The 576,716-nt window shown below is 41.1% G+C and overlaps 1 protein-coding gene and 2 pseudogenes across 2 annotated transcripts; 1 reads left to right on the forward strand and 2 right to left on the reverse strand.

Annotated features, from left to right (window-relative positions):
* Window positions 1–36,844: 36,844 nt before the first annotated feature.
* SAMD12 (sterile alpha motif domain containing 12) lies at window positions 36,845–441,457 on the reverse strand. Of its 2 annotated transcripts, none has more exons than XM_060127703.1 (5): window positions 441,319–441,457; window positions 403,386–403,564; window positions 258,794–258,923; window positions 206,662–206,802; window positions 36,845–39,450 (listed from the first exon to the last, which is right to left on the reverse strand). In XM_060127703.1, the coding sequence occupies exons 1-5, from the start codon at window positions 441,329–441,331 to the stop codon at window positions 39,428–39,430; spliced, it is 486 nt and encodes a 161-aa protein (XP_059983686.1). In that variant the 5' UTR covers window positions 441,332–441,457; the 3' UTR covers window positions 36,845–39,427. The 2 variants fall into 2 exon arrangements, with proteins under 2 accessions (XP_059983686.1, XP_059983687.1); XM_060127704.1 differs by lacking the exon at window positions 36,845–39,450 and adding an exon at window positions 211,444–211,568 and having other exon boundaries at window positions 206,767–206,802.
* On the forward strand, window positions 139,960–140,333 carry LOC132508407 (tumor suppressor candidate 2-like; annotated as a pseudogene).
* LOC132508408 (zinc finger C2HC domain-containing protein 1A-like) lies at window positions 141,458–145,457 on the reverse strand (annotated as a pseudogene).
* Window positions 441,458–576,716: the final 135,259 nt, after the last annotated feature.

The raw sequence follows: 576,716 nt of genomic DNA on the forward strand, positions 1-576,716 counted from the left end.
CACTCACTTCAACAAATCACTGTATTTGTCTCTGCTGGTCCCTATGTTTGGAATGCCCTTCCATACATCCTCTGCCAGACCCAAATTTCTAACTATTATCATCAAACATCACTGTCGTTTCAGAAGTCATCGTTTTCTTCTCTGTGTTCCCATGGTGCTTTGTTCATCACGTCATCCCACTACAGACTTCACATAAACGTGCATGTATCGATTACTCACAAAAACCCCAGGAAGACAGAAGTGCATCAATAACTCCCGCACAATGCAGAAAACTTTTCAGAAAGCACTTAGCCTGGAAGCTGTTCTTTCCCTTCCTGAGACCTGGGGTGTTCTACAGAACCCCTCACATCACTAAATTTCAGTACTGACAAGGAATCTATGCGGCTGGAACAGACAGTAATGCAGAGCGGACGGTGGAGAATAGTGAGTATCCTACAGTCCAGCACAGCACACGTTTGGGCAACAGCAAATTAGGAACAACGAAAGCTTGGATTGTAGTGAAATATAATGAAATATAGTCAAGTCTTAAGTGAAGACTTAAGACTTGAACCTTGAGAGCAATGACAGAAAAGGAGAATAATTTTCTGTAACAGTATGTCAGCCTTGGAATAAAAAACTAAGCAAATGGTCTAGCATGGGACCAGTTTCAGACCCACTGAAGGGACTGAGCAGACAGATATAGAACCTGGAAATAAGCTGAAAAGAACTAGACCCCACCATGATGGTGACATCCCTCTGGGCGACACTGTTAGCAACACCGCTCATACTTTAATTAAATTTTAGTTAGCTGTGCATACTAGTTATGGCTTAGTTATTAAACTTTAATACTGCATATACATGTATAATCAACATGCATATATTTATTAGTACCTACTTAGTAAATTACATCGAATCTATTTTAAGTTGTGGGTCCAACCTGACTATTTAATCCTTTTCATTGATTTTCATTAAGTCCTGGGTAGAAAACTGTTGAATTTTACCAAAGTTAGAATGGACTCAACTCTAAATTAAAATAAGAACCTAATGGTCAGAGCACACAGGCCAGATACATCATTACAGGGTGGCTGAACAACGTTTTTCTTGTTGGGGAGGCCACATGTAATGATAGTTCCTGATACAGTATCTTAAAGTTCTTTATAGTTCAACTTAGTTATGAGAGCTGCAAAACCAGGCATCACATTGTATCCACTGTAGACCCTAGTGCGGTGTCTGGCACACCGTATGTACTCAGCCAGTGCTCGCTGATCTCAATTGTATTGGTACCAGAAGGACGCCCACTGATGCTCCCTGGCCTGGAGTGAAAATGGATGTGCTTCAAGGAGGGTGATGCTAGGCTCCTCCTTGGACCAAAGCCCTGGGAGTTGCTATATTGCTACAACGGAGCACGGTGTGGGGAGGGTGCATATGGCAGAGAATTCATTACTTTTTCATAACATACCTTAGCACAATTCTAGTCTGTCTAGCTTCTGGGAGGATGAATAATGAAAAGGAAATGGTACGTGTCCGAATCAGCAATGTCCATGCACACAGAGCTGAATAAAGGGAAGCAGCCTGGAATACTTATTCTGGTTTTAGATATTTTTTTCCTTCGCATTCTTTAGTTAATCCACCCAGCTGAGCGAAATTATGTGTCACAAGCATAGTAGTAAATCGAAGCATTTCTATACAGTGCCGAATACTTTTTGTGTCATATAGCATACTTTTTCCTCATAATATATAGCGCTAATACATGATTTATTTTCTGCCTTATGTAATGAATAATCTCAAAGTCACTATCCTGTTTTAGTGGAAAGCAGGGGGAGCTATAAAATGGGACTAAACTGGCATGGAATTAGCTGAGGAATCCGCTGTATCAGTCATTCCAGCTCAAGCAGGGTCACTCTGCAGCTCAGTAACCATAAAAAGACCCATTGATAGCAACTCCGTTCATGGCAGTGGCACTTTATGTGGCAATAATAATAACATACAGTCACTTACACCAAGCCCAAGAAAAACGTTTGTGGTATAAGATAACATCGGATTGTATCAGTGTGAACGTTTGGCCTAATATCACTTGCTTGGACCCAAAAGTCAGCCAACTTGCTTTAAGATGTGAATGCCATTTTCTGTGGGTGGAAGGACAGAGCTGAGATTTCCTTTTGTGTTTCAGGGGTTTGTTGGAGCAACACTGGCTAGCAAGGCTCCACATGGGCCAGAGAACTGGATGTTTTGAAAAGGCTCTAGGGATGTACTAGAAAAAGAAACTCTTGCACTCAGTATTTTTTAAGTAGCTGAAAGTAAATTAAAAACAAATACTACTATACTTATCAGTTCCTACATTTCCCAGGATATCCAGATTTTGAGTGTATAATTCAATTTAAGAAGACTTCATTGGGCACCCATCATGTACAAAGGCACTGTGCTAGACATTCATGGAAATACAGAGATAAAATTACCATATAGAAGGGGGAGAGTATATATGCAAATTACAATAAAATACGGCAAAATGCTGGGGGAAGAGATGAAAAATGCTTTTCTAGAGAGTTCTGAGTAGAGTGGCAGAATACCCAGTGGAGAGGATGAACAAAGATGCAAATAGCCATTGGTCATTTGCTCTTTACAGGCATCAATATTTGATATGAATAAATGAATGAATCAATGATATATTTTGTCAGATGAGCTATGAGAGGTCAGTATGTTTTTTGTTTTTTGTTTTTTTTGCGGTACGCAGGCTTCTCACTGTTGTGGCCTCTTCCGTTGCAGAGCACAGGCTCTGGACGTGCAGGCTCAGCGGCCATGGCTCACGGGCCCAGCCGCTCCGTGGCATGTGGGATCTTCCCGGACAGGGGCACGAACCCGTGTCCCCTGCATCGGCAGGTGGACTCTCAACCACTGCACCACCAGGGAAGCCCAAGATCAGTATGGTTTTTAATCTACAGAAAGGGGAAGAAGAGGACATTCCAGATGGAGGAAAAAATATAGGCGATGACACAGCAGCAAGAAAATTCACTTTAATACTGGGGAAAAACATGGTTTTGTATGATTGGAAGAGGTTTCATAGAGCAGGCAAGGCTAGGTACACTGAAGTCATGTTTCGTCAGGACTACAAAGTCAGGATGAGAAACATATTCAATTAAGGAATAGCAATCAAAATTGGTAAAAGATGTGATTTGAACAGGACATTGGGAAGATGAATGTATTCTTGGAGTGAAGTACATGGCTTTGGACCAGAGAGACCTGGCCTCCAATATTAGTTCCACCAGTTATAAACTGAATGATTCTGTGCATGTTACTTAACCTCTCTAAGTCCCAGATCATTCATTAGTAAAATGGTGATAATAAGTCCACCTTGAATGTACAAATCCATGGACCTGAAGAACGCCAACTCCAGAGTAAAGCTACCTTAAGCAAGGGAAGGTTGGAAATTGGTCTGAAGAAGATACAAAGGGAATTTTAGCTTTTGCTGAAGAAAATACGGCAAAAGATTAGCACTGTCAGTCCTAGGTGTTGAGAACATTTACATTACTATCAACTGTTCTAAATGCTGGAAATATTTCATAAGTAAATAAGCCCAACTTACAGCCATGGTTGCTGGACATAATATTTATCAAGTGTGTGACACAAGTCCTGGCATAGAGCAAGGTTTCATAAATGAAAGCTATTTTATTGTTGTTTTTACAATGTTATAATGAGGTCGGTGGAATAGAAAGTATAGAACGAAAGAGAAGAGAATAAAATCTGTAGAATAAAATCATGGGGCATGGAGGACTTCCACTTATAGCCAAGATAGAATAACAGGGACTAGATTTGTCTTCCTACTTAAAACAACTGAAAAAATGGACAAATATACGAAACAAAGTTTTTCAAGGAAGTGGACATCAGACACTGAAGGGCAGTGTTCTCAGAAAGATGGGAAACAAATGAGGTGAACCCTGTGATGGCTCCACTTTATTGGTTGGAGGGAGTTTCCAGGCTTTGGAACAGGAAAGGAAAAAGAACTCAGGAGGATCCCAGTGGTCTTCCTGAGTTGAGGAGACAAAGATGAGGGTACAGTGCGGTCAAGCCCCCAAGGCTCTAGAGTTTTCATGGGAGAATACATGAGAAGAGAGAACCCCGCGGGTCTGTAGAGCACATCTCTTGCATATTCAGCTGAGTAATGATCAGTACCCAAGGCTGAGGATAGAACAATCCAGGAGGATCAAAGGAAACGGTCCCGAGGATCTCTCACAGCGCCAGGAAGATTGCGTGCTCACACCAGCAAGAGCAGAGAATGTCATAATTCACAAGGCATAAAGCAGAGTACTCAGAAGGGCTTTACTTCTCTAATGGAGAAAAATTAATCCTGGATTAAGTGCTGCTCTGTTTTTCTGCCTAACAAAGCTTTACAGCAAGACCCAAAAGAATCACACCATTTCCAATTTCCAGGTAACTTAACTGTATTCCAGAACAAAGCTCACAAATATTTATGGGAATATAAAAATAAACAGAACCCAACAAGGTAAAACGCACAATATTTAGAGATTAATCTAACAAAAGATGAATAATACCTGTATACTAAAAATGATAAAACGCTGCTGTGGTTCACTTAAGCAGACATGATAAATGAAGAGATATACCCTGCCCGTGGATCTGAAGGCTTGGCATTACAATACATCTATTTTCTCCAAGGTGATCTTATAGATTCAATACAATCCCAGTCAAAATCCATAAAATTTGTATGGAAATTCAATGGACTGGATTAAGGCCTGTGCAGATGGGGAGAGGTAGCATGTGGAAAGGAGGGCCTCTGGACTGTGGAGTTCTGGAGTTTGGAGCCCTTTTTCCAGGATAGATTACTGGAAGTGGGATGGCAGGGTCAAAAGAGAACAATTAGGGCTCCCCTGGTGGCACACCGGTTGAGAGTCCACCTGCCGACGCAGGGGACACGGGTTCGTGCCCTGGTCCGGGAAGATCCCACATGCCGCGGAGCGGCTGGGCCCGTGAGCCATGGCTGCTGAACCTGCACGTCCAGAGCCTGTGCTCCGCAATGGGAGAGGCCACAACAGTGAGAGGCCCGCGTACCGCAAAAAAAAAAAAAAAAAAAAGAGAGAACAATTAAAACATGCCCTGAGCAGAAGCAAGAAGAACTACAATCCTGCAGCCTGTGGAACAAAAACCACATTCACAGAAAGAGAGACAAGATGAAAAGGCAGAGGGCTATGTACCAGATGAAGGAACAAGATAAAACCCCAGAAAAACGATTAAATGAAGTGGAGATAGGCAACCTTCCAGAAAAAGAATTCAGAATAGTGATAGTGAAGATGATCCAGGACCTCAGAAAAGAATGGAGGCAAAGATCAAGAAGATGCAAGAAATGTTTAACAAAGACCTAAAAGAATTAAAGAACAAACAGACAGAGATAAACAATACAATAACTGAAATGAAAAATACACTAGAAGGAATCAATAGCAGAAAAACTGAGGCAGAAGAACAGACAAGTGACCTGGAAGACAGAATGGTGGAATTCACTGCTGCAGAACAGAATAAAGAAAAAAGAACGAAAAGATATGAAGACAGCCTAAGAGACCTCTGGGACAACATTAAACACAACAACATTCGTATTATACGGGTCCCAGAAGGAGAAGAGAGAGAGAAAGGATCAGAGAAAATATTTGAAGAGATTATAGTCAAAAACTTCCCTAACATGGGAAAGGAAATAGCCACCCAAGTCCAGGAAGCGCACAGAGGCCCATACAGGATAAACCCAAGAAGAAACATGCTGAGACACATAGTAATCAAATTGGCAAAAATTAAAGACAAAGAAAAATTATTGAAAGCAGCAAGGGAAAAATGACAAATAATATACAAGGGAACTCCCATAAGGTTCACAGCTGATTTCTCAGCAGAAACTCTACAAGCCAGAAGGGAGTGGCATGATATACTTAAAGTGATGAAAGGGAAGAACCTACAACCAAGATTACTCTACCCGGCAAGGATCTCATTCAGACTCAATGGAGAAATCAAAAGCTTTCCAGACAAGCAAAAGCTAAGAGAATACAGCACCACCAAACCAGCTCTACAACAAATGCTAAAGGAACTTCTCTAAGTGGGAAACACAAGAGAAGAAGAGGACCTACAAAAACAAACCCAAAACAATTAAGAAAATGGTCATAGGAACATACATATCGATAATTACCTTAAACGGGAATGGATTAAATGCTCCAACCAAAAGACACAGGCTCACTGAATGGATACAAAACCAAGACCCATATATATTCTGTCTACAAGAGACCCACTTCAGACCTAGGGACACATTCAGACTGAAAGTGAGGGGATGGAAAAAGATATTCCATGCAAATGGAAATCAAAAGAAAGCTAGAGTAGCAATTCTCATATCAGACAAAATGCACTTTAAAATAAAGAATATTACAAGAGACAAGGAGAGACACTACATAATGATCAATGAATCAATCAAAGAAGAAGATATAACAATTATAAATATAAATGCACCCAACATAGGAACACCTCAATACATAAGGCAACTGCTAACAGCTATAAAAAAGGAAATCGACAGTAACACAATAATAGTGGGGGACTTTAACACCTCACTTACACCAATGGACAGATCATCCAAACAGAAAATAAATAAGGAAACAGAAGCTTTGAATGACACAGTGGACCAGAGAGATTTAATTGATATTTATAGGACATTCCATCCAAAAACAGCAGATTACACTTTCTTCTCAAGTGCACGCGGAACATTCTCCAGGATAGATCACATCTTGGGTCACAAATCAAGCCTCAGTAAATTTAAGAAAACTGAAATCATATCAAGCGTCTTTTCTGACCACAACACTATGAGATTAGAAACGAATTACAGGGAAAAAAACATAAAAAACACAAACACATGGATGCAAACAATACGTTACTAAATAACCAAGAGATCACTGAAGAAATCAAGAGGAAATTAAAAAATACCTGGAGACAAATGACAATGAAAACACGACAAGCCAAAACCTACGGGATGCAGCAAAAGCAGTTCTAAGAGGGAAGTTTATAGCTATACAAGCCTACCTTGAGAAACAAGAAAAGTCTCAAATAAACAATCTAACCTTACACCTAAAGCAATTAGAGAAAGAAGAACAAAACCCCCCCCCAAAGTTAGCATAAGGAAAGAAATCATAAAGATCAGAGCAGAAATAAATGAAATAGAAACAAAGAAAACAATAGCAAAGATCAATAAAACTAAAAGCTGGTTCTCTGAGAAGATAAACAAAATTGATAAACCATTAGCCAGACTCATCAAGAAAAAGAGGGAGAGGACTCAAATCAATAAAATTAGAAATGAAAAAGGAGAAGTTACAAAAGACACTGTAGAAATACAAAGCATCCTAAGAGACTACTACAAGCAACTCTATGCCAATAAAATGGACAACCTGGAAGGAATGGACAAATTCTTAGAAAGGTAGAACCTTCCAAGACTGAACCAGGAAGTAATAGAAAAAGTGAACAGACCAATCACAAGTAATGAAATTGAAACTGTGATTAAAAATCTTCCAACAAACAAAAGTCCAGGACCAGATGGCTTCACAGGTGAATTCTATCAAACATGTAGAGAAGTGCTAACACCCATCCTTCTCAAACTCTTCCAAAAATTGCAGAGGAAGGAACACTCCCAAACTCATTCTATGAGGCCACCATCACCCTGATACCAAAACCAGACAAAGATACCACAAAAAAAGAAAATTACAGACCAATATCACTGATGAATATAGATGCAAAAATCCCAAACAAAATACTAGCAAACAGAATCCAACAACACATTAAAAGGATCATACACCATGATCAAGTGGGGTTTATCCCAGGGATGCAAGGATTCTTCAATATATGCAAATCAATCAACATGATACACCATATTAACAAACTGAAGAATAAAAACCACATGATCATCTCAATAGATGCAGAAAAAGCTTTCAACAAAATTCAACACCGATTTATGATAAAAACTCTCCAGAAAGTGGGCATAGAGGGAATCTACCTCAACATAATAAAGCCCATATGCGACAAACCCACAGCAAACATCATTCTCAATGGTGAAAAACTTAAAGCATTTCCTCTAAGATCAGGAACAAGACAAGGATGTCCACTCCCACCACTGTTATTCAACATAGTTTTGGAAGTCCTAGCCTTGGCAATCAGAGAAGAAAAATAAATAAAAGGAATCCAAATTGGAAAAGAAGAAGTAAAACTGTCACTGTTTGCAGATGACATGATACTATACATAGAGAATCCTAAAGATGCCACCAGAAAACTACTAGAGCTAATCAATGAATTTGGTAAAGTAGCAGCATACAAAATTAATACACAGAAATCTCTTGCATTCCTATACACTAATGATGAAAAATCTGAAAGAGAAATTAAGGACACACTCCCATTTACCATTGCAACAAAAAGAATAAAATACCTAGGAATAAACCTACTTAGGGAGACAAAAGACCTGCATGCAGAAAACTATAAGACACTGATGAAAGAATTTAAAGATAATACCAACAGATGGAGAGATATACCATATTCTTGAATTGGAAGAACTTGGATTGTCGATTAATCTATGACAAAGGAGGCAAAGATATACAATGGATAAAAGACAGTCTCTTCAATAAGTGGTGCTGGGAAAACTGGACAGCTACATTTAAAAGAATGAAATTAGAACACTCCCTAACACGATACACAAAAATAAACTCAAAATGGATTAGAGACCGAAATGTAAGACCGGACACTATAAAATTCTTAGAAGGGGCTTCCCTGGTGGCACAGTGGTTGAGAGTCCGCTTGCTGATGCAGTGGACGCGGGTTTGTGCTCCGGTCTGGGAAGATCCCACATGCCGCGGAACGGCTGGGCCCTTGAGCCATGGCCGCTGAGCCTGCGCTCCGCAACGGGAGAGGCCACAATAGTGAGAGGCCTGTGTACCACAAAAAAACAAACAAACAAACAAACAAAAAACTCTTAGAGGAAAATGTAGAAAGAACACTCTTTGATATAAATCACAGCAAGGTCTTTTTTGATCCACCTCCTAGAGTAATGGAAATAAAAACAAAAATAAACAAATGGGACCGAATGAAACTTCAAAGCTTTTGCACAGCAAAGGAAACCATAAACAAGACAAAAAGACAACCCTCAGAATGGGAGAAAATATTTGCAAACAAATCAATGGACAAGGGATTATTCTCCAAAATATATAAACAGCTCATGCAGCTCAATATTAAAGAAAGAAACAACTGAATCGAAAAATGAGCAGAAGACCTAAATAGACATTTCTCTGAAGAAGACATACAGATGGCCATGAGGCACATGAAAAGCTGCTCAACATCACTAATTATTAGAGAAATGCAAATCAAAACTACATGAGGTATCACCTCACACCAGTTAGAATGGGCGTCATCAGAAAATCTACAAACAACAAATGCTGGAGAGGGTGTGGAGAAAAGGGCACCCTCTTGCACTGTTGGTGGGAATGTAAATTGATACAGCCACTATTGGTGGTACATTTATACAATGGGATATTACTCAGCCATAAAAAGGAATGATATTGGGTCATTTGTTGAGACGTGGATGGATCTAGAGACTGTCATACAGAGTGGAGTAAGTCAGAAAGAGAAAAACGAATATCGTATATTAACGCATATACATGGAACCTAGAAAAATGGTACAGATGAACTGCTTTGCAGGGCAGAAATTGAGACACAGATGCAGAGAACAAACGTATGGACACCAAGGGGGGAAAGCAGCGGGGGGTGGGGTTGGTGGTGTGATGAATTGGGAGACTGGGATTGACATGTATACACTGACGTGTATAAAATGGATGATTAGGGCTTCCCTGGTGGCGCAATGGTTGAGAGTCTGCCTGCCGATGCAGGGGACACGGGTTCATGCCCCGGTCCGGGAGGATCCCACATGCCGCAGAGCAGCTGGGCCTGTGAGCCATGGCAGCTGGGCCTGCGTGTCCGGAGCCTGTGCTCTGCAATGGGAGAGGCCACAGTGGTGAGAGGCCCGCGTACCACAAAAAAAAAAAAAAAAAAAAAAAAAGGATGACTAATAAGAACCTGCTGTATAAAAAATAAATAAAATAAAATTTTAAAAAATAATGAGGAATAAATGCCTCAAAAAAAGAAATTCAATAGACCTAGAATAACCAGTTCTTTCAAAATGAACAAACTTTACACTTCCTGGTCTGAAGACTTATGAAGTTACAATAATCAAGATAGTGTCATATTGACATCCTTGTAGACAGATTGATCACTGGTACAAAATGAAGGGTCTAGAAACCAAAAAAGAGAGATCCACACATGTACGATGAATTGATTTCAATAAAGCAGAGAAAGAGTTTTGTTAGAGTTTCCAGCAAATGGTGTGGAACAATATACCATGCATATGCAAAAGAAAAAAAGGAATTTTGATCTATATCTCAAGCTATATACAAAAACTGACTGAGTATAGATCGTAGACTTAAATGTGAAGCCTGTAACTATACCACTTCAGGAAGGAAACACAGGAGAACATCTTTTCCACCTTGGATTAGGCAACAATTTCTTAGATACAATACCAAAAGCATGATCTATAAAAGAAAAAAGTAAATTGGATTTCATCAAAATTGTGAACTTCTCTTCAAAAGACACCGTGATGAGAATGAAAAGACAAGCCATAGACTGGGAGAAAATATTTGTAGATCATATAGCTCACAAAGGGCTTGTATTCAGAATATATATAAATGTAATAATAATAATAAATTTGTAATAATAATAATTATATGTAATAATGTAATAATAATATGTAATAATGTACATTATTACAAAATGTAATAATAATAATAAATTTGTTTAACAAATGTATAATGTAATAATAATACTATTATTACAAATAATATTAAATGTAATAATAATAAAATGTAATAATATGTAATGTAATAATGTAATATGTAATGTAATAATAAATGTAATAATGTAATAATACATTAAAATGTATTAATAATAATTAATTGTAATAATGTAATAATATTACATTATTAAAATGTAATAATAATAATATTATTATTATGACATGATACTATACATAGAGAATCCTCAAAATGTAATAATAATAATAAATTTGTTTAACAAATAAATTAACATTTTAGCCAAAGATTAAACAGATGCTTCACAAAAGAACACAATGGCAAATAATCACAGGAAAAGATCAATATCATTCTAAAATGTGCAAAATAACCTTTACTGATAGAAAGCAGATAGTTATCTGGCATGGGGAGGACAGAGACATTTGGGAAGGAGAGCCTGAGGCAATTTTTAAGGGTTATGGTTCTGTTCACTATCTTGTGTGTTTCATTGATATATACATATGTCAAAATTTATCAAATTAGACACTTTAGGTGTAGCTTATTGTACCTCAGTGAAGGCATTGCATAGTTATAGGGAATGTGCTCTTATTGGCAGGAGAAGAAAGGAAGAAAACAAAGATGACTCCCAGAAAATGTCAAGCTTTCAAACTTGGGTGACTCCATAAAAGAGAAGGGTGGGGAAGAAATAGATTGGTAGAGGATAATGATTTCATTTGGGACATGTTGACTTTGAAATCCTGATAGGGATATACAGGTGGACTATATAGGTGGAATCTAGGTCTAGACTTCTTCTTTTCTTTTTTTTTTTTTTTTTTTTTACCAGTACGCAGGCCTCTTACCGTTGTGGCCTCTCCCGTTGCGGAGCACAGGCTCTGGACGCACAGGCTCAGCGGCCATGGCTCACAGGCCCAGCCCCTCCGCGGCATGTGGGATCTTCCCGGACCGGGGCACGAACCCGTGTCCCCTGCATCGGCAGGCGGACTCTCAACCACTGCGCCACCAGGGAAGCCCCAAGGTCCAGACTTTTTGAGAGTCTTGGGCAGCAGATAAGGATGGCAGAGACCCTTTAAAAAAGTGATTATTGGATTCCTGAAAATGGATAAGATTTCTAAGGGAAAATGGAAATGCACGGAACTTTGAGGAATTTCTACAAATACAGGGTAGAGGATGAGAAAAGAATAAAAGTGACATGAAAGCAATGGTTGGTAAGGTAGGAAATGTAGTAGGAAACGCAATATTAAGCAAGGTCACAAATTCAAGGCCTGAGAGGTATTCAAAGGTTAAATGGTCTCTAGTATCAACCACATCATTAAAATTGAGGAAGATGAGGACTGAGAAAAAGTTGTAGGTTATCAGTATCTGAGTTTAAAAAACAAAACCAGAAGAAAACCAAAAAACCCTGCGTGGGTGGGATACTAGAGACTGAAGCCTGCTTTTGAGGGGTTAAATACTGAATGGGTCTAAATAAACAAGTATGTATAACCTCCACTATTTTTAAGAATATAGATGGCAAGTAATTTGTGGAGATGCAGGGTCAACGTAAGTACTTTTTTCCTAGAGTTTGGATAAAGTGGGCATGTTTTAGAGGGGGGAGAAAGCAGCAGAAGGAGAGATTGTAGATACAAACCAAGACAAGATACTACACAGTGTTTCTCGTATTTGGCTACAATCAGAACCACCTGGGAGAGCTTTGAAGACACACTGATGCCTCGATGAGTCAAATCAGAATATCTGGGTGGAGCAAAACCCAAGTGGCTTGAGTCATCTCAGGCCAGGCAGCAAGAGTATGGCTAGGAGATACGGTGAAGGGAAAGGGTTACATGGCCACTCTTGGCCTGGGAAACCAAGGGCTCTTCTTCATGTAAGGAGGAGGGAGAGGAGACACTTTCTATAGCTCTTACCCTCTCAGCTTCCACATATAATTATTATCGGGGGTCAAGTTCAATGCAGGGAAATGTGAGCCCTTCAAAGAGAAAGTGTAATTTTAAGGCATCTCCTTTTGTCCTTTCTCTGGATGTTGAAGGTCATGCCAGCCAGTTTCTGCTTCAGCTGCAACAAAGTTAGAGCCAACAGGGAGGCCCGGCCATCCACCACTGTCAGGGGTCACCCCAAGCAATGAAACTGTGTGGCTTACACTCGTCCCTTCTCTCCAGCTTGCAGAGGGTCAGGCTGTCTTGTCTTGCCTTAAAAACCCCCGGCTACTGTGCATTTTTTGTTCTTTCCGGTTTTGATTGATTTTTAAGCTCTTCCAACACTGTAAGCTGGTATCTTTTTGTTGTTGGCAGGTGACTGCTGCCTCGCAGAGATGCAGAACAGTATGGGGAAGGGGTGTGGGCTTTAACTGAGACAGGCTAGGGTTCAAGCCTGTGTTCTACCTCTTACATGCTGTGGGCAAGTGTTTTAATTTCTCCAAGCCTAGTTCTAGATCTTTATCTATAAAATTAGAAATAAATAATGCCTATTTTTGTGTTTGTGCTTATATGAAAATTAGAGACTTTCTATCATCTATTTATCTATCTATCTAACATCTCTTTATCTATCATCTATCTATCCCCTAATGGAGGATTTGAAGCATAGTGACATCGTGGGTACACTAAATACTAGCTGTTTTTATTATCCTCTTTCGTGTTTTGAAATTTACTTAAAATGTTTGAGACCAGTAATTCTCAAAATGTGCTCCCCAAATCAGAAATATCACTATCACCTGGGAACACATTAGAACGGCAAATTACCTTACTCAGACCTACTGGGTCTGAAACTCTGTGGGTGAGACCCAGGGATCTGTGTCTAACCAAGTTCTCCAGGTGATTCTGATGCATACGCTAAAGTATGAGAACCACTCTTCTAGATTATCGGGTTTGCAAAAGTAAACGGGTAATGAGAGGGGTGGGGCTTGTCCTTGGGCTTTGGAATTCTCAGCTGTGCTTTAGACAGCTGAGGTCTCTGCCTTATAGAACCAGCAATAATACACACTATATAATTTTTAATTGTTAACCTGGCATTGACTGAGCACTTGCTTTAGGCCAGGCATAGGTTTTACCTAATGGATTTTAATGCCTTTTGTGATTCTCTGATTGTTTCACTTGCATTACCTGTATTTCCAAACTGACTTCCCTGCTCTCAGAGGGCAGGGTCTTACACAGCATTCGCATATGTCATGGTGCCAAGTACATTATTGCCACCTGCTAGCTAACTGATAGGGTCTGGGGGACTTTTTGTCTTTTTCAAAAATGGTAAAGTTCTGAATAATGAATCAATTACTTTTTCTTTTTATGTTTTGAAGCATGATAATAAGCGACACAGTCGAGTCTAGGTGTTTTTTTTTTTTTTTGAACCTTTATCCTCTCCATCCTCCTCCTAAATCCTTGCTCTCTATTGACCTTTGGGTTTGTCCTTGAAAGATGTCCGCTGGTGTAGCATCTTGGTTTCTGGGTTGATACGTTGGGTTTCTCAACTTCATCCGATTTCAGTTCCGTGCAATAAATAAGAGCCGTTTTAGCTAGAGTTTTAGCTATGAATAGCTTCTCTCCGCATAACTTCATCTTATATTTATTGCTTAAAATGATAGATTGAAAGTCATCACCTAGCACCTGGCACATTTTTCTCTTGTGGTCTAGTTACTTGTAATGATTGACTATTGCGATTGCTTCACTGGCTCGTCCTGGTCAAAAATGGATATAACGGGTCTATAAATAGAGGTCCATTTACATACTCATAGGATTATCAGTGCAACTTACTGAAATGAGTTCATTTGTACAAAATACTTTGTCTCTCAATTTATTTCTCTCATCTTCAAAAGGAGTAGCCGATTCAAGCCTATGTAGGATTTTATACTTATAGTACTTTATTAGTTCTGTTATCTCAAACCCCAGATCTCTTGTTGGAGACTGGCTTTTGTGTCTCTGTGCAGAAAGCAACTAAAAACTGAAAGCAAGAAAGAAGACAAAAATTTTTATATCGCTTCATGTTCATTTCTCGTATAGCACTCTGTCACAAAAAATTAATGCTTTGTACTTTAAAAGAGCCTTTCATCCCCAAACCTCAAAGAACCTTATAAATAAGTAAGCATATTATCTACACTTACAGGTTGGAAATGATGCACAAAGCTGTTAAAAGTGCATTGTGCATCATAGCCAAACTGAGGAAGAAGCTCCTTTTAATTAAATGCATATACAATTAGTTGATTTGGTGTTTTAAAATATTTATACTAGGTTCCACTATGCCTCAACAGACCGTGGATATTAACAAAGTTACAATAATGGTAAGCCCAAATTTCTCTGGTCCTTCCTTCCTTCTGTATAATTCAAGATCTCAGCTTCCTGCAAATCCCCTTGTGTGTACCTGGGGGTCCCCAGGGGGAATCCCTTCTGTGCTCATGGACCAATGGCTTCCTCTGTTTCACTGAGCATCATTTTCCAATCAGGTGCCAGACTGCAGTTCTCCCCCATTTCCCTGCCAGAAACCTTCATAGCGTTAACTCTGCCTCCTAGGTGCCTGAGTTGCACAGTGTCCAGAGACCTTCAGTGACATGGGAAAGAAGGCCCTCTTCCCTTTGTGTCATATTCTGCTAGGAGGCAGCCCGAGGCAGGGCACTGGGAGCACTAGTGTTTTGTAAGTGGCTTTGCTTTTCAAGGGAAGCAGTTGTATCACTTCTTACTTTTCCCCATGCAGAGCTGGGCTCAGAAATGTGGCCTGATGACAAACATCACGTTGGACTCAGAAACTTGCATCTTCTGTGGTCTTGTCTCATGTTGAGGTTCTATAAAAATGTTATGTTCAGGGCTTCCCTGGTGGCGCGGTGGTTGAGAGTCCGCCTGCCGGTGCAGGGGACACAGGTTCGTGCCCCGGTCCGGGAGGATCCCACATGCCGCGGAGCGGCTGGGCCCGTGAGCCATGGCCGCTGAGCCTGCACATCCGGAGCCTGTGCTCCGCAATGGGAGAGGCCACAACAGTGAGAGGCCTGCGTACCGCAAAAAAAAAAAAAAAAAAAAAAAAAAGTTATGTTCAACCATAGAGCCCAAAGGCCTGATTGAATCAGGCCAGGTCCTGGAGAATAGGAACTGCTTTTCTCTTGCCCACGGATCAGCCTCCCTGACTCCACAGTTGGGTGGATGTGGAGAGGCAGAGCTTTGAATCTAGCGTAGAACCTCAGCATCAGACAGGCTGGGCTGTGACCCGCAGGGATCAAGACAGCAAGAGCAATCTACACTCACATCGGAACACACAAAAATGTGAACGTCATCCGAGCCACAAACACGGCCACGAAGCATTTTAATTAGAGGAGGGGGATGCTATGAGGAAGTGTGGCAAGTCTATGATTGAGTATCTGAATAAATCTAATCTGGAATGAGGGAGCAAAGATGTGAGGCTGTAGATACAGAAGTTTTGCCTCACTTCCCGACAGCATCCAACGCAGAGCACAGCCTCTCCCTTCTTCAATGCTTCCCCAAATTACCCACCACCAGCCCAAATTTTAGAAATAAATCCTTTCTGACATCCCCTTACTATGACTCCCCAAGGTTCTCTAGGGTGTGCATTCTTGTCCACTCCAATGAGCAATAAACCCAATTGATCAATTACAGCTGTGATCCTGGAGGTCTTTGGCTGTAGGACATTGACACCCAAGTGGACACAACGGGCTCCCTTGCCCTTTGGCATTTGGTTGGGTTTGACCAATGGGAGGAACCAGTAGAAGATGGAAGTTAAGAGGAAAATGAGGTTAGGGTATTTATTCCCCCAATACCCTCCCTCTTCACCTGGGAGTCCTCTCTTTCCATATTCCAGTGACCACACAGTCTCGCCCTGAGACATTGCACCAGATCTTGTTGGTTTCCCTAAGCTCTGGCCACACCCTTGTATAGAGCATCTGTATTAAAAACTCTTCAACTATTCAATTTGAGAGTGCTGTCAATTTTTTGCTCGATTCTCCTCTTTATACTCTGATCCTTTTCTCTTAGGATGTGTTCTTCCCGAGATACATTTTAGTTCTCTTGCAAATAGACCTCTGGCTTGCCTGCTTCACCAGTTTGCCTGGTACATCCCAGATAGGGCAGGATCATGCTCTGAGAAGTTATCCTTTTTGCTGCTCCATCATGCTCATTTAATAGGTTTAGGAAGGACCTCCAGAAATTATTAAATTTCAAGATCAGCAGACTGGCAGGTCTTTCCTTTCTTTTTCTGACTGCTAAGTCAGAAAACTGCACACCAGTTGTGAAAATCAAGTCCCAGAGGAAAAAACTTAGGATTATGAAGACATCCATATGTAGAATAAACCCATTTTCACTATGGAAAGAAATACAAAGAATATTAAGCAAACCCATCAATGGCTCCAACCATGGATTACCTAAGAGATCAACCTTAATTAACACGTTCAAAAATGTTAAGCATTTTAACACTTTTTTTCCTTTTTTTTCTTAACATCTTTATTGGAGTATAATTGCTTTACAATGTTGTGTTAGTTTCTGCTGTATAACAAACTGAATCAGCTATACGTATACATATATCCCCATATCCCCTCCCTCTTGCGTCTCCCTCCCACCCTCCCTATCCCACCCCTCTAGGTGGTCACAAAGCACCGAGCTGATCTCCCTGTGCTATGTGACTGCTCCCCACTAGCTATCTGTTTTACATTTGGTAGTGTATATATGTCCATGCCTCTCTCTCACTTCGTCCCAGCTTATCCTTCCCCCTCCCCATGTCCTTAAGTCCATTCTCTGTGTGTGTCTTTATTCCTGTCCTGCCCCTAGGTTCTTCAGAACCATTTTTTTTTTTTTAGATTCCATATATATGTGTTACCATATGGTATTTGTTTTTCACTTTCTGACTTACTTCACTCTGTATGACAGTCTCTAGGTCCATCCACCTCACTACAAATAACTCAGTTTCATTTCTTTTTATGGCTGAGTAATATTCCATTGTATATATTTGCCACATCTTCTTTATCCATTCAATGGTCAATAGACACTTAGGTTGCTTCCATGTCCTGGCTATTGTAAATAGAGCTGCAATGAACATTGTTTCTCAGGGTATATGCCCAGTAGTGGGATTGCTGGGTCATATGGTAGTTCTATTTTTAGTTTTTAAGGAACCTCCATACTGCTCTCCATAGTGGCTGTATCAATTTACATTCCCACCAACAGTGCAAGAGGGTTCCCTTTTCTCCACACCCTCTCCAGCATTTATTGTTTGTAGATTTTTTGATGATGGCCATTCTGACTGGTGTGAGGTGATATCTCATTGTAGTTCTGATTGGCATTTCTCTAATGATTAATGATGTTGAGCATCCTTTCATGTGTCTGTTGGCAATCTGTATATCTTCTTTGGAGAAATGTCTATGAAGGTCTTCTGCCCATTTTTGGACTGGGTTGTTTTTTCTTTTTGAAACCAGTAACAGACTGACTATAAAGCCCAGAGTACAGAGTAGACAAACTTCCTTTCGAGGAAGCTACTCCAGGAGGAAATGCAGATCCTGGCGCAGTCTTTTGAGTTTCAGCACGCTGTTTCTTCTCCTTGTGACTTAGTTTGGCTTTATAATTGTTTTATCAAAAGTGATACACTTTCTTTTTAAATACGTGATTTTAAAAAGCTTTCCTGCAGATGCAGTTGTTTCCAAATTACATGTTGGGGCTACACTGCTTTGCTCCTGTGGGAATACATCTTCACTCCCATAATGTAAGTCAGTATGAAAATAAGATTTGCTTAAAGGAAATTGTTTTATAGCCATGCTTCAGGAACATGTGGAGTCCATTAGTCAGACACAGCAATGTTATCAGAAGAATCCTGTGACCCCAAGGGCTCTTTCAGGGAGACCTAGGGATAGTTCTCGATGGCTTTAGAAGAGGCAGTAGGTACAGTTCTTGAAACATTTTAATTGTAATTTTAAAAGGATGAGGAAGACAATAAAAGGAATTCCCTACTTCTGTGTGTTACCTCCAGGACTCAGCTGCATTTTAAATAAACACATATATTATCTAGTTAAAATAAACACATATATTATAGAGATTAAAAGTTTTGCATGAATTTAAAGATTAAACATGGGGCCTTCAAAGAAATTTCAGGTTTGTAGTGGGCTGGGCTGTTTGGCCATGCTCTCAGACCCTGAGGAAACATTTAGACTTTTATATCTGCTATTAGGTAATATCTACAAGTTATACCTGTTTTACAGAGTGTGATCAGTTCATCTGAGATTTGGAAATGGTCAAGTGACTTACTAGCTGTGTAAGGCAAGTTATTTAACCCCTCCAAGCCTCAGTTTTCTCATCTGGGGAAACAAGTATACACTGAGCTTAAAATCTTCTTGTGAAGATTAAATGTTACACATGCTGAAAGAGTTTAGCACAGTTCCGGGCCCAATATATCCCACTATTACTTTTCTTATAATTATTGCAGGTATTATTAATCTAATATTTTGATTTGAAAGCTAATATTCCTTACAAAACATGGAGGGGACTTAAAGTGATCTTTAGGATGTCATATTCTATGGGTTGATGAATACTTTGCAAATTCTCTTTTCTAGAAATACATCAGATATTTCCCAAACAATAAAACAGATCAATTTAATTAATTATAACTTTTGGAGGAGTATGTAAGGCATGCTAATACAAAAATAAACCCAACCCTTACATTTCTGGTTAGTTGAGATACCACTTCGTACCCACTAGGATGACTATAATGAAAAACAATAACAAGTGTTGGTGAAGGCACGGAGAGACTGAAACTCTCACGTGTTGCTAATGGGAAGGTAAAATTGTTCAGCCACTTTGGAAAACAGTCTGGCAGATCCTCAAAAAGTTAAACATATAGTTACTATATGACCCAGCAATTTCGATCCTTGGTATATACCCAAGAGAAATAGAAACGTATATCCACCCAAAAACTTGTAGATGAATGTTTCAAACAGTGTTATTCATAATATCAAAAGTGGAAACAACTCAAATGTCCACCAGCTGATGAGTGGTAAATAAAATGTTGTATATTCATACAATGAAATATTTGGCAATAAAAATGGAGTACTGATACCTGCTACAACATGAATGAACTTTGAGAACATTATCCTATGTGAAAGAAGTCAGTTATAAAAGATCATATATTGCATAATTTCATTCATATGAAATGTCCAGGACAGGAAAATGTGTAGAGATAGAAAGTAGATTAGTAGTTGTAAGGGGCTGGGGGAAGAGGACATTTGGAGTGAAAGGGGAGTGACTACTGATGGGTGCAGAGTTCCTTTTTCAGTGACGAAAATGTTCTAAAATTAGGTTGTGGTAGATGGTTGCATAGCCCTGTGAATATATTTTAAGACATTGAATTGTATACTTAAAATAGGTAAATTATGGTATATCATTTGTATCTTAATAAGGCTTTTTAAAAAAGAAAGGAAAAAGCTCCCAAACAGATCTTGAATGTAGACTTTCTAGTCAGATTCCTCAACATAGGTTTCTAAAATATAAAATGTGTATTTGATCATTGCATTGGTTTAGCGTAGCATTATATTGTACAACCAAGTCTGCAAGCCTGTTTGAACAAGTTGGAGACCACTGAAAATTTGGATGGGCATGTAATGACCTGAGTTGAACCTTGATCCAAAGGCATTCTAGTCTAACTAGTGGTACCATTGGATTTTTAAAGTTTGAACTTCACTACATATTAATGTTATTGTATACGATTACAAGTTTTTAGTGGATATATGTTTCCATTTCTCTAGGGTATATACCAAGTGTCAGCTCTTAGGAGTTAGGCTTTCTGTTCCTTATTTAAGATAGAAATGATGCTTTTCAACCAGCTCCCTTTTCCTACCAGACAAGTGGTATAGTATTGACTCGTGGTTAAAAGTGCAACCTCCTTAAGTGAACAACACTACGCCTTGCACTGCTCGAAATTTTTTTTCCAGTTTTTGCTTGCTGTTCAAGTATTGACTGAAACAGGCCTCTGTGCAGCTTACAAGGTGTTAGGCGTTGTCAGGGTGCAATGTTAGAGCTCTGGGCCACCCACTGTAACGGGTCGACTGTCTTTATGCAGGTGCAGGTGCAGAAGGGCAAGCTGGTGGATTAAGGAACAGAAGTACTTGCCTTAAAGGACCCAGAGGCTTAGCTCAAAACCAGTGCCCCTAGGACCTCCATCTCAACGACAAAATAAGTTGTCATTGTGCATTACAAGGCTCTGTCTTTTAGAGAAGTAATCTGTTTTCTGTGATAGACTATTTTGGGATGTGATATTGACATATATATGTGTATATGTATACATATGAACATATAACTCATTTGGCAATTAAAAATGCTGCCTGTTAGTAACTGTAATATTTTTAGATGGTTTGATGTACAGTGAAAAGGGTAAATTATTTTGAGTCAGGGAAATGGAGTTCAAATCTTAGCTCTGCCAGTTAAAAGTGTTGGACCTCCTCTGTCGACAGGCTAATCATTTTGCCTGTCTTGTAGGATTTACCTGAGGGTTTCAATGGGGCAGTGTTTGCCAAAGTGACTTTATGAAATGGAAAGAGCCCTCACAGTCGTCTTGGTGGTATGTGGACAGTCTAATGTCCCCACTGAGACTGAAATCTCCTTGTTTTTGTAGCTCCCCAGGGATGACTGTGGACACTCAAGTCAGATTTGCTGATTTTTTGGCTCTTTTGGGGCCCTTTGATGGTTGGGGGGTTGGAGGTGGTCAAGGCACCTGTGCCTGACTCATCCCTAAGGAGCCTGAGATACGGCATGGGTTGAGGGTATCTGAAAGGGTTGTTCATTTAACAGCTCTCAACTGAATGCTACTTTGGTCTAGGCGCTTGGGATAAAGTGGTTTACCAGACTGACAAAACTGCTCCCAGGAGCTTACATTCTAATGGAAAAAGAAGATCCAATAATCAATTAAATAAATAAATACATAATTTCAGAGAATTGAGAAAATAAATATAAAAATGAAGATAAAATAAAGATAAAAAGATAGAAATTAGGTATGGAGACTATATTCTCTTTTTATTTTGAACAATTTCAAATCTACAGAAAAGTTGAAAATGACTATTCAATTAACACCCATTTTCTCATTGCCTAAATGCAACAACTATTAACATTATGCCACACTTGCTCTCTCCCTCCTCTACGTGTGCACATCTTTGTATGTATGCATATACACGTACGTATATATGTGGTCCTTGGTGTTGAACCACTTAGGGTAAGTAATAGACATCACGAAACTATCTCTAAATAGTCCGGCAAATATTTCCCAAGAATAGGATACTACCTGTACCACCACAATACCATTAGGACTCTCAAAAATTTTAATCGTATACAATAACATTAATATGGAGTGAAATTCAAAACTTTCTCAATCACTGTTCCTCTCCGCCGGCACCCCCTAACTTTTTGTTTGTTTTCTCAACAAAACAGAAGGTTGAGAAATAGTTATGGGATGATCTGGTAGGTGAGCCTTCTAGGCATGGAGAACAGCAAGGCAAGAGGCCCTTTCAGAAGCCCAGGTGGCAGATATGCATACAGGTTTATATGCTGCCATCTGGTGTAACCACACTGCCATACACTTTTCTCAAGACCTCTCATCCACCTGTTCCTACACTGAATTCAAACTCTTATAAATGTGAAAACTTGAAACCATCACACGGAAGCACTTCCTGTCAATCTGCAGTCTAGGTTTGACCATCCAGGTGTGTTCAGGCAATTCCATGAATCTTTTCTTATTTTTTTATCTCCTTATTTTATAAAAACAAGTGGAAAATGAAGCAATCAATGTTCCGAGACTAGAGTTAAGACCTGTAATCTCCATCAGTATAACGTAGTTAAGACCTGAATTGATACTAATAATGTCAAAAATGGTCAATCTTATTTTAAGCCAAACAATTCCATGTTCCATTGAGAAGGAGGAGAAGAAAATTTAAGATCATATACACAATTATAGAACTGTTTCCTGAAAGAGTGAAGGGCAGTTAAGAATGACATACTACTTTTTCACTCTTTTGGAAAGATGTACCATCTCATAGGGCCTACCACATGATTTTTCAAACAGTTAAGATTTGGCATTTATGATTGGCCACTCCAGTAGGGGTAGTGCTTGGAACAGAAGAAAAGACATCAAAAGCATGGTCTTTTCTTAGCACTCCCTTCTGGAAAGCTGCCTTTTTTCCTTCTCCTCGGCCTCAGGTTTCCTCCTCTACCTTTTGAAGACCAACTCCTTGCTAGAGTCGCGCCAGGTGAAAGAGGCCTTCTGCCGATAGCTGAAGTCAAGTTCTGGTTTAAGCCAGAAGAGGCAAGAGAGGGTTTCGTTCACAGTCTGGCTCATGCAGATAGGGGTCAGGGAGGAATTTGGGATCAAAACCGTGGGTACAAAGAAGGTATGGATCGATGTGGGTGATTCCCAATGCTCTCAGATTCCTGCAACAGCGCAAAGTCACAAGGCAGCATTTGCCCAGTCCAGACCAGCATCTCCCATCACCACCTGCTGTCGTCCTTGAAGGTGAGAATACAAACCCCGTGAAAAGCTAAATTCAGAAACACAATTCGTGGCTCAAAGCACAGTTCCATTGGAGGTTAAGGCCAGTGAGTGGCAGCCTGAAGGAGCCACCCTCAGCTGGACTCAGCTCTGAGCAGCCTTACAGACTGGGCGGTAGCAACCCGCCTCTATGTCAGCCCCCTTCTCTGTGGCTCCTGTGGGGAGGCTGGGCGCTGAAATGGCCCTTTGGACAGGGTGTCAGCCAGCTCCATCAGCCTGCTGTGCTCTGAATCTATTGCTCTTTCTCTTAGGATCAATTGAGGAACGGGAATACCCCTCCCCTTCTTACTCATGGCTGCTGGCAGGGAGAGGCTGGCTGGAAATTCTTACTACTCGCATGTGTTTTTGTGGCACTTGAGCTATACAAGGTGAGAGACAAAGGTTTTGAGTCACACAGACCTAACCGGCAGAGATAGTTAGTACTCACAAACACCCACGTGCATGTCCCATCCCCCCCGGGTCAGTCCCTATCCATGGGCAGAGCCAGGGGACTCATCCTGGTTAGTGAGCGATGGCTGTGAGCATTCCTCTTCCTTTTCTCTATAGGCCTGGAATCCAGGTCTTTCAGATACTAGAAACCTCACCGTCAGCCTGGGTCCCTGGGGACTGTGATGATTACTGCAGGAAGCAACCTGAGTTAGGCACGTAGGGTAAGTAAAAATTACTGTTTGGGTGCACTAAGCTGTTAGCATTTCAGATTTTACGACTAATGCAGGGCTTACAACCTCATCTTGGCTCTGCCATTTGTTATTTTTGGCCTCCATTTTCTCCTCTGTAAAGTGGGGATAATATTACCTACTGCAGAGACCGTCTGGTATACGTGTCCGCCCTGCATCCGTTCCATCTGGGCAATGTTCCTCCCACTCTGTGAGAGTCTTGTGGAACTGTCAATTCAGGCCAGCCAATTAGAGGGCTACATTCTCTTGGATACACAGACTGGGCCAAGGGGTAGGCAAGTGACCCCAAAATGAGTCTACTTTGAGGACAGGCTTGGATAAGACAGGGTCTCTTTCTGTGTGAGCCTGGAGCTGTGAGATGCCATTCTTCCCACTCAGAGAAGAAAGCAGATACTGAGTAGAAAGTGGATACTGAGAAAGTTCCATCTAGCCCTGCACTTTTCAATACATCATCCAGTCAGTCAATCAATCAATCAATCAATCAATCTCTCTCTCCTCTTTTCCCTTAAGGTAGTTTGAGTTGAGCTTTAATCACTTGCAACTGAAAAAGTCCTGATCAATGTTCCTACCTTGGACAGTTATCACAAGGATTAAATATACAGTACCTTAAAGAGCCTGCCATATTACAAGCGCTCCAAACATGATTGCTGTCATGACTGAGGTTGGTTGCTAGGGGGCTCCAGTCACGAGCACACTGTCTTGCTTATTCCTTATTCTCGGTCCTCTAGGCAGCCTGCAGAACTGATGAACTCATGAACTGAGATCACATGAATTTGGGCCCCATAAAATTGTTTCCACCTGGTCACTCATAGTTGCTGTGCCCTTTGCTGCCTTTGAGGGACATGATAAGCTGCTATGTGAAAACCTTTATTGCATATGTTATAGGGACATTTTCTATGGCTTCACTCAGGGTCCTACCTAAAAAGATGCCATAAGAAATTTTTCTCAGACTCATGTGGGAAGGAAAACTTGACATCCCCCAAGGTTGTCCTTCTCCAGTTTTTTCACTCTTATCATCAGAGAAGACTGAACTCATACTCCCAGGGGTTGGAGACATAACCCTAAGCAAAATGAGCACAATTTCCTTTGTTTTATGTTAAAAATTCATGTGACTTTTGTATTCTTCTCCACTAGACATCCATGTTTATCTTTATGGTAGTTGTAAACCTCCTAGCAGGTTACTGTGATTGCCTCCAATGTTGACATGAAATTTATGGCTCCTCTCTAATAATGATGGCCAAAGTAGATAGGCTACAACCTATATCCTTGTCTTAATCTTCTAACTGCTGTACAATTTCTCTGGTTCTGATTTTAGTTTATTTATAGCCTTCTATTTTATGGTATATTTTCTTGTGAATTGCCTCAACTACTTTGTGGATATAAATGGGTTATGAATAAGTAAAAGCATTAATATAAACATAAAAAAAGAACCGACAAGCTTGAAATGATACCATATGAGGACACAGGATGTATACTTGGTTTCCTACAAATAGACATCTTACCCCCAACCTCAGCTGAACTGAACAATACACTGAACAAAAAGAAGGTGTTTAAAATTTTAACAGAAACAGCACAAAACCCAGCATAGCTAATATTCTCGTTATCCACAGAAAATCAAAAGTCCTAATTTGAAGAGAATATATTAATACCGATTTTGGTGGACAGATGTTGGAATCAGCATTTGAAAGAGCGTGTCTATTTGCTTCCTCTTTTTACCAAAGGCAATAAAGAAAAGTATTTTTAACAGAAGTGCTCATTGTATTTTCAACTTCACACAGTGGGACAGAAACTGTGCGACAGCCATATCTTTAGGACATAGATCCAAAACTAAGTTAGCCAGTCTTTTAGACACCCTTAGAAGAACTGAGAGCTCAAAAATGCAGCATGAGGGCTACAGATCTAATGCCTATTAATTTCCCTGTCTCCCCTCCTGAACAACAGTCTCCATGAGGACTGGACCTTGTCTGCACAATTTCCTGGCGGATTCCCAGGGCCTACAATGGCACTTCCCACAGGAGACACCCAGTAACTACTTGTGGAATGAGTCATGACTATCTCCCCTCTTCCTGTGAGAGGAAATTTGTGTACTGAAGGCCAAGCCATTGCTGGCTCCATTTCTTCTGCTATCATCTCTTCTTCACCAATTAAATTCTGTATCATTACTTAAGGGAAGAGTTCTTAAAATGGGATGGGGTTCAGAAGGTCCTTGAACCCACTGAAAATGTATGTAAAGATTTGTATGTTGGGTACATGTTTGGACAAGAGCATCCCTAGTTTTCAGGAGAGTTTCAAAAGTACTTCTGACTTTGAAGATGTCAAGGACAGTTGATGTTAGGGATTAGTCATTTAGTACACGCTCAGTTAATGTGCATAGTACATGCTCAATTAATGTGTGTATAGTCTAATGGTTGAGATTTTGTGTTTCCCAGTCAGAAACAGCTGAGTCAGCTGTGCGATCTGACCTAAGAATTTAATCCCTTTAAATTCTCTTAATTTCTTCACCTGTGAAACGGGAATAATAATATCTAACAGAATATTGTGAGGATTAAATGAGGTAACATAAAGAATGCTAGACCCATGGCAAGCACTAAGTTATTAGAGCTATTGCTTTTGCTAGTCAATCAATTAAATTGTATTTCAGAGACTTATTATCACATACTCATGAGGACTGATTCTCATGATATCAATTTTTGTTCTCCAAAGTGAAACAAAATATATAAACAACTTTTAAAATATGATTCTAGTTTCATGCACCATGGAATGATTTTGGAATGTCATGGAGACAAATACAAAGGGAAAACAAGGGCAGGGATTCATCGGTCTTGCCCAGGTTGAGAGAGGAAGTCAAGGTGGCCAAAAGGGGAATCAGGGATTTGTTAGAAACGTTTCCAGTTTCTTCTTCTTTCCCTCCCACCCTCATCTCTATCACTGTACACATGCACACATACACACCAACACATTTTCAGAAATATCATCTCCTGGGAGTTAGTGTACATCTTATGAGTCCTTCTTTAAAATATAGTTCTGGATTCAGCCTCTCTCTAACTCCCCTAATTTAATTTTTGAACAGAATGTCATCAAAGGAAGAATACCAAAAGCGTCAAGTTTGATACCACTTATTTTTTTTTCAAATTCTTTGAATGACTGCTTTTTTCCCCTAGTTCCCATTGTGTCCAAGAATAATTTTTTAAAAGATTTCTGGCTTAACCAATAAAAATCAACACCTGTTCGTGTCAGTGACGTTACCAGCTGTGGTCTACGTGCTTGTGTGATTGCTCAAATCGTGGTCCAAGTTTTTGTTTCCTTTGAAAATCTCCCGTAACACTTGTGAGACAAAAACAAGTAAGATAAGTCTTCTTTAGTCTTAAGAATGAAAATAAGGTACAGTGGAGTGAAGCTTCTAGATTTTTTAATGTGTGCATGTTTTTTTAAAAAGCGAAGTTGGAGATAAGGTGGTACAAAGTTATAATTGGACTTAAAATGTTGTGCTACAAAGCCATGTTGGAGCCCATCTATTCCAAACCCTTAATATTTCAAAACAGAAAATTAAAATCCAGAGATAATGTGAGACTTGGTCAAACTCACATGACTGTTTCTCCCTCTCCCATCATGGGTAGTGGCAGGCCTAGGATGTGATAGCCTCATAGGTTGACTATGTAGTGGTTGCTTCATAATTAATTAATAGAAATCAGCAAATTTGTTTTCAGCCCATTTTCTGGCCCTTAGACCTTTATCACCTTCTAGGGGGCTCATCTTTTGCATCACTTATTTCCTGAGGGACTTTATACTCACCTGGTTGAGACAACATATTATCACCAAGCTAATGACTGATTGAGAACAGCATTTCCAAAAGTGCTTGTTCTATGAGGCATTAGTTAGTATTCTCTGGGGGAAAATAGTTGACGCTTGAATGAAATTTGAAAATGCTGTACTGAATAAATATATATAACTATAACCTGCAAGCCTTTTCAGAAGTTTTAATACGCTAACGTGCATCACGTGTGTCTAGGAGTGGGGTAAATATATCATGTTTTCAGAGCTTACTTGACATGGAACATTCTTGCATCTCTCCTGAATCCCAGCATCGGAGAATGAGTGAGGCTTAAGTATTATCCTTCCAGAGATATTTAGACTTTCCTAAGGGACTCTTATCACTTATTTTTTGCTGAGCTCCTTATTTCTGTGTCTTAGGATGTAAGATCTTTAAGGGAGGGAAAATGTCCTTCATCTCTAAGTCACCAACACTTAGCGCAATACCGTGCACAGATCCTGGTACATAGAACAAACAGCATGAGATCCATCTAATGATTGCTCAATGAATAAACAAAAACGATTTCAAGCCCCATACAGCTTACTTTCTGGAGGTAGAATTTGAGCCATCAATGACAAGCAACCACATCACCCATGTTACTCTTCATTTTTTTTGATCATCTATTCCACAGTTCTGGGGTAAGACTTATTAAGAAAAATTAATAAGGAAAATTATTAAGAAAAAACATTGTATTGTCACATCCTTTTCCCTTCTTTGCTCACTAAAGAAAAGCTAAAATTTACTAGCTTTTGTGAGGTAGAATTAGGGCAATAGGCATAAAAAAACAGAGCTGGAAAAGCAAAAATGGGAAAATTACATGGAAATTTAGTAGAGAAGGATGGAAATGGAAGGAAAGAGGGTGTCATGTGAGACGAGAACCAGAAGAGTCTGGTGGCTGCGAGATTTCTTGGTTGGCGGCGGAAGGGAAAGATTTGGTCTAAGGAAGGGAAGCAGTTGTCTTTGGATGTATGGTGAGGGTGGCATAAATGGGAAGAAGGACTTTTAAGATATTTTCTGTATAACACATACCCACACCCTGTCACACTTTCTGCTTTGGAAGTTTCATGAAGGGCAAAATAAAATCTGGAAATGTTTTTGTATATATTTTTATTCCCCTCTTGGACTTTCCTCTAGAGATTGGGCAATGGGAGACCTAATCATATTAGGGTTACACTAACAAAAGGACAGAGACATGAGAGAAAAACAGGAACCTATCAAGCTTTCCATTTCTCAGGAGACGGGGGACATCTTCACTTGTGAAACAACTATACACAGTTCTCATTATCCACTCCCACTTTTTATCTCCCCAGTTGCTTACAAAAACAGAAGAACGTGGTTGTCCTTATTAAATCTTATTCTTTTAGTTGGTTTTATCCATATACGTACAAAATTATGAAAGGTAATGGAAAGCTATTTTACAGTGTACATATATCTATATGCCATAAAAATAGACTTATGTGAAAGAGAAAGTATTAACAATCCTAATGATTTCACAATCACCATAAGAAACCTCAACCGTGGACAGCTTTCTTTGGAACAAAAGATCTAGCACCGCAGAGTACATTTACTAGGTCCCACGGAGGGATTTTATACAGTTCGGAATCATCTTAGGTCAACACATACTTTTGATGGTAAACTTCTCATGACATCACTGTCCTTGATCCAAATATGGCCACCACGTTTACCCAGGCAAGTATGAGTTCCCAAAGCACTGAGATGGCAAGAAAGCTTTCTCTGTACCTACTTCTGGCTTGGGTTACCTAAAGCTGCCTAGGTAACCTGCCACCGAGAGCTTTCACCCACCTCTGAAAACACATCTGGCTTTAGTCTTTATTACCATGAGTTCATTTGCTTAACAAAGAGTTCGTGGCGGTTGCTAGGCTCAGTAGGAAGAAGGGGAATAAGGTGGGAAGAACAAGGCACCAAGTTTAATTTGGTTCACCTAACATTTGTTGAGCAACTATTATGTACCAAGAGATGATGATACAAATACAAATAAGATGAGGGTCCTACCCTACAGAGAGGGAAAAGAAAGGAGAAGGGTAAAATGGGTTAAAAGAGAGAGACAAATGAGAAAAGGGAGAGAGGAGGAGATGAGATAGAGGCAGAGGAAGGTGAGGTAGAGAAAGATAAAGAGAAGCGCACAGAAAGGGAGTGCTAAGTTAAAGGCAGAGAAATGACAGAGGAAAAGGAAGGAAATGATGAAAAAGAGACAAAAAAAAAAAAGAAAAAATAGCCAGAAATGATCCAAGAAAAGTCAAGACAAAGAGAATGTGGGGTTCGTGGGGCTCTAGTCTTACATCTTCTAAAGAGGTTCACTGACAAAGAAACTTGCCCCGTTTTCCATGTCCTTAACTTGTATGAATAGAAAGTGGGAGAAAATTGTACTTTTAGAGTTACAGGGTGTGTAGACAGATTTAGAAGGTTTATACAGTGAGTCAGTAAACTAAACTAAAAGGTTCTCACAGGTTTTGCTTTTGGAAACCTTTTCTGGGGGAAAAAAACCCACCCCAAATCCCCCAAAACTAGATTCACTGTAAACATGTAACAAAGAAGGGCAGTGGGTGTTTCCCTTCTTTTTCATGCAATTTACACGTGCCTTTTCCTCTCCGGGAAGGAAGCATTTCTCTGTTACCAGTTGAGGCAATTCATCATATTCAGCAAAGTCACAGTGGTTGTAACTACTCATTACGATGTCTCCTTGAGACAAGGAAGGGTGAAAATGGTAGTTTAGAGCAGAAACAATGGTCTACTGTTTATATTTGCTGCATCATATTACTCAGTGGATTTTTTTTGTTTTAATTTGAGAAACAAATGTTGGTGTGTTTCAAATACGTGGTTGAGAGTGGAGTATACCCAGATGTTTGCTGAACTAGAGAGCGGCTCTCTAATCCTGAATCCCTTGGGCAGGTGTTACTCGAAAGCATCCCAATTGATAAAATACAGACAGCTGACACTTGGTCATCACCTGAGAGATGGAGATGGAGGTGATGGGAAATTCCATCAATCATGCTATGATAAGCACTTAAGACTCTCTCGGGGTGAGAGCAGATTGGCGGGCCAAGATCTGTCGTCCCATCTCTTTCCAGGGTGTTACGAAATCTATGGAGGGAGAGAACTGTGTCTTTTGTCTAGCTGTGCTCAACACTAAAGCGTTCAATGGTACTAGCCATCATGCTGGTGGGATTTGGTGTTGGGGGAACTGTGTGTGCTGGGAGCTGGAGTGAGGCCACCAATTCATTCCACATATATTATTTCTCCAGGAAACACAGCATAATTGAGGACAATTTTCCACCATGAATTGCATCATTAGCTAACACAGGGAAAGTGAAATGCTGTTAACTTTCTTTTTTCTTCTGACAAGCTGATGAGCTGAAGAAAATAGAAAAGTTTAATGTAATTTTTTCCCAAGGATATATGTTGAAAATCAGAATCAAAACACTTTTACACGGTAATAGAAATCCCGCATTTTAATACATTGCCATGCACGTAAGGAATCAAGTAATGCTGAATACAAAATAGTCAAATATACAAAATGATAAAGCAGATTTTCAAGACTGATAGAGATCATGCTCACAGATACAAGGGAGCAAAAATCTGTACAGTTTCATTTCTATCAATTTAAAAAGAAACATGCCCCTCCCCCAAAAGTCTTTTTGAGCACAACCCAAAACGCAAGGAAACATTAAAAGAAAATGTAAAGGAGACCTAAAGGGAATTGGCAAGTTGATAGCTGCTTAAGATATGGAAATTGGTAGTTCAAAATTGTGGTGTGCAATAATTCTTATGTTTAGAGAAAAAAGTTTCTAAACATTGTATGTCCTGGGGACACAGGGAACTAAAATGAACATCCAACAGAAAAGGCACCTTATTTTACTACATAACCAGCTTGTGTCCTCCTGAAGTCTAGTCTTGGGAATTTTTCTAGGGTGCATAGAGAAAAACCCCACAGTTGTGGGCAATATATAAGGAAAATACTTATTTAATTAACCACTATTAGGGGATTAAGAGATTTCAGACTGCTGGTTTAACTACTCACTTAAGGAAGCTATAAAAATGTCTACCCTCTACATAGGCTTTTGTGTTATGAAATGTGCTTTTATAGCCATGTTTGTTAGCGTTTGTAAAACAGTGAACCATTCTTTTTCTTGGTCAGATTTTTTCCCCTCCAATGCAATCAAGAGCACTGGTTTTATATTCAATTCACATTGTGTGATTTTTCTTCCTCTTTCTTTCTAGCACAAAGACCAATGTACAGAAGCTCATAAAGGAAGTTCAATGTGGCTCTCTGCTTCCCGTGACCCTCAATTTGTCAACTTCATTGGTCTTCTTCAACCCGGGGATTGGCAATCTTCACCTGCACTAAGCCCAGCCCAAACCTCTCTCTCTCAGCTTGGTCACAGTGCTCTAAACCTTTGGAAGGTGGAGATAAATGGACACCCTAGCCATGGGCTCTTCAGACCAGCCCCCAGGTATTGTGTGTACATACAAAGTGCTTGAGTTACCTTCACCTTTTCTATAAGTTGTACGAAAACAACTACTTAAGTTCCTTCCTTAGCATCATTCCTTCAAATAAAGTAATTTTGTACCCCCCACAAAAGGTTGATTGATACTTTAACATTTTACTTTTTAAAATCCCAGAATGGACTTTCAGTAATAATAGCTATAGGGAAAGGTGTAAACTAAGGGGAAGGACTCACTGATAAAAGCCCAGATCCCTGCTCACTATGATGAATACGCAGATATTGGTGGTACAGGACAGCTTCTCCGCTTAGCTCGTTTTGGCCTCCAAACAACCCTGTCTGCTAAGACGGAACAGGTAGCATCCCAAACGGATGAGCAGAGTGCCAGAGAGATGGGCAATTTCTCTTGAGTTCAAGTATTCTTGAATTCAAAACATCTTCCCCTTTATCAGAGCAGTGCCGGTCTCCACAGAGCCCTAAGAATAACTCAAGTACAGAAACCACAACAGATCAATATTTTCTTTTCTCAGGTACTTCTGACTGCTAATATGTAATTGTGTTAGGATACTGATATTTTCTGAAATTTGGGTACAACTATTTAATTTGTGCCTAATGATATTAAATAGTTGGATTAACTGGACCTACAGCAAGTATGACGTAGTGACACGAAAGTTTTAGTGGAATTCGTTTCAAAACATTTGTGCTGGTTTGGCTTTTCAGCAGACTAGTTGCTTCTGTGCCAATCACAACTGAGACTTACAGGGCAAAGTCAAGAACCTGGCATTATTCAGCTCTCCGTAATGTGAACGTTCACTAGCTAAACAGAGGTCTCCTCAAACATGGCCTTGTAAGGATAGCATTTTTCTACTGGTGAAGGAAATGTAGTGGTGGAGGAATCATTCAGAGCCCCAGAGAGGCTTCCAGTCTCCTTTGAGTGAATTTAAGCAAGTGGAATCCTGACTACCCCAAGTAGGGGTCAGCACTCACTGAAGAGGCTACTGCTTCTAGAAAGAGAAGGGTGATGTGAGGTGAGAGTGGAATTATAATGAAAAAGACAAAGGTTCCAGTGTTCAAATATGAATTACTCCCCCTGCCCCCCCCATTTCTCTTTAAATTTTCCACCTATAAACAGGGGCCTTTTGATGTGAAAGTGAACCTGGTTATGTACTTCAAAACCTCTGCAGCTGGTATGCAGGGAAACATTTCTGGTTTCCTCTCAAATGCATCAAACGGGAACTAGGTATAGGCATTGTCAAAAGCTGCAACAGAGTTAGCGGGTAGCTCCCAATGCAAACACATAAATGTAGTTGACTGTGTTAACAAAAACATACTGAAAACACATATAAAGAATTAGAATTGATCTAGAGAATCATATCATCAAGGACCAAGGTGGTACTCAATTCAAATCACATTATTGGAATTATGCTTGAATAGGGAGTCTATTCAGAGCTTCAAAAGGTGTCTTTACGATGTTTGTGCTATTTGAGAGGGAGGCCAGGCTGACCTCTGGGGAGATGGGAGAAGACCAGCGTCAGCTTGTGGAATGGAACAGGGGCAACCACCAAGGCGTTTAATGGCCAGTGATTTTTCTTCAAGGTTATGTCACAAAATCAGTTCCCCCACCCTGAGAGAAGTAATGATCTAAATATTAAGAGTCTCATTTTAGGATTTTCTTGGAGTAAAGCATTTGAGTACATTTTCAGAGGAAATGGGGGTCGGTGGTGGTGAATAGATATGACCACACAGAACAGGTCTGCGTGCCCTGGCGCGTCAGCCCAGCTTAGAGTTCCACGTGTAGTAGCTGCGTGTGTGCTGACATGCCAGGGCCACGTGAAAGCAGCCTGTTTATGTCCTTTGATCCAGATGACTGAAATTTAAAAGGCTATAAACGATGCAGAAGACAACCAGCAGGGTCTTCGGTGCCTTAAAGATTTCAGGTGTTAGTATCTCCTATGTTGGCTTAATTTAAGTGTCAGACGGCTGTTTCTACCACTGCACTTCAGGCAAAAAGGCCTGCGTTTAAGAGCCTTTCTAAGGCTCTGTAAATGTCTGAGGTTTGGAAAACAACAACAACAAAACAAGCAATGAAACGCCTGAACCACCGGCTCCCAAATATGAAAAGGATATTGTAGAATCAGAATTAATGTTTAAGTATCTGTAACAATGTCAGGCAGTCACCTGCAACTCAATGCAAGTCGTACGGTTCCCTTGACATTTTATGAGGTGTATGTTGTTGGTGGCTTCGAGTGCTTGATATAACTGTGGAAGGAGGCTCTGAAGTAAGGATACTGGGAGCTCTGCAAGGTTTGAAGACAGCCCTATGTGGAATGGAAGCTTCAGATTTACAAGGCCTTCTATACCCCTTTTCTGCTGTGCTGTGGAAGTAATTTCTCAGTCAGTGCTGCCGACCAGGAGGCCTAAAACTAGCCCCATACTCAGAGGCACTTCTCCTCTATATTTGTCACGGGCCGATTTTCACTCTAAGAATGTTAGATCGTAGTTCTTGCCCCACTTTCCCAGAATCTTCCCTGCAGGGCCAAGATGATAGGCAGAAGAAAACCAGGATACCATCCTCCTAGTCATCCTCCCAAATGAGAATCTCCAGGGAAGGCTCTACTTTGTTCTTTTTGAGGGCTGGTGTAACCTCCCTGGGCACTTGGCTAATTTTTCCTCAAGCTTCCCACAGGTGGTTCGCCTTCAAAAGAAGGCTCCCTGTCTCCTTACTAGAGTTACGTCACCAGAGCAAAATAATGGAAACACAGCTCCCTGACCTTGAAGCTGTGCTGTGGAGCCAGGAATCATCCACAATGATTAAGGAGAATTCATAAGATAGTTCTCTGGCTACAGGATTAGATGTACATCTAAGGAGACCAAGGGGCAGGACCCACTTGTTTTTGAAACCGAGTCCCCAGCTGTGCCCTGAGCGGCTGCATCTCCTGGGCTGTCCTCCCTCCCGATCTCATGCCCCTTGTTTTGATTAGTGGCACTGACCGGCCACCCCCTGGAGATGAGAATCCCTGTCCCAGTGTTGTCTGGGCACCAAGCTTTCACCAAGATCAAACTTAAGAAGGAATTCTCAGTCAGTCCTGGGGAAAAAAGGTGATGACTATGTTTCGCTGTTTGAGTTCTTTATAGAATACTTGAAATCTACACAGGGAACTATGTGAAAAGAAGAGGTTAAAAGAAAAAAGAATACGAAACAACGCAAGAAAGTAAAGTGGAAGGGGTTGTGGGAGAGGTCAATAAAAACAGCCTTTAAGGCAGAAAGGAACTGATGTCATTTTCAAAGGTTAGGTTTTTAAAAAGAGACTACGGCAGCTTTAGGTCTAGTTGTCAAGTAACAAAATTACTCTAAAGAACGTAGAGGGAAATATCACAAAGAATGAAGCTGCTAATGAACTGGAAGAGGAGGTTTTGGGAAAACGAAAGTGCTAAGGGGGTCTTGAAAGTGAGACTTTTATTGTTCCTATCCAAAATCAACTGTGTGACATTTGCAGACCAAGGAAGAATTTGCAAGTAACAAGGGGGTACATCCATTAGAGGTTTTAATCCTCCGTTTATATTCTCACGTCAGGTTGATCATTCCTTTTCCCCTTGAAGTTTAAAAATGAGGCAGAATTACCTCAGAATGAAGGACTATTAGCCTCTGGGCAACTGAGAAGTGACCCTGGAGGGGACCCGGGTTATTTCCCCATAATCGGGAGGTGGAATCGACGCTGCGGTTACACACCTCACAGAGCCTGAGTAGGGAACTGAAGACGCCATTACCCACAAGAAAGCTGATAGGGTCTCCGTCCCCCTAGGTATGTCTTAAAACTACTCAAGTGATTTGATTTTTACCCTAGCAGAACCACCGATGCTCTGAGTATTTAAATTCACGTCTGGAGCTGGAACAAACTTATCCCCTTGGCAACCAAGAGAGTCTAAAAATTATTCGTTTCTGTTCCTTCCCAAGACTGCCTTTCCTGTGCAAGTGAGGGGCCCAGACTTTTAATAAAAAGATTCAGCACAGGTTCAAGTAAAAGGAAAAATAAATGCATCAACAGTTTACAGCCCTTAGACATCAAAGCATTTATCCCTTACCTCCCCATCTCCTGCTTCCTACTAAACAAAACTCACCACAGCCATCTCTGAGGTTCTGGGAGTAAAATGTCCTACACACATCTTGGCAAGAAGGTTCAGCACAGCAGGAAATAACCATGGGTCATTGTGGGTCAACACAGAACAAAGAATCCCACGGCTGTGAAGGAAATTGTTTCTCCATTTTGCTGGTTTAGCTCATGACTGCTCAGATTTTATGCCACCACGTTTCCAAAACTACGCCCCCAGATGATTTCAAACAGAGGTCGACAGTTTGGAAAACAGTAGTTCATATGCAAATATGTGGTACGTGCCAGGAATTAAGGCATTTTTAGAGAAGCCATCTTCAATGGGGCTCTTTCATTGTCTCCATCTTTGCCCTTTCCTATCTCCATCTTTACCCATCTCATCTTTAAATAATTGTCCAGCACACTTTTGACTCAAAAAAAAAAAAAAGCTAGGAAACTCTACTTATTTAATGGTTTGTAACATATTTTGCAAAAGCCAAAGTCAGTAAGGATGAACCACCACCATTTCATGAACATCTGTCTGCACCACAAAGCATGTCCAGTTTTCCAAGGGTGTTAACAGTTGTTCTCAGAATGTCCCTGGCTAAACGAACTCATTCCCAGATAATATCTCAGCACCTGGCAGTAGTTCTTTCGAATTCATCAGGCCTGATTTTGTGTCCCTGGGACTAGTTATAGAATTGGGGCTTCAGAGAATCCAGCATGATGATGAATTGCTGTTTCTGCATAAAGGATGGGAATATAGGTGACCAGGGTGGATATCAAGCAATTGTAAGTTGCTTTGGGTAGCTCCTACCAGCTAAATCTGGGTGCTGGGAGGGTTGGCTGTACATGATGGGCGCAAATACATGGCCTGACGCTGTCCACTACCTCTTTCTCTGCTGTCCACTTCCTCAGGCAAGGGAACTGTGCATGTCCATTTCTCCACGTTGCTCTGGCAGGGGATGAATGCTGTCTGAATTCAGTTTTCATTGTGGAAAAGGTGGGGTGGGGAAAGTGTTTGGGAGGAGGAGATATCATAAGGGCAGGGAGAGTCTACCTTGTACACTGTTGTTGCCCCAGCTCAATGCTTGGCACATAGCAGATGCTCAATAAACACTTGCTGAATAAAGAAGGGAAGAAATGAAAGATTGGAGGGAGCTCTGGAATTGGAATTGAACCTCAGGAGATGGGCAGTGGAGACTGAGGTGTCCAGGGGTGTAGGCAGCCAGGGTTTGACTTCCTAATTCTGGATTTGTAAAGAATTACGGTCTGCTGGGGGCCTGATGGTGCCTATGCCGACCCATCAGAGAGCCAGATTTGGTGGCGACTGGAGCTTCTCTGAGTTCCCTCTTGGAAGCCCCCTTCTTTGGCACTACAGCCCACAGGCTTGTGGTGAGTCATCCTGCTGGGTGATGCACCCGAATCACATTGGGATCACTCTTTCCTTCCCTGTCAAGTTTCCAAATCTCAGGTGGGGTAGTTTTCTAATGGGCTGTGCATTTCCTGATACCCCCAGGGGAGGCAAGATGTGGGGAGAACGGACAATGAGTGTGTGTCTGGTGGCCCTCTAAAATGCCAAGCTTGCTTGGACTGGCAGGCTCCCAGGGTTGTTACATGTATTTAAAGAAAAGTCTCCGATGTCTGCTGGTCTCAGGCTGGGACTGTGGGCACACAGAACATACCTGGCTGAGTTTCTGATTCAGTCAACTTTACATTTCCAGGCAAAAAATAATGCTAAAGCATGATGTAGGGTCAATCAATATGGACATTTCTCTAATTCCTAAAGACAAGCAATAACTGGGTTGACTGGTTTCCCAGGACTGTGCTTTGCTGTAAAACATAGTACAAAAAAATTAGTTATGGGTATAATCCCAGAAAGGATTAAAAAGGACTAGTAGGTTCTCTTCTGAGGAAGAAACCTAGTGCGGGGTTGGAAACTCTCGCTTCTCTAGACATGCAGGGGGTCACTTGCTGTTTTTTTCTCTTCAAAGAATTGTGATCAGAACTTGACCTAGAGAGGTTTCCAAAGTGTTAAAGGCAGTCCGTACCCTGGGAAACTGCATTCTGCTGTCTTTACCATCAATGCACCTATGCTAAGATTAAAATATGGCCACACCCCCATTCTGGTGTTTTGGAAAGAACTGTTCTATAGAATGAGAGATTACATACATTGGCCAAATAGAAGCCTCCTGTGTTTGAGTGTATGTGCTCGTGGTAAGTTGTGCCCAGGTAAGAGGAAACTAGAGCTAAATGACCACCATTCCCCAGGCCCATCTTTACTTCCCTTTGCTGCTGTAAGAAATCCAGTTGTTCACTAAAGTGTCAAGAGGTTAAGTCTAACAGTACTGTGGCCATATTTACCAATCTACCACGAACGACAGAGTATATGCTAGGAGCGGAGCCTCGTCTTGGACAGTCTGAGCCAGAAATAGGACAAGATTTATAAGAAAGAAGAAAAGACTTGTTTTCTCACATGTACTGAACGTGCTGATTCGTTTCGGTATAGGGGGTTCTCATGTAAAGTGCTTAAGAGTTGGACAGAATACCTTTAGATGTCATAACTAACACAACCGAGACATGTTTACATTCCTACCCGGGCATAATATTGTGAACACTTCCACTGAGATTGCAGAACTGCTGTAATTTTTTTTCTAACGCATCATGCTGTCTGCACACATAATAAAATAATCCAGTAGTTGCCATGCTAAAACGGGACTTCTAGTGAAGGGCACAGACAGCTCCCCAGAGGGAGCTTGAGTTATGCACAGTGATGAAAACTGGAAGCAGTTTTCCAGCTAATGGTCTGCCAACGACCACTTGGAGCAAGCTGGCACTGTATATTATGCACCTCATTTAAAAATCCATAGCAAACTAAGATGTTCCAAAGCCCACGATCTTGACTGAATGGGTGGTTTTTCAGTTAATCTGGTTAATCTGTCAATGCTCCAAGGATATCTTCTGGCAGTGCCATGAGTTAGTCTTTCTGTGAGGAACAGGCCATGTTCATATCGACTGGCAGGACAGCAGCTTGGAAGGCTAACCGCGTTTATGGAGAACCCTCAGTTGAGGCTGCAAGAGGAAAAAGAAGAAAACATGATGAGCTATTTCTGCATATTTCCATATACTGGTATGTAGCAATAATCCGATTCAAACAAACCTTAACATCCTTAGGTCAAAGAGAAGGCGCTATTGGAGGTAACGGTGACTCAACTTCGAGATGAACTTATGGTGGCTTGTATTCTTGGAACGTCCTTCCTTTTTTTTTTTTTTTTTTGCAGAGCGTGGAAGATATCCATCTCAGGGATAGGAGAAGTTGCACGAAAGGAAGGGGAAAACTGGATCCCTGGAACTGGCATTCAGCCCTATGACGGGGCTGTGGTTTGGGAAATCATGTCATACATTATGGGGTTTTGTGCATTTACCTGATCTGGAACAAGATCAGACTGGGAATGGTGTGGAATCATTTTGGGGTGAGGGTATAGTGGGGGGTTTCATTCTTCATTAAGAAGCTTTCCCAGGATAAAACCTAGAAAAACATATTGGAAGCAGTATGGGTGGAGGTCCTGAGTTTGCTAGTTGAAAAGTCAGGTTGGCTGAGCAGGTTAGTGACTAGGTAGAGAAAGTCATTAAAATCTGAGCAGATTGAACTACTTGAATGGCAACCCTGCTTCTGACCTTGGGAATACTGGTACAGATATATTTGTCTAATTTTTCCAACTTTATTTTCTAATTTCCTTTTATTTTATCTCAGTATTCCCTACAGATCCTTATACACAGGTCCTCATTAATTAGTTAATAAAAGAGCACAACTGGATATTTTGCTCAGAAAGATTATCAAGATGAGCTTTATTTAATACACAGAACTATTGGGCAATGGAGAGTAAGCAAGAGTTCTTGATGTTAAAAAACAAAAAACTTAAGAGGGAAGACATATGGGAACATGTGTGTATGTATAACTGATTCACTTTGTTATAAAGCAGAAACTAACACACCATTGTAAAGCAATTATACCCCAATAAAGATGTTAAAAAAAAAAACTTACCTAGGTTTTAAAACTGGCTTTTTAAAACACGAGAGAATGCACAATTTATAAGCAAATGTTTCATTAAACTTACTATTTTTGAGACAATACAAAAACAAAAGTAAGGTGCTATTTAAGTGCATTCAATATACAATAATATACACTACTGATGAGGTTGTAATGAAAGTAGAATACTAATATATTGCTGATAGCATTGTAAACTGGAAAAATAATGTCTATTTATTTAAACATTCATTGACTCAGTGTTCCCATTCTTGGAGTGCATCCTAAAGAAATATTCTAAAAAAATGAAAGAAGCTATATGCACAAATATGCAACCCAGAGGTTATTTATAATAGTGGAAAAATTAGAAGACAACCAGTTTCCTAGTGTTGAAAACTTAGGTTAAGTAAATTATGGTGCATTAACCAGATGGATGATTACATGGCCATTAAAGTAATAATTATGATGATTATGTAGCAACATGGTGAACAGTTATGATATAGTACAATACAAAACTTACACATATGTATAGAAAAGAAATGTAAGGGAAAGGTGAAGGCTTTAGGATTTTTATTATTGTTGTCATAATGTTTTACACAAGAACAACAAAAGTTAGGGTCACAGGGTGCAGCTTTGACCCATAAGCATTGACTAACTAAAGCATCCACAGTTATTTTCATTCACTAATACTACTAAGAAAATAAATATTTATAATTTCATTAAGAAATAACAGTCCAGTATTATTAAAGGGGCTTAGAAACTGACACAAGTAAAAATCTTTTATCCAAGCCGACCTGTAAAAGTGAAGTACAGCTGGAATAACAGATTTCTAGGAATCTGATACCGTATACTATTACCCAGACTTTGCTAAAATCAGCTCTGGAAAATGTGTGAAAAGAATTATTAAGAATAACCTAAATTTAAAAAGTAAAATTGAAAAGTGAATAATGATAATAAAGAGTAAACACAAATTAATTACTCTACTTTGGATCCTGAGTCAGAAATTGATAACTAGGTTTATCACAGCTGCTATTTCTCCAAATAACCATGTCTTCCACATGAGCCTCTAAGACTGATGGAAAGCAGATGTGTCTAACTTTAGCATACAATAAGATTTATAGCCATGGACATGAGCTGAGCCTATTAGACCTTAAAGGTCTTTCACCTGTGGCTCCCCAGTACGGTTCTTGGGAATAGGTAGAATATCCCCATTTTGTGGATGAGGAAATTGAGGCCCAGGAGTATTATTTGCCCAAGGTCACACTGCTAGTGAAGGTCAAATCTGTACTCAGACCTAGGTCTGTCCCATTCTAGTGACATATAGGAGTGACAGGGATAAATATATCAAGTATTCAGAGTATTTCTCATTCTCCTATCTTCTAACTAGGATTCCGTGGTTATCCACAAGCCCAATTAGCACAACAAAGGGCCCTAGTGGGCAGGGAAAAAAACTGGTTGCTAAATTAATTTCTATTAGAAAGATGGAGATATTAGAAAGAACAGAGATACTCCTACAAGACTTGAATACACGCAGGAGTAGAGGCCACAGAGAGACAACCTGGGGGTTTGTAGAGTGACATAGGAGATTTGGGGTGATGGCTGCCACATGTGTGGGCCCTTAGGAAGAGGGATGGCCAAAGAGAAGAGTGCGGATGGCATAATACTACCTTGACCCATCTTTCCACAGAATCAGTATTCATTGCTCTTTGATGCTTTTGCAGTTACTTATGTTTCCTTTGAATGCGTCACCAGGTTGAGTTGGGCTTTATGTGGGAGCAAGAGGCCCCTGTTTACTAGGTTGTATGTGCAGGGATGTGCCTAGTATAAGGCTTGGACCATTGTCTTTCTGTCACGTGTACAGTGATGGCTCTGCCGTTATCGCTTGCCTAGAGGTTTTTGTTATGTGTAACAAGAATCAGACCTTCAGGTATGTAAAAGCTACATGAGGTCAAATGTAAAATGGCGGTTGGTATGAGATGGCTGTGGCTCTTCATAGTTTTGTTCTGTTTTTAGAATCGAGGTCTAGTTGATTTACAATACTGTGTTAATTTCAGGTGTACAGCATAGTGATTCCGTTTTTTTTTTTTTTTTTTTTTTGCAGATTATATTCCATTATAGGTTACTACAAAATATTGAGTATAATACCCTGGCTCTATATAGTAAATCCTCATTGCTTACTTATTTTATGTACAGTAGTTTGTGTCTGTTAATTCCATACTCCTGACTTGTCCCTTCCCCCCCCACTTCTCTCCCCTCCAGTAACCATAAATTTGTTTCCTACGTCTGTGAATCTGTTTGTTTTGTATATACACTCATTTGTATTATTTCTTAGATTTCACATATAAGTGATATCATATAGTATTTGTCTTTGTCTTATTTCACTAAACATTATATTCTCTGGGTCCATCCATGTTGCTGCAAATGGCAATATTTCATTCTTTTTTATGGCTGAGTAATATTACATTGTACATATATACCACATCTTCTTAAACCAACTGTCTGTTGACGGGTACTTGGGTTGCTTCCAAGTCTTGGCTATTATAAATAGTGCTGCTATGAACATTGGGGTGTATGTATCTTTTTGAATTAGAGTTTTCTTTTTTTCTGGATATATATATACCCAGGAGTGGGATTGCTGGATCATATGGTAGACCTCTTTTAAAGGAACCTCCATGTTCTTTTCCATAGTGGCTGCACCAATTTACATTTCCACCCACAGTGTAAGAGGGTTCCCTTTTCTCCACACCCTCTCCAGCATTTAGTATTTATAGATATTTTGATGATAGCCATTCTGACAAATGTGAGGTGATACTTCATTGCAGTTTTGCATTTCTCCAATAATTAGCAATGTTGAGCATCTTTTCATGTGCCTGTTGGCCATCTGTATGAATTCTTTAGAGAAATGTTTATTTAGTCCTTCTATCCATTTTTTGATTGGGTTTTTTTTTTTGATATTGAGTTGTATGAGCTGTTTGTATATTTTGGATATTAACCCCTGTTGGTTGCATCATTTGCAAATATTTTCTGCCATTCCGTAGATTGTCTTTTGGTTTTGTTGATGGTTTCCTTTGCTGTGCAAAAGCTTTTAAGTTTGACAAGCTCCCATTTGTTTATTTCTGCTTTTATTTCTTTTGCCTTGGGAGACTGATCTAAGAAAATATTGCTACGATTTATGTCAAAGAATCTTTCACCTATGTTCTCTTCTAGGAGTTTTATGGTGTCACGTCTTACATTTAGGTCTTTAACTCAGTTTGAGTTTATTTTTGTATATGGTGTGAGGGAATGTTCTAATTTCATTTTTTTACACGTAGCTGTCCAGCTTTGCCAACACCACTTGTTAAAGAGACTCTCTTTTCTCCATTGTATATTCTTGCCTCCTTTGTTGAAGATTAATTGACTGTATGAGCATGGGTTTATTTCTGGGCTCTCTATTCTGTTCTGTTGATCTATGTTTTTGTGTCAATGCCATGAGGCTTTGATTACTATAGCTCTGTAGTATACAGCAAGCCTGTATACTGAAGCCTGAAAGGGTTATACTTCCAGCTTTGCTCTTTTTTGTCAGGATTGCTTTAGCAATTCTAGGTCTTTTGTGGTTCCATATAAATTTTAGGATTATTTGTTCTAGTTCCGTGAAAAATGGGGTGTTTTGATAGAATTTGCATTAAATTTGTAGATTGCTTTGGGTAGTATGGCCGTTTTAACAATATTAATTCTTCTAATCCAAGAGCATGGATATCTTTCCACTTCTTTGTATCATCTACGATTTCCTTCATCAATATTTTATAGTTTTCACCATATAGGTCTTTTGCCTCCTTGGTTAAGTTTATTCCTAGGTATTTTATTCTTTTTGATGTGATTTTAAATGGGATCAGTTTTTACTTTCTCTGGTATTTCATTATTAGTGTGGAGAAATGCAGCATTTTTGTATATTAATCTAGTAACCCAATACCTTGCTGAAATCATTTATTAGTTCTAATAGTTTTTGTGTAGAGACTTTAGGGTTCTCTGTTTAGAGTATCAAGTCATCTGCAAATAGTGAGAGTTTAACCTCTTCCCTCACAATCTGGATACCTTTTCTTTCTTTCCTTCCTCCCTTCTTCCTTTCCTTCCTTCCTTCTTTCTTTCTTGTCTGACTGCTTTGCCTATGATTTCCAACATTATGTTAAATAGAAGTGGCAAGAGTGGGCGTTCTTGTCTTGCTGCTGAATCTAGCAGGAAGTCTTTCAGGTGTTCACTGTTAGGTGTTATGTTGGCCATGGGTCTGTTGTAAATGGTAGATGGCTCTGGCCCTTTAAAGAGGGAAAAGTGTGATCTTTGAGATAGCACAATTTTTGGGTTCCATCCTCTGGGCTTCACCATCCCAGACTCCCTCTACCTCCTCATATGTACTAGGTTATTTGCAGTCTTTGCTCAACCTTTCCTCCTGCCTAGGATGCCTTCTTTGTACATCCTGGAACACTAGTGAACACCTACTCCTCTGTTTTTCAAGATTACTTCAAGCAACACATTCTTTATGAAGCCTTCTCTCTCTCTCAAAACAGCTGACAGCTTACCCTTGGATGCCAGCAAGGCATCATAAATGTTTACCACCAAACCCACCATGAACACTTTATTTTAACGTATCCATCTCTCCTCCCAAATTTTTTGAGGGTGGTACCATGTCTTATCGTTGTATGTCTTCCTAATGCAAAGTGCAGTGCCATGTATACAGAAAGTGTTTAGTAAACAGTTGTGAAATAATGAAGAAAGCAGTGATGCTGAAGAAGGAGAGATTTTTCTCTTTTTCAGGGCTTAATTTAAGACGCAGTTTTAGTTGAGATTTAATCCTGTAGTCAGGTCTGCATATAGAGAGAGGACTGCTCCTGTTTCTTTCTCTGCATCTAAGGACTACTCAAGGGACATGTGCATCCTGGAACTGGCCGTGTATGGATTTTCAGCTAACAGAAAAAAAAAAAAAAAAAAAGCTCTTTCTCAAATCTTTTTTCAACATGACTAGTTTAGGCATTCTGGGAACCAATCACCTCTTTAGTCTAACAGCATCAGGGTCCAGGATGAGTAGGGCAACATTAGGGTCCAGTGATTAAAGATTGTGGGTTCTGGAATCAGGTGGATCTGGTTGCTATCCCAGGCTCACCACTTACCAGCTACATGTTGTTGAAAACATGAATTTCTTCAGACCTCAACATCTCCACCTTTAAAATGGTGATAATAATCCCCACCTCACTTGGTTGCTGTAATGATGAAATAGGCTCAGAGAAAAAATACTTTGCATGGTGTTTGGCAGGTAGTCACTATCCGCTAAGTGATGGCTTCTTATTTTTATTACTGCCCAGACGTCCCAAAATTCCCTAGAGAAATTAGATACAAAGAGGTCAATGTACTAATGCCACAGCTGGGGGCCAGGAAGCAGAAACAACACAGTCCCGAGGCCAAGCCTTTGCCCCCTCCAGCGATGGATAACACTCCTCTCGGCTGCCAAGGCCACAGCCAAGGCACGCTGGCTTCCACTCTCACCCAGATTAGTGCAGACGCCAACAGGCAGTTCCGTGATAAGAAGAGTTCACACCAGACACTTCAAAGGCAGGAAGAAGCTGGCCCGGGAGGCAAAGGCCAGCTTGGTAGAGGATTCAAGAACAGACCTGGGACTGAGCGTGTCCAGTGCCACCTCCCCTCACTCCAGTCGCAAGGGTGTGTTTGGGAAAGAAGAAAAGATAGTGTGTGAAGGCAGCCCCGCCCCTCAGGGGTTAAGAGAAGAAAGAAGACCTCATCTCTTAAGAGGGTTGTTTAGTGTCTTCCATTCCAACAGAAGGGCCATATCTTCTGTCTGAAAGTGTCTTTCACGTGACTTGTGGTTGAGGACTTCAGGGTAGGCCTGCATGCACTGTGACAATTCATAGCAGGGGTGAGATGCACATTCCAAAGGAGTGAGACCCACAGCCACCTCCACATAACAGTCAACGAGAAGCAGAACTAACATTTACTGAGCAGCTACGATGGCCAACTAAGGTTCTACAGGCACTCACTCACAGTCCTGACTGCCATCTTTGAGGCCTCAATTGCATTATCCTCATAACACACCTGGAAAACATGAGGCTAAGTTCATTAAATTGTCACAGCCATCCTGCTGGAATGCCCAGAGCTGAGACTGGAACACAGATCTCTTCTCATCACAGTGCTTTCCTGACTCAATACGAAACATGTGTTAGGAAAGCAAGTTCCTAAACTCCAACAGGAATGTGGCAGACAAAGCAAGTAGCTGTGTTTGTATAAAAGAATGCTCATCAGACGTGAACCTATATACAAAGTGCCCTAAGTAAGAAGTTTGACCTAGAGAAAGCTAGTACATTTCTATCTAACAGTCTAAAAGCTGTTCTATGTCTAGAGCAGTGGTTCTCAACTGGGTGCAATTTTGCTCCCGTCTGGCAATGTCAGGAGACATTTCTGGTTGTCACAGCTCGGGGGTACTACTACTGGCATCTAGTGGGTAGAGGCCGGGGACCCTGCTAAACATCCTGGAATGCGTAGGACGGACCCGCACTTCAAAGAATTCACCAGCTCAAATGTCAATAATGCTGAGGTTGGTTTAGAGGGTAGAGGTCCTTGCTTATCTTCCATTCCTGGTTGTGAGCCAAATATATCACTCCCAAAATAGGCCAAGATAAAGACCAACTTAAGTGTGCCTCTTGTGTATACAGGAAATAAGGCTAATTTCAAACCTCACTCCCCTCTTCCCTTCATTTGCTCATTTTATTTGATTTTATATTCAATGTAATCAAAACCTCTAATACTAAATCATTTCTAACTTTTAGAACCCTCACAGGCATACCATTATACGAATCAAGATGGGATGATTTAAACAGGTATGCTCGATTAATTAATCAGTATGTATGGAAGAAGTTAGGAGACAAAAGAAGGACAAAGGAGGATTTATGTGGTGATAAAACTCAACTCTGCTAATCAGCCCTTTGGTGGGAGAAGTCACAGTGTTCTCAGTTGCACTGGTTTCATCTCTGCCACTACCGGCCCTCTTGACAGTTTGGTGGGGGCAGGGGGTGGGGGTGGGTGATGCTTTGAATGTGACTAAGAAATCAACGCTACCCCTGACCGCATGAAGATGGAAGTCAGAATCTCAGGCAAGATGGGTATCAGGGTGGCAGAGGACTTGGGTTAAGGGCAATAAAACAGATGACGCATACAAACTAGTCTGTAACGTCTCATAACCCCTAGTAAACTGGAAACCACAATGACTCTGTGATGGCTGATTTTATGTGTCAATGTGACTGGGCCATGGAGCGGCCAGACAGTTGACTGATCATTATTCTGGGTGTGTCGGGGAGGGTGTTTCTGGATGAGATGAACATTTTGATCAGTAGACTGAGTAAAGCAGACTGTCCTCCCTAATGTGGGTGGGCCCCATCTAGTCAGTCGAAGGCCTGAGTAGAATAAAGGCTGAGTAAGGGAGAATTCACTCTCTATGCCTGTCTTTGAGTTGCGACATCAGTCTTCTCCTGCCTTTGGATTCGGATTTGGACTTCAACTGGAATTTATACTATTAGCTCTCCTGGGCCTCCAGATTGCTGACTACAGATCTTTGGCCTTCTCAGCCTCCAAAACTGTGTGAGCCATTCCTTATAATTATCTATCTATCTATCTATCTATCTATCTATCATCTCTCCTTAGATAGACAGACCTATAGATACATCTCCTATTGGAGACCAATATCTCCTATTGGTTCTGTTTCTCTGCATAACCAACTAACTCAGTCTATAGACCACAATGGCCATAACAATAAGCTCTATTACTAACCACGTACTGTGAGCTGAGCATCATGCTCAGAGCCTGTCCATTTCGCAGCAACCCAAGGACGTAGATCCCGCGGCCTCACTCTACAGTTGAAGAAAGTCAGGCTCGGGGAGATAAAGGACTTTAGACAGGCTGCAGCCTTCAGGCCAGGCGGTGACCCTCAATCTGGTTATGACATGTCAGGGGCCTGTTGATTCCATAAGTGCTAAGAAGACACAGGAGGTCCCAAGGCCCCATGGGAAGATTTTCAGGCAATCATTTATAACCAGGTTGGAGGAAGGCTTTGGCCTCCATCTCCCACCCTCTTGGCCTTGTATTTTATTGTTTCAATTAGAATGTAATGGGCTTCTGACACTCTAAGTGGAGTCTTTCTGGAGCTGGCTTTGCTGTCCTGATCGGCTCGGGTGGCTGCCTCTCTCTAGGGGATTTGTGGGTTCGTGAGATGAGTGAAACTGGACACACACACACACACACACACACACCCCCATACATTGAGAGACAGAGAAAGAATGCACTTGTGTGCAAGCTGCCCCTCTCCTTTCCTCAGCCCTAGGGGAAAAAAAACCCCACGGACACTGTATTCGTCCCCTTCCTGTTCTACTACAAATAAAACTGCTAGTCTACAGTCTACACTATGAGGCTCAAAAACCTCTCGGAAATCGACTCTGGTTCCTGTGGGTTGAGTCTCTGGATTCCAGAGTTTTAAGAACTTGGCCATTTCGGTCTGAGGTTCTCAAAACTGACTGCATCAGACTCATCTCAAGGAGTTTAAAATTTTTATTTTGCCCAGCCTCTCTCCATTTCCACTGATTCAGAGTGTCCAGGGGGAGGTCTAGAAATCTCTGTGTTTAACAAGTGGCTCGGTGATTCTCACGAAGCCAGCTTGGCACAAATATGTGGGCACACCTACTCTTTTCCCCAGGACTTAAATAGTAGTTATCTGTCCTTCAGACAGAGAAAAGTGTGCAGACTGCAGGGGAAATTTGCTTTATCGTCTTGTTCACTTCATGAAATAAAATACCAAGAGTCCTGGATATGATATAGTGCAGTGGTGCAAATATTGGGTTTTAGAGTGAGGCTGACAGGAGTGGCAAGACCCGAGCAAGCCATCCAACCCATTCAAAGCCCTGGGGCCATCATCCCAATACTGTTTAGTTTCTATAGGCTGATTAATGCATCAATTAATCAAAGAGGTAAGCAATATTTATTCCATTGAGCATTTACTAAGATGCTCCCCATTGCCTTGGGGGCTGCAAGGCTTGGAGAGTTTCATGTCTGTCTCATTGTACTTATCATACTTTATTAGAATCACCTGATGATGTGTCTGAGTATAGAGGAACGCTCCTCCAACTTTCCTGTGCTTGGAAATTCCCTGGAGAGCATGGTAAAGCCCAGATTTGGAGCTCCATTCTTTCCAATGGAAAGAATCTGATTCAGTAGGTCTGGAGTGGGTTTGTAAATTTGCATTTCTTTTTTTTTTTTTCAGAATGCTTTATAATGTTTTTTATTGAGGTGAAATTAACATTAAATTAAACATTTTACTTTATTTTTTGAATTTTATTTTACTTTTTTATACAGTGGGTTCTTATTAGTTATCTATTTTATACACATTAGTGTATATATGTCAATCCCAATCTCCCAATTCATTCCCCCCCGCTCCACCGCTTTCCCCCTTTGGTGTCTGTACGTTTGTTCTCTACATGTGTGTCTGCCTTGCAAACCGGTTCATCTGTACCATGTAAATTTGCATTTCTAACAAGCTTGCAGGGGACACCCATGTCGCTAGTCTGAGGACCACTCTTTAAGCATCACTGCTCCTAACCCCAAGCTTCTTCAGGCAAAGAGTATGGCTTATTCTTCTCTTTCTGTACTTGTGTGGTAAAATGCCTGGAATAGCAAAGGGGTTCTTGAAATCTTTGTTGAATGAATGAATGAATGTATGACAAACCTACATGCATGAGGTTAGCAGTTTATCTTAAAGTAAGGGCAGAATTTCTTTGGGGGCCATAGTACTGTTCTCGAATGAGAATGGATTTAGGAATTTCGGTGTATGCAAGCATCTGAACTCTATAAATTCTCTGTGATAATTCAAGACACCTATTGACCTCAGTCTCAGAGCATGATTTCCCCCAGGAAAATGGCAAAACCTCACCCAGCTTTAGGGTCAACTTGAACTAGAAGCCTGCTGACAACAGTGGCTGCCACCTTGCACCACACGAATATGAGATGATGCATTTCTGGGAGAAAGTATCGCAGGCCAGATGCTCTCAGCAGGGATGCGTTTGTATAGCCTATTAGTCAGAGGTAACCCCAGTGATTCCATTCTCTGCACTAGACAGAGGCAAGCTTCTCAAGTTATTAAATTCTAATAGCCACTCTAAAGGCTCACAGAGCCTTCCAGAAGAAAACTCTGTCCACTGGCACAAATGACAATGAATCTCATGAGAGGGCATGAAAAGCTTGACGTTTAATTCAAGTTGCCGCTGAAATTCCCCTCCATGTCCACAGTGTCAGACCGGCTGGCAGATCGTATTCTGAGGAATGGTTTCCTAATTCCTCTCACCGCCTCTGTACCCCACCTGACTCAACTACAAAGCACGGCACCTTTCGTGTTTGTCGACTGAATGAATAAATCAAGTTCCTCTTCCTTTTTTATTTTAAAGCTCACCTATACCCCACTTTGTCTTTCTATTTAATCTTACTTTCATCTCAAGGGCCTCTCTGTTGACCAATCCAATAGCTTCTCCACTAGAAAAATGTTCTCTAAGATTCACTTCTTTAGAAAAAGTATGTTCAAAAAAATTCTCCAGATCCTGCAGCTTTTCCAAGAAAAAGAGAAAAGCCCACTTTTTAAGGCATATACAAGATATACTTAGGTTTCTCCTTTTGCATGCGGAGTCTCAAGGGGCTAACGTGCCTCCTTCTGAAGTAAAGCTACACAAGCTCCATAAATATGAACAAATAATGCCGGGGATAATGATGGATTTCACCACACAGAGTCTTAAGAGGGGAAGGGTATTTTAGAATAGTGCTTCTCAAATTTTTATGTGCCTAGGAGTCACTTGGGTATCTTGTTAAAATGTAAATCACGCAGCTCTCAGGTGATAACAGTGCTGCTGGCCTGTGCACCCCACTTTGAGGAGCAAGGCTGTAGAGTTCCTTCCTCTAGAGCAGCGCCGTCCAATGGACCTTTCTGCAATGATGGAAGTGTTCTAGATCTGCTTTGTCCAATATGGCGGCCATGAGCCACATGTGGCTATTTTGAGCACTTGACACGTGGCTAGTGTCTCCGGAAAATTAATTTTAAATTTTATTTAATTTTAATTCATTTAAATTTAAATGGTCGCATCTATGTAGTGGCTACCATACTAGACAGCTGCTTTGTAGCATTGGAAACTGAGACTGAAAGAGTTAGTTAAAAGAGTTTCAGAAAGAAGAAACCTGAAAAGCAAGGCAAAGCCACAATCCTCAAACCCATACTGTAAATTTATTCTGATTCCCACCCTCCTCCCTTTCAGCTCTCTGTAGGGAGGGTTCAAGGCTTCCCCTCTGTTCTCCATCATGTTCCCAGAATCTCTCTCTAAACAAAATAGTTAATTAGGAAAGGCTTTATAAATGTTCTAAAGTGCAGAAGATTATCTCGTTTACATAAACTCTTCTAAGTTGGCAAAAACAAGCAAGACGTCTTAGGAGAAATAGTTCTTCTGTTATGGGCCCTTTCACCCTGGGGTATGTCTAGCAGAATTCTGAAGACAGGCTCCAAGGTTATTTCTTTGCTGTGTTTTGACCCTTTGGCCTGGAACGCAGGAACAAATGCAAACAGTCCCAGGCATTCTAGAAAAGTTGAAAAGGAAGGAGAGCTCAGTTCAAGTTGAGTTCCCTCAAATGAGAAAATGCTGAGGGTGGGGAAAGGGTAGGATTTCATTTTGTCTGAACTGGATTTGTCAGCTCTCAGCATGTTACAATCTCCATTAGAGTTAAGGAGGTTTGAGGATCTTCCCTGGGCTGGTGAGTCCTAATTTCCATTGAGGAAAAAGTTACAAGGCTTGGATATCTTAATGATAACAGATAAGTTCTCGTGCTGGCAGAGCTACAAAGCATGTCGCTATGAAACTGTATGGATTGGGCTATTTCTTTTGTGTATACAGTTTGCCCTTAAAGAATCCACTTGGCGTGAGTTGCAAACCTGCTTGGGGACCCTTGTGATTAATTGCTTGAACTGGCTAGTGGCCATCAGCAGAATCTCGCAATTTACCAAGTTCTACACAGAATTATGAAACTGAAGGTTTAATGGGATTTCAGGTAATAGAGCCCAGATGTCCAAGACTATGATGTTTGAAATTATATGGCTCACAAGGCTATAGGGCTTAAATCTTATTTATTTCTTGCTTAGTGAATTTCCCTCTTTCCATCTTTATGTCCTCTTGGACCAGTCACATGCTAAAGTCCTCATCTTGACATACTGCATCTAGAGAAGACATTCACGTACCCGCACCTGTAGCCAGTAGCCTGGAGACACGTGTGAGCCCCACTTTCCTGTCCAGGATCTTGGGATTATGTTTTAGCCAAGTATACAGTAATTAACAGCCCTAGCTCCACCTTGCCGCTATGCTAGAGCTTAACTTCCAAATTGCTTTCACGCATTCAATTGTATTTTATTCTATCAGGATCCAGGAGAAATGGGCTGGGACAGGTATTATTATCTCCATTTGCATGAGGAAACTAAGGTACACAGAAGAGAAGGGATAATAATAGTTAACATTTGTGGAACCCTTACGTGCCAAGAAGTACTGTTCCCATGGGGTTTCTGTGCATCATTTCCTTTAAACCTTATAACACCTTTGAGGTTGATATGATTATCAACTCTACTTTGCAACCCAGAAAACTAAGGCACACAGCGATTGGGTCACACTGCTGAGAACTGATGGAGCCAGGACGAAAGCTGGTACTCTGGCTCAGTTATGATGTGCTACCTCCTCCCAAGGAAGTATCGTTAGCATCACAGATGAGACCTGGAGTCTGTTGGTGCTAATGGAGCATTCATTTAACATCGCGTGCAAGACAGAAGACAAATCCCAGGCACATTTTTCTAACAAGAAGCGCCCTATATCCTTCTTCCCTGTTCTCCTCCAGAGCAATGCCACCTCTTGAGTGTTCTGAGGCGAGAAGGGGGGTTCTGTTTAACGGCACCCATTTGAGAAGAACACTTGGCCTAATATTCCCCGCCCTTTGCCATCACACTTCAGCACATCCTTGCAGACTTATTCACCTTGCATTCCAGTCACAGTAACTGATGGAATCTGTCCTATCCTGCCTTTCCTTTGTTTATGTGGTCCCTACTTCCTTCCTCATCCTCCTGCCTCTATTCTCCCTTTCTCACCAGGCCAGCCACAGGCCACTTCAACAAGGCTTTATATATTCCCATAAAGCATCTCTCTCCCTGTTCAGAACCTCTGCAAGACTTTGTTGCATGAATGAACAAATGAAATGAACATCATTTTTTGATCACTGTACCAGGCATATGCAAAATACCAGGGATATAAAGATGAATGGCCCTTGTCATTGCCCTCAGGAAGCTTCCGGTCTACGGAGAGATCTGTACACAGGAAAACCACTATCACATAACGTCCTGCATGACATTACAGAAGGAAGGGTGCTCATCACTGTTTCCAGATATGGCTGGGAATCCTGCCCAAGCCTCACCCGCCCTCCTGGTTAGGGAAACTTCATGTGCGAAGGGCTTGTATTTTCTGCATCTTTGTTTAGCCCCAAGCACTCAGCACTCTCTAAACTAAGCAACTATATGATGCCTAATGAAGACCTGTCAGAGAAGTGATGGAGTCTCTCTCACTATGGTAGGAGGGGTCTAGAAACCTTCTCTCCTTCTGTCTTTTCAGTGGAAATGCAGAAGAGGGAAGCAGGCCCTTGCTGCCCCCCATGGCGGTCCCACAATGGTGCTGGCCCAGACAGGATGGGGGCAGAGGAAGCTCCCGGTGTGTCCTTAGGGTCAGTGAGCAGCAGTGGCCCAAGCCATAGCTCTCGTCTGTAAGGGGCCAAGGAATGTTTAATGTACTGCCTTAAAACTATCGTTTGGGCAAGTCTTCCTAAAACCTACTTCTGCCTTCAAGAGTTGGGAAATTGTTCTTCTTTAAAAATCACTATTTCAGAGCAGTTATTCTGATTACTTATTATGTGACCTCTTATAAAACTCTTTGCACAAATAAGCTTTTTTATTAGTTACTCTTCTCAAAAGGACTGTGAGGGAATCCCGGGCAGGGGCCCAGCCCCTTGAAAATCTCTCTAGAAAGTTGGAGTTTGGTTTGGGGGTACTGCAGCAACACTGCATTCACATTTGTAACGTTTATTGGAGACAGGGTGGGTGGAATGGCTGTTATCACACAACATCTCATATCTTTCCAGAACCACCAACCTGTGCTGCCCTACAATTTTAAGGAATCGCTATGGGATAATGAAAATAAGTGATTTTTCTACTCGCTAGTTTTAAGACTGGGCAAGTTATTTAACCTCTCTGAGCCACAGCTTTCTCATATGTAAAAGGAGGGAATTCATGTGTGGTTTACAGATGTTTTTCTGAGAACTGCTATATTTCATTGAATCCAAAATGCAATTTTTTTAAAGTACCACTGAGAAAGGAAAAAAAAAACACGGCTCATGGAACTATGAGACAATGCTTTTTTTGGACAGTCCCGCACAAGGCATGATATTAGCCTTTAGTTTCTTTGAGATTTCTTTCATTGGCTCTGAAGAACCTGGCAATTTCTCTGACTTTAGGTACAAGCTTCATGTATGATGGGCAATCCTTTTGCATACATCCTAGTAATAAAATTAACACACCTTCATCTTCTTGTGGTATCTTCCTATAGGTAGCGTAAGTCTCACGATTCACTGCTGCTTTTAAAAATATATGGAATTGAGGTCATTCTTCCAATGTCAAACATTTGCCTCGCTAATGGTGCTCTATTTCCGTGACTGAGCATTAGGGATAAATTTTTGCCTCAATGCCAAATGATACTGTAATATTTTTGAAGACATTTTGAAATAGCAATTAAACTCAACAGGTGAAGTACTCATAGTATATATAACTTGAGTGAAGTGATGAAAATATGAACAGTCACGGCCAAATTCATGCACCCAAGACTGCCACATGACTTACAGTGATTACAATGTAAAATGTTCAATTCAGAACTGTTAAAATATAAAAAAAATAGTACATCTCAGAAGCAGTGAAATACAGTAAATAAAAGAACATATATTAGGGGTCTTGTGCCTACTAGATGCGTAACAAATCTCAAGTACCTGTCCATTTAATAATGGAGAATGGTGAATCTCAAAAGAGTGCAGGGAAGTTGAACCCCATATGGTTGCAAAGAGATAAAATACTGGATTGAAATCTGACTCTTTTTGGATAAAATTTACATTTCAGAAACTACAAAACCATGAACGATCTCCATAGAAATCAAAGTACTTCTCCATGAACAATGTGAGAGATGGCTGCAAATTCTTGTCACGGCCCCTCTTCCTACCTCCCGTTGGGGTCTTTTTTCCTACGCCTTTGAATCTGGGCCAGGCCTGTGACTGCTTTGTCTAATAGCATACGGCAGAAATGGCACTGGACCAGTTCCGGGCCTAATCTTTAGGAGAATTGGGAACTTCTGCTTCTTCCTCCTTAGAACTCAGTTGCCATGCTATGAGTAGGCCAAGGAGCTACGTGGAGAGGCCCACGCGGAGGAGAATTGAGGCTCCCAGCTGAACCTGAGCTGAGCGACCAGCCAAGTGCCTTGGCTAACTTGCTAGCCATTTGAGTGTGCCATCTTGGACGTGGACCTCAGCCCCAGCTGATAGCATGTGGGGAGAAAGGACGAGCTCCCTGCTGAGTCTTGCCCAAATTGCAAAATCATAGCCAAGTGACGACTGTTGTTGCTTTGGGCCTCTAAAATATGGGGCAGTGTTTTATGCAGCAAGAGATCATCAAACTTCACTACCTTGTTAATTTTCACAGATGCTCTGAGCAAGATCTATTCAAGAACTTTAAAGAGGCAGGACGTGGAAGTGAATCTAGATCTTCTGACTCTTGGGCTGAGGCCCTTGCATAATTATTCTATACACTGCGGTTATCAGGGCTCCGCAGGGCTTGTAGGGCTCTGACTGTCTTACTCGTTAGTTCTCATCTGACTATATGATGAGAGGGGTATAGGGCTTAAAATTCAATTCAACGTCTTTATTCTCGAAATTTGTAGATCATAAATGAAATTTTTTTTTGGCGGTACTAGGGCCCCTCAGTGCTGCGGCCTCTCCCGCCGCGGGGCACAGGCTCCGGACGCGCAGGCCCAGCGGCCACGGCTCACGGGCCCAGCCGCTCTGCGGCATGCGGGATACACCCGGACCAGGGCACGAACCCGCGTCCCCTGCATCGGCAGGCGGACTCTCAACCACTGCGCCACCAGGGAAGCCCCCATAAATGAAATTTTTAAGACAGTCCTTTCCCTTCACTCTCAAGGAGTTTTTTCCATCACTGGAAATCCTTAAAAGAGTTGAATTCTGGTGGGCTCAGGAAAAAAATAGAGAAGAATTAAGAAGCACTCAAGAGGGGGGAAGTTTCAGTATCTCCCCCCTCCCCACACAATCTAAAACCTTACTTGGAATTTGAGAGTGGAGCTCGTGAATGAGATACAAATGTGCTTGCGATATTCCCAAGCCTTTTTAGATATCCGGTGGTGGCCTCAAGGAGTAATATCCTAGTGGAAACAAGCAAGAGTCATGGGGACTCATTCATCTCAGTCACGGATTATTCAGAATGGAATCCCAAGATGACACAGATTACCCTGTTGACAGACTAACACACACGGAGTAGAATCAGTCAGTCCTTGTGTCAGATAGAAGTCTGGCTGACCACAATGTTACTTTAAACAGCAACCACGTATATTTCACACGGCTGTTCACTTTCTACGCTAGGACATCAAGATCTTTTGTCTTAACATCTAGCAGCCTGTGTGCCGAGGCTGTCTATGGTGTCTGCAACATGTTAGAACTTATGGTAAGAGTGTGTGCCCTTAGGAGAGACATCTGTGTCTCAAGAGGCAATGCTGTCAAGCATTTCATCTTGCGGTGCAATGTTCAGCTAAAGAGGCTTAAGGAGACAGATCTTCTTTGTCTCAGGGAAACTCCAAATATCACTGAAGCAGGAAGCTTTTAATAGACATACACGAAGGATGCTACTACCACAGGATGTTAGAAATATGCTACTACCATATGGATGTTAGAAACTTGGTGTTTATTTTGGAAATCAAGAAGGGGAAGGAAAGTAAACTTAGGGTTGAATTCAATATAAATTGCTGGTGTTTATCTTTGCTTTAAAGCTATAGCACTCATGAAATTGTGATCCTTCCCCATGACTTGCTGGTTGATGACAAAGCTACCATTTCTTAATGAAATCAGTTGTGTAGGAGACAGTGTCTCACAGCATACGAACAGAATAAATTAGAGAAGTGTAGAAAGTGCAGTGGAACAATGGATGGAGATGGAGGTGGAGGTTTGATAGGAACACCACTCAGCTGAGAGGTCAAACAAGAGGTCTGGCTGTTACTGCAGTTGTTAGACGTAAGGAGAACTTATCTGAAGCACTAAAAAAACCTGAATAAGAATGATCAAGCTAGAGAAGTATTACTGCTCTACACATGAAAACTTTCTGTTATTTTTTATATAAACCAAGTTATAGTCAAATTCCTGTATTTCAAAAGTTAGCATTTGGCAAGTTCAATAATCTAGAACAGGTGTTGGAAAGCTAGAGCACCCGCCCATAAGGCAAATCCAGCCCACTACCTGTTTTTATAAATCAAGTTTCATTGGAACATGGCTGTGCACATTCGTTTATGTATTGTCCACGGCCGCTTTTAAATTACAGTGGAAGAGCTGAGTTGTTGCTACAGAGATCGTATAACTCACCAAACCTAAAATATTCACTATGGTTCTTCACAGAAAAAAGTCTGCTGACTCCTGATGTAGAATACCAAAATAAATTTAGTATTAGTGAAAAGGCTTTAAGGAGATTATATACGGCAAGGAAAATAGCTGTTACCAAGTGGCCTCTACTGCAGGGATATACATGAAATACCCTTGCATCCTCACTCAGACAAGTTCTATGAAGTAAGCAGGATAGAAAGCAGTGAGGACCCACAGATGGTACCATTTAGTAGGAGCTGGTAGAGGGCTGAAGAAACAAAAAGTACTGGATTGCAGCAGTTGGGGGCCATTTAGCATAGGGGCACATGTACCGTAGCTTAATAAACTTATTAAGTGAGACATTTAAGAAATCTATTTAATGCTTAAAGGAGGAAGTTTCAATAATCTCCCCAAATTTTAAGTATTGGAGCTTATTCTGAATGTTTCTTGATAAATGCAAAATCAGCCATGTATGAATGTGGTGTGAGACTTCAGGAAACCAGTGATATGAGATTCTGTGCGTAACGAGTAGTCTGTGTAACTATTCCTTCACTGTCTACACCCCCTACATCAGTTTTTCCTTTCCAGTGCCCGTGCTCAGCATTCATCTCTTAGACCCTTGCGGTAGTTTTATTCTTCTGCTCTAACCTGTTCCAAATGCCCTTACCGCATGAGTCTCCCCTGCAGAACTACCTGCCTTGTTCATCAGCACACACCAAAGGAATATCCACTATGGGCAAGAGATTGCGCTAGATTCTGAAGGGGACTCAGAGCTGGGTAAGACAGTTTTTGCCTACAAAGCGCTTCAAATATTAGGGAGGAAGGACAATATACCTGTACAGTTGACCCTTGACCAACATGGGTTTGAACTTATATGTGGATTTTTTCAATAAATAATACAGTGAGCCCTCCACATCCACAGGTCCCTCATCTAAGGATATGGAGGGCCAACTATGCAACTTAAGCATCTGGGGATTTTGGTATCCATGGCAGGTCCTGGAACCAACCCTCCCACAGATACCAAGGAATGGCTATGGAAAAATAAGAGTATAAGATATTAGTTGATGCAAAAAAAAAAAAAAGTGATCGCTGTTGCATAAATTGGTCCTGAGAGGGTGGAATTTGAACCAGGCCTTGAAAGAAAGGAGAAAAGAGGGGAAAGGGCATTGTAGGATGTTAGCAATGCCCAACTGCATTCAAAGACTCTCTGGGGCTCCACTTTCCTCGCAATGTAAGTTCCAGGGTAGGAGGCTGTATCCGGAGTTCTCTGTAATCACTACACATCCCATCCGTGCCTTCCACAACATCCCTCACAAATAAACTCTCCTCTGATTTTTGGGCATGCTGTTCTAATACCTAGAAAAGCTTTCTGTCCCCTCATGCTTATCTGAACTCTATTTATGAGTTGAGGTCCAGCTTCTCCATGGGGCCTCACCATGGGGCTCTATTCCGTGGGGCTTGGTCACACATGGTTCTACTGTTCAGGACTAGCATACAGTTCACACCAAACACAGCTCACGGCCCACGTTCTGCAAGACCAAAGTTGGTCTCTCTTCAACAGCACAAGTGTACCAATTAAAGGCTTGGGTGTCAAATTGCTATAGAGGGCGCCTAAGCGCTTATCCTCAAGTTACTGACTTATTCCACTGTACATCAGTAACACACAATTCACAGCCTGGCCCTGGTCTGCAGCCCACACTTTAAATAGCACTGCTCTGGTGTAACTTCATCTCTTCTCATGAATCTTTAAAGCACTTATCATCCTTTTTAGGGTCTGAAAACTGGTGGCATGTAGGCCAAACTTTAGTTAATTGCCAACACGCAAACATGAAGAGATTATACTTCTTTGAAAAACCGGTAGTTGTGGCCTCATCGTCCCGTATTCTCAAATGACAATAATTGGCTGGAGCTGAGTGGAGCTGCCTCCTTAGGTGTGCCACGAACACTCCAGTTTTCCAAAGTGCCCCTCACACTTCTCACTCTTCTCAGGACACTGCACCTCTCTTTCCTGTGTTTGCCTGAGCCCTGTAGGAACCTGTGTGGGCCACACTGGTCTATGATGTGCATTTTGCCACTTTAGTTATACCATGACATGCTCTAATTGCTTGCTGTGTGTTTGTCTTGTGTTCCCATCTAGATGCAAATTCCTGGAGGGGAGAGACTGTGCCCTGTATCTCTTCTCAAGTCTCTCTCGGTAGACAACACGGTGCTATGCACACAACGAGCATGTGTTTAATACTTTGAGAAAAACTGAATGAAGGCGTGATCTATTCTGCCTAAGTTATAAATCTAAAGTACAAATCCTGAATCAAATACACAAGGTAATTTTGTTAACACTCTCTGGTGGAGTAAAGGCAGCCCATACTCTTTGACACTCCCACTCAATGAGAGATGGGCATCTATTTCCCCTTCTCTTGAATCTGGGTTGGCCTCTAGCTGCTTTGAACAGTGGAGAATGGGATGATGATGCTATGTCAGGTCTAGGACTGGCCCGTAAGAGGTGGGCAGCTTGGTCTGTTGAGACGTCTCACCGCCCCACAGGAGAGACCACGTGGAAAAGTTTTGAGAATCTATGGAAAGGGAAAGGGCCCAGCTGAGCCAAGTCCTCCAGGCATCCCTGCCAAAGCACCCGGAAAGCGAGTAAATCTACCTTGGACCAGCCCTGCCACCAGATGAATGTCACACAGGAACCACATTCAATGCCATGTGAAGCTGAAAAGACACCTAGCTGAGCCTTGCTCCAATTCCCAACCCTCAGAAGCGTGAGATATAATGAAATGGTAGTTGTTTTAAGCCACTAAGTTTGGGTGTAGTTTGTTACATAGGAACAAAGAAATGAAACAGAATCATCCCCATTTCTATCGTTCATCTGACGGCATCCCAATATTCAGAATTCAAGTCCTTATCTTTTGAAAACTGTGGCATACATTAAAAGTGCTACTGCTTGTCTGGCCCTCTGAGTAAACGGTGGAGGCGACTCATGGCTGGAGGGAGCGGGCTGGGAGTCCTGCTGTTGAGAGAACCAGTGTTTCCTGATGCACACACCACTTGGAGTGGGCACTTGGTTATACGTAATTCCACGTCACATCCTTCAGTAATGGACACGGTGAGAAATATCTTTTTCTCTGCAGCAATTCCACTGGGCTATTAATTTTTTATTTTATATTTTAGAAAGATATCTATCCATTATTTTGATCTACATAAATAATCCGGCCATGATTTTGTATTTTACAACTTTGTCTAACAGTCTGTGACCATCAGATTGTGGAATGTGAAATTTGAGAGCCTCTAAGAAATGTTTCCTTTCAGTTGCCAGACCCTAGAAATCTAAAGGTCCTAAAGAAGTGTACATTTTAATTTATTTTTTAACTTTTTGGTTACGACATGCAGCATAAGGGATCTTCATTCCCCCACCAAGGACGGAACACACACCCCCTGCATTGGAATCATGGAGTCCTAACCACTGGAGCACCAGGGAAGTCCCAAGAAGTGTACATTTTAAATAAAATCTTAACTCCTTCCCAAGAGCCCACGACATTTTTCTTCTACCATTCTTATCGTGTTGTAAAATCAGTTTCTCAAAGAACTCATTCTCAAGTATTCTCATGAGTTTCCCAATTTCCTGTTGCAAACCCTGGGAACCAATTGGCAATACTCATGATTCAAGCACAGAGAGACAAGATCTAGACTTGGCAGAGGTTGGAAAGGTAATGGAAACAGTTGACAGTTAATTCATCCATTCCTGGTAATTTACCCCCATTAAACAAACAGATCAAAGCCTTCCCAAAGAACACCTTTTCCATATTTTGATATGGTCACTTCACAATCATGTAAGCAGTGATTATGCAAACATGCAAAGCCCATTCTTATGCCAGAGGTTTAAAAAGCAGGAGGGGTAGGAACATATTGTACACAAAGAAGAGGTGACACATTGTAAAATATGATGATATAAAGACCTCTGGAATTATTTGCATACGATCTCCGACAAAAACCCCAAACCAAGAGGGAAAACTTCCTGAAGTTAAACTGAGGGCAAAGAAGTGCTCATGAGAAATTAGAGACTCACAGTGAAAAGAAATAAACGAACGAAATATTTTTGTCTCCCTTACAATGTATCTATGGTCTGGCTTATGCAATGACAGAAACATCAGTTCAAACCTATACTAACTAAAACAATTTCTGCCCACAGTGGTTCACAGTCTGGTGGGGAGGGAGTTAGACAGAGAAAGTAACTAACTGTACTCCAATGGGAGACGTTATATGAGTGGTGTAGAAAACATGTTGGAAAACATAAGGAATAATTAATTGCATCCGGGGGTGGGAAGAGGCATGTAAGCTGAGGCTGAAGCGTGAGGAGGCTATCTCCTTATGCAGCTAGAGGAACGGCGTTACAGGAAGAGAGTTTTGCTTAAGCCAAGTTATGGAAGAATGAAAGAACAGAGTTGTTTCCAGCATGGCAAGATGTGAAAACGATATCAGATACGACTTAGTCACAGGATGAGTTAATTGAGTGAGGGGTGGCTTGCAACCTCATCTAATGTTTGGAGCTGAATCATGAAGAGACATGTATGCCTGGCTAATGTATTTGGATTTTATCATGTAGGCAATGGGTAGTTATGTAGCTTTTTAAAGCAGAGGGTGTGCCACGACCACATTTATGGTTCAGAAACAGCATTCTTTACTGGCACTGCTGGCAGGACGATCACGCTCTTGCCTTTGTAGCAATTGTCATAGTTGCTCTTTTACATCTGTGGGAGTGACTATTTGGTTACAAATAATTAGAGAACAGAGTGCCATGAATACAAGGTCCATGTTTGCTTTTGCTCAGGACACTCTCCCCAGCACCAAGTGTAGTGCCTGGTACACAGCAGAGGTTCAGTGATGAGTTGTCGAATGAATCAAACTACTGAATATTAGTGCAGGCCAAGCAAAAGATGACAAAGGCCTGAATCAGGGCAGTACCAGTGACAACAGGTAAGAGAGGAGAGCTTTGACAGACATTTTAAAAACGAAAATCCTGGAGTAAGTCTAAGAAATATGGCAGGAGAAAGGAGGGGAAATCAAGGGGGACTCCAAACTTACTAAGGAGCCTGACTGGGGTAGAACAGTTATTAAATAAGCAGGGGGAATCAGGACCTTCAAGATGGAGGAGTGAGATGTGAAGATCACCCTCCTCCCCACAAATACATGAAAAATACATCTACACGTGGAACAACTCCTACACAACACCTACTGAACGCTGGCAGAAGACCTCATACCTCCCCAAAGGCAAGAAATCCCCCACGTACCTGGGTAGGGCAAAAGAAAAAAAGAATAAACAGAGACAAAAGGATAGGGACGAGACCTGCACCAGTGGGAGGGAGCTGTGAAGGAGGAAAGGTTTCCATACACTAGGAAGCCCCTTCGCGGGCGGAGACTGTGGGGGGCGGAGGGGGAAAGCTTCGGAGCCGCGGAGGAGAGCGCAGCAACAGGGGTGCGGAGGGCAAAGCGGAGAGATTCCCGCACGGAGGATCGGGGCCGACCGGCACTCACCAGCCCGAGAGGCTTGTCTGCTCACCCGCCGGGGCGGGCGGGGCTGGGAGCTGAGGCTCGGGCTTCGGTCGGAGCGCGGGAGAGGACTGGGGTTGGCGGCGTGAACACAGCCTGAAGGGGTTAGTGCACCACGGCTAGCCGGGAGGGAGTCCGGGGAAAAGTCTGGACCTGCCGAAGAGGCAAGAAACCATTGTTTCAGGGTGCGCCAGGAGAGGGGATTCAGAACACCGCCTAAACGAGCTCCGGAGACAGGCGCGAGCCGCGGCTATCAGCTCGGACACCAGAGACGGGCATGAGACACTAAAGCTGCCGTTGCAGCCAACAAGAAGCCTGTGTGCGAGCACAGGTCACCTCCACACCTCCCCTCCTGGGAGCCTGTGCAGCCCTCCACGGCCAGGGTCCCGTGATCCAGGGACAACTTCCTCGGGAGAATGCACAGTGCGCCTCAGGCTGCTGCAACACCACGCTGACCTCTGCCCCCGAAGGCTCGCCCCGCATTCCGTACCCCTCCCTCCCCCCGGCCTGAGTGAGCCAGAGCCCCCTAATCAGCCTCTCCTTTAACCCTGTCCTGTCTGGGCGGGGAACAGACGCCCTCAGGCGACCTACATGCAGAGGCGGGTCCAACTCCAAAGCTGAACCCCAGGAGCTGTGCGAACAAAGAAGAGAAAGAGAAGCTCTCCCCGCAGCCTCAGAAGCGGCGGATTAAATCTCCACAATCAACTTGATGTACCCTGCATCTGTGGAATACCTGAAAAGACAATGAATTATCCCAAAATTGAGGTGGTGGACTTTGGGAGCAACTGTAGACTTGGGGTTTGCTGTATGCGACTGACTAGTTTTGATTTTTAGTCCAGGAAGTGCAGAGACTCCCATACAGGATAAATCCAAGGAGAAACAGGCCAAGACACATATTAATCAAACTATCAAAAATTAAATACAAAGGAAAAATATTAAAAGCAGCAAGGGAAAGGCAGCAAATAACATACAAGGGGATCCCCATAAGGTTAACAGCAGATTTCTAGCAGAAACTCTGCAAACCAGAAGGGTGTGGCAGGACATATTTGAAGTGATGAAAGGGAAAAAACTACAACCAAGATGACTCTACCCAGCAAGGATCTCATTCAGATTCGACGGAAAAATGAAAACCTTTACACAGAAGCAAAAGCTAAGAGAATTCAGCACCACCAAACCAGCTTTACAGCAAATGCTAAAGAAATTTCTCTAGGCAGGAAACACAAGAGAAGGAAAAGACCTACAATAACAAACCCAAAACAATTAAGAAAATGGTAATAGGAACACACATATCTATAATTAACTTAAATGTAAATAGATTAAATGCTCCAACCAAAAGACATAGACTGGTGGAATGGATACAAAAACAAGACAAGTATATATGCTGTCTATAAGAGACTCACTTCAGACCTAGGGACACATACAGACTGAAAGTGAGGGGATGGAAAAAGATATTCCATGCAAATGGAAATCACAAGAAAGCAGCAGTAGCAATTCTCATATGAGACAAAACAGACTTTGAAATAAAGACTATTACAAGTGACACAGAAGAACACTACATAATGATCAAGGGATCAATCCAAGAAGAAGATATAACAATTGTAAATATTTATGCCAACATAGGAGCATCCAATACATAAGGCAAATGCTAACAGCCATAAAAGGGGAAATTGACAGTAACACAATCATAGTACAGGATGTTAACACCCCACTTTCACCACCAAAATGAAATAAGGAAACACAAGCTTTAAATGACACATGAAACAGGATGGACTTAATTGATATTTATAGGACATTCCATTCAAAAACAACAGAGTACACTTTCTTCTCAAGTGCTTATGGAACATTCTCCAGGATAGATCATACCTTGGGTCACAAATCAAGCCTTGGTAAATGTGAGAAAACTGAGATCGTATCAAGTATCTTTTCCGACCACAACACTATGAGACTAGATATCAATTACAGGAAAAAATCTGTAAAGAATAGAAACACAGGGAGGATAAACAGTGCACTACTAAATAACGAAGAGATCACTGAAGAAATCAAAGAGGAAACCAAAAAATACCTAGAAACAAATGACAATGAAAACACGATGGCCCAAAACCTATGGGATGCAGCAAAAGCAGTTCTAAGAGGGAAGTTTGTAGTAATACAATCCTACCTTAGGAAACAAGAAACATCTCAAATAAAAAACCTAACCTTACACCTAAAGCAATTAGAGAAAGAAGAACAAAAAAAAAAAACCCCAAAGTTAGCAGAAGGAAAGAAATCATAAAGATCAGATCAGAAATAAATGAAAAATAAATGAAGGAAACGATAGCAAAGATCAATAAAACTAAAAGCTGGTTCTTTGAAAAGATAAACAAAATTGATAAAACACTGGTCAGACTCATCAAGAAAAAAAAGCAAAGTCTCAAGTCAACAGAATTAGAAATGAAAAAGGAGGAATAACAACTGACACTGCAGAAATACAAAGGATCATGAGAGATTACTACAAGCAACGATATGCCAATAAAATGGACAACCTGGAAGAAATGGACAAACTCTTAGAAAAGCACAACCTTCTGAGACTGAACCAGGAAGAAACAGAAAATATAAACAGACCAATCACAAGCACTGAAATTGAAAGTGTGATTAAAAATCTTCCAACAAACAAAAGCCCAGAACCAGATGGCTTCACAGGCAAATTCTATCAAACATTTAGAGAAGAGCTAACATCTATCCTTCTCCAACTCTTCCAAAATATAGCAGAGGGAGGAACACTCCCAAACTCATTCTACAAGGCCACCATCACCCTGATACCAAAACCAGACAAAGATGTCACAAAGAAAGAAAATTACAGGCCAATATCACTGAGGAACATAGATGCAACAGTCCTCAACAAAATACTAGCAAACAGAATCCAACAGCACACTAAAAGGATCATACACCATGATCAAGTGGGGTTTATCCCAAGAATGCAAGGATTCTTCAATATACACAAATCAATCAGTGTGATACACCATATTAACAAACTGAAGGAAAAAAACAATATGATCATCTCAATAGATGCAGAAAAAGCTTTTGACAAAATTCAACACCCATTTATGATAAAAACCCTCCAGAAAGTAGGCACAGAGGGAACTTACCTCAACATAATAAAGGCCATATATGACAAACCCACAGCCAACATCGTTCTCAGTGGGGAAAAATTGAAACCATTTCCACTAGGATCAGGAAAAGGACAAGGTTGCCCACTCTCACCACTACTATTCAACATAGTTTTGAAAGTTTTAGCCACAGCAATCAGAGAAGAAAAAGAAATAAAAGGAATCCAAATCGGAAAAAAAGAATAAAACTGTCACTGTTTGCAGATGACATGATACTATACATAGAGTCCTAAAGATGCTACCAGAAAACTACTAGAGCTAATCGATGAATTTGGGAAAGTAGCAGGATACAAAATTAATGCACAGAAATCTCTTGCATTCCTATACACTAATGATGAAAAATCTGAAAGAGAAATTAAGGAAACACTCCCATTTACCACTGCAACAAAAAGAGTAAAATATCTAGGAATAAACCTACCTAAGGAGACAAAAGACCTGTACGCAGAAAACTATAAGACACCAATGAAAGAAATTAAAGATGACACAAACAGATGGAGAGATATACCATGTTCTTGGATTGGAAGAATCAACATTGTGAAAATGACTATACTACCCAAAGCAATCTACAGATTCAGTGCAATCCCTATCAAACTACCAATGGCATTTTTCACAGAACTAGAACAAAAAATTTCACAAGTTGCATGGAAACACAAAAGACCCCGACTAGCCAAAGCAATCTTGAGAAAGAAAAACAGATCTGGAGGAATCAGGCTCCCTGACTTCAGACTTTACTACAAAGCTACAGTAATCAAGACAGTATGGTACTGGCACAAAAACAGAAATATAGATCAATGGAACAGGATAGAAAGCCCAGAGATAAATATGGTCACCTTATCTTTGATAAAGGAGGCAAGAATATGCAATGGGGAAAAGACAGCCTGTTCAATAAGTGGTGCTGGGAAAACTGGACAGCTACATGTAAAAGAATGAAATTAGAACACTCCCTAATTCCATACACAAAAATAAATTCAAAATGGATTAAAGCCCTAAGTGTAAGGCTAGACACTATCAAACTCTTAGAGGAAAACATAGGGAGAACACTCTATGACATAAATCACAGCAAGATCCGTTTTGACCCACCCCCTAGAGAAATGGAAAGAAAACCAAAAATAAACAAATGGGACCTAATGAAACCTAAAAGCTTTTGCACAGCAAAGGAAACCATAAACAAGACGAAAAGAGAACCCTTAGAATGGGAGAAAATATTTGCAAATGAAGCAACTGACAAAGGATTATTCTCCAAATATACAAGCAGCTCATGCAGCTCAATATCAAAAAAACAAACAACCCAATCCATAAATGGGCAGAAGACCTAAATAGACGTTTCTCCAAAGAAGACATACAGATTGCCAACAAACACATGAAAGGATGCTCAAGACCACTAATCATTATAGAAATGCAAATCAAAATGACGATGAGGTATCACCTCACACCAGTCAGGATGGCCATCATCAAAAAATCTACAAACAATAAATGCTGGAGAGGGTGTGGAGAAAAGGGAACCCTCTTGTGCAGTTGGTGGGAATGTAAATTGATACAGCCACTATGGAGAACAGTATGGAGGTTCCTTAAAAAACTAAATATAGAACTATCATATGACCCAGAAATCCCACTAGTTGGCATACACCCTGAGAAAACCATAATTCAAAATGAGTCATGTACCACAATATTCCTTGCAGCTCTATTTACAACAGCCAGGGTATAGAAGCAACCTAAGTGTCCATCAACAGATGAATGGATACAATGGAATATTACTCAGCCATAAAAGAGAAATGAAATTCAGTTATTTTTGATGAGGTGGACGGACCTGGAGTCTGACATACAGAGTGAAGTATGTCAGGAAGAGAAAAATCAATACCATATGCTAACACATATATATGGAATCTGAAAAAAAAAAAAAAGGTTCTGAAGAACCCAGGGGCAGGACAGGAATAAGGATGCAGATGTAGAGAATGGACTTGAGGACACAGGGAGGGGGAAGGGTAAGCTGGGATGAAGTGAGAGAGTGGCATGGACATATATACACTACCAAATGTAAAATAGCTAGCTAGTGGGAAGCAGCCGCATAGCACAGGGAGATCAGCTTGGTGCTTTGTGACCACCTAGAGGGGTGGGATAGGGAGGGTGGGAGGGAGACGCAAGAGGGAGGGGATATAGGGATATATGTATACGTATAGCTGATTCAGTTTGTTATACAGCAGAAACTAACATAACATTGTAAAGGTATTATACTCCAATAAAGATGTTAAAAGGAAATAAGCAGGGGGAAGAGGAATGGGCTTTTTTTTTTTTTTTCTGTGAAGTGAAGATAATGAATTTGGTTCTCACCATGTATTTGAGAAGCCTCCAGGACATCCAGGTGGAGATATCACGTGGGCAGGAGGCAGAATGTCATAATGGAAAATACTGAGAAGCCAGCGGATTTGGGCTTTGTCATTTACCAGCCATGTGACCTAGGGCATGTCATCAGCGTCTCTTAACTCAGGTTTCTGGCTTATGAAATGGAGGTGGTAAGAATCTCTGCTATAACTAACTCAGGATGATTTTATACTAAGCTAAAATTTAAAAATGCATGAAAAAATGTATTTTAAAGAATGTATTTTTAAAGGATAGAGAGCTTTACGAGGACTCATTATTATTATCATTGCCCTGAAAGACTGTAGTGCACCCCTTCAGAGAGCTTGGTACTAGTCAATTCAACATCATAGCTTTAACGTCTATGGGCCACTTGAGTTGTTAAACTACAAATAAGTCCCTCTCTTTTGGCCAACAGCCTTGTGAATGGGTGTGACAGCGGAGTAGTCTAGGCACATTATCAGTAGTAGAAGAGCCTCTGTCCCTATGTCTTCTACTGAGAGTGACATATTCCACTTTAAAGCGGATGACGAGATGTTACTATGCGCATTAGCAGGTGTGTTCTGTTGCTCGTAATGAAAAAACAACTCATGCTCAAATAAATGGATTCTCCTGGTAGGCTCTGGATTCTTTAGCCTTTTTTCAGAAAGTCAAACACACATCTCTTATTTTTCTTGCGGTACGCAGGCCTCTCACTGTTGTGGCCTCTCCCGTTGCGGAGCACAGGCTCTGGACGCACAGGCTCAGCGGCCATGGCTCACAGGCCCAGCCTCTCCACGGCATGTGGGATCTTCCCGGACCGGGGCACGAACCCGTGTCCCCTGCATCGGCAGGCGGACTCTCAACCACTGCGCCACCAGGGAAGCCCCACATCTCTTATTTTAACACACCCTTACTTCTAAAGCTGCCACTTTGTTCTTCAGCCAGCATCCAGAACTTCACCCCTTCACATCCCAGGCCCATGGATTCAATACCTGGTTCAAGGAGGGGTGAGTCACTCCCATGCTACTTACCGTAGCTACTGGATTTCCCCTAGAAGACACTGACCCACTGAGTATCCAAGAGCTGAAAACATCTTAGCCTTTTGATTTTAGGTCAATTCTAAGGTTCTGTAAGAGTCTGGTGGAGAGGAACAGAAACAGTCCTCTGTTCAGAAGACTGACTTCAAGATTCCTAAAACCAGACACTCTTGCAACCCTGCCCTGATGTGGAGGTACGTTTGTTGGAGATGCTCTTCTATCTGGCTCCTGTCCCCAAAATGAACTTTAAGCATGGATTCCTTGTGGGATGGAAAAGTTGAGTCTCTGAGAACAATCAATAGGGCTATATCTTTTGCCTGTCTCAAGTCCTTTGATGTGATATAAAAGCAATAATGTGTCTGAGAATGAACTCATAAACAGTTATTCATTTTATAGCATAATAAAAGTACGGCAAGATTGAATTGGGATTTAGGCAAAGAATTGGGCTGGCAGTAAGGAGATCTGGTTTTTCTTGCCAACTTGCTCGCTGTGTCATCTTTAGTAAATCACCAGGTGGCTCCTGACCTCAGTTTTTCTGCCAGCAATACGTGAATAGGGTTGGCACGGTACAGTAGGTAAACAGGGAACAAGAACAATTGCAATATATAGTGAAGGCTTACTATGCACTAGGCTCTCTTCTTGAGCTTAGGATACATCAACCAACAGAACAGAAAAAAGAATTTTTGCATTCATGGAACTCATATTCTAGTGAGGACAAAGAAAACAGACAATACACATAATAGGTAAATTATTTTGTATGTGGAAAATTGATAGGTGCTTATATTAAAGGAAAACAGTGTGGTTAAGGTGGATTTGGAGCCAGAGAGTAGATGGGAGTGTTACAGGCTCTGGAAAGGTCTGGACTGTACCTTTGGCTACTGACTCCCCACATTCATAACACGTAAATAGTAATGGACTCAGATCACAGGTTGTCGTGATGATTCAGTGAAGTAAGGGAAGAAAAAGCACTTAGCATCCAAATGTTACTATTATTATCTTTAATTTCTAATCTCAAATACTTTGATTCTGGAATCGAGATTCTCAGAGAACAAGCGTTATGGGGACAAAGGGCAATATTTTAAAATTAAAAAGAAAACCAAAGATATAGTTTAGCCCAGGTGGTTTGCTTCAAGATATGGCCAATTATGGAAACAAAAGCGATGCTTGCTGAAACAGGAGTATCTCTAAGGTTCACACAGGACAGACATCTGCAGGCTACAGTTTTAGTTAGTTGCAGGAGTAAAAACAAAGCAAAATAAAACGAAACAATAAAAGGATTTATCCATTTTAAAACAAAGCTTTAAAAATTTTATAACAGGCCTAACGAGACTCCAGAGGCTCTTTGGAGAAAGACACACCTGAACGATAATCAGAAAAGGTAAAATTGCCTCCTCTGGGTATTGACATGAACAGATTTGCCTTTTTCTTTGTCGTGCCAGGAACAGAGCGCTTCTGGCAGAGGTGTGAATTTCAGTGCATCATCCCAGAACTGCTGACCTCTGTGGGAAATGTTTCAGTCCTTTGATGTTATTTACTGTTGAGCAAACAGTAATTTCTGGCACTAAAACCATTTTGGGTTTATATCTGTTTCCATCAGTCTTTGTTCAACGGCATCATCATTGCTCACCTATTACACATATTTCTCAACTGAGACTTCCTGAAAGGGCAGAGGATTGGAGAGAGCACCTACTGAAATGACCAAAAGATTTTGTGGCTTCCCCCCTGCCCTTTGCTTACAGAGGTCACAAACTCACTCATGGGAGAAGACTTTTTTAAAATCAGAAAACAGTAGAAGTAGCTCTCCTTGGTCTTCGTCCTGTATTAGGTGAATGCTACACATCTGGAGGCAAATACCACCAGAACCCGGGCCTCCCTCTCTCTCTCTCCCTCCTTCCTTCCTTCGTTCCTTCCCTCTCTCCATCCTTCCCCATACGTTAAGTGTTTGTTACGTTCCAGGTGCTACGCAGGCACAGACGTAAAACCTAAGAGCTCATAATTCCAGGGAGAGCCCTCTACCTCTGACCATGAGGCTGGGTTGCCCAGAACCTAAAAGAAAGTCACTCCATTAACTTGATAGAGAACTTGGCCCAGCTTCCCAAATGCCGCCGGGAAAGTTGTGCTGCCAGGGCTTTTGTGGCTGCCAGAGAGGATCCCGGAGCAAACCTGGGAGGGAGTGGGCCTGGTGACCTGCTAGGGGGCAGCAGGATCATTAAGTTCAGTAACTGCTTGCAGGGGAATAGGGTTAATGGGCCAGAACCTTCCTGGAGCTCAACTAAGTCCCCCAAAGAGCATGTTAAGTGATTTAGGAAAGTTTATTTCCACTCAGCAAAACTTCCTATAGGAAGGGACTCCTGAGAAGCAAGTTGGGCCCAGATATGCAAGGAGTACATCTTCAGGAGCTCCTGTCTTCAATGAGCTTCCAGTTCAAGTCATACATGTCAAGTGCCAAGTGCGGGGGGCAGGTTACTCAGAGCTTGACCTCTAGCTCACTAAAACACTGAAGCAGGTCTGTAAGAAGAGATGGTAAGATTGAACTCAGAGAAGTAACTTGGCTAAGGATGCACTGAATTACAGCCTGTTTAGTCTCCAGAGTAACTCTGATCATCTCTTCAGACTTTCTCGGAACTGGGTCTCCAGATACAGACTTGACTTAGCCAAATTTCTGGGTCCCAGTAGTCATATGTGTGCAGTAAGAAGACAGAATTCATATATAAGGAATGCTTACTCTGGGTCCGGCGCTGTCCAGAGTGCTGGTGCGTACAAAGTACTTTGTATTTATTATCTCATTTAATCCTCACATACCATCTGTATAGGAGGCACCATCATTGCCCTCATTTAACACGTGAAGAAATTGAGGAATAAGGAATTTCTAGAAGAATTCATACACTTAAGAACCTGATGAAACAGGATTCAAGTCTCGGCTATCTGAAGACTGTGCTATTGTTACTACACTGCTGCCTGGGACGAGCCCTCTCCCTTTGGCGTATAATGATTGATACAAAATAAATACTTCAGCAATGAAAATGCTAGCAGAATATGGATAAGTAAGTATGGTAGAAGATCTAAACCAAAAGCATCAGAAGAATTCTGTGTTTATCAGAAAGTTAAGAAAGCCCTCTGTTGACAGCAAGCTGGCTTCTTGTATGTTTCTTTAAATCTCAACCTTGAAAGACCCTCCATCCTTCCATCCATCCATCCATCCATCCATCCACCCACCCACACATCCAACTATTCAATAAATATTTACGGAGGATCCACTTTATGCTTTGTACTGTGTAAGTTGCTGCGGATATAAAGTTAAGTATATCACAGTCCTTGTGCTCAAGAAAGTCATCATGGGGGTGGGGGGAGAAGTCTTATAAAAAAGTAATTAGAATCCAGTGATATCCATGTTGTAACTGAGGTAGAAGCAACATTCTATGGCCAGCTTGGGGAAGTCAAGAACTTCTAGAGGGGGTGACATATAAGCTGAGAATAAGAGCTGCTTAGAAGAATGTGATAGTTTTGAATGTGTGTGTGTGTGCACGTGTGTGTGTGCACGTGTGTGTGTGTGTGTGTGTAAAAACTGAGGAATAGTGAGAGGGTAAATCAGTGGAACATTCCAGAACTGGTAGCATTAGGAGTGGAGGACAATGAACTAGGAATTAGAAGAACTTGGGTTTTCCTCCTGGGCCTGGTATACATGAAGTATGACACCGGGTAAGTCACTATGCCTTTCTGAGACTTATTTTCCTCATATATTAGACAAGAATACTGATGTATGGTTTACCTCACACTCACAGGGATATGACTGAACATCTATGAAGCTTTAAGAACATCTTATTAATACAAATTATTATCATAAATGAATTTATCCTCTCTATTCCTCAACTGTCCCTCACCATATAAGGACAGGTCTCAATCATAAGTGAAAGAAGAGTGACCCATGACCAACAAATAAGACTTAAGAAAAATGTACCTCCTGTACCAGGAGATGTCCAGATTTTTTTCTCCTTGACTTCTTTATGTCTTCTCAAAGTCTACACCATACCTTATCATTAACTAGGGGTCATTTTGCTTTTTACATTTGGCCTTTTCTCCCTTCCTAACTTCACATTGGACTTTTAGACCGGCCCTTCCTACTTCCCCAGGTACCATTTTCATTATTTTTGTTCCTATGGTGTTAACTATGACGACTAATGGCTAAAAATCTACAACAAACTCCAGGAACTTAATGAGTTAATCTGGGGTGGGTTCGGACTCAACTGAACTTATCAGGATGAAAGCATTCAGAAAATAAACTCCGTATCCTCTCTCTGGTTTCCCCTTCATTACAGACACTAGTACATCTAGGGTTGCCCTATGGGAAGACTTCCCTGGAATAAGAGAATATGCACAGCTGCCCTCCTATGACCAGTAATGACTGGCATCTGAAGTTCAGAGCCGCAGCTCAATTACCTACATTTATTCCATCAGATGCTTCTATCCCTACGAGTTACGGGGTACAGAAACACTACACCTCCTCCTGGGATGAAATCTGTCTGTAAGAGGAGAAATATGAATTTGCCAGGTAGGAAAGGAATTAGGAAAAAAAAAAAGAAAACTGAGAGTAACTGGTCTGGAAAAGAAGTGTTCTGTAATGGTTACACTGACATATCTGAAAAGCTGCTAAGGAGGCGGAGGATAACGATGCTGATGGTGGCCTCTGTCTAATGAGGGCCTTTGTGGGCCAGGCACTACGCTAAGCACTTTACTCGAAATAATCACTCAGTCCTCACAACAACCCTATGACATAGATACTATTCTTGTCACAGTTTTAGAGATGAGGAATAAAGAGGCGAAATGACTTACCCAAGGGACTGCAGCTAGTAAGTGATGGAAGCAGGATTCTAACCCAGACAGAAGTGTCAGACACATGGGCTCCTAGACCAGCTACACATCAGGATCATCTAGGGGGAATCAGAATTTCTGGGGATGCCATCTGGGACTACATAGTTTCCTATAAGCGTCCCTGGCACTTCTGATGTACAGCTAGGTTTGAGCCCCTCTGGGAGACACATGCTTCGTATGACCTGAAGGGACAGATGCCAATACTGGGACAGTGCAAGGAGCGAGGTTTTGGCTCAACGGAAGACAGGAGTTTCTAACAGGGATGACCTGAAGATGGCAGGTGCCGCTTTGGGAGTGAGTGTGCTTCCTCTGTAGTGGGACTGAACGATCACTCAGCCACCACAATATAAACATGGTGGTATTTAAGTCATTTCCAACCTCAATAGTCTACGATTTCCAATCACTCATTCATTCAACTGATATTCATTGAACATAAACTACAGTCCTCCCCTGGTATCCGTGCGGGATTGGTTCCAGGACCCCTGAAGGTACCAAAATCCACGGATGCTCAAGTCCCTTAGAGAAAATGGTACAGTACAGTCAGCCCTCCGTATCAGCAGCTGGTTGGATTCACAGATGTGGAACCAATGCATAAGGAGGGCCTACTGTCTATGTTGGGTACTATGCCAGGCACTGTCATTCTACTAGTAAAATCTGAAGGCAACCTAGGTTTTCACCTGCCTCTCTGACCATTGGTAGTTTTTATAGGTTTTTAATTTGAAGTAGCTGTGAGAAGGTGGTCCTGTACCACAGCTCAGAATACATTAAGGAGATGTCTTTTGCCCTCAGTTTTTTCACTCATGGATTCATTTATTTGTTTAGCAACTACTTATTGATTGGCTACTTACCCACCCAAATTTGTGTTCTTCCTTCTACATACCTTTTATCGGGAGTAGCTGCCCAGCCAGAGACTACATGTCTGAGCGCCCCTTGCAATTCTCTGTGGTGAGGCGACTAAGTTCTTGCCAATAGACCGTGAATATCAATGATGTACACACCTCTAGACCAGGTCCATAAAAGCCTCCCATGAGGCACTCCTTCACACTCCTTTTCCTTTTGGTGGGTTGTATGGAGAAAACCTCCAGGGAGTCTTTGAAAGCCACTTATTGATGATGGCAGAATCTCTGTTGGCCTGGGTTGCTGAATGACTGCATGGATGAGGGCCATCCTGCCTACCTGACAAACCTGCCCAGGACCATTATCCACGCAAGAATAAAAGTTCACGGTGCTGGAGCTTCCATACATTTCTTTGGTTGATGTGTTATAGCAATTAGCCTACCTTTATACAGGTCTGTGAACATGACAGACTTAGTTCTGTGTCTCAGGATTTGCAGCTGTTTGGGGGAGACAAATTACAATCAAGGTGTGAAAGGTAAGCTCCCCACAGTAGCACATAACAAGGGCATCTAAGCCATCATCCTGGGGGATCAGAGAAATGCCATCCAAGTTGAGACTTGGAGGGTAAACCGAAGTTCATCAGAAGAGGAGAGAGGAAGGGTGTTCCCATCAGAGCAAAGCCTGGGGCAAGAAAGAGCATGGTGTGTTTGAGGAAATGGAACAGGTTCAGTAGGACTGAAGAGGGTCAGAGGACAAAGTTTGGGAGTGGAAAGGTATGTTGCTGGACGATTCAGATCGGCAGAAGAAAAGAAGCGTGTTGTGTCCCTTCTGAATACTGGACTCAGAGGTCCCAACTTCATGGCAGGAATACCTTCCAAGGCAGTCTGTGCTGTAAAGTTCCCCCTTCTCATTCCTGCTCAGTGTGAAAGCAGGCAGGTGTCTGCATGAGTGCGTGTGCACGCACGTGCATGAATGTTGGCGGTGAGAAGGGGAGGCAAAGAGAAAGAAGAGGAATTCAGTTGATTCAGTCATTTTTGAATTGAGTCATATCAGAGACCCAACAGAGGGGAGGATGTTGCCTCTCAGGGTGTTGCCCCTGTTGCCGGATGAAGGCCACGGCACCGGGAGATGTGTGCGGTGGGATCACCAGCTATGGCAGGCTTAACAGAAATGGAGAGTACCAGCTCAAGTCCAGTTTAAACAGACAATATCGAAACCCTGCCAGGAAGAATCTGAGCAATATTTTGCAAACTTTAATAACACCTCAGAGAAACTGATCAGAGCATTTGCCTTGGTCATGCGTTATTGCTTAGCAGGACCCATGTAATAGCAGAGAGGAATACATCTATTTTTTTTCCCATTCGCAAAGAATAATATTTTTTCTTCCTCCCAAACAGAGAGGAATTTGGTGAAGTCTAAATGTATCTGTTTTGTTCCTTATTTCAACTTCTCTATAAACCACCCATGGGGTTTTGGCACCTACCGTTAAGGTAGTCGGTTTATTGCCTGCAATATCATCTCTTATTGGAAACTGTATTCTAGAAACTGGAACTTTCTTTGGTTGGAACCTTAATTTGTAGCTTTGATGTCCACTTGCTAGGCACTGACCATGAGAATTAGGTGGAAGGTTTTCTGGCTATGCGAGTAGTGGGAGACTTCCATATATTATTCCCTCGGGGGACAAGAGAAATTGACAGCTTTCTGGATCCATGTTGCAGAAAAGAGTACGAGATGGTGTTGGAATCTGAAATAAGGTCAAATCCCAGATCTACAACTCATGAACTGGGTGACTTTGAAGAAGTGGCTTAAGCACTCCAGGCCTCAGTTTTCCCTCACCTGCAGAATAAGGATGTCCCTAAGCTCCCAGGTAAATTAGAAAGATCAGATAAGGTAAAGTGTGTCAAATGCCTGGGATCGTACCTGCCTTTTGGGAGAATCCTATCCAATGGCATGTCCCATCCTCTTCTTCCTCCTCCAAAGGGCAGAGAGAAGAGCTTGTGAGGCCCTGGACAGCGCACAAAGGCTGTTTCCAGGTTACCATACGAAGCGGGTGGCGGGGAGGTGGGTTTGTTCAATGTTGAGGCGCTTCCCACAGGGAGACGGGTATCTCAAGAGTCCAAAGGACAAGGCAGACTCAAGTAAATAACAGCCTTCTAGAGACTGCAAGCTAGTTTTTAACAGAACTAGATCCCTGGGCGGCGTTGCTTGAATTTGGCTCCACTTCAGGACAAATTTGGCCTCACTTTGGGAATAATATTAAAGAAAGATGGGCTGAGATCTTTTTATCCTGAATATATTTTATGAAGAAAACAGAACTAGGAAAAAAATGGTGGGGGAGGAGGTCAGAGAGAATTATTTTCCTTTAGGTGGGACTGGTGGTTCCCGATCGTTCTGGATGAGAAGTCTGTACATGAAGGGGATTGGAACGTTCTTTCTCACTCGTTAGTCCTTACTGGGATTCTGTTTCCTTAAAAGGGCTTCCCTGACTACCCCTCTACCCAAAGGAAGCACTGTCTACCTCCTTACCTTACTTTTATTTGTCATAACATTTATCATCCTCTGAATTTACACATATTGATTTGGTTTTGTGCTCGTAACTTGTCTCCCCTAGTGAAGTGGACCTGTGATGGCAGGTTCTGTACCTCACTTGTTAGAGTGCACGATGCCTGATACAGAAATATTTACTGAACGAAGACATGAACAATGTGATACATATTGTGTATCGTGATTGCTGCTTTTATTTTTCAAGGTTAGTAAAACAAAATTTAATTATTGCTATTAAATAAAACATTAAACATAGATAATTCCTCAGCAAATATAGTCCTTTTTTCTTGGTTTATAAGTACTTTAGAAGCAGAATTGATATTTACCCACTTTCTCTTACATTAGTATCCACAAAAAGTTCAGTGTTTGGCCAATGAATTCCGAGTGACGTTTAGATAAATCCACACACGTTGTAGATTCATCCCATTTCTTAGTAGTCAGAAGGTATTATCCAAATAAGCTGTCATTTCTACCATCATTTCCCAAAAATCTCCTCAACTGTCTCAGATATATAAACCTTACATTTTAGGGTCAGTAAGATGTCACTCTCAGCCTATTAACAAATAACGTATGTATTATAAACACTTTAAATAAACGTGATTACCACAAATCTACTTTTTCACATGTGTCCTGGTGTCCGTAGGGTTTAAACATTTTGATGAAGGAAGAATCGTTTCTCATCGGGCAATCAAATGTGAGTCTCACTACAAAATGAAAGGGATCTTAGCAGCGGGAACGATACAGCTTCATAAGATACTTTACACTTCAGAGTAAAATTCATTCTACTCTCTGTTGTTGGGGTCATATCTGAGAGTGGATGGGGGAGGGGGAGGGCGCACAGGCACAAGGACAGCCGTGACTAGTAGTGAATGCCATGACAGTCCACCTGGGAAACAGGCAAACACACACCCAGAATTCACGACTCATCTGGGACTCTCTCCATCCCCTGTAAGGTGGGATGTGCTGTGCCCCATCTAAGACATTCCCTCCTTTATGCTCCGCAAAAAGGACCAAGAGGAGTCTGTTCTGGGAAGACAATGTAACAGCAACTGCAGGCCTCTGGAGGAGGCATCCTCTGCTGTGGACTACATGACCCACTACAGACGAATCCCTTCCAGCCTCTACAAACTCAGTAGCAATAGGACCTGCCTTCCAGGGTTGCTGTGACAGGAAATAAGCTGATGATACAGTGCCAGGCACTTATTTAAGTCCTCAACCAAGGAATGTGAGCAGTTATGAAAAGCCCTGCGTGGTGACTATTTCATACCCTTAATCGATTCCTCCACAAATTCATCACTGCAACAAAATCTGTTTTATTAAAAAATTGAAGTAGAAAAGCCCCACTGAGCAGCAGTGTCCCATTTGCGTGAGAGTCCTAGCAAAGACGAGGGGAGGCGGCAGCCCCGCGCCTTCACAGCATTGCAGCAATTATACCCTGCATTATTAAACTCCGTGGTATCCAGCTCAACTGGCGAAATAGTAAGAATTAAATACACCCTAAATAGGAGCACTTTCCCTCATCCGTGAAGGAGGGGCACTCGACAACGAAGCTCTCTAGCTGAATCACCGAGTGCGAGGCCTAAATTTAGGAGGGGGCAATTCTGAAACAGTTGATCACTGCATCTAAGGTTATGTGTGTTCTTATGAACTGTTGAAACTGATGAAATAAATATAAAATGGTAGATTATTACAGACACAATTATGGGAAAAACCTTGCCTGGGCTGCCTTAGAATGGTTCTGCATCGCTACATGGAAAGGTTATTGAGAAGGGATCGCAACTCATGCCTACAAATGTCACCACAAACCATATCTATCTTCTGTAAGAGATCTGGCATACTGAATAGAACGATTTCCTTCATTACCAAGTTTGATCCTTAAGATGAAAAGACAGATTTTAGGAGGCTGGGACCCTCCATTGTGCCTCAGTTGGATAAAAAACAAAAACAACAAGACAACAGTGGTTCACAGCACAGAGCCAATAGGGAGACCATGCAAAGCGATAATGCAACAGTCAGAAATTTACCTTCTTGGTTTCTAACCAGTTTCTGAGAAGGTCAGAGGGCAGAGCAGATTAGCATTTGTGCTTTGACATAAGACAGACCCCAGAGCTATGCCACTTTTAACCTGTGTATTTTCAGACATTTTCTTGCCTACCCTAAGCCATGCTTTCCCCGTCAGTAAATTTAGGATGGTAGTCATAGAACCTTCTGCATAGGGTTGGTGTGAGCCTCTGGGTTAAATATTTAGATGAATTATTCCATTCAACCCTCGCGCTAACTCCACTATAAGTGCTCTGTAAATGGTAGCCACTTTCCGTAATTCCGTTCTGCCTCTGCAAGTTGAAAACTTTGTGGTCTTGGGCAAATCACTTAACTCCTAGGTATAGCTGTCTCTTCATATGGAAAAAGATGATGACTAATGTTTGTATCTACGTAACTGAATTGCTGGAAGAAATAAGTTACGTACAGTGTGCTTATCAGACATATGGTAAGCCTTCCGCATGTTAGATGCTATCATTATTACTACTACGAATACTGCAATTATTTTAAGAATCAATGAAGCCCATAAAAGAGGGGTTGGGGGAGCAAACTCTCCTGGGTTGTGGTCCTAAGAGCTAGGTTGTGTCATACCGATGATCCGATGGGAACCCTGGACTTCCTGTTTGTCCCTCCAGCCCCATCTAGGGTCCATGGCTGTGCCAAGAGGAGCCAGCTGAGGTGACATCACAACAGCGCTCAGAACCTCTCTCCTCTGGAGGAGCTGGAGGGCGGGAAGAAAGAGGCAGAGGCTGGACACTGTTCGTTCAGGCCTCCAGTTTTGTAGGACCTTGACTGGGACTTGTGATGTTATTGCTCAATAAAATATTTTTGTCATTATTAAAATCACACAAATATAACAATTAAATGTCAATATTTAAAAAAAAAAACCCAGCAGGGCTTCCCTGGTGGCTCAGTGGTTAGGAATCCGCCTGCCAATGCAGGGGTCACGGGTTCAAGCCCTGGTCCGGGAAGATCCCACATGCCCGGAGCAACTAAGCCTGTGCACTACAACTACTGAGCCTGTGCTCTAGAGCCTGCGAGCCACAACTACTGAGCCCGCGCGCCTAGAGCCAGTGCTCCGCAACAAGAGAGGCCACCCAATGAGAGGCCCGTGCAGCGCAGCGAAGAGTGGCCCCCACTTGCCGCAACTCCAGAAAGCCCGCTCACAGCAGCGAAGACCCAATGCAGCCAGAAATAAAAATGAATCAATTTATATTAAAAAAAACCCAGCAAAATATTGGTAACTATGCCTTGGTTTTGTTTTGCTTTTTCTTCTCCCTGACTCTCTTCTTCCTTTCCTCCCTCTGTTCCAATATATTGGGAGCTTCAAAGAAAAGAAGTAGCCAAGGCCTTTCTCAAATTCTGATGGGGCTTGAGACCACCTTTTTTTGTTTAATCAGAGTTTTCCTTGGCCAGGATTTGAGCTGCCGGCATCTGTGATTTGGTGATTTGCGCCCCTCCCCACCATCAGAAAACTAAGTAGTAAACACACGAGCGCTCCAGTGAGACACATATTGGTTCAAACCCCAGCTCTGGAAACGCTAGCTTTGGCTGTCTCCTCACCTATCAAATGGGGGTAATAATAATACCCTGATCACAGGACCACTGAGAAAGTCACAGATGATTAAGCATCTGATATCTTAGCAGTGCTTGGCACACGGTAAAGGATCACACATGCTAGCCAGTGTTATTTGTCTCAAGCTTTAGCATTCCAGTATCAGAACGTACTCTAGCCAGTTAGGATTTTCCTTTCCTTTCTTTGCTTTTTTTTTGGTTGTTGTGGTAAAATATATATAATAAAATTGATCATTTTGACTATTTTTAAATGTGTCCTTCAGTGGCATTAAGCATATGCACATTGTTGTGCAGCCATCAGTTCCTCTTATTTTGGGAGTAAGGCCCCTGAGACCCTGAATCACATCTGATGACTCTGCCCAAAGTCACACTGAGTCCTGGAACCTATTATCTTCCATCCCTTCAGAGTTCCCTAGATTTTAGAAGGATCTCTTCTTCCTCTCATGTGGAACCAAGTTTTAGAACGAACAGCAAAGTTGGGCATAGAATTAGAGCATTCATTCCATCAAAACATTTATTCCATGAATATTTATTTGAGCATCTACCATAGAAAGGACACATGCAAGAAATCTGGCAAGAGTTCTCAGTTCTAACAGAATCTCCCTATAACAGCCCTATTGGTATCCGGTTGGTAGTAAGTTTTCGTTCCATAAATGAGGCCATGGAAATCCAGAGAGTGTTGGTAACTTCCACAGGTCCACATAGTTGGTAAACAGTGAAGATGAAATCCAATACTAGGGGAATATAACTCCAAGATATTTTGGGTGAATCTGGTGACAGGGCTTGTTAAGTTTTTTTAGGGGTAAGAATTTTTTTCCTTGAGCCATAATAACACAATAGGAACATAGTGAGGTACATTTTTTGTTACCATGGGGGGAAGAAACAGACTCTCCTGTGAATTAAAGGTACCTGAAGTGAAAGAGGAATTAGGTCTCATGTTCACAGACTGAGAAGATTCTTGAACCATCACACCAGGGTATTCTCATGCCTTGGGGATGGGAATGTTGATGGTGGTGTCTAATTTGTTACACAGGAATGGATAACTCATACAAATTTTGAGAGCATAGAAATTCATCTTTGGAGTCAGATACTTCTAAGATTTGCATTCCAGTTTGGCCAGTTAGCTTTGTAGCCTTGGGAAACTTATTCCACAACTCTAAGCTTCAATTTCCTCATCCACAAAATGGAGATAATAATAGTACTTATGCTTGAGTTTTCTTTTTTTTTTCTCTTCCCAGAGTCGATAAAGTGATGCTTGTTAAACATAGTGCTTGGCACATGGTAAGCCGTCAGTATTTAGGAGTTATAATTATTATTGCTATGATAATTTTTTGGAGCTCATTGGGCAAATATTTGACATACTGATTCTTCTTAAAATACCGACTCTAAGCCTTTGTCAATTGGATTATGCAAAGGAATCTTTTTAGGAGGAAGACAGGCTCAGAGGACACAGGCTTTGCCTGCTATTGCCTGTGGTGCTGAAGGACATGCCAAGATTAAAAAGCCCTAACCAACCAGCAGCCAACTGAGCTCTTCTCTCCTTGTCCACAAAATGCTGATGAACAGCATTTTGTAATGTCATTAAAATTACACTGAAGAGTGAGTCCTCCATCACCCCATCATTCAATCACTTTTCCCTTCGCCAGTGGGAGCCACGTGCTCAGCTCTACCTTCTCCTACAAACAATCACCTGGCTTCCAGCTCCTGAGACCCAACCCTGGGATGGGTTATTCATTGATTTTAGGGGCCAGAATCCAATATTTCTCTCGAACTTGTCTCTTTATGGTCTGCACGGAGGTCAAAAGGAACTACACACTCATTTTCAAAAGATATTTTCTTTTTTTTTTTTTGCGGTACGCGGGCCTCTCACTGTTGTGGCCTCTCCCATTGCGGAGCACAGGCTCCGGACACGCAGGCTTAGCGGCCATGGCTCACGGGCTCAGTCGCTCCGCGGCCTGTGGGATCCTCCTGGACCGGGGCACGAACCCATGTCTCCTGCGTCGGCAGGCAGACTCTCAACCACTGTGCCACCAGGGAAGCCCTAAAAAGATATTTCCTGATGTGAGAATGGCTAGACACTTTTGCCTGTTTCCCATTCTTTATGTCCAAGTTTCTGTTCTTTTTGGCCCAATGGTTCATTCCATCGCTAACCTGAGGGCAGGTTTAGAAGATGACTCACTGTGAAAACCATTATTTGTCTGCAGTCACCACCTTCCGAACAGAACTCATTAAGGAAACTTATCTCCCACAGCAGTGTTCAAAGAGATGAGTGACCCCTGCCCACATTGATACCCCTGCCTTTTTTTTTTTTTTTTGAGAAGAAGACCATTTGGCTCACTTCTTAGACAAAAACGATAGGTCACTCCAGACTTATGAAAACACACGTTCTGATGTGACCTTTCATCAGGTGGTGAACGACTTTCTCATGGAGAAGTTTAAGATGACTGCGTTTTGTTGGAAACAATCTTGACTCTTAATAAGCCCTATGGGGAGCTATTACTAGGGAACAAGAGACTTGACTGTTGATCTTGGCTTGGCCACTGGTTAGCTATGTGAACTCGGGCAGATCACTACATCTCTGTGAGTCAATTCAGTTTCTTCATTCATTAAATGGGGAGAATAAATACCTGTTTCACCTAGTTTTCACGGTTTTTATAAAGATCAAATGATATATATATATATCAACACATGCCATATATATATGGCAACATGTAAAGATTCCAAAACAGTGTTAAATGAAGAAAAGAAACTATGGAGTTTATAACACTATCATTTGTATGAATTACAAATATTCACACTCAAAACAATAGTATATATTAATTATATGTCGAACGTGCTGCAGTTTTTGCTTAAGTGGGTGGGGATAGAAAATGAAATTGAAAAAAAAAAAGGAGAAGAAAACCCCACAAGTGTCCCTTGAAAGAACTGAAAAAATTGTGTGCCACGAGCTAAGCAGTACAGTTAGCTCAACCCTGTGCAGCTGAGTCCAGAAAGAAAACCTGCAAGCCCAAACTCTGATTCAGTTTTGTAAAAACTATATATCCAGACGTACATATATGCCTAAAAGATCAAAAGCATTTGCAATGAAATTTTATAGTGGTTATTGCTGGGTGCTGGACATGACTTTTATTTTCTTCTTTTGCTTATCTGTATATTCTAGCCTTTCTAGACAATGGACATATACTCCTTTTGTACAAAGGAAAGCAACTTTACTTAAAAGTCCTAAAGACACGTGTCATGTTTGCCTAGCTTAGTAACCTGTACACATGCCCACAGTGTGGAGCTTTGAAGTCTTGTGTCCCTGAAAGATGACCTGCAGTTCTTGTTTCTGGTCGTGCTTCTCATGAAAACAGAGAGGGGTAAAACTTTAAAGAGCTGAGCACTTGGCAGTCATATTTACCAAGAGAAAGAATTCTGCATGGAGACAGAGAGAGAACAGCACATTGGGCAGTGATTTTCTTTCACTGGCTCCCCAAGAAACTCAAGCATATACGGTTAAAAATATTGTCTCTAAGAGCTACTGGTTTTTTCCCCCTGTTAGAAATCCATCAGCAAGGAACACATAAAATATCTGCCCTCCTCCCATTCAGGTATCAAATGAAGCTACTGACTTTTTTTTTTTTTTTTTTTTGCGGTTCGCGGGCCTCTCACTGTTGTGGCCTCTCCCGCTGCGGAGCACAGGCTCCGGACGCGCAGGCTCAGCGGCCACGGCTCACGGGCCCAGCCGCTCCGCGGCATGTGGGATCTTCCCGGACTGGGGAATGAACCCGCGTCCCCTACATCGGCAGGCGGACTCTCAACCACTGCGCCACCAGGGAAGCCTTGCCTTTTGTTTTTAATCACTGGGATTTGAGAACACTTGCAGTCCTTTCCATGGGTGGCCCTTACTGTACATTTTTCAGGGAAAAAAATCCATTCACACTTATATATAAGATGAATGTGTTATTAATAATGATTATTGACAGCAGGCATTAGAATTCCTCTGAGGGAGGGAACAATTCTTGTTTGATAGAAATCGTTGATGAGCTCTACAGGGTAGAAGGAGACTAGTAGTTAAAACCACAAAAGTTGGTGATAAGATACCCTGAAGGAAATAGTGAGAGAAATTCTGTTTTGTTCCACAAAGTGTAGCAAAAACTCGGAAAGGAGAAAAGAAAATATACAGAAAGGAGCCAAGAGGAGGTATAAAGGTCTGAAGAAATAACCAGATAATAGCCTGGCATGGGGTTTTATAAACAGGGACGTCCAATGATAAATCTGAAGCTGTCTGAGGTCTACGAAGAACTTCTCTTCCCTGCCTCACATTTTAGGTAAGGTTTACTTCTGGAAATAGGAGATGAAGCTGAGTTTTATATCAGGGAGGCCGCACGTGAGGAAGCATGAGCCCAAAGTTCGAAGCACCCCAAGGACACTTGAAACTCCTTAGACTCCACAGCTGTCCCGACTTTCACACCCACCCGAGCTGGATCTTCAGAGTGACCACAGATGGCAAGCTGTTTATCTTCTGCTTCACCAGGAAAACAAACCCAGGGCATGCCAAAGTAGGAAGACAACTTCCTTTGGGGGGAACTGGACTAGTTACCAAAGATTACTAAGGAGTCTGAAGTTTCTGCTCTTAGACACTGTGAGGCCAGAGGAGCTTTCAGAAGAGCTTCTCCAGTAACAGGGAGCAGCTTTAATTGCCTGGATCCCCTGTAGATTATTATTATAGAGCTTAAAATACTAGGCACAGCAATAATGCACTCGGGATGCTAAGGGAGAGGGGGAAAATGACATCTACTGTCCCAGCCACGTTACATAGCTCATTTATTTAACCCTTATTATGATCCTGGGAGGTGAGTAGTATTATTCCCTCACTTTACACAGGAGGGAGCTGAGCTCAGAGAGGTGAAATCACTTGCCCAACATTTCACAGAGTTGAGAAGTGATGGGACCAGGATTTGACCCCGACCTGTTTGCAAAGTCTAGTCTCTCTACTCTGTTATCCCTTCTTCGGAAGGAATAATCAAAAGATATACAGCAGCTGCCTTCTGGGAATACTTAATAAAAAAGGACTGACTGACAAACCATTCTCTTTTGATGTTTCCATCATTTCTGGTGATATGTTCGTGCACTTATCACAGAATCTTCAACTTGTAAGGGAAGCCTCAGAGAGCCTCTAAACAGGGAGATCTTTTTGGGATTGGGGTGGGTGTGAGTGGGGTTTAAGCTGAATTTTGATTGAGAAAAAAATAACCCAGGCTAAGGGCAGTGGGAATCCACTTTAGGCAGAAGAATTCACACAGGGGAAGGGTGAGAAGTGGCTGGAGGAGGCAGTCAGCGTGGAGGAGGAATCTGTAGAGCTAAAGAAGGGAGCACGGACAAAGGTGGGCATGGCTATACATGTGTTTTCACTTCCAGGAAGGCTCAGTTCCCTTCAGCTAAGCAAGTGTGTATTCATCATCTGCTCTGCATGTATCAAGCACTGTGCTACATGCTGGGAACCCAAAGATGAATATGGTAAGGGGTGCATGACCAGTAGGAGCTTGGTCTAATCGGAAAGCAGAGTGGATATTGTTGGTGGCCTCCAGAGTATCCTTCATCCCTTCCCCCTTCCCACAAGGACATGAACTTTCCAGTCCTGGAGTCTCAGCCAGGTATCACATTCCCGTCTCCTTTGTACTCATGATTGGTTCAGGGATGGCACCAGCCTTTCACTGATTCAATCAGAGAAAGCTCAGAGCTTTTGTGTTCTCATGAGGGGAAGAGAAGTTCTTTCTTCCAATCTGGATATCAATGGGGAAACTTGTACTAGGAATTGTGGCAATCATTCTGATACCACGAGGGATTAGTCTGAAGGAAAAGCCAGGATGATATGGTCAAGAGAAACAGAAAAGTGAAGCCCAATGATCCCATGAACCTCTGGATCAAACTCTACCTGAAAGCTGTATACCTCTTTTCATTTATGTGAACCAATATAATCCAGTCTGAGTTGGATTTTCTGTAACATGCAGTAAAAACAATCATTTAAGGAGATATAAAAATAGATCATTCCAACATCAAATGGTGAGTGATATAATAAAAATATAAACGGAGTGATGTGGGATTTTAGTGGAGAGGCAGTGACCCCAACTCTGGGATACAGGGAAGGATTTCTAAGGAAATGATAATTTAACTGAGCCTTGAAGGACAAACTAGAATTAGGTGGGGAAGGAGTTTCAGGTAGAGGGGACAGCATGAGAACAGGCACAAAGGTACAACTTACATGATGCTTGGGGGGAACTTCAAACAGTTTGGTATTACTAGATGATAAAGTGCAAAGCTTGGCTGGCTGGCAGTGTGACTGGGGAGAACTTTGGGTTTCACTCAGTAGGTGAAAAGGACACAAAGTTTTAGGAAGGGGAGTGTTGTGTCCAGATTTACATGTGGCTATAAAGTGGAGGATACAATTTAAGGAGGCAGGGAACTCGGTTAGGGGGGATTAATTCATTCACATTCACTCACTATGCCAAATGGTAGTAGGCACTCACATAAAATGAACAATAATCATGGAAAACATAGTCCCTGTCTTTCAGGAACTTACTGTTGGTTGAAATTATTACAGAAATTCAGGTAAGAGATGGCAGGAGGCAGAAGGGGACAGTGTTTCTGGAGATGGATATGGACATTTCACCAGTGGAAGACATGAAATTTATATCCAGTGGGAACTGTGCTTACCCTAAATATGGCCTAACTTCAAAGGATTAATTGTTTTCCTACACGGAAAGCTATTATTCCACTTTTGTTCATAATACAGGAATCACATGGTGTGAGTTCTACAGTAAATATTTCTATCTTGATTATTCCACATGGAATCCTGTTCTTACTCTTGGCTAATCTTGTATGAACCTTGGCTCCGACTATGAAGAAATGAAAGAACGTGTTAGCCCAGGATCAGACTGGCGGCCAATACTGATGGGCTGGTGGTTGCTGCCAGAGGGTGGTGTTGAGAAGAATGACGGCTCAGATTGATTTTTGATGTCTGCCCTGGGCATGGGCAGGATCTGATGGCAATCATGACTGTTTATTTGCTAATCTGGCCTTAGCACACTCTTTGTTTTGGCTACTATTTGATAAAATGATTAGTGAGTAGGTGACTTTTTTTTTAAACATGAGAAGGTGTACACCCTCTTCTAAAAAGTTAAGTGCAGCACATGTAAGCCAATTAAAATATGATCAGTGCTAAGTGACAAAAAGCCCCAGAAAGCTGTCTATTAAAACACTCTTTTAAATTAATATCTACTTCTCCTTAAAATACTCAGCTCACTAAAACAAATCCATTTTAAGATAAATACAGCTATGAGTACCTCTTTATTCATGAGAATCTCTTCATGCTCAAGGATCATCTGCTGAATGGAATTGCCCCTGTTGTCAAAATACTACTTGAACTGACAATTATTTCATTTTCTTAAATAAAAAGGAATAGATAGGTATATATGTATATACACACACACATAATTTCCTTCCGTTGCAGTTCCTATTCTCATAAATCACTTTAGATACTCTATACAATAGGACCTTGTGAAAGATTTTGTATTTTAGAAATTAAGAAAGATAATTCAAATAAGCGTAGCCTCTCCCTAACAAAAGACATGCAGTAATTCCAAGATTTTTTTTTTTTTGGTCACGTGGGGTCTTCGTTGCTGCACGCGGGCTTTCTCTAGTTGCGGCGAGAGGGGCTACTCGTTGTTGCGAGGTGCGGGCTTCAGTAGTTGCAGCTCAGTAGTTGTGGTGCACGAGCTTAGTTGCTCCGTGGCATGTGGGATCTTCCTGGGCCAGGATCGAACCCATGTCCCCTGCACTGGGAGGCGGATTCTTAACCGCTGCACCACCAGGGATTTCTGTGTATTGTCTGTAAGATACTAGGTTCCCTTTGCTCTTACCTTAAGCAGCAGCTTAGTCCCTCAGAATGATCTGAGATGAAGTGTAGACTTTCAATAGGATTATTTTTCAAGGATACCATGAACTTCTGATGGAGTCACGGGTAGAAGGCATTAGAGGCATGGCGTGCTGTGGGTCTCATCACTAACTGGGTGACTGGGGGCAGGCAGTGGCCTCTAGGTGATGAGGGTGATTCCACACTCCAGGTTTGGGGAGGAGGGGCTTGATGGAGGATAAGCTGAGCAAATCTCCTCCAGTCTCTTAACTGAGGCTGAGTTCCGGGCCTTTGGAACAGGAGGGATAGCCAGTCTGGCTGACTAGGAACTCCCTGGATCACACGAGGAGGGCGCTGTGTGTGGCTGGGCGGAGCACTCCAGAGCGAGCCAGCACACGACCCAACTGTCTGACCCCTGGGACTTAGAGTAAGGAGGCTGAGGGAAGGCGGAAATAGCATGGAGATGGCATGCACTGTGTTCGAATCCTGGATCATCAAATATTGCCTTAAGCAAGTTATTAAACTCTTCTGAGACTCACTTCCCTCACATTTAGAATGGGAAAAATCAGAGGGTTACATAAGGATGAAATAGAATATTTTATATCAAGTGCCTGAAACAGTATTTCCCATGCAGTGGGCACTCAATCAACGAGAACAAGCTAAGCTTGTTCAGTTTGGTGAATACCGCCCCCCCCCGCCCCCCACCGCCAAATATCCCAAGGCTTAGAGCACATAAAACAAAGAGTTCAAAAGTCAATCAACTGTTTTTTCCTGCCAAGCTGGGCCAAGTTCTAGAGAGTCAAAGACAGGGTCTGTCCTCCCCAGCCCCATAATATTTACCATGTGCCAAGTACTGATTTAAGGACTTCTCACTCAATCCTCACAACCCTATTATTATGGCCACCGTTTAAAATGCATAAAACTTAAGATTCACAGAGGTTGAGTAACTTGTCTGAGATTGCAGAGCTTAACCCTATGGTAGAACTGCCTCTTCTTACAGTTGCTGTCACAGATAAATGCATAGGGTCTGACTGAGCCAGGTGCAGGCTGGAGTGGTCAGGTGGTGGTGGCTCAGTGGCAGAAATCAGGAAAGGCTTCATGGAGGATGTGATCTAGGATTATTCTTTAAATCCTTTGAGTTTGGTCTTAAAATTATACCCCATTCAGGTGCATTTTGCAGTAATGGTTAAGAAGCTGGGTAGGCACATATAACACAGAGAGGCACCAGGTGCTGTGAATGACAGCAGGGTCCCCGCTGCTGCAATCAGGGCATCAAAACTAGCCCTTCTTTGGTTATAAATAAGGTGATTATCTGACTTGAAACGAGGTGGCAGAAGTAATCTTGCACCTGAAGGCTTCTTGCCTGTCAAGTGTTTGCTAGATCATTGTACCCCCCACCCCCCTTCTCTGTGAGCACTGAAAACCTTTTGCTTTTTGGTTACTCCTGCTTTAGAAGTTCTATCCCCAACTACTTTCTCGGAATGGAAATTTAATCTTCAAAACTGTTCTGCACTGCTGGCCCTGGAATTAAAAGCAAGCACCTTCAATGGAGAAATTAAATTTATTTGATATACCTGTACATGTATAAAATTGGATCCAGCATCCATTTGGTTTGCAGGCTCACAAAAAATGCTTTAGGCTATACTCTGAACTTAATACCTAATTCGCAGCTGAAAGGGGGCCGACCTCAAAGACCTTGTCTCCCACTGATCTCCAGCAAGGTGATCATTAGCTGAGAGCGGACATCATTTTCTGGTAGGGCTTCTCCCTATGTGTGCGGTGTAATCGACAGCCAAGGAGCCTTCCTTGGGGAACTAAATATTCAGTTGACTGAATTTTCATTAAAAAAAAAAAAAAAAAAGAAAGCGATACCTGGGGGAAAGATACTTCAATTATAAATATCTATATTTCATTTTACACTCTTCTTTCTGAAGCTTCTGGTCAGGCTCTGCCTGGGCGTGGCAGAGGGCAGACTGAGGTTTGCATTTCCATACATCTTGGCTTTAAGAGGAGGCTGAGTACAATAAGGTTTGTCCTTTTCAATCCTCTCCATGTTCCGCAATTTAGCTGCTACGGAAACTGTCATTGTATTTTCCTCCCTAAGTTCATTGAGGACATGTATGTATCTACTAATGAAGACTGGGGGAAATGAACAGCGAATGGGGTCAGGGCTGGTGGCTGGGTGGTTTGTGCTGATTCTTGGAGGACCAGGATGGAGACAGGAGTTCCATCTGATGACCTGGTCTGATTCCCTCCTGTTACAAATACGGCCTCCCCTGACGTTCCACAAAGGCTGGCTGGCTTGTGCAAGGTCCCACAGCTTGCTATGGGCAGAGCTAGGAGTCACCTGTCTTTTCTCTTTGCCCAGGACCATGTTCCTCTACCTGGACCAGCCGTCATCCAATCTCCCTGTCCAGTCCAGCACCCTTCTCGCTGCCTCTGTTGGTTCTTTCTGCACCTTCTCTGTTTTCCTCTCTTGATTTTCTCATGTTTCTTTCTTCTTCCCTCCCTCCTTCCTTGAACTTTTTTTTTCTTTCACTTTCCCCTCTTTTCTCTACCTTCCTCCTTCTTCAACACCCTCTCCCTCTCCCTCCCCCATCCTGCCCTTCCTTCCTTTCTTTTACCAAATGCTGACTGACTGCTTAAAGTGGGTTAGCGCGGGCTTCCCTGGTGGCGCAGTGGTTGAGCGTCCGCCTGCCGATGCAGGGGACACGGGTTTGTGTCCCAGTCCGGGAGGATCCCACATGCCGTGGAGCGGCTGGGCCCGTGAGCCATGGCCGCTGAGCCTGCGCGTCCGGAGCCTGTGCTCCACAGAGGGAGAGGCCACAACAGTGAGAGGCCCGCGTACCGCAAAAAAAAAAAAAGGGTTAGCGACTGGACGGGGCACTGGGAACACACTGGTAGCCCAAGCAGCCCCATCCCCCATGGAGCTGGAATCTGAGCCTTCAGAGGCACAAGGCATGTCCCGGCTTTACCCTCTGTGGGACCCTGGCTGTTCTGCTCCCCACAGGAGTCCTGGGCCTGTGGGAATTCCTGCAGAATGTGGCAACGGGGTGAGGAGAGTGTGGCAGCGCTGTTGAGAAGTGAAGAGGGATGCCATGCAGTGAGAAGCTGAGCACAGGCATGTCGTGGGCAACTTTGATGGGGGACAGCTGGCAGCCACTGGAGAGGTAAGGGAGCCCCTGGCCACTGTAGCTGCTTTGGTGAGAGATGGAACACTGCCTGGACATTTGTTTGTGAACCAACTACGGATCACACACATCCAAACATACCCGATCTTTTGTCCAAACTAAGTAGAGTTGGGTGTGGTTGGTACTTCAGTGAGAAACCTTGTGGAAAGGCAGAGAGCTATGAGCTCTCCCTCTCCATGGCTGTACAATCCCGGGCAAGCCACGTGTGACAGTTAACCTTATATGTCAATTTGATAGGGTCACACGAGGTACCCAGATACTTGATTAAACTCTATTTCTGGGTGTGTCGGGGAGGGCGTTTCTGGATGAGATGAACGTTTGAATCCGTGGGCTGAGGAAAGCAGACTGCCCTCCCCGGTGTGGGTGGGCCCCAGCTAATCTATCAAAGGCCTGAGTGAGAAAGAATCCTCTCTCTCTCTGACTGTCTTCGAGCTGGGACATCGGGCTTCTCCTGCTTTTGGACTCCAGCCTTGGACTGAATCAGCTCTCACGGTTCTCAGCCTTTTGGACTTAGACTGGAACTACACCATCGGCTCTCCTGCGCCTGCAGTTTGCAGACAACAGCTCTTGAACTTCTCAGCCTCCATAATTGTGTGGCTCAGTTCCTTACAGTTTGTAGGTTATGTATCCATCCACCCATGATCTGTTTTTCTCTCTCTTTTTTCCTATGGGTTCTGTTTCTCTGTTTTTCTGGAGAACCCAGACTAACACATCCTATTTCTAAGTTCTGAGTTACAGAGCTCAGTTTGCTCAATGCCAAAATGGGAACAGTGGCAAGACATATTTTGTACCACTTCTGTGCAAAAGGTTAAATACATTTTCTACAGTAAATTATAAACTATCATGTTCTGCATTATGATTTTTAAATAGAATGTCCTACTTGTTTTTGTATTTATGAAGACATATCTTTGTATCTAATGGCCTAGCAAGTTGCCTTGTAAACAGTTGGTCCCCAGTTTGTCTTTGGCAGCCTTGCTGGTGACAGCAGGTATTTGGGGAAGTTTATGTTCCTGATGTCACTGCTGCTGAGACGAGAACATGTAATAGTGACGTATTCTCTGTGCCTCACATAATCCCTGACATTTAGCATGTGTTCAGTTAGTTAATGAACAAATGAGTTAACCAACTAACCTAACCCACAACCAAGGCCAGGCCCCAGAAAAGGAAGATAAACTGACCAATGTATATAACACTAATAGGCAACAGAGAGGTGATCCACATGAAATCAAAACCCATTTATACTTAATTCCAAAATATTTGTCAAGTATCTGCTATGCACCAAGAATAAACTGCCCAGAATGGGAAATAAAATACTTGGGCTTATAGTTTATAACTATCCTTTCTGTTAAAAAGTTCTTACATTTCAATCCTGTTGAAAGGTTCTACTGTATCCAAGAAAATTGTCTCAAACACTTTTTAGAAATAGGTGAAGTTTAAACGACAATGACAGCCACCACCATCATAACAATAATAACGCTTAAACCACGGTCTCCTGCAAATGAAACAGATTCCATCTATGGGAAAACTGGCCACACCTGTTGTGGATAAACGATGAAAGATGTAGAGGAGGCTGGTGGGAATGGGGGCCAGAAACCACTCATTTGAGAATATAACTTAAGTTTTAAAAAATCTTTCTAGAGTCAATCCCCTATATGTCAAGTATTAGGTTGCTGTGAATATTTCCACCCTGGGGTCTTTCAGGCCAGGATTGACAGGATGGTGAAGAACAGTTGCAGAAATGGCAGTGATGTAACAATCAATCTTTCCAATAGCCATTATTAGTGCTAGTGCTATAGCCTCCTTGTTGGAAACAAGAAAGTTCCAGAGATTATGATTCATGCTGCATGGGAAGAGGCAGTGAGCTATGTTGGAAGGGATTTAAGTAATACCCCCTATGTCATCATCCGCCTTGCCACACCAGGCTCTTTGGAGACAATAATTAATAACACGTATCTAAACTGTTTCCATTCCCTCTGTCCTGAGGGCTTGCTCCTTCCTCCCTCTCCCCGCCCCATTTCTTCCCATGACAAATGAGTCACCAGAGTCCCTCTGCTTCCTACATGCTCACACCACATGACAAGCCTTTCAAACACACCGGTGCCCACTGCAGAGCCTTGCTGTTCCTCAAACTGTCCAGCACACAGCTCAGGACTTGTCTTTCCTTAGTCTCCTTGGCCTGTGTTTTTCCATCTTTCTAGGGCTCCTCTCATGCTCTGAGATCTGCCCTTTGTTCCTCTCCCAAATTGATTTCAGAGGCTGTCATTGACAATGGATGGCTAGTTTCCCCTGTACTTGCGCATCCCCTCCCCCAAACTGATATCTCCTGGGGATGGTCCTAGGGACCAGGTAGCTCTATGCCTTCCATTTGGTTTCTCAAATTTCTTCCCAATGCCTTTCCAAACATTTTCTCAATCCTAATTATCAGGATGTGGCTCAATCTGGTTGAGTCCAACGATGCCTTTGGAATCTTGACACCCGCAAAAAAACGTTAAATTAGTAAGCTCACAGAATCACCTTCAAATTGATCGCTTAAACTCATCATTGTGATGAAACCAATACAGATGGGGGAATAGGCTTCAGAAGGAGGAAAAACCAAATACACCTGAATCTTTAAAGAGACAGGTGTGTGCCATCTCCTTTATTTCTCATTTTCCTAAGAATTATAATTTGTGCTCCATTCCCATGGTTAAAAAAAAATAAAAAAAAGATTTCCAAAAAGAGAAAAAAATAATAAAATGAAGTTACCCTAAATCTTATCTTCCAGAAAAAGCTACTGTTAACCATTGAAGACCCATTCTTTCAGAATTTTTCTGGATATAGTAGATACAAGATAAATAAGTAACTGTACACATACACATATATTTACTTATTATATACAGAACTTATTCTTCATAACTAGTGTACACATATGTGGTTACAACTTATCAATGAGTTATATTTTAACAACTTTTCACATTTGCTATGAGAAGATATTTCCTCAATGAAACTATTCCTGGTGTTCCGTTTTCTAGGCTAGACCTCAAAAGTTAATTTATCCTATGAGGCATAAGAACTTTAGAATAAAATGGACAAAACAGAAAACCTGCCTTCCAATTTTAGTTTTGCCACTCCCGAATAGGGTCTTGTGACAGGTCAAGTTTCAGGCCAAAGTGTGCAAGACTAATAGGTATGAAGCCCCCATCTCCCCATCTTTAAAATAAAGAGAATAATTCAGATCTCAAAGGCTTGTAAAAATTCTCCTAAATCACCTATATGAAAATGGCCAGCCCCCCATTATCCCATCTTTAAAATAAAAATACTAATTCAATATCCCAAAGACTTGTAAAAATTCTCTTAAATCACATACATAGAAGTGACCCGCGCCTATCAAGTACTCAATAAATAATTACAAAATGTGCAGCAGGACCTCCTTAACTCAATATATTTGCATAAGAGATGTTCTTTTCAGCCCCAGAACCTACTGCCCAATGAATCTTTTAGGATGCTTCGGATTCAAGCAGAATACAGGAATTCAACCCAGAATTCTGCAGTGGCCTGGCTCCCACCTTTGTCTAAGTCCCTTCATCCCTCATTTCCTAACAGGTCACTAATGCTGAGCCCTGCCTGAGCTGAACTCATCTCACACCACCCTCCTGCTTGCTCAGACTCCAGACACACCGGCCTCAAGAAACGACTGCAGATCCTGTGCAATCACCTCATTCGAAAAGGCCCTTTGCTGCTCTTTGTTGTGAATGTAGCCACCATGTTCCAAAGTCACCCATGTAATTCCTGCTCTGTTCTGGGGAGGCTAAATGCCAGAGAAGTGATATCTTTCACCCAGAGCAGCCCATCACTTAACCAGGTACCTTCTGCTAGAAATATGGCCGAAAGTCACCATAATAAAAAGAACCAGGGCTTCCCTGGTGGCACAGTGGTTAAGAATCCGTCTGCCAATGCAGGGACCTCAGGTTCGAGCCCTGGTGCTGGAAGATCCCACATGCTGGGAGCAACTAAGCCCGTTCACCACAACTACCGAGCCTGTGCTCTAGAGCCCGCGAGCCACAACTACTGAGCCCGTGTGCCACAACTACTGAGGTCCGCACGCCTAGAGCCCATGCTCTGCAACAAGAGAAGCCACCGCAATGAGAAGGCCACACACTGCAACAAAGAGGAGCCCCTGCTCCCTGCAACTAGAGAAAGCCCGTGTGCAGGAATGAAGACCCAACGCAGTCAAAAATAAATTTATTAAAAAAAAAAGAACTATTCACCCAGCCCAATTAACCAGTGACCTTTCTGAAATACCGAGAGTGCAGAACCCAAGAGATACACAGAGACCTTTTCTGACTAATGTTGCCTTTTCGAAAATACAAATAGGTTGTTACTGTGTTCTAAGTATTTATCTTTCAAGGACTGGCTATTTTCTTGTCTCTGGCCAGGTCAGACTGTCTTCACTTCTTCAACAAAACTCCTCACTGAAATGACCAGATGAAGTCTCCAAGTATAAATCACAGATCCCTGGATTCATCGGTTCAGGGGACGATGCTCAGGGGTTAGCTCGGATTGTAGGCCGTGCCCTGAGGGTGATCTTGCTGTCAGCATGATCTCATGTTTCACAGTCCAGGGTGGATACTGCTCAGTCTTGGCCTCCTTTCTCAAGGGTCTGGCTGGTCCAGAATCACCATCTGGAAACCTGTCACCCATGGGGAATGTCAAGACCTGACATGACCTTGAGAGAATGCAGCGAGTCAAATGTCAATTTTCTCCCAGTGTTCAGTCTTATTGGACACTGATCCCTTTATTATGTACAGAGCCACTTCTAAATGAAATGCTTTCCTCTGACCTTGCCCACCATTCAGCTAAGAGTTCCCCGACAGGTTGCTTTATTCTGGTGTGAGGGATTTTTCCTTGCTACAGCGGACAGAAATAGCCTAACTACCTGGGCAAGCAGCTATTAGAGATCCCTGAAGCCTATCCACTGGGGCCAGGTGGACAGCGGAGGCTGAACCTTTCTTCCTGTCCAGTGAAACACACAAGCATTTGCAACTGAGGAAAGAAAAGGAGGTGAATTCGCCCTGTGAGCTGGAATCAACTGGGCCATTCCCAACCTGCAAACTTAAAAGAGAACCACGGCAGAACAGGAAACGGAATGCTGTTTAGTCATTTTATTTTCCCCCCTCTGGGACTACTGCACTTCTCTCTTTATCTGCGACATGAAAGATTAGCCTGTGCTTTCATTACAAACCACTTTCCTCATCTGGATTTTTTTTTCTTTCTCTTTTTTTGAATTTTATTACTTTTTTTATACAGCAGGTTCTTATTAGTTGTCTACTTTATACATATTAGCGTAGGATTTTTGAAGTCTTTATCTTAAGCTTGTCACACCTTACGTGAGTTTTCGTCATACTGACAACTGGGAAGTGAGGTTATAGCCATGTGACTCATTGCTGTGTTTCCCTCCACAAACATTTTTTGAGCACCTACGACGTGGCTGGCACCATGTCAATATACTAGGTGCTAACTAATACAAGAGACTTATTTTATTTAAAATACCCAAGAACATTTTATTGGCTGACATTACACCAGGCTATGTGCAGCCTCGTAGATGACATAGATGATATGTGACCCCCTCATATCATTTCTAAATTGAAGCAAGAGTGAGGAGGGTGGTGAGAAAGGAAAAAACTAATTGTCCTCTGAAATGTTTGTACCCAGTTGGCAGGAATGTTTGAACTGCTATCAGACATTTCATCCTAAATCAGGATGTGGGAAAGATGATGTGGGCAATATCATGGCCATATTAATAACAGTCGTGATGACACCATGTGACCTGGCAGGTGTCCCTAAGGGGAGCAGCATTGAGAAGTTAAGAAGGCCTCTGCAAGGCTCAAACAGACCAAGTCCATCTGCCAGGCTCCTGTACACCCAAACTCAGGGACTGAGTTGATTCTCATTTTAGATGCATTCTATGAAATCTAGCTGGCCACTTTTAAAATCCCAAGCAGATCAGAAATAGCAAATTAGTACACTTCAATGCTTACAGGAAAATGACAGCTGTCAGCCTCACAGGGAGAAAGGGAGGGAAAAGTAAAAGGATAAAAATGCAGACACAAGGTCTACAAAAATACAGCAGACTAGGGATGCGGGGACATAGTTCTACCATGTCTTAAAGATGCGATGATTGTGACAGCCAGTACTCTAGTGGAGCAACCCAGGAGCCCATGTTTAACAGGCCAGGGATGTAATCAATGTATTTGAGAAAGATTTCCATCTAGAATGGTTAAGTTGAATGGTTAATTGAACTGGTTAATTGAAAATTAATTTTCAATTAATTATTAATTAATTTAATTATTAATATTTAATTTTATTTTTAAATATTATTTTATTTAAATTATATTTATTTAAATTTTAAATAAATTATATTTATATTTATAATTTAAATTTTAAATTATATTTATATAAATTTAAATTTATATTTATTTAAATTATATTATTTAAATATTATTAATTAATTTAATTATTAATTATTAATTAATTAAAAATTAATTTTTTTCAATGGTTAATTGGAAAAAAAAGCTTAATGCGGTGGTTCTTAACCAGGGGATGATTTGGCTCTCTGGGGGACACCTGGCAAAGTCTAGAGACATTTTTAGTTGTAGTTGGCTGTGGCGGTGGGGTGGGGAGAGTGCCAGTGGCCAATAAGTAGAGGCCAGAGATGCTGTAAAGACATCCTGTAATGCACAGGACGAGCACCCCGCCCGCATCACACACAGAGGGATATTCTGGCTCCAAATGTACGTAGTGCTGAGACTGAGAAACCCTTGTTTAATACAACAAATTTAATTATTTGAAAAATTCACTTATGTGGCCCATCTCAGTCACTAGTGATGCAGGAGAAGGAGGCACCGCTGCATGTTGTCTGTCAAGTTCTTTAGACCTGTCAAGGCAGCTTTGATCTTCACAATAATCTTAGGAGATAGCTGAGGGAGCTGGTACAGCTTCCACTGTAGAGACAAGAGAGCTGAGAAACAGAAGGATAAATGATGCTCCCGGTGAGGTGATGAACAGATGTCCTGACTCCTCCTCTCGTGCTTGCTGCACACAACCACTGTTCTTTAGATCTACTTATTTCTAAACAGAAAGGGAGAATCAAAGTAGTACCACTTGCTAATGTGTATCAAATTTAATTTTAATAAGTCAAAACAAAGTCACGGGACTTAGGAGGTTCACATACAACAGTTCTTCTGTTCCCTTGCTCATTCGTTCTCCAAAAGCTTGTTGAGTGAGGTACAGGTGTCAAGCACTGTTCTAGGGGCTGCACACACAGTGGTGAACAAAACAGACACCTCTCATGAAGCTGGCAGGTCACAAGTATCTTACACTTGCTCACTAAACATGTTGTGGTGAGTCTGGATAATATTCTCCAGCAATCGCAACCAAGCCTCACAAAATCCCAATTCTTCCCCTATGTCTTACACCTTGTGCTAGTCACGCTGATGACTTCTAAACAAGCTTTGTATATCTATGCGCCTTTTCCTCTTCTGCCTCCTGCCCCTGTCGTCCAGCAAACTGGTACTCATTCTTTGAGACCCAGAATAAATGTTCCCTAATAGCAGAGCTAGTAGCTTTGTCCTCTGGGCTCTCATATTATGTTGTATGTTTCAGTATCATGTTAATTACTATGAGTACTGAAACTTACCTGTTTGTGTGTTAGCCTGCTACCATTAGACTGAGTACCTTGAGGGAGGTCATAGTCGTGCTGGATTCTTCCCTTTGCCCGTTCCAGTGCCTTCTCCACCCTGCTCTGTGACCTGGGAGACTGACCTTTGTGAACTACACCCGTGAGCTCCCTTTCCCTCTGGCTTCAGGTGGGATCTTCCAATGGGTAGCACCAGTAGGAGTTTCAGGGGGCAGGAGAGGCGTGACCTTGGAGTTTATCTTCTTCAGCTCCCTCCCCAGCAGGCCATTCTGAATCGGCTATAGCTCACTGCATCTCCCAGGGGAGGCCCAGTCATACTGGCCTCTCTCCAGGTTCCAGGACTCACCCTTGTTCACTGAGGCCAAGGGGTGGTAACGGCTCCCCACTGTCACGATGCCCCGGGTACTGCACCATCCCTTGCGACTTTATCTAAACCCAGTCCATACATTTGCAATTAGCCCTTTTTCAAAGCTCTCCTAAAATTATAGAATTTAATCGAGCTATTTCTCCCCTTTTATAACAGTCTTACTCATCTTAGAATCCTAGAGTCTAACAGGTACCTGGCTCAAAGAAGATGCTCGATAGATGTTTGCTAAACGTGTAAATGAAGGAATACAGATGTTACCAAAAATTTACTGTCAGTCTTAGAATTTTTTATTTATCAGAAAAGCTGCTCTCATCAAAGGCTTCACTTTCTTCAGAAGTAGAGAATTATTTTTTGAACTTGACTAGGCACAGTACCACTTACTAGCACTGCTGTTCTTTGTCATTTTCAACTTTACAGGAAATAGAAATAAGGTGACGTCTGTATTCTCCCTAGAGCATCCAACAATCCTTCCCCTGAATTCTTCATTACTAACCTCAAACACAAAACAAAATCAAAACATGAAACTTCTGTCCTAACCAACAAACCCTGGTCAGAAAGTTTCTACCTCTGGGGATACACATGATGACAGCTGAGTAGACAAGAGAGGGAAAAGTAAATAAATTCAATGAGCCTCTCACATTTCAGCAAAAGTTTTCACCCGAAGTGAATATGACACATTAAATGAGCATCAGCCTCAAAGACCTTCTTTTGGCGCCTCATTGGTAGCTGTGTTTTCTAAGTTAGCAAGTACCTGCTGTTAATGTGAAAATCGGTTTCAACTTTATTTGGCATCCCAGAAAACACATTATTTTTTGTAGCTATTATCCATATTTAGCCTTTACCAGGCTGTCAGTGACTTGGAGAGTTAATGGTAATTCTAGCTTTGACCATTTAAATATAAAGCTTTTGCAGTAAGTGAGAGGTCTCACACTGCAAACTTTTCAAAGGTTATCTTTATGACAATACTACAAGACAGGTATTATCCTGCCATTCTATGGACGGCAAAGCTGAGCCTGGGGCAGGCTGCCTGTAGAGGTGGGATCTGAATCCAAGCACATGGACTCAGAAGTCATGGGTAGAAACTGTCCTTCTCTGAACAAAAGCCACTCACCCCTAGTATCAAAGAGAGACATGTGGATAAAGGTACTTTTGAAGTTTCAATCAACCAGTCTGTTCAGGGAGACCAAGACCCTTAGTTCTGAGAATGGGTTTGGGATGATAAAAAGGAAGAGGTAAGGAGAAAAAGACTTTAAAAAATTTTTAATTTAAAAAGTCTACAAATAATAAATGCTGGAGAGGGTGTGGAGAAAAAAGAACCCTCCTGCACTGTTGGTGGGAATGTAAATTGGTGCAGCCACTATGGAAAACAGTATGGAGGTTTCTTAAAAAACTAAAAATAGAACTACCATATGACCCAGCAATCCCACTCCTGGGCATATATCCAGAGAAAACTATAATTCAAAAAGACACATGTGCCCCAATGTTCACAGTAGCACTATTTACAATAGCCAAGACATGGAAGCAAACTAAATGACCACTGACAGATGAATGGATAAAGAAGATATAGTATATATACAATAGAACATTACTCAGCCATAAAAAAGAACGAAATAATGCCATTTGCGGCAACTTGGATGGACCTAGAGATTATCATACTAAGTGAAGTCCGACGGAGACAAATATATGATACCACTTACATGTGGAATCTTAAAAAATGATACAAATGAACTTATCTACAAAACAGAAACAGACTCATAGACATAGAAAACAAACTTGTGGTTACCAAAGGGGATACCAGGGTGGGGGAGGGGAGAGATAAATTAGGAGTTTGGAATTACCATATACACTCTACTATATATAAAATAGATAAACAACAAGGACCTATTGTACAGCACAGGGGACTCTACTCAATATCTTGTAATAACCTATAATAGAAGAGAATCTAAAAAGAATAAATATATATACGTATAGCTGAATCACTTTGTTGTACACTTGAAACTAACACAATATTGTAAATTATAATTCAAAAAAAATTTTTTATTTTACAAATTTCCAAAGGCAACATTTGTCCATGGCAGTAAAACCCCGTTTATATTTCTGTTAATAGCCTAAGAATCTTCCCCTCCAAGGGAGAGAAAGCCTAAAGCCCACACTAACTTGACTGTCTCTAAATGTTACCCAGCACCTAATATATTACAAAGACACTACACTGCAGAACAGATGGAAGAGCATAAAGCAGATGCAGATCTGAAGTCTAAATAGAGATGAACAATTCTTTGGTTAACAAGAAAATGAGGTGGTGGCACAGACAACATGGAAAAGAAGCAGTTTACACCAGAGAGAAATTACTGGGAAACGCACACATTATCACAACTGAACAGAGGAAAAAGATGATATCTTAGCATTTGAAATGACATCCCCTTATGTCTTCCTGGCGTACAGAATAGGCTTCCATGGGATACTCAGGAGGAAAGCGGAAGGAAATCTTCCTCCAGATGCGCAGGCTCACTAGTTGTGGCTCACGGGCCTAGTTGCCCCGTGGCATGTGGGATCTTCCCAGACCAGGGCTCGAACCTGTGTCCCCTGCATTAGCAGGCAGATTCTCAACCACTGCACCACCAGGGGAGCCCTCCCCCGCCTTTTTTTTTGGCTGTGTTCCAATAAAACTTTAAAGCCATGGGTAGGTAAAATGGTTGTATACAAACTACCGGGGTATCAAGGGACTTCTAGAATTGCGTTCAGTTATTATGAGTATTTTCCATACCAGAGGGAGACACCCAAATAATCTTAACCAAATATTAGATGAAGAAGAGATGTGATTTCTCCTGACCAGTTTTTAACTTAATTAGTTTCATTTCAATATTTTTAAAACGTTTACTGTATGGACATTTCCAAATGTATATAAAAGTAGTGAGAACAGTACTATGAACCTACATGAACTAAAACCCAGTTTCAATAAACATCAATGTCTGCCATTCTTGTTTCATCTCTTATTCCCTCTCCACTTATTTTTCTTGGTATTGTAAAGCAGTCTTGATAAAGTGCTTTCTTTTTAGTTTCCTTATGAAAGGTGCCTACTTCCTATATAGAGTTGATTCTGGGAAGAACCCTTGTCAATTCTTAAGCACACAATCCTTCAGAAGGAAAGTACTAGTCAACCAATGATCATTTTAATTCTTACATGTGGACACGTAAAAACAACGGCAGAGGGTGTGGAAAGATGAGACTCTTACTGTCAATGCAAGAGCAGAACAAAACCGGACAGGAAAATTGGTGCTTTTATGCCTCTGGCATTGTTTTAAGTATTAGCTATTGGGAAATGTGAAACCCTTCAGATACGCATTTAACCGAAGTCACAGAATTCTGTTCTGAGGCACAGAGACATGTATCGCAGAAAAAAAAAATTAGTGAATCAATCCACAAGTTTCAGGGCTGGATTGTTATTGCAGTATTATCCTAAATGCAACCAAAAGATGCGGGGGGGGGGGGGCGGCGGAGAAGATACGGCTGCTAGCTTCTAGGAAGTTAAGACTTCCAGGGTGCGGGCAGAGCAACTGCAGGAGAAAGACCCCAGCAACCATAAAGTGGAGCGCGGTGAAAATGCAAGGCAAGAATTGTATATGCAAATGCTTAGGAGATGCAGAATAACTGGTCCCTCTCGGGGGCACCAGCGAGGTGGAGAGCAGGGGCTCAGCCGCTGAGACAGGGGAGATGGGAATGGAGCTGGTGCAGTCAGTCAAGGCGCTGACAGTAAACGCATAAACAACCCTTAAAAGACTTGCGGGAAGTGAAAATGCACCGACCACTCCTTTCCTAAGCCCTGAGGAGATGGCTTTCATCATGTAATTTGAGACTTCCTGTACTTTGTGAAAGGTAAAGCTATCTTCTACTGCAATGGAAAGAGTTCTACTTTCTGTTGTTTCCTAACATAAGTTTCAATTTTATTTTCGGTTTAAGTCCAACTTTCTTGCTTTGTTAAGAACACCTGCAAAAATCAACACTTTTTTTAACATCTTTATTAGAGTATAATTGCTTTACAATGTTGTGTTAGTTTCTGCTTTGTAACAAAGTGAATCAGCTATACATATGTTCCCATATCTCTTCCCTCTCACGTCTCCCTCCCACCCTCCCTATCCCATCCCTCTAGGTGGTCACAAAGCACCGAGCTGATCTCCCTGTGCTATGCAGCTGCTTCCCACTAGCTGCCTACCTTACGTTTGGTACTGTATATATGTCCATGCCTCTCTCTCGCTTTGTCCCAGCTTACCCTTCCCCCTCCCCGTATCCTCAAGACCATTCACTAGTAGGTCTGCATCTTCATTCCGGTCTTAACCCTAGGTTCTTCATGACCTTCTTTTTTTCTTCTTAGATTCCATATATATATATATATGTGTTCAACACGATCTTCTTATGTGTTAGAGTTAGCTCTCTATCCATAAGGCAAACGGTTCCTTGTTCCCACCCCTGTAGCTTCTGTTCTATTGGCGCCCTTTCCACCCTTTGAGGTGTCTCTAATACAGACACTGACACATCCTCCCCTACCTCCTGCTCCTCCCAAGTTCCACTAAACGGCACGCTCAAATCCTGCACTTCTGGCCTTGTTTTACAAAAGTTTCCTCACGTTTCAATTTAGTGACATAAATAATCATATTGGAGTAGTCTTTTGGTTTCTAAAGCCAAAAAGGGGAGACAAAATTGTCTTTAGAGAAAATATTCTGCAAGCCCTGGTGGCCCATCACAAAGTCTTCCAGACATTCCTAGCGGGTTGTTTTCTAAGTTAGCATCAGCCCTAGAGTGAAGAGAATATGTTGCCATACACGCAGGAGTGAAACAGGTGAAGGCAGAAGGCCAGGAGAAGACGGAAAATGAAGTAAAAGTATGAGAGTGAGAACGGGAGTATCTGATACTGTGACACGGGCGTCCGCATTGCTTTACATGTGTCCTCAGAGAGGTTCTGGGACACACCAAAGCTTACCTTCTGCTCAGCTTTTCCCACCTGGCAGGAGAATTGCTGGAGAAGGGGATGATGGAGAAATTTTGTGGACCTGATGGCTTTACAAGGTGAGGACTTAAATTGAGAAACTGTCCTTTGTAGAAACTGTCCTTTGTAGAAAAGAAAGGACCACCGACAGAATAAGGTTAATTCCGCAAGTACCTCCCATGACTTCTCCTATACTGCTCCTCACACAGCCACTGTTTAAGTTTTAGTACCCTGCTAAGGGCAGGGCTCAGGTAATGCAGCTCTGTTACTTCTCAAGGGAGTGGAAATGTCCTGCAAGGAGGCATGATCATAATAAGACCATCCTGAATTTAGTTATCCTGGCACTCTCATCACTACTAAACTTGCTAAGTATTCCCAACTCTCCTTCGGACTTGGCCATCTTCAAAATGGCCACAACATTGGCTCATTGATTAGGACCTGGCCAGAGAGCTCCAGGTGGCTAATTGGCAAAGCAATAGCTCAAAAAGGATTTGGCTTTAAATCATGGGCATTGGACATTTTTATGTAGGTTTTAAGAGATATTAAATACATTTTCACCAGACATCCATTGAAGCCATGTGGCAGCCTTGAATAAGTAGAACAAATTGGGCATAACAGAGCATCATTTATTTAAGAATGGCAAGACATACTGTTAAGGGCATATTTTACAAGTTGGGGCTAGAAACTCAGGAGTCTAGCCAGTAGAGAAGAGTACTTCTACTCAGTCCCTTTAAGGAGGGGCTGAGGACAATACAAGGGCAGACAGAATCCAAAGAGCAGGGAGAGAGTTTTGAAACCATTCTCCAGATTCCAAGAGGAAAATCAAAGACATAAAAGAGTGTAATGGGGCTTCCCTGGTGGCGCAGTGGTTGAGAGTCCGCCTGTCGATGCAGGGGACACGGGTTCGTGCCCCGGTCTGGGAAGATCCCACATGCCGCAGAGCAGCTGGGCCCGTGAGCCATGGCCGCTGAGCCTGCACGTCCGGAGCCTGTGCTCTGCAACGGGAGAGGTCACAACAGTGAGAGGCCCGTGTACCGCAAAAAAAAAAAAAAGAGTGTAATGATTGTGTGTCCCTGCTTTCACCCAGTACGTCAGCTGGAACTAGAGGCCCTCTCTTTGGGTCCATTCAGTCATTTAATTCAACACTTATTTAGAATCTATTAATAGAGCAAGTCATACAGATCAGACCCATAACAGGTTCATGGACACTTAAGTGCTCCGTGAAGGGGCATCCGGGACTCTCTGCTTCTCCTAAAGTGTATGTAAAATCTGTACAGAGGAATTTTTCTTAAAAGCATGTTTCACAGCTATAATGAGATTAAAATCCTTGTGACCGAAAAAAGGTTCAGAACCATGGAGCTCCCTGTCCGAGACTGTAAGACATCATACAGTGCAAGACACTGAGGTGAGAGTGACTGCCCCGTCCCCTGCCACAGCCTTTTAAAGTAAAAGGCATAGACCCTGTTTATTCTGAAGAAGGTGGTTAAGGAGACTCCATAAACTCCAGAGAATTCTTCAAGTCTTACAATGCTTTGATTCTAAGAAAATAATTTTTACTATCTGTAAGATCAAAAAATGTCCTAAAGAAACACAACCAAAAGGGGAAGATAAATAAAAGCTGTTAGAAATGAGATGTTCCGAGAAGACTGAGGCCATCTGGTTCCTATTATTCCTAAGTGAGGATACATCATTTCATGAGCTTGAGACAGAGGTATCACTTCACCAGCACGTGGACAGAGTGGTTTGCTGGAAAGATGCAGAGATGGGGAGAAGAACGTTCTGTTCATCCTCACCTCTAGCTGTTGAGACAAAACTCTAATTTGGCTTTTCAGCACGTACTTCCATCCTATTTTTGTTAATGAGTTTGAAATCTATATGTAATGTATAGATATTAAATCAAAGTTATCTAGGCCTGCCAATGCAAGGGACATGGGTTCGTGCCCCGGTCCGGGAAGATCCCACATACTGTGGAGCAACTGGGCCGGTGAGCCATGGCCGCTGAGCCTGTGCATCTGGAGCCTGTGCTCCGCAACGGGAGAGGCCACAACAGTGAGAAGCCCGTGTGCCAGGGGAAAAAAAAAAAATTTGTGTTCTGTCTTCTGTCATCTTCCCTTTGTTTTTCATGACTCGATCCATTTAAGCCCTTAACACTTTTCTTCACTGATGCTTTTGTTTTTTTGTTTGTTGTTTTTTGAGCAGGAAACAAATGTAGAAGTGTATATTCACTCTGCTTTCACTGTTTTTGAGAGTGTTTTAGAAATCAATATTGATTTGTCTGAGAGCCCAGGCAAATATTTTAAGTAGGCATTTCATCAATAGCTATTTATAAGACAATAACCAACATATGCTTATCTGTAACTTATAGGTGAAGAAGATGAGGCCCTTCCTGCTTCTAGTAAGTCATTTGCTGGACTGATATAAATATTGAACACCTTATGCCCCAGTCCCCTTTTCACTTAACCTTCCTAATTTTAGGTTTCTGTAGAGCATTGCCTTCTTGACAGTCTATGGCTGCTGTCAGGTCTCAAATACCTGAGAATTGCGTCAGGCAATCAATACCTCTGTCATGCTCTATTACAGCTGATCAATATGGACAAGGATGCAATGAGGTGGAAGCGAGATGTTTTATTCAACAAGTTTTGGGTCTCTTTCATCGACCCCAGTACTTTGGTAGTGTTTACAAAACTTTTATACTCTCATCTAGTTTATTTTAGCTAGCACATTTGTTTTCTTTGCATGAAACACCTGCACATCCTTCAGAGTTTCAGAGTCAGTTCATCAGCATGAATAGGTCTGGATCCTAGACTCATCTCTGCCCTTGTTTGTGTGATTTGAGGTAAATACTACCACGACAGGCATCTGTCATCTATGTAACGGGAGCTATTAAGACTCACTGGTCAGCTGGGGTCAGCAGATATATTTAGCATGGTTGGCACAATAAAGAAATTTTTTTTTTTGGAATGTGATTGTCTTTAGTGGTGGTTGATGGGGGGGGGCGAAGAACGCCACAGTTTTCTGTAGTAATCACTACTTCTACTATGGTAACATCACCAGGCTGCTTCACAAATTCCTATGAATTTTCCACTCCCTAAATGTACTTGAGGTTTTTTTTTTTTTTTTTTTTTTTTTTTGCGGTACGCTGGCCTCTCACTGTTGCGGCCTCTACTGTTGCGGAGCACAGGCTCCTGACGCGCAGGCTCAGCGGCCATGACTCACGGGCCCAGCCGCTCCACGGCACGTGGGATCTTCCCGGACCGGGGCATGAACCCGTGTCCCCTGCATTGGCAGGCGGACTCTCAACCACTGCGCCACCAGGGAAGCCCTACTTGAGGTTTTTTACACCATGACTGTTCTCTCATATCCCCTTTAGCACTAACCTCCTTTGAGTTTATGGACACTGCAAATAATGTTAGCCAGAATACCCCAGAATCCTGGGGGCAGCAGAGGTAGGCTAGCTGTGGAGTACGTTAAGAAATAAAGCAACCTACCGTATGCTAACACATATATATGGAATTTAAGAAAAAAAAAAGTCATGAAGAACCTAGGGGTAAGACAAGAATAAAGACACAGACCTACTAGAGAACGGACTTGAGGATATGGGGAGGGGGAAGGGTGAGCTGTGACAAAGCGAGAGAGAGGCATGGACGTATATACACTACCAAACGTAAGGTAGATAGCTAGTGGGAAGCAGCCGCATAGCACAGGGAGATCAGCTCGGTGCTTTGTGACCACCTAGAGGGGTGGGATAGGGAGGGTGGGAGGGAGGGAGTCGCAAGAGGGAAGAGATATGGGAACACATGTATATGTATAACTGATTCACTTTGTTATAAAGCAGAAACTAACACACCATTGTAAAGCAATTATACCCCAATAAAGATGTTAAAAAAAAAATAAAGCAACCTTCCTCTCCTTCAATATGTTTGTGGGTTTTTCTTTGATCAATGCCCAAGAACTAGCTGGTTCCTCTTTCTATATATTTCCATTTCCTGAATGGACATTAGTGTCAGCGATATCATTACCACCCACTACCTCTTCTCCTATCTCACTCTATGTGTTTGCCATATTTAGATTATGAATTCCCAGAGGGTAGGATGTTCTCGTTTGAGTTTTTTCATCTTCCTTTTCTAAATGTTTATTTGGATTACAATTTTTTGCATTGTATACACAACACATTAAATGGAAACATTCCTCAGTTTTATTTGGTCTCTTTTCAAGAGGTTAGGGAGTCACAGAACTCACTGTGTGCTGAATTAGTACTTTCTGGAGTCTGGCCATTAAAAGGAAAATTAATGACACATATGAGATAGTCTTTCTTAGCAGTCTCCTCTGCACATCCTTGACAATCTTCTAGATCATACACTTGATCTTATAATCCAAAAGACAACAACAGTGACGTATTTCTTGGATTAAAGAGGAAGAACACATTGCAAATGAACAGAGAACAAACAAGGATAAAGAAAAGATAAATGATACAATCAGCAGGCCAAGGGGTCATTGCATCAGCTGAATGTAATTATTAGGTAAATGGGGATCACAGGAGTTTAAAGTTCAAACCAAATGGAGCAGGGGTAAGTTAACACATCTCTAATTATCAGACTGAGAAACCATGATTCATTGGTTGGAATTCTGAGAGTTGGCCTGAATGCAAGACAAAGAGTGTGAAAGAGTGCAATAAACATAATTTTTGAAGATCTCTTATGTCAGTTGTGTAGTAGCAGCTTTTATATGTTTCCTCACTAAATTTTATTTCAGGGGAAGAACCTGTGATGACTGACTGGACAAAGAAGATGGTCAATTAATCAGCCTGAGTGATGAGGTTCCTCCAGGAAGGCCCTGTGATGAACTTTGATACCAGGTAATGGTCACTGTGAAACGGATGTTAATATATGGCCTTTAAAGGAATCCAGTAAACATTCAGGACCCCCCAACAACAAACATTGTAGTAAGCAATGCAGATACACAGATGGGAAAATAGAGAACCTGCCTCAAGGAATGTGTCCTATTGAAATAGGGCTGAGCATCATGGAAATGGGTAGAGCCTTGTCTCCAGAAGGTCATCATCAAAGTGAAATGAACAAGGCCTGGATCCATGACACTAAGAGTGGCTGTGATGTATGCAATGCTTATATTGCACCCAACATTTTCCTGGAACTCTCCATAAACTATTCCATTTCATAACAACAATCAATAATAGTTAATATTTATTTAGTACTTACTAAATTCCAGGCTGATATCATCTTGCTTAATTCTCACCCCCATGGTCTGAGGCAGGTATTATATTTTCTGCTTTGCAGATGAGGAAGTACCTTAGGGAAGTTAAGGAATCTGTAAATGACCGAGTGAGCATGTAGGTATGAATACTGCATGACATGGATCTATGGTTGTAAGAAATGAAAGTGTGGATTTAGGAGAATGTGAAGAAAAATAAAGTAAGAGAATTTGGCCACAGACCAAATAAACACAAAGGACAATAGTTAAATGATTACTGTGTGAGGTTTCTTGTACATGAAGTTGGCACTCTTCCAGAATTGATGTCTTTGATGGGGTAACAGGACGCTATATCAAAGAAGAATGTGCATTCCACCCAAATTCATAAGGATTTTTTTGTTTTATACATTATGAAATATACTACAGACAATATAAAATGTAGAGTCTAATAATAACAAACACCTGTGTACCTCTTAGCAGCTTAAGATACAGAAAACTGTGCACGAACCCTTCCCTGAGCTCATCTCCTGTGCTCCCCTCAGATGTAACCAAGATTCTGAATTTTGTGTTATTTCCTTATTTTTCTTTATATATGTATTTTGCACACACTGCGATATTTAAAATAGATAACCAACAAGGACCTACTGTATAGCACAAGGAACTCTGCTCAATATTCTGTAATAAGCTAAATGGGAAAAGAATTTGAAAAAGAATAGATACATGTATATGTATAACTGAATCACTTTGCTGTATACCTGAAACTATCACAACATTGTTAATCAACTATGCTCCAATATAAAATAAAAATTTTTTTAAATTAACAAAAAAGAATAGTGTTTAGCACATAAAAAAACATAAAGTTTGCCCATTTATAAACTTTATGGACACTTCATATAAATGGAATGATACTATATACGTATTTTTCTGTGATTAGCCTTTTTGGTCAACACTATTCACCCATGTGGACACAAATAGATAATAAGATCCACTGGTTTTCCTGCTGTGATAGGAGGACATTATATGAAGATGCCAAGATTGGTTTATCCATTCTAAGTCAAAGGATAATTGGGTAATTTCCAGTTTTATGCTATTAAAGTCAAAGCTGTTTTGAACATTCTGGTGCATGGCTCTTGGTATACAAATTATTCACTAGGCCACACTTCTCTAGACTAGAACCTCCAAAGCTATTTTGAATACGTATAGTGATAGCTAGCCTCATTTTGTTCCTGGTTTTAAAGGGGCTTCTGAAAGTATTTCACCATTGAATACGATGTTCGCCGTAAGTTTTTTGTAGATATACTTCATTAGGTTAAGAAAATTCCATTCGCTTCCTAGTTTGCTGAGAATTTTTATCATGAATGGTTGTAAAACTTTACTGAATGATTTTTTGATATGTATTGAGATGACATATGATTTTCTCCAGTCAGCAGATACGATGAATTACATTAATTTTCTAATAATGGACTAACCTTGCTTCCAGGGGTAAACCAAATTTATGATACATCATTTTAAAATCCATTGCTTAATTTGGTTTGCTAATGTTCTTTTTACCTGTTAATGTTCTAGATATTTGAATTGTGAATAATTTTATTATCATACTGTCTGTGTCAAGTTTTGGATCCACGGTTAATATTGGCCTTGTAGAATAAGTTTGGGATTATTCCCTCTTTTACTATTGTCTAAAACAGTTCATGTATTTCGGAACTGAATATTTGGCATAACTCATATGTAAAACCTTCTGGTCTAGTGATTTCCAGTAGAAAAATAATTTAATTACTGATTTTATTTCTCTCATGATAGGATCATTCAGATTTTCCATTTTTTCTCAAATGAGTCTTGATTATTTTTATGTATTTTGAGATTGTCCATTTTACCTAAATTTTCAACTTTACCTGCATAAAGTAGTTTATAATTTTGCCTTATCTAATTAACTTCTTGTGCATTTGTAACTACAGACTTTATACCCATTATGTTGTTTATTCGTGCAATTTTTTGTGTGTGATCAATCTCATTAATTCATTATAATTTTCAAAAAGTAATGGTGTTTCTATTTGTGTTTTCAATTTCATTGGTTTTTGTTATCTTAGTTTTTCCGCCAGTATCTCTGGGTTTACTCTGCTGCTCTTTTTCAAATTTTTCAGTTGATGACTCAGTACATTTTTTCCTCTAATATAAGCATTTGAGGCTATAAATTTCTCTTTAAGTATTGCTTTAGCTTCTTGTTACATATTTTCTGAAGTATTACTTATATTATCACCTAATTTACATAATTTCCATTATGATTTATTCTTTGATCCATAGGTAATTTATAAGTGGGTTTTAAAACTTCCATACATACATTTATCTTTTTATGACTGATTTGTTTATATTCTGTGTGATCAAATGGATTCTTTAACATTTGTTGAGACCTTCTTTATGCCCTAGAATATGATTAATTTTTATGAATTTTCTGTGTCTCCCCTAAAGGAATTTCTATTCTCCAGCTGTCAGAAGACTGTTCTATATATGTCCTTGAGGCCAAGCTTATTCATTGTGTTGTTCTAGTTTTCTATATTCTAATATGGGACTTCCTGGTGGCACAGTGGTTAAGAATCTGCCTGCCAACGCAGGGGACATGAGTTCAATCCCTGGTCTGGGAAGATACCACATGCTGTGGAGCAACTAAGCCTGTGTGCCACAGCTACTGAGCCTACGCTCTAGAGCCCGTGAGCCACAACTAATGAGCCAGTGTGCCACAACTACTGAAGCCCGTGTGCCCTAGAGCGCACGTGCTGCAACTGATGAGCCCGCGTGCTGCAACTACTGAAGCCCACACACCTAGAGCCTGTGCTCCACAACAAGAGAAGCCACCGCGATGAGAAGCTCGCACACCACAACAAAGAGTAGCCCCCGCTCGCCGCAACTAGAGAAGGCCCACACGCAGCAATGAAGACCCAATGCAGCCAAAAAATAAATAAAATTTTTAAAAAAAGGTAAAAATTCCCTACTATGATGTGGAGTCATGTATTTCTCACCGTAATTCTATAGACTTGTTTTTACAATTTGAAGCTATACTATTTATTACATATAAATTCAACACTACTACAGTTTCCTGAAGAATGTTAACTTTTAAGAAAATTCAGTACACCTCCTTATCTCTAGCATAGTGTTTTTTGGCTTTAATTCTGTTTTTGTTTGATATTATTATTGTACTAATGAAAGCTTCCTTTAGGTTAATGTTTGCCTGGAATACCTTTTTCTCACCTTTACTTTCAACCATTCTATGTCTCTTCTAAACAACACATAGCTGGATTTTGTCTGATAGTGTGTGTACGTGTGTTAATCTAGTTTGACAATTACTGTCTTTTTAGTAGGGAAGGATAATACAATTGCATTGATTTTGGTTACTAAAACAACTGGATACATTTCCACAACTTTATTTTGTGGCATCTGTTCCACTGTTTCTATACTTCTATTATCACTTTTCCCTCTTGACTTCTGAGGATTTTTGAAGTTCTTCTCTCTCTTTGCAGTTTTTCTTCCACAAGTTTAGAAATCAGACGACGTGCAACCTCCATCACTTGGAGTCACGGAAAGCAAGTCTTCCGTGGCGTGCGTTTTATTTTTCCTAATTCGCCTACTGAGAATGTCACCCTTTGGACTCCTGGGTTTTTGGTTTTTGTGAAGGACATCTGATTCAACCTCCAACCTGCTCAGAGTCCAGGTTTTAACTCCTGTCCATCTCTCTTCACATGTGCAAAGTTCTAAAACCTAGACCATAAATGCCAGCTCCAGGATTTGCTCACCCCTGTGAAGCAGAGCTTTCTGGATGTTCTTAACTTTGTATCTCTATGTCCATCTGCCTATCTATTGATCTATGGATCTGTCAATCTGTCATCACCTAGCATGCTTAAGTGCAAACTGGGAGGGTTTTTCTCTAAATAGCTTGGTCATTCGTCTTGCTAGAAATGAAAGACCATGCTTTGGTTCTGATGCATTCATTTCCTTATGTTGTTTTGACAGGTTTATGCAGGCCTGAGACAATGGGGAAAAATTAACATATTTGTTTTGTATGTCTCCTATAAAATGTGCAGAATTCTACTCTCAGATGATATTATTCAGAGATCAAGGAAACAAAAAGGATTAACCCTAATAAAATGCTTTCCCTTCTACTATGTATATTATTTTCCTATACTCACTTTATTTAATCTTTATAATGACTCCATGAAAGAGTTATTGTTATCCTCATTTTATACACGGGACCACATTTTGAGACTACTAAATTACTGAATTGGGATTCAAACTCTTGCTTATTGAATTCCAGAGTCCATGCCCTTTATCCTGACTCCTGTGGCTTTTCCTCAAGTAAAGAGCTCTGAGGGATTCTTTCCAGAGCTGGTAAAAACAATGCTGGTTAGTTCTTCACTGGTAATTTTCATAGGGAACAATGCAGCTATTTACCCAGCGTTGGTTAGAACTCTGCTAATTGCTAGCACTCATTCTATTAGCAAACATGGTATTTATTGACTCCAGAAAAAGACCAGATTGTGGGAAAACATAAACGGTGATAACATAAACAAATGCTTTCAAAGCAAACCTTTGTTTGGGTCCTAACGTCAAGCAACTTTTATTTTTAATTGCCATTTTTACTTTTGACCAAGTATCTCATATTTCATACTCTTCAAACCTCTGAAAGTAATTAAGCCTTGCGTGAAAACTTCCTGATGCTGGTTCACATTCTCATTCTCATTAAATACAACGTATTTGTTCATGCAAGAGCCCGTGTAGCCCTGCAAGCTAAGCCTAAAGTATTATTGGAAGCAAACTTGCCAAAATGGATGACCCAAGAATGCCATAGATAAGTTAATCTTATTTAATCTCTCTGCTTTATCACTTTGGAATTTACCACAGGCCAAGGGTTGAGGAAAAGGCTCTCTCTCCCTGTCTTTCCACAGGTCCCCCTTTCCCTAGCTGAACTTGAATGTCTAAAGTGGATCCAAGAGAACTCCAGCATGTGGGCAGCACAGAAAACAAACCATAAAGATAGTACATGGGCCCATTTTCATTGGTCACTGGCTGCCTTACCAGTGGAAGAGAACCATTTCTACTTAAAACCAGGTTGAAAGCAACATCTCCAGAAACAGCTTACTCTCAAGCCCTATGGGAAGGGGCTAAAGTTTGGATCACTATAATTTAGAGTCAGTGATCACAAATGCAAAACTAAGTCGGGCAAGTTTTCTATTCTGAGACTTCATACATGACCAAAGAGACGAACATGGCAGGATAAAGTGAAGGGAAGCAAAGGTGCATTGTTTCCATTCTATGTAGCCACGTGTATTTGCAAAGTGGCTCATGAGATGTTGTCACACTCTAGGATATAAAAGGATCTAAATCCTTCCTCGTGCAAGGTTTGCCCCCAAATACAATTTAGAGAAAGCAAGGTACTAGCATGTTCTCCCAGTGCGTAGCTCCAGCTGTCTTATTAAAATGAAATGGGTGGGCTTCCCTGGTGGCGCAGTGGTTGGGGGTCCGCCTGCCGATGCAGGGGACACGGGTTCGTGCCCCGGTCCGGGAAGATCCCACGTGCAGCGGAGCGGCTGGGCCCGTGAGCCATGGCCGCTGAGCCTGCGCGTCCGGAGCCTGCGCTCCGTTAACGGGAGAGGCCACAACAGCGAGAGGCCAGCGTACCGCAAAAAAAAAAAAAAAAAAAAGAAATGGGTGTGTTTATGTAATCTGGGCATTCAGGAAAATAATTAGGCAATTCTGTGTAATTTTCCCCAAAGAGTTGAAATTGAACGAAAATCAACTGCACATCTGGGTCTGGGCCTGCTTCGGCCTCCAATGCAAAAATGAATATGAATTCCAAGTGATCAAAAAGCTCAGAAGTGCTCACCCCTGACAATTTTTTCCCTCTTTGGGATGGAAAGCATAACAACTGTTTTTCTGAAACAAATTACGATCAGCTGGTGTTATTTTTATTATTTTAAGACCTTCTACTGATTAGACCAATAGCTCTTTCTTACTAATTGAATACACATGAAAAGAAAAAATCCTAACACCTTCCCATGCTAAACTGGAACGGAAATCTAGATCAAACGGGGTGTGCCCTTGTGTATTTTTATATTAGGCAATAATCATATATTAGCAGCTTCTCATTAATGCTTATGATTAACAGTAATAAGAAACGGTTACAGGAGAAGTGATGCAAACACTGTATCTTTTTAAATGATTTTAACCACTCATTTCTGGTTCACATTTGAAGTATGCTTTGAACTGTAGCCAAGACTAGGGCTGTCGTATACAAAACTGAAATGGTTAATTCTCCCACCCCTTCCTTGTTCTGACATTGTGGGGCGCACTGTCAGTGCTTTATATACCTAAGGGGGAATATGGAAAAAGTCTGTTTTAACACCGTAATCTGGACATGCGTATCTCATGCATTTTGCTGATTTCCATGCAGCAGAATTCTGTTTTCCTCGTGTGTCTGAGATTTCTGTGTCTTTTTGGGGGCAGCTAAGGGGAGGTGGGCAGTTTGGTGCTGTGGGATTCGCTTCACCAAAGAAGTGGTTGGTTAAGCAGACACGCTGACCACAGACAACCGCGTATGTAAACGCACAGACACACGTGACTTAACCTTGGCAAATTTCTTGTCTGCAAATGATTTCCTTCGAAATGACACTACTGAGATTCTGAGTTGACCTTTGTACATTCTCTCCACGTGCACAGGGGACTGGGCCATCTTGTCATTTTCATGATGGCGATGGGAGGAGCAAAATAAATGCGTGTAGGCTTTATTCTGTCTCGAGTGCCCAGATCAACCACGAAATCAATAGCCACAACATTTTCTTTAGCTGAGCAAGGAATTCCAAAAGCGAATCCCTGTGTCAATGACGGCACAACGTCCTCATTCTTAGTCAAAATATACCTTTCAGTTCAGTTGTTAGGGTGTCATGGCAAATGCAAAGCATTTTCCTAGTGCCATTTTGTAGCCAAGCAACTCAGAGAGGAGCGCGGCCCCTCAAAGTGCACTGAGCTCATCTCTGATTAGCTGCACTGGCCACTCTATGCTAAACTTGAGTTTGGGATAGAATCAAGGACAAAATTATCATTACTGATGCCTCCCAGTGATTTCATATTACAGGCCTCAACAGAAATATGGCCGAGGTAGCCAGGATGCTGGGGGTGGTATTTAATGACCCAGAGGGGATTGTGACTCTGCACAATCAGACTTAGGAGAAAGAAAAAACTGTAGGTCTGCTCCCAAGAGCCAGCTCCAAGCAGCAGCAGAAGGGAAAGAAAAGGCTCAAGCGTTCTTCAGAAACGAGAAGAAACCAGTTCGAACCTAGTTTCTAGGGAACACACATACATGGTGACAGGAGGTTATTTTCTCATTAGGCAACTGAGACTTATGTTGACTGTATTACTGTATATGTATCGTGCTCCAAGCACTCTGGTGGGGAGGTTCTGTAGAAATAAGAGTTCTTAGTAATTGCCGGCTCTGTCAGCCAACCGCACAGCGGCAGGTAGCTCCATGCTTTCAGTTGAAGCAGCAGAGGTGCACGTTCTGGGGCCCCAAGCAGAAACTGCAAGCCTGCCCTCCTCTGTCCTATGTTAGTGATCGCATCCTAATCATAATCTTAGCAGCATCTTACGTTTACCTGGGCACCTTATGTTGTTCAAACTCAACGTATTCTCTAAACTCAATTTCAGAAACAGGCAGTGGTGGTCGTAGGGCAAAAATCAGAATTTCTCTAACAAATGTGGAAACTGAGGCACAGATTTTTTTAAGGCCAAGGAAGCAGGTAATTCTAGAATTGAAAGGGTCCTAAGGGAACTCATTTCAGCCTGTAATTTCACAGATTAGGAAACTGAATGAGAAAGATCACATGGTAAGTTAGTAAGAGAGAGAGAGCTGAGATTCCACAAAGACTTGGAATCCAGTGCTCTTTTAAAATGCAGCATCACACATGGCCAGAGGGGTGGTCTCCTTCCTTCATGGGCCTTCCTGTGTGCAGTGGCTGTGGAGCCAGGGATGCAAATGCTATGTGACAGTGACTCCATCTTGCTTGCCATTTGATTGTCAATTCCTAGCACAGAACCTGCTCTGTGATAGGTACACAATACGTAATAGGTGAATGAGTAAGTGTCTTCTAATAGACACTAGGCATTTTTAGGAATAGATTGCTGACGTTTGGCATACAGGCAGAGAGAGAAAAGGGGATATGTAATCTAGACCAGAGAGAAGCTCTAGACCAGAAAGAAAGGGGATATATAATCTACAATGCCAGTCGTCTCTGTAAATACGATACACCTAGAAATAGTTTAGAAACCTGCGTTGGGTGGCCAGGGGTTCTGAATCAGGCCATGAAACAAGATGGCAGAGTTCTGAGTAGCTTCAATCATCTTAAATGTAGACTCCCTCAGGCTGACTCAGTAGACCCCTTACTGAGTATGATTCCAGGGATGGTTAAAAACCCTTCCCCAATTTCTAAACCCACATCTCCTCTACCCTCCCCAAATGTGCTCACCGTCCATTTTTTCTACATGAAAGGCTATGGTTCTCGCCGGGGGGTCATTTCAAACTACATCTCCTCTCTCACCATCTAGTAGAGAAAAGCCACTGTTACATACAGGAATTGTACCCTTCAGGTGCTTTTGGCAGAAACAAGGTCAATACCACTGAAGAAAGACTTTAATGACTCTGTTTTAAGGCACGTTATCTGGAGATGGGGTAAGCAACTGGAGCTGAGTGATATTAGGATGGTAACAGCTTGATTTGCCTTGATTACGGTTCATCAGGTTCTTTCACTTCCATTTTCTTATCTGACCATCTTGACCCTATGGTATAAGTAAAAACAATTTTCTTTTTTTCAGAGTGGAAATCAAGGTTTGGAGTGGCTACGTCACATGCTCAAGGTCAGACATCTAGGAGAAACTTGCACTCAGGGCTTCTAATACTAAGTCCACCGTTCTTCCCATTTTTCTAAGGACGTTTAGCCCAAGGCGGGCAAAGGCTCTCTCTCCCTTTGATCTCTCCTATGTAGGCTAGTGCAGGTTGTCTGCTGCGCAGGTTAAAAGCTGGGCCCCGGCAGCTGTCTCTTTCTTCTATCAGCTCAAGAACTTTCATCCAAAGAATGAGAAACTTCTGTGTAAACCCAACCTGTCAGTCTCCTACAATTTATTTCTCTTGTCTTTCACGCATACGATATTTTGCTCGAAGCCTACAGAAATTGTCGAAGTTGAAATTCCAATTAACCCTGGCAGTAAGTGCTGTAACAATAGGGGAGTGTTTATTCTTTATGAAATGAGAATGAACCTCAAATGTTATTGGAATCTGCCGCAACTAGAGAGGGGTCAGGATCTGGATGCTTTAGTCGACACCACCCAGTCGTTCCCTCTAGAAATTCAAGGAAGAGGTGCAGGTTTTCAAAGCAAATATGACTGTTTTTTATCATGCAGGTGATTTTCATTAGCTATGGTTCCCTGCAATATTTTCATTTCATTTTTACATCAGCCAGATACATATTTTTATTTTTTTCTTTTTCCTTTAGGCATATCATTTCAGGCCAAATTAGGCAACAGCTAGAAGGAGCTGGACAATTGCTCCATATTTAATTGGATGGATTAAATATACAAACAATAAAAATTTCACTGGGCGCAGACGTATCACAATTAAAATCTAGTTCTAAGTGTGGCTGCATGTGGAATTTCACTTTATCTTGATACTTGGCCAGGAGTCATGGAGAAAAATACACGGTACTCCTTCTCTGGTACTTTACTTTTAGAGATAATGTTATCTTTGGGTAAAGTCAGATATTGCTTTCCAGACTCATTTAGAACTCATTCCTGATATCAGAACCACACCAGGTGTGCAAAGGGTACAAAATCCAAAGTAAAAGATCCTTATTCTCTGGTGTTTATGAGCTGGTTAGGGAAGGGGAGATACCCAGCCCGAGTGTTCTATTCCTACGTCCATACTCATGTTTATGAGCTGGTTAGGGAAGGGGAGATACACAGCCCGAGTGTTCTATTCCTACGTCCATACTCATGTTTATGAGCTGGTTAGGGAAGGGGAGATACACAGCCCGAGTGTTCTATTCCTACGTCCATACTCATGTTTATGAGCTGGTTAGGGAAGGGGAGATACACAGCCCGAGTGTTCTATTCCTACGTCCATACTCATGTTTATGAGCTGGTTAGGGAAGGGTAGATACACAGCCCGAGTGTTCTATTCCTACGTCCATACTCATGAAAGACGCTGCTAATTCATCACTGCATCCTCCTCACAGACTCCACACGCAGCCTTGTAACCTCTGTCTAATCAGCCGCACCCAGTCCGAACTGACATGTAAGATGAAGCCCACTGGCTACACCTGAACTAACTGGTGAGAGGGAGCTAAAGACAAGAGTAAGAACCACCAAGCACGGAACTCTAGGCAAGGGAGGTACATCTTAGACTCCAGTGATAAGCCTTCTGTAAAGAGAAAGGGTTTCCCCTGGGTCTCCTTAGTATGGCTAGAACTTGGAGAGATGGGGGGAAAGAGAATGAATAAAGACTTCAGATAGCCAACGTATAAACAGAGGAGATGAACGTGGAATACAGACATAAATATGGAATGGGGCTTGCCCTGGGGTTGGACAGTAGGGTTCTACTCTCATTATCTGGGAGTTTCACTCAGAAAATTCCCCTATTCCTGAATGTTTCTGTTCATAAGTTGTAAGCGTGGAGACACAGTGCTTTCTGGTCCGTAGATGCCTGCTGGCACCCTCAAGTAAAATGCATCACATTCTGGAAGATGTGGGAGCTCATTTTCAAAGAACAGAGGTGACTACGAGTCACAGATTTCATGTCAACAAAATGGGTAAAATAAAGGTGACTTTAAAAGACTGCCAAATCGTCTATCCACCAAGCTTATAAAATGAAGCCTTTCCAAATATACTCCTTTAGATTCATTATGGTCAACACTGATGATCACTTTTTGCCCCCCTTTATGATAAAATGAAGAAGGCTCCAGGTTTCTTGCCCTTCTTAAGGACAGAGGAAACAAGCCAATCTCTCTGTTTTACAGTTGCGGGTGTACCTGGTTTGAGGCAGAACTGCCTAGGATGATCTCATAACTTCCCTTCAAGCAACATGATTCCATAAAATTTCACACTGAATTGGACAAGAAGCAGCATATCCTGTTTTGAACATCTGCACAATTAGATTGACAAGTGAGAGATTCTGATTGCCTGATGTATCCCTGTTCCCTCCAATCTTCATCCGTAAGGGATCCGAGATAGTCCCTCTTACTCTATCTAGACAAACATGGAGGGGACTTCGCTGGTGGCGTAGTGATTAAGAATCCGCCTGCCAGTGCAGGGGACGTAGGTTCGAGCCCTGGTCAGCAAGATCCCACATGCCACAGAGCAACTAAGCCCGTGTGCCACAACTACTGAGCCTGTGCTCTAGAGCCTGTGTGCCACAACTACTGAAGCCCACACGCTTAGAGCCCGTGCTCCACAAGAGAAGCCACTGCAATGAGAAGCCCGCGCACCGCAACGAAGAGCAGTCCCCTCTCTCCGCAACTAGAGAAAGCCCGCGTGCAGCAATGAAGACCCAACACAGCCAAAAATAAATAAATAAATATGTATATTAAAAAAATGGAACATCAAGGCTGACTGGAAATGATGGTATAAAATTCATTAAATTCTCTTACATTGCCAGAGGTGACATATGGATACTCACATCATTGTTTTCTAGAAAACAGGCTATAGGAGAATCTTGGAGAAGCAGTGGATAAAAATTCATCTGTTGTTGGGAACTACACGATCCCAGGCAGAGATAAATGATCTGGCCCAAGTTCCCTCTAACTGCCATCTGGGGGCAGAGTCTGTGTTATGTGGTATCATATCCTGTTATATTCAGGCAGGCTCCTCCTGATTTCCTATTCAGTTTCTCTGCTCTTAGCCATGTTTGTTCAGGAATGGTCACAAGAAAGAGCCTGGAATATGGGTTGCGTGGGTGGACTTGTGGACTGGATCTCCCAACTCAGAGTGGTTTGTAAATCCATTTTGTCCAAATTATGCTGTGGGCACTCATGAGTCTTGAATCAACCTTCCTTGAGAATCTCCTAGTCCCCATGTTATAGTGGTCATACTAACTTTGGGGAGGACACAGATTTTTTAAAAAAGCAGTAGGTAAGCAGAAAAACCCATAGAGCAGCTTGAAGGTTTGTTGTATTTAATGACCACTGAATGTTGCCATTAAAAAAAAAAGAGAAACCAATGCTATTTTCTCAGGTTACTGCGGCATCAACAGATTTTCCTAAAACCCTTTTCCCTATTTTATGGCCATCCTTCCAAAAAAGACCCACGAATTTGGAATGGCATGCTTGAAAAGCTGTCCTGTCACTGACGATGTGGCATAGTGGAAACGGCCAGTCTTGGGAGACAACAGAGCTTAGTTTCGATACCAGATTTGCTCATTTCTAACTACATGTCAGTAAACAATCTGATTAAACTTGTTCAGCCTTGGCTTTTGTGTAAGCTGGTAATAAAAATTTACCAACGTCACAGAGTTACTGCAGAGACTGAATGGGACCTAGTCCCATACATGGCACAGAGTGGGTGTACAAATTGATAGCTCTTACGATTACAAAACTCTGATCCTGTGACAACCCTTGTCTGATACTTGGTGAAGGACACACCATGGCTGGTTGTATAAATGTAGTGTCTGAGTTCAGTGGGTGGGGCGGGGGGAAACGTATGTTAGAAAGCTGTGTTGGACTCTTCTGAGTGAGATGCAGTTAGGGAGGGCAATTTTCTTGTCTCTTTTGGGGCCTTTTCATCTCTGAATGTGGTTTCCTGTTTCTCATCAATCCCTCCACTGAAAACCATCCAACCTTTTCTTTTTCTTTCCAGTATCTTTAAGAAAAATAATAAAGGCTTACACTACCACGCCCTTCTTCCACTGAGATGAGAGCATGTTCTTCCATTGCCCCTGAGGTGATGTGTCCTAAGCTGGCAGGGTTCTCCTGCCCCTTTTACCTGGGAAGCCAGAGTGGTGGGACCAGGAAGCTGTGAGTAAGAAGAGGATGGATCCAAGGAGGAAGGAAGAAAGCAGGAGAGTCGGTTGGATTTGTGACTCTTGATCAACATCTATGCACTGAAGGAACTGGATAGATTCCGCTGAACTTTGGACAAGTCAGACCAAGGATCCACAGTCTAAGTGCCCTTCATAGCATCTACACTTAGAATCAAAATGTGCTTTTTCTGGTGGATATTCCATCAGGATATTCCAATCTGTACCCACCACGTTGAATATAGCTAGGAAGGTAGCCTTGTCTCATGTACTTGAAGGAGCTCACTCAAGCCCTTACTTGCTTACCTGGTACTTAGTATCTCTATGACCCGACATTTTTTTTTTCCTCAGCTGTAATACTGACTTGTTCTGAGGATTAATTAGGATACTACATGTGAAGCATTTCAGGGCCTAGAATATAAGGAACGATCAGTAAACTTAGTACTTGGAAACCAAGAAACTAGGAAGAATGTTGTCTAAACCAACAATAAAATGAAAAATGAGAAGTCAGAGCAAAGAGCTAAGGTCAGTAAAAGGAAAGAGTTTACCGATGAAGACAGTTGGGATAGTGCTGGGAGTTAGAGGGAGACCCCGAAGGTGACATTCATCACCTCTCCCTCCTGACCAGACACCTGGCACCCCGGTTTTATTAACCTGTTTTACTCATGATATTAATTTGTAATAAAGAGTACAAGAAGAGAGAACTAGGGGAAAAGAGACACTTAGGAGGCACATCTGTAGCGGTTTTCCGTATTTGATGATTTGGTTTTCTGTTACTGTTGTTTACCTCTTTTACTGTTTGCTTTCCTTATTGTCCGAGAGAGATATTCAGAAAGTGTAGGCCTGTGTGAAATTATGACTGGGTGGGCTTTCAAGAACTTGCTCGTTCATGGGAAAGCCCCTCATAAATCATACGGTCTGTATAGTCACATTCTTCCCAACATTCACCTGGCTTTGGCCCATAGGGTAGAAAAATAACATGGAAAACTGTCACTTTTCCAGATTAACTTAAATGCCGTGTTCTTGGTAGAAACAAGTTTGCCATTAAAAACAACACTGTCACAAGAAGCCAAGGACTGACTGTCCTGAAGACCAAGTTCGGGCCTCTGAGCAGTAGTACATTTTCTTATCATGGAAAAAATGGAAATGATGATAGGTGATGTTAATAATTATAGCTACTAAAATGATGTCAGCTCCTGTGCGAAAAATTTTACAGATGTTATCTTTAATCCTCAAAACAATGCTGCAAGGTAGATATTATTATCTCCCTTTAAAAAATGCAAAAATTGAGGCTTAGAGACATTAATTAACATGCAAAGGTCACAGTTAGCTTCTAGTAGCGCTGGTCCACAAGACAGTTTTTTTTATGCCATCTGTCTGTGATGACCTTCAGAAAGTCAGATATTTTCAAAGTCATGAAAATTCAGGTTTTCATTGCTTTGGACCCTCTTCCCCATCAATGTTATTTTTTTTTTTTTCCTTCCGGAATTGACACTTGCAACCACTGGGGACTAGAGCTCTAAGGCAGTGATTTCAGATTTCTTGAAGACCATCATAAACTAAAATTAGCTCATAATAATTAGCAAGAAACAAATGCTTCTTAAAAAAGCATCCATTCACTTAAAATGATTTTTAATTTTATAATGACTAGTATATAATGATAGCAGAACAGAGCTATTTAGTTAGAAAAAATAACTTCAAAGATGAGAGCCCATTTAGTGTTTATTTGCTCTAGGGTTCTAATTACTTTGAAAACTACCAAAACTTTGTATATGATCACTGATAGCATTCAATAGCAACTTTGAGGGAAACAGAACCAACCTTTTTTTTTTTTCCCCAAGCTCCATTAACATGGAGGAAATAAATAATAAATGATAAATACCAGAGGCACGTATTCACTATGTCATTATTATTTTCCTGCTCTGTTGCCGGTTCAGGTCTCTTATGCCAGGAAAATGAAAAATAACACCAAACTTGTCTTCCTGGTCATTTTCCAAATGAGGCCAACAAAACGGGACTTGAGGAACACTAAACGTGGCATTGTTTTTGTGTACTCTATCAGCAAATCCTGGTAGGTTCAATTTGGTTTCATTACATTTCCAATCTATGCGTGTGTCGATTCATCTTCTTTCTTGCCATAGTTAAGATTTATGCACTTTATTAATCACCTCGCGACAGTCATATCAGCAGTTTCATTTAGCAGAGTAAACCAGTCAAACCCCGGCAGACTTCTGCGGGCATCACATGGCAAAGTCTGGATACCTGGCAACTTGAATTACTCTTGCCAATATGAGATTTTTCAGAGCCATCCATCTTAAGGCCATTTAATATATCACATCTGCCTCTGCTCTTTTCCTAATTGATATGTTGAAAGAGAGACACCCGCTAGATATTGCAAATGTCTCCACGAAGCATCACTGGGACAGGTTCCTCGGCAGCAGCACCTTAAAATGGTAGTTTGTTAAACGTTCTGTTTTCCAAATGTAATTTAAATGATATGAGGGGGACTTCCCTGGTGGCGCAGTGGTTAAGAATCCGCCTGCCAATGCAGGGGACATGGGTTCGAGCCCTGGTCTGGGAAGATCCCACATGCTGCAGAGCAACAAAGCCTGTGAGCCACAACCAGTGAAGCCCGCGCACCTAGAGCCTGTGCTCCGCAACGAGAAGCACCGCAATGAGAAGCCTGAGCACAGCAACGAAGAGTAGCCCCCGCTTGCCGCCAAGTAGAGAAAGCCTACGCACAGCAATGAAGACCCAACGCAGCCAAAAATAAATAAAAAGTTAAATGAGGGCTTCCCTGGTGGCGCAGTGGTTGAGAGTCCACCTGCCAATGCAGGGAACACGGGTTCGTGCCCTGGTCCGGGAAGATCCCACATGCCGCGGAGCGGCTGGACCCGTGAGCCATGGCCGCTGAGCCTGCGCGTCCGGAGCCTGTGCTCCGCAACGGGAGAGGCCACAACAGTGAGAGGCCCGCGTAACACACACACACACACACACACACACACACACACACACACACACACACACACACACACACGCACACACACACACACACACACACACACCAAGTTAAATGATATGAGGGGCCTAGGTGGCATCCAGGGAGCCCACATTTTCCAAAGAGCTTCCATAAGCAACGGCAACCTTTCATGCATTCACTGCATGCTCAGGTGGTCTAAAAAGATGATATTGCCAGGTGTGATGGTCCAGTCATGCACTATGGCTTCCTAGCTTACAGTAGTGCTAACCAGATTCAGGGGTTCCTAAGTGGCTGTCACCGATTGTAATTCTTAGCCACGCTGTATTTTTAATGTTATCACTTTCCTAATGCCAACTCCACTCTCCCTAAAGTTCTGAAAGGACACAGTTCTCAACATATTTAGTATGGACTCAAATCATATTCACACACTCTTGATTAAGTCCCAACAGCACATCCGAGTTGCTTATCAGCTTGCTTGGACATACAGAGTATAGAGCTGGATTCCAAATGTAGATCTCAGCAGAAAGAAGCCATCTTAACATAATTAGTCATTGAAGAGAGGTGTCTTCTGAGTTTTTCTAGGTCTTACTGTTAATTTGATCACACAGAAGGGTTTGTGGGGGGCACGCCTCAAACTAAATGACTCAAATAAGGAAGAGTCAATGACTTAAAAGTTCTTACAGTGGATCAGCTAAGTAGAAACTGTGGCCCTTATATTACAGCATGGCACACGGGACCAAAAATTAAAAAAACGACCAATTTGATATTAAGAAAATTTAATGAGAAGGCCAGAGAAGAAAATGGGTTACTACAGTGCAATTTCTACAGACTTTCCAAGGCAGTTGTGCTTCCAAAATCTTGGAATTAATAGCACTGAAAATTCCTCAGCCTCACAAGTTTATAAAGCGGCAGGGTGTTTAGCAAAGAGAGGGCTAGACTGAAAATCAAGAGACCTGTATTTTAGCTTTGACCTTGTACTAAACTGTACAGCTTAGGCTGAGCCATTAAACCTGCTCTACAACAAAGGGGCTGGAACAGATAGTGGGTGCCTACCAGTCACCCTCCAAGGTGGCAGTGGGCCTCCTTGCCCTATTTTTGCTTTTCAGAAAAAGTCTAACAGAAATCATACATTTATCCATGATAAGATAACACAGGAAAATTTAAATGTTACATTTATCTGATTTTTCTGTTATATTGGGTTGGCCAAACATCTTACTGAAAAACACGAACGAACTTGTTGGCCAACCCAGTATCAGCTGAAAGAGGGAACACTAGGTATTCCATGCTAATGCAATACTCTAATTGGAGGATCATGTTTTTACTTAGTGGGAAATCAAGTTAATTGCTACTTAATAAGTGCAAATTGTAAAGGGAATCTTTCAAAAAGTAAAACTCACAGGGAAAAATACGTTTTAATAGAAACTTGATTGTGGCCAGTTTAGAAATGGTTTCACAAAAATCCCTTCCAGCTCAGGATTTCTATTACTACAAACCTGTAGAGATTAAAAAAAAAATTTTTTTTTTTTTAGTTCTTTCCATGTCTTTCGACTTTCAGCACAGAACGTTTTTTATTTACTAAATCTGTGGCTTTATAACTCCTTTCCCATTCAGTTCTATACATACCTGCAGTGAGAGCATTTTAACCAAACCTCACAATTTCCTTGGCTTGCACACTCCTTGCTTCACTGGCCTAATTATTTTAATAAGCGGCTTAACTGAAATGCTGGCTTACGTTTATATTTCAATTTAATTGTGTACAGTTCCTAGTACAATGAAAACCTTCACAGTCTTTCCTATTTGTGACAGTGTTTTACTGCGTCTAGCTGTTAGGGACACTAATAAAGTAACTTCATTTTATTTCTATGCATACATCTTTTCTTTCCTTTTTTCTTTTTTTTTTTTCGGATTAACAATGGAAAGGTCCCAAAGTTCTATCATTTTGGCTGTCTAGATGAAAAGAGAATCTCCATCCAGGCCTGCAGGAAAGCCTAGATCTGGCTGGCGAGAATAAAACAAAACTAGCAGCGTTCCTTGAGTCAGCCATATAGCTCGGGGTGCTTGGGTATTCGCACTCTTTCTGTTCCCGCCATTTAGCAATTTTCTCAAACAGGAACAAAACAGGAAGTGGAAAAAAGAATGACATGGAAAGTCATTTACTAATCCTACTCCCTGGGGAATGGAAAACAGAATTCCCCTCATGGTCTAATTATTCTTTGGTATCTTTAATGAAACCAAATCATGAGAGCTTCCAGCGTCTGGCTGATGTTTCAGAGGCCTGATTTCCACGTGTCCTTGGCTCTGAAAGGAAATATCTGCTAACTTCCTGAAGTCTCCTTATTATCATCTATTACCATTTAGTTCCCAGAAAAATCTTTGTCATTTTTCTAACAATGGAAGGAAAAATCCAGAGGAACAGAAATGATCTCTGTAAACTGTCATGTGTTTTTGCTTGCTTGAAACCGAAATAGCGTGACTTCAGAATTCGGTTTTGGAGTCACTGGCTCTTTGGTGACAACTTGGTAGGCACGTAGCAATCTTAAGCCTTACCCTGCTTTACCAGGCAAAAGTGAACATACGTGTCTCTTTTCATCCATGCTCCTGCATGTGGGTCTATAAAAGAAGAAAAATGCTATAGAGAGATGCTTTAGAAACTGAATTCTATTGACTACTATAAACTGCGGCATACCAGAATCAGGGGATTTTGGTAAATCTGTTAAAACACATTCTGAAATCCTTGGCTCGAAAGCCGTATTTACAGAGTCACAGAAAAAACAGCAAGAAGACCATAATAGCTACTTCTATTCTGCACTACTATTAGGCCAGGCTAGACTTCAATCTTCATTCCGTTGAAAAAACACAAAAAACCAAACCCTTGCAAATTGGGCATTATTTCATTTTACTTATGCAGGGTTTGAAACTCAGAAACATTAAGCACCTTCCCCAACACCACACAGGTGCCAATGGCAGAGCCCAGCTGAACGTCTTCCAGGTACCTTAAGGATTTTGCAGACCCATTCCCCTCATTTTACACTCGAGATGCTGAAATTTAGCCGTAAGGTATTTAGACACGGTAAAATAGTCTGAAATGTTAAGGATTTGTATACATCCAACTCTGATGATTCATGATAACTGAAGAGAATGTTACTTTGATGGTTAGCTTCTTGTGGGCCAGAAAAAAAGTCTGTTTTGCTCACCTTAGTGGTGGCACAGACTAGGCATTTAATCAATATTTGTGAATGAAAAGACAACGTATACAACTGAAAACAGAAAATATAGAAGTCAATTTATATTTGGTTTGGAAATAGATGTTTTTCTTAGCAGATTTATCCTCTTAGGAAATTATAACTTCTTCAGGATTACCACAGCCAGTTTGCTCTTTTTCCTCTCCTTTTCTTTTTTTTAACACTTTAGTGAAAATCAGAGCCAGATGTGTGCTGCTAGAAGCCAGATGAAGATGTGAAATGCAAAACACCCCCATGCACAGTCAAATTATAGGTCCCAACTGTGATATTTTCTGGGGCCCTGGGGCTCCAAGCAATGCCAACTCCCTCCATAACCACTGTATCGGTCCACTCGGGTCTCCATGATGGATGGGATGTGGCAGGGAGATGGGAAGGGGTGTCGGATGCCAGTGAGAGAAATGATGTGCCCCTCGCTACGTCTTCACACACAAGCCAGCTCTGTCAGACTCTTCTCCCGCTCGATTTCCTTGGCATTGAAGGCACAGCTCAAATCTCAGCATAAACTCCCACTAGAGAAAGCTGCAGTGCAACCTACTCAGTTGAACAGAACTGGCCCCCAATTTGGGGCATCCTGCCTGCTCAATCTGAGGGCAGCCTGCTTTCATGTCAGACACATCTGCCTGCCAGGTTAGGTGGGGAAGATGCTTGCTCAGCAGTGAGGCATGAGCTGACATTCAGGGACTTGAGCAGAACCTCCTGTGCAACGTTGGAGAGAAAAGCTCTTCCTTCCAGACTGACAGCCAGCAATACCATTTTCTTGTTCGATGAATGCAAATCTTTTCATTTCTACCCCAAAGCGTGGGAGCCTGGCTATACATTTTGACGCTTCCCTGAGCTGAGCAGGCTGAAAAGACTGACATGGGTTTAACAGACAGGATCAGCTTAGGTGGGCACCGTAGCCGGCAAATGGGACGTGAAGTTAATTGTGTCACTAGCGGAAGAAGATTCAGAGGCTTCCCTCGCTGCTAGAGCTGGGCGTGCTTCGGGCACGCTGATGCCTGGCTGAAATTACCAGTAGTTCCGTGTCAGGAGGGCCTGGTTCTGAAAGGTTTTTTCCAATGTGACATTAATAATTTATAAATAGGCCAGTACACAAAACTGTATCTGTAAGAAGAACTGAGGGGTAAGATAAACAGGAACTTAACTTCTTAATAAAAAGTGAAGGATGAAAGAGACCAAAAAAAAAAAAAAAGCACTTGTGGGTAATATGTGGAGTATAAATATTATCTTGTATCTACCATCAATGACCAGAAAAAAAGAAAAGATCATGTAGGATCATGCCATAAAAGGTGACACTTCGTGTGTTCCTTCTCCTCTGATCTGCTGTGAGCATCTGGTTGGATCTGAGTACATTAAATCTGATTAAAGTTTGTTTTTTACAACTGTTTAGACTCATCTAGTTAAGGAAGGCTGGGATGCATTCTATTCTATCTTGTGTATTGTCAACAGAATTGTCAGTGAAGTTTGGAATGTGGGAACTTTATTATGTAATTATGTGAGAGAGAAAGAGGGAGAACCCAGTTTTAGTTTGTAGTTTTGGCAGTTGGAAAAAATAAAACAGACTTTTTTTTTTACTTGAAAATTGGGCAAACTAGGCATACATGACACAAAAGAAATGGAGTTTGTCTAGGCCAGTTTTTGGCATATTGATTCGCTTAGACTTCTCCATCAATTAGATACAACACAACGTGAAATAAAGAGAGAATTGGATTCCTCTAATCAGCTGAATTACAAGGTTAGAGTTCTAAATTATTGCTTTGTTGTTGGAGCAGCAAATTATTGGTGAAAGGATATTTTTACTTCTATGCATTCATTTAATCTCTATATGCTTTTCTGATAGCTATCAGAAAAATGCTGATGCAAATATATGCTGCAATTAAATATATATAGATTACATTTTTTCATCATTCTAAATCTTAGAGATGCTTTGAAGCTCTGAGAGAACCAACACTCCACTTGCTGGAAAATAAAACCATGTCCAAACCACACAATCAAATCCCAAATCCCACATGGATAACAAAGGTGCAAAATTCCACATATGAAAGTATCAGATGTTAGAAACTCAATTTAGTATTATAAATCCACATCAATTTTTATTAAATGAAAACCTAAGTAAGAAAATAAATGTAAAATCCTAGTATACAACGGACTAATGGTTACTAATGGTAACCCCAGCTGTCATTTACTGAACATTTACCAAGCAGTTCACACCAGGATAGGCACTAAGGGGGACCCACTGAAATAGAAGACCAAGTTCTGGCTCTTAATGAACTTAATAGGTAACAAAAGGAAAGAAAGAGGGAAAAAGTGACCATAACTGGGAATTTCTATGGGCCAGACATTGAGCAGTTACACATATACGTTTTATCCTCACAATAAACCTACCAGGTAGGTGTCACCAAGCCCTTATTGATGGTAAGGGTCAGTGTGTCTCTCCCTCATCACATGGCAAAGAGCTACAAAGACCTTATCTCCACCCGTCTCTGAGCTTCCTGGCTCTTGTACTTTCTGTTTCTCCAATGCATTTTCATCTTTGAATTTGTGTTCAGAATGCCTCCTTTGCCATATGAGGTTGAAATACCCCTTCCTCAGAGAAGGAAGCCATCCTTGAACACCCAGGCCAGGGAAGCCTGTTATATGACTGGCACTTAAAATCTGTTAATTCCCTATTTATTTGTAGGAACATTTGATTAATGTCTCTCTCTCTCTCTCACTAGACTGTAAATTCCCTGAGGGCACAGAGCCACAGTTTAGAAGTGAAGCTTGCCCTTTTTCTAATGCCATTCAGCCTCTATCGTGTATTTGTCACCTGCATTATTCAAAAGCATTTGCCGTCTTGTGCTGTATTTTACAAAAGAAGGTAAACAGAGCTTGGGTCTTGATGCCCAGTTGTGAAGTGTTGGTTTGTTCATTCATTCATTTATATTTTCATCACGTATTCATTTAGTCAATAAATATTTGTTGACCACCTAGTCTGTGCTAGGAACTCTTCTAGCTGCCTGGAATACAACGATGAATAAAACAGAAAAAAATCCTTAGGATGAATGACATTTAGTCAAAAATATGCTTGGTCTCCAATCTTGATCCAGTTTCTAAGTGTCTGCTACGTATAAGACTATGTGTATAAGGTTGCGTGACAGACTGACATGCAGACTAATGGACAACTTTTAATTAACATAAATATATTAAATATGAAGTCTGTAAAATGATGGGGTGGATGTAGTGAGAAGCCTTCCATAATAGATACAGTCAAACGACTGTGGTGGCTTTCAAGAGCCACGTATTTATTCTGTTCACGTTCTCGTGGCTCCACAGGTAACTGGAATGCCTATTTGACAGTTCCTGCCATGGATGGTTTAAAACCACAAAAGAAAACTGAGATTATCACCATGCAGTTGCTCTGCAATTTGTCCGTAACTTGATGATATAACTAACTGGTCCTAAGAATATCCAAGAAAAAATAACTCGGACTCTGATGGTCATTCCAAAAGAAGAATTACCCAAATGTTTAAGCCATGGCCATGTCACTGGTATAAGGAAACCACCTTCTAAAGGGACAGATGTCGCAGGGACAGCCAAAAGAAGAAATACAAATGGACCGTAAATCAGACAGGAAAGCAATTCAACCTTATCAGTAAGATAAATGCAGATAAAAGTTGCTTGTCATTTTAAAGCTAATTAGAAAATATTTAAAAGGAAAAAGAAATACCTAGTTTGTAGAGGCTTTTTCAGGAAGGTAAATGTTTTACATTTTTGAGGGGAGGGTAAATATTTATGAATTTTCAGAAGGGCAATTTGTTCATATGCATATGTAATATGAATTCTTTAAAGTGTTCCTACACCTTTTGGAGCGCATAACTTCACTTGGGAAAAAATAAAAATTTTTATAATATGCTTATTTTTAATTGTAATAATACACAAACAGAAAAAGTCAAATGCAGTGCTTATAACTGAAAAAAGCATTCTGCCCATTGTTGCCCATCTAGTGAACTTCCTGTCAGACACAACCACTTTTAATATTTTAGCTCTTTCTTGTAGTATTTACATCAACTGTTCATACACTTATACCAAGGGATTCCCTTGCAAAGAATCTAGAAATAGATTTTTGGTAGATCTAGAAATATTACCAGGTATGTGCAGCCTGTCATTATTTCTAATAATAAGAAAATCAGAAGCAACATTTGCTTGGATTATTTGAATAAATGATGGCCTAAATGTGCAACCGAATATTAAGTAGCCGGGTATATTTAAATGACATGGCAATAAAATAAACATAAAAGAAATTATCTTTAGATAGAGGCTGGTACTCTTCTGAATGTCCAAATTCTCTTCAATAAATGTATGATTACTTATCAACAGAACAATGAACACCATTTTAAAAGGTGAAACTTTTATATTCTGTAATCTAGAGGCTTTGATTTCATGTAAGGGTTGAGGGAAGTGCAGTTTTCATAAGGTATAGTTGGGAAAAATCTTTGCTTTTGGTTCACTTCTGTGTGAAGGAGACATTAATAGGGGCAATGATATAACATTTGCATGAAAAGCGAAGAGAGTTTGACTAGAGTCTACTTGAGTCATGGAGTGCGCTGTGTGTGGAGGTCTGGACAGGAGAACTGACAAATAAATGGGGTGTTAGAGCCTGGCAGATACCCAAGTAGGCAAGTGGTCAAATTCCTCAAGGTTGGTGGGACAGGAAGGGGTCATGCACATCCAGGTAGAGTCCAGAGATAGGGGTGGGTCAGATTCAGCAAGTATCACCAGCAATGGGGTAAAGCAACAGGGATCATCTGGGAGGGTCTCGAGGCTTATAACCACGATGAAAGATGTTGGTCACTCAGGGCCCATCAACCTTAACTGTGAAGATGCCTAAGGGTAAACTATGCCCCAGGCAAGTCAGTAAGCCAGAGAGAAAAAGACGAATATCATATGATATTGCTTATATGTGGAACCTATTTAAAACAATGACACAAACGAACTTATACAGAAAACAGAAATAGACCCACAGACATAGAAAACAAACTTATGGTTACCAAAGGGGAAAGCGGGGGAGGGAAAAATTAGAAGTTTGGGATTAACGTATACGCACTACTATATATAAAATAACCAACAAGGACCTAATGTATAGCACAGGGAACTATACTCAATATTTTGTAATAACCTATAAGGGAAAAGAATCAAGAATATTGATTGAGTCCAAGGAGTTGGCAGTTGGAAAAGTTCAGATGAAAGATCATCACCCCAAAATGTACCAAAGTGGCTTTAGGAGATGTTCCGAAAGATTAGCAACAATCTCTTTGTAGCCTACAGACATGTGGCTCTAAGCTAAGTACATATAAGTCAATTTAAATAGTTTTTTTTTTTTTTGGATGGGGAAGCATAGATGGTAGATTCATTCAATCTCTCAAATTTGCATAGTAAAAGTTGCCTCAGAGCTGGGCAACTGGCTCACCTCATGACCACGTGAAAGTCATGTATATCAGGGTGAGTTAGGCAATGCTGCCCTGAAACTCAATGACTTGATATAAATAACAAATGATTATTCTTCTTTCATATGACAGCTTTACGTGAGTAAGGCAGCTTTCCTCCATCACAAATTCACAGATCTAGGGACCCTCCATCTCGGCAGGCCACCATCTTGAATACATAGTCTCCACTGTTGCCCAGGGAAGGGGCGAGAGAGAGTGGAGAACAACGCAGGGAGCTGTGTGGCCCAATTTGGAGGTGGCATACACATGCCACTGGGCCAGACCTAGTCATTTGGTCTTAACATAAGTATAAGCATAGCTGGGAAATGCAGTGTTTCTGTGTGCTCAGGAGGAGTACTGGGATAGCGATGGTTCTCAACATCTGGTCCCAGATCAACAGAATCAGAATCAACTAGGATTTTGTTAGAAAGGAAAATTCACAGGCTCCACTGAAGACCGACTGAATCAGTAGTTCAGCAATCAGTGTTTCGACCAGCTCCTCAGGTGACTCTGATGCACACTGAAGTTGGAGAATCACTGGGGGAGGGGATCTCTTTCACGCCTTATTTTTGACTACCTACTATGCATTTATTTTTCTAAAATTGGGGTATAGCTGGTCTACAATGTTGTGTTACTTTCTGCTGTATAACGAAGTGAATCAGCTTTAATGTATACATATATCCCCTCCCTCTTGGACCTCCGACACCCCCCATCCCACCCATCTACGTCACCACAGAGCACTGAGTTGAGCTCCCTGTACTACACAGCAGGTTCCCACTAGCTATCTGTTTTACACCTGGTCGTGTATATATGTCAATCCCAGTCTCCCAGTTCATCCCACTTCCCCCGCCACCCTGTCTCCACACGTCCATTCTCTACGTCTGCGTCTCTATTCCTGCCCTGCATATAGGCTCACCTGTACCATTTTTCTAGATTCCACATACACGCGTTAGGAAAACTGGACAGCTACATGTAAAAGAATGAAGTTAGAACACTCCCTAACACCATACACAAAAATAAACTCAAAATGGATTAAAGACCTAAATGTAAGACGGGACACTATAAAACTCTTAGAGGAAAACATAGGAAGAACCCTCTTTCAGCCTTTTTGGCTAATTTTTAAATGTTACAGATTACAGATAAACAGTGCATCTCCATAGAATCGTGTATGACTCTGAGTATTTATACACTTACTCTGCTGGGAATTAAACTTACAGTTTCTACAATGTGCAAATTTAAACATATCTTACCAATTATCAACTTAATACAGTAACACAGAATGTTTATGAAGAACAGCATGTGTTTGTGAGTATTCTTTTATGGAGTCAAATAACTTTATGCACTTCTAGGCAGACATTTATTTACTTGAAGGTTAAAACATGCCTGACAATGGTTGAACTATTTGCAGAAACTCAAAACAAACAAGCCAGAGTAGAAATGCTAATGACAAATTAGAGGCAGGATCAGATAGACTGACATGGGAATGAAACCCTGGGACCAAAATGACATGAAAACCTTGAAGAGAAAGTTTGGAAATGCAAAGAGTGAAATGTGGTGGGACCATGGGATGTGAAGAATTAGCAAAAAGCTGTAGTCGAGGTGGAGGACCCTTAGCATGTGAAACAGGTTCCAAATGTGAACACTGCCACGAGCGAAGAAAATGAACAAAAATACGGAAAGCTGTGATGGAAGTGGTTCTCTTGACCCACTGACGGAAACACTTCCTGTGTTATTAAAATGCTTACTGGGGGTGTGTCATTCAAAGTGGAAAGCTACAGATACAAAAGCAGCTCAGTCATCTTCCACCCATAAACGTACCCCAGTATGAATCACTGACCAGTATTTAATCTCAGATACCTATAAGATGCTTCAAAAGGTGGAATACTGGATTCATTACGTGTGGTATCTTAGAACAATGAGATTGTTCATTTGTTTAGAATAAACATATGCATAAACTAACTGCATTCATATTTCATTAAAACTTTAAGACCTGCTAGAATTGCCATGATGAGTATAGATATTTTATCTTTTAACCAGTTTATAAATTATAAAAGCAATGCACGCTCATGGACAAAAATTATTCAAACAGATGGTTACTGAATGAAAAGGAAACACTCTCCTCCACGTTTCTACACTGCCTAGACATAACCATTGTCACTAGTTCCTTATGTTATCCTTAGAGAGTTTTTCTACAGGTAGGGAGTCCTTGACCTGTATTTTAGGAGCATCTCATTTAAAATAGGTAACTTAGGGACTTCTCTGGTGTCGCAGAGGTTAAGAATCTGCCTGCCAATGCAGGGGACACGGGTTCGATCCCTGGTCCAGGAAGATCCCACATGCCGTGGAGCAACTAGGCCCGCGTGCCACAACTACTGAGCCTGAACTCTAGAGCCTGTGAGCCACAACTACTGAGCCGTTGTGCCACAACGACTGAAGCCCGCGTGCCTAGAGCCCTGCTCTGCAACAAGAGAAGCCACCACAATGAGAAGCACACGCACCACAACAAAGAGTAGACCCCACTCACCGCAACTAGAGAAAGCCCGCGGGCAGCAACGAAGACGCAACGCAGCCAAAAATAAATAAATAAAATTTATGAGAAAAACAAGGTACCTTAGCTGTCAAAAAGAAGGCAGAGACAACACATGTAGAAAATGACAGTGGAAACTAAGGAAATTTTTAAAAGCTCAAACGAAGGTCAAGAATAAAATAAGTATATAAATACACAAATGTTGGAACATGGTAAAGCTCTTCACAACATTTTCTAGTGCCATAGAGTTGAGCGTTTTTGCTGGGGTGGATTCAAAGGGCAAAGGACCAAAGGGGGAAAAATTAAACATCTATATTATTCATGGAAGCCAGAGGAGGGGAAAATGAATGACCTCCAAGGAAGAAGTGGGAACATCTTCAGTTGTTAAATTTCCCAGGTCACATCTTGTGATGTAAATGGTGGCATCTTGATTCCGTAGCCACGTTCATCTAGCCCTTTGCTCCGTTATTTATTTATTTAAATTTTTATTTCTTTATTTTTGAGACAAACATTATTTATTAAAGAATCTAGCTGAAAAGACAGCAATTCACCAGTTCCTTTATGATCCTCATGTTATGCACAGGCATCACTCCTAAAACTTTGCAAATGGCAGATGCCCAGATCCCACTCTCCAAACTGAAGAAATCAAAATCTCAAGGAGGGACTCTGATGTGTTCACTTTTAGAAAGCTCCACAGATGCTTCTTTCTAAGGGGCAACCAGGATGGAGAGCTAGCATCTTAGATACTTGAAAATCTCTCTATCCCTGGATTAAATCTGAGTAATGAATATGTACATGTTACATGCTTACAACAAAAGCAGACAATATATATAGCTACACATAACACACCCACATCACAACTGGTTTTGGTGGGGCACAGGATGTCACGTTATAGGCCTGCATCGAGGGCATCTTAAAAAAAAACACCCTATGAAGTCCATTGCCATATTTAGTATGGATTCAGTAGGGATGTTAATTAAGAAGTTCACAAGTTATCCTGTGTCTCCTTATGAGAAATCAAAGGAGAAATTTTGAGGCCTCAGAACCAGTTGTACTTTCACAGAGAAAGTGATACGTTTTTCTGTTTTAGATATCATGAATCAAGTAACTACTCCTATCCTCTCCTGTACTTTGGCTCCTACAACAAAGTTCAAACTCCACTTTGTGGCCCGGGGCTAGTCTATCTACAGGGTCTCATGCCACACATTTTGTGGACTAACCCCATTCCTTTTTCCACTGTATCTTTTAATTCTCGTCTTTCCTTTTCTTCTTTCATAAAAAAAAAAAATGTTGTGGGACACAGCAGAGCCTGCGGAAGGCGGCGCCGACGGCCCTGTGAGAGCGAAGCGGCCGTGGGGCCGCGCCGACGGCCGCAAAGCTCGCGGCCTGCGGCCCTTCGCCTCGGCGGCACGGAGGCGGCTGTCGCTGAGCAAGCTTTGGTCGTGCTCCGCTTTGGAGTCACACGCCGCCGCGGCTCCATGTTCTATGCCGAGGACGGGGATATGGCTCACGAGCTCTATGAGGAGACAGTCATCACCAAGAACGGGCAGAAGCAGGCCAAGCGGAGGCGGGTGCATGAGAACCTGATTCCTCAGGGCATCGGAAGCTGGATCTCCCCTCACATCCACGTGGATTTCCCTGCGATCTTCTATGAGGTGTGAGCCTGGGGGGTGGCAGCTATAAACACCCCCTGGTCCCAGCAAGAACCCCCCCCAGGCTCCAGGTGTGGCTGCCATCGAGGAACCTAGGCTGGGCCCACAACCCTGAATAAACTCCCCTGGCCTGGAACCTTCAACGGTGAGCAGGGCCGCCCTACAGTGCTGGTTGGGTGTTGGTTTGTATGTGGACAGGAGTTGGCCGGTGGCCGGCAAGGGCTGACAGCGGAGTCCCCAGTCCCCCTTCCCCAGCAATCCCCCCGAGGAGCATGGCAGGGCATGTGCTGGTCAGGAATGCCTGGCTCCTGTGCCCTTGCCTGGCCTGCTTTCTTGCAAGCTTGCCCAGGGCCCAGCGCCGCTGGAGGCTACAGCGCTTTACAAGCAAGGTCTGCCTTCTTCCAGCCCCAGGGTGTAGGAGCTGTGCACAGTGGGAACTTCCTCTCCTTCTCGTTGGAGCATTTCAGCCGTCCGCTACCTCAATTCCTCCTGTGTTGGATCGAAGCTGGGGCAGAACAAGCCTGATTCTTCCTGACTACCTGCCCGTCTGTTTCCCCCCCACCCCCCAGATGGATGGACAGTTTGCTGGCCGTTAATAGGTGTGGGAGGCTTCTCCCTCTACCCCGGGCTGGGCTCATCCCTCCCCACTGCAACTAGCTGTTGGCCCCCACCCCAACTGAGAGGGCACAGGATGGTGACCAGGAAGGGCTCTGGATGCCTGTGCCTACGGGGGCGTTGCCGCATCCCACCTACCGTGTCCAACCCCCCTTGCCCTTACACATCTGCCACCCCGTGGTAGGGATAGCACCCTAGGGCTGCTGCCAGTAGCTCTCAGGAGCCCACCACCCCTTGCCCTACAGCACACCCATCCCTTCAGGATCAGTAAGAGAAAAGTACTGGAGCCCCTGGGTAGGGACAGAAAGGAGAGAACAATCATAAAGGAATACTTAAAATGTGAACGCTTGTAAACAGTCTAGTCTGTGATATTGGGGCAGAGTGTGATTTCTACAGAGAAATGACTTTGAAAAAGAATTCCTTACCGTGCAAACTCTGTGTTTTAAGCGTGTGAGAAATGGCTTGGGGAAGGGTAGCCCTCAATCGAGGAAGGCTGTTGTGTTATTTTTTCAATAAAATTACTTGTAGACCCTGGCCACGTAGCTCTCAGTATATGTTTTTCTTTTGCTCGCGAGCACACTTGAGGCAGGATTTCTAAATGGGTAATAACTCATGTCTTTTGAGGCACTGTCTGATTTTGCATCACTGTCACGCAACCTCTGCACATGTCTTCCAGTTCGGAGTGGAGGGCCTAACTTGTCCACGTTACCTACGCGAGGGGCTGCTATCCCTTTATGGGAGGAAGACAAGGTCCGAAGTTTGTTTCCCAAAGAGCTGCTAACTGAAGACACTTTACCCGAAGGAACACCTACAACCGTTTTGCTAGTGCCACTTGGCTGTGGTAATCGTGAAGATCCTGATGAGGCGGTTAGAGAACTGGACTTTTTAAGTGCAGGTGCCTTACACTGTGTCCGAGAAGTCGAGTTTCCCTTGGTATCAGTAGAAAATGTGCCTGTATTACTAATATGCACTGCCTGTTCTTTACAGAAATTTATATGTCTATCAGCTGCATCTTCATGAAATCTCCTCTGGCAATATGGACACTGAATGTAATCAGGATCATAAAAAGGTGGAGGAGGGGAGGAAGTTTGCCACCCTCTTTAAGGGCCTGACCGAGGCCTTTAGCTGCTCTTACGGTGGCAATGAACTCTTCATGCTTTCTTCTCCAATTAGATGGCTCCTTTGGTGGTTCAGGCCTGGGTTTAAGAGGCTTTACTGTTGGAATATCCGTTCCTTCAGCTCTTTGTCTGCTTGAATCAAAAGTCTTCCGTTTTTCAGTGGCAGTTTTCTGGCAAATAGGTCCATGTTTTTTTTAATGCCACTGGAAAGGATGCCCTTCCACAAATCTTGCAAGGTAACAGTTCTCCAACTTGGACACTTCCATTACAGTGACTCCATAGCGCCACCGCCTCAGGCTCTGCCAGACTCCTCCGGTAGCACCCAGTGCCGCCACCCAGCTCTGGCCGTAGCCTCCTTTATTTATTTATAGTGTATTTATTGAGTCTCTACTGTGTAACATGAGCTCTGATCTCAAAGAGCTTCTGAGAGAGCTGGAGAAAACACAACGAGCATAGATGAAACATTTGGAGAGTAAGTGGTGGTATATAAAGAGATAAATTGAATATAATCAAGTGATAGCCTGCATAGTGCCCTGAGCAACACAATTAAATTCAAGCCATAATCCATGTTGATTTTAAAAGTTTCCTACAATTTCTCACTTTCCACTGTAACTAATGCCTGGAGTTCAGTAATGTAATTTATCAATGACTATATTTCCATTCTCAAAGAGAACTCTGTTGTTCCTGAAATGCGTATATGTGTATATGGATGCATACTTCAAAATACCTGTTTGGTTTTGGGGGAGGGAGGGTGGATTTGACTGCATCTAGTGAGTGACTCTTCAAATTTAATACCTCTGGGAAAATATGCCACAGGATCGTAACATCTAGAGACAGAAGCCTGAGACGTCAACGAGGTTAGTCCCTTGCCACCAGGTAGGATGGATCTTCTGACCGATTACCTAGCCACAAAGTTACGGTATACATAACCATACATCTTTTACATCTTTTCTTCCTGCATATATTGAATCAAAGAACAACCAGGCATCTGGTATGGGAGCGTTATAAAGCCATATGTGATGCTCACTAATACAAAATGCCTGGAAGGAAACTAAGTTAATACATATGGCATTAAATTTACAAATGAAGGCTCGTCCATCATCAAAGACCCAGAATGCGCACTGCCACGACATAACAAAGAACTTATGAGGAATATCTGTTTTCTTTTGTGCATCATCCCCCTCAACACAAGCAACTAAAAGAAAGACATGAGTGCATTTCCTGGACTTGATCTGGGGCATGCAACACATTTTACGAAGGGATTAAAGGGCCCGAGGTCTTTTACACAAGACTATTATGCCAATTCCATGTCAGAGACAACTTATATTGTGAAGTCTTCAAAAGAAAACTACGTATGCATTATGCCAAAGCCATAAATATTATTGGAGATTCTTAAAAAGAAAGTTACATGTAAGGGACAAAATAGAAGACAGCTCTGGAATGGAATCTTGTGGCTCTACTCCAAACGCTGTATGGTTTCCTTTTCCAGGAGAGAGAATGTGCAGCTCATCCTCCATCACCCCATATATCTGATTCGAGGAGATACTGACAAGAGGGTTTTTACAAGAATTCTATGATTCACAAAGTCAACGAGGAAACAGAATCCTCTCATGTCTTTGACGTTGGCAGTACCTTCTTAGGATCTCAAAAAGAAAGTTTCTTTCCCTTCCAATTTTGACCTTTTCTATTTGGCAGATGTTAATTTTTTTTTTTTTTTTTTTCTGCCTGTGTTTCTAATGGAGCTTGAAATTTACACGGCTTTTTGTTTACCTCCTAATTTGTGTGCCGCCACCATCAATGTTATCAGCATAGTTCTGGGAATAGGGTTTATTTACTGCTTCTGTTGAGCCAGCAAATGGAGAAATGCAGAAAGGACTGTTCTGCTCATCCCATTTCAGTGTAGAGTCTCCTTCCATTCACAGAAACAGCCTTTACTGAGCAGCCAATAACCTTCCTGGGTGCAAAAGTCAACAACCATCCTCAGTGCTTGTTCTTGATGACATTTCCGAGCTGTTTTAGACACAGTCGAGTATATCCTGACCACCCTGACCCCCCTCCTTGTTAACAGGTAACCCAGAAACTGAACTTTGTACCCATTGAACAATAGCTCTCCATTGTCCTCCAACTCCCAGCTCCAGGTAACATCTACTTTTTGTCACCGTGAATTTGCCTATTCTAGGTACCTCATATAAGTGGAATAAAACAGTATTTGTTCGTTTGTGTATGGCTTATGTCACTTGGTATAATGTTTTCAAGGTTCATCCAGGTTGTAGCATGTATCAGAAATTCATCCCTTTTTATGACTAAGTAATATCCAGTTTTATGTATATACCACATTCTGTTCACCCATTCACCTGTTGTTGCACATTTAGGTTGTTTCCACTTTTTGGCAATTGTGAACAATGCTGTTGTGAACACTGATGTACTAAGATCTGTTTAAGTCCCTGCTTTCAACAGAAGGACACTTTTGTTTTGCAAAATTTTCATCCAGAAAAAATGTCCAGCCAGGTATCAATTATTAGTAATTTATCCTGGTCCACAACTTGGACTTGGTGCTGCTCTAGTCACCTGTTTGCTTTCAGATCCATACTTTCCTCTTCTTTGCCTACTCTGTTTGCATGAAACTACATTTCCCAGACGTCCCTGCCCTCTGGCTTCCAGGCAGTTCTAGCCAGTGTAAGGCACTAGAAAGAGACTGAGGGGCAGAAGAAGGGAAAGGCCAGCATATTTCTTCCTGGATCACTTTGCTACTGGTGGCATCTAAGGCAGGAACTGCATCTCCTGGCTCTAGCTCCCACTGGAATGGCCGACTGGGGTTCCAAGTTCTGCCAACCAACCCTGACTTCTAAACTCTGTCTCTTCGTTTATCCCTCCAGCCCCAGGGAAGGTAGAAGCTTCCCACTGCTGTTAACCTCTGGGTTGTCTCATTTTTGCACTTGTGCTGCAAATTGTCTTAAGTTTTCTCTTCGAAATATACCAGGAATGGTTTCTGGGTTTCTGTATGGAACCTGAATGATAACCATTCCATTGGGAAAAGAAGGTCCAAAGTTTCTCAGGAGGCAGAACCGATGGCAGTGACTCTTAGCTGTCCTCAATGTATCATCCATTTGGTAGTATATTGTTTCCAAGCTAGACCTGTAGTTTGGTGCGGCCATGTGAACGAGTTCTGGCCAAACTGATGTCATCAGATGTGTTGTGTGTCAGATTCTAAACCTTCTTTAGAAGTCAGCTGCTCCATACTCTTTGTACCTTCTTCCCCCTTTCCTGCGGTTTGGAACATGGATGTGACAACTGGCATTCCATCCTGGAACATGAGGACGTGGGCCACATTTGGGGGAGAGTAGCACCAAAAGCCATAGAAGCCTGAGTCCTCAAGAACTTTGTGGAGAAAAACCGCCATCCCAGGCCTGCTCTGCCCGTCTCTAGTTTTACGTGAGAAGCAAATAAAATTCTCTCTTGTCTAAGCTCCTGCTCTTTCCAATCTATCCCAGCCAATCTGAGATCTAACCAATTCAAGACCCAAGCCATGAGCTCAGTGTCTGTCCTGGACTGCTGATTAATTTCCTTATACTCTTCCTTAACAAACTAAAGCAAGGTCCTAGATCCTCTGGTCTTATTCTGAGTTTTGGCCTCTTCCTGTTTATACTCAGAATTGACCTGTTCTCAACCACAAAGCTTTTTATTCCCTTTAACAGCTTCTGCTCTGCTTATTAAATTTTCTCTGAAAGGTAGGGGTCAGAGACAGCTACTAACCAAGCCCACATCCAACCTAGAAAATAATTAGAGTCTGGATGTTAGAGAATTTTTAATTAAAAACCTGGGAACATTGTTCCTCGGGTATTAATAAAGCCAGCAAAATGGAGAATCAGCATGGCCTACCACTGCAAGACAGACCGTTAGTGTCCTGGTCTCAGAGCCCTCTTCCCAGAGCTGATGGGCTGGAACTATACCTAACGGCTGCCAGGTACAGATAAATCTCACCTCTACTTCACCCAAGTGGGCGTCAGTTAGAAATATGGACTTCTAGGACGGTGGTTCCCAAACTTCACTGTGCATGAAAATCACTTGGGGAAACTTATCCGAAATGAAGATTCCCATCCTTCTGCTCATGATTCAGTTGGACTGGGGTGGGGGCCATGAACCTGCGTGATGAAAAGGACCCCAGGTGTCTCTAAAGCACATGGTCTAGGGACCACACTAGGAGAGACCATGCTCCTGGGAAATACATGAAGACTATAAAACAGCCACAAGTGCAGAGAACTGTCATCAGCTGGGGGTGGGGCTGGAGCACATTCAATGATGCCTACCACGTTCCAGGAGCTCTGCCAGGCATTTTCGAGACATCGTCTAGTTTATGCTCCGATAACCTGTATAACTATCATTATGACACCTGTTTTGCAGTGAGCAACCCGAGGTGCAGAGAAATTAAGCAACTTGCCTAAAGTTAAACAGTGGATTCAGAGCTGGGTGTGCATGTGTGGGTTGGATCTAGTCTACTGATTCCTCTAGGTTTGCTCTGCACCCTTCCCCATCATGCTCCGTACTCCTAGACACTGACCTGCACGGACGGCATCACAGGGCCCTCTGCCCTCTGGCTTCCAGTTGGGTTGGGTCCTGCCAATGGGAAGTGCTGGGAGAAGACTAGGGGGAGGGAGGAGAGGAGTTCAGGGTATTGATTCCCCAGCTGACCTCACTGCGGGTCTCCAGGGTTGCATCCTTTGACCAAAGGCCACAGCTCTTGTCAGTGGCTCTTGCCACATGACTGTCCCCTTCTGAGTTCCTGTAACTATTCCATCTTCTTGCCTCTTCCAGCCTAAGGCTGATAACTGGTACCCTTCCTCTCTTTCTGTCTAATTAGGATGAGTGAGTTTGTTGAGGGCAGGGTCTGTATCTTTTTATCTTTGTACCCCCTGTGTCTAGAATAGTGCCTGTTTACATAGTAGAAAAATTTTACTGCATGTTGACATGAATAAGCACTTTACTAGTCCAACAATGTGCTAAATATTCTCTATTAACTCATTTAATTCTTGTTATTTATTTATTTTAATTTTTGAGAACCAATGTTCTTTTAAAAAAGAAAGCTATTGGATGTTTGTCCCAGAAAAATGAAAACGTTTATTCGTGCAGAAGTCTGTACCCTAATGTTCATAGCAGCTTTATCGATATTTGCAATAGCCCAAGACTGGAAACAAGCCACATATCCTTCATTGACTATAAAGTTAAACGAATTGTGGGACATCCACCCAACTCACCCACGCTTTAACAAATCCTCATTTTTTTTTTTTTTTTGCGGTACGCAGGCCTCTCACTGTTGTGGCCTCTCCCGCTGCAGAGCACAGGCTCTGGACGCGCAGGCTCAGCGGCCATGGCTCACGGGCCCAGCCACTCCGCGGCATGTGGGATCTTCCCGGAGTGGGGCACGAACCCCTGTCCCCTGCATTGGCAGGCGGACTCTCAACCACTGCGCCACCAGGGAAACCGCTTCCTTTCTTTATATGTATACATACACACACACATGTGTAGTGTATTCATTCATATAGTAGTAAAAATTAAGCCACATTCCAAACCAAGAATACTAAATTAGTGTCAGGAGTGAAACTCTTTATGAATTTGAGCATTTGTTCTTTCCAACAAATCATATACACCAGGGGTAAATATTTCAGACTTAGCAAAAAAATGCAATAGATGAGGTTGCTAGAGATGTTCCTTAAAAAGGTAAGTTGATCTTTCTACTTCACCTCTACCCCCAGCCACTGCCTTCTGCCTGGAGGAGCCATGCTGCTCTTTGAAATCACTTATTATCCATCTTGTCTGCTATCCCAAATAGTTCCAATATAACATCACTTCTATTTAAAAAAGAGAAGAAATTCATTAATTTCTTGATAAACATAAGGCACTTTCCAGGTGCCAACAGAGTCTCTGCAGGTCAGTACCTGCAGAAAAGGAGGAGAGAAGGGCTGGTCTCACATTTCCATCTTGGAGGAATTCCATAACCACCACCTCAGCTGCTGTTTTGTGCTTGGCCACGTGGAGAAATATAAGTGGTGTCAAGCCAGAATACCCTCTCTCAACTTGTAAATTAGCAGATTACCAGCAGATCACCTAATTTTCCTCCCTGCTGCTCTCTCACCCGCATGCCAGTAGTGTTTTGAACTAATATGTCAATACAGGGGCGTAAAGTGATTTATGTTCTACATAAATTTCTAGTTGGGGGTATAGATGCTTATGACAGAAAATATCTCCCTTAAATCCACAGCAGACATGTAACAGGAAGGAAATCTCTTAAATTCCTCCATTAATGGTTTTGTACTGGTGGCTCTTGATAAAGGGCCAATTACAGTTTTGAGATCTGTGTGATATAATCTACTCTCTTTGGTTGCAAATTTTAACTTCTTTCTGTGGTTGTGCCCTACCAATTTGGTTCAGTCAAATCAAGAAAAGTTAAGATTCCTTAGTAGTAATATGGGAATATTATTACTTCATTTAATACCAAGCTAAGGTAACTAAGTTTCCCTGCACTAATTCTGTGTCCATCTGTGAATCCAGTTAAGGAAGAGCAGGAGTTTTGACATTAGCACAGCCTTTGAACCGAGCTCTGATTCTCACTGGGTGTGTCACCTCGGGAATTTGGATAAATGTTTTTAAATAGTTATTTTGCAATGAACCTCAGTGTACGTTAAATGTCATCATAAGGTTAGGAAAAGTCCTTCCAGAAGTCTCCCATTGGAGATGATGGCGCAAAAGCAAACGTGCACGGCCCAGCTATGGGAGAGGGTCTGAGGAAGGGAAAATTGCTGCAGCCCCAAATGAACAGCCACTGCTCTTGGGGCTGGAAGACATCTCCAGGTGAGTCAACATCCCCTGAGAGCTATTATTATCAGGGTTCACCCTGAGAGCTGCGGTCCCAACATCAGAATCAAGAGATCTAACTTCTTAGAGATTTCCGGTAACATCTCCTTTTTGGTGTGAGTTACTCTCAAAATGCTGGGGCAGGTGTGGGAGAGAGTCAAATTTCAAAAATTAAATGAAGGCACTGGCATTGCCAACTTACCTTTCTACCTAAGGATGTAAAAACAAGCAAGCAAAAATTCTAGATCTAGTTAACATGGTCTGAGAATGAAGTTTTCTGTGAGGATGACAGACGCCACATCCCAAAGGGAGATGCCATGAGCCTTGCACGTGCAACACAAGTTTTGCAAAAGAGGTGCGAGGCCAGTTTCATTATCTTAACCCCTCAGTCATACCAAGAGCACATAAAGGTTGGGAGCATATGCCTAAAGATTTCTTTAAAACAAAATATCAAGTGTTGGTGAGGATATGGAACAACCAGAACTCTTATACACTCCTGGAAGGAGGGTTTATTATTAAAACCACTTTGAGACACTGGAAGAAGCTACTAAGGCTGAACATATATGTACAGACTGAATTGTATTCCCCACCCCTAAATTCATACGCTGAAGTCCTAACCCTTAGTACGTCGGAATGTGACCATATTTGGAGATGGGATCTTAAAGAGGTAATTCAGTTAAAATGAGGTCATTAGGGTGGGCCCTAATCTATTATGACTGGTATCCTTATAAGGAGAGAAAATTTGGACAGCGACATACAAAAGGAAGCCCGTGAGAGAATACAGGGAAAAGACAGACATCTCCAAGCCATGAAGGAGGTCTCAGAAGAAACCAACACTACTGACACCTTGATCTCAGACTTCTAGCTTCAGAACTGTGAGAAAATAAGTGCTGTTGTTTAAGCCAGCCAGTATTTGGTACCTTGTTATGGTAGCCCTAGCAAACTAATACAGTCTACCCTACCCTACTCAGCAAATCCACTCCTAATACGTACCAATGGAAATGTATAGTTTTGTTCACCCGAATATGTCTGATATAATCTAGAACAGAACTTTTTACAGAGTAGCTGCAAACTGGAAACTACCCAAATACTCATGAACTGCAGGATGCAGAAATAAATTGTGATATGTTCACATGTTGACCAATTGAGAGAAATGAGAATAAACCATCTAAAACTGCAGACAACAATATGGATGAATCATCCACACGTATAATGTTGAATGAAGGAGTCACACACACAGAGTACAAAATGAATGATTCTATTTATATGATGAACAAAAACAGATGATGCTATCCTTTACCATTAGAATTGAGAATTGTGTTACCCCTCAGACGGGGGTAGCCACTGGAAGGGAGCATAGGGAAGGCTTCTGGGAATACAAGTCATGTTTTATTTCTTGATCTGGGTATTAGTTTCATGGGTGTGTTCAATTTTTGAAAATTCAGTGAGCTGTACACAGTTAATGTATATGGTCTTTTCTATATGTATACTTCAATCAAAAAGTTTTAGAAGGAGTTTTTCTATAAAAAAAAGATGGGCACGAGTCCCTGACATTCTAATTTGCCTCTCTTTGCTTGGGGGGAGAGAAAGGAGGGGCTGCTTTCTGATTCCAAGTCTAGAGAGGAGGCTTCAAGGAACTTTCAAACAACTTGACATATGTCTCTAGGAGCTTGCGGGACAAAGCGAGATAGGTAAAGAGCCAGAACCTTCGGCGTGCTAACTGCTCTGCTGGCAGACTAAACAAAAGATTTTAATGTTAGAGACAGTCTGCCCTCATTTGCCTGTGCAAGGACTGTATCAGCATTTCCCCTGGATCAGATCTGGGCCATCCTGAGCGAGAGAGCTGGTGTGGAGGAGCTAAGATCTCCTCCAAGAGGACACTTAAAAAGGGAAAACACAACTCAAGCCAAGAAGCTGATGTGCTGCTGAACTACTGTGGCGTGAAGAAACATAAACTCATCGAAGGACACAGATGCATTTGCTCTCATCAAAAGGAATGCAGATGAGTCACTTCCATCAGCGGGGGTGGTAGGGCGGTGTCCTCAGAAGAACCATCAAAGGGTAAACACTTGTCAACCCTCAAGAGCAAGGGTCGGCTTATGACAGTATTTGTCACATAAGAACTTTCTCGACCACCATGCCTTCCTCATCCTGTTCTCATTGGAAAAAAGGTTAGAAACCCCTAGCCAGCAAGGGAAGAAGTTGTATGTGACACTGGGCAGAGGAACATGGCCTATTTCTTCAACACGTTCCACACTGGGAAAGAGAGGAGAACCATTAAAACTGGAATTTTAAGTCATAACTCAGCTATCAGACTCCTGGTACAAGTTGTGGGCCCGGGAAAGATAGTTAAAAGTCACAGAGCAAATCCTGAAAGTTCTCATCACAAGAGAAAAAAATTGTAACTATGTGTGGTGACAGATGTTAACCAGACTTTGGTGATCATTTCACAATAGAGACATGTATTTATTCATGTTGTATACCTGTAACTAATGTAATCTTATATGCCAATTATATCTCAATAAAATAAAAACCACAGCATAATTTTCAAGGGGGTCATAAATTAATATACTCATAAAACTTATACCTAGAACATTTATTTATGTCCCAGTAGTACACATCATCCTTGGGCTATATCAACCCGACTTCCTCAATAATGGACCAATAGGAACTATTGGTTCAGTAGAAGTAGAAGTGAGTGAGGGGAAACAATTGAGGGAAACCCTAAGGGTTTTAGTTTGGGTGATCAGAAGGGACTGATGTCCATAAACAAAATGCAGATGCAGGAGAAAAAAGTAGGTTTGGTGGTGGAGGCAATAGAGGAGTTCATGTTTGATGTGCTGAGTTTGAGGTACCTCTGGGATATGGTGGTGAAACTTACCTTTGGACAGCTAGGAACTCAGAAATGAGGCTTAAAAGAAGCGGCTGGACTTGGAATCATCAGTGTACAGGGGCAGTTGATGTCTTAAGAGTAGATGTGGTTTCCCAAGAAGAACATTAGGAACATTATTTTCTGAGGAGCGATTAGCAGAGTAGTCAGTAAAGGCACTTGCAAAGCAGGCAAGGAAAAGAAAAGGGTGATTTTCCTGAAGCTGAAGCAAGAGAGTGTCCCCTGAAGAAAAATGAGATCAACAGTGGCAAAATTCTACAGATTTCAGGGAAAAGAGATACTGAAAAGTATCTGTTAAACCTCAGACGACTCCAGTGATCTTAGAGTTACCATCTTGTGAAAAGAAGTTGGGTGCGAAAGCCAGAAAACAGTGGAACAAATGAGATGTGAGAAAGTACAATCCGTATGGACTGTTCTAGAAATCTAGTTACGTAGGAAGGAGGGCAAAAGTTTAAACACAGAAAGGGTCAGGGGAAGGGGTCCTTCCCTTTTTTGTGCCGAAGTCTCCTTTGGCAGTCTGGTGAAGTCTATGGTCCTTCTCAAGAATGTTTTTAAATGCAAAAGGGAAAATATGTAAGATTACAAAATAATCAAGTTATATTAAAAAACACATACCAAAAGTTCTTAAAATTTCATGATAGAAGTATATAGGTGTTTCTTTATCGACGCATTAAACGGTAGGATTTACTGGCAAGAATAATAACTATCATAATTTGAAAGTGGTGATGAGTGCAAATGATATTTCAAGGTATCTTCAACAAACTGTTATGTGATTAAAAATTACCTGTGATTCTAGTGACAAAGTCACAAGAACTGCTAAGAGTAGTGAGCTTTTGTACTTACAGTCATAGTAGAAAGAAATGTTACATTTCAGTAAAAATAAAATTAAGTGTAATTCGTATATTGAATTCAGCATAAAATTAAGTATAATTTTGATTGAAATATATTTCATATATAATATTTATTCCACATAAAAATAATATATATTATATATCTCCAACTTCATCAGCCCCGCTGAAATCTAGCCAAGGTTCCCTTGGAGGAGGGAGGGATCCAGAGACCTCAGGTTAAGAGCCTTTTACTAAGGGAAGAGAGGTATTTTTGTTTTAAAGGAGAAAAATTTTTTTATGATAGAGTGGAAGGTTTTAAGTCTTGCTCTGGTGGTATGGCAGGATAATGCAGTGAAGTAGGGACAGGCTCTGGAACTAGACTCCTTGAGTTTAAATCCTGGCCCCCTGTTTATTAGCTGTGTGCCATTAGGCTAGTTATTTAACCATTTAACTTCTTTATACCTCAGTTTCCTTATCTGTAAAATGGGGATGATGAATAGTAACCCACCTCACAGGTTGTTGTGAGAGTTACGTAAGAACACTTTGGCCACTATTACCTTGACCACCTTCCACTCACTCAGTGTCCCTTGGCAAAAGAGACACCTTCAGTTCTCTGAACGTGTAACATTCTTCCTTGCTCAGAACCACTGCATATACTGGTCTTCTGTCTGGAAGGCTCTCCCCACTGTTCTCAGCATGACTGACTCCTTATCCTTTGGGACATGCTTAGACATGCTTTTCCAGAAACCTCCTTAGACATGCTTAGACATGCTTTTCCAGAAACCATCTCTGAAATAGAACTCCCACCATTTCTCTGTCTCTCAGCATCCTTTGTCCCAATTTGTAACCGTTTTGGTTAGCTGTTGTCTATAATGAGCTCCATAATGGCTGGAGTTGTGTCTCTCTTGATCCTCTCTCTAGCCCCTGTCCCTACCACATAATAAGCTCTCCATAAATACTCATTAAATGAGCCATCAGACAGGGAGCAACTGAAGATACAAAGGAGATCCCCAGCTATATTCATGCTTGTGGACTGTGCTTCAGTTTTCGATGTGGGCATGTATTTTTTTTAGTCTGTTCTCAGTCTTGTCCTGGAGCTGGTGGATAGCCAGACATATTGCTTGCATTAAAGTGTTTATAAGGCAGTATTTAGTCTTTCTTCCAACACTAGGAAGATCCCATCTCTGGTCAAGGCTGAACCAAATTAAACAAGAGAAGAATACCAAATTCTGCGCTGTGCTATGACATTTCATGTTCACAAAGTTGGTGCACAGGACAGCCATGAGCAATTCTTTCACCGAGCCGGTCTTTTGCTGTCACTCTAATTTTAGGCAATGTGAAGTGATGAAAGACATATTGATCTAGCATTGAGGAGCCAGATTGCTAGTTCTGTTAGTTCATGCTTAACTGGGTGATTTTAAGCCCATCAACCTCTTTGATCCTTCGTTTTTTCATCTAACAAATGGCAATTTAAAAATATCTGCTGTGGCACAGACTGTTAGCTATGCCCCCAAATCCATTCTTCCCTTTACTCTGAGTACAAGACTAGATGACAATTCCAAACTACCCTTGAGGTTGGTGTGGTTATGTGATTAAGCTCTTGCCAACAGAATGTAAGCACAAGTGATATTTGTCATCTCTGTTTCTTGCTCAAGGCCCTTTACTTCCAGGTGGGAATGGAAAGGACTGGAGTGGTATCAAAAATGGTATCTTAAAAACAGCAGAACTGCTGCCAGCCTGGGCGCCTAAATGACTGTGTGGAACAGAAACACCTCCTGACTTGCAATCTTCAGCTAGGACTGTTAAATAAGAGAGAACTAAGCCACTAACTCTTTGGAATATATTTGTTACAGCAACTAGTGTTTCTCTAACACACATGTCCTACCTACTTTATAGACCTGTGAAAGATAGTAGTTCTCACGTATAAGGAAGAGCTTAGGGAGGTAGAAAGTGCTATAAAAATCTGTTGTCATCAATATTTTCTTCCAGCTTTTTTGAAATACAGATAACACATAGCATTGTGGAAGTTCAAGGTATACGATGTGATGATTTGATACATGTATATACTGCAAATCATTTTATTAATACAGAGAAAACAAGTGCATATTAGAGTGCCTGACCTATAGTAGATATTTAATGTTTACCTGTTGAACAAGTAAACGAACATCTTGCTGATGAAAAGCCTGAGATTAAAAAAAAAAGTCTATACAACACAGAAGCATGGGAAAGATATTTGTTTGCTCAGGGAAAACTTTTAATTGATTCACTTGAGCTCACACAAATAAAGCAAAAACCTTCTGGATATGTACTTTTTTCAAGAAGATTGCTTTTCTTTTTAATACTTGTTCCATCAAAAATAATTAGAAGATATTAAAGGACATTTTGCAACAAGGAAAATATACCCTTATTCACACCACCGAAACACACTCTTTCATTTTTATCCATTGGCTTAGAACTTTTATCTACATGCATGTCAATTTTTCATAGTTGTAAATCTGTTTCTTCATATTATTTTTAAAATAAATTTTAATTTGTACTTGGTAAGGAAAGCACGGGTTTGGTAATTCTCCAGAAGTGATTCCAACAAAGAACCACCTAATATTTCTAACAGTTCCAATTTAATTTTGCCAAGGGGTTCCATTATTATTAAAAAGCATAACAGGGAGAGGAGGTGATTTTCGTAAGAAAGTACACAGAGGTGTTAATTCTCACTACAATTAGGGTGATAAGGTTACAAATGTCACAATCTTTCTACTTCCTTTTAAAAGCTTATCTTGTGGGTCTTACAAAAATTAAATGAAGGGCAAATGAGTATATATGGATCTTATTTAAGGATAAAAATGAATTCAGTGATTAATTCCACAAATGTTTCTTGAGCGCCCACTATGTGTCAGGGAGAATGTGGACCATACTGACACAGTCTCTACCATTGAAAAGGTTAAAGTATGGATGAAAGACAAGAAGACACATTTCGGTGAGCTCAGAGGAAGGGTGAGGCCATTTTCTAGAGGAAATGAGACCTGATGTTTGGCTGGAAGCTTGGCAGGCAAATGGGTAGAAGGAGGTCCAGGTTCGCTAGACACATGGACCATAATGAATGATGCTCACAAGACTGTAGGTTACTCTACCGTACTGGACATTAATAGAGCACACTGAGGGTGAATGGATGAGAAGGGAGAAGTAAGCAGAGGTCAGATCATGAAGAGGACAAAAGCTTCGTCATAGCGGTGATGGTGTTTGTTCAGCACTGCCTAGAGCAGCACTTGGCACATACAAACATGCATATACTCCATCTGTATTTGTGCAATGAATTAAGCCACATTATGCTATGCAGTTGACCATTACTGGTCATAGTCATTGGACTCTGGTTGCAAAGGAAGAGAGGTACACCCAGGTGGGAAGGGACAGCTAGTCTCGAGAGAGAGAGACTGCATCTATGATGGCCCTTATTGCCATGCTGGGTATGCCACAGGACCACTGCTCGCTTCTCAGTGCTGGGACACTGCTTCATTTTTGTTGGTCCTGAACTGTCTGATGCTAAACAGCAGGGGTCAGGCACACTGAACCCTAATCTGAGAAATGCCTCCTTATTTCACCTTCATTTCTCGATGGCAATGGGAATGCCACAACTGTAGCTTCTTAGGACATGCTTGCGAAGCAAATGTATAAATGCCATTTCCAACTCCTATTCCTAGAAGCAGGGAATAAGGGTGGGTGGGAGAGAGATGGGGAAGTCACAGAAGAAAGAAGGGAAGGTTGAGGAGAGAGACTGAAGACTTCTAATTGTTTCTTTTTTAAAATATCCTCAAGGTTTTAATTAATTAATTTACTTATTTTTGGCTGTGCTGGGTCTTTGTTGCTGCCCGCGGGCTTTCTCTAGTTGCAGCGAGCGGGGGCTACTCTTCATTGCAGTGCGCGGGCTTCTCATTGCAGTGGCTTCTCTTTGTTGCGGAGCATGGGCTCTAGGCGCGCGGGCTTCAGTGGTTGTGGCTCGCAGGCTCTAGAGCGCAGGCACAGTAGTTGTGGCGCATGGACTTAGATGCTCCGCGGCACGTGGAATCTTCTCAGACCGGGGATGGAACCCGTGTCCCCTGAATTGGCAGGCGGATTCTTAACCACTGTGCCACCAGGGAAGTCCCCTAATTGTTTCTTTATCCTTGATTCTAGCCTTTAGGTTTTGAAACTCCTCTTAGTTGAAAATGAGCATTAATGATGAAAATTAACCAGAAATCTTAGTCTCTAGGGAGATGAATGGATTAATAAAACCAGATCTAGCAATACTGAATAATTTGGAGACAAACACAGATTTGACGAGTGAGAGCCCAGCAGGGTGGCTGACTTTGGAAACATTTTGCTCCTGCTCTGCTGGGCATGCTAAGAGTGCATGGCGCTGGCTGACTCCATGGGGGTAGCGCATGGATTCAGCTGCCGAAGAGCGAGGTGAAATTAAAGAGAGAATGAAATGTGTGATCTGATTTAATCACATCTGCTGCTTCAATTTCTCAATAACAGCACCCTGCTCCACTGTGTCAAGTTGGAGAATGAAAAGCAATATATATATATGAATATATATGAATCATAGCTAGAAATGGATTAACTCTCTAATGCCTGCCAATCCATCTCAGGCATCTAAAATGCAAATGACAACTGAGTTTTTCTTATAAAGAATTTGGGAGCAATTATTCCTGGACCTGGATCGGCATAAAATTACCATAAACTGAGGAGTAAGCAATGAAATGTCACCTCCTAAAAGAGACCAAAACCTCAGGACCCAGGCTAGGGGATGGCTTGGGGAACATTATGTATTTCAATACCCAGGTCATCCTCTGCTTCTCTTCTGATGACTGAATGAATGCATGCTTCGTGTTGCTTCCGATTTCTAGTAGGATGACAGCCACCAAATACAAGACCCAATTCAGCCTCTTTTAGGAATGCATGTTTGTGAGGAGTTTAAAAGTTACAAATCTGTACTGGAATTGATATTTAGTGGAAATCATCCTCCCATCCCCAACCTGCCCTCTCACTAAGGAGCTGCTGCTTTAGGGCCTCTGGGCTCTGTACCAAGTATCAGACACAATACACAATGATACTGTGCAGGACCTGCATGCTTCCCTGGCTAGTCAGATACGTTATGGCAGCGAGGTCCTAAGGGTTAGTAAGGTGATTCATCTAATGTAAGATAGTTATTGTGGTTAAATGTTCCATTTTTCTGGGGTGGGGAGATGCCTTCTACGTGATTCCATTTAGCAGCAGAAGATAAATGCTTAGGTCTAATTAGCTTACCATAGGCAGTTTTACATCCCATTTACAGTGAAGCAAATCAAAGATGAAAACAACTAGACAATAGCTATTTTGGTCCCTTCCATAGAGTAAGCAGGCAGTGGCGTGCAAACATGCACACGGGTGATCCCCAAAGATGCACAGCTAGTTCAGAGAAGATTCACTTCAAAAGGCAGACTCAGTGAAGGGCATTGTGTAGGGAATACATGAACGGACAGTCCAGAATTCTAATGTAATCAATTTTTCAGAAGCATGGACTTTCAATATATATTTTTTAAATGACCTCCTAAAAACTAATTTCTACTGCCAGAGATCTGAGTAACTGCAAGTTCTCCTCGTTCCTCTTTTGCTTCTGAAAACCCAGAGTGTGTTAGCCATCTTGGTAGCATTTATATCACAGTCTACTGCAATCCTCTGATCTCATCTCATCTCCTAAGACTGGAGGCCTCTCGAGGGCAGAAAGCCTGGCTTGTTCATCTTTGTCATCCGTTTCCAAAGCATATGATGTAGCACCTCCACGGCACAGGTATGCAACAAACAGGTGTGAACTGCCCCATTCGCCACTCCAGGTAGCCTCACTCTGGAGAGCAGTCAGTTATTTCCCAGTTTATGGAAGAACAACGGGTAAATGCCACTGGAAGGAGGGAGAGGTTGGCGAGCAATCAAGTGAAGTTATATTAAAATTAATTTTCTGATTTTTAAAAGATCTGCTGAATGGGCCCTTTACAGATCTTGAGTGAGGATTTATAAACACAAGATGTTGATTTAAAACAAAGGCCCATTCATTTTGCCACGTGGTACATTTCTTTAGCACCCTGAAGAGCTGAAGCAGTCTTGGGGGTTCCTGGCCCTGACCTTTTGTTGTCTGATTGTCTGATTGTTGTCTGATTGGTGGGCTGTGGTGGAGTCCCTGGGCTGCTTCGAGATCATGGCACCTCCTATTCAGAAGACGGATCTTCAGCTTGAAAAGCTGTGAATGCCAGAGATGTCTTTTAAGGTGCGCCAGATCTGCGTTCAATTTCCAATATGTAGAGTGAGAGTGACATATTTTTATCCATTTAAAGAGCCTTATGGAAACTATATAGACTTACAAACAAGTCTATAATAATATAGGAGATAATTAGTATATGTTAATCATTCCCGATTCTATTTTGGCTTAAAATAAGCTGGTTTGCTCTCTTTACCCTCTTTTTAGTAGACAAAGCAATGGATATGACGATGCCTCGCCTCTTCTTGAAACCTTGCGGGGACTTGTCCTTACTTTTAGAATAAAACCAAAATCCTGACCACGGCCCTGCGAAGTGTGTTGCTCTCCATCCTTGGCTACTGTCCACCTGCCTCACTAGGCCCTTCTGCTAATTTCTTCAGTTTACCAAGTTCTTCCCAGACTCTGGGCTCTTCCTACAGGCTATACCTCTATTGTGTTGCTCTTCTGCCTGCTTCTTTGCTTGATTCACTTGTTTATCATTTGGGGCTCAGATGACTGGCCACTCCCTTACGAAACCCTTTCCCTGACCCTGTAGTCTCAGTTCCCCTTTGTACACTATCACACAGGCACTTCTTCACAACTGTCATTTCATAGGTACGCCTTGTTCATTGTTGTGTCCTTCGCACCTGGTCCAGCACATAATAGGTGCTCAATAAATAATCACTGAATGGCAAAGTATCTTTCAACTAGAGCTGACTATAGACTTGAAGCATCAGGCATTGCAGTGGAGTGGATGGGGGTGGACTCTGGACTCTGAAATCAGCTTCAGCAAGAGGGACAAGTCATTTCAACTCCCTGAGCCTTGCTGTCCTCATCTGGAATCATAATGACATGAACACTATCTCTGAAGAAAGTGAATACACGCAGTGCTGCTTGACAATGATGTTCCGCATTGTTCACAGTCACGCTACTGCTAATATCACTCTGTGTATGGCTCTAGCCATTCTTCCTATTTCTGGGGAAAAGTCTCACATAAAAGCAAGCTTCTGACCTTCCTCCTTTCATAAATCTAAAGAGAAGCAGGAGTAGGGAAAAGCCTAGCTTTAGTGCTGAAGCAGGTCACCTAATAAAGCCATTTGCAAGCATCCAGAAACCTCAAACTGAGGGAAGACATACAAATTCTCATTCTGAGAGTGGAGCACAGTTGTCTGGGGACAAGTAAGGGGAAGGCATTTTGGGAAAGTCAAATAACATCACTAAATCAGGAGGCCTGGCTCCATGGGTGGGGCAGGGGAAGGAACAGGGCACCACATGGAGTCCCCTTCCCCACTGTGGACACAGGGCCCTCTAGGACCACAGCTGGGGGAAAGCAAGGACAGTTGAATGGTTACCCTTCGCTATTTTTTCTCTTACATGGCTTATTTTTACTTTTAATTTTTTAAAATTGTGAAGTGTCATTCGTAAAAAGAAGTTATGAAAATTGTTGTGATTAGATTTCACATATCATTGAATTAAAACTTTAGATGTATTAAAACTTTAGATGTATAATTATTTAAAACCACTGTCATTAAAAATTAGTATTACTATTAAAAATAACAGTAAAGCAAATACCAATGCATCAGCTACTGATCTTAGCAAGTAGAATGTCAGCAGTGCCTTCGAATGTCTGGAGGGCTTTTTCCTGATTCCATCCCCTTCCCTCCACCTGTGGGCATCACTATCTGGTACTTGCGTTCATTGTTAACTTGCTTTTCAAAAAAACACCTCTACCACCTATGTGTATATCTCTAGTCTAAGTAACGTATTCTTAGCGTTGCCTGTTTGGAAATGGATGTGAGTGGACCACACTGAAAGTCTTCCATTTGACTCTTACTCAACTTTGTTTCTGACATTTGTTCATACTGATGCAAGTGGCTAATTAAGATTTACTTTCCATTGCACAAACGTACCGCAATTTATTAACCATAACCGCAGATGGATTGTGGGCTTATTTCCAGTTTGGGGCTATTACTCGACTTTTTTGTGGACTTACTCTGACATCTAGGGGAGAGGTTCTGGAGGCAGGGCAGTCTGCTGGAAGTAGAGAGACTCATTTTTATGGAACAATGTGGAATATGCAGTGTGGGAAAATAATGCACATGGCCCAACCACACAGAACTCCTGTGAGGTGGGGATGTTCTCTGACCAAACTGTCACCAACGTGGTCATTCATTAGGAAATAGGACGAACATTCTGGAACTAGACAGGATACTGCTCCAACTCCTGTAAATTCTGTCCAGCTCACAGGGATAGACAATTCATGTGAAATACGAAATGTAGCCACACGAAGTACACAGAATAGTGGGTAGAGTGAAGTGTACCCAAGATACGGAGAGATAGCTCTTGACGCAGGAGTCCCCAGGCTGAGTCTACATGCTGAGGGTCCTCAGCATGCAGGAGGTGCTGAGTAGGCGAAGCTCTCCTGCTGGGTCTACTCAAGAAACTGGCTACTCTCCATTCTCCTGAGGCTACCGAATGACAAAACTCATTATGTAAATGCATATCACGCAGCCCTCAAATTAAGAGTGCCTGGGAATGCAGAGAAGTCACCCAAGGCACCAATGAAGAGTAAGTTATCAAATAGGCTCCCAACAAGGAATTAAAAGAAAAGGTTCTACACCACAGACTATAAATATAATACAAACCCAAGGAAATACACATATGAGAAAATAGTAGACTTTGGAAAAATTTGCCATAAGAGAAAGACAAAAGTTTAAGAGAGCAATTACTTTGTATTCTCAAGGTAATTACTCAAAATACAAACTTGCTAAAAAGAGAGGTCATGAGGCAACAGACGGAAATAAAAAGGGATTTTATGAAAAGAATACAAGGAAGCAAATAATTCCATTGCAGAATTTCAAACTGCTAAAAAGCAGTGAAGATGAGAATTGTTCCTGAATTAAATGGAATTAGACTAGTGACATAGGACAGTTGTTCCAAACCTAGACGATCACAGAAATATGGTGGTGGTGGGGGAAGCAGATACTTAAAATATATATTCCTAGGGTTAAATATAAGAGATCTTGATTCAGTGGGCCTTGGATGAAGAAATCTGTACTTCTAAAATTCCCTGAAGTGATTCAGAAAATCAATCTGCTTTAGAAACTATTAAGGTGAGTGCAAACTTGAGACACTCACCCAGAATTCAGAGAAAGAAAAAAAGCAAGTGAAAATGACTAAAGAGAAAAAGATGGACTGGAATCATGGACACAGTGTATGTAGCATATGCATAATGGGAGTAAATGAGGAAGGAATTGGAACCATTGCAAGAGAACCAATTTCAAAAACGTAAACTGCCCTAAACAGAGTGAAAAATACAGTCTACAGAATGGGAAAAAATATTTGTAAACCATGTATCTGATACGGGTTAATAGCCCAAACATAAAGAACTCATACAACTCAGTAAGAAAAAGAGCAAATAACCCAAGTTAAAAATGGGCCAGGGATCTGAAAAGACATTTCTCCAAAGAAGACATATGAAAGGCTAAAAGGTACATGGGAAGCTGCTCAGCATCACTAGTCATTAGGGAAACGCAAATTAAAACCACAATGAGATACCACCTCACACCTGTTAGAACGGCCACCATCAAAAAGACAAGAACAAATATTGGTGTGGATATGAAGAAAAGGGAATCCTTGTAAATAATGGGGGGGGGGGCTGTAAATTGAGACAGTTGCTATGTGGAAAACAGTATAAAGGATCCTCAAAAAATTAAAAATAAAACTACCATATGATCCAGCAATTCCACTTCTGGGAAAATACTCAAAGGTAACAAAAACACTAACTAGAAAATATATCTACACCTCCATGTTCACAGTAGCATCATTTACAAAAGCCAAGACATGGAAATGACCTAAGTATCCATCGATGGATGAAGGGATAAAGAAGTTGTGGTATATATAAACAATGGAATATTATTCAGGCATAAAAAGCGAGGAAATCCTAACATTTGCAATAACAGAGATGGATCTTGAAGACATTATACGAAGTGAAATAGTCATACAGAGAAAGACAAATACTCTATGATCCTACGTATATGTAGAATCAACCCCCCCCCAAAAAAAAAACAGAGAAAGAGATCAGAACTGTGGTCACCAGAGGCAGAGGGGGGAAAGGGGGCGGGGAATTGGAGGAAGTGGTCAAAAGGTACAAACTTGCAGTTATAAGATAAATAAGTACTAGGGATGGCATGTACAACATGATGATTATAGCTAACACTGCTGTGTGATACACAGGAAAGTTAAGAGAGTAAATCCTAAGCATTCTCATCACAAGGAGAAATTTTTTATTCTTTTCTTCTTTATTTTTATTGTATCTATATGAGAAGGGGGATGTTTGCTGAACCAATTGTGGAAATCATTTGCAATGTATGTACATCAAACCATCATGCTGTATGCCTTAAACTTATATAGTGATGTATGTCAATTGTTTCTCAATAAAACTAAAAAAAGATAAGCTAGAAAAAGGATAATAAAATGGATAAATGCAAACCAAAAAAATGGATACTGAAGAAAAATCTCTCTGAAATGAGAGAAAAAAAATCACTGAAGTTTTACTGTGGACTTTGTGAAAACTGATAAATATTTAGATCCACTGAATATCAAGTCTAAAGAAAGAAACCTTCCCAAATCCAGGAAAAAGAAATAGATACTGTATAAAAGAAAAAAATATATCAGTCTAATTTGTCTATGTGGTTTTCAGGGAGAATGGTTACGCTATGCTTCCCAAATTCTCTCATCAGTAATAAATGAAGGCAAGGAGAAGACATTTTCAGCTGGGAAAGGGCTTTAGAATGCTGATGTGCTCTGTACGGTAACTGAGATGAACCAACAATATGGGCGTTGAGGAATGCAAACATTGTTAAATAGCATTGTCTCTAAGGAGAATGTAAACGCTATCTCATTCTTGAAACAAGAGGTCCGATTATGTGACAATCAACAATTTAACTATTGCAGGGACTTCCCTGGTGGTGCAGTAGTTAAGAATCTGCCTGCCAATGCAGGGGACACAGGTTCGAGCCCTGGCCCGGGAAGATCCCACATGCCGCGGAGCAACTAAGCCCGTGCGCCACAAATAGTGAGCCCACGCGTGTAGAGCCCGTGCTCCGCAACAAGAGAAGCCACCACAATGAGAAGCCCGTGCACTGCAACAAAGAGTAGCCCCGGCTTGCCGCAACTAGAGAAAACCCACGCGCAGCAATGAAGACCCAATGCAGCCAAAAATAAAAACAAAACCAAAAAACAAAAAAAAACAATTTAACTATGGCAGACTGAGATAAAAACCTAAAGTAGAATAACAAAACCTGGGGGGAAGGGGTGGTGTGTGTCCAGAGCTGAAGGAAGGAAAGCGTGGGCACTTTTCATCTGTACGTGGGGTGAGTCAGTAGATATTGTTTCATTCTTGACATTAATAATTTGAGAAACAGAGGTTTAGAACATAGGTTTTAAACATGTGTCAATGTTATTTAAAAATTTGATAGTAATGATCAGAAGAACTTTAGACAAGTACTACACCTTCCAAATTCCTGGAGTAGGATGCAGAGGGGGGAAGGAATCAACGATAAACTCATAACGTAGAGCAAAACTAGACACATCCATTTAAAAAAGGAAAAAAGGAGGAACAAAAGGGACCCCCAAAATTGAAGTCAGATGGAAGCTAAGAGAACAGAACAAAATAATCGACTTTTATAATCATACATATTTATGAAAGTCTGAAAGTATATGCGCCAAAAGGTTAACATGGTGCATGGTGTTTTTAGAGTAACTTTAACTTTAAAATTTTTGACTGACTAAATTAAAAAAAAATTTTCTGGCAGCAATTACATCTATGTGATTAAAAATAAAACATACACTGAAAATTCCTCTTCATTCATCTGAATGAACGCTGATCACGGAGGCCCTCATTAAAACTAGAAATGACCAGCCTAGCTGCCATGGCTGAGATTGGCATTTGCTGTGATTGTGTGACTTGTTTCACTAATCTGACTCATTTCCCCAAACAGGATGCACAGGTGGTGTGTTCATTTATTTAGTCACAACACTAATTACTCTTTACCATCGTGCTCTTCCCTGGTTTTCTCCACATAACCACTGCAACGGTAGGAAAGCACCCTTGGGTGGTGCTTGTGTGCGTGTGCAGAAGGTGTGGGACCTTGGCTTCTCAGCTGTGGATCAGTCCCTGTGAGGATGTGAGGGCTCACTGGTGACCGTTCAGCCCCTTCGCACCACACACTTTTATCTGCCCTCCAGCTTCAGCTCTCGTAATTGCCCCACCACAAACCTCAAATTCCAGCCACACAGAGCAAGTCATTTCTTGAATCCTGCTACCATGCCTGGACTGCTTTGCCACATTAGGGGAAAATGAAGGGCCACTCCTAAGGGTCCACGGCCCCTCTGCCTATCCCCTTGTTTACCTCGTGTACTGTGACTGCTTTAGAGTCATCTGCTGAGGAAATGTCTCTCACCACGTGGATGCCTGCTGCAAGGGAAGTGTGGTGTTTGCCTTCCCGCATTAGCACGGTGCCTAAAAAGTAGAAAGTGCTCAGTAGACACTGCTGCATGGAGACCTTCTCTGAGCTGCTTCCCTTCAGCTCCCAGCCCCCTCTTCCCCTGCTCACACCTGTCTTCTCTGTGGGAGAGATCCTGAAACCCAGTCCCTCTAAAACTGAGTGCCCTCCGTCTGAAACGTTATTCCTTTTCTTGTCCTGCCCCTGTTCCCCTCAGGACTGAGGAGCATTAAAGAAAAGGGGGACTGAAACCAAGCAGGACCCTGTTGGGGGCTTGTACCCACGCTTCTGGTTTGGCATTCTCTTGAGTTCCAAAGAACAGACTCAAGCGGTTAATGATCAGAACAACAGAATCACAGGCCTCCTAGTTCCTCCTGAAGGGATAAAGATAACAATCCGATGCCTATCTCTGAGTTGTTCTACAAAAACTAAGACACCCACCCCTCAGCCAGGTGGAGGATGGTGACCACATGCTGACCACGAGCACAAAGACCCCAGGCTGGCTGGAATGACCGACATTCCTGAAACATCACCCTGTTAGCTCACCACCAACCAATCAGAAAAACATCCAGGGGCAGCGGGCGTCTCACTGTTGTGGCCTCTCCCGCTGCGGAGCACAGGCTCCGGATGCGCAGGCTCAGCGGCCATGGCTCACGGGCCCAGCCGCTCCGCGGCATGTGGGATCTTCCCGGACCGGGGCACGAACCCGTGTCCCCTGTATCGGCAGGCGGACTCTCAACCACTGCGCCACCAGGGAAGCCCACCTAATGTTGCCTTTAAAAACCCATGTCTGAAAGCCAGTGGGACTTTGGGTCTTTTGAGCATTAACTGCCTGAGCTCCTTGCTTGGTAAATACATGCTGTACCTTCCTTCACCATAACCCAGGGTCGGGAGACTGGTGGATGAAGCCGAGTCCGGTTAGGTAACAATTTTAGGGTCTAAGAGGCAGCGTCCGGCAAACCTTGTTCTCTGAGCTTCTGAGCTCCACAGGGCCACTCTCTCCTGGAGGAGCACAGATGAGATTTTTATGCAACAAAATAAGCGGGCAAGAGTTCAACGGCATGGCTGCTGTGCTCTGTGGCCGGCTCCACCCTCACTGAAGAGCTTAGCTGCTTCGTACTTCCTTCTCATCCACCTCCTACCCCAAGTCCCACCACTCTCCGGAAGGAAGCTGGCACCAGGCTTGTTCGGTTTTCTGTATCATGATCCCAAGTGGGTCTCCACTGAGAGAGGGGATGTTCGCAAAGACCTGATGTTGAAGTTGAATATTCCCAAGTTGAAGAATTTCCTCGCCCAGCCCTATCTTTTACAATATGATCAAGCAATAATCCTTTTGTTTTACAAATTTACAAACAAAGGACACAAAAGAGTGTCTTATTTTCAGGCTGGGTCAGGAGAGTATTGAATACAGTAGGACCTCATTTACAAAGTGTTAGAGTCACTAGGAGCCCAAGAGACCCTCTGAAGAACTGGGGTTTATGCATTTCGCCTTCCTCCCACTTCCTCTCTGATCCCTGGTCCCCTCAATCTCCACTAGGTCACCTCTACTCCAGTCACACGGTACTCAGCGTCCAAATAGCCCATCACTGCGCGTCTTGTATGTGTGTGTCCCATCCCTTCATGACCACCCCGCAAAACAGCAGTCATCTTTCTAGATGTTGCCCAAATGCCAACTGTTCGGCAAAGCACTCTTGAATGACTTTGCCCACAGTTAGACATATAAACACAGTACTGGGGCAGCTCTTAGTATTATGTCATTGCATGAGAAGTTATCTGTTTCTACATCTTCATTTATGTTTTTATTCAACTAGATATTGGGTAAGTGGCACGAGTGGGTGAGCTCTTTGAGGATGGAGCCTGTGTCTGTCATCCCTGGGACCTTAGATCTCAGCTCCGCACCTGCATAAGTTATGCGCACAGTAACTCTTTGGTGCATACAAAATGATGGCAAGATAAAGCCCAGCTCTTTGATATTCAGGAATGACTATGCTCATTTTACAACAGAGAGGTGCCCGCCTTTGTGCCTAAGATAGGTAAGGAAGATATCACAGTTTCTCTATTTTTTTTAATAGGTGGCTCTTACTATCAGGAAGTTCTTCTCATATCTAATCTGAATCTCACGTCCCATAATTCAAGCTTCCCCTTGATCCTCCCTTGCTTTGAAAATGACAAAATGTTGCTCTTCACCACTATTCTGATATTTGAAAATTATTCTAAAATTTTCTCAGCTAGTTCCAACTAACAAAAAAATGTGGTGTTGAGAATCTCAATTAACTATTCCTATGGAGGCCAGTTTCAAGGCTGTCTATCTTTTACAGTTATTTTCTCCTGGGGACTGTTGAAGGCCTTTGCATCACATGCCACAGTTGTAGGGCCAGAAGCTTCCTAGGCCTGGTAAAGGCACAGCCTTGGCTAGAGGAAGAGAGACTTCCTGGATCTAAGAAGAGTGTACCTTCTCCCCATTCACTGTCTCAAAGACCCTTTACCTATCGTGTGACACTTTTTTTTTTCTTTTTAAGTTTTTATTGAATTTGTTACAATATTGCTTCTGTTTAATGTTTTGGTGTTTTGGCCCCGAGGCATGTGGGGTCTTAGCTCCCTGACCAGGGATCGAACCCACACCCCCTGCGTTGGAAGGTGAAGTCTTAACCACGAGGGAAGTCCCTTGTGTGACATTCTTGATGTGGCTCAGCTACGACCTCTGTGGCTGTCTCGTCCACTTGCATCCAGGCTTTCCCTCCCCTTCCATTTGCGCACGTGACTCTCTACTGTGACACGTTTCCATACTCTCCTAATACCCAGGGGTTTGAGGCTGGTTTTCCAAGGAATTGTCTTTCGGCAATATCTGAGGGGCTGGCCACAAATTACTTTGTCCTGGGTCCCAAATATAACGTCAAATAGTACCTGGCAAAAGATTTTCAGGAACTACGAACTGTCCCACAACTTAGCGTATTAGGGGCTGAAATGTGTCTTCCCCAGATTCACATATCGAAGTCGTAATCCTCGTCAAGTCAGAGTGTGAGACCTGATTTGGTGGCATCGATGAAATGATGTAAGACGAGGTCAAATTGGAGTAGCATGGTCCCCCTACCCAGTACGACTGGTGTCCTTATAAAAGGGGAAGACTGGGCAGAGAGAGAAAGGCATGTGAAGACTAGAGTTATCCTGCCATACAAGAAACTACAAGAAGGTAGGAGAGAAGCCTAGAACAGGCCCTTCCCTAATGCCTTCACGTGGCGATTTCTGCTGTTCTAAGCTATCCAGTTTTGGGCACTTTGTTACTGCAGCCCTAGTAAACTAACACAAAATGCGATATACTACCTGATTTCTTAGTTTATCTGGCTGTTCTGAAGGGGGCAAGCACGTTTCCCTTTAAAGTTTGTGTCAAGTCTTCAAGTTACATCACACTAACTACTCCCCTAGGGAATGATTAGACATTTGACATTGTCCTCTGCACTGAGGCAGAGAACGCTAAGAATGCAGCAGCGTGAGAGATTACTACAAGCACCTTATGCCAATAAAATGGACAACCTGGAAGAAATGGACACATTCTTAGAAAAGCAAATCTTTCCAAGACTGAACCAGGAAGAAACAGAAAATATAAACAGACCAACCACAAGCACTGAAATTGATACTGTGATTAAAAATCTTCCAACAAACAAAAGCCCAGGACCAGATGACTTCACAGGTGAATTCTATCAAACATTTAGAGACGAGCTATCACCTATCCTTCTCAAACTCTTCCAAAATATAGCAGAGGGAGGAACACTCCCAAACTCATTCTACGAGGCCACCATCACCCTGATACCAAAACCAGACAAAGACATCACAAAAAAAGAAAACTACAGGCCAGTATCACTGATGAACATAGATGCAAAATTCCTCAACAAAATACTAGCAAACAGAATCCAACAGCACATTAAAAGGATCATACACCATGATCAAGTGGGGTTTATCCCAGGAATGCAAGGATTCTTCAATACACGCAAATCAATCAATGTGATACACCATATTAACAAATTGAAGGAGAAAAACCATATGATCATCTCAATAGATGCAGAAAAAGCTTTCGACAAAATTCAACACCGATTTACGATAAAAATCCTCCAGACGGTAGGCATAGAGGGAACTTACCTCAACATAATAAAGGCCATATATGACAAACGCACAGCCAACATCATTCTCAATGGTGAAAAACTGAAACCATTTCCTCTCACCATTATTATTCAACTTAGTTTTGGAATTTTTAGCCACAGAAATTAGAGAAGAAAAAGAAACAAAAGGAATCCAAATCAGAAAAGAAGAAGTAAAACTGTCACTGTTTCCAGATGACATGATACTATACATAAAGAATCCTAAAGATGCTACCAGAAAACTACTAGAGCTAATCAATGAATTTGGTAAAGTTGCAGGATACAAAACTAATGCGCAGAAATCTCTTGCATTCCTATACACTAATGATGAAAAATCTGAAAGAGAAATTAAGGAAACACTCCCATTTACCATTGCAACAAAAGGAATAAAATACCTAGGAATAAACCTACCTAAGGAGACAAGAGACCTGTATGCAGAAAACTGTAAGACACTGATGAAAGAAGATAAAGATGATACAAACAGATGGAGAGATATACCATGTTCTTGGATTGGAAGAATCAACATTGTGAAAATGACTATAGTACCCAAAGCAACCTACAGATTCAGTGCAATCCCCACCATACTACCAATGGCATTTTCCACAGAACTAGAATAAAAAAGTTCACAATTTGTATGGATTTTCCTTCTGGGGAAAGTAATTAAGCATCAGGATAAGTTAGCAAAGAAAGCTGGCTACCATCATTTTCTTGAAGGCTTAACAACGGACACACAGTTATCTTGTATGGGTAGGTTGTGCATTGTTTTTTCCTGAAGTCATGAGTGTGGGCAATACAATCTTTCAAAGTTCTTTTTGGGTCTATTATGTTTATGGTCATAGAACAGTCTTCATGAATGGAAGAAGAAGGAACCTTACGCTTCAGGAATTTTATCCATGTAGTCCTCATTTGAGAGTTCAGCTCTCTGGACTAAGGGACAAGACTATGCAACCAAGCGGGTCCCTAGTAACTGCTGGCTTGGGACCAGTAATCCATGTCACATGCCAGTTCTGCTTTTACACACCAGTGTCTCTTCCATGCTTTGAGTCCCAAGGTATTCAGTGATTTCAGACCCTGTTAGAGGCAGGGAGACCAAGCACGCTATCTTGACATGCTTTCTTTAACCTTATTTCACCTTCTAGTCACCTCCTGAAGATTAAGCGATAAAACTTTTTATTCACTTAAGAACACACTGCCCATCTAAAGACAGGAATCGTGGGCCATGAGATTCTAGATTTAAATGAAATCACCAGGGATAGTGGATAACACCGGAAACACTCATCACAGTTAAGAGCAGCGCAAAACTAATTCACAGATTATAGGGAGGTAGCAAAACTTAAAAGAATAGAAACAAAACTAGCAAGAAGGCTCTGCTTTCAGGATATATATAAAGTTCTTCCCCCTTTGAAAGTGGATCTCTTCAGCCAGAATTGGATGAGGTGCATAGTCAGTGATTAGTAATCACAAGCTAATCACCACTTACTAGCAACAGTTTCTGTAGCTGCTATTTAATTTTAAAAAAATCTTTATTTTTTTATAGTTGTACCTTATTACCAAGACAGTGAGTTTATGTTTACTTTGGATTCCAATGAAGGGATGATGAAAAAGCTACTCTTTAAAAAAGACAATGACCCTTGATAAAGATGACATTTTCTCCTCAAAGCATTAAGACACTGACATTCTTAAATTGTGAGTAATGGGAGAGAAGTTGGGTTGCATTGTTGTTGCTTTTACCTTTCCTTATGGGATTTCTACTTGAAGGAGCTCAGAGTCTATTGCACACAGAAAGTTAACTACCGGTTAGGTATTTTACCAAGTTCTACCTGACAAACAGAAAGTCATTTCCACCTGTGGGGCTCGGCCTCACCGGCGAGAACACAGCTCTGCTGCTTGGAAACTGACCAGACTGCCCCCCAACCCCACCACCACGTGGCTCCCCAGCAATTTCCTGACATCCTTGTAGTCTTGTTATTTAACACAAACAAAAAGAAATCTTTCAAAACCCCAAAGCATGGTAATCAACACTCTGTACAATGTTGACTGTATCAATATATCGACACTGATACTCAATCTCTCCAGTTGAATAAAGAACCGGAAGCCACTTATCTTTAAGATGAAACAAAAGTGTTCACCTACCCTCTCTTACTTCCCCAAAGTCCTCAATTATGAAGAAAGAAAAAGGAAAAAAAAAAAAAGCACAAACGGACACTTTGCCGAACTTACTTGGGGTGGGAAAAAAAGATAATTTCTCAAAGCCCATAGGGGCCAGGCTGATGAAAATCAGGGACTTCCTCACCTCTCTTAAAAAGCAAACCAGAACTCTGGGGTTTGCCCTGAAATCTTTCAGCTCTGGCTGCAGCTTTGAGGGGTGGCGGCCATGGCGCGGCCTTGCAGCCGTCTCTGCAGTCCACGCAAGCTGAGGCTGATGGAACCATGCGTCAGTGGTTCTGTTCCTGCTTTTCTGATGGGTCCCTGAGGGGCTTCTGAGTAGCTGTGCCCGGCCTTCCACAGCTCTGATGGGACGTCCCTCCCCTTCCCCTCTTCATGCCAAGGTTAAGACCTGAGCACGGGGAGGGTGCCTTTTCAGGGTGGGTGGTTTGCAGCCCCCTGCCCTATCCTGGGTTCCTCTGAAGCACGTTTCCCTGAAGCCTGTCTTTCCATCGTGTTATGGGTGTGAACAGCGGCTCGACACAGACAAAATGATGTTTCTGATAAAAAGAATGTGCTACCCAGGAGGCATAACCAGTATTTAATTTGCTGCCTGTGTTTGATAGACTGTGAGCTCCTCAAGGGCAGGGACCACATCTCATTTGTCTTTGTAGCCTTGGTGACTAACACACTTTCACTTGTTCATTCATTTACTCCACAACTATTTACTAGGAGCAAGAGGTACCAGACGAGAAAGGCACAGGCCTCCACAAAGAATTACATGTTTCTTTTGCCCCACAGGTTGGACTGCCATGGAACCCATATACTTTCTAATATGTTACAAGCGACAAAAATACACACTCCAAATAAATAATACAAGAGCAGAGCTGTCTTCCTCCTAGGCTCACAGAATGTCAAAGATGAATGGGACCTGCTTTTATAGATAAGGAAGGAGGAGCTGACCAATCCCTGATCTTACGCTCTTGGCACCTTGAGCAAGGTGGTCTGTGGAAGATAAAGCACTTCACGTAGACATTTCCATTGCTCCCTGCAGCCCTCCTGCCCTCAGAACCCAATTTTTCATATACATATATATATATATATTTATTTATTTATTTTTAGTATTCTAATTTTCAAAAGTTCACATAATTCAAGGGTCTCCAGACAGGCTTAAATACGGACTGTGAACCCACATACCTACAGGAGTCAAAATGTAAAACAGTTTGAGAAAGTAAAGCCAGGGGAAAGAATGGAGGTCAGAACAGAGCAAACTAGAAACACATGCTCTTGTTTCAGTTCTCTAGACCGAATTGATGGCTTAAAGCAAGGATTTTTCTTTTGCTTATGCTTTTGTTGGATGGGAATTCATGAAGAGCTCAGCTGGGTGGCCCATCTTTGACCCATGGGATGTCCCGTCATGGGGATGGAGGATGCATTTCCAAGATGGCTTCCTCAGTCATGTGTCTGGCACCCAGGTGCTCCTTGACCTTTGTCTTTCTCCCCATGATGTCTCTTCTAGGGCGTCTTCTTGTGGCTTGGGCCCCTCACAGCATGGTGAGCTCAGGGCAGTTGCACTTGTTATATGGTGGTGCACCTCCTTGAACAAGTGTCTCAAGAGACAGGAAGTAGATGCTGCCAGTTTCTGCCACATTATACTGGTCAGAGCAGTCACTCAGCCTTCTAGGGGAGGATACCCAGACACCACCTCTCCATAGGAGGAATGTTAAAGAACTTACAAATGTCTTTAGTGTGTCTTAGTCTGTTTCAAAGACCAGCCACTGGATATCAGGTTGTTGCACTCGGGGACTGTGGTCCCATATGAAATATTTTAAAAAATTTAAGTAGAAGATGGAATAAATATTTTAAAATGTTGGCAATTAAGTCAAATTTTCTGAAAAACTCTGTGTGTCAAACACGCACATTTGCAGATTCTGGCCATGCCCACCAGTATGGCGGGCTTAATGCACTAAACAAAATTCTTAGAAAGGAGTTCTAGGAAAATACTGACATGTATTTTCTGCCTACAACTGAAAATGAAGATCTTAAGAGCGTTTTTCCATCTTTGACAACAGAATTTTACTGAAAACACACCAGTAGGTAAACGACGGATCTTTCTATATAACTCTATCATGACCCACAAGAGAAAACTGAATGTCTCCTATTCTGAGAATTCCCTTCTCCCATTTCTATCTTGGCCGAATCACAGTTTGATGAAATATATGCTGATTTCCATTTCCTGTTGAATTTGACTGAGAACTAGAAACACAAGATGGCGATACTGACTTCATGCCCCAAAGGAAAACAAAGAGAAGCCCAGAAACTAAATAAAAAGTCACTGACATAGACAGTCTCATCTCCACATTAGTACTTTTTAAACTTTAGTGACCGAATCACCTTCTGAGTCAGAAGAACTAGGAGATGTCCCGAGACTCAGCATTTTGAATCAAAACTCTAGATGATTCTGATGTAGGTGGCCCCTACACTACATTGCTGGTACTCCATAACAGGGGCAGGTTTTTGAGAGAGAGCAAAACTGGGCACAGCTAAAGTATGAATCATGCCTCCTTTTATGATTTGGTGGCCATGGTAGTAACGGAACTGGGCTCCATCTGCCGACTCAGTGAAGAAGATGTGCTAGGAGTAGCAGATCGGGTTTCTAAGCCTGGTTTTGCATTAGCTGGTTGACTGAGCTCAGGGAAGTCATCCCCCTTCCCATGGCCTCCATTTCCTGTCCTGTATGATGAGAAGGAGCGACCCGGGGAATAACAATGGCCAGCACAACTACCCACAGCCCAGGCCTGAGGTGAAGCCCAATCACACGGGCCACCTTGCTCTCCGCTCTGCCCTCCCATGTACATGGCCTCCCATGTAGTACATGGCCTCCCATGTACTCAGCCACGTCCAACAGAATGGAGCTGACACCTGGGGTAAGACCAGTTCTGTCACCCTGGCAGAGGATCCCTGTGGCCTCCTGCTGCTTGGGAGGCACATTACAGTTTGGGAGGGAAAATCAGGTGAAAAAGAAACCGTGAAAGGTAGTTTTGGAGGAATGAGAAGAGTTTTAGGGGCAGGAATTGTCCAGAAATAGAAACGTGCAATCTGAGAAAGGTGGAGGTGGGCGTGGGGAGCAAAGAGCCTGCCAGCCAGTCTTAGGCCCATCCTGGCTCTCACCGTGATGGAGGTCTAAGGGTAGCTGCCTTTAGCAAATCCCAGCAGCTATACTGCAGGGCAGCTGGCTTCAGGAAGGGCAGGGCTGGGATAAGGGTGAGCAGAATTGTGGGTCGACACATACACGAACCTGGGAGTGAGGGTCTCCCTTACATTTTGCACCAGGCTCCTCATTGGCCTCACCCTAGTCCCAGCCCTGAAGAGGCTGTATTAGGGCGCTGGAGTTACAAGCTTGCTGTGAAGTTGTCACCTCTACCACAGACCCCTGGGGCAGAGTGGGAGTGGGTCTTGTAGAAGGCGAAATGCAGACAGATCAGCCCAGACTCCGCCAGGACTTCCAAGGATTTGATTTACTGAAGGGCGTTTGGTGTTAAGGGGAAAGGCTTCGGGTCTGTGTTGGGTTAGCTGTGCAACTTTGGTCAAGTTACTTAACCTCTTTAAGTCTCAGTTTTAAAATCTTTCAAGGGGCTTCCCTGGTGGTGCAGTGGTTAAGAATCTGCCTGCCAATGCAGGCGACACGGGTTTGAGCCCTGGTCCAGGAAGATCCCACATGCTGTGGAGCAACTAAGCCCGTGTGCCACACCTACCGGGCCTGAGCTCTAGAGCCTGTGAGTCACAACTACGGAGCCCACGTGCCACAACTACTGAAGCCCGTGCGCCTAGAGCCCGTGCTCCACAACAAGAGAAGCCGCCGCAATGAGAAGGCCCCGCTTGCTGCAACTGGAGAAAGCCCGTGCACAGCAACGAAGACCTAACACAGCCAAAAATAAATAAATAGACAAATTTATAAAAAAAAAAATAAAATCTTTCAAATGAGAGTAAGATCACCTTCTCGGCAGGGATGCTGTGAAAATGGAGACTGCATACATGGCACCTGGCACACTGTATTCCGTCATGATGTGGAAAGTCTTCCCTTTTTTCCAGCCTCCATTCCACATTGAGTGACTGTCAGGAAACACACAAACTAGGGACAGCAACCTTCATGCCAAAAATGGATGTGGAAATGCACGTCCTTGGGCAGAGGAAGCCTGGCAGGTCTTGACACGCATTGTTGACTTTCTGAGTCTCTACTGCTTTCTCTTTTAACTCCTCCCATCTTGCTGAGGTTGGACCTGATGGAAGGTGGACGGTGCAATGCCAGGATCTTGCCCACCAGGAAAAATCTCCCAGTCCTGCTCTGAGGCCAAAGTTCCAGGAAAAACCACGACAAACTCTTGTGTCACAGGCCTGCTTAGTGAGAATTATAGCTAGTATGTACCTACAGGATTAGCATGTGCTTGGCCCTGTGCTAGGCTATGAACATTACCCACCTCAGCCCTTACAACTCGGTCGGACAGATATGACTATTCCCAGTTTACAGGTGAGGAAATAGAGATGAATACGGCTCTTGACTGTAGAAATGGGCTAGGAACTGAGCCTTTTCCTGAGTTCTTAACCACTATTTACTATTGAAGATTCATCACTCTGGAAATGCAGAAAACCCAAGAAGAGTTCATTATTCTCAGACTGTCAAGAGATGCAGAGAGGAATGAGCACTCGCGTGTGAAAAATAGTGTAACACTGCGAAGCAGCTCAGACAGTGAGCTCCTTGGGGGCAGGGACTCCTCTTAGTAGGAGCTCAACCACTGTGGGTTTGGATGTATAAGCAGATAAAATAATCATATATGCTACAGACAGAGATACTGTTGGGAATTCAAGGTCCAGGGAGGTCCACAGTGGTGCAGTGGAGGAGGCCAGTTTCATGGAGGACAGAGTAAGACCTGAGCTGGGATTTGGAGAGGTCAAAAAGAGCAAAAAGGATACAAGCAACACATAAAGAAACACATAAACGGAGGCAGGATCCAGCATGAGCCCAGGGTATTGAGACCATGAGGATGACGAACTGTTTAGTCAACTTGGCAAGTAGCCAGCTAAACCAATTAATAACTGGCCGGTTCTTGGTATCAGACTGTATGTTATCTGGAAACAGGACAACCATGGCTGTGAGAACAAGGTCAAAGGCAAACAATGCAGGCTGGTCCAGACATACAATGTAGGGAAGTGAGCTGGAGCAGTCTGGGCTGCAGGAAGTACACCCATGGCAGAGGATATGCAAATATAACTTAGAGCAGCTGTGAAAAACACGAGGAGGACAAGTCAGCCATGAAGAATGTGCAGGAGGAAGACCAGGGAAGGGGCTAGAAGGAACACACACTGGGGCTGATCGCCCTCTTCATCTGGTTTTTCATGCACCATAGCAGCCCACCTGCTCTCAGGAGACGCTGGTGCCTCTGTTTATTCTCTACAGTGAACGTAAGGAAGTCGTATTTAATAAGGGGTAAGCCACAGGCTCGGCCGTGAGGCTCCAAAGCCTTTTAGTAGAGCTGTCTACCTAGATATATGAACAATCTCCTATGCACATACATCATTTTATATAATACATCTTCATACAAATGCTAATATAATGTAATATAAATTTATATAAATAATTTTATCCTGGGCTAAAGAGCTAAGTCTAAAAAGATGGCAGAACATGAAAGATGGTTCTATCTTGAAGCTACTGGTTCCATCCTTACCCTTGCCCCCCAACCGTGCCAAAAGTGTGATGAAATAGTACCAGCCAGTTCTGCTCTGTCACTGTTTAATGAATCTGTGTATTCCCACCAGGAAGGAAATGATTACTTGGTAATGACCTCCACACGGGCCTCAGGAACCCTAACATTTTCCACCAAGAAGCCCAGAGTGGTGATGTTGGGTGATCTCTGCCTCTAACTTGTGGGACTGAAACTCATCCTTGCCCACACCGTACGCTGTAGAACCCCCGTGAGCCACATGACATTAAAAGGCATCACGAAGAAGAGGGTTTTCTGGTTGTGACAGGGGCCCTAAAGAACATCCCAGATTTGCTGATTCACTGGGGGGACCAGCAGGACTCAGCATATAGCTGTGCTCACAGCTAAGGTTTATCACATCACAGCAAAAGGATGCAGAGCAAGATCTGCAAAGAGAAAGGCCCCTGGGGTGGAGTCTGGAGGAAACCAGGCACTAGCTTCCGAGCATCCTCTCCCCTTGGAGTCACACAGGATGCTTTCAATTCCTCCAGCCATGAATTGTGAACCATGTGTGAAATGCTCTCTACCAGGGAAGCTCATTAGAGGCTCACCGCCTAAGGTTTTTTTATCAGGGGCTGGTCGCACAGGCATCCTTGGCTCGGCAGGTACCAAATTTCTAGATTCCCGGAAAGAAAGCAAGTGTTGAACATAAACGATATCCTTTGGACAAACCGTTTAGGCACGTGGGCCCTTCTGATCAGGGGGTGGTGGGAACTCTCCTGAAATCCAGTAGGGGCCAACCTCACAAGCAGGACCTTCTAAGAAAGAGAAAAGCAGTCGCAGTCCTGTTATGCTAATTTTTCCCATACAACAGTCTATTAAGTCTAGAAAACTGTGTGCCATGGCCACCTTTGGGAGATTAATAATACACATTAGCACATGAAAGTGCTTTGAGAAGTACTATAGTGTAAAAGACTGTTTTAAAATTTTAACCAACATTTCCCAACCCTATTTGATCATTATCCCCCCAAAAAATACAGTACTTATCACATCCTTTTGGATACTAGCATTCTGCAGAATATGATTTGGGAAATCCTGGGCTAGGTGTGTGAACTTGCATTACTTCTCTGGCCTCAGCTTTCACCAGCTATTAAACACACTAATAACAACAGCCGGCACTTACACTGCTCTTACTGCGTGTAAAGAGTTTTTTATACAATAACTCAATCAAATAAGAGGTTGGACAAGGTAGCCTCTAAGCAGGGTAAAGCGGCACAGTTGGGGGAAACAGTGCAGACGCTGAATTACTCAATGAGATCTTTCCTGGCTTTGCCAGTTACCAGCCGTATGACAAGTTCCTTAACCTTGGTGTGCCTTGGTTTCTTTGTCTGTGAAATGAGAAAGTGCTTAATACACAGGAAGTGCTACACATGGGCTTGTTGATATATATATTTGTTTAAGTAAATGAAGTTCTTTCCAGCTCCAGCAGTCTAGATCCTTTGCTCTATGCCACGAACCACGGATGGGCACAGACAACAGACTCTTGTGGCTTCAGAGACTAAGGGATGGGACAGTAGGATGAGGGTGGCCTGAGGAAACCAGAAGGGTCCCAGGTGGAGCTTGTTCCAGGTCCTAGGGAGCCGTGACACCCAAGGCCCGTCAAAGACAAGGCCCACACCAGGGATTAGACACAGACCATCACTGGCCAAGAGGCACTATTTCCTTGGAGTCTAGGACTGAGGCCAACAACTGTAAATAGAGCAAGACTCTGAACAGCCTTCAATTAAACCTGGTGATTTTATCCATATGGTTGAAGACAGGCACCTTGCAAGAAAATCCCCGCTGAATCAAGACTCAGACAGACCTACACGGTAGAAAAAAGAACAGGGAAGAATGCTAAATTGAAAACTGACAAACTGTCACCAAGACAAAGCCAATTTTTAATATGCCTCAACACTTCTTCTTTCTCCCTTCTCAAGCTATCTTCAGTTGAGGAATGCTCTATAGAACTGAATAATCCTTCATTGAGATATATGGCGAGTTAGCTGTGTCACTCTGGAACGTGAAGGACAGTGATACATTTTGCAGTGAATCGACAGACACAGGTGGGTATAGAGAGTGTGGGGGGAGAAGACCCCTCAGTGCACTTGGGTGTGCTAAAACTGTTGCCTAAATAAAGAACTGTGCAAGGCCTTGGTAAAGAAACCAGATTATTATCTCTCTGAGGCAATCCTAGGTCTGTCATACCCCTGATTGTTTTCACAGGTAATTCCTTGTGGCCCTTTTCCTAGGACTCATCTCTTTTTTGAAGTCAGAATCTAGAACATTCCATATACTTTCACTGTGCCATCCATGCCTCTCCATCCCTAACTAACACTGAGCTGAGTGCTCGCCTCACCATACAGGTTCAAGAAACATGTGTTGAATAAACGAAGCCATTCGTTCACAGATCCTTCTGTTCTAAATATCCAACGTCTGCCTCCTTACCTAGCAACACCTGATGTGTCAAAGCCTGTTTCTCTCTGTATCCTGCCTGCCTCATTCGGGCAGGCAGTACCAATTCGGAGAGAACTAGAACTTTGTGGGTAATAATAAGAGTGACCACTGTAGGAGCCTTAACTTTGTTTCAGGTGCTACTCTAGCATTTTTATATATATCAACTCTTTATACAATCACCTATCAGGTAGGTCCTTTTACGCCCTTGCTTTTACAGGTGCAGGGCGATGAAGCCCAAAGGTGAAAGGAGCGTGCCCACGCTTCCAGAGCTAGGATGTGAAGATGCCTCTTCTCCAGCTGCCTCAGTCACAGCCTCATAGTACTGAGTATTTAGCACCCTGTTGTGGCTTATGGTCTAGCCATTCATGGGTCCACACCAGTGCTAGCCTGGGAGCTAGCCTGGGATGCAGCAGGGGTGTTCCTCACATAATTCCTCAAACAATCCATAGAACAGGTTGAAAAAACTACAACAACGCAACTCAAACACTGAAAAAATAAAGCCAAGGGTTTTGTGGCCAGACAGATCTGGGTTGAGTTCCAAATTCTAACCTTGTCACCTTGGCCATGTCATTTCTGTCTCTCAGAGTATCAGTTTTCTCTCCATAAAATGGGAATTGTGGAACCTATTTGATGGTGCTTGTGAGAATTAAATGAGTTAAAGAACGTGAAGTGTTTATTCGAGTGCCTAGCACAGAGCTTAATTAATACTGATACTCATCTAAAGGTTCATTTGATAACCATATAGCCTAAGATTTGCCTGAAGTCTAGTGGGTGTTCTGCATTATGTCTCCATTTGGGGATCCAATGCAATGGGACCCACACAGAAAGGCTAATTGTATTCTGTTTGCCTCAGAATGGATCTTCTCACTTCCAGGATGCAAGCTTTGTAAAATATGCATAAGTTGGTGTCTAGATTCGTAAACGTGGTACCAAAATAGCCATATTCACTATGGGAAAGCTGCCAGCCTCTTAGGAGCTAGCCCTTCCGTGTTTTACTTTTCTTGCTGTCATTCCTAGTTCTGATATTTTAATCACATCCCATCATCTCCTTGACATCTCTCTGTGAAAATCTCTTATGTCAAGAACATAACCTGTTCTTTCCTGCCACATAGGAAAGAAGTCTTCAAAGCTCACTTTTTCCCCTCTGGCTTCATCTTCATGAGCTATATGCTTCTTCCTCTAAATATTAATACAAAAAAAAGATTTTAATTTGGTAACTTCATATCCCTGTCATTGATTAAGTACAATGAAGGCGTCAACCACATAACAACTGTGGTCAACACCTTTTAGGGTGTCTGTATGCCTCATAGTGACCCCAAGGGATATCTCTGGACAGTGAGGGAGACACATTACAGCCCTGCTGCTGGCTGTTGTTCACTGGATCAAAGCCGGGCCAATCAGAGTTCCTGTCCAGAGAATAAGGAATTGGGTTGGGAAAGGGCAGAAAATAATTGGGAGCAGAAAGGTGAGAAACTGAGAGCACTTGGGAGAGTTCTGAGGGCTCTGGCCACAGTCAGTGAACTCAAAAGGGGTCAGACAACACCTGCCATTCTGTGGCTTGAGTTGTAGAGATACTGTACAGAAAATGAAGTAGCTAGAAAAGGAGAAACGAGAGGTCCTGCTGTCTTTTTGCTCTGAAGCCCTGTCAAAGACTTCTTCCCTATGCGTATCAGGAACACCTCACCAAGCCCTGTTGTTTTGAAGAAGCCAGCTTCAGCTTTTTTTTTTTTTTTGGTTGTGCCGGGTCTCAGTTGCTGCAGGCGGGCTCCTTACTTGCGGCTCCAAGGCTCCTTAGTTGTGGCTCTCCAGCTCCTTAGTTGTGGCACATGGGAACCTTAGTTGTGGCATGCATGTGGGATCTAGTTCCCTGACCAGGGATCGAACCTGGGCCCCCTGCGTTGGGAGTGCAAAGTCTTATCCACTGCACCACCAAGAAGTCCCCAGCTTTCTGTTCTTTGAAACCACAAGAATCCTAAATCACCTAATGGCAAAAGTGACTACAATTTGGGTTATGAACAATAATCCTTACGTGCATTCAACACTGTGTGCACATTTACGAACTGCTTATTATTATCAACATCTACTACAAGCAAGTACTAGAGCAAAGCTGCTGAAGCAGCCATCCGAAGAACCAATAATTGGGTAGCAGCTGGAGGTTAGAAAGCAAGTCAGGGAGAGGGAGTGGATTTCCTGAAATGATGACTAATATGAGAAGCCATCAGATCACTGGCGATGATTCCATTTACAAGAGTCCATCAAGGTCGGATGATTATAGATCAGGAGGACAGTAGTGGGGAGTGTTTTCTTATCAGGAAAGAATAAAACAATGAAACAGATGAATTGCTGTTTTCAAGACGAAGATTACAAGAGCACAAAATACTGGCTCTGCTCAGGTGGTTCCGAAAAAGAAATGGCTACTGTCTCCGTGGTTCCTAAGAAACATGCTTCACTCTTACAGATGCCAATAAAGCATTATGCAACTGTCAATTTAATAAGGAAGTACCACCGAAGATTCCTCTTTAACAGAGGCCAAATGTAATAGACAATGGGGAAAGGTGGGGACCTGAACTAACTAACCATGTTTGAGGAAATAATTGAGGCAATAAAAAGATTAATAGGAAATCAGGCCATTTTCCAGGACCTAAGGGTTTCTCAGTGGCATGTTTTAAAAGAAGAGCATTTTATTAACTCATCCCATTTTTAATACACTAAGAAATGTAACTGAGGTCCCTGTCATCACTGCAGAAATGGGTACTGTATATAGTGAGACTCAAGTTAACTGCAGAGCTAGTGAATGACTGATAAAAAAGACATGGTCACATACTGCTCTCTGCTCAGTGTAGCCCTGCAGATATCTCAAGAACAACAGAACATTGTTCCAGATCAGAAAAATGCAGTAATTAAGTTGCTTTAGAAAATTTGGAAAACCGACAAGAGTGCAAAGAAGAAAATAAAAAGCACCCTCAAACCACCATCCAGAGATACCACTGTTAAAATATTGGTGTATTTCTTTCCAGTTTTCTTCTTTTTCCCTGTAAGTATGAATAATACACATTTATATGTTTACTGAATATACACGAAAAATAACATTTTAAACTTCCTGTATATGCTATTTTCATATTCTTTGCTTAATGTCTAGTGAGAATTTTCTCTAGTCATTGCATATAATTTCAATGCTGTACCACATTCAACTGTATGGTTTTTTTCATAATTTAACCAACATATTATCTATATAGTTCCCACTTTACCATTTGCTATGGACTAAATATTTGTATTGTCCCCAAAGTCATATGCTGAAGCTCTAATCCCCAATGTGAAGGTATTAGGAAGTGGGGCCTTTGGGAGGAAATTAGGCCATGAGGGTGGAGCCCTCAGGAATGGGATTAGTTCCCTTATAACATGAAACATGAGAGAGCTTGCTTTCTCCTTCTTTCTCCCACCTATACTACTGCTACCCGCCACCCCCACCCCCACCCCACCCCCCGCCAAATCATGCAAGGACACAGCAAGGAAGCAACTGTCTGCAAACCAGGAGGAGAGTTCTCACCAGGAACGGAATCAGCTAGCACCTTGGTCTTGGACTTCCCAGCCTCCAGAATTGTGAGAAATAAATTTCTGTTGTTTATGTCACCCAGCCTATGGTATTTTTGTTTTAGCAGCACTAACTAAGACACTACTTTTTTAAACGTTAAGAAAAAGAGAGTTGTTTATTTCTACCTCCTTTCCCTGCCCCTTCTCCATGATCCATTCTCGCCTTTTTCTGTCCAGCTCTGATGGGAGGCTGACTCCTGTGGACTGCGTTACCTGTGATCTCATGCCATCTTGCTTCTGGCTGCCTTTCTCTAGTGAGAGGCACCAGCAGGAGGCAGCAGGCAAGAGGTTTCACTATTCTCTCGTTCTCTCCCTGCTTGGACTGGATGGTTCCGCACAGCCTACACCTCTCTGCTACTGTGTCTCCAGGCAGCTAACCCCTCTCCCATGGCTCTGGCTCTCCACAGACTCCGTGGATACAGTCCCTCACTTTGCTCCCTCTGGCTTCTGCTGTTGTTAGCCTCTGGGTGACTAAACAACCCTTGTGGGTTCCTTTAACCTCTGCTATGTAATCGCTTCTTAATTACCTTTAGATTCTCATCGGATTTGTATTGAAAGTTTCGATGAACACCTGGTACACTATATGGTATAACTCTATGGAATTCATTTATTCATAAAAAGCATAACAAAATCAATACTATGCAACCCTATTCCAAACATGGGAGGTTTAATGCAGGTAAAATACTCATACCAAACTTGTGAAATAGAGGAATGGTCTAGACTCTAGAAACTTCTTCCCTGACACTTTCAGAAAGTCTCACTCATCTAATTACCCTCAGTGCTCTTCCCTCTGTAATGTTCACAAAGTGCACACTTTCCCCTTCCTCAAAGCCTCTGTTCATGCTGTTACCCTAGATGGAGTTGTCCTCCAGTTTCCTCCCTACTTCTAAGATCAGGCTGCAGTCCTACCTCCTTTCTGAGTTCTTGGAGCCCACAGCCATCTCTCCTTAGAAATACTGGAGCTGCACCGTTCATTATGGTAGCCAGTAGCCACATATGGCTGATTAAATGTAAATCAAAATGAAATTAGAAACTCAGCCCCTGAGTCACACTAAGCACATTTCAAGCGTTCAACAGCCACAGGTGGTTGGTGGCTACTGTACCGAGCAGTGCAGAGCTAGAATATTTCCATCATTTCAGAAAGTCCTACTGGACAGAGCTGTTCTAGAGCACCTAATTATGTACGATTCCAATGAGTATCAAATCATAAATACTCCTGTATTGTTCTCCAGTTGCAGAGTCAATGAAAAACAAGGATGAGTCTTCATTCTGAGTCCAAACGTGCTGGGCACACAGGAGATGCTTAGCAGATACACATGCTGACCTAGGTAATGACCATGACTATTTCTCAGTAGAACATGAAAACACAAAGAACATTAAAACACATTCCACTCCATTAATAATGGAAGCAAGGGTATAACAGTGGTAGAGAATGGACAATTTGCTGGTAGTTGTGGTAGGGATTCTTCTAGTCCCACAATAATAAAGTAAGTCCCCTACATATGAACGAGTTCCGTTCTGAGAGCACGTTCGTAAGTCCAATTTGTTCCTAAGTCCAACAAAGTTAGCCTAGGTACCCAACTAACACAATTGGCTATATAGTACCACACTGTAATAGGTTTATAATACTTTTCACACAAATAATACATAAAAACAAAAAAAATAAAGAAAACATTTTTAATCTTACAGTACAGTACCTTGAAAAGTACAGTAGTACCAGCTACATCACCACTGCTTGTACACTTGCTTCTGGACATCCTGGGCTTGAAATAAAGATACTGTACTACCATACTCTATATAGTACTGTACAGTAAAGTACACAAAAGCACAACCACTTGTAGAGGATGCAAGCACGTGACAATGTATGTCAGACACATGAACTAACTTACGTGACTGGACATGAGAACACACGTTCACATCTTTGAAAGTTCGCAACTTGAAGGTTCGTGTGTAGGGTACTTACTGTAAAGGCAAAAACTCTGTTTTATAAAATGTCCTCCTCATGTACTCATAAAGAACCTTGAAACATTAGGAATGATTCTTTAACAAGTTATATATCCTGATCAAGTGAAATCATCAAAAGGACCCAAACGCACAGCTATCTATAGAAGCTTCTATACCATCCTCCAGACTTGTTCACAGACAATGAAAACCTGTCTTTAGGTGTTGGTACACTAATGACTGTCATTCTGGTTGACAAAGAAACTGGCCTCTGTCAGAAGCAATTTAATGGCAGCGATAAAGCTATATATCTTATACAATGCCCTCTCGCTCATCTCGCTGGCTTGAGATGACTACAGAATTTTTAACAGAAGTTCAGTGTTTGGCTGATTGGAATAGCCTTATAAAACACATACTTCATCCTTTTACTAATCTCTGGAAAGAATGTGTTCTTAGGTGTGGATCCGCTTCCTGTCTACCATTTATTCAGATCCATGACAAATCTTTGCAAAAATCTCTCTCTGCATCCCATAGCCACTCTGTGAGCTAGATACTTTTTTTCTCATTTGATAGCAGAGAAAACTTACTTTCAGAGAGGATGTGACGTTTGCCTCATAGGTGGGGAGGGACAGAGCTGGGATCACAACCTAGGCTCTTTGACTCTGAGGCTCGTTCTTTGAGTCAGTTTGTGATAGTTTATCCTAATATCAACAAAAGTAATGCTGGGAGCGGGGAGCTGGCAGAGGACAGGGCGTGGTGTACAGCCTCACAATGTTGCTTTGTGATCTCTCTCCTCAGTACAGCCTCCTGTCCCTCTCAAACCCTTTTCTGATCTTCATTTGAACAACCTTCATCAAAAGAGACCCGGGATGGGCTTCCCTGGTGGCGCAGTGGTTGAGAGTCCGCCTGCCGATGCAGGGGACACGGGTTTGTGCCCCAGTCCGGGAAGATCCCACATGCCGTGGAGCGGCTGGGCCCGTGAACCACGGCCGCTGAGCCTGCGCGTCCGGAGCCTGTGCTCCGCAACGGGAGAGGCCACAACAGTGAGAGGCCCACATACCACAAAAAAAAAAAAAAAAAAAAAGAGACACGGGATGGGCGACCCAGTGAGGGAAGCACACCCAGGGCACTTGGAGCCTATCCCTGCAGCTCTCTCTCTTTTTTTAAAAAATAAATTTATTTATTTACTAATTTATTTTTGGCTGTATTGGGTCTTCATTGCTGCACGGGGGCTTGTTGTGGTGTGCAGCCTTCTTCTCATTGTGGTGGCTTCTCTTATTGCGGAGCACGGGCTCTAGGCGCGCGGGCTTCAGTAGCTGTGGCTTGCGGACTCTAGAGCAAAGGCTCCGTAGTTGTGGCCCATTGGCTTAGGTGCTCCGCGGCATGTGGGATCTTCCCGGACCAGGGCTCAGAACCCGTGTCCCCTGCATTGGCAGGCGGATTCTTAACCACTGCGCCACCAGGGAAGTCCCCTGCAGCTCTCTTATTTGACATAAGACAAGACTTAGTGTAAGTAAAGGTCAGGACTGCTTCCTGGTCAGGTGACTGCACCGCACCGCCCCCCCCCCCCCGCCCAGCACCTTTGATACACATACTCTCATGATTCCTAAACCTGCACATTCTGTGCCGAGCCTTCACTGGAGCTCCATACTCAGACACTGGACTGCTTTCTTCCATGTTTCAAAGGCACCTCAAACTTAACGTGTTCCAAACTGACCTCTTCACTTCCCAGTCCAGCCTCTGTCTCACACTCCCCCTTGCAGGCTCCTCCACCTGTGTAGCAGCTCAGGCCAGCAGCCCGGACTCACCCTGGATTTCCCCTTGGCCACACCCAATCCATCACCAAGGCCTGTTGATCCTACCTGCAAACAGAGCCACTCTGTTGTCCCTGTTCAGTGGCCACCACCCTAGTTGTAACCATCACCTGTTCTCACCAGGATTTCTGCAAGTCACTGACCTTCCCAGTTCCATCTCTGCCCTCGTCCAATCCATTTTCCACACAGCTGCCTGCATGATCTTTCAAAAATGTAAATGAGACCTCATCACTCCTCTGCTTAAAACCCTTTAATGGCTTCTCATTACACTTATTGAGACCCTATTCCAAATCCTGACTGTGGCTCTGAGGCCCTGCAAGATCTGGCCCTTGCTGTGTCCAGGCCATGTGACTTTCCCTTGAGGTCCAACCTGTGGTCTGTGTTCAGTTCCCAAGTATTGCTAACGTCTTGTGTGCTCCAGAGTTTAGCACACGCTTTTCCATCAGCCTGCTTGTTCTTCCCCTGCTCCTTACCTAGCGACCCTGATTTCTCTTTCTTGTCACCACTTAAATGTCACTGTTACGCCCCAGTCTAACTTAGAGCCTCTCTTTGCATTTTCAATTTTTCCTTCATTACCCTTGACACAACTTTACAGTACACACACACACACACACACACACCCCTCATTTCCTGTGGAAAGGACCCCAGAGAGGGATGTGCTAACTGAACAATGCTGCAGGGGGCAGTGCAGTACAGCTCCTTTGGAGATGCCTCTCTGGCACTGGACAATGGCAGCCACTCTTCCAAATCTAACGAAGTCTCACGTAACTTTTGCCATAGATTGTTTCCAACAACGAGTGGCCAACTTTGTGATATTCCTACTGGCTTTCATTAGGTCCAGATAATTCCTAATTTCCTGCTAATCTTTATCCTTTGCTTCTTTGAAAGCAAATTTGAGTCCCTACAGAAAGCAAATCTGAAAACTTGAAAACAAATGTGAGTCTCTATAGAACTTGAAGTTTTACACCTGTGATGATGTACTTTTTTGGTTTTGTTTTTTTTGCTTCAGTTCCAACACTCTCCCTTGCATGCCTTTTCTTTCTGCCATTATAGTCAAAACTGGTCACCAGATGATAAAATAAATGGCAAGAAGAGAGGCCAAAGCAGGATAACTATAATGAAGGGAGCACAATTACCTTAGAATATGAAGAAAGGTTACTGATTGGTTGAAAATATTCCAGAGCAGTAGTCCCATGTTAACGGGCTGTGTGTACACTAAGGTGTGCTGTAGCAGCCCACTGGATGACAGGGTGGGGAAGTGCTCAGAGAAGGGATAAAATACAGGTTAGTAATACTATATGGATAGTTATAGGTCTAAACAATCTTTTTAAAGGAAACATTTAAGAAAGAAGTAGTTATAATGAATCAGTGCCTTAGGGGGTGGCATTAAATGAGATGTGACTATATTTATATGCAGGCTTCTTTCTTTCCTCACATTTACTTCCCCCCCCCAGGTTCTAAAAGTCACCTAGGGCAGGGACCATTTCTACTCTGTTCCCAACTGTAACTCTAGTACCTGGCATGGAACTTGGCACAAACGAATGACGAAATATATTCACAGGGTAGCCACAGTTATAGCTACACACGTAGCATGGTGTCTAAGAGCAGGGCTTTGGAGAGAGACTGGGTTCAAACCCTCGCTCTGTCACTTCTTAAATTGTGTGACCTGGTTTAAGTCTCTTCAATTCTCTGTGCCTCAGCTATTTTATCTGCTGAACAGGGATAATAAGAGCTCCCATCTCATACAGTTGTTGGAAGGATATAATGACAGTGTAAATGGAGTGCTTAGAACAGAGCTGATACATAATAAACACAATGAATGATATATTTTGGAATATTCATTGGGCTGAAGGGTCCTTGAAGGCAGACACTGTCTTGGGCCTAGTACAGTACCTGGCATATACTAATGTGTTCAGTGAATGTATATCCAATCGAATACTCTATGAGCTGCCCTTATAAAGTCTGGGATGGAGTTCCTAAGCTGAAGCTATTCTCCTACCTTTGGAGACACCCAATCACCTTTTCCTCTCTACCTGGGCAGTGGGATTTCCACCACGGTAAACACTTTCCACACCTGTATCAAGGGGCAAAGAAGTAAACTCTTTCCCAGGCTTTTCTTTCTAAGCCCAGGGCTTGAATAGGATATAGGCTCCCCAGAGTCTAAGTAATAATTATTTCAATTATCTTTACTGTCACGGCACTTTCTATCTACCAGGAACTGTTTTAAGGATGAGGGAACTCAAGTACTGGCTGTTCTTAACCCCAGTGCTGGGTTAACTCAAGGGACCAGTTGGGTCCCAGTGCAACTGTCTCTCACAGTAAAAACTGCCAAGCCGTCATAATTTCAGCTCTTGTTACGCTGCAGAGAAGAAAACAAAAGGATGACTTAAAGATTAAAATTGTGCCTGTTCCATTATGGAGTAACTCGTTAGGCTGTTGGAAACTCAACGTTCAAGCCCTTTAAACCCAGTTTTGTCTCCAGACCATTTAAGATAAAAAGCAAAACCCCCAAAACCCCAGGTGGAGTCAAAGCCTGTTTGTACTACAGAAGTGCAAAAGGCAACGTGTGTTACGAGGGAACGGTGTTTTAGCACAGAGCATTTTGCCACAAAGGACGGGTGATTAAGGAGTTCATATCTGTGGTTGTGAGATCACCAGAAAGTCTAAATAGAAGTCTACGGAGGTCAGGTGGGCTTCACCGTCTTTTTCTATCCTCTCAGTGAGGTGGAGAACTGCTTTAACTGCACTTGTTTCTTCCTGGGAGAATTCAAGGTGGCATTTACCCCTTTCAGGTGTTCTAGAAAAGCGGCTTAGAACCCCTAAGAACCCGTGCGTCAGCCTTCTGGAAAGGGAACATGATTCGCTCATGCCAAAAAGACTCTGGTGAGTCTTCTGCAGCTGCCCTACTTGTCCAGTTCCAAGGATTGCGCTGTTTATCACTGAGTCCTAACACCTAGCCTGACACATAGTAGGTACTCAACAAAAGTTGTTGAATGAGTGAATAAGTACGTTCATTCCATTTTCATACCCTAGAGCACCTATTATAATGTTAGACACAGTCTACACTCAGTAGGTAATCTGTCCAAAAATCTGATGGGAAAGATTGGGTAGCATTTACACCTTGCACCGTCCATTAGCATTTTGAAAAGGCGAGTAAAGACACACAGGTGGTTAAAACATTACCTCCGGCACTTTCTGAAGGTCTGAAGGGACTGTGGTGATGGGTATTCCTCACTTCCTGCCCTAGCACACACAGACACATGTGTGTGCAAAGACATACTCAAATATGGATCCCTCGATGACCTCGACAAGAGAAAACAACTATTTGCACATTTGCTCATCCTGGCTTTGTTTATACAAATTCTACGGGGAGGAGTAATTATTCGTGAGCCTTTTAAACAGACATAAGAGACATTTTTCAGTTCATTCTGTGAGCAAATGTGATGAGCCCAAGACCCTGCTAAGAAATTCCAGCCTGAAGAACGAGATAAATAAATATAAATGAATTCATTTGACTGAGTGACATGTTCATTTAATTAAACCAGAAAATCATCTCTAAAAATGATTGTCCCTGACAAAGAAGCAGAAACTGGTCTTTAATTAATAAATTTCTAACAGTTCTTCTGTGGGCAGAGAGGAGTCTCCAGTGAAAAAGTAAGTGGGTAGTGGGGAGAAGTTGGGGAGAAAAAAAGAGGGAAAGGGAAAGAGGAAGCAGAAAAGCTAATGCACATCTAAAATTTCAGAACTAGAAAGAAAATTACAGGCCATTTATTTACGCCTAAATATATGTCAAATCCTGCTAGATCAAAATTATTAGAGTAAAACTCTTTGTGTAACAAAACAAATATCCAAGCCTCAGGAGAGGATCAATTAATTTAAAAAAATACAAAATAATTTTAAGTCAATGAAATTTATTCTACTATTATTTCATCTCTTCCTCCCTTCCATGGTGTGGTCTGAATTTTAGAGACACAAATAACAAAAATCAAATTTCCCAATACTTACAGGAATAAACATCTACATATGTAGTTTATAGTAAACACGATTCATGACAACCAACCAACGTGATAGGAAAGGGATGAACTGAAAAGTATAGTCAAATGCTTCTCATATGTTTTCAGACTCTCCGTTTACTACCCTCATCAATGCTTAATGGTTTTCAGTGCTAAACATCTGTTTCACTTCTCTGGCGTAACTTGGAAAGAGTGAGCCTTCAGATGTGTAAATCAAAGCCCCACCACGTCTTACACAGCAGACACTTGAAACCTTTGAGGTCACTGTTAATAATTTTCTGTGCACTCATTTATGCCAAATCAATTTCAATTAGATCAATTAAAATGGCAACTAGTGAAATTTCACGTCATTGATCTAACAAGATTAAGATTACTCAGGATATTTGGGGGCATCAGGAAATGCTGGGCTGGCATCTCTGCTTCATTATGATGTCAAGTTGGGAGATAAACAAATTTGATTTCTTAGTGCCCCCACATCTCAGGTACTCAGGAGGCGGCCCAGCGGAACCACACACCTCCCATTCCTAGCAGCCCCAACTAATGGAAAATGCGGGATGGGCAGTGATAGCTATGTGCCATGAGCAAGCTATTAAGAGAAATCTTTTATTTGAACAGTCTCAAGTGTTAACATTTAAAAATGCATCGGCATCAGGAGTTTTTTATACAAGAAAAAATTGCATCTTTGAAAGAAGAGATACTGCACAGCAGGCAGGTAGGCTGGAAAGAAAGCGCATTGGCTTTGAAGACAACTGGTTATCTTACCCACTGTGGTGATTAATTTTATGTGTCAACCTGACTGAGCCATGGGGTGCTCAGATATTTGGCAAATGTTATTTTCAGTGTGTCTCTGAGGGTGTTTCTTGGATGAGATTAACATTTGAATAGGTAGACGAGTAAAGCAGACTGCCCTCCCCAGTGTGGGTGGGCCTCAACCAGTCAAAGGCTTGCACAGAACAAAAAGGCTGATCCTCCCTCAAGTAAAAGGGAACCTCTCCTGCCTGACTGCCTTGAGCTGGGACATTGGGTTTTTTCCCTGCTTTTGGGCTTGAACAGAAACACTTGTTCTTGGGTGTTCACCCTGCCCGTTTTGGGATTGGAACTGTATCATTGGCTCTCCTGGGTCTCCAGCTTGTTGGCTGCAAATCTTGGGACTTCTTAGCCCCCATAATCATGTGAGCCAATTCCTTATATTCAGTCAGTCAGTCAGTCAATCAATCGTCAATCCATCTCTCTCTCCCCCTCCCCTCTCTGCCCCTGCTTATATATATACCTCCTATACAATATTATATATCTATCTCCTATTGGTTATGCTTCTCTGAAGAACCCTGTGCACCCACTTTTTAATTGTGTGGCACTGCAGCTCTCTGGGCCTCAGTTTCTTTATCTGTAGAATGGGGTTCATGATCTTTACCTTGCAAAATTACTGTATGGACTAAATATGGAATTTAAAATGCCAAATGTGCAAATAGGTGCACAATCAATATTAGCTCCAAGGTTCCCCTTTGTGATACCTGTGCCTCTGTACAGAAATAAAAACAGTAATAACACTAATATTAGGTATTAATGATTTTGAAGATGGCTGCCAAACGATGAACCCTCCATGATTTCCAATATGAACACCTAAACTGTTCTTGGTGGAGCTGAAGCAAGTACTTTTCTGTCTCTCCTCCCCTCTTCTAGCTTTACTGGAGGTCCTGCCGTGACAGCTCTGCCCTGATACCTGCTACGTGCAGGAAATAGTGGAGGCTCTGTGTAAAGTACCTTCTTTGTGGCCCTGTGGGATTGACTGCCAAGGAGAACTTGTTTCATTTCACCTGGGGAATTGTAGATGCGGGATTTCAGTGGTGTTGTCTCCTGAGAACTGCAGATAAATGGGCCACGTGGGCTCCATTCCATTTTGGGCTTTAAGATGAGATACCCTCATGCACTCCAAGGGCTGAAGCCTCCGTCTGAGTTCACATGGTTATGACAAGCAAACTCATTAAGCCCAAAGGGAGTTTTACTCTGATGCTACAAGAGGGATGAGTACCTGGTGTACTGTGTGTGCTGAATCTACACAGTGCTGGGCCATGGCCCTCAAGCTTTCATGAGCGTAAGAGTCATCTGAGGATGAAGCTGTTTAAAATACTGACGCCTGGGCTCGAGAGCCTAACTTGACAGTTCCAAGGTTAAGGTTCAGAAATCTACATTTTGAAGAAGCATGCCCCGAAAATTCAGCTGCAGGGGGGGTCATGGATTTGAGGGGGCAGACTGTGGTGCAGAGGAGGGAAGGGTGCTAGTTTACAACCCTCTCATTCACTGGGTCTCGGTCTACCATCCCAGGTCGCCTGGGCTCTTGAGTTGACTTCTCTCCATCCCCAACTGCCACCACCCTCACTCAGGTTGTCATCATCTTCTGCACAGATTAATGCAGCAACTTCCTGACTGGAGGTCTGGCCCCATTTTTCCTTCTCCAGTGCATCTTCTCTTCTTTTGATACAAAAATCTGATCAGGATAGTGTCTGGTCCCAAATTCTTCAGTATCTCCCCACTGTCTCTAAAGCCCTTAAGGAGAGCAAACAAACAAGGCATTCATATCACCACTGGGTCCCCTTCCAGCCTCACTTCCTGCTGGCTTGCTTCCCTTCTTACTCACTCCCCACCCTCTAATCATACCAGCCATCCTCGTGTTCCTGGAACGCACCAAGCTTCCTTCTCAACCTTGACCTGAGAACAGGCTGTTCCCTCCCACCGGGACATCTTCCCAAGCCCCACTTGCCCTAGTTAATGCCTCTTCCTCTTTTAGATCTCAGCTTCCTGAGGGAGGTTTTCCTGATCCCTCAGAATCAGGGAATTCCCTCTGCTTACTCACGCCCCAAAGCGTAATTAGCATCCCCTTTCACATCACTCATCATGTTACTATGATTCTTTCTTTGATGAGTGCCTTCCCCATTAAAACACAAAATCCATGTATGTGAGAACCAGGTCTGTCTTGCTTACTGAATTTCACAAACATCCGGTAAAGATGGACACATGGTAGGCACTCAGTAGTAAATCTATGATTTGTTAGTAAATATACTTTAATGGCATGGCATATCTCTCCAAAGCTTTTATCATCTTGGCGATTTTATATTTGCTCTATGATTAAAGAGAAAATAAACACACCCTGCTAACTATAGCACCTAGCCTAGTTCAGAGGTCACTTACTCTTGGAAACTTTCCTGATACATTCCTTCATTTTTTTTTTTTAAACATCTTTTTTGGAGTATCGTTGCTTTACAATGTTGCGTTAGTTTCTGCTGTATAACAAAGTGAATCAGCTATACATGAAAGGATGCTCAACATCACTAATCATTAGAGAATTGCAAATCAAAACTACAATGAGGTATCTACTACCTCACACCAGTCAGAATGGCCAGCAACAAAAAATCTACAAACAATAAAGGCTGGAGAGGGTGTGGAGAAAAGGGAACCCTCCTGCACTGTTGGTGGGAATGTAGATTGATACAGCCACTATGGAGAACAGTATGGAAGTCCCTTAAAAAAATTCCTTCTAAATCAGGTAAACTTCCTACATGATTCTAGAATTCTACATTTACCTCTGTTACTCCTCATGTCTCTTTCACTTGACTTCAAAGTCAAGGAATGTCACATTCATCCCTGTATCCCTAACACGCAGCATATACTGCTGGGTACCTGGTAAAATCTCAGTAAACATTTTTTAGATGAGTTACTGAATGATTATTGCTACTATAAAGGGATAAAGAAACAAAAAAGGGATATGAAGAATGGAGGGGTTATTTCCGAGATGAACTGAAGATTTAAATTCTTGGCTGGGCCATTCATAGTACAGGGCCTTCTAGAATTTGGCATTAGAAACCTGGATGCAAGGAGGACCTTGAACATCTACACTATGTAGAACTTTACTCCAGGCATCGAGAATTAGTGGCCCCAAAGAAAAAAGCCACATAGAAAGTAGACCATGTACGATCTTAAGGACAGAAATTCTAAAGCACACAGATGGCACATTTCTCTATTTCTTCTTAGAAAAGCCGAAACAGCTCACTGCATCCTTGAAAATGGCTTTGATTTTCTCTCATCAGGTCCACATGCCATTGCCTTACTACAACGGCCTTTTGAAAGGCCCATAGGAGATTTGAATACCACAGAGCCAAGATTTCAGGGTCTAAACATACCCCAAAGAAATGAACCAATGTCAGTTGTGGAAAACCCATATATCATCTTTCTTCAGTGCAATATCAGTCATTGAAGATTCTCCAAATCCACGGTCAAGCCACAAGGTGACATAACAATGCAATTTCATGGCCATCTTGAATTGTCCAAACAAGAAACATCAAATATATACATATTTTTTGGCTGTGCCACATGGCTTGTGGGATCTTCGTTCCTCAAGCAGGGATTGAACCTAGGCCCTCGGCAGTGAAATTGTGGAGTCCTAACCACTGGACAGCCAGGGAATTCCCTCAAATATATTTTTAATTTCATTTACTACATTTAATAAAAACGCAACAATGGTAAAGAATTTCAAGGTTGGTGATTTCTGCAGAGGCAGACGTGAAGCATTTGGAGTCTTTGTGGTGCCCTTACAGGAACTCTTCACCATGCAAAAGATGCCATAAAACATTGAGTTGTGAAGAAGTAATGACAAGGCTAATTCCTGATAGAGCATGTCCAAATTAGAAAGATGTGTGAACACTTCTACCACACGCTAGTTAGAGGGACCATCGCGGTACTCGGAATAAGCAGACTATTTCTCAGCCATGAAGACTGCAACAGATTAAAGGCAAGGGTTCACTTCAAGCCTCATTTCAAACAAAACACCTTCTTGAATGAACTGGCCACAATGGACTCCAGAATGAAAATGAAATAGGAAAGGATGCTAGCTAGGGTGTACCTGTCACAATGCTAACTCCTGCTAATGAACTGATGTGTGAGCTTAATACTCCCCCAAAGAAGTCTGTGTTTACGACCTTTATATGTAAAGACCTAAGTCTTTACATATAAAGCTCATACCAAGGAGAATTCTTCTGAAGGCTCAAAGACCTGATAAAATTAGAAATATTCCTAGCCGCAAAATCTGTGTAACAGGCTGTGAAGACTTGGAAATGTATTGTGGGTAAAGCCCAAGAAGGTAGCAGGTTGAAGAAATGCTGTCTTGGAGGCAACTGGGAAAGGACATAATCAAATAACGCTGAGTGAAAAAGTGTCAGTGAAAGACCCCAGTGACAGAAGAATAATTTGCACATAATCCTATAAAATTATGAATCCAACATCCTCACCCATCATGAACCCCTGGGCAATTAACTGGGTTTTAGGAGAAAAGGTTCATTCTACAGTCACTTGACAGTGTCACTCAGCAGAACACTGAAGACTTCAAAATATTAGGCCAAACAACTCAAGGTAGGTGGGGTGGCTTATATATTTAAGAGCCCTTGCCAAAGGTTTACACATTTAAGAGCCACTGCCATTGTTTTTACTAGTCAATACAAAAAGATCACAAAGGAATAAAAGATACTTTTGGCAATTCTGCTCATGGATAATGCAAAATGGCTTTGTAGTCTCTCTCGTATACTACAAATCCATTTAAAATTTATACTGCATGCACTGTTTTGAGAAGATGATGTTGAAAATGAAATAGAGCTGGTAAATAAGAGAAAAGGGCAACCATAACATTGAAATCAGCAAAATACATTTAAACAGAGGATCCACTCTCTGTGCGACACTGTACTAGGAGGTAGGAGAGCACAGCAAAATCAGAAGACAACTGTGGTTGCCCATGATCTGCAGGGGAGACAAAGAGACTGCATGCCCCCATGCTCTTGGACAAGCTTCTCCTCCTGCCTCATGCCAGCTCATGTCCATCTGTCAAAACTTTTATCCCTCAAGATCTAGTTCATGAGCTACACCGTTGGCAAGTTTTCCTTCCCAGTCTCCCCCCATTCCCAGATGAGGTTAAGTTCCAGTTCTGTGCCACCACTCTACACCTACGCATCTCTACCACGGCGTTGATATCCTATCCCTACTGCTAGACTGGGTGTTCCTTTTTATCCCTAGTACCTACCACAGAGCCTGTTGCTCACTGGATGGAAGAACAAATAGATACTCAACAGACACTGTGTAATGAATAGACTATTAGTGTGAACAAAGTGCTTAGTGATGAACAAGAGGGAATGATTGGTTCTGCCTGAGAGATAAGGTAAGGCTTCTCAGAAGAGGTTGTATCTCACCAAAGCTTGGTCCTTTCATGAGTTTTATTATACCGTACTCATAACAGCTCCGTGAAATAGATCCTATTTCCATTTTTACAACTAAGGAAACTTAATCTCCGACAAGTAACTTGCCCAAAGTGAATACATCTATGAAATGCCTTAAAATGGATTTCTATGGAATGCTAAAGCATTTGGATTGTATTCCGTAGGCAACTGGGAGCCATCAAATGCTTTTAGGAGGGAAATAACGTTGTCAGAAATATATTTAAATTAACTCTGGCGATAGAAGTGGGAAGTTAATTAAAGGAGAGTGAATGGGGCAGGGCAGAGACTGGAGATCAAGTAATAACTAGTAGAGATCAAATAATAACTGGAGATCAAATAATAACTAGTAGGTTATTCTAATGGCCTGGGAAGGAGCCAAAGAGGGATGATTTAACACAGTGGCAAGGATGGGGATGAGATGGGGAATGACTGGAAAGCCCTTTTACGAGCAGAATTCAGAGGGTTTGGTCACTGATTACACATGAGTAGGTGGGGAAAGGGGTGACTCTAAGCCCTCTTCATTTAGGTGATGGTGTGAGGAAGGCATTAATAACCTTGAGAAGTAACACAGGGAGAAGAATTGGCTGGGGAGATGGTGAGAAAGACGATGGGGTTGACTTTGGATATTTTAAATTTGAGATGTCAGTGGAATATTGAGGTTCACATCTTTTAAGCTTCATAGAGGGCTAAGATGTATTTGAAAGTAACTTTGAAGTAGGGGATGGTTAAAGCGATGGGAATGGGTGAGACTCTTCAGAGAGCATGCAAAATGAGAAGAGCTGAGAGGACTCATCCCCAGGGGGCATCAACATGTGGGGAGTCGTAGAGGAAGGCGGCAAGCCACCTGCCCGAGGAGGAGCCACTAGAAACAGAAGGGGAGAACCAAGAGAGTCATGACCACGCTCATGGAAGAGATGAACACCAAGGAGGAAAAGCTTAAGGCTATCCAACGATGAAGCAGAAAAGCCAAGTATGAAGAGAACTGATATGTGAGCATCAGATTTGTAACACCAGTGGCACAGCTGAATAAAAGATGTGGAGAAGCCTGGAAATTAAATAGTGTAATTTGAGAGATACTAGAAAGGGCCATCAGACATACCTAATGAACGCATAAGAGGGAATCTGACTGGCTCATGTTTTCTCTCCCAGGAGCTGCAAATATTATTAGATTTTCTTCCTCAGAAAAGAGACAAAGGAAGCATTTCTCATTGACAATTGGGGAAAACCATATCCTACTGCCTGTACACTGATGCCAGAATTTTTAAATTGAATTAATGAGTGAACTGTAAACACACTTGACCTAAACTTACCTTGAGACAATTTATTAGAAACTCCCAGGAAAGCAGGGCCCTCTTAAAATAATGGTGGCTCTAAGAAGTGCTAGGTAGGACAGCTGCAAAGATGCAGTGATTTTCAGAAAGTCTCCATAATGCTGTTCTTCTATTTTTATCATCCTAAGAATACTGGCCTGGCAGTTTCTTATGAAGTTTAATGTATACTTATGATTCATCCCAGCAATCCCACTTCTAGGTACTTAGCTAATGAATGAAAACTGATGTTTATACAAAACCTGTATGTGAATGCTTCTAGTAGTGTTATTAGTAGTTGCCAAAATTGGAAACAACCCAGATGTCCTTCAACTGGGGAACGGATAAACTGTGGTATATCAAACCAATTCAATACTAAACAGTGAGCATGAATGAACAAGTGACACACTCAGCTTTGGTAAGTCTCAATGCATCATAGCAAGTGAAAGCAGCCAGACTTCATGATTCCCTTTATATGACATTCTGGAAAAGGCAAAACTAAAGGAACAGAAAATATATCGGTGGCTTCCAGAGGCTGGAGGTAACGAGGGGGGTTGACAACAAAGGGTACCAGGGAGAGTATTTTTTGGAGTTATGGAACTGTTATATCTTGACCGTGGTGGTGGTTATACAACTGTAGGCATTTGTTAAAACTTGCAGAACTGTACACTAAAAATAATGAATTTTACTGTATGTAAATTATACCTTAATAAAAACAATGAGAAAAAAGAATACCAGCCTGGGAATTAAGAGACTGGGATCTAGCTTCAGTTATGCCACTGACTAGCTGTGTAACCACAGACTATCCTCTAACCTTCTTTGGGTCTTGGTGCCCAAAACTGTAAAGTGAGATTGGAAACTTTCTCAAAGAGTCTATTGCTGTGTTCTACAAAGACTTCCTTCTTTAAGCAAGGTGGTGGACCAGATGGCCTATTTCAATTCAGATGGCCTACTTCAGTTGCTGAAGTATCATTGTGAGGGTGACTGGACTAAAATACTCAATCTGTACACATGGTTCTGAAAAGCCTTCTTGGATTAGAAAATAGTGTTTCTAATTTGTGTCGTGGAGCTTTGGAAAAGTCCATCTGGTCATGTAATTCTCAACTAAAATTTGACACATATATTTGGACAATGTGGAAACAGCCCTTCGGGAAACACTAATGTTTAATGAGCTATAACTGGCCTTGGTAAACAATCATACTCTTCTTTTTTTCAGTTTGCAGGCACGAATTTAAAAAGGCCGGGCTTCCCTGGTGGCGCAGTGGTTGAGAGTCCGCCTGCCGATGCAGGGGACATGGGTTCGTGCCCCGGTCTGGGAAGATCCCACATGCCGCAGAGCGGCTGGGCCCGTGAGCCATGGCCGCTGAGCCTGCGCGTCCGGAGCCTGTGCTCCGCAACGGGAGAGGCCACAACAGTGAGAGGACCGCGTACCGCAAAAAAAAAAAAAAAAAAAAAAAAAGGCCTTTGAAGATGGCAGCCTTTACTATCTTTGTTTGCCTTACCCTCCAGTTGGAACATTGTTTTCTACTGCTTACATTTACCCAACCCTCAGAGTTACTATTACATTTTTACACTATCCATGCATTTGTAGCCAAGAAAGACACTGAAAACGATGCCCCAGGAGTGGTTCCATATTATTGTGTCCCTGGGGTTGAGGGAAAAGTATACAGCTCAAAAGGGAAGATACTAAGAATAAAACAATAATCTTGATGATGATGACAAAAAGTTTAATTTCTGACCCTGTGAAGCAAGAGTCCACAAACTACGGACTAGAAATTGTGTTTGTAAATAAAGTTTTATTGGTACACTACTATGCCAATTCATTTAAGATTGTCTGTGGTGGTTCTCCCGTGATGTGGTGGTTACAACAGACACTCTATGGCCTACAAAGACTGAAATACTTACTATCTAGCTTTTTATAGAATAAGTCTGCCAACCCACTTCCACAGAGTATGCCATGAACTATGCTATATAGTTTCCACATAAAATCTCATGTAATCATCACATCGTTGCTATGAAATAGGAATTACTCATCTGACAGATCAGAGGTGATGAAGTGTAATGGATAAAAGTTTGCTGTGAAGTCAGACAGACCTGTACTATGCTTTTTGACTAGTTGTCTGATATTGGGTCTGTTAATTAAATTCTCCATCCTCAGTTTCCCCATACGTAAATTGAGGCTAACAACAGTACTGATTATGGTAGGGTAAATGTCAGGAGTTGATGTGACAATTAGTGCACTGCTTTGCATACAGTAAACATTTTATTATACTCATTAGCTATGAGAAATAGCTTTCAGTATCCCTGGGTGTTTTTCTTCCTAGAAATATCCAGTATTAAAGAGGTAAGGATGCCCCGCATATGCTTGATTATGGATTAATTTGACAGACGCCAAAATAATTTGCACCACTTCTGTGTGTTACATAAGGCACCTTTCCCCCCTGTCTCTCATGGGCTGAGCAGAAGGAAAGTATAATAATGACGTTTCCAGCTCTGTACTGCATTTCCCAAAAGACAGCTGAGTTTCCTGCAGGAATGTGCAAGCAAGTAAGACCACCAGATGGACACCCCGGCCACTCCACAGACAGGACACAGAAGACCAAAAGGCTGAATGAAGGAAGAACTGCCTCAAAGGCACCAAAGGGAACGACAGTAAAGCAGGGCTAAACACTGATTATGTTGCTTGCAAATGTCAGGTAGTTACAGGGCCACTGTGAATAAAGGCAGGGAAATCAGAGGCCAGCATTTTAGCTGAAGGAGAGTTCTGGCTTTAGATAATGAGCTGTTTCAGGAATTTTTGTCATGATTCATTGACAGTGCCTATAAACGGATGCATTTACTATGAATCCGCCATATACATTTTTTTAAACACCTTATAGTTTTTGCCTTTGGTCGGTATCCAGAAGGAGGAGAGCAAGAAAAAGGAGGGCAGAGACTTCACCTTCCCTGTGTTCAGATAACCCATAGGGGCTGGCTAGAGCTCTCCTAGCCCATTTGTGACTACCTTGGCCGTATTACTGTCATTGGGCTCCTGGCAACTGAGTGACAATGACTGGTGTAGAATGAAAAGTTTAAGACAAGTTTTAAAACATCAATTAAAAGTTGGAAAATTACCCTTAATTATCTATTAGCTTATTTCTTCTAGAAACACAGTAGAATGAGCTTTCAGATGGGTGTAACTAATTTGGAGGTCTGGTTACAAACTGAGGTAACTGATTTGATGTGTGTATCATTTCTACAACCAAAAGAATGTTGTTTCCTTGAGAGGAGATCTTCAGAGTTCATTTGTTTCATTTTGGAGTTGATTTCCAAGTTTGTGGTAGGTTCTTCTGAACACCTCTAGTGGGGATAAATAAGACTTCATCCTTTGAGGATGGGGTTCCTCTTTGGAAATGGCAGCCTGATATTTAGCTTTAGATCTTATAAATAAAGTGGGTAATCAAGCACAGAGAAACACGGTGGGTCCAAGATAAAGATTGGAAAAAACGAATAACCCAATTAAAAAATGAGTAAAGGATCTGAACAGATGTTTACCCACAGAAGATACACAATGGTCAATAAGCACTTGAAAAGGTGTTAAACATCATTAGCCATCAGGGAAATGAAAATCAAAATCACAGCGACATACCACTTTACACATATTAGAATGGTTATAATAAAAAAGACAGACAATAACAAGTGTTGGCAAGGATGTGGAGAAATTGAGACCCTCATACACTGCTTGTGGGAATATAAAATGGTACAGCTGCCATGTAAAACTGTCTGGCAGCTCCTGTAACTTACACTGGGAGTTACCATATGACTCAGTAATTCCACGCCCAGGTATATAACCAAGAGAAATGAAAACAGGTCCACAGAAAAACGTACATTCAAAATAGCATTATGAATAATAACCAAGATCCAGAAACAATACAAATGTCCAAGTGATGAATGGATAAGTAAAATGTGGTACATTCATATGATGAAATACAATTTGGCAATAAAAAGAAATGAAATACTGACACATGCTTACAACATGAGTAAACCTTAGAACCATTATTCTAAGTGAAAGTAGCCAATTGCAAAATACCACATATTGAATGATTCCATTCATAGGAAATGTCTAGAATAGGTGAACAGACAGAAAGTAGATTAGTGGTTTCTAAGGGCTGGTAGTTGGGGGGGCCTTGGGAGGAAATGGGGAATGACTGTTAATGGGTACCGGGTTTCTTTTTGGGGGTGATGAAAATGTTTTAAAATTAATTGTGGTGATGGTTGCACGACTCTGTGACAATACTAAAAATCATTGAATTTATACTTTGAGGAAACTGTATATTCTGTGAATTACTGCTCAATAAACGATATTATAAAAATAAAGTTTTCATATAAATTAATGAGGTTGATTTAATTTTGTGGCTTCTATTACTGATAGCTAACTATGTTCTGTACTTACTGTCACACTGCACTGAGTGATGTATATATTTGAGCTCGTTTAACTCTTACAGCATCCCTATGAGGTGAGTAGATTTGCTGATCTCACTTTTCAGAGAACAGGAAACTGGAACACAGACAGATTAAGTAACTTCCCTGAAATAACACAGCAGTAAGGGTTGGGGCCGAGATTTAAAATTCAGGCCTGTCTGATGCTAAAATTCATTCTTTCTCCTTATTTCTTTTAAAACATTTTACTCTTTTAAATAGTTAATGCACACTATTTCAAGACACAAAGTGACTTAAAAAGCAGATGTCCTCTATCCATCTTCTTCTCAGTCCCATAGGTAGAGTTTGTATTAGCTTCTTATGCATCAGCATTTTCTTATGTAAACAAAGAACATGCAGATATACATTACTATTTCTCCCTCTCTCATTTGCAAATGCAGTATACTCTCTACCTTGTTCTGCACCTTGTTTTTTCCACTTCACCTGGCATCTCAGAGATCCTTCCACATTACTATTCTTCATTCTTGCGTTTATAACTTCCAAGTATACTCCAGTGCCTGGATGTACCATAACTCATTTAGCTGGTCTCCTAACGATGGACACTTAGGTTCTTCCTAAACTTTTGCGATTCAGTTAAAGCTCTGAAATTGCCTCCAAAAGTAAGAAGGAAACACATAAGAAATACAATCATTTGTGAAATAAGTCCCTTTCCTCAAAAACTGGCTACTTTGAAGGCAACAACCCTCATTTAAATGTATTAGTTGGAAAACATTTCTTAAAAACAAAAAAAATTTAATTGCATTACACCAGAGTCACAGTCCTATGTGAGCTGGGAAAGAAAATGTATCTCTAGAGACTGGAGAGGTGAGTTACACTCTTTAAGGGGAAAGCTCATGGATTTCTGAAAACTAAGTAACATTCTAAGACACTTGTTTGCACTTATTTAGCATATTATTTCCACTGATTAATATTTTCTGAATTGAGGAATCAAATATTCAATACCAAATCACATATCACCCCCCTGGTACATTTCCATATGATATGTATGTTAAGCCATTCAGTTCACTTGGGTGGAATGGAGCTACAATTCTTATAATAGCAAACCTAGACCCCAAATATTTTAAGGCCACTCCAGCTGTCTTCAGAACTTCTATTATCAGTCACAACAACGACTCGTCAATTTTTGTTTCATTTTTTTTAAAAAGAAACCATCACTTCAATAAGGCAATAGATTTTCAAAAGCTGTCTGACATGAAATGAGTTTGAACATTAACATGGAAAGGACAAGCGATGAAAAAGGGTAGTATGAGTGCAGACAAAATATCCAAGAGCTAGAGAATGTGATCTCTTCTAAAGGGAATGGAATGAAAGAGTTCTAAAGCCACAGCTTTTCAAAGCTAAAGAAAATGACAACAACTGAATTGAAAAGGCTGAACTTAGCATTATCTTCCCAAAACACAAACATGTATTTAGCTTAATAGAGTTGAGTAGTATCGCAGGAAAAATCTTATATATTATGAATCTAGGGCAATGAAAGTTGTAGAAAATGATTTTGCAAAGCAAACACACTGCAGGCTGACAGTAGCAGAGGGAAAAAAAAGAAGTCCAAGGTGCACGGGATGAGTTCAGGTCTCATTCTACATATCACCACGGGAGGAAAACAAAAGAGCTGAGGAAACCCCAGACGTTAAATAGAACAGGGCAGAACGACGCTTGTGACTGAAGCTTACAAAATGTGAATGCATTTTCTGATTATAACCGTAATATGGATTTATAGTAGAAGATTTGGAAAATTTAGAAAAATATAAAGAAAACAGTTAAAATCACCCACAATCTCACCACCCAAAGAGAACCATTATCAAAATACTGGCAAAACCATTTGCATCCCCTTTTCTGTGTGCATATAAAAATATGTTCTTTTTACAAAATTGGGCTCATATTATAAATAACATTTTATACATGGCCTTTTCCCCCCTACTTCCTATTACTTCTTGAGTACTTTCCCATGTTGTCATATATTCCTCGAAGATATAATTCCAATGACTATATTATATTGTATCTTCTGAATTCAAATAGAATTATCTGATTCTCTCCATATTGCTGAACATCTAGGTTGTTTCTAATTTTTCAGTTTTATAAATAGCAGCGCAATGGACATTCTTGTGATAAACCTTTGAATCTCTGTTTACTTCTTAAAAGAACTTAAAAGTGTATCAGTACGTCAGATTCACGTTTAAGTCACTCAGTGTACCTGTATCTGTAAATTTACCATTGGAAGTCTCTGGAGACCAATGCAAACAACGTATATCAAGTAAACAATATATTTTCATATCACTCGAAGTCTATATTTATCCTTCTAGAACAGTCATCTTTCAGGCAGTACATTACTTCCCCCAGGCAAATAGACTATTAATTGGTTAATCTAAATGCAATAACATGAAATCTGGCTGATCCAGATTTCTCCAATATCAGTATGCATGCAATTAACAATAGTCTGCAGATTGAAAAATAGCCAAGGCTCTCAAAAATATATATTTTATCATCCTTTCATTTAAAATGGTGTACAATGGACATTAAAATAAAACAAATAAAGGGTTATAGTTAATGGAGGTTGACAGCAACCAAATCTTACCTAGACATATAATTTATAGTGTAACTTAAGGTTTTCTTCAAGATCCAGCTTTATTCTGTCACTTCCAGTTATAGGGCTTTTAAGTGATTTCAACATATTGAAATTATTAATGATTCTTGTTTAGAACTATATGGTTGTGATACTGCAGTTTTAAATTCCCTATAGTCTATTTAAAAAACTATTCTATTTTTAAGATGATAAATAGGGTTCTCAAAATTTCTAGAGAGTGTGTGTAAACATATATATGTATTTATATATACATACATATATATATATATACACACACACACACAGACAGACACACACCTCTAAAATGTTTTTCTCTCAGTGAAAAGCGAAGTAAAGCAAAACGCAACAAAAAAATCCCACTTATACCATGGCCATATGAACTATGGAATCACTCAAATTCCAAGGCCCCCTCAAAACTGGTAGTCAGACTAAAATAGCTGGGGCTGCACTGTACAGTTGTGCAGGCTGCACACTGTACAACTCTAGGTGGTGCAATCGTATACTGATCTATGTAACTGGTACTCTGGGGGTTGTGCAGTGCACAACCTATATAGCTGTATGTGATGACCTTGAACTTAGCTCAGATAATTCTGTTTGCTTATCCATTACTTATCTGTACATCCTTCCCTCTAGTGAGCTAAGAAAAAGAGAAGTTTTAGTAGGGAAGTGGCCTTTAAATCTGTATACTTTTTTTTTAATGAAAGAAAATTCTGCAAACAAAACAAAACAAAACAAGCCAGTTTCTCCCTGGCTCCCTTCTGTCACGACGGTAAGGGTTTCTTTCCTCCCATCTCCCCTTCCATCCACCCACTAGGCAGCAACAGGATACCTTGTGTGAGTAACTGTAGGTTTCTGACTTCTTCTCGCACCTTCAGCTGGAGCACCTGTTGTAAGATGTGCTGCCGGAGGTTCTCCTGGGCAATCCCCATTCGCTCAAGCTTTTTGTCTGTAAGTCTCAGCAGGGCTCGCCCTGCAGGGTTTCAAGAAATAAGAGGAAAAGCAAATGAACAATGGCTGGAAAAGGATTTCCATCTTCCTCTGGGCTGATCCTGCCATAACAGAAGTTTCCATCTAAACACAGACACTTTAGAATACAGGGTCCTCCATTATGCCTGCTGACGGAATGGATAGGCAGGATGGAAAAAAATCCACAACTTTAAAAAAAGAACTTCAATTTTTATCTAATATTGGCAATCCCCAATTGACTCACACATTGAGTTAAATAAATCAGCAACATTTTAACCTGGGTATTTGGGTCACAGATTGCATGTTTCCATAGAAACAATGCTCTCTGTTGGGTGATGGGCTCTGAGGCTCACCCATAAAAGCCCATGTCACTGATAAGCCAGCTGAAGACTTAGATGCTCTAACTGTGCTTATAGATAAACTCCGGCACTGTTTAACCAGGTTACGATAATGTTTCTGTGAAACATGCATTTGAAGGTCCAGTTTTATCGGCAGGCACCCACCTCCCCTGCTGCACCCCTGGTTGGTGGGAGCTACGCTGAACCCAATCACTGGCCTAAGGAAAAAATTCCAGCAGGGCTGAGCATGGGCAAAAACAAGGAGCCTCCGGTGTGAGTACCCTCAGAACAGACACCCTGGGCCCTGGGCAGCCTGGCATAGTTTCCTTTCAACCTCTTTCTTTTCCTGAGTGGTGGCGGGGGGGTGGGGCAGTCTGCATGCTTCCCTTGCTACTGTGGTTTCCATCAAATTCCCCAATTCTCTCTACTCTGTGCTTGACCTGCACAAGAAATAAAGAGAATAGCACGGCCCTGTACTCTCCCTCCAACACCCCCAGTCACCAGACCTGCAGGTCTTTTTTCATTTTAATTGATGACGAAAAGACAGAGTCCACCAGTGATCAATGGTAAGTCTCAGGGTATACTACGATATATGCTTCAGGAACTAAATTCTCTACCTCCTCAAAAAATAAACTCAACAGCCAGAAGGTGAGGTTCATGGGCATTTTAATCTGAGGAACAGGGAAGCCTATGTGGCCTCTGAGTAGAGACAGGTGAACAGGGAGAACCAGTCAAGAGCAACCCATGCTGTGCATACTTCTCTTTTACCTCCCTTTCAGCTTTGCTAAATGCATCAGTCAGGATAAGTTAGGGTCCACGCTGCAGTAACAAGCAAGCCCAAAATATCAGTGGCTACAACGAAGTTTATTTCCTGCTTATTTTACATGTCGACTGCAAGTCCATCCATTTTGAACATTGTTGATCACTGTACCAGAGGGAAAAGAGAGGTGTTGGAAGGTCTCATAGTATCAATGAAATGCTCAGCCTGGAGTCATTTATAAATTTTTGGCCAGAACTAATCACATGAACTTTCCCACCCGCCAAGGGTCCACACTTGAACTGTGCTTCTATCACGTGCCAGGAAGGTGGTAGGGGGGAAGAGATATATTTGATGGGCAGCACTGATGAGAACCGCACCAATATCGACTTGGCTCTGGACCAGTGCCTGGCAAGGAAGCGAGTGCAGGGAGTTGTGGAAGTGGGTGGTAGTCTGAAGCTTCAGTAAAATTTGCATGTGGAAGAGGAAAAAGAGGTGGGGGAAGGGGAACCTGAGGTAGCTTGGCAACAGTGGGCAGATCATGATGGCCATGAGAAAGGAAGCATAGGACACACACAGACTCAAGTAGTTCTGACTGTCTTCTGCGATAGGCAGAATGATGCTCTTTCTGCCAAAGACGTCCACATCATCTCAGGAACCTGTGAGTCTCTTACCTTATATGACAAAAGGGACACTGCTAATGTGATTTCGTTAAGGATCGTGAGATGGGAGAGTACTGGCGTTACTCAGGTGGGTCCAATCTAATCACACGGGTCCTTATAGGTGAAAGAGCAACACAGGAGAGCCAAAGAGGGGAGAGATGTGTCCATGGAAGCAGACACTGGAGAGATGCAACCACAACCAAGGAAGGCAGGCTTCTACAAGGTGGAAAAGACAAGGAATTGGATTCTCTCCCACACCCTCCAGAAGGAATGCCGCTCTACCTTGATTTTTGCCCCATAGGACCCACTTTGGACTTCTCATCCCTACAACTGTAAGATAATAAATTTGTGCTGTTTTAAGCCACTAAGTTTGTGGTAATTCGTTACAGCAGCAATTGGCCTTGCAACTGGAACTTAACATGTTTTTAAGAAGTCAACTGAGGGACTTCCCTGGTGATCCAGTGGTTAAGAATCCATCTTCCAATGCAGGGGATGTGGGTTCAATCCCTGGTCGGGGAACTGAGATCCCATATGCCGTGGGGCAACTAAGCCTGTGTGCTGCAACTACTGAGCCCACGCACCACAACTAGAGAGAAGCCCACGTGCAGCAATGAATGATGCCCCATCCGCAACGAAGATCCTGTGTGCTGCAACTAAGACCTGACGCAGCCAAATAAACAAACAAACAAACAAAATATATATATATATATATATATATATATATATATATATATATATATAAAGTCAACTGATGGCTTCAGATTTCCTTTGCTATCCCTTTCCTAATTTCTGGGCACTGGCATACTCAAAGGTGCAGAGCTAAGGAGTGTTGAGTCTGAGTCCCAGGCTTCCGGGACAGCCCTGCCTTCAAGTATTCTGCTGTCAGACCTTGATCCTGAAGTGATGTTCAGAAAACACTGAGTGGGACTTGGGTATCATTTACGTGGATAATTGGTCTCCAAATAGCAGATATTTAGCTCTTTATATAGGCCCTCAACTCAACAATAAATACTGCAAAAACCCATGAAATTCAGATGATCTAATTCTCTTCCTCCTCCCTTTTCTGGTCCTCACTATTTGGGCTGTGGTTTTACAAACTGGGACATTCAGCAGCCAGAGTTGCTGAGGTGTTGGTAAGATACTTGGGAGCTTTGGTCCCGAGAGGTTGGCTGGTGCATCATTAGTGCTCAAAGGGAGGTTTTATTCCAGTGTGCATGGTTCAGTTTCTTTGCAGACAAAGAAACAAAGATGTCGCCTTCCCCCAAGAACCTCCAGCTTCAACTGTTCCATGAATGCATCTGACTGATCAAAATGTGGATACATGAGCCCTATCAGAATTTTATCTCCTACTTGGGTTAAAAGCATCAGCTCTGAATGTGCAAGTAACAAAACTCTACCAGTTAAAAAAGTTCGTGCATTTCACATTGTGTGGTACAAACAACTGTACCTATCAACAATTCACCTCTTATAGGCTTGACTGTTCAAGTTGTTTCAGCCCTGAGACTAAAGATGTTCTTGCTGTTATTTTCATTATTTCCATTGATAGGAAAATTGAGAAAAGTTAAAGAATACTGAAAACATGAGAGCTTTTTCTAATTCTTACTACTTCACCTTTAGGTGTGCTCTATCTTCAGCAGTAAGAAAATAGAGTCTTAGGAGAAAGATTAAGGGAAATTATATAAAAGAGTTTCCTGATAAAACAACTTCTAGAAAAGATCATCATCTGTACACCGAGGAATTTATGAACAAAATTTGCTGCCTTTCTTGGATGGTTTCTACAGAGCCATTTAAGTCTGTGGTTCTGAAAACTCTTCAGAAACATTAGATCATTTACAGGAGGAACCGTCCTAGCAATCTCCTGACCCCCCCCCCCCCCCGCTGACCACAAAATAAAGAGTGTCCAAACAAGTGTGGGTCAGGGTGGTGACAAGCAGTCAATCATCAATTGCATCTTTTTTTTTTCAATTTATATTGTAACTTTTTGTTGCTTATCATAAAAATCCAATTGTTAATTCAACAAACACTTTTTGAGCACTGTGTCTTGTCACTTTGTTATTCATGCTTGGATAATGAGGAACAAGACAGGGTCACTCCTGGAGCTTTCAGACTGATAAGAAAGGCAGCTAACGATCAATGTTTACAGGTATGTGATGGGTCAATCCTAAGAAAGAGCAAATACGGGAGCCCAGAACTGGGTGAGCTAAACTAGTCTGGGTATCAAGGAGCTGTCAGGGAGTAAAGGATATTTAACCTGGGACTTAGGGAGTAAGTAACAGTTAGACCAAGACTATGGGATAAAGATTTTTTTTAGAGTCCAGTAACCATGTAGATGGAGGAGGCTGCTATGGTAGGCAGAAAATAGAGGAGTGCTATTATGGCGTTTACATTCCTATGTTTTCTCACACAAGTGTCTTGAATGACCACCTGCCTCTGCGGTCAGCTGCCTACACAGGGAGGGATCAAGGAGAGAAAAGTCAACCCAATCTCAAAAAAGAAGCACTGGGACTGGTGATCCAGTGGTTGAGATTCTGTGCTTCCACTGCAGAGGGCGCCGGTTCGGTCCCTGGTCAGGCAAGATCCCACATGCCTCGGGGTGCAGCCAAAAAAAGAAAAAAAAAAATCAAAAAAAAAAAAAGAAGCAACAACTAAATTTCCTGATACTCCAAACTGGTTCTAAATGGCATTTCGGTGACCAGGCTGCTGGGCCCTTCACAGACTCATAGATTGTTGGAGTTGGAAGAGGCTTAAAGTCCTCCATATTGATCATAGCCGGGCCTTCTACTCCTTTCCTTTATTAAGTATTTACTGAGCACCATCATATGCCTGACCCTACTCTGGGTATTGCAGCGATAGAGATGAGTAGTATCTTCTGCCTTTGTGGAGCTTACCATTTGCGTGAGAGGCAGACAGCAAACAAATAAACCAATATATAGGGGTAGACAGGGACCCCTACTGGAAGGACGGTGCTGTTGTAGTTCGGGTGGTGAGAAAAGGCCTCTCTGAAGAGGTGACCCTGGAACACACAGAAGTGTCAAGGCAATGAGAGGAATGGCAGGAAGGCTAGTGTTGACTAGGGCAAAGTAGGCAAGATAAGTATGTAGGAAATGCGGCCCAAGAGAAGGCGGGGGCCACATTATACAGGGCCTCCTAGGCCTCGGTGAAGACTTTGGATTTTATTCTAAATGGGGAAAGTTTTGAACAAGGGATGACTTGGGCATAATCTCACGTATGAAAAGAATCCCTCTGGTCAGTATGTGGGGAACTAACTGGGGGTGGAGAGTAAGTGTAGCAGTGATGGGAAGAGTCAGAACACCGCCAGGGCAGTCAAAACAGGAAGCCAGGGTGCCCTGCACTAGGGTGGAGGTGAAGACATAGTGAGAAGTAGTAGAATTCTGAATTACAACACCTAGAAGTGGGGCATGAGAGAATGGCAGACATCAGAGATGACTCAGGCTTTCAACCTGGGCCACCAATGGCTGGGGGCACCCTTTCAGGGCAGGAAGCTGAGTCACTGCTCCCAGAGCGGGTGTACCAGAGGGAGGAAATCATGGTAGTATTAGTGCTATTCTTTTTTTTCTTTTGAGAGCGCCTGGGATGCAGAGAAGTAATGAAAAGTATGGAATTAAACAAAGGAGGACAGTTACGACAGTCTTCTTTCCTCCCCACAGTGTTTTCATTCGTTCAATCCTCTCCTCAGATCCCAAAGCTCTGAGCTGACTGGGCTAAGGTGAGCACAGGCATGCCGTGATGGAACTTAGAGAAATCAGAGGGACCTCTTATGACCTAAGGTCTGTATTGCTTAACCCCAACAGTTGTCTTGGGTGCTAAAACTGTTTCCCAGGACTCCTTGTAGAAATCCAAGACAGGGAATATTCCAAAAGCAGGTTCACCCAGCAGAAACATGGGTCTGACGCTCTGCTAGCAATCTTGGAAATAAGAATTTTGCTGCAACTGAAGCGTGAGCATATACACAAAAGCTTTATTGCATGTGGCCTAATACAATGCCAGCTCCATAAGAATAAGTACCTTTCCTGTCAGGCTCTCCACTGTCACAGGTTCCCTACTGCTGCCCACGTGCTGGTGCACAAGAAATATTTATTGAACGGATATACTTAGAACCACTAAATGAATGTTGTTTTCTTTACTCACTACTGATGATCTCAAGGTTGTTAAATTAGTGGCTTTTCTGCTTCAAGAGACTTGATTGGACACCGACTCTCAGATAGGAAAATACCGACAATGAGAAATTGAATGTAACGGGAAGGAGGTAGCGTTTTGTTGGTGTCGAACATAGGAACAACTGCCAAGTTGAATGGAATAGAGAACTTGAGACTAAATGACCACTTCACTTTCCTACAGGCTTAAAGAAAGACAAGTGGCTTGTTCTGCTTTGGAACAAGCACCAAGTGAGACTATAAGCTTTGCTGAGCAGATGGGCAGCGAGAACAGGTAACTGACAACAGACTTAGAGAGCAGTGTATTAGTTTCTCACAGATGCCTTAACACGTTACAAATACAGGGGTTCCGAACAACAGAAATTTACCCCTCATAGTTCTAGAAGCCAGAGTTTAACATTGGTGTCACTGGGCTGAAATCAAGATGTCAGCAGGACCACGCCCCCTCTGGAGGCTGTAGGAGAGAATTCGTTCCTTGATACTTCTAGCTTCTGCTGGCTGCCAGCATTCCTTTGCTTGTGGCCACATCACTCTAATTTCTGCCTCTATCTTCACATCACCTTCTCCTCTTCTGTGTAGGAAATTTCATCCTGCCTCTCTCTTATGAGGACACGTGATGTGATTTAGGGTCCACTTAAATAATCCTGGAAAATCTCCTCCTGCAAAGATCTTTAATCACATCTATGAAGACCTTTTTCTTTATAAGGTAACATTTACAGGTTCCAGGGATTAGGACCTGTATCTCTGAATGGCCACTATTCAGTCTGTTACAAGTTGGAAGGAACCTGAGATTTCTGAGTATGGCCCAGGGTTCATTGTGTTCCACGGAGAAGTGAGGCTCAGAGAAAGTATAAAACCACACAGGAAATGGAAGGAAGACTTGGGTCTAGGCAGGTGCCTCTGACTTTCAGGCCCAATCTGGTTTGTGGTCTCTAGTTCAGATGACCTCCATAGTCTGTTCAGAGAATTGTAAGAGAAGCCCTGTCACCGCTTTCCAAGATGAATGACCACATGTCATAAGGCCCAACAGGAAATTTCAGGGTAAAGTGGAGCGGGGGGCAAAGGATGTGACTTCAGCTCCTACCCTACTGGAAAGTCTTGGTGTCACTGCAAGTGCTTGGGGAATGCCACTTTCCCCAAAGAGTGCGAGTTACAGGGCCCCTTCTCTTCTGGAAATAGAGGTCACTGTACAGTTCCCCAAACAAACAGCCATTTGTGCACAGGGTTAGCTCCAAATCTGATCCCAGGTAAAGGTCTGTGTCACACACCAGGTAGATGCCCCTGGCTCTACCCCAGTCCTGGCTGGGCCAGAGCAACAGAGTGAACAGAGTGACAGGTGCTGGGCATACCATCAGGATACCACAGCCTGAACCCATGTTTCTTCAATCTCACCGTGACTCCAAAATCAGAATTTGTGGAACAGAGATATAAGGAGAGACGCATAATCACAAAAGCATGGGATCATGAGATAAATGCCCAGGAAATCACACCTGAGTCTTAATCTCCTCAGGTCTGCAATGGGAATGACGATGACACTGTTTCATAGGGTGACTGTGAGAATCAAATGACACAATACAAACACACACCCTTTGCAGACTGGAACCACCATGATGATGCAGTCGGGGCACAACCATTCTTGGCTGGCTGAGGCTGCTTCGTCCTCCTTCCTTCTACTCCCCTTCTTCCTCGTCATCACAATAATAATAGCAAACATTGATCGGGCCATTACTAAGTGTTAAACACTGTTCTAAGAGCTTTACACGGATTACCTCATTTTCAACAATTCTGTGAAGACACTTTTATTATCTATAATGGATTAATAGCTACTAAACATAGCTAAAGGTCACATACCTAGTAAGCTGCAGATCTAGGAGACAAATATACGTAGAAGTCATGCTCTTTAACCACCTCTCTAAACTGCTGCCCAGGAACCCTTCCCATAGCCTGACATGCCCCCCAAGCAGGCTTCTGCTGTTCTCGTGTAGGGAGCATGAGAGCCAGAAAAGGTCACCGTCTCCGAGGACTTAAAGGCAAGCAGTGCAAACACGGGCATAACTTCACGATGCACAAGGCTGTGATGGCCACCACTCTCCAGTCTTCCCACAGTGAAGAGTGACAGGGGACTGGGGGGTCTTTGAGAGGAGCTGTGGAACAGATTCATCCTTCCTTCATCACACAAGGTCTAGGTCTGTACCAGGGACTGAACACATTTCACGATGAAGAACCAGGAGGAGAAAGGTAACTTCCCCGCCAGTGGGACAAGTACAGATTCTTCCAGAGCCCACAGGAGGGGCACCTAACTTAGCTGAGGTCCTTGAATTAAATAAAACACAAGTCAGGAGAGTGAGTAGGAGGGGGAAGTGTCCTGGAGGCACAGGAAACAGCTTCGGCAGAGATGGAAATGGCAACCCAATGCTCCACTTTGGGAACTCTGAGAAGCTTGACATGGCTGGGCATGGAGCACATCATATGAGTCTCACATGCCATTTTGGGGATGCCTACCTTATAGGGTAGCCAGTTTTAGTCTTCTTTTCCTTTTTCTGCCCAACCTGAAGCAGCACATCTGACACACAAGATGATGTTCACCGTCATAAAACACTCATTTGTAGATTATGAACGCCTCGTTTTTTGCCTACATTGCATCCCTGCCTATTTCTGGTAAAAGGAGTCATGCTTTGCCTTTGGCAGGGAGGGCTGCCCTTCCCCAACTGGTGGGGCTTTTCCTACAGGACTTTTCATTTCTAAAGGACTACATAATTTTCTTATTATGTTTACCTTTTATTTTCGGATTCCCTCCCACCTCCTCCCACGATGTAAGGATGTTTCCAACCACCTAGCTAGAGCCTGACTCAGTGGAGGCACGGAACAAATTTCTTAATGCTGGGTGTGTGACCCAGACAGGGCAAATAAAATTTAGTAGAATTGCTATGGTTTCTAAGAGGGAAGGTCTCTTTCTTTCTTACTTAGAGCATGTCCAAGGGGCAATATAAGCTTAGACTGGCTGTCAGTGGCTGTCTCTGCCACCATACGGAGAGAATTTGCTAGAGCATTAAGCCAACAGAGAAAGCAGAGCTGAGAAAGAGAAAGGGGGGCGGTGAGAGGAGGGAGGTGGGGGGGGGGAGGGAGAGAGGAAGGTAAATATTATTTGATTTCCTAAAAACAGCCTTGCCTGAAGTCAGATACCCCTGGGTTTCTCATTTATATAAGTCAATGTTGGGGGGGGAGGGGCGGGGAGCGAGTTGAGCTCATTTGTACCACGTGTACTCAAGACAATCTTGACTTACAGAGCGAAGCTTATGTGGAATTCTCAGTTGAGCTGCTGTACTGTCCTGCTTATCATCATGTCAAGAAAGCCCATCAGGGTGTAGGCAAGTAAGAATAATGAGAACCCACTGTAACTTACTTTCAAAAAGTGAATCATTGGCAAATTTTGGTATTTTAATTATTAGACAATGTGGAATACACCTTAAGTGCAACTGCATACTTCTGTATGTCCTGATGCACCTGGGCCACCTCCTTATCCAATTACACCTGAGGTTACAAACTCAAATGTTGCCAGGATAACATAACTGCGTGAAGAGGACCAATCTAAGGGACAACTGGGACTTGGTGGATGACAGTGGATGGGATATTTTGCTGTTGGTTTTTTCCTAAAATGTGCAATTCCCACCCATTTTTGCTATGCTAGAATACAGGCTGAGTGTTGCCACTGCTCCTATTTTTAAGTTAAGAATGGAAAATCTAGAAGTTTCACAAAACCTCCTAGTTTAAAATTTGCCCTTTTCCCCCATATTATGAGAGCTAAACAAAGCATATACATGGGTCATATTTGACTCACAAGTTGCCACTTTCAACATATGACTTTTAACCTTTCCTCCCCCATGTCCCTCCCACTTGCAATGGAAAGGGATTCAGGCAACCTTGCCTTCAGGGTTTCAACTCACTTTTGGAATGGACCTCAGGTTCTGAGATTCCACCCTGTGCGGCCTGTTCCAGATTAACAGCAAACGAGACCAAGGGTGGTTGATGACTAGTCTGAACAGGCCTTCCGTTTTTTATAACCTAACGTGCAGAACAAACCTATCTTCTTAGGTAACCCCCAACCCAGTGCCTGATTTCCTAAGGGTGACTGCAGATCACCAGTACCAGAGTGAACAGGACTCTGAGGTCAGCCAACCCATTGCTTTATTTCCTGGAGAGAATGTGCACAAAACCTTCCAGGACCAATAAGTCTCCTCTCACTTTTACCTGAGAAGGCAGCACACTGCCAAGCCTGGTCACTTACTTGGCTACATTCAGAATGTTAGCAGTAAATTAAAGGCCCCTTCTCTGTGCTGAGGAAGAGAAGGGTTAACGGACATTTGCACTGCGATCACTGTAAGTAATTTACCATACTGATGGGAACTGTATATTGATTTTTTTTAAACCAGTCTTGGGTAAAAAGACTTTTAAAATTTTTTAAATTTATTTTTTTTTAACTGAAGTATAGTTGATTTACAATGTTGTGTTAATTTCTGCTGTCGAGCAAGGTGACTCAGTTATACACATACATACATTCTTTTTTATATTCTTTTCCATTATGGTTTATCCCAGGATAAAAAGACTGTTTTAGACAATCTAGGGTTTTGGTTGAATATATTCAGGTGCCAATGATGTTAATAGGAGGAAACTAAAATAATGCTAATTCTCACACGAAATATAAAGTCAGAAAGAAATTTTACAGTGGTTTTCAAACAGAGGGGAAATATGGCTGTGCACTATTTTTCAGCTCTCCAAGAAGGAATACACAGCTTCGAGGCAGTAAATTAAAGGCTAAATCCTTGATGTTGTTGGTAGCACACAGAGTTACCAAATCCCCTCCAAAAATTAAAGAAAACCTTAAAACATTTTGTTTGGGGATTCTGTTTTAGTCCCTGGGAAGACTCAGTGATTACTTCCCTTGTACCTCAGAGCAGATTTTCCAAGCGAAGAAGTACAGTATCAACATATCAGAGACTACAGCCGAAGATTTATGATATCATAAACCACCTTCAAGGTCTTTTCTGGTTTTTATAGGCAAACCAGACCTCTTGGTACATTTGCTTTTATTTGTCAGAATTTGTATGCATTGTCTTGGGGATTCTCTGTTAACTGAATGTCACTAGGTGAGCAGCCCACCGTGCATCAGGCATCTTTTAAAATTAATTACCAGGAAGCACGTGAGATGTCTGCTGACAGCCTCCCCCTCCCCGTCGATATTGCACCCATGGTCATCACAGCCCGACATGTACAGTGCTCATCTGCTGAAGAGGCAGGCACTACTGGGCTTGCTGGCCTCTCCGCACGAATTCATCTGAGCCAGTGACCCAATGCCAAAGGGATGTTTAAAAAAGTTTCAAAGCTACTTCGACTTTCTCTTCCTGATACCTATAGATTAGTTTTTTTTCTTAAGCTTTTCAATGTTGGACTTTATTAATACCAGGGATTTCTTTGGTAGAAAGATTAACACGTGAGTACTAGCCCAGAAACATTCAGCAGAAGAGATGGAAACAGTGCTCCTGTCTTTGGGGAGCTGAAGAGTTAACTGCAGATGTAAGATCAGACGGTATTAAACATCCTAAAAGCAATTATGTGATAAAACCTATAACAATGACCATGAGGACCATACGATCTATTAGGAAAGCTTTGGTGAAAAAGAAAGAGGTCTTGGGTTTGGAGTTGAAAGTCAGGGCTGGATTGACCATTGATTTGCTCCACGGTTACTGCTGCGATGATTCGCCTTTCTAGGCTTCAGTTTTTTCACTTGTAAACTGGGGATGAAATGATACCCTCGCCCCCATGTTGTGCTGATTAAGTACTCAATGAAGGCAGTAGAACAGAGAGTGTCATTGCCATTTTTAGGAAGCAGACCTGAAGAAAGCTGAGGGTCCCACCCAAAATGCTATAGGGAGTGCTGTAGTTCACCCCAAAACTATGATGGAAGCACCTGAAAGGATGGCATCCTGATGATGACAGTGGGTGTCATTTTTCAGGAGGTAGTGGTCAAAAGGAAAAGAAAATTTGATTTAGTACATCCCAAATTTCAAAAGTCATCAATATGACATGCAAGTAGAGTAGGTCTTACCTGCTTGACCTTGTCTATTTGGGTGCTACTGACATCTGGGGCTGGGTAATTCCTTGTCGTGGGGAGCAGTCCTGGGCACTGTAGGATGTGTTGCAGCATCCCTGGCCTCTACCAACTAGATTCCAGTAGCACCTACTCCCAGCTGTGACAGTCAAAAATGTCTTCAGGGACTTCCCAGGCGGTCCAGTGGTTAAGATTCCACACTTCCACTGTAGGGGGCAAGGGTTCAGTCCCTGGTCAGGGAGCTAAGATCCCACATGCCACGTGTGTGGCCAAAAAAAAAAAAATGTCTTCAGATTTTTTCCAAATGTCTGCTGGAGGGCAAATTCACCCTTGGTTGAGAACAAATGACGTAGATGTTTGCTTTCAACTAACTGATTCTCAAAATGCTAATCCAAGAGACATTCACGGGACTCAGGTAGATAAGGAGGCAAACAAACACAAAATGTACTTTTGAGAAAAGCACCTACTATGCGTTAGGCCAGTTCCCATCCATTACTCCATTTAATCCACAAATCACCCTGGGAAGCATTCTTTTCTCCATTTTAAGGATGAGGAAACACATTCATGGAGATAAAGTTCCAAAGCATACAAGACGAACAAGGATCCCAATTCAGTTCTACAAGTAAACATTTCCATGCATTTGATCTTGAAATGCCTCAAAGCCCATAACCACAACACTTCCAATGAGGTTCAACTGAAGAGTCCTCATGAATAAAGAGTAATGGTAGTGAAATAAGGTTCCCCTGTTTGATGTGACAAAATTTTGAGGAAACCAAGACGATAAAAATTGACACTGTCTGGCATTGCTTCAATGCTGAAGAGACAATAAAGGATGCACATCTACATAATGTTCCCTTTTGTCCTCCAAGAGGGAGTAAAAATAAGCTCACCGACAGGAATAAAGACGCAGACATAGAGAATGGACTTGAGGACACAGGGAGGGGGAAGGGTAAGATGGGACAAAGTGAGAGCTTGGTATGGACATGTATACACTACCAAACGTAAAATAGATAGCTAGTGGGAAGCAGCCGCATAGCACAGGGAGATCAGCTCAGTGCTCTGTGACTACCTAGAGGGGTGGGATAGGGAGGGTGGGAGGGAGACGCAAGAGGGAAGAGATATGGGGATATATGTATAGCTGATTCACGTTGTTATAGAGGGGAAACTCACACACCATTGTAAAGCAATTATATGCCAATAAAGATATTAAAAAAAATAAGCTAATCGAACTTAAAGTCCAAGATTTGATGTCAACAGGTTACATCACTAAAAGTTATGCTGGAATAAGGTAAGCAGCATGATCAGACTCTCTCTGGTGTTTCCTTTATTCGTGTCTCCCTACATGTTCTGCCTTTTCATGTCTTCCCTCCCCACTTCTTGTCTGATGCGCTTCAAGGGTTGGCTCAGATCTTACTTTCTCCCTGGCTTCCCTCGGAACCTACAGGTAAAGTATAAGGTGCTGTTACAGGTGTCTCTTCCCCTATTTAAAGGTCCTTAAAGCCAGGGTGTATCTTTTCACTTTTCTATTGCCAACATTCAGAATACTGCTTAATAACCCAGTGAAATAAGATTTGGACAGTGTCAAAATGAACTTTGTCAAGGGAAACTCGAGTTAGAGGGTGTGGTAGACTCTGAAGGGAACAGTCCCATGTTGCAACTGCAGGTACATGTGATGCCATGTCTGTAGTGCCAGTACCTTGACTTTGCAAAAAGACTGTCAGGGTTGCAACAGCCCCCTGGTAGCCCAGGTGAGTGATGGTGCTAAGGACTGTGGAACTAGAGACACGCATGGATGACAGCTTTCTTCTCTCCCTTCTCTCATTCCAGGGATCACGATGCTGGAGCAGGAGGAAGGTGGCAAGAACAGAGTGAAAGGGGAAGGGCGAGAACTCTTGCTGTGATGAGTTACATCACCCCTGAAGACTGGCAGCACAGGGGAAGGGGGAACTGGATGACCCTGACAGCACAGACCAATGGCTTTATGATGGTCAAGGGCACACCTGTGGAGTCAGATGCTTGGGCGCAAAACACGTCTCCACCAATTACAGGTCATGCTACCTTACACAAGTTACTTAACCTGATGTAAGTCTTCATTTACTCACCTTACTAATGAGTATGATAACACTATCTCTGTCCTAGGCATATTTATGAAGATTAAATGAGATGATACACAGAAAGCACAGTGCCTGGCCCATAAGCTTTCAACAGAAGTTATCAATGGATGATGATGATGATGACCAGTCCTAAGACTGAGGATTTGCTACAGGTGAGTTTCTGATGAGCCATGGGTCCCTCTGTTCCCACAGGTGAAATGTACTATACATCCGCCTTACACAGTACAGCCAGTTTATAATTATACTGGTAGTATATAAATATACTACATTGTACACTGCTTCCCTCACTGTTACTCTCAGCCACTGCTTGAGGGCTCAGGTCACTTAGCTGTCCTTACTTCCTTTTTTATTTTATAATTCCATTATTATAGGATGTATATCTGATATGTTTAATCTCTAATTGAGCTCTCTCTAAAGAACTGTAAGGTGCAATAAGACATTTCAAGAATTATTTGGAAAGAAAACAAAGCAATACCCACTTGGGTTTTCTCCAGTAACCACACACTAGGGTCAGTATTTGGGGACCAGAATGTCACATACAAGGGTTCTCTAACCTCAAAAAGTTTCAAATCATTGTTGTAGGAAACACTTTGTTTACTGTGGGTACAAATAAAGACACACTCTGGCTAATAATAGACTCTTTCTATAATCAAGCATAAGTGATAATAAAAATGGACCCAGGGAAAGCTAGGAAAAAAGTGGAAGTGGAAGGAAAAGTGAGATTCTTTGGTACAACTTTCTCTTCTGACTTAGATTTGGCTATAAAATACTTCAGTTCAACATTAGTTAACTCATTCTTCTAGCAATAATATAATCATAACTTAGTTTAATTTTGTTTATTTGTTTGATTTTGGGAAAGCAACATGAACTTGGAGTAGAAAGCTTGGGTTAGTGCTGTGAGCTGAAGCAGTTTACTTAAAGCCACTGAGTCACAGTTTCCTCATCTGTAAAATGAGAATACGGATTTTCAACGCTTGGAGCTTTCTATGTGAAAGTAAAATTAGGTAGGAAATTTGAAAGTGCCTAGCATAGTACCTGACTCAATACATTTCTTTCAAATTAAAGTAGAGATTTCATAAAGGTGTGCCTTGTTTCTAGCATTACATTTACTATATTATAATATAATCATGAATTTGTTCACATGACTCTCTTCCCTTCCAAATTCTAGGCTCTTTATAAAAGAGAATGTGGGTTTCATTTAACTGAGTAGCTCCAGTGCTCGGCACGTGGTAGATATTTGTTGAAGTTTTGCTGAATGAATGGCCCTGTGAGAAAGGGAGAAGAGATGGTATCATCCCCATTATGAAAGTAAAAAAAATGGCCCAGAAAAGTGAAAGGACCTGCCCAAAGTCACATGCCTAGTAATTACCAGAGCAGAGACTAGAACCAAGACACCTGATTCAAATTCACGCTGTGTCTAGAAAGGCTATGCCTGCTTTGGTTCAGCCTTCATTTAATAAACAATGATCTTGGGGCTTCTCTGGTGGCACAGAGGTTAAGAATCTGCCTGTCAATGCAGGGGACACAGGTTTGAAGCCCTGGTCTGGGAAGATCCCACATGCCGTGGAGCAACTAAGCCCGTGCACCACAACTATTGAGCCTGTGCTCTAGAGCCCATGAGCCACAACACCTGAAGCCCGCGAGCCACAACTACTGAAGTGCACTTGCCTGGAGCTCATGCTCCACAGCAAGAGAAGCTACCGCAATGAGAAGCCTGCGCACCTCAACGAAGAGTAGCCCCCGCTTGCTGCAACTAGAGAAAGCTCGCGCACAGCAACGAAGACCCAACACAACCAAAACAACCCCCAACAAAATAAACAAACAAACAAACAAACAAAACAATGGTCTTCTAATGCAGTCATTAGGCTAGGTGCTGGGTATAGCAGTGAATACAATCCATATGGTCTCTGTACTCACAGAGCTGTAGTTTAGTGAGGGAAGTACACTACTATCTGAAGGATGAGAAAGACTGGTGAAGAGTAAAGTGAAAGAGGGTGGAGGCGGAAGAAGAAAAATGCAAATGTTCTGTGTAGACTACTACTTTTAGTGAAGGCAAGAAGGCCAGCAAGGTGAGGTAGGGTTGTGGGACGGGTGGAGGCCAATGGCTTGAGATGAGGATAGAAGAGGTCAATGGCTTGAGATGAGGATAGAAGAGGCCAATGGCTTGAGACGAGGATAGAAGAGGCCAATGGCTTGAGACGAGGATAGAAGAGGTCAATGGCTTGAGATGAGGATAGAAGGGCAGGCAAGTGTAAGATCATTCTTGGTCTTGGAGGCAAGATCAAGGATCCCATTACTTATTCCAACTGTGATGTGAAGTCAAAATACAGTTTTAAGCAGGGCAGTGACAGGATACAATTTATATTTAAAAACTCTCTCTGGCTATAAAAACAATGTCCCAGTTGAGGGTCTATGTGACATTTGGAAGGAGGGAAACTAGCTGGGAAACTGGAGCTGTTGTTGAGCCCACAGATGACGGTGGCTTCTACTAGAAGGTGGTGATAAAGATGTGAAGAGAGGACATATTTTGAATGTAGAATGAAAGGGTTTGGTGGTAGATTAGGTATTGAGTCAAGAAAGAAATGGAGAGCAAGAATCATCCCTGTGTTTCTCACTTGGTCAATAAAATAAAAGAAAGGGCCACTGCTGACATGGAGAACACTGAGTGAACAAGTCAGAGGGAAGAGATCAATACTTCTGGTCAGGACATGGAATAAATCTGAACTGCCCATGCCTATGAGATATTCAACAGAAATGCAAAATGGGCGTGGAGTACAAGCCTGGAGCTTCAAAGAGAAGTCAGGTCTGGAGTTTAGCTTGGGAACCACCATCATAGAGTTGACATAGAAACCCACTGTCAAAGAGAAGCGGGAATGGACAGAGGAGAGGCCCTAAGGCTGATCCTTTGAGGACCTCTCGCACTGAGTGGGTACATCAGTGAGACAGGCCAACTGGGACACACTGCTAATGAATGACTGGAGACAGGGAAAATATCAGGGAGGATGAGGTGTCAGCAGGAGCGTAGTTCAAGAAAGAGAAGAGACCATTTGCGCTGAACGCTGAGGAGTCCAGCCAGGAGTAGTCATTAGAGCATACCTTGCAATGGAAGGCCTTGAGGCACAGAATCCCCAGTGTACAGAGTATGTGAAGGGTAGAGTCTAACACACCAGGTCATTCAATCCCTGAGCTTTTCTCCTAGGTGAGGTATCTTTTGTTTTACTCAACAAAGGTAAAGGAGTTACATGGAAATGGATTCATAAACCTTTGACATCATTATTATCAATAATAAAAACATCAATAATTTATTGGACAATTATGATGGGCTGGGGATAAATGTGAATAATTTCTCATTCTTTAATTTACTCTTTGGGACAGTCCTCTGGATAGGTTTAACTGTTATCCCTATTTTAAAAATGAGGAAAATGTGGCTTGAGAATTTTGGTGACACAATCACATAGATGGTAAGAGACAGCAGAAGTTTGAATTACTATTTTTCCAACTCCATAGTTCATCGCTTCTGCCCATTTTGCTGCCTGGCTTGTCTCTGCATGTGAATAGAAGCTTTGGAAAGGGAAGAGAATCTCTTTCTAAAAATATTTTAATTTCTGGACCTCACTAGAGTGCCCGCGCTGCATAGCAGGCCAACGATAAGTGATTGATGGAAGGGTGGGCGAGAAGGAAAAAATCGAGGGAGAAAGACAAGAGAAAAGTAGAGACCGGATAACTTAGGCCAAATCAATTTCTGACAATAATCGGTTCTACTGAATGGGAGACTCTGTGCCATGTCACTTAGATCCCCCGTAAGGCCTAAAGAACTCCCCAGCTGCTGGGAGTGAGAGTTGCCTGCTGACCGCTCTCAGCTGTCGGCCCTTCTGGGCAATGCTCTGGGCTGAAAAGAGCCACTTTGCCCGAGGTCACGACCCTCTTCCTGAAAGCAGCCAGGATCCAATGACTGGTGGGGTGGCTGGGAGGAAGAAGGTGTAGAAGTCCAGCTCCCAGCTAGCCCAGCCCCCAGTGAACTCCAAAGGTCAACCCCAGCTCCAGAACTGGGGCTGGCTGAGATCTTGTCATGACTGAATCACAGCCTGAATTCTGCCTCTTTCCCTTTCCCAGCAGGTGGTGAACAGGAGGACACCACCCAACAAACTCCTAACCCCCAGATCTCCTTCTCTGAGCCTGCTTTCTGTGGAACCCAAACTCTGACAGGGATTTACTGGGAAAAGGGATGCCCGGTTGAGTCTCTGACATGAACACGACATGCTGCCTGTGATGATTTTAAAACAGCCCAGGTGGATTCACTGGCCCATCCAGTATGCCTCTAGGTCACCCACCTCCATAGTAAGTGTGTGTGTGTGCAGGGAATGAAAGTGAATAGTGGTCTCTGCAGTACATAATTACTAAGATAAATCTGCTGCTAAAAATTGTATGTGTACATCATCTATTGATTTTATACGTGTGTCTCATTTTCCATTCAACACTGTGAGCGCTATGTAATGATAGCGCACTCTATGTAAATCATAAATACATATGTATATATGCAGATACACATACATTTTCATACACACATAAGTATCTATATGCTTGACATGAATTATCGCATCAGATTCTTATATACAAGCACAATTACTTGTCTGATGTTTTCAGATGAGAAAATTAAGCCCAGAGAGGTTAAAGACCCTGACAAAAACCCCCCAGCAAGAAGAATGGATGCTTTGGGTCAGATCTGGCACTCCCAGACTTCAAGCCCTGTACCACACTGAATATTAATGCGGCATTATTGTAAAAAGTTATTGTCAAAGTTATTGTCAAAAGCTGTGACTTAACAAGAGAATAAGAAGGACAAATACAGACTCATGGATCCCTCATTTTACAAATTCAGATTTTGTATACTGGGTCTCCTTAAATCGGGAGACACCTGGATACACAAGTAAGTCAAATTCACAAACAACAAAGCCACAGGGAAATGTAGCATTGTCCTTTACCCCTTGCAGAAGCTACATCTTCTCAGTAACTAAGTGAGCTTGGTTTTTACATTCTAAATGTCTTCCTTTGCATGCAGAGTAATGGAGCATAGCAGAATACATGCCTTCAGCTACAAAAATCTGTAAGTCAACACACACACTCCATCATGTTGTGACCGTGAGAACATACACCCTCACAAGCCAGGAGGCAGTCTCTGTCAAAGGAAGAGCTGAATACTGATCAGTCCATAAAAACAGAACTGAGATTGAAAAAACATAACTGATAAACGCATTGCTATCATAACATCAACAGCTTGGAGTCAACAAAAACTATATTGGTTAAATTAAGTCTTCTACATAAAGATGTCAAATGTTACAACTTCACTATTACAGTAAAGAATAGCTTCAAAATGTGCCTAAACTGAAGAATAAGATGGTACCATCCTTAGAAATGACTCTATAGAACTGTCGATTCTAAAATCATCAATCTCTACCCAAGCCTCAAATTTCTATTGGTTTGGGCTGCATCTTCCAGGGCCATGTCATCCCAATCCTAGCCATCTGAACCATTTTCATATCTTGCTTCTAACATAAGGAACACAAGTGTCTGTAGTGACTATTCCTAGATTTCTCCCTTAATCATAGAGTGCTACGAAATCTGGACACAGTTGAAATTTGAATCTATAACAGTTCTTTCAGATTTTCTTTGACAGTAAAGTAGTAGTCTTCCAGGCTTCTTTTTGCCTCGAGTCCTGTATATTTTCTGGATTGGATTATCACAGCTCTAGGCTTTTTTTTAAAGTACTGAGACGTTAAAAGCTCATAAGGACACAGAAGTTGGCCCCGATGAGAATTCACCTTTTAAATGAGTAAGTCATGAGATTCATCGCTGGGAACACACACACACACACACACACACACACACACACACACACACACACACAAACTTTTGAGGACATTGGGATTGCTCAAATAGCCACTAAATGTGCCTCTACATTTAACCTTGACATTTCATTTTCAGAATGTCTTTTCATCACTTAGAAATGTAGCCACATGATTTTTCAATCCAACTTGTAAGATGAAAGTAAGCCTTTCTTGAGCATGATTTACATTTCCTGTATTCCTTATAAATTATATTTAAGCCGAATATTCTGATTTATGAAGCTCCATTTCCTTGTCTTTCCATAAGAAAAAAGGCACATGTGTCCAAGATTAGATTCTAAACAATCCACTGCCTTTAGTTATGAAAAACCTATGTAACACAGGGAAGTTTGAGGAGAAGAAAATCATGTGCCTACCAAAAGAAATAATTCAGTATAGCTAAATCGGTGTTGAAATTAGAACTAGAAGAGGCTTGTCAAATCAAAGCTTGCATTTGACACCCAGATTTAGCATGCCAGAGACGCTGGGTCACCAGAGGTGCCTCCAATCTTTTGATAAAGTGGAGAAACTGCAAGAGAACATTTAAGGAGCAAGGCCCTTAATCAAAGGCAAGTCCTCATGGATCAGAATATCAGACAGAAATATGTAAGATACAGGAGAGGCAAATGGAGAAGTAACACTGAAACATCAAGGAGATAAAACTTTATTTGAAAGTTTTCTTGACAGAGATGAAAGTCCTGTATGGTATCTACGCTGACAGTGTCCAGGGATTAGGGTTTATAAGGGAACTGTTACAGCCAGAAGAGCCAGAGGGGTCAAAGGCTGAATGATATTATTGTGTGTAAAACCACAACCTTTCATCTATGGAATGTAACCTAATCCTTAGAAATCTCCTTCCCCGTTTCCCTCCTAGTAAAGAGCAATGGCTTGTAGTAAACATTCTTCTGAGTGTGTGCGTGAGTTGGGGAGGGAGGAGATGTGGAACTAGGGGCACTGGACTGATACAGCAGAAACAATAAGAAGCAGATGCTGGCATTTACCCAAATAATCAGAGCAGAATTATCTAAAAATTATCTAAAAATGTTAAGCATCTTTAGATTTCACAATCTGACCTTTGATTAGACAAGTCTTTTGTAAGGCCTGGTCTTGTTTGTCTTTTATTGTTGTCCTTTGTTAAAAAAAAAAATCTGATACTAGTAACTAGTTGCTACAAGCCATTTAAAAAGGAGAAGCCTACCAGTAAACAGTGAAATGGGGTAAAAGGAACTTGCTGGTAAGCAATCTCTAAAATTTATCAGAATCCCTTTCGAGAGTCTGCCCACACACCCTGCATTCTGAATTGCGTACACAGCCTCTTTCCTGATTTATTGCATCTCTCCACACATTGGAGAGATGAGGCTAGCATCTGCCAGTGTAGGAAATACTGTATCTTCATGTCAGCCTGCCAGTTCCTTCAATGCAACTCCAAGAGTTAAAGAGGATTTGTTCATTTCAACCAGGTTGCTGTTGCAACAGGGTTAATGAAAACAAAGGTAAAGAGATAAAATGGGCTCTAACCTGTTGAGCAAATTGGGCTCTCTCAGTGGAAATGGGGAATAAAGTCTGCTACACATTTATGTTACACATAATATATGATCTTATGTGTGTGGGGGGGAGTGTGGTTTCTTTTTTAAATGAAGATGCGTACAGCAGAATGGTTAAGAGTAGAAGTTTTTTTCCCTCTCAATACATACCGATATCAAGACATCAAGTCAAACACCTTAAATATACATAATTTTTATTTGCCAATTATACCTTAATAAAGATGGAAAGAAAACGAGTAGGAGTTCTGGAGTCAGATTGCCTGGGTTTAAATTCTAGCTGTCTCACGTATTTGCTTGGTCAATTTGAACAATATTTGAAGTTCCTTTACCCTCAGTTTCTACACGTGTTTTGTTTGTTTGACTGATTGATTTTCGGTATTTGTCCTGTTTTGTGTTCTCTGAGCTCCTAGGATCTATGGTTTTGTGTCTGTACTAACTTTGGAAAATTCTCAGCCTCCTGAAGAAAATTCAGATATTTCCTTGGCCTCATTCTCTTTTCCCTGCAGAATTCCAATTACCCATATGTGAGATCTGTGGACATCAAGGGTGACTGAGATTTTCTGAGGCTGTCTTGATTTCAGAGTACCTCAATTGTTAGCCTCAGAATACAGTCAACATAGATTTAACCCAGTTTCTACATTGCCATCTGAGATCTCTGTCATTCAAATATGTATGTAGTGGTGTACATACCATACAATCTTTAATGTCTTTAAGGGTTACTAAGGGAGTTTGGTACACATGTAGAATTCGAGGACAGGAATTCTGACTCAGTGGATCAGGGTTATGTATATAACCAGGAGTATGTATATTTACCAAGCATCCTGAATGAGGCTGAGGCAGGTGATCTGGGGGTTATATTTAAATAAACATCAACTCAACAAATCTACTATTTTCTAATTGTGGCACTCCAATAAGCTCTGTAAGATTAATGGCCCTCTGCTTGAACCTATACTTTGACTCATTCACCTTAAAATTGTCTTGGTTTTAATTCAAGAATAAACTTTTCTTACAACTCTCCTAGGATGGCTAAAATTGAAAGCACTGACAATACCAAGTGTTGACAAGGATGTGGGAAAACTTGAATTATCATGAACTGCTGGTCAAAGCGTAAACTAGAATAATCACTTTTGGAAACTTTGGAGTATCTATTCAGGCTAAAAGACCCAGGAACTCCATTCCTTGGTATGGAAGTGAGTGCTTCTTTCTATCAAAAGATATGTACAAGAATATTCTTAGTACCTTTAATCAAAAGAGCCCCAAACTGGAAATTATCCGATGTCCCTCAGCAGTGGAATAGAGAAACTAGGAGATATTCATACAATTAAATATTATTCAACAATGAAAAACCACAGGTTACAGTTATACTCAACAATGTGGAGAAACTGCACAGAGAAAATATTGAGTGAAAAAAGCCAGACATAAAAGAATTTTAAAAATATGTAGAACTAATCTATGATAGCAGAGGTAAGAACAATGGTTCACTCTGAAGATAGTCAGCTGGGAGGAGGCAGAAGGGACCCTGTTGGAATGATAGAAGGATTCTATGTTATGAGCTGAGTAAGGTTTACATGAGTGTATGCACATATGTAAAAATTTATTGAACTGTACATTTAAGATCTGGGTGCTTTACTGTATGGAAGGGAGGAAGGGAGGAGGGGAGGAAAGGAAGGAAAGGGAGGAAAGGAAGGAAAGGAAAGGAGAGAGAAAGAAAGAAAAAGAAAGAAAGAGAAAGAGAGAGAAAGAAAGAAAGAAAAAGAGAAAGAAAGAAAGAGAGGAAGAAAGGAAGAAAGGAAGGAAGAAAGAAAGAAGTGAGAGAAGGAGGGAGGGAGGGAGAGAGGAAGAAAGAAAAGATAAACCACTTTGTCCTAGAATTTGAAAATTTGGAAAACAATTCTGAAAGCCCTTTGGTCCTTGCCACTAAAAGCCCTTTGGTCCTTGCCACTTCACAGATTTTATTAGGTTCTTTCTCAGCCATCATGTTCCAGACTATAAAGAAAGCTAGATGGAGTATTTCCTGTTAATAAATATTAACAATCGATGGAAATCGTTATGTGCAAAGAGATAACAAGTCTTACTGACATTTTTTTTTGTTTTGTCTCTATGGTTGGTCACGGAAAGTATTTTCCATGGATAAATACTACAAGGTTCAATGACTTCAGCAGGCTGGGGAATGTTGATTTAACTAGGTTACATAAGCTGGATTAAACCAGATTTAAGTATTTCCCTCTGACCAGAAAAGAGTCTTAAGGAAGTAAAATATACAAAGCCTTCCCTGAAATGCCTGGCTCCAATATTTCCTATGAGGCAATTAGGTTAAAATAAACACTATGCATTCCTAAAGGAAAATAAATCATAAAATGATAAAATAAACTCAGGGAAAAACTCTGAAGGGAGAAAAGGGAGGTCAGCCCTGTATTTCTGCATTCATTAAACCAGGAAGGACAATGCATGGATAAAAACCTCAACTTTATTTTTAAATTTTTATTATTTTCTAAATAACCAACTAGGAATTCCTCCTTGCCTCACTGACAAATGTCACCAGAGGGACAGACAGGCGATCTGGGTGATTGCTGACAAGAGCTTCCTATGGCTACTTCCAGGTTATTACTCTATTCTCATAAAAGAGATCCTTTTCCTTTGGTGTTTATGCCACCCTCCAATTTCATCCTTACCTCTCTTATCTTTATCCACCTTCTCAATCACACACATCCCTTGAGGAATATGACACCTGGATTTCAGACTCAATTTTACATCAAATCCTACTCTCTACTGTATAAATGAATCTACTATCCTACTATTACCCTACTTCAGCCACTCACCCTGATAGCCACACTCTGGACTTTATCACTGTGAATTATTCATGTTCTTCAAGTTCAAGCTTCATCACCAACCTCCTCTCTGCCCAGTTGTTCTCTAACTCTGGCTATTCTGTCCTTCAACCTTATGCACACTCAAGTGTCTTCTACTTCCCCTTTCCCCACATCTATAAATTACCATGTGAGTTCACTTTCTTACCCCAATCCTATACTCAACTGCATACAGACTCCCTTGACAATATCCTCAAATTCAGCATCCCTTGTACTTATGCTTCAAAAGACCAGCTAAACGCCAATCAAAGATCATACCAACCATCTGCCTTATCAACCTACACATTACTGGAGAGAAGTTGCACCAATGTGGGCCACAGCCACTACAATCCAAGTCATAGTCTCCATCTTCACTTGGACCCTCAGACCTGCTTAACAGTTCTGTGAATCTGCACCACTGCTATTCCAAATTCTCCAGTATCCTAATGTTTCCTAACCAACCACTACCTACCATCACTGTTAGAAGTGTTCTGCTTTGCAGAGAAACCTGGGGGTTGATAGAAGAGAACTCCTTCAACTTTCTACTCTAACACCAACCAACAGACAGAGCAATCAAATATTCACCTTCCACCTTTCTAAAAAGGATTCGGAAGAACCATCGTTGTCTGCTGTCTTGTTTTTTCCAACTTAATAGGCTGTTTTGTAGCAACTCTATTCCATAAAATAGTAGTATTGAATTTTCTAGGCTAACTGCTTTTAGTTTTGAAAGTTCCATTATTTGCTTATTTAAAAGCAAGTCCACTTATTTAATCATCAAGAATTCTTTTATTTCAAGCAAAGATCAAATGGCCATAGTGGCTAAAGGAACACAGGTAAAGCCTGTAAGAAGTTTAAAAATTTAATCCCAGCACGGTTACCGATGCTCTAGGTGGACTTGAGCAAGAAATTTCAACTCAATATGCCTTAGTTCTTTCATTAAAAAGAACAAAAAAGATATTAATATTACAAACTCAACTCAGCTAATTGTTGAAGGGAATTAAATGATTTATGAGGCTGCTATGAAACGTAAAACCCAAGACATCAAGAAGAAATTACAAATGGGAAGGGTGTAGAAAGGAGGAAAAGTTGTTAATCTCCACTGATACAGAAAGTTAATTTTTTAAATCAGCCTCCAGTGGGAATGCACTTTATAGGAAAATAAGTTTCAATCTTCCACAATGTTTTGACTCCATCATTGAGGAGATGAGTTGTTGAGAACAACTGAGATTTCTGCAATTTAGTTTTTGTTGCTGATACAGCAATGTCCTTTTCATTCAACAAATACTGAGTCCCTACTTTGTGACAGACTCTTTCTCTTGTTAATGCAACAAATACTTATTTAATGTCCTCTATGTCAATTGCTTTCATTATGGTGTGTTTGTACCCTAGGGTGTGGTAAGAAAGACTCCATATTCATAATTTTTTTTTTAACCTAAAAAATAAGACTCCATTATTTGGAAGCTTATGGTGTATTTAAAGTATCCCCAAGAGAAAAGTGAGAATTCCATAGGCTTGGGGGATAGCAGTGTTGCCCACATCCCTGGATCCTGATCAGTGTACTAGGACATACCCTACGTGCATGTGCCAGGTAAATGGCTTTGTAGCTTGTAACATTTAGTTTTAACTAAATTGACTTAACACAAAATAGACAAGAAAGTTAAATGGCTCTTGAAATCCAAGAAAATGGTGAAACTGGTACTTTTTATTCCAATGAAAATTTTATTGGTAAAAGTAACAGTAATATACTATTCTGATAAGAATAGATGGGGGTTTCAGCTGCACCTGATTTAGATAAGAAGCTGGACCTTGTGCCTAAGCTTGATACCATGATGGGATGGGTCTTTGGATGGGTGGGTCTTACGAGGGGTTGAGTATAATTCACACACAGGGAAAACGTAAATAATTTGTTGTTTGTGGAATGACCATTGTGGTTTCAAAACACATCTGCAAATTCTTTTATACTCCTCCCATAAAGTCTGTGTCCCCATTTCTGGAATCTGGGAGGGCTTGTGTCTGCTCTGAACTTTGAGCAGAGCAGAGCTTACTGCATGGTCAGAAAAGGCCATGTGGTTTCTGCCTCGTTCTTTTGGGAGGCTGGCCCTGGGAAAAGCCTGTGCCACGGAAGGATTCTGAGTCTCCCTAAGACCTCATTAAGCTGGAATGAAGTACGGTCAAAAGTCCAGCTGAGCCCAGACTTCTAGCCAAGATATCAGACATATGAGTGAAGCTGCCTTGGATCATCCAGAACATTCTATTTACCAGATGAGTACCACTAAGGTCATGAGGACCAGAAGACTAGGTCAGCCAAGCCCTTCCTGAATTCTTAACCCACAGAACCTGTGAGGTATAATAAGTGGTGTTTTAAGTGACTGAGTTTTGGAATATTTCGTTAAGCAAAAGTAGATAACTGGCACAGCTCACTGTGTATATGTAGGACACACTCCAGGGTGAGGTGGTCCTGTGAAGCCCGCTATGTGACTTGCTTTGGTCAACGGAACGTTAGCAAATGTGACTCAAGCAGAAGATTGGATAGCACTTGTAAGATTGGGGTTCTCTTCTCTTGCACCTCCACCACTGCCATGAGAAGATAGCTGGGCCAGCCTGCTGGCAGGTGAGAGACATGGCAGCAGGACAGAGGTCCCATTCATCCCTGTCATCCCAGTCAAGTCTGTTCCACACAAGCGAACAGCCACCTGGCTCACAGACAAGTGGATGAACCCAGCTAAAACCAGAAGGACTGCTCGTCAAATCTAGCCTAAATCACTAGGCTGTGAACTTGTGAGCTAAATAAATATTTGTTTTAAGCCACTCTTTTGGAGGGTATGCATGTGCTATGTAATACCTTCAGTAACAACAGATAATCAGTACAACAAGAATTTTTATTTCAAGCAGTCTCCTAATAAAAACCACAGTTTCTAATCACATAGTTTTGTGTACTGTCTCTAAAACACTTGGGATATTCAAACCACTATTCTTTCTGGTGATGCCCTTTCATCCTCTTTCTGCCTTTCCTAATCCTACATATTCTTAACAGTCTAGCTTAAATTCTGTAACCCCAGAATCAATTTTGACCACTCCATCCCACGATAGCTTCACCTCCGGATTCCTGGAGAATTCACCTTTTGAACCATCTTCCTGACAATTAACTGTATGTGTATTGCTTTGCGATGCTACTTAACTCACAGGTGGGGAGAATGAAACACAAAAGTACTTTAGGAGCTCAGAAGGGTGGAAGGGTGGTATCTTATGCCATACTGCTTCTCACCCTTCTTCCCAGCCCTTACAGCACATAATCTAATATCGTGCACGTAACAGGTGTTAAATGAATATAGAAAGAAAGCAAAGAATGTGCCATAGCTTTTGAAAGGGTCTCAGACAGGTAGAGACAACATAATACACATTTTATAACATTGCTTACAGTCGTTTTTTATTGCTTCAAATTTGAAAGAATAATAGAATTTTTTTATGGAAGATAATTGAGCAGTTTGGTGCAGGGTCGGGGGGGTGGGAGGGAAATCTTCTGAAATCTTGAATGTTTTCAGTGATTCAGAGGCTTTATGGGTAAAAAGGTATTAAACAATTGCCGTCAGGCTTGACTATATGCCAAATGACGGATCATAATGGCAGAGCTGTATTTCCCAACTTGGAGGTTTTGCAAGTCATTAATAAACTGTGCAACATTTACCAGGTGTTTGGTTAAAGCATGGTTACATAAAGGGTTTGCAAATATTTATATGCCACAGAAATCCTCCCACTGTATTCAGAGTTAAAATAGAAGAACCATTTCCCTCAAATGGCTGTATTTCTTATGAAAGGGCATTATATTTCCAAGAATCATAAAGAGAAGTGCTACTCTGCATCTTTTCTTTGTCTCAACTTTCTCCCTCGGGAAATTACCTTGGAAGAAAAGGGGGAGGCTGAATTAGAGCAAATAATCACCCGTCAAATATCACTGTTTAGTGACGATGTATCATATCTGATTTTTTTTCTTTAAAAAAAGGGAGCAATAGGAAACAACCTTTCAGCATCTGTTTGGAAGAAAATAAAGTCTTCTACATACCCCCATCTATTTCAATTTCAACTCCAAGTAGAGGTTAATCAAAGTTATTAATTTATCCTTCCTCTTATTTTTGAAAAAGGAGTCTGAGTAGGACTTACCCAGTCCTTATATCCAGACATTAAAAATGAGAATAAAATATGTAATCCACACTGAAATAGATTTGTGTTGAAGGGACATGGTTTGGAGGTGGGGTGAGCAATACCTCCTGAGATCTATTAAAGGATGAGAGTAATCCCTTTCATATTAACCATAAAAAAATGGCACGCTTACATGGCAGTATGAAATGGTAGGTTTGAATAACCCTACAGAGAATTTTCTAATTAAAAGTACATGTCTAAGGCCCAGTTGTCATTGCTTTCTTGACCCTGTGCAGGACACTGCCCAAACGGACCACATCTGTAATGTATATGTGTCCTCCATATAGTAGGACACCTAGCAGTGAGGCTGATTAATTCACAACTAAAACAATTAATTTACAATTTGACAGAATTTTTAAAAAGATTATCATTGGCTGTCAGTGGCTGTCTGTCACTTCCCTCATGTCAATTAAAACAGTAAAACTTGCATATGGAGACTTCTACCAGGACTAAATGGATGGACAAGGAGGTACCCACCAAAAGCCCAAGTGGAACCTCAGAGGTGAGTTTATTACTACAGTTAGCTTGTGTGAAAGCTCCCCCTTGAGGAGCTCAAAACAACTGCACAATTCAACTGAAAAATTACATGGCCAACTGCAAAGTTCAACTGAAAAATTCCATCACCAGCTCTTGTCCTTCAGAAGAAAAGACTAAGCACTCTTTTAGAAAAAAAGAAAAAAATCCTTTACAAACATTTCTGAAAAAGACTATTTTACAAAAGGTTTTATTTTTTTTTGGCCTCCATCTAAGATACTTTATTATTTAACTGGTATCTTTCATGTGAAATAAGACATATATAAAAAAACTGTACCTCCACGTGTGCCCTGTCACCAGCCAAGACCCATCTCCTTCAACAAACCCGAGGAAAAACCACTATAAAAATGAAGATATCCCTGTTCTAAGCTAGTACTTTTTTGTGTGTAGGTAGTTACCATTAATTAGTTGCTTTGTGTCCTGAGAATGACGTGAGGGAGAAAATACACTTCTTGATAAAAGGTTGCAAGTAACTGGAAAACATTTTTTGTGCCTGAATGAGAATTTGGAGAGTGCGCTTTTTGTTCAATATGAGCACACCATAAATTTGACTCTTGTGAGGTTCTGAAAGAATTAGAAGGAATGAGGAGATTTTGTTGTAGCCTAGCATCTTCAGTACCCATTCTCCTCTAGGACTGACAGCCTCCTTTCCCACGTATGCGTTAAGAACGCACTAACCAATCTGCCCACGTAAGTCAAATAAGCAAACCTCTAGGGCACAATGCCCACTCAGAAGTGGCAACTCACACGTCAGGATCTGCCCGTTTTGTGCTAGAACTGGAGAGGGTCTCATCAGACTAACAGTGCCTGAGGCCTCAGATGACTCAAAGGGATCTTCCATTAACACTATCTCAATATTCTCATTTATCTAGTGTGGCTTTCCCCTCTTCCCTTTAAAGTTTTTGGAGACATGAAAAAATGCAGCACAATGAAGAAAAGACATCAATGCTCAGTGTTATGAAAGGAGAATAGGGTTTTCTTTCTATTAGATCAGGGAAGTGCCAATCATAGTTTAATAGTTCCTCTTAAAGTGCAATCAGGGAGGCCATTTGCAATATGCACTGTCCGTCTAAGTCATAGTAGGATGGCATTGAATGTGGAATGTAGGGAAAGACAGAGAGAAAATGTTGTATGAAGTGATGAGCTTCATAATTATATTATTATTAACAGCATCAACTATTCTTATTAACCATAATTGTAATAAACTAATCAGATCTGGGAAAGAGTTTAGGCCAAGAGGCATTAATATTTTATTCAGGGCGTGTTACTCAAATTCTGGCAAAGGATAATCAATGATGCTACACTTTTACTTAGGCTATCCCTAACATGCCCTAGGGAGTCAGCTGGAATCAAGGAGATCTTTAAACTCTGGCAGAATCAAATAACAAAAACTTGGTTTCATCTAAAATAACATTTACGCCGTTGAATTGAATGTTGCAGCTGCCAGAATTCCAGGTTGAAGAAACTGTCCTATGTGAAAAATCGAACCATCTCGTGGTTTACAGTTTCATTCATCTGGGCTTGATTAGCCACACAAGGGAATCATGGGATAATCCTTCAACCTCATTTAACCCCATGAACTTTTCCATGTTTGTTTTTCCCTTCAATATCTCCACCCATCTCTTTTCTTTCATCCCTCAAACACAGTTAACTCCTATTTACTTGAAGAGTAATATATGTAAATCATCTGTGATTATACAGTACACAAATCTAACTTTGACGATTCCATCAACTTCATTTTGATTTTTCAGTCTTACGGATTATCAAAGGTGTTTTCCTTTGCCCAATCTTAGAAACAACTGTAGATGAAAGTTTCTAAATATCATACTTCTGGAGACTTTTTTAAACAGAGTTAAATGGAATTAGGTTAATGAAGAGATGTGAACATACACGGTTGCACTAAAGAAGATCCAGTTTCCCAGGAGCGACAGAGAATTCCTTCTTTAAAGGAACCCAACCTCCTTCCCACACGGCTTGCATCTCCATTCTGCTAGAGCTGGCCATCTAGTAATTGCTCAGCAAATGTTTATTGAGTAAATTAATGAGCACTAATTTAAAGATAATTAAACAATTAGCAGGTAATGAATGAGTTGTAAATTAGCAATTTATAATAAATTACAAATAATTTAGTTAATCAGTAAATAATTAAACTTCAATAGAGATAATAAAATATTCAGTAAGTAAACAAACTGCTAGAATAAAAAAAGGAAGATTTCCCCTAAGGATTAAAGGTCCAAACTAGAGAATATGTGCAACAGAAATATTATTTTCAAACACTGTAAGATATAAATGGAAACTGAAACAAAATTAGATAAATTAGTGAGCAGTGCAATTCACCATGCCATCTTGCATAATAACCTGTTATTAACAAAGATTTAATATTCAACTGCTAAACACCCGATTTAGAATCTTATGGTTGAAACACACTTGAGAGGTTTTCTATTCAAACTCCATTGTTTTGCAGATGCGGAACTGGAGCTCCATTTCCATGTATGATCTACCCAAGTTTACTTGGCTAGCACATAGCTGGCCTTCTTTCTAGTCAGCTTTTCCTTTTCTTCTATCTTTTCTGCCTGCCATTAACTCAATCCCTGTTTCTTCAATCCCTACCATGTGTCATTTTGATGCGCTAGACCAGTTCTTGTGAATTAAGAGGTAGTGGGTCCCAAATAAATGAGGGTATAATTGTAACAGCTATACTTTTAAGCTATGAAGTTTCAAAGATAGGAGCTATAGTATCCATTACCTTCTGAACCGGACCTGGTTTTACCCTTAGTGGTGCATACAACAATCATTTCTATTGATACTGCTCCAAGCAGCAGAGTAGACCTGTTCATTTCCTAGCCTTTTTTTTTTTTTAACATCTTTATTGGGGTATAATTGCTTTACAATGCCGTGTTAGTTTCTGCTGTATGACAAAGTGAATCAGCCATACGTATACACATATTCCCATATCTCCTCCTTCTTGAGTTTCCCTCCCACCCTCCCTATCCCACCCCTCTAGGTGGTCACAAAGCACCGAGCTGATCTCCCTGTGCTATGGGGCTGCTTCCCACTAGCTGTCTATTTTACATTTGGTAGTGTATATATGTCCATGCCACTCTCTCACTTCATCCCAGCTTGCCCTTCCCCCTCCCCATGTCCTCAAGTCCATTCTCTAGTAGGTTTGCGTCTTTATTCCCATCTTGCCCCTGGGTTCTTCATGACCATTTTTTTTTTTTTAGATTCCATATATATGTGTTAGCATATGTATTTGTTTTTCTCTTTCTGACTTACTTCACTCTGTATGACAGACTCCAGGTCCATCCACCTCACTACAAATAACTCAATTTCGTTTCTTTTTATGGCTGAGTAATATTCCATTGTATATATGTGCCACATCTTCTTTATCTATTCATCTGTCGATAGACACTTAGGTTGCTTCCCTGTCTTGGCTATTGTAAATAGAGCTGCAATGAACATTGTGGTACATGACTCTTTTTGAATTAGGTTTTCTCAGGGTATATGCCCAGTAGTGGGATTGTTGGGTCATATGGTAGTTTAGTCTTTTATGGAACCTCCATACTGTTCTCCATAGTTAGCCTTTCTTTTTTAATGTGCTAAGAAAATCTAACTTAAATGTGCACAGCCAGAAGTGACAAAGAGGGAAGGACAGGGGGACTTTCCTGGCAGTCCAGTGGTTAAGATTCTGTGCTTCCAATGCGGGGAGGTGGGGGGGGGTGTTGGAGGGTGGGTTCGATCCCTGGTCGGGGAACTAAGATCCCACATGCCTCACGGTGTGGCCAAAATTTTTAAAGAAATAATAAATAAATAAATAAGAGGGAAGGGCACAGACTACAAAAACTTCCAAAAGCAAGCCAGCCAATCTCTTCAATAAAAAGCAGAAAAAAATGACAAGTACAGTTTTCCAATCAGGAGACAAGTTTTCCCACTGTAGCATCCAAAACATGATCAGTAAAACATATGTTTTTCCATAGTTTCAAGTCCATCTGTCCCTGACATTTTACTAATTATCTCAAAAGAGTTTCATTGTTAATTTTCCTTTCTCTACTAGTTCTAGTTAAAGGTAACAATATCTTTTGGTGAATATATTGTAGCTTCGGTATTAAGTGATCTTGAACAGCCATGCTTGGGCTATAGAGATTATTCTAGAGTTCTCAATCTGCTAAAACAATCTTCTCCTTGGCTTCAAAAATTTTCCCCTATAGTTTGCATGTTCTGTAGCACAGAATAGCACAGAATGTTCTATAATAGACAAATATGACTGTGCCTAGCATTTAATTAACAAGGGCAGAATGAGGGCAGTAAGGAAGGTGGAATTGCCTTGCACTGGAGCAAAAAATGGAGTCTTAGGTGTCAGAGGAGCTGAGTACTGCCATCTACTGGCTATGTGGTCTGGGTCATTTTTCTTTTCTGAGTTTTACATTCCTCATCTGAAAAGAGATTCACACTAATATTATATCAACAGGGTTCCGAGGTTAGATAATATGTGTGAAATATCACTTTATACATTTCAAGTGTGATATGAACATCAGTGGGAAATTTCTTATGAGTAACAAAATCTATAAGATTCTGGGGACATTCTCAGAATAGTTAACTGAACACATTCAAGTCACTGTTTAGAGAAACAAAGTGGTCTTCCTTGTATATTCTACAGGGGCACTTTTTGTCTGTACTCAGCTATAACCGCGTCTTTCACTCTGTAGCCTTCTACGCTTGCTGGGAGAGAGACTAATCTTTGACCTGAACTTAGTAGGAGCATATTTTGCAAAACCAGAAGTAACTATACCTTGTCCCCATTTTTCTGTGTGCTCATCTGATCATCACTGTGAACTTACTACCCAATGGCAGGTTTGGAGTTAAGATCCTTCCCGAATGACTACAGCTGTCCCAATGAGCTCCTTCTAGAAATGTCTCGGCATCCCTTGAAAGACTGAAGGGCACTGTGGCAACATGGCGACCTTTTGAAACTCTCATGGTATGTCCTTTCCCTGGAAGGAATTCTAAGGCCCTCCTGTCTTGTGTTACCTGCTGCGTACCAACCACTGGGGAAGGACACTGAAAATTTAATGAATTTAAGAAAAGCTGTGCAAGCTTCCCTTCTGGAGCAGCCTTGGGGAAGACTATTTTTCTGGTGCCCATTTACCTCCGGGGCTGATTTCACTACTGTGCTGGCCCCAAGCGGGGCAACGGTGAAGGAATCTGATCAACATCAGAGGTACCAACGCTAGAGACAGAAAATTGTGACTCTCACAACCGCACAACTGAGGGCTGCTGACATGGAGAGTAAGGGCTTGGAAGTGCAGTGTTTTGCACGTGCCTGTGTGTGTGTTAGAGTACGAGGAAGAAGAATTCAGCACAGAATTAAGAATATAGGACAGGCAGAGGATGGGGTGTTGAAAGAGAAGCATATGGGAGCAGATAAACAATTTATCTGGAAAGTGGAAACATACACAACATCCAGAGAATAACCATTAACAGACAAAGAAAATATCTTGCATTCAGCAACTGACATAGAAATGCATTTGCCATATATTTTTAAGTGGAAAAGAGAAGGCTATTCCACTAAGGTAAAATGCCATTTCTTATAAATGTGTGTGCAGAGACAACAAACTGAAAGGACGCACATCAAAATGTTTGTACCAGTGATCATTTCTGGATGTTGGAGTTAAAAGGGAATTTTACATATTTTTCCTTTGTGTGTGTATTTTCTAATTTTTCTATATTGAATATACAAAAAGGAAAAAAGTAATACATGTTTTTGAAAACTATGGCTTCTACATTTCTTTTATAACCATCACTGAGAAAACATATTTGGGCAGAGGAAGGAAGGAAGAGGTTGGAATAGGGGTCTGCAGGCTATAGCGTGTGGGTCAGATCCGACCTGCTGCCTGTTTTTGTAAATAAAGTTTTATTGGAACACAGCCACCTCATTCATTTACATGCTACACAAGCAGTGTTCAGTACTTGTGAGAAGACCATATGGCCTGTAAAACCAAATGGCCCTGGGCTTCCCTGGTGGCGCAGTGGTTGAGAGTCCGCCTGCCGATGCAGGGGACACGGGTTCGTGCCCCGGTCCGGGAGGATCCCACATGCCGCGGAGCGGCTGGGCCCATGAGCCATGGCCGCTGAGCCTGCGCGTCCGGAGCCTGTGCTCCGCAACGGGAGAGGCCACGACAGTGAGAGGGCCGCGTAGCGAAAAAAAAAAACCAAAACCAAATGGCCCTATCTGGCCCTTTACAGAAAAAAGTTTGCCAACCCCCTGGGTCAGAAGAATCCTTCCCTTGATATTGGATTATCCATTGCACATTATTAGCTGTGTGAGCTTGAGGGAGTCAGAACCTCCCTGTCCACTTTCCCCATATATAAAGAGAAGGATAACTCTGCTTAGAGTCATCAATGCATAAGAAGCGTTTAACACTGTTCCTTGTATGTTAGGAAACGCTCAAAAATATTACTCTACCTATTATTAACTACTTCTTTCATAGAAGATACCTCATTCCACCATTATCTAACGCAACTGCCAATGTTGTTAGTCAAAATTGCTCCATATGAGCAACTTTAGCCACTCACTGTTCTCATTTCTTCTGTGTCAGTTATAATCTCTGAGATAGTACCAATGTCATTAAGGTAGCTTGGGGTTTGCTAACTTGCCATGAAGGGCTAGGATTCTATCTAGCACTGTTGCATCCAAGTCCAGACATTTGAACGACTGAAATCATAATGCTATATTTGCGTTACGCTTTGTACTTGTGAAACACAGGCAAACTAGCACAAAATGTAGCTATGGTGTGACATTCTGTACTCCTGCCCTGCTACCCTAAACATAAGCTTCTCAGGTAAAGAATATTCTTTCCACCCTACAAAATAACACCTGTCTGTTGAATTTCAGTGGGTCCAGCAAGCTTCCATGACATGGTGACAATCACTCTTGGCACTGGGCGGAGATCCAGACACAGCCTTGCCAAAACATCTTTGGGAAGACCTGTCTGAAGGAAACATGGGACTCTGAATCCTGCAAAATTTTGAGAGTCTGTCATTCAAATACATTTAAAGATGGCATTTGGGGGCTTGGTACAAATTCAAAATTGGAATTTTTTTAAAAAGAGGGGGCTTCTCCAAGAATGAGATAAGAAGAGAGACTTGATTATCAATGGAATGTAATTAGTTGCAGATAGGAAAGGATAGGATGCAGACAGGAAAGGACAGGATGAAGATAGGAAAGGATAGGATGAGTTTCATGAAAAGCAGGCAAATCAGGAAACTGAAGGACTAATCAAAGTATACTTATCAATGGAAATGAAGAACGGCTTTAAATTCAGGGCTAAGTCTATCAAAGGAAGAACAAACTCAGTTTAATCCAATCAACACAATGTCTATTTTATGCCAGGCACTGGGTTAACACAGCTATAGGTGGTAAGATATATCAGATGCTCTTTCTACCCTAGAGGAGTTTCTGGGCTGGTGGAAGGGAGATGAATGTGTAACCAAATGATGTCTTATAATATTAACAATAATAGCTGTCATTTGTTGTAAAAAAAAATGTAAAGAAAATTCAGAATGAGAAAAATGAATTCTGCTTGGAAAGGTCCAAGGAATGCAGGAAAGAGAGGAATAATTTGAGTTAGGCCTTGAAAATTACTAAAAGTTCACTAGGTGAATATTGGGACAAGAACGAGAGTGGTCTGCTGCAGTTTTGGAATAGGATGGATACAAGGAATGGCTAAAATGAAGATGAGGAATGATTATGCCAAGCTTAAGAATCTGGGCTTCATCCAGTAGGTTTTACTTATATACATATATACGTGTACACATACATACATCTACATATACACACATATATACATACACACATATTTCATTTTTTTTTAAATGCAGGAAGTGACCCGGTTGAGTCTGGTTTAAAATGACAAAAGAGTGATTTCCTAGAGAGCCATAAAGTTGGATCATGGGAGATTGTGTAGCAGAAAGATGGAAAACCTAGACCACAGAGATAGATGCGAGTAAGAATCTTGAGGAGGGGATGTAGACAGAATACAGCATGTTTCCAAACTGAAATGCAAAAGTGGAGGCAAAAAGTCGAAACCCAGAAGAAAGGGAAAAACAAATGAATAAAATTCTGGTGTGGGAGGAGGAAGGGTAGGTGAGCAGGGAGAAGAGTATGGCTAGGGCACTGGATTTGGCACACAGATTTTTTTTCTCTCAGAGACATAAAGGAAACAGTGAAGGAAGGGTAAGAACGCAGATAATATTGCAGGGAGGGATGTTGAGAAAATTCATCACTACTGACCTCTACTCTTAGAATAATGAGAGGGATGGGGGCTTTTTGGAAAGGGAGTTAGGCATGGAACCACCTTTGGTGCCTGGGAAAGGGAAAACGTTTCAGAATCCACCTGGGCCAACAACTCATACATTGGCGATGTCTCATCCGCACATTTGATTTTTTTCCAAGACTGCTTTGAGCTTATCATTTCACTCATCTAGAAAAATGCTTTATCACTGATGGGTGTTGAATGACACTCAAGAGAGGAAAATCTGATTTCCTCAACCTGACACTCAGGCCTTCTCCAATGGAACTCTCGATCTACCCCTCTGATCTATCTCCACCTCCTTCACTGTTCCCTCCTCTGGAGTCAGAAACCCAAATGCTTTCAGGCTCAGGCAGGTCTAACACAGCGTAAAAAGAGGCATGGTCTGAGGCAACAGGGAGTGCTGAGGTTCGTGGCTCGGAAGCTGTTATATTTTCTTTTAAAATTCTATCAGGGACTTACCTGGTGGCTCAGTGGTTAAGAATCCACCTGCCAATGCAGGGGACACGGGTTCAAGCCCTGGTCCAGGAAGATCCCACATGCTGCGGAGCAACTACTATGCCTACGCACTACACCGTGCGCCACAACTACTGATGCTGAGTGCCACAACTATTGAAGCCCACGCGTCGCAACTACTGAAGCCCGCGTGCCTAGAGCCTGTGCTCCGCAACAAAAGAAGCCACCGCAATGAGAAGCCTGCACACTGCAATGAACAGTAGCCCTGGCTCGCCACAACTAGAGAAAGCTCACGCGCAGCAATGAAGACCCAACGCAGCCAAAAATAATAAATAAATAAATAATTTAAAAAATTCTATCAGGATCAAACAAAATATGTAAATACAATTTGATATTTCAGGGACTTTCTCTTCTCAAATTGTACACGAATTCAGCCTCCTCCAAGCAGATTTCCTAATAAACCAGACTCATAGATAAGAGTTCCTTCTCAAGTCCCCTTTGGTATTTACCCCAACCTTCCTTTGTGTATCACTCACCTGTACTTGTATGATGCTATCTTTCATAGCACAGAGGTCAGAACATGAGCTTTGGATTCAGATGGCCCTGGAAAAATCCCTGACTTTGCCACTTTTAGCCTGATATGACATAAGACAAGATTCCTAAGTTTTCTGAGTCTCATATTTCTCACTTGTGAAATAGGAATAATATTACCTTATGGGGTTATTGTGAAGATAAAAATATATGCAAAATACTTACTGGAGTGCCTGGCATGAAAACACCGAAATATTTTTAATAATATATGGTTTTCCCTAACATCATGATAATTGTCTTAATGATCAAGAATCAAATCTTCCGAATTCTTTACACTCTGAGTTACTAGAGAAATGTCTTGGGAGTATTTGCTGCTAAGTACCTGTTTGGGAGATAAGTTGATATTTATTTGCAATAATTAGACTACTCAAAAAGGCATGGGGCAAAGCAAAATTTTGGTGGGCTGGGGAAATTGAAGTTGATAGTTTTTAGGGCCCTAATTAGAGAACTGAGATACCCTTAAACAGTGAAACGAGAACTACACATACACATGTATATATATGCATATTCACACACACATATATACATTTGTATCATTCTTTACCATTTGCAAAGTAATTTCTATACTCTGCTTCTTACAAACCTTTGTATGGAGTCCATACAGTTATAGATCACCACCAACAACAGTAACTGATACCAACTTTGTAAGGTATATTATCATAATTTTATTTTAGAGAAAGGGAAACTGAGGCTCAGAGAGGTTAGACTTGGCCAGGGGGACTCATCAGTGACTCATCAGCGGAGGGAACTCCATCACAGGTCTCCACACCCCTGCTTTCTCGAATCTTTCATAACTTTCCAAGATATGAAACTTGTCAGGAGCAATTAAACACTTAACGGCCACATCACCCTAAAATAAATATGGGAGCTGGAAAACATATCTAGTGGAACTCTGAATGAGGAACATGAGAGTCCACACACAAATGGCCTAGAATGACATTGGCCAAGACCTCTTGAGGACAATAGTATTTCATGCACACAGTGCCACAGGCTCTTAACTAGAATCAATCCCATGTGTGGGCTTCAGTTCCCTCTGTTGACGCACGGCATCATGCTCATCACCATAAACAGCGCTGTCTGAAGGAGGAGAGTCATCGGTCCACTTAGCAGGTGGCCTCTAAAAGGGCTCATTGCCAAACCCCCAAAAGCACGCAGCAATAGAGGCTCTGCGCACACAGCCTGGGCTCTGTGCGGGTGGATGGGAGATCTGACTCGCCGGGTAGGGAGTACACAGCACAGTAATTTTCAAACAGGGATTGGGAGCGAAACCAAGGGGAGGGGATCTCCAATTTTACAATCTGACTTCAGCATGTTCTAAAAACACGCAAAATAAAAAGCAAAACAAAACAGAGTAATTAACAAAACCATCAGGAGAAAAGGAATCAAATTGATACAGAAGCTGAAAGGCAAACAGGGACTTCTCAGGACAGGTTGTGCTTCATTGACTTAATTCCTCTGACAGGGTCAAAAGCTCAGGAGCAAAGGAAGCTAGACCTTTGGTCATATTTGATTTATTATAATGTGACATTCTCACAGGGAACTGGAAAGGTGGCATAAAGAGGGGGAAGAGAAGGAAAAGCTGGATCTGGTTGAAAGTAAGGAAGTATGAGATCGAATTGGTGGCTATAAAACCTTCACTCTGCTCCTGGAATTGGGAGTGGAAAAACACGCTCACTAAGAGGGAGTCTTGTCTGTTTTGGGCCCCTACTCTGATTACTTCTAAGCCAAGCGACCTGCTGGACTGTCCCTAAGAATGGGTCTCCTGTTGTCCCATAACAATGTGACTTAGCTTTCAACAGTTCCTGGTAATCCAAGAACTTGTGTGCCCTTTGCACAGCTCAGTTTAGCTCCAGGCCTCTGTTTCCTCATGGGAATAACAGGAGACAGGAGGAGGTGCCTTCTAGTCCGACACCATGGAACCAGTGGTGTCTTGCTTTTCTATCTCACTGCGGTGAGCACGGTGCAGAGCCCATGGTGGTCCTCATTGAATGCTTCTCACTTACTAAACACAGACCACTAATGAGGATGACAGGTAACATTTATTGAGCCCCTACAATGGACCTGGCACTGTTCTAAGTATGTTTTAACTCCTTTCACCTCCCAACAAGCCTGTGTGGTAGGTCCTGTTGACGTTAAGCGCTCAGCTTGAGTCTCTCACTGAAGTCTGGGCCTCGCTTCCTCAGCTGTAACAGCTTGCAAGATTGAGAGCTACAATTTGCTAACACTGAATGGTTCCAGACAGTTCTAGGTACTCGACAGTGGACAGTTCTCAGCAGAGCCTCTTGCACATAGAAAACCTCCAAGAAACAACTGGCATTATTCAAGATGTCAGGGGTTTTCTAAAGCAGGACTGCTCCAGGGTTACAACTTTGGTAAGGCGATTCCTTCTGGCTGGCACTGGCATTTCTCAGGTCTCAGAAGCCTTTGGTGTGGGTCTGCTATCTGGTGCTGGCCGGGAAAAGGGTATCTTGTAAGTGAGAGAGGCACTGGGATAAGGGTTTAGAAAGCCAGCTCCTGACCCCAGCTCCCCATTTCCTGGCCGTGGGACCTAGGCAAGCCTTTTCCTTTAGTCTGTTTCCCACACTATAAAACCTATAGAGGTGATGACAGGAGGGGAGGGTCATCCAAGAGAAAACTGGTAACCATAGCAAACCCCCCCACCTGTGAGAGGAGCCTGGATTATAATAATTCTACAGAGAGCAGTCAGTAGGTGATACAAGAGCAGTGTATGAGGTGTATTTAAGTCTATGCTGCTGGCTAAGAAAAGTATATTCCTTCTGTTCTTGTTCTGATCTGTGAAACAACACATAGTTCATTTGGTGACAACTTCCATTCTTATCCTGCCACATACCATCTCTAATATTAAATAAATGATGTACTTAGAATATCAATAAACGTCCCCAAGAGCAGTAGTTTCCTTAACTAACTTAACAAAGCCACGCTGATCTGTGATGAAAATGGGAGAAATAAAAACAATGTATGTTTTTCTTAAAGTGAAATGTACTCCATTTTTAAGCCATGAGGGTCTTTTTTTTGGTTAAAATTCCTTTGGTTTATAAAATGGTGGTGAGAGTAGTTTTTAATTGAAAAAGCTATTAATGAGTAAAATATAAAAGGGCCAACTGTGTGCTATGGCAATGAATATTTTCTGAAATTTAACTCATCTGTGAAATACAAGTATCTTGGATGCACAGGTATAGGCTCAGACAAGCAGAATCTCAATAAGACAAGAGAACTGTTCTCCTGTCGTCAGCAGTACATCTTCCAGCAACTGGCAGACTATACCTTTCTTTATAAGAATGTTCTGGTATCTGATTATTCTTCCAGTGAAAAATGCATAAAGTGGATTTTCAATCTCATTATCTATAACTATATATTATAGATAAATGAATAGAAAACTCTATCTATTCACCTAACTACCTTTAACCTAAATGATCCTACAGCTAGTATGGAAAGACGCAGGATGACACTTTCATTTTTTCCTTTTAAAAACAGTATGTCCATTTTAGAAAATCTGGAAAGCACACAAGCTTGTAAAAACCAGCTTTGAGATATAACTTGTTTACAATAAATTTCACAGATTTGAGGTGCCAAATAGATAACTGTGACAAAGATACGAAGCATTTTCATCAGCACAGACAGTTCCGTTGCTCCTCTTCGTATCAATCTCCCTTCTAGTACCCCGCCACACACACCCCCAGAAGTAACCACCGATCTCATTGCCATCACTGTAAGTTAATTTTGTTGTTTTAGAATTTCATATGACTGGAATCACGCTGTGTGTGTTCTTTTCTTTCTAACTTCTTTCTCTGAGTACAACGTGACATTCATTCATGTTGTCATATGCATCAGTAGTTGGTTCCTTTGTATTGTTCTGCATTGTTGCTGGTGTGAATACAGCACACTTTGTTTTACCCATTCTACTCTTGATGGACCTAAGGGTTGTTTAAAACTTCTGTCTGAGTAAAGCTCTTTTGGATATGAGTGGACTGGAATTTTTATGAACATATGTTTCCGATTCTCTTTAGTAAATATCTGAGAGCAGAACAGCAGATCATCTAATAAGTGTGTGATTAATTGTGTAAGAAATTTACTTTCTGCATCTGGTGGCACCATATTTACTCACAACAACAGTGTACAAGAGATCCAGTTGCTCTACATCTTCAGCAACACTTGGTATTGCCAATCCTTTGAACTTCAGCCATTGTACTGGGTGTAAAGTGATATCTCACTGGGTTGGATCTGCATTTTCCTGATGACGTAATATTGCTGGGCATATTTTCATGTGCTTATTGGCCATGCTTTTACCTTCCTTGTGAAGTGTCCAAATATTTTGTCCATTGTTATTGGTCTGTCTCTGTTCCAGTTAAGCAGGTCTTTGGGGTTCTGTATCTCCTGCATGTGCCCTTCTCTCCAGATTTCAGGGGGGTGATTTGCATTATGACATCAGCTCTCTGACCCACTGTTTTTCAGTTGATCCAGTTTTTTTTTTTTTTTTTTTTGGCTGCACCGCGCAGCTTGTGGGATCTTAGTTCCCCAATCAGGGATTGAACCCCTCGGCAGCAAAAGTGTGGAGTCCTAACCACCAGACTACCAGTAAACTCACTGTGTCCAGCTGTGTCTTGTGGTAAGGATTAGAGTGATGACATCCAAGCTCTTTACATATCAGAGCTGAAATCAGAAGCCTTCTGCATCTAATGAGATGATCATATGACTTTCTTCATTTACTCTTAACATGACGAATCACATCGATTTTCAAAAATGGAATCAACTTTACATTCCTATGCACACATGACCATGATGTAATATCCTTTTTGTCTATTGTGAGATTCAACCCTTGTATTGTCAAGGTTTGTAGGTTTATGTTCATGAAGGATATTGGTCCGTACCATACCATTCTTGTAATATCTTTGTCAGCTTTTGGTATCAGGGTTAGTCTGGTCTCATAAAATGAGTTTGGAAGTGCTCCCCCTTTCTCTATTTTTGAAAGAATTTGTGAAAATTTGGTTGCTAATTCTCGACTGTTTTAATTTATTGGAAAAAGCCTTCTGTGCTTGAAACTTCCTTTATGGGAAGTTCTGATTAAAAGTTTAACTGATTAAGAGATCCATGGCTATTTAAATTTTCTAGCTTTCTTGAGTCAGATATTGTTAAGTTATCGTTTTTAAGGAATTAGTCCATTTCATCTCAGTTGTTAAGTATGTGGGCATAAACCTGTTCATAATATTTTCTGCTCTTTTAATGAATGTAGAAAACTTAGTGATATCCCCAACTTCTCACTTGATGCTGTCTTTTTTTCCCTCATTCAGGCTATCTAGACATTTATCAATTTTTGTTGATCTTTTCAAGGAATCAGGTTTACCTTTGTTAATTTTCTTTATTGCCTGTATGTTTTGTGTCTTACTGATTTCAGCTCTTTGAGATTAGTATTCTTCCTTCTCTAACTTCTTAAGGTAAAATTTTAATTAATCAAGTTCAACTCTTTCTTCTTTCTTTTCTAATACAGGCATTTCAGGCTGTAATTTTCCTCTAAGTTCTGTACCACACAAACGTTTGAAATATTAATGTTTCTACTATCATTCAGTTCAAAATATGTTTTAGTTTTTCTCTTGCGATTTTCCCCCCTCCCCCATCTGATTACATGGATGTGTATTAAGTTTCTAAATATTTGGGATCTTCTTGATTATCTTGGTAGTGATTTCTAATTTAATTCTGTTTCAGTCAAAGAATGCACCCTGTGCCACTTCAGGTTTTTTCAAATTTACTGACACTGATTTGTGCCCTGGTGTATAGTACATCATGGTGAATAAGTCCCCTGAACTGGAAAGTACATACATTCTGAAGCTGTTGGGTACAGTGTTCTGCCTGGCACGTGGTAGTGGTCACATAAATTTTATAAAACAAATGAATTAATTATGATTTAACAAATAAATGAAATGAATAGGAAGGGATTGGTCAAGCGGCTAAAATGAAGCTACAGTTGACCCGCGAACAACGAGGGGGTTAATCCGCCTGCAGTACTGTCAGCCCTCCGTATCCATGGCTCCCCTGAATCCGCGGATTCAATGAACCATGCAGTCCTATTGCATTTTCCATTGAAAAATATCTGCGTATAAGTGGACCTGTGTATATGAAACCCACTTCGTTCAGGGGTCAACTGTATTTAGAGAGAAAGGAGGTAGCCAGTGTAGCTAGACTGAAGATGACATGATGACTGTAACTGAGGAAGCAAATATCCAGAGGATATAGGGGATGTCTGGTTAAAGCAGAGGCAGAAAAGGTTGTTTGTAGAAGGGAATAAGAGCATGCCTTCTGAAACAAGAGTCAGGAGAAGACAGATGGGTAGAGGGTAAAAAGTTTTAGGGAAATCCCATCAAACAGCGTGTAAGTTTTCAGCGTAGCAGAAACCAGACCTTTACTAGCGATGAAGAAAGGAATTGGGAGAAAGCATGTTGGGAGAGCCACTTAACAGGCCACTGGGATGAAGAAAAGGCTGGGGGAAGGCATCATGGCTCCATGGAGGCCTGGCACGTGAATCTGTATTGGGGGGCAGTCATGAAGGGCTTTCTTCAGCAAAGGTTTCTATAACCCAGGAACCTAAACAGGATCTAGGGGTGGGTTTCAGTAAAACCTCAGCAGAACTGTCTAATCATTTATCAACTTCATGGGACAAGTTCTATCACAGGGCTTTTATCCTGGGAGCTACAGGATGGGTCACTTAATCCAGAAGAGGAGGAGTAAGAAAGGCTTTTGTAGGAGGTGGTATCTGAACTAAAGCCCGAAAGGAAGTTGGAATTATCCAGGTAAAAAGGTGGGTTTGAGGAGGGTAGAAGCAAGCATGGCATTTGAGAGCCCTGCAGCTCAGAGTAGGAGGGAGTAAGGAAAACCAAGCACTGTAACTGCCACCGTCATCCAAAATCTTGAACCAAAACAAACACACAAAAAACAACAGTTTGCTTTTAAAAATTATGAAATGCTCATCCCTGCAGGTGTCTGAGCAAAGGCTGTCTGGCCATCTAGCAGGGATGTTGGAAAGGACATGTGGGGAGACGTCTGATTGAAGTGGTGGGGGACACTCGTTCCCCACCCTATTCCTTCATGGAAGAACTTCCCTAACACTCCTGGTCTCTCTCTCCTCCCCTCTGTTTGGTGCCCTTGGAAGCAGGAAACGGGTTTGCCCAGCCCAGCCTCATGTTCTGTCCTGTCTTGTGACCGGTGTGCCTGATGCAGTCTGCTTTCTCCCAGGCGGTTAGAGGGGCACTTCCCAACTGCGCCAGTGACCAGAATACCTCATTTAGAGGGAAAATATTCTTAGCAAATCAATTCATCTGAAGACCTAAAGGATATTCTCCAAAAAAGCTTTATCAGGAATGAAGCTGATATTCTGATCTCCATTCATATTTCTCATTGCAAGGCGTAGTTTTAAACTGACTCCATAAAACCTCAGATGACATCTGAAGTCACTTCCAACATTCAGAAATCTATTATTCTGAATCATCAAGACAACCAAATTCAGCATCCTAGGTTTAAGAATGTGGAGGAGTATAGAGGTGATGTTAGTAAGCTTTCTATCAAAGGGCGTTAAAAATGAAGAATAAATGCTGTTATTGGAAAATTAATATGTGGAAACTCATGCCCCGATGATGTCCAAACTCTACTATGCAGATATAAAATGCTGCTCGAGATTCAATAAAAAACGTAGAGCAGTTCATACAAAAGAGAAATGTAACAAAACACAAAGATATACAAAAGTAGAACGCACTATGCAGAGGGCAAACCAACAAAGACAAGAAAATGTGCAGACGAAGCACTGGGGTAGCTCAACAAGCCCACAGTTCATTGCGCTACACTGGGTTCCACAAAGTAGTGTTCTCACAGGTATAGCACATAAAATAATTACTCTACTTCTTTGGACACTTGTTTACTACACATCCCACCAACCTCCATGGGTAATTCTAACCGTGATAAAAGACTAGGAAGGGGCTTCCCTGGTGGCGCAGTGGTTGGGAGTCCACCTGCCGATGCAGGGGACACAGGTTCGTGACCCGATCCGGGAAGATCCCACATGCCGTGGAGCGGCTGGGCCCGTGAGCCATGGCCGCTGAGCCTGCGCCTCCGGAGCCTGTGCTCCGCAACGGGAGAGGCCACAACAGTGAGAAGCCCGCGTACCGCAAAAAAAAAAAAAAAAAAAAGGACTAGGAAGACAATAGCAGAAGGGTAAATGTTAGCAAATGCACAGAGCCCACAATCCAAAGGTTTCAAAAAGATAAAGAGGTTTCCCCTTTATTCAATAGCATAAGCGGAACGGCCAAATTTCAGGGTGCTACATCCCAGAGGAATATTTTGAAAAGGGGAAAGAGGTACAAATGGGCAGTGTCTGAAGCACAGAAAGAACCCGAAGTATTCACTGATTTTGTAGGAGACCATTGAGAAATATGACAAGTCAATACTGACCACCTGCAGGGGACATTCACAGGGTAAGTATTTATTCCTGCAGACATCTAAAGGATTCCCACCCGTGTTCCACGAAGCAGGCCACGTGGAAACCTTTTACACATTCAAAATAGCTTCTAAAAATGCACTTTGTATTCTGGGGAGCTCTGAGCACCTCACCCACGAAGATAAGTCTTTAAAGTTGGGGAGGGAAGAACCCTTTACAGAGGAAAGGCTTGACGCGGAAGGAAATGAGTTGATTTTAGCAGCCACCGCAGGAAGAATACCAGGCACAGCCAGGGGCTGAAACTGCCTCAAACCTGAAAAGATTCTTAACTGTGCATAAAAAAGAATCCGAACGTTGCCTGTGAGCTTACACCTGGCCCCAGTAGAGCTTCCTCATCAGCATTCCAAGCCCGGCCTCAGAAAGCTGGGGAAAGAACCTTGCAAGCACAGGAAAATAGTCAAATTTCTTTCCTTCAAGCCTAATCTGATGATTTAAATATATCTCTCCTAACGCCTCTCAGGTGTTCTAACCATCTCATGCCTGTTAAGAGCACTTCTGCAGGGAGTTACCACTAGTAGCGTCTCTTCTGATTTAACTCATCTGCCATAGAATAGTAGGTGCCTTCTGGACATAATGAAATTCTCAGAAATTCTAAGAGGAAATTTGCACAGTGTTTTGAATACTGGTGTGTTAAAACATACCTTAAGTTTCCTTAGACTTTGGAGAAACTGGATGGCGGAGGGGGGCAGTTTGTTTAGAGTTTAATGTATTTTAAACAAAGGCATCAGAAAGATGTTAATGTAGTGGAATTGTTGGTGGAAACCAATTTAAAAAAAAAAAGAAACAACTACCAAGGTTAAAGGGTAATTTTCAAAAAAGTTAAAATCCTGACTCTCATCATACACAAAAATAAACACATGTTTAAGATTTTGTGGAAACTGATAAGATGTTACAACCAACTCAAAGGAGAAACCAAAGAGCAGACACATGTTCAGATCAGGAGGAAAGAAATGAATGTGTAAATGGGAGACAAAACTCACCTTTTTCACAGTGGATTGGGAAGTCAACTGAACCTCTGTGGGACAGAAATTATACGTCTACAAACAAGAATTATTTCATACTGCTATCACTTACTTACAACTTACAGAGTTGTAGAACAGTTTCGTAGAGTCAGAATTAGACAAGCCGAAATGATGTGCTACTGAGGGTGCACGGTTTTCTAAGGAGGCACAATGTTCTCCCTCCACAGATCACTGGCTATTTTATTTATTGCTGTATTCCCCACACCTGGTACAGGGCAGATGCTCCATAAATACTTGCTAAACAGACGTCTACTATGTATGAGGCATAAAGCTAAACCCTTCGCATGCATCGTCCCCTTTAACCTTTCCAACAACGCTTTAAGATAAATATTACTCGCAGATGACTGACTTAAACTAGGCTTGTGTGATGCTGCACAGTTATTACTTGTCAGAGGTCGAGGGGTGGAGAACAGGGGCGGGGTGGGAGGAACGGGATTTGCCTCAGGTCTGTAATCAGAAAGCCCATCTTTTTTTCTTCCTGATTCTTCTTTCCATTTAATATGTCTTTTTTATTTATCGTCATGGTCCCACGCGCCTCTAAATTAAGGGATTGTTTATATGTTCCAGAGATATAACATGCTTCCCGGATGAGCATGATGTTGGAGACCCTTGCTTTAAGACACATAAATGAACAGCAGTACTCACGAGAATCTAAGCATAAATAAGAGACACATGGACATCTTTATTGTGGCCTCGCAGATAAGCACAGGATACTTACCAGCCCACATCCCAACCCCCATCCTTAGGTGCTCATTATAATTTTCAGGATAACAGAGATGGATGAATTCACCAGTGTTTACGTGTGTGGTTTGTTCTCATAGAAAGTGCAGCAGCACTTAGGCAAGCAGCAGCAGCTAACATTCATCGCTTACTGTGACCGTGAACTACTTTCCCAGCGACACTCTGAGGCGGGTGCTATTATCACCTCCTCTTCACAGGTAAAGAAAGCGGGAATACACCAAGTCACCTTCACAGAATCACGGAGCTAAGCTGCAAGTCTGGGCTTTGACCTGGCACTTGTAACCCCCTCCCGGCCCTCACTCTGAGACACTCTACTGTCTGCATCGGCTGCTGAGGTTCTCTCTGCCATCGTGTCTTGATTTTTCACAATCCTCTTTGCCCAGTTTATCAGAGCCTACAAGGGTACTAGGCTTCCTGCAGCCGCCAGCATCCCAGGGCTGGAACTGCAGGCTGGCTTCAGTCCTGAAAGCTATCTATCTTCGGGCCACTTGGCACCTGCGATCATTTGGGTAGTTTACATTCACCCTTGGAGAGGGACAGGACACAAAAGTGGTCTTCTGAGGCCTTGAATAGGTGAAGGTCAGAAAGATGTGTGTGTGTCAAGGGTTAATCTGAAATCATTCTCTCCTAAGTCCCCAAATAATCCCCTGCTTTCTTTTCTTGCCAGAAAACAGGCTGCCCTCAGAATGAAGTAACAGTATGATTTTAGACACCTCCAGATGAGTTTCGACATGAAGAACGGCACAGTGCTAGTAGGTAGAAGGTGTTGATAAATGATTAACTTAGTGGTTTGTTTGTATCATTTCATTTAATCTTCACAACGACTCTCTGAGACAGGTATTGTTATTATTACCATCTCCATTTTGGAGATGAAGAAGTGAGGCTGAATAACCTGTCTAGGTTAAGCAGCTTGTCCAAGATCTCAAGAAGGTTGCGATTTACCAACACCAGAGGTGTTTGTGGAGACGAGGTATGCCACCAAAAGCAATATGACAGCTGTTTGCAACACAAGGCCACTTGGCAGAAAGCCTTAGGAAGTGGTACCATTTACCCCATAAGCATTGAAGCATGAGACCTTTATTTCTGACGGGGGTGTAATGCTCATCCTTTTCAAACCATTATAAACGCTTACCCTTCCCTCAAGGGTATCACAGAATTCCCACCCCTAACAAAAGATAACACTACTTTCTCATAAGATCATGAAAAAGGTTTTGCCATTACTATCACACAAGCATTAAGAAACAGACATTATCTGGTGAAGGTTCCCATAAGCAGCCAAATGGTTACTAACTGGTTGATAAATTCTAGGGGTGGAATAGCTGACCCTGTATGGGATTTTCTTATATCCTTAAGGGAGGGACTAAGAAAAAGAATCTAGACACTTGGAATCTAAGCTAAGTTCTGACACTGCCTTCAGGATTTCATCCAAATGGGCCATTACCTCCAGTTCAGAGGAGAAAAGAAGTACATTAAGGACCATTTCTAGGCTTAAGTTAGGAGGATTTCACTCTCTGTTAACTCACTCTGAGCTACACCTGTGTGTTCCTTACATATTTAAACATTACTAACTTGGTCATCAGGAATCTCTGATAATGTAGCTCAGCGTTATTTAGAGACTTCCCTGGTGGTGAAGTGGTTAAGAATCTGCCTGCCAGTGCAGGGGACACGGGTTCCATCTCTGGTCCAGGAAGATCCCACATGCCGCGGAGCAATTAAGTCCGTGCACCACAACTACTGAGCCTGCGCTCTAGAGCCCACGAGCCACAACTACTGAGCCCATGAGCCACAACTACTGAAGCCCGTGCGCCTAGAGCCGGAGCTCTGCAACAAGAGAAACCACTGCAATGAGAAGCCCGCGCACCACAACTAAGAGTAGCCCCTGCTCGATGCAACTGGAGAAAGCCTGTGTGCAGCAATGAAGACCCAATGCAACCAAATAAATAAATAAAAATAAAATTAAAAAAAACGTTATTTAATATTAGAAGCCTTTTTTTTCCAAATCAAGTTTTCTGTGCAATTTGAATATGTGAAACAGACACACCCATCTCAACCCAAAGCATGTCCCCCTGGCAGCCTCTAGTGCAACCAAGGGCTCCACGGAACGCACTTTGAAAACCACCCATCTAGTCCTGCTCTAAGGAGGTACGATCTGCCTCAGATTTTGAAGCTACAGGGTAAGAACTGAACTGCAAAAATAAATGCTTTCTGCTTGACGTGACCCTTTTCAAAGTGACGGGAGTGAATATAGAGGTTAGCATTTCTGAAGATGCAAAGTATGAGTTTGGAAAGGGCTTGGCATGAGGTGTGCTGAGCTACTCGACAGCAAGTCCCTTTCCCACTAGAGGGTCAATTTTCGCTTAGAAAAAAGAAGAATCTGGACTGGAATCAGGTCTTCTCAAAACTTTTTCCCACCTTGAAGCACAGTTTTGGTGCACAGAGCATGTTCCTCCATCCTATCTTTCATTATAGGGTTTGCAGAAGAGGAGGGTGGGAGGAATGGTACCCACGATCAAGCAACAAGGCAGGTGGGCAGGCGAGGTCTGCAAAAGACCCCCTTACTCTGATGGGCTCCCACAGTGGACCTATCCGCTCCCTCCTACCCACTCCATTCTCCAACTGAGAGACACGATCCTACAGTCTTTTACAGTTCATTATGCTGTCATATTTCCCGCTGCCAAGCGCTTCTCAACTTCCACATATAATACTCGAAGCCCCTTGATTTAAAGGGAGTCTTACTTTGTGCTTTGAGAGTATTCATCTCAGGGGCAGTGAGTTAGTATTGTTATATTCAGTCCAGAATTTTCCTATTTAGAAATCTTTTCTTCTTAAAACATCTACCTACGGACCCTGTAACCAAATTAATTTGAAGGATCTCCTCCCTTTCTTTACTCTAGGACTGCTACACTCTTATTTTCTCTAGGATCCCCCAACCCCTTACCCTGATTACCACATACTTTTATGCTGGACATTCAAAATCCATGGTTCCCTGTATGCTTGGTTACCACATACTTTTATACTGGACATTCAAAATCCATGGTTCCCACTTTTGCTTGTTAAGTAGCATGGCGTGCCCGGATCTGGAATTTATCGTTCCTTTTAAAGTAAACCCATGCCAGAGAATTTCAGCAGGGAGATGCTTTTTCATTTTAAGGGTGTGGGAAAGGCCATTGAGATGGGAAGAGGGAGAGGGAGTGAAATGTTTCGGATACTGCATACTTTACCCGTTATGTCATGCTGTTTGAATGACTCACTGTAGATCTGATACTGATTCGGACAATGTTTCTTCAGCCACTTGCAGACATCCTGCTGAGTCCACAGAGCCACTGGTTTTGACAGCTTCACCGTAGCCGACTATAAATAAAGAAGGAAAAGAAGATCTGTTAGTGCCAGCCTCATGCCTAGAAAGGCACTGCTGTTAGAAGCCCTATAGTGTGGTAAAGGCTACAGGCTGGATTCCCTGAAGATAAACATCTGACTCTTGTCTTCCTCTGAGCCTCTGCAGACCTTCTCCATGCCCCTGAAAGCCAGAAAGAAAAGGTCCAGGTGGAGAAGGCCATGAAAACTACACCTATTCTCAGATTCTCTCTACTGGGAGAAGTCCCCAGGAAGTAGTGCTTTCTGATGACTCCTCTAACAACAAGACGATTAGGTTGCTAAGCAATTGACTAAATTTTAGGGGTGAAACAGCTGCCCCCAAGTGGCCTTTCTCTGTATCCCAAGGAAGTGTCCATTTCTCACTATCCTCTGATATCTCTAGGACCTAGGATAACTGGCCCCAGCAGGTGCTAATAATTATTTTAGGAACGAATGTTATAGGATTTAGATACCTACATACGAATAACTCCTGAGAGCTCTGGATTTAGGGTGGCCCTGTAAAGTCTAGGAATTAGTTATGCACAGTAGGTAAGGAAAAAGTCAATTCCACCAGCACGTGGGTAATGGTAATAAGATAATGAGTGTAGCTAGACTTCATGTAGAAGCCAACTAGCCAGAGTCATTTATTGCTCACTGGATCTTTCAGGGAGGCTTATGAAACAAAACGGAACACAGAGGTGCAAAGGACCCAGCCTTTGACCAATGGCAGGTTAGAAATACATTCATTCATCAACAACAACATCAACAAGCATCAACTGTGCTAGACGCTGGTCTGCCTCATAGATCCCAGGGACTGGGCTGAGGCTAAGTGAAAGCTTACCTAGCTATAATCTTTATCATTCTGGATCAGGATTTCAATACAAGTAGTTCTCTAAAGGATGTTGGACAGTACACAGACCTGGCCTTAAATATCACTGACCTCACTAGGGATCATTCTCTTTCACTTCTCTTTCAATCTCTCAGATTATGTGAAGGGGAGAGCCTTGATTTTGTATGTGTGATGTAACATCTTTCTAACACCTGCTAACATGATCTTTGACAAAGAGAGGGCTTCCTTCAGCCTCGGAACTGTCATTGGAAAGCAGAATTTTCATCTAGCATATAATAACTGCTGTGTTTTACTTTTTTTATATTTAAGGTTACCTTTATTTTATGACAAATAAATTATGGCAAAAATACATTCTATTTTCTGTAGTAATACCTAGATTGCTTTTAAAACAAATTTGAGTTAATAAAAACCTGGGTCATTATTTACAACTGCCAAGATACAGAAGCAACTTAAATGTCCATCAATAGATGAATCGATAAAGAAGATGTGGTGTGTGTATATATATATATATATAATGAAATACTACTCATCCATAAAAAAGAACGAAATTTTGCCATTTGCAGCAACATGGATAGACTTTGAGGGCGTTATGCTAAGTGAAATAAGTCAGAGAAAGACATATACTGTATGATATCACTTACATGTGGAATCTAAAAAATACAACAAACTAGTGACTATAACAACAAAGAAGCAGACTTGCAGATATACAGAACAGACTAGTGGTTACCAGTGGGGAGACGGAAGAGGGGAGGGGCATGATAGGAGGAGGGGACTACGAGGTACAAACTAATAGGTATAAAATAAGCTACAAGAATATACTGTACAAAACTGGAATACAGCCAATGTTTTATAATAACTATAAATGGAGTGTAAGCTTTAAAAATCGTGTCTCGCTATACTGTACACCTATAACTTACAATATTGTACATCAACTATACTTCAATAAAATGGGTCCATTTCAAGAAAAATTAAGGAAACAATAATACAGATGGTAATAGTAAAAATAGTGGAAGTGAAATGCAGGTGATTCAAGTCTAGAAAACAGTGTTCAGGTGTTATTTTTTATTAGTATATTTTGAATTGTATGATTCTTTGGGCCATCACTTATAAAATAATTACAAATAAAATATCATTTTTTACTTTGTGCGGTGGTATTTTTTTTTCTTTCACTCTCAGGAGTGGCAGATTGTATTTTTCCAAAGATGATTTTATATATGCACAGATACATACATACACACATACATATCTCCTTTTCACTGATTGTGACTTTCATTCCTCCACCGATATTTGGGGTTGATGTTGTCTCTGTTTGAATTTTGACAGGGTTCATGGAGGGCCTGGCCAATGGAGTACAGCAGAATTGATGCTATCTATGACTTCTGAGGCTACATCAGAAAAGAGACAGAGCTTCTGCCTGGCTCGCCCTCTCTGGCACTCACCTTCAGAACCTGGCCACTATATTGTGAGGAAGCTCTGACCACATGAAGAGACCAGGTAGAGGAGTTTTGGCCAATCCCCCAGCTTAAAGTGTCAGCTGACAGCTACCACCAACCCTATCAACTGTCAGACAAATGAGTAACCAAGCTTTAGATGATTCCAGCTACCAGGATTCAAATCTTCCAGCTCAGACTTCCAGACGCCATGATGCAGAGACACACATAATCCACTAGCAACATGTATAGTTGTCTTCCACCATTAAGTGTTGGGGTAATTTGTTTTGCAACCCTAGTGACTGGAACACTCAGTGAGGATACAATAGTTATGACTGTGCTCCCCGGAGTGCCTTGCATTTAACAGATGCTCTACAGAGCCACAATGAACAAGCGAAGAAATTAATGAAATGAAACCATTCTCACTGAGTCTGAGCTCACAGACCTGCCTTACTTTTAATCAGCAGCGAATTTCAAGTCTAGCCCTCGCTGCTCTACCCCGACTGTGTGCTGCTCACGTGGCTCCTGATCAAACCTGCCCGTCTCTCCCTTCCACTCTGCATACTCTAGTCACAGACTGCCAGCCATCTTCCCTCTAATCACTGCATACAACCATATCAATTGCTTTCCTAATTTTGATGAGAAAGAAGGGCCTCTGGCATGGATGGTGCAAATGAGTGCATGCTTTGTTGTTGTTTAGCTTTTTCCCTTTTGCTAGTCATCACTTTTCCCTCGCATGATTAGGAAACCAGTTTCAGCTCTTTTAGCTAGGAATGCACTTCCCACCATGTTTCACAAGTCAGCACCTCTGAATCTGCCTCCTTCCTGCTCTAAAAATTTTCCTTCAGATTAGCTGAATGAGTTCTTAGCTGACACATCATTGCCCTGAAACCCCTTGCAAGTTTCTCGCAAGTAAAGCTAATCACATCTTTTGAAAACTCCTATAAACCAGTCACAGAAGGCTGTAAATTAGGAAGGGAAAGGCAAGAAGATAAATTGCTTATACCTCAATTTACCAAACTTCCTGGGAGGTCATTCTTTAACTTGCTCATTTCCTAGGAAATGGAACATCCTCAGCTCCAAGACAAGTCTCATCAACTGGAGATTCGGGGGAGATTAATCCAAACACAGCAAGTCAACTCAGAATACATCCTCACCAGCTTACCATGTACTCTCGTGTTATAAATTTCCTTTGATTATAAATCCAGGTGTTCTGAGGCTAACAATCCAGGTGTTGCTTTGCTTTGCCTTCACAATATACTCTTACTCAGCAGTAATCTGGTGTTACATGCTTGGACAGCAATAAACACAAAGCTTCAGGTACAGATTTTTAAGACCACACGAACCTGCGGGGATCTGCCTCCATGTAAATAGGCATAACAAATACAGTGGGGAGGGATAGATTCCTACCATTAATAAGCCCTGTCTGTCTCTTACTCAGATAGTGATACATGTATCGGCCCCATTTATCAACTGATTCTTAGCTTTGGCTCTAATATGAACTTGTTATTAGTTTGCTACACATTAACTTTTTTTATCTGAATAATTATTTTCTTAACATCTTTATTGCAGTATAATTGCTTTACAATGGTGTGTTAGTTTCTGCTGTATAACAAAGTGAATCAGCCATACATATACATACACCCCATATCCCCTCCCTCTTGCGTCTCCCTCCCTCCCACCCTCCCTATCCCACCCCTCTAGGTGGTCACAAAGCACCGAGCTGATCTCCCTGTGCTATGCGGCTGCTTCCCACTAGCCATCTATTTTACATTCGGTAGTGTATGTATGTACATACCACTCTCTCATTTCGTCCCGGCTTCCCCTTCCCCCTCCCCGCATCCTCAAGTCTGTTCTCTACGTCTGCGTCTTTATTCCTGTCCTGCCCCTAGGTTCTTCAGAACCATGTTTTCTTTTTTTAGATTCCATACATATGCGTTAGCCTACGGTATGTGTTGTTCTTTCTGACTTACCCCACTCCGTATGACAGTCTCTGGGTCCACCCACCTCACTACCTGAGGAAGCCACCTGAGCGTCCATCGACAGACGATGGATAAAGAAGATGCGGCCCATGTATACAGGGGACTATTACTCAGCCATACACACTAACTTGTGAAGAGCCATCGTGGACTTCAGCTGCCTCTGCGCGCTGCCGAGATTCTCTATTCTCAGAGCAGACTTTTGTTTGTTCCGCCTCAGCTGCTCGCCTAGCAGCCCTGGTCAACCTGTGCTCCTCTCCCTTCTGTCACGATGCCCCCAACCCCAACAGCAACCAGGCTTGGGGGGTGAATGCCATAACCAGGCTCTTTTCTTTTTCGTTTTTTAATCGAAGTAGAGTTGATCTACAATGGTGTGCCAATCTCTGCTGTGCAGCAAAGTGACTCAGTCAGCCATAAAGAAAGAACTAAATAACGCCATTTGCAGCAACCAGAGATGATCATACTAAGTGAAGGAAGTCAGCAAGAGAGAGACACCTACCGTATGCTATCACTTATCCGTGGAATCTAAAACATGGCACAAATGAACCTATGTACAAAGCAGAAACATAACCTGATTTCTGATTTCCACGGGCCATTTGGAACAAGCACGTGTTAAACGCACATCAATCTCTTTATCACATTGTCCCGCTGGGAGGTGCAGAGTTGTCCAGTCTTCGTAGCTCCATAGTGTTACTTCAACTCTCCTCCTTTCCTCTGCCACCCAACACTCATGCCTCTCTCCGCACCCAACGTTAGGTAATTTTCTCGGATGTGCTGCATTTTATTTCTCCCCCACAGAAGGAGCCTAAACCGAAATAACAGTTTGTAAAGCAAAGAGATAGTATTTCATATTCAGTAGAAAATAATAAAAAAAAATCTTGCCCAAGGCAAACATCAGAAAAAGCACTTGCCCCGTTTCTTTCTCTACACTCAGGCCTGCTACATCATTCTCTGGATTTCCATCCCTGGAGACACTTTTGGCTTGTTCTGCTGCCCCTGAAAGAGGCCGGAGGCAGTTCGTTACCTTCCCCATGCATTGTAACACCATGCGGAATTCTAGGCATTTTCTTTCTGAATTGGTCCTGGCCTTTCTATAGACAATCTGAATGTGTATGTCAGATGCCTTCACGTTCTGGTTTTTTTTTTTTTTCTTTTAGCATCTTTATTGGAGTATAATTGCTTTACAATGGTGTGTCAGTTGCTGCTGTAAAACAAAGTGAATCAGCTATATGTATACATATATCCCCATATCTCCTCCTTCTTGCATCTCCCTCCCACCCTCCCTATCCCACCTCCCTATCCCACCTCCCTCTAGGTGGTCACAAAGCACTGAGCTGATCTCCCTGTGCTATGAGGCTGCTTCCCACTAGCTATCTGTTTTACATTTGGTAGTGTATAGGGGCAGGACAGGAATAAAGACACAGACATAGAGAATGGACTTGAGGACACAGGGAGGGGGAAGGGTAAGCTGGGGAGTGAGGGAGTAGCATTGACATATACACTTTCTGTTTTACAGAGACCTCACTTCATGCAAAAGACACATTACATTCCTGAGGGAAAAGTTGTTTGCAAATTGCTTTATTTTGCAAGTAATTCCTACTTTAATTTACCCTTATTCAATAATTTCAGCTACATTTTACAGTAACTTCTGATTTGTATTTAACTGGAAAGAGTTCTCAAGTTTTAAGTTCTTTAAGGTAAACCTGAAGCATTTCTGCTAAGTAATAAAAAATGTTTTAAAGAAGTCTGATATTGAAAGAACATATCAATATTACAAAGTGCTTTTAAAGTTAAATTTTATCTTGTAATTCAATTATCCCTTATTTGTTTTGCAATATAAATTCTCTTTTAAATTACTGTGTTTTGATTTATAAGAGAATGCTGAAATTTTAAGTCCCCAGTAGCTGTACAAACTCTTAAGGAGCTAAGCTTACATGAAGCCCAGTGGTTGATTGCGAAAAAATAGAGAAAGCAAAGACTGTTGTTTATTTCCACTAGCAGGACAAAGCAAGCTTTATGGCCAAATATCAGGAAGTGGTAAACATACTTGCAGCATCTCATTATAAGCAAGCATTTGCAAACTCTAAAAATGCTTCTTCCTTCTCTTACCATCTTGCAATGTTTTTTCTTTAGTTCTAGGTCTTCTTTTTATTGGCTTCTATTGTGTCATCTTACTCAAGATTGGAAAAAGGAGGGAAGAGAGGGGAGAGGGGAGAGGAACACACACACACACACACACACACACACACACACACACAATAACCTATTAATGTATATTTTAGCAGCTTTTATGCTCATTTACCAAAAAAAAGGGCCTCTAATTATCAAGAAGGATGAGCTAGTTCACAGAATACTTGGCATTTAATTAAATAATTCTTAAGTACTAATAATGCCCTCTTCTGCGACCTGAACTCTTTCATGGGAAAACTGGTTAGACAAATTTTAAAAGGTATCTCTTCTATTGTATTCTATCCCCAGGGTAGTTTATAACATCCGCCTGGTCACTTTTGGGTTCAAACCAAAATATCTTATGATGAATGACACTCTTAAACCTCTTGTCTTCCCAAGAGAGGATATCTCACTGCTAGAAAGTTTCCAGGAAAAAGCTGAACACCCTTCCTCTTGGATGAATGAAAGATTCATTTCATTCACATTTTCTAACTTTGACCACTGCTTTAATATCACTGGGATCACTTTATGCTTCCTAATTGGTGATGCTGATCTCTTCTGAGCAGTATGACACCTCTAGGTAGCAGTAGTGGCTAAGCAACTTCAGTAATTTTTCCAAGTATACAGTGTGGCACTGATTAGTTTCTTCAATTGTTTTCCATACAGCAACTGTTTTAGATCTTTGACTTTCCAGTCTCCTCCACAGGGCATTGTAGCTTGTTAATATTTCCTTCAAAAGGCAGGGTCTTAAATATGATGAATGAAATGTGTTATTAAGCCTAAACCTTCATTATTACTGAGTCATATCATCATTGACTATACAGGACTTAGGGGCAAGTTCTAAAACTTTGTGTTTTCTTTAAATGAATTTCTGTCAAGCTACAGCTCTCTTATCCTGAAGGTAGATTTCTGTGAACCTCAATTTTGCAGGTTTCAATTCATCATTTGAGATCCTCATTAAACAGGGTACTTGGTTATTCTCCCATATCTGCCCCACCCATGTAAAGAAAAGGTCTCTGAGGTCCTCAATAACTTTAAAGACTGTAACAGGGTCCTGGGATTAAAAGTTTGAGAACCACTGTTTTAAGGCATCATCATGGTGGTGTCATTAAAGGAAAAAAAGACATCTGGCTTGACATAATTGTTTTCCCTTAATTTGTCCATATTGAATTTTTGATGGCTTTTTTCCTTCCTAAATGCTCAGAATCACAGAAACTGAAAGTGTGAAGGAATCTAAATAGTCAGTATGTTCAAGTTTAAACCCAAGGCAAGAGTCCAATCCACTTTAAGACATCTATCAATAAAATGGTGACTAGTAAACCTGGGCCATGATGGATGTATCAAGGGTGTGTGTGTGTAAACAACTTTACTTGAATACATAAAAAGCAAATGTCAATCCCTTAACTGAAAATAATGACTACATTTTTCTTTTCTCTTTTTTTTTGAAGCTGCACAAGATCTAAAGAAATTTAGATCTAGATCTGAGAAAATGATGATCTAGATTCAAGACCCTCCCTGAAAATTTACAGCATTAGAAAATGCATCCTGCAAAACACACCATTATTCCATCGCTATAAGCGTTAGTAGTTTAAAATGGTCCTTTGTGTCAAAGCCAAAGTCAGACTTCCATCATCTTTCTCACTGATTTTTGAGTCCTACTTCTGGAGCAATTCAAGACAAATCTCACTACCCACTGCACTGATTTCCAGTCCACACATCACACTGGTGCTGTCCGTGGGATCACGTCTTTTAATTGTATGTCTCTCTCTGTTGCCTCCCCAGAGTAAAGAATCAAATATACAACTGATCACTTCACAGTTCCATCTGCAAACCTAGGAAACTTTTCTATTTCAATTTGTCCAAAAATGAGCTCCTGTTCTTCCTCTCAAAACTGTCTTCTAGGGCTTCCCTGGTGGCGCAGTGGTTGAGAGTCCGCCTGCCGATGCAGGGGACACGGGTTCGTGCCCTGGTCCGGGAAGATCCCACATGCCGCGGAGCGGCTGGGCCCGTGAGCCATGGCTGCTGAGCCTGCGCATCCGGAGCCTGTGCTCTGCAACGGGAGAGGCCACAACAGTGAGAGGCCCGCGTACAGCAAAAAACCCCCAAAAAACGTTTAACACAGCCTTAAGCAATCTGAGCACGTAGTATCTTTGATGCCACCTTTACTACTACTCTTTCCTTACTACATGTGCTCCCACTATACCAGCCTTCTTGCTGTTGCTCACAAATGCCAACTATATCCGCTCCTCGTTTTGCCTGAAATGGTCTTCTCCCAGATACCCACACAGCTAATTCCCTCACTTCCTTCCAGCCTTTGTTCAAATACTACCTTTTCAATAAGTCCTATCTTAATCTCCCTAATTAAAAATGCAACATTCTTCCCTCAGGCTTCCAACACTCATTAATTACCTTGTTCCACTGCTTCCTTCTCCATTGTAAGTATCCTCTAACACACTACAGAGCTAACTTATTTTGTCTTTTGTTTATTATCTGTTTCTTTCCACTGGCTTGCAACCTCCACAAGGGCAAGGATCTTTTTTATTTCACGAAGAATCCCACACTTTAGAACAATGCCTGGCACATAGCAACAATAATTTGCTGAAGGAATGAAACAACGGTCTGTCCATCATATATCACGGCTCCTATAGCCTTGAGTGTCAGAAAACTGGTTCAAGTCCCAGCTGTGCTTTTGACATTCACAGGTTGGGAGTAAAACAGGCTTTCCTCCAATTAGATTTCTCTCATATTGAGCCAAAAATGCAGCGACTTTCCAACACTATAATTCTTAGCAAGATAGCTCACATCTCTGATCCTCACTTTTTTTCTTTTTTGAATGACATGAAGAGTGATATAATGAAAGAACTTGGCATTTGGAATCTTGCAGACCTGGACTGAAGGCTGGCTCTGGAGTTCACTAGCACTGTGACCTTGGGAAGGTCACTAAACCTTTCTAAACATGCTCCTCAATATGCTGGAAACAATTCCTATCTTGTCCTTGGTAGAAGGATTAGAAGTAGTTTATCTAAATGCTTAAAAGTGCCTGCCACATAGATGTGCTCAGGAGTTACCTTCACATCCCTTGAATGGCATCAGTACACTCTCCTGCTGGATTCCCAAGCCTGATTTGGGGAAGCAATAGTGCAGTGAACACAGACAGTCCTCGGAGTCCAGCTGACTTGAGCTGAGTTACAGGCATTGTGAGATGGTGTTAGGTGTACTGAGCTAAGACCTGAAGAAAAATAGCTGATAGGAAAGGAGAAGGATGAAAAGGCACTAGTGGAAAAGGTAGGTATAGGAGCGGGGAGAGAGTGAGAACATGTAGAAAAAGGAAAGAAAAAAAGATGGAAGAACAAAGATACCAAATTAGGAGACACAAGGCAATGGTCCTCCTTATTCAGGCCGGCTTTGCTGCAACTACACAAATATCACCTCATGTCTTCCAACAATAGGTCGTGCCAGTGGTTTTTCTCGGACTCGGAGTCAGCTCTTTCTTGTCTCCAGGACAGTCAGGCACAAAGTGTCCTAATTCCACACCAAAGATATGGCCCAGATCCCCCAGGCACCTAACTATTTATAAAGGTGCACATCTAGATGTGTGGACTCTACCACTTACAAGCTGTGAAGCAGATGCTCGCATGGAATGCTGGTTAGGATCTGCTGCATCCCAAATGTGCGCTACTGGGTATCAGGGCTTCTAACAATAAACCTCATGGAGGGAATAAACAGACATGCGCTGGCAGTCAAGAGGAAACAAGATGCCTCTGGCATCCCAGATGGCTCTGGTTCCCAAGGCCTGCCTTTCTTATCAGCCCAGATTGTGGCACCTGTCAAGTGGAACACGAAGGGACAGGATCACACTGTACTCTGTGCCTGCTCATGGTACAGTGGGAAAACCCATCACTCATCCACCCAGATAAGCACACCCTACAGGGGAGATGCTATGCCTGCGAGGCGCCAAGGCACATGTACACTCAGAGCACGTACCCCTGCGTGAATGCTGAATGAACAAAAGCAAAACTGAAAGCAAACAGGAACGAGAAAATTGGTTGTTGATCATCATTTCATATGTTTACAAAAATTCCTTTGGAACAACAGTGTGGTAGATTGATGACAAAAATGTCCTCAGTGCAAAAAAAAAGAAAAAAAAAATAAATGACCCTTTGCAATATGACCTCAGGTCATTAGGTCACAAGGTAGCATCTATTTCTCCATCTCTTGAGTCTAGAGGAGGGAGAGAAAGGAGCTTGTGGCTTGCTTTGATCAAAAGAACAAGGCAGATGTAAACACTGCTATATTTAAAAAGGATAACCAACAAGGACCTACTGTAGAGCACAGGGAACTCTGCTCGGTATTACGTGGCAGCCTGGATGGGAGGGGAGTCTGGACACATGTATACATATGGCTGAGTTGCTTTGCTGTGCACCTGAAACTATCACAACATTGTTAATCGGATATACTCCAATATAAAATAAAAAGTAAAAAAAAAAAAAAATAACAAGGCAGAGGTGATGATGGGCCAGGTCCAGAGGCCCTCCGTGCTTGGACATTCTTCTTGCTCCCCTGAAATTGCTAGGAGAACAGGCCTGGTGAAGTTGGAGCAAATCAGCCTTCGGAATGTGGCAGGGGAGGATTAATGCCATTCTAGACATAATATTAGGTACATTTCTGTAACAGCATATGGGAAGAATTGTTTTAAGTACTTGAGATAAATTGTCTTTAACCTTCCCAACAATCTACAATCCTCCCAACAATCTACAAAGTAGTTATTATTTTCAGTTTATAGAGAAACAGGCTTAGAGGGGTAAAGTAACTCATCCAAGGGCACACTGCTAGTGAACTCAAACTCCATGCTTACTCCATGCTATCACTCTGGCCTGATGGACACAGGGGAAAAACGTGGATCATGATATCACTTTGGCTTGACGGATGTAGGGAAAAAAAGATGTGACTTATCTTACTGAGGTTCTCAATGCTAGACTTCTGTGACTGACAATGAAGGTAAATCTGATCAAAAACAACTCTGCCTTTGTCATAAGCTGGGTATGCCAAGCTTAGATCTGGGATCAGCCCCAGTCATGAGACCTCTAGTCCAGGGCTCTTTCCATTCTCCTTATTATGGAAGGAGGCACATATTTTACACTGTACAGTGGGGCAATGCTCATCTCTGCCTCTCAACCACATGACCAATAAAATGTGAATAAAAACATCTCTCCCCATCTTACAAAGTTGTTGTGAAGATCAAATAAAATAATCAAAAGGCTGAGTGTTCACTTTGGATGATTTTACAGAAAAAGAGAGGGCCGACGGGTCCTAGGGAAACTGAGGGTACCATGCTATTGGGACTCAGGAGAAAACAAAAGCACTAAGAAAATGCTGCTGCAACTGTATTTAGCAGGGACAGGATGGGGCCTTGGGATTGGAGAGCCTAAAAACTCTAGAATCGGCCAGTCTATGTAAAGCTTCTAATACTAGTGTTAATTGGCTTTAAAATTCAAGCCTACATAAAGGATAGTCATTCTCCAGGTCCACGACTTCTCGGTGGCAAAATAATTTGTCTGTATATTCAACTGAGCCACATGACAACTTAATTCAGTGGGGGCTGTTATGGACTAAGTGTTTGTGTCCCCCAAAATACCCACGCTAGGGTATTACTATACAATGTTATTATACAATGTTATTATACATTGTATATACAATGTATATATACAATGCTACTACAATGTTACTACAATGTTACATTGTATATACAATGTTACTATACATTGTTATATACAATGTTACTATACATTGTTATATACAATGTTACTATACAATGTTACTATATTTGGAGGCAGAGATTTTATGGAAGTAATTAAGGTTAAATGAGGTCATAAAGTGGGGTCCTGATCCCATAGGATTACTGTCCTTGTAGAACAAGAGACAACAGAGAGCTCTTTGTATCTCTCTCCACAGGATGTGGACACAGCAAGAAGGTGGCTGTCTCCAAGCCAGGAAGAGAGCGCTCACCAGAATCTGCATGCTGGGACCCCGATCTTGAACTTCCAGCCCCCAGAGCTGTGACAAAATAAATTTCTGTTATTTGAGCTACACCGTTTGATGGGTTTTTGTTATGGCAGTTCAAGCTGACTAACAGAGGGGCAAACTTCAGTTCAGATAAATGGGTCAGGTGGACAAAATAGTGTGACAATCGAAGACTGATAGAGCTTTGAAAATCTTACTATTTACATATAATAGGGAAGAGAATAAAATGGAGGTAAGATGCATTATATGATAAAAGCAAAAACATTTCCTTATATATTTACATATTCTTTTAAAAAACTTATTCATACAACTAAAGAAAATTTTACCAGGATTTATCTCATTAACACAATTACTTTTATCTTTATAAACTATTCTTCCAGAATCCATGTCCATGCACGTGTTTTTAAGGCCACATTTCCCTCTGAACAAAAAATTATGCACGTTTACTTGCTTACCAATTTAGGTCATTTTTATACTTCTATAGTCATACTGTCTATTTGTAACCTTCTTGTTGCTATCAAGGAAAGCATGCACATGTTTTTTTAAAAAGTTATACAAAAGAGCTTATAGTGAAAAATACAAGTTCCATCTCTTCTCACTGGAAACTATTATTTCTTCAAAGTTGAACACATACACAGTCTAACTCAAATACCTCCCTTCTCCAACCCCAGTTGCAATTTCCAGGGCCAACCTCTTAATGGTTCCTCTTTCAGTCTCTTTAATTCATCAGACTTAGAGAATTACCTGTGGACACCCCGATGAGAAAGATGAGGAATTAGCCCACACAATGCTACCTTTCTCCTTCATTTTCCTTGCTTTGTTCTTTGTATTATTAACTTTATCTCTTAATTAGTTATCTTTGTAGCCTTAATATACTTAAATATAGGATTTCCCAAATAAGCTCCTTTTAATTTTTTTCTATGGCTGTTAATTTCCTTCTTACATTTTCAACTCTTGTTCATCCCCTTCCAAGTCCCACCTTTGTCATCTATAGGATTATTTTTATACTGTCATGCTTAACAGTGCATATTCTGCCCTACAACCTCTATTTGATCTGCTATATTATGACTGCAGATTGATTCAAAGTTAAAAAAAAACAGTAACCAGCATTTACCTTATGATGACTGTGTAAGTACCGTTCAAATGTTGAGCCAGTTATTCTGGTATGAATTATTTTTTCTTGTATCATATTCTCAGCAGTCCAATGTCATATCTGCTGAAAATCTCAAAGAAGTTTCTCAACATGGAAACGAAACAGACTTTCTTCGCTTACGTGCTTAAGTTCATTCCACAATTTAGCACGCTGTTCCTACATACCATCTGTATTTTCATCAACATTGGGGTCAATAAACTATGGCCTCTTGGACAAACTCCAGCGCACTACCTACTTCTGTGTGGTCCACAATCTAATTAATCATGGTTTTTATATATAAATGGTTGAAAAAAACCCCAAAAGAATAGTACTATGTTACGATGGGTAAAAGTTAAGTAAAAATCAAACTTCAGTATTCATGAAATTATACTGGAACATGGCTACGCCCATCTGCCTCCGTGCTACAAAGTCAGAGAGAATGATTTTGACAGAGACCGAATGGCTTGCAAAGCTGAGAATATTTACTACCTGGTTCTTCATAAAAAAGTTTGCCAACCCTTGTTATAAACGGTGAGAGATTTTTCTTCAATTTCATCTGCACAATCATCTACTAAATTTTAAAATTTATTTCAAAAATTGCATTTTAATTCCAACGGGCTGCCTTATTCTCTAATGTGTTCTTTTTTCTGAAGCTTCCAGGACTTTTTCTTTTTATTAATTTTATTTTTTTGGTGGTATGCGGCCCTCTCACTGCTGTGGCCTCTCCTGCCGCGGAGCACAGGCCCTGGACGCGCAGGCCCAGCAGCCATGGCCCACGGGCCCAGCTGCTCCGTGGCATGTGGGATCCTCCCGGACTGGGGCACGAACCCACGTCCCCTGCACCAGCAGGCAGATTCTCAACCACTGTGCCACCAGGGAAGCCCTCAGGACATTTTTTATAAAAAACATCTTTACTGGAGTATAATTGCTTTACAATGGTGTCTTACTTTCTGCTGTATAACAAAGGAAATCAGCTATATGTATACATATATCCCCATATCCCCCGCTCTTGCATCTCCCTCCCACCCCTCTAGGTGGTCACAAAGCACCGAGCTGATCTCCCTGTGCTATGTCGCTGCTTCCCACTAGCTGTCTATTTTACATTTGGTAATGTACATATGTCAATCCTACTCTCTCACTTCGTCCCAGTTTACACTTCCCCCGCCCCGTGTCCTCAAGTCCATTCTCTAAGTCTGCGTCTTTATTCCTGTCCTGCCCCTAGGATCATCAGAACCATTTTTTTTTAGATTCCATATATATGTGTTAGCATATGGTATTTCTTTTTCTCTTTCTAACTTACTTCACTCTGTATGACAGAATCTAGGTCCATCCACCTCACTAAAAATAGCACAATTTCGTTTCTTTTTATGGCTGAGGAATATTCCATTGTCTATATGTGCCACATCTTCTTTACCCATTCATCTCTCGATGGACACTTAGGTTGCTTCCCTGTCCTGGCTATTGTAAATAGAGCTGCAATGAACGTTGTGGTACGTGACACTTTTTGAATTATGGTCTTCTCAGGGTATATGCCCAGTAGTGGGATTGCTGGGTCACATGGTAGTTCTATTTTTAGTTTTTTAAGGAACCTCCATACTGTTCTCCATAGTGGCTGTATTAATTTACATTCCCACCAACAGCACAAGAGGGTTCCCTTTTCTCCACACCCTCTCCAGCATTTATTGTTTGCAGATTTTTTGATGATGGCCATTCTGACTGGTGTGAGGTGATACCTCATTGTAGTTTTGATTTGCATTTCTCTAATGATTAGTGATGTTGAGCATCCTTTCACTTGTTTGTTGGCAATCTGTATATGTTCTTTGGAGAAATGTCTATTTAGGTCTTCTGCCCATTTTTGGATTGGGTTGTTTGTTTTTTTGATATTGAACTGCATGAGCTGCTTGTATATTTGGAGAATAATCCTTTGTCAGTTGCTTCATTTGCAAATATTTTCTCCCATTCTGAGGGCTGTCTTTTCATCTTCTTTATGGTTTCCTTTGCTGTGCAAAAGCTTTTAAGCTTCATTAGGTCCCATTTGTTTATTTTTGTTTTTATTTCCATTTCTCTACAGGGTAGGTCAAAAAGGATCTTGCTGTGATTTATGTCATAGAGTGTTCTGCCTATGTTTTCCTCTAAGAGTTTGATAGTGTCTGGCCTTACACTAGGTCTTTAATCCATTTTGAGTTTATTTTGGTGTATGGTGTTAGGGAGTGTTCTAATTTCATTTTTACATGTAGCTGTCCAGTTTTCCAAGCACCACTTATTGAAGAGGATGTCTTTTCTCCACTGTATATTCTTGCCTCCTTTATGAAAGATAAGGTGACCATATGTGCGTGGGTTAATCTCTGGGCTTGGTATCCTGTTCCACTGATCTATATTTCTGTTTTTGTGCCAGTACCATACTGTTTTGATTACTGTAGCTCTGTAATATAGCCTGAAGTCAGGGAGCCTGATTCCTCCAGCTCCATTTTTCTTTCTCACGATTGCTTTGGCTGTTTGGGGTCTTTTGTGTTTCCATACAAATTGTGAAATTTTTTGTTCTAGTTCTGTGAAAAATGCCATTGGTAGCTTGATAGAGATTGCACTGAATCTGTAGATTGCTTTGGGTAGTATAGTCATTTTCACAATGTTGAGTCTTCCAATCCAAGAAAATGGTATATCTCTCCATTTGTTTGTATCATCTTTAATTTCTTTCATCAGTGTCTTATAGTTTTCTGCATACAGGTCTTTTGTCTCCTTAGGTAGGTTTATTCCTAGATACTTTATTCTTTTTATTTCAATAGTAAATGGGAGTGTTTCCTCAATTTCTCTTTCGAATTTTTCATCATTAGTGTACAGGAATGCAAGAGATTTCTGTGCATTAATTTTGTATCCTGCTACTTTACCAAATTCATTGATTAGCGCTAATAGTTTTCTGGTAGCATCTTTAGGATTCTCTGTGTATAGTATCATGTCATCTGCAAACAGTGACAGCTTTACTTCTTCTTTTCCGATTTGGATTCCGTTTATTTCTTTTCCTTCTCTGATTGCTGTGGCTAAAGCTTCCAAAACTATGTTGAATAATAGTGGTGTGAGTGGACAACCTTGTCTTGTGCTTGATTTTAGAGGAGATGGTTTCAGTTTTTCACCATTGAGAACAATGTTGGCTGTGGGTTTGTCATATATGGCCATTATCATGTTCACGTAAGTTCCCTCGATGCCTCCTTTCTGGAGGGATTTTATCATAAATGGGTGTTGAATTTTGTCGAAAGCTTTTCTGCATCTATTGAGATTATCACATGGTTTTCCTCCTTCAGTTGGTTTTTATGGTGTATCACATTTATTGATTTGCGTATATTGAAGAATCCTTGCATTCCTGGGATAAAATCCACTTGATCATGGTGTATGATCCTTTCAATGTGCTGTTGGATTCTGTTTGCTAGTATTTTGTTGAGGATTTTTGCACCTATATTCATCAGTGATATTGGCCTGTAGTTTTCTTCCTTTGTGACATCTCTGTCTGTGACATCTCTGTCTGCAGGGTGATGGTGGCCTCGTAGAATGAGTTTGAGAGTGTTCCTCCCTCTGCTATATTTTGGAAGAGTTTGAGAAGGATAGGTGTTAGCTCTTCTCTAAATGTTTGATAGAATTCGCCTGTGAAGTCATCTGGTCCTGGGCTTTTGTTTGTTGGAAGATTTTAAATCACAGTTTCAATTTCAGTGCTTGTGATTGGTCTGCTTATATTTTCTATTTCTTCCTGGTTCAGTCTTGGAAGGTTCTGCTTCTAAGAATTTGTCCATTTCTTCCAGGTTGTTCATTTTATTGGCATATAGCTGCTTGCAGTAATCTCTCATGATCATTTGTATTTCTGCAGTGTCAGTTGTTACTTCTTTTTCATTTCTAATTCTGTTGATTAGAGTCTTCTCCCTTTTTTTCTTGATGTGTCTGGCTAGGGATTTATCAATTTTGTTTATATTCTCAAAGAACCAGCTTTTAGTTTTATTGATCTTTGCTATTGTTTCCTTCATTTCTTTTTCATTTATTTCTGATCTGACCTTTACGATTTCTTTCCTTTGGTTAACTTCGGGGTTTTCTTTTTTTGTTGTTGTTGTTCTTCTTTTCTAATTGCTTTAGATGTATAGTTAGGTTGTTTATTTGAGATATTTCTTGTTTCTTGAGGTAGGATTGTATTGCTATAAACTTCCCTCTTAGAACTGCTTTTGCTGCATACCATAGGTTTTGGGTAATTGTGTTTCCACTGTCATTTGTTTCTAGGTATTTTTTGATTTCCTCTTTGATTTCTTCAGTGATCTCTTGGTTATTTAGTAGCATATGGTTTTGCCTCCATTTGTTTGTATTTTTTACAGGGTTTTTTTTCCCTGTAATTGATATCTAGTCTCATAGCGTTGTGGTCAGAAGAGATACTTGATGTGATTTCAATTTTCTTAAATTTACCAAGGCTTGACTTGTGACCCAAGATGTGATCTATCATGAAAAATGTTCCATGAGCACTTGAGAAGAAAGTGTATTCTGTTGCTTTTGGATGGAATGTCCTAAAAATATCAATTAAATCCATTTTGTTTAATGTGTCATTTAAAGCTTGTGTTTCCTTATTTATTTTCATTTTGGATGATCTGTCCATTGGTGAAAGTGGGGTGTTAAGTACCCTATTATGACTGTGTTACTGTCATTTCCTCTTTTATGGCTATTAGCATTTGCCTTATGTATTGAGGTGCTCCTATGTTGGGTGCATAAATATTTACAATTGTTATATCTTCTTCTTGGATTGATCCCTTGATCATTATGTAGTGTCCTTCTTTGTATCTTGTAACAGTCTTTATTTTAAAGTCTATTTTGTCTGATATGAGAATTGTTACTCCAGCTTTTTTGTTGTTGTTGTTGCGGTATGTGGGCCTCTCACTGTTGTGGCCTCTCCTGTTGTGGAGCACAGGCTCCGGACACGCAGCCTCTGCGGCCGTGGCTCACAGGCCCAGCCGCTCCGCAGCATGTGGTATCCTCCCGGACTGGGTCACGAACCCGTGTCCCCTGCATCGGCAGGTGGACTCTCAACCACTGCGCCACCAGGGAAGTCCCAGTTTTCTTCTGATTTCCATTGGCATGGAATACCTTTTTCATCCCCTCACATACATTCTGTATGAGTCCCTAGGTCTGAAGTGGGTCTCTTGTAGAAAGCATATATACGGGTCTTGTTTTTGTATCCATTCAGCCAGTCTATCTGGTTGGAACATTTAAGCCATTTACATTTAAGGTAATTATCAATATGTATGTCCCTATTACCATTTTCTTAATTGTTTTGGGTTTGTTTTTGTAGGTCTTTTCCTTCTCTTGTGTTTCCTGCCTAGAGAAGTTCTTTTAGCATTTGTTGTAAAGCTGGTTTGGTGGTGCTGAATTCTCTTAGCTTTTGCTTGTCTGTAAGTGTTTTAATTTCTCTGTCGAGTCTGAATGAGATCCTGCTGGGTACAGTAATCTTGGCTGTAGGTTTTTCCCTTTCATCACCTTAAATATGTCCTGCCACACCCTTCTGACTTGCAGAGTTTCTGCTGAAAGATCAGCTGTTAACGTTATGGGGATTCCCTTGTATGTTATTTGTTGCTTTTCCCTTGCTTTTTTTTTTTTTTTTTTTTTTTTTTGCAGTACACAGGCTTCTCACTGTTGTGGCCTCTCCCGTTGCTAAGCACAGGCTCCGGATGCGCAGGCTCAGTGGCCATGGCTTATAGGCCCAGCCGCTCCGTGGCATGTGGGATCTTCCCGGACCGGGGCACGAACCCGCGTCCCCTGCGTCGGCAGGCGGACTCTAAACCACTGCGCCAGCAGGGAAGCCCCCTTGCTGCTTTTAATATTTTTTCTTTGTAATTTTTGATAGTCTGATTAGTATGTGTCTTGGCATGTTTCTCCTTGGATTTATCCTGTATGGGACTCTCTGTGCTTCCTGGACTTGAGTGACTATTTCTTTACGCATGTTAGGGAAGTTTTTAACTACAATGTCTTCAAATATTTTCTCAGACCCTTTCTTTTTCTCTTCTTCTTCTGGGACCCCTATAATTTGAATGTTGGTACATTTAATGTTGTCCCAGAGGTCTCTGGGACTGTCCTTAATTGTTTTCATTCTTTATTCTGCTCTGTGGTAGTTATTTCCACTATTTTACCTTCCAGGTCACTTATCCATTCCTCTGCCTCAGTTATTCTGCTATTGATTCCTTCTAGAGAACTTTTAATCTCATTTATTGTGTTGTTCATCATTGTTTGTTTGCTCTTTAGTTCTTCTAGGTCCTTGTTAAACGTTTCTTGTATTTTCTCCATTCTATTTCTAAGATTTTGGATCATCTTTACTATCATTACTCTGAATTCATTTTCAGGTAGACTGCCTATTTCCTCTTCATTTCTTTGGTCTGGTGGGTTTTTACCTTGCTCCTTCCTCTGCTGTGTATTTCTCTGTCTTCTCATTTTGCTTAACTTACTGTGTTTGGGGTCTCCTTTTCACAGGCTGCAGGTTCATAGTTCCCGCTTTTTTTTTTGGTGTCTCTCCCAATGGGTAAGGTTGGTTCGGTGCCTTGTGTAGGCTTCCTAGTGGAGAGGACTGATGCCTGTGTTCTGGTGGGTGGGGCTGGATCTTGTCTTTCTGGTGGGCAGGTCTGCATCTGGTGGTGTGTTTTGGGGTGTCTGTGAAGTTAGTATGATTTTAGGCAGCCTCTCTGCTAATGGGTGGGGTTGTGTTCTTGTCTTGGTAGTTGTTTGGCATGGGATGTCCAGCACTGGAGATTGCTGGACGTTGGGTAGAGCTGGGTCTTAGTGCTGAGATGGAGATGTATAGGAGAGCTCTCACCAACTGATGTTATATGGGGCCAGGAGGTCTCTGGTAGTCCAATGTCCCCAACTTGGCTCTCCCACCTCAGAGGCTCAGGCTTGATACTAGGCCAGAGCACCAAGACCCTGTCAGCCACATGGCTGTTTTGGCATCAGTGGTCCTGGTCCTGCCCCTGCCCCTGCTCAGCCTCTGGGCCTGTGCCCGGTCCCGCAACACCGGGCCACGTGCCCCTGGGAACAGGCACCGCACAGTGACTCCTGAGTGGGGAAGTGGAGGGGGAATGAGCCATCGATGAGGATGGGGTTTCCTTGATAGGTGGTGCAAGCCAGACTCCTTGTGAACAAGTCTGGGACCAGAGGCCTCTGGCCTCCGCCACACCCTGGTCAGGACTTTTTAAAAAAATGAATGCATTTTTATAGGGATGCAATATGTTTTTGAATATCTTTGAAGACACTAAAAGAATTTTTTAAAAGGAGGGTTTTTATTATTCAAAAGTTTCTTTGTACATATTTGACTTTATCTGTAGATTTCCTGCAAATAACTGGTTTATGTCTTTATCTCTTAATTAAAAAAAAAAATGAGGCAATGGAGACTAGGGAGGGATTTCTGTGCATGTGCACTGGGCTTGACGCCTGAGTAGTCTATTACTCAAAATGCTCCCCAAATGCCAAAACGAAGATGACCTCACTCTGGAGTGCTAATACCCACAAAATAAGCTCCAATTCATCCTAGACACATAAAAAATTAACTTTTAAGAGACAGACTATTTTTTTGGTTGAGGCATAAACATCTGGCCATTGGGCTTTCTTTCTGCAAGCAGGAATGGGCAAGGAAAAGACTGTTTGATGGAAACTGCTTTACTGATTCCCCATTTTATGTCCTGTTTTCCACTCCTGTCCCCCAGTCTAGAACCTCTTTGAGATTTTACAGTGAAACTCATTGGCCTCTCTTCTCCTTTCCTTTCTCATTGTTATTGCCATCTAATGTTTCTATTCCCATACTATTATCTTTAAATGGTATTCAGCAGGAAGAGGACATAGACATCTGTGCTTAGTCTGTGATCAGTATGGACGACTGACAAATTTACTTATTTTTAAAAATTGTTATCATGATAATATTCTATATATACAAAAGAATATACATCCGCATATATGCACACACAGTAGTGTGCCACTGAAAATCTAATAATTTAATCATTCCTCCATTAATAGACAAGCTATATTGTTTGCCTTTTTTGCCACAACGTATTTTGAAAACCCAACCTCCCCCTCCCCTACCTCCAGCTACTGCCCCATTTTTCCATTCTCTTCACAGAAACACATCTTGAAAGAATTGTCTGGGGTAACAATCTGTTTCAGCACCTTGTGCTGTCATTCTGGTCAGGTTTCACTCCCTCCTCTTCCAAAGGAACATGCTCTTGTCATGGCCACTGAGGCATCCAGAGGCTAAGTCCAACATCACTTCTTCCAACATCGCACATCGCTTCATGTGGCCTCTTGGTTGCACCTGAACCATGAGACACACTGTGATGTTGAAATACTTCCTTCTTCTGGTTTCCATACATCTCGCTCTAATGGTTTTCTTTCTACTTCTCCAGTTATTTCCCTTTTTGCCAGCTGCTTCTCCTCTGATCCGCTCCTAAATGGTCTGTTTTGGGATTTGATCCTGTAACCCCTTCTACTTTCTACACGTACTTTCATCTGTGGTAATTTCAAGTCCTATTGGCTTTAAATATTGTTTATAAATCAGTGATGCTGAAGTTTTATACTTCTACCTCAATATCTCTAACTTCAACTTATTTAGACAAACTGCCTACATGATGTCTCACTTGGAGCTCCAATAGGCTTTCAATCTCAACATGTCCGAAACAGAATTCACGATTTCCCTCAAATCTGATATCCTGCCAGTGTTTCTATGTCTTGGGAGATACTGATCCAAAGTCCAGTAATCATCCTTTCATTCCTTGGCTTTCCCTTACCCCATCCCTAATATACAAATACATACAATCAATACCAGGAATGTTGAGACTGCATGGAAAATGTGTCCAGGACCCATACACTCAAGTTTACTCCTTCCAACCCCAAAAGATAACCATTTGTCACCTAGACTCTGGCAATAATTTTTTATCTCATTTCCCAACTTCCACACTTGCCATCTATAAACTATTCTCCATAGTTCAATAAAGACAAACTCTTAAATGTGTAAATCTGATTGAGTTCTTCATTGCCTTTTCCTTCCACTTACAATAAAATCCAAACTCCATCCTCCAGCCTGCAAGGCCCTTTCCTAGAACATCTCCAACTCTTCTTTGCCTTGGTCTTGATGTTCCTAGACCAAGACCTTCTCATCTTTCCGCTCCTCCAACACACGGAGCCCATCCCTATTCTAGGGCAAGTACTAAAGGCTAGCTATTCTCTCAGCTGTTCTCATCACTAGCACTGGCTTGTCATTCAGATCTCAGTTTAAATGTCATCTCCTCAGGGCTGACTTCCTTGACCATCAGATCATAACTAAACCCCAAAACATTTTTAATGCATTATAGCTCTTCTTGTTATCTAATAGTTTTCCATTTACTTGTTTACTACTATATTCCCTGCACCTAGCACCCAGGCACAAAATAAATACTCTTTAGATGAATAAATCAAACACTAAATATAGAGGTATCTCCAGAGTCTGGACTGATTCTTGATTATGATGATGTATAAATTCTAGAAGTGAGATTACAGATTTATGCTTTATCTCCTTGTGTCTTTGCATAGATTAAAAAAATAGTCTATCTTTTAATGCAGCTTTAGGTCACAGCAAAGTCGAGTGGAAGGTACAGAGATTTCTCGTATACTTCTGCCCACACACATGCACAGTCTCCCCCATTATCAGTACTCCCCACTAGAGAGGTACATTTGATACAACTGATGAACCTACATCAATACATCATTATTATCCAAAGTGTCCATAGTTTACATTAGGATTCACTCTACATGTTGCATGTTCTGTGTGTTTGGACAGATGGATAATGACAGGTATTCACCAGTATAGTACCATAAAGGGTAGTTTCACTGCCTTAAAAATCTTCTGTGCTCAGCCTGTTCATCCCTGCCTCTTCCCTAACCTGGCCACCACTGATCTTTTATACTATCTCCATAATTTTAACTTTCTCATAATGCCATATAATTGAAATCATATAGTATGTAGCTTTTTCAGATTAGATTCTTTCACTGAGTAATATGCATTTAAGTGTCCTCCATGTCTTTTCATTGCTTGATAATTCATTCCTTTTTAATTTTTATTTATTTATTTATTTATTTTGCGGTACACGGGCCTCTCACTGCTGTGGCCTCTCCCATTGCAGAGCACAGGCTCCGGACGCGCAGGCTCAGTGGCCATGGCTCACAGGCCCAGCCGCTCCACGGCATGTGGGATCTTCCCGGACCGGGGCACGAACCCGTGTCCCCTGCATCGGCAGGCGGACTCTCAATCACTGCGCCACCAGGGAAGCCCTCATTTCTTTTTTAAAGCTGAATAATATTCCATTGCTTGCATGTACCACAGTTTTGTTTTGTTTTGTTTTTTTAAATCCGTTTACCTACTGAAGGATATCTTGGTTCCTTCCAAGATTTTTGTTTCCAAGTTTTGGAAATCATGAATAAAGCTGCTATAAACATCTGTGTACAGGTTTTTGTATGGACGTAAGTTTTCAACTGCTTTGGAAAAATGGCAAGGGTAGCAACTGCTGGATAATAACTGATAAAAGTATCTTCAGCTTTGTAAGAAACCACCACACCATCTCCCAAAGTGGCTATTCTATTTTGCATTTCCACCAGCAGTGAATGAGAGATCCTGCTGCTTCACATCCTTGTCAGCATCTGGTGTTGTCAGTACTCAGGATTTTGTCCATTCTAATAGGTATGTAATGGAATCTCACTGTTGTTTTCATTTTCATTTCTCTGATAACGTATGATATGGAGCATCTTTTCATATGCTTATTTGCCATATGGATATCCTCTTAACTGAGCTGTCTATAAAAGTCCCTGGCCCATTTTTAAATTGGGTTTTGTTTTCTTTTGGTTGACTTTTAAGAGTCTTTGTATATTTTGAATAACAGTCCTTTATTACATATGTCTTCTGCAAATATTTTCTCCCAGATGGTGGCTTGTCTTTTCATTCTACTGATAGTATCTTTCACAGGGCAGAAATGTTTAATTTTAATGAAATCCAGCTTATCAATTATTTTTCATACAGATCATGCCTTTGGTGTAGTATCTCAAAAGTCACTAGGAAACCCAAGACCATCTAGATTTTCTCCTAGCGTCTAGGAGTATTACAGCTTTGCATTTTACATATAGGTATGTGATTCATTTTGAGTTAATTTTTATGAATGGTGTTAAATCTGAGTCTATGAGTTCATTCTTTTCAATATGAATACCCAGTTGTTCTAGCACTATTTATTGAAGAGACTATCTCTGCTCCATCATATTGCCTTTGCTCCTTTGTCAATCAGTGGACTACATTTGTGTGGGTCTGTTTCTGGGTTCAGTATTCAGTCCCATTGCTCTATATTTCTATTCTTCCACCAATACCACTGTGTTTTGATTACTGTAGCTTTACAGTAAGTCTTGAAAATGGTTAGGGTCAATCCTCCAACTCTCTTCTTCTTCAATATTGCATTGGCTATTCTGGGTCTTTTGGCCTTTGATACAAACTTTAGATTCTGTTTGTCAATATCTACTAAATAACATGCTGGGATTTTAATTGGGAATGCACTGAATCTATATAGCAAGGTGGAAAGAATTGGTATCTTACCAATACTGAGTCTTCCTCCATGAACATGGACTCTCTCTCCACTTATTTAGTTCCTCTTTGATTTCCTTCATCAGAGTTTTATAGTTTTCCTCATATAGATCGCATACATATTGTTAGATTTATACCTAAGTATTTCATTTTGGGGGGGTGCTAAAGTAAATGATACAGTGTTTTTAATTTCACATTCCACTTGCTCACTGCTGGGATATAGGAAACTGACTGACTTTTGTATATGAACCTTGTATCCTGCAACCTTGCTATAGTCCTTTATCAGTTCCATGGTTTTTATATTTGCTTTTTATTTTTGGTCAACTTTTAAAGATTTTCTACATAGACAGAAATGATATCTTCAAACAAAGACAGTTTTATTTCTTCCTCCTCCCCACCCCCCTTTATTTCCTTTTCTTGTTTTATCTCACTAGCCAGGACTTTCAGTAGGATTAGAGAAACAGCAGTGAGAGGGGCTTCCTTGCCTTCTTCGTGATCTCAGTGGAAAAGCTTGGAATTTCTCATTAGTAAGTATGTTAGCTGTCGGGGTTTTGTAAATATTCTTTATCAGGTTGAGGAAGTTCCCTTTTATTGATAGGTTACTGAGAGTTCTTCTCATGAATGGGTGTTCAATTTCGATATAATTGTGTGATTTTTCTTCTTCAGCCTATTGATGTGATAGGTTACATTAATTGCTTTTTGAAGTTGAATCAGCATTGTATTGCTGAGATAAATCCCACTTGGTTGTAGTGTATAATTCTTTTCATCATTGTTGGATTAGATTTACTAATATTTTGTTGAGGATTTTTGCAACTGTGTGAGAGATATTGGTCTGTGGGTTTTTTTTTTTTTCTTGTAATGTCTTTGTCTGGTTTTGATATTAGGAAAAATGCTTGCCTCATGGAATGAGTTAGGAAGTATTCTTTCTGCTTCTGTGCTCTAAAAGAGATTGTAGACAATGGGTATAATTTTGTCCTTAAATGTTCAGTAGCATTCATAGTAAACTCATCTGGGCCTGGTGCTGTTTTGGAAGGTTATTAATTTATTGATTCAATTTTTAAATAGTATAGGCCTAATGAGGTTGTCTATTCTTCTTGTATGAGTTTTGGCAGATTATGTCTTTCAAGAAATTAGTCTTTCATCTTTGTTATCAAATTTATATGGACAAAGAGTTGTTTATAGTATTGATAGTACAGTTTATAGTATTTTACACTTTATAGTATTCCTTTATTAATGCTCATAGGATTTGTAGTGATGTCTCCTCTTTAATTTCTGATATTACAATTTGTGTCATGTCTTTTTTTCCCTAGTTAGCCTGGCTAAAGGCTTAGCAAATTTCTTTTAAAAAAGAATCAGCTTTTGGTTTCATTAATATTTTCTATTGATTTCCTGTTTATAATTTCATTGATTTCTGCTGTAATTTTAATGAATTCTCTTCTTCTGCTTACTTTGGATTTTATTTGCTCTTTTTCTAGTTTCCCCAAGGTGGAAGCTTAGATGACTGATTTTAGATCTTTCTTTTCTAATACCTGCATTCAATGCTATAGATTCCCCTCCAAGAACTGTTTTCATTTCATCCTACAAATTTTGATTAGTTGTGTTTTCATTTTCATTTAGTTCAAGATATTTAGTTTCTCTTGAGATTTCCTCTTTGACTAATGTGTTTAGAAGGGTGTCATTTAATCTCTAAGTATTTGGGGGATTTTCCAGCTTTCTTTCTGTTACTGATTTCTAGCTTAATTCTATTGTGGTCTCAGAGCAGACATTAAATTATTTCTATTCTTCGAAATTTGTTAAGGTGTGTTTTATGGCCCACAATGTGATCTATCATGGTGAATGTTCCATGTGAGCTTGAGAAGAATGCATTCTGATGTTGTTGAATGAAGTAGTCTATAGATGTCCATTATATATAGTTGATTGATGGTGTTTGAATTCAACTATCACATTACTGATTTTTTTGCCTCCTTTTTCTGTCCATTTCTGATAGAGGGATGCTGAAGTCTCCTAATATAAGAGTGGATTTATCTATTTCTCCTTGTAGTTCTATCAGTTTTTCCTCACACATTTTGATGCTCTCTTGTTAGGTGTGTACACATTAAGAATTGTTAGGTTTTCTTGGAAAACTGATCCCTTTATCTTTATATAATGCCCCCTCTATCCCTGATAAATTTCTTTGCTCTGAAGTCCACTGTGTCTGAAATTAATATAGCTATTCCTGCTTTCTTTTGATTAGCACAGTGTATCTTTACTTTTAATATGTATGTATCTTTACATTTAAAGTGAATTTCTTGTTGACAACATACAGTGGGTCTTATTTTTTCATCCACTCTGATAATCTGTCTTTTAATTGGGACATTTAGACCATTAGTATTCAAAGTGATTTTTCTATACTTGGATTAATATGCACCATATCTGTTACTGTTTTCTATTTGTTGCACTTATTCTTTGTTCCTATTTGTCTTCCATTCTCGTGACACCTTTTTTGGTTTTAACTGAATATTTTATATGATTTCATTTTCTCTCCTTTATTAGTATATCAGTTACACCCTTTTCAAAACATTTTTTAGTGATTCCCTTAGAGTTATCAATATACACTTAAAACGAATCCAAATCTACATTCAAGTAACGCTATACTACTTCATGGGTAGTGCAGGTACCTTATAGTAACAAAGTAACCTAAATTCCTCTCTCCCCTCCCTTGTATCATCACTGTCATTTATTCCACTTACACAGAAGCATATATGTACATACATGTACATAACTGACTACACTGTTGCTGTTATTATTTTGAACATTTTAATCTGTTAGATCAATTAAGAATAAGAAAAATAAAAGTGTTTCTTTTACCTTAATTTATTCCTTCTCTGGTCCTTCCTTTCAAATGTAGATCTGAGTTTCTGACCTATATAATTTTTTCTCTCTCTAAAGTTCTTTAAATGTTTCTTGCAAGGCAGGTCTATGAGTAACAAATCTCAAATTTTTATTTGTCTGAGCAAGTCTATTTCTCCTTCACTTTTTTTTTTGGTTTGTTTTTTTGCGGTACGCGGGCCTCTCACTGTTGTGGCCTCTCCCGTTGCAGAGCACAGGCTCCGGACGCACAGGCTCAGCAGCCATGGCTCACGGGTCCAGCTGCTCCGCGGCATGTGGGATCACCCCGGACCGGGGCACGAACCCGTGTCCCCTGCATCGGCAGGCGGACTCTCAACCACTGCGCCACCAGGGAAGCCCCAGGATATTTTTATCTTTGGTTTTCTGCAGTTTGAATATGATATACACAGGTTTAGTTTTTTTGGTGTTTATCCTGCTTAGTGTTTTCTGAACTTCCTGGATCTGTGGTTTGGTGTTTGACATTAACTTGGGGAAAATCTCAGCTATTATTTTTTCAAGTATTTATTTTTTCCTTTCCCTGTTTTTCTGGTATTACACATATGTTGAATTTTTTGTAGTTGTCCCACAGTTCTTAGATATTCTACTCTGGGTTCTTTTTTCTGTTTGCTTCTCAGTTTTGGAGGGTCCTATTGAGATATCCCCAAGCACAGATTCTTGCCTCAGCTGTGTCCAGTCTACTAATAAGCCCATCACACGCATTCTTCATTTTTGTTACAGTGTTTCTGACCTCTAACATTGCTTTTTGGTTGCTTGTTAGAATTCCCATCTATCCACTTACATTGCCCATCTGTTACTGCATGCTGTCTACTTTATGCATCAAAGCTCTTAGCGTACCAATCAAAATTGTTTTAAATTTCTGGTTTGATAATTCCAACATCTCTGCCATATCTGAGTCTTTTTCTGATGGTTTTTCAATCTCTTCAAACTGTGATTTTTTTTTTTTTGCCTTTTAATATGTCTTGTTATTTTTCTTTGATAGCCAGACAAGATGTACTGGGTAAAAGTAACTACTATAAATGGCCTTTAGTCATGTGGGTGGTAAGATGTGCAGAGAGGGGAAGTCTTCTACAGTCCTATAATTGGGGCTCAGTCTTTTAGTGAGCCTGTGCCTCTGTACTGTGAACTTCATACATTCGTCTCAGTTTTCCCCACCTTAGGTAGAGCAGGATGCTTAGAGTGGGCTGGAGCTGGGTATTTCCTTTCTCCCATATAGAAGGCTAATGGGGACTAGAGTTGGGTATTTCCCTTCCTCCAGGTCAGTTAGGCTCTGAAAATACCCCAGCAGGTTAGGATCCTGTTAAATAGTTTTTCCCGAGGGAAGAACTTGTTAAGAAGAACAGAATGTGCTCTTGTATTTCGAAATGGTTCCCTTCACCTTCCCTCTGCTCCATGCACAAGGGAATTTGTATGTGATATTCATTGTGAGAGCCTGGTAGACCTCCAAGAGGTAAAATTCACAAAAAGTACGGTACCCCCCAATGACTGGGTCCCCAAGGAGTTTTTATTTCAGATTTGTTCACACTGAGTTTTCAGCAATTCATCAATTACAGTCCAGGTTTCTTTACCCCAGCTCTGGTTCACATAGAGGTTTATGCTCTGGCTAGATGTGATTCTCTGTATTCACCTGTTGGTCTCTCTAATTAAGGGGGCAGTAGTTTGCTCTGTGACTTCACTTCTCTTGTGGATCTAAGAAGAGTTATTGATTTTTCAATTTGTTCAGGTTTTTCTTGTTATTAGGATGGAGTGGTGACTTGCAAGCTTCTTACATGCTGGATCAGAAACCAGAGTCTTCCTTGTGTCTTTTCCTGACCCAATTTGATGGTAGAGAAAGGCTTTGGTATAAGACAAAGGGGATCAATGAAGCAACACGCAAAGCCAAGAACAGTCTTGTGCATCTGAATTTGAAAACCATGAGGGCTCTGTCCTGATTCATTCATTCATTCATTTGAATGGATTTACTGGATACTTAATTAGCACCTCGCACTGTATAAGGTGTGGAGTGAGCACTGACTGACACAGAAGAGGCCTTTCATAGGACACTTTATATTCACAAGTATATTCACAAGTAAATGAGCTTGAAAGACCAAGAGATCTAAATAAGGGAGACTGGATAACATCACAAAGAGGTACTCAGCCTGACTCTGTTCAAATGGAATTCCAGGGACCTAGATTTGCACCTAGGTTTTTCCATACAATAGCTATTTAATTGTAAGCAGGTGACAATTTCTTTATGCCTCTGCTTCACCATAAAAGAAAGGAGGATAATATGTTTATCTCATAGGTTTGCTATGATGATTTGATTAGAAAATAAACTCAAAACATGATATTTATTCTGTTACTTCTGACAATTATAATTAATAAATGATAGCACAATTATAATTAATAAATGACAGCCTCTGCCATTACTGTTATTTTCTTACTACTTCTACTGTCTCTATAGCTACTACTCCCACTAAGGCTACTACTTACCGTTATGGAAGTGGAGGTCAGGTGCAAATCAGGATTAAACATGTTTTTAGAAACATTCATTGACAGCTGCATAATAATCTAGATTTGTTATTTCTCAGTGGCATAATTTACCCAGATCTACAGGAAGGCAAAAATGCAAAGGATTTCATGGTTGCCATTCCATAACTCTCTTCCAGAAAACAGCACGAAAAGTTAAGAAACATGGCATCACATCCTGTTGGTTTCTTAGATCCAGGCATGCAGCTGCCAGTTACTATTCACAAGAGACATCTTAGCCTTCTCTGTGATGGGCCACAAATACCCAATTCAACATGGATCCAAGCTCCCAATCAGTAAACACAGGCCTCGGCCAAGAGAAGCATTTTCATTTGCTCAGTCTTTCTTCTAATCTGTCTTGTCTTTTTGGTCCATGTGGCTGTCAGACCTTCTCTAGGGAGGATCATTCAGGGCCATAAATAGAAATCCGGAATCTCACTGAGCAAGGCTTACTCGGCACATGAATATTATTTGTAAAAGTGAAATCTGGGATCTTATGGAAGTGCTTAACAAATCCAAAACAAGAAAAACTCTCCCACTCACCAAGCATCATCCAGAGTCTGTAGGAATCAGTAACAACACTAAAAGATACACCAAACACGCAGTTTCCTTACTTAACTAAAATCAAATTTCCCCACAAGTCATCGAAAATCCTCTTCCATGTTTTCACTTTTTCTATCTCCTGTTTATTCCCTTTTAATAAGCTCCCGTTTTCATTTTTTACTCCATTTCCAGTTCTCCCCTTGCAGTTACACAGGTTGTTAAATTAAAAAACCTTTCATTCTCTGCCTTTGCGTGCTCATTATTTTCCATTTCTTTTCTGGGGCCTAATTCTGATCTTTTAGCCATTTGGCATTTTGAGCAGGTACAAAAAGAGGCTGGAGGTTCAAAGGTATCTTCTGCATTTCTTGACCTCTTTGATTTGAAAGCACGTTACCTTAATAATAAAAATGTCTGGGTTACACATTTGATATACAGACTAGAGAGAACTGAGTGCAGGACATTTTTTGAGCCTTTAAAGAAAAGCCCAGAAAAGGATCCTGAACTAATTTTCCACTGGTTCTCTGTTCCTCCATTATATTGTTTTTCTGTACCTTTTATACATCTGTGGAGCCCTTCAGAGTCATTTGGGATTACTGATTACGAAGCAGCAAAATCTTTCATACTGCAAGCAGGGTGATTCCAGCCTCTCTCTCAGCTACCCTTTCAATCATATTATTTCTACTTATCAAATGTATTTTACTCCATAATTCTTTTTAGAGTCAAACTAGTTTTCAAGTTACTATTACTCACTGAAAAGTGACCATACAAAAGTTGAAAAAGATTTAATGTGCTCGACACTTAATTTCATGCTCTGTTTGTCCCATTGTTCAAAGCAAATAGTAGTTAAGTTTTCAGCTCTGTGTGTGTGTGTGTGTGTGTGTGTGTGTGTGTGTGGGTGTGTGTGTATTCAGTTCGTGGCTCCAGCATTTTACAATATTAATATATTGCTTTCAAAAAAGTCTGCTAGAATAGCACAGGGAGAACAGCTCAGTGCTTTGTGACCACCTAGAGGGGTGGGATAGGGAAGGTGGGAGGGAGGCTCAAGAGGGAGGGGATCTGGGGATATATGTATACATATGGCTGATTCACTTTGATGTACAACAGAAACTAACAGTATTGTGAAGCAATTATACTCCAACAAGATCTATTAAAAATAAAAAAAAAAGTCTTCTACACAGGAAAGGTGTCAAATAATAATTGATAATTGTCCCGTGATAACACTGGCTTTGTCGTTCCTATTTGCAAAGTGTTCTGATTTCCACAGTTAACATATTCAGTAGCACTTCTACATTTTTCTTTATTTTCTATTTTAAATAAGTCAACTGTACATCCAGATGACAGAGAACTGAACAGAAGGGCAGCACTAAAAGCAGGGAAAATGCCTCTGCATAATTCAAATGATTTAAAGCCACTTAAAACAAGCAAACAATTATTAATAACTTTGGATGACTATTTTCTGTCAGGTGCATACCAAGTTTTTAAATATGCTGCTAAGTGGCCCCTGCTAGCTCTCAGAGGTTTAAAAGAAGAAAACTTCAACATGATGAATTTTTAATATCAGGCAGAAGGCAAATGGCTAGATAACTTTGTAAAGAATACTTGGAAGATTCATTCACTCATGAAATATTTAAGCAAGTATCCATGCACAGCGCTATGGAATGCGCTAGCGAGAAAGAACGAAAAGACCCCTGCCTGCAAATGGCTTACATTCTAGCATAAAAGACACACTCGGCAAATCAACAGTGAATAGTGATGAGTGCCATGAGGACAATAAAGCTGGATGAGGAGAGAGCATGGGATTAGGACGGCGAGGAGTACTGTGAGAGATGTCTATTTCAGATGGGGGGGGGTCAGACGTATTTCCTATCACAATTAGTCACTAAAATAAAAACTGATATTTTGAAAAAAATTAACATAAATAAACCTCAGCGTGAGATTACGAAAATTAACAATGGTGTTACAACATTGGTTTTATTGAACAATTTCTACTTTTCAGTAGAAATGTGTTTTCCAGCAATAACATGGCCTCCCATCTGCTCTGAAGTCCCATGTGATGTTGACCCTCACAAACGCTCCATCTCCATGAAGTCTTATGATTGGCGGTGTCCTGTAACCACATAATTACACCGTCCAACAGGCACACAGGACATTGCACTGTTTGATGGACCGGGTATAAAAGCAGAAACTAACAATCAACAACTCATGAGGGGGGATTGGAGGGGATTCATTTACTCAATTCATTTATTCGACATTTATTAAGTGCTTACTACATGCCAGGCACTGTGCTATCTGCTGGGGACACAAAGATGAAACATGATGGCTCGAAGCCAAGGGTTTCAGAAGAGTGAGAAACATAATTGGGTACGAGCAGTATATGGTAGAAGTGCAAGGAGAGAGAAGTGCAGTGGATGACGTGGGCACCTATGGGAGTACATCCAGCCCGTGGTCCGCGTAAGCGAAGGTGACACGGAATCAGAGTGGAGAAGTAACAGCGGGTAGTTTTAGAACAGAGGCACATGAGGATATCGTTGTGATGAAAAGGAGAAATCAGAAGACTGAGAAAGCTGGAAGATCCTAGGAAAGGAACACTATTGATGAAGAAGTGTACAGGAGGATGGGAGAAGAGCTGGGGTAGACCACGAGTGATGAACTCAAGAACAGTGATGTAGTATGGTTCCCACGTATAGTAAGAACGCCTGTGTGCACACACTCATGCATCCTCTCAAGCTGTGCTGGGCTGAGTGCTGGTGAAGCGAGAGTGAACAAGACCCATCTCTATGGTCCCAGCTGGCAAACCTGACCTGACTGGTACCCAACATAACATCCCAGGTTCATCACCCATCACTTCCCCAGAACTATTCCTCCAGCTACATAAACTATTTCTCCTGCCCCTTCTTTGCTTCTGTGCCCTGGTGCATAATGGTTTACTTTGCTACGATGTCACTTTCACTTTCTTTACGTGAAAAAATCCCTGCACACCTTTCCAAGCCCCAGGTCAAATGCAACCTCATTTGCAGGATTTCCCCAATTCCCTCTCCTGCCTTGTTCCCATAGTTGTCGGTAACATTCTCCCACTAGAGTCCCTTTCCCAGTGGGGTTTAACTATCTGTCTACAGGTCTGCTCCCACACACAACCGTGAGCATTTCAAAGGTACTCACAGTTCTGTCCATCATTTCTACCCTTCATAGCTCCAACACAAGGTCTGCCATATAGTAGGTGTTGATTATTTAAATGTTGGCTTTTATATCATTTATTATTCCAGCAGGCATTTAACAAAGGCTCAGATACCTGAGACAGAAGACATTATACTATGGCTATTTTAATTTTAAAAAGTATACATGGTAATTCTTGAAAGCATTTTCACTGCAACAATTCAAACAGTACAGATGTACAAAGAGCCACACCTTCTTTTCATACTATTTTCCCAATTCCATTCTTCTCAGCAGAGTTAGCACCTATCATCACTTTGAGGTACAGCCTTGCACACGTTTTCTTTCCTATGTATTTTATGCCTGTATATATGCAAAACAGGAATATATGGTTTTCTGTGAGCCCTGCCCATCCCTATGAACGGGATAGTACCACGTGCATTGCTTTTCAATTTGTTTTTACTTAGTAGATTTTAGAAATATTTTCCACCGTAAAACATATAGATTCACCTCATTATTTTCAACTGCTGTACAGCGTTCACTAGTAAACAGAGAACCATGATTGAGTTCTTACTCAAGAAATATGCAAGTACTGAGAAAATTGATAATATCCGTCGAGGAAGTGTGCTCTCTCAGACTAGTTTTGTTTGTTTGAAGTGCACATTAGTGTGTTTCTAAATGTTTACAAGGTGCAATTCCACTTCAAGGTCTCTGTCTAGAAGAAGCAGAGATACGTATGTATAAAAGAATACGTGTAGGTGTGCACATGTGTTGCTATGGTATTTGTAACAGTGAAAACTTGGAAGCATCCTAAATGTCCATAAGGATTTAATAAATTATGGAATACCCGCACATTGTTTTGTCAGTTTGGGGTATGTGGTATTGAAAGAATCTAACTTTACTCTGGTCCCATGTCTGTCCCTTCCTAAGGCTGCTTTAGTTCAAATCTCTCTCATTTCTAATATTTTCAAATACTGCAATTCAGGACTATGTGTGCATCTGATAATGGGATCCCTTTAGAGACATCACTTATTTCCAGAGATTTTAATAGCCTTGTCTTGTTTCTCTTCCTACACAAAATGAAGGATAAGCTTATTCTGGTAAACTAGTACAAGCCTCTCCTTCATTCTGACACCAAACCTGAATTTGACAAGATAATAGTTTTTGCCTTATTATTGATAACAGGCGTGTGTTGAATGTTAACTACATTTAAGGTATTGTGGAGGGGACAGTGATAAAACAGAGATACACCAGTTTCACAAACACCAGATACTCTTAACTGTGCCAATGAGGGATCATTAAAAAGGAAACAGGTAGAATGCTTGCATGCTTTTTTGTCTGTCCTTCCATCCACCCCATTCATCCATCCATCCATCTTAGAATGATACCGTGAAAGACAGATTAAACAGAACCCTCCACAAAATCAAACAAGAAAGAGAGAAAAGACAGACACAAACCTGACACCATGGCTGAAAATAAGGGCAATGAGAAATGAGAACAATTTTCAAAATCAAAAGCAGAGGCCAAACCACCACTTGGAAATACAGAAGAAAACTGCTGGTTACCTCCAAATGCCGGGATAAAAGGTTAAGTTCTGTAAGAAATAAATTAAAAGGGGAGGAAAGTGCTGAGTCTAAAGAGCATCTTCAACTGGTATAGGGTATGGATGGCTCCTGTCCAGACCAAAAAACTGGAACTTTCACAGGTGGTGGCATAAAATTTGAACCTTGAACCTAGACGGACTCACAGAGCAGATGTAGCCCAGCCACAGGCAATGGGGAGAAGCCCGGGCAGGAAGGGCAGCAAGATGCTAGGTGTCAGTGACACAGTGGCCCAGGCAGGCATTAATAGGTCAGGAGGTGTAGAAGAAAGAGCAATCTACCCGGGAATCACGGGGAGCAATGGCACATGTGAAAGCCAGCGACATGTGGGAAGGCGAGCAGGTGGTGAGTGGGCAGGAGAAGGCAGGGCTTCCACCGCCTGGCAAGGGCTCAGAGAAAGAACACGGACTCTGGGAGGGCAGGCTAGTCACCAAGACTGGGTGCCCTAGCCTTGCAGGAACTGAAGGACAAAGGGGAAAATCCAACCAAGGAGAACAGAATAGTGATCCTATTTCTTACCCGTACCGGTGTACAGTATGGGGCTGTGTCATGGCCAGAAGGATTAAGCCCGGAAAAGCCCCAGTGGCAAGACCTGACCCCTGAGGACGAGTCCTTAAATTCCCCCTGATTAACGACCACTCATCATCCCAAGCCCTTGGCCTGGGGTAGAACCCAGAAGTGTGGTCAAATGGCTTCAGCTGTGGGCACCAGAGGGCTTCCAGGGCAAGGGGCCAGGCAAGTCATCATATTCAGTTAGTGCGTTTGGCAGGAACAGGAGGGAAAAGTGTGGTTCTGGCAACACTGCTGGATTTATGAGGCCTTAATTAGATTACTGGATCAACCTCTGCCCAGCAATGGATGTCCTTGGGGAGGTCATTTAATCTCTCTGTGAGACTATGTCTGAGTTTCCCCATTTAAAAAAATGAAAATCATCTTTCAGAGGCAGCTTACAGGAGAAGCTTTAAAGTGCCATACTGTTGCTAAAAGGATTAGGATTTCAGCTGATCCTTCCATTACATACTGCCCTTCACACTCTGGCCTTGCAAGGAGGGCTGGGAAAAGTCCCCTCAAATAACCGTTGCTAAGGAACGCACTAGCTTCATGTCTCTGATAGGCGAAGAAGTTAACTTTGCCGAACCTAAATTGGTTGTGTTGTAAGACGCTTTGATACAACTGAGCTGTTTACCTTGAAGAAGCCTGCAAAAGAGAAATAGGGACAAAGAGATTTGGTATTTCCACCGGCCCATGAGAGCTGAATCAGAACCACTACCGAGAACACTTCATAGAAAAGATGGCTCCAGAAAAAAAAAGGTATCAAAGGTTGACAACAGTTAGAACCAGGGAAATAATCAGATTAAGTAAAGAGAGCTATTCATATTTGGTAAAGTGGTATTAATTTGGAGTCTAACCAATGGAATGTTGACTAGTTAGCTAAGAATAAATGGTGTTTCCCTGAAGTTTCCAAAGGCAAGTCCGGAAGGAACAAAGAAAGTCTTTTGGAAGTGGAGTAAAGGATACACAGAAACAATTCTATTTGGTGTTATCTGGCGAATATGGTGCCTGTTAAAAGTCTCCTGGTGGGCTGCCCTTCTAAGCCTTGGGGACAAGATTTTGCAAATGGCATTGTCTAAAACTGGAGTTAATAAGAATCAATTACAAATAGAGGTTGCAGCACCATGGATGGACCTAGAGAATATCACACTAAGTGAAGTCAGACAGAGAAAGACAAACATCATATAGTATCACTTATATTGATGTGTGGAATCTAAAAAATAATACAAATGAATCTATTTACAAAGCAGAAACGGACTCACAGACATAGAAAACAAACTTATGGTTACCAGAGGGGAGAGGGGAGGGGAGGATAAATTAGGAATATGGGATTAACAGATACACATTACTATATATAAAATAGATAAGCAACAAGGATTTACTGTATAATACGGGGAACAATATTCAATATCTTGTAATAACGTATAATGGAAAATAATCTGAAAAAATGTAACTGAATCACTCTGCCCTATACCTGAAACTAGCACAATAATGTAAATCAACTGTACTTCAATTAAAAAATGAAATAAAATTAACAAACAAAAAACCAAAATAAATGGAGGATGTTAAACGCTCAAAGATTTATCCTACAATAAGAAATAGTTTGGGAACAACCCTAGGTTCTGTTAAGATCACCTGGAGTTTCCCGAGGAAATTATAAACAGAAAGTAATGGATGTTATGCTTTGCTGTACTGTCTTAACAGAATGGTGTGGTCTTTATGGAGGGAAAGCAGAGGTCAAGTCCATGGTTTTCAATGTGTCTGGTACTATCCAGTAGAGAGGGTTCTCAACATCCTTAGCTGCAACGCTGGACGAAAATGAGAATAATCTGGAGAATTTTACAAAGAGCAATGTCTGAGATCCACCCCAATCAAATTAAAGTGGAATCTCTGGGGGGCAGATCTAGGAAGCAATGATTAAACTTCTGGGTTGAGAACTGATCCACACAGTTGACCCTTGAACAACACAGGTTTGAACTGTGTGGGTCCACTTACACACAGATGTTTTTCAGTACATACTACGGTACTACACGATCAGCAGCTAGTTGAACCCACAGGTATGAATATCAGATTTGGAGGGCCCACTGTAAAGTTTTCCTCTGGTTTTTGGCTATGTGAAGGGTCGCACCCCTAACTCCCATATTGTTCAGTGGTCAACTGTATACCTTCAGATGGGTGAGTGGGACTCGTAACACTTGATGGCTTTCTATGACTCAGTCTCCTTTGCTCTGGCATCATGATGAACAAGCAACCTTCCTGTGGTTATCGGATTTTCTAGGTTGACTCTTGTTCTAGAGGCTAAAATCAGGTGATCAGCTGACCTGCTCGCTAGTTAGTTGTTTTTAAATCAATAAAAGTGACTTATTTGTCAATTGTCTTGTTATTCTGAAAAGTCCTACAGCATCTCCAGAATCCGTTTAACTAGAGAGGAAGGGATATACATAGCTTCAGATACGTACAAAACAGAGGCTAAGACCTGGATCCTTCCTGACTCTTAGGTGCTGCCCTCAAGAGAGCATGTAGTAACCTCATCAATCTCACAGAACTTTAAAGGCAGTTATTGTATTTCAAAAAGGAAGAATTAATTCTATTTTTTTATTATGGCAAAATAACTACATACAAACAAGATGTGAGGTATGCTTTCTTGATTGTCTTGGTCTTCTGCATCTAGAGAGACCAACATCCCTGTTTGCCTGGGACCAGGGGTTCCTGGAAGCTGAGATGTTCAGCTTTCAAACAGACAGTGCTGGGGAAATGATCCCATAGGGGTTCCTGGATCTCAAGACTTTCAATGCTAAACCTGAGATGAGTTGGTCCCCATGCATATCCCTAGTTTTCTAAGATGGAGTTACTTTCTAAAAGAGGTGTCATTGATCCTTTAGTGATAACTAAAGGGGAAAGAGCAGATTAGAGGAGGAATTACAGATGTTCTCAATCTCACATCCTCACACCAATGAGAAACCAGCGAAGACTCCACTGCACAGCCTGAGTTAACACCTAGCACAGGGGGTCTTCAGGTGAAATCTAGATATAGGATTGAAAACAGTCACAGCTCAGGAGTTGCCAACATGGAAAGAGTAAACAGGGGTCGCAACACAGGTCTGGGAGCTTGAAGAGCATGGGGAGGTCTCAGACCAGGGCAGCCAGCTGGTTCCATGTCCTACAGAATCAGAAGCCAAGACGACTTTGAAGCCATATAGCCACAGCTAACAGTTGTTGAGTACTTAGACTAAGACATTTACAAAGATTATATAATTTAATCACAGCTCTATGAAAGAAATCCAATTACCAGCTTCATTTTATATATGAGAAAACTGAAGTTATTGGTATGAGTTTTATTCACCTTTGTGTTTCTTCCATGCCCAGCCCAAAGTAGGCACACAATAAATCCCACAAAAATATTATTAACCACACAAAAAACTTCTCAGTGTGGGAAGTATGTTAAAGGACAATAAAAGTCTTTTGCTTTTTCGGGTATTCTGCAAAATGGCTGTCATCTGTTTAAGCACGTCTGTAACTGACCATCCTTTACAAATTACTTAAAATAAAGATAAGAAGGGAGAAGTATTCAGATTAATATTATTAACCCAACACTCAAGTGAAATGAAACTACAAATGATGTGTTCCAGCTATCAGTAATAGTGTGAGAGAGAGAGAAAGGAAAAAAAATGGAGTGTCTGTGTTAGGAAGGAAAATTAAACTGAAAATTAGATTCCCTGCACACAAATTTTGACAAAACTTAAAGGAAATTAATCAACCACTTTACACTTGCTTTGCTGATCACAGAAGGACTCTGACTCCACTTGACATAAGCAAATAAAGATGGTAACACTTGACATGTAATTCTTGGCTCACTTAATTGGGCTGCTTCACAAACCATTTTTGGTAATCAATGGTTCCTAGTAGCAATCACAAAAGAAGATACCAGGATGTTGGAGAGAGAAAATGACAGGACTGCATTTTCTTGAGTTATGTATTCAGAGACAATGGGCCAATCATCAAATGCTTCTGACACGTGTCTATAGTTTCGCATCCCCATGGCTACACCTGGGCCCCTTTGGACCCTTACAACCAATTACGGCCTGGGGATTCTAAGGTCAGACTGCCCAGGCTCAAATCAGCACTCGACAGCTGTATGACCCCGAGTGGATCATCTTAGCATGTCTCTGTCTCCTTGTCTGTAAAGTGGGAATAACTGTACCTACCTCACAGGGTCGTTGAAGGATATTAAGTGGCATAACCCATTTAGAGTGCCTGGAGTAATGCTTACTACATGGAAACATTTGTATGAAGGTTTAATACTATCATAATTTCAAAAACTGTGCTACATCTACTTCCAAGTTCGGATCTCTGACCTGGGAGATCCATACACCTCGTATGCTCCCCTGCAGAAGGACATGCGGCCACGATCTTCACTACGATGTCAGCTCAGCGTAAAGTAGGTAACATCAAGCTATCTAGACTGCAGTCACTTACCTTACGGGCTTGTTGAACACCCGATCTAGGACAGCTCTGTGCTCAGCAGCTCCTGGCAGCTGCAAACCCATGGGAAGCGTGGCCCAGGCCAAACAAGCTAGTTGGTAAAGATCTGTTTGAATCCTGCCCCATCAATTATGCTCTGAGACAACAATGCAGAGTAGATGGTTCTCAATCTATTTATGACTCAGGGTCAATCTATTTATGACTCCGGGTTGTTCACTAGACTACACATTCCAATCACCCTGATGCTCTTCTAAGTCAAGAGCCCCAAAGGCCCCTCAACTTGTGGCTTTCTGAGGTTCATAAGTACGGGGGTGTGGCACTGCACTACGGGACACTTTATCTACCCAGTGGGACGCTGAGACCTGCTTCAAGCCACCGCCTCTTTTTCCAATGATCCCACTCCTGTAAACCACAACTCTTACTTCGTGGCAACTAATATGATAGTGTGTCTGCAGTACAAACGTGGAAATGAACAATAACAGACAGCAGAGTACCCTAGCACAGGAAGTGTGTACACATACACACACACACACACACACACCCGGGCCAGACTCCTAACAATATGAAATAATTGTAGATGGTGGGCAAAGAGCTGCAGTAATGAGACCAAAAAGTGTATCATCACGATTTTTGGCAGATTCTCCAGGCAGTAATATGAACTAGCAAAGAGGGCTGGGTCTTTGTCAACTGCCTCTGAAAACCTACCGTCTTCACAGGCTCACAAAAACTCCACCCCTATTGGCAGCCTCATCCTCCTTAAAAATGCCAGAATGTCTTTTGACTATCCTGCTATTGTTTCCACTGGCTGAGAAATGCCTTCGGAAAATAACTCACTGCAAAGGGAGATCCAAGGAGGCACGTGGCGCTTCCCAGGGCTTTGCTGATATGAAACAATAGTCTGTTTCTAATCTGAAAGCTTTTAGCGGGTTCAGAGTTGGTGTTATAACCTTCTCATCCCCTTCACTCTTCGCCTCAGAGGCACCTGGCAGAACGCCGGGTACAGAGCAGTCCAGGTGAGTTGAACTCAAATATAGCTTCATTGCGGCAACAGACTAGATATTTTCCTCCAGTTCCAACTCTGTCCCTGAACTTCTGATGAACACTCTTCCCTAACTAGAGGGATATGCAGGACTCTAGGTAGCCTACCCATGGGTGTATCATTCTTGTCACTGTGCAGAGAAGCAAGGAGCAAAAAGCAATGACCAAGCTGACAGGCACAGCAAAGCGGCTGATCTTGCCGCAGGACTAAAGAGATGCAGAGTGAAAGCTGTAATCCAGGGAGAGGCTGCAGCTCCATTTCACCATATCAGATTCTGCTGGACTGCAGGTTTCCCATCATACTCATCTCTTCCCTGCCTTTATCCACACTATTCTTTCAGGAATATCGCGGCCTAATGCGTTTCTCCCCAGCCACCAGGCAGACCAGACTTACTCTTCTGCCCTCCTACCACACAGCAGGCAGAAGTTTGCATCTTCCTCTCACCTTTTCAAACGGCTGGCACCGTCCAGATGCCCTTGGAATTGACTGCCTTGTTGTGATCATTTTTGTGGCTCTGTCTGATCCGCAAGAGAGGGGGAAGCTCTGCAGCATGGCTATCATTACTCTGCAAGATGGTCAGAAGAACGCTATTAGGTTTGTGTTATTTCCTCTCTTTTATAAACAAAAAAAAAGTTCACGGAGATTCAGTTTGCTCACTCTGACACCCTGTTGGTTCAGCTTCCTTTGTGGACAGGCAAAAACGGCTAAAACTTAAGTATGCCCATCCTTTAACCCTGCACATAGGGAACTAGCCCACAAGTGTACACCTTTGCCCAGACAGGCATGTGCTACAATTTTTATATTTTCATTTAGCATTAGTTGGAACTGAAATTACATTTGGAAACAAGCCAAATGTCCAGTGACAGGGAACTGCCTTAATAAATTATGGTAAATGCAGAGAATGGAATATTCTTTACTGGTTAAGAGATAAACCTACATATACTGACATGAGGCTTTCTCAGTGCTGAGAACAGTAAATATTTGTGAAATGAATAAATCTCTAAGATATATACAGTGAGAAAAGCAAATCACAAAACATATACATAGTAAGATTTATGCCAAAGAGCTGTTTACACATGTGTAAATACTAGAAAATGTGTAAATACTAGAAAAGAAACAGTGGCATGGAGATATATCACTTTTTACTCCATTTTTACTTTTTTTTAACAGTGGGTTTATGTTCATGTATTACTTATGCAATTAAAAAACATGGGAAAAGAGGTTTACCTAGATGTTAGAACATAAGAAAAAAAAATGCTGGACTGCAAAGCAGGAGTTGGACTTAAACTTTGGAAGCCCCAGCTCTAAAGAGTGAACTTGGAGTTGGGAGACTCAGGTTCTGGTTCTGTCAATATTGACCTGGATAACCTTAGCAGAGTCGCCCAACCTTCAGAAGGTTTGCACCTGTCTTTAGCCAGAAAGTGGGAAACTGATGTCTATCCTCCAAGTCAACTTTGAGAAGAAATAAGATGATGCATGTAGCAGCCCCTTAAAGACTATAAAGCACTACCCAAATGCAGAAAATACTATTTATCATTGTGATTATCACTCCCATAAAGTACTCACACAGGTAAGGCATATAATATAAATTAGAAAAATGAATATTAGAATATGTGAATTTAATCTTCTGCATTAGCTCTCTTCAAAGGGTTCTTTTGGTCTTTCAGGGATATCTCATCGGGAAAAAATACACAAAAGGGTCTGAATCCCTATTTCATCTGATCTAAGATGTCACTGATTTTATGACATGCATTTGTTTTAGGTACCACTAAGACAGAAAAAGAAAGATGATCAATAAACTGTGTCACACAATGATGCCTGCTTTTTGGAAATGTGAAAATGTGAACGGAGATGTGAAATACAGTATCTAAATGAAAGGCTTCGGGCAAATTAGCAGATCAATTATACACGGTGTTTCTCAAACGAAATGACTAATTTAATAATAAAGCACGGTTCTCCCATACCACTGCTGTGTTGCAGTGCCTTTTCCCCTATGGATGTGCTGGCCACAGCATTTTTTTCTTGTTTTAAAAATTATAGAGAATAGATAATACTAGTGAATGCTGACCTTTTTCTTATTATGAGTAATCATACTATTAAAAGCATCATTTGGACCTGAATTTGGTATACAAACTATTCAATTACCTAGTCTGCAGTTGCAAGGACTTTTAGCAGCCACCATTTTGGTGAGACCATTAGGACATACAGTCCTGGGTAATTTTATCTTGCACTATGTTGCAAAAATTTTAGTTGCATCCAAATAGTATTGAAGTAGTGGCTGACCTGGTACTTCCATTGAAATGTTTCATGGCACCAAATTATAACCAATATGTTACCACTGATAGCACCTGAGAGAAGAAACCTCAAAAAAATACCTTTACAAAGCCAAAATTGAAACTTGTCATTAAAAAATAAAACCAGAGGTTAAGCGAAAATAACTCTTCCTTAAGATGTTCAGACTTGGTGTCCATAAAATTTGCCCCTCATCCTAAAGTATCTATCAATATTTGTTGCTTTTGTTTTGTTTTTGGTGGCGGTGATCATGATAGAGATGCTGGTAGAGAAAATGGTGGTGATGACAGTAGTGACCCAGGTATCCAGTATCTTCCTCAAAGCAGGGTGGCAGACTTACCTAAAGGAACTTTATTGCCTAAAGGTAGTGGGGTATAGACAAAAACCCCAAACTGAATTTGAATCCCAGTTTTGTTACAGCTATAGAGTTACTGGAACACCACTGCCTCAATTTCCTTATACATAAAATGTGAATAATATTAAGCACCTTTCAGATTGTTTTAAGGATTGTGGTGATAAGTCTCAAGAGCCTGTCACACAGATGAGTTTCAATAAATGGAAAGAAGAGGAAGGGGAATTATTGTAATACTTATTCTGTGGTTTTCCATTAGGATGCCCTAATAGAAAAAAGTCGCTGATTATATAGTAAAATAGCCTGTATAGCTTTCTGACTCAGAACAGGAAGGTGATCTGAAATACTGCACAAATTCCAATCTTATCCACAGGTATCGTCTTAGAGTGGATTTTGACAGGTGCCAAAAAAAGAGGACTTAAAATAGCCTCAGAACAATCAGTCCCAAGAGGAGTTCAGGATATTTCCCATTTTTCCTATTCTCAGTCCTTCCCTGGACTCCAAGGAGAGGGACCTTACACACTCACCTCTTGCTTCCAGTCGGGGTCAGCCATGGGAGGCACCAGTAGAAGACAAGAGGGTGGGGAAGGGAGAGGACAAGATCCTCCCTGCATCTGAGCAGCCCTGGAAGTGGCTGGTCCTCACTCAGGTGGCCCTTGTCTACAGCTTCAGCTCACACCTCTGAAGAGCCTTTTCCTTAACATTTATTCTCAAAAATCCTAGTCGAGTATGCCACCTGTTCTCTGCCTTATTGATGGAGAGCCCAAAACCAGAACGTTTTGGCCATTCGTTCTGTACTTACAAGCACAGCAGAGACCCTAATATCGTGCAGTCCCTGAGGCCCTAATTTTATACATGAGGAAACTCAAAAAACTGTAAGAGTCCCTGATGTTTGAGTCTTTGACTCCCTGCCTCCCTGTCTCTGTCATTCCCATGCTTCAGACCTTCCCGGTAAAAACCCCACTCCGATTAAGGCATACGAGACCCTGTGTGATGTAGCTCCTACTTCTGTCTCCAACTTATCCCTCACCCCTCCTTCACCTGCATCCTACGTGTTAACTAACCAGGCCAAACTAACTGTGATTCTCAAACCTGTCACACACCTTCACGCACTGGCTCCCCTGGAAGGCACTGCTCTCATCTCTTTTCCTCGCTAACGCCTGCTCATTGCTTCAGATACAGCTGGCACATCACAGCCTCTCGAGTTTTTCCCACCGCCCCACCCACCTCCTCCACACTCATACGCCACCGCACACTTCAAACACATCCAAAACCTGTGATGACACCGTTGACTGACTTGGCTGTATCCCCACCCAAGATGACTAGTCCCTTGATAGAACTGTATTTTGTTACTCTCAGCCTGACAACAACGAAGTCATCGGTGTCATCATCAACACTGTTGTCATAATCATAATCTGTTATCATCACCATCAGCCAACAGGCTCCTGAACAGTGTTTATGTGTCAAACATCGTTCTTTGTGTTTCTGAGATATTAATTCATTTATTGTTCCCTTCAACCCAATGACACAGATGATAATTTCACCTCCATTTTATAGATGTGGTAGCCGAGGCATAGAATGATTAAGTAAATTGACCAGATCATATAACTAGTAAGTTGCAGAGCCAGGACTGAAATATAGGTAGTCTATGTCTTAAATCTCTACTCTTAATCCCCATCCTGTACTTCCTTTCATGAAGGTTTGTTGGATTATTTCATAAATTCTAGTGGGTTTACTAGATGTCAAATTGGATATTGAGACTATATGGCTAAGTCTGGTTAGAGAAGACTTTTGGGAAAATCCCATTTGAGGCTTGAGATCCACGAACAACATCACCATGTGATTTTCCTCCCTTCTCATGAGAAGCAGATGGGACTGAGTTAAAACCTATCCTTCTGAAACTATTCCAAAAAACTGCAGAAGAAGGAATACTTCCAAACTTATTCCATGAAACCACCCTGATCACCCTGATACCAAAACCAGACAAAAATATCACAAAAAATAACAGGCCAATATCCCCAATGAACATAGATGTAAAAATCCTTAACAAAATACTAGCAAACCAAATCCAGCATTAAAAGGACCATACACCATGATCAAGTGGGATTTACCCCAGAGATGCAAAGATTTTTCAATATCCACAAATCAATCAATGTGATATACCACATTAACAAATTGAAGAATAAAAACCATATGAGCAACTCAATAGATGCAGAAAAGGCTTTTGATAAAATTCAACATCCATTTATGATCAAAATTCTCCAGAAAATGGGAATAGAAGGAACATACCTCAATATGATAAAGGCCATATATGACAAACCCACAGGTAACATCATACTCAACAATGAAAAGCTGAAAGCATTCCCTCTAAGATCAGAAACAGGACAAGGATGTCCACTCTCACCACTTTTATTCAACATAGTTTTGGAAGTCCTAGCCACAGCAATCAGAGAAGAAAAGGAAATAAAAGGGATCCAAATTGGAAAGGAAGAAGTAAAATTGTCACTGTTTGCAGATAACATGATACTATACACAGAAAATCCTAAAGACGTCACTAGAAAACTACTAGAGCTCATCAAGGAATTCCGTAAAGTTTCAGGATACAAAATTAATATACAGAAATCTGTTGAATTTCTATACACTAACACTGTAATAGCAGAAAGAGAAATTAAGGAAATGATCCCATTTACTACTGCATCAAAAAAGAATAAAACACCTAGGAAAAGCCTACCTAAGGAGGCAAAGACCTGTACCCCAAAAACTATAAGACACTAATGAAAGAAACTGAAGATTTCACAAACAGATGGAAAGATATACCGTGTTCTTGGATTGTAAGAATCAATAGTATTAAAATGACCATACTACCAAAGGCAAACTACAGATTCAATGCAATCTCTATCAAATTACCAATGGCATTTTTCATAGAACCAGAATAATTTTGCAATTTGTATAGAAACACAAAAGACCCTGAACAGCCAAAAGAATCTTGAGAAGGAATAATAGAGTGGGAGGAATCACTCTCCCTGACTTCAGACTATACTAACAAAGCTCCAGATATCAAAACGGTATGGTACTGGCAGAAAAACAGACACATATCAATGGAACAGGATAGAACACTCAGAAATAAACCCATGCACTTATGGTCAATTAATCTAAGACATAGGAGGCAAGAATATATAATGGAGAAATATGAGTCTCTTCAATAAGTTGTGCTGGGAAAACTGGGAAGCTACATGTGAAAGAATGAAATTAGAACATTTTCTAACACTGTATACAAAAAGTAAACTCAAAATGGATTAAAGACCTACATATAAGACCAAATACTATAAAACACCTAGAGGAAAACATAGGCAGAACACTCTTTCACATAAATTGCAGCAAAATGTTTTGGATCTGCCTCCTGGAGTAATGGAAATGAAAGCAAAAATAAACAAATGGGACCTAATTAAACTGAAAAGCTTTTGCAGAGTAAAGGAAACCATAAACAAAACAAAAAGACAACCTATGGAGAAAATATTTTCAAATGATGCAACCAACATAGAATTAATTTCCAAAATATACAAACAGCTCAATATCAAAACAAACAAACAACCCAATCAAAAAATGGGCAGAAGACCTAAACGGACATTTCTTCAAAGAAGATATACTAAAAAAAAATAAAAATAAAAAAGAAGACATACAGATGGCCAACAGACACATGAAAAGATGCTCAATGTCACTAATTATTAGAGAAATGCAAATCAAAACTACAATGAGGTATCACCTCACACTGGTCAGAATGGCCGTCATCAAAAAGTCTACAAACAATAAATACTGGAGAGGGTGTGGAGAAAAGGAAACCCTCCTACACTGTTGGTGGGAATGTAAATTGGTGCAGCCACAATGGAGAACAGTAATGAGGGTCCTTAAAAAACCAAAAATAGAGTTACCATATGATCCTGCTATCTCACTACAGGGCATATATCCAGAAAGAACTATAATTCAAAAAGATACATGCACCCCAAAATTCATTGCAGCACTATTTACAATAGCCAACCAAGACATGGAAGCAACCTAAATGTCCATCAACAGATGAATGGATAACAAAGATGTGGTGTATGTATGTATGTGTACACACACACACACACACACACACACACACACACACACACACACACACACACAATGGAATACTACTCAACCATAAAAAATAATGAAATAATGCCATTTGCAGCAATATAGATGGACCTAGAGTTTATCATACTAAGTGAAGTAAGTCAGACAAAGACAAGTATCATACGGTGTCACTTATAAGTGGAATCTAAAAAAAAAAATGATACAAATGAACTTATTTGCCAAACAGAAATAGGCTCACAGACACAGAAAACAAACTTATGGCTATCAAAGGGGAAAGGAGGGAAGGGAGGGATAAATTAGGAGTTTGAGACTAACAGATACACACTACTATGTATAAAATAGGTAAGCAACAAGAACCTATTGTATAGCACAGGGAACTATATTCAATATCTTGTCATAACCTATAATGGAAAAGAATCTGAAAAAGAATACATATATAAAACAATCACTTTGCTGCGCACCTGAAACTAACCCAACACTGTAAATCAACTATACTTCAATTAAAAAAAAACAGAAAAAAAAGGAAGCAGATGGGACTGTAAATTCACAAATTATTCAATGTTCTCCAGCAAGGCACTGCTAGGATCTTCCCTTCCTAGCAGTCCCTTCCCAGAAGACTAACTGGATCTGTAACAAGGTGATCAGGGTCAATGTAATGTTTGCAAATTTCCTGCAAAAATTCCTCTCCCTTTGTAGAAAACACTCCTTCCTTTAAGTAAAAAACATCTGCCACTCAGTATCACAAATGGTGTGCAAAGGCTGTGTCTGGGTGTCATATTAAACCTGCTCCCAAAGCACAGAGAAAACTGACTTGTCATCAGCGGTCCATCATTCCTGACCTTAGGGAGAGTGAATGAAAAGAGGAGTCAAAGCACATTCCCACTAGTGGGAATGAACACCCACCAGGGATGGCACAGTCTCAGTTGCATGTTGCAGGGGTGCCCTCTGCTATCCGCCATGGACCATGCAAATAAGGGAAGATTCTCACCTTGATGCAGAGGGCAGGAGCAGTGTGGGCAATTTCTGGGTTTTGTTCTGCACTCTACTCTTTTAGGGAATAAAGAGAGAATGCATAGATTTTGGATGTTTTCTGTCCCTTGGTGCCTGAAATTTTCATCTTACGGTGATAAAGAATCCAAGTTGAGTCTAGCCCAGAAAGGCAAGACATTTTTAATTCTACCAAACCTGGCAACAGTTCCAAAGCTCCGAGACTGCAGTTCAGTCCCCTACACGGTTGATTTTATCATCATGGGAGTCTGTAAGAGCCAGACAGGAATCATGTGGAGGGCCTTAAAGTGGCAGGGAAGGAGACTAAAGATGCCTGGCGTTGCTTCCATCTCAATTCAACAAATCTGAAGAGATGGCTCTAGGAACAAGATAATACTAAGCACGTTCTTAAAAATTACTAAAAATAAATACTAAAATAATTTCATGTCTTCATTTGCATCTTTGCAGTTCCAAATAGCAGAGATTTCTGCCAAGAAACCTTAGTGCTTAGAAAATGTCATTTGTTTCTCTAGCTCAGAGGTTCTCTGCCAACTCTTGAGCAATGCTCAAAGCTTCTTCCCACTTGCTGGCAAGACTACAAACACAAGTCTTCTAGAGAACCTGCCACCACTGGTTCCCACCCAGACACATCCATTCCTGTGCCCGCACACTTCAGCAGCCTCTCTCATCACTGGATGAGTTCTAGCCTCGAGGTGGAACACGGTCTGATTTTATGGTCTGTTTGATGCCCAATTCATGATGGCTGCTTGGTAATCCTCCAACAACAGCCCCTGCTTATTCTCTGAGACACAGTTAGCAGCGGATAAAGATCCTTTGCTGTAACACAACCCAGAGATATTTAACTCAAATTACTTACTTTTCTCACTTCCTTATTTTGAGCTAGTGTCTCTCATTTTTCTAGTCTTTCCCCTTTATATGAATGGTTAAGACAATCCTTTGGTTTAACAGTCGAAAGTCTGTAAGTCCCAATGAACATTAGGAACAGGATACACACAAGGATTTATTCCCAGGTCAATTCCACAATAGGTTGGTTCTAGGGATCCAAAATTCTGACAGGAAAGCGTTACTATCACCTACTAGGAGAGAAGAGATCAAGTTCTTTGACTCATAATGCTCAGCAGTGACTGCCCCAAAGGAGACAGAGAGTGGAAAGAATGGGGTCTTCAGAAGCAGACGTAAAAGTTCTGAATATTGGGGCCACCGTTTGTAGCTGTATGGCCTCTTAGTGTCAAGTTTCCTCAGATTGTGAGTTAGAGGTGAAACTCTGTATACCTCACCAAGTGCTGATTAACTGAGATAGTTTTTAAAAAGCACGTGGTATAGAATAGTACTCAGTTCTTGGTTGAACTCTCCTCTCAATTATCATCTGATTCTAGAGTTAAAAAGAACCAGACCCTACTCTAAGCCTAGCATCACACAGATGCCAATTCCTCAAAAACCTAAGAACCTATGAAGAATTAATATATGTTGACCCTGTACCTCTAGTTCTCAGTATGCCTTCATTCTTATTCCAGTCATCATCCAATTACTTAGATATAAATCCTCTTCTACCACATTAATTTAATCAACATTTTTATTTAAAGACAGTAAGCTCAACGACTACCAGAAAATTAATTCCTTTGAGGCTTAGATAATTAGCATGATGGCTTGGCCAACATATTTTCTTCCAACAAGGTGTTTCCCTTACAGGGAAGCTGCTGTCCCATTTTTCAGTCGGGACTGGAGGAGAGCCCTGAACTATCAGGCTTAACTGCAGAGTCATCAAAGACAGAGAGGAAAACACAGGGACCCAGGAAAGAGTCATCATGGCTTTGTTGAGAGCAATCTCATTTCCTCGGGCCACAAAGTAATGAACCTGGTGCATAAGCCAGAAAAAGGTAGGGAGTATATGTGGATTTTATTTAAAACACATAAGGCACTTTATAAGTAGTCACTAATCCTCATGGTAACACTAAGAGGTACCACAATGATTCCCATTTCATGGTGTGGCAACTGAGGCACAACAAAGTTAACTTCCCTAACATCACACAGCTTGCAAACGGCAGAACTGGATTCCAACCCAGGCGGTCCGGGCCCAGAATCTCTGCTGTAACCATTATGCTGGGCTGCCTCTCCACTTCAGTTGTGTGTGCGTCTCTTCCTAATGGCCAGCTGCTGGGGGCAGTGTCTGTCACCCTTGGTCTCTATCGCACAGATCTACTTTTCACAATCCTGTCTCTCTCTCTCCAGCACTGAGTAGGAGCTCTAAGACCTCATTAGGGAAGAGCTGACACTCCGTTATTTGAAATTAAGCTACTCCAGCAATGACAATATGTCACAGTTACTCAAGGCCAGTGTCAGCAACTTCCTACACCACACCTGGGACACCAATTTCAAGACAAATGGATTTGGTAGATTGTTTTCCCTGTCACTTAATGAGCAGTTCACAGTCAACCCACCTGTAATTCCTTTGGTCAACACTGTGCGCTGGCTCCCCATTTCCCTCAAAGTAAAAGCCAAGTCCTCACAGTCGACCACAGGACTATTCTCGTCTGTCTCAGCAACTTCATCTCACTGACCACACATCCTACCTGTCACCCTGAGCTCACTCCCCTCCAACCGCGCTGGCCTCCCTGCCCTTCCTCTAACTTGCCAGGCGTGCAGTGCCTCAGTCTTTGCAGGAGCTGCTCTCCTCATGTGGGGCGCTCTTCCCTCGTGTCCTCACTTGAAGCTCACTCCTCAAATGTTGCCCTCTCAGTGAAGCCTTCTCTCAATCATGACCCCAACCTGCAGAACCCTTCCCTTACTCTTTTTCTTGCCCCCTAATACTCACCATCTTCTTGTATAACTGCTCCCAGAAGGTGATTTCTTGCAAAGGTAGATATTTTTATCATACGTGTTCACTGCTGTATCCCTACAGGTGATCACTGCTACACCCCTACACACTATCACAGCACCTCTTACTCTGCAGCTGTGCAAATTATCTCCTGAAAACAGTATAGAAGAGAATGAAGATAGAAGGGAGAGATGTATAAACCCCATAGCAGAGTCATATTTGGATTCAATAGCAAGGTCCTTAAAGAACATGAATAATAGCACACACACAAATCTTAAAAAAAAAAAAAGAAAAAATTCAGCATATGCTTTGGGAAACTTCAACACCAGGTAATTTAATGATTCTCGAGGCAAGGAGAAGCAAGTGGTGCTCTCTCCCAGGCCTGCTTCTGTAGGCAGGGATGCTGTACTTGATTACTGTGCTATGGAGTTCGGCAGCATGCATGCCATGTGTCCTCGGTCAGGGACAGTGGCAGGTAATCATCATCGTGAGCAAATCAGAAGGTCACAGACAAGAGAAGTAAACCCCCTGGACAGCATTAAGGGTAGACTTTCATTCAGACATTCACCCTCTCAACACTTTCTGACACATCTCACTGTATGTCAGAAGTGTGTCAGGACTCACTGATGCCAGCATGAAGAGCCAAGTTAACCAATCATTAAATAACGCAACGTGTTCAATATGGTAACAGAGGGACGGACTGCTGCAATAGCCTCCAAGTTCCCTCACGCTGGCCTGGGCCCCCTCCAAAGCAACATCCACAGAAGCAACCAGGGTGACTTAAAAATGGAAATAAAAAAATGTTAAGCCTTCAGCCATCTCACTGACTTCCATTACACTTCAGATCTAGACCCCCGACGTGGCCTGCAAGGCTCTGTGTGGTCACCCCCATGTACCACTTAGGTTCCATTCTCAGAGCTCTCCTCCAAGCCCATAGGGCTGCAATTGGGCTGGCCATCCCCACTTCCATGAGGGCCTCTATGCCTCCCTACATACAGTCCCCTCTACTTGTCCTGGCCTTCCTCACCTTCTTTCTCCCCTATCAATCTTGGCACGATGGTTTCTTCTCATCTTTCAAGTCCCAGTTTGAACATTGCTTCCTCAGGGCAGCCTTAACCACACAATTTAAAGTGAATTCCTGTTGTTATTCACTCTGAGCACTCTGTTCTTTTTAGCCTTTAAAGTAATCTGTAATTAAGTATTAAACCATTTTTTTTTACAGCACACTATAAGCTCCAGGAAAACAGGGGCTACCTGCACGTTGACCATTTGAATACGTAACACCTGGCACTGTTTATGGCACATAGCAAGAGGCTCAAAATGACTGTTGAATAGCTGGCTAGGTGGTTGGCTTGACTGGAAGGAAGGAAGGAAGGAAAGCAGGGAAAGGAGAAAGTAGAAAAGAAATAGGTTTTAAGGGATAAAGGAATGCTAACAACAAAACGAATTCTCCATAGGAATAGGAAGTAAGACCTTGACAGGCCTTGCGGAAGAGGGTCATTTTGATCTGTTTTTACCAAAAAGCTGAAGTCGAAAACTTAGCCAGCCCTCTGCTATAGGGGGCACAGGATTAAGTGGTACAAACTACGATGTATACAATAAGCTACAAGGATACACTGTACAATACAGGGAATATAGCCAAAATTTTGAGTAGCTTTAAATGGAATATAATCTATAGAAATTCTGTACTATGCTGTACACCTGAAACTGATATACTATTGTAAATCAGCTATACCTCCATTTAAAAAGTGTTTTTTTGGGCTCAAATTATATGGTTTATAGAAATTATACATCAGAATTGTATTTTTATTTCCACTTAGAACTTTACAAGCAAATTGTTAGGATTATATGGATTTGACATGAGTTTCACAATATTTAATAACATTTATTTTTAATCATCTCATTATGATCACTCTGATTGTTAACGTTATTATTACATAATTGGCTAGCAATCTCTAGTTAGCAACTGCATGCCTTCTGCCATCATTGACAACACTTTTGCTCCAGTTTGTTGAGATCCTAAATGATCCTACAAATGCGAGAATGAGACTGACTTACATGAGTGGGGGAAAACAGAGGTATGATGAAGGGTTACATCAAATATGATAAAGCTCCAAAATATATAGCTCGGACAATAAATCAAATAGGCAGCCAGAAAGCAGAGAGATCCAAGGAGCTTCCATAGACAAAGCAGGATGTGCACTGTGCCTTGGAAGACACTTAGAGACCTGCTTACCTGGAGCCAGGCAACGTTCCAAGAGTTACGCATATTAACTTAATTAATTCCCCCGACAACTCCATGAGGTAGATTACAGTTACTGTCTCCATTACAAATGAGGGAAGATAAAATAGCTAATTACTGGACGAGCAGGGATTTAAGTCCAGACAGTCATACCCCTCCAAGAAGGATGCCCAATGACGTGTGTTAAATGACAATCCATTGTTTTCATTCCCCCAAATTATCATCAGTAGAGTATCCTCTTAATTCAATAGGTGCAGGATCCCACAGCTTCAAAGACATGAAATGAGCATTTTATGCAACAAAATGATACCCACGCTCCAAAAACAAGCATCACCAGTCATTTCAATCTTCTCCCTAGAATAAACACGACTTTCTGAGGCAAAGATCATTTTAACTCGTCACAACTCACTTCACTTCATACACTTTCAACTCCAACTTTTACTGAACAGCTACCAAATGGAAGATAAGGAACATTGCTATATGTTTCATTGCTTGCTTTAAAGCTGTCCAAGGATCAGTAATTCAGGACACCCATGGAGGTCACCTCACCCTGTAATAAAAGCATTCTGATACCTTTGCACAAAACTCTTGCAGAAGGGGTCTAAGAAGGACCTGCCTGAAAGTCTGCTCTGTGGTGAACAGGGCTCTCATTGGCTTTTTGAGTATTATTTGCAGGGAAACCGTAAGGAAGAAAAGGTAAATACATTTCACATTCAGTAAAACTGGCAATTAGAGAGCAGCACAGCAAAGTAATTTTTTTTTTTAAAGAAGATGTTGGGGGTAGGAGTTTATTAATTAATTAATTTATTTTTGCTGTGTTGCGTCTTCGTTTCTGTGCGAGGGCTTTCTCTAGTTGTGGCAAGCGGGGGCCACTCTTCACCGCGGTGCGCGGGCCTCTCACTATCGCGGCCTCTTGTTGCGGAGCACAGGCTCCAGACGCGCAGGCTCAGTAGTTGTGGCTGCTCCGCGGCATGTGGGATCCTCCCAGACCAGGGCTCGAACCCGTGTCTCCTGTATTAGCAGGCAGATTCTCAACCACTGAGCCACCAGGGAAGCCCGCAAAGTAACTTTAAAATATCCTATCTTTGCCATCCATCTCAATTTAAAAAAAAATTCAGGTGCAAATATAATCATGTTACCTTTATGCAGAATATGATGAGCCTCATGAATAAATTATTAGAGGGACATGGAAGAGATATAAGGGCATTAAACAACATTATTTAATAAAGTAATAATCACGTCAGAAAGCACATGTGCTATTTGTAACAGTCAAGACAATAACTGGGAGTGTCTGAGGTTAAAACACAAACCATCAGCAACATCTTAGTAATTCACGGCACTTGACATTTTAAAGAGACACTATTTTGCATTACATTGTACTTTTTATGGAGAAACATACCACTTAGATTTATAAATCGAAAAGGACTGACATTATAAGAACCTAATCTTAAATCACTTTCTACGTTTATTGTTCTGCTTGTGTCATCTAATGTGGTCATTTACAATTTGCTTTAACAAATAAGAACTTCTGTCACTCAACTCCTGCCATATTGAGACCAAGATTGCCATCTAGTGAATTTCATTATAACATTTTATTTAATGGTCAGTGGCCAACTTTGATTTTCTGTCTTTGATGATGAGATTTGATTACTACAACTCACAACTAGATCATTAATATTAACACGTTTTCTAAATAGCTATAATAGCTACCCTTAACAAAGAAAAATTACATACACTCAAGAATATACACAATTAAAATAGACAACATTAAAGAAACTCTTATCTTTGAGAGCTTTCGAAAGCCCAGATGCTGTGCCAGGATCTTTTGAATACTATCTAATTCTTAAAATAACTCCATATTGTAATTCTTACCCCCATTTCATAGATGATAAAACTGAGGTGCGGCGAGATGGGCCTGCCGAAGGTCAGCAGATAGATTCAAAGCCAGATTCATTCATTCAGCAAATATTTCCTGAGTGCCAACTCTGGGTCAAGGATTGTTCTCAGTACTGAGGACACAACAGGAAACAAAACAGAGAGAGTGCCTAGCTGCATAGACGTTCATTCTGGGCATTATACAGTTATCATGTAATATAATACCATAGCATGTGCTATGACGGTAAGGGAAGAGGGTGGTACTGAGATTGGGAGACCATCTCTAGAGAGGAACACGTGAGCAGAGACTTCAGTGATACAAGTCATGAGGATGAAGTGGTCATGTGAATAGCAGAAGAATGTGTTGAAGTATGTTAGGCAAGTGGACTTCCCAATGATCTATGATATTATTTTTTATGATTGAGATACAGTTGACATATACTATTGTATAAGTTTAAGGTGCACAGTGTGTTGAGTTGATATATGTATATATTGATCTATGATATTCTATTACCAGTAAATTACATATGTATTACTGGTATAGCTTTATAGTTCAAATACCACTGTCCCCTTACAAAGGGAAACACATTAGTTGAGACAGCAGTTGAGATTCCCTTGCAACATCAACAGCTAATACCTCCTGGGGAGCTTTGCCTCTTTCTGGCTGTCAAGACACACCTGTCAACCCTTGAGTGTTCTACTCTAAGAGGGGCAAAGATGGCGAGAGAAAAACAGCCTTTGCCTTTGGAGGGGTGGTTACAAACCCTGAAATGTCACTTCTTTCTCTCCTTCCCCGCTCTCTCTGAGTCCTTCACTTGACAAATATCTATAGAATATTTGCTCTGGGCTTGGGAACATGGAGACCAAGGAAACCAGACAACAAATCCCTGGTCCTACAGGACGTCCATGCTAACGGATCTACTCAGTGATGCTTGGGGTGGCCCTGACCTCCCTGCTTGGACTCTGCTCCAGTTTGTCTGCAACTGCATTAGCACAATCTGTAGACCCAAGCCCTGGCTTCTCAGTGGGACTGTTCCTCCGCCAAGCGCTCTCACCAGCATGATTTCTGTGCTGCTCTGGTTAGCCCAGCACCAAGGTCAGTGTGAGAACACGGATGACGTGGCTCCCTATCAGGTAGGACTGAACGACCCACTGGCCTAAGATATCTACTAACGGTAAACAAGATGGCCCGGGGTTGTAAACACCACCTCCTCTTTCACCCCATCAACACTCCTGGGGAGGTAACACATTAAACCAATTCACACCAAAGCTGCAATGACTTACTAGACACACAGAGATGGGGGTAGAATGGAGAAGGAGGAAGAAGAAACTAAGTTGCCTGACTGGATGAGGAGAGAAGCAGAGAGGTCAAAGGAACCAGAATAAAGCCTAACCTTCCGTATCCATAGTTCCTTTTTTAAACTTGATTCTGGGTTATGATCTTTGGGCTGTGGAAGTCGGTACGCAGTATACATACGTGCATGTATATCTGACACATACATATTAAGAACCAAATAATTTTGCCTTGAGCTAGGCAACGTTTATGAAATTTTATGGGCAGTTCCAGCAGCTGGCAGGCATAAATAACTTCGGATTTTCTGATTTGTTTTTTAAACTATCCAAGATCATTAAATTTACCTAACAGTGGTATGGTAAATCCATATTTAGTTGACTGGTTTCTGTCTTCAATCTCCTCACCTGTGAAACAACACCTATATATCACAGAGTCACTAGGGGATGGGATTAAAGAATACTTTATCAGTTTCCTGGCACGAAGCAGATGATACAAAGGGGTAAATAAAGAGAATTTAATGCAGGTAGTTTTGGTAGGCAGAATAAAGGCCATGAAAGATGCTAACATTCTAATCTCTGGAATCCTGGAACTGGTGAATATGTCACTTTACTGGGCAAAAGGAACTTTGCTGTTTTGATTCCTGTTAAGGACCTTGAGATGAAGAAATTATCCTAAACTACCTGAGTGGGCCCAACCTTAAAAGTGGAAGACAATGGCAGAAATGTGATAAGGATTCAACCTGCTGTTGCTGCCTTTGAAGATGGAGGAAGGGGCCACAAGCCAAGGAACATGGGTGGCCTCTAGAAGCTGGAAAAGATAAGGAAACAGATTCTTTCCTAGAGACTCCAGAAAGGAATGAAGCCCTACCCACAGCTTGATTTTTGTCCAGTGAGACCTATGACAGACTTCTAACAGACTATACATTGTTTTGGGTTTTTTTTTGCGGTACGCGGGCCTCTCACTGTTGTGGCCTCTCCCGTTGCGGCGCATAGGCTCCAGACACGCAGGCCCAGCGGCCATGGCTCACGGGCTCAGCTGCTCCATGGCATGTGGGATCCTCCCGGACCGGGGGCACAAACCCAAGTCCCCTGCATCGGCCGGCGGACTCTCAACCACTGCGCCACCAGGGAAGCCCGACTATACATTGTTTTAAGACACAGCGGCTGTGGTCATGTTATAGCAGCAAAAGAAAATGAACAGTAAGAAGCATTAACAAAGGTACAGCAAGGCTTAATGGAACCAACAGGAGGGGAAGCACCTCTGTGCCAGCAATGGTGGGAGGCAGATACCAGCTCTAGGCCTGAAGGGGAAAGAGCTGCAGCCAAAGGAGAGATGCTGCCCAACAGGAGCCCTGGCCTCAGATAGTGGAATGCAGCCACTGTCACATCAAAGCCTGGTATGGGGCAACGGGAGAAATAAACACTTCCACCTCCTGCCCTTTGGTCTCCTGCTGGTGTTTCCCAACTAGAAGTCAGAGGTCAAGGGAGCCTGGGTGATGTGGTCCTGCCAGGGTCTGAGTAGGGCAAAGATGGGTGAGAGTGGACTTCGAAGGCAAAGAGAATACCTAGCACAAATGTACATAAAGGACCTGGTATGTGGTAGGCTTTCCCACCTAGACAACCCATGCCACCACTCTGGGGTGTTAGTGGCTCTAGATTTTGGTTATTGCTGTGCTCCGGCTACTTGACACAACTGTGATGCAGCACATAATACGAGACTTGAGTGCTAATATCCTCCGGGAAATGTATCCGATTCAAAAGACTATGAGTCTTGTGAAGGGGAGAGTTTAAGGGAAGGCACACTAAGTATAATGAATAAGCAGAGAATAAGGTCTAGAAGGGGCTGGAAGATAATCCAGGCCACAGCTCAGCACACATCAAGGGTACCTTCCTCTAGTGATAGTTCAGAGTTCACCTAGATGCACACGGTGTAAAGTAGTCTGGCTTCTGCTATTCAGGCTGGGAGTGTCCAGCAATGTGGTGGCTTAGCAGAAAGGAAGAACTCCAAGTCTAGATGCTTCATGTGGCTTCTGGGAGCACTGAAAGGAAGGAATGAAGCCTTACTGTGCTTTAAACTAATATGTATTATGCATTATGCTAAGCGTTTTCACAAATATTATTTTATTCTACTTGCCCAAATGACCTTTTGAGGCAGGTATTACTGGTCCTCCTTCAGAGAAGAGGAAAATGAAACTCAAAAATGAAACACAAGTTGGTCAGAGGTAGTGTCTGATAGAACTGAGATTTGACAAGAGTCTTTTCTATTCTAAGTCCACTTTTCTGTACATTATAACACGGTCCAGCATGGCTTCAAATCATGGCTTCATGACTTGAGAGACAGACCTATCAAATGCAGCACAGTTTTCTGTTCCTGCAATTTGATTAATTTTACCACGTGGCTATACTTAATATAATCCATTAGTTACCCTGCAACACCAAGATATTGACTATGAAGTTCAACAAAGCAGCTGGTGAATTAAAATGAAAGTATGTTTACTTCTATAAGTAAGCATAGTAAAAGGGGGTTTCTGGTATCAAAGGCATCAAGTCAGCGCATGAATAAAAAATATCAAGAATATCTAATGTGGGTTTATAACTATTATCAATAATCATGATCTTTACCCCAAACACATTTTATTCCACAAGATACAGTTAATAAGGGATGTATTATGTACATGCTCCATCCATTCACTTTACTGTTATTTTTTTTAAATGACAGGATACATGATCTAAAGTGTTTGAAATTTACAATAATAAATACTTCGAAATAAACTTAACCAAGAAGGTGAAAGAGCTCTACACTGAAACTACAAAACATTAATGGAAGAAACTGAAGACAACACTAATAAATAAAAAGGTATTCCATGTTCATGGACTGAAGAATTAATATTGTTAAGATTTCCATACTACAAAAAGCCATCTATAGATTCAAGGCAATCGCTGTCAACAGTCCAATGACATTTTTAAAAGAAGTAAAAAAAAGACCCCAAATAGAAAAAGTAACCCTAAGAAAGAACAAAGAGGGAGGTATCACACTTCGTGATTTCAAGCTATATTATAAAGCTGTAGTAATCAAAACAGTATGGTATTGCCATAAAAACAGACACATAGACCAATGATACAGAATCTAGAGACCAGAAATAAACCCATGCATGCATGGTCAACTAATACTTGACAAGTGGGCCAAGAATACTCAATGGAGAAGACATCCCCTTCAATAAACGGTGCTGGGAAAAACTGGATATTCACAGGTAGAAGAATGAAACTAGACCCTTATCTTACACCACCAGCAAAAATTAACTTAAAATGAATTAAAGACTTAAACATTAAGACCCAAAACCATAAAACTCCTAGAAGAAAACATTAAAGAAAAAATACTCCTTGATATGGGTCTTGGAAATTACTTTTTCGATATGACACCTAAAGCACAAGCAACAAGGTAAAAAATAAACAAGTGAGAGCACATCAAACTAAAAAGCTTATGCACAGCAAACAAACCCAAAAGACAGCCTACCGAGTGGGAAAAATATTTGCAAACCATGTAGCTGATAAGGGGTTAATATTCAAAATATGTAAAGAACTCATACAACTTAATAGTAAAATCATCATCATCAGATTAAAAAATGGGCAAGGACCCAAACCGATAGTTTTCCAAAGAAGATATATTAATAGCTAAAATGTACATGAAAAGATGCTCTACATCAATAATCATTAGAGAAATGAAAATCAGAATCACAATGAGATACCAACCCACACCTGTTAGGATGTCTATTATCAGTAAGACAAGAAATAACAAATGCTGGCAAAGGTGTGGAGAAAAGGGAACCCTTCTGCACTGTTGGTGGGACTGTAAAGTGGTACAGCCATTTTGGAAGAGTATGGAAGCTCCTCAAAAAATGGAAAATTAAACTGCCATATGGTCCAGCAATCTCACTCCTGGGAATATAGCCAAAGGAAAAGAAAACATTATGCAGACAAGATATCTGCACCTCCAAGTTCACAGCAGGATTGTTTACAATAGCTAAAAAATGGAAACCACCTAAGTGTCCATCAACAGATGAATGAATGAAGAAAACATGATATGTATAGACATCGAACATTATTCAACCAGAAAAAGGAGGAAATCCTGCCATTTGTGACAAGCATGGATCTTGGGGGCATTATGCTAAGTGAAATAAGTCAGACAAAGAAAGACAAATACTCTATGATCTCACTTATATGTGGAATCTGAAAAAACAGAAACAACCCCCCCCCCAACCCATAGAAAAAGAGGTCAGATTTATGGTTATCATAGGTTGGGGGGGTGGGGGAAGGGAAATTGGATGACAGTGGTCAAAAGGTACACAGTTCCAGTTATAAGATAAATAAGCACTAGGGATGTAATGTACAACATGATGGCTACTGTTAACACTGCTGTGTGGTGCACAGGAAACTTGTTAAGAGAGTAAATCCTAAAAGTTCTCATCACAGAGAAAAAAATTTTCGTTGTTTTTTGGGGTTTTTTTTCGGGGGGGGGCGTGTACCTTACATGAGACGAGGCATGTTAACTACATTTATTATGGTAATCATTTCATGATATATGCAAGTGAAATCATTACGGTGTAAACCTTAAATTTATACAGTGCTGTGTGTCAATTACATCTCAATAAAACTGGAAACAAATGTTAAAACATAAGGTCTTTGCAGACATAGAGAATGGACTTGAGGACATGGGGAGGGGGAAGGGTAAGCTGGGACAAAGTGAGAGAGTGGCATGGACATATTTACACTACCAAATGTAAAGTAGATAGCTAGTGGGAAGCAGCCACATAGCACAGGGACGTCAGCTCGGTGCTTTGTGACCACCCAGAGAGGTGGGATAGGGAGGGTGGGAGGGAGACACAAGAGGAAGGGGATATGGGGATATATGTATACGTATAGCTCATTCACTTTGTTATAAAGCAGAAACTAACCCACCATTGTAAAACAACTGTACTCCAATAAAGATGTTTAAAAAAAAAAAAAAGTAGGTTTCTTGTAGAGGACATAATTGTGTCTTCCTTTTTTATTCCATGTGAAAAATCTATGTCTTTTAAGTGGTATATTTAGACAACTTGCACTTATTGTAATTATTGATATAGTTTGCTTGAAATGTACCATCATACTAGCTGTTTTCTATTTATTCAATTTCTTCTTTGACTTTAAAATTTTTTTTTTTTTTTTTTTTTTTTTTGCGGCACGCGGGCCTCTCACTGTTGTGGCCTCTCCCGCTGCAGAGCACAGGCTCCGGACGCACAGGCTCAGCGGCCATGGCTCACGGGCCCAGCCGCTGCGCGGCATGTGGGATCCTCCCGGACCGGGGCACAAACCTGCGTCCCCTGCATCGGCAGGCGGACCCCCAACCACTGCGCCACCAGGGAAGCCCTAAAATTTTTACACTTTAAAAAAATAAGGTCTTTGAAGACAGGTGCTTTATATAATGTACCTAATAAAAATACTGAACAATACTCCAACAGGACTCAGAATCACACTAGAGAATACTGAAGTCTACAAACGGTAAAATACACTAATCTTAATTGTACAATGCAATAATGTTTTTTTACATATGTGTACACCATGCAATCACAACCTAGATTAAGATGGTGGACATTTCCATCACCCCAGGAGGTTTCCTCTCATGTCCCTTGCTCAACCAGAACCTGTCACACATTTTCTTTCCCCCCAGTCCCTAGCCCCAGGGTTTTGCCTTCTCCTGACCCACACACAACTGAGATAACAGAGCATGCACTCTGGCGCCTGGTTTCTTTCCTTTAGCACAGTCTGTGAGATTTATCCAGATTGTTACATACATCAGTAGTTCACTCTTCTTTAATACTGTGTAGAAACTATACCATTGTTGGTTTTAGTTTTTTCTTCCCTTCTCTGATTGATGGACACCTAGGTTATTTTCAGTTTGTAGCTATTTTGAGTAAAGCTGCTATGACATTCTTATAGAAGTCTTTGGACACATTTCCATTTTCTTGGGCAAATACTTAAGAGTAGAGTTGCAGAGTCATGGTAGTTATTTAACTCTATTTTTTTAAAAAAAAAACAAACAACCCTGCCTAACACTTTTCTGAAGAGGTTGTAGCCATTTACACATTCGCACAATGTGTAAGAGATCAGTTACTCCACACTCAGGCCAAACGCTGGTATTGGCAGTTGCTTCAATTACAGAAATTCTGGTGAGAAGATCATAATATCTCGTTTTGTTTTTAATATGCTAGTAATGATGCTGAGCTTTTTCATATGTTCATTGCAATTTCAACGTCAAGTGCCTGTTCAACTCGTTTGACCATTTTAAAATAGGGGTATTTGTCTTTTTTCTCACTAATTTATAGAACTGCTTTATAAACTTGGATATAAGTCCTTTGCTGGATCTCTGTATTGCAAACATTTCAACAAATCTGTGGATTATCTTTTCATTCTACTCACTATGCTTTTTGATGATCAGTTCTTAGTTTTAACGACATCCAATTTACCATTTTTTCTTAGCAGTAGTGCTTTTTGTGTCTTGTTTCAGAAATCGTCTCCCACCCCAAGATTATGAAAACACTCCCTTTTCATAGAACTTTTACAGTACTCTAGTAGAAGAGACAGATGCTCAAAGGCCACAATTTCAACCGATTGTCTCCTACCAAGTTTCCTCTAAATCAACTACGAAAGATGAGCTTCTTCCCCTTTAAAGATCTCCAGAGAAACCACCTTGAAAAATTTCCTTCAGTAATCTGTTCCGGTGCTTTAAAACCCTTCCTATCAGGATGTTTTTTTCTTTATATCGACTGGAAATTACAATCCTGTTCATGTGATGGATTTATAATGCCTTTAATTTTCACATTAAAAACTAATTTAAAACACTCATAGCTCATAATGTCCTTCTGCTCTAAGTACAGTCGTAATGGCCTTTGTTTTATTGTGTTTTTTAAAATATTAGCTTCTTCTTTGGTTTGACACACTGAAAGGAAGTAACATGATTTAATTGTTCAAAACACCAAGCAAATTGTTAGGTATTATTAGGATACTGAGGTCCTGGGGTAGGGGGATGGGAGGGAAAGGAGGCAGCTCTTCCCTCCAGAAATATCCTAGAGACTTCAGATTAATATAGGGGAGGAATGGCCCTTTTCCATACCATCACTATGCACAGATCCTGCCTATGTTTTCCTCCTTGCAGACAGAAAAAGGTTTTTTATGTTTTTGGTTTTTTTTGAGTAAAATGTTTTAAGTCCTTACTGCATGGGCATCTTTAAAATAAGGGCTCTGATATTATTGATATAGTAAATCATTATCATATGTTAACATTTTGCAGCTACTCAGATATGAGAGTCATGTAATTTTCCTATTTAAGATGCTAATCAACTTTGCTCAATATGAACTGGGGAGGGGGAACCCATTTATTGAGATTTGGTCCCCGTGTTCTTGGTAATTAGTTTATAATTGTGGATCATGTCTATCATTTTCCTACAGCTTAAAGCAGCCACTTGCAGAAACTGAAAGTAAAAACCACAAAATGTTATTTGTGTTGATAAAAGATTGCTTCATTTTCATCATCTAACTCCCTAAAGGACAAGGAAACAAAAGAGAAAGCAAAATATCAAAGGAGAGAGGACAAAACTGTGTGTCCAGGAATCACAACGAGGCCAGGATGATCTTTTTTTTTTTTTTTTTTGCGGTACGCGGGCCTCTCGCTGTTGTGGCCTATCCCGCTGCGGAGCACAGGCTCCAGACGCGCAGGCTCAGCGGCCATGGCTCACGGGCCCAGCCGCTCCGCGGCATGTGGGATCTTCCCGGACCAGGGCATGAATCCGTGTCCCCTGCATCGGCAGGTGGACTCTCAACCACTGAGCCACCAGGGAAGCCCCAGGATGATCTTTTAAAAATACAAATCTGAGTTAGGATTAGCTTCACCTAGCATTAACAAAAAATTCCAAAGACACTTTCTCTTCTCTCTTCCCTCTCTCCCTTTTCCTCTCCTTTAGAAGTCTGGAGGTTTGCCACTCAGGACCACTGTGTAAGCTCTTCTCCTTGATGTCCTCAGGATCTGACCCTGGGATCTGTGTGGCCAGGATCTTCAAGCATCCTCCAAGGCCACAGCCAAGTTCCTGGAAGCAGGGAGGAGCAGGAAATGAAGAAGGTGGGCATGCCCCAGCTGTCTCCTAGAGAAGTCTCCCAGGAACTTGCATCCCCTTTGCCAGAACTTTACCACATGGCCACAAAGTGCTGCAAGTTTGGCTAGGAAATGAAGCCTCTGCTTTGGGCAGCCATACCCAGCTGAAATTTTTAATATTAAGGAAAGGAAAAATGAATATGGGAGAAACCTGGCAGGCTCTGCTACACCAATAACATCATCCTACAAAGTAAAACCCACAAAGTAAAACCCACCACCACCTTCCCCTTGCCCCAAGCAACATATCAAAGCCCTTAATATGAACTACAAGATTTTTCACTGTCTGGCCCCTGACTGTCATCTTCTGTCACTCTCCCCATCCTTCTCCACCCTCCGGTCATACTGGACATCAGTTCCTTGAATAAGTGAGTTTTCTTTTTTCCACTTTCCAAGTTCTTAGGAAACTCTTCCCTCTTTGCCTTTTCAACTTCACTTGAGTCACTCTTCCTCATCCTTTAAGAGTCTGCTTAAATGTCAGGTCTCTGGGGATGCTAACCTTTCTTGAGTGTTTTCCCTTGCTTTATGCTACTGTAGCACCATATCATAAGGCTTATCCCTCATGCAATTTCTTATTTAATGTCTTTCTCACCCATCCAACTACAAAATCCATGAAGGTAGGGACCTCATCTATTCTGTTCATCAGTGCATTCCTGGTACCTAGCACAATATTTTTATTTTATAGGCAAAATTTACATATAATAAAATGCATACACCTTAAATATAAAGTTGATGAGTTTTAAGAAGTGTGTTCACCCATGTAACCAATACCCTAATCAAATATAGGACATTTCCATTCCCCCAGGAAATCCCCTCATGCCCTCTTCCAATTAATCCCTACCCCTTATAGCAGCTCTATTTTATTTTCTATCACCATAGATTGTTTTTGCCTGTTTTCATTTAAGGGGAATCATACAGTATGTATGCTTTTGGGCCTGGTTCCTTTCAACAAAATGTCTGTAAGATTCAATCATGTTGCCATGTGTACAAGTAATTTCCTCTCTTCTAAAGCTGCAGAGAACCACTGTGTATATATATATATACACCATAATTTGTTGATCCAATCTCTGGTTGATGGACATTTGAGTTGTTTACACTTTCGGAGTATTATGAATAAAACTGCTATGAATATTCATGTGCAAGTATTTACATGGCTCTATGTCAATTTCTCTTGGAAATACTGAGAGGAGTAGAATTTCTAAGTCACTGGACAAGTATGTATTTAACCCTATATTTACTATATATATATATATATATATAATTTTTTTTTTTTTTGCGGTACGCGGGCCTCTCACTGCTGTGGCCTCTCCCGTTGCGGAGCACAGGCTCCGGACGTGCAGGCTCAGCGGCCACGGCTCACGGGCCCAGCCGCTCCACGGCATGTGGGATCACCCCGGACCGGGGCACGAACCTGTGTCCCCTGCGTTGGCAGGCAGACTCTCAACCACTGCACCACTGGGGAAGCCCATATATTTAACTTTATATTTACTATATGTTTAAGTTTGAGATGCTGCCAACAGTCTTCCACATGTAGTTGCAACACTTTATATTCCCACTCACACTGAATGAGAGTTCTGATTGATTTGGTGTTGCTGATCTTTTTAAAGTTTTGACTATTCTAGGAGTATGACATTGTTTCTCACTGTGGTCCTAATTTATATTCTGCTAATGATGATGAATATATTTTCATGGGCTTATTGGCCATTTTGTTTTGGGTTTTTTTTTGGTGAAGTGTCTAAGTCTTAGCCACTTAAAAAAGTTGGGCTGTTTGTCCTTTTTAAAACTGATCTGAATGACTTCTTTATATATTCTGAATACAAGTCACTTGTCAGATACATGCATTGTATATACTCTTCCCAGGCTATGCAAACACAGTGTTTAACAGTAAAAATTTAATAAATATATTTTGACTTTTGACAAATAAAAATTGTAAATTGTATATATTTAAAGTGTACAACATGTTTTGATATATGTATACACTGAAATGATTACCACAATCAAAATAATTAACATATTCATCACATCCCATAATTACCATTTTCTTTTTTGGTGTGTGGTGAGAACAGAGGAGAGCTATTTTCTTAGCAATTTTCAGGTATATAATACATTATATAGTCACTATATATAGTTACTAAGTATAGTCACCATGTTGTATATTTGAGTACAAGGACTTATTCATCATAAAACTGAAAGTTTGCATCCTTTGATCAATACCTCCCATTTCCCCCCACCCCTTAGCCTCTCGTAACCACCACTGTCTTCTCTGAGTTCAACATTTTTCTTTTCTTTTTTAGGTTCCACATATAGATGAGACGATGCAATATTTGTCTTTCTGTATCTGGCTTATTTCTTTTCACAAAATGTCCTCCAGGTTCATCCATATTGTCACAAATACCAAGATTTCCTTCTTTTATAAGGCTGAATGATACACACACACACACACAGACACACACACACACACAATGGAATATGTACACACACATTTTCTTTATCCGTTCCCATCTATCAACAGACACGTAGGTTGTTTCTGTATCTTTGCTACTGTGAATAATACTGCAATGAACATGGGAGTACAGATATCTCATTGAGATAGTGATTTTATTTCCTTTGGATATATAACCAGAAATGAGACTGCTAGATCAAGAATTACTTTCTTAAACATATTAGGAGACAAAAGCAAGATGGATGTGTGTCAAGCCTTATCATAACTTAAAAGCTTAAATCATAGGCTAGCATAAGATACTACACTAAAATGCAATGTAGTGCAGAAGACATCTGGGTATACCACCATATTAAATAGACGGGAGAAAAATATAAAAACAGAAGACCTGAGTAACTTCAACTGGAAGGCCTAACACCAGTGATTTGTTAGAAGTCAGTGCAGCTAATGTACTGGCCTGAATATTTATGCTGACACTGGATAGTTCAGAAAGTATCATTTTAAGCAGAAAATTAAGAACATTTGCTTCCTAGCTGACCAAGGGAGAAACTTTGGGGTCATCTTGGAATTCTCCCTCTCCTTCATCCACTTACCCAGTTAATCACCAAGTGCTAAATGTACTCCTTTTCTCTCAAATCGCTTACTCTTTTCCACTCCCACTGATACTACCTTACTTCAGACCCTCATCAGCTCTTACCAGCAAAAACCTCTGAACATTTTCTTCTCTCCTATTTTTGCTGCTGCTCATTTCCCATGACTCTATTAAACAAAGCTCAGGTCCCAGGATGTCAAAAGAAGCTCTTCATCATCTGCCTCTCCTGCAGAATAAGAGGCCCCAGACGTGCCCACATCTTAATCCTTGATATTTGTGACTGTGTTACCTTCCATGGCAGGCACTTTGTGATTTAAGTGGAGGGAAGAAGATCCTGCATTATCCAGCTGGGTTCCATGTAATAACAGGGGTCCTTTTAAGGAGGAGACAGGAGTATCAGAGTAGAAGAGATCTGAAGGTGTTTTACTGCTGGCTTTGAAGATGGTGGAAGGGGCTGTGAGTCAGGGAATACAGGTGCCCTTTAGAAGCTGGAAAGGACAAAGAAATGGAGTCTTCCCTAGAGAAGGAACACAGCCATGAAAGCGCTTTGATTTTTAGCCCATGAGACTTATTTTGGACATATGACCCCCAGAACTGGAAGATAATAAGCTTGTGTTGTTTTAAGCCACTATTTCTGGTAATTTGTTGCAGCAGCAATACGAAACTAATCCAATAGTTTCTCCTGCCTTCACTTTATAAACACCAGCTGTAGCTATGTGCTAACTGTTCCATGCACTTCCAAGAAATCCCATTCCATCTGTTGGATGTTTGGGGTATAAGGCCCATGAGGGCAGTCCGAAGTGTATGGGTTTTTTTTTTGTTTTTGTCTTTTGCTTTTGTTTTTAAAAATTTTTATTGGCGTAGAGTTGATTTACAATGTTGTGTTAGTTTCAGGTGTACAGCAAAGTGAATCAGTTGTACATATACATATATCCACTCTTTTTTAGATTCTTTTCCCCTATAGGCCATTACAGAGTATTGAGTAGAGTTCCCTGTGCTCTACAGTAGATCCTTATTAGTTATCTATTTTATATATAGTAGTGTGTATATGTCAATCCTAATCTTCCAGTTTATCCCTTCGCCCCACCCTTACTCCCTGGTAAACATAAGCCAATCATATTTGTTGAATGAATCAGTAAAGGACTTCAGGCCTGTACACACAGTATTCCCTTGGTCTTGAATGCCTTTCTCTTATTCACCTGGTTAATTCCTGCTCAATCAAATGTACTGACTCTGTTCTCAGTTTTCCCCCAAGGAATTGGTCGGTCTTTTCTATGTGCTTCTTCAGCACTACTCATCTCTTTATCTCAATTATTTGTGTGCAAGGCTGACTAAAAGTTCATGAGGGCAAAAACCACCCCCTTCCTCTGAGTGTTCAGCACATCTCACACCAAGCAGGTTTAAGAAATGTCTGATGAATGGACGCCTTCCACACACCCCGAATCATGTATGGTGAGAACAGGTGGTACCAGTGCTGCAATGTCCCATCTCTGTCCTCATAAGCAAATCACAGAACTTCCCTAGGCTGTTTATCTGTAGGTTGAGGATATGATAGTACATACGTTATGGAGTTGCTATAAGAATCAAATGAGAAATGTCCAGAAAGCTCATGGCACAAGCGCCTGACTGACAGTAATTGTTGGTTGTCAACATGCTTGTCACTAGCAGAAGATATTAAAGGATGTGAGGTGAGCTTAGGCAATGATGTATCAAATGGGAAGAGAGCCAAATGTGTCAGCAGATTGTCACGGGATGTGCCCCGGTGGATATAGGACGGACCTGGCTTTTGGGCATCAAGCAAGCCACACGGTGCAGGAGTCTCAGAACCCCAAATTCCAAAGCTTTGGCAAGTGTAACATAATGGCATTCGTGTTTGCTCCTGGTCTAATAAAACAGTTCCAAATATACTGACTCTGTGAAATATTTCTTCTCTTCCAGGTTCGGCTGGGTGTGACTTTTACATGATCACTTCAGCTAAGAAACAAATCTGTACATGATGACCAGCTGAAAACAGGTTAATAAATTTTGACACCAACAGGAAAATAATTAATCTTCAAAGACTTGTAGGTATTTCCAACCAGTTACTTACCAGGTCCCTTTCTCTCTTTACAACTGTTAAGAGAATGGGACCTGGATCTGGCTGCCCGGCTCAATTCCATGTCACTGATACTTAACTTCTCTGTGAAACAGTTTCCTCATGTGTAAAACAGAGCTAATACTGACCTCTCAGGATTTTAGTAAGAATTGAGTGAGATAATAAATACAAAACACTTAGGAAAATGCCTGACACATTTATGTGCTCATTAAAAGTTAACTACTGGGCTTCCCTGGTGGCGCAGTGGTTGAGAGTCCGCCTGCCGATGCAGGGGACAACACGGGTTCATGCCCCGGTCCGGGAAGGTCCCACATGCCGCGGAGCGGCTGGGCCCGTGAGCCATGGCCGCTGAGCCTGCGCGTCCGGAGCCTGGGCTCCACAACGGGAGAGGCCACAACAGTGAGAGGCCCGCGTACCGCCAAAAAAGAAAAAAAAAAGTTAACTATTACCATCATTATTATGTTTTGAAATAATACAATGTGCTATATCAAGGGTATGATATAGGCCATCTGCTTTGTACTTAAGAGACTAGAAAAATGTTTATAAGAATCACAAGCATTTGGGAATATTTATTTCCTCAAAAAAAAAAAAAGGTGACTTTCTGAGCCTCAACATACTTAATCGAGAGTTTTAAAGTTTTTAGATATGTAAAAAAAATGGCTGAACTGAATGTGAGAAATCTGGTAAGAAATGCTAATGAACTACAAAATGTTAGAGCAGACATCAATTAAAGACCAGAATGAAATTTTCAAAGACAGAAACAGATGGAGACGATGAAAGAAAGGAATGAAGTCAGGAAGCAGGAAGACTGAAACAGAGGACTAATTAAAGAGAAGTGGAAGCAAATAATTAATGCACTGAAATAAGGGGGGGGGGCGGCCAGGGGCTGCAGGTGAATACAGTGCAGTGAACATGGACACCATCCTCGGGCCCAGCGGCCTCCGATTCCAGCAGAGACAAAGACTTTGCAGGCCATTTAGTGTTTCAATGACCACCGGTCCTGGACACCATCTCTGCTGAAGGACTCTGTTTACACAGCTATATGCTACTCCCTGGAATAGGGGCTCATTAGCATGGTACATGAATGGCGGAGAAGATAGTGTTTTCAAAGAAATATTAAAATGTATCACGTGTTACGTCACAACACTCCTAAAGGTACATAGGCAGCTGCAGGAAAATCACCAAACCAAGCTGGGGGATCCGCTGCTTTGAATTTCTAGTAACATCATAACTTCATCCTTTTTTTCGTCTGCCAAAACCTAGGATGCTAGCTGTTTAATGGTAATAAAGATAGCCTACCCAAACAATTCCTGGGAAAAGGTTGGTGTTTACACCTGGTATTCCCATGGCTAACGGTGTTTAACATGTGGAGATGATACTGCTAAAACATATCTTGATAGAAAGAACATAGCCCAAGGATTTACTTTAAACAGAAGTATGTTCATTCATTCATTCAACAAATATAGACAGGGAGCCAAAGAGGTGTGAGGGATAAGGTAGAAACGGTCGATTTAACTAGGAAAGAGGTAGACACAGCACCTTCCCTCTGAGAGTCAAGTTTATCACCCTGTCAAGTTGCTTTTACACCCCTTCACTCTCCAGTGAATACACACTGGCTCACGTACAAAAGGATTTGATGGAGGCTGGAGCATCAGGATAGGCTAGATTATATGGCAATGACTCCCAAATCCAAGTGACTTAACAATGAAAGTTTATTTCCTGACCATACTGCAAGTCAAGTACAGCAGCTCAGCTCATCAGAGTCGCTCAGGAACCCAGGCTGACAGAGGCCTCATCCTGATATGCTTTCCATGATGACCACACAGATGCAGGGACCACCTGGTCTAAAGCTGGTCATTAGATGCCCCGGTCTGAAAGTGGCATCCATCACCTCCACTCAGTCTTCCTGGGTAGAACTGCTCATCCGGTAAACAGCAGAGAGTTCACTCATCCACATGCCCGAAGGAGATGAGGATCAAATGTTGTTAACTAGAGCTAGTGATCACCACAGTGGTTTACCATAAGGCACGAGAGGAAATGTGGAAGTATGGAGTGGACAATTAACTTGATCTATTCCCAGCTCCAAGACTGACCAGCCCCCTGCCCACAAACTCCCTAAGCAAAAATTAGATGGCAATACCCTCTCTCCTGCCTACCTCGGATGGTAGGTCTACAGCTGCAATGAAGCAGTGGGATATGAAAAACCTCTGAAAGCTACACATGCTCTAGAAATGTAAAATAGTGTTGAATATGAGTTTCATGTGTCCGGAGGCCATGGCTGGCTAGTGCTTGAGAAAAACTGATAAACACTGGAGGTTGCCAAGAGATCAGTGTGGATAAAAGCACAAATGACTTACAAGTCTTGGCCACAGACTCCAAGGACAAGAGCTTCAAGAATGTTTTCCTATTGGGTAATGGAAAAAAAAAAAAAAAAAAAGGGTGTTGACTTCCCTGACCTCTGAGCCTCCTTCAAACAATCAACAAGGTTGTAGCCAACATCCAGAGAAGATTGTCCTTAACATGGCTCCGTGGTCCCCACACTGGTACAACCAAGGGCCCTTTTATGCTGTCTCTCACCACACGCCTCCCCTTCACCCACACCAGAACAGATGCTGATCTGGGCCCCAGGACGCCTTTCATGCCTCTGAGTTTTGCTCTATCTTCAAACACCTTCCTCCAGTTTTCCTTCCATATGGATCTTTCTCAAATGTGATAAGAACAATGCCTGGAAAACAGGGATGGCTCCTTTCGGGGAAGGCATTCCTGATTCTTTTAGCTAAAACCAATTACTCTTTCCTTTAGGGTGAGAATTATTTTACCTTGTTTTCATACTTATTTTGTTCTTACTTGGATTAGAGTTATTGATATTCTTGTTTCTCCCCCATTATTACAAAGCACTACAGGATAGAGTGTCTTGTTACTTAGCTCAGTGTCTATCACTGTCTAGCACGGTGATCTGTATCAAACAAATGTGGGATGGTGCACCTCTCTAGCCACTTTTTCTGTCATTTCATTTTCTCTTGTCCTTCTCAAATGGTCCCTGACTGATGAGAATGTGGTGCCTTAGAGCCAAGCTAGCATGATCACTTTTCTTGATGTGAACCTTCCCTTTACCATCCTCTCTTCATCCAAACTTTAAAAACCGTCAGTTTTCTATCCCATTCTCCAATGTCTTGCTTTCTATAAAACTAGTCGTTCATCACAACTGCCTCGGAAACTTTCTGAAGTATATGCAGCCACAAGACCTATTAAAGCATCATCTTGTGGCTGTGCCTGGGAATCCACACAGCTTGGACACTGGCCCTCTGAGTGATGTTTGGGAAGCACCTTTGCAATGTGTCTTCATGGATGATAATGGTGCCTCCCACAGGACACAAGTTTATTAGCCAAGACTTGTGCTGCTTAGTCTAGTGCGGTGCTTCTCAAACTAACATGCATATGAATCACCTGGGGAGTTGTTAAAATGCAGACTCTGACTCAGTAGGTCTGGCATGGGGTCCAAGCTTACGCATTTCTAACAAACGTCCAGGCTGCCTGTGTGGTCTGTAGACCACACTTTTTTTTTTTTTTTTGCGGTACGTGGGCCTCTCACTGTCGTGACCTCTCCCGTTGCGGAGCACAGGCTCCGGACGCGCAGGCTCAGCGGCCATGGCTCACGGGCCCAGCCGCTCCGCGGCATGTGGCATCTTCCCGGACCGGGGCACGAACCCGTGTCCCCTGCATCGGCAGGGGGACTCTCAACCACTGCGCCACCAGGGAAGCCCTGTAGACCACACTTTTAATCGTTTTGTTAGTTTGCTTATTGGGAGGCTACTTTAAAACAGTATCTTCCAGGGACTGTTACAATAGACAAAAGCAATCTTCTATTAGCTTGAATATTTAAGTTCAGATTTGTAACATCTCTTATTATAAAGTCAGCCAATTCAAAAGGCCAGCGAGGCTGTTTTGAGGAATGCAAAATGTGAACTCCTGGATTATGGAAGACAAATGCGTAGTAGCATTTGTATTTAGTGTATTTTTGCATGTTTCCTGATGAATGCCCTGATTCATGGAGACAAAAATAATCATCAGCATTTACAACTATTTAGCAGCTTGACTTACAATCTTTGTTAGGTGTCAGTGAAACAGAAATGACAGGAAAAGCTTTTCTCTCTGATGTCTGCCTCAAAGTCAGGGCAAGTGAAAGCACTAATGGTGTGCAGTGTATTCAAATCTGGCATACACGGAAGGGCATATTTTCATTACAGTTTTCAGTGAGTAAAAATGTATGTAAAACTAAACTCAAAGCAAATATCTGTTGAACTCCTCAGCCGCCTCTGCAATTTTGAGGAAGACAGCTTACAAAATCACACCTTGATCCTAATAAGTGGATTTTGTAGGCTTTTTCAGCATTGAGTTATGGCCTCTGCAGAGGATGATTTTGAAAATAGAGTAACTGCTAAGAATAGCAACACTTAAAGGTCTCTTAAATTAAAAACAGAGTAGCACCCTTGTCTGATTCTCTATGGCAGGCCAAGGATGGAGGCCTGGTTTCCGGGAAGTTTCAGGCTAAGGATCCCTCCCGCCCCTCACTTCTTTGGTGAAGTACACGCCAAAACAATACATCTGTCAGAAGAAACTACCAATGTGACAAGCACTATCAATAACCACGAAGAGCAGAGAACGTCTGTGTGTGAGGAAGAGATATTAAAAGCATCAAGGTAACAATTTTTTATGTTCAATGGATGGTTCTGCCTCAATATTAAAGAGCTCGGTGGCTTTTAATGATGAAAAAATTATGCAAACATTAAAAAACAATTTTATGTAATTATTTCGAGTTTGCTTTCATTTTACAAACAGCAATTTAAAATAAATCCATTAATGCTGTCAGTGGGGATTTCTCCCAAGTAAAAGGAAATGTATCAGTGTGCTGCCGTTTGGTTTAAAACTAGAAAATAAGCTCTTCTTCCAGTAGTGCATTATAAAAGGAAATTAAGAAACTTAAGTGATTATTTCTGTGGCTGGGACTGGGTTCTTTCATGGAAAGGTATTAGAGTCATCTATTCATTGGACAAACGTTTATGAAGAGGATAGCTGTGCTCAGGGCTCCCTTCCCACTAGCTAACAGCACCTGTAAGGCTCATCTTGTCAAGACCTCCTTATGACCCTCTAGAAAACTTCCAATAAGGTCAAACTTTATCCTCAAGGTGTGAAGAGTCCGTGGAGGGTTGGCTATTTGTTTCAAGATGATGTTGCCTTTCATCATTTGACAAAGTTGAGGAGACTAGACCATGTTCTAAGGTTAAAAAGTTCAGTCAGATATCAAGCGCCACCTGGCGGTGGGAGGGGGAATCACAACACTGCCGCCATCTCCCTCCACCTCTCATTCTCAAGTCGATCCTCCTCTGTAACCACCACCTCTTTTTCTGCCCCAGGTAAAATCCAATTAAAATAATTGCTTAGAGCAGGAGTAAAAGATAAAATCATCACAAAATGGTTGCCTAAGGTGATTCTGAAGAGTCTGAAAGGAGCAGTGACACTAACTTTGCAAGTTGGCCATACTGGGTGGAGGCAGTAGCCCAAACCTCCTTCTCTAACTTTATTTTCCGTGTGCCTCAAAGCCTAAATCCTCAAAGACGGTATCTCAGATTAACCATCCCATAGAAATAGCCCGTGTCACATGATTTTCTTGGCTTACCTCTATCCTCTTCCACCATTAAATCGGCCTTTCCCTAACCCCTCATTCTCCTTTTTCTGTTACCATATTATGAAGTTCATATTCACCATCCCTTCATCTATATTCTGAGGCCATAGCTGAGTGGGAAGGAAAGGTCATTACTTACAAGGCAGCTCTGCACCAGCCTCTATAACGCACAGCAAAAAAACACAGTCCTGTCTGTGATCTGCCCTTCCTAGACCAGGCATTCTAGAGAAGCCCAGATAGGAGCAACACAGTAATAATGGGTAGATTCTCTTTACTGAATATATACTTAGTACCAAGGCCATCTAATGCTCAAAACAACATTATACGGCCCACCCATTAATGAAAGGTGACCTGGCTGTTAATCATTCTGTCTATTCTCTCCAAATATACACAGCTGGTGAGACCACATGGTGGGTGTGCCTTTGACTTGCTATTTCTGAAAGGTTTAGGCTGATTTGGGAAAACTCATGGCTTATCAGAGGATGCAGTGGTTTGAATAGTGGCCCCCAAAAGCTATGTCCATGTCCCAAATCCCTGGAACCTGTGAATGTGACCTTACTTGGAAAAAGGATCTTTGTAGATCTAATTAAGTTAAGGATCTTGAGATGATGAGACCATCCTGGATTATCTGGGTGAGCTCCAAATCCAATGACAAGTTCCCTTATAGGAGAAAAGCACAGGGAGATTTGAGAGAGACAGAAATGGAGAAGACACAGACTCACAGAAGATAAGGCAATGTGAAGATGGAGCAGCGAGACATACGACCAAAGTCAAGGAAGGCTAACAGGTACCAGAAGCTAGAAGAAGGAACAGATTCTTCCCTAGAGCTTTCAGAGGGAGTGCAGCCCTCTGCCTGTTCCTCTAAGATTTAGGGCTTCTGGCCTCCAGAAATGTGAGTACATTTGTTGTTTTAAGCTCCCCAAATTGTGGTGATTGGTTATAGTAGACACAGAACACAAACACAGAAGGTACACATGAGCTTCCTCTTTGTGAATGACTAGTTCCAGTTCCAACTCCTGCGCTACCTGGCACTAATTGGGATAGGGTGGCACAGAGATGGAATCTGAGCTTGGGTTTTGGTGAGCAGTAACAGAGGCTGGACTGGTCTCAGGGGCCACTTTACACAGAAGTTATTCAGAATATTGGTCATTCAATCTCTTCTCCACTCTTTTATGAACAGAACTCTGATTTTTTTTTCAGGGCAGCAATGTGCAAACTGCACTTCCCACGATCCTTTGCAACTAGACACATGACTGAGTTCTATTCTGAGAGAGAGAAGTGGAAGTCATTGGGTTGCCCTCCACGAAAACCATTTTTTTTTTTTTTTTTTTTTTTTTTTGCGGTACGTGGGCCTCTCACTGGTGTGGCCTCTCCTGTTGCAGAGCACAGGCTCCAGATGTGCAGCCTCAGCGGCCATGGCTCACGGGCCCAGCCGCTCCGCGGCATGTGGGATCTTCCCGGACCAGGGCACGAACCCGTGTCCCCTGCATCGGCAGGCGGACACTCAACCACTGTGCCACCAGGGAAGCCCCCAGGAAAACCATTTTTAAAGGGACGGACTCTTCTGGCAGTCACACCTGCCTCTTGGGTCTTACCCCTCTTCTTTTCTGGCATGAAGATATGTTGAGTAGAACTAAAACTATGCAAACCAAAAAGCCTTATGCTAAGGAAGGCAGAAAAGACAGAAGGAGCCTGTCACATTGAAAATATTACACATCTGCGTGTCAGTCATGTACTGCATACTCTGGACTTCATAGCATATGAGAAAAGTCAATCATAAACTTGAGCTGCTGTTTAATTGGGTTTTCTGCAGCTCATACCCAGATCCTAATGTGTCCATCAGTTTAGAAAAACAATTTTCTTTGGGAACTCACTCAATTACTAGAGCTCCCTACATCAAGATTTGAGGTGAAGTCACAGCCAAAAATGAGGAATTACTTTGCCTCCCATTTTGCAGTTAGTGGACTATCTTCCTTGGGCCCCTGTACGGGATCTGAGTACTCCTCCGTGCTTTGGCCATAATATCGTCCATTAGCATTCCAATCTCATTACCATCCCTAAAAAGAACTTTTCACTGAAGTCAGCCCTCTTACTGCTCTAGTCGCTAATAGAGCTCAGTACCTATACCCATGGGCACACCTACGGTTTAGGTACAGAACACTGTCGAACAGAACACTGGTCCCTATATTCTAGCAGGATGGACCAGAGGAGGCACCAACATGGGAAAGAAAAAGCTCTGGCTTTGAAAGCGACACCCTGTCTTTCCTAGAGATTTCCTGAACCCCTAACTCGTTATTTACTCCTGGTCATATCTACACACTAATCAGTGGCTTTGCTTTGTTATCTTCAGTTTTTTTAATATCTTGATTAGTCATGAAACTTAATAACTTACTCATTTTTCTATGGCCCTGAGTACATCAGAGCTTTGAATTCCTACTTTGGCTCTGGTCTCTAGTGAGTAAAACATCCCCTGAACCCCAATTCAGGCAAGACTACAGACCTTCGTGGAGGGGCCCATTCCCTCCTGACATTCTGTGGCTTGCCTGCTGTTCTGTGTCTTCCATGTATCAGCAAAACTTCCCAATTTCCATGGGGAAAAAGGGAAACTGGGATAGACCAATCCTGCCACTATGTCAACAATGTTCACAAGAACTAGAAAAAGCTACACAATCTCTTAGTCTGGGTTTTTTCATCCCATAAACGCATGGGAAAAGCACTTGGTAATGACTTGAGGCATGAAATTATGTGTACTGGATCGTACAACATTGTCGCCAATGTTGGCTGGTAGGTGCTAGGGTCCTGTTGCTCTGATAGGTCCCCAGGCAGACATTATTTACAAGAAAATCAGTCACCGCCAATTTAGAAAGTGTTAGCCTTTACCTTAGCCAACAAAAAAAAGCTTCTAATATCCGATGACTACATAGGTATGGTGGAAAATGTGCCCAGCAGGATAACAGGAAGTCCAGACCTGCTCAGGATGCTTCAGCCATTGGCTGCTGCTACGTATCACCTGCCACCAAGAAGCTGTATGGGCATGGTGCTCTCAGCTGGGTGTAGGTATGGTGGTTACAAATGAGCTGGCCATGCACTCCTCCAAATGTTCAGAATGAGAGTCCATTTTCTGTGGCTTAGAGATCCAACTTTTGAACACAAAGCATAAACAGTCTAGCTACAACCTACTTCCTTTTCCCCAGTCTTCACTTACACTGGCAGCATTTCAGGAATTCTGTGATGCAATCACACTGACCACCTCATCGGTACCTTGTACTTTCCCACCTTTCCAGATCTACTTGTGTAATTCAACCCCAGAAAGGCTTCCCTACCTTTTCTAATGGTATTCCTTTTATTCAAGGCTTAGGTCAAGTGACACGTTCTCCTCTCAGTCTTCTAGGTTAGAGGCGATCTTTCCCTCTTCTGAGCTCTACCTTGTATTAAATTATAACCACATAAATACATGTCCCATCTTAACTACTAGATGGTAGCCTCCTTAAAGGTGTATGTAAAACACAGACAGCTTCTACCAAAAAGCACATATTATTTTGGTGCCAAGCATGGTATGATCATCATCTCATTTACTCCCTATTATTCCTAATTTGTAGATGAAAAAACTGAGGCTTTGATAGGCTAGGTGATTTGCTCAAGGTCCCAGAGCTAAGTAGGATGTGAACTACAATACCAACCGTAAGAGTTAATTATACACTAGCTGTTATATGGCATATAGACTTAGACCCCCAAAGAAGTGAAAAATCAACCTAAACTTCTAATTTATGAGAGAAGTATTCTCTAAGGCCAGATCTTACTTTCTCTCAAAAGGAAGGTGAAGCCTGCTTGGTTAAACTAACGCCCAGATTATACCATCTTCTTCCTTTTTTAAGAATTAATGAATGAAAGACTTAAGCAGCCTTCTCCCAAAGGTGAGATTTTTTTTTTTTTGCCATCTATAAAGTCCCCGTTTTCACAATTAATAATAAACTTTGACTTGTTAATGACATTTCAATTTATCTAATATTTCTGCATGCCTAAAAAGAGAAAAGAAGGAAGATATCTTCATGTCATCATGTATTTTTGCTTTCATATGACTTGTACCATCATCACTTATTCATATTTTTCTTATTTTGGGTAGGAATTGCTTATTTGCATTACTGTTAAATATGGGGCACTTTTGGGCACACAGCAAGTGCTGAAACAATACATACTATTTTCAACTGAATTCCTGGGAGCAATCAACAAGGTAGGCAGAGCATGACCGAGGTGGAGATATGAATGAAAGGGATAAATGCATTTTCTCCAAACTCATTTTATTCTTCAATTTTGAACATAGTTCCAGGCCCAGGTAACATTAAAAATGGAACTCTAATGGTACAACATGATTGAAAGTCTGGTATCATACCATAGTGATGGATCAAATTTCTTACGAAATCTGCTCTGTAATAACATTTCATATTCTTAATAAAGCGCTGGTCTAAATATTGACAGTGAGTTGTCACTTGGGAAGCAAGTGGATGATAAAAAATATACCAAGAATATTAGCCCTCTTCCCTTAAGTTTCAATCATTGTCTGGTAAGAGAAAAGCATTACTTTCTTGGGTGATTCTGAACTGATCTTCAGCGAAGGTGCGAAAAGATCACAAACCTAGGGAAATGTGCATCTGTATGTGTCTGTATTTTATAAATGCCAAACAATTGCTTAAAACTTTAAAAGTTCTTGTGTGAATGGATTTGGCCAACTATCCAAAGTTTAATAATATTTAATCCACAGGGACTGACTCACAGCCAAAACAGTCATCTTGTCTATCATGATTAAAGCCACAGGCTAGACCAGGTAGTGGCTGGGATAACAGGGGGAGTGGGCCTGGTAGGCTGGCACCTGAACTCCAGCAAAATAGCTTGAGGGTCTCAGAAATCACTTCCCAAGGAACAGAAATTGTATTGTGCCTTCACGAATCTAGCTTTGACCCTTGGAGGGCAAGAATGAATACAACTATACATGGTCTGTTTTTGAAATGGTTCTATTTCCAAAATGTAGAAATATATGATTTGGTCAAAATCCTAAGCATAACTGCTCCAAAACTCAAAACTGAACATTATACACACACACACACACACACACACACACACACACACACACACACACACACCCTTCTGACACTATTTCTATCAATAAAGTCCAGATTATGTTTATTATTTTTAACTAAAATGTAACATCATGAATAGCTTTAAATTAATTTACATGTAATTTAAATACTTCGATTCTTTGACTTCTGCCCTTAACATATGTCTTAAATATCCAACAGTGACTGCTGTCTTAGATTTTAAATCTTGATGGAAAGGTGATGTTTATATAATAATGCATTATCGTACCCTTAAGTAACATTCTATATAGTTCATGTGTAACTAATTATTTCAATATAATATTAAGGGTGAGAGTTATCTGTGCAAACAAAAGTAGTTACACATATACACACACACACAATATACAGCTGACCGTTGGACAACATGACTTTGAACTGTGCAGGTCTACTTATATGTGGATATTTTTCAAGAGTAAATAGAGTAAATACTACGCTACTATACAGTTGGTTGAATCCATGGACATGGAAGACTATATGCTATAGGCAGGTCAACCCCCAAGTTCAAGGGTCAACCGTACATGATTTCTTCCTTTTCATACCCCCTCATTTTAGTGGGAGAGCCACTCTCCTACACATGTGCGGGGCTATCACTTTACAATCAATAATCTTTTATAACAGTCGTTCTCAATTTTTACTTTACATAAGAATCTCCTGGGAGGCTTGGTAATCAACACTCTTCCTACCAAAAAAAATTCTGCCCCAAGAAGGCTTAGGGTGAGGCCCAGGAACCTTCACTGATAAGCACGTCATGCGACTCTGGTTCAGATCGTACTCTAACAAGGAGGTAATTTCACTCAATTGTTTAGTATCACAATCATTTTTTAAAACGAGAAGGGCACCAATACATATTTCTGGAGGTTTACTTTTATAAAATTCCATTACTGCCTATGAAGTATATATAAAACCCAATCTTGAACTTTGAGGAAAAGGTTCCTCAAGACAATTCCAGGAAGAGTCATTCCTATGACAAACTGAAAGCACCCCTTCCGCCCATTATGCAGATTTGGTCACAGTCAGCAGATGAGGGGGCATCATATGTTGGAGAGTGGCACCTACTGGTCAAGTTTAGATATTACAGTCTAGTTCTAGGAGGCATTAAATGCCCAAAGCCTCTCTAACCACTCCCAAAACAAGCAAACAAACAAACAAAAAAACCCCAAAAACAAAACAAGAAACAAATGAACAAAAAAAAAAAAAAACAAAACCAAAAGCAGCAGCTGGGGCAGGGGAGCGCTATTTCTTCATTTAACAATTCTTCACAGAGTTCCTATCAAAAGCTTGGGTCAACAGTTAAAAATGCTAATAACTCAAAATATTCAGTAGATAGAATGCATTTCCTCCAAGCAAAGACAGTATGAATGTGGTTACTTTTCCATGGATTTTAAAACTATGAAAGCTTGAAATTCCTCTTAAAATTCAAGTTAAAAGGTATTAACAACACCGTTGTCATTTAAAAAATAAACTGACTGTGACAGCCTGTGATATTATATTTTTCTTCACAAAGAACCTACTGGAATTCAAATATTATCATTGACAACTCATCTAGAACAGCAGAAGGAAATTGAACTGTTAACGAAAGGGATGTTTTAGTGCAACAGTTTCACCAAATTAGAAAAGAATAAACAAATAAATACAAAAACTCAAAAGCTGCAGAGATAAATTTAATTTGGTTACCTCCCTGGAAAGCACTCAGAGTGATGGGAATAGGAAGGGGAAAAAAAAGATCGATTTTTATTTAGAGGACCTGACAGCAATTGAAATTGAAATGTTCATATGAAAGAGAAAACCATTAAAAACTGTAGGTGATTTGACAATTCCACCTTTTCCCCCCACAGTTTACGGTGCTATTTTAAGCAACATAATATGAAGTGTCTAACAGGTCAACTGACAAATTTAGAAATCTCTCAATGGTAAAATTCAAAAAAAGTGCTTGAATAGACGTTTCATGGATTGGAAAATCTGGGTAGATTTGATAATGCAAACTTCAGAGCAATGTTTGCTGAACCTCTGCTGTGTCAATTATCATGGCAGGGCCCTAGCAACTCTATAGTTCTGGTTGAGGAAGTACTTTTTTCTTAAAGCCCTACATTCCAGCTTTGATAGCAAGCTCTAAAGTAAAGGAAAAAAAAGACAATTCAAAATATTTCTCAACACAATGCAACACAAAACTTCACAACAGAATAAAAGTCTCCACTGGGCTTTACAACCTCATGAAGGTCAGTAGGAAATTAAACAGACACAATTTGGTTGTAGTTAAATCATTTACTATTGTGGTGTCTTCAAAATATCCATTTGTTTTATAAAAGCACACAACAGGGGCAAATCTACATCTGCGCTGAACAAAGCTTTTGTCTTTCTACAAACACTTGTTGCCACTTGTAGGACAAATCAAACAAATCATTGATATCACTTATCAATGATATCTGAGCCTCCAATTCTAAGTGAATAAGTAAATGAGTAAATAAATCAGTAGCTAAACCTTTCTAAGAGAATAGAGCATTGCAGTGGACTTTTTTTTTTGCCTTCCAGCTCTGCATCCATTCCCCTTCATCTGGAAATAGGATCTATATTTTCCCTGGAGACACCTCTCTAACACTTCCAGGTCCACATTTCAATTGGACAAGTGAATACAATCAGAGTGGTTCCTTAACTCGGAAGACATCGGCAAGAACTTTCAGGAAAGACACATTTGTCACCTGGGCATGACCTGGGGATTGCCACATACAGAGAGATTACTGTAGAGACAAAACAGACCTAAAAGATGAGATTCATGACACTGTGAGCCCTGTCTCTGCCAGGCCTGAACTATAATCTTTTCCTTCCGTGTTGTAAGCCCATAAATATTTACCCCGTCATTTGACTGACTAATTGCATAGGAGAGTTTAACTGAACTATCACTTATAACTGAACAAATCCCAGAGAATGCAAACATATCAGATTGCATTGAAACAGGGCCACATCAGATACTCAATAAACAATATTTTCATAAGATTATAATAAAGGGAGATAAAACCACCAGTCGGTTGGCAGAAACACTGAGTTTTTCAGTTCAGTGCTGAAATACTCAGCATGGTATTGAGTTCCTTATGATCTAGTCCCAGTCATTTTTTCCAATGAAATGACCCAGAACATTGTTCCCAGCTTCCTAAAATCCATCTATACTGATCTACTAGCCATATCTAAACATACCCTACCCTTTCATGCCTCTTTGATACTGCATATGTCATTCTCTTGTTTTGGAATGTATCCCCGTAACCTCTTCCCCACTGTTCAGGTTAGATTATCCTTAATATTATTGAGCAATTGTATCATTATTTTTCTTGCAGTTATACTGTATACATGTATCTCCTTCATGAAACTTTGAACCCCTTGAAGGCAGGAACCAGCTTTATTTCCCTGCCTTGTCAACTGTCTGGGCATAATAAATACTAAATAGTATTCATGGAGTTCAGACATGCACTAGTCATTTGATTATTTTCTCTTGCAAAGCCAGGGCCCATGAAAATTTTTAAATCTGCCAATCCCAAATGCAGCTAGCCCAAGGAGAAGGACATTTAAATATTTTACAAATAAAGTATATAAATAATAAGGTAAAGATGAACAGAATTGAAAAATCTTAAAGGAAAAGGACTTTGAGGACATCTATTAAGAAATATTACAAGTCCGAGGATGCAGGAAAGGCTGGGTTTATAAATGGCCAACAGAGCTCACAGGGTACATGTGAAGCTGTAAAAGTATATCTACCCTGTTAAAGGGGACACTTCAAAAAACAGCCACCACCACCGATACACAAACCACAAAATACATATATATTCCTATATATGTATTACACTAAAGACCAGGTCAAACCCAGCAGTCAGCTATAGGAAGTATAGAACTTGGCTGCTCCGGAGAGAAAAGAAGAAAGTGCCTGTAAGGCAAATAACTCAGGTACAGAGAGTTGTGGGTTGCCGAACTTCACATCTGTGGGCTCTCTGCTACAGAGTGCTTGAAGCCAGCCAGCTTCTGAAAGTCACATGGCATGTAAAGCTAGTTTTTAAGCCCCATATTACTTTCTAATTTTTAACCACGGAGGGCCCTAAAATGAGCCATGGGACCACAGTAGGAATTTTAAACACGTGTACAGTGCTGTATGTTTACCAAGTGCTTTTGTATTATCCATTTTCTCAATACCTCCTCAGAGCAAACGTGGAGAAAGGTATTATGATGCCCATTTTCAGACCAACTTTACCACAGGCTCTGGACAAGGCAGAAGGGAGTCCCATGTGTCATTCATTTCCTCACTGCCATTCATGCACAGCAAATGTTTACTGAGTACCATCTGTGAGCCAGTCATTCTCACTCCGTCCCTCTCTTCAAGGGTTTAGGATGAGGAAGGTTAACAAATTGTCAAAGATGTCTTCATACTCCTTCTGTCTATAACATATTTAAAATGGATCACAAACTGTGCAGCTGACCATCTGAATCTGTCCTCTTTCTGCATATGAAATACTGATTTAGTCAATTTAAGGTAATTAACTACCTTAATTACAGACAACTGTGTGTTATGAGAACCTCTGGTAACCACTATTCTACTGTTACTATGACTTTGACTTTTTAAAAAAAAAATCCATATGTAAGATCGTGTGATATTTATCTTTCTGTTATTGGTTTATTTCACTTAGCATAATGTCCTCCAGGTTCATTCACGTTATTTCATACGACGGGATTTCCTTCTTTTTTAAGATTGAATAATATTCCACTTGATGTATATCTTACCACTGACTTCTCCAACCCTTTCTTATCTCTATCATATAGTTATTGGTTCTTGCCCCTTATCTTATAGGGATTACTTAGACACTTTATACCCTAGTATTATGTATTGCTTTAAACACCACTTTACAATTGCTTTTGAGTTATTTCATTTACATTGGTTTTGGCTGTGGAGATGACATCTCAATTTTGTAAAAATGTTTTGGACAAAAGTTTTACGTTGTTTATAACATGCTGCTGACATGAAACATGTATAGTTTGCTCAGTGCAGGGAATCCTAGGAGTTCTGGGAATATAGAAAGCTGTCCTTGGTACAGAGGAAAGCTTAGCTTTTAAGAGCCCAAAGGTTTCCATTTCTCCTTCCTTGGACCATAAACGTTCTGGTTCAAAGTATCTTTTCATGTTGACTCATTTTTCCTTAAATCTTATCCGTGGCTCTTTGCTATTGCTGACATTTTTCTTTGCTTCACAAAAACTGTTGGTATTTTAACAGGATTTGTGGAGAGGCTATAGGATTTTACAAGTTCCATATTCCAAGACAGTTTCAAGAAAATCTAGAGCCTTCTTAGGCTGACTCTTATTTTCTTTATATGGGTGAATAACCCTCTCCACAAATTATCAGTGGGGAAGAAAACAGTGTCATTTCTGAATGGTTCCTAGCTCAAAGGGGATACTAGACACACTAGTCACCCAAAGGAAAAAAGGAGCTGGGACGCAAAGGGCAAGATTGTCTGAAGTAAGTCCAAACACATATAAACCAAAACCACTTCAGGTGCACAGACAGATGCCATTACACAGTGGTTACATCAGTGCTCTGGAGTCAGGTTCAAGGGCCAATCAATCACAGGTCTAGCACTTACCTGATTGGGAAAATTTCTTAACTGCTCTACATCTTAATTTCCTCATTTGTAAAACGGGGATGATAACAGTGCCATCCCCTTAGGGCTATAGGATTAAAGGTTATGATGATGATGTCTAACAATAGTTCTTGGTACATAGTGATTGAGAAACATTTAAAACAACAAATGGAAGGGAAGTATATCACACCCGTAAGGGCATCCTATAGAAATTCCAGATGATGTATCATCCAGGTGCTTACAGAGCACAGGATTATTAACAAACCACAAGGGACCATCGTGTCTGCTGGGTGCCTGCCCAACAGGATATGACATGTCATATAAAGTATCAGAATCAGTCACACACATACATTAGGTGGTTTCCAAAGGCGATACGGCTTAGACATTTGAGACTGTTATAAAATCGACCAGAATTTATTGGTAATGTCTTAGCTTTTGAATGGCTAAGTTTGTAAGAATTATTTTAGTTGCAACTCAATCGAATTTAAATTAGCTTATGTCTACCTATTCATCCTTGAAATGGGTCATAGGAGGGAGGTGATTAACACACACAAAACTGGGAAATATTATTTTCATTCATGATTGAATCTGGGGCATTAAACAATGCTATTCAGGTTCGGTTTCTCTTCTCCTTTCCAACAGGCAAAGATGGTGGTCAATAGCAGCCACAGACTGACTTCCTACCAGCCTAGCCACCCCAAGGAAAAGGAGGCCATTGTCTCCAATAGCTTTGGCAAAAAAAGTCTTACATGGATTTCCAATTGACCTAGTTTGGATCACATGCCCACATCTGAACTAATCATTGTGGCCAAAGAGATGGGGAACTACCAGGCGTAAGTCATAGGCCGACCACCATGGGTGGGGCACGGTTGGGTCCACCAAACCACGTGGAACAGGTTCCCTATAGGATTGAAGGCCTGTCTTACTACAGAGAGATAAGCCTTTCAATGGGAAATACTGTCTTGTTAGCTCTGAGGCCAATACTTGTATCTTGATAAAGTAAAAATAGCCTTTTACCCCGTTCCTCCTTCCAATATGTTCCCTATGCCTGAAAGGTTACAGAATGACAAAACTTACTTAGCACTGTATTTCAAGCATGTAGCACAGTGCTCACCTGACACTCCCTAACTTATGAATAAACTTGTGCTAAACTGCGGGTAAAGGGAAATCACTCAGTGACACAAGAGCATGTCACCCTTCTCAGCCCTCACTAGATAACACATACAGAACATTCCTTGGAATGATGTGTTTTGTAACCTACTGCACCACCATCATTCTGAGCACCTCTGGCCTCTTGAAGAAAGGCTTCAGGAAGTGTGCTCCGAGCATCGTTCAATACTACCAGGTCTCCATAGGGCTTCTGAGCTGGGACACATGTTCCTGGAATGCACGGCTCTGTCTTTTTAGCTCAGTATCTCCAATGTCAGGCACAAGGGCCTGGTGCACAGCGTGTGTTCGATAAATGTTTGTGAAAGAAACAGGTGAACTCTTAAAGAAAGAAAACGTGGAAACTGAAGGCTTATGATGGTGGCTCCCGGCAAGAGAGCTAGATTTGAAAGGCAGGAGAGCTGGGAATGCATTAAACAGTCAGCAGAGGGGGACAAAAGTCAATGGTCTGGGACTGAAGTCCAGCCTGTTTATACCAACAGACAAGCAAGCCCATCATGTGGGAATGAAAGGAATCCAACTTCAGGATGGCACTGCTCTGTTCCCTCAGTTAGACTCTCAGTGGCTAAACAACTTTCCAGAGGTTTCCAGGCGTTCTCCACACCCTTAAGTTAACCTCTCCACCCCCTACTAACCTCCCCACCCCCTAGGAAACTCCTCCAGCACCACTCTGCACATAATATGATCTACCACTTACTGAGCACCTACTGTATGCCAGGCATTTTGCCAGGCACCGGACATCTTTAGATATATTAGTTACTAATAAAGAAGAGTCAAAATAGCTAAAGCTTAAGAATGAGCCTAAGTGATATCAGAATTTCAAAGCAAGTCTGGATGACATTCTTATATTCTTTCCCCTGCACAGAAATCTAAAAGTCCTCTGGGACTGTCTTCCTAATCAATGTAGTACAATATACTTATGTCCATTCTAAAGTACATGGAGCACAGTTTTATTCTTTTTGATGATTTATAGAGGTGCAGTGGCTGCACCTTTGCTTTCAAGTGTCGTACATTATTCGATGACTGTGTGTGAGCTAAGGGATCCTGATGCAGATTGGGTCTGCATCCCTATAATTACACGGTTCTGCATCCCTATAATTACACGGTTCTGCCTAAAGATGGTCTGCTTTATGGTATGGCCTTAATGAACATGCTGCAGTTATAAACAGGAGAAAGAGGTCCACAGATTGTCTAAAGCTGTGTACTTGTAACATTAGGACTTGCATTCACTGGTCACAACTGAATAAAGTGACTTAACTTGTAGTCTGTGTATTCTAAATAATTTGACTAATAAAGTCACAGCAATATCATTTGTGCTCAAGCTATCAGTACATTTAAGCTCACCGCATTGAAAACGTTGTAATAATTATGTTGGTACTTCTGTGAGTTATAATTGCCTCTTGTAAGATAACTGATAATCTCAGGTAATTGTCACCAATATGAAAAAGCTTTTCTTTGGTCCCACACGAGATATTCCTCTAGGGAAGGCATTAGAGAGCTGAGAGGGGAGTTGAGGAAGGGGAGGGTGAGTGTTTCTAGTATGATTTGCTTCGCTTAGTCTCTAAAATAAATGCATTGCTAGAATCTAATGATTTAATTACCTCATATGACAACCATATGCTAAAACACGGTACCAGCTTTCAGTAAAGAAAAAGTATATATAAAAATTCCTTTTCAGCTTCAAATTCCTGACTTTTCAGAAAATGTAGTCAATTTAAATCATTTGGAAGCCTATCTGGACGTTTTTACATCTGAAATATCTGAACTGGCAGGCGTGGTGAGAGATCACACTGCACAGGTGTGAGATACTTCAAAACATGGCCATCACTACTGTCAAGGAAAGAAAAAGCGCCCTAACACGTGCAAGCCAATTTTTCACCATACTGTTAGGATGAGGATAGAGGGAGTAAAAAAAAAAAAAAAAAGGATCATTTTAAACTATAAATGCCCAGTGGGATCTATACACTGACACATTTAGTCCAGGGAACTTACATGAATTACCTGTTCTGAAAACACAGAACCTATTTGTGAAGATTCAGGCTCTTGATGGTAAAATGTTAAGAGAGAAAGGACTAGATATGCAGGAAAAGTAATCAGGAAGCCAGGTGGCTTATGTTTCTCTTCTGGAAGACTCATCAATAAGATGTCTGAAGACAATCACTTACGTTTTTGCTTTAACCAGATACCAAAAGGTCAGAGTGGCTCAATTTACTATTTCTTAGACAAAATTTTTTTCATTGATTTAGAAAGGAGAAGAGAAAAAAGAGAGTAAAACTCCAATCAGCCTGAGAGAAAGGTTAAAGCCATTCCTTTTTATATCCATTCTGGGTAGCGATCCATAAAAAAAAATTAGGACAAGGATAAACCTATTAGGTAGCACAGATTCACCATTGGTCTCGTCAATCTGTATTTGCTCAGGCACTAAAGATTTGTTGGACTCCGTGTACACGTACACGTAAAATGTATATTAAGTGTATACGTATAAATTTCTCTTCCTTCACGTCCTCTAGTCTGCGTCTATGGGAATGCCTGCCTGATTCCTCCCTTTTTGTCTAAACTAGCATCATTGTGCATGCTGATCTAAAAATTGTAGTTTTCCCCCCTCTCCATTTTATTTGTTGCATTGTCCAATTTTTCACACGTTTCTAAACATCCATCATGCAGCTGTTATCTCTACCCAGCACTCACTGTCTGTCACATTTCCCTTGATCCTCCCTTTGAGCTAAGCTCGTTTAACACCGGCTGCCAGGTCTACTCCCTTCATCCTTGTGCTGAGCAGAGGTGGCAGAGCACAGGGTCCCTAACTCTCAGAGGCTGGTTATGTTAGGCAAAGGATTTTGTATTAGAGACCTGTCAGAGGTGGCCTGAAGGAAGGTGCATTTGAAATCATTTCTCTTATTGAGAGATAAGCGTTCACTGTCATTTATTCTTCCATTCTCGCTTTTACCTTTCACTTGACTTCCATATTTATCCTCAAGCCGCCTGCATATTTGACAATGTTATTGCTGATAGTGTTATACAACCAGATACACACACGTATGGCTGGAGTGACTGATGCATGACCTTCAACACTTTCTATGCTTTAGACCCACATCTGGGCTCCATCCAACTGATGATCTGTATCCAGGGCCCTTATTTTCCTTAACGGTACTAAAAATGCTAAGTGATAAAACCAAGAATTTATTAAGCTTCTTGGGCTTCCCTGTTGGCGCAGTGGTTAAGAATCCACCTGCCAACACAGGGGACACGGGTTCGATCCCTGGCCTGGGAAGATCCCACATGCCGCACAGCAACTACGCCCGTGCGCCGCAACAAGAAAAGCAACCGCAATGAGAAGCCTGCGCACCGCAACAAACAGTAGCCCCCACTCGCTGCAACTAGAGAAAACCTGCGCACGGCAACGAAGACCCAGCAGAGCCACAAAAAATAAATGAGTAAATAAGTAAGTGAATAAAAATTAGCGGTTTTTAAAAAAAGAATATAAGCTTCTTTCTTCCCAGGTAATTAAATTCATATCCTTGTCACCGTCTACTTTTGTTGGCATTCAGCCAGACCCAGAAGCTATAGAGCAACGGAAGAGAAGCTGCCCCTTTCATTGTGTGCATGGGGGCAGGGGGACGGAGTGGAGGGTATTTTTGCCTAGTTTTTCAAACTCACTTTGGATTACGCAATAGGGAATCTTGTAGTGACTGACAGTACGTTATTTGTCAACAGAAAAGCATCATCCCAATGAAGTACTGGTTACCTAACAAGGTCTATAACCTATATGGTAACCAACCTAGCACAATTTGCCCAGTATTCCCCGAATTATGAACTCTCGGGGGTGAGAACTGTGTCCTCCCCTAAGTCTGGAGTGTTTACGGTGTCCAGCACTGTGGTGGCCACTCCGTACACGACTGTCTGAGTAAAAGAGGGAGGGAGAGGAGAAGAACTAGGGAGGACCCAGGCTCATCACCCAAATATTTCAGTTTCCATTTTAGCAGACACTCCTTACAGCTTGGTGGGCAGAGGGAGTTTTTCAGCAGTATTAGGGGAGACTTAAGCATCTCAATGTTAAGTTTTCAGTAATTTAAAAACTCATGCCTCAAACTAAATTACCACACCAGAAGACTGATACCAAGTTCAGCACTAAATAATCATCTCCCGTCAGCAAACGTGAGCTTTAATGGTTTCCACCAAAGAGGAGGAGAAAGGAAGCATTTCAAGAGACACTTTTCCACAAAATTGTTGTGAACGTTTCATCTCTGTGTGACAACTGCAGATTAAGGAATTTCATATCCAGTTTAATTGTAAGCCTTGTCAGCAGGGCTTTCCCGAATTGTTTTATTGAGAAACAAATTCGTTTCACCAGATATAAACGAATCTGAACAAAATCAACACAGCTTAATGGAATAAATAATTTTTAAGGTTCTTAATTCATGTAAAGGCTTTTCTTTACATGAATAGTAATAATAAAAAAGACATGGAGTTGGTCCTGAGGGTATATATAAAGTAGTCATGAGAAGTCCATCCCAAGATAGATGATTCTGGTGTAAACACATTTTATACATACCCACACAATGGATTTTGTTTAGCTCCCTCTACTTAATAAAATACACAGTGTTCCTGGATATTTTGGTCCTTGGAGGTCATTCTGATATTTGATATTTCTCTAGTTGAAAATGCAATTTTATCTGGCTTTACAAAATGTACTCTTTAGATAGATATCTAACTCATAGAACATATTTTGCACCTGAGAATAGCTGGCCCAGTTGAATCGAAAGAGTGGCACAACACGTGTGCTCTGCGATGCACCAAAGTTTTACAATTAGCTTTGGGAACCACAGACCTCTCAGAGCTTGCTGACTTGGCACATGGTTTATTGAAGACTGTGACGAGGGGGAATGGGGGTGGATGCTCCCTCAACCTCCTGTGGAAATGGAAGTTATCATTTGCCTGTGAACAAAAGATACAAGTCTGAGAGGTCCAGACTTCCAATAGTCAATCAAACTGAAAGCAAGCACCAAGGTCAGGGTGGCTGAAACGAAAGCAATCAATATCAGCTCTTACCATCCACTGTGACGGTGTGCAGGTTTCCCCCTTGTCATGGTTATCACATTTATCCTCGTAAAACACACGTCATCACAGATGACCCCCAGTGCTTAGAGAATAAAGCTAAACTTCTTACACAGCATACTTTGCCTCTCTCTCGTTTGGTTGGATACATCTGCCTGGCAAAGCCCCAACCTTACAAAAATTCAACTCTGTCTATGCAATAATGCCCAGCTGAATAAGGCTGGAGAATAAAACATGACCCTGGTGACTGGTTACCACTGAAATTCAAGGCCAGTAACTTAAGAGGACCTTAGTGCTCCTGGGCATCTCCATTATGTGTCCCTAATCCCATCAGTCACCCACTCCCTTCCAATGTCCACTGTCCATCCTCACTGTTGAATGGAGTTCTAATTCTTACTTCTGAGAGCAGAGCAGCCAGAAGAACAGAGCTCCGCAATCCTTCCTTCTCATCCCCCACCCGCCCATCTTCTCTATGGGCCCACTTGCTTTGTCTTCCCTCTCGTAGCTCCAGGAGCTCCTACTTGAAACCGAGCCTTCCGTTCATACGCTAGACCCTCGCGCCTACTTCGAGTCGTCACTTGGCCCTTGTCTACTCTTTTCCCACTTCCCTCTTCTCTACCAGATCATTCCCATCAGCACAGAAATATCTTTTTATATCTCTACCCCAAGTCCCCATATCCACCTCCTGTTCCCACTCATATCTCTTTCCCTCCTTTAGAATAAAAGGCCTCAAAATTGTTGTCCTTTCTCTTGTTCTCCAAATCCTCAGGGCCCATTCTCTCCAGAACCCACTCGTACCAGGCGTTTTATCCCCATTGCCCCACTGAGACAGCTCTTCTGGGTCACCAATGACTGATTCCACACGGTCAAATGCTATTGTCAATTCTCAATCATCAAACTCAACATATCAGGAACATTTGATTCCACCATCCCTCCTTCTAGAAGCACTTTGTTTTAGCATCTAGGACAAGTCTCACCCCCTTTCCTTCCTACATCACCACCTGGTCCTTGCGACTCCTTCCTGTTTTTTCCTAGTCTCCCTGATTTCTAAATATTGGTTGTCCCAGCATCTGGTCCCTGCAGCTCTTTTTTCCTAAGAAAACTCACCCAATCTCAAGGCTTTAAATGCCACTTATACACTAATGCCTCCTGAATTTATACCTGCAGCTGGACTTCTCCCCTGAACTTCAGACTCTCTACCTAAGCCGCCTGTTTCACCATATCTAACTAAACATATCTAAAGGAGAATTCCTGATTTTCATTCTTACCCAACAACCCTATTCCTCCTGCAGTTCTGATGCAGCTAACAACTGTGACCTTCTAACTGCTCGGCTCAAAAACTATGAGTCGATCTGAACTGCTCCTTCTCTTTCGTGCATGCACTCACGTGCGATCTATCATCAAAACATGAAGGTCTACCTTCAAAATACATCAAGTGGGCTTCCCTGGTGGCGCAGTGGTTGAGAGTCTGCCTGCTGATGCAGGGGACACGGGTTCGTGCCCCGGTCCGGGAAGATCCCACATTCCGCGGAGCGGCTGGGCCCATGAGCCATGGCCGCTGAGCCTGTGCGTCCGGAGCCTGTGCTCTGCAACAGGAGAGGCCACAGCAGTGAGGGGCCCGCAAAAAAAAAAAAAAAAAAATACATCAAGTGTCTGACCACTTCTCACCATCGCCACTGCTGCCTGGCTGGTCCACCCCTACCTCTCCCCTGAGTTATTACAACAGCTTCCCAAGTGGTATCCCTGCTTCCCTCCTGCTCCCCCTACAATCTGTTCTCAACACAGCAGCCAGTGTGACCCTTTGTAAACAAGTCAGATGCTAGCAAAACCCAAAGATGCTTTACTACCTCACTCAGAGTAAAAACAAAGATGCTCACCACTGCTACACAAGCTTTACATGAGCTACGACTCCCACCAGTCCTCAGATCTTGTCTCTCGTCACTCTTTTCATTTTCCTTCTGCTCAAGTCACCCAGGCTCCCTGCTGTTTCTCCAGGCCATCGAGCATGCTCTGTGTCAAGGTCTTTGTATTGTGTTCCCTCTGTTGGAAACTTTTTCCCCAGATATCCACTTGGCCAGCTCCTGCATGCCCCTCAGGTTAGCTTGTTAGAGAGGCCTTCCCTGGCTGCCCCATATTATCCCCCTACCCACCCTCCCTGGCCCACACATCCTTTTCCTTTTATCCTGCTTTATAATACTTTTCTATGGCAATTATCATTTCACATTATACATTTACTCATGTGTTAATTGACTAAAACGCTTATTAGAATGTAAGCTCCATCAGGACAGACAAGGACTATTTTGCACTGGTCTGTGTTCCCAACACCCAGAGCAGTGCCTGACCCATAGCAGAAATTCAATCAATATTAGCTGAATAAAAGAATGACCTCAGTTCACCAGCTGTTTCTAATATTGCATCCCCGTCATACCAAACTGTGCCTTTCCCAACGATCCCACACATGCACATTCCATGGACTCCGTGTGCTATTAGCTGTCAGTGAAACACTTGCCCTGACTCCTTGCCCAACGGATGGACAGCTTGAAGTGTCTACGACATGTCAAAAATGTCTCTGAAACCTGCGCTGCTTCAACCAGCCTCTCCCGCACTCCCAAAGTAGTTCATCACAAAACATCTCTATCCATAGTTAGGTTTGTAAATCCATTTGTTCATATGTTCAAAGCAACACTGTCCAAGCAACTGCTAACCCCACTCCATAGTACGGAGCTGACAAACATCTGCTCTGGGACACAGCTTTGTTGACATCAGTGAAAGTTCCTAAACTCAAATTAGAAGTTTATAAACATTGAAGAATATAATTGCATTTTACTGAAATGATCTTGCTTTTCTGTGTCCTTCACAAGACTGAATACAGGGACCAAACCTTATTTGCCCTAAAGCTGGTAAATTCTGAGTGTCTGGAGATTGGACACTATCAACAGATATTAACGAACACTGGAAGCTTAGGGTCATCCTGCTGTTTTACGTGGTTTAGCTCATTTAAGCCTCTCAATAACAATATGAGGAAGGAACTATGAGCTCCTTTTACATTTGTGGAACTCAAGGCTTAGACAAGTGCAATAATGTTGCACAAGGTCACACAAGGGCAATGGCAGAGCCTGGGATTGAACTGTTTGTTTAACCTCCAACAATTGCCTCATGATATTATGTTGTCTCAGAAGTGTCACCAGGAACACTAGGGAAGGTTCCCCCATCTGAATCACCTGATCAGAATCACCTGAGACACCGGAAACATTGTTGAGTCTTTGGTTTCATCCCTAGAAATTCTGTTTTGGTAACTATGGGATGAAGCCCAGAGAGCTGGATTTTAATAGGCACCCCAGCTGATTCTGATGCAGCCAATTCACTGACCAGATGATGTAGCAAACAGGAAACAGCATATCAAATGGGAAGATTAGGAGGAATTTAATGAAGGGACTAATTATAAAGGTGTGGGCAAGGATCAGGCAGAGAATACCAGCAGAGAGTTGTTAAAACTTCCAGGCTGAAAGGGAACAGCTGCCAGAAGTTTCCAGAATTGCTGTAGCCACAAGAGAAGACAGCCTGGCAGGAGCACAAACTTTGGTCAAGGCCAAAGGTGGTCAGGAACCAGAGATCAAGAGAGTCCATACTGGACAGACTTCTGAGGTGTGGAGCAAAGTGGACAAAAAGGGAGGTATACAGGTCTGGAGGACTAAAAGGAAAACATTCTTTACGCCAGGCATTTGAAGATCAGTTTCCTGTGGAAAGAAACACTGGTCCAGTAATTGCACTGGGCATATCAGGCAAACCTGCTGATGACACCCAAATGTCTTCCTCAGATGCATCCTTCGCTCTCGGCTCCAAACCCACGTAACCACCTGCCTGCTGAATACTCATATCCCACAGACACGACACGCCCAAAAGGAACATGTTCCCAACCCCCAACACGTGGCACGAGTGCATCCTCCCGTGTTCCTCCTCAGGGAACAGCAGCCCCTTCCGCCAGCCTCCTGGCCAGGATCTAGGGATTCATCTCTAACTCTTCGCTCTCCCTTCCTTCCAATCAGCTGATGGCAAATCCTTTATTCCCTGCTTGATCTCTCAGATCCGTCCCTTTCTATTCTTTTCCACTGCCACTGCCACTGCTTGAGGCCACATTGTCTTGGCCTGGATCACTGCAGGAGCCTCATAATTGGTCTCCCTGCTTCAAACTAGTCTCTTCAGAGCTGCCAAAGCCATTCTTTTCAAAATGCAAACCTGATCCTATCTCTCCCAGGCTTCACATCCGGCAGTAGCTCCTCACAGCATACAGGTAAACTGCAGACACCAAGTGTGAACGCAATGTGTTTCCTTATTCCCATTTCTTGCATTTTTGCTAATTGAGAGGCAAATCTACTGACTTTTGTATTATTGTGGACAAAGCCTTTGTTAATTCTAGTACTTTATCAGTCTATCATGCATTTTCTAGGCATACAATTTTATAATGAGCACAGATGATATAACTATTCTTTTTCTATTAATATCAATTATTACATTTTCGTTCCTTACATTAGAATCTCCAAAACAATACTGAATACTAATGGTGACAGTAGCCACCCTTGTCTAGTTCCTGATTTTAACTGAAATGATTTGAATGTTTTGCCACTTAAGACATTAGCCACTGATTTTTTTCTTTGTAAACAGCCTTTATTTATGAAATTCCCACATATTCTTACTCAAACTTAAGTTTAATATCTGCTGAAGTTTAAGAACTGCCTTTGGAAGCATTTTAGTAGTTTTTTTCTTTGTTATAGAAATGAATTATACTGATAAATTTCCTGACACTGTATATCCTTCTGTTCTTGGAAAAAGCCTACCTAGTCATAGCATATTATTCATTGACACAATGCTAGATTATTTGATATTTATAATCACATGATATTGGTCTGTAGTTTTTGTTCTTTATACTTTTTTAAAATCGTATTTTGCTATTAGTGTTAGACTGTCTTTCTTTATAGCCCACAATAGTGTAGTAATATCAGGATTAACTGCTTTTTTTAACTTGTTATTATTTAAAAAATTTTTTTGGAAAAATTTTTATTAGTATAGTTGCTGTAAAATATTATATAAGTTACAGGTATACAATATAGTGATTCACAATTTTTAAAGGTTATACTCCATTTACAGTTTTTGGAAAATATTGGCTATATTCTGTTGTACAATATGTCCTTATAGCTTATTTTATACCTAAAGTTTGTACCTATTAATTCTCTACCCCAATATTGCCCCTTCCCGCTTCCGTCTCCCCACTGGTAACCACCAGTTTGTTCCCTATATCTGAGTCTGCTTCTTTTTTGTTATATTCACTAGTTAAGTCAGACAGAGAAAGACAAACACTGTATGATACCACTTATATGCAGAAACTGCTTTCTGATATATAGAGAACTTAGTTGTATAGTGGCCTGATTCTTGTAACTTTTAAATAGGAGACCTTTTACCATGTTTCTAATATCTTCTACAATAATTAATTTATGCAAACTGTCTTCTTCCCAAATTAATGTATAAGCTTTCTGGTTTAAATTTAAATTTTGAAGTTACATCCAGTTAAATTCATTCCTTTTGGTATTCACGTCCCTAAGTTTGATGAATGCACAGTCACATACTCACCATGACAGGTGTGAGTCTTCCCATTTCCTCTGGACAGACAGGTGGGGATGAGTCTTACACACCCCACTGCCCACACTTCTGTGCAACCAGGGCTGCCCTCCGGCAAAATGGTGAGAGACAAGGGAAACAGTAACGGGGTGACCTCCCCCATCGCTCTTTGGACCGGGTTGGGTGGGGGTCCCTTTTTCTGATTCTTCTGGCTAGAGACCATTTTCTCTCTAGGTTTTAGGTGCCTGCACCTCGCTGAGGCCCCACCTGGTGCCACAATAAGGCCACCCTGGAGGTGAGGATGAGACTGAGAGAGAAAAAGAAACAAGAAAAAAAGATTTCTCCCACACTCTTTGGTTTGTAGGAGGCCCCCTTTTCCTGGTCCTCTGGCCAGAAACAGGGGGTTTCTCTCTTAACCTGTGGCGATGGACCCCCTCTGCACAGTTCAGATTTCAGCTGGGATGAAAGAGGAAAACCAGCAGCCTTACCACTGCACCAGCAGTTCAAGTGCTGACTCCCTCCCCATTGGTCTGTACTGTTTACTGTTCAGAGGCCTCAGGCAGCTCCTTTCGGTTTCTTGTCCAGAACTTCCAGCTGAAACCACTGGGAGAAATAAGCTTGGTGGGGCTTCTCTGACTAGGCCAGCCCCAGAAATGACCTCTAATTTGCATCCTAAACATTTCCTTTGGGATCTCAAATTTATTGTCCCAAGGGTTTACACTGTATCCTCCTACAAATCTTTTAATTTGTTCTCTATCTGTGGTTTTATCTCCTTCCCTAATTATACACATTTTTGCTGGCTCTCTCTTTTTCTCAACTACAATCATGAAGAGGTTATCGATTTTAACGGTCTTTTCAAAGAACCAGATTTTGGACTCGCTTAACTTTTCTACAAGTTATTATTTTCTACTTCAACAATTTCAGCCTTTATCTTTACTACTTCTTTTTCTATAGGTTTTATTTTTATGTTCTTTTTCTAAATTCTTAAGACACATTTGAAGTTCTTTTATTTTACTCTGTAAATATTGATGTTGAAGGGAATACATTTCCCTGAGTTCAGCTTTTGGTATGTCCCATAATTTAACTGCTTTTGAGGTAGTTTGTAATTCAAATTTTGGCTTCTATTTTGATCCAAGGATAATTTAGAAGAATTTTATTAAAATAATTTAATATAGGCACCCCAGCAACTGAGGGTATATATAAAGTAGTCATGAGAAGTCCATCCCAAGATAGATGATTCTGGTGTAAACACATTTTATACATACCCACACAATGGATTTTGTTTAGCTCCCTCTACTTAATAAAATACACAGTGTTCCTGGATATTTTGGTCCTTGGAGGTCATTCTGATATTTGATATTTCTCTAGTTGAAAATGCAATTTTATCTGGCTTTACAAAATGTACTCTTTAGATAGATATCTAACTCATAGAACATATTTTGCACCTGAGAATAGCTGGCCCAGTTGAATCGAAAGAGTGGCACAACACGTGTGCTCTGCGATGCACCAAAGTTTTACAATTAGCTTTGGGAACCACAGACCTCTCAGAGCTTGCTGACTTGGCACATGGTTTATTGAAGACTGTGACGAGGGGGAATGGGGGTGGATGCTCCCTCAACCTCCTGTGGAAATGGAAGTTATCATTTGCCTGTGGACAAAAGATACAAGTCTGAGAGGTCCAGACTTCCAATAGTCAATCAAACTGAAAGCAAGCACCAAGGTCAGGGTGGCTGAAACGAAAGCAATCAATATCAGCTCTTACCATCCACTGTGACGGTGTGCAGGTTTCCCCCTTGTCATGGCTATCACATTTATCCTCGTAAAACACACGTCATCACAGATGACCCCCAGTGCTTAGAGAATAAAGCTAAACTTCTTACACAGCATACTTTGCCTCTCTCTCGTTTGGCACCCCAGCAACTGAGGTCCTTAAGCAGTGATCTGGTAGGAGGGAGGACCATGCACTTATGGACCAGCAACGGCTAGGCTGGCAGCTGCCATTCCCAAATGTGGCGGACATTTCCACTGTTTGCCAATACACAGTTCCTGCCATCTCTGGCACAGAAAGGACTGCACTCTCCTCAACCCCCCAAGTTACTTGTACCCATGTGACTTGTTCTGTCCAATGAATACGTGCATCACTTCTGAGTGAAGATATTTAAGGGTCAGTGTGCAATTATTCATCTTTCCCTCCTCCTACTATAGTAACTACTGACTTTCCAGACGGTGGCACCTCAATCAGCCCAGGTCCCTGATGTAGAGACCTCTGGTGATGGGCAACTGAATGTAATATGAAAAAGAAATTTGCTACATTTTTGTCACTGACGTTTGGGGGATTTTTGTTACAGATTAACCCGAGACTACCGGACTAATATACCATGACAAGGAAGTACATTTCCTCCTTGTGTCTCTCAGTGGGAGAAGCTGGTGTTCTCCTGCTCACATGTAAAGGAAAGACTCAACCTATGCATTCTCATTTCTCAACACAGGTCCCTACGGGTCAGGAGGTCCTCCAGGAGACACTTTCAGGGATGGTGCCGCCCTTAATCCCAGAGTCCACAGCGTTCTGCAGATTCAGCTCTCTCCAGGAAGCAAGGTGTCCTGATATTCCCAAGGGCTTTCCGCTGCTACACTCCAGGCTTGACTTGGCTCCCGACTTGGCTCTCTGGTCCTGGACTCCAGCAAATCTCCAGGGGCTCCTGCCTAGCCCATAACTCCACCACTCAGGACAGATGCAAGGCACTTAGGTTGCAACTAGGAAGCATGGTGGCAGAGAACCTGATTCTGTGCCATCATTTTCCCAGATAAACCCCAAGGTACAGTTTACAAAGTCCTTCTAATCTGGCTCGTCTTCACTCTATCATCTCTCTCAGCCTTCCGTTCATTGCACTCCAAGCTTTTGCCATACAGTCTGCTATGCATTCTATCTCCCTTACTATGGCAATGCTGTTTGCTTACTCTTTCTGCCTAATCACCTCCAGACCCCCTCCCACAAATCTATCAGCATGGTTCTTTCTAAATGCTCCCCTATTACTGTATGCCTCCAACACGAGAATGTTCATGCTATGCTATAACCAACCATTTATTTTATAGCCTGCACTTGGCATCGTGTCTAGCCCGTGCATGAACATACACTGTCTTTGATCTCTTTGGAACTCTAGAATCTAGTCATGAAGACACAGGTAAATAAGATATTCTAGCACAGATAATGCAGAAACAAAGAAATAACACACATGAAAGGGTGGATTTGTTTTGCTTGGGGAGGGGGCAAAAAATGATCAGAAAAATGTAGCTAACTAAAGAAAATTAACAACTTAATTGTAACATGCGCAACATGAAGCGACACAGTAATGATAGAAGTTTGTGGCAAGCATAGGTAATATACATTTATTTATTGTATGCCTGTCTTCTAAAAAAAGAAAAAGGCAGCTTAAAAAAGGTACAATAAAACTTTAATAGGGGTAAAAAGCCAAGAACCAACTCATAAAAGGGAGTGGGGAGACAGAAAGGACAAACTGTACCAGAAATCCTTGGGTAAGTTGTAAAATAGCGTGACAAAAGTAGGATAGATAAGAATATTAGCCTGCATCAAGCTCTGATATGACAATGGGAAAGGGATGCTCTGATTCTAGGAAATGGTACAGAGTCTAGGAAAATTAATGATTTTGCATTCTGGTTTATGATCAGTCTCTTGTACACTTGACTATTGTATGTCAACAACCCAGAACCTGTTCACCTGTTTAAACCAAGAATATATGGTTTCCAAAGCCTTGAAATATCAAGGCCACACTATGCCTTTATCATTTTAACCATGAAAGAAGCCACAAATGAAGTGAACAAAAGCAAACACATGTGTAAACTAGCATAAGCCGTGGGGCTGTGGCTGTGTCCTCAGCCCTGAACATCTTCTTCCTGAAGGTTTGCTATTCCCATCCCTACCACTGGGAATATCACACTGCTTCATCTCTTCTGACTCAAATTCTTCCTATTCCCTAATCATCAATCTAAATTACAACTCTCCCATGACTTTCTCTAAGACCCCAGCTCATACAGATCATCTACAACGTCACCGCAGTGGCACAGAGTTAAGCAGACAAGCACCGCACAACTCTAGAAGATTTACTTCATAGGCTACAGTTGTGCAGTGCCCAACTTGCACAACCATACACAGCAGCCCTTCCAACTGCCCATGCATTTTTTATTTGTACTTTTCATTTTACAGATTATAATTCCCTTTTGCAAATCCACATTTCAAGTGAATCTGTCTAATCGTCACAGGTAGGTTGGAAGGTCCTTACAGATAAGTTCTCCCCATGACATACAGAAGGCACTAACTGAATATTTCTTAATTTATACAATTATTTTCCATTCGAGCAAAGGGTTAAAAGAAGAAAAACGCTAATACATATCAAGGACATCTTCTGCACCAAGCAAGTAAATTAAGCAAGTAATGTAAAACAATGAGCCCTTCATACACTGTTAATGGAACTATTCTTTGGTAAGGCTTCTGTTTAAGTTATTTTGGCATTAATTCCAAGTTATAAAATGTGTATACCCTTTGACGCCACAATTCCACTTCTAGGAACCCATCAAGAATTCAACTGTACACAATAATACATGTACAAAGATTCTTCTTTTAGAATATTTTGTTGTAAGGAAAAAATTAGAAACAACCTCTATCAACAGGAGAGTAGTTAAATTATGGTATATCAAATGGAGTGAAAAATTGGAAATGCTTCACCTAAAATAGTTAAATAATTCAATGTACAAAAGTGTGGAGGAAGCTTTCGTACAAAGCCTCTTAGATAGCCTCATCCACCAGAGGGCAGACAGCAGAAGCAAGAACTACAATCCTGCAGCCTATGGATAAAACCACATTCACAGAAAGATAGACAAGATGAAAAGGCAGAGGGCTATGTACCAGATGAAGGAACAAGATAAAACCCCAGAAAAACAACTAAATGAAGTGGAGATAGGCAAGCTTCCAGAAAAAGAATTCAGAATAATGATAGTGAAGATGATCCAGGACCTCAAAAAAAGAATGGAGGCAAAGATAGAGAAGATGCAAGAAATGTTTAAAAAAGATCTAGAAGAATTAAAGAACAAACAAACAGAGATGAACAATACAATAACTGAAATGAAAAATACACTAGAAGGAATCAATAGCAGAATAACTGAGGCAGAAGACGGATAAGTGACCTGGAAGACAGAATGGTGGAATTCACTGCTGCAGAACAAAATAAAGAAAAAAGAATGAAAAGAAATGAAGACAGCCTAAGAGACCTCTAGGACAACATTAAATGCAACAACATTCATATTATAGGGGTCCCAGAAGGAGAAGAGAGAGAAAAAGCACTGGAGAAAATGTCTGAAGAGATTATAGTCGAAAATTTCCCTAACATGGGGAAGGAAGTAGCCACTCAAGTCCAGGAAGTGCAGAGAGTCCCATACAGGATAAACCCAAAGAGAAACATAGGAAAGGAAACCATAAACAAGATGAAAAGACAACCCTCAGAATGGGAGAAAATATTTGCAAACGAATCAACGGACAAAGGATTAATCTCCAAAATATATAAACAGCTCATGCAGCTCAATATTAAAGAAACAAACAGCCCAATCCCAAAATGGGCAGAAGACCTAAATAGACATTTCTCCAAAGAAGACATACAGATGGCCAAGAAACACATGAAAAGCTGCTCAACGTCACTAATTATTAGAGAAATGCAAATCAAAACTACAGTGAGGTATCACCTCACACCAGTTAGAATGGGCACCATCAGCAAATCTACAAACAACAAATGCTGGAGAGGGTGTGGAGAAAAGGGAACCCTCTTGCACTGTTGGTGGGAATGTAAATTGATAGAGCCACTAGGGAGAACAATATGGAGGTTCCTTAAAAAACTAAAAATAGAATTATCGTATGACCCAGCAACCCAACCACTGGGCATATACCCAGAGAAAACCATAATTCAAAAAGGCACATGCACCCCAATGTTCATTGCAGCACTATTTACAATAGCCAGGTCATGAAAGCAACCTAAATGCCCATCAACAGACAAATGGATAAAGAAGATGTGGTACATATATACAATGGAATATTACTCAGTCATAAAAAGGAATGAAATTGGGTCATTTGTAGAGACGTGGATGGATCTAGAGACTGTCCTACAGAGTGAAGTCAGAAAGAGAAAAACAAACATCGTATATTAATGCATATATGTGGAACCTAGAAAGATGGTACAGATGAACCGGTTTGCAGGGCAGAAATTGAGACATAGATGTAGAGAAGAAATGTATGGACACCAAGCGGGGAAAGCGGCGGGAGGTGGGGGTGGTGGTGTGATGAATTGGGAGATTGGGATTCACATGTATACACTGATGTGTATAAAACAGATGAATAAGAACCTCTTGTATAAAAAAATAAATAAAATTGAAAAATTCAAAAAAAAAAGAGTATGGGAAGGCAAAAAGGGACCCTAAGTAAGTACTTAGTATCATCCAAATCCACCTTCTCTTATCTCCCCCTTCCATCAATTTCACTCTTAAATTCACTCATTTGTAAGTGTTTAACAAATGTATATTATATGTAGATGCATGATGAGTACTATCAAACATATAAAACTATCAGAGCATATAAAATAATCTATGACCTATATAATTTATACTATAGTGGGGCATAAAAAAAAAAAAGAAAAGAAAGTGTGACTATCATCCTTCACCTGTACGTGTGAACATTACACAAAGGCCCCTACTGTCAAACTGGTGCGATCCTTCTTGTCTCTCTTCTGTCTCTTTCCATAAATGTACACAAATATAAGTACATTTTATATAACTTGACCATACTGTATTTGTGATTCTATGATTCAATTTTCTTCATTTAACAATAGGTCTTGGAGAACTATTTCCATAATCTCATTTATGGATCTACCTCATTCTTTTAAATCTCTGCATAATATTCCACAGGATTATTGAATATACCATGATTGATTTGGCTACCCCCTTATTGATGAGCATTATTGTATTTCTAATTTTTCATTCTAATGATATACCATAATGTAACTACTCCTATTAATAAAGGTTGGCTCTAATTTTTCCATACAGCAAAACATTCTGCAATAAGAATACTGATGCATACATTATTGTGCAGAACTGAATTCCTGATGGATTCCGAGAGGTAGAATTGTTGAGTCGAAGGGTATACACATTTTATATCTTGGAATTAATGCCAAAATGAAAAACAGAGACTTCACTAAAAAATACTTTCACTAATAGTGTATGAAAGTGGCCATTGTTCCTCATCACTTACTTTTTTAATGTTTGCTAATCCTATGCAAAGAAATCTCATTTAAAAAAATGAATTTTTTGATTAATGATGAAGTTGATTCTTTCTATAAGTTTACTGTGACATAAAATTTCTTCTCTGAATTGCCTATTTATTTGACTTATTTTACTGATTTGTTGTGGATATTTGTTTTACTGAACATGTTATGAATATTAACTCAATGTCTGCTTTATTGTTATAAATATCTTCTCCACCCTGTCAACTATGTTTACCTGTGTTCATAGTGACTTTTTCTGTATTTAGAAATATTTAATTTTATGATGCTTAAGAAAACCTTTCTTCTAAACTGCCTTCTGAAATTATTAAAGCTTTATTATATTAGCCCTTTAATCCATCTGGAATTTTTTTTGGTTTATGCTATAAAGTAAGGCATCTATTTCTGATTTCTTTCTCCTGAAATGTTACTACCTCCATTTTGCAAACGACAAAACTAACTAACAAAGGTTAAGGAACTTGCCTGATATTTCAGAGGCAGCAAGCAGCCTTACTGGGATGTAAACCTGCTTGCCCCTTTCTACCAAACGAAGCCAACTCTCAGGAGTAAAGCACAGGGATTACACTGAATCTGTAGATTGCTTTGGGTACTAGAGTCATTTTCACAATGTTAATTCTTCCAATCCATATATCTCGCCATCTCTTTGTATCATCTTTAATTTCTTTCATCAGTGTCTTACAGTTTTCTGCATACAGGTCTTTTGTCTCCTTAGGTAGGTTTATTCCTAGGTATTTTATAATTTTTGTTGCAGTGGTAAATGGGAGTGTTTCCTTAATTTCTCTTTCAGATTTTTCATCATTAGTGTCTAGGAGTGCAAGAGATTTCTGTGCGTTAATTTTGTATCCTGCTACTTTCCCAAATTCATCGATTAGCTCTAGTAGTTTTCTGGTAGAGTCTTTAGAACTCTCTATGTATAGTATCATGTCATCTGCAAACAGTGACAGTTTTACTTCTTCTTTTCCGATTTGGATTCCTTTTTCTTCTCTGATTGCTGTGGCTAAAACTTGCAAAATTATAATAATGGTGAGAGTGGACAACCTTGTCTTGTTCCTGATCTTAGAGGAAATGGTTCCAGTTTCTCACCATTGAGAACAATGTTGGCTGTGGGTTTGTCATACATGGCCTTTATTATGTTGAGGTAAGTTCCCTCTGTGCCTACGTTCTGGAGGATTTTTATCATAAATGGGTGTTGAATTTTGTCCAAAGCCTTTTCTGAATCTATTGAGATGATCATATGGTTTTTCTCCTTTAGTTTGTTAATATGTTTTATCACATTGACTGATTTGCATATATCAAACTACCAATGGCATTTTTCACAGAACTAGAACAAAAAATTTCACAATTTGTTTGGAAACACAAAAGACTCCAAATAGCCAAAGCAATCTCGAGAAAGAAAAATGGAGCTGGAGGAATCAGGCTCCTGGATTTCAGACTATACTACAAAGCTACAGTAATCAAGACAGTATGGTACTGGCACAAAAATAGAAATATAGAACAATGGAACAGGATAGAAAGCCCAGAGATAAACCCACACACATATGGCCACCTTATTTTTGATACAGGAGGCAAGAATATACAATGGAGAAAAGACAGCCTCTTCAATAAATGGTGCTGGGAAAACTGGATAGCTACATGTAAAAGAATGAAATTAGAACACTCCCTCACACCATACACAAAAATAAACTCAAAATGGATTAAAGCCCTAAATGTAAGGCCAGACACTGTAAAACCCTTAGAGGAAAACACAGACAGAACACTGTATGACATAAATCACAGCAAGATCCTTTTTGACCCACTTCCTAGAGAAACGGAAATAAAAACAAAAATAAACAAATGGGACCTAATGAAACTTAAAAGCTTTTGTACAGCAAAGGAAGCCATAAACAAGACAAAAAGACAACCCTCAGCATGGGAGAAAATATTTGCAAATGAAGCAACTGACAAAGGCTTAATCTCCAAAATTTACAAGCAGCTCCTACAGCTCAGTATCAAAATATCAAACAACCCAATCCAAAAATGGGCAGAAGACCTAAATAGACATTTCTCCAAAGAAGATATACAGATTTCCAACAAACACATGAAAGGACGCTCAACATCACTAATCATTAGAGAAATGCAAATCAAAACTACCATCAGGTATCACTTAACACCAGTCAGAATGGCCATCATGAAAAAATCTACAAATAGGAAATGCTGGCGAGGCTGTGGAGAAAAGGTAACCCTCTTGCACTGTTGGTGGGAATGTAAATTGATACAGCCACTATGGAGAACAGTATGGAGGTTCCTTACAAAACTAAAAATAGAACTACCATACGACCCAGCAATCCCACTACTGGGCATATATCCTGATGAAACCATAATTCAAAAAGAGTCATGTACCACACTGTTCACGGCAGCTCTATTTACAATAGCCAGGACATGGGAGCAACCTAGGTGTCCATCGACAGATGAATGGATAAAGAAGATGTGGCACATATATATGATGGAATATTACTCAGCCATGAAAAGAAATGAAATTGAGTTATTTGTAGTGAGGTGGATGGACCTGGAGTCTATCATACAGAGTGAAGTAAGTCAGAAAGAGAAAAACAAATACCGTATGCTAACACATATATATGGAATCTAAAAGAAAAAAAATGGTTCTGAAGAACCTAGGGGCAGGACAGGAGTAAAGACGCAGATGTAGAGAATGGACTTGAGGACATGGGGAGGGGTAAGGGTAAGCTGGGATGAAGTGAGAGAGTGGCATGTACATATATACACTACCAAATGTAAAATAGCTAGCTAGTGGGAAGCAGCCGCATAGCACAGGGAGATCAGCTCGGTGCTTTGTGACCACCTAGAGGGGTGGGATAGGGAGGGAGGGAGGGAGACACAAGAGGGAGTAGATATGGGGATATATGTATAGATTTAGCTGATTTCACTTTGTTATACAGCAGAAACCAACACACCACTGTGAAGGAATTATACTCCAATAAAGATGTTTTAAAAAAAGAGTAAAGCATAATACATTCCACCTTAAAACATTATTACGCTCCACACAAACAGCCTAAAAATGCCACTCATGTCTGCTGTACTGCCTAACAGCAAGAGGTGCCTTGGCATTGCTGATCATATATAGATATACCTGCCAAGACCTGCTTTGCATTTGCTCAGAGATGGAATCACGAAGTCCAGGAATAGAATTCCATTATTATTCAGCAGCAACTAGCTGCTATCACAAAAATGAGGATGCCTCAAATTGACACTTTCTCAAAGACAATTCTATGTTCTCTTGGCTGGCATGGAAGCCGAGTAGTAAACATAGAGAAGAGTAGGGTTGACGGTCTACTTAAGACCAGGGAGGCTGAACCATTCTGACTCCAGCTGCAATCATCCATCCCCAAAGAGTCCTGCCTTGCTGCAAACCACATGCAGAGTTGGCTTTAGCACTTTTCATCTCATCTATCCCACTGGGCCAAGAGTAGACACCCTGGACCAACTTCTCAGTTACAATGAATTCCTTTGTGTCTGGGAATACTCCCCATATGCCCAACACAGAGCCGGAGGACCCTAGGGAAGATGCTGCTGGCCACCAAGTCTGCATCACCACTGATTTGCCAGAGGTGCATTGCTAGCTCATACTGGGCCGGACTTTCTCTCTCCCAGAATTTAAAGTGAGAAATGAGGGAATCAAATCGGCCTCATCACATGGCTGAAACTGGACAGTATAAGCTCAGGAGCTGTGGGTGGCCATGGGCTGCCACGTGGACTGGGAAGCACAGAAACCAGCTGCAGGGGGGAAAAAAGGCAAACAGAGTATTATATACAGAGAAGGAGAGAGGAGAGCCGGGTTTCTCATGACTTTCTGGCTGGGATCATGCATTCAACAAATATTTACTTTGCACCTAATATGTGCCAGATGTCATTTTAGAAGACGGAGGACTAGAAGATACACTTCCTTGTTGCAATAAATTCTGCTTTTTACTTAAGCTAACTGGCGGGGATTTCTGTTTCTCGTAACCAGAGACCTATAACTAACACAGGCTCATAAATGCAAGAATCCTCTATCTGTGGAATGTTTTATACTCTCAACTGTTCGAGATGCCGGCTCCACTTATTAGGTGCTCAACCCATTTACCTTGTCTCATATCTAATTTTATAAACCTCTTCTATCATGCTAAGGTGACTCCAAGTTCTTCCAGGAGAGTGGTCCTCAACCACCATGACAGGTCCCCAGGGCATCATGATCAGTGATGAGGTAGGTCATTATTAATTTTAACGTTATAATGAAGTGCTAAAGTTGGTTAGTGCTTTATGATTGTCCCTACCCCTGCAGCAGATTCAAGGTCATCTGTAACAAAGGCAGCTCCACTTGCCTTCCCACGTGCTTTCTTGTGGAAGAGAACTCTGATAAAGCCAGCATTCAGGGATTTGTGCATAACCCCAGGGATGTACATAGAGATCTGTTAGTTATGTGAAAATCATCCCTACTGTTTGTCAAGGTAGATGGAAAGAATCACAGACTGTCCTATTCACAGAATTCTAAACATATCATAGTTGCTCAATAAACCACTGTAGTTGCTATTGCTGGTGCTGCAGAAAGGAGCCTTTCTGCTCCTTAAGCCTGCACCACCGCAAATGGCCACACAGTCAATGTCCATGTGTGCACTAGGCCTTAGCTGTTGAAAATACTTATCTCAACCCAGAATACACGCAAAGGTTGGGTAAAGCCAAAGAATGAGGTCTAACAAAGGTAAAGACAATGCAGTTAACACGTTGCTTTTCGGTTGCTTTCCTTTCTCATGGGAAATGCTTCTCCCTCAGGCCATAGCACCCTGGTAGGCCAGTGACTGGTCCAGAGGTGGGCAAGTGACTAGAGAGGTTGAGATGATAGAACAGGGGTCTTCTTACATCTCAACTAACAGAATCCTGTAAGCCTGGAGCTACAAGAACCTGTCTTTCCCAGAGTAGGAAGCCAACCCAGAGAAACATGTGTATGTGTGTGATTTCATTAAATCCTATGACCCAGGGAAGTAGATGGCTATTACGCTCACTTTGCTGATGAACAAACTAGGACTCTAATTGTCCAAAGTCATCTCAGTTTATGTCTTCCTGGTTTGCCCTTTTCCAAGTAGGTATATAATGTTTTATATGAATCTGTAGCCAATCTGAAAATGCCTCTCCATGAGACCTTGCTTAGGCAAGTCTTTGGGCATCACTGACTTGTACTTAAGTGCTTTTAAGCTTGGGGTCAAGCGAAGCTCAGCTGTAAAGGACCTGATAAATATTTTAGGTTTTACAGGCCACAAAATCTGTCAAAACTACTCAAATCTGCTGTGGTAGTGTGAAAGCAATCACAGACAACATGTAAATGACCGTGTGTGGCTGTGTTCCAATAAAACTTTATTTACAAAATAGGCAGTGCAACTGAAAAACAGTACGTACATGTATATGTATAACTGAATCACTTTGCCATTCGCCTGAAACTAACACAACATTGTTAATCAACTACAATCCAATATAAAATAAAAATTAAAAAAAGATAGGCAGTGGGAGAAGGCAGGATTTGGCCTGTGGGTAACAGTTTGCTGTTCTAAGCTATAAATCACCAGGCAACTAGATTGCCAATTTCTTTAGACAAATTCCATATGTTAAATATTTTATGTTGTTTTGTAATTTCCCCATGACAAAACACACACCCATTTCAGTAACGGAAACTGCCAGACATATGCAAAATACACAAATGTACTAATTGACCAAGTTGATAAAGGTGTTAACTCATGATTTTGAGGTTTTTTTTTTTTCTTGAAGATGAGTGTGTCAAATATCTCATTTGCAATAAACCAAAGAAAGTGAAGGTGAGCAGGCAATGCTAGAGGGTGGGCATATGTCCACTGAAAAGGGGCAGTCCATTTTACCCCACGTAAGGATGAAAGAACTATTAAGTTAGTGAGAAATCGGTTACTCTGGCTGCATGGATAAAAGTGTTAGGGACTTCCAGACAATAGCAAGAAAATGCTCTACCAAAAGATATTTTCTTTGAGATCCGTAAAGATGATTAGATCATCTCATTCTCAGTAGGAAAACAGGTACATCTATTGCCATTAATTTTCCAAACAGTATTTGTTTTAAAAATTAAATTGCTTTATGAACAACTAAATGTTTTAAAATATCCCTGAAATGATAACATTTGCTACAAATATGAATTAGTACTTAAAATACTGTACTGAAAAAAGAGTACACTTTCAGATACACCTTTTAAAGTTCTGGTTTCTAGGGAAGTATGGTTCAAAGGGCATTTGGAGGAGGAGGCAGCACTTTGATTTCAACTTCCAACATCACTGTATGGAAATATCGGGGAACGTCCCAAGTCTTCCAGAATTAGAAAACCAGAGAACAAAGAAAGGCAATTTTATGACAATCACTTTTATGAGGTTACTTAAAGATCCAAGTGCAAGTTAATTTCCAAGCCTATACACATTTATGTATGACAGGTTGCCTGTAATTCCCATTTAACAAAATGAATTTTATTTCTATTATGAGGAGTAATTTGCCCTTGAGGGACAAAGTAGTCTTGTGCATAACATATAAAACAGAACCATGGCTTTCCCAAGGTTGTCTGTATTTCCCTTTCTGCCTATATTCCTCTCTTGCATCCAAGATTGTCCCTAGCCTACGTCTAAACACCCAGGCATCTTTGCACAAGGGTAGGGAAAAGGAAGACAAAGTAAAGAGAAAAAAAAGGAATGGAAGAGGTGAAGGAGGGAGGGAGGGGAAAAGAAAGAGGAAGGGAAGAAAAGAGGGAAGGCAATGTACTGTACAGCATGGTGACTGTAGCTAGAAGGTAAGTAAGTTCTGGGGATCTAATGCACAGCTTAGTGATTAGAGGGAACAACGCTGTATTACATACTTGAAAGTTGCTATGAGAGTAGCTCTTAAATGTTCTCACCACACACACACACACACACACACACACACACACACACACACACACACACACACACACACACACACACACACACTAGTAATTATGGGGCGTGATGGAAGGTGTTAGCTAACCCTAAGGTGATAAGCATTTTACAACGTATAAATGCACCAAATGAATATGTTGTACATCTTAAACTTATACAATATTATATGCCAATTATATCTCAATAAATCTGGGGAAAAGACATTGTATGATACACATGAAAGCTGTTAAGAGAATAGATCGTAAATGTTCCTACCACACACCAAAGGAAAAAACAAAGTTAACTATGCGAGGTGATGGATGTGTTAACTAATCTTATTGTAGTAATGATTTTATGTTATACACATACATATATCAAATCGTCACATGGTACACCTTAGACTTACACAATGCTATAGATCATATAAAACACATTTTACTTTTTAAAGAGGGAAGGCAGATGAAAGAAAGGAAAAGAGAAAAAAGAATTAACCAGTAAATTGGGCTCACTTTGATGGTGAGAATGCTTAAGTGTATACAGAAGTAAAAATATAATGCTGTATACATGAAACCTATGTTATAAATCGCTGTTACATAAATTAAAAAACAAACAGCCTAAGAATGAAGAAAAAAGAAAAAAAAAGGGACTCCCCTGGTGGCACAGTGGTTAAGAATCCTCGTGCCAATGCAGGGGACATGGGTTCAAGCCCTGGTCTGGGAAGATCCCACATGCCACGGAGCAACTAAGCCCATGTGCCACAACTACTGAAGCCCGTGCACCTACAGCCCATGCTCTGCAACAAGAGAAGCCACCGCAACGAGAAGCCCGCGCACCGCAACGAAGAGTAGCCCCCGCATGCCACAACTAGAGAAAGCCTGTGTGCAGCAATGAAGACCCAACGCAGCCAAAAATAAATAAATAAATATTTTAAAAAAGAAAAAAGGCAGTCCTTGTAGCCCTAGCAAACACACACACACACAAAACAAAAAAACACCAAAAAAAAGCTTGTCCCCTGCTTTGGGCATTCCCAGAGTCTATGCATTTAGTCCTAAGCTCACTACTTCTTCACACTCATGACACCAACTATACCTCTATGTGCATAACTTCCAAATCTCTCATCTCTGTCACTGATCCCTCTCCTGGTCTTTCATTTCAACCATCTCTATCAGCTGAGCAGCTCCCTTTAGAAAAGTTACCTTCTTCCTTAAAAAACAAAAAAGAGAATTAACATATGACCCAGCAATCAGAATTACCATATAACCCAGCAACCCACTACTGGGCATATACCCAGAGAAAACCATAATTCAAAAAGACACATGCACCCTAATATTCACTGAAGTGCTATTTACAATAGCCAGGTCATGGAAGCAACCTAATTGTCTGTCGACAGACGAATGGATAAAGAAGATGTGGTACATATATACAATGGAATATTACTCAGCCATAAAAAGGAACGAAATTGGGTCATTTGTAGAGACATGGATGGACCTAGAGACTGTCATACAGAGTGAAGTAAGTCAGAAAGAGAAAAACAAATACCGTATATTAACACATATATGTGGAATCTAGAAAAACGGTACAGATGAACCAGTTTACAAGGCAGAAATAGAGACACAGATGTAGAGAACAAATGTAGGGCGGAAAGCGGTGGGGGTGGGGGTGGGATGAACTGGGAGATTGGGCTTGACATATGTACACTAATATGTATAAAATAGATAAGTAATAAGAACCTGTTGTATAAAAAAATAAAAATAAATAAAATGAGATGCCAAAAGAAAAAAAGAAGAGTTACCTTTATGTCAAACCCTAAAGGGAACAAACAATAACACCTTCTCCCTTGGCCAGCTTCCCTTTTCCATGCCCCGATTTCAGTTCATGGTGGAAACCTCAGGGATCTTGGTTCCATATCTCTCAACAATAAAGACTCTTCCCCATAAGATATTTTTGCATCCATTCCTCACTTTCCATCCCTTCTGACCATATTCTAAATTTGAGGCACTCATCAATTTCTAGAATGGTCTTCATAATCTTCTTTCATCACTTTACTGCCAGCATCTCCCCCATTTCAAACCAATGGAGCTAAATGAATCTTTATTCCGTCAGTCTCCTGTTCAGAAAAATCCTTTGGGGCCCCATCTACCTACAAGCTCTTGGGTCCGATATCTGAGGTCTTTTACCATCTATTTCCAACCCACCATTCCCATCTCCCCAAGATGGAAACCCTCCACGACCCAAGGTAGTCCACTGGTTATTCTCCAAATGGCAATGCTCATCCCCACTTTTCCCCAGTCATATATTCACATTTAATCATCAGTTATGTGCTAGACGTGTGGCGGCACAAAAATAGGTCACATTTCACTTTCATATTTAGACAATATTTTAGGTGGAAGATATTAGCTACACAAAGGTTAAAGGTATGTTTGACCAGAGATAGATTAGTTCTAAGGGTGGGAGGACCTACGAGAAGCCAGAAATAAAGAGGCATCCTTTCCTCTCTTTGAGGCTTTGGTTAAGGAATGCAGTCTTCCACAAAAACCTTCAGGAAAGGGTGGTGAAGGATCAAAGGATGCACTGTAGAGCCAAAAGCAGCAGTAGCTTGGGCATGGGGGAGAGCACACCAGAGGCACCTGTCTCCAGGCTTTCTGGGTAAGAGTGACACTTACTTATAACTAAGAACAAGCAAATCACAAGGGCTTCCTCTACTTTGGGTTTTCCAAGCATATGATGTTTACATTGGTCAGGACTGAAAGTCAGTTGAAGAGTGTAGAGAGTTGCTCTGGAGGTTTCACCCCAGGCCACGCGCCATGAAAAATCACATTGAAATTCAAGTACTTGATGTCCACTGCAGAGTACCAAGGAGACAAGGACAGCATGACAGACAGCCAAGACCACACAAGCAGAGGTATTTGCCCTCCTCCCCAATCCTCCTTCCAGGCTAATAACATGGACAAAAGTCAGTCAGTAGCTTGCACCTGACTACTTCACTGCTTCCTCAACACATCCCACAACAGTGCCCCCTACACATTCTAGTCACTCACTCATTTTGGAAATATTAAGGAGAAAGGATGGGGAAAGAGGTTAGATTTACTGAGAACGTGCTTTGTGCCAGGTATTGTGCTAGATGCTTCCATATATAATGAAGAGAAGGAATGAAGAAAGAAAACAGAAAAAGGCCGAGTGGGGACCAGAAGTAGAATGAAAGCCAACTGGAGGTGAATGAGGGCCTTGGTTCTGAAATCGTTTCACGCTAGCCATGACAGACCTCCCTAGAGCAACTGATAAAATGTAGATGCCCCAAACCTAGTCAATATAGATATAAATTACTCAACTGGGATGAAGCTCTAAACCATATAAATACACACACACACACACACACGTGCACACATATACAAATGGACACACATACACACTTGTAAATAAGCAGCCCAGACAATTCTAAATAACGCACAGGTATTGTGCATACCCTGGATTACGGTGTCTACCACTTCCTCTATACTCCATACTCTCTGTCCTACAAATCTTGACACACCATTATTTTCATATTGAGCAGAACCCTGTGGGGCTCCTGGACACAAAAGCCTTCCTGTTTCCCCCAGTTCTTGATTACAGGAAGTAAGATTCATTCAGCCTCCATGACCTTCCCTGAGTTCCAAAGGTCAGCTTCACACAGTTGCTAATTAGGGAAGGGAGGGCATGTGGAGAAAAGGGAGAAACAGTCAAAAGAAACAATAGTGCAGCCTTGGGGCAGGGTCCTGTCCCCCTCAAGGGATATACATAACAATATCTTTGAGCTGTTTTGCAGATACTGGAGACCCCACCAGGTGGAAGAAGTTAAAGGTATGGTGCCCACAGGCACGTAGACCCCAGACCAGCTGTAACCAGAAGGTTGATGATGCTGACTCCCTCACCACCAACCAATCAGACGACTGTCCACGAGCTGATCATACCCTCTTTGAACCATTACTATACAACTCCTCACTACCCCCTCCAGGTCACGACACACAGTTTTGAGGGCGTTAGCCCACTGGGGCCCACTTTGCTTGGCAAGTGTGATGAGATCAGAAGCACAGAGTGGGGTGAGAGCCGATGACAAAGGGACTCACCCATGCCTTTGGTGCTCAGGGAAGGCTCCTGGGCCAAGTAACGTTTAAGGTGAGACTTTAACAGTGATGAGTAGCACTGAGCTATCAAAGCAAGGGGTGGGAGGGGGAGAGGTTTCTGTAAATCCCATCCCCGACGGGAAAAATTCTCAACCAAAATAACAGTGCATCAAACAATTCTTCCCAGCAGCCCACACCTACTTTGTCCATATGATTCCCATCAGCTCCCAAGGTGTCCAGAGGAGGCCCACTGGGAGGGAAAGCAGACTTAAGTCAGCAGGCTGCCAAGGGAACAGATGAACTGATCTGCTTACGGGCCAGGCAGCAATGGAGCAATAAATTAGCCCTATAAAATGCTTCCAATTTAAATGTGTAATCTTTCCTATTTCTACAGAGGGCATTTTTTTTCTGTAAGAAGGCAAGTGAAATTATAATGTTGGACTAAGTGGCAAGCCCCTCTGCACCCCCAACCCAATCTCTCCATTTAGGCAGCTCAACTCATAAACCATTTGGGAATGGCTTTATCATCCAAGGTGATGTCATCAGCTTTAGCAGCTCTGCAATATGGGATGGGACAGAAGGAATGCATTACACAGACTCAGTGGGAACCCAGCCCAGCAAGCTCTTGGCGCCTGGAACAGAACAGAAGGCCACATTGGTTTGCTTTACAGTAGGCTCCCGGCAAACACAAAAGCAAACTCAGGCATTTTATTAGGGATACAAAGTTTTCCCTCATCCAAGATCACTGAAAATCATTTTTCTTCTCTTCGCCTTTTTGAAAATGGCAAAAGCCATATTGAAAAAAAAATGTTTATAGGATATGCAGATTTTTACTTAGGACTCGTTCAGGAGTTTAAAAAAGAAAAAAAAAAAGAAAAAAATAGAAGCCCTGAACCAGGCAACAGGAAAGTGTAGAGATGGCAAATATTCCAGAATGTATTTTCTCCCGGCACTTTCTATGTGAAAATATGTTTCGGAAAACACCCAAGAACCTGCTGAAAGCCTCTAGACCAGCGGTCCTCAACCTTTTTGGCATCAGGGACCGGTTTCGTGGAAGACAATTTTCCATGGACGGGCCGGTGGGATGTTTCAGGCAGTCACTCGCTAGCCCGCTGCTCACTCCCTACTGGGTCCAGATCCTAACAGGCCGGGGGTTGGGGACCCCTGCTCTAGACAGCCTACTGCCTGTGCCTGAAATGCCCATCCCCAATTTGTCAGCCAGGTCGAGAATGACTGCAGTGAGGCTTTCCCTGGTGTTCCCATGGCAGAGGTGGTCTCTTTCCTCTATGTTATCCCAAACCTGGTCCCTGGTACCTACTTTCACTACTGCAGATATGATATGGGGTTACAATGACTCACTGACACTCCTGACATCCCACTAGATTATAAGGTACCAAGGGCCAAAGCCACATCCACTCACCAAGGATCCTTGCACCTGGCGCAGTACTCAGCAGGTTATACTCATGCAGGTGGAGCAAAGTGTTAAACAACCATCTACGCTGCTCTCTGCTATGAGAACTGTGGTCTTTCTGGGTCTTACGAAAAGCATCATCATGATAGCACATCAACTTCGATTCACAGATTAATACAGTATATTGTATATGGCCCAAGCCTGGAGCATTTCTAATGTTTTCCCATATAAGTCTAAAACATGTATTTTCTTAATATTTTTCACTGAAATGATTCCCTTCGTTAGTTTTCACCTTGTCCTAAGCAATGATAATCAGGAAACCATGATTTTGGGTGCAAATCCTATTTGTTCAAACACACAATAAAATATTGAATTATTAAACTGAGCATTGTTCATCTGTACGCCACCCCTAATCCTCTAGCATGCAGCAATAGAGTGCGTCATGTCCCCCCGCAAGAAATCCTGGATTAATAAAATATTCAAGCTGCAAATGTCACTAGAGATTCCAAGCCCAAACAATTCATAAACAGATAAGGAAACAGGCTCAGGAGGATTTCTCTTTCTTTCTCAACTGATGAAGTTAGCGAGTGGCAGAGGCTGGACAAACATCCAGGGCCCCAGGGCCTATTTTAGTCTTTCTGCTCCAATGACTGGGACAAATATGCGAAAGAGATAAGAGCTTTCAAACATCCAAAGTATTTTCACAAATATTTTCAAAATACTTTAAAACATACCCTTTTATTAAAAAGACTGAAAGAAAAGTTCTAGTGGGATAATGGATACATTATTTTTTTTTCCTTCCTAGTATCCTAATAACTTACAATGTGGTCCCAGTACCTTAACAACGAAAAAAAAAAAAACCATATATAATGGTTAATTTCATGTGTCAAATTGACTGAGTCACGGGTGCCCAGATATTTGGTCAAATATTATTCCAGGTGTTTCTGTGAGGGCATTTTTTTTTTTTTATGTATGTATTTATTTTTGGCTGTGTTGAGTCTTTGTGGCTGTGCATGGGCTTTCTCTAGTTGTGGTGAGCAGGGGCTACTCTTCGTTGTGGTGCACGGGCTTCTCATTGCGGTGGCTTCTCTTGTTGTAGAGCACGGGCTTTAGGCGCACGGGCTTCAGTAGTTGTGGCACACAGGCTCAGTAGTTGTGGCTCACGGGCTCTAGAGCACAGGCTCAGTAGTTGTGGCGCATGGACTTAGTTGCTCCACAGCACGTGGGATCTTCCCAGACCAGGGCTCGAATCCATGTTCCCTGCATTGGCAGGCGGATTCTTAACCACTGTGCCACCAGGGAAGCCCTGTGAGGGTGTTTTTGATGAGATTAACATTTGAGTCAGTAGACTTGAGTAAAGCAGATTGTCCTCCCTAATGTAAGCAATTAGTTCCATCAACTGAAGGCCTGAGTAGAACAATAAAGCTGACCCTCTCATGAGTAAAAAGGAACCTTTTCCACCTGACTCCTTTGAGCTGGGACATCAGTCTTTTCCTGCCTTTAGACTCAAACTGAAACACTGGCTCTTCTTGGGTGTTTGGACTGGAACTATACCATCAGCTCTCTTGGGTCTCCAGTTTGCCGACTACAGGTATTTGGTGACTTCTCACCCTCCATAATCGGTGAGCTGATTCCTTATATCAATCATATGAATACACACATATATGTATGTATATGTATACACACACACACAACCGACCTACCTGTTCTGTTTCTCTGGAGAACCCTAATATACCCTCCTTGATGTAGGTGGGCCTCATCCAATCGATTGAAGGCTCTAAGAGCAAAGACTGAGGTTTCCCAAAGAAGAAGAAATACTGCCTCAAAACTGCAATACGTAAACCCTGCCTGAGTTTCCAGCCTGCCACCTGCCCTGTGGATTTTGAACTTGTCAGGCCCCACAATCATGAGTGATTTCCTTAACCAATCAGTCTCTAGATGTGTAGGTGGGTAGGCAGGCAGATGCCAAGATAGGTAGGAAGTAGAAGATGTGTGGGAGGATGGATCTGTAGCTATATAACCTATTGGTTCTGTCCAGAGAACTCTGAATAATACACCATATTTTTCCATGTCTATGCATTTGCAAGAGGAAGACTCAAACCTAAAGATGACCAACCAGGGATTTGGGTAAAAAAGTAATCACTAATTCAACAACTGCAAAGGAGCCAACAGTCATCTGTTGTTTGTTAACACGGCAAATGTGAGAATAAAGCAAAATAAGCAACCCACCAAGTACACAAATCAATTAATGATAAATTAGTTTCAATTACAACTTTCTCAGGGCACACACTGAAGAATTCCTTTCCTGATGTTATCTTTACACTTGATTTCCATTCTTTTGTTTAAATCACTAAGGAAACAACTAAGACATTCTTACCCAAGTTTCAGTTTGCTTACAGTATTTCTCTCTCTTTGAGTGGGTGCCAGAAAACAAATAAACTAAATTCCCTAAAACATTTCCCTAAAACAACAGTATTCCCCCTCTTCATTCCTCCGCCCCAGTCCCAATGAAGCCAGCTGGGTTTCTTCTAGTGCATCTCTTTGCATTATAGACATACAACAGAAAACGTCTTCCTCCACACTACCACAGGGACACTAGATATAAAGTCTTTTCTTAATGAATCAAACAACTTAATGAATTCTACAACCAATATTCAAAAATATTAATATCATAAAATTTAAATAAGCCGTCTCTTCTACCCTGCAAATCAGCACCCTGTACATCTCTCCCATCTGACTAAATAACATATTGTGCCAATGAAGTACAAACCAGCTCTGTTATATGCTTATCATCACAGTTCCTGAACAGAGAAGCAAACCATAAGAAAATGTTTATTATATGGTAATTAGCTTGGCCACAACCAATGTAGCCCCCTTCTCACTGCAACATGAAACTGGGCAATGGGTATGACTGGATCCTTGAGCGTTGTGTCAACTCACTACATATTAAAGTGATTTTTAAATGACTTTGGGGGCACAATTACCAATCCTTAATATTTAGTGATTTCTAGTGAGTACCTAGTCATTAGTTACGTTCTACTAATGTGGCTTAGAAAAAAAAAATGATGAAATCACATCCTGAGAATGAGGAACTAGAAAATGTCAGAGTAAAATAATTATGGACAGAGCACTGAGCCAAAGGTATAAAATTCAGATTTGGGGTCCTCACTCTTGGGCCTCATCAGTATTCTTATCTTTAAAATGGGGGGAATAGAAATCTACCTACCAATCACCTTATGAGGAAATGTTAAAGATTTAACGGGGAAACAATTCCATTGAGAGTATGATTTTTTTTAATATTTTCAAAGATCCAACATTCCTCCCTTTGAAAATGTCACTCCCATACCCCTAAGCATAGTCTTCTAGAATTGGGTTTTTTTTTTTAGAATCGTTTTTAACAAGAAAAACTTTCAAGGACAGTCCAACGCACCTTTGTGAAACCTGTTCTCCTCCCTTGCTTCCTCCAGTATGTATACATGTCATTTACCAATTGGCAATGATTTATGTACCCACAAATATATTTTTTACATTTTTAAACTTAACATTTATGCCATCATGCTGCATATATTACTCTACAATTTGACTGCTACTCACCTTTAGGAGACCTACGCATTTTGAGTCAGGTAACTCCAGTTCAATCATTTTAAATTATGTTTAGTATTCCTTGTATGAACAATTCATTTAGCTGGTCTTCTGATTATTTAGGTTCTTATTTTTTGTATTATAAATAATCCTGTAATTAACATTTATGTAAATGTCTTCTTTCACAGATCAGTTTCTATACAAGGATGTAAGACGTAATCTCTGTTATAGCATGTGCACCTTTAATTTTGTCAGCTGTAGCTTACTGGCTTGTATGTACAAATAGAATGTGTATTCCTAAGCTTCTAACTCTACTACATCAAGATTCTTTACTGGGTTGTTCGTATTTTCTATATCCTTTCTAATACTGGTCCACCTAGGGTCTCAATTACCAAGAAAAGTTAAAACTTCCTTCTACGACTGTGAATTTGTCAATTTCTCCAATTTATTTATCTATTTTGAGGCTATTATATTAGGTGCATGCAACTTCCATACTACTAGTGAATTGTTCCTTCTATCATTATATGGTGACAAGGATGACTGCTAGACCACATACAATCTTTGGGGAGGTTGCTGTAAATGGTCTGTTCCATGTGGGTGATCAGCAATTGTGAAACTGAGCTAAGACTCAATGAAGAAGTTGATCAGATTTGAGAGGGATCAGATAGCAAGCTCATACTGCATGCTATCCAACCAGATGTGTCAGGAATAGAGGTGAAATTCCAATTGACATCTGCCCGACTATAATTTAGTTGGGTCCCAACTAAATTATAGTTGGGAGGAGACTTATTTATTGATTCCCTAATATCTCAAAAACCCCCTCCAGAGTAGATTTTGGTTCTGGGACTTGTCCCAATGCTATTACTGGCACAAAACTAATTTGGGAATTAATTTCTCAGTTTTCAGCTCCTGGAACACATGGGAATTACAAATATAAAATTCCAAATTCACAGGAAGTCAGGTACATAAATTCAAGTTTTTTTAGGAAGACTTTTCTTTCCCTACCCAGAACCCAGCTGAAGACAGATACACTTCCTTTTGCTTTCTTGTACTGGTGGGAAGACTCCTGAGACCATTCTTGCTCAGAGAACACAGCCTTTTCAGTGTTCGTATTCTACGTAGGGGGAGCAGTTCCGACTCTCTCACTTCTTAACTCCACGAGTTTTAAAACCCAAGTGTCAACCTTCAACCAAGGGCATCACAGTGACACCCCCAGATTCTCACCTCCTGGTTTTTAGTGCCCTTCTTGTTTCTAGCATCTGGTGATTTCCTTTACCCTGCTTAGAAACTCTGCCAGGCATTGATTAGGATTTTTGTTATATTTCATCTAGCATTTCTTGATATTTGTAATGGGAGGGGTCTCAGAGTTTATCTACCGTGCAATTCTGCTAGAACTAGAAGTGGCGACACAAGAAAGGCACTTCAAGCAGCACCTGGCTCATGATAACTGCTATATAAGTGTCTGCTGTAATAAAAACATTCTCTCCTCTCCCTTTCTTTGCATCCAAGTAACCTAACACACATAGCGATTCTAGTGTGTCATGCTCACTGAATAAATACACAAAACCATGCCTTTTAATATCAAGTAAATTTCTGTAAAGTAAATCTAGTGAGGTTTTTTAATTCCATTTTAAATTGATTATGTGCTCTTTGTTGAGGGAGGGCTCCTATAAATAATACATTTTTATTTTAAAACACGAATTGAATGAAACCTCAAGTGATCATATAAACTAATGCCATGTCATCAACTGTGAATTAAACTAGATACTATTCAGAAAGTTAGTGCTTTTTAACAATCCTCCTATGTATTTACGGTGAAATAGGGGTCAACACACTGTGCAACTCAAGCTGGGGAAGCATCCCCTCATTTGCTCAGGGCCTCACCTGTGGAATCACATGATCATATATTGTTACAATTTTTGAAATTTGCTAGGGTAAAGTATCTCTTCCATAGTCACTTAAGATAACTGGCTCTTTCTACTCTCACTCCCCTCTGTCACATCTTCCTCATGTTGGGCAGTGTTAGAAAATCCACAGACATTTTGGGGATCCAGCTAAGAAGAAGTTGAGGCAGAACGAACTTAAGTTTGGGTCTAGTAAGAGGTATTTATACAGTCTATACAGTATTACACGGTTAACGTGATTCCATGTACAGCTAAGTTATTACTAGCTGTCTCAGTGTAGAATGACTTCTAAGAATACTTCTACTACCCTCTCACTTGCATGGACTCAAGTCATTTGGAACCGGAAGTACACGAAGGAGAAGCAGCAAGCTTTGAAATGCAGTGAAGGGGTGCTGGTCCCCTTTCCAGCAGGATGCTAGTCTTCAGAAAATTCTTCCCCTTTTTAGACATGGAAAGCTGAAAGCTGAGAATCTAGCTCTCATAGACACCAAGTCAAAAGAGACCTAGCTAACAGACTTGACAATATGACATAATTAGATCTTATTTTTTTTCTTGTTTGGGGGCATCTTAGGAAATAGATTTTATCATGATTCCTGTCTTAGGGCTCAAACCTACAGTATTACTACAACCAGTAAGTATGTTTGTATGACAGGTCACATGATACCAATTTCCAATATCCGAAATACCAAGAAATGTTGGTCAAACATACTAGAGGAAATATTGAATTATTTTTCTACTCTTGCTATAGAAAATATTATAAAATCAATGTTTTAGGGAGAGGCAGTCAATGAACAAGCAGTCAAAATATAAAGGGAAAAAAGGTATTATATATCAGTTAACAAAAACTTATTTTTCTAGATTTTGTGATGTTTGTGATATCTGTCAGCTCTGTCAAATTTGTAGTTTCTGTGATTTACTATCCTAAAATGATAATCATACTCTATGAATTTTTATATTTGAAATTTTATAGCGAAAGTTCCAAAACTATCTAAGCATCAGACCCCACAAAACCTACCCCAGGGACAAAAATAGAAGCAAAAATAGAAACTAGACTAAAAGTGAAAATTTAAGAACACATTTGATGAAACAGTGAGATATAAGGTCCAATTTTAAGAAAAGTTAAACTTTTGATAATGCATAGCAAATAAAACCTTTTATTCATCCATTTGGTAAGAACAAACTGTTAGAAAAAGCAAATTTCTATATTTTAAGTTATATCTACCTTGTTCCTCTGTAGGATTAATTTAAAATAGGAATTAAAACCATTTATAAATATCTCAAACTTTAACTCTGGGATTATAATAACCATCTTAAAACTGCCTTCTTTAATAAAAGAAGTCAAATGTTAAGTTACAACTCTCAACCTGACTGGAAGTAAAAATAAACTGGTGTATTAAAGTTTATGGTTCATGGGACTATCTGATTAATAAATTTTGTTCAGCAAGCTATAAAATATTAAGCATAAATTCCTACTCAGTCTACAAATACAGAAATTGATACTCAGTACTCAAGTATAAAAGATGATTTAGAAAAGTAATGTTAAGTAACGTAGGTATGCAGCATTTCTAAAAAGAAATACCTTCCTTAAAAATTACAAGACAGATGAGAAAGGGCTTGACTGCCATCTAATATAATATACATTAGATTTTTCCTCCTTGATTTTTATGTCAAAGGCTTACAAGTTGCCAAAGAAGGGATGCAGCCTTTCCTCTTTTATGTTCCTTTTGATGTAATTACAGTGGGTCCCAGGGGAACTGTCCACCAGGCATCTGGAAATGAAGGAAGCGGCCTCAGAAGAGAAGTCAGGCCTGCAGATCAGGACACTGCACAGACACTGCCAAGAGGGAAACTGTATGAAAACCAGAAAAGGACTGATGACAACTTTGGAGATCACTATATTTGAGGGATAAAGTTAAAAAGTAAAAATAAAAAAGATTGGTGTAATCATGGTTGTTTTATAGAGGACACTGCTATATATGATTAGTCAGTAATATTTTATAGAAGGTGAAAGTACCAAAAAATAAAAATAGAAAAGGATATAGCTAAGGAAGCCAGTCACTTCCAGAGAACTCAAGAGTTTAAAAAAACTAAGTTTAAAAGTGAGCAGACTTTCATAAGTCTGGTGGTGGATTCACCAGTGCTAAATTCACTATTATGCACACATATATACTTTATATGCTATTGTATATTTATCAAATATTACATATATTTTTTAAAAGAGTGGAAATGCATGCCAGGTATCATTTTAAACAGCAGAAGTTGCTATTCCCTTTTAAAAAATATTTTATTATTAAAAATTTTTAATGAGGCATAATTGATTTACAATATTACGTAAGCTTCAGGTGTACAACATAATGATTCACAATTTTTAAAGATTATACTCCATTTATGGTTATTATAAAGTACTGGCTCTATTCTCTGTGATGTACAATCTATGTTTGTAGTTCATTTTATACACAGTAGTTTGTACCTCTTAATCCCCTACCTCTATTTTGCCCCTCTCCTCACTGGTAACCATAGACTGTGGTTTCTAGGAGTCCTTTTCATTTTTGTTATATATATTCATTAGCTTGTTTTATTTTTCAGATTCCACATATAAGTGATAACATACAGTATTTGTCTTTCTCTGTCTGCTTATTTCACTTAGCATAATACCCTCCAAGTGCATCCATGTTGCTGCAAATTTCATTCCATTCTCATTAGCAGCCATCACCATCCAAGCCCAGAGCATAAGGCTTGAAGGCAATTTGAAGGCAATTTCCCACCCTGCTCTAACCAAGGGATGGCTCCAAGGAGATCCTCTCCAGGAAGAAAGTGGAGAAACCCTTAAAATGAGGAAAATAACCAACCCCTATAACAACTCAAACTTTCTCATATTTTTCTTCCCTGAAATAAAATCTAAAAATGATCTATGAACAAAGAAAGCTTCTTTCCCATAAACATTTGGATTAAACATTTTCTTCCTTGGGTGCAAAAGATCTGACTCCTACTTGCATCTTTATAACTTATTTTTTCCAGGCTTCTGCAAGTCATCACTCTTTTTTTAAATTCATTTTTTATACAGCAGGTTCTTATTAGTTATCTACTTTATACATATTAGTGTATACATGTCAATCCCAATCTCCCAATTCATCCCACCACCACCACCGCCACACACACACACCGCCACCCCCTTTCCCCCCTTGGTGTCCGTATGTTTGTTCTCTACGTCTTTGTCTATTTCTGCCTTGCAAACCAGTTCATCTGTACCATTGTTCTAGATTCCATATATGTGCGTTAATATATGATATTTGCTTTTCTCTTTCTGACTTACTTCACTCTGTATGACAGACTCTAGGTCCATCCACATCTCTACAAATGACCTAATTTCATTCCTTTTTTTATGGCTGAGTATTATTCCATTGTATATATGTACCACATCTTCTTTATCCATTCGTCTGTCGATGGGCATTTAGGTTGTTTCCATGACCTGGCTATTGTAAATAGAGCTGCAATGAACATTGGGGTGCATGTGTAATTTTGAATTATGGTTTTCTCAGCGTATATGCCCAGTAGTGGGATTGCTGGGTCGTATGGTAGTTCTATTTTTAGTTTTGTAAGGAACCTCCATACTGTTCTCCATAGTGGCTGTATCAATTTACATTCCCACCAACAGTGCAAGAGGGTTCCCTTTTCTCCACACGCTCTTCAGCATTTATTGTTTGTAGATTTTCTGATGATGCCCATTCTAACCGGTGTGAGGTGATACCTCACTGTAGTTTTGATTTGCATTTCTCTAATAATTAGTGACGCTGAGCAGCTTTTCATGTACCTCTTGGCCATCTGTATGTCTTCTTTGGAGCATCCCTCTTCTTTGCCTATTAATTTTCTCACCAGTAAAATGAGAACGCTGGATGATTCCTAATGTCCATGCTTATTATGACCACTCCTTTCCCCTATGTTTTCTGGATTTTCCATCAAGGCACACAAGCCTTCTGCTTCCTGAGAAAAAGCTGCAAATCTTGGGGTTCCACTGGGGACCATCCTCAACAAAATGGCAGAGTTGGCTAGCAACTGCCATGACTCACAGAAGTGCACTAATACGCACTGCTGTAAATAACTTCACTGTGCTAAACCCCAGATGTTGCTGATAAGTATTAGCCAATAAGCCCAAGAGGGAAAGGAGTCATTGACAGAGAAGCACTTGTGTCTTAAAGTCGATGTGTAAGTGGTAAGAGACACAACCCATATTTGCATTCTGGAAGGAAGAAGAGGTCAGCGTCTCCAAAACTAAATAATTGCTTAAGCGGATTAAACCACATACACACACACACAGGCACACACACAAATAACAATGGAGAAAACAACCTTCGTCTCTAAATTAAACCCAATAATGTAGACTGGTTACAAGTACTGAGCACTTTGTGATACATTCTAGAAAAAAACATGAGCTAAACGAAATCACAGCATCAAAATGAGATGGGATCAGAAGCTAACTGCTGTCAATTACAGACAAACACAAAACGGGGCACTATAATGTCCTGACATTGGTAACAATTGCTGGGACCCCAGGGGAAAAGCTTTAAAATCTTCAAACAGCTTAGTTCAGTAGTTCAGAATGAAAAGGGCACTGATAAGCTCCATCTGTTGAGAAGAAAAGTCATGATTGATAGTGAGTATTAGTTAAGCACACCCGTCTTTGTCAGGGGTTGCACTTGGCTTGAAGTTCAACAAGATGCCTGCCTGTGAGGAGCTTAGGTTTTGGGCAAACATTACTGCATTGTTTCCAGATGCCACCTGGATTAAACTGATTAGGCTAAACTTATGCTGCAGTAACAAACATTCCTCACACCCTTCGGACATAATGAAAGTTTATTTCTTGCTTATACAAAGTCAGTGCCAAGTCAGATCCTGGGCAATTGTCCTCTACATTGTGACTTGGTGATCAAAGTTCCTTTGACTCTGGGCTCTGCCATCTGAGCATGTGGCCATCACACTCCCCAAAAAGGAAGAGGGAGTTGGAAGTTTTCACCAGGGTTTTTGCTGCCCCAGCCCGTCAGGGCAGCGTGTTTCTCTCACAGGCCACCATCTAGAACTAGGCATTCTGGGAGACTGGGAAGTGCAGTCTTCCAGGAGCCCAGGAGGAGAGAAGTGGATGCTGGTGAACACAAGGGACAACTATGATGACAGCACTAATAAACAGCAGAGACACCCTCATATCCCTACAAAAAATTAATAAGGCTTCAAAGCTTAAAAACTATCAGCTACTCATCCCAACAACCCTACTCCTCCCCTTTCCCAAATGGCCATGCAATGCACTGGCCTCTTTTCACCAAATGTGTAAAACAGTTAACAGTAGGCAAATATGATTGTCAGTTGCAGGGTGGGGGGGGGGGTAAAAAAAATTAGGCTGAAAAGAAAAAAGTTAAGATGAGCTATTTCTACCCAAGTGCTTTCATGCTATGTCATTACCCTCCAAACTGAACAGCCTAGTCCTTAGGTCAAAGTTCAATGATAACATGGCAAGGATAACCAAGTAGTAGCAGCAGCAGCAGAGGCAGGGAAACCAGAGATACAACCTCCTAGAGGTAAGGACCAATGAAAAAAATCCCTTGGTTTCTACATATTTTATACCCCCCCCCCACCAACACACACACACACACACACACAGGTACACACCACAGCGTGACAGATGTGACCGCTGATCTATAGCTGTAGCCGAGACCTCCCCTGGAAACCTGGATTCGAAAGTTTAATGGCTTACTTGACACTTTCTCTGGGATGTAACTCAGAAGTCATAAAATACGGTCAAAATGAAACTTCTGATTTCACCTCAAATCTTCCCCTTTCAACATCCTCCTCTCCTTGCCATTTTTCTCCATCTTACTAAATAACACCAATGTACAGGTATCTGCTCAAACCAGGGACTTCGGAGTCATCCTCGATTCCTCCCTTTGCCTCCTGGGTTACACCTAATCACATCTTACCACTTCTGCCTTCAAAATAAACTTCAGGTTTGCCCACTTCTCTCCACTTCTACTGGTATCACCCTGGCCCAAGACACCACCTCTCACCTCCATCAGCTCCAGTATCCACTTCCTAGTCTCCCTGTTTCTCCTCCTGCTTGCTTCTAACAAACCCTCTGAGAAGCAGCTAGGATCTTCTCTTTGTAAGCCCCTCCCCTGTGTGAAACCTTCCATGGATTTCTCCATTGAACTAAGCAGAAAATTCAGGCAAAACCACAGGATCTCTCCAATATCATCTTGAGCCATTTGTACACTTGCAACATTGGTCTCTATCCATTCCTCAGCAGGAGATGTTCTTCCCTACCTCAGGGCCCTTGCACAAGCTGTCCCATCTTTTGGCAGGGCTGCTCCTTTCTAACATGGAGATTTCATTTCAGAAAGCAGCCTTCCCTCCCTTTTTACCTTCCCTCCCCAATCCTCTACTCCAACTTTATTTTCTACCTCAGTTTCTCAGGCTGTGGTAGGTTTCCTTCCAAATATATATTAGAACTTGTATCATAGCACATATTTGAGACCCAGTTTCTACTTCTGTTTTATTCAATATAGGTATCACCAGAGAAGGGCTCTAACAGATACTTTGAATGTTGAATGATATGTGCATTTTAAGGAGATAAAAGCCATTCTCACTAAATAAGACAGGGTTAACTATACTTTTTATACTATGTCAGCGTCCTGTACCCTGAAGGTCACAAACTAAACTCCCTATAGAAGCCTAGCAGGAAACATCATGAGTGAAGAGGGCCAGGCATAGACCAAACCTACGTGGAGAGACTGCTCATCTAAAAGGGGCAGCTGCTGACGACTCCAGCTGGTACCAATTTAGGCTTATCATTTCCAGATTTTTAAAAAATTTTCAAGTGAAGTGGGAAATCTGAAGCGTTTAAATGAAGAACTTCAGGGGTTTTCCACTGCTGAAGAATTAATTTAAACCTTAAGTTCGTGTGGGCAAACAAAATGCGTTGGTAGACCCAATAGGGCTGCAGGCAGCCAATTCGAAACCTCTGCTGGAAAAAAAAAAAAGCATTTTCTCTAATCCGTCTTGCCAAAATATTTTCTGACAGTAATGATGATATTAAGAACAATGATAGTAGCAAACTTAACCGCATGCTTACTATATGCCAGGAGTCTTTTTGAGCACTTAGTGTATAAATTCCAATGATACTAGCAACCACCCACTGAGGTACATACTATGATTACCCCTACAGATGAAGACACTGAGAGAGGAAGGACAAGAAATTAGCCCCAGGTTATACAGCTAGCATGTAGCAGGGTAGAATAGGGACTACACCCTAGGTCCCAGAGTCTACGTTCTTTACTGTTATGTAAAGAGCAATCAGAATAGTGAAAGTGCGTATCCTCTATAAAACGTTCTGCCTGAAAACAAATCCAAGCTTTGATGCCTTTCTCTCTTCTGTTTGTTTGTTACAGTTCCGGCGACCTCCAAGAAGTTACTACTATCCAGGCATGTATAGCGTTAACCCTTTTTTGTCTATTTAGTGCAACAGGAGAAAAGGCTGGTATCAGATTTCTCCCCAAAACCAGATTACACAATGGGCAAGTCAGACATGAAAGCATTTAGGAGCTAAACTGCTTAATTACATAAAGAACAGGGAGGCAATGAAGTTCAGCTTTGGTTGTGGCATTTGGCCAAAATTCCGTTAGGATTTGGCTTCAGCCTTGGTTTTTGGCAGGCCAAGTAGCCAAATGCCATTTCAGCTCTATTTCTGGCAACCTTGACCTTGTGCACAATTAATGATCATTCGATCAGGTAGGTTACTTAAACATCTGATCATCATAGCACTGCTAGTAACACAGATAGGGATGTTTCTTTGGGCTTATTAGTGCTATGTGAAAATTCCCTTTCCAATAAAAGGAGGCGTTTTACATGTAACTTGGAAAACCTCCTGGTTTTTCTATTAAAAGTTTATCAGTCAGGTGAAAATTAAATGCACATTGATTACAAGAATTCATTTAAACAACAAATAATTGTGCCCCTATGAAGTGCCAAGCATGGTTAGTAGCCTTAGGGATCAAAAAACAAATCAGGTCCCTGCCCTCACACAGTTTACACTCAGATGGATGACATAAAATAATAATACACGTAATAGATAAGGAGATCATACACTGTTTCAGAAAGCGATGGGTATGTTGAGTGGGAATAACAAAAGAGCCGGGGATCAGAGGCACTGGGAAAGAGGTCATTATTTAAATATTGATACAACAGCCCAGTAAACCTCCCTGAGGTTATGTGTGAGCAAAGATTTTAAGAAGATGAAGGAGTGAGCCTTGTGCATCCTGAGAAAAAGACATCGCAGGCAGAGGGAACGGGCAGCACAAGGGCTCTGAGGTGGGAAGATACCTGGTTTAATCCAGGAGCAGCCTAAACATGGAAGAGTATAGCAGCAGATGACACGAGTGACTTGCCAGGGAACAGCTCACGCTGGGTCCCAGAGGGCACCAAAGGACTTTGGCTTTTAATTTGAGGAAAATGGGGAGTGATGAGAGGAGTCTGAGCAAAGGAACAACATGATCTGACGGACACATTCACAAGATCATTCTGGCTGAATTGAAAATCATGTTTTACAATGAGTACTGTGAAAACATCTTTGAAGAAAGAAAACCACAGGGATGGCAACAAAATTCAGCTTGATCTTGAGAATTTTTAAAAAGCATCTTCTTTAAATACAGCCCAGGGATTTCGCTGGTGGCGCAGTGGTTAAGAATCCGCCTGCCAATGCAGGGGACGCAGGTTCGAGCCCTGGTCTGGGAAGATCCCACATGCCACGGAGCAACTAAGCCCATGCTCCACAACTACTGAGCTTGTGTGCCACAACTACTGAAGCCTGCGTACCTAGAGCCCGTGCTTCACAGCAAGAGAAGCCACCGCAATGAGAAGCCCCTGCACTGCAACAAAGAGTAGCCGCCACTTGCCACAACTAGAGAAAGCCCGTGTGCAGCAATGAAGACCCAATGCAGCCAAAAATAAATAAACTTATTAAAAAATACAGCCCAAAGCTTTAGTTTATGGGATTGTTTCAATGAAATTGCCTCATGAGCTTCAACTAAGATGGCAAGTCCAAGAGTTGAAGTCTTTATTTCAGTCAGTTATCATCGGAGAGGATGAAGGCTTAATGACTTGGGAATATCACCATTAGCACGACCCTGTAGTGGCAGAGCTGGACCAAAATGTATGTTGCTCCTTCACTGACCTCAGTTGAAAGGGTATATTTTCAGTATCATAAATGTGCAATATAAAAACCACAGAAGCCGACAGCTCTGAGGAATTATTACACTGCACTACAATGCCAATTTAAAAAAAAATCTGCTTGGTATAACTTTAAGTTGTAATAAATAGGTATTCTTACTAATATTTCAGGTTTATCCTTGTATGACAGACATTTCTTCTATGATGATAATATTCCACTTCAGCCAAATAGTGACTGAACACTCTGCCATTTGGCCAAAATGCACATTTGGTATATATTCTGGACCAAATGTTCGTGGCCCCTCCCAAATTCGTACGTTGAAGCCCTAGCCCTCAATGTGGTGATATTTGGAGATAGGGCCTTTGGGAGATGCTTAGATTTAGATAAGGTCATGAGGGTGCGGCCCCATGATAGGAGTAGTGTCCTTTTAAGAAGGGGAAGAGAGACTAGAGCTCACTTTCTCTCCACCATGTGAGGACACAGGCAGAAGGTTTCCATCAGCAAGTCAGGAAAAGGGCCCTTGCCAGGAACCACATTGGATGGTACCTTGATTTTGGACTCTCCAGCCTCCAGAACTGTAAGAAATACATGTCTATTATTGAAGCTACCTAATCTATGGAATTTTGTTACAGCAGCTCAAGCAGACTAATAGATATGTATGGTCACATGTGAAAGCAACATTTGAAAACTATTCCTAATTCATAAAAACCCTGGCAATAATGTTTTAGGTGTTGCTTGGTACCTGGTGGTCTGATTTTCAATTTAAGTCAGGAGTTCCTGATCATTTAAGCAGAAGCTGCTGCTTTCTATTACCTTCAAGTTTTGAGTTCAAGGAAATGGGACAGAAATCAGGGTAGTCAGCTGATGCTTACACTGAGGATGGTGAATAGCTATGGGTGGGGGTGAAGGAACCTCGCCATCTGAAATCTTGGCCACCCCTGGAGGTAGCAGAGAGATCACTGGTCCTCAACTGCAGGTTGGAGACTCTTGGCCTAAGTGAAGTTTGCCTACCACAGACTACAAATAGGTATTTGCCTAGTCTAAGGGACAACCTAGACTTTGAGGATGAAGGGTAATGGAGTAGCTATGGAAGTATCTCTTGCTCATCCTGTGGACAATGTTCCACTTGCACCCACCGTCCAGGAAAGCATTCCCTGCCACTGACAATTGTTACAGGATCCCGCAAGATGTATCCTCCTGCTTGCTTGTAGAGAGGTTAAAGATAAAGAAATAACTATGAGGCAAAAGAAAGGAAGACCCAGAGGCAAGGGACTTCTGGGTCACATCAACTAATTTCATTTATCAAATCAAAAGTGTATTCTTTATGATGTGCTGCACCCTGTAGCAGGCACTGATGCTGTAGCAGTGAACAAGATAGTCAAGGTCACTGCTCTCAAGGAGTTTACATTTTACTGGAGACACAGAAAATAAATAGGATGATTTCAGACAGGAAGAAGCTCTACAGAGGACAAACAGTGATGTCAGAAAGTGTGACTGGAGCGATCAGGCTTCTCTGCAGAGGGACATTTGACTGAGACCTACGTGATAAGGAACCAGTGGTGCAATGATCAAGGAGGCAAATATAGGCAGACTGGATGGCAAGTATGAATGCGCTCAAGAGAGCATGACCTTGGTATATTCGAGAAACAGAAAGACAGGTATGTCTGGAGCTCAGACAGCCAGAGGAAAGCCTGATATGAGGTGGGATTAGGGAGGTCAAGCACGGCCGAAATATCTTGGGTTCTTACCATGGGAATGAGGTCTGGATTTTTACTTTAAGTGCTAGGAAAAACCATTAAGGATGCTAAGCTGGTGAGTGGTATCCTTTGTTTCAAGACCACCGGGTGAAGAATGGATCACAGGAGGGCAAGAGTGAAGTGGAAGCCGGTTAAGAGATGATGAGGTCGACCCGGGTGATAGCAGTGGAGGTGGAACATGTGTGGATTTCAGAATACGCAGTGGGGGTAGAACGACTGAACACGATGTGCTGATGAATAATTGATCTCTAAACAACAGAACTGGCTGTGCAATTCGCATTTTTTTTTTTTTTACATAATGGAATACTCTATTTTTCTCAATGTATAAGTGATGCCAGGACAGTTTAAAATGCTGTATTACTTATTACCATGTTTTTTTCCCTTTACAGCTATTAACTTTTGGCAATTTATATCCAAACAGAACATAAGCAGTAGCCATTTGTATATTTATAGAGAAGAAAGAAGAGAAAGCAAGGTGTTTTTAAAAAATGATTCCAAGTACCCTGTCCACCTCTCACCCTCCCCCAACATTGCTCCAGAATGATGGGTGTGCAGTGTCTAAAGCTGAGCGGCCCAGCTCCTCCCATCGGCTGACGCACAGCTGAGCCAATGTGGAGCAGTGAAGATGTGCATCTCAACCACAGGTCCCCCTGTAAGCATCTCAGTGAAATGCATCCACTTCCTCAAAGTCACGTGGGGACTGCAACATCCACCATGCAGAGCCATTGGCCCTTGACAGCAAAAGTTTGCACACCCCTGTTCTCAATGGTCACCTGAGTGCAAGTATTCATAGTTCAACAGCAACTATGACACAGGATACCAGGGAAAGCAAAGATACACTTAAAAATCTTAATAATATGGATTTTATAAAACGTTTTAGCATCTGGTGTGTATGTAGAGAGAAAGAGAGTGACACTATATGCTCAGAGATGGTGCGTGTCTGTTGAACGACAGTGCCCCTCACCAGGAGCTAGCATCAGCCTTCTAGCTGTGTGTGCAAAGGCCCAACCCTGCTTTCTTCCACCACCTTCTGCTGTTCACCTTACTCGGCCTCAAGCTTCTCTCTCAAGTTCTACTTTATCTGCTTCTTGAGTTCTTCACTCAGCTGAGTTGACCAGGGCTTTTAGATACGGCTTTTCCAGCATCACCCACCAAGGACTGGGAGTCTTTTCAACACAGCTACAGAAGAAGTTCACTGCTGTCCTGTGTGCCACCTATGTCTGTCTCTTTCTTAGGTATAAATTATACCCTTGCCTTTATATAGATACATACAATTCTGAAATCTCTCAATCAGTTCTGTTATGATTCTAACTGCTTCCATGGTTGAAAGGTTTACACATTATCTCCAGCATTTCAGGCTGGAAAAGAAACGCATTTGGGCAGAGTGCTACCAGACGAGCCACCCTTAGAACTCAAATGCCCTTTCTTCCAGAAGCCTATCTTTGCTGTGTCAAAACTGTCGATGGAATTGTAACTGGGCTCTGATCCACCCACTGATAGGGTTCCACCTCCCCTGATGCAACTTTCCATTTTGCATCCTCAAATGGCATGTACTACAGTCTTGGTACACAAGAAAAGGAAGATTAACCAAATGGCTGCAGGCTCTTGTTGCTTTGTATAGATTTGTCAGCACAACAGAGTGGGAAGCAGTGGCCATGGGTCAGAATTACTCTGTTTTAGGCTAGGCTATGCCACTACTAGCTTCAAGATTTTGGAGAAGCCATATATTCTCATCCTCACCTATAAAATAAATCAGGTAGTCAGATGTTCCCTAAGGTTCCTTCTTGGTTGATTGTACCATGAAACGGTGGCTCAAATACATGCTCTATTGTTACACTTTTCAGAGCTCAACACTTTGGTAATAAATGCTTACCTTTTCAAATATGGGTTAACTGTAGTTTCTTTCTTTCCAAGTGCCCAGTGCATATATGGGGTGGGTTGGGGGGAGCTGGAACTCACATAGCATGAAGTCATTCTGGCTTGTCTCTCTTATTCTGACCCCTGACAATTCTTAACTAAGGATGTGCTCATTATGTTTCCCATGCGTTATGTCCTTTCCTATCATTGGTGACATTATATTGGGTTGGCAGCTTCTTTTGGAGACACCCTTGATCCCCAAGCCAAGAAATACAGAGAGCCAAGAATTAGATCATTCTATCCCCAAATTGCTACAGACCTTCTCAGAGGCAGCTGAGCCATGTAATTTGATCAAGGTTAAGTACAATCCACCCTTCATCTTTAACCCAAGTCAAAATCCTTTGAACTTTCCATTTCAATCCCAGATTACTGCTTCCTGACCACTCTTACAAACGTCCACCAGCGGCTCTCCAGTCAACTCTCATTTATCCACCTGTGGCTTATCCAAAGCACCAGGCTTTCTCCTCCTCCTGCCTCCAGCACAAAATTCCAGGCCAGCTCCTTTAACTCAGTGCCAAAGAAACACAAACTGAATCTAATATTAGCCTAATGAGAAAAGGCTATCTGCTGCCAAAGATTCGCAGAATGCGTCCCAAAGCCAAATGCACGCAATTATTCACTGTTTTGGGTGCTGGCGCTGCATCTCCCTTATGTAATACAGCAATAAAGATCTGCTGTGTTTCTATCCAAGAAAGGAAGAATACAGGCAGCGTTTTAACCTCTTCTTTCGCCTAGTTGGCCAGATTCTCAGTATATCAGGTTATATTTTCTTTTCAAATAAATCATTTGTACATTTAATGTTAAAAGGAGTGAAAAAAAATCATCGTTTCAGGGTCATTATACTTAGATGTGAATTTTATCTTCCTCCAATTTTTAGCCAGAAACTAAGTTTTGGCAAGCCATTCAAATTCTTTGTTTTCTCAGCTGCAAAACAGATTTTATAAATAAAAAGGGGGCAGTGACACATATAAGAGCGACACACAAAAAGCCACCAAGACTCTTGACCATTACTCTGATTCACCACTTTACAGGCTCTGGTGAATTAGCATTGCTGTCAAGAAAAAATAAAGATTAACCTTATGAAAGCCTTCTTTCATAGGCATGAAAACACAGGGTAAGTTTCCTCATAAGCACCTAGAAAAGCAAGTCTAGAAGTGAAGAGTTTCTAGTTTCCCAATGCTGTATTTAGGCCACTTGTGAGGACACATTCCAGAGTTCCAAGGTGAACAGCCAGGATACTGTTTGCTGATGGGTTGATCTTATTCCAAAGCCCGAGTTGCCATGGAAACTCAAATTCCAACCATCAGAGCATTTAGGGAAATCACTTTCAAAACAGACTCCCCTTTCCACATTTTTCTCATGATTGAAGCACATGTCCCCCCAGGCCCAAGGACAAGGGTCAGATCACACAATTCCATCTTTTCATCTTACTCACTCCTATACCCAGAAAACTTCAATGGCTTCCACAAACCAGAGCAGCCTGTCCAACAGAACTTTCTGTGATGTTCTATGTCTGTGCTATCCAAGACAGTAATCCCTAGACACATGGAGAACACTTGAAATTTTGCTGGTGTGACCAAGGAAACAATTTTTCATTTTATTCATTTTTTTTTTGCGGTACGCGGGCCTCTCACTGTTGTGGCCTCTCCCGTTGTGGAGCACAGGCTCTGGACGCACAAGCTCAGCGGCCATGGCTCATGGGCCCAGCCACTCCGCGGCATGTGGGATCTTCCCGGACCGGGGCACGAACCCGCGTCCCCTGCATCGACAGGTGGACTCTCAACCACTGCGCCACCAGGGAAGCCCCATTTTTATTCATTTTTAATGGATTTAATAGCCACACATGGCTAGTGGCTACCATAGTGGATGGTGCAGATAGAAAATAAATCTACGCTAACATTCAAATCCCATACGGCTGGGCCCCAACCTACTGTTCCAACCTCATCTTCCGCAACACAAACCTGGACCCAAGGAGACTGTTGCCGAGAGCACCTGAGGATGTCTGTGGCCACACCACTGCTAAGGACGGCTTCCATCCTTACTACTGCATATCTGAATGTTACCCATATTTCACAGCATAGATGCATTTCTTCCTCTCCTGGAGTACCTACCCTCTGGCAGCCCCATGCCTACTGCTCTGGAAGGAAGGGTTCATTAACCTCAGGCCTGTCCGGGAAGGACCCCAGGGGCTCCCAGCGCTGCTTCCTTGAAAACTGCTATGTGGACCACACCTGGTCTACAGGACCTGTGAGATGGCCTTGGGCCCACATGACTCGAATGGTAAAATGAATGGTGGGAAAAAGAGGCTGTGCCTTCTGTGAGTCAAGGAAACTCATCCTCACCTCGGCTCTCATCTGTGGCAGTGATAGGTGCCCCTGTGTGGGCGAAGGAACAGAAGCAGCTGTGTACCTTCATACCTTCTGGCCCTCCTGATGAGATGAAATGCTGTACATACTATCTCTTGCCTGGTATCCACCTGTAAAGCTAAGTCAACATAGTTTTTGCATTTTGAACTTATAACTGCAGCTGTGGCATGGCATGCATACTCTCTGAATTCCTAAGTCCTCACTGGCATTTAGCACTCCCAACGGTAAATAGCTTTTGCAAATCCACAATTCAATTGAATCTGTTTCTTTTTTTTTTTTTTCCAACTAGACTCTATGTTACCTAATAATAAGGATTAAAAGTGAGCTTGGGGGTCCAGCTCCCTGGTGGTCCAGCGGTTAAGACTCTGTGCTTCCACTGCAGGGGGGGCACGGGTTTGATCTCTGGTTGGGGAACTAAAATCCCTCGTGCCATGCGGTGCAGCCAAAAAAAAAAGCCACAAAAAAACAAAACAAAGTGAGCTTGGTTCTCTATTGATTTCTCTTTTGTCTATAAGAGCTGATGGCAACTCATAGGACCGATAACCTCTTTCTGGAATCAGGGCCCTAGTCTTTAGAGTAACTGGGGCCAAGGGTGCCAAATCACATTTAAGATAAAGAAACAAAAAGGATGATTGTTCCAAAGATATGTAGCGATAGAGATATTTTTTAATTATGAAAGCAATGTAAATTTCAGGGTCAAGACGGTAGATTAAACTTGTGCTATACAATCCCCTCTCAGGCTCTAAAAACTTAAAGATACTAGAAAATATATTTTTAAATTTATATAAGGCCAAAGAGACATCTCTAGGTGCCAGGAGCCCACAGCAATGAGGAGGACTGAAGCACAGTATGCCTGCTGGAGATCTGGAACAGGGATTGGTTTCAAAGTCCAACTTGGCCAGACCAAAAGTGGCAGAACCTCCAGGCGTGATAGCACGCTAGAACCAGGCTCCTGTGTGAAGCCTGCAGATGGCACATCTGGGGGGACCTGATTCGTGTAGGGAGTCAGCAAAGAGAACATCAAATTGCAACATAATTAAACACCTGGTCAAAGCTGTTACATCCCAAAAAGTTCAGGAAGAGACAAACACAAAAGCACCTCATCAGTGCTTGCTTCAGCAGCACAAAGACTACAAAAGCACCTCATCAAATGGCCTCCACAGCCCAAGGCATGCTTAGTCCCCGAGATAACTCCCCCTTGGCAAATAACCAGCAAGAATTAGGAGCCACGGGAGGAAAGACAGCACCCTCAAAGGCAGAATACAGACTCAACAAACAGGAGAAGTCATGGATGAGCTGCTTAAGTTAATGGGGCAATCTGAAAAGGGCTTGAAAATAAATATGCTTGAAAGGGTACATACCTTTAAAAAAAACCAAAAAAACTCAAGTGCAGAAAAAGAAAGTTTTCCCCATAATCTCAGCTCCAGATGTAAACTGCTGCTCAAACTGTGGAATGAACTCTTTCAGACTCGGTGATGCCTTTTTACAGAGAAAAGATATTTTTACGAAAATGGGAACGTTTTACAGTGTGCAGTAACTTGCCCTTCTCCCTCCTTTCCCCACTCTAAAATAGCAGCGTACTCATTTTCCCACATAAACACTGCTACAGACGAATGTCTGTGTTCTCCCTACAATTCACATGCTGAAACCTAACCCCCAGTGTGATAGTATTAGAAGGAGGGGCCTTTGGGAGGTGCTTAGGTGATGAGGGTGGAGCCCTCATGAATGAAGGGATTAGTGCCCTTGTAAAAGAGACTCCAGAGAGATTCCTGGTCCCTTTCCACCATGTGAGGACAGTGTGATGACGACTGTCTATGAACCAGGAAGCAGGCTCTCATCAGATACTCAGTCTGGTGGCACCTTGATCCTGAGCTTCCCAGCCTTCATAACTGTGAGAAATAAATTTCTATTGTTTATAAGTCACCTAGTTTAAGGTATTTTTATAGCAGCCTGAATAGACTAAGATAAATACACATAGGTCTCCCTCACCCTTATAAAGGGAGAACTCTATTCCATTCCACGAACACACAGTTTCTTCAGCCAATGTCCTATGAAAGGACATTGTTTTCATATTATAAACATTGCTAGAGTGACCATTCTCCTGCAGCCATCTTTGCACATCTGGATGATTATTTCCTTGGGACAAGTTCCTAGAGAGGGAATTACTGGCTCAAAACTTATACACGTTTAAAATGTTGATAACTCTATCAGACTGTCCTCCAGAAAATCTGTACCAACTTACACTACGAAGTGGCTTTAAGTGCGTGCATTTCTAGCCAGAGGTTTTTTAGGGTAAGTTTAGAGTAGGTCAAGTTACCAGAGATTCAATTATTTACCCAAGGAAAAAGGATGACTCACAACTCCAATAACCCTCTAAGTGCACCAGGAGGGCACATTTCAATGTGTCTGTACATGCACAGAACATGTTCACATTGTCTGTGGCTCAGAATCTCCAGGGTATGTGACACTGCAGGTCTGCAGTAATCAAGCTCTTTTTATTTTGTCCCCCCAGCAACCACCATTGTCATCAAGTCCTGCATGAAAAAATAAATACTTTGTAACAAGAGCTCCTCGTCTGTTCCCTCCTAAACATGTCAATGTGAAGACATTCAGAATCCCCTCTCAGCCCTGTTTGGGGGTTTCATTGTAGGTGATCTGGACAAACTCAGATGAGCGTGGTTTCCAGCTGTAGGCTATTCCTGAGGAAAGGTTCATTATGGACAACTACGTTCTCAAGTGCAGTAGGTTTTTAGCAAAGCAAACGTAAAATGATCTAGAGGCAAAGGCAGGTGCTACTGACATGAAAATTCAGGGTTTACTACAATTGCACACGTTCCAAATAATTCAGAAGTTATCAAATCCTGTCAGGTTTGAATCAAACTTCTTATATCACCAATCTGTTGTGCAAATAAAAGAGAATCTGGACATGTTGAAAGATGAATTAAATCAGGCAAATGTCAATAACTTGTTTTCTTTTTCTCCACTCTAATTTTTAATATTTTAAGCATCTCTTTGAAAAGATCCCACTCAGACCATTATCTTCTTAGTTAAAGAAGACCCTTAGACATTTTTTTCTCACTCTTTCAAGATGGCACCACTGGCTGATCGGATTTAGATGTCATAAGAGGGCTCACTTATTCCCAGCTCCTCTTACAGACCAAACCTCAATAATCAACCAGTTTCCTATAAGGTGCAATTTCTCTCAGCTACAATATCTAGTGCAAAATATCTGCAATATCTCCCTTGCTAATCATTCTCCACTCCCTACAACACAGACACACAGACACTCATTATGTCATCAGCTTTTAATTATCCACACTAAAGAAGGGAAGGAGCCATGGTAATTATTCAAAACTATAGATAAAGAAGAAAAATTCACATCTGATTTCGGAAGGCATTTTTTCGGGGGAGTGGTGGTTATTGTAGGACAGCCAAGTGACCTTTCTACTTAAGGTTTTTCTTGGATGATTGCAACGTTTGCTTTCCAAGGCGTGCACATATTCATCCACTCAACGAACATTTGAAAGGAAATTCCTTTGAAGGAAATGCACGAGGGAGAAATCAAATAACCACACGAAGATTAGTCCTCTCAATTTCCAAGGGGCAAACTAATATACACCGCCAACAAGAGCATCTTCACTGACTGCAGACAAAAACCCATAGAGTGCCAGTTCCATTGCAGAGAACCTTTGAAAGACGCTGCTCTTACTAAAGAATCATCCATCCTCCCAGTTTACCAAGGTGTGTTTTATACCAACATCTAGGCTAAAAGACTAAAAGAACAAAGTATCCTGCAACAAAATAAAACAATTACACCTTTCATTAATTAGGGTCTTGTTTACTATTGTCTGCCTCATAGAATTGTTACAGGGCGACAATAAGCCAGTATATCAAGAGTCCTTCAAACAGCACCTGGCATGTATGTATATATTTAATAAAATATTACTTGATACTGTGGTTGTCAGCAAAAAGCCCCCTCATACTCATGCAGCCAACTGGGGCTTTTACAAAACACTTGCACATACATAATATTATTTCATCTGTTCAACCTAATGGAGGATGGAGTTTTTCTGATAACCCATTCTATAGGTGAAAAATCTGAGGCTTGAAAAGTCACAGGACTTGTCCAATATCATAAAATGATAAATCTGAGCCTGGCAAACGAATCTTTCAGCTTTAATTCCGAGGCACTCTTCCCTGTAGCTCATTCTATACCATCCTCAGAGCCTCATGCGATGAAACTGACCACAAACGTGTTTCAATTTCACTCTAAAGGGTATGCGGTCAATATTTTCATTTCTCATTACCTGCAATCAAGGAGCAGTGTTTCTTTAACTGAAGATACAATGCTAATTAACGAAAGCACCATCAGTTCTTATCTGGGGCTGGACCACGAAATAGCAAAGCTGCAGCTTCAGAATCTCCTTAACTTACTGGATTATTACCTACCTTAGCCGTCTCGGCTTCTGCCTGCAGTCGCTTGGGGGTTCCTTTTTGGTCAAGCACCTTCTGGTAATTTTTGTTTTTAATAGAGTGAGAATCAACACCTTCACCTTCAATTTGCAGTTTAATACCTTCAGCACAGGCAGGGTGATCAATACCCCGTGGATTCAAACCGCAGTGGAGAGCTAGGAAAGAGGAAAAAATCTAAACTCAGAAAACAGATCCTATAAATAAAGGAGGTGTCCATGAAAGACAATATTTCATCTGTCCTATGTGGGAAGATACAAGGAATCTCCAAGTTGAAAGGTGGGGGTCATAATTATGGGAAATGATTTGGTGAAGAGGGAGCACGGTATGGTGGGAAATCCTGAGCTTTGAAGTCAGGAAGACTAGAGTACAAATCCAGGAACCATCAGTTCCAAGTTGTTTGACCTTGAGCAAGCAACTAATCCCCGCATTACAGACGACAACACCAAATCAGGCAACTTGGGTACTGCCTTCCACACATGCAATCATTTCAACCCCTGCAGTTCAGTGTGTATCTCTGCTTCCATCTGGAAAACTGCTCATTCCCTCCCATTTCTGAATCTTCTCTATTCTTCAAGCATCCACTCAAGTCCACCCTCTTGCAGTCATTCAGCAAATATTTACTGAGCACTTACTGTGTGCTGTTCCTGGACCAGGTCCTGCAAGCACGGATTTATATACGACAGATGTTAGCTTCAAAGAACTCACAATCCAATAGAAGAGGCAGACAAGAAACAAATGAACTAGTGGTTTTAAAACAGTTACTACTCCTCCATGAAAGAAGGAAAGGTCAGAGTGGAGGGTTTAAGGGAGCTCAGCCTAGTAGCTTCCTATTTTCACTTTCTCTCTCCACATCCTTTAACGCAGATACCCTCACAAATAAAATCTAAAGCTCATACTGAGTATATTTATTCATTCCACATAGGAGTTCCTCCTGTGTACCCATGACTATCAGAGAAATAGCGGTTATAGGAAATGTTATAGGAAACATACATTCCCCCTGGATGACATCCATGAACCAACGGGTGTGTGTGAGTGAATGTGCACACACTTATGTACATATAGCTGGTATGTGTGTTTTGAGGTCTCTGGTGGAGAATTCTCTCATCTCCCTGTGACCCTCAAGCCTTCAAATGTAGCTAAACTTCCATCCTTATCCCCTTCCCCTTGGTCTCAGAGGATTTAAGGCCAGAACCTCCAATCCCCTCCCATCTCCCTCGAGACTCCACTTCATCAATAATCTCCTTTTACCCAGGATCTTCAGTCTCCCCCTTTCTCAGCATTCTTCCCCTTTAGAGGACATCTGCGATTCTAAAATTCTTCCCTTTACTTAGCACCCCAGGGTTTCCTTTTCTCTTGATCAGGCTTGTGAAAGAATATTTTACACCTGAGAGATGAGGGAAGCCTTCCCAGAAGTAGTCAGTCAGTCAGGTGTTCTTTTCCCCACTCTCCACTTCTCCCTTAACAGGTCCCATCCATTCCCAGCACTTCTGATGCAATTTACCTGACCAAGACTCTCAAATTTTAAACCCAGCCCAGAGAGACCTCTCTCATGAGCCTCAGATGTAAGACTGTGACTCAACATCCCAATGTCAGTGTATCACAGACCTCACACTTAACATGTTCACACTGAACCTTGGTTTTTCTACCAAAAAATATTCACTTTCTCCTGTCTTCAGTTACTCACACAGAAACTGAAGAGTCCTCCTTGACACACTGTCTCCATAAGTCACCACATCCCTCGTATCTATCACCAAAGGCAGCAAGCACTGCACTCAAAATGCTTCTCCCATCCACCTACTTCACACCTCCACTGCCATCACCTTGGTCCAAGCTACTCGTCTCTGTCCCCCAGAATGTGACCAGCCCAACTGCTCTTCCTCACTGGACCCCCGCAATCCCATTTAAAAAATGTATAGGTTGGTTCAAGAGACTTCTGCTACAAAACAGAAACACACTCACAGACTTAGAGAACGAACTTATGGTTACCTGGAGGGGAGGAACAGTTAGGGAGTTTGGGATTGAAATATATACACTGCTTTATTTAAAATAAAGAGCCAACAAGGACCTACTGTACAAAAAATGGATGGGGGACAAGAGAATGATATAGATGAGATGAGATTGGCCACGTGTTGATAATTCTTGAAGCTAATTGGTGGATTCATGGGGATTTATTATACTACTCCTTCCACTTTTCTCTATGTTGAAATTTTCCTTAATAATAAAGTAAAAAAAAAAAAAACTTTCTAATGGCTTCATTTTACACCCAGATCATTCAAAAATCTTTAAGGTGGCCAACAAGGCCGTTCATAATCTGTCCCCTCTGGACTTTGTATATAATGTTTCTTTGCCTGAACTGCTCTTCCCCATTCTTCACCTAACCCCTACTTATCCTTCAGGTTTTGGTTTAAATACCAACTCTTCAGATTTGATCATGTGCCTGGAATGGCAAGTATTCAACATTGTATGAATGATCTTAAAAAACTTATTGTACAAAGATCCATACGCATGTGACCCTATTTCAACTACTTTATATCAAAATTATCTGAATTTCTCTTCTAGCCTTTAAGCTTCCTAAAACAAGGGCCAGTCTATTTCATGGGGCCTCGTGGCACTCAGCATGTATTAGTTCATGCCTCTTCCCTCAGATTTGTGGTGCGTCTCAAATAATCTCCAGGAAGAACTCTGAGACATAATTATATTCATTTCACAGACAAGGGAAATGAGGCTCAAAGGGTTATAGTCATAAAGAGTCATACAGGTGTCTACTGAAGGTCACAAAGATCATGTATCATTTAGGTCGCAGAGGATTTCAAGTTTCAGGTGAACAAACCCAAAATAGATTAAGCAGTAAGGAAAATCATTATCTTTCAGGAGAGGAAGCCCAGTAATGGGAAAAGTTCTGAGTTAGCTGATTTCCAAGTTCAACGGTGCTATCAAGGACTCTTTTTCCTCTTCCTATTTTGCTATCCATAACATCACCTTTATTCTAAGCCTGGGTCCCCACGTGGCACTAGAGCTACAGGCTTCTGGTTCTCAGCTAGCAATAGAGACAGCTTGATTGACCATCGTTTTCTTCCCCACATCCTCCTCCAAACTTGGATCTTTTCTCAGCGGCCCAAAGTGAATCACACACATCCGTTAGTGAACTAAAACCCTGGCAGTAGAGATAGGATTACCCTTAAACCAGCTGACCTTCACCTAAGGTCAAGTCCCCAAACCACACCGCTGTTACTCAACAAGGCAGGGGTGGAATCGATGCTGGAGAACCAACCGCAATGCCCAATTCAGGCAGTGGTAGAAAAAGAACAAAACCTATGAGAGCATGAGGCTAACTACTGCTAATATCAATCAGCTTCCCCATCTCCAAAGGTCAGCCTACTTACAATGAATCTTCAATTAAACGTATTAAAATTGTGATTATTAAAAAGAGGTGAGCCTGTGTCAGGAGGTGGCGGATGGGCATGGGACAGATTTAGAGATTAGTGAGGAAAAGAAAAAAGTGTGCATCTTTGATCTTACTCCAGCATGATTCCCAGCTGCTTCCTGCCTTGAAATTCATGGCCTAGGAATATCACTGAGCTGCTGATAGCTTCCAGCATCTCCTGTTCTCCTCTGCCACCACCTGCCCACCCATCAGACTCTCGTACTTCCCTCACTTTTGCTCACGTTGGTCCCTCGTCCTAGAAAGTTCTACTCCACCTCAACCTTACTTCCTTCTTTGGGAAGTGAACTCCCACTCAGCCCACGTGTCTTTTCAGACTTCTTCAGCAAGCCTTCCAGGAGCTTCTGGCATCCTGGTGCTTCATCCCCTCACTCTCTGAGGATGTCTGTCTAATTGACCTGTCTGCTTCACCGACCACAGCTGCCAGCTCCACCTCCACTGCCCAGTCCAGAAACGGTCACATAATAGGCACCGGAGAAACATCTGTTCAGCTGCTGAACGAACCACCAATCTTCTGTCTTTACACAACTATGCCTTATATCAAAAGGTATCTTTTCTCTGCTAGTAAATACTAAGTGTACAAAATGTAAGATCTCTATAGACATGAGATGGGTTATGGCATTTTGACTTTCTATGCATGTCGCGTTCTTCACACATATATTTTAATCCTCCACAGCTGTTCCCTCCTCGCCTGCAAATCCTGCAGTTGATGTAGGTTTTTGTGTTTGGGTTTATTTGTTTAAAACCATTTCTGACAGGCTTTGTTTTGTTTTCCCTGAAATTTCATGTCCCTGATGTTTACAAATCAAGCGACTTTTAGATGGCCTCTTACACGCTGTGACCTCCATCTCTCTGTTCATCATGTAAAAGGCGCCCCCATTTGCTTTCTCTTTTCTATCCTCATCACTACCCTTTCTTGCTTTCACTGAAGTTATCTGTTCAATTTAATGGGCTCAGCAGCTCACAGGTCAGCTTTGAGATCTTCTTGTTTCCCTGACCTTCCCAACCAGTCTTGTGCCCTATGGATTTCTAGTTATTGAACTGACACTGCAGGCTGCTTGTGGTCTTTACCTGAAGGGCTGCCACTGTCGCTTTAATGTTAAAGTTGCTAATGGTGAGCTCTTAAAATGAGGAGTTAAAGACCAGGTTTTACAAATGTTGCTCTTTTAAAAACCTAGAGAAAATTCCTCATGCAAATACACATGTTTTAGCATTGTTTTGAGATGCCAATTCGAAGGCAGTATCTTTTTTTCATGTGCGAAAACCCACTCCCTCAGAAATTGAAAACCCTTGCACATTGCTGGTGGGAATGTAAAATGGGACAGCTTCTGTGGAAAACTGCATGGCGAATTCCTCAAAAAGAAGAATCAAAATAGAATTACCATTATGATACAGCAATTCAACCAAAGAATTGAAGTAGGGACTCGAACAGATATTTGTATATCCATGTTTATAGCAGCATTATTCACAATAGCCAAAAGGTGGAAAGAACCCAGATGCCCATCGATGGATAAATGGATAAACAAAATGCTGTATGTATGTACTACGGAATATTATTCAGTATTAAAAGGGAATGAAATTCTGATACACGCTACGCTAGGGATGAACCTTGAAGACGTTATGCGAAGTGAAATAAGCCAGTTACAAAAGGACAAGTATTGTATGATTCTACTTATGAGAGGTACTTAGAACAGTCAAATTCATAGAGACAAAGTGGAACAGTGGTTACCAGGGGCTGGAGGAGAGGAGATTGGGGACCTATTGCTTAGTATGGAGTTTCAGTTTGGGTTGATGAAGAAGTTCTGGAGATGGATCGTGGTGATGGTTGCACAACAATATAAATATATTTAATGCCACTGAATCACACACTCAAGAATGGTTACAGTGGGGCTTCCCTGGTGGCGCAGTGGTTGAGAGTCCGCCTGCCGATGCAGGGGACACGGGTTCGTGCCCCGGTCCGGGAAGATCCCACATGCCGCAGAGCGGCTGGGCCCGTGAGCCATGGCCGCTGAGCCTGCGCGTCCGGAGCCTGTGCTCCGCAACGGGAGAGGCCACAATGGTGAGAGGCCCGCGTACCGCAAAAAAAAAAAAAAAAGAATGGTTACAGTGATCAATTTTGTTATATTCTACAATAAAATTTTAAAACAAAAAACCAAAATTGGACTCCCTCTCATTTCACCTCTCTATTGCCTGTTAAGTGGAAAGTTCCAAAAGTATTTTTATTCTTCTTTCCATCATCTTATTGTGATTTTCAGGTATAACACGTTTTTTGCTTTCTTTTTAAAAAAGTATAATAGATAATAATAGCTCCATGGTATCAGATTACATTAAAATGTTCTTGGAAAGGGCATGTTCTCCAAAATGGGCCCCAGCCTGACTGGCAGAAGACACGCTTCACTTGCTGGAAGTGAGCCTGGGCCTTCCTGGCCCTGACCTCTGAGGGGTCCCATTCCGATGGGACTTAGGTCACAGTAACAGACTGTGCCTAAGTGCCAGGCTTCATTTCATCTCCAGATGATTCAAGAAGAGCTGAGGGATGTGCTGGCATCACAACATTCATTTGTAAGAACAAGTGGATCGTACTTGCCAAGAAGTCATGCAGCTTGCCAGTCCTTTCAGTCCCCACCCACGCCACACTCTCCCTGTAGTGAGACAAGGGACAGAGCCTCATTCAAGTTGAATGGCCCTTTATTCCCCGCCTCACTGTGAACAGAGATGCTGTGCAAACACCCCCAGTGGTGCCGCTCTGGCTCCTGCCCCTATGTTTCTACCAACACACAGACGCTGCGTGCAGCTGCTGAGATGTCTTGTGCTTCTCTGCTTTGCCAGAATTGATCTTTTTCCATAATATACTCTTCCCTTCCCTTATTTGCGTGGATAACCCTTCAGGAGATAAGAAATGCTCTTTCTTCTTTCCCCTGTGAAGCTTTAACTGATTCTGTATGCATTATAGCCTCCTAAGCAATGTTGACCACGTCTCTTTTTCTTATTAAATCTGGTGTGTGTGTGTATACACCATGAGTTGCAAGTATTTATTAACACATCTGCCTACCCTATAACTAGGAGCCCCATGAAACAAGTGACTTCTTATTAAGCTTTACAAGCCCAGTGCCTAGCCAAATGACTAACGTACAGTTATGCTGAATCATTGCTCACAGAATGAGCAGAGGTATCATGGAAAGATACTGATTCAATCCTACTGACGGCCATTCCCTTCTCATGAGTAGCTTAGATCTTTATTTTTCAAAAGAGCAAATAAGAGTTGCTTCCAACCTAATTGGATAATGCAAAGATATGGTAAATCATGGAACGACAGAGCTGTCCCGGAACTGCTGTTTCACTTGACTGCCTTCTGCAGAACAGACACAGTGTTATTCATCTGTGTACCTGCAAAGGCTAAGTTGCACATATTTGGCACCTCATATATGTTGCTAAATGAATACATGACCTTATGACACAAATATACTCCAATCCCCATCATTAGCTATTAGAATTGAGATAGATTGTTTATCATTTCACGTATATTTCTTGCTTCTAGCTAGAGAAAAAGTTCCTGGAGGACATGGCCCTTGTTTTGTACATCTCTCATATATAATATTCACATAGCAGACACTCTCCAAATATCTGTTTAAGTAAGGGAAGTGCCCTATTCGTTAATATTCTGCATTCAAATATGGCAGAACTCTACTCTCTAGAAGTAATCCGGGCATCACAAAAGGCCTCCTGCCCTTTGCAGGAGACACTTCTGGTGGCTAAACATTCCCAATCTCTCCTCCTTGCCACCTCCCACAGCAGGTCTACAAAGTCAAAACTCAATTCTCCAGCCTCCCTTGCAGCTACAAGTGGCTGCTGACAGGTTCCTGCCAATGGGACCTAAACAGATGGATAAAAAGACAGTCCTGGAACTGACAAAAGAGAACAGATGTTGATACCACCCTTCCTTCCCTCTCTCTGCCTTGAATGCTGATGTGTTATCTAGAGCTGCTATAGACCTTCTGTGACAACAGGGCTCCAAACATGAGTGCAAGCCAAGAGGCTAACAGCCACACTGGCTCTGCCATCATTGGGCTACTCTATGTTCGTAATTGCCTCCCTCTGGACTTGGGGCTCTGGGAGAGAAATAATCCTAGTTGTTAAGCCACTTTGAATCAGGTGTTCTCTACCATTCAGATGAACCGTTCCAAACTAACATATGATTCCATTTTAACCAGTTACATATGATTGCTTAGCTCTTCCTCATGGAGAAAAATAAGAAAACTGAAATCCTCGTAAAATATTACAGTCTGGGTTTCGTAACTCCCATTATGACTTAGAAAGCTTACCTAAGTATAATAATACCTTAGCAAGGAAGATGTACATTAAGAATACATGTTGTTATCACGAAAATTATCATCAGAGGTAGACTCCATCCAGGTCTTCCACTGTGAAGACCTGAGGGCAAAAGTCTTAATTCATCTGGGGGCCTTTGGTGCCCAGAATACTCACAAAAACTTCTGCGCGAACGAATAAGGACGTGTTCATGAGCGTCAGGTCACTAACGTTTTAACATGAAAATAAAGCAATGTACCAGAAATGTCTCAGGAACATAAGCTTGGATTAAGCTAGTGGACAGGAAGCACAATGTCTACCTGGGTAAAGGAACCTGTCCAGTGGACATCTTCTATGGCAGCCCATGGGCCAAATCCAGCCTACCACCTGTTTACATATGCCTTGTGAGCCAAGAATAATTTTTACATTTTTAAATGGTTGGGAAAAAACCTAAAGGAATATTTTGTGACCTAAAAATATATGAAATTCAAATGTCAGTGTCCATAAATAAAGTTTTATTGGAACACAGCCATGTTATTTATATACTGTCTATGACCACTCTTTTGCTACAATGGTGGAGGTGAGTAGTGGTGACAGAGACCACGTGGTCTGCAGAGACTAAAATATTTGCTAGCTGGCCCTTTACAGAAATAAGTCTGCTGAGTGAGCCCTGTCCTAGGGTAGAGTGGAACCATGTTCTGGAGGACCCTACGGTCCAAGAACCCCCTTCACTTTATCATCAAAGAAGAACTCATGGATCTTTGAGGAACTTGCCTCTGACTTATCCTGCACTCCCCCACTCCCAGGCAATTTAAATAAGCTAAATTATGTTTGATTTTATCATTTGGGTCAGGCTATGAGGAGACAGAATATGACCTCCAAACCTCTCCTTGGTCAGCTAAATGTAGTTCTGCAAATATATGTCGAAGCTTAACATTTGTAAATACAGGTTGATGTCTTTTTGTCACCATCAAAAAGAACATGGTAGCGGGTGTGGTGGTGGTGGGATGAACTGGGAGATTGGGACTGACATATATACACTAATATGTATAAAATGGATAACTAATAAGAACCTGTATAAAAAAATAAACAAAATAAATTTAAAAAAAAAAGTACTTGGCATACAGCAGACCAAAAAAAAAAAGACAGCTATTATTTATCCCAAAGCCATCTTTTTTTAAACAAATTTATTTATTTACTTATTAAAAAAAAAGAACATGGTAAAACACAAACTTCCAAACGGGCAAAGCGGAGGCATTAAAAGAGGACATGCCCATTCCCAGCCAGTCTGGAAGGGACCAGTAATAGACGCATCCCTTATTGTAACAAGAGGAGGAAGACACTCTGCTGATGAGAGAGGGAGGGAAAAAATACAGAACGTGAACAGTTGGACCCCCAACACACACTCTACTATCCTCAAGATTCGGCCCGACGGCAGCCTTGACAGCTACCGTGTGGTCGCCAGAGCTGGGCCTGGATGACTCCATCTCAGCCAGGTGTTCAGACAATGCGTGGCTGTGTCGGGACACTGCCTGCTCCGAGCCACCTGAAGCACACTCACTCCAGCTCATGTGTCTACAGAGATGATGTCCTCTTCGTAAAATACTTTAAGGGAACCTTCAAGTATTCCCAGAGACTACTTAAGGGTAACAACCACAGCAGATATTCACCCTTCCTACCCATGATACCTGGACTAGACAATCTAAACACAGAAGATGTTTAGATAATGCTTAACTTACACACTTCACCAGCAGTAGAGTAGGGGAAGGCTCCGGACAACCTCTAAGGCACACAGACATTAACTCTTCTCTTTCGTGAAGAGAATACAAAGGTAGATATACTCAGAAGTTCTATGAAGCTTTAGAGGATTCAGGTATCAGACTGATAAAGAAATAGGTGGTCTACAATGGTGACTAAAACATTTGTATCCATGATACTATAAGAAACAGATTTCACATTATGAACCAGTGCCCAAGTACGTCTCTATCTATATGTATGAACTGAACCAAGTTTTCATAAAACACATGATCTACTCTGATTTTTTTCCTCATGAAAGGCTGAGTGAGTAGCCCAGACTCCCACCCTCCCCAGGCTATAATAAGGTACTCCAAAACCCACAACAGGGTGGCATCATAGAAGGCCAGGTAGAGAGCCCAGACTTTCATCTCTGTCAGCAGGTAAGGAGGCCACCTCCCCACCCCTGCAATGTCATTTGAGATACGGGGAGGCTAGACTTGCAGCCTCATCACAGCAGGCAGCCCCTCCTTCCTGGGCTGATGTTGAGGAAGATTGGTGGGAGTCAGGACTTTCACCACCTCCCAGTGATAAATAACTAACAGGCCCCACCTCCCAGGTATCAACTTCAGAGTGGGGAATGTGGATTTCAAATTCCACTTGGCCAGAGTGGCGTTAAAGAAAGCCGGCAAGGGCTTTCCCCGTGGTGCAGTGGTTAAGAATCCACCTGCCAATGCAGGGGACACGGGTTCGAGCCCTGGTCCGGGAAGATCCCACATGCCGTGGAGCAACTAAGCCCGTGAGCCACAACTACTGAGCCTGCGCTCTAGAGCCTGCGAGCCACAACTACTGAGCCTGCGAGCCTAGAGCCTGTGCTCTGCAACAAGAGAAGCCACCGCAAGAAGCCCATGCACCGCAATGAAGAGCAGCCCCCGCTCGCCGCAACTAGAGAAAGCCTGCGCGCAGCAACACAACGCAGCCAAAAATAAATAAATAAATTTATTAAAAAAAAAGAAAGCCGGCTAAAACAGAAGGTTTAATTAAGATTCAGCATTCCATAACATAAAATGAAAATGTCCAAGTTTTGATTAAACAAACAAAAAAATAACCAAGAACCAGGAGGTTCTCACACTGAATGAGAAAAGACAAATCAATAGATGCCAACACCAAGATGACAGATCTCAGAATTATTTGACAAAGATTTTAAAGCAGGCCACATAAAAAATGCTTCAATGAGCAATTAACACACACACACACACACACACCAGAAAGCGTCCGCCAAGAAAGTCTCAAAGAAATAAAAGACAAAGAGAAATGGAAATGTTAAAATTAAAAAATACCCAAAATAAAAAGCTCAGTGGACTGGTTCAAGAGCCGAATGGAGGAGACGAAGGAAGATTTCATTGGAAAGGGAAGAGGGAGCTTCCTTAGCAACGCAAGTGTTCTACGTCTTGCTTTGGTTACACAACACTATACAAGTATCAAAACTCTAACCGGAACACTTAAGATATTTGCTTTCTATTGGATATAAAATAATCTTAAAAATGTAACAAAATACAAACACTAGATATACGTTAAGAATTTACAAATGTTTTTGAACCCTGTGCTTTTAGTCGTATCCCTCTGCCCTACCCAACACACAGCTACACATTGAGTCAAGCCCAAGCTCTATACTTACTTGCTATATATATATATAAGTAGGACAAGTTATATTACCTCTTTTCCATAAAATGGAAATACTAATATTACCTTATTACTCGCCACACATTGTTATTGTATTGACAATACAAAATTAAAGTGAGATAACACATATGGGACACCTGACACCTACCACATGCTCAATGAGCAGCCATTCTCCATGTACATCCTCTGCCCTCCTCCATCACAGTGGGGCAATATTTGGCACTAACAATTTCAACAATTGTTAAATAGGCAAAATGGTAGTCATGTAACTTTAAAAGAACATAATACAGACTTGAAAAGTAGGAGTCCTAAGTGAAAAGGGAAAACGAAAGTGAAATTAAAAAAAAAAAAAGTGAAGAAAAACCAGAAGGTAAAAAGGACAGTTTTTCAAATATATAAACAACCTTGGTGAGAGTTGAGAAATGAGGTTAGAAATAAAGATAAAAGCAAATAGCTGCACCTTGTAACATACTCTCTATGGGTGAGCTGATGGTATTCTCTGTCAAACCAAACTAATGAAAAAAAAGGGTCTCTAATTGTTTAGAAAGTCTTTACGTAGTACAATCTGCTATTTTGGGAAGAGAGGAGGAAGTAGTACAGGATTAACATATGGAGGACATTGCATCGACTATCACTAAGGTATTAATTAGTAGAAAGAGGGAATTGGAAATTAGAAGGAGAAAAAGACTTAAGAGATACTAAGGCACTTGTTTAAGGCCACCATGAAAATGGCAAAGGGGAAATGAAAACAAGAACTCTTTCACATCACATACAATGCTGTTCCCACCACACCATGCTACTCTGGGGAATAAGGGTTTTTTTCTCTCTACATCTTAATTATTCTTTAGCCAGTAAAATCATGGGCTTTGGAGTCCAATAAATCTGGTTCTGCCACTGACTAGCTGTGTGGTCTTGGGCAACTTACTCAGCTTTAAGTTGGGGTTATCTTACCTATAAAATTGGGATAATCATAACTTTTTTACAACGCTTTAGAAAAATTAGATGAAAATGTATTTAAAGTTTTTAGTTAATGCCTGGCACCTTACTAAGTGCCCCACAAATGGGAACCACGGCAATATTACTTCCTTCACTCTTGTTAATATCTTCACGATATTGATTTCTTCAAAAGCAAATACCATGACCCTTGGATTACACATCTGCATGCACCAGCATGCACGACTCCCACGACTCCACTAAAAAGAAAGGGGTAACGGGTCAGTGTGGTTAGGAAAGGGAGAAGAGGATAAAAGGTCAGAAAGGCTTCAGAGAAGAAAAAGCAGCTTTAAAATTCTCTTGCAAGGGTCATCCTGGCAACTAAGGAAAAAGAGAATATTTCAGGCAGAAACATGGGTTTTCTGTCAAATCAGGGAAACATGAAAAAGGTGTGATAGGTTCCAGTCTGACTTGATGAATGTGGGTGTTCTCCTTCCCCGAGGGGGCGGAGCAAGATCTTAACATGCAATTTGTTTGCTCATATTCTCTATTCAGGGTAACGCTCAGACAAAAGGAACATTCGTGTTTTAACAAGCCTCATCCCTCATTTCACCTGATCTTCACAAATGTATTATATGCTATGTGTGTGTATATGTATGGACTTGAGTATGAATATATATACACATAAGTCAAAGATCATATTATCTAAAAGATCAAAGAAGAGCTATAACAATGGGGGAAATGGACAGAATGCAATTTAAGGATTGAGAATTGGCATTTTAAAAACTTGTAGTGATCTGAGGACTAAAAGTAGCTCAAAAGTCAATAGAGCCTTTAACAGGCATACAATTTGCCAGAGAATAATTTAAAAATTTTTTCATTTTAAAGCATCTCAAATTTACTAAGAAAATTGATAAGATGCCATCCAAATCGGTATCACAAATTGCAGCTCAATACTCCTTGGTCAATCCTTTGAAGGCACATTGTCCAATATGGGAGCCAACAGTTGCATGTGGCTATTTTAGTTTAATTATATTTAAGAACAGCTTGAAATTTAGTTCCTCAGTCACACCAGCCACATTTCTATTGCTCAACAACTATGTGTGGCTATGGCTACCATATCGGACAGTGCAGATCACTGAACATTTCCATCATTACAGAAAGTTCTGTTGGATAGCACAAATTTGAAAAAAAAAAAATCAGTGTCTTTCTTCCTAATGTTAAAATCAATTTGTTTTGTTCTGTAAATGTTACTCGAAAAGAACTGAGAAAACAAGAATTTGAAAATGATTTCTGGCTTTTCTATATTTGTATTAGTGATTTAAATAACCATATCTACATTTTAGGAATAAGAAAAAGATTAAATATAATGCCATAATTAGGAATATTTTTAAAACTTTGCTCTTTGAGAACGAAGATCCCTGTAACCTGTCTATTGCTCTGACTTTCATACACATTTCAGATACGCTTTTGTAGAATTGATGTTGTTTGGTTATTTTAGACAACTGTTAGATCTTTGAATAAACTATCCCCCAACTAGTTGCCTCTGTTGCTACAAATCAGGTTTTTTTTTCCTTTTTTAATAAGCTTTCAGAGACCCAAGATTATCTGAGAAAGACAAAGATAAATTAGGAATCAAAGATAAATCAGCTCCGGCAAAGCTCACAGTCTACTGAAATAGTGGCTCCCAAATGTCTACCCAGAGAAGAGAGAGACATGAGATGAAAATTTCATTGGTCCTCAATGAAATGAAAACAGCCTCTTGTGAGTTTTCCACTGGCCACATGTTTTCAGTATAAAGGCACGTCCTTATTTTCATATTGTCTTCCCTGCATTTCCTGGTGTTGACTCCTTATCTTCTATGAAATTAAATGAGAGATGGTAAGTACCACAGCATCTGTGCACATAAGTTTTAATGTCTGTGCACATAAGTTTTAACGTCAGCAAAAAAGTTATAGAAACTGAGTGTCCCCATTTTAAAAAATTACTTGTCTATGAAAGTTAGAGGATTGGATATTTCTATGATAATGACCAGAAATAAGCAGGCCAACAGTTATCTGCAGATGATATGGGGATAGGAGAGGGTGGGAATAAACGCTGCTGAAAAAGTAATGATGAGAGGCTTCAAAAATGAGAAGGGCTGCTTCTCTTGTGGCACAGTGGTTGAGTGTCCGCCTGCCGATGCAGGGGACACAGGTTCGTGCCCCCGTCCGGGAAGATCCCACATGCTGCAGAGCGGCTGGGCCCGAGAGCCATGGCCACTGAGCCTGCGAGACAGGGTTGGAAGAAGAGGTGAGGTTTGCACTCATAGATCAGGGGAAGGTGTCCAAGCAGAAGGGCCAATTTAAAAGAAAGTACAGGGACTTCTCTGGTGGTGCAGTGGTTAAGAATCTGCCTGCCAATGCAGGGGACACAGGCTCGATCCCTGGTCTGGGAAGATCCCATGTGCCGTGGAGCAACTGAGCCCGTGCGCCACAACTACTGAGCCTGTGCTCTAGAGCCTGTGAGCCACAACTACTGAGCCCTTCTGCTGCAACTGCTGAAGCCCGTGCGCCTAGAGCTCGTGCTCCGCAACAAGAGAAGCCACCGCAGTTAGAAGCCCAAGCACCGTAAAGAAGAGTAGCCCCTGATTGCTGCAAAGAGAGAAAGCCCACATGTGGCAACGAAGACTCGACGCAGCCAAAAATAAATAAATAAATACACTTATCAAAAAAAAAAAAGTACAGATTAGGGAATTTTGGAGCATTTACAAGCAGGAACAAATTTTTAAAATCTAAAGTACATGAAAAGAAATCTTGAAGATGAGACAGGATAATCTGAGAGCAGATTATAATGAGTTTGAGGTCTTGGGTATCAGGGCAAGAGGTCTAATATTTTTTCACTAATCAGATGGAAAGTCAAGATTTTGAGCAGGGAGAAATTTAGCGAATGTTGTGTTTCAGTAACATGGATGACTATGAGATTATTTGCGTGTTGATATGCAAGCGACCTTTGAGATACAGCTTAAGTCTCATTAAAACCCTCTCCCCTATTCCAACACATACCTGTATTGCTTCATCTGAACTTCCAAAGCTTTCTTTCGTTACCCAGGGCACTGTGCTACTACTTCTTCAAGTTACTACCCAAAAGTTAGGCATCAAATAGATCATGTTCTTGTTAATTATCAACATCATTACCTGTGTCCCTTTCAATACTGGGCTCATCATAAGGGCTAAATAATGCCTGCTGCTACAAGTCAACACATACCCCCATAGCCCTTATGTCCCCACCTGTGAGTCCTAGAGCTGAACGCTGGTGGGTGTGCATGCTGTGGACATGTTAATCACATACATGCACACTGCCCTAGGAGACAATGAGCACAAAACCACAGGAGAACGGCAGACAGTGTGACTGCGTGTTAGAGAAGGCATTTATATTCCTACTTAGCTTTTCAAATCAGACTATGCTTCTAAAATATTTTAGCAGTGTCTTCATTGGTATAGATCTTCTTGGCTGGTATACAAATGAAAACAACGCTAAAGAATATACTCTGAAAGATTAGCAATTCATTTTATGGTGCTGTAAATTATTTCTAAAGATGCTTCTAGTCAGTTCTCAACATGACAGCCATTAAAACATTGTAAACACCAACTGTTACCATCTAAATCTCTCCTTAAGACTAGAGAGAAGCGGGCTGGATCAAATACATAAGGCTCAGATCAAAGAAAGTTATCAATCCAACCATTTGCCTCCCTGGCTGCTGCTATCCAAAGCCATGAGAAAGATGGTACCACTCCGATTTCATGTTTTCCAGTTTCAGCTGAACCCTCAAGCTGCCCCGTCTTCTGTCTTCTCCACACTCCTCCCATAAGTCTATTAACATGCTCAAGTCTTGCCCTGTATAATAATCCTCCCCCAACTCTGTCATTCACATATTAACCAACTTCTCCCTTTTTTCCCTTTTCCGACAGCAAGACAGTTAAAAGTACACTACTGTTTATAGTTTAGGCAGACCTATAGGGGCACTGTTATAAGCACTAAACCTGCTAGGGTGGATCAGATTACCATCTGATAAACATTCACTCCCCTACCCTTGGAGCAGAATATGTCTCTATACAATGACTTTCGTCTTGACCATGTAAGTTAATTTGGCCAATGGATGTGAGTGTAGGAGACGTGAGCAACAGAATTCAACATACTTATGAAGTTTTCTTTGCCCTCATATGTACTTGTTATAAGCAGAGAAAAAGCATGCCCAGAGGCTACTGCCCTTTCAATCTTGACCCTAGAATGAGACACACAGAGCAGAACTGGCCCCGAACTTGGCAGAGAGGTAGAGAGAACCAGACCCACGGGAGTCTGCCAGCCACAGCAGGATCCTGCTCTTTATCCTAAGGCCAATGGGGGGCCTTTAAAGGATGCAGCTCCTAGGGAAAGTCATCCCCATCCCATCCAGATACTGTTTGGGGTCCCTTTAATTCCTCCAGCATGAAGCATACCGTTATAGAAGCATGCAGTACAACACAATAATTGTTTATGCATTTACCACACCACCAATGCCAACTTGTCCCCCTACAATGGTAACTCTAATTCAGGCTAAAGACAATAGCGACTAAGCTCTGGTAATCAGTGAGAGCTTAGAGAAGCAGATATTTGCAATGATGGGTCTCACCCCTTTGAACACATGACCTGAGTATTTCCGAGACAGGATAAGAAAAACACACGCAAAGCTAGGGGAGCAATCCACAACAGCCATGCCAATCTCAGGGCAGATCCTGACTGCTTGCTGTGCAGGCAGCAGAACTGAATCTGGGAAGCAGCTGGTGCTAGAGGAGGTGGCTCTGCCAGCTGCTACTAAAATAGACCAGAGAGTAGCAGGCATTTCATCAGCCATCAACCCTCTGCCCCCATGTGCATGGCTGACTCCTTGTTATTGAAGCCTCCACTTAAGCATCATCTCCTCAGTGAAGACATTCCTCACCACAAAATCTAAATAGCTTCCCAGGTAAACAACACCTCATCATTCTGTTTCGATTCTCGACACATAGCACTTGGTGCTCTCTGATGCTGAATGGTGTACGTGTTTACCGTCTGACTCCATCAACGAAAAATTGTAAGTCGTGAGAAGAAGGAGCCTTGCCTATGTCATTGTTATAATCCTACCACAGGGCCTGGTACATGGGCAGCACTTGGTAAGTAACTGTTAAATGAATGAATGAGAACGGGATGTCCTCTTTTACACACATCCTTCCCTTTGGTATTTGTTTTCCTCTGCAAGGCTGCTGCAAATGTTCCTGTTTAACAGTCATCTTCGAAGTCCACAAACATATGCAAGGTTTAATGTGTATTGTGTCTCTGCATTTTTCTGAGTAAAGAAACCCTAGCTTTCATTAGACAATCAAAAGATCCATACCTGCTATGGGACTAAATTGTCCCCTCACAACCACCAAAATAAATCATATGTTGATATCTTAACCCCTGATGTGACTATATTTGGAGACAGGACCTTGAAAAAGATAATTAAGGTTAAATGAGACCATAAGGGTGGGCCTCAATCCAATATAACTGGCATCCTTATAAAAAGAGGAAAAGACTAGAGGGATGGGTATGTACACAAAAAAAGGCAATCTGCAAACCCAGGAGAAAGGTCTCGAGAGAGAAGCCAAACCTGCCGACAACCTTGACCTTGGGCTTCTAGCCTTCAGAACTGTGAGAAATTTCTGTTGTTTAAGATATCCGGTCTGTGGCATTTTGTGATGACAGCCCTAGGACTCTAATACAATATCCCTGTAAAGTTGAGAACATCAATAAGCAGCTCCCATTTATTTGACCAACTAAGTAGTCTATATTCCTTTCATATATCGCCTCATTTCTTCATCCCCCTAATCCTGCTGAATGAATAGAATTGCTCCCATTCCACAGACCAGTAAATAAAGTCAGGACCTAAACCCAGTCAATAGTTCGTCTTAGCTGCACACTAGAATCACCTGGAGAATGTGTACAATCACTCTTACCTGGCCAACCAGGAGAGATCCCAAGTTAATTGGTTCTCAGAGAGCCCAGGCATCTGGTACTTCTAATGATTAGCCAGAATTAAGAACCACTGAGTAAGGCAATCACAATCTCCAAAACCTTGTGACACTCTGGTTATGGGCCTCCCCAGGTTCTAACGGCAACGACTACTGCTGGACCGTCAAAGGGCTCCCGCTCGTGGTACGCTCCGTGAATCTTGGTTATTTTGTCTCAGTCCACCTCCAATCGCCCCGTTTCCACAACAGCCCACTATTTGCCTGGGGGTAATGCCCTCCCCCTCATACCATTCCTTATGGTTCAGGTGGGATTTCGCCAATTCCTGAGCATAAGCACAGGCACTGGTCCTAAACCCATCAGCACTTTCCATTATCCCTATCACACGACCTATGCCGTCCAGTCAGAGAGACCTCTGCACTTGTGTGGGAAAAGATGGGTCCCCAGGAGGCTATGAGGCGGGAACTGCTATGCAGTCCTGACCTCTCAAGATGAAAGCCTGCCTGTGAATAGGGCTAACACAGCAGCAGAGGAGCCAACAGAAAGAAATGGAGTTCAGGTGACACAACTAGAGACCTAGCCTTGGGAAAGGTTTCATCTATAGAGATCTACACCCAGGCTTCTTAGTCGGGTGAACCAACATATAGAGCCTCTTCGTACTCAAGACTGGTTGAGTTGAGTTGGGTTTTCCGAGATTGCAATTCATATCGTGTGTGTCATGTCAAACAAACACCTAGCCTCATGACTAGAAGGGTCTTCAGATATCAGTGGAGTGGTTTTCTAACTTTGTGTGTTGGGTAAGGAATTTGGATTTTATCCTGAGTTCAGCAGGATGCTCCTCAAGGGTTTTAAGCCAGCAAACTGGTGTTTCAAGATTTTTCTAAAAAAATTATACCGTTTCTGTATGTAACACATTTGGAAGGCTCAAAACTGGGGTCAAGAAAGTTAGACGACAGGCTCTTGGGCTCTCCTGGTGAGAAGAGATGAAGACCTAAGGTAGGACAAACGCAGTGAAAATGAGAGGACATGGGTTTGTAAATCATTCAGATCAGGAGTTGACTAGATTTTTCTATCAGGGGCCAGATAGTAAGTATTTGCAGCTTTGCGAACCAGTGTTGCAACTGCCCAACACGGCCACTGGAGTACAAAAGCAGCAATAAATACATAAACTAATGAGCATAACTCTGTCCTAATAAAAGTTTATTTAAGGAAATGGATGGTCGTTTGCCAAACCCTGACTTAGATGGTAAAAAGGGTCAAACTCAGTAATTGACTGGATGTGAGGAAGGAGGGAAAGGAAGAGTCAAGACACTGCAGCTACTGGGTTTGAGGATCTTTATGTTCTTAGTGTTTGGCCCCAGAATCATAAATTCATTGAGTCGTTGAGTGTCAGAGGATAGAAACTCATTAAAATTATACAGTTTAACCACCTCATTTTAGTGGTTATGATACTGAGGGCAGGTGCCTCTGATGTAGCAGCTAGTTAGCAGTGCAGGCAGGACCAGAATTTCTAACTGGTTTCAGTCATGCCTCAACTGTACTGCACTCCTCTCTTTTGTGCCTCTAGATAAAAAAATTTCCCTCTCTGCCTTGAGACCACCATGTTATATGTAATAAAAATTATCATCTAGTTAATAAGTAATACTAGACATCTATGATATGTCCCAGGTCCACTGAGAGACTGTCTCCCCTCTAGAAACCTTAAAATCTTATCTTTGTTATACATTTTCCCCAAGCCATTTTTATGCTTGATTTTTTTTTAGATCTTTTTTTTTAAGTGGTTGTTAAACATACGTCATACTGCTCTGCTCTAAGGATTATTCACTTTCTAATCTGAACAATGTTTTATGTTAAAAGCATATAAAGAATTTATTCAAGCCAAGAACTAAAGCACTGCTTATTCAGCCTCATGACAGGAAAAGAATAAATCACAGACATGCATTATCAGAATATAACCACAGTTGACTCCAATTGAAGACCAAAAAATCCTACTAAAAGCCAAGTAAAATGCCTTATGCCTGCCATGCAAAACCAAAAACCATACAAAGAAAAAGGCTAGAAGAAAATATGCCAAATACTAACAGTGGCTGTCTTTTGAAGTTGGGTCCATGGATAATTTTTTCTTTCTACTTTCCAAAGGGTATACATAATAAGTGTGTAATTATTTTAAAAGGTTAATTTGAAAGGTAAGGAAATGTTGCTATGTTGCATTTTTTTAAATTCTTGAATTTCTAATAGTATCTTGCTCTAGGATAGTAACATAATATGGTAAATTATGCAAAAAATTTTAAAAAGCTTTAGGCTTGCAACAGACTATGCTTTTAGGTCTAAAGAGCTGATAAAGCTTTATAACTGGATAAATTATTTTTTCCTTCATGCCTATTGAATGATTCTTCTTTTAGTATTTCCAGACACCATATTCTCCTATTATCCTATTTTCCTATACAGTTCCCTTTTTTCTTATCTCCTGACAAACCCAATGTGGTTGGCCAACTGAGTCTAATTTCAAGTTTTTCTGAACAATTATCTTTAAACACAATTGCTGGCTTCCCTGGTGGTGCAGTGGTTAAGAATCCGCCAGCCAATGCAGGGGACACGGGTTCAACCCCTGGTCTGGGAAGATCCCACACGCCGTGGAGCAACTAAACCCATGCACCACAACTACTGAGCCTGCGCTCTAGAGCCCGCGAGCCACAACTACTGAGCCCGCACGCCTCGAGCCTGTGCTCTGCAACAAGAGAAGCCACCGCAGTGAGAAGCACCGCACTGCAACGAAGAGCAGCTCCCACTCGCCGCAACTAGAGAAAGCCCGCGTGCAGCAACGAAGACCCAACACAGCCAAAAATAAATAAATAAATAATTTTAAAAAAATATTAAAAAAAATAAACACAATTGCCTATTCTCCTTAGGAGCGAGGTCTTGCTCCCTTCTTCCTTCTTTCAGGGACTCTTGATCCTACTGGTGGCTCTCTGAGACCAGGAACATAGATGTCAAAACGAAGGACAAAGGCATTATCAGAGAGCAAGTGGTCATACCAATAGGTGAGTCCTTTTTGTTCAACAGTTGGCTCTTCATAAAGGCCAGCTCAGCATCATCCAGCTCTCCTCAATCTCCACCCCAGTGATGAAGAACTGGTGGGAAGATGCAGAGACAAAGAGCAGAGAAAAAGCTAGTCAGGATAGAAAGAGGCAGCTGTGGGTGACCTGTGGGGACATCTCTCCACTCTAAGTTCAAAAAGACCCAGTCAGCAGAAAAGAGCAGATGGGAAAGTCTCTAGGAAGCAGTCAGCAGAATGTGTGCTTAAATCAAGTTCCAAAATGCCACCATCTGAACACACAAGTATCAGCAAGGTCCTAAGAGGAGCAGCTCTGTTAACCCAGCCAGCACTTTTCCACTTGCCCTTTTTCAGGCCAATTTATGGTTGGTGCCACTTCAACACCAACTCCTGATCTCAAATATAAAATATACTCTTGCCCCAAGAAGTTCCGTAAACAGGAAACCCTCTCTTTTGGGGTTGAATCTATGTTGGTTTCCGTGATTGCCTTGGTCAAATCTGAAGACTACACATGCACTACAACACTAGGATGAAAGTTAGGACATATAGGCTTTTTCCTACATCCTATCATACATTGTTCTAAAAGCCTGATGTGCTGAGTGAAATATGAATTCATCCAACAATTGTTTTCTGAGCACCTACTTTGCACCAGGTATTTTTCCAGGTGCTCAAATACATCCATGAAAAAACAAAGATGACAACTGTAGTGGAGGGAAATTTCTGGTTAAAAGAATCCTCTTCAGAGATGGAAATTACTAGAAAATCTACATTTAGATTGCTAACTTTCTTAAAAATAATAAAATATAACCAGACATTGAACCTGATCTGGAAGTTAATGAGTATCAAGGCATATACCCAGCAATCATATATTGGAGTTTGAATATTGGGTCTTCTGAGTAATTAACCAGCCCAAAAAAAAAAAAAAAAAAAGACTTAAAAATCCTGACATAAGACGACCCACTCCCTTGTCCTAAAAAATATCCAGCCAGTTCATCTTATAATGAAAACCATGAATGACAGGCCTAATTTATACACAGAGAACTTTCTAATTTTTTTTTTAAATGTGGGCTATGTGGGCAGAGAGCCTAATATCTACAAACATCTGACAACATCTAACCAAAAAAGACCAGAATGAATAGAAAGAAAAACATCCTGGAAGAAATACAGAGAGTGAGGTAAACCTCAATTGAAAAAATTAAAATGTTAGCACTAACTAATATATTTTCATATTTTATTGAGGATATTACATCCACAAAATAAGATTAGGATGCTGTAGAAACTTCAGGAAGCCAAAAAAATCTCTGGAAAAGTTAAAAATGATAGTAGAAACTGTAAATGCCACAGAAATTTGAAAGATAAAATTAATCTACCAGGAAACAGAACAAAAAGAACAGAGATGAGAAACAGAGAGACTTCAAAAATAAGAACCAGTCCAGGAACTTCATCATCTCAAAAACAGCAGCCAGAGAAATAAAGAACAGAATGAATTGAATAAAAGGAAATCCAACAAATAATTCAAAAAAGTTCTCAGAAATGAATGACATGTTTCCACTTTGAAAAACCACTAAATACACAATGCAATGGAAACACGTAGACTCACACCAAAGCGCATTCTCATGAAATTTCTCAACACTAGGGATAAAAAGATTAAATAATTTCAAGAAAAAAATGCATATTTCATACCAATGATCAAGAATCAGAAGGCTTCAGATTTCTCAAAACCAAACTGGAAACTAGAAGATATTAGAGGCTTCAAAATTGTGAGGAGGGCTTCCCTGGTGGCGCAGTGGTTGAGAGTCTGCCTGCCGATGCAGGGGACACGGGTTCGAGCCCTGGTCTGGGAAGATCCCACACGCCGTGGAGCAACTAAGCCCGTGAGCCACAACTACTGAGCCTGTGCTCTAGAGCCCGTGAGCCACAACTACTGAGCCCGCGTGCCTCGAGCCTGTGCTCTGCAACAAGAGAAGCCACAGCAGTGAGAAGTACGCGCACCGCAACGAAGAGCAGCCCCTACTCGCCGCAACTAGAGAAAGCCCGCGCGCAGCAACGAAAACCCAACACAGCCAAAAATAAATTAATTTAAAAAAATATTTAAAAAATAGCTGATTCACTTTGCTGTACAGCAGAAACACAACATTGTAAAGCAACTATACTCCAGTAAAAATAAAAAAGATTAAAGAGTAAGAAATACAGCTTTAAGTATATTACTTAAAGTTATAAAAGTTAACCAATAAAAAGGAAAAAAAAAGAATAAAAATGGCTGAACTGCTTCCACTGTATAAGAAGAAGAAAACATCAATGAAACATTAGGGAATAACTAGACAGACTAACATTAGGGAATAACTAGACAGACCAAAATAAAACTCCAGAAGAAAAGGATGGGTAGAAAACTTTGTTAAAGGAACATACTGAAATTTACAAGTATAAAATGCCTTGGCAATAATCAAATAAAAGTAGTGCACATGAATCAATAAACTGTAATAGAAGTTGATGGGCATAACTAAAGAAACTTTTACAAGTGTGAGTTCTACAATTAACTTGGATCCTGTCCTCATCTTGCACAGACCTCTCATGCCATCTAATACACATACACATTTCATTATAAAAGGGAAGTGTTTTCTATGGCTCTGACCTTGACAATGATCATCAACAAGTTACAGGAACAGAGCTGATAGAATGTGATGATACCTTGTGAAACATGGGCAGAGTTATGTATTTGTTGCCCTCGCAAGGGCTCCCATCATCGCCCTCATTAGTGCTGTATCTAAAGAGAATGAGATTGATCACTGTGCTTACATTTTTTTAAGAAGGAGGAGGGAGAATAAAATGCATTAATATTTTATCAAGAATTAAACAGCGGGCTTCCCTGGTGGTACAGTGGTTGAGAGTCCGCCTGCTGATGCAGGGGACACGGGTTCGAGCCCCGGTCTGGGAAGATCCCACATGCCGCGGGGCAGCTGGGCCCGTGAGCCATGGCCGCTGAGCCTGCGTGTCTGGAGCCTGTGCTCCACAAAGGGAGAGGCCACAGCGGTGAGAGGCCCGTGTACCGAAAAAATAAATAAATAAAGAGCAACCCCAACTGCTAGTATTAGCAAGTGCCTAATAAACGTTGGCTACTGTTATTCTTAGTTTCTTATTTCTGTGCTTACGATTTTTTTTCTTTCTATGGTAAATAGGAAGAATTTTCATACCTGAAAAAAGTTTTTAAATATTACTTTAATGTAACTATTTAGAAGATAGAGGATCAACAAAATACTGGGAGAGAAAAAGAGGAACTTATCGCTGGAGCCAGAGATTAGGTGCCTCCAGAGAACTACGTGACCTCAGGCCCCATTCTGGCTGCCTTCATCCATAACTGAAGAAAAATTATGGATCCCTTTTAGATCATCCCACTTCAAATCAGGCGCTGCGCCACGCCTTCCAAATCATGGCAGCAATGACAGAAGCCATAGTGAAAAAGACTTGAGACACCAAGCTCTAAATCTAAACTCTGCCGCTAATGAGTTGTGACCCTGGGTAAGGGAGCCTTCACATCCTTATTTATGAAATGGGAACAAAAGCGCCTGTTCCAGCTGCCAACGGGTCAGCTGTGGCTCAAATGAGAAGCTGTACTTTGGAAGGCACGGGGTGCTGTGTCAAGCCAGGGCAGTATGATTACGATGATGATGGCCTTGGGGTGAGCCCCAGCAAACGCACGGGTGCCAAAGCTATCAGCTATTGAGTTTCAATTAAGAAACCCTGGCCAGGCAAAGCAGTCAGAGGGAGGCAGGAGCTTCATGGGGTTGTAGAGAGGCACTTAGCAAGCAATAGAATGAACATCAGCAAGGGAAAATCACTCTCCCTTACCATTACAGTCAGGGACAATGGCCTCAGCACCCTGGAAACCTAAATCTTATGGCCTTTAAAAGCAGAAAGGGGGCAGGAGATAGAAGGAAATGGAGATGACGTTCCCGTCTTGGCAAAACTGTGAAATTGGCCAAATTTATTTTCAGCATCTTTTCACCTTTCCTTTCTGACATCACTCCTACTTGCTGTTATTTTCCTGAAACCCCACACCCTGGCTGTAGGATCAGAGAGCCCTTGTGGTACCTGCTGGCTGGCCTATGCACCCAACCCCTGCTCCACAAGCAAGCACCCCCCCACCCCCGCCAAGGCCTAAACTCTCCAGAAGAGGACTCATGTTCCGAAAATTATACCCTCCCAACCTTTGAGAATTAGGAGTCCTCTGATTCCATCCCTGTCCTACCTGGAGTTAGTTATTACAAAATAAACTCACATACAAGAAATTGTCAGTGGCCCACATGTTCTTATAGATTATCCTTTAAAAATTTTTATCAATATAACTGACATAACAGTATATTAGTGGGCGATTGTTTAAGAGTCTCACTTTTAAAGAAAATTCTGAAGATGATAATGTCTTCATCCAGTATTCCCCAAAGTGTCCTAACGAGGAAACTGGATGAACATCTTTTGGTTTTAATCAGATTCCAGCTTTACCATGTACTAGTTGAGTGAGTTAACATCTCTGTGCCCGTTTTGTTATTTGTAAATGGGGATGATAATAGTACCTACCTCACAGGATTCATGTGAAGTTTAATGAGTTAATATATGATAAGTAGTTATACTATGTGATAGGCACTGTTCTAGGTATTAATTTTTTCAATAGTCATGTTTTTATTTTAAAGTTACGACACTCCTATCTGTATCACCCACCCCTTCCAGAAAGAACACCTTCTCCAAGAGATAATACATCTAAACTCCAGATGGCCCTCGCTCTAACAGTTATCTCTTTTATCCTTTGTATCTTCAAAATCTCCCTCTCTACTGGGTCAATGTACACACAGTCTAGAAACACTCTCAAATATTTCATAGCTTAAAAAATAAAGGCTTTCTTTGAACTGCTTCCCATCTAGGTTAGACCCCTTGTCTTCATTCTTCCAGTTTATCACCACATTTACAATTCCTTTGACCTTGATCTCTCCTTGCCATAACTATTTCTCCCTTCTTTCCCCTTCCATACATTTTCTTTCCATTTCTATACATTTGCATCAAGAGTTGCTTCCTTGACACCCTTGAAGTATTATGATGTGGATTTGCCTTCCCATTTCATCCGAATGCCAACCCCCTGGGCACTTCCCAGCACACGTCTTGCTGGCTGTCCTAGTGCATCACGTGATGCTGAGACGCTCCACTCTGAAATGGTTCCCCTACCTCCACTGGCTGCTTCTTTCCCACCTCCTTCAGCCTCTTCTTCCTCATCCCATCCCTTAACACTGCAGGTGCCTGGTGGTCACGCTCTTCTCACAGGAGATCTCCCTCTCTCGCCCACCTATTCTCTTGCCTTAGATATGTATATGGAAGGATGTGAGAAGCACAACATGTGAACATGTGGAAGAAAGGCCTTCGAGGTAGGCAGACCAGCATAAACCACATGGGAGGGATTCACGGTGTCCTGTGAGCCAGCAGACAGCTGATTGCTGGGCCCCTTAAATATTAGGGAAGTTTCCCAAGGGAAAAGGGGTGGGAGATCAGCCTGGAGCAGGAAGGCTGTGACACTCTGGGAAGGTCCCTGACTGCTTTAGAGTTTGAGCTAGATTTTATTGGCAGTGGAGCACCCCTGAAGGGTTGGGAGCAATTACGTGGCTGCCACACCCTATAACTACACGATCTCAAATCCTATGTTTTCTCCCCTATGAAATATTTCTCACATCTGCTCTTCTGTTCCTTTCTTTTCCGTTACCTTATTATCACTTCAGCTTCCTTGTTTTTTCAGTTTCTCCAGGCTGTGATCAAACTTTCCATAGCAGTTAAATGTTTAAAAAAAAAAAAAACCCATAAGAACTTCTCATGGGGAGTTCAGGGCAGTGGGAGGGCCATTGCTGTGGGCATGGTGGCTCCCCTGATTGAGAGCAGGGCCCTCTACACTGCCCTCCCTGCCCATGTCCATACCGTTTTTACTTTTTCGCAACCCGAGCCTTGAATGTGAAGCAACTGTAAGCCCCATGAGGGGAAGGTTCGTGGCCTTACATTCTTTTATATCACTCGGTGGATCCCGTTCACAGAGCTGAGCTTATCACAAGTGCATGATGAATATTTGTTATTCAAATAAAATAGAAATGCACACTAATTTGTGCTGGGCACATAAGTGAATGTGGAAAGTCTCATGGGAAAACAACAGCCACAGCAAAACCCCAAAGACCTCCGGCTCCTTACAAAGAGGGAAGCTAAAGTGTAGAGAGCCAAGATCAAGATAAATGCCTTCTCAGGGATTTGATCTAAAAACCTGGAATAGTTTTCCCTATTGTAGAGCCCAAATAAGCAATGTTTTGTTTATTACACTGGTTTCTTTTCCCCCCTTCAATTACTAATGTTCCCGATAGACAGCTACTAAACCAGAACCAACTACCAAATTAATACAAAACCAGAGAGCAACACAGGACGGTGAAAAAGCATGGACTCTAGAATACGGCAAAGTTGGCAACAAAGCCCTGTCCTACCAGGAATTAGCTGTGCAGCCTTGGAAAAGTTATCAATACTTATCTTCTCTGGACCTAAAGTCTCTCAGCTATTGGCTGGGAAAAACCACCTATCCCACTGCATTATGAAAACTAATGTGTGGAGAATGGCCATCAAGTGGCTAGCTCAGAGTAGTCAGTAGTAACAAAAAGATACTAGTTCTCTTGTTTACTCAACAAATAGTTGTGTGCTATGTGCCAGACATAGTTGTAGGCACTAGAGATTTATCAGAATAAAAACGTCAAATGGATGTTCTCATGGAGATCATGATGCTCATCCTTAGTCCCTGGAGAAAAGAATAAAAGCCCCTGTCCCCTTTGCCATGAAAAATACACATAATGTCCATATATATATTGTGCATATAGTTTAAGGGGGTCAAGGATCCCATGAGACCTTCAGTCCCCTCTTGTGATCTTAGATTAAGAATCCTGTCTGCATACCAGCATCTCCAAATATGCTTATTAAGAATGACTCAGGGGCTTCCCTGGTGGCGCAGTGGTTGAGAGTCCGCCTGCCGATGCAGGGGACACGGGTTCGTGCCCCGGTCCGGGAGGATCCCACATGCCGTGGAGCGGCTGGGCCCGTGAGCCATGGCCGCTGAGCCTGCGCGTCCGGAGCCTGTGCTCCGCAGCGGGAGAGGCCACAGCAGTGAGAGGCCCGCGTACCGCAAAAAAAAAAAAAAAAAAAAGAATGACTCAGGCCATGTGTTATATTCAAGGCCCCATTTCTGACTTATTAAAAGGTACCATCCAAGTGTCCCAGAAGAATCTTAAAGGAAACACTACGTAAGAAGATCTGTCTTCAGAACACCTGCTTTTCCTAAGCTTGTCCACGATATAATAGGACTATAAATCAAACCCTGCTAGAGACTGGCATATATTAGATGCTCGATAAATACCTGTGAATGTAAAATGAAGGACATTCTATTTCCAACCTACAGTAAGTCAGTGCTATACCTACCTAAATTTCCTAGATGACCCTTAACACCAAACTCCAGACAAAATCAAGTGCAAAGTACATCTACTGAAGCCTGGTTAGTATTACACTTTCACATGTAATGCACAGGCACCTTCTCAAACGAAAAACACGAAAACCCTGTATTGATATTTTACAACCTCAAACAGGGTAGCGTAGGGTTAAGGCAACCACGTATCACAGGAATTCTGTAGCTATCCTAAATTCAAATATCCCATCCCACTGTCCCAGAGACCAGTGGGAAATCCTAATGTGTCCATACCCAAATTATACCTCCAAGACCACGTTTTGCATTTGGAAGCAATTCTCTTATCAGGCCCTCTACCCAATTTGTGGCTGAGCAAAATGTGGTCTCTGGGAGCAGTGCTTGGTTTACCTGCAATGTACGAAGGGAGAGCTCAGGACCCAACTCTCAATCAGAATCACACACAGCTGCAAAACAAGCCTGGCCGCTGCCATACTCAACATTTAAATCACTCTAGAGACTGGGTCAACGAACCTTTTCTTAGGCTTCATAAAATGGAGTCGTTGGCTCCTGTGACCACGCCCCTTGGTGGGCGAGACCAATTCCTTCCAGGGACAGGTTAAGTGTTTCCTGCTCCAGTTAAACTCACTTTCTGTGGCCTCTCATACATGGTCTTCCCTTTTTTGTCATGTTCTTACCCAAATTTCCTCCAAAGGTAAGCCCTCCCTCATCTAGGCTGCTTTCCTTACCTGTTTTACTACAATAACCAAAAAAAAAAAATCAATATCCAGAACTTGATGGCAAATTCCTGTTACTGTGCATTATAAAAGGGAATTTAAACAGCTTTCTTTTGGATGCAACACCAGTGGTATTTCTAGGCTATATCCATCCTTGAAGTCTGGACTAACTGGAAACCAGGGTGTGTATTTGCCATTGCTATACTTGCGTGTTCTTCTGTAATATAGCTCAAGGAACCCACTTCTGGAAAACTGTTTCCTTCTAATCCCATCCAATCGCATACTTAGTCCCCGTTCTCTTATTCTTGTGAGGTCCTCATTATCAGCAGAGGAGTAGTAGAAAAAAAATCCAAATTGAGGAAAATACGTGTGAGACACAGTAACTTTAGAAAAGTTTGACAGTTTCTTATACGTTAAAACACACTATGACTCCAAAATTCCACTCCTAGCTATTTATACAAGAGAAATAAATATGTTCACACAAAAACCTGCATGCAACTGTTGACAGTGATTTCTTCATTATTACCCCAAACTGGAAACAATCCAAATGTATGACTGGTGAATAAACTGTGGTACATCCATCCAATGGAATACTACTCACCAATTAAAAGGACTGAATGATTGATACATGCAACAACATGGATGACTCCCAAATGCATTTCACTAAATGAAAGCACTCAGACTCAGATGACAACATAGTACATGATATCATTTGTATAACCTTCTGGAAAAGGCAAAAGTATAAAGACAATTCAGTGCAGTGTGTGTCAGGGGTTGTGAATAGAGTAAAGGGTAACTAAAGGGCACAAGAAAACTTTTTGGGCTGTAGGAACTGAACTTGATTGTGTTGGTGGTTACAAGGCTGAATACATTGTATACATTTGCCAAAACTCAAAGAACTTCAAAAGGTAAATTTTACTGAATGTAAATTATACCTAAATAATCTGATTTTTAAACTTTTTTACAGTACTAATATAGAACATGGAGAAAAATCTTGAAATAGGGACTCAAGTATCAAAACTTAATAGTGAAACAGTCTGAATGATACTTTATCTTGAAAGGAGAAATGGAGTTTATCTCCCATTTAACCAAACTTATAGTTGTAAATGTGTGTTAATTCTTAGAACAAAAACAAAAAAAAAATCAATTGTTTGTTATATAATTCCTGCAATAAGATCTATGTCAGCAGGACAAAACATTTTTCATTTCATGTTTGACTTTTCACAGCCCATTTATAAAGATCATTTTTTCCCCAAAGTATTATATTTCAGGGCATCACTTTTCACTAAAGACTTCTCCTAATCCTTAGGTGGTCTAATATTTTTCTTTGGTTCCTACCAAAACAGTGTCTTAGGTCAATTTTCTCTTCTTTAATGGTTACCTGGCCTAACTCAGCCAAATCTTAATTGGGTCACAGCTGTGTGATTCCATCAGTTTTCCAATGTCACTTTCATAAGAGTCCATGAATTTTTTTCCTCTTTTGCATGGCCTGAAATTTCTCTTTGCAGTCAATTTACCTACACATTGTATGACTGGGCAATTATCAGACCATCTAAGAGAGCCCAGCCTACCAAACTGTGGGTGTTAAGTGGAAAGTAAATTTTTGGTGGGGAGAGATTATTTAAGTGTTGAGTCTCTAATGAATAAATACACTCATATTATGATCACTTTTACTTTTCGTTGCTACCTCATAACTTCAGGGAATTACATAATGAATACCATTCCTTTCTTAGCAACTACAATTATACCAGACACTGTACTACCACAGGGCCATAAAAATGGCTTAGATGCTTTCTTAAACGTGGCAGGAAGACAAGGCAAGACAGCGGCATCACCATCATCTTGTCCAATATTTGCTTAGTGTTTATTGAGCAACTACCAAACCAGGTCCAAAGAGCTCTGATACTGATTGAACCCTCTCAACACGCCTACGAGGTCATCACTACTAATATCCCCATCTGACAGATGAGCAGAGAAGTCTCAGAGCTGCTCAGGCCCACAGCACAAGCCCTTGGCAGGGCTGGGGTTCACACCCAATCTGCCTGCAGAGCTCGGCACTGTGTGTGCTACAGCTCCCATGGTGGGGCACCAGCAGGCCTGAGGTCATTCTGTACCTATGGTCAATCCACAAACATCCAATCCCTGAAGACGTGGTATTTACTGGACAGAACAGCACCAAACACCTTCTAGAGTATCAAGGGCAGCTGAGAAGCAAAGGAATTGAACTTGCCAGCTGGCTCCTCCCAGCCCCAGGTGCCCTTGGAAAAAGGCTGCAGAAAGAAGGCCGTGGGGCGGCCACCCCTGTCACCTGACAAATGCCACCCCTGTGTGCTCTTCCCTCCAGAGGCGAGCTATAAGAGCAGCTTCTTGCACCCACGCGTTAGAAAAATCAGACTAAATATAGCCAAGTTTGCTCTCATGAGCCAGCTCTGAGCTGCTACATCCACATCAGAAAACTGGGGAAGAATCAGTTTGATTTACAGGAGAGCAGCTTTCCTTGCTTGCTCTTGTAGCTACAAAAGGACCATGGGCAAGCTCCAGCGGGGCTGCAGGGAGTGCTGGAGGTCTGGCCAAGCAGATAACCGAGCCCACAGGGAAAGGAACGTACCAGACGTGAGAGGAGCATCCTCATTAATGTTCCTGCCCATGGAGGGCTAAACAACCACAACACCAGGACCTGGGGGGGTAGCACACATTCCACATACAGCCCTCTGTTCCACGCCCTTCCCCCATTCCCCACCCATCAGTATTATACTCAACAGCTCACTCAAATGCTATCCCCTTGGTTGGGCCATCCCATCCTGTCCAGATCAGAACCAAATGCTCCATTTGTTCTCCGACCGCCCACGTTATGCTGCTTGTACTTTTATTTAGCACTTATATCATGCAGCCTAATCTGAATCTCTGTCTCCAGCCAAGTGGAGGCGGGGGATGGCTAAGCTTCCTTCTTAGTGACCCCCCCAAATCTAGTAGAGTTCCTTGCACACAGGCAAGGAACTCTCCTGCTTATCAACAGCAAATGCAAAACCTGCCTGAATGCCAGGAAAAGGGAGTTTGCAATTTTCTTCATTAAACGCACAACATCTGACGCTCAGTCCCCAGAGTTCAGGCACAGGTTTCAGATCCCAGGCTGTCCTTGCTGGGATGTGTCCCACAGCATTACGGATCACAGCTACACCGCCAGAGGTTCTACACCACCTCACCCTTGTTAGCACCAGCCCTAGTTCCTTCTGGCCAAAAAGCACAGCAAGACAGACAAGAAAGAAGGGTGGGTGCAAGGGCGTGGCCAGGTAACAGCAGGATTAGACTGAAGCCCTGTCTGAACCAGTTAGAGGTCACGGAGAAGAGCTGGGAGTGGCAGGAACTCCTGCCGCAGCAAGTGCAGAAGCAGGGTTTGGGACCCCACCTCGCCCTCACGCACAGTCACTGGACAGAAGTTTTCAGCGAAGCCTTCATGTTCACCACTCTCACGTCCTAAAATAGTGATGGATACAAGCTGCTGCCGCAGGACAGTCAGATCTCGTGGGCTAGGGAACAAAATAAATATTAGAAAAAAGAATAAAAGACCCTTGGTGAAAAGTGAAATGAAAGAGAATCGAGTACCAGGTAGCTGAACACTAACACCTGGATGCTGCACGGAGCTGAGAGGGAAGCGTGTTGACAGTCGCGCTGCTTTTACAAGCACTCTGCAAGTGAACGCAGCGGGGAGTTCTTCTTGGGGGGCGTGTATAGGGGCTACCACAGAAATCAGATGCACTCATTAGCCTACCCATTCATTCATTCAGTCTGCCATTCATTCACTGATTCGTTTGTTTAACAAACCTCACACGGAGTCTACCGTGGGCCAGGCGTAAGGCACCGTGCCTGCCCTCAGAAAGCACCACCAAGCAGAACTGCACGTAAACCTCGTTCTCAACATAGAAACGCAGTTAGAAAAAACTGGAGGCAGGCTAGTACCAGGAGAGCCACCGTCCTCCTTACTTCCTGTGTCACAGGGGCAATCCAAGAGAATGGCACTGCTGGTCCCTCTCCGCCCTCTATGGGCTCTCCTCTGGCGAGGAGGAGAAGACAAGTGGTGATGTGAAAGCCTGTGAAAGGGAACAATGCATCCGGAGTTGGGGGCTTTCTCCCTCTGGGTCCCAGATGCCTGCTGCAGGAGCCCATCTTCTCTCTGCTGTCCAGGCTGCCAGTGTTACAGAGGCAGGCAGTCCTGTGAGGGGTAAACTCGCTGCTGGGGTGCAGTAGTAGCAAACCCACTTTACCATCCGGCCCAAAGTCAGGAAGAATAACTCCTGCATCCTTGTAATCGAGATGATGTCTTTATCCCTCTGTGATTGTGACTCAGTTCCGAATGCCAGCAGGGTACAAAGGCATCATTTGCGACTGCTTCTCTTTGCCACGAGGTTCCGAGGTATCTTGTTTTCCCTTTTTTCCCCAGCCGCTGCTATGATTACTTATCCTTACAATATTTTGGTGATGGGAAGTTTCGTTACTCTTTTACAGGAGAAAAACTATAGAACCTGAGCACTGATGACTAATCAGAGGCCATCTGATGAGTCAGTTTGTTCACTTTGGATGTAAAATGTGGATGCCTTAGCCCAAAGTCATTCAGAGCACATAGCCTACAACTGGAAATATTTCTGGAGGGTGGTGAATATTGGGACCCGTCTTTCTGCCATGGAAGAGGAGCTATTATTCTATTAGATCTGGAATAGAAACACTACGTACAAAATGTATCCACTCCATTTTCTTATACAGCTGAGGATGAAGCAAGGAGGAGACGAAATGTGGCCCAGGAATAGGAAAAGCCTTCTCTTGCTCTGGGGCATTTATACTTCACTCATGAAACAATTACTGAGGTCCAAGTAAGTGCCAGACACCAATCTTGGAATACAGAGGTGAATACGGTACTATGCCTGATGAATCCACAGAGGTGAATACGGTACTATGCCTGATGAATCCACAGAGGTGAATACGGTACTATGCCTGATGAATCCACTTTTTTCCTCTCCCTTCAAGCCATTAATATTAGAAAACAGTGCCTCAATGAAGACAACTGTCTACGCAATCTGTCCACGGAGAAGGGATTACTCTCGGTTTCTACAGGCTACCTCCTTTCTAGAGGTCCTAGTTCTCCAGCTATTTGGAGTAATCTCTTATAATCTTTTTTTAAGACAATGGATGCCAATACAATCCCAATCGGAATGCAGACCATAACGTGGTCTGTGGCTGGAAAGCACAGCTTTAAGCTGCCCATAAATGTAAGGCTTGGGTCACAACCAGATTAGGGAGTAGACATAGGATGCTGTAATTAATTCAAAGAAAGCCTAACCCAGGGTAGCCATAAAATAACTCCAAGTTACAAGTTTAGCAAAATGAAGGAGCCCCCTACTTGCTCTTAACACTTTTACAAGTTCAAGCTTACTTAAGAAAACAGGTTACGCATTGTAAGAAAAACAAAAAACAAAACAAAACTTCTAATTTGCTACTAATTACAAAGACTGGCATGAATAAGTGAAAGTTCAGGATACAAAACAGGTTCCAAACAGTACCGCTTTTTTTTTATAGGAGAAGTATGGAAGGGAGTGCAAGTAATATTTACTGAGAATCCATGTCCTAGCCACTCTTAATAAGCTCTTTCCTTTATTTAATCTTCACAACTTTAGTGGGACCTAAACAGTAGTGTGCCCATTTTTTCCAGATGCAGAAACTAAACCTCAGACGTTAAGCAACATATATTGTATGTCCTATTCCATTTCCTCTGGCAATATTCCTTATTCTCTAAATCAGTGTTTCTCAGTGAGCTTGGGGAAACTGGTTGTTCCTTGGTTTTGGGTTGGGAATTTTGTATGAGACAGCCATGCACTATACGACACTTAGGACATCCTTGGCCCATGGGCATAAAATATCAACAGCAGCCCCTGCATATCTCAAACATGCCCTAGGAGGACAATGTCCCTCCTCAGGTGAGAGCCACTGCCTTCAAACCTCTCAAAAGTTCCTTATTTTATGGCATTTGGGCTCCTAAGAAAGCCCCATGCACCCGTATGGAGTCAGTTACAAAAGCTCCATGGATTTATTTCCCATGCATTTCATGAGCATTTATTGAGTACCTGTCATGGGTCAGGTAGTGTACTATTGCCTGGGAGTATAAATTCAAAGAGTACATGGTCCCCACTCCCCAGGGGCTGCAGTCTTAGAGTCTAGTGAGAGACATTAAGTACGGCAAGTGTTAAATGTAAGCACAGGGGTTTCCCTGGTGGTGCAGTGGTTGAGAGTCCGCCTGCCGATGCAGGGGACACGGGTTCGTGCCCCGGGCCGGGAAGACCCCACATGCCACAGAGCGGCTGGGCCCGTGAGCCATGGCCTCTGAGCCTGCGTGTCCGGAGCCTGTGCTCCGCAACGGGAGAGGCCACAACAGTGAGAGGCCCACGTACCGCAAAAAAAAAAAAAGTAAGCACAGGTGCTGAGGAGACAATGCAGGAGGCACCTCCCACAGACTGGGCAGAGCACTCAGAAGGCAGAGGGAAGGGAGGGTTGAGACAGGTTCCCAGAGGAGGTGAAGTTTTCCCTGAGCCTTGAAAGACCAAACGAGAGTAGCCAGGAAGGGCCAAGTTCAAACCAAGAAAGCTGCCTTTGTAAAGACCAGAGATAGGAATATTTGCAGTCAAAGTTTAAAATATTCCCTTTATTCTTCAAGTTGAGGCCTCATTGTGATTCAAACTCAGGATCTCCAGTTTACTAGACAGGCACTTTAACCAAACAAGTCAATAGAAAATAAAATAAGCTCTCCACAGTCCAGGCATACTTCCTTTCAAAGCCTTTGTTTTCGTAAGGTCTGGCTTCGCTGGTATAATAACCCATCAAACAAGATATATGACTAATTCTACTTCTTCCAGCGAGCAGGAAATTGCTTTCAAGTACATCATGGACTGGCGCCCAGTGGGAGTGCCCTTCACTTGAGGACACAGAAGAGTGAGGAAGAGAAGAGATAATGTCATCTGAGGGGTGACGTAGAGAGGTGCCAGTAGGTCAACAACTTGCCCTTAGCCTCAAGCTCAGAATGAACTTTATCTTGTGTTTTTTGTTTTTTTTCATCTAAAGTCTTGTCTCAGTTACCATCAACCGTAACAATGCAAAAAGCCAGATTCTCACCCTATTACTACATTTGCACAGAAAACTCTGGTTATTTGTTTTTTTCAAAGCCATATATATGAGATTTATATAGGCGTATATAGATTTATATATATATATGTATAAATTTAAAAGCCAAATATATAAGAACAGTAAAGGTAGGTAGATAGGTGGATAGAAGTGCCCAGCTTGGGATCTCTGAACCTGAGACAGTTTCCTGAGTTAATGGGTGCTGACCACAAGAGCTGGGTTATTGCCACTTCAAGTTGTTAAGTAATTACAAAGCGAGCAAGAGTCAGATTAGTTCAGTTGCTCTCACCTGGGGTGGGTAGGGGAGAGGGACGCCAGCAAACCCTTGTGGCTCCTTCTTGCTTTCAGCCTCCAAGGAACAGGCTCACTTCCCCTTGGCAAGGAGTCTGCTGCAGCTGGCAGGCATGCCCTCTTTTTCCAACACCAACTTCCCCTCTGACCTGAGCCACACTCAGAAGCCATAATTCTGTAAATGAACTTACACTCCCCTTTAGTCCCATGATCATTTCAATTTATCATTCAGGCACAGTGTGACTGCTCGTTTGACATCACAAACACGTCTGGCCCACATATTTTCCCCCAGAAACTACCCTCAACAAGAAAGCCAGTCTTCCAAGGTGAGAGCATCTGAAATGAAAACTTGGGATCCCACACAAACCGCCTGTCCCTGCTTTCAACCAGGCAGTTCAAAGGTGGCAACATCATAGAGCCCAAACTGCAAAGCCAAAGGCCAAAATTATAGGAGGAAAGCAGAAGGGGGGCTTCAAAGAAAAGGATTCACCCCAATGGAAGAAGCTGGCTGTCCTTATTCCTGGCTGATTCCATTTCGTTTCTATAAACTTTGCTAACCTCGGGAGGGTTGTATAAAGAGACAGGTGTAGGGACACCTCCACCCTCTGGGTACATCTGCTGCTATCGCTGCTGCGTACACACGACGAGGGGCCCTCGACCCAACAGCAGTCCATGCTTCCCGATGACGCACCTGGCGAGGGTCCTCTCCCATGTGTGGAGGCCAAAGTGAGCATCCCCAACCTCGAGGTCACCGAGCCGGCCCTGGCGGGATGCGGCAGCGAAAAGGGCACCTCGGGGCTGAGACCTCCAAGCGCTCTCTCAGGCTTCTCCCCCATATCCAGCACATCATTTCGCATTAGGGACACTCTTCGCCTCCAACCCGAGAGTGCTGCGCATCTACCTGTCTTTCCAAAGTAACTGAATAAAGCACCTACTGGCTCTCCGTGGCTCAGGTGAGTGCCAAGAGGTGTAAGAGGAAAGGGCCCGCTTGCCACCACCCACTTTCCTCTCCTCCCCAAGCTTCCCCAAGCTTCATCGGGGATGTGTGTATCGGGGTGCGCGGGTTAAGAGGGGGCTTAAAATGCCCAAGCGTCCCTTACCTTCCACAGCCATTCTCTCAGAGCTTCCCTAACGCATGCATAATTTTCTGGGCCGAGATACTCCTCCTGCCCCGCGCTCCCCTCCCTCCTCGCGCTTTCGCCTAAATATTCTGCGCTCATCTGCTCCAGGACCAACCTGCCGCGGTCACGCAAAGCGAGGCTGGCGGCTCCCGGCTCGGCGCAGAGCAGCCTGGGAATTGTAGTTCCATCTCTTTCCTCAGACCAGGGAGAGCACCCCGAGTCCTGAGAAGGGCACGGCCCCGCCTCCACACTGGGACGGCATCGCCGGCTTCATCGGGCCCAGGCAGAGAAATCCTTCTTGGCGGGGCGGGGGGTCTCGTGAGTAGACCCGGGGACCCTGGGAGGTAGCGGGGACTACATTTCCCAAGATGCCGTGCGCTGGATTTCGTTCCGCGCCGGGAGCTGAGACCCGTGATTGAGCTCTTCCCTGTTGATTAGAAGTGGGTAAGCACCTGGCAGGGCTCGTGCGGGAGGCAGGAGGCGGCGGGGTTTGTGGTGTGACCTTCTGGGCTTGTCACTGGCCTCCTTGGCCACCCAGTTAGTGAGGCGAGCAGAGCCGCCGGCCGGCTCTGTTTTTCCGCCTGGGCCAGAGAGCCGCTGCACAGGGTGCGGTTGAAACTTGTTCCTCTGAGACCTGGGAAGTGGGTTAGGGAGAATCTTGCGAGGTGATACAGCTGTATTCTGATCCTCCAGGTGATTCAGGTGGCTAAACACTTCGCCTAGGCATGGGGGATGGCCTAAAAAACCCGAACAGGTATCACCCCTAAGGGGTTATTAGAAACAAAATCTGGGAACCAGGATTCCACCTGAGGATGTCAGATGATGGAAACCTGTGTGGCTTCCACGACAGGAGGCTTTCAGCTTGACTGGTCTGGGAGCCCCTTGGCGGTCGGTGATAGGGCCTAATAATTAACAGCATCTGAGAGTGTTCTTTCAACTTACGAAACTTCTGTCCTAACTCCAGGTTCTGGGAGTGCTATAAGCAGACAGGAAAAAGAATCACGCTGAAGGCAGTAGAATTCCAGAGCTGGTAAATACTGATAAGAATGAAGTTCCCAGACTTTTCTTCCCGCGTGTGGAAATACAGATGCAATTATCGCTGGTAGAGGTGAGGGAATGGCCTTGGGAACAGATCAGACTCAGGACTCCAGTAAGATTTTTAAAGGCCTGGAGCTCAGAATTTCATATGGTCCACCCAGCCCCCAGCTCTTTGCCCCTACCCCATATTTAATTTTTAAAGAAATTACTCTGGAAAATAACTCCAAGGAAATACAAGGATTCGATTCTTCCTGTCATGATGACTACTTAGATTTTCTTTGTCCCTCTTGGTGATAATTTTTTTTTTTTAAACACTGAACAATTTTGTTTCTGAGCGCATATGTGCACACCTGTTTTTGTGGTCACTAGGTATGTGCTTAGTCCTCCTATTGGGTAACATGGCCGTGTCTGGGTACTTTTAAAAATACCTGTAACCAGTTAATGCCCTTGGTGATACTTTAACTCTGAGTTCATGGAGCTGTACGCAATTCAAACACAAGCCTTCCATCCTTGGTACAGTAGAGAGAGTCCTGTTCAGTGAGACGTGCTTGCCATGGGCAAAACAAGTTAAAATAATGATAATATTAATAATACCAACGCTGACAAAGTGCATCAGAATCTCTGGAGGTAGGGCTCCCATCCCCAGCACTGTTTTCTTTTTTCAAGTACTTCAGGAGATTCTAATCTGTAGCTTCTATTGCACAATCTTCTTAAAGGGATAGAGACCAAAATGCCTGGGTAAGAAGGAAAGAGGGGGCATATTGGGCATTCCTCTCTGTTTCCTGCTCTGTTAACCTGTCACTGCGTCTTGTTGCATCTTCCTGAGTGTGGGCTTCCTCTCTACTCTCTCTGCTGTATTTAAGTAATGTCAGTGCCTCCACTGGTTCCACGAGGTCAGGGATGGACTCTGGTACTGCTCACCTTTGATGTTCCAGCCACCAGCACTGTCTGGCACATAATAAATATTTAATACATATATTATGTGTTTATAAATAATGCCTGGCTGAAGGAGTGTGTGAATAAGCTACCTAATGATGATTAGGTCTCCATTTTCCCCCATGAAACTGCAAGTTCATATTTCACGTTTGTTTGTTTTAATGTTTCATACTCTTCGAAGTAGATATTTTCATCAATTCAAAAATGACCTAGAGACAAGTTAATCTAAGCCCCCTCATTTCACAGTTAAGGCAGAAAAGTTGAAGGGTTTGCCCAGATCACACCGTGGCCAAACAGTGTCCACAACTGGTCCAGACCAAGGCTCTTTTGGCGAGGACAGGGGTGGGTTGGGGGAAGATTTCTGTTGTTCTAGACACAGCTCAGCTTGGTTTGATGGCTTAGCTTTAAGTCAAAGAGGCTGGGGCAGCTTTGTTCCTCACTGCTGGTTTGTGGGTAGGTTGGGGGAACGCTGCCCCAGGCTGAAGGAGGAAGCCATTCTCCTAGCGATGGCAGAGGAGCAAGAGGACAAAAGGAAGTGTGCAAGGCTTTTTAAGGCCTGGCTCTGAACTGGGGCACTGTCGCTTCTTCCCCCATGTCATTTGTCAAAGCAAGTCACATGGCCAACCTCAAAGTTGGGGTGTGAGGAAATATACTCTGGCCATGAAGAAGCCATGGCAAGGATGCGAATGCAGGGAAGGATGAAGAATTGGGTTAACTCCTCAGTCTCTACAATGACTGTGTATTAGCCTCCTGTGGCTGCTGTCGTGAAGTTCTGTAAGATGGGTGCCTGAAAACAATGGAAATCTACTCTTTCACAGTCCTAGAGGCTAGAATTCTGAAATCCAGGTGTTGGTAGGGCCACACTTCCTCTGAAGGCTGTAGGGAAGCATCCTCTTTTGCCTCTTCCTAGCTTCTAGTCTAAGTTGCTAGCAATCCTTGGGGTTCCTTGGCTTGCAGCTACATCGTTGCCATCTCTGCCAACATCATCACATGGTGGTCTTCCTCATGAGTATGTCTCTGTCTCTAAATCTCTCGTATGAGGACACCTGTCATTGGATTTAGGGCCAACCCTGATCCAGTATGATTTCACCTTAATTTGATTACATCTACAAAAACCCCATTTCCAAATAAGGTCACATTCACAAGTATCTGGGGTTAGGAATCCAACATATCTATCTGGGGGACACAATTCAACCCACAGCAGCCTGGAATCTTCTACCATCTTTTATAAACTAGAGCAGTTGTTCTCAAGGGCTGGGTGCTGAACCCAGCACATGAGCATCACCTGGGAGCTGGTTAATTACAATTCTTGGGCTTAAACCCAGACCTACTGAATCAGAAACTTAGGAGTTTAGGATCCAGCAATCTGTGGTGTCACAAGTCTGCCAAGTGATTTTAATTCGTGCTAAAGTTTGAGAACCACTACCAAAGAAGACATTAGGACCCAGACTTTGCAAAGAGGTCAATTTAGCCATTGTTCTTAAAAAGGAGGGAGAAGTGGGACCCAATCCCGATTGGGTGCCGGCCGTTGTGTATCTGCATGTGTGTGTTTCTGAGTACAGAGGGGTGCTAGAATAAGCAATGGGGGCATTTTGCTGGTGGCAAAATGACAGGGGGAAGGTGCTAGAAATAGAGCAGGTTTAACCAATTCACTGAGTACTAAGGATATAATTTTAAGGAATCTAGGTCCTATTTGCCTCCTGGAATAGTGGAGTTGTATAAGCAGTGTTCTTATACTCCAGAGTCATCACAATGAATCTTCATTTTGTGTGGGTGTGAGAAAGATGGGAGGGGTCATCGGGGCTGGCTCCTGAGTCTGGCCTGAGCTATGCTGGGAAGAAAATGAGAAAATGTAGGCAAGGCTTTGAACAGTGTTCAGTACATTTGTGGAAATGATTATTACCAAAGACCTGTTGCTGACTCCACAGTTCTGTCTTCAGCCAGTTCTGGAAAAGTATGACCCTGGGAGCCCTGTGGCTGTATGTGCCACAGGTGAATACAGCATTTCAGGCGTGGGACACGGGAAGTTAATTTACCAGAGAGCCACATGTAACATTCAGCTAAACTTGGCAAAGCGCTGTCAGAGCTTAGGTGGGGTTAGATTCTCCAGTAAAAATAAAAAATGGGCAACTTTGCCCTTGAAAATGGTTTACATTGCCTTTGAAATACAGGACATGTAATTTTTTTTTTTTTTGCGGTACGCGGGCCTCTCACTGTTGTGGCCTCTCCCGTTGCGGAGCACAGGCTCCGGACGCGCAGGCTCAGCGGCCATGGCTCACGGGCCTAGCCACTCCGCGGCATGTGGGATCTTCCTGGACCGGGGCACGAACCCGTGTCCCCTGCATCGGCAGGCAGACTCTTAACCGCTGCGCCACCAGGGAAGCCCAGGACATGTAATTTTTTATATATACAGTACTGCAGAATAATTTCCTAGCACACCAAAATTGGAAAACATAAAGAAAACACTATTAGGAAAGTCTTTAAGCAAATGTCCGTATATTTAAAGTATTCTTCCTTTAAAATAACAATCAAATTCCTAATTGTGAATGGGGCGATGGATAGACAGTGCTGAACTCTAATATCTTAATATACTGTTTGGTTTTGTGGGGATTAAATGAGAGAACTAAAGCTCCATCTTAGAATAGAGGCAGTTTTCTAAAGAAATGGGAGTTTGTTCAATAGATTTAACCTACCTATATGAATCAAACACTAATGGAGTGGTTATGATTTGCCAGAAATCCGTCTCAGTGCTTTAAAAACACCCCAGCATTCTGGCTTTGCAGGCCATGTGCTTAACCACTATACAATCTCACCTTTCTAATTTTTCACATATTGTGTTTCCACCATATTCAGTTTTGCAGAGTGCGGACCAAGGTCAAAACTTGGAGCTGGATACACTGATATCAGGTGTGGACCCAAAGGAACCACTCCACGTGCCTCTTCTTGAACGGTGGGCAAGTAACATGGATAAAACTTCTGCACCCTTTTCTTTGTATGCTTTTCTTATTTTCCCAGAGGCAGAAAATATAGCATATTGTGTTGTTGCAGGAGGAAAGAATGGGGTTGAGCCTTCGTGGTTAGAGATGAGAAAAGTCTGTCCGTTGTCAGAAAGTAAGAGTCAGGGGAATTCATGCAGTCAGAGACCAATAAAAGGCACTGCAGGCGCTGATTACTGTCCTCATGAACCTGCAGGCATGATCTAGGGCTCAGCCTTAATGTCTGCCAAACTCAAAGAAGTTAAAGAAAAATGGGACATAGGGCGATGATTTAGATTGCACCTGGGAGAGAAAGAACGCAGGACCCAAGATGTGCCTTGTGAGATAAGGCCAGCATTAGCATAGTGCAGACTCAGGCTTTGCCTTCTACTTGCTTTTTCCAGCCCATGGTAACTGTTAGAGAAGAATTTGGTCTTTGAAAGGTATTTCTGTAAGGTCGGGTTTCATTCAAGAATCCCCAAAGCTGAAAACGTGAATTTTACGGGAGCGGGGGAAACTATCTGCAAACTTTTGCCCCACAGGTTTAAATGCTAATGGGGTAGTATCTGTTAAGGTGTCTTAATTGATGCAGACTGTATTTGTTAAGGCAACCTCTGCCTTCCTCATACAACCCTTTTATGGACCCTTGGGGGTCCTTGTTCTCATCCCCTGGGCTGGTCTCAGGCAAAAAAGCAAACCCAACCGCAAAGCCTCCCCAAGGCCCTGTTTCCTTATAGGGCTCCCTTATGTGTGCTGTATGTTTCATTGACTGTCTTTGGAGACACAGTGATGGAGTAGAAATACGCTGGACCCTGGAAACCTATAGATCTTAGTTGAAATCTGCCTCTCACCACAACCAGCTGGGTGAACTGAGCAAAGTAACATCTCCACCTTGGTTTCCTTATCTATGAAATGGATAACAATATATCCCTTTCAGGGCTTTTTGAGGATAAGTTATCTATCTTTCTAATATTCACCCCGAAGTTTGTGGCTTAAAATAATAAACATTTACTATCTCACCCAATTTCTGTGGTTCAGAGAATCTGAGAGCAGCTTAGCCAGGTGATTCTAGCTCGAGGTCTCTCATGAGGTTGCAGTCAAGATGCTGGCCAGGGCTGCAATCATCTGAAGGCTTGACTGGGGCTGGAGGATCCACTGCTGTGGTGGCTCCTCACACACCTGGCAAGTTATTGCTGGCTGTTGGTAGGAGACCTCAGTACCTTGCAGCAAGCACCTCTTCATGGGACTACTGGATTGTCCTCACAAAGTGACGGTGGCTTCCCCCAGAGAGAGTGATCCAAGGAGGAAACCACATGTCTTCTGTGACCTCATCTCGGAAATCATACGTCATCACTTCTGCCTATTCTGCTTGTTAGAAGTGAGCCACTTAGTCTAGAGCCACTTAGTCTAGCCAACGCTCAAGGGGAGGGGAATTAGGCTCTGCGTTTTGAAGGGAGCGTCTAAGAATTTGTGGACATATTTTAAATCACCATAAGAGATAGCATAAGTAAGATTCTTCAAATAAGTGTTTAGTGAATGCAAGGCTTAAATAGTATCTTGTTGTTCATCTCTCCAGTACCTACAACAGTGCTTGGCAAATAGCAAGCATCCTAAGTGGTGAGATAACATTTATTATATAATGAGCTAAAGTTACTGCTTGCCTTGTGTCAGGCTTTGTGCTAAGCATTTTCAACAGAATAGCTCATTTCATCTTCACAATAACCCTAGGAAATGGTTGCTACTCTATTATGATCCCAATTTTACAGTTGGGAAAACTGAAGTATGCACAGAGAAGTTAAGAAATTTCTTGGATGTTAACAGATGGAGGGGTGTGATAGAGCCAGGAATTGGTCACAAATAGTCAACTTGAGGATGGAACTTTTAACCACAAAACTATGGGTCTTCCTACACTTCAAGGCCTGTAAAACCATTCATGTGAAATATTCCCCCCTTTGAAATTTATTTGTCCTGGACTACTTTGAGAGTGGGAGAAAATGATACTTGAATTGTGATGTCTATATCTTGGGTCACTTCTCAGATCTAGAATGCCCTAAAAATTCCCAGCCAAGATTTCAGAATGTGAAGCCCAGGAGTTCCTCCCCTACACTCTTCCTTTCTCCACTGTTGGATAAAACACTTCCACGGCCCTCTCCTTTCTTCTGTCCTGCACTTTAAGTTTCTCTTTTTTTTTTAAAGATTTTTTTGATGTGGACTACTTTTTTAAGTCTTTGTTGAATTTGTTACAATACTGCTTCTGTTTTATGTTTTTGGCTTTTTGGCCACGAAGCATGTGGGATCTTAGCTCCCTGACCAGGGATCGAACTCACACCCCCTGCATTGGAAGGCGAAGTCTCAACCACTGGACTGCCAGGGAAGTCCCTAGGTTTCTCCTTGAAACTTTGATGTTTGAAGGTCTTAATGCTAAATATAAGTTTGAAAACTGCCCAACTAGAAGATGTTAAAGATCCCTTCCTACTCTACAGTTTTATGATGACTTGAGTCCTCCTTCTTCATGCTTCCTTATCCTTAGAGAAATTAGTGACCAAGTCTGGTCAATTTGTCCTCAACAACTACTCTGTTGACTCCTTTTCTCATCCCTTAGCCACCGTCTTCATTCTACACCTGACGAGAGCTGGGATTGAAACATTTAGCCATCCCAAACAGAGCTCTCATCTCCAGTCATTCTTACCTCCAAACTATCTTGTGTCCAGTGACCACATAAACCTCCAAGAATATCCTCTTTGGTTGTGAAAACCTGTAAATAAATCCCTTCACTTGGTTGTGTAGCAGTCCTCACACACGGTGCCACAGATATTAGTACATATCAGTAATTTTTGGAGAATGTTGTCTTAAAAGAAGTAGTTTTCTTTAGTGATACAATTTCCTGAAGATTTTGACATGCTAATATGCAATGTGCATCTTCCTGAGAGAGAGAGAATGTGACCCAAGAGGTTTACTCTCCTGGGCTTGTTGTGGACTCAGGTCAGGAAACTGTCTTGGGTTGTCTATTTGAAAGCTGTTTCTTATTACCGGGCCTCTTAGCTGAGACTTCTTACTTAGTGATGAGCCCCTACTCACTGTACTACACCTTCACAGGTGATATTCCAGAAAGCCATTCCTCAATAACTGTTGCTCTATTTCTCCTTTACTGCCCAACCCTCAGCCTCCCCAGAGCCACCACTTCAGAATATCAATATGTGTGTGTGCACGTATACATATACATAACTTTCTTTACTGAAGGATGGGGTAATTTTATGAGGGAATTGCCCCATAGAGGATTTTTAGGGTAGAGAAACTACTCTGTATGATGCTATAATGATGGTACACATCATTATACATTTTTCCAAACTCATAGAATAGACAACACCAAGAGCAAACCCTAATGTAAATGATGGACTTCGGTGATAATGATGTGTCAACACAGGTTCATCAGTAATAACAAACGTACCACTCTGATAGGGAATGTTGATAATGTGGGAGGCTATGCGTGTATGGGGGCGGGGGGTATATGAGAATCCTCTGTACTTTCTGCTCAATTTTGCTGAAGCCTAAGGAATTACTGTGCTTTATAGTGTGAAATTTTGGCTAGGAATGTGTGCAGCCTAAAACTGCACTAAAAAATAAAATCTACTTAAAAAAAAGAAAAGAAAAAATTGAAAGCCAAGTACTAAATATAACTTCTTCAAGGTTCAAAAGTATGCCTGTGTGTATGTGTGTATGTGTGCGTTAACTAAGAAGTCAACCCTTCACTAGATGGGTCCTCTTTGAACACACCCACAATTTCTAATCTGACTTCCCTATCCCTGGTTTTGCCCCTCTATCCAAGAGAGCCTTATCTTCTAGACGTCCCCATTGAAATTCCATTCATGTTCTGGAAAACCCCAACTCCTACCCATTGGGTCCTTCCAGGACCCATTGTGATTCCCCTCATTAAGACGTTCCCCCAAGTCCAAGTTATTAAGTCCAAAATAGCATCCTCGGGTTTTTATTTGGCCAATCAATGATTTCTTCTGACAACCCAACAAGTGGCAGAATGGTACAAGGGAAGGGTCTTGGTGCTCCCAGTTTTACAGCATCATTCAGGTCAGCATTTATCCTCCAAGGCGTATCCCCTTTGGGGTTTTCCTAAAGATACACTTTAAAAAAACCTATCAGATCTGTTAGACAGCACATAGCTTACCCTACAGTTATTTTAATTCTCAAAGGGAACACAGTCCCTTTAAACCCTAATAAAAAAAAATATTTTTAACTGCTTTGTAATTTGCAGTATAACTTTTTCTTCCTTTGAAGGCAGCAAATTTCATTATTATGCAGAATAGTATTACACGCCTTTTATACTCCTTTTTAGCTTGTATCACTTTGGACTTGATGCATAAAGAAAGGAGCCGTGTGCCTCCAGAAGACTTCCCTGCTAGTCATATAAAGGGAACATTTGAAGGGCCATTCAAGCAAGTAGGTAGTCAGGCACTGTGCTGGACTCTAGGAAAGGAAACATGAGTAATACAACTTTCCTGCTCTGAGTGTACGCCTTAAAAGGCATTTATTCATTCATTTGTTGAATGTCAAGTGCATCCTGAGCACCTAATATGTGCCAGGGACTATACTGGGTGGTGGGGAATGTTTTTGACTGGGTTCCGTGGAAACAGACCCTAAGACTGAGAATTGTGAATTGTGCGTGAAGAGTTATTGGGGAGTATTCTTGGGTGATGCATGTGAAAGAATGTGAGGATGGCAGGATGGGTCATGGAGAAAAATGGATATTCAGTGAGGTTGCAAATGAGGCCTCTTCCTAACCTACTAGGAGCTCTGGAGCTGAGATAACCCTTTAGAGATTTCCTAAAGTGGCAAGGAGGCCGGGCCATTGTGTGCCATGTCAGCCAGTCATTGGTGGCCTAGTGTCTCTAAGAGGGTCTGTAACTATGGAAAACAAGCCAGTTTTCTGCAGCCTAGGGCAGTGCCCAGCAAGGGACATGGCTTTGAGCCATCAATAATCTATACCCCCAGGAGCTGGGAGATGGGAAGAAATCTGTGTGAGAGCACAACATCCACTATTGGGTTATAGCAGGAACAAGGATCCATTCATGTCCTCAGGGAGTTGATAGTTTAATTGATGAGCCATAGCAGCAAATAGGTGAGTGCAAGTGCAGATAGATTAGTACAAGAGTAAAGTGCTATGAAGACACAGGACAAGAGCATCTAGCCCAGGCTTAGGCATCTTAAGCAGGATTCCCGAAAGGGGTGATGGCAGTGATGATGTAAGGAATTAGGCATGTGAAGGCAGTGAGTGTGGAAACTGTTAGAAAGAGTCTTCCTAGTAAAGAGGACAGGGTGTGCAAAAATGAGTACATGGCATGGGGGAACCTTACATAGTTAGGAATGGCTGGAGTGAAAAGTGCATTAGAAGTGGTGCACAGTGAGGCAAAGGAGCTGAGCAAGGGCTTGAACCTGAAGGTTGGACCTGAAGGAGCAAGGACGCCAGGTCCAGCAGTTGGGGACTTGATCATCTTGACAATTACAGTTTCCAGCAGGGAGTTACATGATAAAATGCGCAGTGCGGGAAGATCATTCTAGCTGCAGTGTGGAGAAAGGAATCGAGATAAAATAGCAACACAGGGTCCCCTATGAGTGGCCGTGTGGACAGCTAATTTGTTAATTTCTGGTGAAAAATGATAGTGACTTAAAATAGAGACATGTCAGTTGCGATGGAGAGAAATGGTTGGATTTGAGAGATATTAAGAAGGCAGAATCCATAAGACTTGACTGATTGGGTATGGGTCCTTAGGGGAAAAGAGGAGTCAACCTCAGATATGTCTTTGAGCCAGAGCAGTCTGGCAGTGGTGTGAAGGATGGGTCTGTGAGAGTGTCAGCCTGAAACAAGGGAGCCAATTAGAGCCGTGATAAACAATGTATTTTTGTACAGGGGCCCACTCAGGAGAAAAAAGAAGTTTCTGGCCATACTCATTTCGTTCAAATGAAAATAACGTTATAAAATTCTGTGAAAATTATATTGTATTCTTATAATTTAAATTACCTTTGTTAGGAGAATATCAGTGAGAAAATTGGCCCTGCTTTTAGCCACTTAAATATTAATATCTGGGCCAAGTTTAGACATAGCACCACGGAGCTTGTCATTGTTTGGTTCCTTTTTGTGTGGTGCTTTGGACCTCACAGAGAACATTCTAGAGTGTGTTCTTTTTCTACCCTTGATGCCACCTGGCAGGTAGGAATTATTACATTTCTAATATATAGAAGCAGAAAAGGAGGCTCAGAGAAGTGAAATGGCTTCACTTCCCATGTGGCAGAGTTGGTTCTAGAATGTTCATTCATTCAGTGCAGAGTTTCCTGCGGTTGCAGTCACTTCTTGCCAGGCATCACACAAAGATGAAATCAGTGTGCCTGCTTCCTGCCTTTTTCAGCAACCTGAGTCTCTCTCTGCTGGCTACAGGATTGTCTGTCTGCTCAAGAGCAGAGAAACTGAGCCTGGCAGAGAGATATTGCCAGGGTGCCCCAACAGTGCCGCTTTTTCCTGAAGGTGCTGGCCACCTGAGCATTCTTGCTTCCTGACCACGTTCAGGCCACTTCTGGGTGTCCTGCCCTGCCCTATCAGACTTTTGGTTACTTGGAGCACAGAAGTTGGGAAAGACAGAGGTGGTTTCTACCGATGTAGATTCCTGGGTTGTATAGGGTCTAAAAACCTTCCAACCAAGTAGAACTCGGTTTCTGGGTTGCATTTTGTAGCCAAATGAACTAAATGTAGCCCAAAGAGCTCTACCCCCCAAATCAGTGATACTGTAACCTCCAGGTAAGATGACTCAGCCCTTAACTAGAGCAGAGGTGAGGAAAGGAGGAAAAGGGAAGGAGAGCAGGGGAGGAGAGGGGAGGAATCTGTTCTGAAACTGTCCCTCAGGCGGCACTCGCTGGCTACACGATAGCCTCCTTTTTGACAATCACTTGCAGTGTTAGGTTTTCAAATACAATGAGAAGGGAGCTTGTTTCTTAATCTGGCAATTTAGAAATTAAAGATGTAATTAAATATGATTACAGCTAAGCTTGAAATAGATTTACTGGATATAAACACACACCTACAGATGCACGCATTTCAGGTTTATTCGTTAGTCTCTTCACAAGCACTTTGTAGTCTTTTTTTTTTCCCCCCAGCTTTATTGACGTATAACTGATATATAACACTGTGTAAGTTCAAGGCATACAACATGTTGATTTGATACACTTATCTATTGCAAAATGATTACCACCATAGAGTTAGCTAACACCTTCATCACATCACATAGCTACCATTTCGTTTTTGTGATGAGAGCATTTAAGATCTACACTCTTAGCACCTTTTAAGTATGTAAATACAGTATTATTACTATAATCACCATGCTATACATGGTGATTCCCAGAACTTATCTGTCCTATAACTGGAAGTTTATACCCTTTGACCAACATCTCCCCAATTTCCCCCAGTCCCCAGCCCCTGGTAATCACAGGGGCTCTCTCTACTCTCTGTTTCTATGAGTTTGGCTTTTTTAGGTTCCATATATAAGTGATATTGTACAGTATTTCTCCGACTTATTTCATTTAGAATAATGCCTTCAAGGTCCATTCATGTTGTTGCAAATGGCAGTATTTCCTTCTTTCTCATGGATGAATAGTATTTTTTATATTTATACAGTAAGTCCCCTACATATGAACCTTCAAGTTGTGAACTTTCAAAGATGTGAACGTGCGTTTCACATGTCCAGTCACTTAAGTTAATTAACACATCCGGCGTACGTTGTCACGTGTGTGCATCCTCTACAAGTGGTTGTGCTTTTGTGTACTTTACTGTACAGTACTGTATAGAGTACAGTAGTACAGTATCTTCATTTCAAGCCCAGGATGTCCGGAAGCAAGCATAAAAGCAGGCTGATGTAGCTGGTACCGCTAAGAAGCGCCAAGCAATAACAATGGAAACAAAAGTGAAAATAACTGAGAGAGTGGAGCGAGGCTGTAACCCTGAATGGGGTTTGGAAGAACCTTTGCCCTCAGTTTGTTCACGATTTTCGTGGATTTGAGAAGGTGAATGAGGAGTTCAAAGTGGTCTTCAGCAACTTAGTGACCCTCAGTGAGAAGCTGGAACTAGAGCTGCAAGAGGACGACTTCATTGAACTTGCTGTGCAACACAAGGAGCTTACTAATGACCTGATGGAATTGGAGGCCCAGAGAAAGGACGAAGAGAGACAAGAGGAAAAAGAAGTAACTGAAAAACTGAAGAGATTCTCAGTGCAGGAAATGGCAAGGGGATTTTCTTTATTTGAGGAGGCACTGTTAGTTTTTGAGGCACAGGACCTGAACGTAGAACGGTACACAAAGCTTGCAGCACCTGTTCAGAATGCAATCCAGTGCTACCATGTCATCTATGGTAAGAAAAAAAAGAGCTACTACCCAGACATCACTGGATCGTTTTTTCAAGAGGGTAGATAGAATTGAATCCGGCAAGGAACCAGAACCTGTGCCATCAACGTCAGGCATGAATGAAATTGCAGCTCGCCCTCCGTCTCCTATTGCTGAGGATCCTTCAGCTCTACCATCGCCCACCTCCTCTCCCTCCTCCAGTCAGTAACTCTTCTTGCCTGTTCACTCGATGCCAGCCCCTGTATGCCAGCTGTTGTACTGTACTACTGTACTTTTCAAGGTACTGTACTGTAAGATTAAAAAGGTTTTCTTTATTTTTTGTGTTTGTTTGTTTTTTATGTATTATTCTTGTGAAAAGTATTATAAATCTATTACAGTACAGTACTATAGAGTCGATTGTGTTAGTTGGGTAACTAGACTAACTTTGTTGGGCTTACAAACAAATTGGATCTATGGACGTGCTCTTGGAATGGAACTTGTTCTTATGTAGGGGACTTACTGTATTTATATTTATATATTTGGAGAGAGAGAAATCATATCTTCTTTATCCATTTATCTGTTGATGGACACTTAAGTTGTTTCCCTATCTTGGCTACTGTGAATAATGCCGTAATGGACATGGGAAAAGCACTTTGTGGTCTTGGTTGTCATGCACGGTTAGTGCAAAGTTTTGGTTTTTGTCATCTTCCTTACTACCTTCTCTGAAGTCTGCCTCTATCCTGAGCAGCCTTAATTTACTTCCGGAGTCCCATGATATTGTCCCTGAAATGCACATCAAATTGAGAAGAGAGCTGCCTTTAGCATTATAAATACTGGTTGTACAGAATTGCAGAATGTCTCTAATTTTAGTTGCAAAAGTAATAATAATATAAACAGCTACCATTTATTGAACATTTACTATTAACCAACTCTGAGCTACGTGCTTTACACACACTAACTCAATGACATGTTGGGATTCAATTCTATTACAGCATAAGGATTTTGCAAATTTTATAGCAACAATTCAGCCATTGTAAAACCTCTTTTTTCACTGCCTTTATCTAGTTCTTTGAATTCTACACTGTGCAGGACTCAAAATGCCAACTTTGTACCATTATCTATACCCTCTGTAAAGTAAGGAAGATGCCTCTTCTTACACTTTTACTTTTCACACGGAGGCATCAAAGTACATTGCCTTCCAGTTTGTTTTTCCCATGCAGCCCCTGCTCTTGAAGATTTCTTCTCTCTCCCTAAAATCTTCCTTAAGGACATATCTCAGGACAAGCAATCTTCCAAAGGCAGCAATTTCCAATAATTCCCCCTCCCCACCCCAGCACATTCTTATAAGTATAGGCATATTTTGACAAATCCCTCAACCAAACAGCTGTCTCATATGGCTGTAGAAGAGGTAAGACAGGCTGCAGATGCTGTGTGATCCCCAGCACGGCTCAGACACCTCTCGCACTCTGCTCTTCAGGCATATGCAGCACTATAATAGGAATAATCTTGAGTGCATTCTAATTTGTTCAGTTTAAAATCAGCCTGCTATGAATCTTATTCCACAGAAGTGTGCGTGCAAAAAGTGCCACACTGTATGTAAAAATCTCCTAAGGAAACCACCAGAAAAAGCGACGAAATAATAAGTGAGTTCATCAAGGTCACAGGATACAAGATTGATTTACAAAAATCAGTTGTAATTTTATATACTGGCAATGAGCTATTTGAAAATGAAATTTAGAAAACAATTCCACCAAAAGAATAAAATACTTAGGAATAAATTTAACAAAAGAAATATAAGACTTATACACTGGAAATTGTAACACCAAAGAATAAAACCAAAAGAATAAAATACTTAGGAATAAATTTAACAAAAGAAATATAAGACTTATACACTGGAAATTGATGACAGAAATCAAAGAAGACCTAAATAAATGGAGGGACATTCCATGTTCCTGGATTGGAAGATGTTAATTCTCTACAATCACTATCTAAGTCCCAGCAGGTGTCCTTGCTGGAACCTCTGTTCTGCCTTCATGAGAAGCTCTATGCTCCCCCTCTCCTGGGCCATCCCATTAACTAGAAGCTGGGCCAGCATTGGTTTTGTGCAGATGCAGATCTTTATGTTTTGTAAAGTTTGAAAAGCTTCAGTTGAAATTGACTCCCCGTGATTTGTTATGGTCAAATGAACTAAAAGTAGCTAAGTGAGGTCTCTGTACATCCTGAGTGAGCAGATATCATAACCATCCAGGGTCAGAATGGCTTGAAAAATACCATTAATCAAATGAAAGGACAACCACAGATTGGATTGAGAAAAAATTCTCAAGTCATATATCTCGTAAGGGATTTTGAATAGACTTTTCACTAGAGAAGATATGTGAAGGGCTAATAAGTACATGAAAAGATGTTCCACGTCATCAGTCATTAGGGATATGCAAATTAAAACCACAAAAGATACCACTTCCTATGCAGTCGAAAGGCTATAATAAAATGGAGACAAAAGCAAGTGTTGGGGAGAATGTGGAGAAACTGGAACTCTCACACAGTGTGGTAGAGATGTAAACTGGTGCAACTGCTCAGAACACAGGTTTTCAGTTTCTTACAAAACTACCATATATCCCAGTAATTCCACACCTATGTATCTACCCGGGAAAAATGAAAATATGTACACAAAAGGACTTTTAAATGAATGTTCATAGCATTTTTATAACACAAAACCCCAGCCTACATTCAAATATCCATCAATTTGTAAGTACATGAACAAAATGTGGTCTATCTATATACTGGAATACTCTTCAGTAATAAAAATAATTGAAGTACTTATATATGCTACAACACAGATGAACCTCAAAAATATTATGCTAAGTGGAAGAATCCAGAAACAAAAGATTACATATTGTATAATTCCCTATATATGAAACATGCAGAAGAGGCAAGTCTACAGAGATACAAAGCGGACCAGTGGTTGCCTGGAGCTCAGGTTGGGAGCAGGAATTGACTATAAACAGGCAATAGGAGTGGGGAGGAGGGGGTCCATGGGGACTTGTTGGGGTGATGAAAATGTTTTCAAACAGGATTATGGTAATTTTTGAACATCTGTTTAATTTACTAAAAATCATCAACTTGTCCTCTTATAATGGGTGAATTCTATGACTCCTATACCTCAATAAAGCTGTGAAACAAAAATAGCTAGCACAGAATGGAAAGTGGGGTATAGATAAATCAAGTTTGGCAACATACTGATAATTTTTGCCACTGGATGATGGGTAATGAGGGATCATGATGCTTTTCCTTTTCACTCTTTGTGTACATTCAAAATTTTCAAATAAAAAATGAAAAAGAAAAGATTAAAAAGGGAATGTCACACTTCTTGCTTCCTTTAAATGGAATGAAATCTGATTCACAGTCTTTATATCCCAAGGCTGGAGGAAAATTCCATCTGTCATCCTAGGTGCCCCTGGCTGGGGTTATTCATCAATCTGGGCTGCTCATGTGGGGCTCCAAAAAGTCTACAGGCTAGCAGGGGCTTGGTGGTAGCTTCACGTGCCCACATACTTGGTGGTATGACTGTTATCTGGTATGAATGTTTTTTAGAAAAAGTTAGCAATGTCACATTTAGGCCACAGCTGGAGCAGGCATCTTTTCTGAACTCTGTGGCATCCATGTAGAGGGCCAGCCTCCCGAGGTCCCCTGTAGACACCGGATCCTGGTCATTCCCTGCTGAGTCCTGTGCGTTCATCCCCAAGGAGGGGTGGGGCTTTTGGACATACCGGGGTGAACCACAAACCTGCATGTTCTTCTGGGTTGTGAGAGTAACTTCTCCAGGCTCACCCCGCTCTCTTGTCCTAACCTCTTCCCTGGATTTAGCCTTTCCTAATGTCCAGGAAGGGAGTTTATCTTGCAGTCACATATTTAGGTGGTGCTAATGCATCTGAGGTATGCATTAGGTGTGGACTAAAAAAATATTCTTTGATTTAAAAAAATGTGTGTGTGCAAAGTACAGAGACTAATACACAAGGAACTCTCATCTTTTCAAATGCATCTTCAGCATGCAAGCATTCACTCATTGAATCATTCATAAAACAAATGTTTATTGAGCCCCTCCAGGTAACACCAGGCACTGTTTGCTGCACCAGAAATGTAACACTGAACAAAGCCCACAAAGGCTCTGCTTTTATGCCGCTTAGATTTCAGAGCTTATGATTTCAAACTTTAATGTGTGTAAGAATCCCATGGTGATCTTGTCAAAGTGTAGATTCTGATTTTGTAGGTCTGGAGCTGCTTGAGATCAGCATTTCTAACAAACTCCCAGGCATGGAGAATGCTGCTGGGCCACCAAACATGCTTTGAGTTGCAAGGTTCAAGGGTGGAAAGCAGGAAAATATGGGAAAACACTAAAGTTGATTTTTCATAAGTTTCCATATTGAATTATTTGCAATGAGCTTCTTATCCCTGCTTAGGGATGGTCATTGCCATGCTCTGCCCTGAGGGACCCTACACTTGTCACTTGGACCCTAAGTGAATTATTTCTCTCTTTTGTCGTGGAGACCACCCCTGGCCAAGCAACCTACCCAGACCACACCCTCCAACTGTCCTGCACTGTCTGTTCACACCCAGTGGCTTCTCTGATTAATTCATAGGTCAGGACCTGTGTGTCAAAATTCCCTTAGGGATCTGATCCTGTTTTGCACTTCAGAGGCCCATCTGGCAGGTATCAAAGGTGTGTCTAGATCTTTGGAGCTGCACTTGAGCCTTTTCTGGTCTTATATTTTAACTCTTTCCTGCTCTCCACTTTTAGGTTATAGTGTTAACGAGGAGAGAATGGGGGAAAGAAAGGAAAAAAGTGCCTTTGTGTTCTGTTTATTTTTCATATGCCTTATTTCCCTTGAAAGCAATCTCTTGGTGTTTGTGTATTGTTGCACAAGACGGGTTAATTCTCTGCAGGCCTCCGATTCAGTGTGGAGCACCTATGTGAATAATTCAGATACTGGTTCTCCTGGTGTCTCTTGCAGCGGCAATAGGGGTTAGGGAGATTGTGAGACTGTCCCTGCCGATAAAGATGTACCATGAAATCTGTGTGTAGAAGGAGACTCTTGCAAAGGGGACAGACTCTGTAGCTTATCTCCTTGGACTTCGACTTGTGCCCTTTCACCCCTCTCTTCTCTTTCTCTCTGGAACACGGAAAAGATACTGGAGATTGTGTAGTGCCCTGCAACCTTGAAACTGAAAGCTTTAGACTGACAATTTTGGAGCAGGAAGATAAAGAGCATCTGGGGCCTTGAGGGCATCTTCAGCTGTTACACCCATTCTGGAATACCCACCTTCAAATTCCTGTTTGACCTGGATACTCTAACCAGGGTTCCATGACATGAATTGGAATCCGCTCCCTAAATGATACATATAGTAAGAAATTTATATTTTGTTCTATGTGTAATTGAAAATCATCAGAGCGTTGTAAGCAGGAGAGCTATATGGTCTGATTTATATTTGTAACAAATGACCCTATGTACTATATGGAGACTAGACCATAGGTCCTACCGGGGACATCAATTAGATGGTCATTGCAGTAATTCAGGAGAGAGATGACCCTAGCTTAGACTAGAGTTTTGAAGGTGGAGAGACAGAGTTTGTGTGTACTTTAGAAAGTTTTTTAAAAAAGGAAACAAAACTGAATATACAGTAAGATAATAGTGGCCAGAACTTATTGAGTATCATTACGTGCAAGACAAGATTATGAGCATATTCCATAACTCACTCATTTAATCTTTACACTAGTCATGTGAAGCAGGAATTATTTTTACCTGCATTTTACAGGTAAGAAAACTAAGGAGTAAAAAGGTTAAGTCATTTTCTAGTAAGTGATGGAAGATACCTTCCTCCCTATGTCTGTGTTGGGGAGGGGGAGTTCTGTGTATGGGTTTGGGGGTGTAGATATAGAAAGAGTCATCCTAAAAAAAAAAGGCTAGAAGAAAATATACCAGATATTGTAGAAGTTTTATGTCTGAGCAAGAGGATTACACACAACTTCTTCTTTATACTTTTCTTATTTTCCTGTATTTCCATATGCTAGTTTTTTATATAGGAGGATAATTGATAAACAAAAGATATTCTGGTTTAGAACTGTGGTGTTTAGCAGTAGATTTACTATCATATCAGCTGTGTTTAAACAAAGAGAGAACGGGTCGTTGTACAGTTATCATGGCCAAGACAGAAATGAAACCAAGCTGAGCTGTGGAAATTAAGTCGTGGAACAGGTTGAGTTTCTAGACTTCTAGGACATGATTTTGACTTCCTCATCTTAGCCAGTCATCTGTCTACTAATTGATGATGTCTTCTGGAAATAGTCCTATTCAAATAACCGAACTTTTCAACTTTTCCAAACTCTGGCATTGTAGGGAAGCAGCTCTTTAGCACACAGTCTGCCTGTTTGTTCAAATGTGCTCCCCATGTCTGGATTCTATATGCCAAGTTGGCTTTCTTTGAAGAATTTCCCTTGTCTGACTTGACATCATTTAGTTTATTTATGTTGGAAAACCCTCAGGGAAATACTATACCTGTGTTATATATGTGTGCATGTGGGTATAAATTGCAGAACAACAAATCATTAGAAGGTGAATTTAAAGTCCTAGTCCTTGAGCTGTTCAAAGGTAAACTGTGCACCCTGTGCCAGAGCCAGCAAATGAGAAGAGAGCAGTCCACATTCAGCTGAGGCTAGGGAGCGCCGAAATCAGCCTGTAGACTCCAAATCCTAAACGTGTCAGGAGCCATCTTTTAAAAGATCTAGATTCTAACCTCTCTGCAGGCATTGAACGTTTATTTCATTTCTTAGAATAGCCCAGTCTCTCTATCCTCAAGCTCCTTGACATGTCTACTGTTTGCCCAGTTTTTAGCACTAAACCTTGCACTTCAATACCCTGAATATATTAGAAGAAAAAAATGCAACCTAAATGTATCAAAAGTAGAAAACAAGAGATAGTAAAAAAAGAAAAGGACTCAAAACTCAGAGAGCAAACAGCTAATTGACCATTCATATGCATATATCTTTTTCTTAAGGATTTGAGAATGTTGGAGTATATGCTCCTTGTTTTTACATAGAAAATTTGAAGGACATAAAATCCATTATATACTAAGGAGCTCATATTAAAAATTTTAAAATAAAAGTCTAAATAAACCACATTTTATTTTTTTAAAAATAGCTCTCTGTTTCATTACATTTTCTGCCATCGCTAAGATTTGACCAATTGTTAAGTGAAGGCAGCCATCAGATGATGTAGTCAAATTAGATGGAATGTCAGTGAGGAAGAAAATGATGAAGAAAAAGTGTTCATTATACAATCAAGAAGCATGAAAAACATTAGAATAAAGAGGCTTTAGGATAGAATTGACTGAGGACCAGAGAGGGGTTTTGTTTTGTATTTTTTTAAATTTTAAAATAGGTATGGGAACTTAGTTTAAGCTACATGACAATACCAGTGTTTGGATGAAACATAGAGCACAGACTTCAGTTGAACAAGGCACTCCTTCCTAAATGGGCTAATTCTGATAAATCACCAAGACATGGGGCTGCTAGATTCTAGACAATGAATTTATACAAACGGAAACAAAGCCTCATAGACATTTTTATTGTAGATGTTCTATGTCATTACCAAGCTATAAAACAAGGGAAGAACTGAGCATAATTACAGCCTCTCTCAACAGAGCAAGGAGAATTGGTTTGAGAAAGGCCCCATTGTAACTCATTGACTCCGGGGTTCCCCCAGGAGGACCATAAATCAGGTTCAAGAGCAGGAACCATATCCATGCTGTGCAAAGTCTTGGGTCTGATTTGTAGATAAGACTTGGGTTATCTCATGTAGTCAATGGAAGAATGATCCTAAGTCCAGAGGCCAGTGGTTTGTGATTTGCTCTTTTTTCTCATGTGATGCAGGGTTGCCTTAGGAAAGGCCACTAGCTTCACTGAGCCAGTTTTCTTATTCATAAAATACGGTGTTGTAACTATGTGAACTATAGGGACCTTTTCAACGTGAGCATTCTTTCTTTCTCTTTCCTCTAAAACCTTAACTTGTATTCTTTACTCCAAATCCAGGGCAGTATTGTAATGTTTAATTGCTGACAAATGAAAAGTGAAAATCCAAACATTGGAAGAGAGCCTTGTAGCCTGCCGATCCCTGGTGTGATGAATTATATTACTCTTTGTCAAATATTTCACTTCCCCTCCTTGAAGAACCGCTACTTGGGTGAGGTTTATATGTGTCTGCCCTGTTGAACTCAGGAGTGGCTATGTAAACTTCCTTTCTTTAATGGAGTACAGATGAAGGTAACACGTATCACTTCCAAGATGAATATTTTAGATTTATCATGTTTCTTCTGTCTGTATGATGACCATAGATTTACTGGAGATAGAGGATGTTCTGTGACCCTGAGTCTGGAATGACCAATATTTGGAGCAGTAATGATCATGCATTGTAAGCAAGAAATAAACTTTTGTTTGTTTGTTTTTTCTTTTTCTGAATTTTATTTTATTTATTTTTTTATACAGCAGGTTCTTCATTAGTTATCTGTTTTATACATATTAGTGTATACATGTCAATCCCAGTCTCCCAATTCATCCTACCACCACCACCCCACCACTTTCCCCCCTTGGTGTCCATACGTTTATTCTCTACATCTGTGTCTCTATTTCTGCCCTGCAAACCGGTTCATCTGTATCATTTTTCTAGGTTCCACATATATGCGTTAATGTACGATATTTGTTTTTCTCTTTCTGACTTACTTCACTCTGTATGACAGTCTCTGGATCTATCCACGTCTCTACAAATGACCCAATTTTGTTCCTTTTTATGGCTGAGTAATATTCCATTGTATATATGTACCACATCTTTATCCATTTGTCTGTTAATGGGCATTTAGATTGATTCCATGACCTGGCTATTTTAAGTACTGCTGCAATGAACATTAGGGTGCATGTGTCTTTTTGAATTATGGTTTTCTCTGGGTATATGCCCAGTAGTGGGATTGCTGGGGCATATGATAATTCTATTTTTAGTTTTTTAAGGAACCTCCATACTGTTCTCCATAGTGGCTGTATCAATTTACATTCCCACCAACAGTGCAAGAGGGTTCCCTTTTCTCCACACCCTCTCCAGCATTTGTTGTTTGTAGATTTTCTGATGATGCCCATTCTGACTGGTGTGAAGTGATACCTCATGGAAGTTTTGATTTGCATTCCTCTAATAACTAGTGATGTTGAGCAGCTTTTCATGTGCCTCTTGGCCATCTGTATGTCTTCTTTGGAGAAATGTCTGTTTAGGTCTTCTGCCCATTTTTTCATTGGGTCGTTTGTTTTTTTAATATTAAGCTGCATGAGCTGTTTATATATTTTGGAGATTAATCCTTTGTCCGTTGATTCATTTGCAAATATTTTCTCCCATTCTGAGGGTTGTCTTTTCGTCTTGTTTGTAGGTTCCTTTGCTTTACAAAACCTTTTAACTTTCATTAGATCCCATTTGTTTATTTTTGTTCTGTTTCCGTTACTCTAGGAGGTGGATCAAAAAAGTTCTACCTGTGATTTATGTCAAAGTGTGTTCTTACTATGTTTTCCCCTAAGAATTTTATAGTGTCCAGTCTTACATTTAGGTCTCTAATCCATTTTGAGTTTATTTTTGTGTATGGTGTTAGAAAGTGTTTCATTCTTTTACATGTAGCTGTCCAGTTTTCCCAGCACCACTTATTGAAGAGACTGTCTTTTCTCCATTGTATAGCCTTGCCTCCTTTGTCATAGATTAGTTGACCGTAAGTGTGTAGGTTTATTTCTGGGCTTTCTATCCTGTTCCATTGATCTATATTTCTGTTTTTGTGCCAGTACCATATTATCTTGATTACTGTAGCTTTGTGCTATAGTCTGAAGTTAAGGAGTCTGATTCCTCCAGCTCTATTTTTTTCCTTCAAGACTGGTTTGGCTATTCAGGGTCTTTTGTGTCTCCTTAAAAATTTTAAGATTTTTGGTTCTAGTTCTGTAAAAAATGCCATTGGTAATTTGATAGGGATTGCATTGAATCTGTAGATTGCTTTGGGTAGTATCGTCATTTTCACTATGTTGATCCTTCCAACCCAAGAACATGGTATAGCTCTCCATCTGTTTGTATCATGTTTCATTTCCTTCATGAGTGTTGTATTGTTCTCTGCATACAGGTCTTGTGTCTCCTTAGGAAGGTTTATTCCTAGGTATTTCATTCTTTTTGTTGCAATGGTAAAATGGGAGTGTTTTCTTAATTTCACTTTCAGATTTCTCATCATTAGTGTATAGGAATGCAAGAGATTTCTGTGCATTAATTTTGTATCCTGCAAGTTTACCAAATTCATTGCTTAGCTCTAGGAGATTTCTGGTAGCATCTTTAGGATTCTCTACGTATAGTATCATGTCATCTGCAAACAGTGACAATTTTACTTCTTTTCCAGTTTGGATTCCTTTTATTTCTTTTTCTTCTCTGATTGCTGTGGCTAGCACTTCCAAAACTATGTTGAATAATAGTGGTGAGAGTGGACATCCTTGTCTTGTTCCTGATCTTAGAGGAAATGCTTTTAGTTTTTCACCATTGAGAATGACGTTTGCTGTGGGTTTGTCATACATGGCCTTTATTATTGTTGAGTTAGGTTCCCTCTGAGCCCATTTTCTGGAGAGTTTTTCTTATAAATGGGTGTTGAATTTTGTCAAAAGCTTTTTCTGCATGTATTGACTTGATCATATGGTTTTTATTCTTCAGTTTGTTAGTATGCTGTATCACATTGATTGATTTGCATATATTGAAGAGTCCTTGCATCCCTGGGATAAATCCCACTTGATCATGGTGTATGATCCTTTTAATGTGTTGTTGGATTCTGTTTACTAGTATTTTGTTTAGGACTTTTGCATCTATATTCATCAGTGATATTGGTCTGTAATTTTCTTTTTTTGTAGTATCTTTACCTGGGTTTCATATCAGGGTGATGGTGGCCTTATAGAATGAATTTGGGAACGTTCCTCCCTCTGCAGCTTTTTGGAAGAGTTTGAGAAAAATGGGTGTTAGCTCTTCTCTAAATGTTTGATATAATTCCCCTGTGAAGCCGTCTGGTCCTGGACTTTTGTTTGTTGGAAGATTTTTAATCACAGTTTCAATTTCATTACTTGTGATTGGTCTGTTCATATTTTCTATTCCTTCCTGGTTTAATCTTGGAAGGCTATACCTTTATAAGAATTTGTCCATATCTTCCAGGTTGTCCATTTTATTGGCATAGAGTTGCTTGTAGTAGTCTCTTAATATGCTTTGTATTTCTGCGGTCTCTGTTGTAACTTCTCCTTTTTCATTTCTAATTTTATTGATTTGAGTCCTCTCCCTCTTTTTCTTGATGAGTCTGGCTAATGGTTTATCAATTTTGTTTATCTTCTCAAAGAACCAGCTTTTAGTTTTATTGATCTTTGCTATTGTTTTCTTTGTTTGTATTTCATTTATTTCTGCTCTGCTCTTTATGATTTCTTTCCTTGTACTAACATTGGGTTTTGTTTGTTCTTCTTTCTCTAGTTCCTTTAGGTGTAAGGTTGGATTGTTTATTTGAGATTTTTCTTGTTTCTTGAGGTAAGCTTGTATAGCTATAAACTTCCCTCTTAGAACTGCCTTTGCTGCATCCCATAGGTTTTGGATCATCGTGTTTTCATTGTCATTTGTCTCTAGGTATGTTTTGATTTCTTCTTTGGTTTCTTCAGTGATCTCTTGGTTATTTAGTAACGTATTGTTTGGTCTCCATGTGTTTGTGTTTTTTACGTTTTTTCCCCTGTAATTGATTTCTAATCTCATAGCGTTGAGGTCAGAAAAGATGCTTGATATGATTTCAATTTTCTTAAATTTACTCAGGCTTGATTTTTGACTCAAGATGTGATCTATCCTGGAGAATGTTCTGTGTGCACTTGAGAAGAAAGTTTAATCTGCTGTCTTTGGATGGAATGTCCTGTAAATATCAATTATATCTCTCTGGCGTATTGTGTCATTTAAAGCTTGTGTTTTCTTATTAATTTTCTGTTTGAATGATCTGTCCATTGGTGTAAGTGAGGTGTTAAAGTCCCTCACACTATTACTGTGTTACTGTCAGTTTCCTCGTTTATAGCTGTTAGCAGTTGTCTTATGTATTGAGGTGCTACTATGTTGGGTGCATATATATTTATAGTTGTCATATCTTCTTCTTGGATTGATCCCTTGACCATTATGTCATGTCCTTCCTGTCTCTTGTAACATTCTTTATTTTAAAGTCTATTTTATCTGATATGGGTATTGCTACTGTGAATGTGTTTTTTGTTCCACAGGTTGCAGTATTGTAGTTCTTCTTGCTTCTGCTGTCTGCTCTCTGGTGGATGAGGCTGTCTAAGAGGCTTGTGCAAGTTTCCTGATGGGAGAGACTGGTGGTGGGTAGAGCTGGGTGTTGCTCTGCTGGGAAGAGCTCAATAAAACCTTAATCTGCTTGTCTGCTGATGGTTGGGGCTGGGTTCCCTCCCTGTTGGTTGTTTGGCCTGAGGCGACCCAACACCGGAGCCTACCGGGCTCTTTGGTGCGGCTATTGGTGGACTCTGGGAGGGCTCACGCCAAGGAGTACTTCCCAGAACTTCTGCTGCCAGTGTCCTTGTCCTCACGGTGAGCCATAGCCACCCCCCGCCTCTGCAGGAGACCCTCCAGCACTAGCAGGTAGGTCTGCTTCTGTCTCCTATGGGGTCACTCCTCCTTCCCCTGGGTCCTTATGCACACACTAGTTTGTGTGTGCCCTCCAGAGTGGAGTCTCTGTTTCCCCCAGTCCTGTCAAAGTCCTGCAATCAAATCCTGCTAGCCTTCAAAGTCTGATCCTCTAGGAATTCCTCCTCCCATTGCCGGCCCCCCTGGTTGGGAAGCCTGACACGGGGCTCAGAACCTTCACTCCAGTGGGTGGACTTCTGTGGTGTAAGTGTTCTCCAGTTTGTGAGTCATCACCCAGCAGTTATGGTATCTGATTTTATTGTGATTGAGCCCCTCCTACCGTCTCACTGTGGCTTCTCCTTTGTCTTTGGATGTGGGGTACCTTTCTTGGTGAGTTCCAGTGTCTTCCTGTTGATGGTTATTCAGCAGTTAGTTGTGATTTTGGTGCTCTCGCAAGAGGGAGTGAGCGCTTGTCCTACTCCGCTATCTTCAACCAATCTCCAAACCTTTGTTTTAAGCCACTGTAATTTTGGGAATCACTTGTTACTGCAGGAAAACCTAGCCTCTCCTGAGCAATACAGCTGCACTCTAGGAATGGCCAACTATAAAAATCAGTTCTGATTTCTTGACTATGATTTCAACAGAAAATCAGACTTACCAAGTTTTAAGAAGTGTCTCTGTTTTTTCTGATCTTGATTTAAGCCCTATTGTTCATATATCTATATTTATATCTATATAAAATTTCTCATTTTTGTTTGTTTACTTATTTATTTATTTATAAGTTCTCTGCTAAGGCCCATATGAAGTGCCCTAGTAGAGGCTCTGAAAGACTTCAACAATTTAGTTTCCAGTTAGTCTATGATGCCTTTAATTTTCTTCCATGGTCAAGTGTTGCCTCTGTGCCTTTTACCTGTTTATCCAACCAATAGTGTTGGAGCACCTACTAAGTAACTGGTGAGCACTGGCAATGGAAGAGTGAAAAGACAGACCTCATCCCTTAGTTTGGCTCTCTTGAATCCTCCACTAGCCTCAAAGCGACAGGCACAGGATACTGTAATAAATGTGATGCCAAGGAATGCATACGTTATGGGAGCACTTGCGGTGAGCATTTTACATCGGAACTTTGGCGCTGAGGAAGGCTTTCTAGAGGTAGCGATGTCTAAACCAAGACCTGAAGAATAAATAGTAATTAGGAGAGTGACGAGTGTTTGTATTTGTGTGTGTGTAGGACTGTGGAAAGACAGTTTGGAAAATTAAGTGTGGTAGGAGTATACTGGTAAAAAATGTTCCAGGAAGGGAAAGCGTGCGTGTAAAAGATGTATAGGGAGTCCAACTGGCAGGTACTGAGGGGGGCCATTGTCTGACAAGGAAGGAGAAGTCAGATCACGTGGGAACTTGTAAGTCGTATTTAAGACTTAAGATTAATCTGAAGAGTCAATGGGGAATCACTGAAGGGATGTAAAGAAGATGTTTCCTCTTCCTCTAATACTCTCCCCACTTAATCCCTCATCTTATCCACTCAACAACCTCTTCCTCTTTAAAGTCAGGTGGAACTCTAGGGACTGTTCCCAGGCAGATACAGCTCCTTCCTATCTAACTTATCATTTATACGTACCTATCCCTGAACACATTTATTTTGTATTGATTCACTTTCATGCCTTTCCCACAACTTAAGATCTAAAAGACTTGAGCTTGTCTTTGACCAGCTCCGTATGGTAGGCAGAGATCTAAGGTGACCCTCAGTGGCCTACATGCTGTATGATCTCCGGGCCCCCCACCTGAGTGTGGGTGGAAGCTGGGGCTAGGATTGGATATCACCCCTGCAACTAGGTTACTAACCAGTTAGTTGACTTTGAGTTAACCAAGTGGGAGATTATCCTGGTTGGGCCTGACTGGCCTGGGAGCAGATAACCAAGTTGTGAAGTGCCTACTGCAATCCCGTGGTAAGGGTGTGTATGAGCTCTACTAGCTGAAGTGAATTCTGCCAGTGACCAGTGAGCTTGGCCGAGGACCCTAAACCTCAGATTAGAATCACAGCCCTGGCCAACACCTTGATTTCAGCTTGATGAGACCTTTATGGAGAACCCAGCTAACTCATACCCGGACTCCTGAGCAATGGAAACTGTGAGACAATACAGTGTGGTGTTTTACACTGCCGAGATTGTGGTAATTTGTTATGCAGCAAGAACACAGTAGTGGAAGATTGATACACTGTGTGATTGTGTGACTTTAGGAAAGTTACTTACCTTCTCTGAACCTCATTTCCATCGTCTGTGAAGTGAGCATGATGATTATATCCCCCATGAGCTGTTGCTGAAATCAAGTGAGATGATATATGCAGACTACCTAGTATTGTCAAAATGGATTAATTATCCCCTCTGTTGCCTCAGCCCCACCAACACCACTGTCTATGTGAATGGCTTTTCTGGAACATTCTGCCCTGGTTGCCCCTTCAAAAGCCAGCACAGGCATTCAGGCTGCCATAGGTGTCATTTGCCCAGCAGCCTGTCCTAAGGGCCAGTGTTCTGATGAAAATTCCTACTGTAATGCATAAGCATGAGGAGTCCGGAATGAAATTGCTTTGGGATCCTTTGTGTGATTAACATTTCAGCTGTTTATGGAATCTTTGCCCTATCATTTCCTGTTTTAAAAAATTAATGTGCTGATTTCTTTATTATTAAAAACCAAGAAGGGGAAGTTCAGCTAGAGTATAAAGAAATAGTTCTGTATGATTCAAATAAAAATTTCTGAGTAGGAAGAATATTTGGAACCCGTTTTATTCGGATCCTCCTTTAATCCCTGCAGCCTTTTCTTTTGATGTCAGTTCTCTCAGTCCCAGCTCCTTGCCCATTGCCTATTTCACCCCTGAATTTGGGATAAAAGACATTTGAGTCAAGAGCATTGTGACTTTATAACCATGACAGTGGTATTGTGTTTGACAGTGAAACCCGTTGAAACAGAGTTTTGAGTCAGAAGGGACTTTGCAGGCCATGCAGCTTGACACTCATTTTACAGATGAGAAAACTGAGGTTTAGGAGTTTCATTGGCCAAGAAGGCACAGTTAATTAGTGACTAAATTTTCTCTGAAGGAAACCGGATCTCCTGACATACTTTCCTCAAGTAACCTGACCCAATTACTTTTATTTTATGTGTACAGAAGTTTAAAGCCTGCTCCTTCAATATAAGGATCGAATGCCCGCTTCTTCATGAGCCAACATCATGGTGTAGACTTCGTCGTGGACCCTGCTGGTCTGTAATGCTGCTACCACCTGAGCTTCCACAGGGAATGGAAGGCTTTCTTAAACCAGATGGAGACATCCAGTTCAATAAGAAGGAAAGATTTAGGTTAGATTTAAGGGGCAGAAATATCTCAGTTGTAGGAATGAACTCTCAAATGGGATTGAGAAATAATGTTCCTTAGAGATCATCAGTGAGACTGTAGATTTATGTATCCATTAGATGGATTTAGGCATTAGGTCCTTGGTCTTACCCATTTTTCCTCTCTGCTCCCCCAATGTATTTCTGATGACTAGTACTTATATACTGAAACAGTTTGGGTTCCCTTTTTCCAAGAGGAAAAAAGAAATTCTGTTGCAGAGCCTAATCAACCTGAGATTGTAGTAGAGCTTTTGTCTGGATGAAGCATTTACTGTGTGTGCAGAAAACTTACCATAGCAGACCTGAGACCACCATCCTTAGGAAGTCCTGCTTGCAGTATTGGCCTTGGCTGGCAGCTGGGAATTTGATGGCAAACAGATCCTTACACTGATGTTAAATGGCCCCTAACTGACAAGAGTGGCTCACTGTGCCTAAACCGTTTGGACAAACCATATTATAGAGGCTGAACACCTGCTTTCCTTCTGGGATTCTGGAATTTTGGTACATGTCAGGCAGTGGGTACTTATATGCCCAGGTCCCAATAAATGCATTGGTTATGGAGCTTCCGCGGTGGACAATATTGTAACCACACATTGCTGGAGGATGTAAGCATGTCCTGTGTGGCTTCACTAGGACAGGCCCCTTGGGAGCTAGCATTTGGTTTCCTTCACACTTTGTCCTATGCGCCCTTACCCTTGTTGATTTTGCTTTATATTCCTTTCACTGTAATAAATCTTAGCTGTGAGTACAACTATATACTGAGTCGTATAATTCCTCCTAGCAAATCACCAAACCTGGGGCTGACCTTGAGACTTCTTCTCTTCCTTAGGGGGGATGTACGTAGAGTCGCCTCTCGGTGTCCATGGGGGATTGGTGCCAGGACCCCCATGGATACCCAAATCCATGAATGCTCAGGTTCCTTTTATAAAATGGTGTAGTACAGTTGGCCCTCCCTATCCCTGGGTTCCTAATGTGTGGATTCAACCAAAGTTCAGGCAAAATTTGATCTGCCGTTGGTCAAATCCATGGATGTTGAACCCACAGATGTGAAGCGTCAACTGTATTTTCTTTTCTTTTCTGAAAGGCCCCCCTATCACTACTAGAGCAGTAGGCTCTGACTTCAGGGAGCTCAGGTTCAAGAGCCAGTATGAAGTATGACAATCCACTCTAAAATACGCACGTGTAATGTCATGTCTCTTTTATACCCATCATTTCCCTTTGGTTTGCTCATCTGCCCCCTCCACATCCTGTATTTTTTTCCCTTTCAGTTTTTTACTTTACTTTTTCTTTCCTTTTCTCCATTTTCTGTGGGTTCTGTCCGTATCATCTTACATCTTGGGCTGTGAATTTCATGATACCAGAGACAAAAAAAAAAAAAAAAAAAAACAGGTTTAGCAAAAAAAAAACAAACAAAAACAAAACCCAAAATATTAGTAATGGAGACCCCATTTTTTTGCACTCATTATTTGTCTTCTAATTAAAGGACATTGCTTAACATTTTTGTCATTCTGTCTTCTAATTTAATAAATAGGACTAATCTGACCTGTTTACCTTGCAACGTTACAGAGGGGATCAAATAATTTTTATGTAAGAATTTCCAAAATTTGAGGCACATAGAAATGTTGAGACTTGGTATTCTCCTGGAGCTCTGCCCAAGTGGATTGCATGAGAAGTACATGCTGTTGAGACATGGGCCTTCTCTCTCTTTATTCAGAAGATGGCAGAGAAGAGAATATAAAGATTCTCAATGAGGAAGGGCCATAGGAGTACTTAGTCCTGAGAAAAAGAAGATTAAAAGAAGGTTTGATTATTGACTTCAAGTATTGGAAGGACAGCCATGAGGAAGAAACAATAGAATAATTCTGTATGACTCCACAGAATAAGAGTCAGGACTAATGGGGAACAAACAGGAAGAAGAAGAGAGACCTGGCTGAGGCACTGGGGAAGGATTACCAGGAGACACTAGTCATTGGGGCTGTTCAAGATCAGGCTGAACCACAATGTCTTGCATGTTGCACATGGAATTAAACATTGGATTCATGAATGAACTTCTTTAGTGAACCACCCTCACAATTTTTGCTCTAGTGTTCTCTGTACTATTATTTATTAAATCTTTTTCTTAAAATTGATTTACTCAATTTTTCAGATAAATTTATTTTAAAATTTATTATTTATTTTAAAACTATATTTTGCACATTTGATGTCTTGGTTATTTTATTTAATGGACATTAAAATACAAAAATGACTATGAAAAAAACGTGTCTGTCAGTGAATGCAAAACTAGATGCCTTCCAAGACTGATATTCTGTGGACATTCCTAAGCCAAATGAAAGGCAAGAGCAAAAATGAAACTATAGCCCTGGGGCCCTGATTTCTATTCCTGTGAACCTTTTGGTCACTTGGCATCACACAGCCTTTCTTGAAAAGAAGGAAGGTGTTTGATTTGTGGAGCTGAGAGTATTACCATGCCTCTGCTCAAGGAGAACCACTTGTGCATTTGCTCTTCATTCTCTCACAACCCACCAGGGATACAGGTGCAAACCAGGACTAAAGCAAGCTAGGTTATATGGTAGTCCTACCTTTTCCTCACACTTGCCGCTGTGGTTTTGGACCTTCCAAGTTAAGCATCTGCACTGAACTCCTGTTCTAGGGATGCAGGTTTAGATCTCCCTTTGTCTCAAATGCACACTTGGTCTGCAGGAGTTATAATCCTGCCCCCATCACCATGGCTGATGAGAGCAGAGAAAGATGCTGGAATTTGGAATTTCAACCTAGGGACATATAGTTACTAGGGTTGTTGTAACAAAGTACCACAAACTGGGTGGCCCCTGAGGAGAAGCAGTGAATAATTTGTTACAGAGTCTGAGCAAAAAGCAAGCTGAAACTATATATTCAGTGAAGAATAAACAGTGGCTAAAATAGAGGAAACCATACTACTAACATCTCAAATATTATAGTCAGCCAGAGCACATGCCTGAAGCAAGGGACCTTTATCAATTGAGGCTGTAGACAGATGTAGAAATTTTGTAATACCTTTTGATATCTTGAGTGTACCTTAGGTAATTATATAATGAATGTTACTTATTAGAGAAATGAAAGCCATGTTTAATGAGCAATGCTTCAAAATGGATTGATAAGACAGAAGTACTTCCTTAAATGCAGGGCCAAGTTAAGAACTTTGCAGAACTTAAGTTCTCTTACTTTTAAAGGTCCAAATTGTATCGAATATTTTTAACAAGGGAAGTGGTACATTTTAACTGATATATACAACTGTCTTAAGATTTGTCATTGAATAGTTAACAAAAGGATGCCTTCTGTAGATATAATAATATCATTTATTAATTCCTACTTTGCAATTTTCTTTCTATTTTAAAGCCAGTACATTTTTGTTGCCTTTTTTTTTTTTTTTTTTGGTAGGTTTTGAAATTTTTATAGGCTGAAGGCATGGTGCTCTTGGTGACTAGTGGAAAAAAATGGATGTCTTTGTATCTTAATCTTTTATAAAAATTTAACCATTCTATAATTACATTTTCCTTAACAACTACAAAACATAACTAAGAAGTAGTATAGGTATTTAAACTGCTGCAGTATTTGCTCTCAAGAAGTGTCTAGAAATAACCCTATATTTCCACAACATGAGTAGTTCTGTAATTTAAAGGCTACTGTTAATAGCTTCTGAAATACAGACTAATCTCTCATTTTAAAGAACACTTAGTGCAACTAGACAACCATATTTCATAATCAGCTGACTTACATGGACATCAGTATATCTTATTCAAACTTGAAATGTGTTCAGAAGCACAGCATACAATCAGCCTGCTTATGTAGTTTCTACCTTTTGACATAAAATAACAAAACAAAACCAAATGAACGACTTCCGTGATTGTGAAATAAGAGGAAAATAACAGTTGTAGGTGTTATATTTCCTGCTTAAAAATAAAAGGCAATTTAAAATATTGCCCTTTGCAGACATTTCTACTTTTCCTAAATTAGGTTTCATCCAAAGATTCGGCTCACCATCGCTCAGAAGGACCTGCTCCATCAATCCAATACAATTACATTAGATAACTCTCACAGCATCTGTCAGGGCTCGGCTCAGGGCCTAGCCTTGTGGAGTTTTCTCCCCTCTCAGACCTACTATGACATTTGTGTTTCATTTAGCTCATGACTAGGTACCATCTTATATTATTTTCCAACTGCTTTCCATTGGAAAATACCTCCCATACCTTCACGAATGGTAAGCTTCTTGAAGAGGCATCTGTTAGCTTGTTTCTGAGTTAGGAAAGGAGCCTCACTGGGCAGAAGCATTAATGCTGTGAATTTTCCTACATACACTATCAGATATTTGACTTGTCTTTAATAGTTCAGGTGGCCACACTATTCTTTCAAGTCTGCTAGTCTATATCCAAGTAAGTTGAATTAGTGCTTATTGATCTGATGTGAATTAATTCTCCTCTTTTCTAGAGCCTTCAATTATTGGTTGAACTCCAACTACATTCAAAGTACTATTTTTCTCAAAGAGAAAAAACATCTATAAAGTTTAGAATAAAGAAGCTGAATTGAATAAATGCAATTTGTTTCTTTAAAATAAATAAAGATATAAGTTTAAATCCCCAAGTTCCTTTCCCTCCTTAAATACCTCTTACTGCTTTTTAAAATTGAAGTATAGTTGATTTACAACGTTGTGCTAGTTTCAGGTGTACAGCTAAGTGATTCATAAATATATATATATATATATATATATATATATATATAAAAATAAATATTCTGAATAAATACAAATCTAAAATGTAAAATTTGGGGACAGACATTAAAAGCAATAGTATTCTGTGCTGGTGAATTTAAGATGATGGAAGTTGAAGTATGTACTCTCACACGTAGTTGCATATTGTATGATCTTTATAAACATTGACAGTATTTATCAGAAGTCTTGCAACTTTTCCCAAGAGGCAGCTTGGAACAATGGTTAATTCAAATGGTGAGTTCAAAGCCCGATTCTTCCACATACTCCCAGTGTGACTTTGGGAAATTACTTAATCTTGCTGCCTGTTTTCTTATCTGTAAAATAAGAATAACAACAGTATCGCCACCTTAAAAGGATAAAATAAATAAGCCAATATTATTAAAGTTAAGAACAATGCCTGACAAAGAGTATGTCCTATATGGTCTTCTAAAATATCTTTTGACGCAGTATTTGCGCTTATAGAAACTTTGAGAAAAAACTCAGAGATGAGAGCAAGATTCTGGGATTACGTATGAATAATTAAATACATTTTAAATGTCAAACAAGATAGAAATGGTTAAATTCACTAGGGTATACACACATTAGAATATTACACAACCATTAAAAAATTAGATTTTCATCGAATGTGGAAATGGAAAAATTCTCAGATATAACTGTTACATTTTAAAAGAAGTATGTAAAGCAGTCTATATATATTTTGATCCTAATGCTATTAGAAGGCACATAGGAAAAGTTCTAGAAAGAGATATCGAATGTTAATGGTGATGAGCTCAAGGTACCAGAATTAGGAATGGTTTTTGAATATTGTTCTCCATCTTCTCTACAGCTTCAAAAATGTCTAAAAATATATACTTTATTCTTACGTTTAAAAATAGCAGGAAAAATATGTTTAAAAAATAACACAAAGAAAGGAAAAGACCAAAGATTTTTTTTCCCCATGAGCTGCTGGATAAATGTACAGAATGGGAGTCTTGAATACTTTCAAAGAATAGCCACTTTTAAAGAAAGAGTTTAAAGTTCTAATTAACTAGAGAGTATATAGATATATGTATATTTACTCTCTTCCCCTCGCCCCCCGCCGCCCAAAAAAAGAAGCTTAAGTGCTGATACTCCCTGGTCAGGAGGTGAAGCAAAAGCTCATGAGTTTTGGATAAACTCAAGTCAGTAGGCCAGCAGGAGCGAAAGCCAAGTTTCAGAGAAAAAAAGCAAACTACGGACTGATGATCTTGGGAGTTGGTAAAGTAATTTGCATAGGCTCAATGTTATTACAAATCCCACAACTGGAGGTACTGGCTGGTGCCTGCCAGTCCAGTGACAGAGCTCCCTTGCAGGCCTGGGGAGTCACTTATTCCACCCAACAAACTCCCTTTCCCGGACATGTGAGTTATAAGCTCAAATCCCCAAGTGTCTTCATGAAAACATAGCTTCAAATGCTTTGAAAAATTTTCTCCTCTCATTTCCTGGCTTGGAGGAAGAAATATGCCTTCATGGTGGGTGTCCAAGGAATATTTACTACCTACGCAATTCGTACCTGGATTTTCTTAAAATAATAAGAAAGAAAAAAAGGTGCTCTGAATGCTTATAAACCTGTCCACTGCATCAAAGAATATGTAGAAGCAACTGGGTAGTGAACATAGTAATTACTGATGTATATCAGTAAATACTGGTGTATTTCTCTCATTTTTACAGTAGTTTTGTGCCTATAATCCAGGGACCCTGGAGAAAGTTACATAGAAAAATGTTACAGTTAAGGACATATCCTTTATATAGGAGATAGGTACAAGATACATCCTCAGACACTTTTAAAAAGAAAGTGATAATTGATAATTCCTTTCATTTGAAAGGAAACATTCTTAATTTATAACCTTTAAAAGAAACGGTCTTTATTATAATGCAGAATATTCTAAGTGTATATCATGGCTAATATTTTATGCATACGTTTTTTCAGTTGCCATAATTCAGCTTTAACAGACTCTGTTCTCAGCTGTAACTCAGAGCATGACATATATCCATTGTCCAACTATAAATCTGTGGTTGTTATTATACTTTTATGAATCTGATTCATACAGAAAGCATTATCCCTGCTCTTTAATTAAGGAGTTAGGAATTTCCCCCATTTGAACTCCCGGCATCTGTACACTTTATTGCATCTTTCCCCACGAGCCCCAAATGAGATACTTGGATTACAGATCCTTAGAAGAATAAAATCCATAAGCTCTAAATCAGGGATGGATAAGTAGGTTTGATCTAGCTTCAGAACTGACTTTGATGGTTCAAATTGCATTGAGTCTCTTAGGATTGGATCAATCATTAACATCTAAGTTTTTAAAGCTGTAATTTTTGGTATTTGCTGGTTTCAGGTTATTAAGATGCAGTCTCTTGTTGTTTGGCTTCTTATTTCTGGGAAGCCCTCCAGTCTCTTACTTGGGTTCTACTGAAGCCAAGATTCTGTTTGACTCAAGATTTCATAGGACAAATTCAGGTACGGAGCCAAGAGAAATCTATGTATGACATGTTACATTAAATGGTGTTACTTTTGATATAAGGAGGTTGTAGATATTTATTTGTACATATGTGTAGGTGATTTTACACAAAGACATAGAAATTACACAATTCTAATCGGCATTGTATCTTTAGTTTGGCTGCATATTTAGACACCATGCATTCCCACTTCAGTCCTGATTTTCCATTCTAACGCTACAAATACACACAGCATAATAATTACAATACTAGCTCTTAAATACCAGCCCTGGAATAAGGGTTTTACAAAAGGTCACCCACTGAATGCTCATAACTAACCAGCAAGGTCATTGCTCTGGTTATCCCCATTTACAGTTGAAAAAACTGAGGCAATGAGAGGTTATGCAACTTGCCCAAGATCACAGGGTCAGAAAATGAAAGAGCTCTGAATATGAGCCCAGGCAGATCTTGCTCTGGAATTCATGATCTTAAGCATTCTACTATGCTGCCTGAACTAATATAACAGTGTCAGCACACATTTATTGAGCATTTTAAACCAGCACTGCTCTGTCTTATCAGGGAAGAGAAAATGTTTAAGACTGCATCCTTGACCCCAAAGAGCTTGCAGATGGGTCACGAAACAAGAAGTGCACACAGGGAAAACTTAGGGAGAAGTATGTGACACGTTAATAACATTTATTGAATGATTGCTCTGTGTCAGCTGCCATACTAACAACTATGACCATGGGAGGGGCTAGTTTTTTTGTTGTTTTTTATTTATTTTTGGCTGTGTTGGGTCTTCATTGCTGCACGTGGGCTTTCTCTAGTTGCGGCGAGCGGGGGCTACTCTTCGTTGCGGTGTGCGGGCTTCTCATTGCGGTGGCTTTTCTCGTTGTGGAGCACAGACTCTAGGTGTGCGGGCCTCAGTAGTTGCGGCACGCGGGCTCAGTAGTAGCGGTACGCGGGCTCAGTAGTTGTGGCTCACAGGCTCTAGAGCACAGGCTCAGTAGTTGTGGCACACGGGCTTAGTTGCTCCGTGGCATGTGGGATCTTCCCGGACCAGAGATCGAACCTGTGTCCCCTGCATTGGCAGGCGGATTCTAAACCACTGCGCCACCAGGGAAGCCCTTGGGGGATAGTTTTTAATCTCTGTTTTACAAGAGAGGAAACTGGAGGTAAGTAACTGAAGTTCCACAGCCAGTAAGTGGTAGAGCTGAGATTTGAACCTGGAGAGTCTGAATGCAGAGCCCCTGCTCTTAACCACTCTTGTCTACACTGTCGTGTACTGGATGTGCACATGTCTTGACATATATGCAATGCATAGCAGCAGAAAAGTGCTACAAGAGCTTAGTGAGGGTGGGAAGGGTAGAGAGTCCAGTTAATGAATTACTTAGTTAATTGATTAGTTCAATGTTTATTGGCTGTCTTCATTGTCTCAAGCCATACTGAAATGCTTTTGGCACTCTGAACCCAGTGGGGTCTCCTTTGTTTCCAGATCCCCGCACATTCCCTGCCAAGAATGCCCTTCAAGCCCTGCCTTCCTGTCCTTCAAGCCACACACCAGCCTCATCACTTCTACCACCTCTACTACTCCGCCACCACCATTGTGTGGCTGATACCTATTCACGCTTATGGCTAGGCTTAAATCCCAAAGCCTCTGGGAAGCCTTTCTTCCCCTCCAAGACTTGGGTGGGTGCAGTCACCTGTCATCCCACCCCATTATACCATCTGCCACACTGTGGCATGCTTGCAGTTTTCCTTGTCTATCCACCCCCTTAATGCCCTGCTCTACTGCACCCTTCTCCCAGCCAGCACTCCCTCACCCATCCCAGTAACAGTCTCTGAGCTTGTTGAATGCAGGAACTGAGTCTTACTGCCTCTGTTGAATCTCAAGCTCCTAACACAATACTTGACACATCATAAATGTTTTATAAAAAATTTTGGATGAAAGACTGGGTTCTATGTGCCAGGCACTGTATACTTAAAACACATATTATGTGACAGTATTGACTAAACATTTATTTCCATGATCTCATTGAGTTCTCATAATAATCCTCTCAGATAAATATTATGATTTTGATTTTACAGAGGACGGTTCTGAGGCTCAAGGACAGTAAATAACATCCTCAAAGTCACATAGTAAATGGGTAGTTAGAATTAGACGTTAGGTCTATCTGACCCTAATCCTGTGTTACAGATGAGCCAGTAGTTGCAATAGAGGTTCTAAAAGGCATAATGCTGTTAGACACATAGATGATACAAAGGAGTAAGAAATCATCTCTACTTGTGATGGGTGGGGAAGACAGGAGTATCTTCACAGGGAGGTGGTACACAGGCTTGATCCTGAAGGATAAGTCTGCCTTGGTTTGGATGGGAACAAAGAGTGGGATCAGCAGGTGCAAAGGTCATGAGTTTTGAGATCCCAGTTTCTTTCTTCAGGGAGTGGTGAGGAAGCTTCTTTAACAGGAGCAGGGGGAAAGCAGCCAGGTGTAAGAGTGGAGCCGACCTAGCACAGCGAGGAACTGGCAGTATTGGAGGAGGGACTGAAGAATGAACCCACCTTCATGCTCACAGGTTGAGCGTGAATTCCTAGGGAAGGGGCGGCGTTATCAAACCCTGGAAAGGATGTTAAGTTTAGTGTGAAGTCAGGTGGGAAATCAGATGGCAAATGGAGGGAATTAATTCCCTCTCTCCTGCGTGAGAAACAGTAGTCCAAAGCCTTTCACCCTGTTAGCAACTCTTCACATCACATGCCATAGACAGCTGAGTAGAGACCTGAAAGTGGGGGAGAGTAATCACAAGGTAGTTCAGACGCGCCTCCTCTTTCTTCCCGTTCCATTTCTGCAATGCCTGCTATGTTATGTTGCTCATATTGTATTTGTTATTATTATTTATTTGCTAGACGCTGCACTACCTACATTCTTTTATTTGCTTATTTTGTTTAGTCCTTCCCCTATGAAGGGTGTTATTCTCTCCACTTTCTAGATAAGAGAATGGAAGATCAGAGAGGCTAGGTGACTGGTCCAATCCCACAGGTAGTGAGTAGCAGCTAAGAATTAACCCTTGTATACCTGACATCCAAATCTATGGTCTTAACCAATATTACAGAGGTTGAAAACAAAAGTACCAAATGTTCAGTGCTTCCTCTGAGCCAATCACTTTACGTAGATCATGCATAACATAGGGGACAAGATATTTACTCTTTCTAATCATTTAGTCATTACTCCTGAAAAGCAGAAGATTTGTCTAAAATTCACACGCTGTGTTCTCTGCAGCAGTTCCTTCCCTCTGTTGTCTGCTACCTCATTTTCTAATTCCACATTTAGAAGGCATGGGATATTTTGATGATTTTTCTGTTATTAGAAGTTCTCTTTTAGAATCTTCAAGCCCACAGTTAGAGTCTATGAGAGCAACTTCATGTAAGAGCTTTAAAAATAAATGTGTGGTGCTAGCTGTATACTCAGCTTCCTTTTAATGAGAAATGGACAGGTTATTATGCTATTACGTGGTACATCCTATTCCTGGAAGCCATCGTAAGCTGTTCAGGATGATGTATGTCTACACTGCCTCGGCCTCTTTGTTCCATAGATGCTATTTTCTTGAGTTTTATGAACAGCAAATGGCTCCTTAGGAGAACATTTTAATCGCTCAATCTGGGTTTTCCAGCAGTCTTGGTATAAGGATGATAGAATGCCCATGGGGCAGTGCCAGTTTGAAAAGGATGATTAACTCCAGATTTCCCATCCTTAGGACATTGTGAATGGCTGGATCAAAGTCTGATGTGTTCCAGATGATGTATGAGTATGTACAAACATGCAGGCTTTTATTATGAGAAAGACTGGGAACAAAAGAGTACATTATTCATTCGTTTAATTAACTAATATACAATGAGAACCTGTTCTGTATCAGGCACTGTTCGATGTGCTGAGGATATAAAAGTCTCTATCCTCAAGGAGTTTATATCTTCTGAAAGAAGGCACGCAGTAAGTAAATAGACATATTACATTCTAATCAGGAAAAATATAGCAAGATAAGAGAATAAGGAGTGATATGGGCAAGACATGCTGTTTTATGTAGATAGAGCAGACACAGGTCTCCCTAAGGTTGCACCTCAGCAGAGACCTTGAGGAGGTGGTGGAGTAAGACTTGCACATGTCAGGAGAAGAGTGTTTCAGGCAACATGGCAAAGTCCCTGGAATAGGCGTATGTTTAAGGTGTAGGAGTATGGATGCCCTTGTGGCTGGAACAAAATGAGTAAGGGAGAGTGTGATAGGAGATGTCATCAGGAGGAAGCAGAGGAAGAGGAATGTTAGGGTGCAGGTCAGCAAGCCTCACATAAGCCTTGATAAAGAATTTACATTTTATGCTTGTAGATTGAGAAACCACCGCAAGTGTCTGAGCAGAGGAGTGACGTGATCTGACTCACCTTTTTAAAGTCTCCTTCTCCCTGTAAAATAGACATAGAGGGAAAAAGTAGAAGGAGGAAAGCTATAGGTAGGAGGCTGTGTTAGTCTAGACAAGAGAGATGCTGCTTGGACCAGGGTTGTTGTGGTGGAGATGGGTGAGTGGGGATCAAATTCTAGATATTTAAGAAGGAGAGTTAACTGAGTTTGCTAATAGGTTGAAAGTGAGAAGAAAAGAGGAATGAAGATTTTTATTCCTGCCCACCTAGAAGGGTAGAGGTATTATTCAGTGAGATTCTAGGAGACACAGACTGGGGAGGTGGGAGAATTCTCTCTGTTTGGGACATGTTCAGTGTGAGATGCTTGGTTAACATCCATGTGGAGTTGTGGAGGAGGCACTTAGGTAGTAATTTTGAAGGTCAGGGAACAGATTTGGGCTGAAGGATTAAATTTGGGAGTCATGAGCTTGTAGTTAATCCATGAGACTAGATCAAATCATCTCAGCAAGTGTTGACAGGAGAATAAGTTCTTGAGTGGTTTCTTTTTTTTTTTTTAAGATTTTTTGATGTGGACCATTTTTAAAGTCTTTATTGAATTTGTTACAATATTGCTTCTGTTTTATGTTTTGGGCATGACACATGTGGGATCTTAGGTCCCCGACCAGGGATCGAACCCATACCCCCTGCATTGGAAGGCGAAATCTTAACCACTGGACTGCCAGGCAGGTCTCTTGAGTGGTCTCTTTAAAGGGTTCAGTTATATTATCAACTCGGTATAAAATCTCACACATGTATTGCTTTTATCCCATCCCTTCAGAGGGCACAATGCTCCCAGGCTCTTCCTAAAGTGATTTAAGGTTAAGTACCACTTAAGCTAACTGTAAATTTTGTTTCTAAAGTTCTCAGAGATTTAACAGAGAGCAACCAAACAGACAGTATACCTTGTACATCAACAGAGCAATTCTGAGCAGCTTTCCTGCTCTATCTGTTCTGAAATAAGTCAGTGTGGCCTGATCGCATGGTGGTACATTCAGAATGCCCATTTCTCCCAAATATCTACCAGTGTTACAAATGTGTTTCTGGATTCTTTCAATGGTAATGGTAACTACTGGTCAAGGTCCCAGTGCCATTTTGCCTTTTAGTGTATGGCTTCATCCTACATGTATATTTAGTGAAGCAGAGGCTTGAAAGGAGGAGAGCTGCGGATACTCCAGCTAGGGGTATCCACTGATGTCCCATACTGGGGAAGGCAAAAAAGGGAACGCAGAGTAAACCACACTTCTGGAAGTGAATGGTGGATACATGCCTATTTCACATGAAGAAAAGATGTCGCAGTGATTGTAGAAAGGAGCATATGAACTATTTCTATACCAAGTCCCATATATGGAATCTATGTGACATGGATGAGATTCAGAGTGTTTGATTCAGTAGGATGAGGAGATACAGATATAGAGAAAACATATGTCCACTGGGCTGGAGAAGGCTGCAGACCATGTAGGAGCTGCCAGAAGTTGGAGACGGTCTAGCCAGGCAGGTATATAAGGGCAGGTGGACAAATGATGGTAGATGGTCATGCAGTTGATGGATGGCATCACATTATAGAGGTGCTCTGACTGCACCAAAGCCTGGCAAAGGAGGCATAAGAAGAACAAAACTGGCAAAAGTCAAAACTGGGAGGTCTAGCCGTTCATAGCATGTAAGTAACTAGCCACAAGCCTGGGCTAGAGCCAGGATTCCGGTTTCAGGACATGAGGAATGGAGACCCCCGGCCATCAGAACAAGCCCAGAAAGACCATTTGATTTTGGCCTTACATTTACTTAGAACCTCACATTTAGAATTTTGACTTTATCTCTTGTATCAGAATTGCAGCAGGAAATAGATGATACTCTCAAACTGGATCTTTTGGGTGGAGCTTAATGAAGGGACTATTACCAAAGTGTTGGCCACATGTAGGGAAACTCACGAGGGATAGTGCAGTGCCCTGGAGCTAATAGCAGTGGGGAGTGGTTACCATCCCTAGATCTGAAGGGGTGGAGGGGGAATTGTAAGCAAAACTTAGAGGCAGAGAAGCTGTGAGGGAATATATTTCTAGCCCCATCTCATCATCCCTCCAACCCCCACTACTTCTACTCATTGGCAAACCCAACAGGAAGCCAAAGGCAAGGAAGCAGGTTGAGGTGTCCATACAAGCCAGCCTCAGCAGAGAGTAGGGTGGAGGAATGAAGAGTAAATTTGCAGGGACTAAGAGACATCATCCGTCACTTTTCCTGATGAGGACACGTACAGGTACCATCATCAGACTGTAGAGTCATTTGTTATATCATTTTATATCCGAGTCCCATTCCTGCTACATTTCTTATAATGTATTTTGAATTGATTTTAGAAATTAATTCTATAATTTGCTTGTGACTGACACAGTACTATTGTGTTGAACTTTTTGCAGGTAAAAGGACCAGTTTGTTCAAAGTAAACTTTTAAAGAATAACATAGCTTTAAAACTCTTTTCTGGAATTTAGTGTGTGTGCACATGTCTACACATGCATTTGCGTGCCTGTGTTATTTTATAAATATGTGGGAGCCTCCATCTTTCTTAAGCATAAGGGCAATATTGGGTCCCAGCCTCAGAGAGACTGGCTTCCTGATCTGGCTTCCAAGCAGATGATCAGGTGCAGGAGAACAAGACAGGAATCATCTGTCAGGGCAGAGTTGAAAGATAGGCGTCAAAAGGCCGCATATCAGAAGTGGGGCAAAGGACCAAAACCAGGCTAGAGAAAGCTGACTCGAAGTTTATTCTTGAGTCCTGAAATGGGACTCTTTAAACACTCTCTGATGAGGGATCAAATTGTTCATTGGGCCTGGAGAACAGAGCTGAGTCTGCAGGAGGGCACTCAGTGGCTCCAAGTACAGGTGAGAGAAAGGATAGGGACTCAGAAAATGAAGCAAGTGCTTTGCAGAAGCAATTCATGTCACTACCCTTTTTCCCACAGGTAATTGCTTCCAGCTGATGCTCACCTGTGCATATGGTGCTACCCAGATAGGAGGAGAATCAGAGTTTTCTTAATGGCACACTAGTTTACTTAGCCTGTCTCCAAAATTACAACCTTCTAGAACAGAGAAATAAATTACATACCGAGTGAGGCTGGTAGAATCGTTTTTATTTGAAAGCTGAGTTTTCTAATACAGTGATTTCCTGAAGTTTCAAATAATTTTCGAAGTATGGAACCTGAATTCCTTTTGAAGGCCTTATGTGATACCTTTAACTTTCAGTCATAGCATTTAAATGAAGGCAGCTATGATTTTATTTTATTTTGTTGTTGTTGTTGTTGTTGTTGTTTTTGCGGTACACGGGCCTCTCACTGTTGTGGCCTCTCCTGTTGCAGAGCAACAGGCTCCAGACGCGCAGGCTCAGTGGCCGTGATTCACGGGCACAGCCGCTCCGCAGCATGTGGGATCTTCCCGGACCGGGGCACGAACCCGTGTCCCCTGCATCGGCAGGCGGACTCTCAACCACTGCGCCACCAGGGAAGCCCTATGATTTTAAAATACAGTACATAATGATAGGTACACAGAAATATTATGAATTTTTTCATAAGTTATTTTGCATGATACTAGCAGGGAACAGCAGAATAAATTATATTTTTTTCCTTGAATTTGTACCATGTGGTTATTGCCTTAATTCTGACTACAATGTTATTGCTTGGTAAAATGCTTAATTTTACCAGAATTAAATATTGTTACTTTTTCTACCTCCATAGTTGGTATAGCTATTGAGATTATAACCCTAAATAATTTTCGACAGTGATGTAATTTTAAACTAAAATATTATAAAATTTAAAATACTCCTTGGTACACAATTATATTGTGAAACATATTAAGACAATGTTCTTGCACTTTCAGTAAAATATGTCCAGAATGCTAATTTTATTAATTTGTATGAGCTTTCAGATGATGGAATACGTAGGCTGTTTCTGCACTGAAAAAAATTTTTTTTTTTGCTTTTTATTTTATTTACTTTTTAAAACATCTTTATCGGAGTATAATTGCTTTACAATGGTGTGTTAGTTTCTGCTTTATAACAAAGTGAATCAGCTATACATATACATATATCCCCATATCCCCTCCCTCTCGCGTCTCCCGCCCACCCTCCCTATCCCACACCTCTAGGTGGTCACAAAGTACCGAGCTGATCTCCCTGTGCTATGCGGCTGCTTCCCACTAGCTACCTATTTTACATTTGGTGAAATATGTAAGTCCATGCCAATCTCTCACTTCGTCCCAGCTTACCCTTCCCCCTCCCTGTGTCCTCAAGTCCATTCCCTACATCTGCGTCTTTATTCCTGTTCTGCCCCTAGGTTCTTCAGAACCTTTTTCTTTTTTTAGATTCCATATATATGTGTTAGCATACGGTATTTGTTTTTCTCTTTCTGATTTACTTCACTCTGTATGACAGACTCTAGGTCCATCCACCTCACTACAAATAACTCAATTTCGTTTCTTTTTATGGCTGAGTAATATTCATTGTATATATGTGCCACATCTTTTTTATCCATTTATCTGTCGATGGACACTTAGGTTGCTTCCACATCTTGGCTATTGTAAATAGAGCTGCAGTGAACATTGTGGTACATGACTCTTTTTGAATTATGGTTTTCTCAGGGTATGTGCCCAGGAGTGGGATTGCTGGATCGTATGATAGTTCTATTTTTAGTTTTTTAAGGAACCTCCATACTGTTCTCCATAGTGGCTATATCAGTTTACATTCCCACCAACGTGCAGTGAAAAATGTAAAGGACAAATTTAGATAATTATAATTTAAGTACTTAAATTTTTTTTTTTTACCATATCCAGACAATTGAGGTTAAAAGGGGACTTTGATGAAAATTAAGTATCTCGGTTTTTAGCGTTATTCTGTGAATGTGGACAAAACATACTTTGAATATTTTACTAAAATTTATTTCTCAATTAACCATTCCATTTTTAAGAAAAAAAATATGTTAATATAAGCAAAAAGAAGAAAATAAAAATCATTTATGACCTCAGAATCTAGGGATAACAACCAAAAGCATGTAGGTTTATAATAGTTTATAGTTTTTAATGTGAAATATAAAAAAGTCCATTCTTGTACAGCTTTTCAAGAAATATAAATTTATATAGAAAAAATACGACCATACTTGTATAGATTTTTAATAGAGAATGATTTAATTATGACCATTTGTGTGTCTCTCAGTGGCTGCACCTTGGATTAAAAGTTTTATTTTAGCTTGATTCTGATTTCTGATATTTCAATGACTTATTTAAACTAAAATGATTTATTTAAACTAAATTCCTTGATTTTTGGTAATTTCCAATTAACTGTAATTAATTTCAGGATCTCAGGGTAGAAACAGACTTTAACAGTAATCCAGTTGACTCCTGGTTCTGATGCCAGACCTCTTCTTCAATATTTCTGCTTGTGTTTATCAAGCCTGAACTTGATTTCTTTTCTTAATGAAAGACTCACTTCCTTTCAGGAATTTTCCATCTTGAAATAATTTCAACTGCTTGAAAATATTTCCTTATGTTGTTTTACAGCCTATCTCTATTTGGTCTCTAGCCCTCAGAAGCATCAGAGAAAGTCTAATCCCTCTTCTACATGACAGCAGCCCAACCACAAAATTAAACACAGCCATAAATTCCCCTCCTCTCGGCTTCTTTCGCTGTTTCCTCTTCTTTAGTGCTACACATTCCCTCAGGCCCTCTTTATATTTCAGTTTCAAAATACCTAACAAACTATGTTGGAAACAGCAGATAACTTTACTCCATTATTATAGAAGCTATCAGGTTCATGAAGGAATATCATTTAAGTTAGATACAAATTTGTCGTGAAAAAGAATTATAATATTTTTTCCTAGAGAGATAAAATTCGATGAATTGCTATGTTGAAATTGGGCAATGTAACTTCCAATATTTATCTTTCAGTGATGTTTTATTGGGCTATTAAAACTCATACTTAATTCAATAAATTGGATTTTTTTAAAGGCCTACTTAGATTCATTTGGTATATTTATGGACCACCAGCCATTGAACATGGCATAATCCTGAAATTCTTAGCTCCTTAACTATCCCAGCATATTACTAATGGAATAAATAATTTCACAAATTATCTAGTAGCAAGATCTGGCTCTTTGAATACACTGAATTTGAAAGCAGAAAGCTCCAGATCTACATATGTAATTATACTGCGTGATCATTTCTATCCCTAATTCCTTAATCAGAACAGTCATTAGCAATGAAATAATAAAGGAACTTGGATTGTGAAGGAAATAAAGATTAGTGATGCTAAGATCAGATAGGTGGTTTTAGCAAGTCAGGTTGAAATTGGTCTCTATTTTATTATTCAAATAAATAATGAAACTACCTTGTCATAAACCTTTTCAATTTTAAGGACAAAGCACTAGGTATTTGTTTTCTTTGATGCAAGTTTTGCAAGTGTTAAAATCCATTTGAGTAAGTTTTAAAGATCTTGGCTTTATTCAATGATTCATGAATCAAACAGCATCTAATCTAGCAGACAGAAAGGAGCTCCAAGGAGCTGTACATAATGAAAGACTTTTATAGGCAAAAGGGAGTGGGAACAAGGAGTTTATAGTGGACAAAAAAGTGGATTGGTTATTGCAAGGTCACTTTTCTTTAGGGGATGGCAGGTGTCTATCAGGCAGATTACCTGACTAGTATTGATCAGGTGATTCCTGATTGGCTGGTTTAAGATTCCATTTCGGGGAGAGCCAAAACTGTAACGAAGCCTACATTTGGTGATATGGGGCTTAGCATAAGTGACTCCATTTGGGGACTGTTGTCTTGTTTTTAATACATGAAATCCATGGGTATCTAAGGGATTAGACTATTATGCATTTTAACAGAATGACCTATCGACTCATCCCGAGTCAGGGGCAATGCTTTTTGGGATGTCCTTGTGAAACTGGTTTTTGGTAGATTCAAAAAGGTATTTCTTTTTTGGTTTGTATGGCTGGAATCCCTGAAGTTCAAGAATTTTAATTTTAACTATTCAACTGAAAGCAGTGCTTTATGACCTCATATGGGTTCCCGGTAATTCATTGAGAAGAAGCAAAGCAGTGCTTGGGAGAACTATAAATAAATGTAATTAAGGTTCCTAGTAAGGCAAAGATTGGCAAAGAAGGCTATAGCAGCTCCCACCTCCAAGACAGTCTGTGCTCTGGAGGCTGGTTAGATTCACTGGGGCTACGTCTACGTAATGCAAAACGCATCCTTGCTATTTAGATTTCTGCATGGTACATATTAGGTATATAAATATTAATTAAAAATTCCTGCCCTTAAATATTACATGTCGCAGTTAATATTCTGTATTCTCTGTCTAGATATCTGCTTCTCAATATCTGCTGTTAGAACTTTATTAATAAATTTGAAGCTTTGTTTTCCCTGTGTGTGAATTTTATCTGAAACACTAGGTTCAAACCAGTAAGGGAAAAAAAATATGGGCCATTTATTTATCGATGGAAGATAGGAATGTAGCATGCACCCTCTTTTGCAATGTAAGATATTACTGAGATAAATGTTATCTTAGATGCAATGTGCTTCATCTTCTATTTAACATAGCAGAGGAATGTTTCACTGCCTCTTGGGGGTACAGAGGTTCCCCATTATTGAAGAGCTAGTTCAACAAGATATCTAGGAGGCCAAAGAGCCTCCTGCATTGGAGGGCGACTCAGCAGCAGGGAGACTCAACAGCAGTGGCGTCAATGTGGCTGTCCATTGCAGTCCCCGTGGGAACTTTATAAAATACTGTTGCCCGGGTCCTAGCACCAGGGATTCTGAGTTGATTGATTTGGGGTAAGTCTTGGTCATTGGGAATTTTAAAAGTTTCTCAGGTGATTTTAATGGGCAGACACAACTGATAACAGCTGTTCTAAAATCACTTCTCACTGAGATTAGAGGTCACTTCTAATACGATTCTATAACTTAAAAACCAAATCCAGTTCCATGAGTTTCAAACTATGCTCCCTACAAAAACCCTAGATCTGCAAAATAATCTGTACAAAGAGATTCTGTGGTCAAATAAACTTGGGAAGTGTTACATATCTTATCATGCTCTAGGAGAAATTAAATTTACCTTGCCACATTAAAGACCATGGTAGAGACACTTGTCTTATCTAGTGTTTCCCAGAATTTTTAATCAGGTTTCTCATTTTTTTTCCCAGAATTTTTAACCAGGTTTCTCATTTTTTATAATAGCTGTTATCATCCCCTGAAACTAGCATTCGTTGGTCTACACATTGGTTATGATGCTTTGAGTTTTGTTGATTTGTTTCTGAACTCTGTGTTTAAAAAAAGAAATTCCCACCCTAGCTGCTTATCTATACGATACACCGCAGAATTCACTAAGCTGTTTTTGGTCACACGATCTATATTGGTAATTACTGTATCTGTGTGGCGGTTGAATACAGCGCATATTGGGAAGACTGTCTCTGGAGAGACCTCTTCTCTGGGGCTATTCCCTTTAAACCTGGTGTTTGTTAGTGCCAAGGGCCTGGTAATAAGGCTATTCATCTTTAGTGCCCCTATGTGACAAGCAGGGGCGGGCTACTGGTCTTGTTTGAAAGTTACTATCTTACCAATGACTTAAATCTCCTTTAAATGGACTCCCTCTGCAGCTTGAGTCATGGATTCCTTGTCTTAAAATGCTTTCCTCTGTCTTAAAATGCCTTAAAATCTTGAAAGCATTATGGAATGTGTTTTCTTGGCAGAGAGGAGAGCTGGAGGACTTGGGATGTGGAAAGAGTAGGAAATGGAGTGATCAACGTTTTGTGGAGATAGAGCCAAGAAAGGGGAGTTTTAACTCACAAATGAGGGTTAGATTGAGGGGCCGGCAAATTGGCCTTGAGGCTGGAGAAGGCATCAGACATGTCATTTATCATTTCTCCTTGGGTAGAGATGAAGATGTGACTAGCACACACCCAAGAGCAAGGCTGCCCGTGCTGCTTACTTCACACCTCAGGTGTTGTCTTATTTGCTTTCCTGGCAGAATGCCACCGTGACCTCCTCCTGCACTCATTTTCTTTCCCTGGCTTCTGGAACTGTGTATTCTCATTCCTTTGGCCTTATGGCTTTAACTTCTCCTTCTGGTCTCCCCCAGGTTGGTGAAGACCCTCTAGCTCTTTGCTCGTATGGTGACCTATGCCCACCCACTTCCATTATTATACTAGCTCCAGATAATGGAAAGCTTTCATTAGTTTTCTCTTAACCATATTATCTTTATATTAAATATCTAACTAAATAATATGGCTTTATATTTACTGTCACACCCTTAAGAGTAGGAAGTGTACTGCTTACGTGTGTCTCCCCAGATCATGGTAGACACTTAACAAGATGTCAACAGAAGTTTGTTAAACTAAGTTGATTGATTAATCCCATAAACACTCAGGAACTCCAATAGGGAAATGGAATCAAGGCCAGCAAGAAACATCACCAAAAGGAATAGTGCTTTATGTTTCTAATGTATACATACCTTTTGTCACCTAGAAAGGTCACTCTTTTTCACTATGGAACTGATTAATATTTATTGTAGAAGACTTTTAAAATAAAGGAAGAAATAAAGAACATAAAAACAACGCACAAGCCCACCACCCAAAAGTAACAGTTGTAAATAATTCCGAGTGTTACCTTAAAGATCTTTTTCTATGCATAGGTAGGGGTCTATCCATGTAGCTATCTAAATTATACTTACAAGAGAATTTGGATCATGCTGAAAAAAGTGGTTTGTACCCTCTTTCATTCAATATTATAGTCTTTCATTTGACAAATATTTAGAGGACTGAGTATCACGTACCAGGTACTATTTTAAGTTCTAGGGATATATTAGTGAACAGTATCTTGAATGTTTTCCTGAAAACTTGATTTTAATGACTTACTATTATTTCATATTTTAGGTTAACTATAATCCATTTAACAAATTTCTGACTGTTGTTACCATTTCACTATTATTTTAATCTTGCAACAAGTACCCTTACTCATAAATATTTGTGTTCTTCTCTGATCACTCACTTAAGATAGAAGAGTAGTTATCGGATTATAAGGCATGAACTTTTAAAAAAGTTGTTTAGAGGGGCTTCTGTGAAAGGTTGTAATAATTAATAAACCCTGCCCCCCAAACAATGTATGAGAGTGCCCATCCTGCCACCCTCACTGGTATTAACTTGTACTTTCACTGTTAATTATATTTATCTGCTTATACATTGCCTCATAATAGAACTTTTTTATTCTAGTACGTCTAACGTTCATATTCTTATATGAATAAGTAATCTTTGTTTTTCCATTTTTTGTTGATTTTCACTGAATATGACCATTGACAAAATACAGATTTTAAAGGAAACCCCTAAAAACCTATTTTGAGGATTTTGTTTTAAGGATCTAAGTTATCCAGTTGTCCCTCAGTATCCACAGGGGATTTGTTCCAGGACCCGCCATGGATACCAAGATCCCTGGATGTTCAAGTCCCATAGCCCTCTGTTCTCTGGATCTGAGGTTCTGCCTCCCTGGATTCAAATGACCACAGTACAACTGTGTTGTACTGTATGCATTTCTTGAAAAAAATCTATATAAGTGGACCCTCACAGTTCAAATCCATGTTGTTCAAGGGTCAATTGTACTTTAGCCTCCTGGCAAAGGTCCTGGCGTTTTCCAAATGGTCTCTTACTTGTTGCCTTCCACGGTTAAAATATTCAGTTCAGGTGCTCGCATTTAGTAGAGGTACATTAAGCAAAGCAGATGTTCATGAAAGTCAAGTGTCCTTCAAAGAGTGATGACAGCATCCCAGGGGCTCCCTTTGAGTGTGAAACCTTCTCTGAGACTCAGCATAATAATCTGTCGGGAGAATCCCGTCGCATCAATCTGCATGAAAAAGAAAAATCCAGCTTAACCTAGATGAACATATCTGACAGTACTGTACATTGTGGACTGCTGTCTCTGGTTTTAGAATATTAATGGAAAAGGTCCAGGTGTTGTCAGAAAAAAAAAATTTTAATCCTAGTCACTAATTAATAAAATGCTGCAATTTCTGAAGGGAAATTATCAACTTATTGAAAAGAAGACACATCCGAGGACAAGAAGTACCATTCATCAAGGATTTCTAAGTGAATACAAAGCAATCTAAATGGAGTGCTATTTAGTTTAATTAAAGGGAAGTAAAAAATAGCTGTGTATGTTTTATCAATGAGGGTCACGATGTCAAGGATGCAATAGGAAATTAAAGGAAGTTCGGCTGGTCTCAAGAGCAAAGCATCTTTGCTTTTGGTACAAAAGTGGATGACTCCATTCTTTGGCTGACTTTAACTTTACAGCTTCTTTTAATTTTTTTAAAAATATATTTATTTATTTGGCTGCATCGGGTCTTAGTTTTGGTGTGCGGGCTCTAAAGCACGCAGGCTCAGTTGCCCCCTGGTATGTGGGATTCTAGTTCCCTGAACGGGGGTTGAACCCGCATCCCCCCTGCATTGGAAGGTGGATTCTTAACCACTGGACCACCAGGGAAGTCCCTACAGCTTCTCTTTATTTGTTCTTTTCTTTCCATAGTTTGCTTCTTTGCTTCCCATGAACACATACCCCTTAGAATTTATATGACTTGTTTTTGTTCCTGTTGCTTCTGTCATGCAATGCAGAAATCAAAGAGCAGATCCGCATGGAGTAAATCAGGGTTTCTGAACCTCAGCACCACTGGATGGATAGCTCTTTGTTGAGAAGGGCTGTCCTGTAGGACTTGAAGCAGCATCCGTGGCCTCTGTTCACTAGATGCCAGCAGCACCCCTCCCCCCTAGTTGTGATGGCCAAAAATGTCTCCAGATGTTGCCAAGTGTCCTTTGGGAGGAAAAATTGCCCCTGATTGAGAGCCATTAGAGTAAATGTAGCCCAGTCTTCCTAAAGCGTCCTCTGCTTCATCTCTTGGCAGGCCACCTTCCATTCTCTACCCAACAGCCATAGGGGTCTTTCCGAAAACTAAGATCCTGCCACTTCCCCCCTTATAACATTCCAGTTGTTTCTCATGGCACTGCAGTAAAATCTGAATTCCTTGCAACATCCATTCAGGCCCTCCTTGATCTTGCCCCAGCCCACTTTCTGCCCTCATAGGCCACCCCACGACCTTTCCTTACTCTTCTACATTTATCCTGGTAAGTTACCACCTCAAGGAAGCCTTTCCTGCCCACCTACGAATGGAGCCCCTTCCTCCTTCCAGTCACTCTGCTATATCATCTGGCTTATTTTCTCTATAAAAACTATTTTTTTAAAAAAAATTATTTTATTTATTTAGGCTGCGTTGGGTCTTCGCTGCTGCGCGTGGGCTTTTCTCTGGTTGCGCCGAGCGGGGGCTGCTCTTCGTTGCGGTGCGTGCTTCTCACTGCGGTGGCTTCTCTTGTTGCGGAGCACGGGCTCTAGGCACATGGGCTTCAGTAGTTGTGGCACGCGGGCTCTAGAGTTCAGGCTCAGTAGTTGTGGCGCACGGGCTTAGTTGTTCCACAGCATCTGAGCACGGATCTTCCCAGACCAGGGCTCGAACCTGGCGGATTCTTAACCACTGCGCCACCAGGGAAGTCCCTATAAGCACTTACTGCAACCTGAGATTGCCTGGTATCTTTATTCATTTACTAATTTATTGTCTTTTCCCAAGCATAGTAGAATGTAAGTTCCAAGAGTGCAAAAGGAATTTGTTTTGTTCACTGCTCCTTGCTCAATGCCTACGACAAACCTAGTACTTTATAGACACTGAAAAAACATACTAAGAATGAATGAATAAATAAATGGGTACCAATAGGCAGAGCTAGTGACTAGGTATTTGTATTTTCTCTTCTTCCATATTCAAATTTAATAATTCAGTAATATTTCAAATAGTCCAACAGGCACAGAGAATAAAGTAATCATCCTAATGTATCTACTATCCAGACAATGTGATCTAGAGGCGCAAAGGGTGAAGTGTGCCATTATGTATTTGACAGAGTCCGTGTGCATATGTATACAATGTTTTACAAACAGTTTGAGACTTTTTCCATCTATGTAAATCCACACTTGCGGTTAAGTATTCATCGAGGGTGGAATGCTGAAAAGAGTAAGATTAATTTCCCACCATCAAGGGGCTCACAGTCTGGTGGATGGGCAGGCACGGACAAGGAGACCATTAGAATAGTCTGATAAGAGCTTCAACGTTAAATGAAGCATTAGGGAGCACTTAAGAGAAACTGTGGAACAGACAGGAGCTGGAGTGTTAAGTGTTGGAAATCACGGAACCCTGACTAGAGCCCCTAGAACCCTGACTAGGGCTCCTCAAAGAGCCCTCTGATATATTTCAGCAGAGAATCAGTCCACGTGGTTAGTGAAAGTAGTGTGCTTACATAGCCTGCCTTACCCAGTGAAGAATAGCTGTTGGCAATTGGCTGTGTTCCATGGCCCTGGGAGCCTCCAGATTTGGAAAGGCTTCAGTTTCCTCACTTCTTTTGCTTTCCATTATTGCCTTGATATATGTTCAACTCCTAGAGTCCCCTACTTCCAAAAAACCTTCTGAGCCAATGGGGAGAAAAAGTTTGTTTTGTAGAACTTCCAAACATTTGTGGATTGCCATCGATTGCTTTTTCACCACAACAGCTAGGCAAATGGGTACCATCTGATAGTAATATAATATTGATATTCTGCGCTCAGTGATGGGTTCAGTACAAATATTGTGCCCAAGCATTTCCTTTCATTTTTGAGTATGGCACTATTTAAAGTGGGGGCAGTGGTATTTTCAGATATTTTTCATAATTCCAGAAAATGTGGCTAGGGTATTAAGGTATGGTTAAGTAAAGGAAATCCTATGAAGAGTACTTTAAAAAAAAAAAATTGGGGGAGAGAGTTTATGACCTAGTAAGTCCAGCTCATTAGTTCTTCAGTTGAATAGTTGCTCAATGTGGTTTAAATCGATCGGGTATTTCATGGAACAGCAACCAGGACAGTCAAGATTCTCATAATTATTACATTGCAATTACCCAAAAGGCAAATATCTCTCAGATTAATTTACTATATGAGAGGCAGTTCATGCTCTTCTTGATTTGGGGGTAGGTAGAAGCCATGCACATTGATTTCAAATGTGTCAAAGCCATTGAGATGTTGTTAATTTGGGAAGACAGACACAGAAAGGAGCTCAGACAGAGGAGTTGAGAGTTTTCTATTTCTCAGCTGAAGATGACTGGATAATCATCCTGAGAATAAGTCTTTTTCCTCTCCTTCTGCTTCGAATTTTAGTTCAAAGTAGAATAGGAGAGTGATTTGGCTTATTATTCCTTGGTTCCCTGTCCCTTGCCCCAACCTTTATTTTCTTTTTTTGACTTCTGTGTCTCTAGTAGTACACCAAGATGATTTTTCTTCTTTGTTTTTGTTAGTTAAATTTGTGCAGGGTTTTCTTAAACTGCCTTTATGATACCATACCTCCCCCGTGGGCAAAATAGCCACACTCTCTGCAAGGCTGGAGTAGGGAGTCATCAATAAGGAACTTCTTCCCCAAGGATTAAAGATATCCACTTTCGAGTCTGTTTCTACCCCTATAGACACAAATGTCAAAATCCATATTGCTGGTGGCATTTAAAATGGTATATGCACAGATCAGGAAGCATAACTATTTACGATTAATCACGCTGGGCCACCAGTCAAAATATTTTCTCTGCAAAAATGCCTTTCCTATTTTGTACCAATTAATACTGGATGGAACTCAAGAGTCACAGTTAATCTGTGGCAAAGCTTTTATTTCCTGTCAGGCATACAGACATGAAAAACGCTCAATGCAATATTTTAACTAATAAAAATATGCTGAGAAGTGTATTTTTCTGAAGTAGAATTTTATTACACTTCATTACATTTCCAAATTTAATGGACACATATATTATGCCCTATCACCATGGGAACTGCATAAAGACAGGCTTTTTATAGGCTGTTGGATGTAGTTATAAAACTCTCACAAAGACAAAATTGTTTCTAGTAAGTTTAAAAGAAGCTGTGCTCATTTACAGTATGTATAATTTACTGCAGAGCTTGAGGCAATAGAGAAAGTCTTTATTTGATTTAGAGACCAGCACTTCTTTTTATGAAGCTCTTAAGTTTTATTATTTCAGGTCTATGTTCATGAATATACAGCTTGGCTTATTAAGAAAGTAAATTAAAAAACACACAAACTTCGTATGACTTACAAAAGACAAAAACTTTCATAACTGTTTATAAAGCAAAGACTTTCAAAAACAAAAGTTTCCAAACATACATAAAAGCAGGAACTACAATGAACCCCAATATGCAACTTCAATAACCATCAACATTATCTGTACTTATTTTATCTATACCCCTGCCACCACCACTTTTACGGTTGAAGTATTTTAAAGAAAATCTCAGACATTATATCATTTTACTCTCAAGTACTTTAATATGCATCTTAAAAAAGGAAAAGGGCAAGAAAAATGTCTACATAGCTAACAGCTTTCTACATTCAATGAAAAATATCATAAAACAATATGACAGAACAGATATCAAGCATATAGATCATATCAGGGTTACTTCGCTTATTACAAAATAGTAAAAAATGAAAAGATAAAGGATTTTCAGATTGCCCCAAAAGCAAAATCTGGCTCTCCACTGTTTAAAAGGGACATATCTAAAATTAAATAATTTCAAAGGTTATAAATAAAAAGCTAGGCAATTGCAATTCAAAAAGCATAGGACGATATAGGCAAGATAGAATTAAGACCAAAAATATTAAAATAGACTAAAAGGGATATTTTATAATACTAAAGGCTGAAAATCACAAAGAAGATGCAAAAGTTATTATTATTACCCAGTTCTCTGATAACACAGCAACAACATTTGAAAAGCAGAAACTACTAGAGATGAGAAATAGAGACACACTAGAAACAGGAGATTTTAACACACTTGTCTCAATCCTGGAGAAATCAGAGGAGAAAACACTAATAAGGATAGAGAAATCTCAACTAACATAATCGATAAGATGGAGCTAATAACTCTGTATTGAAGTTTGAACCCTGATAACAGAGGTTATGCCTTCCTTTCATGTCAGAGTCTTTGGAACTGAAATTAGTGAAAGCTGATGGGGGGAAAAAGTCATAGAGTTTGAACCATGGCTTAACATTCTGCAGCACTTTCAAAGTTAGAAAACATGTTCACTTTTTCTACTCAAAGTTATTTATGCATTGTCCATGTTCCATTCACATGGTTCTATCCCAAACAAGGATTTATTCGCGCGATTTATGGTTTTCCTTATTAAGAGTCAGCATTGCTGCTGATTTTTACATCAGGCCGAGCTTGAAATGTTTTCCTCAAATGTTTCCAGCTTTAACCTGCAAGGAACTATCCAGTTTAGCCTCATAGGCGCTTTCTGCCTTTTTTAAATGCCGGGAGAGCACTGTGACATTTCACAAACAGGGAGATTGTTTCCCCTTCATTCACAGTCCATGCCTGACAAGTGCACGGGGCTTCGTAATTAGACAGGTAAATGCAGGTCTTTTTAAACAAAGTGAAGGATTAACCAGTTTCTTAGGGGCATTACTTTTCTTCTTTGTTCCAAGATTCTTCCACTCAGCAAGGGAAAAGATGTTTAGGATGGAGCTGTTATAGCCTCATTTTCCTAGGAATGCAGCACTTGTTTAAATGTACAGTTGATCCTCGACCAACGCGGGGGTTAGGGGCACTGACCCTCTGAGCAGTCGAAGATTCTTGTATAATTTATAGTAGTTGGCCCTTGTATCCAAGATTCCTTCCTACCCGGGGTTCCTCTGTATCTGTGGTTCCATATCCACGGATTCAACCAACCCCGGATTAGGTAGTACTGTACTTACAGGTCTTACTCACTTATTTACTATAACTAGACTCGTGAAGTTCAAGCCTTGTTCAAGTTTCAACTGAACTACGTTTAGGATTTTTTCGGTCTCTGAGGTATAGCATTTTTTTTCCCCTTCCAGTTTTTATAAGGTGAATTGAATATGAGTGAGTGATAGGGAGCACGGTTTACATCACAGCAGCCAACATTGGTTGTAATGGGATCACAGTGGGGACCAATAATCTATAAAATGGTCAAAAGCTTGTGGGTGCATTGTGAGAAATGCATAGGCATTCAGAGTCACTTTACTTAAGTGGCCGGCTGCTCTGCTGGCTTGGCATTTATTCATTTGTTTACTCTTATGGATTTTTTGTTTGTTTTGTTGTTTCAATACCGGGGAATTGTGACCTGCTGCAGGTGACATTTACAAATATAGCAAAGTAGCTATGAATGTGTATTTTTGTCGTCAGATTGTTTTGGAAATTAGAACCACTTACTAGCAATATGACCACAGCAATTTACTTAAGACTTCACATATACCACCTGTAACAGGGAAGCATAGTACAGTGGACCCTTGAACAACATGGGTTTGAACTGTGCAGGTAGGTTTTTTTTTCCACCAAATAGATACTACAAGATCTGCAGCTGGTTGACTCCAGGGATGTAGAACCAAGTATATTGAGGGCTGGCTGTCAAGTTATATGTGGGTTTTCAACTGTGTGGATGGTGGACGGTCGGTGCTCCAACTTCCACATTGTTCAAAGGTCAGCTGTAATGATACCCACCTGATGGAGTTGTTGTGAGGATTCAACTGAAGAATTTTTTTGAAATGCTTAGCATAGCTCATAAATACATTAAGCATTCTACTGATGCTAGAAGCTACACTAATAATAACTATAGTATTGTAATAATTAATATTTAATTAATTGAAGAGAATGAGAAACTCCTATGTTACTAAAAGTGAAAATGAGGCTTTAAAAATTTTGTTTACGTTTAATTATGGTAAAAAGCACATACATAAAATTTACCATCTTAATCATTTTTAAGTGTACAATTCAGTAGTGTTAAGTATATTCACATTATTGTACAACAGAGCCCCAGAACTTTTTCATCTTGAAAAACTGAAACTCCCTATCCATTAAACAAGGCTTTAAAAAAAAAACAAAACTTTTTTTAAGAACAATTTTAGATTTACACAAAAATTGCAAAAATAGTACAGAGAATTCCCATATACCCCATACCCAGTTTCCTCTGTCCTTAACATGTAACATTAGTAGGGTACACTTGCTACAATTAATGATATTGATACACTGTTATTGACTAAAGTCCATATTTACTCAAATTTCCCTACTTTTTACCTACTGTTCCTCTTTGTGTCCCATCTAGGGTTCAACATTACATTGCATGTCTCTTTAGGTTCCTTTTGGCTGTGACAGTTTCTCAGACTTTCAGTGTTTTTGATTACCTTGACAGTTCTGAGGATTTTTGTATTTTATAGAATGCTCTTTATTTGGGAGTTGTCTGATGTTTTTCTCTTGATTAGACTCAGGGTAGAGGACATACTATCAATATGATATCCCTGTTAATATAGACTGCCTGGCTAAGATAGTATTTACCATTCTCCTCTGTAAAGTTACAAATGTTTTCATTTGTAATTCCCTGATGACAAATGATGTTGAGAATCTTTTCATATGCTTTATTTTTTAATTTAATTTTATTGGAGTATAGTTGATTTACAATGTTTTGTTAGTTTCAGATGTACAGCAAAGTGATTCAGTTATACATATATATATATATATATATATATATATAGTCTTTTTTAGATTCTTTTCTCATATAGGTTTTTCATATGCTTACTTACATTCCATATATCTTCTTTGGTGAAGAGTCTGTTCATATCTTTTTTTTTTTTTTAATTTTATTTATTTATTTTTTTAATTTATTTTTTTTTAATTTTTTTACATCTTTATTGGGGTATAATTGCTTTACAATGGTGTGTTAGTTTCTGCTTTATAACAAAGTGAATCAGTCATACATAAACATATGTTCCCATATGTCTTCCCTGTTGCGTCTCCCTCCCTCCCACCCTCCCCATCCCACCCCTCCAGGCTGTCACAAAGCACCGAGCCAATATCCCTGTGCCATGCGGCTGCTTCCCACTAGCTATCTACCTTACTGCGTTTGTTAGTGTGTATATGCCCATGACTCTCTCTCGCCCTGTCACAGCTCACCCTTCCCCCTCCCCATAACCTCAAGTCCGTTCTCTAAGAGGTCTGCATCTTTATTCCTGCTTTACCCCTAGGTTTTTCATATCTTTTGTCCATTTTTTAATGTTGGGTTGTTTATTTTCCTAGTGTTGAATTTTAAGAATTCTTTGTATATTTTGGGTACAAGTCCTTTATCAGATGTGCATTTTCCAAATATTTTCTCTGAGACTGTAGCTTGCCTTTTCATTCTCTTAACAATGTCTTACACAGAGCAGAAAATGTTAACTTTTATAAACTCCAACTTACCAACTTTTTTCTTCATGGATCATGCTTTTAGTGTTGTATATAAAAACTCGCCACCAAACTCGCCACCAAACACAAGTTCACATAGATTTTCTGCTTTGCTCTTTTCTAGAAGTTTTATAGTTTTGCATTTTACATGTATGTAGGGCTACAGTCCATTTTGTGGTAATTTTTGTGAAAGGTGTAAGGTCTGTATATATAGGATTTTTTGTTTGTTTGTTTTGTTTATTGCATATGGACATCCAATTGTTCTAGCACCACTTTTGAAAAGACTATCTTTTCTCCATTGCATTGTCTTTGTCCTTTAGTGGTGCTCATTTAGTTCAAAATACTTTTTCATTTCTCATGTAACTTCTTTGTTTTGTTTTGTTTTTCCCCAGGGGTAAGCATTCATTTCTTTGTTTTGAAATTAATTTTTATTAGAGTATAGTTGCTTTACAATGTTTTATTAGTTTCTACTGTACAGCAAAGTGAATCAGCTACACGTATACATATATCCCCTCTTTTTTTGGATTTCCTTCCCTCTTAGGTCACCACAGAGCATTGAATAGAGTTCCCTGAGCTATACTGTAGGTTCTCATTAGTTATCTATTTTATATATAGTATCAGTAGTATATATAGGTCAATCCCAATCTCCCAATTCATCCCACTCCCCCCCCGTTTCCCCTCTTGGTGTCCATATGTTTATTCTCTACCTCTGTGTATCTATTCTGCTTTGCAGATAAGATCATCTGTACCATTTTTCTAGATTCCACATATATGTTAGTATACAATATTTGTTTTGTAACTTCTTTGATCCATGTGTCATTTGAAAGTGTGTTGTTTAATCTTCAAATATTTGGGGAATTTTTCAGCTATCTTTCTGTTCCTGGACCTGTATTTTAATTCCACTGTGGGATGAGAACATACTTTATATGATTTCTAGTCTTTTATATTTGTTAAGGTATATTTTATGGCCTGGAATGTGGTATATCTTGATGAAAATGGAAGTTTTTAAGAAGATTTTATTTAACTACTTTATTATTTTTATCTCCCAATAGAAAAATACGCTTATAGAACACTTTCACTGTTGAAAGACTTGTTGGAAAAATTTTTTTATCACTCTGAAACCTTCTGTCCAGTGTCTCCTTTCTTCGATTGGAGTAGCTAGTTTTTTAATATGAGTGTCAATAGTGTTATTAGTAATTTTAGTAGAGGAAGCAGCTGTATTTATTGGACACCTTCTTTGTTCCAAGCCCTGTGCTTTCCATATATAATCTCAGTTGTCATAACAATCCTCTAGGATAGATGCCATTAATATCTTCATGCTGCAGAGATGAGGAAATCAAGACTTAGGTGCCTAGTCACCTATGGGATGAGTGGCAGAAGCAGAATGTGGACCCTGGTCAGTCTGAGGCTTGGGTGTACTTGTTTCACTGTTATCCTGCCACTTTCTTTGACATTATCAGTGCTTAAAATATTTTCTTCATGATTGTAAATTTCTCTTTCTTTAATATCACCTCTTGAAACTTTCTTTATTGATTTATCAAATAATATTTGATCACTTAATACCTGCCAGACCCTAGAGCAAACCAGACATGGTCCTGCCGTAAAGAAGTTTACAGTACTGTAAGGCAAGAGAAATTCATCAATGTCCACAAAATAAATGTGGAATTATGGAATGCTGTAGCAGTGTATGAAACTGGTTGGACTTGATGTAATGTAAACAGGAAGTGACGCAGCTTTTTCTGTTTCTGCCTTTAAACACTTTTTGATAGATTCCTTCCTTACGCAAAGAAGGTGTCTTTGGCACGTCCCAGAAGTTTCTAATTGAAATTTTTACAGAGAGAGTTTGAGATTTAATAGAGTTGTAAGAAATAATACAGAGAGATCCCATGTACTCTTTTCCCAGTTTCCCCTTATGGTGACATCATATGAAAATACAGCACAATATCACAAATAGGATATTGACATTGATAAAACCCACTGACCTTATTCGCAGTTCTCCAGGTTTACTTGTGCTCGTGTGTGTGTGTGTGCGTGTTTGTGTATTTACTTCTGTATAAATTTATCACGTGTCTATGTTCATGTATTTACCACCACAGTCAAGATGCTGAAGAGTTTTATCACTACAAGGATCCCTTATGCCCCCCTTTCATAACAGCATCAGCCTTTCTCCTGCCTTCCCCCTCTATTTCCAACTCCTTGCAACCACTAATCTCTTCTCCATTTCTAAAATTTTGTCGTTAAAAATGTTATATAAGTGGAATCATATAATATGTATGTAACCTTTCAGGATTGGCTCTTTTTCATTCATGGTAACTTTCTTGAGATTCTTCCAAGTTGTTGCATGTAACAATAGTTCATTCCTTTTTATTACTGAGTAGTGTTCCATGGTATGGATGTACCCAAATTTTGTTAACCGTTCGCCTATTGAAGACATGTAGCCTTTTTCCAGTTTGGGGATATTACGAATAAAACTGGAATAAACATTTGTATACTGGTTTTGGTGTAGAACATAGTTTTCGTTTCTCTGGGCTAAGTGCTCAAGAGTGGAATGGTTGGATTGTACGGCAACTGCACATTTAGTTTTTGAGGAAACAGCATTATTGTTCCTAGAGTGGCTGTACCATTTTACATTCCTATCAGCAAAGAATGAGTGATCTAGTTTCTTTCCATTTTTGTCAGCATTTGGTGTTGTCACTATTTTTTATTTTAGCCATTTTGATAGGTGTGTAATGATATCTCCTTCTGGTCTTAATCTGCATGTTTCTGATATCTAATGATGTTGAATGTGACTAGAGTTCAGGAAGTCAGGGTGAGTCAAGAATGGTGATAGATCTGAGATTTTACTCTCTATGGACACAAAGAAGTTAGCCTGCCACCGTCTTATGCATACTGACAGAAGACAAAACATCCCAGGATCAGACACAAAAGTTCTATTACTCCTAACACAGCAAATAACAGGGGCTTCATGTTTGTATCCATTCTCTCCCACCCACCACCAGAGTCTCACAGAGGCAACCTGGAGAGGCCCAGGTGGAGCTGAACACAGAGTGGATTTGTGTCACCACTGAGGAATCCTGAGCTTTGGAACCTGAGCCTTTTAAAATGGGAAAGAGACCTGCCTGATCTTTGGTCTGGGGGGGGATGTTGTCTTTATTACACTAGACAGTAAGCAAACCTGCCTTCTGCTCCAGAGGGAGACACTGTCTCTGACTTCCAGGACAGTGCCCTATACCCTCACTCTTGAAAAGATAGTCTGGAACTAAATGGTAGTTAATACCTCTGCTTGCGAGAAATGCAGAAACTCGAGAGATTCATGGAGAATTGTCTCCCAACAGGATGCAACAGGGAAGCAGCAGAGTTAGACATGGGCCAGACCATGCAGGTCTTGTAGGCCCTAACAGGGATCCTACCCCATTATCCTGTACACAATGGAGCTCTACTAAAGGTTTTAAGCCGTAGTGGCATGGCGAGCGTTGGGTGTATCATTAGTCTAATACCAGATGATCTTCAGCTGCTCTGAACCTCAGCGTGTACTTGCTTCTGTGTCTTTACATGTAAGGTTCTCTCTGCCGGGGACATTCTTTCCCCTGCTTTCTTTCCTAAATCCCAGATGATCTCCTGCTTATCTTTTAAGACTCAGTTCAAGCCTTCCTCTCCGCCACTTGGCTTATCCATTTCCATGGTTTCTCCTGCCTTGTGTATCAGATTAGGTGACCTAGTTTTTAGGCATCTTACAAAATCCCACTAGTTGTTCATTGCTTTTGTGTCCCAGTGAGCAAAAGGTCCCCATTCACACCCTGGGATACTGTAAGATAAAGTTTGTCTTTCACCATTTCTCACCTGCCAGATGAGAGAGGACCAACTCCTACGCTCTAATTTTCTAATTTTCACCTGGTTTGTGAAACCAGAGCAGGGCTCTGACCGTAATTGTTGCACAAAGTACATCTTTGATTAGCTTCCTAACAACTCTTTTCCATTGACAAGGAAGATGATCAGGTGAGAGCGTGAGAAGGTTAGCTGGGCAGTTAAAAAAAAAAAGGGAGGGGAAATCATTCAAGGGTCAAGGTCTTAGTTAAACTTCAGTTGTTTTTAATCCAGAATGTGTACGGATGATAACTCAACCAAAGTAAAGGAAAAACTCAAATAAAACCCTACCTCCATTTGTTTACAAAGATATCATCAGAAACAGCCAGTATTTTGTACTTTATGCCTTTATCAGAAATATTGTTTTTTACTCTATTCCTTCATTTCCTTGTACATCTCTCTTCTACAAATGGATGCACTAATGTTTAGTTGGCTAAAAATATAAAATTAAATGGCTCCAAATGGGTAGTGCCTAAATCTGTAACTTTACCCTCATTTTCATCAAGGCCTTGAAAGGAAGAAGGAAAATCTAGGAGCATTAAAAAATATAAATATTCATCCTTGTCAGAGCCTTCTAGGCATAGTCCTTCAACGAGGCAACCAATTTTCAGTCCAGGTGACTATATTCATCTCTAAGCCAATTCAAACGAATTTCATAGACAGAATTTTATGAGATTCTGTCCCAAGCTTCACCAAAGGCCAATTATGAAACATCTACTTCATTTCCTTCAGTCACTGATTTTCTAATTTGTTGGCAAAAATCTATGACTTCAGTCTAACATGATATTTTCTTTGTAAGCCCATCTTATCTTTTGCTTATGATCCCCTTGTGTTCTAACTGTTTAAAGGTATTTCATCTTTTTATATTTGTTTCATTATATTGCTAAGGTAGAGTTTCTGAATTACAATAGCTGGCTCAGTCATTCTTACCTGTTCTGTGGAGCGATACCACATCTGTTTTCCTCTAATCTTATGGTGTGTCTTGAGTGCTTTGTTTAAAGACAATTATAAGCAATTCAAATGATGTTTGCTCATTTTCTTGTTACGTTAGGATGCGTATCATCCAGACCAAATGCTTATGTTCACATTTACTCTACTCGCCACCTGCATTTTGCCAATACTTATTTTGAAGTGTTTCCATTATTCTTATTGAACAAGTTTATTTTTCTAGTTTGACTTGGTAAACAGGAGTTGAAAAATGACAACAATCATTCAGCTAAATTTAGAGTCATAATAATTTAATATTCTATCTTTTTACTAGCAGACCTGTCTAATGTAGAGTTTATATTTCTCCCTTGGTATATTTGTTCAATGCTTTTTTTATTCCACTTTCTTTTTTTTGCCTCTTAGTAGCATTAATTTTATTCTGGATTTTTACTCACATGATCAATTCTCACCGTATCCCCTAACAGAGCAGGTATTTTTCCTCTTTCTTTTGCTGTCCCTCTCTGTGGGACCATAAAGCAAATTATAGACATTAATTTTTATGACATGGAGACCAAAGTTAAAGAAAACTGTCAACAAAAATTACACAAATGACTATAATCATTTGCTTTGATAAAAATTTGAGCTTTTAAATCCTGGCAGTTTTAAATTCTGTCTGCAAGTATGAAAAATCTTCACTTGGCACAAGTTGGGCATTGTACGAAAATACTATGCTTTTAATATGGTAAGTAATGGAATTCAGAGAAAAATGAAAGGGAGGAAACTCATCCACATGTAGATACCATGACTGACAGACCTTGTGATCTAAAAGTTTAAGGTACACTGCATGATGAGGGCCTTGAGAATTGCTTTTTAATAAAAATATGTAGTAATTAAGATACTCTCAATGTATAGAGTCTTTCTTTGAAAAATCTCACCAGTTGTACACATGATCTCTTGCTTCTCAGAATGAGGCAAATAAAGGTGGAGGTTTGCCCAAGGGGACCATACACGCTACCATACAAACAACAGGGTATGGCTAACGGGGCTGTGATTGGCCAGAGTCTTTCCTATGGTGGTTGGGCTTGGCCTTCTCCCCAGACCATTGTATTTTGGATATGAGAATATGGATATCTGGTCAGAGAGCTGCCAGCAGTTCAGCTGGGCTATGATACAGAGTATAAATGTAGGTTCAGGGGCCTTAAACACACAGGTACTTAATTGGGGGCCCATTGAGAATCATTAAACATATTGAATGAGAGTATCATATGGTCAGAGAAGCTAAACCTTTCTTGATGCATGTTCCCATCCCCCAAACAAGTAAGGTTGGGGTTTCTGTATCAGAGTTCAATCAGTGAAGCAGAATCACTACACACACACACACACACACACACACACACACACACACACACACACACACACACACACATTTATTTTAGGGATTTGGCCATGTGCAATGGGGAGAGCTGGTTCAGTATTCTTCTAAGGTTGCTGTCTTTGCACCTGCTACTAGAGCTTGAAGTCCAAAGGCCAGGAAATCGTGAAGGGAAGGTGGGTGTAAAGTGGAGTCAAGAAAGGTGAAGCTGGAACCCATAAGCATGAGCTAGAGCTCACAAGGATGGACTGAAGTCGGTATCATTCTTGTTACCTTTGGTCTTGGTGGGCTGAATGCCCCTCTGATCTTGGCAGTGTGAATGCTCTATAGAAGCCAAGGCCCTTTGTCATGGGGAAAAACACACATCCCTGGCCCATTAGTCAAAGACGTTTCTAATAAAGAGATTGGCTCCATTTTTGTTGTTAGCTGACAGTTTCCAATCCCCATCAGGCTCCCTTCCCCTTTGCCCCACATCTGGGCAGGCTGATAAGAAAGCCTGGATACTTCCTCCTTTTGTATTTGTGGGAATTTCAAACCACATAAGCCTCAGCCCGTGTGTGGGACCTATCACTCCAGCAAAGTTGGAGGATTCAGGGAAAGGTGGAGCAGTTGAAGACCCAGCCACTATCGCATGCCAACAAGGTGATCGGTAACAATGTGTATGGGCTAAGAAAGGACTACCCTCCAGATCTCTCGTGAGAATCTCCCTTGTGGTCCAGCCTAACCTGAAACATACAGGAGAAGGAATGTTGGGAAATGTTCAGCCCAGCCAGCTTAACACATTGCAAAGCGACTATAGCTCCTCTTTGATTTTCTCCTTTTTTCTGATACCCGCAATCATTTACTAACTGACATAATCCAATATACATGATGTACAGTTCTCAGCATCTCTTCTTTTTTCCCCTTAAATGAAATATTATTAAAACATTTAGCATAAAGTCTTACACATGCATAACACGTAAAAGTTAGCTATTATTATTCTATTATCACAGAAAATGACACGAATTCATTATCATTTTCCAGGACTGACCTTTCCCATCAAACTAGAGAAGGCTCTTGACTTCTTTGGCCTTGACATCCTCTGAGGGTAGAGATCAGAAAATGTGGAGGGAATTTGCACCCATCTGGTATCTTGCTATGGTGCTGCCCCAGGGGAAAAAGATTCTGATTCCTAACAGAAGCAGATTTCCAGTGCAAGAAATCCATGGGCCCAGGTATCCACTGTCCATTTTAAGTGTGTTTTTCATTGAACCTGTAAATCTATGAGTTTATTACATTCTCCTTCATCCCTTTTTTTTTTCAGAGTTAAAACAGGTTTTATTATGTATACAGCTGTTCTACTTGTTTTTCTTAAGTCCTTCATCCCTTTTTAACTCGGCCCTTGGTTCTCCTTTCTGCCCTCTCCCCTGGTTTTCTTGGTATAAGACTTAGTGTGCTTTGGGTTTTATTTTAAAGGATCTAGGTCTATTAATTTTCTCAAGTACATTTCAAGAGCAAAACTAGAAACTTGGAAAAGGGAAACTAATGTGCAGGGAGTTTAATGAAATACTGGCAGCAAAATAATCCCTTGGTTTAGCTGGTTTACAGTAGCAGGCATGTTGAACAATATGGAGAAATACAAGTGTTATTTGTTAGAGGCTGTCTGTGATTCAGGTTGCATTTTAGGAAAGCAGGCTCTGAGATGAAGATCAGCAGTTAGGGCTTTTCCTAGGGAGTGCTCTTGGGATCAACCTATGGAAGGAGTGAGAAAGAAGCAGGATTGCACAGAGAGAGATGCCAAGCTGAGATGTAGTCTCACTGGGAGCCTGAGCCATCCCTAAGGGGTGTTCTGTTCTGAAGATGGCCTGGCCCTTCAGAACTGTCCCTACTTGGGGTAAGAGGACTGACCCTTTATAGGCCTGTGTTAATCAGTCATTGGATGTGGGCTGTTCTGGGATTGGGAAGAGGTTCCTGACCTTGGGTGAGTGTCTCTCTTCAAGCTAAGGCGATCCCTGGAGGGTGCTGCAGTTAACTGTCTGCCAACACCATCCCTAGCAACTGGGGGACTAAGACCTTTATTCCTGATGAGGAATCTGAATGGTGCATCACCATATCCTATATAGTTGGACAGGAGTGCTTATGGAAGGACAATTTTCTAGAAATGCTTTTTTTGCTATCCTATTTTGGAAAATTCTCCACTAACCCAATATCCCATACCTACACCATTAGTAGTTAAGGGAATAAAACCATAATAAAAGGTGCCTTTAATATTTTTTATGAGTCTCATTGTCACTGTCATATTTTTCTTATAATGTCTTTATATCGTAGTGCTATAGCCGTGTCAGTATGTTATCCTTGAAAATTGTTGAAAAAACATGACTTTTATAGACTCTGCCCCGGGGGAGAGACCATTTTCTGTTCTCTCTTAGTTATACTTCTGATCCCAGTCAGGTCTGGATGAGCTCAGTCGATCTCTAGAGCCTGAATAGAGGAGATAAAAATAACTGGAATAATCTTCCCTCTGCCCATCCACCTGCATCTTGTTCTGATCTCTGCTCTGCACCCTGTAGGGATGATCCATGAGGGTTACATTTCCCCACCACCCTTTCTGGCTTCTTCTCATTGGGTTCAGCCAAAGGGAGACAAGAAGAAGGAAATGAGCATGTGAAACGGGAAGACACTGGGGAATTTCTTCCCCGTAGCCCCCGTGTATCAGTGCACTTCTTCGGAAGGAGCCGTATCCTGTGATTGCAACCCAGCCAGGCGGTCCCTCCGCTAGGTTCGAAGCTCTCACTAGTTAAGCTCTAAACTTGGCCCACCACGTGCATGGCCAAAGTGGCAATTATTTTCTCCAATTTTTTAAAAAACATCACTAACTTTGTTACACATTTCCCAGGAGATCTGCCCCCAGAAACCTGGTCAATTAGATGTCGTTATCGCTTAGGATCAGTACAACACCTGTGAGGTTTTTTTGTTGTTGTTGTTACGTGGGCCTCTCACTGCGGTGGCCTCTCCCGTTGCGGAGCACAGTCTCCGGACGCGCAGGCTCAGCGGCCATGGCTCACGGGCCCAGCCGCTCTGCGGCATGTGGGATCCTCCCGGACCGGGGCACGAACCCATGTCCCCTGCATCGGCAGGTGGACTCTCAACCACTGCACCACCAGGGAAGCCCACCTGTGAGTTTTTATACTCTACCAGATACTCATATTTTCTAATTAGGATCTGTTGTTGGAGGATGATAGTAATAAACCCATAGGCAGCGTAGAGGGTTGGCTGTGGACCCTGAGGCAACAGCTTATCGTCATAGCAGACCTGAAAAGGCAGGTACCAAGGAAACCTGGAAAGCCTCCTGCAAAATGAGTGAGGATGCCTGCCAAGCTCAGGGACTCTGACTTCTGTACACTTTTCTCTAGGCTGCCTGTAGACAATCCTCTCATAGTCTGAGCAGGTCGTACCCTCTCTCCCCACACCTGCCAACTTTCTTCACCACTGTTTGTCTCCTGATAACAGCTGTTACTATTTAGTGACAGAGTGAATGATTGAGAAGAACACATATAACAGGGGATGTTAGTGACTCTTTTCTCCCCTTCTAGCCCACAGAAAGAGGAGCTGACACTATGTTGTTAAATTTCTGAATTCATTGATTGATCGATTGATTGATTGAAGGATAGTTGATTTACAATATTGTGTTTGTTTCAGGTGTACAGCACAGTGATTCAGTTTTTTTGCAGATTATATTACATTATAGGTTATTACAAGATATTGGGTATAATGCCCTGTGCTATACAGTAAATCCTTGTTGCTCATCTGTTTTTTTTTTTTGGGGTTTTTTTGCGGTACGTGGGCCTCTCACTGTTGTGGCCTCTCCCGTTGCGGAGCACAGGCTCCGGACGCGCAGGCTCAGCGGCCATGGCTCACGGGCCCAGCCGCTCTGCGGCATGTGGGATCCTCCCGGACCGGGGCACGAACCCATGTCCCCTGCATTGGCAGGCGGACTCTCAACCACTGCGCCACCAGGGAAGCCCTCATCTGTTTTATGTGTAGTAGTTTGTATCTGTTAATCCCATACTCCTAACTTTTCCCTCCCCACCTCCCTCTCTTCTCCGGTAACCATCAGTTTGTTTTCTGTGTCTGTTTCTGTTTTGTATATGGATTCACGTGTATTATTTTTTAGATTCCCTTGTAAGTGATATCTTATAGTATTTGTCTTTCTCTGCCTGGCTTATTTCACTAAGCATAATATTCTCTAGGGGATTTTAATTTGGTTTTGTTTGGGAGGATTAACTGTGGGTTTCTCCGTGGAGGAGGGAGACAGGCCAGTGCTTGGTTGGGCAGAGCTTGAGTGACCTCTGAGACTAAGAACATGGTCAAGGACCTGCTGTGTCCCACTGGGAAGAGGGAGGATGTGGAATCAGAGTCTGGGGTGGATAACTCCTAGGAAATGCATCCCTGAGCTTGTCCAGGGCCGCCGTGCTTCGGAGGACAAACTGAACTACTGAGTAAGCCCAAAGTATCCCAACAGTGCTGGAGGATTTGAGAGAGCAGATGTTTATTTATTTATTTGTTTATTTATGTATTTATCTATTTAAATGCATAGAGGAAAAAATATACTTTGAATATTAAAACTGTGGTTTTATGGCTATGACTTTTTTATATTAAATAGGTTGATTTGAAGAACATCCCAAGGAAATAATAATATAGGTCGTCCCTAGATGTGTAAAAGCCTAAAGTGGGGAAATATTGAGTAGTTCAGGGCCACAGTTAACAGAGGTAACGTCCACCAAGCCCTGGACCCTCTCCTACTATTCTTGCCCCAATTTCCAAAGATTCTTCTGTAATAGCAGGAGGTGAAGGGTGCCAAAGATTTACTGAAATTAAATTTCTCTCCAACCAGGTAGATGGAAACTTAGAGCAGATATAATCTGATTTAGAAAAATAAAGCAGGTGTGCTGCATATTCTACATGTTTTCTATTAAATTGCTCTGTCCTCTCTCAGCCTTGCTCTGTGGCCTGCATGGCTGCATCAACAGGCAGAGTTGCTCTTTGGCTTTCATTGGGTCCATCCAGGGTCAGATTCAGGGTGAAAGGAGTGAGGTCCTCAGGGCGTGGTGATGGCCCCCTTAGATTTTGTGCCTAGTCTGGGCCTTGTATTCAGCTAGAAGAGTCAGGATGGAGGGGAGTGAAGCTGGCGCATTTATTCCCCCACCCTCGCTGCTGCGTTGCTAAGGGCTGCTTGTATTCTTTCAGAGAGGCAATCGTTCCTATCTGGCAGACCTCTCCACAAAGTTCTTCTTCCAGGTTCCCCTAAGCGTGGCCCTCTTACTCCTTTAAGTGTATTTGTGGGATAGGGGTGGGGCCAGGGAGAAGGACCTGGGGGTAATAGCTGGCTCTCTGCTAGGGACCTAAGGTACTGTACCATTTTTTATTACCCTGGAGGACTCCACTCTTCCTCATTACAGTCCTATAGAACTGTGTGCTTCCTTTTAGGGGACTGAATCGGCCCACACCTTTAAAATAGTCCCTTTATTAAAGTCACCCATTTGCTTATGTAAGTGGGCCTCTGTTTCTTGCTGGGACCTGACGTGATATAGCATGTAACTTGTCTTGATCCTTAGAGCTGTGATCCAAAATTTAACTCCTTCACATTTAATAAATGAAATAGTTTCCTTAGTATTTGTCTTCCCTCCTAGTTTTCTGGCTCCCTTTGTAGGAAGGGCCACTGAGTTGTTACCAGTGTGTCTATAGAGCCTAGCAATGTGCTCAGCATATAATAGGTGCTCAATAAATGCTTGTGGACTAATCTACTATCTCGGCAAAATCTAGGTCATAATTTCTGCTTATAAGAAAAAAGTCAAGGCTTACTGGATACCTGTCTGTTTGAAGAAGAATCTTTCAATAGAGGAATAGACTGAGAAAGGAGAAGTGAATTTGTCCTCTGTCCCTGCCTCTACAATACATCATGGATCTCCCTGAGCCCTTTAATTTTTCCTCTGTCACTTCTTGGCTGTCAACACCCCTGTCTGGTGGATATGGCAAAACAGCTTCCAGTAAGCAAACTTCAGGAAAAAAAATTAAAAAGCATGATAAGTACGGCACATGCTTATTTCTCCTTAATTGCTTGATCTTCCATCTGTTGGTCTGGGATAATATTGACAAAGGATTAAAGACACCACACCGTCTCCTGAATCAAATGAGAACAGTCATTCTCAAATTACAGAGCATGACATTTTTATGTTTTGCAACATCGAGAGGAAAGAGCATTTAATTTATTTTAATGTGGTTAATTTGAAGCTAGATTAGATCATCTAGTTAACTCATAGGTTCTTGACTTTTAAGACCAGACATTGTTTAGCATCTCATTTTCACAGTGGTAGTTGCTACTGTCAATATTGGCTTATGTCTAATTAACGGGGAAGCTTACCTGGAATTCCAGACACAAAATCTATAAACTAAAAGTGAGAGCTAACATGATTTTAAGAGAATCACCCTTAAATAAGAGGCAGCTGTGTGTTGCTTCAACCTGAACACAGCTTTGATGCTTGAATATTTCGATTCATTTTTATGTATGGAAAAATGTTATTTTAAAACCTACTTTCTTCTGGTGAAGACTAGATAGAGTGATGGAGATTTTCAAAAATGATAAAAGCAACACTAGTGGTCAGTACTTGAGATCATTTATATGGTGCCTGGGGAAAGGGAAAAGATACCTTTGATCTGATCTTAGTGATAAGACAAGATGACGTTTTCAGCTGGGCTTGGATGGGTTCTCAGGTGGAAGTTCTTGCTTCTCCAGGGAGGGGATTCATTGAATTGCTAAACCAGATTTGGAGTTGATAATAAGCCATAACAAATTGCAATTGCAATTTTCCACCATAGTTTAGACTGCATGATCGGGAATGAGATTGGGTGGATAAAATATTTCAGTGGCTTAGACTTTTGAGACTCCTGAAGACTTCAATATTTGAAGGCTAGGGTAGTAAGATGTGAAGTTCAATTTTCTTCTTAAGTGATTTTGGAAGCTCTTAAAAATACTTCAGCCACTTGCTTAGTAGAAGTTTGATCTTCAGTTGGCACCCAGCCACAATTCTGTTTACCAAACTCAGGTTTCATTTAAAGCTTAAGTATTGGGAGATAGTTTTCAGAAGGTCACCAGCTCCCCCAGAGGTCTAAATTCTCTCCCTGATTAATTTTCACCCCCTCTATCCTTCCACTCCCCACCATTGCCCTTAATCTTACTCTGGAATTATCTGTTTTTCTCTGATTAAAATGATAGAGTATCATTTAACTGAGTCCAGACAGATCATGAAATGAATATATAATATATTTTAGTTCACCTTGACTGTCCTCCAGGTATCTTCGGATGATTGTTCTAGATTATTCATGTTTCCTGAATGCTAGTTTTCCTGCAAGCTATGGTATTTTGATTATTGCCTATTATTACTGTATGCTTTAAAAATGCACTGAAATATGTCTGTCTTTAATTAGCTCATCTCTAATTCTTTATGGTTTTTTTCTAAAGAAATTATTTAACATGCTTTTCATTTCAAGCCCAATCATGTGAAGTTCTTTGTGATTCACCTTTTACAAATAGGAAAAAATGAGATGCTTAAGTTGGATCTGTACCCCTTCCATAATAGGATAGGAGATACTTAAAGGATTTAAGTGTGAAAAGCCTTTTCAGCTGAGCAGCAGAAATCTGAATGCAAGCATCAGTATTTGTGCTTTAAATATGGCAGGTTGTGTTGGTTACATGGCTCTGAGAGACAGGGAAAGGTTTTAAAAAGATAAACAAGATGAGATTATACAGGAAGACTTTTATTCTGTAGAAGAAGTATGTGTGTATTACACTTTGCCTAGAAGCTCTTCATTTTTGCTAAAAACATGGAAGCAAAGTCAATTGCGCAAATCAAAACTACAATGAGGTATCACCTCACACTGGTCAGAATGCCCATCATCAAAAAATCTACAAACAATGAATGCTGGAGAGGGTGTGGAGAAAAGGGAACCCTCTTGCACTGTTGGTGGGAATGTAAACTGATACAGCCACTATGGAGAACAGTATGGAGGTTCCTTAAAAAACTAAAAATAGAACTACCATACGACCCAGCAATCCCACTACTGGGCATATACCCTGAGAAAACAATAATTCAAAAAGAGTCATGTTTCAAAATGTTCATTGCAGCTCTGTTTACAATAGCCAGGACATGGAAGCTCCTATATTGTTTTACTCTGAACTATCATGTTATACTTTTATAGTTGCAAAATAATTTTTAAATTATATTTTTATAATTAAACAAAGCAACATTAATCTCTTATATCAGAGATAACCAATGGTAACATTTTGTTATCTTCCGGCCTTTTTAAAAATAATTGGATCAAACAATAAAAAGATTATTGTTTCAACTTTTTTCGCTTAATATATCTTGAGTGCTTTTATATGTCATTAAATATTCCTTAAAAACATTATTTGAAATTTTTTATGGGGGGGTTTAAAACAATTTTTCCTGTATTTTGTTACTTTTAAAAGTTAAGAAAAGCTTTAATTTTTGTAGGAAAAATATATGTCTTTTTCATTGCTTTGATGCTTGGATATTTTGAGAAAAATCAGCTAATTTTACACTTGTAAAAAACTTTAAAAAGTGTCCTAGATATACATTTTTTTTCTTTTTTTCTTTTTTAACATCTTTATTGGGGTATAATTGCTTTACAATGGTGTGTTAGTTTCTGCTTTATAACAAAGTGAATCAGTTATACATATACATATGTTCCCATATCTCTTCCCTCTTGCATCTCCCTCCCTCCCACCCTCCCTATCCCACCCCTCCAGGCGGTCACAAAGCACCGGGCCGATGTCCCTGTGCCATGCAGCTGCTTCCCACTAGCTATCTACCTTACGTTTGTTAGTGTGTATATGTCCATGACTCTCTCTCGCCCTGTCACAGCTCACCCTTCCCCCTCCCCATATCCTCAAGTCCGTTCTCCAGTAGGTCTGTGTCTTTATTCCTGTCTTACCCCTAGGTTCTTCATGACATTCTTTTCTCTTCTTAAATTCCATATATATGTGTTAGCATATGGTATTTGTCTTTTTCTTTCTGACTTACTTCACTCTGTATGACAGACTCTAGGTCTATCCACCTCATTACAAATAGCTCAATTTCGTTTCCTTTTATGGCTGAGTAATATTCCATTGTATATATGTGCCACATCTTCTTTATCCATTCATCCGATGATGGGCACTTAGGTTGTTTCCATCTCCGGGCTATTGTAAATAGAGCTGCAATGAACATTTTGGTACATGACTCTTTTTGAATTTTGGTTTTCTCAGGGTATATGCCCAGTAGTGGGATTGCTGGGTCATATGGTAGTTCTATTTGCAGTTTTTTAAGGAACTTCCATACTGTTCTCCATAGTGGCTGAACCAATTCACATTCCCACCAGCAGTGCAAGAGTGTTCCCTTTTCTCCACACCCTCTCCAGCATTTATTGTTTCTAGATTTTTTTGGTGATGGCCATTCTGACTGATGTGAGATGATATCTCATTGTAGTTTTGATTTGCATTTCTGTAATGATTAATGATGCTGAGCATTCTTTCATGTGTTTGTTGGCAGTCTGTATATCTTCTTTGGAGAAATGTCAATATAGGTCTTCTGCCCATTTTTGGATTGGGTTGTTTGTTTTTTTGTTATTGAACTGCATGAGCTGCTTGTAAATTCTGGAGATTAATCCTTTGTCAGTTGCTTCATTTGCAAATATTTTCTCCCATTCTGAGGGTTGTCTTTTGGTCTTGTTTATGGTTTCCTTTGCTGTGCAAAAGCTTTGAAGTTTCATTAGGTCCCATTTGTTTATTTTTGTTTTTATTTCCATTACTCTAGGAGGTGGGTCAGAAAGGATCTTGCTGTGCTTTATGTCATAGAGTGTTCTGCCTATGTTTTCCTCTAGGAGTTTCATAGTTTCTGGCCTTACATTTAGGTCTTTAATCCATTTTGAGCTTATTTTTGTGTATGGTGTTAGGGAGTGATCTAATCTCATACTTTTACATGTATCTGTCCAGTTTTCCCAGCACCACTTATTGAAGAGGCTGTCCTTTCTCCACTGTACATTCCTGCCACCTTTATCAAAGATAAGGTGTCCATATGTGCGTGGGTTTATCTCTGGGCTTTGTATCCTGTTCCATTGATCTATCTTTCTGTTTTTGTGTCAGTACCATACTGTCTTGATTACTGTAGCTTTGTAGTATAGTCTGAAGTCAGGGAGCCTGATTCCTCCAGCTCCTTTTTTCATTCTCAAGATTGCTTTGGCTATTCGGGGTCTTTTGTGTTTCCATACAAATTGCGAAATTTTTTGTTCTAGTTCTGTGAAAAATGCCAGTGGTAGTTTGATAGGGATTGCATTGAATCTATAGATTGCTTTGGATAGTAGAGTCATTTTCACAATGTTGATTCTTCCAATCCAAGAACATGGTATATCTCTCCATCTATTTGTATCATCTTTAATTTCTTTCATCAGTGTCTTATAATTATCTGCATACAGGTCTTTTGTCTCCTTAGGTAGGTTTATTCCTAGATATTTTATTCTTTTTGTTGCAGTGGTAAATGGGAGTGTTTTCTTGATTTCAATTTCAGAGTTTTCCATCATTAGTGTATAGGAATGCCAGAGATTTCTGTGCATTAATTTTGTATCCTGCTACTTTACCAAATTCATTGATTAGCTCTAGTAGTTTTCTGGTAGCATCTTTAGGATTCTCTATGTATAGTATCATGTCATCTGCAAACAGTGACAGCTTTACTTCTTCTTTTCCGATTTGGATTCCTTTTATTTCCTTTTCTTCTCTGATTGCTGTGGCTAAAACTTCCAAAACTATTTTGAATAACAGTGGTGAGAGTGGGCAACCTTGTCTTGTTCCTGATCTTAGTGGAAATGCTTTCAGTTTTTCACCATTGAGGATGATGTTGGCTGTGGGCTTGTCATATATGGCCTTTATTATGTTGAGGAAAGTTCCCTCTATGCCTACTTTCTGCAGGGTTTTTATCATAAATGGGTATTGAATTTTGTCAAAAGCTTTCTCTGCATCTATTGAGATGATCATATGGTTTTTCTCCTTCAATTTGTTAATATGGTGTATCACATTGATAGATTTGCGTATATTGAAGAATCCTTGCATTCCTGGAATAAACCCCACTTGATCATGGTGTATGATCCTTTTAATGTGCTGTTGGATTCTGTTTGCTAGTATTTTGTTGAGGATTTTTGCATCTATGTTCATCAGTGATATTGGCCTGTAGTTTTCTTTCTTTGTGACATCCTTGTCTGGTTTTGGTATCAAGGTGATGGTGGCCTCGTAGAAGGAATTTGGGAGTGTTCCTCCCTCTGCTATATTTTGGAAGAGTTTGAGAAGGATAGGCATTAGCTCTTCTCTAAATGTTTGATAGAATTCGCCTGTGAAGCCATCTGGTCCTGGGCTTTTGTTTGTTGGCAGATTTTTAATCACAGTTTCAATTTCAGTGCTTGTGATTGGTCTGTTCATATTTTCTATTTCTTCCTGATTCAGTCTTGGCATGTTGTGCACTTCTAAGAATTTGTCCATTTCTTCCAGATTGTCCATTTTATTGGCATAGAGTTGCTTGTAGTAATCTCTCATGATCTTTTTTATTTCTGCAGTGTCAGTTGTTACTTCTCCTTTTTCATTTCTAATTCTATAGATTTGAGTCTTCTCCCTTTTTTTCTTGATGAGTCTGGCTGGTGGTTTATCTATTTTGTTTATCTTCTCAAAGAACCAGCTTTTAGTTTTATTGATCTTTGCTATTGTTTCCTTCATTTCTTTTTCATTTATTTCTGATCTGATTTTTATGATTTCTTTCCTTCTGCTAGCTTTGGGGTTTTTTGTTCTTCTTTCTCTAATTGCTTGAGGTGCAAGGTTAGGTTGTTTATTCGAGATGTTTCCTGCTTCTTAAGGTGGGCTTGTATTGCTATAAACATCCCCCTTAGAACTGCTTTTGCTGCATTCCATAGGTATTGGGTTGTTGTGTCTCCATTGTCATTTGTTTCTAGGTATTTTTTTATTTCCTCTTTGATTTCTTCAGTGATCACTTCATTATTACGTAGTGTATTGTTTAGCCTCCATGTGTTTGTATTTTTTACAGATCTTTTCCTGTAATTGATATCTAGTCTCATGGCGTTGTGGTTGGAAAAGATACATGATACAGTTTCAATTTTCTTAAATTTACCAAGGCTTGATTTGTGACCCAAGATATGATCTATCCTGCAGAATGTTCCATGAGCACTTGAGAAAAATGTGTACTCTGTTGTTTTTGGATGGAGTGTCCTATAAATATCAATTAAGTCCATCTTGTTTAATGTATCATTTAAAGCTTGTGTTTCCTTATTTATTGTCATTTTGGATGATCTGTCCATGGGTGAAAGTGGGATGTTAAAGTCCCCTACTATGAATGTGTTACTGTCGATTTCCCCTTTTATGGCTGTTAGTATTTTCCTTATGTATTGAGGTGCTCCTATGTTGGGTGCATAAATATTTACAATTGTTATATCTTCTTCTTGGATTGATCCCTTGATCATTATGTAGTGTCCTTTGTCTCTTCTAATAGTCCTTATTTTAAAGTCTATTTTGTCTGATATGAGAATTGCTACTCCAGCTTTCTTTTGGTTTCCATTTGCATGGAATATCTTTTTCCATCCCCTTACTTTCAGTCTGCATGTGTCTCTAGGTCTGAAGTGGGTCTCTTGTAGACAGCATATATAAGGGTCTTGTTTTTGTATCCATTCAGTCAATCTGTGTCTTTTGGTGGGAGCATTTAGTCCATTTACATTTAAGGTAATTATCGATATGTATGTTCCTATTCCCATTTTCCAAATTGTTTGGGGTTCGTTATTATAGGTCTTTTCCTTCTCTTGTGTTTCTTGTCTAGAGAAGTTCCTTTAGCATTTGTTGTAAAGCTGGTTTGGTGGTGCTGAACTCTCTCAGCTTTTGCTTGTCTGTAAAGGTTTTAATTTCTCCATCAAATCTGAATGAGATCCTTGCTGGGTAGAGTAGTCTTGGTTGCAGGTTTTTCTCCTTCATCACTTTCAGTATGTCCTGCCCCTCCCTTCTGGCTTGTAGGGTTTCTGCTGAGAGATCAGCTATTAACCTTATGGGGATTCCCTTGTGTGTTATTTGTTGTTTTTCCCTTGCTGCTTTTAATATGCTTTCTTTGTATTTAATTTTTGATAGTTTGATTAATATGTGCCTTGGCGTATTTCTCCTTGGATTTATCCTGTATGGGACTCTCTGTGCTTCCTGGACTTGATTAACTATTTCCTTTCCCATATTAGGGAAGTTTTCAACTATAATCTCTTCAAATATTTTCTAAGTCCCTTTCTTTTTCTCTTCTTCTTCTGGAACCCCTATAATTCGAATGTTGGTGCGTTTAATGTTGTCCCAGAGGTCTCTGAGACTGTCCTCAGTTGTTTTCATTCTTTTTTCTTTATTCTGCTCTGCAGTAGTTATTTCCACTATTTTATCTTCCAGGTCACTTATCCATTCTTCTGCCTCAGTTATTCTGCTATTGATCTCATCTAGAGTACTTTTAATTTCATTTATTGTGTTGTTCATCGTTGCTTGTTTCATCTTTATTTCTTCTAGGTCCTTGTTAATTGCTTCTTGCATTTTGTCCATTCTATTTCCAAGATTTCGGATCATCTTTACTGTCATTATTCTGAATTCTTTTTCAGGTAGACTGCCTATTTCCTCTTCATTTGTTAGGTCTGGTGCATTTTTATCTTGCTCCTTTATCTCCTGTGTGTTTTTCTGTCTTCTCATTTTGCTTATCTTACTGTGTTTGGGGTCTCCTTTTTGCAGGCTGCAGGTTTGTAGTTCCTGCTGTTTTTGATGTCTGTCTCCAGTGGCTAAGGTTGGTTCAGTGGGTTGTGTAGGCTTCCTGCTGGAGGGGACTAGTGCCTGTGTTGTGGTGGATGAGGCTGGATCTTGTCTCTCTAGTGGGCAGGTTCACATCTGGTGGTGTGTTTTGGGGTGTCTGTGGCTTTATTATGATTTTAGGCAGCCTTGAAATTATTTAGTGTTTCCTCATTTAAGTTTTTTGTAATTTAGCTATTCCTCAGGTATAGAACATTTAGATTGTTTCTAGGTTTTCTCAGAAATAAAAAGTGCTTCCATCAAAATCCTTGGACAGACTTCCTTGTTTGCATCTCTGTTTCATTAGGTCAGATTTCCAGAAATGGGATTACTGGGTCAAAGAATATGGAGACTTTTGATTGGCATTGCTGTGGACCTTCATGGCTGGGCATACCAAGCTTAGTGGCCTCAGAATTTGTATCATAGTAGGTGCATGAGACAGTGAGCCTGGAAACTGGCCATTATTATATTCTTCCCATAGGACTGGGTGTGTGTGAGGTCCAACCATTGCTCCATGGTCTGGCCTCAGGCAGTGAAGCTATGCTGGAGATGGAGGAATAATTCACATGAAAAACACAGAAGTATGTCCTTATAGCAGTGTGGTTCATGATACTGGAATTTTTGGTGACTTGGTAGAGTGTACAAAAACAGAAAATCTGTACTTTGACCTTCCCATGACCTGGCAGGACCCATTTCTCTCAGTCCTCTAACTAGCCTTCTTTTAGACTATAAATTCTTCAATTTATTTTAAAAAGTTTCCTTAACCATTTACATCTTTTACTACCTGTTTTTCAAAACTTTATCAGCATGGAGCTTGTCATTTAAAAACAAGTTTGCAATTTGGTGAGAATATTATTTATTATTTGAATACTTCTTGGATTATATATGAGGTTGAAGTTTTGTTCATATGCTTATTAATAATTTGTATTTGTGAGATTTGAGTATTTAAGATCTTTACTTTCTTTTCCATTGGAGGTTTTTCTTATTGATTTATAAGAGCTAATTATATAATTAGCTTATAATTATTATATAAATACTTATCTTTCATCTGTCTTAAACATTGCAAATATTTTCTGTTATTTACTGATTTTATTTATAATATTTCATGATATATGGACATTTAAATTCTTATGTAACAAATTCTACTAAAATGTTCCTTTGTGCTTTCTGCTTTTATGCTTCTAGTATCTTTCTCTACCAATATCTGCTACATAATCTATTTTCTCTGGGTCTTGCTTATTTTTTACATTTCACTCTTTAATCCACTTGGATTTCACTTTGATGTATGTGTGAGAAGAGTCTCTAACTTGACACATTTTCTCCCAAATAATCCATCTTCTTACTTCCATCCCCTACCACCTTTGCCCAGGGACCTGAATCACAGGGTAGATAATTCACTGAAAAAGAAGAAGTAATTAAAAAAAGACCACCTCACCTAATGCCCACCATGCTAGAGAAGAGATGCCTACCTTTCTTTTGTCATTCAGAGACTCACTGAATATGCCATTGAGTTTTCCAAAAAGAAAGCTTTTCAAGTTGCCCGAGTCCTCATTAATTCTAGACCATAAATAGTGGTACTTGATTCCTTTATGCAGCTGAATGTTATTTTTCCTGGTGTAAGTTGTGATATTTTTGTTTTGTTTTGTTTTAATTCCCATCGTCACCCATGATACTGTTTTCAAAAGAGGTGGATAAAATTGACTTCCAGTTTCCCCTATGCTCTGGAATAGAAGCCACACTTTTATGATAAATGGCGCACAAAAAAGGCAGCAAGAGTTGCTTGTACCGAAATGAGATTTGCTTCTGGCTCTGCTTTAGTGACTTTGTTCCACATTTCTTTCTGAACTCTCAGACAAAAGTGATAATGAGAGTTTAATCTCTAGACCTGTGCCATCAGCTGTTTACTTTCTTCAGACTATTTTGATTTCTACAGGGTCTCAATATCAGCTACTAGAAACAGCAATTTCACGGTACTTCTTCCCTAGGGTGGAAATAATCAGAGGGGAAAAAAATTGAAGGTATGCCATATTTTCCAGCTGTGATCATGTGTATTTTTACCATTTTGAAAAGACTAAGGGTACAAGGAAAGCTTTGTAGGAGTGAAATGAAGGATGGAAAGAAGGTATTCAATTCACTGGAACTCGGCTATCCTTATGTTGTAGTATTCAGTATCCTGTAGATGCTGCCTCTGATCTCTCCATTTTTCTGGATTTTCCTCCCTACTTCACTGTAGAAGCCTGCCAGGGGCATCATGGTACATGCTATTAGATTTATGCAAAGTTGTGTGTGTTACCCACAGGTGTAGAACTCAAAAGAACTAAGTGTTCCTTCAGTGGAATCCTTCTTTCTTGTAGGTAAAGACTAGTGTGGCCAGAGGGAGTAGTGAGGTCCAACAAAAGAGCTTTTCCAACTTTTTTTTTTAGCAATTAAAACCATTTTTTCAAAGTCTTACGAAAATAATACTTTTTAATTACTACATGATGCTTGGGATTCAGATAATACCATATTAACATGTTGGTTTAAACCAAATTAAATCTGGCTCCCGGCCTCTTCTTGCCAAAATTGATGGAAGGGCCACTCTTTCCTCCTCTTTCTCTGTCGCTCTTACATTTGACAACCATTCTAATATGATTGTGGCCATCCTTCTGCAGTGGCCACTGATGCCGTGGCTCCTTGCCATAGTCCCGTGGTCCATCAGGAGAGAAAAGTGTCTGCCTCTTCCACTGTTTTTTTTCCATCTCAGCCAATATGTGTTCCTATAAAGAATGTCACCAAGTTGCAGAAGAGACCACCTAATGCATGGATGTGGGATGTTCATTTTTTGGGGAGGGTGTTGCATTTACCAATTTGAGAAACATGTTGATGTATGTTGTCTGTCTATTACTTGTTGGACTGTTACATAACTTGTTTCAGAACGAAAATACATACTTGTGAGGGTTAATATTTAACTATTAAGCATTTATGCTGCAAAAACTCATTCCCATGCATCTGTTGCTTATACAAGCTTTTTTTTATATGAAAATCAGAATATAATCATTCTCAAACTGTTTTAAAATGGGCCAGCCAAAAGGCAGAATACTTCAAAGTGCAGGCATCAATTAATATCTTTAATTTCTTTTAAAATAAGAATTGGACTCTCTGAGTCTAGTTAACCATTTTTGGAGCTATCCTATTCAAGAATATCAAACTACTTTAGAATGTATTATCCTGCCCTTTGAAAATGTATCTGTGTAGGACAAAATTGTCATACTGTGGGTCAATTTAAGCAAAGTATAGGAACAGCCTTGGTGCTACTCCTGATAAGAGAATCTGACCTACCAATAGTTTTCCTCATATTAAAAAATATATATCACCTGCAGTGGCTTGAATTGTGGCCCCCCATGTATACCTGGAACTTGTGATTATGAACTTATTTTATTTTGAAAAAGGATGCTTGAAGATGTAATTAATCTTAGGGTCTTGAGATAAGATCACACTGGATTTAGGATGGCCCTAAATCCAATGACATGTGTCCTTATAAAAAGAAGGTATGACAGAGAAACAGAAGAAGTATGGCTTCCAGATGAAGAGAGAGTCAGAGAGAGAAGTTATGCAGGCATAAGCCAAGGAACGCCAAGGGTTGCCAAGAGCTGCTAGAAGCAGAGGTTATGGATTCTTCTCTCTCAGAGCCTCCAAAAGGATCCAGCCCTTTTGGCTGCATTGGGTCTTCGTTGCTGCATGCAGGCTTTCTCTAGTTGCTGCGAGCGGGGGCTACTCTTTGCTGTGGTGCGTGGGCTTCTCGTTGTGGTGGCTTCTCTTGTTGTGGAGCATGGGCTCTAGGTGCACGTGCTTCTGTAGTTGTGGCATGCAGGCTCAGTAGTTGTGGCGCATGGGTTCAGCTGCTCCACGGCATGTGGGATCTTCCCGGACCAGGGATTGAACCCGTGTCCCCTGTATTGGCAGGCAGATTCTTAACCACTGGGGCACCAGAGAAGTGCTCCTGCCAACATCTTGACTTTGGACTTCTGGTCTCCGGAACTGTCAGAGAATAACTTTCTGTTGTTTTCAAACACCAAGTTTGTGTAATTTGTTACAGCAGGCTTAGGAAACCAGTGTCACTTATTCCTTCCTTTCCTCCCCCTTCCCTTCTTTTCTGCCTTCTTTCCTTATCTCATTTATTCACTCAACAAACTTTGTGTGCCTACTATGTAATAGGATAGACCTACTATGTGGTCTAGAGAAATTGGGAATATAGCAATAATAAAAAGACACAGCAACATTGTCTTAAAAACATTCATTTTATTACACCGTTAACCATTTTTATTATACAAGGTCCTTTTTTTTTTTTTTTTTTTTTTTTGCGGTACGCGGGCCTCTCACCATTGTGGCCTCTCCCGTTGTGGAGCACAGGCTCCGGACGTGCAGGCCCAGCGGCCACGGCTCACGGGCCTAGCCGCTCCGCGGCATGTGGGATCCTCCCAGACCGGGGCACGAACCTGCGTCCCCTGCATCGGCAGGTGGACTCTCAACCACTGCGCCACCAGGGAAGCCCCTATACAAGGTCTTTCTTAATTTTCTCTTACCGTGAGTCCTTGTGGCCTCTTCTGCATTCACATCAGCAACTGAACATGTTCCTGACAAATGTCACTTTAAATGTGAATGTTAACTTACTTGACTTTACGTGTGCCAGGCGTTGTTCTGGAAAAGTTGTACTGGTTCTCAGTACTGATCATACTGTCCAGTAAAGGCACTGGCTAGTCCTGGAAATGGGAGCCTTTGGCTGCACCCACCCTGGTGCTCTCCACGCTCTCCAGGCTCTGGTTGTCCAGCACCACCCACTGTGGTCCCTGGTCGGGGTTTCCCTTCTCCCACTCTGCCCATGTTAAAATTCCTTCCATCTCCCTTCCCCATCCTCACCCAAACTTCTACTCTCTCAGCGCTTGTGTTCATTGTATCTTCCATCTTACCCAAACTTCCTGTACAGCTTACAAGTACTACACGATCTGGGTTCCATCTCCTACCACGCCCGCCTTGCTCACTAGGCTTCAAATGCAACAGTTTCCTTGATGTTCCTTGAAGATTCCAGTTATGCTTCTGCCTCAATGCACAGTACTTGTGTCTTCTCTGCCAGGAAGGTTCTTTCTGAAATAATCACATGGTTCATTCTTTCACTTCATTCAAATCTCTCCTTTTAAACGTTACTTCTTCAGAGAGAACTCTGACCACCCTACTCCCTGGGCTACTTTAATTGTCCTCATTGCACTTACCATTACTGGGGGTTAGAACATACATTTACTAATGTGGTTTTTCCTGATGTAGAATGTGGGTTTCAGGACATCATCTGCTGCATTTCCAATCCCTAGAACTGCATCTGGCACATAGTAGGCATACATATTTGTGAGTGAGGGAATGAATGAAGTGAGAGCCGGCTAATGGGATGAAACAGTGAAATCCCAGGACAGCTGTTGCCCCTCCTTGTAACACAGTTGCATTGTGGTAGCATCTTCCTGGTGACTTGTTAAAAATCTGCATCATCACTAGCATTTACAGTAGGTAAGGCCCTTTCACAAGTCCAAGTACCATATTGCTCAAAACAACCTGCATTTTTATAGCCAAAGAAATTGAGATTCAGTGAGGCCAAGTGACTTAGCAGCTAAGGTCATACAACTTGTTAAGGACAAGCTGGAATTCAAACCTTGGTTTCTAGATTTCAAATCCAGGGCATTAAAAACAACTACCACCACCACCATAGCAAACAAGAAGAGTCTCTACTGTGACAGCCTCTTTCTCAAAGTGGGAGATGTTTCTGTACTGTACAGATGGGGGTTGACAGTGGTATTTCATGTGATCGTGGTCTGATTATCACTAAGTCATCATACAAGGCGTCATTTATTTCTTCAACGCTTGAAGCATATTCCTAATGATTGAGCACAAGTCCTCATACCTTCCAGGGCTGATGATGTCACTGCATCTTCCATGGGCGTATCATCATTGTAGCACTGTCCTACTCATAGACAACAAGAGTGGCAACACTTGATAACAGCAGCTAACATCCACTGACCACTTGCCATATGCCAGAGACTTTGCATCCATTGCTTTTAATCCTTACACCCACCCTGAGATATTACTTTGTGCATCTTATAATTGAGAAATCAGACCTGGAGGGATAAGGAAGCTCTTCCAAAGTCACAGGAGCAAAGCAGCGTGGCTATTATTTTAATCCCAGGCTGACACTAAGGATGCTCTCCTAACCATTGTTTTAGTGTTTCAGACCTTTAGAAGCAGACTCAATACTGGTCACTGCAGATGCTGACGCAATACAAGTATCCGTACCAACAGCCCCTGACAACTACAACTTCATATTCAATGACAGAAATTTTCACAGTATATACCCAGACATGCATACTTCATGCTTAATGAGTATTTCTTAAAGTTCCTCTTGTAATTATAATTGGAGCTGGGCTGCAAAAATGTAAAGCATATATCAATTTGTAGGTTAAAATTCTTCTGTATTTTTCCACATTGCATAAAAAAGGAGTCATCCTATTGAGTATGGGCAAGTTTCAGAGAACGAATATATTTTGGCCTAAAATATATCAGGGTTCAATAAAACTTGCCCAGAGAAATGTTTTGATTTTTATTGTTGCTCAGACTCTGTCTGCTCAAATCAGATAAGGGACTTAAGCTGTTTATAATTAGATCCCTGGCCCTGTTATTAGATCTCTTGGCAAACTTTGATGAGGCAGAGAAAAATAAGCTTTCTTTCTGAGGTAACAGGCTTTGCATAAATGGGAAGAAATGCCTGAATAAACAGAAGCTGAGAGCATCGTAGTGGGGTTTGACAATGAAGAGTTGGGGTCTAGCAATATGCCAACATCTTGCTTATTTGGCAATTTTTTTGTGTTCCATTACAAAAACAAAGCAACAGGAAATAAATCCTTCCAGCTACCAAGTCATGTTCTCAGGGACCATGGTCATCATTTTGGTTGTCAGCCATACCCATCTTGAGGAACGATGCACAGATTATATGAGTATCACTTGAGGAAGAGCAAAATGGGGGCTTCTTCCATCATCTCCTCTTTTCTTCACAACCCAAACTGATCCACCTCTTTCTTATTTTTATTGAGTAGTATAAAATGTTCTTAATTTTATGGAAACATTTGAGTGAGTTACAGAGAATCAAAATAAATTATCATTTGTTACTTATGATTCCTGATCTAGACTTTCTGTAATATTTTCACACTAAAAAATATAGCTAACCTTACCGCAATTTCTCTTTAGGCTAAATTTTATCCTGGAGTTACAAAGTACAGGGTTAGTAGAAATAATTTGTACATGATTTCTGATGTTCTGCTTTCCTTTGCTAGCTTGAAAAACCTTGAATTTGAATTGTGTGTGTGTGTGTGTGTGTGTGTGTGTGTGTTAATGTAAGTACCCTCTTCAACTATGAGGCATGTCAAATCAATGTGATCAAAAAAGTCCAGCTATGTGTGTTCCAACCCCAGAGATGGACTGTTAGATTATTGTAGTTAGGACTTTCTGTTTCATTCCTTAAGATCTTAGAAATCCGGTTATTCTTCTCAAAGTATGGCTTTAGGAAATGGGTAACATTCAACTCTTTCCAGACACAAAAGTGAAAGATTTAGACCAGACCTGTCTAATAAAGCTTTCTCAGTGATGGGAATGTTCAATGTCTGTGCTGTTCCTGTACAAGAACCACTAATTGCATGTGCTTATTGAGCACTTGAAGCGTGGCTGGTGTGACCGAGGAACTGAATTTTTAATTTAATATAATTTATTTCTAATTTATATAAGTATAAATAGCTACATTTGTGGCTAGTAGTTACTCTTCGTGCTGATTTAGATTGTTATCATTCCCATGAGCATGTGTGTTCCAAGGCCAATAATTAGAACTCTCACGCCTAAATGAAGTGAATGGTCAAATCTAGTTTTTGCAATGAAGGTACATCATGGAGGCAGTTTGTTGAAAACTCTAGGTCTGGTTCTTTGCAGGACTCTTACATAGGTCAGTTACTCCAGGTTGTCTTCATTTTCATCTCAGCGGCAGGGAAGGGGGTGGGTATATGTCTCCATGTGAGTGTGATTTCTATGGCGATTTGCTGTTAGAAACTCTCCTAGACTGAAATTTACTTGCACCTGAGCTTTTTAATCAATATGCTTTACACTTATCTGATTTGGAATCCTTTCACATAACCTGTGACTCACCACCAAAAGTCTTCCACAGAAAATAAGTAAACAACCTTCTCAAGGTGACAGTTTTTCAAATAAAAGGAAGATATTGCTGTTTGGGATCAAATAGAAATTTGGTGTGTTAGTCTTTAGGGCTTCCTGAGGTGGTTCTGGTTTACTCTCTTCTGGCTAAGTACTTCCAAGCCGTGCTCTGGTTGGATGGGGCCGTGTGATCATTCTGGCCAATGAGTTATGAGAAGAAGTTACGCATGCCACTTTGGGGTCAAGTATTTAATTGTTGATGCAAGATACTGCAGAACTCTTTTTCCTTCGACACAGCAACTGGCAATGTTCAAGATGGTGCCTGTTCCACCAACTTGGGACTCTGAATGACTAAGATGAGCAGAGACTTCTTGGAAACTTGCAATGGATATATAATATGGAAAAGAAATAAATCTTTGGTATTTGCAATCAGCAGACTGATACATGTCTAAGTAAAGGTTGTGAATAGAAGATAGTTCAAAATAACAATGGAACTCAGAGAGGGATGAACTATCTGAAGTTGAAATCAACTGATCTCATGTTTGTCAAAACCTGCTTGACACTGGATGAGGACATCAAGAAGGCTTGGAAACCTTTGGAATCAGGCAATTTGTGGAGCCTTGGATAAAATGCTTTCTAGACAAATATCAGTGAAGTTTTTATTTGTAGAGTGAAAAAGGTGCTTTTTGGGGGCCCAGCAGTTTCAGAATAAGTTGTTCCCATGTTAAAGGGCCAGGCAGAAAACCCCTTGAGCTGTGGCCAAGATCAGTTGAAGAAAGGATGCTGAGCAGGTAGAGTTATGTTTTGATCTGTGTTTCTTATTTTTGAAGAGGAAACTGAATGATGGAAAGAAGATAAATAGCTAGAGGTAGGATGCCAACATCCTACCATTAACATTAAGTATACAATATTAATTTTATACTTAATTTCTTACAATTGCCATTTCTTGTCCTGGGACCTAGGCTTGAAATTTGTGTAACAGTTCTCATATTGGGAAATCTAATAGACTCTAAGTCATATGTTGATAATATCAGGCTCTTTTTATATTAAACCCCAGTTTCCTTAATATGACCTCTTAAAGGAATCACATAAATTATTCTTTTCAATAAAAAAGTCTTAAAAATTATTTTGCACCACATTTGGTTCTTCAGGTCCAACACATTCTTAATGATTAATTACAATCAATAATACTAATTAATTATTAGTATTAATATAATGCCATTGTTAATAGTGCCAATTATAATAACAACAATAATAATGATAGTAACTAATGGCTTCTATTTTAATGCTCTTTCTATTCCCCTGGCACTGTAGTAAACTTTATATATGAACTGTCTCATTTAATCCTAGCAACACACTAATTTATATTTTACAAAAAAAGGGAATAGTCTCTAAAGTTTGGGGAACTTGGTGCAGGCTCAGTAGCTGGCAAGTGGTAGAACTCCTATTTGAAACTGGAGTTGTATGAATCCAAAGACTGTTTTTTTATGTTATATAATACATCATTTTTTCAGGGCTAAGCTTTAGAATATCAACTTTAATATAATGTGTACCTTGATTGTATTTAGTTAAACCTTTTACTCAAAGGCATCACCAATTCAAAATAATTGAGAAAATAATCTTTAAAGAAAAAATTAAATGTCTGTACCTTGTCAGATGAATTCTCTCATGGCCCGTTATCATGAAAAGGTATAATGCTTAAAGAAAATGTGAAAGCCAAAATAACAGTTACAAACATAAGTTATGCAATATTTTTTTTTAAATTTTTTTAATGAGAAGGAATGCCAAAGCCACAGCTTATCACATGTTACCCTATGCAGCCTTCAAAGGAGGCCCCGGATGAGTCAGACCAGGGATAGGCTTATCTGGGAGTTTCTGTGCTTTGTATGCGATGCTCAATTCACATCTAATGGATAGCAGACAGGTAAACTGATTTCTTGCACTGCTTCTGGGCAGTTAAGAGAACTGGGCAAGTTTCTATACCTTACTGGATGTCATTTTATTCATCTATAAAGTACAGGTGTGGCCTGAGATGACTCTAAGCGCACTCTGGTGCTAATGGTCTCTTACATCACGAAACTTTTGTTTCTGATAGGTTCATGGATGGGTCAGCCAAGAATTTTCCCGGGGTACCAATTTATAAGGCATATGTGGTGGATTCATATTGTGTTAATTTGGCTAATCCAGAACTATAGTTCCCAGAATTCCCTTCATGTATAGCTCTGGGCTAGGCGAGCCACAAAAGATCTTCTGCACAAGATTTGGAAGGTGGAAGTGAAGCAACAGCAATACTGTAAGTCTCCTACATACAAACCTTCAAGTTGCGAACTTTCAAAGATGCCGACATACGTTCGCACGTCCAACCACATAAGTTAATTCCCGTGTCCGGCGTACATTGTCACATGCGTGCATCCTCAACAAGTGGTTGTGTTTTTGTGTACTTTACTGTACAGTGCTGTATAAAGTACAGTAGTACAGTATCTTTATTTTAAGCCCAGAATGTCATCTATGACGAGAAAAAAAGAGCTACTACCCAGACATCACTGGATCATATTTTCAAGAGGGTTGATAGAATTGAATCGAGCAAGGAACCAGAACCTGTGCCATCCGCGTCAGGCGTGAGTGAGATTGCAGCTCGCCCTCCATCTCCTATAGCTGACGATCCTTCAGCTCTACCATCTCCCACCTCCTCTCCCTCCTCCAGTCAGTAACTCTTCTTGCCTGTTCACTCGATGCCAGCCCCTGTATGCCAGCTATTGTACTGTACTACTGTACTTTTCAAGGTACTGTACTATAAGATTAAAAATGTTTTCTTTATTTTTTGTGTTTTTTTAATGTATTATTTGTGGGAAAACTATTATAAACCTATTACTGTACAGTACTATATAGCCGATTGTGTTAGTTGGGTACCTAGGCTAACTTTGTTATACTTATAAACAAATTGGACTTACAAACGTGCTCTCAGAATGGGACTCGTTCTTATGTAGGGGACTTACTGTATTCAGTTTATGCTCAGGAGGTCGGCGCGTGGTCTGAAGCGCTGTTGCAGCCCGTGCGTGTTGCCTTCTATCTGCTGACACACCTTGCTGGTGTGTGGCAGCTCCAGCCAGACTCCCACTTTCAGTTTCTCTGACTCCTGGGTCAGGTGTAGATTTAGCTGCATGAAAGAGGGCACCAGCTTCTCCTTCAAATCATTCCCATGATCCAGGTTGGAGGTTCAATGGCCGTGCCAGTCTGATGCAGATTCACGCGTCCATCCTCCTGGGTCCCAGCCCATTCCTGCAGGGATCCTTTTGAGCTTGCTTCCCCTACTTCACATCCTTCTTCCATCCCCAAATGCCAGACGGCTGACTTCCCTTGCTGCAGAAGCTGTAGCTCAATAGATTCTTAACCCACATTTGTCTAAGATTAAATCCCTTCAATAAGTCTCTTATTATATAAATCTCCTAGTGGTTCTACTTCTCTGATCTCGCCCTGACTAGCACAGACTGCAAAAAGAGTCAGGGAAGCTAATTGGATGGAGAAAAGAGAATCTAGCAGAATTCTTATCAGAGAAATAATGTATGTGATTGGAAGGAATTTTTGTTCAGCCGCTTGGGGGACTTTAATGGGAGAACTGGGATAACAGTCAGTATTTACTAAGTTGCCTTTGGAGAAGGGGAGTCTAGTTCAGTTCAGGACTTTTCTTTTTCTTTTGAGTGGGTATGAATGTTAGGGGGCCAGGATGAAATTGCTTGGAAGGCAACAGAGAATACGGATGTTATTACTGGTGTTCCTGCTACCCTCTTTCCCCATGCAAAGCTCAGAATCACCGCTAAACACATATTAAAACCTATTTTAGAAATATCAACTTGAAGAGCTTCCAAGTTATTAGGCTACCTGAGGCAACGTCATGTCTTGATATGGCTCTGAAAGCCATGTACTATTTCTATGCTACAGATGCCCTAAGCCATGTGATGACTTTTCAAGAAAAGGCTGTACCTTCTGCAACCATCAACAGAGAGAATTTCCACCTTTTTTTTGAGAGTTAGAATGAGCAGTCAGTGCTACTCCCCTCCCTAAATCAACTTATATGATTTCAAACAAATTATATGTTTCTTTACTAGTTAAAGGCACATTAGGCACACTTGGGGCCTCACATACAAGGAACATTTTGCTTCTCGCATCATAGGTTTCTAAGTCCTAAAAAACTAACGTAGGAATTGTGAGGTTCAGGCATCCCTAACTGCATGGTGCTAATTCATTCTGCAATTTACTGTTTGGTTCTGTCACAGACAGAATATAAAAGAAGCTTTGAAAGACTGTGGAGGAGGAAAATTCACAAATTTAGTCTCAGTAACATACATTAAAAATAAACAGAATGATGGCAAATCATGATAGAGATGTGGGCACTCATTTTCTGTGTGATTGAAGGAGGATTCACAGTCAGGGGTGCATGGCAGTCATAGATACATAGGGTAATCTCGCAGCACTTGACAAGCATTATGCACCAGCAAGAATTGTTATGCCTGTAGAAATTGCAGTGGCCCCTGTTCTCTCTTTCTCGGCTTTTCTAGAATACCCCTTGTTAATAGGCTGCGTGAAACTTTCTAAGCATCTCCCTCAGCCCATTCATCAAATGTGGATGAAAATATAAAGGACTGGAAAAGCAAGCCATAGTGTGCTGGCATTCATTTTCCATGTTCTTTAATAATAATAACATTCTCTTTTTTACTAACATTTGGCACTTTTTCACATCATTTTTGCCTCTGGTGTCTCATGTGGTGGTGAATATTTATGTCAGCTTGGCTAGGCTATGGTGCCCAATAGTTTGGCCAAACGTCAATCAGTATTGCTCTAAAGATAGTTTTTATTTTATTTATTTATTGAATTATATTTATTTTTTTATATAGCATGTTCTTATTAGTTATCCATTTTATACATATTACTGTATACATGTCAATCCCAATCTCCCAATTCATACCACCACTACCACCCCCGCCACTTTCTCCCCTTAGTGTCCATACGTTTGTTCTCAACATCTCTGTGTATTTGTCTCTTGTAACATTCTTTATTTTACCGTCCATTTTATCTGATATGAGTATTGCCACTCCAGCTTTCTGTTGACTTCCATTTGCATGGAATATCTTTTTCCATCCCCTCACTTTTAGTCTGTATGTGTCCCTAAGTCTGAAGTGGGTCTCTTGTAGACAGCATATAGATGGGTCTTGTTTTTGTATCCATTCAGAGAGCCTGTGTCTTCTGGTTGGAGCATTTAATCCATTCACGTTTAAGGTAATTATCGATGTATGTTTCTATTACCATTTTCTTAATTGTTTTGGGTTTGTTTTTATAGGTCCTTTTCTTCTCTTTTGTTTCCCAATTAGAGAAGTTCCTTTAGCATTTGCTGTAGAGCTGGTTTGATGGTGCTGAATTTGCTTAGCTTTTTCTTCTCTGTAAAGCTTTTGATTTCTCCATCGAAACTGAATGAGATCCTTGCCAGGTAGAGTAATCTTGTTTGTAGTTTCTTCCCTTTCATCACTTTAAATATGTCATGCTACTCCCTTCTGGCTTGTAGAGTTTCTACTGAGAAATCAGCGTTAACCTCATGGGAGTTCCCGTGCATGTTATTTGTTGTTTTTCCCTTGTTGCTTTCAGTAATTTGTCTTTAATTTTTGCCTGTTTGGTTACTCTGTGTCTCAGCATGTTTCTCCTTGGGTTTATTCTGTATGGAACTCTCTGTGCTTCCTGGACTTGGGTAGCTATTTCCTTTCCCATGTTAGGGAAGTTTTTGACTATAATCTCTTCAAATATTTTCTCAGGTCCTTTCTCTCTCTCTTCTCCTTCTAGGACCCGTGTAATGGGAATGTTTTTGCGTTTAATGTTGTCCCAGAGGTCTTTATTTCTTTTCGTTCTTTTTTCTTTATTCTGTTCTGCAGCAGTGAATTCCACCATTCTCTCTTCCAGGTCACTTATCCATTCTTCTGCCTCAGTTATTCTGCTATTGATTCCTTCTAGTGTATTTTTCATTTCAGTTATTGTATTGTTCATCTCTGTTTGTTTGTTCTGTAATTTTTCTAGATGTTTGTTCTTTAATTCTTCTAGGTCTTTGTTAAACATTTCTTGCATCTTCTTGATCTTTGCCTCCATTCTTTTTCCAAGGTCTTGGATCATCTTCACTATCATTATTCTGAATTCTTTTTCTGGAAGGTTGCCTATCTCCACTTCATTTAGTTGATTTTCTGGGGGTTCATCTTGTTCCTTCATCTGGTACATAGCCCTCTGCCTATTCATTTTGCCTATCTTTCTGTGAATGTGGTTTTTGTTTCACAGCCTGCAAGACTGTAGTTCTTTCTTCTGCTCTCTGCCCTCTTGTGGATAAGGCTATCTAAGAGGTTTGTGCAAGTTTCCTGATGGGAGGGACTGGTGGTGGGTACAGCTGGGTGTTGCTCTGATGGACAGAGCTCAGTAAAACTTTAATCCACTTGTCTGCTGATGGGTGGGGCTGGGTTCCCTCCCTGTTGGTTGTTTGGCCTGAGGCGACCCAACACTGAAGCCTACCAGGCTCTTTGGTGGGGCTAATGGTGGACTCTAGGAGGGCTCACACCTAGGAGTACTTCCCAGAACTTCTGCTGCCAGTGTTCTTTTCCTCACTGTGAGCCACAGCCACCGCCGCCTCTGCAGGAGACCCTCCAACACTAGCAGGTAAGTCTGCTTCTGTCTCCTATGGGGTCACTGCTCCTTCCCCTGCGTCCTGATGTGCACACTACTTTGTGTGTGCCCTCCAGAGTGGAGTCTCTGTTTCCCCCAGTCCTGTCAAAGTCCTGCAATCAAATCCCACTAGCCTTCAAAGTCTGATTCTCTAGGAATTCCTCCTCCTATTGCCGGCCCCCCTGGTTGGGAAGCCTGACATGGGGCTCAGAACCTTCACTCCAGTGGGTGAACTTCTGTGGTATAAGTGTTCTCCAGTCTGTGAGTCACCACCCAGCAGTTATGGGATTTGATTTTATTGTGATTGTGCCCCTCCTACCGTCCCATTGTGCCTTCTCCTTTGTCTTGGATGTGGGGTATCTTTTTGGTGAGTTCCACTGTCTTCCTTTCAAGGATTGTTCAGCAGTTAGTTGTGATTCCGGTGCTCTGGCAAGAGGGAGTGAGGGCACATCCTTCTACTCCGCCATCTTAAACGAATCTCTGCTCTAAAGGTAGTTTTTAAAAGATGTGATTAACATTTAAATCTGTAGAATTTAAGTAAAGCAAATGACACTCATAATTGAGGTGGGCCTTATCCAATCAGTTGAAGGCCATAAGAGCATTGATTGAGTTTCTGTGGAAGAAGGAATTCCACCTCCAGACTACTTGGGAATTAAAGACTACAACGTCAACACTTGTCAGAATTTTCAGCCTGTCAGCCAGCCCCACAGATATTGGACTTGCCAGCCGCTACATTTTGTAAGCCAATTCCTTAAATAAATCTGTCTTTCTTTCTCTGTGTACATATATATATATATGTATATATGCACATTTATGTATGTACATCCATCTGTCTTTCTGTAGTTATCTATATGGATAGGTACATCCTGTTGGTTCTGTTTCTCTGGAAAATGCTGACTAATACATATAGCTCATTTTAAACGAATTTATCAGAAAGATGGGTAAGGACATGTTTTTTTGGTGTTGTTGTTGTTTTTGTTTTTTGCGGTACGTGGGCCTCTCCCTGTTGTGGCCTCTCCTGTTGCGGAGCACAGGCTCCAGACGCTCCGGCTCAGCAGCCATGGCTCACGGGCTGAGCCGCTCCGCGACATGTGGGATCTTCCCAGACCGGGGCGCGAGCCCATATCGCCTGCATTGGCAGGCGGACTCTCAACTACTGCGCCACCAGGGAAGCCCCAGAACATGAATTTTTGAGTCAAAAAGTTCTAGGGATCCAGACGTGGAGAATGGACTTGAGGATACGGGGAGCGGTAAGGGTAAGCTGGGAGAAGTGAGAGAGTGGCATGGACATATATACACTACCAAATGTAAAATAGATAGCTTGTGGGAAGCATCCGCATAGCACAGGGAGACCAGCTCGGTGCTTTGTGACCACCTAGAGGGGTGGGATAGGGAGGGTGGAAGGGAGACACAAGAGGGAGGAGATCTGGGGATATATGTATAGGTATAGCTGATTCACTTTGTTATACAGCAGAAAGTAACACACCATTGTAAAGCAATTATACTCCAATATAGATATTTAAAAAAAAGTTCTAGGGTTTGAATTCTAGCTTTGCAATTTGTTAACGTTCTCACCTTTGTGAATTTTTTTAAGCTTCTCTAATCCTCATTTTTTAACAGCCGTAAAATAGGAATAATAAAATTAATAACACATTGGAATTTGACTGTATGCCTGACGGTCTTTTAAATGTTTCACACACATTTGATATTCACAACAACCCTCTTAAGCAGGGCAGTGATATGGCCACATTTGCATCTTATCAAGTTTCTCTCTTCAGGAAAGAACGATGTGGCGGCTGGTGCATGCACACATGCAAAGAGAAGGTACGAGCCTGTGTGCTGCGAGAAACAGGCACCTGGCTGTCCGTGTGCTCTCCACTTCAGCAGTTTTGAACTTTGGTAGTTTCTCCTGAACTAACACTAGCACTTATTAAAAGACTTACCTGAGCTTATTAAATAGATCTCAGCATCACCAATGCAAAAATGGCAAATAAGCCTCACTCACTTTCCTCTGAAGCTGACACTTTGCAAAATCCCCTCAAATTTGCCCATAGACAGGCTCTGAACACATCTGGGATTGAAGACGCTTCAGCTGCTTTTCTCTGTAGGATCAATGAGATTTTTTGACAATGCATGCTGATGAGTCCAGAATGCTGCCAATACCTCTTTGTAGTCTCTCTGAATGGAAACATAAATGTTTTAGATGACTGAGTCCATTTCTTTTCACTGTGGTAGTACCCATTTCTCTTATTCTCAGGGAGCTGAAAATTTTTGGGACTGTTCACCTCCTATATGTCCATGAATTTGCACTTTCCTGCTACCAGTATTCCACGATCCTAAAGGACCTCAACAGAAATTTTGAAGGGATAGTGTTAAATGAAAAGTAAACTTCGTGTCTTCATATAAGTGCTCTGATGCTTGTTTTTTCTCTTAAACCTACTATCCAGTATTCCTCACTTCTACTTTTAATTTTTAATATATAGGGCTGGATGATATACCAGAGGTATTGTTTAGTTTTTATTCTTAAGTAAGAAGTTAACTTCCTAGACATCTCTTCCAATCTCCAAATTGCCTTAAAAACCAAATCTTAAGTAATAGCTGTTCTCCAAGTTCTCTCTGTGTTTCAGGTATTGGGGTAAATGCATTATCTCAATCAATTCCAAACAAATTTCAATTGAGAAAGTTATTCATATTGGAGTTCATTTAAACTCATGCTTAGAAATAGTACCCCACATCCCCCAGGTCAGGCTACCATGGAGTGGTGAAGCTGGGTGCTACTAGAGTTGCATTGCCCACGAGCTGGACAGCCAGCAGGGCCTTAAAGTTTGCATCTCCTCCGGTAGTCCTTAGCCAATGCCTGCTCAGGATGGATTATGAAACCCCAGCTCCCTTTCCTTGGGTTGGGGATGATTCTGAGACCTAAGTTCCACTCCAGAGGTCCTCTTTTATGGCCCGAGTTCACACCCATGCTCAGCTTCCATCCCTTCCCTGTCCTGCTTCTTTTGATTCCTTACAACTCTTGCGTGGGAACCCATCCTTAAATGATCACTGGCACGTGTGTTTTTCCTCAGGGTCTGATACTGACCAAGCATTGTTAATATCAGAACTTTTTCCTTTCTCTGTCCAACTTGAGATTCAGTCTAAAAAGTGCCAGTTATTCTTCTTTATAAGAGAAAATTCTGATTATGAGCAAGGATAATTAGATACATAGTGTATACACATGCATTCATTCACCAAATATTTATGAAGTTCTTAATATGTGCAGTTTTTTAGTTTTTTGTTTTGTTTCATTTGTAGTTTATTTATTTTTAACATCTTTATTGGAGTATAATTGCTTTACAATGGTATATTAGTTTCTGCTTTATAACAAAGGGAATCAGTTATACATATACACATGTTCCCATATCTCTTCCCTCTTGTGTCTCCCTACCTCCCACCATCCCTATCCCGCCCCTCTAGGTGGCCACAAGCTGATCTCCCTGAGCTATGCGGCTGCTTCCTACTAGCTAATCTATTTTACGTTTGGTAGTGTATATATGTCCATGCCACTCTCTCACTTTGTCCCAGCTGACCCTTCCCCCTCCCCATGTCCTCAAGTCCATTCTCTAGTAGGTCTCCGTCTTTATTCCCGTCTTGCCCCTAGGTTCTTCAGGACCACTTTTTTTTTTTTTAGATTCCATATATATGTGTGAGCATATGGTATTTGGTTTTCTCTTTCTGACTTACTTCACTCTGTATGACAGACTCTAGGTCCATCCACCTCACTACAAATAACTCAATTTTGTTTCTTTTTATGGCTGAGTAGTATTCCATTGTGTATATGTGCCACATCTTCTTTACCATTCATCTGTCGATGGACACTTACATTGCTTCCATATCCTGGCTATTGTAAATAGAGCTGGAATGAACATTTTGGTACATGACTCTTTTTGAATTATGGTTTTCTCAGGGTATATGCCCAGTAGTGGGATTGCTGGGTCGTATGGTAGTTCTATTTTTAGTTTTTTAAGAAACCTCCATACTGTTCTCCATAGTGGCTGTACCAATTTACATTCCCACCAACAGTGTATGAGGGTTCCCTTTTCTCCACACCCTCTCCAGCATTTATTGTTTGTAGATTATTTGATGATGGCCATTCTGACTGCTGTGAGATGATATCTCATTATAGTTTTGATTTGCATTTCTGTAATGATTAATGATGTTGAGCATTCTTTCATGTGTTTGTTGGCAATCTGTATATCTTCTTTGGAGAAATGTCTGTTTAGGTCTTCTGCCCATTTTTGGATTGGACTGTTTGTGTTTTTGATATTGAGCTGCATGAGCTGCTTGTAAATTTTGGAGATTAATCCTTTGTCAATTGATTCATTTGCAAATATTTTCTCCCATTATAAGGGTTGTCTTTTGGTCTTGTTTATGGTTTCCTTTGCTGTGCAAAAGCTTTTAAGCTTCACTAGGTCCAATTTGTTTATTTTAGTTTTTATTTCCATTTCTCTAGGAGGTGGGTCAAAAAGGATCTTGCTGTGATTTATGTCATAGAGTGTTCTGCCTATGTTTTCCTCTAAGAGTTTGATAGTGTCTCGCTTTACGTTTAGGTCTTTAATCCTTTTTTTTTTTTTTTTTGGCGGTACGCGGGCCTCTCACTGTTGTGGCCTCTTCTGTTGTGGAGCACAGGCTCCGTACGCGCAGGCTCAGCGGCCATGGCTCACGGGCCCAGCTGCTCCGCGGCTTGTGGGATCTTCCCGGACTGGGGCACAAATCCGTGTCCTCTGCGTCGGCAGGTGGACTCTCAACCACTGCACCACCAGGGAAGCCATTTAATCCATTTTGAGTTTATTTTTGTGTATGGTGTTAGGGAGTGTTCTAATTTCATACTTTTACATGTACCTGTCCAGTTTTCCCAGCACCACTTATTGAAGAGGCTGTCTTTTCTCCATTGTATATTCTTGCCTCCTTTATCAAAGATAAGGTGACCATATGTGTGTGGGTTTATCTCTGGGCTTTGTATCCTGTTCCATTGATCTATATTTCTGTTTTTGTGCCTGTACCATACTGTCTTGATTACTGTAGCTTTGTAGTATAGTCTGAAGTCAGGGAGCCTGATTCCTCCAGCTCCATTTTTCTTTCTCAGGATTGCTTTGACTATTCAGGGTCTTTTATGTTTCCATACAAGTTGTGAAATTGTTTTTTCTAGTTCTGTGAAAAACGCCAGTGGTAGTTTGATAGGGATTGCATTGAATCTGTAGATTGCTTTTGATAGGGATTGCATTGAATCTGTAGATTGCTTTGGGTAGTAGAGTCATTTTCACAATATTGATTCTTCCAATCCAAGAACATGGAGTATCTCTCCATCTATTTGTATCATCTTTAATTTCTTTCATCAGTGTATTATAATTTTCTGCATTCAGGTCTTTTGTCTCCTTAGGTAGGTTTTTTCCTAGATTTTTTATTCTTTTTGTTGCAATGGTAAATGGGAGTGTTTTCTTAATTTCTCTTTCAGATTTTTCATCATTAGTGTATAGGAATGCAAGAGATTTCTATGCATTAATTTTGTATCCTGCTACTTTACCAATTTCATTGATTAGCTCTTGAATTTTTCTGGTAGCATCTTTAGGATTCTCTATAGTATCAAGTCATCTGCAAACAGTGACAGCTTTACTACTTCTTTAACGATTTGGATTCCTTTTATTTCTCTTTCTTCTCTGATTGCTGTGGCTAAAACTTCCAAAACTATGTTGAATAAGAGTGGTGAGAGTGGGCAACCTTGTCTTGTTCCTGATTTTCGTGGAAATGTTTTCAGTTTTTCACCATTGAGGATGATGTTGGCTGTGGGTTTGTCATATATGGCCTTTATTATGTTGAGGAAAGTTCCCTCTATACTTACTTTCTGGAGGGTTTTTATCATAAATGGTGTTGAATTTTGTCAAAAGCTTTCTCTGCATCTATTGAGCTGATCATATGGTTTTTCTTCTTCAATTTGTTGATATGGTGTATCACATTGATTGATTTGCATATATTGAAGAATCCTTGCATTCCTGGGATAAACCCCACTTGCTCATGGTGTATGATCCTTTTAATGTGCTGTTGGATTCTGTTTGCTAGTATTTTGTTGAGGATTTTTGCATCTATGTTCATCAGTGATATTGGCCTGTAGTTTTCTTTCTTTGTGACATCTTTGTCTGGTTTTGGTATCAGGGTGATGGTGGCCTCATAGAATGAGTTTGGGAGTGTTCCTCCCTCTGCTATATTTTGGAAGAGTTTGAGAAGGAGAGCTGTTAGCTCTTCTCTAAATGTTTGATAGCATTCACCTGTGAAGCCATCTGGTGCTGGGGTTTTGTTTGTTGGCAGATTTTTAATCACAGTTTCAATTTCAGTGCTTGTGATTGGTCTGTTCATATTTTCTATTTCTTCCTGGTTCAGTCTTGGAAGGTTGTGCATTTCTATGAATTTGTCCGTTTCTTCCAGGTTGTCCATTTTATTGGCATAGAGTTGCTTGTATTAATCTCTCATGATCCTTTGTATTTCTGCAGTGTCAGTTGTTACTTCTTTTTCATTCCTAATTCTGTGGTTTGAGTCTTCTCCCTTTTTTTCTTGATGAGTCTGGCTAATGGTTTATCAACTTAGTTTATCTTCTCAAAGAACCAGCTTTTAGTTTTACTGATCTATGCTATCATTTCCTTCATTTGTTTTTCATTGATTTCTGATCTGATCTTTATGATTTCTTTCCTTCTGCTAACTTTGGGGTTTTTTTGTTCTTCTTTCTCTAATTGCTTTAGGTGTAAAGTTAGGTTCTTTATTTGAGGTGTTTTCTGTTTCTTAAGGTAGGATTGTATTGCTATAAACCTCCCTCTTAGAACTGCTTTTGCTGCATCCCATTGTGTTTTTTCATTGTCATTTGTTTCTAGGAAGTTTTTGATTTCCTCTTTGATTTCTTTAGTGATCTCTTGGTTATTAAGTAGTGTATTGTTTAGCCTCCATGTGTTTGTATTTTTACAGATTTTTTCCTGTAATTGATATCTAGTCTCAAAGCATTGTGGTCAGAAAAGATACTTGATAAGATTTCAATTTTCTTAAATTTACCAAGGCTTGATTTTTGACCCAAGATATGATCTATCCTGGAGAATATTCCATGAGCACTTGAGAAGAATGTGTATTCTGTTGTTTTTGGATGGAATGTCCTATAAATATCAATTAAGTCCATCTTGTTTAATGTATCATTTAAAGCTTGTGTTTCCTTATTTATTTTCATTTTGGATGATCTGTCCACTGGTGAAAGTGGGGTGTTATAGTCCCCTACTATGATTGTGTTACTCTCGATTTCCCCTTTTATGACTGTTAGCATTTGCCTTATGTATTGAGGTGCTCCTATGTTGGGTGCATAAATATTTACAATTGTTATATCTTATTCTTGGATCGATCCCTTGATCATTATGTAGTGTTCTTCTTTGTCTCCTGTAATAGTCTTTATTTTAAAGTCTATTTTGTCTGATATGAGTATTGCTACTCCAGCTTTCTTTTGATTTCCATTTGCATGGAATATCATTTTCCATCCCCTCACTTTCAGTCTGCATGTGTCTCTAGGTCTGAAGTGGGTCTCTTGTAGGCAGCATATAGATGGGTTTTGTTTGTGTATCCATTCAGCAAGCCTGTGCTTTTGGTTGGAGCATTGAATCCATTCATGTTTAAGGTAATTATCGATATGTATGTTCCTATGACCATTTTCTTAATTCTTTTGCACTTGTTTTTGTAGGTCCTTTTCTACTTGTGTTTCCCACTTAGAGAAGTTCCTTTAGCAGTTGTTGTAGAGCTGGTTTGGTGGTGCTGAACTCTCTCAGCTTTTGCTTGTCTGTAAAGGTTTTAATTTCTCCATCAAATCTGAATGAGACCCTTGCTGGGTAGAGTAATCTTGTTTGTAGGTTTTTCTCCTTCATCACTTTAAATGTGTCCTGCCACTCCCTTCTGGCTTGCAGAGTTTCTGCTGAAAGATCAGCTGTTAACCTTATGGGGATTCCCTTGTGTGTTATTTGTTGTTTTTCCCTTGCTGCTTTTAATATTTTTTCTTTGTATTTAATTTTTGATAGTTTGATTAATATGTGTCTTGGTGTGTTTCTCCTTGATTTATGTATGGGACTCTCTGTGCTTCCTGGACTTGATTAACTATTTCCTTTCCCATATTAGGGAAGTTTTCAACTATTATCCCTTCAAATATTTTCTCAGTCCCTGTCTTTTTCTTCTGGAACCCCTATAAGTCAAATGTTGGTGCATTTAATGTTGTCCCAGAGGTCTCTGAGACTGTCCTCAATTCTTTTCATTCTTTTTTCTTTATTCTGCTCTGCAGTAGTTATTTCCACTATTTTATCTTCCAGGTCACTTATCCGTTCTTCTGCCTCAGTTTTCTGCTGTTGATCCCTTCTAGAGAATTTTTAATTTCATTTATTGTGTTGTTCATCACTGTTTGTTTGCTCTTTAGTTCCTCTAGGTCCTTGTTAAACGTTTCTTGTATTTTCTCCATTCTATTTCTAAGATTTTGGATCATCTTTACTATTGTTGTTCTGAATTCTTTTTCAGGTAGACTGCCTATTTCCTCTTCATTTGTTAGGTCTGGTGGTTTTTTGCCTTGCTCCTTCATCTGCTGTGTGTTTCTCTGTCTTCTCATTTTGTTTAACTTACTGTGTTTGGAGTATCCTCTTCCCAGGTTGAAGGTTCGTAGTTCCTGTTGTTTTTGGTGTCTGTCCGCAGTGGCTAAGGTTGGTTCAGTGGGTTGTGTAGGCTTCCTGGTGGAGGGGACTAGTAGTGCCTGTGTTCTGGTGGATGAGGCTGGATCTTGTCTTTCTGGTTGGCAGGTCCACATCTGGTGGTGTGTTTTGGGGTGTCTGTAGCCTTATTCTGATTTTAGGCTGCCCGTGTGCTAATGGATCAGCTTGTGTTCCTGTCTTGCTAGTTCTTTGGTATAGGGCGTCCTGCACTGTAGCTTGGTGGTCATTGAATGGAGCTGGGTCTTGGCATTGAGATGGAGATCTCTGTGAGATTTTCGCAGTTTGATATTACGTGGAGCTGGGAGGTCTCTTGTGGACCAGTGTCCTGGACTTGGCTCTCGCACCTCAGAGGCACAGCCCTGACACCTGGCTGGAGCATCAAGAGCCTGTCATCCACACGGCTCAGAATAAAATGGGGAAAAAGAAGAAAGAAAGAAAGGAGGAATATAAAGTAAAATAAAATAGTTATTAAAATAAAAGATAAAAAATAATTATTATGAAAATAAATTTTTTAAGTAATAAAAAAGAAAAAGAAACGGACAGTCAGAACTCTAGGGCAAATGGTAAAAGCAAAGCTATGCAGACAAAATCACACACAGAAGCATACACATACACACTCATAAAAAGAGAAAAAGGGAAAACAATATATATATATCTTTGCTCCCAAAGTCCACCTCCTCAATTTGGGATGATTCGTTGGGAGAGAAAGGGATTTCCCTTTCTCTTCTTTGTTGGCACAGCTCCCGGGTCTCAGCTTTGGATTTGGCCCCACCTCTGCGTGTAGGTCGCCTGAGGACGTCTTTTTTTCGCTCAGACAGGACGGGGTTAAAGGAGCTGCTGATTCGGGGGCTCTGGCTCACTCCGGCCGGGGGGATGGAGGAGTACGGAGTGCAGGGCGAGCCTACGGCGGCAGAGGCTGGCATGACGTTGCACCAGCGTGAGGCGCCGGCCGGCGTGACGTTGCGCCAGCATGACGTTGCACATGCCTGCGGCACGCCGTGCATTTTCACGGGGAAGTTGTCCCTGGATCACGGGACCCTGGCAGTGGCGGGCTGCACAGGCTCCCGGGAGGGGAGGTGTCTCTTGCCTCTTCGGCAGGTCCAGACTTTTTCCTGGACTCCCTCCCGGCTAGCCGTGGTGCACTAACCCCTTCAGGCTGTGTTCACGCTGCCAACCCCAGTCCTCTCCCGGCGCTCCGACCAACTGAAGCCCGAGCCTCAGCTCCCAGCCCCGCCCGCCCTGGCTGGTGAGCAGACAAGCCTCTCGGGCTGGTGAGTGCTGGTCGCCACCGATCCTCTGTGCGAGAATCTCTCCACTTTGCCCTGTGCACCCCTGTTGCTGTGCTGTCCTCCGCGGCTCCGAAGCTTCCCCCCTCCGCCACCTGCAGTCTCTGCCCGCGAAGGGGCTTCCTAGTATATGGAAACCTTTCCTCCTTCACGGCTCCCTCCCACTGGTGCAAGTCCCGTCCCTATTCTTTTGTCTCTGTTTTTACTTTTGCCCTACCCAGGTACGTGGGGAGTTTCTTGCCTTTTGGGAAGTCTGAGGTCTTCTGCCAGCGTTCAGTAGGTGTTCTGTAGGAGCTGTTCCACATGTCGATGTATTTCTGATGTATTTGTGGGGAGGAAGGTGATCTCCGCTTCTTACTCTTCCGCCATCTTGAAGTTCCTCCCTGTGCAGGGTTGATCTAGGTACCGGGGGTTACCATGTCGAACACGGCAGCAAGGTCCCTGGTGTCATGGATTTACCTTCTAATAGTAGAATAGAGATAATAAATTTTTTTTTAAAAGAGACAAGATAATTGTCAATAATGATAAGCGATATGAAGCAATAGAACAAAAGGAGGGACTGATTTCAACATGGTGGTCAGGGAAGGAGCATTGAGGTGAGGTAGCGATGTTCTCCATGAGCTGAATGAAAAGAAGTTGCTGATGCTGTGAGAATCTGACACCCTGCAGAGGAGTAAGCAGAACCACACTCCCAAGTGGGAGCAAGCTTTGGAGAGTTGGAAGAACAGAGAGAAGGCCAAAGTGGCTGGAGTATAAAGAGTGAGGGACAGGGAGAAAAATGATGAGAATAAAGAATAGTTAGAAGCCAGGTGATGGAAGGCTTGTAAGCTATGGTACAGAATTTGGTTTTTATTCTCTGGGCCACTACTGGAAGTTTGTATTTTAGAGAGATCACTCCAGGTGCACTGCTGAGATTGAGGATGGAGGGGCAAGAGTGGAAACAAGGACCATTTAGCACATGATGGCTGTCGTTCACAAGGAAGATAATAGTGGACCAGACTAAGATGGTTCATGTGGATACGGAGAGATGTAAACAGATTTGGCTTTTGAGATCGGGCTGCCAAGACATAGAGATGGATTGGATGTGGTAAATAAGGGCATAGAAAGTGTAGGATGGCTCCGTGCATCTAGGGTTGAGCAAGTGAGCAGATGTGTGGCCATTTGCTAAGGAGGGGAAGCTGGGATTTGGGGGATGGGATAAATCATATTCATATAAGTATAAAACTACAGTATTTATTGAATACCTTTAGTTTTATAAAAGTTGAAATTTGTTTTGGTTCCCATGACCTTTAATGAAGAAATTAATAGCAGACAGTGCCTTTGGCAGTGAATGTGTTGCTTCTATGGTGAATAAGGTCCTTGCAAGAAATTCAGTTTTGTTCCACTATCAGGGGCGTTCTCCATGGGAAAGTCCTCCCCGCGGTTGTGAATTCTATTCCCAGTTACACAAGGTCCCATTCTTTGACATGGAAAGAAGTGGCAACGCCCACTGCAGTCACCCATAGGAATTTGGCTTTCATTGCCATGAATTGTGCACTTCCACGAATCCTGAAGATAAGAGTCGGAAAAAGAGTCAAAACTGAGGAGAAGTGCCTGGCGTCTTGCTTCAAGGCTGAGCCTGTGTCTACATTTCTCAAGCATGATTCTTACTCTTAAACATTGGAGAATGGCTTTTATAATGAGAAAAAAATTACCCTGTACCCTCAATGTCAGTGTTTACGTTTCAGCCATTTGGGTTCTAAGAAACAATTTTTTTTTTCCTTTAAAGGGAAAGAAGTTATCATAACTGTCAGTATCTTAGGGAAGATCGAACCTTTTACTGGTCTTAATGTCAGCCCATAACAGGCTTCACAAGGTAGGATCTCACTGTCTGAGTTGACGAGGTTTGGCCTTTAGGTTTTGGGTGATGGATTCTCCCTGGGTGAGAAGGTTAGGAGCCTAGAACCCCATTTTCTCACTGTATGTTCCTCACTTGGAAGTCTGCCATAAACAAATTTTGTATATTTCTTCAGCTTTTCCAGTGTAAAGATTTGTGTGTGTGTGTGTGTGTGTATGTTGAAGCTAGACAATGTTTATGAAGAAACTTTTTTTTCATTTGTTCAGAGAAAACTTGGTTTCAAACAAGTGTCCCCTGATGAGCGCACGGTGGTCCATCTTGCAATGTCAGCGTCACGCCAGCAGATGGCAGTCACACCACACTGAGCTTTGGCATTAGGCAAAACTTTAGAAGCCGGGGCGTTTGTCCGGTTCACAGAGGGAGGGTCTGATGCACTCTGTGCCTTGGCGGGAGGGGTAACATGTATGGAGACTAATTCCAGGGAATCCACTACATAAATCTATAAATTTGGCCTTGACGCTGAAGATATACTTAGTTGGAAAAGGAAACAAAACTGAGTAAAAACAAACTTAAATCTGTCAAAATGAGCTATGAGGTGAACATCCCAAGGTCTTGGGCTTATTCTGGGCTTTGTTTTACTGTGACATGGATCCATATAATCATAGTCGAGGAGCTAGCATGAAAACATAATGGCCAAGGGAATAAGGCTGGGAACAACTGCAAAAATATTTTATTTTCAGGAGGATTAACTGAGCTCTGGGTGGCTAGACAGGGTAGGGAAAAACAAAAGAAACTTGGAAGTGAAATGAGAAATGTTAGAACTTTTCTTTCTTGCATAGAGAGGGTATTTCCAGAAGAATTCTTTATTGGAGGAATACTGCTTTTTCTCCAGCTAGAAGGGAGACGTTGCATCTTTTGCTGTCATACCAGCTTCAACTTCATCAAGCTTTCCTGAATTCCTGCCGCCACAACCCAGCTGGTTTGGGTCACTCTTCCTTTCCCACCGGTTAAGTGGTTACCTTGTTTTTTGTATAAGGTGTGCTAGCTTTGGGACAGGTGTAGGGGTTACATGGCATTAAGAGGACATTCTTATTTCTCCACCTGCAGTGTGGTTTCTGTGTCTGCGGAAAAGGCACATTTTATCTCTGTTTATGTTTTTTTTTCTGGAGTGTGTCTCACCTAGGATGGTGTGGGAACAGGGCTCTAAGGAAAATAGCCACATCCATGGTTAAGGAGAACCCTTGAATCTCATGGCAATGGACTACATAGGTCAGGAATTTCTGCAAAGGTTTCTTTTCCCAGAGAGCTACTGAAACCAGGACTATTGTTTCTGATGCAGATTTTAAAGGAGATCCTAGAATAGCCAGTAACAGAACTCTCCACAAATTGTGATTAAAAGTGTACAGGTTTAAGCCCAAAGGTATCAATAAGAGACAGCAGCCTTCTGGCTCTACTTTCAAAGTTGGTTGAGGGTTCGCTTATTTTCCATTTCAGTAAGTGGAGAGTTACATTATCATCCATCTGTATCTGATCAGGGATTTGGATACACCCTCCACTTGGGCTACAGACAGTTGGGGGTTTATTACCTGTTAAGAATTTAAAAACATAACCACACTAGCTCAAGTCAGTCAGCTTTTTAAATTACCACCATGCCCAGTAATTCCTAAGCACTGAGAGTGAAAAAAGAATCTTTTTCTGGTCTACTTTTCAAGCATTTGCCATGATCGCAGCTGAGTTTCAATAACATATATTTATGCTTCAAATTAGCACATTCAAATCACCTCTTTAATAAAACATTGGGTTGTATATGAAAGTTAATTCAGAGAACCCCCATCTCTGCACTTGGCCTCTGACACATGTGGACTCAGCTACCAAGTTCATTTCCAGAAGTTCATAATGGTTTATAATCCTTGAAGCTTCCTCCCTGTGCAGTTTGTATTTCCATCTCCCATCATGCTGTATATTCCTGCATTTCAACAGTGCATTTGAAATAAACAAAGATAGCAGTATGTGTTTTGTCTTTCCTGAATTATATATTTTCTGGTGTGAAGAAGCCAGACATAAAAATATTTGCAAGCAGCCAGAATCAGTTTAATGATGCACTGACAACAGTGAGTTTCAAGATTGTTCCCTGAAGCTTGCTGCACAGAAATTGTGGAAAAGGCTACTCACTATGCAAAATGTAAGGAATTTGGACATTTACATAGAAAAATGAATCAAATTCGATGAAAAATACCCACAGAAATAACAAAAGATGCTCATCTTACGCTGCTGGAGAAATAACAAGGCAATGTTGAAATGTCCTAATCATTTTCACCAAGTTCTAGACATTAGTTCTAAAGCAGAAGAAAAACAGAAGTTTTTACTAAATGTAATAGAAATGTAAGATGAATTTCTGATGAAAATATTTTAGTCAACACTTTAGTTTAGTCAAAACTTTTTTGACTATGAAAAACTTTGGAATAATTCAAATTGATACCAAAGAAATAAAGACATGGACAGTATGCATTTTCTTACTTTTTTTTAACATCTTTATTGGAGTATAATTGCTTTAAAATGGTGTGTTAGTTTCTGCTTTATAACAAAGTGAATCAGCTATACATATACATATATCCCCATATCTCCTCCCTCTTGCATCTCCCTCCCACACTTCCTATCCCACCCCTCTAGGTGGTCACAAAGCACCGAGCTGATCTCCCTGTGCTATGCAGCTGCTTCCCACTAGGTATGTTTTACATTTGGTAGTGTATATATGTCCATGCCACTCTCTCACTTCATCCCAGCTTACCCTTCCCCCTCCACGAGTCCTCAAAAACATTCTCTACGTCTGCATCTTTATTCCTGTCCTGCCCTTAGGTTCTTCAGAAGCATAGTTTTTCTTTTTCTTTTCTTTTTTTTAGATTCTATATATATGTGTTAACCTACAGTATTTGTTTTTCTCTTTCTGACTTACTTCACTCTGTATGACAGACTCTAGGTCCATCCACCTCACTACAAATAGCTCAATTTCGTTTCTTTTTATGGCTGAGTAATATTCCATTGTATATATGTGCCACATCTTCTTTATCCATTCATCTGTTGATGGACACTTAGCTTGCTTCCATGTCCTGGCTATTGTAAATAGAGCTGGAATGAACATTTTGGTACATGACTCTTTTTGAATTATGGTTTTCTCATGGCATATGCCCAGGAGTGGGATTGCTGGGTCGTATGGTAGTTCTATTTTTAGTTTTTTAAGAAACCTCCATACTGTTCTCCATAGTGGCTGTACCAATTCACATTCCCACCAACAGTGCAAGAGGGTTCCCTTTTCTCCACATGCTCTTCAGCATTTATTGTTTGTAGATTGTTTGATGATGGCCATTTTGACTGGTGTGAGGTGATACCTCTTTGTAGTTTTCATTTGCATTTCTCTAATGATTAGTGATGTTGAGCATCCTTTCATGTGGTGGCAATCTGTATATCTTTTTTGGAGAAATGTCTATTTAGGTCATCTGCCCATTTTTGGATTGGTTTTTTTGTTTTTTTGATATTGAGCTGTATGAGCTGCTTGTAAATTTTGGAGATTAATCCTTTGTCAGTTGCTTCATTTGCAAATATTTTCTCCCATTCTGAGGGTTGTCTTTTCGTCTTATGTTTTCCTTTGCTGTGCAAAAGCTTTTAAGTTTCATTACGTCCCATTTGTTTATTTTTGTTTTTATTTTCATTACTCTAGGAGGTGGGTCAGAAAAGATCTTGCTGTGGATTATGTCAAAGAGTGTTTTTCCTCTAAGAGTTGTACAGTGTCCGGTCTTAACATTTAGGTCTTTAATCCATTTGGAGTTTTTTGTGTGTGTATGGTCTTAGGTAGTATTCTAATTTCATTCTTTTACATGTAGCTGTCCAGTTTTCCCAGCACCACTTATTGAAGAGGCTGTCCTTTCTCCATTGTATATGCTTGCCTCCTTTATCAAAGATAAGGTGACCATATGTGCGTGGGTTTATCTCTGGGCTTTCTATCTTGTTCCATTGATCTTTGTTTCTGTTTTTGTGACAGTACCATTTGTCTTGATTACTGTAGCTTTGTAATATAGTCTGAAGTCTGGGAGCTTGATTCCTCCAGCTCCGTTTTTCTTTCTCAAGATTGCTCTGGCTATTCACAATCTTTTGTGTTTCCATACATATTGTGAAATTTTTTGTTCTAGTTCTGTGAAAAATGCCATTGGTAGTTTGATAGGGACTGCATTGAATCTGTAGATTGCTTTGAGTACTATAGTCATTTTCACAATGTTGATTCTTCCAATCCAAGAACATGGTACATCTCTCCATCTGTTTGTATCATCTTTAATTTCTTTCATCAGTGTCTTATAGTTTTCTGCATACAGGTCTTTTGTCTCCTTAGGTAGGTTTATTCCTAGATATTTTATTCTTTTTGTTGCAGTGGTAAATGGGAGTGTTTCCTTAATTTCTCTTTCAGATTTTTCATCATTAGTGTATAGGAATGCTAGAGATTTCTGTGCATTAATTTTGTAGCTTGCTACTTTCCCAAATTCATTGATTAGCTCTTGTAGTTTTCTGGTAGCATCTTTAGGATTCTCTATGTATACTGTCACGTCATCTGCAAACAGTGACTGTTTACTTCTTCTTTTCCAATTTTTATTGCTTTTATTTCTTTTTCGTCTCTGATTGCCGTGTCTAGGACTTCCAAAACTATGTTGAATAATAGCGATGAGAGTGGACATCCTTGTCTTGTTCCTGATCTTAGAGGAAATGCTTTCAGTTTTTCACCATTGAGAATGATGTTGGCTGTGGGTTTGTCATATATGGCCTTTATTATGTTGAGGTAAGTTCCCTCTATGCCTAGTTTCTGGAAGGTTTTTTTCATATATGGGTATTGAATTTTGTCAAAAGCTTTTTCTGCATCTATTGAAATGATCATATGGTTTTTCTCCTTCAATTTGTTAATATGGTTTATCACTATGATTGATTTACAAATATTGAAGAATCCTTGCATTCCTGGGATAAACCCCACTTAATCATGGTGTATGATCCTTTTTTTTTTTTTTTTTTTTTTTTTTTTGCGGTACGTGGCCTCTCACTGCTGTGGCCTCTCCCGTTGCAGAGCATAGGCTCCGGACACGCAGGCTCAGCGGCCGTGGCTCACGGGCCCAGCCGCTTGGCAGCATGTGGGATCTTCCCAGACCGGGACACAAACCCGTGCCCCGTGCATCAGCAGGTGGACTCTCAACCACTGCGCCACCAGGGAAGCCCGTATGATCCTTTTAATGTGCTGTTGGATTCTGTTTGCTAATCTTTGTTGAGGATTTTTGCATCTATGTTCATCAGTGTTACTGGCCTGTAGTTTTCTTTCTTTGTGACGTCTTTGTCTGGTTTTGGTATCGGTGATAGTGGCCTTCTTGAATGAGTTTCGGAGTGTTCCTCCCTCTGCTATGTTTTGGAAGAGTTTGAGAAGGATAGGTGTTAGCTCTTCTCTAAATGTTTGATAGAATTCGCCCGTGAAGCCATCTGGTCCTGGGCTTTTGTTTGTTGGAAGATTTTTAATCACAGTCTCAATTTCAGTGCTTGTGATTAATCTGTTTATATTTTCTATTTCTTTCTGGTTCATTCTTGGAATGTTGTACTTTTCTAAGAATTTGTCCATTTCTTCCAGGTTGTCTATTTTATTGGCATATAATTGCTTGTAGTAATCTCTTATGATCCTTTGTATTTCTGCAGTGTCAGTTGTTACTTCTCCTTTTTCATTTCTAATTCTATTGATTTGAGTCTTCTCCTTTTTTTCTTGATGAGTCTGGCTAATGGTTTATCAACTTAGTTTATCTTCTCAGAGAACCAGCTTTTAGTTTTATTGATCTATGCTATCGTTTCCTTCATTTGTTTTTCATTGATTTCTGATCTGATCTTTATGATTTCTTTCCTTCTGCTCACTTTGAGTTTTTTTTGTTCTTCTTTCTTGAATTGCTTTAGGTATAAGATTAGGTTGTTTATTTGCGATGTTTCTTGTTTTTTGAGGTAGGATTGTATTGCTATAAACTTCCCTCTTAGAACTGCTTTTGCTGCATCCCATAGATTTTGGGTCATCGTGTTTTCATTGTCATTTGTTTCTAGGTATTTTTTGATTTCCTCTTTGATTTCTTCAGTGGTCTCTTGGTTACTAAATAATGTATTGTTTTTCCTGTTATTGATATCTAGTCTCATAGTGCTGTGGTTGGAAAGATACTTGATGTGATTTCAATTTTCTTAAATTTACCAAGGCTTGATTTGTGACCCAAGATATAATATCTATCCAGGACAAGGTTCCATGAGCACTTGAGAAGAAAGTGTGTTCTGTTGTTTTTGGATGGAATGTCCTATAAATATCAATTAAGTCCATCTTGTTTAATGTATCATTTAAAGCTTGTGTTTCCTTATTTATTTTCATTTTGGATGATCTGTCCACTGGTGAAAGTGGGGTGTTATAGTCCCCTACTATGATTGTGTTACTCTCGATTTCCCCTTTTATGACTGTTAGCATTTGCCTTATGTATTGAGGTGCTCCTATGTTGGGTGCATAAATATTTACAATTGTTATATCTTATTCTTGGATTGATCCCTTGATCATTATGTAGTGTTCTTCTTTGTCTCCTGTAATAGTCTTTATTTTAAAGTCTATTTTGTCTGATATGAGTATTGCTACTCCAGCTTTCTTTTGATTTCCATTTGCATGGAATATGTTTTTCCATTCTCTCACTTTCAGTCTGTATGTGTCCCTAGGTGTGAAGTGAGTCTCTTGTAGACAGCATATATATGGGTTTTGTTTTTGTATCCATTCAGCCAGTCTGTGTCTTTTGGTTGGAGCATTTAATCCATTTGCTTTAAAGGTAATTATCAATATGTATGTTCCTATTACCATTTTCTTAATTGTTTTGGGTTTGTTATTGTAGGTCTTTTCCTTCTCTTGTGTTTCCTGCCTAGAGAAGTTCCTTTAACATTTGTTGTAAAGCTGGTTTGGTGGTGCTGAATTCTCTTAGCTTTTGCTTGTCTGTAAAGGTTTTAATTTCTCCGTCGAATCTGAATTAAATCCTTGCTGGGTAGAGTCATATTAGTTGTAGGTTTTTCCCTTTCATCACTTTAAATATCTCCTGCCACTCCCTTCTGAGTTGCAGAGTTTCTGCTGAAAGATCCGCTGTTAACCTCATGGGGATTCCCTTGTATGTTATTTGCTGCTTTTCCCTTGCTGCTTTTAATATGCTTTCTTTGTATTTAATTTTTGATAGTTTGATTAATATGTGTCTTGGCGTGTTTCTCCTTGGATTTATCCTGTATGGGACTCTGCACTTCCTGGATTTGATTGACTATTTCCTTTACCATATTAGGGAAGTTTTCAACTATAATTTCTTCAACTATTTTTTAAGTCCCTTTCTTTTTCTCTCTTTTTCTGAGACCCCTATAATTCGAATGTTGGTGCATTTAACGTTGTCCCAGAGGTCTCTGAGACTGTCCTCAATTCTTTTCATTCTTTTTTCTTTATTCTGCTCTGCGGTAGTTATTTCCACAATTTTACCTTCCAAGTCATTTATCCATTCTTCTGCCTCAGTTATTCTGCTATTGATTCCTTCTAGAGAATTTTTAATTTCAATTAGTGTGTTGTTCATCCTTGTTTGTTTGCTCTTTAGTTCTTCTAGGTCCTTGTTAAATGTTTCTTGTATTTTCTCCATTCTATTTCCAAGATTTTGGATCTTTACTATCATTACTCTGAATTCTTTTTCACGTAGACTACTTATTTCCTCTTCATTTGTTTGGTCTGGTGGGTTTGTACCTTGCTCCTTCATCTGCTGAGTGTTTCTCTGTCTTCTCATTATGCATAACTTACTGTGTTTGAGTTCTTTTCTCAGGCTACAGGTTCATAGTTCTTCTTGTTTTTAGTGTCTGCCCCCACTGGCTGAGGTTGGTTCAGTGGGTTGTGTAGGCTTCCTGGTGGATGGGACTAGTGCCTGTGTTCTGATGAGGCTGGATCATGTCTTTCTGGTGGGCAGGACCATGTCTGGTGGTGTGTTTTGGGGTGTCTGTGGCCTTATTATGATTTTCGGCAGCCTCTGTGGTAATGGGTGGGGTTATGTTCCTGTCTTGCTAGTTGTTTGGCATGGGGTGTCCAGCACTGTAGCTTGCTGGTTGTTGAGTGAAGCTGGGTCTTAGTGTTGACATGGAGATCTCTGGGAGAGCTTTTGCTGTTTGATATTATGTGGAGCTGGGAGGTCTCTGGTGGACCAATGTCCTGAACTCGGCACTCCCACCTCAGAGGCACAGTCCTGACACCCAGCTGGAGCACCAAGACCCTGTCAGCCGCATGGCGGGCTCCTTTTTGCCCTCGTCTTCCAGTTCCTCGTCTTGCCACACGTCGGCCACTTCCCCGCCCTCAGAGTTTCCAGTATGCATTTTCTGAAATCTATTTTGAAATGGGATTTTTATGAAACTTTGCCCAGTTTTAGACTAAGTTGTTTTTAATGTCTCTTGTTTCGTGTGAAAGAAACTTTATGATATTAAAATTAATTTTAAAAAGTTGTTTTCCATCAACTGTCAGTGAACACAGATTGACCAAAAAAGTCTATATTGTCTTGAACATAAATATGTGAAAAAAGTAATTTTGACAAAATCATTGTCTAATTTGTAGAACATTAAAACCAGAAAAACAGGAACTCCAATTTATTGGTCCTATAATTCATTAATACAATGTTCAATATGTAAGTATACATTTTTTCCTTTTAAAAATACAGCAATGCAATTAAAATGATTAATTCATTACCTTTTTTCCTTATGTTGTTTCCTTATGTTTCATATTTATTTTGGTTTTTATTTTAAAAATTTAAGACATTATATATGTAGTGTAAGCCCTGATGGTTGGCTTTTCTTCTGGTAATGCAAGTGCCTAACTTAAGCTTTGATTGCTGAGGCATCCACTTCAAAGTTTACTCTCTAGAATAAACACATTTCCAGCCATGCAGATGGATAAAGAGCCAGGCCACCTCCCCACACTGAAGCTCCTCTGTTTTAGAGACTTTGGTTGATCTCAATAATGGACCATTGGACCACTTGTTTTTTCTCTTCCTGTGCTTTAAATTCCAGCTCTTATATTTTAAATTCACCAATAAAGAGTTGAGACCACAAAACCCTAGGCCCCCACCGTGTCCCCCCAATAAAAGCTAACCCCTAGGCCCTGTTTGCTCTTCTCTCTCTCCCTCTCTCCCTCCCTTTCCCCCTCCCCTCTGCTTCCCTCCCTTCCTCCCCCACTCTGTCTCTCAATCCCCCACCCCCTGCCACAGCCTCACTGTGTAGCCCCAGGTATGCCATGTGCTTTCCAGGACCTGTGAGTAATAAACCTTTTTTCCAGTTTCCTGGTCATTATTGCTGAGGGCATCTTACCGTCTTAAAAAGAACCACAAGAATTGGTCCAACCACAATATTGTTAACTGATAGGCTGAGGGCATCACAAAACAATATAAAAAGTTCTGTAAAATAAAAAATTCATTCTGCTTCTATTTTCTGACCATTATTGTTTTTTCATTTTGTGCCATGTTACTCAAAATAATTTTCTCATGTCAAGGAAGAGGGTGTTCAAAAATGATCCTCTGGATGGCAAATATGCTAGGTAGAACATGCTGGCCTTTCACCATATTTATTGGCTGGGCTATAGTAGCAAAGAAACTCTGGAATCTCAATGGTTTAAGCCAATTAAAATTTGTGGCCTTCTAGCACAAAGTCAAATATGAAAGTTCCTGATTGGATAGCACTTCTTGGTGGTTCTCTGCCAGGAGAGACTCAGGGATGCACCATCTTGAGCCTTTACCCTAGGCCCTAGGCAACTTCAAAGTTGCCCTGGTCCTGTCCAGCTAGCTGGTGGGGAAGATGGGGAAGGAGAAATAAGGGTGAGAGAATGTTGAAGATTAGGCAAGATATTCTATGGACAGGTCTGGGAACAGCACACATCACTCTCATCTGCATTCATTTGCCCAAATCCTGCCATCTGGTACCAACCTAACTTCAAAGAAGCCTAGGAAATATAGTCTTCCTGTGTGACACAGAAGAGGGAACAGGATAGGTGGAGAGTCAGTTCTGTCACTCCATCTGTGTTCAAGCTGCTATTTCTGCATCTTTCTACCATTGCAGTAGCTTGTTAAATGGTGCCTCTGTGATCTCTCCCTGTTCCCAACCATGTAGATTACTAACAGTCAATGGTTTTCAAAACAAGCAAGTAAACTGCTCTTTTTTAAATAAAGTATTCTATGCAAACCAGTATATTAAAAATAGTTAAATACATAACTGTTCTTGTTGGAATAGGAGTGGGCAGTCAAAAACATTATTTAATTGCCCTTTTCTTTTTTTTTTTTAACATCTTTATTGGGGTATAATTGCTTTACAATGGTGTGTTAGTTTCTGCTTTATAACAAAGTGAATCAGTTATATGTATAACTGATATGTTATACATATCAGACATATGTTCCCATATGTCTTCCCTCTTGCATCTCCCTCCCTCCCACCCTCCCTATCCCACCCCTCCAGGCGGTCACAAAGCACCGAGCCAATATCCCTGTGCCATGCGGCTGCTTCCCACTAGCTATCTACCTTACTACGTTTGTTAGTGTGTATATGTCCATGACTCTCTCTCGCCCTGTCACAGCTCACCCTTCCCCCTCCCCATAACCTCAAGTCCGTTCTCCAGTAGGTCTGTGTCTTTATTCCTGTCTTACCCCTAGTTTCTTCATGACATTTTGTTTTCTCAAATTCCATATATATGTGTTAGCATACGGTATTTGTCTTTTTCTTTCTGACTTACTTCACTCTGTATGACAGACTCTAGGTCTATCCACCTCATTACAAATAGCTCAATTTCGTTTCTTTTTATGGCTGAGTAATATTCCACTGTATATATGTGCCACATCTTCTTTATCCATTCATCCGATGATGGGCACTTAGGTTGTTTCCATCTCCAGGCTATTGTAAATAGAGCTGCAATGAACATTTTGGTACATGACTCTTTTTGAATTTTGGTTTTCTCAGGGTATATGCCCAGTAGTGGGATTGCAGGGGCATATGGTAGTTCTATTTGTAGTTTTTTAAGGAACCTCCATACTCTTCTCCATAGTGGCTGAACCAATTCACATTCCCACCAGCAGTGCAAGAGTATTCCCTTTTCTCCACACCCTTTCCAGTATTTATTGTTTCTAGATTTTTTGATGATGGCCATTCTGACCGGTGTGAGATGATATCTCATTGTAGTTTTGATTTGCATTTCTGTAATGATTAATGATGTTGAGCATTCTTTCATGTGTTTGTTGGCAGTCTGTATATCTTCTTTGGAGAAATGTCAATTTAGGTCTTCTGCCCATTTTTGGATTGGGTTGTTTGTTTTTTTGTTATTGAGCTGCATGAGCTGCTTGTAAATTCTGGAGATTAATCCTTTGTCAGTTGCTTCATTTGCAAATATTTTCTCCCATTCTGAGGGTTATCTTTTGGTCTTGTTTATGGTTTCCTTTGCTGTGCAAAAGCTTTGAAGTTTCATTAGGTCCCATTTGTTTATTTTTGTTTTTATTTCCATTACTCTAGGAGGTGGATCAGAAAGGATCTTGCTGTGATTTATGTCATAAAGTGTTCTGCCTATGTTTTCCTCTAAGAGTTTGATAGTTTCTGGTCGTACATTTAGGTCTTTAATCCATTTTGAGCTTATTTTTGTGTATGGTGTTAGGGAGTGATCTAATCTCATACTTTTACATGTACCTGTCCAGTTTTCCCAGCACCACTTATTGAAGAGGCTGTCCTTTCTCCACTGTACATTCCTGCCACCTTTATCAAAGATAAGGTGTCCATATGTGCGTGGGTTTATCTCTGGGCTTTCTATCCTGTTCCATTGATCTATCTTTCTGGTTTTGTGCCAGTACCATACTGTCTTGATTACTGTAGCTTTGTAGTAGAGTCTGAAGTCAGGGAGCCTGATTCCTCCAGCTCCATTTTTCGTTCTCAAGATTGCTTTGGCTATTCGGGGTCTTTTGTGTTTCCATACGAATTGCGAAATTTTTTGTTCTAGTTCTGTGAAAAAGGCCAGTGGTAGTTTGATAGGGATTGCATTGAATCTGTAGATTGCTTTGGATAGTAGAGTCATTTTCACAATATTGATTCTTCCCATCCAGGAACATGGTACATCTCTCCATCTTTTTGTATCATCTTTAATTTCTTTCATCAGTGTCTTATAGTTTTCTGCATACAGGTCTCTTGTCTCCTTAGGTAAGTTTTTTCCCAGGTATTTTATTATTTTTGTTGTAGTGGTAAATGGGAGTGTTTCCGTAATTTCTCTTTCAGATGTTTCATCATTAGTGTATACAAATGCAAGAGATTTCTGTGCATTAATTTTGTATCCTGCAACTTTACCAAATTCATTGATTAGCTCTAGTAGTTTTCTGGTGGCATCTTTAGGATTCTCTATGTATAGTATCATGTCATCTGCAAACAGTGACTGCTTTACTTTTTTTCCGATTTGGATTCCTTTTATTTCTTTTTCTTCTCTGATTGCTGTGGCTAAAACTTCCCAAACTATGTTGAATAATAGTGATGAGAGTGGGCATCCTTCCCTTACTCCTGATCTTAGAGGAAATGCTTTCAGTTTTTCACCATTGAGAATGACATTTGCTGTTGGTTTGTCATATATGGCCTTTATTATGTTGAGGTAGGTTCCTGCCGTGCCCACTTTCTGGAGAGTTTTTATCATAAATAGGTGTTGAATCTTGTCAAAAGCTTTTCTGCATCTATTGAGATGATCATATGGCTTTTTCTTCAAGTTGTTAATATGGTGTATCAAATTGATTGATTTACATATATTGAAAAATCCTTGCATCCCTGTGATAAATCCCACTTGGTCATGGTGTATGATCCTTTTAATGTGCTGTTGGATTCTGTTTGCTAGTATTTTGTTGAGGATTTTACATCTATATTCATCAGTGATATTGGTCCGTAATTTTCTTTTTTTGTAGTATCTTGTCTGGTTTTGGTATCAGGGTGATGGTGGCCTCATAGAATGAGGTTGGGAGTGTTCCTCCCTCTCCTATATTCTGTAAGAGTTTAAGAAGGATAGATATTAGCTCTTGTCTAATTGTTTGATGAATTCGCCTGTGAAGCCATCTGTCCTGGACTTTTGTTTGTTGGAAGACTTTTAATCACAGTTTCAATTACATTACTTGTGATTGGTCTGTTCATATTTTCTATTTCTTCCTGGTTCAGTCTTGGGAGGCTATACCTTTCTAAGAATTTGTCCATTTCTTCCAGGTTGTCCATTTTATTGACATGGAGTTACCTGTAGTAGTCTCTTAGGATGCTTTGTATTTCTGCGGTATCTGTTGTAACTTCTTTCTTTCATTTCTAATTTTATTGATTTGAGTCCTCTCCCTCTTTTTCTTGATGAGTCTGGCTAATGGTTTATCAATTTTGTTTATCTTCTCAAAGAACCACCTTTTAGTTTTATTGATCTTTGCTATTGTTTTCTTTGTTTCTATTCCATTTATTTCTGCTCTGATCTTTATGATTTGTTTCCTTCTGCTAACTTTGGGTTTTGTTTGTTCTTCTTTCTCTAGTTCCTTTAGGTGTAAGGTTAGATTGTTTATTTGAGATTTTTCTTGTTTCTTGAGGTAGGCTTGTATTGTGTAAACTTCCCTCTTAGAACTGCTTTTGCTGCATCCCATAGGTTTTGGATCATCGTGTTTTCATTGTCATTTGTCTCTAGGTATTTCTGATTTCCTCTTTGATTTCTTTAGGGATCTCTTGGTTATTTAGTAACATATTGTTTAGCCTCCATGTGTTTGTGTTTTTTATGTTTTTCTCCCTGTTATTGATTTCTAATCTCATAGTGTTGTGGTCAGATAAGATGCTTGATATAATTTCAGTTTTCTTAAATTTGCTGAGGCTTGATTTGTCACCCAAGATGTGATCTATCCTGGAGAATGTTCCATGTGTGCTTGAGAAGAAAGTGTAATGTGCTGTTTTTCGATGAAATGTCCTATAAATATCGATTAAGTCTATCTGGTCTGTTGTGTCATTTAAAGCTTGTTTTTCCTATTAATTTTCTGTTTGGATGATCTGTGCATTGGTGTGAGGTGTTAAAGTCCCCCACTATTATTGTGTTACTGTCGATTTCCTCTTTTAGAGCTGTTAGTATTTGCCTTAAGTATTGAGGTGCTCCTATGTTTGGGTGCATATATATTTATAATTGTTATATCTTTTTCTTGGATTGATCCGTTGATCATTATGTAGTGTCCTTCTTTGTCTCTTGTAATAGTCTTTATTTTAAAGTGTATTTTGTCTGATATGAGAGTTGCTACTCCAGCTTTCTTTTGATTTACATTTGCATGGAATATCTTTTTCCATCCCCTCACTTTCAGTGTGTATGTGTCCCTAAGTCTCAAGTAGGTCTCTAGACAGCATATATATGGGTCTTGTTTTTGTATCCATTCAGCAAGCCTGTGTCTTTTGGTTGGAGCATTTAATCTCTTCATGTTTTAGGTAATTATCGATATGTATGTTCCTATTACCATTTTCTTAATTGTTATGGGTTTGTTTTTGTAGGTCCTTTCTTCTCTTGTGTTTCCCACTTAGAGAAGTTCCTTTAGCATATGTTGTAGAGCTGGTTTGGTGGTGCTGAATTCTCTTAGCTTTCACTTGTCTGAAAGCTTTTGATTTCTCCATCAAATCTGAATGTGATCCTTGCCAGGTAGAATAATCTTGGTTATAATTTCTTCCCTCTCATCACTTTAAATATATCATGCCACTCCCTTTTGGCTTGTAGAATTTTTGCTGAGAAATCAGCTTTTAGCCTTATGGGAGTTTCCTTGTATCTTATTTATCATTTTTCTCTTGTTGCTTTCAATAATTTTTCTTTGACTTTAATTTTCGTCAACTTGATTACTATGTGTCTCGGCATGTTTCTCCTTGGGTTTATCCTGTCTGGGACTCTGCACTTCCTGGACTTGGGTGGCTATTTCCTTTCCCATGTTAGGGAAGTTTTCAACTATAATCTCTTCAAATATTTTCTCAGTTCCTTTCTCTCTGTCTTCTCCTTTTGGGGTAACTATAATGCAAATGTTGTTGCGTTTAATGTTGTCCCAGAGACCTCTTAGGCTGTCTTCATTTCTTTTCATTCTTTTATCTTTATTCTGTTCCATGGCAGTGAATTCCTCCATTCTGTCTTCCAGGTCACTTATCCAGTCTTCTGCCTCAGTTATTCTGCTATTGATTCCTTCTAGTGTATTTTTCATTTCAGTTATTGTATTGTTCATCTCTGTTTGTTTGTTCTTTAGTTCTTCTAGGTCTTTGTTAAACATTACTTGCCACTTCTCGATCTTTGCCTCCATTCTTTTTCCAAGATCCTGGATCATCTTCACTATCATTATTCTGAATTGTTTTTCTGGAAGGTTGCCTATCTCCACTTCATTTAGTTGTTTTTCTGGCGTTTTATCTTGTTCCTTCATCTGGTACATAGCCCTCTGCCTTTTCATCTCGTCTATTTTTCTTTGAATGTGTTTTTTGTTCCACAGGCTGTAGGATTGTAGTTCTTCTTGCTTCTACTGTCTGCCCTCTGGTGGATGGGGCTATCTAAGAGGCTTGAGCAAGTTTCCTGATGGGAAGGACTGGTGTTGGGTAGAGCTGGGTGTTGTTCTGGTGGGAAGAGCTCATTAAAACTTTAATCCACTTGTCTGTTGATGGGTGGGGCTGGGTTCCCTCCCTGTTGGTTGTTTGGCCTGAGGTAACCCAACACTGGAGCCTACCCGGCTCTTTGGTGGGGCTAATAGTGGACTCTGGGAGGGCTCATGCCAAGAAGTACTTCCCAGAACTTCTGCTGCCTGTGTCCTTGTCCCTGAGGTGAGCCACAGCCACCCCCAGCCTCTGCAGGAGACCCTCCAACACTAGCACATAGGTCTGTTCACTCTTCTATGGGGTCACTGCTCCTTCCCCTGCGTCCTGATGTGCACACTACTTTGTGTGTGCCCTCCAAGAGTGGAGTCTCTGTTTCCCCCAATCCTGTCGAAGTCCTGCAATCAAATCCTGCTAGGCTTCAAAGTCTGATTCTCTAGGAATTCCTCCTCCCGTTGCCAGACCCCCAGGTTGGGAAGCCTGACGTGAGGCTCAGGACCTTCACTCCGGTGTGTGGACTTCTGTGGTATAAGTGTTCTCCAGTTTATGAGTCACCCACCCAGCAGTTATGGGATCTGGTTTAATTGTGATTGCGCTCCTCCTACCGTCTGATTGTGGCTTCTCCTTTGCCTTTGGATGTGGGGTATCTTTTACGGTGAGTTCCAGTGTCTTCCTGTTGAGGATTGTTCATCAGTTTGTTGTGATTGCAGTGCTCTCACAAGAGGGAGTGAACGCATGTCCTTCTATTCTGAACCAGTCTCCTGTGTGTATGATTTTAAATCAATTCACAGAGAGTCAACCTGAGGGACTTGGATTTTATTTTGCAGCAGATAAGGAGACACTAGTTTTATGCACAGGAATGACAACTTTACATTTGCTTTTTGTTTTTTTTATTACATTTATTTATTTATTTTTGGCTACCTTGTGCCTTCGTTGCTGCATGTGGGCTTTGTCTAGTTGTGGCGAGTGGGGGCTGCTGTTCTTTGCGGTGCACAGCCTTCTCATTGCAGTGGCTTCTGTTGTTGCGGAGCATGGGCTCTAGGTGTGTGGGCTTCAGTAGTTGTGGCACACAGGATTAGTAGTTGTGGCTCGCAGGCTCTAGAGTGCAGGCTCAGTAGTTGTGGTGCACGGGCTTAGTTACTCTGAGGCATGTGAGATCTTTCCAGAGCAGGACTCGAACCCATGTCCCCTGCATTAGCAGACGGATTCTTAACCGCTGCACCACCAGGGAAGTCCTAATATATTTGCTTTTTTCATGTGTGCCATTTGCTGTGTTTTGAAAGAGGTCATTCAGGGAAGCAGAGGACTGGAAGTGGAAGGACATATGGCTGAGGATAGTGTATTGAGGGGTTATCTTAAGGAATGGGTCAGTCAAAGGACACAGAATCACCATTATTAGAGAGAAGGGACAGCTGAGAAGAAGCCTCTGGTTCATCCTGGGTTACAGAGTTGAGGCCACAGAAACTAAGCAGAAGGAATTTCCCCAAGTTCCCCATTTTAGTCATATTTCTACTTAAGATTTCCCTCTAGATTCTGCCTATATATATATGCATGCCATATTAGAATATATAATGGACCTCTAAAACAAAGAACACATTTACCCACCATTTTACACAGGGTTACACAGCACACCAGCACTTTGGCTTCCCAGACATAGCTATGCTCCACTTACAACCCTCAGGCCAAAAATTCTGTTGACCTGGACTCTCCAGGATAGAGCTTCAATATTGGCCATCCTGAAGTCTTCCTAGGTTGGCGCATCGGGGGAAGTCATGAACTTGAAGCCACTCCACCCCCTGGCCTATCGTTTTGTCTTTGTTTATCTGATTTAATTAGGTAAATGCTGTGCAAAATGTCTTTAGCAACTAGGTGAAAGTTAGCTTATAAGTAAATATCAGTTTTCACTATAGCTGTAGATGATAAAAGATAAAGTGCTTTACCTAATTTGAAAGAGAATAGTTGCACTGAATGCAAAGCAAGTCAGATTCTGTATTTATTTTTTTCACTGAAAGAGAAAAAAATTGGCTAGGAATAAAACTTTAGTGGCTTGTTTGTGGATAAGGCACCCCATTTTTATCTGGAGTAGACTAAATTATTTTTTTCGCACAAAGTGAATAATGGCTATTTTTTTGGTTATTTTTTATTTTATTTTGCAGTATAGTTGATTTACAATGTTGTGTTAGTTTCAGGTGTACAGCAAAGTGATTCAGTTATACGTATACATATATCTTTTCTTTTTCAGACTCTTTTCCCATATAGGTTATTACACAGTATTGAGTAGAGTTCTCTGGGTCGTTCTTGATTATCTGTTTTATATGTAGTAGTGTGTATTTGTTAATCCCAAATTCCTAATTTATCCCTCCCCTTTGGTAACCATAAGTTTGTTTTCTAATTTTGTCAGTCTGTTTCTGTTTTGTAAATAAGTTCATTTTTATCATTTTTTAGATTCCACATATAAGTGATATCATATGATATTTGTCTGACTTACTTCACTTAGTATGACAATCTCTAGGTCCATCCATATTGCTGCAAATGGCATTATCTCATTCTTTTTTATGGCTGAGTAATATTCCATTGTATATATGTACCACATGTTCTTTATCCATTCCTCTGTCAGTGGACATTAAGGTTGCTTCCATGTCCTGGCTATTGTAAATAGTGCTGCAATGAACATTGGGGTGAATGTATTTTTTTGAATTATGGTTTTCTCTGTATATATGCCTGGGAGTGGGATTGCTGGATCATATGGTAGCTCTATTTTTAGTTTTTTTAAGGAACCTCCATACTGTTCTCCATAGTGGCTGTACCAATTTGTATTCTCACTAACAGTGTAGGAGTGTTCCCTTTTCTCCACACCCTCTCCAGCATTTATTTTTTGATGATGGCCATTCTAAGCTGTATGAGGTGATACCTCATTGTAGTTTTGATTTGCATTTCTCTAATAATTAGCAATGTTGAGCATCTTTTCATGTGCTTTTTGGCCATTTGTATGTCTTTTTTGGAGAAACATCTATTTAGATCTGCCCACTTTTTACAATTGGGTTGTTTGTTTTTTTGATATTGAGCTGCATGAACTGTTTGTGTATTTTGGAGATTAATCCCTTGTCGGTTTCATCGTTTGCAAATATTTTCTCCCATTTTGTGGGTTGTCATTTCATTTCGTTTATGGTTTCCTTTGCTGTGAAAAAGCTTTTAAGTTTAATTAGGTCTCATTTGTTTATTTTTGTTTTTACTTTCATTACCCTAGGAGGTGAATACAGAAAGATATTGCTCTGATTTATGTCAGAGAGTGTTCTATTTATGTTTTCCTCTAAGTTTTATAGTATCTGGTCTTACATTTAGGTCTTTAATCCATTTTGAGTTTATTTTTGTGTACGATGTTAAAGAGTGTTCTAATTTCACTCTTTTACATGTAGCTGTCCAGTTTTCCCCGCACCACTTATTGAAGAGACTGTCTTTCCTCCATTGTATATTCTTGCCTCCTTTGCCATAGATTACTTGTAGATGTATCTTTTTTGAATAGCCATCTTTAGAAACCATAAGATTTTGAGATAGCAAGGGAAGTAGAACCTAGTGAGTCTCCAAGAGAGAACTGAGAAGTATAAATGGGCCGTTGTCCTACCAAATTCCAGTGTCTAAAGTTCTCGCCACTGTCTCTTTCCTGGAACATTGGAAAGAAGCCTATGGTTTATTTCCTTTTTTTCCCATTGGTTCTTGAGACTACCATGTGCAGGGTTGCTCAGCTGACATGTGTGTGGGAAGGGGAAAAATGTCCTTTACAAAGGAATCAACTTTTGTGGTTACACATTTGGGGTTTGGGTAGACATTGGCCAATTCCTTCTGAAATCTGAAACTTCCTTGAAATTCTCACCATTATGTTAATTTGTAGAAAACTGAGATCTTTAAAAAGCTGTGCCCCCCTCAAAAAATAAATAAATAGCTTTTGAAGCCACACAACACCATCCTATGTATACATACTATATGATATATCATATCAAATTTTAATGACAGGAAATAGCTTCTTTAGATTTAATGCTAAGATATGTGTTTGGGTGTGATTACGGGGTCAAGAAATAGGTACTTTCCTTGTCCATAATCAATTGCAACTCTGTATTATGTTTAAAATCAACACAAACAAACCTATGTTCCACTGACTACCCTTTTGTATTAATGGTAAAATCTCTTGACAAGAACTTAGTAGAGGAACTCAAAGAATAGGAGAGTTCTTAAGCTGCCTATAATGATTTCACTGTACTGATATGCTTTTTCATTTTTTATCAATCCATCTCTCTGTTCATGGATAGCTGGGGATGAACCTGTAAGGATTTATTCATGAATAATCTATCCTAGTGATGGGGGAGGATATACAACTGTCTATGCATTTATCTAAAAGGTCTTGATGTTTAAGATGAAATATCTACCTTTATAATGGGAATAGAAAGGGAGGAGATAAATAGAACAGGGTGAAATAAAGAGGGTCTGGACCAGGATAGTAGCAATGGTGATGAAGAGGGAGAGGCAGATTAAACTGCTTGCAGGAGAAGAAAATCACAGAAGGTAAGAGTTTGGTTTTGAGCCCTGGTATCCTGATACTTCTACTTTCTATGGTACTAGTTGTATAATTCGTGCAGTCCAAGTTTTTAAAATTCTCTGAATCTTAGTTTCCTTATTTGTAAAATGGGATAATAGTGCCTACCTCTTAGGGTTTTTGTAATGGAGTAAATGAGATAGTTTGAAAAAAGTTATTAGCATCCAGCGCTTCAAACATAGTAATTCAATACATGTTGGCTATTTTATTAGTCAGGATGCTCCAGAGGAACATAGCCAATAGGACAGATATTATTCTATTTATTATAAGGAATTGGCTCACACAATATGGAGACTGAGAAGACCCATGATCCTCTGGAGACCCAGGAGAACTGGTGGTATAGTTCTAGTCTGAGTCTGAAGACTTGAAAACAAGGAGAACTGGTTGTGTAAGTTCCAGTCCAAGTGCAGGAGAGACCAGTGTTCTAGCTTGAAAACAGAGAGAGCCAATTCTCCCTTTGCCATCTTTTGTTCTATTCAGGTCTCCAGTAGGTTGGAGATGGCCCACCTGCGTTGGGGAGGGCAATCTACTTTACTCAGTCTCCCTCTTCAAATGTTCATCTCATCCAGAAACACCCCCATACATACACTTAGAATAGTGTTTAAACAAATATCTGGGCACTCCATGGCCCAGTAGAGTTGACACCTAGAATTAATCATCACAGCTATTATAAGTACTACAGTACTAGAACTGGGTGAGAAGTCACCTAGTATAGTTGAATTTGTATGAGGTCTTAAGCCACATAGCCTTCCATTTAAATCCCATTACTGCCTTTTTCTATCTGTAAAACTTTGGTAAATTGCTTAATGTCTCTGGCTAAATTATTCATTGACATATGTCAAATCAGAGCAGTTTTCTTGAGGGTTGCCTGGCAATAACACCATCCTTCCTCCTTCCACCCCTCTCCTTAAAGCTATATTCATCTTTTGTAAAATGTCCACCTCCATCTTTACACTCCAAGAAAGGTCACTGGTGCTATTTCCAACAAGCTTTAACCTGTGTAAAAATGCTAGGATATGTATTGAAAGATGGCCCTTTTCCTTCTACATTTTAGATGTCTCACTGTATTACATACAAGCCCACATAGACCTATTGTATGCTTGTAACTCATAATATTTTTATCAATTTTTTTCTATCATAAGTCTGCTAAGGATACGGACACTCTCAGTTGTTGTTAAGGAGAGCGTGAATTGCACTAACCAGTCTTTTCCACAAAATAATGTATGTATTCTTTGACCTAGGCAATCCCATTTGGGGAAATATATCCCACAGATAAAAATAGCCTCTAAAATGCAAAGCTACAGTTAATGATATTTCCTGTATTGTTATTTGTAGTGGCAATAGAAATAACAGACTTAATGTCTATCAATACAAGGAAAATTGACTAAATTTTAGTACTCCATAATACAGAATATAATGACCAGAGGGATGTCCATGACATATTATTAAGAAGAAAAGCAAGCAAGGAATCCATGTGCATAAGGTGATCTGATGTTTGGAACATAAGTAAAATATTTTATTTCTATATGTTTATATCTTTGTGTGAACATGTGTATTTATTTTGAATATAATTTTTTGGATTATAGAGAAAGGGGTGGAAGGATTCACACCAAACCATTAACATTTATTACTTCAGGGCTGAATGGAGTAGAAATGAGGTAGAGTGAGATTGTTAATCTTAGATCTGATTGTTCTAAGTATTCTTAGATTTGATTATTAGAACAAACTTGCATTACTTTTTCAATTGAAAAATAAACCCTGTAAATGAAAGAAAAAATAAAGCTTGCACTACTATCTCATGAAATTATAAACCATCTGCTTGGGAACAAGCTGTAATAGACATAATGAAGAATGAAATGGTAATTAGCAGGACTCGGATAAATAATCTTAACTTTGGAGTCAGAGGATGCCGGCAGTGATTGGTCTCCATGATGAGATTTGAGAAACTGGGATTGATACCCGCCTTCAAATGTAGTCACTCCTAGAGGGTCTTCTGCACCCTCACTTGTGCTTTTGAACTCAATTACTATGTGGGGTGACACATTAGGGAGTTCACACCTTGACAGGGGTTAGTTTATTGATTTTATTTAACCAACATTTATTTAATGAAATTCATAATAATAAATATTATTTTAATGAGATTTAAGTAACATTTAAATAATATTAATAAGTATGGGTGTCAATAATTTATTGATGTTATTAATTATTAACAATATTAATAGTGAAATTAATAAATTCATTAGCCACCTAAGAGAACAGGACATGCGGAAATGACATTCAAACAGCTAAGTGTTGACCAGGTGGTAATCATGGAAAGAAGGTATTGGAAGGATCCCAAAATTACAGCAATGCCCCATTCTGGTGGAATTCTTCTGTAGGGAGTGGGTTGGAGGAGGTATTAGAAAGTCATAGGTGCTCTCAGAACATAGGGAAAGGGACAGGAAAAGCATGGAAAAGAATGATAGAGGCCCTCTAACCCTTGAGGGAAATCATCCAGCTTAGGGAATGAGAGCTGGGGGGAGGAAAGAAGAGAGAGTAACAGAGGTGAGAGAGAAGTTGGTACAGGGTAGGCTTGGGTAGCTAAATCAGTGAGATACTTTGGGCAGGTGAGAGATGAGCAGAGAAGAAGATAAATGCCAGGAGGTGTGGAAGGGCCAGAAGCACATGGGAGGTCATCCAAAACAAATATGCCTCATTTCAGGTTTGCCTAACGTTGGCCTTGCTTGTATTTAGTTTTATTCACCAGCCAAGTCAGTTCCTAGGGGTAATTTATAAAGTGAGAAAGTATGAATTAACATCTTCATTTACATAATTATTTTTCATAACCAAGATGTCTTAAGCATCCAGAAAGTTTAATGTATCTCTGTGTGTATAATAGCTTCAAATGATATATTTGGATTTCTCCTTCTAAGATGCTTCATTCTCCTCTGGCAAAACAGAGCATCTTGAAGGAAGGAAAAGAAATACTGCTCCTCATAAAGTCATAGTAAAAATATAAGGGACTCAAGAAGTCAGTGTTGTAACAAGGATAAGAGACCTGCAGGAGGACAAGAAAACCTAGTTTTGACTTGAGATGTCATGAAGTAGCTTTGACATCTTACGTAAGCCATTTAAATAATTTAGGTCTTTGTTATCTACATCTGTAAGATGGAAGGTGAGGAAATCTATGATTTCTGTGGTTTTGTGTGATACACAATTCCATTAGGCAAGGGATTTTTTTTTTTTTGAAACTGATGGACAGGATTGGAGGGAGCAATGGGAAATGAAGATACATGCTTCAAAGTTATGGAGAATTAGTAGCTAAGGGTTAAAGTTTGGAGTCTCACTGACCCGGGTTCAAATTATGGCTCTACCATTTATTAGCAGGTGACCTTGGGGAAGTTTCTCTGAGCTTATTCCCCCATAAATAAAACTGAGGATAAGGACAGGTCTCTAGCTATCAACATGGTGAGTGTTAAATGAAATAATACATGTTATGTGCTTCATGATACCCGATGACCTGGAAGTGTTCAGAATGTGGTAGAAAATAAAGTGAAACATTTCAGTTCATGTAAGAGACATGCTTTTCTTTTTTTTTTTTAAGTAATGGTTTTTCCCTCCAGATGGAAAAAAAAAAAAAGTGTTTTGAGCATCTTGGCCATAAAAACACAGTGATTTAGCAATACATAGTAAACATATCACTTCACAACAGGAAGGAAGGAAGGAAGAATCAAGAGTTGAGCAAACAAAAGAGGAATATTATCCAGACAGGGAACTAACCAACTCAATGGCTAAAAATACTGTGGGATTGTCAAGGAAAGTGAGTTGTTCCTTGGGTCAGGAACCCTGTGATTTATAAAACCCAGCACATCCCCCTTCAGGAATGTTCTGTAGTGACCCTGTGGTCTCTCCATTTCCAGGACTTCCCTGCTTTTCTAGCCTCATTAGGGCTACTGATTGAGCCCTGTGCAAGTTTTTCTGTGAGGGTGTTGAGTGAGAGAAATGACCCTCACCACCACCATCGCATGATGCCTCAGGTTCAAAATCCTGTTAAGTGCTAACAACACCTTCCTCATCATAACCCTATCATGGGCTGACACCAAGAGAGTAAATCCTTCTGTCTGCAGTATTTAACTCATTGTGAGAAAATGAACGTTTCAGATACGGCAGCATTGTACATGAATACAAACTTTTGGGCATGGAAATATGTGACCAACCAATGTTTTGGCCAAATCAGACAAGCAACCAGTACTTACCCATTGTCTTCTCATTGTCTGATATACTGAAATAAGCCATGTTCCCTGCCCATTATGTGCTTACATCCAGCAGTGGCACACAGGAAGTGGTGTTTGGAAGGAAAGAGTGACCTAACAGTGACAAGTTGAGATCATTGTTATAAATTCCTGTCCTCCAGAAGTCCACAAACTGACGAGAGGGACAGAAGTGGAAGGGGAATGATTCTATAATACATGAGTTATAAGTACTGATACAACTGGGCAGAACGGGGCAAGTGGATATACAGAAGAAACCTACTGGAAAGTCCTACTGTGTACCCACGGGAAGCAGGTGGAGAATGTCTAGGCAAGTTTGGAAATCTTATTGGAATACTGAGAGAAAAGATTGGGTACCAAGTTGGAATCGAATTTTTTTCTCCCATTTCAACAGCTTTTTTTTTTTTTTGCAATTAAAAGAATAGGCTATTTTTTTTTCTGATTTTGCCTACTTACCCTGATAATGTTTTTAGTAAAAATTAACATGAGTGAAATTATGAAGCCATGGCACAAAAGCATCCAGAAATCGTCTGAGCTCAAAATATATCTCAGAAAAATTCTAATCAAAATGCTGGTTTTTATGGTGACATTATTCTATCATCATTAATGGTCTTGGACTAGCAGGTCTGGCCTTCCACCTTGACCTGGTGTCCTCAATCTACACAAAGGATCATAGGCCAAGAGTGGAGGCAGCTCCATGTCAGAGGCCCCAGGAGCGTCCCTGTATGAGCCGTCACATGTGGGTACACACGAAGGAGCAGGAAGGAGAGGAAAACCCTGCCTTTTCGGTAAAGGGCATATTTGATCTTTTCCAACCACAGCTGAGGACAAGGCAGGTTTCCTGGAAGAAGCTCAGGGGAGGGAAAAGGAAAATTAGAAGGCTTCATCTGAAAAGTTGGGGCTAACCTTGAATTCCTAATTGCCGCAGGTCTTAGAAGCATGTCTGTCTGTGGTGTACCAGCCTTCAGCTGGGTGGCTCCTGGATCATGTCTCCTTAGTCAGTCCAGCTGATGGCAGGAGCACCATCAGCTTCCTTCCAGGAAGGCAGTGCCCGTCCTCTCTGGTTTTCTGTTGAGTTGGTCTGGCCCTACTTAAGAGGAAAATAATTGGTATTCTTTACTCCTATGTCGGGCAGTAATTTCCCTTTGAGCCACCCTTCACATCAGGGCCAGCCCTCTGCAAAATTATGCACTAGACTGTTTTTTAGCATTTCTTTTTCTCTCCTGGTGCCATCACTCACCCTACCCTTCTTCCTTCAGCCCCAATTTCTGGGACCCTCTGAGTTTCCTATTACTGTCAGATATAACTGCACCCTCATCACTGTGGTACCTGCACTTGGCCTGTGAACACTCCTTCCTTTTGGAAGTGTCAACTTGCTCTAGAAGTTACCAGTCCTGTGTCTCATTCTGCCATGTGCCAGACACCATGTCAGGTGCTATGGCTACAACAATAAACAAGACATGGTACTTATGCTTATGGAGTACACAGTTTCATGAGATAGGCAAGAATATCCAGTCTCACCGCAAAGATGCAAAGGCATGAGACAGCATAAAACATTGGAAGGAATGTCACTGCGGCAGAGCATGGAGGCCCCTAAATGCATTCTGGGATTTGTTCTGGACAGGCCACTAGACAAGTGAACTCTACACACAAGGATGAGTGTGAGCTTTTTTCTGAGAGCTGTGGGAAGCCCAAGGGAAAGTTATGCAAAAAGGTGTCAAGATCAGATATGCAATGTAGAAGTGTCTCTTTTTTAGGTAGAGTCAGGGAATAGGGCTACCTAGTTTAAGTCAGAAATCCAGATGAGAGATGGGGTAGCTAGACTGAAGTAGTGGAAGTGTGGGTAGAGAAGAGGAGACAGATTTGAGAGATATTTAGGAAAGAGAAATTGTACATTTTAGGGATTGCTTATGCCATTGTTTGGGGAGAGGGAGGTGAGGCATCTAGAATGGCTCTAAGGATTCTGACAAAGGTTGGGATGCCTTCCCAAAGATGTGGAACGCACAAAGTGTTGTTGATTGAAGACTCTTCTTTTGATGGTAGTGGGTGTAGATGAGGCTTAACCCAAGCTCAAAAATGAATTAATCAGTTCATGTGTTATTTTCTTACCAAAGTGGCATCAGATTGGTTTTATTAAGTTAAAACAAATATCTTTTTTTTATTACATCCTTAGAGAATTTTGTTAATGCTGGCAGTTTTAGAGACCATGGTAAAACGATTGAAGAAATGTCCTTCTTTCGGCTGGAGGGTGTGGTGGAGCGGGCAATGGAGCTGCCTGGAATCATTTTGTATAATCTGGGCCTCTGCTCACTGTGTTTCCATGTGATCCTGTACTCCCTGCACAGTTAATTTTTCTCTGACTTAGAAAAAAATCTCTAATTTCTATCCCCTCTATCCTTTAATTCATTCTTTTATCCCTTCCTGGGCCAGTATTGCCAAAAGCCTGCCCTCTGTACAAAGTGCACTAGCTACAGCACAAGAGACCTCCCAGTTATGTGTATCTGTTAATCTAAAAGGGAAAGAATGAAGATTTCTTTCCCATGGACTCAGGATTCAGATAATCTCACTGCTGCCCAGAAGACATTTTGGGAGAGAGGTGATAACTGAACCAAGTAAACATTCCCAAATCCTTGCTATTTCCGTGACACACAAGCTTAGTGGTGTTAATAAAGCTTAAGGAAGCGAGATACTTGGGAAATAAGAAAAATATTTTAATGATTAAAAGCTCCATGCCCCCCGGTTCCTTTGTTTCTATCAGTGCAGCTCTTAAAAATATTCATTCTTTCTCTCCCCTATTTCTTGATCTATGGGTATCAAGTGAAAGCCTTAAATTCCCCATTCTCCTACTCCCACAATAATTATATTTCGTTAGGATGTGAGGAAGGAGAAAGAGCAACAGATTCTTCCCAGCAGTCAGAGAAGGAATAGCAATGGATGCGAACAGAAAAATGTTTCATAAACAATATGGAACCAGAAATCTTGCAATTTTTGTAGCTTAGACGTAATAGACAAATACTTCCACCATTCTTGTGATCAGGCATCAGCCTACCTAGCGCCCTTCATCTATCTTGTTGTGGGAAAGAACACATCCACTTGTTATGCAATGTGGACCTGGGAAGTGGTTTTGGATTGGTTTTGGCTTCTTTGAGATGGTTTTGGATAAGATTTTGTTATGAAAGCTAAACACAAGTTGTGATTGCATGCTATAAGAATGCCCCATATTCATTGGCTGTTCAGTCTCCTAAACCCACACTGAAATCCTGTAGAACAACTGATGTCAGAGGCAATTTAGAAAGAAAAGGTTAAGAGTTAGCTACTGAAAAATAAGGAAATAGATTTGGGACTTGATTCTCTGGATGAGCAGTGCAGTTGCTGAGATAATGCACCATATGCTCAGTTCCGCTTGGCGGAGGCATCTCCCTTGGATGTGTTTATCCAGGTGGCACGCCGGGACCCCTGCAAACTCAGTGACATAATCGGGGGTAAGCCTGGGAGGGAGAGGTCTCAAGACATTCCAATGGAGTTAAAGGTAGGGGAGAGATGTCACATTTGCTGACTCCCATTTTCCATCCTAAATAGAAAACCAGTGAATCGCTAGACTGTTATATAGAAATATGATATTCAATAATCAATAATAGCTGAACATTGAGCGGGAGAAAGAGGAGGGCATATTCATTTGAAGGAGAATTTTGGAGAAATCTTTCATTTTTCTTAAAT

Source organism: Lagenorhynchus albirostris, chromosome 17 (assembly GCF_949774975.1).
Source record: "Lagenorhynchus albirostris chromosome 17, mLagAlb1.1, whole genome shotgun sequence".
In the NCBI taxonomy this organism is placed as follows: Eukaryota; Metazoa; Chordata; class Mammalia; order Artiodactyla; family Delphinidae; genus Lagenorhynchus; species Lagenorhynchus albirostris.

Bases quoted from the DNA above. Each gene is read 5' to 3' on its own strand.
- SAMD12 (XM_060127703.1), bottom strand. The intron at 258,924-403,385 runs GTAGGTAATAAT...CTTTATTTATAG, and splicing joins CAGAAGCCGAGACGGCTAAG to TCGGCTACGGTGAAGCTGTC. The intron at 206,803-258,793 runs GTAAAGTATGCA...GAAACCCTGCAG, and splicing joins CAAACAGCATGACATAACGG to GGCGAGCCCTGCTGAGACTT.